The sequence below is a fragment of the Mesoplodon densirostris genome, chromosome 13 (assembly GCF_025265405.1).
Source record: "Mesoplodon densirostris isolate mMesDen1 chromosome 13, mMesDen1 primary haplotype, whole genome shotgun sequence".
Classification (NCBI taxonomy): domain Eukaryota; kingdom Metazoa; phylum Chordata; class Mammalia; order Artiodactyla; family Ziphiidae; genus Mesoplodon; species Mesoplodon densirostris.
Genome location: NC_082673.1, coordinates 12990001 through 13406975, shown reverse-complemented (window position 1 = coordinate 13406975; position 416975 = coordinate 12990001). Strand labels below are relative to the sequence as shown.

Sequence of the window (416975 nt, the reverse complement as noted above, 5' to 3'; positions counted from 1 at the left end):
GCTACAGGATTCTTCTTGGCACGCATGCCCAGAACATCACCACCAGCCCACCACCTCCCCCCACCCAACGTTTTGACGGTGGAGCTCCCGGCTCTCTGACGTCAAAGGTCACAGAGTGGACACTCGCGGATGCCCAGCTGGAGGATCTGTGGTCCTAACCAGTCCTAACCAGTCTTAACCAGCTGGAGCTTGAACTGGACACAGCTGACTCCAAGCTTCTGAAAAAACAACTTGGGCAAACATCTTATTGTTTAGACTACGTGATGCTTGGAGGATATACAAGTTTTTGAAAAACAAAGGGAGCTTGATCAGTGAAGGCAAGTATTAACGACTAATTGATGACAACCCTTCGTTTCTCAAATACTCACAAAATTCCCCCAGAAGGCTAACCTGTTTTAAGGCACCGTTTGTTCTCTTCACTTCCTGTTTTTCGAGTGTCCTCCATAATCTTCAAGTATGTGACTGTCCATGTGAGCTTAAGACCCATACTCTGAGGGTTTCAAATTAAGAAAATGCACACCTGAGTCTTGGTAGCTTTTTTCAAACACAGAGGAATGGAATATGCATTACTTCCCTAGAATAGAAATAATCACTGCCCCAAAGGCAGCAAATAAATTTCCAAACCACTTTTATAGTATCGTTTTTTTCTTCCCAGCATTTTATGTATTAATTAGTTTTCTTGTATTACCATAAGAAAACAACCTCTTGATCTTTTTTCCTTTTATTTTTTCCCTTTCTTTAAAATCCTAGTTAAGATTTGAAAGAACACGTTTTAATATTTAAATTAGAGACTAAACATGACCACTAAAATGGTCTGAGAAGTCAAAAAGATTCCAAAAGGCCAATCAAGGGGAAATCCAACCAGAAGGACCGATTTCAAGAGATCGTGACTGTCTTAGTGCTCCATTTGTGTTCTAAATGCTCTCTACTTACATTTGATTTGGGTGTGGCTCAGATATTGTATTTGTTGTTATTTCAGGTACTACCTGTGTATGTATGGTTTTATGAATATAAAGCATAATGATCAGAATAATTTTTAATTAATGGATAGCTCTGATATATTTCCTGCCCTGAATTATAAACATGGCAATTATGTGGGAGTTATTAAAAATGTCAAAGTATTTGATTTATTCAATATGTCTTTCTAGGTCCCCTTTTCAATGACTGGTGAACTAACTTTCATTCTCTGATTTCAAAAGAGTGTGACTACCTAACCAATGGCGGTAGGAGCCTAATACCAAAAGTTCTAGTGAATGCAAAGCCATCATATTGCCAGAAAATTTTGAAATTTACTACTTCGAAAAATACATGTTAGATATTACTAATGTGGCTATAAATGACAATGGAACAACACAAATCATTTTTTCAAGTGGTGTATCAAACACATAGAAAAACTAATTATGCAGGTATAATTTAAATTATTAACATTATTCACAAAGAAATATTTTAATTCGTTACACATAATACCTCACTATTATTACTTACTAATTCCTTAAGAGTCACATATATCTAAATACAGTATTTATGATGGATAAATACAAATAATCACTTGGTATAAAACCAAGAATAAACGTATGAAACAAAACAACCTCGCTCTCTCAAAAATAAAATGAAATCCATAGCCCTTATCACCTTTTAGATTAGAATACTTATTGAAAAGTTTTCAGCTTGTTTTTATTTTTTAAATTAAGCTTATTTCTTCCCAGGCACTATGTTCATAAATCTTCCTCAGGAGGACAACTAACTCGCTGACACCATTCACTACACTAACTCTAGGACAGAAGTTACACTCTATGATGAATGCTCTGATTTAGTGTTGACCAACTCGCTGGATTCAGGCAGCACAAAGAGACCAGATTCTACAGGCATCCAGGCTCTCCCTTCTAAAGTGAAGAGTTGGGACGGAGAGGCAGGTGTGCAGGTGACTCAGGGCAGGTGTACACAGAGGACGTGTGACTCCGTGATAAGATCTTTTTTTTTTTAATGCGTCACCAGCTTTTATTTTTTATTTATTTATCTTTAACATTTATTTATTTATCTTTGGCTGCGTTGGGTCTTCGTTGCTGCACGCGGGCTTTCTCCAGTTGCGGCGAGCGGGGGCTGCTCTTCCTTGCAGTGCTCAGGCTTCACGTTAAAGTGGCTTCTCTTGTTGCGGAGCACAGGCTCTAGGCGCGCAGGCTCAGTAGTTGTGGTGCGGGCTCTGTAGTTGTGGCTTGTGGGCTCTAGAGCGCAGACTCAGTAGTTGTGGCACATGGGCTTAGTTGCTCCACACCATGTGGGATCTTCCTGGACCAGGGCTCAAACCCGTGTCCCCTGCATTGGCAGGAGGATTCTTAACCACTGTACCACCAGGGAAGCCCCGTGGTAAGATCTTGTCCATGGATGTGCACCAGCATCAACTAGGCTGGGCTCTTCTGGACAGAAGCAGATGAACCTTCTATGTTGCCTTTTCCTCCTTCAGCAAGGAGATAAAGACTTAAGACCACAGGGAATGTTGAGACTCAAAGATTAAAGGAGCCTTTGTCCCCAGATCATCACTCGGAGAAAGCTGCCCCCAGACCGTGAACATACACACTTGACCTTTACAGGAGCAGAAACATCTATTTTGCTAAACTACTAGTTTTTGTTGTTGTTGTTTTTATATGTATAGCAAATACAGTTAACTAAACTTCAGAACTTTTTTTTTGGGGGGGGGGGAGCAACTGGTCTAGTTGACAACAGTAATACTGATGATGTTTATACTACTGGGTTGCACTATAAAGTCATGACTCTCAACAAATGTTAATTTTCATGATGCTAGTCAATTACAACATAAGGTCCTTATTAAAATAGAAATAATTTACCCTGAAGAAAACTCAACATTCTCTAATTATATAGTGTGTAATTTGTATCTGCACAAATGAAGTTTTTAGTACCTCTCATGTAAGATTCTGTTTTCTTCCTATGTCCTCTCATTTGAAATATATTACTCCTATAATTCAAAGAATAAAATATTTCAACGAGTTTTTTCACAAGCATGATTGTGATGGTTAATTTTAAGTGTCAGCTTCACTGGCCATAAGGTACCCAGATCAAGCATTTCTGGGGATGTCTGGGAAGGTGTTTCCAGATGACATTAGGACTTGAATCCATGGACCCCAAAAAGCAGATTTCTCTACCTAATATGGGTATTAAATCATCCAATCTATTGACAACTGGGATAGAAGAAAAGATGGAGGAAGGAAGAACTTGTCCCTTTTTCCTGCCTCACTGTTCGGCTGGGACATTCATCTCTTCTCCTGCCATCGGACTACGATTTACACCATTGGCTCCCCTGGTTCTCAGGGCTCAGACTCAGAACTTCAGGCTGAAGTACAGCACTGGCTTGTCTGGGCCTGTAGCTGGCAGACAGCTGATTGTAAGCCAATTCCTCATAGTAAATAATAAATTACAATGATGATCTTTCTTCTCACATTTGTTCAAATGACTTTAAAACAAAACTTCTTAAAAGACTGTATGTCTTTGACACGATTATTAGCAGCTCCTTTTCTTCTGAATTATGAAAACCTAGTTAAGACTTACATGTAGTTTTGTGGTTTTTTTTTTTTTTTTTTTTTTTTTTTTTTGCGGTACGTGGGCCTCCCACTGTTGTGGCCTCTCCCGTTGCGGAGCACAGGCTCTGGATGCGCAGGCTCAGCGGCCATGGCTCAGGGGCCCAGCCACTACACGGCATGTGGGATCTTCACGGACCGGGGCACGAACCCGCGTCCCCTGCATCGGCAGGCGGACTCTCAACCACTGCGCCACCAGGGAAGCCCTGTAGTTTTTTTTTTAACATCTTTAATGGAGTATAATTGCTTTACAATGGTGTGTTAGTTTCTGCTTTATAACAAAGTGAATCCGTTACACATATACACATGTCCCCATATCTCTTCCCTCTTGCATCTCCCTCCCTCCTTCCCACCTTCCCTATCCCACCCCTCTAGGTGGTCACAAAGCACTGAGCTGATCTCCCTGTGCTATGCGGCTGCTTCCCACTAGCTATCTACCTTACGTTTGGTAGTGTGTGTATGTCCATGCCACTCTCTCACTTTGTCACAGCTTACCCTTCCCCCTCCCCATATCCTCAAGTCCATTCTCTAGTAGGTCTGTGTCTTTATTCCCGTCTTACCCCTAGGTTCTTCATGACCTTTTTTTTCCCCCTAGATTCCATATATATGTGTTAGCATATGGTATTTGTTTTTCTCTTTCTGACTTACTTCACTCTGTATGACAGTCTCTAGGTCCATCCACCTCACTACAAATAACTCAATTTTGTTTGTTTTTATGGCTGAGTGATATTCCATTTTATATATGTGCTGCATCTTCTTTATTCATTCATCCGATGATGGACACTAAGGTTGCTTCCATGTCCTGGCTATTGTAAATAGAGCTGCAATGAACATTTTGGTACATGATCTTTTTGAATTATGGTTTTCTCAGGGTATATGCCCAGTAGTGGGATTGATGGGTAGTATGGTAGTTCTATTTTTAGTTTTTTAAGGAACCTCCATACTGTTCTCCATAGTGGCTGTATCAATTTACATTCCCACCAACAGTGCAGGAAGGTTCCCTTTTCTCCACACCCTCTCCAGCACTTATTGTTTGTAGACTTTTTAATGATGGCCATTCTGACTGCTGTGAGATGATATCTCATTGTAGCTTTGATTTGCATTTCTCTAATGATTAATGATGTTCAACGTTCTGTCATGTGTTTGTTGGCAATCTGTATATCTTCTTTGGAGAAATGTCTGTTTAGGTCTTCTGCCCATTTTTGGATTGGGTTGTTTATTTTTTTGTTATTGAGCTGCATGAGCTGCTTGTAAATTTTGGAGATTAATCCTTTGTCAGTGGCTTCATTTGCGAATATTTTCTCCCATTCTGAGGGTTGTCTTTTGTTCTTGTTTATAGTTTCCTTTGTTGTGCAAAAGCTTTTAAGTTTCATTAGGTCCCATTTGTTTATTTTTGTTTCTATTTCCATTTCTCTAGGAGGTGGGTCAAAAAGGATCTTGCTGTGATTTATGTCAGAGTGTTCTGCCTATGTTTTCCTCTACTCTAAGAGTTTGATAATTTCTGGCCTTACATTTAGGTCTTTAATCCATTTTGAGCTTTTTTTGTGTATGGTGTTAGGGAGTGTTCTAATCTCATACTTTTACATGTACCTGTCCAGTTTTCCCAGCACCACTTATTGAAGAGGCTGTCTTTTCTCCACTGTATATTCTTGCCTCCTTTATCAAAGGTAAGGTGACCATATGTGCGTGGGTTTATCTCTGGGCTTTCTATCCTGTTCCATGGATCTATATTTCTGTTCTTGTGCCAGTACCATACTGTCTTGATTACTGTAGCTTTGTAGTAGAGTCTGAAGTCAGGGAGCCTGATTCCTCCAGCTCCATTTTTCATTCTCAAGATTAATTTGGCTATTCAGGGTCTTTTGTGTTTCCATACAAATTTTGAAATTTTTTGTTCTAGTTCTGTGAAAAACGCCAGTGGTAGTTTGATAGGGATTGCATTGAACCTGTAGATTGCTTTGAGTAGTAGAGTCATTTTCACAATGTTGATTCTTCCAATCCAAGAACATGGTATATTTCTCCATCTATTTGTATCATCTTTAATTTCTTTCATCAGTGTCTTATAATTTTCTGCATAAGGTCTTTTGTCTCCTTAGGTAGGTTTATTCCTAGATATTGTATTCTTTTTGTTGCAATGGTAAATGAGAGTGTTTTCTTAATTTCACTTTCAGATTTTTCATCATTAGTGTATAGGAATGCAAGAGATTTCTGTGCATTAATTTTATGTTCTGCTACTTTACCAAATTCATTGATTAGCTCTAGTAGTTTTCTGGTGGCATCTTTAGGATTCTCTATGTATAGTATCATGTCATCTGCAACAGGTGACAGCTTTACTTCTTCTTTTCCGATTTGGATTCCTTTTATTTCTTTTTCTTCTCTGATTGCTGTGGCTAAAACTTCCAAAACTATGTTGAATAATAGTGGTGAGAGTGGGCAACCTTGTCTTGTTCCTGATCCTAGTGGAAATGGTTTCAGTTTTTCACCACTGAGGACGATGCTGGCTTTGGGTTTGTCATATATGGACTTTATTATGTTGAGAAAAGTTCCCTCTATGCCTACTTTCTGAAGGGTTTTTATCATAAATGGGTGTTGAATTTTTCAAAAGCTTTCTCTGCATCTATTGAGATGATCATATGGTTTTTCTCCTTCAATTTGTTAATATGGTGTATCACACTGACTGATTTGCATATATTGAAGAATCCTTTTTTTTTGCATATATTGAAGAATTCCTGGAATAAAACCCACTTGGTCATGGTGTATGATCCTTTTAATGTGCTGTTGGATTCTGTTTGCTAGTATTTTGTTGAGGATTTTTGCATCTATATTCATCAGTGATATTGGCCTGTAGTTTTCTTTCTTTGTGACATCTTTGTCTGGTTTTGGTATCAGGGTGATGGTGGCCTCATAGAATGAGTTTGGGAGTGTTCCTCCCTCTGCTATATTTTGGAAGAGGTTGAGAAGGATAGGTGTTAGCTCTTCTCTAAATGTTTGATAGAATTCGCCTGTGAAGCCATCTGGTCCTGGGCTTTTGTTTGTTGGAAGATTTTTAATCACAGTTTCAATTTCAGTGCTTGTGATTGGTCTGTTCATATTTTCTATTTCTTCCTGATTCAGTCTTGGCAGGTTGTGCATTTCTAAGAATTTGTCCATTTCTTCCAGGTTGTCCATTTTATTGGCATAGAGTTGCTTGTAGTAATCTCTCATGATTCTTTGTATTTCTGCAGTGTCAGTTGTTACTTCTCCTTTTTCATTTCTAATTCTATTGATTTGAGTCTTCTCCCTCTTTTTCTTGATGAGTCTGGCTAATGGTTTATCAATTTTGTTTATCTTCTCAAAGAACCAGCTTTTAGTTTTATTGATCTTTGCTATCGTTTCCTTCATTTGTTTTTCATTTATTTCTGATCTGATCTTCATGATTTCTTTCCTTCTGCTAACTTTGGGGGTTTTCTGTTCTTCTTTCTCTAATTGCTTTAGGTGCAAGTTTAGGTTGTTTCCTGTTTCTTAAGGTAGGATTGTATTGCTATAAACTTCCCTCTTAGAACTGTTTTTGCTGCATCCCATTGGTTTTGGATCATCGTGTCTCCATTGTCATTTGTTTCTAGGTATTTTTTGATTTCCTCTTTGATTCTTCAGTGATCAGTTTGTTATTAATTAGTGTATTGTTTAGTCTCCATGTGTTTGTATTTTTTACAGATCTTTTCCTGTAATTGATATCTTGTCTCATAGCGTTGTGGTCGGAAAAGATACTTGATACGATTTCAATTTTCTTAAATTTACCAAGGCTTGATTTGTGACCCAAGATATGATCTATCTTGCAGAATGTTTGATGAAGACTTGAGAAATATGTGTATTCTGTGGTTTTTGGATGGAATGTCCTATAAATATCAATTAAGTCTATCTTGTTTAATGTATCATTTAAAGCTTGTGTTTCCTTATTTATCTTCATTTTGGGTGATCTGTCCATTGGTGAAAGTGCGGTGTTATAGTCCCCTACTATGATTGTGTTACTGTCGATTTCCCCTTTTATGGCTGTTAGTATTTGCCTTATGTATTGTGGTGCTCCTATGTTGGGTGCATAAATATTTACAACTGTTATATCTTCTTCTTGGATCGATCCCTTGATCATTATGTAGTGTCCTTCTTTGTCTCTTCTAATAGTCTTTATTTTAAAGTCTATTTTGTCTGATATGAGAATTGCTACTCCAGCTTTTTTTTGATCCCCATTTGCATGGAATATCTTTTTCCATCCCCTCACTTTCAGTCTGTATGTGTCCCTAGGTCTGTAGTGGGTCTCTTGTAGACAGCATAAATATAGGTCTTGTTTTTCTATCCATTCAGCCAGTCTATGTCTTTTGGTTGGAGCATTTAATCCATTTACATTTAAGGTAATTATTGATATGTATGTTCCTCTTCCCATTTTCTTAATTGTTTTGGGTTTGTTATTGTAGGTCTTTTCCTTCTCTTGTGTTTCTTGCTTAGAGAAGTTCCTTTAGCATTTGTTCTAAAGCTGGTTTGGTGGTGCTGAACTCTCTCAGCTTTTGCTTGTCTGTAAAAGTTTTAATTTCTCCATCAAATCTGAATGAGATCCTTGCTGGGTAGAGTAATCTTGGTTGTAGGTTTTTTTCCTTCATCACTTTAAATATGTCCTGCCACTCCCTTCTGGCTTGCTGAAAGATCAGCTGTTAACCTTATGGGGATTCCCTTGTGTGTTATTTATTGTTTTTCCCTTGCTGCTTTTAATATGTTTTCTTTGTATTTAATTTTTGATAGTTTGATTAATATGTGTCTTGGCATGTTTCTTCTTGGATTTATCCTGTATGGGACTCTCTGTGCTTCCTGAACTTGATTAACTATTTCCTTTCCCATATTAGGGAAGTTTTCAACTATAATCTCTTTAAATATTTTCTCAGTCCCTTTCTTTTTCTCTTCTTCTTCTGGGACCCCTATAATTCGAATGTTGGTGCATTTAATGTTGTCCCAGAGGTCTCTGAGACTGTCCTCAGTTCTTTTCATTCTTTTTTCTTTATTCTGCTCTGCAGTAGTTATTTCCACTATTTTATCTTCCAGGTCACTTATCCGTTCTTCTGCCTCAGTTATTCTGCTATTGATCCCTTCTAGAGTATTTTTAATTTCATTTACTGTGTTGTTCATCATTGCTTGTTTCCGCTTTAGTTCTTCTAGGTTCTTGTTAAATGTTTCTTGCATTTTCTCTATTCTATTTCCAAGATTTTGGATCATCTTTACTATCATTATTCTGAATTTTTTTTCAGGTAGACTGCCTATTTCCTCTTCATTTGTTAGGTCTGGTGGGTTTTTACCTTGCTCCTTCATCTGCTGTGTGTTTTTCTGTCTTCTCATTTTGCTTATCTTACTGTGTTTGGGGTCTCCTTTTTGCAGGCTGCTGGTTCGTAGTTCCCGTTGTTTTTGGTGTCTGTCCCCAGTGGCTAAAGTTGGTTCAGTGGGTTGTGTAGGCTTCCTGGTGGAGGGGACTAGTGCCTGTGTTCTGGTGGATGAGGCTGGATCTTGTCTTTCTGGTGGGAAGGTCCATGTCTGGTGGTGTGTTTTGGGGTGTCTGTGGCCTTATTATGATTTTAGGCAGCCTCTCTGCTAATGGGTGGGGTTGTGTTCTTGTCTTGCTAGTTGTTTGGCATAGGGTGTCCAGCACTGTAGCAAGCTGGCCACTGAGTGAAGCTGGGTCTTGGTGTTGAGATGGAGATCTCTGGGAGATTTTTGCCGTTTGATATTACGTGGAGCTGGGAGGTCTCTTGTGGACCAGTGTCCTGAAGTTGGCTCTCCCACCTCAGAGGCACAGCACTGACTCCTGGCTGGAGCACCAAGAGCCTTTCATCCACACGGCTTTTATGCAGAAGAAAGCACCGACTGACCACTGGGAAAGCCGCTTGGCTGCAGAAACCAGGCTACCTAACCTGGCCGAACAAATCTGGAGCTGGGTCGAGTTTCACTTGCTCACAGGGTGCCTCGTGCAGAGGCCTGTCATGGCCCTTCAGCCCAGAGTCCCTAGTGTGAAATGGTTGCACCAACACCTCAGCTCGGCGGGCTGCAGGCCGTGTGAAGAAGCCTACATGTAGTTTTAAAAGTATAATACCCTTGGGAAATAAATTTATAAAATACCTAATGACATTTTGTCTTATATTCATGAGTTAGTTTCTTGGGAGTTATGCCCTCAAAGCTTATTCACTACCAAGCCTGTTACCCCTTCATCCTCAAAGCGAGAAGATTTTTTGACTAGAATCTCTGCAGTTAATTTAGCTGTTGGACACTTGGTTGGGAAAATATATGCCTTACCACGCATAACGATCACTAAAATAAACACCATTTTTTCCCACTGATTAACATAAGTCCTCTGAATTGCTTGTCTCATAAGCTCAGCTTTTCATGTTTTGGGAAGTTGGTGGCATCACACAGTATTATACGCCACAGGCACAACTGTTCAGGGTCTGGGGTGCCCCCTCCATTCTCAAATGTCTCCCAGCTTTGACTCTATAAACCCAATATAACAATGCAACCTCAGATCCCTTGGGACTGTCCCAACCTATATGTATTGTTACCTTGTACTTGGGAGGTTTTTTTTTTTTTTAATTTTTATTTATTTAGTTAGTTTTGGCTGCGCTGGGTCTTCATTGCTGTGCATGGGCTTTCTCTTGATGCGGCAAGCAGGGGCTACTCTTCTTTGCGGTACACTGGTTTCTCATTGTGGTGGCTTCTCTTGTTGTGGAGCACGGGCTCTAGGCACGCAAGCTTCAGTAGTTGTGGTACATGGGCTCAGTAGTTGTGGCTCATGGGCTCTAGAGCGCAGGCTCGGTAGTTGTGGCACATGGGCTTAGTTGCTCCATGGCCTGTGGGATCTTCCTGGACCAGGGCTCACACCTGTGTTCCCTGCATTGGCAGGAGGATTCTTAACCACTGTGCCACCAGGGAAGCCCTACTTGGGAGGTTTTTATGACCCTTCTTATCCACGAATGACGAGTGAGGAGAAGGTGGCCTAGAGAAAGGCATCATCCACATCCCTGGGGCCTGCTTAATCGCAGCACACCAGTCATGATGTTCCTAGGTACCACGTTCACCTGGAGACTATGACTTAGAACCCAAAGCCCCAAAGAAGAATAAAATGCATATCCTCTCTCAAGAACCCAGAAGGCGTATCAGCAACCCCTCTGGTTTCCTGGTCCTGGCCACTGCTCATGGGTGTCCTCTCTCCCTATCTCCCTTTGAATCTGCTAGCACTTTGAACAGCTAGGGGAGAAGCAGGGCATTCCGGCTGCTGGTAATCTCATGCTTCCCCTGCACCCAGCTTCACCTTGGAGTTGAGACTAACACTTATTACTGCACAGGCTTTAAGAGTTGAATTGGAGAAAAGGTGGGAATAAGAAATATTAGCTAAAATGAGATGTGAGATTATCTTGAGTTTTCAGTGACGTGTGCTTTTTCTCTCCTGTTTTGTATTGGTCTTTGGTCGTTTGAGTTACTACTGGTGCAAAATAGTGTGAATTAGAGTGGTAAGAGGAGAAAAATATCATCTATTACAACACTCATTTATTTTGCCGGCAGGGCAACACCAGAACCTTATTCCAGTTTTGAAATGACAAGTGGATCTCTAGTCTCTCTGGTCCTGATCTCTCTGCTGTGAGTGGCAGAAGCTCACCGTATTGTTCCAGGGCAGATGTGAGATATTTATGCTCATCTCCAGTGCTCTTTTGCCTCTTGCCCTCCTCATGGACTTCACCAGCCTCCCAGCAATATGTGACCCAGAAGCTACTGAATGTCTGTTTTTCAACCTCCCCTAGTGGATAATAATCCAAGCCCGCTGCCCAAAGATAAAGATCTAAAACCGAGTACCATGCCCTCTATCAGGAATACAACCAGGGCACTCCATCAATTGGAAAGGTTTCATGCAGTATCAATGCACAAAAATGCATAGCAAGGCTTAAAGGAATAAGGGGGCCTCCTGGTAGAACACAACTTGTCCCCTGATATTAAGAACACTAAAGGACTCCCACGCAGCCAAGTTTAACAAACCATTTTTCAACAGATGCTTCTCATGGAGACATTTCCAGTGTGGTTCTCATGCTCTAATGCTCCACAGCTGCAGTGGTAACCCTCGATGAGTTCCATATGGAGCTGTGGTTATAATCAGCTCCTTCTGGAAAAGCTCTCTTGGACTTCTTTAATTAGGATTAAAATGCACTGAGGGCCCACAGGAGATGTGAGAGAGGCCTTTTATTTCAGGCATTATCATTACTCTCAGGCAAGATCACCTTTCAGAAACTGTGTAGATTCTCTCTGTATTCTTCACAAAAAGAGGTCCAGCCTGTTCAACTAAATTCCCTCATTTTTTAATAATCTGAAAATGACTTCAAGGCAGTAAGCTTCAGCAGAAAAGCAATTGTTCATTGCTCCACTAAAAGGCGCTGCTGGGATCAACAGTGGGTTGGGGCATTTGTAAGAAAAATAAAAGTGTAGCTCATTGAGAAGGGCAGACACAGAAACCTCAGAAAGAAAACTGACAGGTCATTTTAATGAGATAATGTTCTCCCAAGCATTATCTGTGACAAGGCAATTATGTAAATTAACATATACTGAAGGCTTGAAAAATATAAGTAAAAGAGCCACCAGAAATCAGCTGTGCATGCAAAAGCAGAATTCATAAAAGGAATAGATACATTAACTTGACTATTAAAACTGTAAAGCATCTATATGAACAAAACACTATAAAATTAAAATATAAACAACAAACCTGGAGTTAGAGGAGATTGCAGGATAATATATGTCAAACTGAAGGTTAATATCCTCACTATAGGAAAAGCTCTTACAACTCAACAAAGACAAAAATATATGACACCCCAACAGAGAATTTAGCAAAGCCAAAGAATAGGAAATTCACAAAGGAACAAATGCCAAGTATATAAATATAACAAGAAAAATTAAACCTCATAATTAATCAAAGAAATTCAAATTAAAACAAGGAAAGATCAGTTTCCACTATTAAATGGGTGCAGAATTAAAACAACATTTTTAAAAGAGGTACTTAGCAGGAATTTTTTTGAGGAACTAAAAAAAAAGACCTACTTCCAATATGACAGGAGAGTCGGGAAGAAAAATTGAAAGGAAAATAGAAACTTTTTGAAGGAAAATTCGGCAATAAATATTAAAAATATTAAGCTGTACCTCTATCCTGGCTGGAGGAGGTCATCCAAAGGACATGAGGGCTGGTTGACCCTTGAGGTGCACCCGGGCAGGAGGCTCCTCACCTCTCCCCCGTCCTTGGAGGGTATATTCTGCCCACTGCTGCCGCAGTAGGAGCTTGTTCCGAGAACTCGCCTTCAGAGAGTAATGTATTGTTGAGATCACCTGGACCGGCTACGTGACTGAACCCCGATAAGGCCTCTCTATAAGCTTTTTCAACTTGGTGGGCGGGGGCGGAGATCTACTCCCTGTGCATCCGCCCAAGTCGAACTTGTTAAGCTTCCCTGCTTATCCGACCCGCCTCTTCGTCTGCCTCTTTCTTCCCTCTCTCGACCTCTGTGTACAGTGGCCAGTTTCAGATTTCACCCGGGAAATTCCCAGGTGTATGAAGCAACACTCCTTCACCCAGCAATTCCACTATAGGAAAAATGTAATTATTTGCCTTTAATTGGGGGTTTGATATTGAAATTTACATGTTTGATGTTTAAATTTAAAACCTAATGGATTCTTAACATTTTAATAAGTAAAAGTCATATTCATTTAAGTGGACTCAAAACATCCAAACTATTAATTTCTTGATACAATACCTGTATTTTCTTGAAAGTAAGATGAAAAAGAAAAGGATTACTTCATAAATTTTGTCCTCCTGACCCTGTTTTCATTTTCCTGTCTTTCCATTTCTCTCCTGCTAGAGACCCCGCTTCATTATCTTAAAGGCAAGAAGAGGCAGCGTGGGCCTCCCTGGTGGCGCAGTGGTTGAGAGTCCGCCTGCCGATGCAGGGGATACGGGTTCGTGCCCCGATCTGGGAGGATCCCATATGCCGCGGAGCGGCTGGGCCCGTGAGCCATGGCCGCTGGGCCTGCGCATCCGGAGCCTGTGCTCCGCAACGGGAGAGGCCACAACAGTGAGAGGCCCGCATACCGCAAAAAGAAAAAAAAAAAAAAGAAGAGGCAGCGTGACAGTGGTCCTGACGGTAGAGGACTTGATTTGGCACCTGAGTCTGCTTCTTACTACCTGTGTACCTGGGGCGAGTTTTCTGGTCGCTGTCAACTTCAGTTTCCTCATCTGGCTAATTGGGAGTACAGGTATATCTCATTTTATGGCACTTCGCTTTATTGTGTCTTGCACATACTGCGTTCTTTGCAAATTGAGGGTTTGCAGCAACCCTGCACTGAGCAAGTCTGTTGGCACCATTTTTCTAACAGCATTTGTTCACTTGTGTCTCTGTGTCACATTCTGATAATTCTTACAATATTTCAGACTTTTTCATAATTATTATATTTGTTGTGGTGATCTGTGATAAGTGATCTTTGATGTTACTCTTGCAAAAAGATTACGACTCGCTGAAGGCTCAGATGATGGTTAGAGTTTTTTTGCAATTAAGTCTTTTTAATGAAGGTATGGATATTGTTTTTACACAGAATGCTATTGCACACTTAATAGACTACAGTTTAGTGGAAACATAACTTTTGTGTGCACTGGGAAATCAAAAACTTCATGTGACTTGCTTTATTTCGATATTCATTTTCTTGCGGTGGTCTGGAACCGAACTTGCAATATCTCTGGGATATACTGTAATCCTCCAATCTAAGCCCTAGGACAAGTACAAGGGTTACAAGAGATATTATGCACTGATCACTTAGCACAAGATAGTATGCACTGCCTCAGACTGAATACTTAAGGAAGGGTAATTCTTATATAAAATGTCTCTAAAAAATATTATGCATGCTTTATATGTTACTGACTACTGATACCCTAAATGTGAGGTTCCAAAATTCCATTGCTGATATATTATTGAAATTCTGGTCCATCGCATGTAAAAATAGCACTGGCTCAACTCTACAATGAATAGTAGTCTGAGGAATTGCCATAAAAGCAAAATTTTGAAAAAAATTTTAACTTTCTACAAGATGGAATTCATAAGTTATTGTATCTATATAGGATGGACCACTATGCAGCTATTAAAATTATGTTATAGATAAGTATTAAAGGTATTTAATAGGTGTTTGCATGGCCCTTGTTTTCTCATCTGTGAAACCAGAGACCTAGGTTAGAGGTGATTCATAGTCACTTTGAGCTCTTTTCTCCCACTTTTTCTGTAGATTTTCATTGTAGTTTAATTTTTTAAATTAATTAATTAATTTATTTTTGCTGTGTTGGGTCTTCATTTCTGTGCGAGGGCTTTCTCTAGTTGTGGCAAGCAGGGGCTACTCTTCATCGCGTGCGCGGACCTCTCACTATCGCGGCCTCTCGTTGGGGAGCACAGGCTCCAGACGCGCAGGCTCAGTACTTGTGGTTCACGGGCCTAGTTGCTCCGTGGCATGTGGGATCCTCCCAGACCAGGGCTCGAACCCGTGTCCCCTGCATTAGCAGGCAGATTCTCAACCACTGTGCCACCAGGGAAGCCCCTAATTTTTTTTTTAGTTTGTTATTAAAATGCATTTGGAGGTATTATACCCACACTGAAAGAAAATAGAAGTGAATAGGAGAGATCATCGTGATAACTAGATTTCCAGGGAATAGTGAAAAACATTCCATCTCTCATACTGCAGCAAAGTGAATGATGCCTTGGAGTTGTGCAATATGGCGGCCCTACAGGTGACTCAACCTGCTTCTAGTAGGAGAAGCCCTTCCACAGCATATGCAGATAATGCTGAGATGGGTCCAACTAAAAAGACATCAACAATCTGAAGCCTGCTCCAGGAACCGGCAGCAGAAATTCAATAGGCCTTTACCTATCTAGCAAAAGAGAAAAATATTTTGTTTTAGAAATTTGTACTCAATCTTGGTTTCCTTGTCAGCTGTAGAAAGTTTATCCTGGGTAGGTATCCAGCAGCCCCTCCTCCCTGAATCTCTCTCCCTCACTGGCTTCTGCTCGTTTGCCTTGTCCCCAGGGCCCCGGTCATCCTCCCACAGCCCCCAGTGAGGAAAGCAGAAGAACATTCCTAGAGTGGGGGAGATAGCAACGTTCCGCATAGCCGGGCAGCTCAGAAACAGTCAAACTTTTCTCTAGGCCAAAAGGTCAGAATCAGAAAAATCTGAACGAAAAATTCTGGAGCAGAAATTCTGAGGTGGTGCCCAGCAACCTGTGTTTTCACAAGCCCTCCAGGTGGTTCTTATGCCCTAAAAATGGAGAGTTACCAATCTACTCCATTCTGTTGCTTTGCTCCACATTCGGCTGAGTCCAAATAGGTAAGCTCACAAGGATATCATCTTGATCGCATCCTATGAAAATAGCCCTACTTATTTTTTTGCTCTCACCTATGCGTATGGGAAGCTATCCTCACCTGAATAATATGTTAAATTAGATAAAGTAACATTTATTCTGCCACAGTTGTGTATGTGTGTGTGTTTGTGTTTAAACAGACAGAGGGAAGTGAATGAAAAACTGAAGCTTGAGGTCCTTGAGATTTTAAATACGTCTTCTAGTGAATTGAGCACCCGATTAAGAAATTGAGGACTCACAATGCATGAACATGCTCTGTTTCTTTCCTACAGCTTCTTCTTGTAGTCCACCCCCCCATTCCACTATTATAACCCCTAGTAATAATGAATTCAATATCCATTTCATGACAACCTTTTTTGCAGCACAGTGAATGCATTCTGAACCATTTGGTGTTGATCTCTAGCTTCTTTATCTGGATGGTGCCAGTGAAACTTAGGTGTCATCTTCTAATGATGAAGGATTCCAAGCTGTGCTTCATTTTTAAAAGCCTAGTTGCTTAAAGTCAGAGAGGTGAATAATTCTTGGGTCTTTGTCCCACAGTAGTGGCATTTGCTAATGGATCCCATTGTTACATTTGTGTGTGCTCTAGTCTTAGATATATCCCAGCCACCCTTCAAGATACTTTCTTTGTTTGGGGGTAAGAAGAGCACACAATTTATAACTTAATAAGACTTGAAATAGTCTTCCAAAGGAACTAACACCAGATTGATACAACTCTGGACTGCTGAAGTCTGCCTTTATTAAATGAAAGTCATACTATCTTTGCAGTTAGGTTCACAGGAGAATGAATTTATTCATGAGAGATTTGCTTCCCTTTCCGATGGCATTATATCCAGAAAGCAATCTCCAGTTAAGCCTCATAGCAGGTTGTGAGGGACGATGTAATTCACACACTCTGCCCTCAGCGAAGCACACCCTGTTTCTTTGGCTCAGGAATGGTTTTCCTTTTCAATCTAGGAGCAAAACATGTAGCTCTGTGTGCTTTCCTCCCAGATCACTAAAACCTGGAGGCACAGGGCTGCTTTCTAAACTGGCTCTTGCAGCAAGACCTAAAATATTGGGCTTAAAAAATCTCCACAGAGGGGCTTCCCTGGTGGCGCAGTGGTTGAGAGTCCACCTGCCGATGCAGAGACACGGGTTCGTGCCCTGGTCCGGGAAGATCCCACATGCCGCAAAGCGGCTAGGCCCATGAGCCATGGCCGCTGAGCCTGCACATCCGGAGCCTGTGCTCTGCAACGGGAGAGGCCACAACAGTGAGAGGCCCGCGTACCGGAAAAAAAAAAAATCTCCACAGAAATACATGCTTTACAATAATAGACTGGTCATAATTTTGATGGGGTGACTGAATAGCCCGACTCCATCCCATCAGTGTCTAAAGTTGAAGGAACAGCTGCTGGGCCTGCCAGCGAGATGGTGGGTCACTTGGCATCACTCAGGGGTTAAACTGCTGTACCCCGTGGATTGGAATGTAGGGCTTTTGCTTTGTGGCCTCAGAGTCCCCTACTCCCCCTCACCCAGTTCTCCAGCCACATCTCATTGGGATTCCACAGGTTGATATTCAAGGGAATGCTGCTCCCATCTCCGTGAGCCTTGTAGTTAAACCCTACAGATAGAAACTCCATGGGGCGGGAGCCTAGACCCCAAAGGCTGGTTCTGTGTCCCTTTAAAGACAGTCGATGATTTCCATGTGCCCTAGCATGCAGCTTTCATCCCCCACCCCTGCCGACCACCCAGGCACATGCCAAACACACCTTTGACCCCACGACTTCAAATTCACAATAAAGACACGGTAAGAATATTCATGCCAGAGGAAGATCCAAGTCCGGCATCGTCTTGCACTTGAAGTAAGTGGCCTTTGGCATTCACAGTTTCATGTAGTATCATTCCATTTTTGCCTTCAACCTATATTAAAGTATCCTCCCTGACACTGTTTTCCCCCCTTTTTCACACCATGACAAATGCATAAACTTGCCAGGAGAAACAGGAGGTGGAGGAGGGCAGCCCAGCCCACCTCCTTGCCCCCATCCAAGGGTCGGACGTCTGTCCCTCCATCTTGCCTCTACCTCCAGTCTCTATTTGAACACATACAAGCACAGAAAGGAGCTGTCATCTTCTATGGTTTTCCAACCAAATTTATCCTAAAACAAAACTTGGCACAAAAAAAAAAAAAAAAAAAGACTTCAGGCAGAACAGGACTGAGGTTGATAAGGTCTCCCTTGGTTGCCTTCCCACTTTGCATTTCAGAATCCTCCTTCCATGCAGGCTTCCCACACCCTGCCAGGCCCACCCCATCCACATGCAGTTCTCCAGTAGCTGAAGGCAACCACTGGGACAGGCAGCAGGGAGGTGGGGAGGGGGGGTCCTATCTGGATTTTGTTCTTCCTGAATAGCACCTGGTTATCTGAATAAGAAAGATGATCTCCCTCATAAATGCAATCAAATGTTGTCCATTCTGTTACATTCCTATCTCTTAGAATCCTGGTATCATCCTGCTTCTCTGACAAAAACTGTAATGATACTAATAGGCAGCAATGAAGCAATGTTGGCTTTCCTGGGAAAATAGTTCATCTTTTCTCATTTTTCTCAGTTAACTAACATCTATGAGGACTTACAGTCAATGAAACCCCATGATACAAAAATGAAAAAAAATATATGGTTTCTGCATTTTAGAAGCTTACATTCTAGCCAGGAGAAAGGTTGCACACCAAACTGTATTGGAACAAAAACAAATTATAACACCATGTCATTAAATGCTCTAATACAAGTCTGCAAAAATGGATACGGAGACACTGGACAGGAAAAAGAATGAGAACGGATAAGAGCAGCTGGAAGTGAAACAAACAAATAAACCCAAACAGCGAAAAGTCAGTTATGAACAACTGCACATTCCTAACAGGTTAGACTTTTCTCTCCTCCTGCAAGCAGAAAATTGACACAATCACTTTCTGAGGATACCTTGGCCCACTGAAGTGACTGTAAGAGGAAGACTTAGGTGTCCTGGGTGAATTAGGTCCTGAAGGTCTTACAGAGTTACCACCACCCCAACACAGGCCTTAACACCCCCCCTGCCCCGCATCCTGACTTTGGGAAGTATTTTCCTAGGATACCATTTTAAAACCAGGATTCGGTGTGTATAACCCTGTCTTCTCAGAGGGTTTTAGGAAAAAGGTTTTTATACTTCCAACAGAATGAAGTGCAATGTTATCTAAATTAAAAGGTCAGTGAGAACAACATTCTTATTTGAAAAGAGCAAAATTCACTAACAGTCAACACTAAAGGAAGTATAGACTTTGAATTTAATTGACAAACAGATTACCAGCAGGTGTCAGACAAAACAGAATAAAAACATGGGACCTTCAAGATGGCGGAGGTGTAGGATGCGGAGATCACCTTCCTCCCCACAAATACATCAGAAATTCATCTACACGTGGAACAACTCCTACAGAACACCTACTGAACGCTGGCAGAAGACCTCAGACCTCCCAAAAGGCAAGAAACTCCCCACGTACCTGGGTAGAGCAAAAGAAAAAAAAAAAGAAAAAACAGAGACAAAAGCACAGGGACGGGACCTGCACCAGTGGGAGGGAGCTGTGAAGGAGGAAAAGTTTCCACACACTAGGCAGCCCCTTCGTGGATGGAGACTGCAGGTGGTGGAGGGGGGAAGCTTCGGAGCCATGGAGGAGAGCACAGCAACAGGGTTGCAGAGGGCAAAGCGGAGAGATTCCCGCACAGAGGATTGGTGCCAACCAGCACTCACCAGCCCGAGAGGCTTGTCTGCTCAGCCGCTGGGGCGGGAGGGGCTGGGAGCTGAGGCTCGGGCTTCGGGGGTCTGATCCCAGCAAGAGAACTGGGGTTGGCGGCGTGAACACAGCCTGAAGGGGCCAGTGCTCCACAGCTGGCCGGGAGGGAGTCCGGAAAAATGTCTGGAACCACCGAAGAGACAAGAGACCACTGTTTGGGGTGCGTGAGGAGAGGGGATTCGGAGCACCGCCTAAACGAGCTCCAGAGACGGGCATGAGCCGCGGTGATCAGTGCGAGCCCAGAGACAGGCATGAGATGGTAAGGCTGCTGCTGCCGGCACCAAGAAGCCTGTGTGTGAGCACAGGTCACTGTCCACACCTCCCCTCCTGGGAGCCTGCGCAGCCTGCCACTGCCAGGGAACCATGATCCAGGGACAACTTCCCCGGGAGAACGCACGAGACGCCTCAGGCTGTTGCAATGAACGCCGGCCTCTGCCGCCACAGGCTCCCTTCGCATTCCGTACCCTTCCCTCCCTGCAGCCTGAGTGAGCCAGAGCCCCCTATTCAGCCACTCCTTTAACCCCGTCCTGGCTGGGTGAAGAACAGACTCCAGAGGGTGACCGACATGCAGAGGCGGGGTCAAATCCAAAGCTGAACCCCAGGGGCTGTGCAAAAAAAGAAGAGAGAGAAATTTCTCTGTGTAGCCTCAGGAGCAGCGGATTCAATCTTCACAATCAACTTGATGTATTCTGCATCTGTGGAATACCTGAACAGACAACAAATCATCCCAAAATTGAGGTTGTGGACGTTGGGAGCAACTGTAGACTTGGGGTTTGGTGTATGTGACTGACTAGTTTCTGATTTATATCAGAAACTAGTATCTGATTTATATCAGAAATTAGTTTAGTTTTTAATGCTTGTTATCACTGGTGGATTTGTTCATTGGTTTGGTTGTTCTCTTCTTTTAAAAAAATTTTTTTATTTTAATAATATTTTTTATTTTTTATTTTAATATTTTATCTTATTTCATTTCATTTCTCCCTTTTCTTCTCAGCCATGTGGCTGACAGAGTCTTGATGCTCTGGCTGGGTGTCAGGCCTGAGCCTCAGAGGTGAGAGAGCTGAGTTCAGGACACTGGACCACGAAAGACCTCCCAGCCCCATGTAATATCAATTGGCAAGAGCTCTCCCAGAGATCTCTCTCTCAATGCTAAGACCCAGCTCTACTCAACGACCAGGAAGCTCCAATGCTGGACACCCTATGCCAAACAACTTGCAAAACAGGAACACAACACCACCCACTAGCAAAGAGGCTGCCTAAAATCATAATAAGTTCACAGATACCCCAAAACACACCACCAGACTCAGTCCGGCCCCCCAGAAAGACAAGATCCAGCCTCATCCAACAGAGTACAGACACCAGTCCCCTCCATCAGAAAGTCTATACAAGCCATTGAACCAACCTCACCCACTTGGGGCAGACACCAAAACAACGGGAAGTATGAACTTGCAGCCTGCAAAACGGAGACCCCAAACACAGTAAGTTAAGCAAAATGAGAAGACAGAGAAATACACAGCAGATAAAGGAGCAAGGTAAAAACCCACCAGATCCAACAAATGAAGAGGAAATAGGCAATCTACCTGAAAAAGAATTTAGAATAATGATAGTAAAGATGATCCCAAATCTTGGAAACAGAAATGGAGAAAATACAAGAAACGTTTAACAAGGACCTAGAAGAACTAAAGCGGAAACAAGCAATGATGAACAACACAATAAATGAAATTAAAAATCTCTAGAAGGAATCAATAGCAGAATAACTGAGGCAGAAGAACAGATAAGTGACCTGAAAGATAAAATAGTGGAAATAACTACCACAGAGCAGAATAAAGAAAAAAGAATGAAAAGAATTGAGGACAGTCTCAGAGACCTCTGGGACAACATTAAATGCACCAACATTCAAATTATAGGGGTCCCAGAAGAGGAGAAAAAGAAAGGGAGTGAGAAAATATTTGAAGAGATTATAGTTGAAAACTTCCCTAATATGGGAAAGGAAATAGTCAAGTCCAGGAAGCACAGAGAGTCCCATATGGGATAAATCCAAAGAGAAACATGCCAAGACACATACTAATCAAACTATCAAAAATTAAATACAAAGAAAAAGTATTAAAAGTGGCAAGAGAAAAGCAACAAATAACATACAAGAGAATCCCCATAACATTAACAGCTAATCTTTCAGCTGAAACACTGCAAGCCAGAAGAGAGTGGCAGGACATAATTAAAGTGATGATAGGGATACAACGACAAACAAGATTACTCTATGCAGCAAGGATCTCACTTAGCTTTGATGGAGAAATTAAAACCTTTACAGACAAGGAAAAGCTAAGAGAATTCAGCACCACCAAACCAGCTTTACAACAAATGCTAAAGGAACTTCTCCAGGCTGGAAACACAAGGGAGGGAAAAGACTTGCAATAACAAACCCAAAACAATTAAGAAAACAGTAATAGGAACATGCATATCGACAACTATCTTAAATGTAAATGAATTAAAAGCTCCAACCAAAAGACATAGACTGGCTGAATGGATACAAAAACAAGACCCGTATATATGCTGTCTACAAGAGACCCACTCAGAGCTACGGACACATCCAGACTGAAAGTGAGGAGATGGAAAAAGATATTCCATGCAAATGGAAATCAAAAGAAAGCTGTAGTAGCAATTCTCATATCAGACAAAATAGACCTTAAAATAAAGACTATTACAAGAGACAAAGAAGGACACTACATAATGATCAAGGGATCAATCCAAGAAGAAGATATAACAATTGTAAATATTTATGCACCCAATATAGGGGCACTTCAATACATAAGGCAAATCCTAACAGCCATAAAAGGGGAAATCGACAGTAACACAATCATAGTAGGGGACTTTAACACCCCACATTCACCAATGGACACATCAACCAAAATGAAAATAAATAAGGAAACTCGAGCTTTAACTGATACATTAAATAAGGTGGACTTAATTGATATTTATAGGACATTCCATCCAAAAACAACAGAATGCACTTTCTTCTCAAGTGCTCATGGAACATTCTCCAGGATAGATCATATCTTGGGTCACAAATCAAGCCTTGGCAAATTTAAGAAAATTGAAATCGTAGCCAGTATCTTTTGCAACCACAATTCTATGAGACTAGATATCAATTACAAGAAAAAACCTGTAAAAAATACAAACACATAGAGGCCAAATAATATACTGCTAAATAACCAAGAGATCACTGAAGAAAGCAAAGAGGAAATCAAAAAACACCTAGAAACAAGTGACAATGAAAACACAACAGCCCAAAACCTATGGGATGCAGCAAAAGCAGTTCTAAGAGGGAAGTTTATAGCAATACAATCCTACATCAAGAAACAATAAAAATCTCAAGTAAACAACCTAACCTTACACCTAAAGCAATAAGAGAAAGGAGAAAAAGAAAACCCCAAATTTAGCAGAAGGAAGGAAATTGTAAAGATCAGATTAGAAATAAATGAAAAAGAAATGAAGGAAATGATAGCAAAGATCAATAAAACTAAAACCTGGTTCTTTGAGAAGATAAACAAAATTGATAAACCATTAGCCAGACTCATCAAGAAAAAAAAGGAGGGCTTCCCTGTTAGGTGCAGTGGTTAAGAATCCACCTGCCAATGTAGGGGACATGGGTTCAAGCCCTGGTCTGGGAAGATCCCACATGCCACACAACAACTAAGCCTGTGTGCCACAACTACTGAGCCTGCACTCTAGAGCCTGCGAGCCACAACTACTGAGCCTGTGTGCCACAACTACTGAAGCCCGTGCACCAAGGGCCCATGCTCCACAGCAAGAGAAGCGACTTTAATGAGAGGCCTGTGCACCGCAATGAAGAGTAGCCCCCATTCACTGTGACTAAAAAAGAAAGCCCACATGCAACAACAAAGACCCAAAGTAGCCAAAAATTAATTAATTAATTAAAAAGGAAGAAGAGATAAGACTCAAATCAACAGAACTAGAAATGAAAAAGGAAAAGTAACAACTGACACTGCAGAAATACAAAGGATCATGAGCGATTACTGCAAGCAACTGTATGCCAATAAAATGGACAACCTGGAAGAAATGGACAAATCCTTAGAAAAGAACAACCTTCTGAGACTGAACTAGGAAGAAGTAGAAAATATAAACAGCCAGTCACAAGCACTGAAATTGAAACTGTGGTTAAAAGTCTTCCAACAAACAAAAACCCAGGACCAGATGGCTTCACATGTGAATTCTATCAAATATTTAGAGAAGAGCTAACACCTATTCTTCTCAAACTCTTCCAAAATATAGCTGAGGTAGGAACACTCCCAAACTCATTCTACAAGGCCACCATCACCCTGATACCAAAAGCAGACAAAGGTGTCACAAAGAAAGAAAACTATAGGCCAATATCACTGATGAACATAGATGCGAAAATACTCAACAAAATACTAGCAAACAGAATCCAACAGCACATTAAAAGGATCATACACCATGATCAAGTGGGGTTTATCCCAGGAATGCAAAGATTCTTCAATATATGCAAATGAAACAATGTGATACACCATATTAACAAACTGAAGGAGAAAATCCATATGATCATCTCAATAGATGCAGAAAAAGCTTTTGACAAAAGTCAACACACATTTATGATAAAAACCTTCCAGAAAGTAGGCATAGAGGGCACTTACCTCCATATAATAAAGGCCATATATGACAAATCCACAGCCAACATCATTCTCAATGGTGAAAAGCTGAAACCATATCTACTAAGATCAGGAACAAGAAAAGGTTGCCCACTCTCACCACTATTATTCAACATAGTTTTGGAAGTTTTACCCACAGCAATCAGAGAAGAAAAAGAAATAAAGGTAATCCAAATCAGAAAAGAAGAAGTAAAACTCACTGTTTGCCCTTGACATGATACTATACATAGAGAATCCTAAAGATGCTACCAGAAAACTACTAGAGCTAATCAATGAATGTGGTAAAGTAGCAGGATACAAAATTAATGCACAGAAATCTCTGGCATTCCTATGCACTAATGATGAAAAATCTCAAAGAGAAATCAAGGAAACACTCCCATTTACCACTGCAACAAAAAGAATACAATATCTAGGAATAAACCTACCTAAGGAGACAAAAGACCTGTATGCAGAAAACTATAAGACACTGATGAAAGAAATTAAAGATGATACAGATGGAGAGATATACCATGTTCCTGGATTGGAAGAATCAACATTGTGAAAATGACTCTACTACCCAAAGCAATCTACAGATTCAATGCAATCCCTATCAAACTACCACTGGCATTTTTCACAGAACTAGAACAAAAAATTTCACAGTTTATATGGAAACACAAAAGACCTAAAGTAGCCAAAGCAGTCTTGAGAAAGAGAAACGGAGCTGGAGGAATCAGGCTCCCTGACTTCAGACTATACTACAAAGCTACAGTAATCAATACAGTATGGTGCTGGCACAAAAACAGAAATATAGATCAATGGAACAGGATAGAAATGCCAGAGATAAACCCATGCACTATGGTCACCTTATCTTTGATAAAGGAGGCAAGAATATACAATGGAGAAAAGACAGCCTCTTCAACAAGTGGTGCTGGGAAAACTGGACAGCTACCTGTAAAAGAATGAAATTAGAGCACTCCCTAGACACAAAAAAATTAGACACTCCCAGACACAAAAATAAACTCAAAATGGATTAAAGACCTAAATGTAAGGCCAGACACTATCAAACTCTTAGAGGAAAACATAAGCCGAACACTCTCTGACATAAATCACAGCAAGATCCTTTTTGACCCACCTCCTACAGAAATGGAAATAAAAACAAAAATAAACAAATGGGACCTAATGAAACTTAAAAGCTTTTGCACAGCAAAGGAAACCATAAACAAGACAAAAAGACAACCCTCAGCATGGGAGAAAATATTTGCAAATGAAGCAACTGACAAAAGATTAATCTCTAAAATAAAACAAGCAGCTCATGCAGCTCAAGTTTCAAAAAACAAACAGCCCAATCCAAAAATGGGCAGAAGATCTAAATAGGCATTTCTCCAAAGAAGATATACAGATTGCCAACAAACACATGAAAGGATGCTCACCATCAGTAATCATTAGAGAAATGCAAATCAAAACTACAATGAGGTGTCACCTCACACTGGTCAGAATGGCCATCGTCAAAAAATCTACAAACAATAAATGCTGGAGAGGGTGTGGAGAAAAGGGAACCCTCTTGCACTATTGGTGGGAATGTAAATTGATACAGCCACTATGGAGAACAGTATGGAGGTTCCTTAAAACACTAAAAATAGAACTACCATATTACCCAGGAATCCCACTACTGGGCACATACCCTGAGAGAACTATACTTCAAAAAGAGTCATATACCGGGCTTCCCTGGTGGCGCAGTGGTTGAGAGTCTGCCTGCCGATGCAGGGGACATGGGTTCATGCCCCGGTCCGGGAAGATCCCACATGCTGCGGAGTGGCTGGGCCCGTGAGCCATGGCCGCTGAGCCTGCGCATCCGGAACCTGTGCTCTGCAATGGGAGAGGCCACAACAGTGAGAGGCCCGCATACCACACACACACACACACAAAAAGAGTCATATACCACAATGTTCAATCAGCACTATTTATGATAGCCAGGACATGCAAGCAATCTAAGTTTCTATTGACGGATGAATGGATAAAGAAGACGTGGCACATATATACAATGGAATATTACTCAGCCATAAAAAGAAACGAGGGCTTCCCTGGTGGTGCAGTGGTTGAGAGTCCACCTGCCAATGCAGGGGACATGGGTTCGTGCCCCGGTCCGGGAAGATCCTACATGCCACGGAGCGTCTGGGCCCGTGAGCCATGGCCGCTGAACCTGTGCATCCAGAACCTGTGCTCTGCAATGGGAGAGGGCACGACAGTGAGAGGCCCGTGTACTGCAAAAAAAAAGAAACAAAATTGAGTTATTTTTAGTGAGGTGGATGGACCTAGAGTCTGTCACACAGAGTGAAGTAAGTCAGAAAGTGAAAAACAAATATCATATGCTAACATATATATATATGGAATCTAAAAAATGTGGTTCTGAAGAAACTAGGGACAGGACAGGAATAAAGACACAGAGTCAGAGAATGGACTTAGGTACACAGGGAGGATAAAGGGTAAGCTGGGACGAAGTGGGAGAGTGGCATGGACATGTACACACCACCAAATGTAAAACAGATAGCTAGTGGGAAGCAGCCGCATAGCACAGGGAGATCAGCTCAGTGCTTTGTGACCACCTAGAGGGGTGGGATAGGGAGGGTGGGAGGGAGACGCAAGAGGGGAGGGGATATGGGGATATGTGTATACGTATAGCTGATTCACTTTGTTATACAGGAGAAACTAACACACCATTTTAAAGCAATTATACTCCAATAAAGATGTTAAAAAAAAAAGAATAGGGGCTTCCGTGGTGGTGCAGTGGTTGGGAATCTGCCTGCCAATGCAGGGGACACGGGTTTGAGCCCTGGTTCAGGAAGATCCCACACGCTGCAGAGCAGCTAGGACCGTGCGCCACAACTACTGAGCCTGCGCTCTACAGCCCGCAAGGCACAACTACTGAGCCCGCGCTCTAGAGCCCACACACCTAGAGCCGGTGCTCCAAGACGAGAGAGGCCACCATAATGAGAGGCCCGTGCACGGCAATGAAGTGTAGCCCCTGCTCACGGCAACTAAAAAGAAAGCCCACGCACAGCAACAAAGACCCAACGCAGCCATAAATAAATAAAAAAAGAAATGTATTTCCAAAAAATTAAAAAAAAAATAAATAAAAACACATAGAATAAAAGGTATATGATAAAAACTATGATTTAGAAATTAGTAATGAGTGTTCTTGTTTCTGTAATATAATGCTTGGAAACACAGCATCGTAAATGAGGTAAACCATAACGTTTAACATTGTACACCTCCTTGCAAATTTTTTAAACCACTACACATAATTTTCACAACCACGGCTATGTACTATGGGAAAGTCTAAGCCAAAGCATAGAGGAATGGGAGCCAGTGAGTGAATAGAGTAGAGAGAGAGATTGATGTATGCTAAGCTTACGAAGAAAAAAATTGAGGACTTTCCAAAAGTGCAGAACTAAATTCAGTCCTACAGCTACATAAGGAAACTCTTAACTAAAATAGACATGCCATTCAGTATTTTGAAATTATAATTGGTCTTGCAGCATATGTTGCCTTGCGTTAGTCTCCTTTAACTATTAATCCAGAAATAGCAGCCCCAACCAATGCATTTTCCCTGTACCCTTAAAATTTGATAAAGATCATTACTTTCTTTAGTATATGTGAATTTCAAATGTTTGCTGAATTATGTCTTAAAGTGCATTTTAAATAGGATTACATGCATTGGCACACAGGAACGCTAACGAGAGGCTACAGGCCATTCCCAATTTAAAACTTGATTGCATTACAAAAATGTATTGGAAAAGTTGACTAATTGGAACTCAGAATGTATCCTCTTGTGGAAATAAATGATGGATAATTTCCTGGACGGCCCACAGCAATTAAGCCAGACCATGACACAACTAAGCCATTGTTCTAACCGCAGGATTCTAGGTCCGGGCAACAGGGCATTCTTGGGAGAACAGGAAGAAAGGAGGTACAGTGAGGTTTGCTTTGTCTTAGGATTAATATGATTATATATTAAATAGGTTAAGAGTGCCTCGACCATTCTCTCACATCTCATTCAGCATCTCTGCACTCCTTGCTAGTGCTCCTGTCCTCAGAGCTACTGTGTGTCACCAGGTAGCTTCAGTGCTGCACCCCCCAGAAGTCCCCCCACCCCAGCCTGTCCCCCGCAAGTAAAGTGTCTAAGGTCCAAAAGTACCTTCCCTCCATCCACCCCAACCCAGCCCCACGGTCTTCATGCCGAGAGCTCAGCAGAACGGGAGGCAGTGCTAGGGACACACTTGCAGTTCATTAGATCGGCCCCTTATATGCTCTCTTATTGGCCAGAATTCTTTTAGGAGCAGCAGGTCCTCTCATTGCTGCTTCTGGCTTTTGAGACACCAAATTGTCATGAAGAAGAAAATCAAGGAATTTTCAGATGCTCCATTCTTGGCAGTAAAAGCCCTGGCAAGTTCCGGACACCAGAAGCCCCTGCTGCCCTTAGTTCTTGCTTCCGTGCCAGTGTTGAATCGGTTAAAGAACAGCTGTCTGTGGCTTTTCTCTCTCCTTTTCTCTTTCCTTGAATGTTCTCTCGGCCCACTGTTCCCTTTAAGTGAGATCTGTTTCTTTTGAAGCAGGTACACTTGTCACTGTCCTATTCTGGTCGCGAGGTCTGTTACATGAGACCAAGCTGTCCTTGCATCCAGGCTGAACCTGGGTGGAGAGGCAGCAGGTGAGGAACAGGTGTGGCAGGGAGGGCTGTGCTCAACACAAGTTCCAAAGCTTCGTAGGGGCTGCCCAGAAAGTGCCAGAGAAGGATTCCAAGGAGGAGATCCCAGTTCCGGAGCAAGAGGGTCACGGTTGATTGTTGATGCGGGCGTGAAGATTGGCCAGTGGGTGGTGAGGGACACCACACACTCACACATACACTCTTTTTTTTTTTTTTGGCGGTACGCGGGCCTCTCACTGTTGTGGCCTCTCCCGTCGCGGAGCACAGGCTCTGGACGCGCAGGCTCAGCGGCCATGGCTCACGGGCCCAGCCGCTCCGCGGCATGTGGGATCCTCCCGGGCCGGGGCACGAACCCATGTGCCCTGCATCGGCAGGCGGACTCTCAACCGCTGCGCCACCAGGGAAGCCCCACACATACACTCTTTATCCCCGGCAGAAGGGAGTAAGGCCAATCTGGGTTCAATTCCAGGTTTTTTTGTTTACTAGCTGTGTGACCTTGGGCAATTTAACCTTAGTTGCCTCACTTGAAAACTGAGATAAAATCTACATCAAAGAGTAAAAGTTAACATTTGTAAAGATGTAAGAGTGCTGAACTATTAATTCTTATCCTTTTCACTAACACCATCTGCCACTGTCTTTTTTTTTAAGTTACAACCAGCATTGTAACTTATTTATTTATTTATTTATTTATTTATTTATTTATTTATGGCTGCATTGGGTCTTCGTTGCTGTGCGCAGGCTTTCTCTGGTTGTGGTGAGCGGGGGCTACTCTTCATTGCGGTGCGCAGGCTTCTGATTAAAGTGGCTTCTTGTTGCGGAACATGGGCTCTAGGCACGCGGGCTTCAGTAGTTGCGGCACGTGGGCTCAGCAGTTGTGGCTCGTGGGTTCTAGAGCACAGGCTCAGTAGTTGTGGCACACGGGCTTAGTTGCTCTGCAGCATGTGGGATCTTCCCGGACCAGGGCTTGAACCCGTGTCCCCTGCATTGGCAGGCAGATTCTCAACCACTGCACCACCAGGGAAGCCCCTGCCACTGTCTTTTAATCAACTGAATTCGTAAATATTGGTCCAGACATAGGTTCTGAGCCCAACCTCAGGCACGGTCTCTCTCCATCAGTTACCTGTATGTAAGTGGGGATGTTAACACCCACCTGACAAGGCTGTTGTAGGGAGAGAGATGCTGATGTAGAGTCACGTACATAGGAAATGTGCACTGAGTGAGGGCCCAACATGGAGTGCCTGTCCCTAACCTGTCACATCCGGATAGGATGCCACCCCACTCTACCTTACTGTTCACGCAGGGACAGTCACGTGGAAAGCCAGTGGAGAGCTCGCACCCATTCAAGAGGCCTTCTGGCTGTGCTTGGTAAAGGGAGGCCCTGTAGCCCCACTGTGATTGCCAACAAGGAATGGCCACAGAAATAGCTGGCCCTGGAGCTCACATTTCCATCAAGGCCCTCCAGCCCCAACAAAACATATTCCTCTCTGTCCTAACCCGTGTGCCCCACGAGGTAGGGAAATGGGGTTTAGAAGATCACTGCACATGAAAAGCAGTAACCCAGTCTGTACTACATCAGAACATGGTGTCATCATCTGGGATGCAGGAGCCCAGAGCTCCATCAAGGCCTGGGAGTGCGGCAGGTTGAATGAGTGCCTTCACCTTTGAATTCAGTCATTTAGCATCAAAGACAGAGTCTAGCACAGAGTAGACATTCAATACATTTGTTGCTGATAAATTAATAGCGCAAATACCATATATTCCTGTGTCCCAGGAATGCCAAAATGTTCAATGATAGTAACAATGCAGTTAGTAATTAGAATACCAAAAACTGTGAATGTCACACTTAATCAAATCTAGCAATTCTACCTTGTTTAGTCCTATTGTAATCATCAACCAGTTTGATTACTTTTATCTCTGATTTTAACTCCCCAGCTGGTTATCCAACTGATTATTGCCTAGACTTAAAGATTCAAATGAATACAACATTGAGGGGAATTTTTAGAATTAGTAAATTTCCTTCAATTCTGATATTTAAGATTAACAATATTAAAATTGTCAATTTCCTGGCTGCTACCGAAGTTTTCTATAGTATATACCCTCTAATTATAAAGATAGAGGTCATAGATAGCCAAGTGATAGCTAGAAAAAACACAATGACTTTTACTTCACAATTTTAAAGTCATCTATTTGACTCTGAATAACAATTTTTGCCAAACAAAAATGGTTTTTATACATTAATAATGATAGCCAGACTCTATTTTCTGTCCCCAAATTCTCTAATTTTGTACTAACAGAATTTGTAAAGGCATGAGTGCATTATTTTTGTCACTAGAGGGCAGGAAATTAAAGTACATTGTTTCTAAAATCCCTTAAAGCTAAGAGTATATTTAGTGAATCATAATGATTTCCTAAAAGAAGGAAATAATTCAGTAAGTAACTATTATCCTAACAAATAATTCATAAGCACTAATAAATTCAACAAATAATAAACTCATCTGTTTTTGCTTTAATAATTTTTATAAGAAAGAAATATGAAATTCTATTGGATGGCAAGTTTTTAAATGAACATTTCTCCTGAAACAATATGTCTTTTGTTTAATAGTTCTCATTTGCTATAAGAAAATTCCTTCTCGCTTTCTGCTGTGGTTATTCATCATGTGATGAGTTTCTTTTCTCAGAAGTCTCTTTAACCTTGTTAAATCCTAGCAAATGGTTTAAATCTTGAATAATGGAATTTTATCTATTGATTTCCAGTCATCTTCCGAATTGGCTTTCCAGGCGCTTTTCCATAGCTGGCACACCTGTGAGTGCCTTCCTGAACAAGATCTCCAGGTCAGTGCCCTGAGAAGTTATGCACTTAACATTTCTTTAAGTACTTACCAAATGAACCAGCAGAGCTGAGTCCCTTCCTAAACTCCTTGGATTCAAAAAGAAAGCTAAAGTTAGAAATTTGCACAACAAAATAGTGCAAAGGGAAATGATCAAATATGAATTCTGTGAACATAGAATTAGAATCAAGTGATCTATTTGTCTCAACCCGAGTATGATAGGAAGAACGGCTGCCTCACAGACCCTGCAAATATGTTACCTTCCATGGGAAAGGGACTTGCAGAGATAATTGGGGTTAAAGACCTTAAGAGAAAGATTTTCCTAGACTGTCTAGGTGGACCAGTCTAATTACATGAGGTGTTTTTTTTTTGCGGTAAGCGGGCCTCTCGCTGAGTGGCCTCTCCCATTGAGGAACACAGGCTCAGCAGCCATGGCTCACGGGCCCAGCCGCTCTGCGGCATGTGGGATCTTCCCAGACCGGGGCACGAACCCGTGTCCCCTGCATCGGCAGGCAGACTCTCAACCACTGCGCCGCCAGGGAAGTCCTAGGCAGAGTTTTAAACAAGGTTTAAGCATGTGCTTCACAGTTGATCATTCTTGCAGCTGTCAGGAAATGAAACATTAGAATATTCATGCATAATGCTGGGTAAGATGTGATACCTAACCTAAGACAATGGTAGGAAAGACATCTATCTGAGGATGAATCCAACAGGTATTTAGATCAAGAAATCAGCAAAACGTAGTGATTGATTAGGTATGGGATTTGAGTGGGAGGTAGGGTCTTGATTAACTTCCAGGGTCTGAGTCAATGGTGGTACCTCCAACAGAGATGAAAATATACAGAAGGAAGAGCTGCTTAGTGGGAAAGAGGGTAATGTGCTATTTTTGGCATATGCTATGGAATTTGAGATGTCTATGGAAAATCAAGGATGAGCTGTCCAGCACTCAGCCAGATTTTTGAGTCTGAAATGCAGGGGATATGTTATGTTTTAAATATAAACATGGACGTCATCAGTGTATGGCATATGTAGAGTAGTGAAAATCGTTAAGGGTGGTAACAATTCCCAGAAATAATATGTTGAATGAAAAGAAATAAGAAACTCACATTAAACCCTTGAGTACATAATATTAGAGCCATGGAGAGAAAGAAGAACCCACAAAAGGACCAGAAGAGCAAAGGTCAGTGAGATTGGAGAAGCCGTGAAGTATGGTGCAAGCAAAGTAAAAAGAGATTCCAGAAAAAGGAAGTGGCCAGCAGTGAGGTGAGACCTATGACATGTGCTTGAATCCACCTTGTAAGAAGTCTCTGGTGATCTGATGGCAGTCCCAGTAGCACAGGTGACGTTGAAGCAAGTTACAGTGAAACGAGGAGAATATAGCACATGAGAAAGTAAAGAGAGGGCTATTTCTTCCTTAATATTGATTGCATTTTGGCTCTGAAATCTATTCTTGGCCTTACCAGGACATAGGCTCTTGCCTGCTCCATTAAAACTAGAGTTTAGGGCTTCCCTGGTGGTACAGTGGTTGAGAGTCTGCCTGCCGATGCGGGGGACACGGGTTCATGCCCCGGTCCGGGAGGATCCCACATGCCGTGGAGCAGCTGGGCCCGTGAGCCATGGCCGCTGAGCCTGCGCGTCCGGAGCCTGTGCTCCGCAATGGGAGAGGCCACAGCAGTGAGAGGCCCGTGTACTGCAAAACAAACAAACAAACAAAAAACACTAGAGTTTAGTGAGCACCTACTCAATGCCATACACTGAACTATGGAGAAGACAAAGATACGTAAGTGTAGGGTCTTCCCATTAAGGAACTTACAGTTAAAAGGCAAGATAATGCATAATAAAAACAATAACTGGCCTTTATTGAACATTTTCAATGTGCCAGGCACTGATTTCGTGAATTCTTTTCATCTTTATAACAAACCATGTTAGTCACAATTATTATCCCTGTTTTTTTTTCAGATGAGGTAACTGAGGCACGGAAAAATTATGTAACGTGCCCAAGGTCACTTATCTAGTAAATATTCACACAAGAATTTAACTTCAGGAGATGGCTCCAGTGTATGCGTTTAACTACTACGACCTATAAGTATAAGGAAAGGACAAACATAAGAGGGGTCAGGAGAGAGGAACCACGAAACAATTTGGGTGTTCAGAAGAGAGAGAAAATAACTTCTATTGAAGGAATCAGGGAAGAGTTCATGAGGGGGAGGCATTTGGTTAGCTTTGATGGATGCATGAGTCATGGTGTGCTGGGAAGGAGGACAGCTAGGCTGCTGAGGAGCTGAACAAGGGTCCAGAGGTGGAGGTGGGATTGCATGTGGGATGCACAGGACCAGGCGTGTGTCTGGTTTGATGTAGAAGGAAAACAGGGAGCGATATATGGCTGAAAGGAAGGTGTGGCCAGAATTTGGAGGAAGCTAATTAGACCTTTTTAAAGTCATTCAAAAAAAAAACAACCCTACAGATGGTTTTGAGAAGGGTTAAGAATATGAGTGGTGTTGTATTTTTAGAGAGATTAATTCAGCAGCAGTGTTTAGGGAGAGCTAAAATACCATCTTTCTTTAATCCCACCTTCCTCCCCAGATTGCCCTATAAGTTATCCAGGAATTCTGTCCTAGTTTTCTAGGGCTGCTATTGCAAAGTACCACCAACTTGGTGGCTTAAAACAACATTCATTTATTCTCTTAGAGTTCCTGAGTTCAGAATTGCAAAGTTGGTTTCACTGGGCCATGCTCCTTCTGGAGACCATAGGGGAGAATCTGTTTCCTTGCTTTTTCCAGGTTTTAGAGCTGCATTTCTCACACTCTTTGACTTGTGGCCCCTTCCATCTTCAAAACCAGTAATGTAGCATCTTCTTCCAGTGGCCACATTGCCCACCTTGTCTGTCTCAGGTCTCCCTAAGATGCCTCCCCCCTTGAAAGGATACCTGTGATTGCATTTAGGGTCCACCTGGATAATCCAGGGTCATCTTCTTCTCCTAAAATCCTTAATTTAATCACACCTGCAATGTCCTGTTTTGCCATAAAATGTTCACAGGGTCTAGAGATTAAGATCAGTATATCTTTGGAGGCCATTATTGAACCTAGAATAACACCCATTTAGAACAACAATTCCAAATCCTTTGGCTTATGTTTCACCCTTGTCCTTGAGTGACAAAACTATTAGCCTTCATTTGGAACAGTGAGCTGGAACTGGCGAGAGGGCAAGGGGAACATCAGACCCCTCCATCCACCCCTGTGGTGCTTTAGGAAGGGAGAGAAAAAACAACCCCTACTGAAGGAAACAACAGATTCCACTTGACCAAGAGATTAGTGAGAGGCCCACTGCAGTTCATGGGGGGAGGTGGAAGGAATGCTGGTGACGGTGGCAGGGGGTTACTTATACAACCTGCGTGTATGGCAATGGTGGAAGAGACTGGTACACAGGTGGACTGTGGTGGAAACACTGCTATTATTTAGGACTAAGCTGGATGATGACATGGAGTTTGAGAGAAAAAGCAGTGAGGAAGGGCCAGTACCAGGGCGTGAATCAGTTACAAGGACCACGTGCAGAGCCCCTAGGTGCTGCTGAGGCACATGGAGAGGACAGAAATCCTAGGAGGAAGGAAGTCCTGAAAACCTGGACACTGTGAAGAATAGATTTGTGAAAAAGAGGTGAGTTCAGCCCCTGTCACGATGACCAGAAATTCGGAACGTAAAATAACCAGCTCATGAAATTTACAATATAATTGGCTCATCTTTTGCTCTCTTTCCTCCACTATTCCACTTTTCTGCAAAATTTGAATTTTTGAGCTTCCTTTTATATTGATCTATGCAATATGAAATAAGTGCACATGTCTAACAATTGTGAGTTAAATAGGCAATTCATTTATATTAAGGAAATATTTACTAGTGAAAAAATATTGCTGAAAGAGATCAAGCCTTCGGTGATTGAACTACAATGATCTTCCATTAAGGCATTCATTTCATTTGGGCCAGGATCAAAACTGGAAATAAATTTGTGGCTGTCCATGAATACACTATTAAAAATGTAAAGACATCATTTCAGCCTGATATAAGATGCGATCATATTGATAAATCTCAGAAATGGAGATGGGAGTTATCTACTTTGGAAACCCAACTATCTTACAATAAAGATGTTTGCATGAATGGTGTTTCAGTCAAGGTCCTGGAATTAGACAGATGGCGTCGCAGCCTGGGATTTTTGAAGAAGCCTTTTTGGTGAAGGAATTGTTTGCAGTGGTGTAGACAGGGTTAAGGGACCCTGTAGACAGGGGTTGTTGAAGCATGCTCAAAGACTAGCAACAGCTGGAGACCATTACCACCCATAGGCCTGAGGTGTAACAGGAGGGAGACTTTCCAGGAACCAGGGACAACCAAGGCCTTGGGAGACAGAATAATTATCACACTCCCCAAGTAACACATATTTTGGTAAGGTTGGGAGAATTCAAGAACTAGAATCAAAGCAACCTCACCCCACCTCCCACCGGTCATGGCATATAACATTCTGCCCTGAGCTGTAAGAGTTGACCGCAACCCAAAACAACGCTAATCTGTTCTGGAGATCACCTTTGAAAAATATGTGCAATTTCAGCCAAACACAGGAACTAAGGTGGTCTTAGCAGGCTCCTAGTTACCAGAGCTCTGACTTGGTCTGACCCAGACTGGGTAAGATTAGAGCAACCTGAAGCATGGGCAGTTCCATCCTGTGATCAACCCTGTATATACAACCTCACTTAGATCTGAACAACAGTTTTAACTCCAGCTACTGGAGGAAGGGAATGTACTTTCTTTCTCATTTACACAGCCCCAGGCAGTGAGTCCAGTGCATCCGTAACGGCAAACCTTGAATGCAGAAGTTGAGAAGAGCCTGGCCATCCTCAGGGCGGTGAACAATTCCTCCAGGACTTGAGCCCCGAAGAGGTATCCCTGAAAGGTAATAGAAAAGTTTTCAACAGGAAACACTTCTGCTAAAGGGTTCCATACATTCTAAATGGGAAATGTCAAGACTGAAATATTATTTTTATTGTTATGATCATCACTTTTGCTGGAACAAGCAAATCATCACATATGGACTTTACAGCTGAACAATTTTTTCCAGCTTTTCAATTCCTCTGTCAGGCCCAAAATAAGTAATGACGAAGCAGATGAAACCCTTTCTATGATCCAAAGGTTGTGAGGGAGCCATCACCACCTACATGCTGGGCAGCAGGTCCTCTGAGAAACAGTCAGTGTGAGCCACATCTGAATGAAAGTGGAAACCGAGTTCTGGCTTTGGAACATATGGTGTGGTAAATTGTCAGCATGCAATCTATAATTAAGGACACAGCTTCTCAATAATAACACCTACATGTGCATGTACTCAGCTGCACATCACCTCCTGGAACGGAATCAGATATGGTCAAGCTTTGGTCTGAGGCAACATTGATGCTTTGGTGACTGTCATGAACAGCCTCAAAATTATAAATGCCTTCCTCATCCACTCCTACCAGCCTCCACACATTTCACGTCTTATATTATGTGACCCCATCATCTTGGCCACAAGCAAATGGGATCAGGGACTGGGGTCTGAGTCGGTGACTATGATCAGAAGCCCACAAAGTGGTTTAGCCTGAGAACCCCACAGAGGCATTCTGTGCTAAAGAGTGTCAACCCAGTGCAATTACATACTCTCTCTGGAGAAGTTTCGATGGAAGCAGAGGCCAGGCAGCACAAGCCTCCAGGTGCAGACATAAGCCATCCTGACAGAGAGTACAGGGCAACAGGGAAGAAGGCAGTAGGAGGGGGCAGACAGGCTGTAGCTTGGCATCAAGCCCAGCAATGGAAACGGAGGCTCCAGAATTTCTGGAGAAATGCTTCAGTATCACTCCCTAATAATGATGTACAGAAGAGAACTAGTAAGAAGCAGTGCAGTACAGTGAAACAAACTGGATGAAACCCCCTAATTGTAGCTTGCCTCATATTTTCTAAGCACCTACTTGTGTGTCAAATTCTACGCAGAGATCCACTCCCTGCTCTCTGGAATGTCTGGAGTCCAGAGAGCTGTTTTGCAATTCAATCTCATCTCCCAAGCAACTCTGGACAAATCACATAACCCTCTGTGTTTCAGTTTCCTCATGTGTAAAATATGTAAATAACAGCCATAGCTCTAAAGATTGCTGTGAGTGAAGTGAAAGAATTCTTGTGAAGGTGCTGGGTATTAACAAAGTTGGCATTGAGCAACGTAAACACCTAGGTGCTCCATAGAACCTTTATCACACCTAAATTCAACTCCTGTTAATTACTGTTGAGTGGGCCCCTTCCTCTCCCCAACTTTTCTCAAGTTCAAAAGCATCAGGATCTTCTCCACTCTCGGTGTATCCTGCAATTCTTTCTATTATAATTTTTAAAATATAACTCATTCTTAAAATAATAGCACCTTAAAATATCCTTGGTCCACCTAGGATATTTTTGCCACAAAAACAATTGTGGGTGGTTAAGCTCCAAGGTTTTAACTCCCTGCTACTGACTTCTCAGACACTGAGCTCCCCATCCTCAGGGCTGTTCAAGCAGGAGCACATAGAGAGAAAGGGAGGGTGAGTGAGTGAGCTCTCTGGTGTATCTTCTTATAAGGCACTAAATCTATTGGATCAGGTCCCCACCATTAAGACCTAATCTAGCCCTAATTACCACCCAAAGGCCCCATCTCCAAATGCCATCACATCAGGGGGACAAAAATATTCAATCCAGACTACTTGCTATTCTGTGAACACACCATATTTTTCCATACAACCCCATGCCCTGGTAAAAAGCTGTTCCTTCTACCTGGTATGCCTTCCTCTGAACCTCTCCCCAACACCCCCATATCTGCCACCCCATCTACTTGTTGTCTTTGCTTGGCTAATTCCTTTATACACCTTGATACTGAGTTCAAACTGGGCTATGTATCCTCCTATGGGCTTCCATGGGGGTCTTATATGCCTTCCATCAAAGCTGTCCTATAGCTGACAGGACCATATATTTATATTCAGGACTATAATTTCCCTAGGGGAAGAAAGGATGTCTTATTTTTATTCATCATCCTATCCCTAATGCTCAGCACAGCACCTGGCACATATTTGTTGAATGGATGAATAAATGAATGATAAGAAAGGCAAAGCCATGTTGTGGAAAAAATGAGGCAGAAAATTTATGCTTGATTAAATAAGTAGCATGAAGCCCTTATATGTTCTTGGCATAAAAATATGATGCAAATGGTTTTAAAAGGATGATTGGGAAGTTTCATTAAAGAAGGATAGGGGATGGGTAAGGACACCTGCAAGGAGACCATCATAATAGTCTCATATTGATGTAACGATATTGAAAATAATAATAGTAACAATCATATCTAACATTTCTTCAGTACTCAGTGTATGCCAGGCACTGTTTAAGTATATGTCCAGTAGTGGAATTGCTGGGTCGTATGGTAGTTCTATCTTTAGTTTTTTAAGGAACCTCCATACTGTTCTCCATAGTGGCTGTATCAATTCACATTCCCACCAGCAGTGCAAGAGTGTTCCTTTTTCTCCACACCCTCTCCAGCATTTATTGTTTATAGATTTTTTGATGATGGCCATTCTGACTGGTGTAAGATGATATTGCATTGGAGATTTGATTTCCATTTCTCTAATGATTAGTGAGGTTCAGCATTCTTTCATGTGTTTGTTGGCAGTCTGTATATCTTCTTTGGAGAAATGTCTAGGTCTTCTGCCCATTTTTGAATTGGGTTGTTTGTTCTTTTGATATTGAGCTGCATGAGCTGCTTGTATATTTTGGAGATTAATCCTTTGTCAGTTGCTTCATTTGCAAATATTTCCTCCCATGTTGAGGGTTGTCTTTTCGTCTTGTTTGTGGTTTCCTTTGCTGTGCAAAAGCTTTTCAGTTTCATTAGGTCCCATTTGTTTATTTTTGGTTTTATTTCCATTTCTCTGGGAGGTGGGTCAAAAAGGATCTTGCTGTGATTTATGTCAGAGAGTGTTCTGCTTATGTTTTCCTCTAAGAGTTTGATAGTGTCTGGCCTTACATTTAGGTTTTTAATCCATTTGGAGTTTATTTTTGTATATGGTGTTAGGGAGTGTTCTAAATTCATTCTTTTACAGGTAGCTGTCCAGTTTTCCCAGAACCACTTATTGAAGAGGCTGTCTTTTCTCCATTGTATATTCTTGCCTCCTTTATCAAAGATACGGTGACCATAGTGCGTGGGTTTATCTCTGGGATTTCTATCCTGTTCCATTGATCTATATTTCTGTTTTTTTGCCAGTACCATACTGTCTTGATTACTGTAGTTTTGTAGTATAGCCTGAGGCCGAGAGCCTGATTCCTCCAGCTCCGTTTTTCTTTCTCAAGATTGTTTGGCTATCCGGGGTCTTTTGTGTTTCCATACAAACTGTGAAATTTTTTGTTCTAGTTCTGTGAAAAATGCCATTGGTAGTTTGATAGGGATTGCACTGAATCTGTAGCTTGCTTTGGGTAGTATAGTCATTTTCACAGTGTTGATTCTTCCAATCCAAGAACATGGTATATCTCACCATCTATTTGTATCATCTTTAATGTCTTTCATCAGTGTCTTATAGTTTTCTGCATACAGGTCTTTTGTCTCCTTAGGTAGGTTTATTCCTAGGTATTTTATTCTTTTTGTTGCAATGGTAAATGGGAGTGTTTTCTTAATTTCTCTTTGAGATTTTTCATCATTAGTGTATAGGAATGCAAGAGATTTCTGTGCATTAATTTTGTATCCTGCTACTTTACCACATTCATTGATTAGCTCTAGTAGTTTTCTGGTAGCATCTTTAGGATTCTTTATGTATAGTATCATGTCAAGTGCAAACAGTGACAGCTTTACTTCTTCTTTTCTGATTTGAATCCCTTTTGTTTCTTTTCCTTCTCTGATTGCTGTGGCTAAAACTTCCAAAACTATGTTGAATAATAGTGGGGACAGTGGGCAACCTTGTCTTGTTCCTGATCTTAGTGGAAATGGTTTCAGTTTTTCTCCATTGAGGATGATGTTGGCTGTGAGTTTGTCATATATGGCCTATATTATGTTGAGGTAAGTTCCCTCTATGCCTACTTTCTGCAGGGTTTTTATCATAAATGGGTGTTGAATTTTGTCAAAAGCTTTCTCTGCATCTATTGAGATGATCATATGGTTTTTCTCCTTCAATTTGTTAATATGGTATATCACATTGATTGGTTTGCATATATTGAAGAATCCTTGCATTCCTGGAATAAAATACACTTGATCATGGTGTATGATCCTTTTAATGTGCTGTTGGATTCTGTTTGCTAGTATTTTGTTGAGTATTTTCACATCTATGTTCATCAGTGATATTGGTCTGTAGTTTTCTTTTTTTATGACATCTTTGTGTTTTTTTGGTATCAGGGTGATGGTGGCCTTGTAAAATAGTTTGGGAGTGTACCTCCCTCAGCTATATTTTGGAAGAGTTTGAGAAGGATAGATGTTGGCTCTTCTCTAAATTTTTGATGGAATTCGCCTGTGTAGCCATCTGGTCCTGGGCTTTTGTTTGTTGGAAGATTTTAAATCACAGTTTCAATTTCAGTGCTTGTGATTGGTCTGTTCATATTTTCTATTTCTTCCTGGTTCAGTCTTGGAAGGTTGTGCATTTCTAAGAATTTGTCCATTTCTTCCAAGTTGTCCATTTTATTGGCATAGAGTTGCTTGTAGTAATCTCTCATGATCCTTTGTATTTCTGCAGTGTCAGTTGTTACTTCCCCTTTTTAATTTCTAATTCTATTGATTTGAGTCTTCTCCCTTTTTTTCTTGATGGGTCTGGCTAATGGTTTATCAATTTTTTTATCTTCTCAAAGAACCATCTTTTAGTTTTATTGATCTTTGCTATCATTTCCTTCATACCTTTTTCATTTATTTCTGATCTGATCTTTATGATTTCTTTCCTTCTGCTAACTTCGGGGTTTTTTTGTTCTTTCTCTAATTGCTTTAGGTGTAAGGTTAGGTTGTTTATTTGAGATGTTTCCTGTTTCTTAAGGTAGGATTGTATTGCTATAAACTTCCCTCTTAGAACTGCTTTTGCTGCATCCCATGGGTTTTGGGTTGTTGTGTCTCCACTGTTATTTGTTTCTAGGTATTTTTTGATTTCCTCTTTGATTTCTTCAGTGATCACTTCATTATTAAGTAGTGTATTGTTTAGCCTCCATGTGTTTGTATTTTTTACAGATCTTTTCCTGTAATTGATATCTAGTCTCATAACATTGTGGTCGGAAAAGATACTTGATACGATTTCAATTTTCTTAAATTTACCAAGGCTTGATTTGTGACCCAAGATATAATCTATCCTGGAGAATGTTCCATGAACACTTGAGAAAAATGTGTATTCTCTTGTTTTTGGATGGAATGTCCTATAAATATCAATTAAGTCCATCTTGTTTAATGTATCATTTAAAGCTTGTGTTTCCTTATTTATTTTCATTTTGGATGATCTGTCCATTGGTGAAAGCGGTGTGTTAAAGTCCCCTACTATGATTGTGTTAGTGTCGATTTCCCCTTTTATGGCTGTTAGTATTTGCCTTATTTATTGAGGTGCTCCTATATTTGGGTGCATAGATATTAACAATTGTTATATCTTCTTCTTGGATTGATCCCTTGATCATTATGTAGTGTCCTTCTTTGTCTCTTGTCATAGTGTTTATTTTAAAGTCTATTTTGTCTGATATGAGAATTGCTACTACGGCTTTCTTTTGATTTCCATTTGCGTGGAATATCTTTTTCCATCCCCTTACTTTCAGTCTGTATGTGTCCCTAGGTCTGAAGTGGGTCTCTTGTAGACAGCATATATATGGGTCTTGTTTTTGTATCCATTCAGCCAGTCTATGTCTTTTGGTTGGAGCTTTTAATCCATTTACTTTTAAGGTAATTATCTATGTGTGTGTTCCTATTACCATTCTGTTAATTGTTTTGGGTTTGTTATTGTAGGTCTTTTCCTTCTGTTGTGTTTCCTGCCTAGAGAAGGTCCTTTAGCATTTGTTGTAAAGCTGGTTTGGTTGTGCTGAATTCTCTTAGCTTTTTCTTGTCTGTAAAGGTTTTAATTTCTCCATCAAATCTGAATGAGATCCTTGCTGGATTGAGTAATCTTGGTTGTAAGTTGTTCCCTTTCCTCACTTTAAATATGTCCTGCCACTTCCTTCTGGCTTGCAGAGTTTCTGCTGAAAGATCAGCTGTTAACCTTATGGGGATTCCCTTGTATGTTATTTGGTGCTTTTCCCTTGCTGCTTTTAATATTTTTTCTTTGTATTTAATTTTTGATAGTTTGATTAATATGTGTCTTGGCGTGTTTCTCCTTGGATTTATCCTGTATGGGACTGCCTGTGCTTCCTGGACTTGATTAACTATTTCCTTACCAATATTTGGGGAGTTTTCAACTATAATCTCTTTAAATATTTTCTCAGTCCCTTTCTTTTTCTCTTCTTCTTCTGGGACCCCTATAATTAAAATGTTGGTGCATTTAATATTGTCCCAGAGGTCTCTGAGACTGTCCTCAATTCTTTTCATTCTCTTTTCTTTATTCTGCTGTGCAGTAGTTATTTCCACTATTTTATCTTCCGGGTCACTTATCCATTCTTCTGCCTCAGTTATTCTGCTATTGATGCCTTCTAGAGATTTTTAATTTCATTTATTGTGTTGTTCATCATTGCTTGTTTGCTCTTTAGGTCTTCTAGGTCCTTTTTAAATGTTCCTTGTATTTTCTCCGTTCTATTTCCAAGATTTTTGATCATCTTTACTATCATTATTCTCAATTCTTTTTCAGGTAGACTGCCTATTTCCTCTTCATTTGTTGGGTCTGGTGGGTTTTTACCTTGCTCCTTCATCCGCTACATGTTTGTTTGTTTTCTCATTTTGCTTAACTTACTGTATTTCAGGTCTCCTTTTTGCAGGCTGCAGGTTTGTAGTTCCCGTTGTTTTTGGTGTCTGCCCCCAGTGGCTAAGGTTGGTTCAGTGAGTTGCGTAGGCTTCCTGGTGGAGGGGAGTAGTGCTTGTGTTCTGGTGGATGAGGCTGGATCTTGTCTTTTTGGTTCACAGGTCCACGTCTGGTGGTGTGTTTTGGGGTGTCTGTGACCTTATTATGATTTTAGGCAGCCTCTCTGCTAATGGGTTGGGTTCTGTTCCTCTCTTGCTAGTTGTTTGGCATAAGGTGTCCAGCACTGTAGCTTGCTGGTTGCTGATTGGAGCTGGGTCTTGGCATTGATATGGAGATCTCTGGGAGATTTTTGCCATTTGATATTACATTGAGCTGTGAGGTCTCTGGTGGACCAATGTTTGAACTTGGCTCTCCCACCTCAGAGGCACATCCCTGTCGCCTGGCTGGAGCACCAAGAGCCTGTCATCCACACGGCTCAGAATAAAAGGGAGAAAGAAAGAAAGAAAGAAAGAAAGAGAGAGAGAGAGAAAGAAAGAAAGAAAGAAAATAGTTATTAAAATAAAAAACAAAAAATAATTATTAAAAAAAGTTCTAAAGTAATTTTAAAAAAAGAAAGAAAGAAGGGAATAGTCAAACCAAAAAACAAATCCACCAATGATAACAAGCGCTGAAAGCTATACTAAGAAAACCGAAAAAACAAACAAAAAAAAAACCGGACAGACAGAAACCTAGGACAAATGGTAAAAGCAAAGCTATACAGACAAAATCACACAGAGAAACATACACATACACACTCACAAAAAGAGAAAAAGGGAAGCATATATATATCATTGCTCCCAAAGTCCACCTCCTCAATTTGGGATGATTCGTTGTCTGTTCAGGTATTCCACAGATGCAGGGTACATCAAGTTGATTGTGGAGATTTAATCCACTGCTCCTGAGGCTGATGGGAGAGATTTCCCTTTCTCTTCTTTGTTCGCACAGCTCCCAGGGTTCAGCTTTGGATTTGTATCCACTTCTGTGTGTAGATCGCCTGAGGGCATCTGTTCTTCACTCAGACAGGACAGGGTTAAAGGAGCCGCTGATTCGGGGGCTCTGGCTCACTCAGGCCGCGGGGTAGGAGGGGCACGGAGTGCGGGGCGAGCCTGCGGCGGCAGAGGCCAGCATGACATTGCACCAGCCTGAGGCATGCCGTGCGTTCTCCCAGGGAAGTTGTCCCTGGATCCCAGGACCCTGGCAGTGGCGGGCTGCACAGGCTCGCCGGAAGGGAGGTGTGGAGAGTGACCTGTGCTGCACACAGGCTTTTTGGTGGCGGCAGCAGCAGCCTTCGCATCTCACGCCCGTCTCTGGGGTCTGCGCTGATAGCCGCGGCTCGCGCCCGTCTCTGGAGCTCCTTTAAGCGGCGCTCTGAATCCTCTCTCCTCACGCACCAGGAAACACAGAGGGAAGAAAAAGTCTCTTGCCTCTTCGGCAGGTCCAGACCTTTTCCCGGACTCCCTCCCGGCTAGCCGTGGTGCACTAACCCCCTTCAGGCTGTGTTCTCACCGCCAACCCCAGTCCTCTCCCTGCGCTCCGACTAAAGCCGGAGCCTCAGCTCCCAGCCCCGCCCGCCCCGGTGGCCGAGCAGACAAGCCTCTCAGGCTGGTGAGTGCTGGTCGGCACCGATCCTCCATGCGGGAATCTCTCCGCTTTGCCCTCCGCAACCCTGTGGCTGCGCTCTCCTCCAAGGCTCCGATGCTTCACCCCTCCGCCACCCACAGTCTCCACCCGCGAAGGGGCTTCCTAGTGTGTGGAAACCTTTCCTCCTTCACAGCTCCCTCCCATTGGTGCAGGTCCCATCCCTATTCTTTTGTCTCTGTTTTTTCTTCTTTCTTTTGCCCTACCCAGGTACGTGGGGAGTTTCTTGCCTTTTGGGAGGTCTGCGGTCTTCTGCCAGCGTTCAGTGTGTGTTCTATAGGAGTTGTTCCACGTGTAGAGGTATTTCTGATGTATCTGTGGGGAGGAAGGTGATCTCCACGTCGTACTCTTCTGCCATCTTGAAGCTCCTCTCCAAAGTTTTTAAATTTAAAATTATCATAAAATATTGGCTCTATTCCCTGTAATGTACAATATATCCTTGTTGCTTGTTTATTTCATACATAATAGTTTGTACCTCTTAATCCCTTACCCCTATCTTGCCCCTTCCCCTTTCCCTCTCTCCTCTGGTAACCACTAGTTTGTCCTCTATCTGTGGGTCTATTGCTGTTTTGTTACATACATGCATTTTTTTTGTGTGTGTGTGGTACGCGGGCCTCTCACTGTTGTGGCCTCTCCCGTTGCAGAGCACAGGCTCCGGATGCGCAGGCCCAGCGGCCATGGCTCACGGGCCCAGCCGCTCCGTGGCATGTGGGATCTTCCCGGACTGGGGCACAAACCCGTGTCCCCTGCATCGGCAGGCAGACTCTCAACCACTATGCCACCAGGGAAGCCCACATACATGCATTTTTTAAAAAATTTTCAGATTCCATATTTAAGTGATAACAGCATAATACCCTCTAGATACATCCACACTCTTGCAAATAACACAATTTCATTCTTTTATATGGCTAAGTAGTATTCAATTGTGTACATATACCACATCTTCTTTATCCATTCATCTGTTGATGGACACTTGTGTTGCTTCCACATCTTGGCTATTGTAAATAGTGCTGCTATGAACATAGGGGTGCATGTATCTTTTTGAATAAGCGTTTTCATTTTCTTTGGATATATACCCAGGAGTGGAATTTCTGGATCATATGATAGTTCTATTTTTAGTTTTTTGAGGAAACTCTATATAGTTTTCCATAGTGGCTGCACCAATTTACATTCCCATCAACAGTGTGCTATGGTTCCCTTTTCTCCACACTTTTGCCAACATTTGTTTTTTGTAGACTTTGAGGATAGCCATTCTGACAGGTGATATCTCATTATGAGGTAATATCTCATTGTGGTTTTGATTTGCATTTCTCTGATGTTTAGCCATGCTGAATGTGTTTTCATGTGCCTGTTAGCCATCTGTATATCTTCTGTGAAAAAATGCCTATTTAGGTCTTCTGCCCATTTTTTAATCAGGTCGGTTGTTTTTTGATATTGAGTTGTATGAGTGGTCAATATATTTTTGATATTAACCCATTATCGACCACATCATTTGCAAATATTTTCTCCTATTCCGTAGGTTATCTTTTCATTTTGTGATGGGGAAACAAAAGAAATCCAAATCAGAAAAGAAGATGTAAAACTGTCACTGTTGGGCCTCCCTGGTGGCGCAAGTGGTTGAGAGTCCGCCTGCCGATGCAGGGGATACGGGTTCGTGCCCCGGTCTGGGAGGATCCCATATGCCGCGGAGCGGCTGGGCCCGTGAGCCATGGCCGCTGAGCCTGCGCGTCCGGAGCCTGCGCGTCCGGAGCCTGTGCTCCGCAACGGGGGAGGCCACAACAGTGAGAGGCCCGCATACCGCAAAAAAAAAAAAAAAAAAAAAAAAAAAAACTGTCACTGTTTGCAGATGACATGATACTATACATAGAAAATCCTAAAGATGCTACCAGAAAACTGCTAGAACTAATCAATGAATTTGGTAAGGTTGCAAGATACAAAATTAATGCACAGAACCTCTGGTGTTCCTACAGACCAACAACAAAAAATCAGAAAGAGAAATTAAGGAAACACTCCCATTTACCATTGCAACAAAAAGAAAAAAATACTTAGGAATAAACCTGCCTAAGGAGGCGAAAGACTTGTATTCAGAAAACTTAAAACACTGATGAAAGAAATCAAAGATGACATAAACAGATGAAGAAGTATACCATGTTCTTGGATTGGAAGAATCAATATTGTGAAAATGACTATACTACCCAAAGCAAGCTACAGATTCAGTGCACTCCCTATCAAACTACCAATGGCATTCTTCACAGAATTAGAACAAAAAATTTTACAATTTGTATGGAAGCACAAAAGACCCCAAATAGCCAAAGCAATCTAGAAAAACGGAGTTGGAGGAATCAGGCTCCCTGACTTCAACCTGTACCACAAAGCTACAGTAATCAAGACAGTATGTTACTGGCACAGAAACAGAAATATAGATCAATGGTACAGGTTAGAATGCCCAGAGATAAACTCATGCACATATGGTCACCTAATTTACTACAAAGGAGGTAAGAACGTAAAATGGAGAAAAGACAGCCTCTTCAATAAGTGGTTCTGGGAAAACTGGACAGCTGCATGTAAAAGAATGAAATTAGAACACTCCCTAACACCATACACAATAATAAACTCCAAATGGATAAAATACCTAAATTTAAGATGAGACACTATAAAACTCTTAGAGAAAAACATAGGAAAAACACTCTTTGACATAAACCACAGCAAGATCTTTTTTGACCCACCTCCTAGAGTAATGGAAATAAAAACAAAAATAAACAAACGGGACTTAATTAAACTTAAAAGCTTTTACACAGCAAAGGAAACCATAAACAAGACAAAAAGACATCTCTCAGAATGGGAGAAAATATTTGCGAATGAAACAACAGACAAAGGATTAATCTCCAAAATATACAAATAGCTCAAGGAGCTCAATATCAAAAACAAACAATCCAATCCAAAAATGGGCAGAAGACCTAAATAGACATTTCACCAAGGAAGACATACAGATGGCCAAGAGGCACATGAAAAGATGCTCAACATCACTAATTATTAGAGAAATGCAAATCAAATCTACAATGAGGTATCACCTCACACTGGTCAGAATGGCCATTATCAAAAAAATCTAGAAACAATAAATGCTGGAAAGGGTGTGGTGAAAAGGGAACACTCCTGCACTGTTGGTGGGAATGTAAATTGATACAACCACTATGGAAAACAGTATACTAGGCATATAACCTGAGAAAACTATAATTCAAAAAGAGACATGTGCCACAATGTTCACTGAAGCACTATTTACAATAGTGAAGACGTGGAACCAGCCTAGATGTCCATCGACAGATAAGTGGATGAAGAAGATGTGTCACATATATACAATGGAGTGTTACTCAGCCATAAAAAGAAACAAAATTGGGTTATTTGTAGTGAGGTGGATGGACCTAGAGTCTGTCATACAGAGTGAAGTAAGTCAGAAAGCAGAAAACAAATACCATATGCTAACACATATATATGGAATATAAAAAAAAATATATGGTACTGATGAACCTAGTTGCAGGGCAGGAATAAAGATGTAGACATAGAGAATGGACTTGAGAACATGGGGTGGGAGGGGAAAGCTGGGGTGAAGTGAGAGTAGCATTGACATATATATACTACCTAACGTAAAATAGCTAGTGGGAAGCAGCAGCATAGCACAGGGAGATCAGCTCGGTGCTTTTCGATGACCTAGAGGAGTGGGATAGGGAGGGTGGGAGGGAGGCTCAAGAGGGAGGGGATATGGGGACATATGTATGCAAATGGCTGATTCACTTTGGTGTACAACAGAAACTAACATAAAGATCTATTTAAAAAAAAAAGTGACACCATTTTACCTTCCCCAAGCAGAAGGACAAGACAGTCAGAAATGGAGATCCCAATGGTAACATTTTCACAATTATAATGTAAATCAGCATTTTTTAAGAGTTAGTTTTCTAGATGTTTCCTTTCCACAGAGTGAAGGACATCCACGTAATTAATCTTTTTCTAGCTGAATATCTCTTTACGAAGCAAAAAAGAGGGAAGTTACAGGTTATTGAGAAATTGCTTCCAGTCTACTGCCATATATTGACTGTCTGAACATTAATTTTGGAGTGAGCTAATTAACAAGAAATTTTCTTCCTGTCCTTATTTTCATAGTTCCTTGTTTAGTACAAACCAGGCAGTCCAGTTAATGACATTAGTTCACTAGACAGAGCTGATGTCCTGAGAGACCACTGTAGGGGGAGGGCGGGTATTTCACACACAGGGGAAAGGAACACAGGGCAGCTATTTCTGAAGCTGAAAAAAAAGGAACATCAACACATTTCTGTGAGTTTTTTCCCTGAAAATTGTGCCGGGTACACATTTTATATTTTCACATGTCAGGAAGCTGAATATCTTAAAATATGGGAATGAATTCAACTCCAGTGCTATATACTAAAATCTTAAATCACTCTTATCATACAAAGGATCCAAAAGGTAAGTGAAATGAAGTTTTATAATTTTTTTAATAAAAGAAAAATAAAGCCAAGGGAGGAAAATGAAATCTAAAGAGTAAAAATATAATTTATAGGGAAAAACATAAAATTTTTCTCGGTGAAATTAAATCTAGTAGTCATATTGGAAAATAGAACTACCAGTTCTGTATTGAAACTGATGCCTTAGAAAAACTGGGAGTACAAAATTATCTTGCAATGTTCCCAATTTCTACCTTGTCTGTTAAGAAGAATGATCTTCAAACTGTGCAGATAGGACAAACATTAAGTGGGAACTGAATCCCAAGATACAGGGAAGGGTAAAAGAGTATGTGGTCACAGTAAATGTTATCATGCTTTCAGACCAAGATATATTATATTTCAGGATATAAAAGGAATGTGCAGGTACAGTCAAGCACCCAAATAGATTACTAGTGAGAAATCCTAGAGAAATAGAGAGGAATCTTAAGACTTGAGGGGAAAAAAATGTCTCTCTCTTCCAAAAAGTAAGCCCAAGAAACTACCAAAAACGAAACTTCGTATATCAATATATATATGGCAAAATCCTGAAATGGTTTATGGCTTGCCAATACTTAGGAGACTGGTAGAAGGTCAAGATGATCCATAGAATCCAAGTGGGTTCACTAAGGGAAAAAACTGCCCAACTAACCAGCAGTTAAGGAGTGGTCACAGCCACTGTATACCAGGATTTTAGTTATGCAGTTTAAGAGCTCCTCAAAAAAAACCAAACCCTCATGGACCAAGGACATATTTGCATACTCAGTTTAGGTGAATTCATAAATGGTTGAATAATATTAAATATGGATAAGAATCCACTTAGAGGTTTAAGGAGTTTTGTATCTGGTCTAGTTCTTTTCTGTAATGTTGTCCATGACCTGAATGAACACCGGCCCATAAATCTCAATTGCATGATTATCTCATTAAATTACAATAAGTACTTTAAAAGATTTTTGGCTTTTTCCCCACATTGGTGGAAAATTGGGTCCAAAATAAATAAGAAGAAATTAATGAAATGTAAATAGGAAATTTTACATATCACTTCAAATGACAAACATACAAGGCTTTTCTCACTTTATCTTCAGAATGACCCTGTGAGGTGGGTATTACATTTGCCATGTTACAGATGATGATACTGAGGTTTGCCAGATTAGTAACTTTCCCAAGTCCTGTTACAACCTCTTGCTTCCATTATCACATCTTTATTTAGTCAATGTAACTCTCCTGTCTCCCTCATGTAAGGAAACTTGTGATTACATTGGGCGTAACCAGATAATCCAAGATGATCTCATCTCAAAATCTTTAACTTAATTCCATCTGCAAAGTTTCTTTTGCTACACTGAGTAACATTCACAGGCTTCAGGAATTCGAACATGGACCTCTTTGGGGGCCATTATTCAGCCTAACCATACTGCTGCATGCTGAGCAGGGTGGGGAGTTGTTGGTGATGAGGTCAGAGAGGTGACTGGGAACTAAATCACATGGGCCTTGAAGGCTGCCCTAAGGATCTTGGGTTTTACCAGAAGTTAAGTGGAAAGCCACGCAGAGGCGTGACAGGGTTGAACTGTGTCTTTAAGGACCAGTCCAGGGGCTGTACTGAGAAGAGACTGCAGGGAGGCATGATAGGTGCAGGGGGAAGAGGGAGGAGGTGCTTGCAGTGATGTAGGTGAGAGATGATGGCGGCTCACAGCAGGGTGGTATCAGCGGAAGTGGTCAGAGGTGGTTGGATTCTGGAGATACTGAAGAGTAGAGCCAACAGGATTATCTGGCAGATTCCATGTGCTCAGAGAAAGAGGGGTCAAGGGTGCTTTCTTTTTCATCTGAGCAGCTCAAAGAATGGAGTAGTCATCAACTCACATGGAAACGTCTGTAGAAAGAGTAATTGGAGGGGTAATTAGAAAAGAACCATACATTCTGTTTTGGCTAATGTCAGTCATCATGACTATTAGACATCCAAGCAGAGATACTGAATAGAGTTGGACTTAGGAATCTGGAATTTAAGAGAAAATTCGGAGCTAGAAATATAAATCTGGGAATATGAGAATTGTCAGCATATAGATGGTGTTTTCAGTCACAAGACTGGGTGAGATCACCAAGGGGGTAAGTGTAAGGTAGAAAAGAGATGAAGAAGGTCTGAACTCTGGAGCACATCCATATTTTCAGGACAGGAAGGAGAAGGGAAGCTATAAACAGAGGCTAAGAGAAAATCCGGGTGCAAGTGTAGTTCCTGGGAGACAAGTGAGAAGAGTGAATAGATTAAGGACGATAAGTTATCATCTATGACACACGAGATAAGTACAGAGAAGCAATGGTTTCCAAGATTTGCTTCATTTTGGAATCACCTGAGAATCTTTCAAAAGTGGTGACACTTGGCTCCCTCCCCCAGGCACCCTGATAAGGATTTTTTAAAGTTCCCCAGCTGAATCTAATGTGCAGCAAAGTTTGGGACACACTAGTTTAGAAAAATGCCTAGTGTATCAAAAGCTTTCTCAGTATAAATTAAGTTGAGGAAGCTTGTGGGAAGAGAGAGGGTTTAAGGGGAGGGAGGGGGTGGAAATCAGTGTGCAACTAGCAAATTATGTAGACAGCATAATTGTAAACTAGGTGCTTGTTATTAAAGGGTTGCGCTGGCAGGCGTAATTGCATTTGAAAAACATTTACATTACAAATTACATTTGGTGCACCAAAATTTTTGGTCCTTATACCAAAATTAAGTAGGTATTTGTTTCTGCTCAGCATCTGTTGCACAAAAGCAAAAAAAAAGTCTCTAAGAGTGAGACTTATGCCTCCAAATGGTGGGCCAGACCCCAAAAGCCACCGACTGAAAGAAGCCAGTAGAGTCACCCTCAATCCCAGCGACAATTTGTAGGGATGCTTCCCAAGCAGTACGAAAAGCGATTTCTGCCACCACGTCAGACTGCCCACAGAATAAGGTCACAGATAGGTTTTCTTTCTTTTGTAGCTGATGTAACCCTATCCAGACTGGTTTTTTTCTCCCTTCTAGAAAACTTGCAGCTGTGAGTTTAATGCCAAGTTGCCTGTTTCAAATAAAGTTCAATAAAGAAGGCCTAACTCAGATAACAAGAGGCTCTAGGAGATTCTTTATACACCAGCTGTTAACTTTTGTGTTGAAATTCTGGTTGGATATTTGATGCTTTCCTTTAATTCAGAAAAGCACTTAAAGCACTTAGGGAAGCACCAGATTGATTTTCAACTTGGGAACCCCCAGTCCGCAGAGCAACTCAGAAACAGTTTTAATAACATTGTGTGAGTGTTTTCTGCTCTATCAAACAGGTAAAATGGAGTTAGAGATGCATTCTGGACAAAGAGTTTGCTTATGATGCAATAAGGAGTTTATACTGAAGGAAATGTGGACAAAATCAGGAGGGAAATCGGATGGGAGTGACCTGACTTGATAGCAGGATTCACAGATTAGTAGAGGGGGTGCTGATGGTTAGGAATTGGGGTGGCAACTGGAAAGGAAAGACCTGGAAAAAAAGAAAAAGAGAGAACCCTGATGAGAGAGAAGTGGTAGGTAAAATAGTAAACTAATCATCAGGAACAGGAGAGAGAAGAAACAAAAGAAAGAGAAAAAGAAGACAGTCCCTGAACAAGGGAGAAAAGGAATAAGCCAGTTAATACGGAAAACTTTGGGCAGGGAAAGGAACGGGACCAGCATAGAACCAGATGATGAGGTGGTTAAGGCAGAAGCTGGGAGAAGACTGCCAGGTTCTGACGTGAAGGAGGAAATAGGATCAAACTCGCTGTTTTCTGCCATTATTGGCAACTTTTCAAACAGTCATACCTACCGCAAAAAAGCATCAGAATAATACAAAAACTATCTGTAGATAACAGAGATTCAAATAGTTGTGGTTAATTTATTACTGATACGTTTCCAATGTGAAAGGTCTGATGAATGTCCATAACAAGGATGATGCAACTGACAAGCAAATTTGGTTGTACACATGGCGTGAAGAACAAGATAATAAAGCCATTTCAAAACACTTTGATAAAAACGATAAAATGTCTCCTAAGGACCATGATTAAGCCTATTTTCAAAGAAGTTAGTGAAGTGTTACATCTGATTTATAAAATTAGAATGTACTGTTTACAGAGGAAATAATTTCAATCTATAAAATAATAATCCTGAGACATAATACACATAACATACCCATAATAGGCAAAGCATATGCTAAGAATATCCCAAGATTATTAAGTAAAGTGAGTTAGTAAGTCTGGAGTAGAGTCTAGACATCTGTATTTTTATAAAACCTCATGCTTGTATCTGATGTATATACATCCCCAGAGCCACTGGCCCAGATGTCAGATTCAAATGAAGAATAAACTTGTGGCCAATAAACATTTTAAATAATAACTGAAATGTATGACTAACAACACTTTACTGTTGATGCCTAATGTCATCAATCACAACTGCACCAAGACTTTGATAAATAGAAGTATGTCATGGACCACAAGGGCATTGACACATTCCCAGGAACCTCCCAAATAGGATGCAGTTTCTGAAATATTTATATTAATAATATTTTACTCATAAAAATTTTACTTAGGGGAGGATACACATCTCTTTTGATTTGACATCTCTTCTCATGCAACCCATCAATAGGAATATAGATTTTTTTTTAAACCTACTTATTTCTAGTGCTTTACATGGTGAAAGAACACATCTCTGTGATTTTGCAGGGGCCCTCTGGGAATCATAAATACAGTTTTAGATACAAAAGATATCCTGAGAGTTTTACTTTTTGTTGTTGTTCTATACTGTCTGATTTGGGGAAGACAAAATAAAAAATATTATCAGAGGAGATATAGACCCTTGATTAAGTGGGTGCCTGAGAAACAATACTTGTTACCTATTTAATTGAAGTGACAAAAAATTAAAAATAAACATTGAAGGTAACATAATTGTAAAAATGTTAGCTCTTTCAGAAGTGAGGATTCTTCTCTTTTCTGTTGTTGTTTTCTTAAATAAGCCAGGATGTGACAAAGTCAGCATAAAGCGCAGAAAGTTACTCTGATAAGACAATCTTTGCTATGTAGGTAGATGACACTGAAAGATTAACCCTTCATATTGTAAGTGAAAGCCATAAATGGTAAATCAATTTCATCAACATTGAGCAAATTTGCTAAGCCATTAACACATTCCATAGCTTTTCAGACTCCGGTATTGTAAACCAAGGCAAATAAAATTTACATTCCAAGCTTTTCATTTCCTTGTGCTCTTTAATTTTCTGGAACGTACTGCCTGGCACTTGAGGACAAATCCTGAGAGACCACGAGAACTAATTTCAGAAGATGTTCTTAGCATAGGATGCTTTCATCATTACTACCTTCAAGTAATCAATAAAGAAGCATTTTTAAAGGTTCTCGGTTTCAATTTCCAATACAGTCAGTACCAGTAGCTACAACCCCCATAAACTCTTTGGAGTCCTCAGTAAGTTTTAAGAGTGTAAATGGGTTTGAAGAACTAAAAAAGAAAAAAAGAAAGGAAAAATGACAGAGGAGTACTATTTTAGGGGAAAACTATTCTTTTCCTTGAAAAATAGAAGCACATTTGTCGTCGTATTTTCTCTGACACTGTTGCTCCTAGAGTAGTCTCAAACACCAATATTAATTGTAACTTTAAACTGAACCAAAGTGACCAACTTCTATTTCATAGATAAAACTTCAAAGTAGATAATGGCGAATTGTCTGTCACCAATCAGCGTTTTAGCCAACAAGGAGAACTCATAAATACATCTAACACAACTTTCTAAATACACACACTTACTACAACTTTATATCCCTTCTGAAAGTGGCAAAAATTAATGAAAGATATAGCTTATCTGTAGCATGTTAAAAGCAAAAGCATATAAACATAAAATTATGCTCAGTGATCAATGTTTCAGGGGTTTATCTTACTTTGAAATAATTTAGGTGTTCAGTGATTATCCATTAATTAGCTCTATTTAATCAGTCTAAGGATTCAAATTCCCTAGAGTTCTTTTTTTAAATTGAGATATAATTCACGTACCATAAAATTAACCTTTTTCTCTATAAATCATTTTCACAGTTGTTCTCTTTTTTAAAATTTATTTATTTAATTTATTTATTTTTGGCTGCGTTGGGTCTTCATTACTGCGTGCGGGCTTTCTCTAGTTGTGGCGAGCGGGAGCCACCCTTCATTGCGGTGCGCGGGCTTCTCATTGCGGTGGCTTCTCTTGTTGCGGAGCACGGGCTCTAGGCACGTGGGCTTCAGTAGTTGTGACACGTGGGCTCAGTAGCTGTGGCTCATGGGCTCTAGAGTGCAGGCTCAGTAGTTGTGGCACACGGGCTTAGTTGCTCTGTGGCATGTGGGACCTTCCCGGACCAGGGCTCGAACCCGTGTCCCCTGCATTGGCAGGTGGATTCTTAACCACTGCTCCACCAGGGAAGCCCCAAAATTAGCCATTTTAATGTGTACAATTCAGTGGTTTTTAGTATATTCACAAGATTGTACAACCATCACCATTACCCAGAATATTTTCATCACCCCAAAAAGAAAACCCATACCCATTAGCAGTCATTGTCTATAATTCCCTTTCCCCTCTATCTCAGCAACTGCTAATATATGTTATGTCTCTCTGTTTTACCTATTCTGGATGTTTCACATAAATAGAATATACAACATGTGGCTTTTAGTGTCTGGCTCCTTTCTCTTAGCATATTGTTTTCAAGGTTCATCCATCCTAGAGCAAGTATCAGTATTTCATGCCTTTTATGGCCAAATAATATTTCATTGTATGGATATACCACATTTAGTTTATCTGTTCATCAGTTGGTGGACATATGAGTTGTCTCCACTTTTTGGTTATTATGAATAATGCTGCTATGACCATCTGTATACAAGTTTTGGTTTGAAAATATGTTTTGAATTTTCCTGAGTGGAACCTAGGGGTGGAATTTCTAGATCACAAGGTAACAGTATATATTTAATTTTTGAAGAACTACAGAACTGCTTTCCACAGCAGCTGCATTATTTTACATTCAGACCAGCAGTAGCTGAGGGTTCCGAATTCTTTTTTTTTTTTTTTTTTTTTTTGCGGTATGCGGGCCTCTCACTGTTGTGGCCTCCCCCGTTGTGGAGCACAGGCTCCAGACGCACAGGCTCCGGACGCGCAGGCTCAGCGGCCATGGCTCAAGGGCCCAGCCGCTCCGCGGCATATGGGATCCTCCCAGACCGGGGCACGAACCCGTATCCCCTGCATCGGCAGGCGGACTCTCAACCACTTGCGCCACCAGGGAGGCCCCCGAATTCTTTACATCCTCACCAACACTCATTATTGTGTATTTGATTCTAGCCATCTTGGTGCACATGAACTGGTATCTCATGGTGGTTTTGATCTGCAATTCCTTAATGACTAATGATGTTGAACATCTTTTTCATATGCTTATTGGCCATTTGTAAATGATCTTTGGAGAAATGTCAAGTCAGATCCTTTGCCAATTTTTCAATTGGTTGTCATTTTATTATTAAATTCCCTAAAGATCTTGGAAATTATCTTCAAGCTGACATACTACAAAACATGATTCCTATTAAAATAAAGCATCTGTCAAAATAATGATTCAATTTAGTTGTAGGAAAAAGTGACATTTTTCATAATAAATCAGTACACCTGCATAAGTTTAGAGAAAGCATGTCCAAATAGAATAAAAAGGTGCTTTTACATTATACTTGACATTGATAAATCAGAGAAAATATTGGTTTTTTTATTATACCAAAATTATTCAACTAGTCTTATTTGCCAAAGGTTTACCTTAATTACATCAACTTGGATTCTTAAAGTGTTTCTGAGTTAGTTTCTGCAAGAGTACATTTTGTTTTAATTGTAGCATATTGAAAGTATTATTAGTTCAAGCTCCCTGTTTTCTTGGTATTTTAGAGACTTTGAAAGGACACTTATCTCTACAAGCCAGCTGGAATAGAGCTCCTTTATTTTTCTATTTACTCTTTCCCTGTCCTTCAGCACTAAGACGATATTCTCGTCTCTTCACCTCTGAGCATCTAATACGTCTGAAGGTGGAACATTGCTGTCTGTCTGACTTCTCTCATTCCTCAAGACAGCTTTTCTTTCTTAAAACAAGTTCTATCACCTATTCTTCCATCTTCGTTACATCTGAAATTTCCACCCCCCCACCCTTAGTCTTCTTGTTTAAAATTGAATCTTTTTCACTGTTACTGTTTCCATTCTTATTTGTTTTTGTCTTCTTTTTTTTTTTTTAAATCATCTTTCACTGCCCGAGGCAAACGGACTGGCGAGTGGTTCTGCAATCCTTTGTTTATTATTGCTTTTGACTTTATCCTAATCAAACTTTCTTAATCTCTCTCTCATGCTCCATCCAGCTCAAATGCCTCTTAATTTTCATTAGAACACTAATATCACAAATGGTGTAACACAGACACCCTTCTTCTGTTGTTCAGAATGGTAATTTCTAAAGTATTCTTATCTATGTTTTCTCTCCCTCATTTCTTCATAACCGCCTTGGAGACAGGTATCAGGAAGGAGGGGGAAGCAGGAGGGAGAATGGGAGAGAAGGAGGGAGAGAGAGAAGGGAAAGCAGAGGCGGAGAAGATGGAGGGAGAAGTCTGCTTGGCTGCTTGGAAGCAGCGAATAGGACTCCTCATTCCCACCTTCCTACATTAAAAAACTTTGGTTTTACTCTATAAATTCTATAAAACACATTTGTAACTTAATTACAGGGGCCTAAAACATAATAATAGGCTTGTCCACCAATCACACTTGTTATTCAAATTGCCCTTTCACCTGAGTGAGCAAGACTCCTTTTGTGAGGGACATGGCCCTCACAAGAGGAGGGAAAACCCAGAGGAAGGAAAAGATACAGAATATTCAGGGAATATTGAAGAAGATAAAAATTAGAAAGTTTTCAAGGGCCGTAAATGCCAAACTGGGAGACTGAATGTCACTCTGTATCCTCTTTTGACTTAAGGAAGGACAGTAAATTCTGAACAGGACTTCTTTGCACATGCTGTTCCCTGTGCCTGCAATGGTCTTGTCTCCGGCCCTCACTCCCGGCACACTACTCCCCTTTTCTTGGTAGAGGTGGCTCCTTCTCATATTTGGCTTAAATGTTTACTTCCTCATGACACCCTGCACATGTGATCCATTCCCTCCTCACTTTTTTTATCACAGCATCTGTGATTTGTTTCTATATAATTAATTAAACCACCAAGTGTAATGATGTGTTTATTTATCTGCCCAGCCTCTCCACTGGCACAAAGTGTCACAAAATTAGGGACCATGAGTTTGTTTACAATGTTTCCTTAAAAATAATGACCATCTCTATCCAGCATTCATATCCCCATCCAGCCAAATCCTTCCCTCTCTTCCAGACCCAAATCAAGTCCATCTCTTCCACGAAACTGTTCACCCCTTTCTGTCCACAATGCATCAAGAAGAGGAGAGGGCAAAACAAAGACCCTCATAAAGCATCTACCTTTTTAAGCAGGCAAAAAAGAGAGACGGAACCCTAGGAAAGAGAGGAACAGGAGAAGTCAATGTCCCTGACCCCAAGAGAAAAGAGAGTTTCAAATAGGAGTTGGTAAACAGCCTTAGAAACTGCACAGATGCAGAATGGGCTGTGAACAAATGCTTTTCCACTTGGAGATCACCACTGATCTTTAAGAGAAATTTGCAAGACATACTGTATGATCTCACTTATATGTCAAATCTAAAAAAAAAAAAAAGCTCTATGGACACAGAGAACACATTTGTGGTTGCCAGAGACAGGTCAAAAAGTCCAAACTTCAAGTTATAAAATAAATGTCATGGGGATGTAATGTACAGTGCGCTGACTATAGTTAATAATAGGGTATTGCATATTTGACAGTTGCTAAGAGAGTAGATCTTAAACGTTCTCATCACAGGAAAAAAAATTTGTAACTACGTGTGTTAACTAGACTTACTATGGTGATGGTTTAGTAATATATCCATATATTTAATTATCACGTCATACACCTGAAACTAACATAATGTTACGTCAATTATACCTCAATTTTTGAAAGAAAAAGAACATAGAAAAATAAGAGGATGCTTCATCGGGGTGATAGGGATGGAAAGCAAATTGTCAGGGTTCAAGAGTGTGCTTTTGAGAAGCCAGGAAAAAAGAAGAAAAAGAAGGAGAAGGGAGGAGGAGGGGAGGGGGAGGGGGAGAGGGAGGAGAGAGAGGAAAGGAAGAAGAGGAGAAGTAGCTTGTGTCTAAGGAAGAGGGAGATGTGGATAGTTGACAAGAGAAAGATTAAAAACATAGGGGCGGGCTTCCCTGGTGGCGCAGTGGTTAAGAATCCACTTGCCAATGCAGGGTTCGAGCCCTGGTCTGGGAAGATCCCACATGCCGCGGAGCAGCTAACCCCGAGTGCCACAACTCCTGAAGCCCGCGCGCCTAGAGCCCGTGCTCCGCAGCAAGAGAAGCCACGGCAAGGAGAAGCCCGCGCACCGCAACGAAGAGTAGCCCCCGCTCGCCGCAACTAGAGAAAGCCCGCGCGCAGCAACAAAGACCCAATGCAGCCAAAAATAAATAAAAACAAAACAAAAACCCGTAGGGGCAAGACGGTGCTGAACGAGGTTGGGAGGGAACTGTTAGTGATGTGTTGTTAAAGGAAGCTTCAGAACTTCCTTACAGAATTGCCAAGACCGCATAAGGCAGTAACCTAACTTCACATTTGCTTTTTTCTCACATGTTGGAACAATGGCAGAAAGCCATAGAAGAGACGATGTCAATAATGTCTCTGTCAATAAGACACTGAGGCCTGAGCACAAAACCCACTGTGAGGGGAGGGTTGCTTGTACCGCAGAGCCCAAGCCCACCCATCCACTTTCTCATGAGGTCTTTACCAAAATTCATCTACATGGCTCTCACTCATATCCCTAAGAAAGGGATTTGCAAAATCTTCCCCCATAGCATCACAGAATTCCAGATCTGGAAGAGACATTAAAAATTATCTAATCATCCACCACAATGGACCCCCAAGTCAAGGATGATGTTTTCCTTTCCCTATTGTAGTTTCCTTTCTTCTCTGCAGGATAATATTTCTTTTAATAAAGTTCACTCTTCCACCAAAATATGACAGGGGCATAGCCGGTAAATAGAATGTCTCAGCTTTCCATCTCTGAGCCTCTAACTGGTTTAATAATTCACTCCCTCTCGGTGCCTTAAAGATGGAGCTTTTATCTTTGAATCCATCTATAAAACCATTCTCTTCTCCTCCCACTTGCTAAATGGACTCCATTTATCACTCATTTTATGGGTGCTTATCTACTCCAAGGGAAGTCTAATCAGATAACCTGGTCCTTAGAAAAGCAGAGGAAGATTGTTAGGAATGGCTTCTATTGTTTGAGAACCTCTCTTTGATCTGAAATTTTGAGGAAGGTTATAGGATGTCTCCAGGGTGTTTTGCATTTTTGATGGCCCAGGAAATTATTACCTTGGTCTCAGAGTCTGGAGAGCCTTTGCTAAACACGTTCGCTGGATCCAACCCTTCAGGATGATTTGAGAATGAGCTTAATCCCCAGTCCGAGACTGAACATTCCTGGTTTAATGTTGTGATATAATATGACAGATTTATACATTGCTCTGACATAACGAAATGCAACGAGATGAAGTGTTTTATTTACACAGTAACCTCTTGTTTCAACAACTCACTGACTGCTGTATAGGCTTTCTTGGCCTTGTAGAAAAGGCCCCAGGAAACATCCCTGCGAGCCTTGCAGCACAGCCTCACCAGTTCACAAAGACCAAGCTCTAGGCCAGGAAGTCAGGAAGGAAGAAAACAACAATATAAACAAACAAGAAAAAAAAAAAAAAAACAGGAGGCCTGGGCACACCTACTCCTCAAAGGCACCCATACAGCTCTTGGCTGCCCAGGTGGCCTCTCCTCTATCCGCATACAGAGACCACAGAGTAAATGTTTGTTGAATGAATCCCTTCCCAGGTAGGGCACTCACTCAACAAACACGGCTGATCATTCCTTCAGTGAACACTGTTCCCTCCAGGAGAGAAAAGGCAGTAGGTACAAAGATGAGAGGGCTATAGCTCTGCATTCAGGGAGAAGGCAGCCTTGTGAGGAAAGCAGACAAAGACTTAAAATCGAAGTGCTGTGCCCTACAGGAGCAGACATCCTGGGTGTTAGGGAAGGGGATGTGGAGAAGAGATTAAATCCTGGGGTAGCTGTAGAAAACGCTAGAGAAGCATCTCAGATGAAAATCATTTCAGCTGTTATGGACCAAACTCATAGGATGCAAACTCAACTCCGCAGGTGGAGAACATGGGGAAAGATTCGGTACCTTCTACCAGAGGCTCTGGCTATCATGTTAGAAGGTACAGGAGTTCTTGGTCACGACTCTTCAGGAACTTTGAGACGTAAATGAGTGAGTGTGATAGAGGGACGCTGGCTCACCATCTTCCAGAGCACGACCAGGACTGGGCATGGAGGAGAGCAGGGGACACCCTAGATGACAATGTTCTTATTTACTAGAGCAAAGCATATCCTGGATGGGTTTTCCAGTGTGTTGGGGTAGAAGCAAGTGAATGCAAACAAAAAAAAGCCTCTTCATCACCAACTCGGGAAACACAAGAAGGAGCTGGCTTGCTCCAAGGTTGCCCTCCACCCTCTAGCTTTTAGAGAGAGAAGAAAGATCAGACCTCATTCTAAAGTAAAGCCTGGCTCCTCAAAGTGTGACTGAAGGACCAGGAGTACAAGCATCAGCTGGAAGCTTCTTAGAAATGCAGAAGCTCAGGCCCCGGCCCCAACCAGAAGCTGCACTCTAACGAGATCCCCAGGTGATGTTCGTGCTGGGCCAAGTTTGAGAAGTCCCGCCCTAGACCAGCAGGGGGGCTAAATACTGGACTCACCTGAGGGGCTTTTTTTCAACAATTGATCCCACCCCCAGGAATTCTGATTTAAATAGCCCAGCTCCTTAAGTGATTCCAAATGTGCAGGAAGGGTGGTTTAGCACCCAGAGGCCTCCAGTTCTCCCATGAGAACCTTTGAAATAGCCGCAGGTCTGGACGCTGCCGCCATGGAATCAGCACAGGGGCTCCCTGAAGCCCAGGGAAGCAGCTGCCCGTCCCGGTGCAGGTAGGAGCGGGGACCAGGACTGGCTGGCCACACCCAGGGGCCACAGCTCGTCAAGACTGTTCGCTGTGCATTTCAGAATGTGGACTCCGTGTAGAAATTTGCCATGGTAGATCAAAACATGAAGCCTGGAACGTTCTATGCCTGCGGGTTTAGCTCATCCTCAAACAAGTCTTTTGCAATTAGGATAGCAGGAAGGTTGTCCAAAAAAGTTAGGGGCCTAAAGTTGAAGAGCCAAAAAAAAAAAAAAAAAGCTCCAAAAAACAAGAGGACAAAAAGAGGAGTTACCCTAATGAAGCGACACCCAGCAAACCCCTGCGGTGAGTCAGCACGGGGAGGCCCAGCCCCTTCTAGGGGAGCCTGGAGCTCAGCGTGGGGCTGGGCAGGGCTGTGTGTGGGCAGAAGCTGCTGTTTCTCGTCCCAAGACCAAGTCTGAACAGCAACTTCCCTCCCTCAGCTGCTTGAATTTTTTTTTTTTTTTCCTCTGAGGCTGGAAAGAAGTGTCACATTTTGCTCCCTCCTAAGCCCGCTCCCCACCCTCTCCCAGGGACCGTGCGCCGTGTGGAGGGGCGCACTGGGAGCCACCTTCAGCCTCGGGTGGCTGTGACTGCAGGAAGAACTTTCAGCCCCTCTCATCCTCGCACTATGAAGTTCCTCGGGAAGCCCAGGAGCCAGAGAGCTGCTTTTCTTCCTCTTTGCTTGCTCTTTTTGAAGATTCTGCACCCAGGGCACAGCCATCTTTACAGCAGCCGCTATGCTGGGTAAGTGGAGAGGCTCTCATGCCCCGATCAGCTTGGACTCCGGTCAGGGGGCTGGTATGCGCCTGAGTGTGCCTCACTTTCTCTGGTCTGTAGTCTCTGTGTGAATCTGCATGCTTTCCTGGTCACCTAACATTAAATGTATACGCAGTCCCTGGCTCTTTGGAGAGAATGTGGTGGACGCAAGTCTAGTTTCTCATACTGTTTATGAAGTGCCAACCTCAGCTGTGGACCACTGTTGATGGGGATTCTGTCTTTGGAATAGCGGTGGCCAGTATGTGCAGTATTTGCCTTGGTGGTTGCTCGGTAGGAAGGATGCTGTTGTGACACGTGAATTGTGTGTGACCTGAAAACTAAAGCTTTCCCTTTAGGATTGTATGCAGAAGCCGTGGGTGGAAACTCACCAGTGATTAAAAATCGTGTGGGTATTTTTTTTTTTTGAGTGCTTGTTAGCCTACAGAGTGGTTATTAGATTTTCTAATCTGAGCGATGCAAATGAGTCAACTCAAAATAAGAATAAACGTAGCCAACTGTAAAGTTATGGGTGTTTTTCTGAAGGGAGAAACACAGAAGGGGAAAACCGTTTGTATTTCCCCGCTCTGTGGGTTAGCACACTTTGTGTTTGCTTCGCCTAACGAGGCACGGGGCTGCGTGTAAAGCGGCTGGGACTGCGCATGTCCTACTATCCTGAAGGGTTGCTTCGAAATATGCAGCGAGTGCTTTGCTTGAATTTGCAAGGGGTCGTTCTTTGAATCTGGAAATTATGGCATTGCTGCATTTTAGGGCTGGAAGAGCCTTAAATAGCTCCTCTAGTTCAATTCCTTTCTACAGAGGAGGAAAACCAGGGTCTTAAATCTTTGGGTTTTTTTTTTTTTTTTCTTCTTTTAAAAATATTTATTCAGTTGAGGTGTAGTTGATTTACAATGTCAGTTTCTTTTTAAAATTTATTTATTTAATTTTGGCTGTATTGGGTCTTCTTTGCGGCACGCTGGCTTTCTCTGGTTGTGGCGAGCGGGGGCTACTCTTCTCTGCAGTTCACGGGCTTCTCATTGCGGTGGCTTGTTGCGCAGCTTGGGCTCTAGAGCGCAGGCGCAGTAGTTGTGGCGCACGGGCTTAGTTGCTCTGCAGCATGTGGGATCTTCCCGGACCAGGGCTCGAACCCGTGTCTCCTGCATTGGCAGCCAGATTCTTAACCACTGCGCCACCAGAGAAGCCCTACAATGTTATATTAGTTTCACATGTACAACATAGTGATTCAAAATTTTTAGAGATTTTACTCCATTTAAAGTTATTATAAAATATTGACTATATTCCCTGTGCTGTACAATATATCCTTGTAGCTTATTATTTTATTTTTTAACATCTTTATTGGAGTATAATTGCTTTACAATGTGGTGTTAGCTTCTGCTGTATAACAGTGAATCAGCTATACATATATCCCCATATCTCCTCCCTCTTGTTTCTCCCTCCCACCCTCCCTATCCCACCCCTCTAGGTGGACAAAGCACAGAACTGATCTCCCTGTGCTATGTGGCTGCTTCCCACTAGCTATCTGTTTTACGTTTGGTAGTGTGTATATGTCTATGCCACTCTCTGGCTTCGTCCCAGCTTACCCTTCCCCCTCCCCTTAAATCTTTTAAAATAGACTACAGTTGTTCAATGATGGCCAGTTGAGGAAAACTTTCATATCGATCTGAATGACAGCCAGGTCTTGAAGCAAAGTTGTTCTTTCTAGAAATCGTGTAGAGAAGGATGTATAAGAGTGATCCTGGAAAAGAGAATTGTTTCCGTTTCTCTCCTGGAGAATCTGGGCACTGCTTTAGAATTCCCCTGAATACAGTACTGACAGAGGAAATTGTTCCCTCAGTTTAAGGGGACACAGGATGGGGGTGGAGGTGTTGGTGGGGAGAAGGGCTATGGATGGTAATACAACCCCCAGATTTTCCACCCTGGTGTTCCCGAGAGAAACACAGGAGTTAACATCTGAGGGCTGCTTTTACGTCTCCTGGACACGGTCCGCCCTCGGAGCCCTGGGTAAGGAAGACGTGTTTAGTGACTGCCTGTGCGGGCCAAGGTGTGGAGGCGTTTACTCCGACTCTTAATGGATGTCAGGCCTGTGATAAACATATCACGGATTTAGATGCGCCCGTGCAACGTAGGACCTTGCTCCTCTGCCCAGAGGTAGCCCCGTCCATAATGATTTCAGTGTGTGGCCCTCATCAATGGTAAGTGACCAGGCCTGCTTCAGTGGAGCAGGTGTGCACACTTCCCTAAACGCCACTTAGAAGAAACGAGGCCAAAGGCGGCGGCCTTTTCTTCGAGAATTTGGAATCTTTGTGGACGAAGTTGCACTACCTTTTCTGTTGTTCTGCAAAGAAAGTAATAGTTGCCATTTCCTCTTTGGCTGCTACCTAATAAGTTAGTCCCAAGTGTGCAAATGAAAGGTGACTGAAAGTTGGAAGAAAAAGATGAAACATGAGACACTGAAGGGAGGCTTCCCTGTCCATCACAGGAGAGCTCCTCCAAAACCAGAGAGGTTTCAGAGCATACTCCCCACCGAAAGTGGGGGATTTTTACCTTCCCTTCATTAGATACATGTCATTCTCTCATCACCAAAGACAGAAACGCTGCCTAGGTTTGGGATTATTTTGCTCTACTTTCCCAGAAACTACTTTCTGCACGTCTGGCTAAGAACCTGGTGGAGTGACCTGGTAGAATAGTATTGAGCATTATTTTTGTTACCCATACAAAGTTATCATTCTAAGCCCTCATTTTTGTCCCTTAAGTAATTTGTTTTGGTGGTGTTGGTAGAAATTATGAAACAGCCCTTTTTCTTGCATTTTTGTTTAAAAAAATATTTTTGTAAGTCTTGGTTGAATATAATAATACGTGATTATCATTTGCAAGACTCTGAGCATGGACAAAAAATAGAACACTCCGGGCAGACCAGCGTGCTTCCTGAGAGCAGCTAATGAGCCTACTCTTCTTTCTACACAAACTGGTAACAATTGTGTGGTGCCAGCTGTATAATAGATGCTTGGGAAATAGCAGATTTAAGCATCTCATGAAAAAAATGTAGAGACTACAAGGAAAATCTGACAAAAACGAATATCTTTTTGGATAACGACATCAAATTACACAGAAGGGTCCTGATTTGGATGGCAAATTGTGGTGTCAGCCTTTTTATTCTCCACTGTGTTTGTTTCCTTAATGAGCTCTACTTTAGGTCTTCAACTACCCTCTTATTTCATTCCTTTTTTTTTGAAATGTACTTATTTTTTATACAGCAGGTTCTTATTAGTTGTCCATTTTATACATGTTAGTGTATATATGTCAATCTCAGTCTTGCAATTCACCCCACCACCCCCTCCCCCGCCACTTTCCCCCTTGGTGTCCATACGTTTGTTCTCTACATCTGTGTCTCTATTTCTGCCCTGCATCTTATTTCATTCTTAAAGAGTAAGTTTATCTCTAGTTCCTTCCATACCCCTAAAAAGAATCCTACTTGTCCTGTGTTTTGTAATAGCCACCAGCCATATTTAGGACGTCTTTATCTCAGCCTAGGTTAAGGTAACTTTCTCCTAACTGATCTACCTTCCTATAGTCTTTTCTCAGACTGATGCTGTAAGACTTCTGTTGTGTTACTCTCTTGCTCAAAGATCTACTTTGGCTACCTATTGCCAAATACATCCAATCCATTCTCTGCCAGGCTCTCAAGGCCTCTATAATCAGACTCTCTTTTCCTCCATCTCTATTTCACTCTCCTCAGCCCTGAAACTCCCCTGTTAATCAGAGACTAGAGAGCTTCAGCCTTGCTCATCTTTCACAAGCAAGGCAGGCAGGCCTTACTCATAATAAGGGCCTAAGGCAAGGAGGAGGCATCTCAGATCATGAATGATAGATTAAAATGTGAAGGATAGATACAGATTTGGGGCATGAGGCGCTGGGAAGGGCGTATGGTGGGCTCTAAGGTTGCTTTTGAACTTTTGCCCCCACAAGTTGGTCTGTGGTTAATAGAATAGTTCTCTAGTGTCTTTTGGAAGTTTCTTTTAGCACTTGGCCCTAATTAGTGGGAGATTATTTTCGGTTTTCCTTAGGCACTAGCGCAAAGTGCAGCCCCCAAGTGTGGATTGTTTATCAGTTGATTACACAAAAAGCTTTCTTCCCTGCCATATGTTGCATGTCAGGGCCTCCAGCTTTGCTTATTAGGATGCACAGTGCTACAGCTCCTACCCCTGACCTGGACTCACAGACAGACAGTACTCCATAGGGATCAGCATTCCTCCTGCCCCTGAGCTGGTGGAAGGAGGAGCGTTTCCATTGGAGCCCAGTCTGATGATGGAGCTTTTATTTTACGGCACCAGGATACTTTCTGGGTAATGCCATTAAGCCTAATCACTTCCACCCTGTGAAAAGCAGTGAAGGATGTTAATGGTTCATAACTTCACAGCCTAGATTGTGCAAGCTACAAAAGCATTATGTTTTCTGTCTTTATACATGGAATTACTGAATGGAAAATTAAAACTTCTGTTGTTTTAGAGTCTTCATTACGATCAATCGGTAGATAACTAGAATATAGGATTAGAATTTGCTTTGCCAAATAAATGCCTTCCCAACCTGCCTCTGGGCATTAACTTCTTTATGATAAAGCAGAATGCAGAATATGAAGCTTTAGGATCTTATTCTGGGTAGTACAGTAAATTTCCTTAAAGTTTTCTTATTAAAGGTTGAAGCAAATGTCTAAAGGGTTTTCTTCAACAAAATTACCATCTTTGTTCTTTTTCTCAGCATACTTTGAAAATAGTAAAACATTTTCTTAATATCTATGTTGTTAAGGATACTGTTGGGTTGTTTTGTTTTTCTTTCACTTTTTTTGCTAGAACAAAGATCCCAAAATTCAATGGCTTAAATGAGAAATTTACTTCTCTCTCATGTAAAAATCCAAAACTGGTATAGTTGATGGTGCCAGAGAATCAGGCTCCCTCTGTCCTATACCTCTGCTGTGCTCAACACTCAACTCCCAAATTTGTTAGGAAGGAGTCTTCCAGCTCTGCAGTCCAGCCAGCAGGAAAATGGAAAGGGATGGTCACTCCTCTTTCCTTTAAAACCACAGTCCAGAAGTTCAAACATCACTCCTTACTGGCCAGAATCAGTTTGATGCCCTCAGCTGCAAGGGAGGCTATGAAATAATGGCCAGATCTGGAAGAACATACTGTGAAATAACTAGCAATCTCTCTCTCTCTCTGTGGTCACTCTTATATTTAATGAATGCCAACCCATTCTTCCTTCGACTTGGTTCTCCTAAAGAAATAATCCACCCAAATGGGCATTCAGAATTTTGCACTTCAAGCTGATATAAAAGTGTGCATTTTTATTCTGTATATGATCTTTTAAAGTCAGAGTGTCAGAACTGAAGGAGACCAAAAAGAAAAATCATAGTCCAATCCTTTTATTTAATACCTAAGGAAGCGGAACTCCAGAAAGGTAAAAGGATTTGCAGAGCTGATGGTGGAGTTGGGACGAAAATCCAGGTCAGCCAAGTTCACAGCTTTTTTTTTTTTTTTACAACACTCTTTGGTGAATCCAGAAAACTTCTTACTCTTTTCTATTCCCTAGATTTGTTGGGGGTGAAGTAAAGTGAGTTGGCAAGGCTGAGAAGTGTTTAATGAAGGGGGATTTCATTTCATTTCTATAAACATTTGTAGGGGATCTGGCCCTCTGCTAGTCTGGGTCTACAGAGATGAAAGAACTGTCCATGTGTGCAGCATAATGAGTACTCGGGCAAGTAAACAAACAATTCCAACTCTGGGATCACTGTGCCCTTAGAGAAAACTCTTGGAGCTGGGTATGTGCAGGAGAGGGTCACTTAATCCAGACTGAAGGGTGGAGAGAGGTCAAAGAGGCTTCTTGGTTGCAAGATGAATCTTAAAAGACAAGCAGAAATTTGGGTGGATTATTAAATATGCAAGATATTTTACATTTTTCTTTTAGATGGTTGGTACTTAAGGGACATGAGCCTCACCTCAGTCATAAGGAACAAGTAGAAATCAGGTTAAGGTTTTCCAGACACAGAATAAATTACATGCGCAAAGAACGACAGGTGAGAGAGCTTGTCAAGACTAGAAAATCAGAACAATTAAGCATGGCTAAAGTAGGGGCATTCTCTTGGTGGGAGTACGGAGAGATGAGGTAAGGCTTCAAGGTCATGAATCACCTTATGGCCCCATAGTATGGAGTCCTGATTTCTCCCAAAGGTGACTGGGTGCTGATGAAGAATTTTCACCAGGCAATTTAGATAATTAGTTTTTTTGAGGAAAATTCCCTCTACCATCACTGAGAAGGGAAGATTGAGGGCTAAAGATTTGGAGGCAAGAAGACTGGGGTATTATGGTGACCATGGTAATACAGCAGAGCCTGGCTTCTGGTAGGAACAATTGAAGGGAAAGTAGGGAACCAATTAAAGAAATGTTTAGGCTGCAACTAGAGAAAAGCCCGCGGGCAGCAATGAAGACCCAACGCAGCCATAAATAAATAAATAAATAAATATTTTTAAAAAGACCCAAAACATATAATTTTAAAAAGTAAATAAAATGTATGTTTACCAAAAAAAAAATGTTTAGGAGGTGGAATTTTCACAATTAGATAACCAAAGGGGAGAAGAAAGAGAAAATAGTATAAGGTGATTCTCAGGATTAGTTAACAGGACTGAGCTCTTTGCAGAGAAGGTTAGTACTTTCTCGGATGTGTATGGTTTGAGATGCCTATGAAGTGCCTGATTGGATAGATGGGTCTAAAGCTCAAGGGAAATATCTAGCCTGTAATGTAGATTCCAGTAACTGATGTGTAAAGAATTTCTTGAAACTTTGAGTGTAAGATGAAGCACCCAGGAGGCACTTATTACATGAAAAGAATAAAGGGGGAAAACCAGAGAAGAAACCAGTAGAAAGGCCTAGAGAGAAAATAAGAAACCCAAGAAATGTCAGTTAAAGGGATGTAAGAGATCCGAGAAGGAAGAGGTCAGTCACATCAAGTACTGCAAAGTAGTGCCCATTGGTTTGGCCAGTAAGGAAATCATTTGTGTTATCATCAAAAATGCTCTTGGTGGAATGAGGAGTGAAAACCAGAGCACAGTAGGTTGAGGAATGAATGGGATGTGAGGAAGTTAGTAGTGAGTGTAGACCATAATTTTAAGAAGCTTATCCATGAAGGGGGGGGGGGAGGGTCAATAACTAGAGTTGAAGAGTTGAATCATGTTGCTTTTACTTCTTAGGAAAGATAAGGCCCTATTTTATGCCAGATGGTAGGAATAAGAAAAGAAAGCAAGATTACAGGTAAAGAAGAGGGAGGGGGAGAATGGTGGAGTTAGGTCTCTGAAGAGACAGAAAGCTAGCTGCCCTCTCTTTTTAAAGTAGGTGGAGGGTCCTGATCCTAGAAGAGACAGTGGATAGACAACCTGATAAAAAGAGGATTTAAAGTGTTCCTGAGGGAGACGACTTGAACCCTCAGAAGGATCACCAAGCATTACTGAGGGCTCAGCTGATGGTAGAGATGAGCTTGTAAAGGAAGCATGAACCCAGCTCCATGATTTTCTTGAGGATCATCCCATGTTTCTTCATGTTATCTAGATCATGCCACCCTGGACCCTCATCACTCAGTCTATTACAGTTCCATGAAAGGGTGAGGATATATCTTTAAGCCCTTAGGAAGCTATAACGGAAGTCAAGCAAGATCAATGTCAGAAATCTTCCCATCCGTCCTCTGACTTTCTTTTCTTTGTACCTGCAAGATGGGCTTCTGTAGCTGTGTCTGGCACTCTTTCCCAGGAAGCAAATGCAGAGAAGGAGAGAAAGATAGGGGTCTTTCTTCCCTAACCCTCCTTCCCGCTTTCATTGCTACAGTTCTGACAGTAGCCGCCAGCCTCCACAGTAATGGCTCCTGCCGGATAGCCTCTCTTCTAGGGGCCAGGTCATCCTGCCCTCGAGGAGGATAATTTCCTTTCTTCTTTCGTCCCTTCAGACACAGGAATCACGAACCTCTAGTTTAGTGAGAAACCAAGCTGGAATCGAAAGCAGAAAGAATACATGTTTAACTGAAGATTTGTGTTAGAGCAACTTCTGGAACTCAAAATGAAATGAAAGAGGGCAGAAATGATACAGCAATGGAAGAGAGGATAAAGAAAAGACTGCCACTCGTTTGTATTTCTCTAGCATCAAATGAAACGATAAAGGGCTTTGTAAATCGAAATGTATTACAAAGTACTATATTAGGTAAATTATTACGTCTGATATTCGTTGGAAAGGCTCTCATGTAGATACATCCAGTTACAAGATTGATTACCTTTCCATTACCTTCTATCTTCCTGGTGAATTAAGTAAAAGATCCATGAAAATGGATCTTCTTAATCAAATAAATGGGCATCCCTCTCCCTCCCCCTGTCAGTTGTCTGAGAACTGGAGGTACGGTCTTCTCTTCCCTCTTTCCAGTCCTCCCATCCTCCCTCATCTCAAAACACTTAACTGATCAAGTACCAAGAGTACCGATGATGACTTATCATTCCTTATCCCCAAGTAAGTTTAGGAATCATCAAAGGCAAAAGTGGTAGTCTCTGCATCCTGAGGGCTTCTTTTATTTTTTTTAACATCTTTATTGGAGTATAATTGCTTTACAGTGGTGTGTTCATTTCTGCTGTATAACAAAGTGAATCAGCTATACATATGTTTTAATCCAACAGTCTAAACTGGAAAAAAAAATCAAATGGAAATGCGAGTATATTAGGTCAACACACCGTCTTCCTGCTCTTTCTCGGCCTCTTTTTTTAACACACCCATCATATATGTTTATAGCATTTCAGTCTTAGATTACCAACGAATGAAAGATGAAACTTCCACAGGATCACACATCTTATCACCAGATGAGAACCCTGGTCTATTTTTGCACCTACAGACTCTGTAGCCATTGCACATGTGACCTCATTTGCCATACTGTCATTTCCCCATCTACCTTTCAGACTGTCCTCTTCTTATCAGACTAATACATGAATCACCTAAATGTCTACTCAGTTCCTTCTTGTGATTTTTGTGACTGTAATGAGGACACAAGACTTGTCATAAGATGGCTGGGCTCCTACTTATAGCCTGTCAATCATGTTTCCGTGGAACATATGTGTATGTGATAATGTGATAGCAATATATTTGGCATCAGAATTACTAAACATATGGAAGGTTTGAGACGTTTGGGACAAGCCCGTGTAGCAAAATGTTTGGAGTAGTTAGAAATTTGCTGCTGAAAAAAATACTCTAAGCCCTTGACTCTTAGGGCCTAAAATGAAGACACGTGGGGGAGGCCATTTCTCCCTAAGTTTTCAGATCTCTGTGTAGAAGCAATAGGGAACAGACTGCAAATGGCAGGTAGAAAAGCATCTTAATATGATACCTGAGAGGAAAACCACATTGGTGTTCCAGAGAGAAATGTAGTCTGCCTTGTTTCCTCTGTCTCACTTGAGGATTTCTTCTTTCTCTCTTTCCCTAGGAGCCTAGTTTGCCGAGGAGCCTGTACAGCAGCTCCGCAACAGCTGCTCTAAGAACTCTCCAATTACTTCACGCCCCCAATCCACCTGACCCTCCCTTCTTCTCACCCCCAACCCCAAGCCTTTCACTTACAGGAGCAAAGAAATGTATCTTTTTCTTTACTTTCAAGATGGGGGCGATGTGGCTTCTATCCTGAGTCATCTTCGTTTCCCTGGTTTCTGCCTAAAACCACACAAGGTCCCTTATCCTGGCTCTCACCTTTCTAAAAAACATCTCATTCATTCAGTCAACACTATTTATTGAGTACCTACTGTATGCCCAACACTATTTTAAGTCCTAGGAACACAGGAGTTTAGGTGCTCAGAATATAGCACTGCTTGAGGCACTAGTGAATGAAATCGTCTCTCCTGGGATTTCCATCCTAATGGGATGACAGAAAAGTAATAAACCATGGTGTTAAGTTCTGATAAAGGTTATGAAGATAGTTAAGGCGTAGAGAGGGGATAAACGGGGTCATGAGAAGAGTAAAGTGAGACCAGGAGCCATGTGAATATCTGAGGGTAGAAATTTCCCCATGGGAAACAGCAAAGTGGGGTGGGAGCCTGTTTGGCTGGTCCCTGGACAGGGACCATGGTTCTGGACCGGCAGCATCAGCATCACCTGGGAACTTGTTAGAAATGCAAATATGCAGGCCACACCCTCCCCACCCTGAGGGACTCTGGGGTTGGGCCCAGCAACTTGGGCTGCAGGGAGCCCTCCAGGTGATGTAAGCTGAAGTTTGAGAACCACTGTGGAGAGTCAGCACCGAGGTGACATGGCTGGAACTGAGCCTTTGAGGGCACAGTTTGTTCCTGCTGCTGCCCTGCAGGTAGACCTCTTTTTCCTGTTAACAATGTGAACAATCGCCATCACCACTACCTCTCTTCCTCTGCACATTTGTCCAGGCAGCACATATTTCTGGGGAAGCTCTCCCTCCCCCACACCTGCGTGCCTTTCAGGAGCCCTTCGAACACGGCTCCTCCAGCAAGAGGTCCCCATCTATCAGCTGTGATGGCTCCCTCCTCTGAGATCCCATAGCTCTCGCTCTGTCATTTATAGCCATCACCACATACTGCTGGGTATTACAGTTGTTTGTGGATGTCCTGTCTTTCCTTTTCATGTATAAGCAAGTTGAGAGTAAGGTGCTATATCCTATTTTTATCTGTATTCTCATAGTCCCCAAATAGTGTTTGTCATATTCAGTAAAAGTTTAGATGGATGGGAAGGAGGGAGGGAGGAAGAGAGATCGGCAAAGATGGAAACTAATAAGCTAGGAATCGGACTGCTGACATCTGCAGGCACTTTTGCCAGACTAGGTAGTGAGAAACAGAAGCCACTTAGCCCCTAGAGCTGCAGGAGGAATGTGGGGATCCCTAGGACCACCTGGGTGTGCCTCAATGCAGTGTTCTCCAGCCTCCTGTCACCTGCTCACTCTGTCTTGGGTATCACCTATCCAACTACCCAAATCTGGTCTCAGGTGTTTTACTTGTACAGCCTCCTAAAATGCTTTGAACAACATTCTGACTCCTGGGAGGTGATCGGAGGTGAAGCTGTCGTTTCCTGCGAGGGCCAGACCGGGCACCGGTGGGCCAACATGATTATTCACCACTGCCTTTTACCAAATGTAGAGACGTGATCTTTGCCTTTTTGTCATGGTTATTTCACCCTCTAAGGAATACATACCAATGCGTTTGAGATTATAGATGGCTCCTTAATCATCGATTCGCGTTGAGTTTAACATCTCTTCTAGTCTTTGAATAATTTTTATGAACCAAAGGACTTCTGTTTCCCGAAAACTGGGTTCACCTCTTGGGGGCTGTCAAGCCAGAAGACGCAACCAAACCAAGGATCAGAAGGAAGGATTTACTCCTTGCAGTGAGTAAGGAGAACACAGGGCATCTTTCCCAAAGCAGTGTCTCCCTGCACAGCAAGATTGGAGAACTTTTTTTTTTTTTTAAGATGTTGGGGGTAGGAGTTTATTAACTTATTTGTTTATTTTTGCTGTGTTGGGTCTTCATTTCTGTGCGAGCGCTTTCTCTAGTTGTGGCAAGCGGGGGCCACTCTTCATCGCGGTGCGCTGGCCTCTCACTATCGCGGCCTCTCTTGTTGTGGAGCACAGGCTCCAGACGCGCAGGCTCAGTAGTTGTGGCTCACGGGCCTAGTTGCTCCGCGGCATGTGGGATCCTCCCAGACCAGGGCTCGAACCCGTGTCCCCTGCATTAGCAGGCAGATTCTCAACCACTGCGCCACCAGGGAAGCCCCGATTGGAGAACTTTTAAGCTAAGGGTACACACATGTTCATGAAGTTGACCGTCTAAGCTTTAGTTGACTGAAGTCACAAGGGTCAGAAAAGGTCAACATCATCGCTTAGGTTCCACTTGATCTGGTGGTTGAGGGGTCAAGGGGGGTTAGAATTCTGCAAAACAGCTCAAGAACATGCTTGAGCTGGCAGTATTTACTGATTTATTATCTTTGCTATTGTTACTTCTCTTGCCCGATAACAGCCAGTTTGTTCCTGCATTATTTTGTTCCCTTAAGATCACTAATTACTGAGACCTGTTCAGGGGCAAACACTGTGGCCTGGCTTAGATCACAAAATGACTTAGACCAAAAATGGCTTCTCTTATGTCAAGAAAGCCATGCCTGGTACTCTTTCTCCGGGGACCCCCTACCCTATCTGCTTACACTTCCACATTATCTCTCAGAACTTAATTGTCCACATTCTTCCTTTTAGTTCATCTTTTTCTAAGTCTTTATGTATCTTGATGCAGTATGTCTGATTTCAATTCCTATGCTCAGTTCCCCTACTTAATATAAATTCCAAGTACCACAGAAACAGAATGGCCCTGGAGAGCAGAGGCAGTCTTCCTTTAAAATAAGATAACAATAAAAATTTGAACAGATACAATTGATCAAATAGAGTGTTACGTGGTTCACAGTGTCCTGAGACTTACAGCATTTCCTGCTTGGAGCTCAGCACACGTCCCATGACAGCAGTCAAGGTGAGTAAAATCTGTAAATGTCCAGGCAGAAATTGTGTGAAATCAGTTGGTCCCTGTGACAAAGGCTTAACCTCTTAGAAAGCCTTGAGGGAAGGAGTTGTGGAAAAAAGAAGGGAGAGATGAGGACCAGCTGAGGAACAGCAGGAGGAGGGTCCCAAGGTTGGAGAATTACTCTCCAGTTTTAAAGCTAACACATAGCTTCTCAAGAAAACATATGACATGAAATGCCAAAGGACTTGCCACCATCTTGGCCTCCTTTTTGTAGGTGAAAAAGCATTTGGTTTTTCCTTTAATACAATTTATATAGAGAGCCTTTAACTACAGGTTGAATAGCTCACCATGGGCATAGCTGTTGGTAGGTAAGTTCTTTCTAGGAAAGCAATCTTAATAAGAGAAAGAGGAAGTGGTAAAGTGGAATATTGCCTCAAACATTCAGTTAATCCCCCCAAATTAAGCCTTCTAAACCAACCAGTGGAAAGATGCAAAATCAACATGGTGGCCCAGTCTCACTTGTATAATAGCCAATTGCAAGTACTTAAAGGAATGACTTACTGAGCATAGAAAAATTTCATGGTAAATATTTAGCAAAGGTTTTGTATGCTGACACATACTGTACACTTTAGTTAAAAATTATGCACAACTTCTGGTAAACATATTGTATCTTTAAGTATTAATTACTCCAAAGATTCTTTCGTTTATTTCATAGTACAGTGGGAAGCCAGTTCATTTCATCCAACTAGAAATATCCATTAACTTCAAAAAATAGAAATGACCAAACTGGGGCCCATGAGAATAGCGTACGCTAAGCAGTAAGACCTGTAACTTTCTTTACCTGCTGTCATCATTAAGAACAACACAGGCATCTTGCTTTCACAGTTCAAGCAGAATTCACATTGTCCTTACTTTGTAAACTACCTTATATTCTTTATCTTTTTGGTTTATCAGGATCTGACAGCTTATGGGGATACCCACTTAATAATTCGGCTAAAGCTTGCAAGCCCATCTCTCTTGCCACTAATAGAGGGAAATAATTATTTTCTTCCATCGCATTTATCTTTCAGGACATCACTTAACTTCCTCCTGAGCTCTCAGAATGCGCTTTGGTACCACTTATCATTTTGAATTATAATTGTCTGTTTAATTGTTAATTCTTTCTGACTAACTGTATACTCTTTGGGGGAAGGAAACTTGTTCTTCCTCAAGTCCAGTCTCTACACAGAGCGCAGATACCTATACGTTTTATTGTTGTTACCCCTCTACCCACTGAAGTTGAACCACAGTAAGTTGCTAATATCTGACTGTTTATCTAAAATAAGAGCAATTTCATGTGGTTCAACCTAATTATAAGCTTTAACTAACTGAAAAAGGAGGATATATGTATTTTTTAATGATGTGGAAATACTAGCAGCTTATATGCAGATTTTCCATCAATCTATCAAGTTTACAGAGTGTACTGCCAGAGTTTCTAAACTTCAGTGTTGAAAATAAATCACCAGGGGATCTTGTCAACAAAGCAGATTTGCTTGGAGATGGTTGGGGTAGAGCCTGAGGCTCTGCATTTGTAGCAGACTCTGAGGCACTGCTGATGCTATGGTTTGCAGGCCATGCTTTGCATAGCAAGTTTTTGGATCACAGCATGAGGAGTCAGGAGATATAAGTTCTAGATCTGCTCCTAGCTACCTGTGTGACTTTAATAAGTTACTTATTCTTTCAGGGCCTTGCTTTCTGTAACGTCTGAGGGTTCAATTAGGGGGTCAATTCCTTCCAAGTGTTTATGACCTGCTAGGGTCATGTTTACATATGTGATTAGAAAGTTCATACAGCGTAAAGGTTAGAAGCACCAGCTCCATCCTCAGACCGCTGGGTTCACATCCCAGCTTCTCCACTTTCAGGCTAAGGGACCTTGGAGGGAGTTGCTTCATCTTTCTGTGCCTCAGTGTCCTCATCTGTGGCACTGAACTAATATCGAATTAGTTTATCTATGCAAAGTGCTTACGACAGAACCTAGCACATGTAAACTCAATCCATTTACTCTGTTTGCAGCACTGATGTTCTCTGTGGTTTCATTTCTAGGAAGCTTTCTTAAGGGAATTATCTGAAATATGGGCAAAGATTTAGAGTGTGTAGAAAGATGTTTTATCACCAATTTATCCTGTCAAAACCTGGGAAGCTACCTATATGCTCAACAGTGAGAGGCGTGTTTAGTGCATATTATGGAATCTTTTGTGCCCATTGTGAACATCTACAAGAAATTTTTAATGCTTGAGATATAATCTGAAATGGAGAGAAAACAGGATATGGAGCTGAATGAACAGCTCAAGTTTAACTATGACTTATTACATAGGATATAGTTAACTATATCTGGGGAAAAATGCTCAGATATTAAGTGATTATTATGACCAAGTGATAGCATTTTAAGTGATTTTTTTTCCTTCCCCCTCATACTTTTTTCTCTATTTACTAATTGTACATGAAGCACGAGTGACTTTTATATTTAGAGAAAAAGTAATTTTAAACATGTGTAAATTCCCTCCCCCATCCCTTCCCATCCCACAAAAAAATCAACCCTATAGCAAGGAATTCGTCTTCTGTGGTGCCTTATGCCAAAACTGCTCTAGAAGCATTGCAAATAAGAATCAGAAGTCAGTAAATTTAATAATATAACACTCAGTGCTAATTAATGACTGAACATTTTATATTTCGGAACGAAAATGAGATTGTCGGATATTCCAATGAAGCATTAAATGGCGAAAGCGGATGCCTTACTGTGCGTCACGCAGACGCTGGGGAGACTGAACCACAGGAGCAGGGCTTAAGGCTTTTCAGTTTAGAATAATACCAGAAACAGCCAGCGTCATGCTGCTATGTGTGTTTAAGTAGATGGAGTCTCAAAGAGAAATTCTTTGGTGGTCTCAATACCACAGTCCGTTTAAATCTGTATTTAGAGGTTTATTTAGAAGTTAATACAGTGGGTCAGGAAAAGGCATTTGAAGTGACTGGGGGTAGAATCCATTATGCTTTTACATATATCCCCCATGACGTATATTTTTCCCAGCCTCAGCTTGCCCATTATACTTTAAGAAGAAATTGAGGAAAAACGTTTGCTAGCAGTTTCCCACACCATAAAGCTGCCATAACAGTGATAATCAAAACCTAGACCAAGTTGAATGTCTTCTGACTTGCTGACGAAGGTTAAAGGCTGTTTCATCTTGCCTCTATGGGGCATGGATTGTGGGGAAAGTTTGTCTGCATAAATTTTTTTACTACTACGCCACTGCCTGATAAAAGCCCCCATCCTTATTTTTTATCTAACTTTTTAGTACTTTGAACTTCTCACTTTTGGGGTACACATCACCTATGATCTACGGTTGCTTGATTTTCTCCGGAACCAGTAACCTCAACCTCACAACTACAATAAAGTACCTTCTGAATAAAAATCATGTTTCAATCACTTGCAAATCATTGTTCATTGTCTCCCTCTCACTCTCGTGCATTCTAGAACTTTGGCTAAAAGGAATTTTGTCTTCAAACAGGCTTTTGGTTAAAGAATATTGAAAAACAATTTGCAGCTAACTGTGTAACCGAATGCAGTTTAACTGTGGGTGATTCATTGTGTCATCCAGGAAAATAGGTCTCCAAAGTAGGATGCCAAGAAAATCTAGCATTTATTTGATCTCATCCTCATGATAATTTTTATTTTGTATGCTTTATAATATACATAATATGTTGGTAAATTAAATATTACATGTAAATGACTTAAAATACATAGAGACTGGGAGCGCTCACAATATGTAATCCTGGAGGTTTGAAAATGGAGATGAGGCTAATCTCAAAGTTCTGTCAAGTCAGTCAACAGTACCATATACTGGGACCTATGTTCATTTGTTTGTCAAATTTTCACTGAGCCACCTCTATGTCCCAAGTTGTTTCAGATATTAGGAATATAAAGGGCTAGGAATAAGGCAGGCGAAGCCCCTGTTCTTGTGAAGCCCATATTTTCATGAGGGAGATGGGCAGTGCACGTGTAAACGAGCAATAATTACAGATACTTACAAGCGGTATGAGAGAAACAAGACTGTATGATTTCATTTATTCATTCAACAAATAGTTTTTGATCATCTGCTATGTACCTACTACTGTGCTAAGCCTCCCACACAAAATAGATGTGGGCTTTGCTTTTGCTGAGTTTACATTCCAGTTGAGGTGACAAATGTTAATTATAATGATGATTAAAGTTACAAAGAATTAGTACAGTGTCCTATCAATTCAGAAGGAACTGACAGCTAAAAATTGGGGGAATAGAGAGCGCTTTCGGAGGCTGTTATGTTAGGCAGGGTTTTGAATGATGAGTTCACTGGGAGTGGAGATTATAGCAGAGAAGAGCTGATGGGCGATGTGCTCTCGATCCAGGGAGAAAGGAGCAAGAGGCACATGATTTTCCCACTGTGTACTTTGTGTGGTTTTAAAAGAAAATCTGGCCCGAGAGCTTACTGTCATTTGTATGCAGTACCTGAGACTTTGCAAAGCCTTTGCTCATGGACTCTCACCCGCTGCTCCCCTCACATGTAGCACGCAAGTAAGTGCTTTAAATGCTAATCTATATTTTTAAAAAAATGCAGGTGCCTTTCCTAAACTCAGTTCCTAAACCCTAGAGCTGGCTGTGGTCCTTCCACTGTAGGGCACACCTGAAATCGTGAAATGGTGCTCTCTGGGGCCCTTTGCTTTGTGTACAGAGCTTTCTGAGTATTAGCTTTTGGCTTCAAGAGGCAGTTGAGCTGCTGTGAGTTGGCCGCAGAGTTGAGAGGAGGGTCGCGGGGAAACGTCCAAAGGAAAATTCAGATGTGATTAGTAGGTATGTGAGGTTTCCCAAAGGCAACACGGCACGTGAGGAATTGGACCCAAATGCCAAGAGTCTCTACAGGCAGAGAACGAATGTGAATGTGAGAAGGTCGTGCAGGAAGAGTTACACCTTCGATTCAATATTCAGATAGAAACACACACTTTGTCTACATTTTCAACACAGGAATCTCCAGAAGCAGTGTGCGAGAGTGAAAAAATATCACTAGGGCTTCCCTGGTGGCGCAGTGGTTGAGAGTCCGCCTGCCGATGCAGGGGACGCGGGTTCGTGCCCTGGTCCGGGAAGAACCCACATGCCGTGGAGCGTCTGGGCCCGTGAGCCATGGCCGCTGAGCCTGCGCGTCTGGAGCCTGTGCTCCACAACGGGAGAGGCCACAACAGTGAGAGGCCTGCATACCGAAAAAAAAAAAAAAATATATATATATATATATATATATCACTGGATGTGTATCCTTTGCTCATTTTTCTTTTGCTTCTTTTTCCTTTTGCCTTTTTGATATCAATCTTCAAGAGACTCACATATTAGGGATATTAATCCTTTGTAATTTATAAATAACACATGCTTTTTTTTTTTTTACTGATTATCATGTCTTGACTTTTTCTATAAGGCAAAAGACAATATACATAATTTTAATGGTTATAAATTCAAATCTACCTTTAATTTGTCCTCCTTTGTGTCATTTAGATTTATTTTATTTAAAATGTCAAATATCTCTTCTGCTCAAAGTTATACACTTTGAGTTCTAGGGTTTTTCTTCTACTTTGGCAGTCTTTTTCTTTAGAGCTTTATTCTATATGGATTTATTTTTTTACATGGTGTGAGGAGAAATATAACTTTATTTTATCCTGGAGGGCCATTCACAAAAGAGGACATGCAAAGAGCCAATATACATGAAAAGGTGCATTTCACTCACAGGGAAATGCAAATGAAAGCAATGAAATGGCATTTTGCATATATCAGGTTAGCAAAACTGAAAAGATTGAAAATGCTTCACGCTGGTAAAGGTGTGGAAAAAGCAGGAGCTCTTGTACAGTGGAGGTGGAAGTGTGAAGTTGCTACACATTCCTTGGAAAGTAATCCGGCAGAATCTAGTGAGAGTTAAGATCCTTGCACCCTTGTGCAGTGCGATCCCATTCGTTAGAAAATACCTGTCAAAATAAAAACTAGCATGTGTGTTATGGCTTTAATGCAATGCTATATATAGTAACTTTTAAAAAACTTGAAAACAAAGTCCATCAATGAGGGAATTATTGGAAAAATCATGATATCTGTCTATACTGTGCAGTATTATGAAGCTCTTATAGAGAACACATTATGGGCAGAGGAATGTGCATGATGTATTAAATGAAAATGGAAAGTTTTAGAGAATGTGTATGCACTTATTTTTTAAATGTGCTAGCTTTTGCATTATAGGGATGTTTCTTTGGGATGTTGTCTGTTGATTCTTTACTGCTTTTTAGGAGATGGGGAGTGGTATTTTGTGAAGGTAGTGGTATTTTGGTGAAGGTAGCAATAGCTTTTTCCCTTTTAATATTAAAATGATCTGATATAGCAACATAGGAGACTTAATTTTATCATGTAATTATGTATTTCATAAGAACTAGACTAGGGAAGAGGAAACCTGGGTTCTGTTTTGACTTGCATATCTTGGGATGTCATTGTGTTCCTAATATCTCTTCTTCCAACACATGTTTAGGAAATAAAGAAGAAAATATCAAACACTCCAAATGCCCCTAAAGTAAGGGCATCATAGGGCAAGATAATGTTTCCCCTGTGATAATGTTTCCCCTCTAGTTAAAGGCCAAGTTCATAAATTAGTTTCAACCCACTAGAGAAGAACCATCATTTTCTCATTTGACAAAGATTCAGTGCCTTAATGCCCATACTTAGCAGATGGAGAATGTAAACTCACCCTGGGTCATAGCCTAGTGTACTTTACAGAACCTTCTATTCATAGAATGAAACATCTAGAAAGGACTGAGTTGACCTCAAAGCTGACTGCTTATCAGAATCACTTGTAGATTTAACAAATGTAAATACAAACACACACTAGACATTCCCCGAATGTACCAAATCAGAGTATTCAGAAATTGGGCCCAGGAATCCATTTTTTGAATGATTATTGAATGATTCTGATGTATCTCGTCTATAGACTAGTGCTTGTGAACTGCTGATGAGGTTTATCCAATAAGAAGGTCAAGCCACCTGCCAAAGGTAATATAAGAAGTCATGGCAGCAAACATTTGTAAAGCCCCTACTTAAAAAGTACATTTTAGTGCTAAGCTCTCCTGCACAACTAGCAAAAATGTGTAAAATTAGAACTTGTTTGAAATTTTTCATTTTTTTCCCCCCACACTAGAAGCCATTGATCCTTGATATGGGGTTTTTGTTAAAGTAATATACCAGCCTTGCCATAAAAAGTGTCACCCTGAGCCTCTGCCATTAGTCTGCACCTGAGCCTCTCAGTGTCCTGACACCGGTTTTGTCTTAATCTTTAGCCACCGTGCATATACATTGTGTCACCGACTCAGTCATCTAGGCAACACTATCCTTTAAAAACCTTACAAGAGTAACGCTAGTGTCCAAATCTTAGTTGTATATTCCCTTCCATTTTGAGTAATGACTTGTTTAAAAGTCGAAAGAAAATCTATTCACACCAGACCTTCAATGTCTGAGAACCTTGAAGAATATTACCACTATAAGAGAGAGACCAAGTGGAAAGGGAACCTTTTAGAAACACTGAGACAAAGCAAATGGCACGCATGGTATTTCTCCTTAGACTCTAAGGCAGTAAAGGACCAGATGTCACACAACAAAGTCTGAGGGGACCATGTAACCTAATGGGCGTAGCCAGAGTGCTCAGCTTTAGAAGGATCTTGTGCTTATAAAAACGATCAATGTGGCACCATTAACTCCATATGTTAGATTTAAGGCTTTTTTGCCCAGCCTGCATTTGATTTACTTAAACATTTGTAATGCTTACCTTTTTAATTCAAATGGAGAATATAAGTGAATAAGATGTTTGTTCAGCCCCTAATGTAGGGTCTTTTCACTTAGTAGGTGGCTTGGCAAATATTTGTTGACTGTATGACCTGGTACCTTCTCATTGTGCTGTTGGAAAAGGAAAAGTCAACTGACGTTGATCTCTTAAGTTCAGTTAGCTTCACAAAGCACACATTGCGCCACTTGAGAGGGAGGTCAGCCAGGAAATGATTAACGTGATGAAGAAAATCCAGAGTAGAGTCGTAATTGAGCACAAAGTCCCTAATTCAAACACTAAAGTGAACCATGTCTGAAGTTCAAGGTATACAATGGAGAGATATAATTATAAAATTACCAAGACCACTCCTTCCTATAAGTTCTATTTCCTAGAAGTCTGTGACATTATCTAAATGTATTGCTTGCATCTCTCTGACCACTTCTTTGTCTCCATCACTGGATCCCTCCCCAACTCAACCCCCAACCTGAGGCTTAGGGCATCACTCAAGGCTGTCTCTGTGAGCTCTGTATTCTCTGTCTCAAAGATGCTGGTTGATTTCATGGCTTTAGCTATTGCCAGTGTTCTGGTGAGTCTCAAGACTTTAGTTCCAGCCCTGGCTTCTTACCCTCATTCAGTCCCATATGTCCAGATGGCTGCTGGGCATTTCCGAGTGGATGCCAAATTCTCTGAAATAATTCATCTTTTATTCTACAATCTTCCCTGCCTCTATTCCCAATTCTCATTCAATTGAGAGAAATCCAGCCACCCAGAGTCAAAACCTCAGTTTTCCTTTTCCAGTAGTTCAGCTGCTCCGCAAGTCTCATCACTCCTTTTTTTTCTCAATCTCCTCCCTCAGTTTCATTTCTCTTGTGCCACCTTCATTATATCGTGGTCATAATAAGCTCATCACTTGCCTCTCAGCTTCCCGTGTGCCTGCTCTGATCCGTTCTGCACATCAGTACCAAATTAATCTTCCTAAAGTACCATTCTCTGACATCGCTCTGCTGATCCAGAATCCTTCAGTGGACTGTGACATCCCAAGAATCATGTCCAAACTCATTTGTCTGGTGTCCAAGGCCCTCTACAACTTGGCCCTCTATAGCCCTTTCCTTTTCCCATTTTTACTCCTTCTTTTCACTTTGAAACAAATCTCAGGTCTGGTTAGAGGGGTCCTTCCATCACATGGCCGCACTCCTTTACTCCCACCCTGTCACCCGGGATGCCGTCCTTCACTCTATCCTCCTATCTGAAATGTCCCTATCCTTCAGCCTCTGCTTCCAAGTTCCATCTCTATCATGACCAGAAAATAAGCTCGCAGAGATCTCTCTCTCCTCCAACAGCTTTTTTGGTCAACTCTAGGTACCTTACTTGTAAGCCCATATCTTCAATTACTTCCTATGGCTCCGATAGTGCTTCATAAATACTAAATGCTCAGAAAAGATTTATTTTGATTAGATTTTTGAGCCTGGCCCATCGTCTTGATCAAGATTCTCAATTCAACTTGCCCCAAACTGTAACAAACAAAGAAAAAAAGCCAAAAGAAAATATTGGTACCTGGGCTCTTTTTTCATTCCCCTTTATCTAAGCTTCAAACAAGAAAATAGTTCTGTGAATTGAGTTTCACCCTCACCTGTCTCTTTTCAAATAATCCACATCTCCTAAAACTGGGAAATCTGTACTTGGGAAAAGGGATGAGCCCAGATAAAGATTTGGAGGAGAGACTATGGCCAGAGCAAGTGTTCTGACTTTCCAGCTTGATAAAATTCCTCGGTGGTGGCGGGGGGCGGTGTTTTCTGACATGCATGGTTCCCTCATCGCAGCCAGTACATAACCCATGGTCCCCTCTAGGGGAGGGAGACAATGCATACAGACCTGACTGGTGTTCCTAAGGTTCCATAAATTCTGTGCTCCTGACCCTTATCCAAAAGAAGAAGTTATGATTTTACCTGGCTGTGTTTTTCTTTAGCCCAAATTAGCTTTAAAAAATCAAAGAAGAACACAATTCTTAAAACCCTTGTATGAGTTTCCAGATAGATACATTATATTCTTACTTGTGCCAACCAGAATTGATTATGACTTAATATACTTTGCTGTGGGGAATGGGGTAGTTTTAAAAAGAAGTTAAATATTCTAGAAAATTGTGGACCCAGAGATTGAACCAAAGTAGGCTGACTTGGGAGACTGCATATGTCATTCTTTCAGAAAGGAAAAGAATGTAATGTTATCTGCACACACACACACACACACACACCCGTCTCTTTTTTTTTTTTAAGAAGATGTTGGGGGTAAGAGCTTATTAATTAATTAATTAATTTTTGCTGTGTTGGGTCTTCGTTTCTGTGCAAGGGCTTTCTCTAGTTGTGGCAAGCGGGGGCCACTCTTCATTGCGGTGCGTGGGCCTCTCACTATCGCGGCCTCTCTTATTGCGGAGCACAGGCTCCAGACGCGCAGGCTCAGCAGCCATGGCTCACGGGCCCAGCCGCTCCGTGGCATGTGGGATCTTCCCGGACCAGGGCTCGAACCCGTGTCCGCCTGCTAATGATCTTCCCGGACCAGGGCTCGAACCCGTGTCCCCTGCATTAGCAGGCGGACTCTCAACCACTGCGCCACCAGGGAAGCCCCACCTGTCTCTTTTTGTCTTTAAGTGTTATTGATTCAGTCCCAAAGGTGTTTACTCCCCAAAGCCTGCTTCTGCTAAGAGGATGCCAACTAGGCTGCAATCAAGGTGTCAGCAGGGCTGCATTCCCTCCGAAGGCTCTAGGGGAGAATGCATCCCTCCCTTCTTCCAGCTTCTGGCGATGCTGATTTGTGACCTCTCTCCAAACTTCTCCTCTGTGGTGACATTGCCTTCTCTTCTGTATGTGTCAAATCTCCTGCCTCTCCCTTATAAAGACACTTGTGATTGCCTCTAGGGCCCACCCAGATAATCCAGGGTAAGTTCGTATCTCCAGATCCTTAATTTAATCACATCTGCCATGTCCTTTTTTGTCATAAAAGGTAATATTCACAGATTGCAGGGATTGGGACATGGATATCTTTGGGGGGGGCCATTATTCATCCTATCACAGTGATTATTAATATTTTATTTATTTCAAATACTACATAATTAAATTTTAAAATTATAAAACATCAAGAATGTATTACAAGAATATACAGCATATGGCTAAGAATGGTTATTCCACTCTTAGGGGGAGAAGATGGGGAATTTTCACTTTCAATATTCTTTTGAAGCGTTTTTACTCTTTTACAAAGAGGCATGTGATTGATATGTTTGTGTTTAGGGATAAAACCGTAAGAATTAAAGAGGAAAAAAGATACTTCCGGCAATATTAAAGCAGGCAAACAATGCCCCACTTGGATATCTTTACTCTGTATTTTATAGCACCTATTTCCAGCTCTCCCTTCCCCCACCCCCTGTGCAGCTGTTCTCCTTACCCTCATTATACAATTTGGATTGAAAACACACTTCAGGCAATTACATCCAAACTCGGATTTGCCTGGCTTCAAAGTCCCTGCGGTTCCCTCTGCTGCAGGCTGGCTATTTTTCCTAATTTCTTCCCTCAAAGACCAAGAAAAGATGTTCCCAGAAGGAAGGGGACAAGGAGAAGAACTGAAAAAAAATAGAGACTATTTCTTTCTTGACCTGCACTCCGAGATCTTTTGGTTCTGGGTTTTTTCTCCTGCACAAGGGCTGTAGTGTCCCACTTGATAGGGACAGATCCACTCCTCCTTCGTGTCCAGATCCCCACCCTTTGTAGAAGGGTTTTGGGTTTTTTTGTTTTGTTTTTGTTTTGCTATGCTGCTCTGTATTATTCATTCACTTTCTCAATCTGTATTCTTGGAGCTGTTGATAGCTTTCACGTCTCGTAAATGGCTGGCTGAGAATACAGTTATGAATAAGAGAAAGGCCAGGCTCTAAAAATTCGAAGAGTCAGCTTTTCCACTTCTCCCTCAATCTTTGCCAAGGTCCAGTGTCACTGGCTCAGAATGCATACAGTTGACTGGTGGCTAATCATTTCTTCCATTTCTCTTTTCTAACATTCGGTTTCTTGAGAAGTGCCTCAGAGTCTGAAGAGTCCATATGTCTGAACCAAACTGAACATTTTGAATGAGACAATGTTGTTTCTCTCTAAAGGAGATCGGTTATTTTAAAGAGCCAATTTGGAAATCCAGAACTTTTCGACAAATGTATTAATTAGAATCACTCTTATGTCTATTTGGCCATACTAATAAAGGCATTTGCAGCTTCATGTGACACAGGACATTTTTCATTGTTTTGGTGAAATAACCACCTGTCTTAACATGTATATGTAATCAGGCATTTAATTAAATCAACTTGGTTTATCACTAGGTGCATTTGTTATACTGTCTAATAAGAGGTAAACACAGCTGGTATGGGCATGTGGTTGGAATACTCTGGAAAAAGGAGGTGGGAAATCTGTTAAAAGCTGCCACTCATGTCTTCCTTTTCTTCAATTTAAACATTGCAGAGAGGGGCTAGTTTTATTGATAATAAAGGCGGAAGCAGAGTAGATGTTTTTAAAAGAAAGGAAAGGAGGAAGTCATCTAGGTACATGAATCATAGAAAAAACATACAGCCAAGCTTCTCAAACCTCATGTGCGTAGAAATCACCTGGGGATTTTGTGAAAATGCAGATTCTGATTTAGTGGGGCTGGAGCCTGAGATTCTGCATTTCTAACAAGCCCTCAGGTGATGCTGTTGCTGCTGAGGCTGATCTTGTGGACTAGCAACCCCTGCAAGAGTCAGTCAGCTTACCCAAGGCCACTGCTTCTGTGAAATCGAGAAAACAATCCACAGCTTGGCCGTGAGACGGCTGAAGTCTCATACTTTTTCCTATTCGGTGCCAAACATTAGAATCCTTTTTGGAGACTTAAAGAGCCTCTAATCCAGGGGTGCCTTTCTATATTGTAAGCCTACAATAGCTCCTTTCAGTTGCTTGGTTTAGTCTGGACTTTAAACGTATATGTATTTTTAAATTACCAAATTATACTATAAACTCAGTGGGAGCAGAAATAGGATCCCAACAGTGCTGGATGCATATTAAGTATTCAACAAATGTGTCTCTAATTGAATATTATGACTGCTCTGTTTCTGCAAAGAATTTCCCATAAGCCCAGTCTGTGAGCTGCTGATTTTGCCAATAAAACAACTGACAGAGCTTAGGAAGGCACTTAATCCTAAGCTTTACATGTTAACTGGGGGAGCTTCCAAGGTGGCAGAGGAGAAAGACTCTGAGCTCACCTCCTCTCACGGGCACACCAAAATTACAACTATTTACGGAACAACTATTGATGGAAAAGATGGGAAACTACCAGAAAACATCTTCTACAACTAACGATATAAAGAAGGAACTATTATGCTTAGTAAAATAAGTCAGAGAAAGACAAATACTGTGTGTTATCACTTACATGTGGAATCTAAAAAGTAGAAGTAGTGTATATAACATAAAAGAAACAGACTCATAGATATGGAGAAAAAACTAGTGGTTACCAGTGGGAAGAGGAAGGGGGGAGGGGCAACATGGGGATTAAGAGGTACAAACTATTATGCATAAAATTAAATAAGCTTCAAGGATGTATTGTACAGCACAGGGAATATAGTCAATATTTTACAATAACTATAAGTGGAGTATAATCTATAAAAATTTGGAATCACTATGCTGTACACCTGAAACTAATATAATATTGTAAATCAACCATTACTCAGTTAAAAAACAAAAAAATTTCCACATTCTCTCTTCCCATTCCATAAGTAAAGGATAATTTTAATACTGAAAACAAGTGAACTGGGATTGATGACAGATTTTAGGTTAAGACTCTGTATTAGAATAATAAGATACCCTAAGATCATTGGGGAGTTGTCACTATGTGAACACACCTTTTTTTCTCCATCCTCACTATCAGGATTTTGCTCTCACTTTCCCTTCTGTTTTTGTGTGGCTGACTTTTAAAAATCAGAGCACCTGAATTTCATCTTCCTCCTTGTGCTGAGAGGAGCAGAAAGTAAATAGAATGAATGCAGCTATTAACCAGAAATACAAACAGAAGTTAATTTCATATAGAAAACTAAAGTAGCTTTCCACTAGCTAGTATACGGTAAAATCGATCTTCTCTTCAAATTAAAAACTGGATGAAACCATTTGGAGACTGGGAAGCACTTTAGAAATCCTCATTGTGTCAAAAGCCTATGATGAACCTGGGTGACCACATCTCTGTCAAGACACAGAACATTTCCATCACCCCCAAAACATTCTACCTGCTCCCAGTCCACCCTTCCCCCACCCACTTCCTCCTGGCTCTCAGGAAAACATTGCTCTGATGTCTTTCAACACAGATTAATTTTGCCTGTTCTAGAACTCCATATAAATCAAATTGTGCAGGATGTATTCTTTTTTTTTTTTTTTTTTTTTTTTTTGATGAACTGGGTGTGGGATGCAGAGGTAGGGGAAAAGGGAGCGGGGGAAGCGAGAGAGATCCTTCCTCTTATGAGATCTGGGATCCATCGCAATGCAAGTCAGCTTGGACTCTAAACTATTACACGGCTTGGTGAATCTGTCCACCACTGTTTCTCCTTGGGGAAATCGTGCCACTGAGGTGTTGACTGAGGTACTGCCAGACTGTCTTTCATTCAGCTGCCACTTCCATGGGCTGTTCAAGACTCACTGCTAACTAGCTCATCAGACACCCTCTCCCTTTCCCCTGAATCTCTCCCACAGGACCTGACATCCCCCTTTGAGAAATGGCAAATCTGTGGATTCGCCTCTTTCAGATGAGTGTGTGCACACACACGTGCCCATGAGCATTTGCACACACACACTACTGTTGGAGACAGGGTTTGGATCCCCCTGTTGCAAACCTGGAGCCTTCTTAGGCTTGTGTCAATGAGCTGATGCAAATAGATACTGAGGAGGAGAGATGGTACCCAGTTCCACAAATTGGATTAATCTGAGTGTGATCACCATCCCAAGCACAGCACCTGCTCCTGTATCCTGGGGCCCTGGAAATGAGTGCTGGTACTTATAATAAGTTTGTTTCAAATTCTTCAGAGGCCCTGATGAATCTGATATTTTCTGTATTATTTATCATAGATAGTCTGGGTTTTCTAACAAATTAGCATTTGAATTGCGTATTGTTTAAGGGTTTATTCTTTGCAAGTAACAGAAGCCAATTTGAGCTACTTTAGACCAAAATGGGAAATTTGTTGCAAGGATTCAGGCAAGGCTCTGGGGACTTTGAAGCATGTTCATGGACTATTCTTTAAGAGCTTTGTGTTCATTTGATCTTTCTTTGCAGTCTCTGTGTATCACAGTTGAAATCCTAAATTCTAGGCAGAAAGAATTTGGTGTCTGTTTGGCCATGTTCCAGCCAGCCAAGGTCAGGCATATAGATTCAAGTAGTTCAAACCAAATGCCTGGGGCCCAGCCCTATAGAGAAGGTGCAGAGATGAGGCTGTCTGTGGACCAGGCTCCAAAAAGAATCCATGATAGGGAGCACTCCTTCATCATTTTTATATTATTAAGAAAAGAGTAATGATCAGTGACTACATCTTTTTAACTTATGGTCCATATGAGACTGTTTAAAATGTTTTTCAGAAAGGAAAGGAACCTTTAAAATAAACCCAGTGGTTCTGAACTTGGGTTTCCTGGACCCCTAAGCATACAGACAGGGCTTCTGGATGTTCAACTGCTCCAGTATTTCCTAAAGGCCTTTGTTTATTTACCGTGGTAAAGCTGCACAAGGTCATTAGGACCTTGAGCTTCTTGGGTTTTAGGCAAAAAGGGTATTAGCATCATGTGGTAATGCTCCTTGTGTCCTCATGATGAGAAATGTTATATAAAATATTCTTTTACTAAACAATGGAGAAATTATTTAATAACTCAATATAGTAGTAGTTGTACTAATAATAGCCAACACTTATGCAGGGTTTACCATGTGCCTGCATTCTCCAATGCATGGCAGACATGATCTTTCCAAACCCGGGGTTCATGAAAGAGGGAGGAGAAAGAGGTCTTTAAGTGCCGAAGAAGATTGGGAGCCACCGAGTTAGGTCTTCAGTTACAGTTCAGCATCTGCTGTAATTCTGATGCAGAAGTCCAAACATTCTGCTCTTAACAGGGAGTTACAGTTCTTCCCAGGAAAAACTTCATAAGTGAAACTTCTCTTGCTCACTGCCCCTGAATTTGGTTCTAGCCACAGTTTCACACATTCCTAAGTTGAAGTTTTGATCTGTATAAACCTTTCATTGCTTTTGCATTTCTCTTGCTATGTGTAAGGCCTCTGAGGTTAGATGCAGTTTAGCAAAAGAAAATAATCACTAGACTGTAAACACTTTCATGAAACCATCGGGTAGGGCTGTTGCACCCTTTGTTCTTTAAAGAATGTGAAATATGTTCTCTGATCTGCCACTGTTTCACAGTCATGGCACGTCTATCCCTTCAAAATTAAGTAGCTGTCTAATAATAATTCAGATTTAAAATATTACCTGTTAGATATTGAACCAGATACTTTGTCAAGCGTACTCTTCACAACACTGAGAAATATTATTTCCTTTACAGATGGGGTAAGAGGCCCAGCAAAATAAATACTTGGTACATAAGTAGCATCCTCAGAAGGGAAGCTATTAAATTCTAGGAGCAGGGACTGTGTCCCTGAGTTCATGTTTTATTCCCTAGCACCAAATGGGCCCACGAGGAATATATAAATGAGGAATAAATGAATGCTCTAACTCAAAGTCTATACGCTCTCCACTGTACCATGTTTCCTCTGATATTACCCTGGGATATGTTCTGTACCTAAGTGAAAAAATAACTGTTTCCATAGGCACTAATTAATATGTGTACAATATTCTATTGTCATAGAACATATGTATATTCCCAGCCATTGGCTTGTCTTTATGTGTTCCTGACATAAAGGTTAGTTGGAGGATACGGAAATAAGTCATCACAAATCTATGGTTAGCGGGGAGGGGTGGTCAGAATTTTACATTTGAATACTAGCATGTTTTTACTGGATCCACCAAAATTCACCTGCCAATTCTGGAATGTTTTTCTTCCCAGATAATGATATATGAAATGCGATTCCCTTGACGTCAAATGATTTTACATTTTCTTTTGCCAGTACATTTAGTTGTTGATGTTTCATAGCATTAAAGTATATTTACTGTAAACCCCATCATAAATCACTAGAAGGAAAGGTGAAGGCAGAAGACCCAGGCTATAAAAATCATCCTTAGGGCAAAATGGCTCCCCTTTACCCAAACATTTGTTGATGATACCACAATGTTTTAAACTTGGAATTGTAGATCTAATGATTCCTTTGTCTCTGAACAAATACCGAAAGAATTACAACATCTGTTGACTTGCAGATCTTTTGCTCACCTAAGAACTGAGGAAGACTTTCATTGTCCAGGGGGAATTGCCACCCAGTGATTGCTGGAGAAAATGGTTACATTCATTGAGAACAATAGTTTATATTAGCTTAGCAAATACAGCTTGAGGTTAGTTACCAGAAATAGTGTCTTTTCTTTCAGCGTCTATAAACTCTCTGGTATTTATAAAACTAAAAGACTGTGTGCTCTTCAACTTTGTAACCAAGATTATTCAGTGAACCTCTTTCAGTAAATATATAAACATCTGGCTCCAGAGACCAGCAAAGACATCACAGCTTCAGGTCTATAAATAGTGCCTCTCTAGTAGAGCTACTCTAATAGCGTGCGTGTTTAAAATGAACTTAATAAACTGTCTGGAGAAACACATAAGAAAAACCCTGGGGCCTCCCTGGTGGCGCAGTGGTTGAGAGTCCGCCTGCCGATGCAGGGGATACGGGTTCGTGCCCCGGTCTGGGAGGATCCCATGTGCCACGGAGCGGCTGGGCCCTTGAGCCATGGCCGCTGGGCCTGCGCGTCCGGAGCCTGTGCTCCGCAACGGGAGAGGCCACAGCAGTGAGAGGCCCACATACCAAAAAGAAAAAAAAAAAAAAAAAAAAAAAGAAAAACCCTGGTTTGGTAAGCCTCATGGTTGTATTAGCCAAAATAAAATCTTTATACCAGAGAGAGAGAAACGCCTTCTGAGTTGTGAATCCTTTTATGATTCTGATGAATATTACGTACCTGCTCCTCCAAAATGGAAATAGACACAAAATTTTACATACAATTTTCGAGGACTCTCTAATCTCTGAAGCTCATCCATCTCAGTTACTATGAATATGGCTTAAATTTTTAGGCACAAGTCTTCTTGGACTTAAAAATTTTTAGTGAATTAATTACCTTGTCTGTTTTTCTACTTAACCCCTTTTTCATTGCCTTTGTATGGCTACAAGTGCCCAGAAGCCATAATGATATAGCATTTGGGAAAAGTTACTCCAACAATGTCATGGTTGCTACCATGCTATTCTTCCAGGTCTTTCTCTCTTTACTGTCAACTATATAGTAGATTGCATTGCTTACCTTCTGTGGAGTGGTCTGCCATAAGCGTCTGGTCTTTCAAATGTATGGTTTCCTCTGGAAACTTCTTTGAAGCCATATTCAGGAAAGAAAAGGAACCAGACCTGGAATGTAGTAATAGAACTTCTAGGCACCATTCTTACCGTTTCTAACTAATTCCATCATGATATCATTTAGCTACACAGTCTGTGTATCAGTGTCTTTGCTTTCCTAGATTACCAGTTATCATGTTCACCTTGTGTGACACAAAGAACTTACAAAATATATGCCTGTCTCAAGGATCTTACAGGTGTTAGTGAGGAGATCTATACCTGAAACAGGGAGTAAAACAAGAAAACAGTGAATTAGTCAGTATTGACACAGAATAAGGAAACATTGATATGTGCTAGTTGATTCTAACAGCAAGTATAAAAGTAGATCATTATGAACTTAATAATGAGTATTTCCCAGAGTGTATTCTCAAACTTATTTAGTCATACATCCTACTTTATAATACCAGTTAATACCCTAAGAGCACACTTGGCAACCCTGAACTAGAATTATCACGAAAAATTGTCCTGAGGGAGAAAGACCTTGAGAAGTAGGTACATATAAAGTATGGTCCAGAATAATCTGCACCAGAGTCACCAGAGGTTATTTTTTAAAATACTTATTACATCTGTCCTATGAAATTGTAATTTCTGGTATGGAGGGTCTTTTTTTTTATGTACAATCAAGCATGGGAACCCCCCATGGACATGCATAATGAAGAGGGAAGGCATTCATTACTATCTAGTTAAATAACATTAAATGATAAAATACTTTGGGCTCTTTGAGAACTCATAAGATTTTCCATTTAGTTACTTCAACCAGGCTATCATTTGCTGAACCTAATTGAATGAACAGTTGATATTTCTGAAACTGTCATTTAAGACTCCATCTTAGTATACGGTTTCAAACATTCATTTACTTCCTACCAAAAAGCTGTGGTTCAAATAATGTTCTTTCATCTTCATGTGAGTTACACACGCATACATAATTTATTTTGATTTTTATTGAAACTTACGTGAAGTGTTGATAGTTTTATATGTCAGACTTCATAGAAGTGAAGCAGGGGAAGGAAAGAATTATACAGTAAAATGAGTTTCATGTATGTTTTTTCCCATGACTGCAAGAACCTGGGTAGAATTTGAGGGCCAGCTAACTCTAATGTCCAAGAGGGCTCCTAGTGAAAAATTCCTATTTTTCCTCAGTAAATACCATTTTTAAAAAAATCTTTAAAATCTTTCTTCTGGTTATTAAACAGGAGAGTGAGTGATTTTTTTTCCCCTCAAGAGGGGAAAGGGAAGGGAATTTACTTTCATTGAGGCTCTACTAAGGGTCTGGTCCTTTATCTCATTCAAAACACAAAATAATAAGGGAGGTAGTTTGTCTTTAAGTCATTTTCATAGATTAAGGAACTAAAACTGAAAAGTTGTATGGCTTGCTTAAGGTCTTATGACTATTAAGTGGCAAAGCTGGAACTTTAACCCTCCTCTTGTACCTTGTTTTCCTCATGAGAAAACACTGCCTCTGACAGTAGCAAAAACCTCTAGACACCCAGTCTCTCTGAGACTGTTTTCTGTTTTACAATGGGAGTAATATCTATCTCATAGAATTGTGTGGGTTTCATTAACAGGTTTACTGAGGTATAATTTACATTCAGTAAAATCACTCAAGTATACAATTTAGTGAGCTTAGTAAATGTCATTAGTTGGACAACTGCCACCAGAATCTAGTTTTAGAAAAATTTAGAAAATTTTTAGAAAATCCATCACCCCATAAAGTACCATAGGGCCTCTTTTTTTTTTTTTTTGTCAACCCCTAGCCCTACCCTTGGTCCTAGAAACCTCTTGTATGCTTTCTGTAATAATACTTTTGCCTTTTCCAGAATATCATATAAATGGAAATACACAGTATGTAGTCTTTTATGTTTATGATCTTTCACCTGGTATGATGTCTTGTGGTTCATTCATTTTGTTTGTAGCTTGTATCAGTAGTTCATCTCTTTTATTGCTGACTAGTGTTCCATTGTATAAATAACCACATTTTTTATCTCTTTATCAGTTGATGGACATTTGCATTGTTTCTATTTTTTTGCTATTACGAATAATGCTGCTATAAATAATAAGCATAAAAATATTTCTCTGGACATAGGTTTTTATTTCTCTTGGGTAAATACCTAGAAGTAGAACTGTTGGGCCATGTTATAAGTTATGTTTAATGTTATAATTTGCAGTAAACTGCTCAAAGTAGCTGTACCATCTTGCATTCCCATCAGCAGGGCATGAGGGTTTCAGTTGCTTTGCATCATCACCAACACTTACTACTGTCAGTCTTTAACATTAGCTATTCTAGTGGGCTTGTAGTGGTTTCTCAATGTGGGTTTAATTTTCATTTTCCTAATCATCAATTATATTGAGCTTATTTGTGCCTTGCTGACAATTCATTTATATTCTTCTGTAGAGTTTTCACCCAAATTACATAACCTCTTTTATGAAGTGTTCATAAAAGAATTTTTTAAAGATACATATCTATTGTGTAAGGTCTGTTCAAATATTTTGCCCAATTTAAAATTAAGGTTTCTTTTGTCTTCTTACTGTGAGTTTTAAGAGCTCTTTATATATTTTGGAAACAAATATTTGGTTAGATATGTTTTGTGAGTATTTTCTCCCAGTCTGTAGCTTGTGTTTTTATTTCCTTGATAGTGTATCTCAAAAAGCTAGTTCTTAATTTTGATGGCATCTGATTTATCAATTTCTTTCTTCTAGGACACAATAAACACAAGTCAGAAAAGAAAATGTTATTGGTGTCAAATCTAAGAAAACCACAGTCAGAAAAATTTTTTTCCTAGGTTTTCTTCTAGAGGTTTTATAGTTTTAAAATTCTCACATTTGGATTTATGATCCATTTTGACTTAAATTTTGGGTAAAGTATGAGGTTAAGAGTCAAGGTTCATTTCTTGCATGTGGATAGCCAATTATTCTAGCACAATTTATTGAAAATATTTTTTTCACTATCAAATTACTTGGCCCCTCTGTTGAAAACTTCATTGACCATATAAACATGGGTCTCTTTTTAGCTTCTCTATTCTCTTCATTGATCTATATTTCTATTCCTATGCCAATACCATGCTATTTGATTACACGATTTTCTATTAAGTCTTGAAATCAGGTAGTATAAGTCATCTAACTTTTCTCCTCTTTAAAAAAAATTGTTTTGGTGTTGTAGATGTTGTCAATTTCTCAAAAATCTGTAGGTGTTGTAGATTTTGACTAGAATTGCACTGAACCTATACATCAACTTGGGGAAAGTTGCCATCCTAAGTTTTCCAACCCATGAACATGGTACATATCTCCATTTGTTTATGTCCTATTAAATTTCTCTCAGTGATATTTTACAGTTTTCTATGAGGTTTTATACATAATTTGTTTATTCCTGAGTCTGTCTTTGATGCTGTTATGAATGGAATTATCTTTCTTTTTTTGAATTTTCATTGCTAGTATATAGAAATTTAATTTTTAAATTGATCTCTGTGTCAGTTTTCTATTGATGCTGTAACAAATCATAGACTTAGTAGCTTAAAACAACACAAATCTGTTCTCAACAGTTTTGGAGAACAGAAGTCAAAATTCAGTTTCACTGGGCTAAAGTCAAGGTGTTAGCAGGGCTAGTTCCTTCTGAAGGCTGTGAAGGAAAAATTTTCTTTGCCTTTTTCAGCCTTTAGTGGCCACCTGTCTCCTTGGCATATGGCCTTTTCCTTCATCTTCAAAGACTGCTTTCATCACCATGTCACCTTCACCTCTTCTGTAGTCAAACCTCCCTATGCCTTTCTCTTATAAGGACACCTGTGATTATAGTTAGGACCCACCTAGACAGAAAATCCAGAACAATCTTTCCATCTCAAGGTCCTTAACTTAATCATATAGCACAAGAGACGTTGCAGATATAAAGTAAAATTCACAGGTTCCAGATATTAGAACCTGGATATCTTTGGGGGCCATTACTCAATGTACCTTATGGCCCTACTAAATTCACTTATCAGTTCTAGTAGGTTTTATGTAAATTCTTTAGGATATCTACTTGTACAGTCATGTCATCTCTGAATAAATAGTTTTATTTATTCCTTTCCAACTTGTTATGTCTTTTATATATTTTTCTTGCCTCATTTCAACAGCTAGAACCTCCAATAAAACATTGAATACAAGTAGTGGGAGAAAACATCCTTTCCTTGATGTTAGCAGGAAAGCAATCTGTCTTTCAAGTATCATATTAACTCTAAGTTTTTCATAGATGCTCTTTTTAAATTTTGAAATATTTTAATGGGCTTCAAATTCACAAGTCTTCATTTGAGGTATTTGTTAGCATGGTAGAAAATTCTACTACAAAGTTTTCTAAGTATGCAAATGTGAGAGATTTATTCTGTTTTTTTTTAATGAGGTATAATTCACATACATCATACTAGTTTCAGGTATACAATATAATGATTCAATATTTGTATAGATTGTGGAATCACCACAATAAGTCTAGTTAAAATCCATCACCATACATTGCTGCAAAATTTTTTCTTTCGATCAGAACTTTTAAGATATACTTTCTTTCCAACTCTCAAATATGCAATGCAATATCATTAACTATAGTCACCATGCTGTACATTACATCCCAGTGATGTATTTATTTTATTACTGCAATTTTTTGACCCCCTCTGGTGACCACCAATCTGTTCTCTGTATCTATGAGCTCATATTATTGGTTTTGGTATTGTTTTGTTTTGTTTGGATTCCACATATAAGTGATATCACACAATATTTGTCTTCCTCAGTCTGACTTACTTAACTTAGCATAATGCTCTCAAGGTCCATCCATGTTGTTGCAAATGACAAAATTTCCTTTTTCATGGCTGAATAATATTCGTGTGTGTGTGTGTGTGTGAAATCCATTCATTTTCTTTATCCATTCATCCATCAGTGGATACATAGGTTGTTTCCATATCTTCGCTATTGTAATTAATGCTGCAGTGAACATGGGGGTGTACATATCTTTTTGAGTTAGTGTTTTTCTTCGGATAAACACCCAGAAGTGGAATTGCTGGCTCATATGGTAGTTCTATTTTTAGTTTTTTGAGGAACCTCCGTATTGTTTTCCATAGTGGCTGCACCAATTTACATTCCCACCAGCAGTACACAAGGGTTCCCTTATCTCCACATCCTTGCAAACACTTCTTATTGCTTGTCTTTTTGATGATAGCCATTCTAACAGGTGTGAGGTGATACCCCATCAAGGTGTTGAATAGAATTTTCCTGATAATTAGTGATGTTGAGCACCTTTTCATACACCTCTTGGCCATCTGTATGTCTTCTTTGTAAAAAATCTACTCAGATCCTCTGCCCATTTTTAAATTGTATTGTTTGGTTTTTTTGCTATTGAGTTATATGAGTTCTTTATATTTTTTGGATACTAACTGCTTACTAGGTATATGATTTGCAAATTTTTTTCCCTTTAAGTAAATTGCCGTTTCATTTTGTTCATGGTTTCCTTTTCTATGCAGGAGCTTTTCAGTTTGGTGTAGTCTCACTTGTTTATTTTTGCTTTTGTTGCCTTTGCCTGTGGTGTCAAATCCAAAAAATCATTGCCAAGGCCAATGTCAAGGAGCTTACTGCCTGTTTTCTTCTAGGAATTTTATGGTTTCGGGTCTTACATTCGAGTCTTTAATCCATTTTGAGTTGACATTTGTGTATGGTGTAAGAGAGGAGTCCAGTTTCATTTTTTTGCATGTAGCTGTCCAGTTTTCCCAACACCATTTATTAAGAGACCGTCTTTCCCCATTGTATATTTTTAGTGCCTTTGTCATAAATTAATTGACCATGTAAGTTATTTCTGGGCTCTCTCTTCTGTTCCTTGATCTATATGTCTGTTTTTATGCCAATTTTATTCTGTTTTGATTACTTTAACTTTGTAATATAGTTTGAAGTCAGCCTTCAGCTTTGTTCTTAAGATTGTCTTGGTTAGTCAGGGTCCTTTGTGGTCTCATAAAAGTTTAGGATTGTTTGTTCTACTTCTGTGAAAAATGCAATTGGAATTTTAATAGGGATTGCATTAAATCTTAGGATTACTTTGAATAGCATGGACATTTCAGCAGTATTCTTCCAATCCATGAGCACAGAATATCCACTTATTTGTGTCAACTTCAGTTTCTTTCCTCAATGTCTTATAGTTTTCAGTGTACAGAATTTTCACCTCCTTGGTTAAATTTATTCCTAAGCATTTTTTAATGCAATTGTAAATGGAATTTTAAATTTCTCTTTCTGCTAGTTCATTATCATTGTATAGAAATGCAACAGATATTTGTATATTGATTTTGTATCCTACAACTTTGCTGAATTTGTTTATTCTAATAATTTTTTCGAAGGGTCTTTAGGGTTTTCCAGATATAATATATCATCTGTAAATAGTGACAGTTTTAGTTCTTCTTTTCTGATTTGGATGACTTTTTTCTTCTTGCCTGATTGCTCTGGCTAGAACATCCAGTACTATGTTGAATAAAAGGATAAGAGTGGGCATCTTGGCTTGTTCCTGATCTTAGATGAAAAGCTTTCAGTGCTTCACTGTTGAGTGTGATGTTAACTATGGACTTGTCATATATGGCCTTTATTATGTTGAAGTACATTCCCTCTATACCCACTTCGTTGAGAGGTTTTATTTAATCATAAATGGATGTTTATAGATGCTCTTTGTAAGGCTAATTCCCATCTATTACTAGCTTGCTAAGATTTTTTTTCTATCAGGGATGGATGTTAATTTTGTCAACTGAGTTTTCTCACCTATTGTGTGATCATATAATTATTTTCCTTCATTAATATAATCTATTCCTTTATCGATTTGTTTTTTTTACTATTACGACAACCTTTTTGTTCTAGAATAAACCCTGTTTTGTCATGTAATATGATCCTTTCAAATATTGTTTGACTTGCTAACATTTAAAATGTCTTTGGGGGAGAAATTTGGCTATTGTTTCTTACTTCTTTCATGTTTTTGTCTCGCTTTCATATCCAGATAATATTCACCTCATATATGTGTTGGAGAGTGTCCTTTTCTGTTTTGTGAAAGAGTTTATTTAATATTTATATTATTTTTCTTAAATATTTGTTTCAATTCACCAATGATGTTATCTGAGCTTTGGCCTTTCTTTATAAGGGAGTTTAACTTACTAATTTAACTCTTTATTTGATAAAAGTGTATTCAAAATTTCTGTTTCTTCTTGTAGTTTTGGTAATTTTGGTCTTCTGAGGCATTTTCCCTTTCCTATGAATTGTCAGATTTGTTGGCATAAAGTTATTCATAATGTTCTTTTATTAGCCTCTTAATGTCTATAGAATCTGTAGTGATATCCTCTCTTTTATTCCTGATACTGGTAATGTATACATTTTTTTTCTTGATCACTTTATCTATTGATTTTTTTTTCTCAAGAAAGCAACTTTTTTCACTGACTTCATTTATATCTTTCATTTTCATTGCTTTTAACTTTGTGATTTTTTTTTTCTATTTAGTTTGGATCAAATTTGCTCTTGTTTATTAAATTTCTTAAGGTGGAGTCTTTGACCATTTGTTTTAAACCATTCTTCCTTTCCAATATAAACATTTCAAGTTATTAACTTCCTTCTAAGCACTGTTTTAGGTTCATGCCACACACTTTAATATATTGTGTTTTTATTTCCATTCAGTTCAAGATTATTTCCTAATTCTCCCTGTAATTTATTGGTTTCTAATTTAATTCCATTGTGACTGGAGAATAAATTCTGTATGACTTTGGTTCTTTGAAATTTATGAAGTTTTCTCTGGCCTAACATTTGGTTATCCTGGTGAATATCCCATGTGCACTTCAAGAATGCATATTCTGCTCTTGGTTTTATGGAAGGTTCTATACATGTCAGGTTTGTTGCTATTTTTCAGGTTTTCTCTATTCTCATTGATTTTTTTTTTCTCTACTTGTTCTATCAATTACTGAGGGGAGAGTGTTGATCTCCTGTGTTGATTTGTCTTTCTCCTTTAATTCTAGCAGTTTTTGCTCCATGTATTTTGAAGCTCTGTCGTTAGATACATATGCATTTATAATTGTTATGTCTACCTGCTGTATATTGACCCTTTGAAAAACATGGAATGTACCTCTTTGTTTCCTGTAATTTTATTTGCTTTTAAGTCTATTTTGTGTACTACAGCTATCATATATTTATTGTTTGGTATACTTCCTCCATCTTTTAACTTTCAACCCATCTGTTTTTGACTTTAAAGTGTATGTATATTGCTTTTTTAATCTTATCTAACAATCTCTGCCTATTGACTAGAGTGTTTAATTCATAATTTTTGATATAATTGGATTTAATTCTCCATTTTATTATTTTCTGTTTCTCATCACCTTTTTCTATATTCTTTCAGTAAAATAAGTATTTTTGTATGACATTTTAATTTCTCTATTAAATTTGTAGCTCTATTTCTTTGCTGTTACAGTAGGCATTTTTTAACTCTAACAACCTATTTCATGTTAATACTGACTTTTTAAACATAAAATTTAGGAACTTTACATTGATAAAGATCTATACATCCATTCTTTTTTGCTATTATGTCATATATACTTCATGTATATAAGTTTTAAACCCAGTAACACAATTTTATTATTTTTGCTTTAAGAAGTCATATATATGTTTTAAAGAAGTTCAGAAAGGAAAGAAAAACTTGTGAGTAGAAATAAATGTATGTATGCATATGTGTATGTGTATTTGTGTATATACACGCACATATATGTACATATACACATACCACATATACCTGTATTTCCACATTTCCAGTGCTCTTCATTCCTTTCTCTGAATCTGAGTAACCTTTTCGTTCCACTTCACTTCCCTTTAGTCTGAAGGGCTTTTTTAAGAAGCATTTCTTGTAGCACAGGTCCATTAGCAATTTGCTGAGTTTTTGTTTACCTGTAAATGGCTTTATTTCACCCCCATTTTGAAATAATCATTTCCCTGGAAAGAGAATTCTTGACTGACAGGGTTTTATTCTTTCAGCACTTTGAATATGCCATTCCAATATCTGTGGTCTTCATTGTTTCTGATGAGAAGATAGCCATTGTTTGTTTCCCTCTTTGTGCTGAGTCATTTTTATCTTGCTGCTTTCAAGATTTTCTCTTTATCTTTGGCTTTCAAAAACTTGACTCATATGTCCAGCTGTATTTCATTTGGTCTATCCTACTTTAGATTTATGGAATTTATTGGATTTGTAAATTAATGTTTTTCACCAAATTTGAGTAGATTTGAGGCATTTTTTCCTTAATTATTTTCTGATCTTTCCCTGTTCTTCTGGGATTTTAATTACATGTATTTTGCAATGTTTGATATTGACCCACAGGTCTTCAAGGCTCTATTTATTTTTCTTCAGTCTTTCTTGCTCTGTTTTTTTATTGAATGATTTCTATTTATTTTTATATTCATTGACTTTTATTCTCTGCCATCCCAAATCTGTGAATCTATGCAATGTATTTTTCACTTTAGTTAACATATTTTTCATCTCTAAAATTTCCATTTGGCTCTTTTTATACTTTTATTTTTTGTATTCACTATTTATTTACTCATTATTAATTTTCTTTAATTTCTTGAACGTAATTTCCTTTAATTTTTTGAACATATTTTTAACAGCTATTTGAAATCTTTGTATTAAATCCAGCATCATAGCCCACTCAAAGTCAGTTTCTAATGATTATCCTTTTTCTAAATAAGTGTCACACTTTCCAGCTCATTTTCACATCTCATAATCTTTGGTTGAAAATTAGAAAATATTTATGGATAATTCTTGTAGTGACTCTGGAATGCATTTTGCCCTTTGAAGAGGTTTTGGATTTTTAAATTATTAACATGTCTACAGTTAAACTAAAATCCCCAACTGCTATTTTTTTCTTTTTTTTAAACCAGGATCTCTTAGGGGGCTGCTGGAGGCGGGGAGCGGTTCTCCCTTGCACCTTTAATTTAGAGGTCAGACAATAATTTGGGCAAAGATTAGGCTCAGAGACTTCAATCCAGTAACTCTTTCACCCTCTTCTGGTGTGGATGGCAGTACACATTCAGAGGTGTGGCAAATTCACAAGCCCTCCTGCTTTTAATTTTTGTTAGGTTTCCTGGGGTATCAAATGAGCACACAGTTTAGCAGTCAGCCAGGAACGTTTATTATATCAGCTCTTCTATAGTTCTCTCACATCCAAAATCTCTCAAGTTTTTGGCTGCTTTGACACCTGCTCATAACTGAGTCTGTCATCTCCAGCTGATAAACCTGTGGATTTTCACTGCCCACGCTGGGCAGTTGGTGGAAGATAGGAATACTCCCAGACCCTCTCTCCCCAAGAAAGCTGCCAACACATAATTCAATGCAGTATCAGTTTCTCATGAGTAAACATTTCTCAAGTTGTTGCCTATCTTTTGTGGTTTTCCAGTGCCCTGAAATGATTGTGATTAATAATTTTGCCCAGTGTATAGTCATTTTCTATGGAGAATAGTTATCTGACCTTCTCATGCCGTCGTTACCAGAAGTAGAGTCTATAAGATTATTTTGGGGATGAAAAGAAATAGTGTACCTAATGCATTGGGTACAGTGGCTGGCACATGGTTAGTATTCGATGAATGATAGCTATTTCTATTACTGTTAATAGATTCTAGACCTCTCACTAGGCCCTCAGTATTACTCATTCATCTTCTCTGGAACAGAGCTTCCAAACTATGTGCTGGGAAATCCATCTTATCAACCTTAAGTTTGCCTGTCACCTCCTCCTCACCCAGGATTCCAAATTCCTGTTTCCCCAAGTATCCCATACAAATGCTATCATTTTCCATGTGTGCCATGATGTGGAAAGGTTTAGGAAGCACTGCCCTAGAGGACAGCACAGAGTAAGGTCCTTATTGGACCTTGTAGGTATGCTTTCAAGCAGGTCTTTTAGGAACAAATCTTTTAAGGAACTTTTTCAAAGTTCTCTACAACAGGAATTCACCTATATATATAAGACCATCCATTCAGCAAGTAATCTCGATGACTTGAAATGTGGCCCCTTTGCCCATCTTCCACTAATTTCAGGAGTAAACCAGAGATCCTGACTGCACCATGGTCCATGGTTTGTTCTATCTTCTATGAGTGTCCTGTTTCTCCTGATAACTTATGCACTAGGGAGTCTTCAAAGTCCCTAATTAAGTTTGTTGGCTTTACCAAAGATGTACTGGTGGAGGGTGTGTGTGTGTGTGGTGGGGGAACTCTAGTAATAGCTGTGAGTATCCTATCATTTGTTCCCTAAGATACTGCTACAGAAAAAAAAAATGGCGATCCTGGGTCACACAGTTTACGAATGCTGCATGGAAAACAGAAGGAATTTCATTTCACAATTATTTTCCTGTTTGGGACCAACCTTTTCACGGTCGCCACTGCACTGATAACGCTGAAGCCACCAGCCTCACTAACGAGAGATGGACAATAATGGTGGGTCCCCGAGTCAATGTTGGAATTTTTATTCAGGTTTCTATTCCTGCTTGTGTGAACTAGCCCCTCACTAGAGTCCTTTGTGCCCTAGGCTTATGGGTCTATGCTAATTGGTATGACTCTTAGTGAATATATATCTACTTTTACAGCTCTAGCATATTATCAGCCCATAAATACTACATGTGAACTACTTTGGGTATTAATCTGCACTGATTATCTGTGCCCTAATTTGAAGCAAAGAGGTTGACACTTTTAAGGAGACCTCTGATTTAATGGTGAAGTACACTAACCTCCTACGAATAGGACCTGTTGCCACTTAATAAACCCATCAGTTAAGCATTTCTGTGTGATACTAGCTTTAATGAATAATAGCCTAGCATGCCCACCCTTAAAATCATACTAAGGAATACATGATATATACATAATAAATTATAGCAAGAAAGATAAACTTCACTGTTAGAAAACTCAATAGGGTAAAAATGTTTACTTTTCATCATTAAAATTCTTTACAGAACAGTTTCAATAAAAATAGTACAATGATGAAATGCATTGTTAGACTTATGAAAATAAATTATATTTTCAAGCAGCTGCCAGCACATAGTTCACACTTTAACAAGTGAAATATCCCTTCATCACCCTCAACTGTTCACTACTCTCTTGTTTTTTAAATCTGTTTTTTGTCTTTTCATAGGCATACTCTAAGACAAAAAGATGATGTGTCAACTCCAGCGTAGTTCATAAGGGAATTATTCTCTATCAATCAAAAAGGTTTTGGAGCTGATGCCAAAGATTTGTTTGGGGTTTCATCTTAATTTATCAGTTCATGTTTTGGTCCTTGCAGGTAATATTTTCTTTCTAAAATGGGCCTGTAGTAGATTATTTTCACTAAAAGCCAATTTCCCGAAGTTTATTCAACATTCAGGGTGCTATGTAGATAAACATTAGAAAAAATTAAAAATATAAGACAGTGAAGTAACTTGGTAAAGTATTTAACAGAGATATTTATATCTTGAATTTAAATATCACAAACCATCATAGGCACAGAAATATATGAGGAGCACTAAAGATTTGTTTGTTGCTCTTGCCTAATTGAACATATAAGATCTGTGCTTTTTACTGTATAAAATTATACCTTAATAAATATTATAGATATATCTTCAAACAAAGAAAAGATTTGTTTCTTGCTCATGACACAGTGTGAGGGCTAAGGGTGCTCTATTCCGCAGAGTCATTCAGGGATCCAAGCTCTTTGCATCTTTGCTGCCATCTTCTCAAGCCTCAGACTTTTGCAATGGACCCTCTGTACCCCTCAGCAAATGGGGAAAGAGAAGTGAAGAGGGTTTCAAGGGAAGTTTCAGGGGTCAGGACTGAAAGGGGCACACATCATTTCTACCTACATGCCACTGACCAGACTGGTTGCCCAGGGCCACACAGATGTCAGCAGATGAAAAATATAGTCTGTGGTGTGCTAAAGAGGGAGCAGAAAACAAAGATACTGATGAGCCCACTAATCTCAGTCAAATATTTTGTTCATATGTGAATTTCCTCTTGTTTTCTTTGTTTCTGTAAGGTTCACTTTTGTATCATTACGTGAAGGGAAAACAGAAGTGACAAATGCTTGCAGTTATCAGAATGTGATTTTCAAGTTAATGTACAGTTTTATCCTTCAGGGAATATGATTTAGTTAGACTAGTCACTCATCCTTAATTATTTTGTTTATAAAAAAATGATTTGTACAGTAAATATATTGTGGATAAACTTGTACCATACTGACTGTGTGATATAGTTATACTTGTCATCTCAAGTTTGTATTCATCGGCACTTTGTTGTCTCTTGAAATTCATCCCACATTTGAATATGTAATATTTTCCCTGTAACTTATTCATAACTTGAATATATATTGAAGTCAATATTTTTTTAATCTCCGTTGATTCACTATGGTATTTTCTGACTCGCATTTTTAACTTGATAAGAATTTCCTTCTATGGTTACCTCTTCTAATGTGTCCTGTATCAGCTCCTTAGGTAGATATGGCTGTTTATCTTGCTTCTAAGAGTTTAATAGGACTCTTAATTTCAGAACTTCTGACTCCTGAACACTAATATTGCTTTACGTGCAGCGTGGTTTAAAATAACATACCTTTGAATGAGCACTGCGATCATTCGACTAAAAATATCACACGTCTCCAATAGATTGCTAGAACCAAATTTCTTAATATATTAAGTTTATTTGATGTGGTTATAATTATTCATACAGATTTTTAAACTTCTAATTTTGGGTAGTAGTTAATAATCATGTTACTTTAAATTATTTCTGTTGTCTTTGACAACTTTAAATATATTAACCTCTGATATATTAGCAATGACACATGACATCATTCTCTCAAGACCAGTCAAGTCTTAGCTACGGAATGAGACATTATGGAATTTGATCGAGTACTTATGAGAAACAAAGATGAATAACAATTCCTATACTTAAGAAGCTTACACCCAAGTTCTGAGTGGGCATGACAGCTAATATGTGTATATGCAAATGTCTATAACTAGAGACTCAGGTATGAGACTAACTGCCAAAAATGAAAGGTTTAGGGAGTTCCATTGAGTCTTTGGTGATTTAGCATATGGAATTTATGGAATGCTTCACAGTGGTGATGTTAAGAGCAAGATCTTTAAAAATAACAAGTAGGATTACAACAACAGATGGAATACTATATCCAAATCTGAGAAAACTGTACTAGACGATGAGGGCCTTCTTAATTACTAGGTCTTATATATCTTTCTATGTCCAGTGTCCAGCATAGTGCCAGGATCATAAGAACTTGTTTTAGAAATGGATGGAGGGATAGATGAATAGTTGGACAAACAAACAAGTGAATATTAATAACCATTTATTCTTTTATTCATTCATTCAAGCAAAAAACCCAACTAGGACAGGACTGTAAGATATCATGGAAGATGGGATAGGAAAGAGTTTCAAGATTGGGGCATACTCTGAAATTGATGTCATCAAAGTGCTTTCTTTGGCACGAACCTCAGAGTTAAGGATATAGATTAATTGATTAACACGTGCATAAAAAGTCCACAGTAAGGTAGCTGGAACTTTGTGAGGTGGTCCATGTTTTTAGGCTTTAAATCTTGGGTTAATGAACCCTGTGGATTGATAACTGCCTTAAGAAGAAGCACTTCCTTATACACGCCCTAAAACCTGTGGCTTTCAAGAATCAAGGAATGTTCCCTGTCTTTGTGGGGACTTGGCAAACAATTCTAGAGTTAACCTTCTCAAGCCATTTATCATTGCTTAGACTTGAGTCATTGGCCATCCTACATCTCCTCTGACCCCTTGGCTGTTTTGGTTGCCCTTCTTAGACCTTCTTCAGATCTCTTTTGTCTTCCTTGAAGTGAAACAACCAGAACTAGACGCAGCATGCCAAATGATGGCATTTTAATAAATATAACTGCTGTTAACTGTTTTGTTTCAGGAAGTCTGGTCCCTTACTTAGAACCTACACAGGAGTAGATCTTAAATCATTGCATTGGAATCATGCTTTACAGTTTACGTTGCTCCTAACCTACAGGGTCTCACTTGATTTTACAATAACCCTCTGAGACAAGGACAGCTGCTTTAGTTATCTTCACTTTACAGATAAGCAAACTGAGGCTTAAGGAAGTGAAAAGACTTGGTTAAGGTCACAATCATAGATAACAGAAGAGCCAGAACCTGAACCTTTGACTCTAAAGCCCTCAAGGATGCTGCTGCTGCTGAGCTACCATATATTGCAGCTTAGTAAATATGTGGTTACTAAATACTAATCACAGCACTAAGTACATTCCACATTTTATGTTTAATTTTTACAACCAACAACTCTATTAGCAGAGGGTCAAGAGAGTTAAGTCGTTTGCAAAAGGTCACAGGCCTAGTAAACGGGAAAAATAGGATCTGAGCCAAAAAAATGTCTGCCAGACCCCAAAACTCCCCCATCCAGCCAAGGTCCTCTGACCCCAAGTCCATTGTTCTGCTCTTGGTACATCAGGCAGTGGTTTCACAAAACCCAGAAGACAGTCCTCGGTCTTATCTGATAACTTGGGGCTCATCATCCTACAAGTTGATACCGAAAGGATGACAACCATCCCAGTTTGCCCAGGAATAAGGGCAAACTGATCATGGGAATTTTAGAGCTAAAACTGGAAAGTCCTGGACAAACCAGGATAACTTGGTCACTAATTATCTGACACTCTTCAGTCCACGAATGTATCCTGTGGGAAATTCCAAATATTATCCCAATTAATTTGCTATTCTTTTCCCCAGAAGAGCTAATTTATCAGTGGAATTAAAATGTCACCTCTAAGAAGCAGGAGAGGAGGAATTTAAGCCCTGACAGGTACAGGTAACTTTGGGTAGACCATGAGATTTTTGGCCTCTGAAATCTCAGAGTAAACACTACATATGAGTATCCATTACATAGCAGAATTTAGTTGAGTCGAATTTTGTTCTTCAAAAAAATTTTTTGAACTCTCTCACACTGATTGTGTAACAGTCATTTCTAGGTAGTTTCCCATCCCCTATCCTCTTCAATTTTATTTCTTTTATCTTTTTGAGAAGCCACTCCCTAGCTCTCCCCTTGTGTATTTAAGTAGTGTTCATAAATTTATTCCTTAGCTGACATGTCTCCTAAGAATAACCTCAGCGTGTAAACTCTTCTTTCATACAGTTTGAAATTGCAAAATCCCAGCTTGGAACACAACCATTAAACATGTAAACACAAAAATGACTAATTCAAGTTCCATTTTGTTTTATAACTGTTTTGCTTGAGAACCTACATACTAAGTCAAAGGCTCTCACAGTTTTCTTTTGCAATCTAGAGTGGGTTTGTGGTGAGCCAGGGCAGAACCCCTAGGTCCAGAAACTCATAATTCCTGCTGTCATCGCTAGCCTTCCCCCAAGTTATACGTACATAATTCTTACTTCCTTTTTGGCTAAACATATATATTCATATAATTAAGAGGTAATTTTTTTTAATACTAGTGTGTGCTGAATCAGGTTTTTATATGAGAGTTGATTGATTTAAGTGACAGGTGGGTGGTAGCAGCCCAGGCTAAGGGGAGAATGTGACCAAAAACAGATCCTGTTGGCTTGAGCTTCTGTCATGGTGATATCTCTCAGATAATTGAGATGAGCCACTCATGTTGGCTACTCGTGTGCGTACTGTTCGATGAGAGAAGTCAGGCTAGAAGGGGGTCATTTGGTGCTCTGCTGGCACCAAAATGATTGTGTGCTAACCAGAGCATGAGAGAATTTTGCCTTATGAGTCTAAATGAGAGCCTGACCAAAGCAAAAAGATTTCATTCATTCATTCATTCAACAATTACTTTTTGAACATCTGCTATGTGCCAGGCCTCATTCTAGGCACCTAGGCTCTACCTGTATTATGGTGGAGAAGAGACAGACAAATAAATAAATGTATCGAGAAGATGTATGTGATATCAAACAGGATAAGGTGATAGAAAGTGAAGGGTAGAGAAGGAAGGCTATTTTAGCTGCTGAGGTTGGAGAAGGCTTTTTCAATGAAATGATCAGAGCTACGAATGAAGTGAGGGAGCAAGCCATGACTGTGTCTGGGGGAAGAATATTCCAGGCAGAAAGAAAGTTAAGCTATAGATCAGTACCTTTGGTCACCTCATGATAACTCAAGGAGATGGAGGTCTACACTGCAAACTAGGAAACGGCTAGAAAGTGACCACAAGAATGACAACTGTGGATCCTTTTACGGGCACCATGAGCTGTTATTACATCATGGTAGTTAACAATTTTGATCTTTAAATGTGTGCCACAATACAAAAAAGACCCACTGGGCTAGTTACATCAGGAGGATGGCTGAGAATATCAGAATGGTGATAGAAAAAAGAAATTCACTTTAGGGTACAGGGAACCCTTTGACATATCTGGATACCAAGCCAAAAAGGACCCTGCTTTTTGGACATCCACAGCTCCCAAGAGAGAGTGGGCAAGTTCCTGCTTCTCCAGAGTTAAAGCTGACTGAGACCTGTATGAGAGCCTAGATTTCCCAGGCATCAGCTCAGTCTTGAGATGGGGAGAGGCTGAGGTGTTTACGCCGATTCATTGGCATCCCTCAGCCTGTCGTAAAAATCATCCCACATGTGAGTCTACTGATGATTTGTTCTTGAGGGAGAAATGGTCAGGGAGGTAAGAACTTAGAGTTCCAACAACCTGTCACCTTGAAGCTTTGCAGAACTGGCAGGTTATCAGGGATAGAGAACTTATATTTGCATTTTTAGTGAGAGAACGTGAACAGAACAGAGAATGAGCATGAAACATTTATTAAGCTCCTACATGACACATGACCATGATAAGCTTAAGCATGAGGGGAATGATGTGTAAGACAAGCTTCTGATGTCAAGAACTCTCTCATCTAGTGAGGATTGTCTATCAAAAATTAATTCTTAAGAATGAAAGGTACCTGAACTTTTGAGCTTTGTTCTGAGCAGCTCTTAGATTACTTAGGAAAACCGTTAAGTTACTCTAAAAATTACTGTCTTGGTAGGAAAGACAATAATTCAGGCAATAGAAGCAAAAAATATATACCGGAGCTTCATGGACTAGGGTCTTAAAGGATCCATAAAGGAAGTAGGACTTAAACTGCTTCTTGAAAAATGAGCAGAACTTGAATAGTCATAAAGGAGAGTGTTCCTCATGGAGAGAATATTGGAACAAGGCAAAGAGACTCTGAGGCATAAGTAATGTTGGGAACATGTTTAGTTCAGCCTGGCTAGAATAGTAAGTAAGTTTGGAAAGATAATTGGAGGTCAGATAGTGAAGGATCGTGCATGCCAGACTAGGAATTTTAATTGCATCCTAAAGCCAAAGGAGAACCTTCACTGGTTCTGAAGAAAGCCATGATATATAAAATTTACTGTGACTAAGTTAGAGTGTATGCATGGCAAGTAGCAGAGCCTAAGGACAGGGAGAGTAGTTAGAAAAATTACAATAGTCAGCAGTTCAGGTGTCAGATGATATGATGGGACATATTGGGTAAGTTGTACAAAGATTGACCCAAGAAGTTTAAAAGGGCATGGTGATTTCTACTTTCAACCAAGATGGAGTAGTGGAGATTGGATATAACCTGCCTAAAACAACTAAGAAAAACAAAATGAAACAATGGTTTTTAGATATTGAACATCAGACCTGACAGGACAATGATCACTGAGAGAGAGGAAACAAATAAGGTCAGCAGTCTGATTGCTCCAGCTTCCTGACTGGAGAGAGCTTCCAGGAAGCAGCATAGGGAGGGGAAACCCAGGTAGAACCTAGAAGTCTCCCTGAGTTGAGGAGACAAAGTTGGAAGTGGAAGGCAGAGCTCACAAGGGGGTATACAAGGAAAGGAGAGAGCTCTAGCGAGAGAGTTCCAGAGATCTGCATGGAGCACCTCAAGTCTTCAGCTGAGAATTAATCAACAAATGAGTGTGTAGAAACTACCCAAGCCTGGAGAAAGAACTAGCACAAAGATTAAAGAGAACAATCCCTGTATCTCAGGTAGGGCAGGAATAGTTTATTTTCCCAAAGGACAGAGTAGAAAATCCTCTTATTTCACAGAACATCAGGGAGAGAACTCAGAAGGGTCTGCCTTTAGTAGTGGAACAAAACTAGCAATTGAACAGAGGCTGCTCTAATCCTGACTAGCAGTGCTTTAAAGCATGATGGAAGAATCAAATTGTTTCCAAGTAACTTAGCTTCTGACAATAAAGCTCAAAAATATTAGAATACAAAAAATGTCCAAGACCCCCAAATTGGAATTTTTACCCACTGGCTGGCATCCAATCAAATATTACCAGGCATGCAATAGAGTAGGAAAATATGAGCCATAAGAAGAAAAATTAGTCAATAGAAACAGACCTACAAATGCCACCAGTGATGGAATAAGTAGATATAGAACATTCTAACAGTCATTATAACAGTATTCCACATGTTCAAGAAGGCAGACAAAAGATGAAGCATGTAAGTAGAGACATGGAAAATCTGAAAAAGACAAATTGAAGTTCTAGAGATGAAAATTATAATGTCTAAAATGAAAAATACACTGGATAGGGTGAATAGCAAACTAGACAAGGCAGAATAAGAGATTAGTGAACTTGAAGAAGGCAATAGAAACTACTTTAAATGAAACAGATAAAAGTACAAAAAAAAAAAAAAAAAAGACCAACTCATTAGTAAACTACGGGAAAATATCAAGCAGCCTGGTATACATGTAACTGAAGGCCCCAAAGGCCAGGAAAAAGGAGATCGTAGGGAGGAGGGCAGAAAAAGATATTTGAAGAGATCATGGCCAAAAACTTTTACAAATTGGAAAGATTTAAACACGTTGCCAAAAAAGATATACATACAAATGGCCAAATTAGCCCATGAAAAATGTTTTCAACATAATTAGGCATTCCACAGATGCATTACAACTACAATGAGAGTAAAGGTGACTTCAAGCTTTGGACCTTGGGTAACTGAAAGATTAATGGTATATATGATTGCAAAAATAGAGAGGCGTGATAAAAATGTTTTGGAATTAGTGGTGATGGATGTACATCTTTGTGAACACACTAAAAACCAAGAACTTGTACACTTTATGGGGTAACTTATGGTATGTGAAGTATACGACAATTTAAACGGGGGGGAAATAACGATCAGAATTGTTACTTTCTGCATACATTTTATGTGCCAGGCACTGTGGCAGTTATAAACTCTACCTCACTGATCTCACAGTTTTGTCAATAGTGCATATTTCACATTGATAATTTTAGTGACTATGTGAGTACCTACGTGCCCACGTGTGTAGTCACGTGAAAAACTTTTAAGGTTACTTAATTTCCTTGAAAGTAGCAAGCACTCAAATGTTGTTAAATTACACTTGGTTTGCATGGGAAGAGATGGCATTCTCAATTCTCATCTAATCTATTCCTCTGTTCAGAGTGACATAAGGATGGGAATCCTGGGGAAAATACATTTTAATACTAATCTTTAGAAAAGGAAAATGAATAGTTTTAAGTCCAGCCTGCATGCAAGTCAGTTTTATATGTATGCTCATCCTGCATGGCTACGGTCAAAAACAATGCATAATCCCTAGTACACCCCACCTCCAAGTCTGTATTATGATCACCATCAACCAAGTAGCCAAGTAATAACATGCTGCACCACTTATTGAGGAAATGAGACAATTAAGTCCTAACATTCTTGGATCTAAGCCTAACAATAGATTGAACTATGTGAGTAAATGCTCTATAAGTAGTAAACAGCCATTCACACAAGAACAAACTAAAACTCAACAGCATGCTGATTAATTTAGTGAGGGTGTTTTGGCCAAGCGGTTCTTCTTGATTGTGGCTTCCTATCCATTGAAATCATGACAGCTATGGATACCTCTGGCTATTTTGCTGTTTGATTACTTTATGTAGACAAAGGGCTTTCCACTCTGGCATCCCAAATATCAAACCGATTAGCATAGTATTTGAACTTTTAGTAGTAAAAAGCATAGTACACAGCATTCAAATCAATGATATGAAATTGAAAATGTTTAGCTTAGCACATTATCAATAAAAAGACTTTCAGAGGCATTGAAATCCATTCGAAACAGATGCCTAGAAGCATTCTGTCTCGAGTGTTTTCTCTTCCAAATATTAAGTAAGGTTTTTAACACGGAGGCATATGTTTGATCTGAGCAAAAATGTCCTTTCTATAAAGAGCAGGGTAATACCGAGGACTGTTTAATCAATAAGCTCTCACGGATAGAATAAATATAAAATGCTTTTGGTTCTTGGAATGCTTGAGGCTCTTAATCTGAACTTTTTATAAGCATATAATATTCAAGTATAACATATTAGAAGGGAGTACACAAACCATAGGTGCTCAGTTGAATGACTTTTCAGAAAGTGACCAGACCCATGTAATTGATAACCAGACCAAGACACAGAATATTACCAGCACCTACAGGTTCCCTTGCCGTCCTCTCAGTCCCTGCCCAAAGGCTAACCAGCATCCTAACTTTTCACACCATAGCTTATTTTTACCTGTGTCTGAACTTTATATTAAGGGAATCATACTCTTCATAACTGGGTTTCTTTCACTCAACATTATGTTCAGGAGAGGTGTCCATGTCTGTGCACTGTCATTGTGTTTTATTTTCATACCATAATATATCCATCATTGGGTTATTTCTAGCTTGGGGCTTAAAATGTTTACTGCTGTGAACATTCCTGTATGTGTCTTCTGCTGAACACGCGGATGTATTTCTGTTGGCGTATGGTAGGAATTGCTGAGTCATTGGGTAGCTTTAGTAGATACTACTATAAACAGTTTTCCCAAATAGTTGCAACAATTTACACTTCCATCAGCAAGCATCTAAGTTATTGCCAACTTGGCTAATACTTGATGTAATTTACCTTACATCTGAGCCATTCCTGTGGTGGTACTGCAGTGTTTTGACTTGCATTACTCTGATGACTAATAAAATGCCGTTTTATATGTTTATTGGCCATTTTGGATGTCCTCTTTCATAAAGTGCCTATTCAAATCATTTGCTCATATTTCTATTGGATTATTGTTTCCTGTTGAGTTATAGGAGTCCTTTATGTATTTTGGATATGTGGTCTTATTGGATACATGTAGTGTAATTGTAATAACACTTTGTAACGAATTCTAAATTTCCTCTTTCATTCTATGATGTCTTTTGATGAACAGAATTTCTTTGTTTTAACATAATCTAATTTATCAGGTTTTTTTAGGTTTGGCACTTTTTCTGTTTTAATAAATCTTTGCCTACCCTGAGGCTTTGAAGATACTCTCCTATTTTTTTTTTCAAACTCACTGTTTTCTCTTCTAGAGCTACAGTCTACATGGAATTAATCTTTGTGTATTGTGTGAAATAGAGTCGAGTTATTTTTTTCTATATGGCTATCCATTCTTGCCTAGATATTTACCACCCTGGCCATTTGATTATTTCTCTAGTGGAGCAAAGACAATACTTTTCAATAATATATATATACACATATACATATATGTGTGTGTATATATATACACACATGTGTATTATATCGTGTATGTATCACCCATGACACATATATACACACATATGTTAAGGTGCAGATTGTGCTCCAAACATGCATTTGTGAGTTGTTTTTTAATGCTTCTACATACATCCAATGTTGTTATCAATAGTTGATTTCCAGGACAGCTTCCAAAAGCCTCCTTGGCACCCACTGTTCCAAGTACACGGTACAAGTAAAATGTAAAATGCAGGCATATTCTAATTCTGGACCCCATGACACCTTCCCCTTCACTTGCAGCAAAATAAAATGGTGCTTTGAGAGTGAATAAAGGGAAGGGCTTCAACAGGAATATGTGTGAAAGAGTGAAGGAGCTGCTATTGAACAGGAATGACTCATTCATTAATAACTTATGGATAGCAAAGTCTTCATCTCATCCTAAGTGTTATGGATTGAGAAATAGTAAGTACCTCCCATGGCAAGGCAAGAATTGTATTGGCAGATTCCAGGCCCTCCATGGAAAACTATGAAAATTGTATCCTACACACCTCCTGGGAAGGGGTCAGACTTGAATAGTACCCATAGAGTTATGTAGTACAGTTTCGGACGGTGGTCCTGCTGGGATGGAGATAGATATATCTACAGAGATAGATATGTCATACACATTTTCCCAGGTTTGGGGGAGGAGTTGTTGCTCAAACTGGAAAGTCAAAATCTGCAGATATAATATCCTTATTAATAGTTATAAGTAAGGATTTCAGCATTCAAAGGCTTTTATACTGGGTGCATTTTAAACAACAGTATACTTTTATAGAAGAATAGAGTTTATAATATCCTATAACTCTTCAAGTAACACAAACCTCTCTTACTATTTCTGATGCTAAAGTTCAGTGCTCTAAAGGAATGTCCTCTAGGCATGTAAAAGCCTGCTTAAGGAAAAGAATTCAAATGAACCTATTACAACTGATATGGGTTATTTCTGTGCAATTAACCTATAAAAGTTTATAACATAGCTGAGTGTCCAAGTTGAAAGCTAAATGGCAATGAAGTAACCCTCTTTCCAAAACAGAGTGGCCTGACAGAAGCTACACCTTTTGAAGTTCTACCAAAAGGTGAAGTACTATCATCAGCTTAAAAAATAAAATAATATCTGACATGTCCGAACAGTCACAGAAAGTAATTAAGACTAGGGGTTTAAAAGAAGATGTAGACTTGCCTGAGCATGGTACTTTAGTAAATGTGACCTGATTTCTTTTAAACCTTATTTGAATGAGTGTTAAACCTTATAAATGCAGACTCTGTTGGGTTCCACTTGGTGGGAAGTGAAAGCACAGCTGCCCCTCTGTATTTATGAGATGCCCAAAAGAACCATAACTGTGCAGATTAAGTGGTAATAAATGTTCTCACCTCCCCCCTGCTAACACTCCCATAAGCCTATTAAAAAGCAAAAGACCGAAAGAAATACTCCTCTAATTATACAATTGACATAGAAGCAGAGTGCCTCACACCATATCTGAAAGCACTGCAGTTTAGGAATGTGGCTCTTAGCAGAAAAATAAGATTTTGCTGATCTTAAAATGAACAAGACCTTGATCTCTGCCAAAGGAGAAAATGTGTTTCAGAGCAAAGATACCCTGCAGTATTAGGGTTATAAATAGGTAAGGCATCAGTGGTATGATGTGAGGGTTTGCACAGAGCCCCCCTCCCTAGCCCCACAAATGGTTCTCACATCAAATTACACTTGACTTTCACTGCAAAAGATGTCGTTTCAGTGGGTTGAGGGATTGCCTTCATTTAAGACAAATGCCTAAGAGAAGGGACCCACGGAAGTGCTGAGTGAACTGGGTAATCAGATCCTCTCCACTGAAAAATAGTGGGTCAATAAAAACAAAAATAAACAAATGGGACCTAGTGAAACTTAAAAGCTTTTGCACAGCAAAGGAAACCATAAACAAGATGAAAAAACAACCCTCAGAATGGGAGAAAATATTTGCAAGTGAAGCAACTGACAAAGGATTAATCTCCAAAATTTACAAGCAGCTCATGCAGCTCAATATCAAAAAAACAAACAACCCAATCCAAAAATGGGCAGAAGACCTAAACAGACATTTCTCCAAAGAAGACAAACAGATTGCCAACAAACACATGAAAGAATGCTCATCATCATTAATCATTAGAGAAATGCAAATCAAAGCTACAATGAGATATCATCTCACACTAGTCAGAATGGCCATCATCAAAAAATCTACAAACAATAAATGCTGGAGAGGGTGTGGAGAAAAGGGAACCTTCCTGCACTGTTGGTGGGAATGTAAATTGATACAGCCACTATGGAGAACAGTATGGAGGTTCCTTAAAAAACTAAAAATAGAGCTACCATACAACCCAGCCATCCCACTACTGGGCATATACCCTGAGAAAAGTATAATTCAAAAAGATCATGTACCAAAATGTTCATTGCAGCTCTATTTACAATAGCCAGGATATGGAAGCAACCTAAGTGTCCATTGACAGATGAATGGATAAAGAAGATGTGGCACATGTATAATATGGAATATTACTCAGCCATAAAAAATGAAATTGAGTTATTTGTAGTGAGGTGGATGGACCTAGAGTCTGTCATACAGAGTGAAGTAAGTCAGAAAGAGAAAAACATATACTGTATGCTAACGCATATATATGGAATCTAAAAAAAAAAAATGGTCGTGAAGAACCTAGGGGCAAGATGGGAATAAAGACACAGACCTATTAGAGAATGGACTTGAGGATATGGGGAGGGGGAAGGGTAAGCTGTGATAAAATGAGAGAGTGGCATGGACATATATACACTACCAAATGTAAAATAGATAGCTAGTGGGAAGCAGCCACATAGCACAGGGAGATCAGCTCGGTGCTTTGTGACCACCTAGAGGGGTGGGATAGGGAGGGTGGGAGGGAGATGCAAGAGGGAAGAGATATGGGGGTATATGTATATTTATAACTGATTCACTTTGTTATAAAGTGAAAAGTAACACACAATTGTAAAGCAATTATACTCTAATAAAGATGTAAAAAAAAAAGTAGTGGGTCAGTTAGAGTCTGTTTTGATGGAGTAGGGGAGGAGTGAAAGAACCAACATACCAGGGTGGTAAGATTTAAATGGGAAGAATGTAACTAGAATATAAAGTGTGGGAGATAATGGGATGAGTAGAAAGAGGGACAAAACTACCTCTAACACGTGCAGGTCACCAGCATAGCTTCCAGAATTGCAGGCAGCCATCCCCTCTGCTGTGGAGGAAGGAAGGTCCCAGCAGAAATGAGGAGGACAACCAACCCAGCGATGGGGCAGGATGTGTCTGATGGGAAAACATACCCAGGGCCAGTTTCACTACGGTTGCTTCTTTGGTTGCTTCCAATGATCAGTCAATCTGCAAGGAGCAACAGTCATACAGTCTCTATCCCTACTCAGAAGGCTATCACTATGGTCAGGTTCCTGCTATGGGTATGATGCTGGGCCACAGTAGTTTTCAGTGCCTCAGATGGTGCCTGCTGCATAGGAGGTATTTAATACATCTTTGTTAAATGAATTTTGCTGAATTAAGTCTATTCCATTCCATGTGAGTGCTAAAATGCTATTATTTTCTGAGAATTAAAATAAACCATTGGAAGAGATTACAAAATAAAAATAATGCAACCTTGAACATTCAAATTCAAACTTTAAACTGTTTTATATCTTAGATTCAGAAAATTTGAACATCCTTTATTTTGCCCTTTTCAGGATCTGGTTTTCATGCTATCAGATAGAGTAAGAGAAGGGGATATATGTAAGAAAAACAGGACCAAAGAATTTAGACCTGGCATGATATCCCTGCTTCTTTTATTGAGCAGAAGTTTCTGTCTCCTTTTTCCTTGTCCACAGTTCCTCTTTTTATATTTCTCCTTGGGCTATTTGATTAGCTGCCCAGTCTACCTGCACCTGCAAATCACACCTAGCTGCCTTGTTACTTACTGCAGAATTGATATAGCTTCCAAGTTGCTGTCATCCACAACTTTGGAAACTCACTTTGTTACATAAAAACTTGATTTATTTTTTTAAACTTAGTGAAATAACACCTTCCTTTGCAGTGCCAAAAGCATCCTATAAGCTTAAAGCAAACAAAGTAGTTAGGGCATATTTATTCAAAGAAGTCTCTGATTTGGCATTTCATCAGTTTTAAAAGCAAAACATTTTATGGGACTTAGAATGAAGCATTTTGATTGTGTTCTGAGCAGGACTTCAGACTGGTTGGTACCTAGGTTAATAGCATTTCTGCTATGACACTTTCTAAATGAAATATAAATTGCTCAGGCTTTTGCCTCTACATGATCATTTTGAGCCTCAGCTTGCTGACGAATCACCCCTCGGGAATTCTTGTAGACCCCTGGGGTGCTGGAGGGACTCAGATGGATTTGACTTGACACTGGAAATAGAGTAAAAAGGACTTGATAATGGACAGGATGAGTGACGAAGATAAAAGAAAGGGTGACTTCTAGGTTACTGGTATGAGGACTTGGATAGATAGTGATGCCGGGACTTCCCTGGTGCGCTGTGGTTAAGAATCTGCCTGCCAATGCAGGGGACACGGGTTCGAGCCCTGGTCCGGGAGGATCCCACATGCTGCGGAGCAACTAAGCCTGTGTGCCACAACTACTGAAGCCCAAGCGCCTAGAGCCCGTGCTCCACAACAAGAGAAGCCACCACAATGAGAAGCCCATGCACCACAACGAAGAGTAGCCCCGGCTCTCCGCAACTAGAGAAAGCCTGCATTCAGCAACAAAGACCCAACACAGCCAAAAATAAACTAATTAATTAACTTTTAAAAAATCCATTTAGAAAAAGATAGTGATGCCATTCAGTGAGATCAGAAAAAATAGAAAATGCACTGCTTTGGGTTGCACGGAACTATTAAAGGGTAATCTAGACAATTTGCAGGTAACAGAAGAGTATTTTGCACTAGAATTGGAATGAAAATATGAGTTTAAAGAGGAAAAGAATATAAGATTTCCCATTGTTACATGATACTTGGATTCCTTTAGATACATTTTAAAATGTGATGTATTTTTAAAATGTCAATATTTACAATACACTGAAACTATATCCATTGTAACTATTTAAACTTATGAAGAAAATATTAGATGATGTGAGGAGATAGTTCTTCAAAATCCTTTGTGTGTAAGTAAGCAAAAATGTTTGAAGTTCACTGCAGAAGAAAACCAAGGGTATTATTCTAACCTGCACGAAGATGTGATGTCAAATGGTTTTCTTAGCAATTGAAAAGTAAAATCTTCCAAAGCCTCTTGTTTCTGAAGCAGACTACACACTCGCGGGTTTCAAATTCAAGGACATCATGTCCTTTAGTTGACTGGCAAAACTGGTACCACATATATATAAAATATGAGGCCAGAATGAAGACATGTAAAGATGCAGTAGTATTCTATCTTGTTTCATATATTTTTATACTTCAGTCCTCTCAGCCTGATCCTTAATCATTTCTATTAGCATCACCAATGAACCCTATGGAACACTAGCTGACATGAAGAAGCCAAAACATTGTGTGTCCGCTAGCTTTAGACAGATGTGTTCAGTAATGTGACGCCACTGAGAAGGGCCTTCGTGAAGCGCATCTCCTGCTGAGTGAGCTACAGTGTTGGGGTGGGGGAGGGGCGGAAATGAAGGAAGATAAAAGGTTGTCAGGGGACCCAGAGTCCAGGATCTTTACAGACAACTGAAAGATAGATGTACAGGCAGGTTTTAATTCCAAACAGTATTTAATGAGCACCTATTATGAGCTGGACACCATTGTGGGCTCTAAGCAAGAGGGAGCCAATGGCTTTCAAGGCTGACTACATGATAGTTCATTTTTGAAAACAGCTCTGTGCTCCACAACAACTGCCATCAGTAGTCAGAATAAGAACTCACATTAACAGATAGAGAAGTACTGTTTGCCTCCAAAATGAAACTGAAGATACCCCCTGAGCCATCCTCTTGGATTACAAAACAAACAAAGATGGTGAAACATAAGTGAGTTTGTGTTTATGTGTACAGTATAGGTGAATTATTTTTTTTTTTTAGTTCAAGGGAGATGCTTTTTTACTGAAAATTGACGTATAACATTAGTTTCAGGTGTATAACATAGTGATTTGCTATTTGTATCTATTGTGAAATGATCACAAATAAGTCTAGTTAACATCCATTACCACACAGTTACAAATTTTTTTCTTGTGATGAGAAATTGTTAGATCTATTCTCTTAGCAACTTTCAAATATACAATACAGTATTAACTGTAGTCACCATGCTGTATATTACACCATCGTGTCTTATTTTAAAATTGGAATTTTGTCTCTTTTGACGACCTTCACCCATTTTACTCACCCCTACCTCTGGCAACCACTAGTCTGTTCTCTGTATCTATGAGCTTATTATTTTGTTTGTTTGGGGGGGGTTAGATTACACATATAAATGAGACCACACATATGCTATTGGTCTGACTTGTCTGACTTAATTCACTTAGCATAAAGCTCTCAAGGTCCATTCATGTTGTCACAAATGGCAAGATTTCCTTTTTATGGCTGAATAATATTCTATTGTATATTTGTATATTTTCTTTATCCATTCACCCATTGATGGATACTTAGGTTGCTTCTACGTATTGGCTATTGTAAATAATGCTGCAATGAACATCGGGGTGCCTATATTTTGTTGAGTTAGTGTTTTCTTTTCCTTTGGATAAATACTCAGAAGTGGAATTGCTGGATCATATGGTAGTTCTACTTTTAATTTTTTGAGGAAACTCCATACTGTTTTCTATAGTATTGATAGCAGTACCAATTTACATTCCCATCAACAGGATACAAGAGTTCCATTTTCTCTACATCCACACCAAAACTTGTTTTTTTTGTCTTTTTGATAATAAACCTACTAATAGGTGTGAGGTGATAGGTCACTGTGGTCATGACTTGCATTTGCCTGATGATTAGTGGTGCTGAGGACCATTTCATTTACCTGTTGGCCAACTGTATGTCATCTCTGGAAAAATGTCTATTCAGATGCTCTGCTCGTTTTTTAATTGAATTGTTCATTTTTCTGCTATTGAGTTACATGTATTCTTTATCTATTTTAGATATGAATCTCTTATCAGATATCTGATTTGCAAATATTTTCTCTCATTTGATAGGCAGTCTTTTCATTTTGTTAATGGTTTCCTTTGCTGTGCCGAAGATTTTTTTAGTTTATTGTAGTCCCACTTGTTTATTTTTGCTTTTGTTGCCTTTGCTTTTGATGTCAAATCCAAAAAACTCATTGTCAAGACCAGTGTCAAGGAGCTTATAGCTCATGTTTTCTTTTAGGAGTTTTATGGTTTCAGGTCTTACAGTCAAGTCTTTAATCCATTTTGAGTTTGTTTCTGTGTACGGTGTAAGATAGTGGCCTAGTTTCATTCTTCGGCATGTGACTGTCCAGTTTTCCCAACACCATTTACTGAAGAGACTATCCTTTCCTTGTTGTAGATTCTTGGCTCCTTTGTTGTAAATTAATTGACCATATATGCATGACACGATGCCTCCAGCTTTGTTCTTCCCTCTGAAGATTGCTTTGTCCAGTGGGAGTCTCTTGCGGTTTCACACAAATTTTAGGATTGTATGTGGTAGTTCTGTGAAAAATGCCTTTGGAATTTTGATAGGGGTTGAATTGAATCTGTAGATTGCTTTGGGTAGCATGGACATTTTAATATTAATTGTTTCAATCAGTGAGCATGGAATATCTTTCCATTTATTTGTGTCTTCAAGTTCTTTCATCAGTGTCTTACAATTTCTAGTGTACAGGTCTTTCACCCCCTTGATTAAGTTTATTCCTAGGTATTTTATTCTTTTTGATGCAGTTGTAAATGGGGTTGTTTTCCTAATTTCTCTTTCTGATAGTTTGCTGTTAGTGTATAGAAACACAACAGATTTTGGCATATTGATTTTGTATCCTGCAACTTTCCTGAATTTTATTAATTCCAACAGTTTTAATATCATCTGTAAATAGTGACAATTTTGCTTCCTTTCCTATTTGGATTTCTTTTTTTTTTTTAGTTAAAAAAATTTTTTTGCCTAATTGCGCTGGCTAGGACTCCCATTATGGTGTTGAATCAAAGTGGCAAGAGTGGGCATCCCAGTCGTTTTCCTGATCTTAGAGGAAAGTTTTTTACCCTTGAGTATGAGGTTAGCTGTGGGCTTGTCATATATGGCCTTCATTGTGCCGAGGTATATTCCCTCTGTACCCACTTTGTTGAGTTAGGATGTTGAATTTTGTCAAATGCTCTTTCTGCATCTATTGAGATGACCATATAATTTTTATCCTTATTTTAATAAGGATAATTTGGATATCGCATTATCACATTAATGTGGTATATCACATTGATTTGTAGATCTTAAACCATCTTTGTATCTTTGGAATAAATCCCACTTCATCATGGTGTATGATTCTTTTAATGTATTGTTTGAATTTAGTTTGCTAATAATTTGGTTGAGACATTTTGCATCCATGTTCATCAGGGATATTGGCTGATATTTGATATTACAAACTATCAGAGAAGTTAAGAAAACAATCCCATTTACAATTGCATCAAAAAGAATAAAATACATAGGGGTAAATTTAATCAAGGGGTTGAAAGACCTGTAGTCTAATTTTCTTTTCTTGTGGCATCCTTGTCTGGTTTTGGTATCAGAGTTATGCTGGCCTCATGAAATGAGTTTGCAAGTATTTCCTCCTCTTCTATTTTTGGAAGAGTTTTAGAAGAGTTGGTATTAATTTTTCTTTAAATGTTTGATAGAATTCACCAGTGAAGCCATCTGGTCCTGGACTTTTGTTTGTTGGGAGTATTTGATTACTGATTCAATCTCCTAGTAATCAATCTGTTCTGATTTTCTTTTTCTTCATGATTCAGTCTTAGTATGTGGTACATTTCTAGGAGTTTATCCACTTCTTCTAGGTTGTTCAATTTTTTGGCATTTAATTGTTCATAGTAGTCTCTTAGGATCTTTTGTTTTTCTGTGGAATCAGTTGTAATGTCTCCTCTTTTGTTTCTGACTTCGAGTCTTCTCTTTTTTATTGATGAGTCTAGCTAAAGTTGTTTCAGTTTTGTCTGTTTTTTCAGAAAAACAGCTTTTAATTTCATTGATCTTTTTATTGTATTTTTAGTCTCTGTTTTATTTATTTCCATTTTTATCTTTGTTATTTCCTTCCTTTACTAACTTTAGGCTTTATTTGTTCCTCTTTTTGTTAGTTCTTTGTGTTGTAAAGTTAAGTTGAGATTTTTGTTGTTTCTTGGTATAAGTATTACATCTATGAATGTCCCTCTTATAACTGCTTTTGCTGCATCTCATAAGTTTTGGTATGTTGTATTTTCATTTGTCTCAATGTACTTTTGATTCCTCTTTTGAATTTTTTCTTTGAGCCATTGGTTGTTCAATACCATGTTGTTTAATCTCCACATATTTATAAACTTTCCAATTTTCTTTTTGTAATTGATTTTTGATCTCATACCATTGTGGTTGGAAAAGATGATTATATAATTTCAGTCTTAAATTTATTCAGACTTGTTTTGTGGCCTAACATATGATCTGCCCTGGAGAATGTTTCATGTGCACTTGAAAAGAATGTGTATTCTGTTGCTTTTGGATGGAATTTTCTGTACATGTCTGTTTAAGTCAATCTGGTCTAGTATGTTGTTTAAGGGCAATGTTTCCTTATTGATTTTCTGTCTGGATGATTTACTCATCGGTAAAAGTAGGGTATTAAAGTCCCCTACTGTTATTGCTGTCTATTTCTCCCTGTAGGTCTGTTAATATTTGTTTTATGTATATAGGTGCCCCTATGTTGGGTGAATAAATATTTACAAATGTTATAGCCTTATGTTAGAGTGACCCCTTTATCATTATGGAATGACCTTCTATGTCTCTTTTACAGTTTTTTCTGATATAAGTATAGCTATCCCAGGTTTCTTTTTCTTTCCATTTCCATGGAATCTTTTCTATCCCCCACTTTCAGTCTGTGTGTCCTTATATCTGAAGTAAGTCTCTTGTAGCAGCATATAGATGGGTGTTGTTTTACCCATTCAGCTACTTTCTTTTGATTGGAGAATTTAATCTATTTACATTTAAAGTAATTATTAATAGGTATGTACTTATTGCCACTTTGTTCATTGTTTCCTGGCTGCTTTGTACTTTATCTGTTCCTTTCTTCTTCTCTTGCTCTTTTCTTTTCTGATTTGATCATTTTCTTTTTTTTATTACATTATATTTTTATTTTTAAATTTCCATACTTTTTTATTGAAGTATAATTGATTTACAATGCTGTGTTAATTTCTGCTATACAGCAAAGTGATTCAGTTATATGTATATATACATTCTTTTTAATATTCTTTTCCATTATGGTTTATTACAGGATATTGAATATAATTCCCTATGCTATACAGTAGGACCTTGTTGTTTATCCATTCTATATATGTTAGTTTGCATCTGATAACCCCAAACTCCCACTCTATCCCTCCACCATTCCCCTTCCCCCTTGGCAATCACAAGTCTGTTCTCTATATCTGTGAGTCTGTTTCTGTTTCGTGAATAAGTTTGTTCATGTCATATTTTAGATTCCACAAATAAGTGATATCATATGGTATGCATCTTTTTCTTACTTAATATGATAATCTCTAGGCCCATCCATGTTGCTGCATATGGCATTATTTCATTATTTTTTTATGGCTGAGTAGTATTCCATTGTACATATGTACCACATCTTCTTTTTGTGATTTGATCATTTTCTGTAGTGGTATCCTTAGATTCCTTTATCTTTGGTGTATCTACTATAGATTTGTGCTTTGCAGTTACCATGAGGCTTATGTAAAAATAAAACTTATGTTTATAACAAGTCTATTTTACGCTGATAACAACTTAAGTTTCAATGTATTCTAAAGTTCTTCATACAAGCTTTACAAGTGATTAACCCACCATGGTTACAACATTAGATTCTTTTGAATTTTACCATATATTTACCTTTAACCAGTGAGATTTATACTTTTATATGTTATCCTGTTACTAATTAGTTACCCTTTTGTTTCAGCTCAAATAAGTCCCCTTTGAACATTTCTTGTAAGGCACATCTAGTGGTGATGAATTCCCTTACCTTTTGCTTATCTGAAAAACTCTTTATCTCTCCTTCAGTTCTGAATGACAACTTTTCTGGATAGAGTTTTCTTGTTTGGCAGTTTTTATCTTTCAGCACTTTGAATATATCGTGCCATACTCTTCAGGCCTGCAAAGTTTCTGCTGAAAAAAAATCTGCTGATACTCTTATGGGGGTTCCTTTGTATCTAACAAGTTTTTTTGTTTTGTTTTGTTTTTTTGCTGCTTTTAAGATTTTCTCCTTGTCTTTAACTTTTGACACTTTAATTATGTGTATTGGTGTGGATCTCTTTGGGTTCATCTTTTCTGAAACTCTCTTGGCTTACTAAATCTACATATCTGTTTTCTTCTGCAGGTTAGGAAAGTTTTCAGTCATTATTTCTTCAAATAAGTTTTCTACTCTGTTCTCTCACTCTTCTCCTTCTAGAACCTCTATAATGCAACTATTGGACCACTTGATGTTGTTTCTTGAGTCCCTGAAGCTATCTTGACTCTTTTTCATTCTTTTTTCTTTTTGCTGCTCTGATTGGGTGATTTCTACTGCCCTGTCTTCAAATTTACTTATCATTTCTTCTGCTTTATCTGGTATGCTGTTGAACCTCTCTAGTGCCTATTTTTCAGTTCAGTTATAGTATTCTTCAGCTCTGTGACTTCTGTTTGGTACGTTCTTATATTTTCTATCTCTTTGTTAAAATTTTCACTTTGTTCAGCCATTTTCTGTCAAGCTCAGTGAGCATATTTAGGACCATTATTTTGTACTCTTTATCAGGTAAACCACTTCATTTCATTAAGGTCTTTTTCTGGGGTTTTGTCTTGTTCTTTTGCTTGGAACATATTCTTCTGTTTCTTCATTTTTCTTGACTCTCTGTTTGGTTTCTCTGCATTACATAAAACAGCCACCTCTTCCAGTCTTGAAGGAGAGGTCTCGTGTAGGAGATGAAACTTACCATTTGACCCTGCCCTAGCTCTTGGTTGTATCTCATATATTTTTAATTTTCCAAGCAGCCTACTTTACTTTTAGTGGCTTCTGGTAGTTGGGGGTGTTCCAAGACCTATCAGTGTCCCAGGAGGATCTCTGTCAGTACCTAGATTCAGGCTAATTGGAAGCCAGACCCTCAGGCAACAGCTTTTAAAATATGCAAATATATACAGTCCTGTGGGACTATAAGCTTAAGTCTCACTGACCACAGAACTAGGTGATCTAGAGATGTCCTCTGGGCAGCAGCCACACAAATTGGGGTGGCACACAAGTATGCAATATCTTTTCCAGGAGATACCAATGACCTGGAGTGAGGCAGATAGAGAACACAAAGATGGTGCCCACTGGCCATTCCTAGAAAGCACCTCAGTAGCCCCTTGATGCTTGACAAACTAGAAGCCTACCTCTCAGGCCAAAGCTCAATGACAAGCATATGGGCATCTTTCACAGAAAGACCAAGGGTGCAGTTTAGCCTGCTGTCTGCACTGTGCTCTGGGGGTGGTAGCTGGCCAAAAATTGTCTCTCCATTTGTTAGAGTTCCATGGCACCCGCAGGCACAAGCCCCATTGGCTGCTAGATCTAGGTGATCAAGGAGAATTCCATGGGCAGGAGTCACAAATCCAGGCATCACACATAAAAGCTGAGACACCAGACACATATAAAAGCTCCCCTTCAGGAGATTTTGCACTGTGGATTGCAACAAAGGGAGAGTGCAAAGACAGTGTCCACCCTTAAAGGCCTCTGGGGAGGATAACAGTCAGCCCTTAGATGTGTGTTCAATTAGAGGTCTACTCCTTAGGTCTTAGCTATAAAAATATGCTATTAGGCCTCTTTCACAGAAAGAGTGGGCCCCTCAGTCTGTTGTTTCTGCACTGTACCCTGGGGATGTTAGCCAGTTAAGAGCTCTTTTTCCATTGGTTACCGTCCTGTGGGACACATGAGCAAAAGCCCCACTGGGTCCCAGAGCCAGGCAATGTACAGTTGTCCCCTGGGTGGCAGCCACAAAAGTCAGGGTGCCAGATGGGGGTACAGGCTCCTTTTTGGGAGATAACAGTGAGCTGGAGTGAGGCAGAGGGAGAGCACAAAGATGGCACCTGCCAGTCCCCATTTGGAGAGGATTTCCACAGGCCCCTAGATTTGTGTTAAGTTAGATGCCTGCCCCTCAGGCTGACACTTTAAGACAAGCAAATAAGCCTCTCTCACAGAAAATCTGGGCATGTTTCTGTTGGCTGCCTCTGTGCTGGGCCCTGGGGTGGGTGAATCTGAGCACACGAGCCCTTTTAAGAACTGTTTCTCAGTTTGCTGTAGCCTTGTGGTTCTTGTGGATGCAAGCCCTGTTGGTTTTCAAAGCTTCATCTTTTGGGGGCTCAATTCTCAAGTCTTAAAAGCTGGGGTATCCAATGTAAAATTCAAACACTTCACTTCTCAGAGAGAAGCTTGGGGTTGCAAGTTCCTTTCCATTTGTGGGTTGCCACACCCAGGGATAGAGTTTATTTACTGCAAGATTGTGTCCCAGCGTCTCCTCACCTCAGTGTGGGTTTTTTCTTTCACTCAATGTGTGGGAGTCACTCAGCTAGTTTTGAGGGGATTTTTTTCAGAGGAAAATTTTCCATATGTAGCTGAAGATGGTGTGTCCATGGGGAAAGGTGAGCTCACAGTCCTCCTATGTCACCATCTTGAACCAGAAGTTGATGAATCATTAACATACAAGTTTCCCTTCTTAGAACATTCAGAATCATGTCAATGGTATAGATTAAATAAATATATTAGAATTGGTATTCAGTATGTTATTTGCAGTATCCCCTGCTAGATTCCTCTCCCACTTCCCCTGCCTTTATTTCTGTGTCCCTTCAGGACTCCTCTAAATTACTTTCCAGGCTGCAAAGCAGTTCGGGTAACCTGAAGAAAACAATGGATAAAGACATATACTTGGTGTTGATTTGCTTCCCTTTAACCATACCCACCCCCCCCACACACACACATACACACACACAGAGGTATGTGCTCACACATCATGCTAGTAGGCAAGAAAATACTATGGCCCAGCTATTAATAGATACTGTAATTTGCATCATTTTCTCTGGTAACAGTGATAAACTTGTGTATTCTTTTACTCTCTTTGTCCCTTTCGGACTCCCAGATCTGAGGAAGCACTGTATGTGGGAAGGGTGAGGTTTGCCTAGACCAGTAGTAACTGGCTTGCCAGTGATCTAATCTGTAATCAGCTTTTGATTTAAAGAGCATTATGTTTAACTTTGCTAAAAGGTATGTATTTTGTCCTGGATGGGTAACTGGAGAGATTCCCGAGGCCCCTCAAAGAATGCTACTCTATATAGACTAGTTTTAAAGGAGCTGAGAGCAACATAAACATCAATGTTTTTATTTTAACTATCTTAGTAGAAGTCATTCTAAACTGTAACACACCCTAACTGAACACAAGGCTAATACTTAACCTTTTATAACCAAGAGGGATTATAATCAACATCAATTATTTAGAGACACTGAAGTGCTGAGATCTCTTGGCTTCCATGTTATATGGCTCCCAGATACTATCTTTTGTCCTTATAGCAGTTTTTGTACCTTATATCCTTTTTTGTTCTTAGTTTCATCTAATACAAGCAAGAAGCACCAAATGTCTATGGTAAAGTCTTAAGTCTCTTTTGAATATCTGCCCTTCTGTTAATCTAGCATAGTGTTAGGAAATGATAGATACTTAACAGGGAAGGAGAGAAGGAAAGGAGGAAGTGCAGAGAAAAAGGGGGATGAAGGAAGAAAGTTATTAGCTAAGAAGCTAGATTACTAAACTAATTATTAGAATTATTTCTAAATTAAACATAAATAAGTCAGTTCATGAAGAATTCTGTTACCTCAGCACAGATTCTGTAATATTGCTCTTGGGAGCTTGGAGATGATTTTGCTTATTTCTTATTCCTGGGATGAGTTCTGGAAAGACTCTGTATATCTATAGATATACACAGATAACTTGATTAAATTAGCCATCTAACAATTTTTTTTAAAACTCCCCTCTTACTCTTTTGTCCACATATGAAGAAAATTCTGAAGCAATAAATCAGTTATCTCTGTACAATTAAATGATATTGCCACACTAAAGAACAGTCCTCTTGGTCAGGGACTACTTTAAGCCTCTAGCAATAAATGTACTCATTTAAGAATGTGGTGGTGTAAATAGCCAACTTGCAATTAGCAGTGGAATAAATCAGATGATAACTCAGAATATCTTTCCTAGGTGACCTTCTAGATGATTTTGGCAATAGATCTTTATCTAACAAGAGAAGAAAGCTTATTGACAACCAAACTGGTTTTCCAGGATCCGCCTCCAATGCATCCTTTCACTGATGCTGGAGTGATCCTTCCTCCATGACCTCGAGCCTCCCCGCTCCTTTAGCTACCTACAGAGGAGCAGCTACCTACTGTTCTAGCCTTAGCTCAAACATTGCCTCTTTTAAGAAACTTTCCTCCCAGGAAGATTTGGCTGCTCTTTTCTCCTTTGCTCCCATGGTACTCCATTGTAGCAGACATAATGCAATGTCATTGTGAATCTGCATGTCAGTTTCCTCTCTAAATTATGTGCTTCACTGTTGCCTACCTGAAACATGGTATATTGCTGGGTGCCTAGTAGGCATTTAGAATTTTTTTTTTTTTTTTTTTACTTGTTGTACAAATGTAAAGCATTTTTCCCTTTACTTTTTTTTTTTTTTGGGCTTTATTTATTTATTTTTGGCTGAGTTGGGTCTTTGTTGCTGTGCGTGGGCTTTCTCTAGTTGCAGCAAGCGGGGGTTACTCTTCGCTGCGGTACACGGGCTTCTCATTGTGGTGGCTTCTCTTGTTGCATAGCATGGGCTCCAGGCGTGCGAGCTTTCTCAGTTGTGGCTTGCAGGCTCTAGAGCGCAGGCTCAGCAGCTGTGGCACACGGGCCCAGCTGCTCTGCGGCATGTGGGATCTTCCTGGACCAGGACTCGAACCCGTGTCCCCTGCATTGGCAGGCGGATTCTTAACCACTGCGCCACCAGGGAAGCCTTAGAAATTTTTTTTGAATGACTGAATATTGGGAGATTTTGTGATCCTAAATCTCAGATGAACTTCTGAAACAAATCAATACCGTACCTTCCAACAGGTATCCATTTCTCCTACTAGAGCATATCTTCAGTGGGATATGCTCTTTTTCATTGAGATATAGTATTTGGAAATATTAAGCTACTGGAGAGGAGCTACTGTACTGTGAAGAAAGAACTGGCTTCACATTTATAAATACAGTTGATCCCTGAACAATGCAGGGGTGAGGGGTGCCAACCCACTGCAGTGGAAATTCTACATATAACTTTACAGTTGGCCCTCCGGATTCCTGGTTCCACATTTGTGGATTCAACCAACCAACCACAGATGAAGTAGTACATGTTTATTGAAAAAATCTGCATAAAGTGGACCCAGGCAGTTCCAACCCATGTTGTTCAAGGTCAACTGTCATGCCTGTTATAAGTTAGAGACATTGTTTAACTCATTTTAATTGAAGCAGTTCTTTCACACTAGCAAAGCAGTTTAAAATTGCCTGTGTGTGTAACTAATGGACAACAGATGAGGAACTGTGATGCTGAAGGTTTTATTGGGTGTAAATACCTTTTTATAGCTCTATGAATTGTTGTGAATAGAGAATATAGATTAATTCATTGGAGGCTATTTAAACTACTTTGACAAAATATTTTACCAATATGTTGCAACAAAAGCAATTTCCCAGCCATGGAATGAATAAATTCAAACTCTGTAAGGGAAAAGCATGTTAAGCAAAGCCTTTTTAACTGGATTACCGATGTTAGTAATGCATATGCACATACTGTCCTCGGTAATAAGTCTTCTCCTCTTTGGATGACTTTGATAATATGTGTATATGTGAAAAAAATCCATGTGCATAACAGTGCCAGATCAACCGAAATACCACAGAGCTTTCTATGTGTGCAGAAGAGTGCCACGTCAATACTATAAAATGACTACCTTTTGACTGGTCATAGCAAGGACTGGCTGGATATGTTGTTACTCGGGAAGCTCGTGTCTTCCCAGCAGCTTGGAAGGCTAGAACCACCCTTGTTCATCTTGCTATACCCTAGTGCCTAGCACCCATGGAGCACTTCCTCAGAGTGGGCAGCCCATGATGGCAGCCATGGGGGGCAGGGCATGCAGTGATGACCACGATTCCATCATGTAAAGCCAAGACATATCTTGTCTTCAGCTGAGATTAAACTAATTTCAAATTCATTTACCAAAAGAAATTAGACGGAGAGTCAGACGATCAGAAATCTAATCCCACTTTCACTCCTAATTCTGAGGTTCTCCCTCAGATGAGTCACCTGACATCGCTGAACCTGCATTTTTAAGTCTGTAAAATGAGAGGAAATGTGAAGATGGACCCAAAGTCTTAACAGCTTTAAAATTTTTCTATCTGTAATTTTTTGTGCAGAAATTAGAGGGGTTGAGTAATGTTGGCATGGGATTCTTTCCCACAGGCTGGGATTGAGTACACTTGGGTCCTGGTTCTAGCTCTGAGAGTAATTAGTCTGGGGACACTGGCCTGCTTAGCCTGTTTTTCGGGAGGACTTGGGGACTGAGGGGCTAAACTAGGTGAATTCTGAGGTCCTTTCCAGATCTAAGAATAAAAAACCCAGTCCCAAGCCACCTGTGACAGCGTTGAACATGAAGCCTTCACTCCTGATCTGAAATCAAAGCAGAAATGGGAGTCCACCATCAAGTTTCAGTGTTTCAAGATGCGTAGTCAAAAACTATACAAACTAAATTTTCAAATTCTTCTTTTGGCTATTAAGTGTGGTAACTGACTGGCTCATGATGTATCATGATTATCTCATGGTAAATGGTTAGTTGAGGCTCTTAAAAAGATTTGGTTGGCAGTTAAATAGGTCTAATGGAAACAGGAAACAGATTGCTAATAATTATGGTCTGGTAGACCAAATTTTGCAAAATATGATTTCCTTGAAGAAAATAATAAGCAATAAGTAGGGTCTTTAGTAGTGAAAGGGTGATAACCACTAGGCTGGGTCATTATGGAATAGCCCTTGTTATTAAGTTAAATGAATCCAGAACCTCTTTAGGTGCCAGATGATAGTTTTTTGATTCCAGATAGTTAAACGTTTAATTGAACATCTGTAGACCACACTCTGCTCAGCACTGGTGACAGTAATAACCACATGCCTACATTCAAGGAGCCTGCAGTCTAAAAGAAGAGGCAATAGAGACACATAAACCCTATAATTTATAATACTGTGTGCAGCAGGTACTTCCTCAGTCTCTGCCATTCTGGAGTAGCAATAACTAATATTTCTTGGGCCTAAGCTCCAACCAGTGAAATGTTCTGGGGACTCGAGAACAATCAAGAGTTTCAACCACTCTTATCGAGCCATAGATCCCACAACATGTCACCTGAACTTGGCCCTTCCCTTTCTGCCAACGCGCCAGATAGCAGGGCTGCAGTCTTCACCCAGGGCCACTGTGTCACAAGGCTGGGTCATGGTCACACCACCAGGCAGCCCATGTCCCTGGTCAGTGTAGCACAGCGGCCCCCCAGCACCAGCCTCACCATGTGCTGCTCTGGGTTCTGGAGTAAAAAGCTTTTCTTAAGAATCCCTCCAAGACCGGCCTCTCATTGGGCCGCTGACCCCACATGCTTCTTTCTTCCCATCTCCATAACAAGGAGGATCCAAGGCGGGTACTTTCTGTCCAGGTTCTAAGGCCATAGGGGCCCAGGCCATGTCTCCCTCTGCCCAACTGGCCACTACCAGGGCCCTGTCCCTGGCCCTCTGACCCTTTACCCTCTCTCACCAATACCTGAGGTCTCCTTGGACCTGTTTTTCTGGGGCAATGGGTAAACCTTATTTCGGAGAACTTGCTGGAAATCTGCCCACTTCTGTGACTCTCCTCACCCAGCAAGGACTTGCATCCTCTACACTGAGGAAGCATAGCAGAGAAGTGTATATAGAACTAGCACTGAGGGAGCTCTTAACCTGTGTCTGGGCAAAGGGAGAACTCCTGAAGGGGTCACGTCCTAGCTTGATTCTTTAAAGGAAAGTGTGAGTCTGCCATCCTACATAGAAGGAACTGTATACCATGGTCATGAAACTTTGAGTAGTTCATTAGCTCTGAAAAATAAGTTATAACAGGGGTCCCCAACCCCTGGGCCGCAGACTGGTAGCGGTCTGCAGCCCGTTAGGAACTGGGCCACACGGCAGGAGGTGAGCAGCGGGCCCGTGAGGGGAGTTTCATCTGCCACTCCCCATCGCTCACATCACCGCCTGAACCATCCCCCGCCCCAATCCGTGGAAAAATTGTCTTCCACGAAACTGGCCTCTGGTGCCAAAAAGGTTGGGGACCCCGGAGTTATAAGATTGGGAACAGCAAGAGATGAGCCTATAGGGATGCGGGAGGACCACAAACCCTAAGTGGACCCGTATGTTTTGTTAATTACCTGCGGAAGGTTTAATATTTGCCAAGCACTGCCGTAAGAGTTTATCTGTATTAATTCATCTAACATCTACTGTAACCCAATAAGATAGGCACTGTTATTCCCATTTTACAGATGAGGAAACTAGAGACTAGAAAAGTTAAGTAATTTGTCTAGAATCACACAGCTTGTCAATGGCAGAACTGGAACTCAGACCCAGGGGGTTTTTTTTTTTTGGAGTCTAAAACTGGTACTCAAACTTTATTGCCTGTATGCTTAAGACTCATTGCTGTAGCAAATAGGGCCCCACTGGAAGCTCTCAAACAAGAAGAATGGTAAAATAAAAACAGAGCCATAGAAAAATGTATATATTGGAGGCTATAAAGAAGCAAGAAGAACAGAAAGATGAAAATTTTAATCAATTTGGACTCTATTATTTAGACAATGAGAAACCACAGGTATATATGGTTAATTGTAAAAGATTTATTTATAATTTTTAAAATATTTTGAAAACAGTTTTGTACAAACTATTTTCCATCTTTTCAGTCCCTACAGTTGGAGATATTTATCCTGTTTCTTGAGAGAACTGTTCCTATGTCATTTTTTTTCATTCTGTTGGTGTCATACTATCCAATTTCAGCAGTGGAAATTGAGGTCAGAAAATAGGAAATTACAACTGCATGTAGAGAATAAGTCATGTAAGGTCCTGAAGATCTTAGGTGCACACAGATATGCCTATTAAGGAACCCAGAGGAGAAAAGTAATGGAATCAAACCTTAGCACACTTTGAACCTGAATTGTTTTCAGGTGTTGTGGTATTTTGCTTTGTTTTGTTTTCCTGAGAAGGAATAAAAGCCTTGTAGAACAAAGCCACAAAATTGGCATTGACAGTCTACATGACTTTTAAAAGTAAAACCTTTGCTGGTCTTTTTGGGGGAAGAATAAGCTGTTTTTACTTCAGAAGTAAAAAGATAAGTTGCCTAGAATTTATCGTGTTACTGTGACCATTTTCTTTGTTTTCCTCTTTCCTAGACAGCACCTAGGTAATTTTGATCTCTTTTGATTTAGGGTGCAGTAAACCAGGTGTTTGAGTATAAGGTTCCTTTTCTATCCTTTGAGATGTTCAACTAGCCTTGTAATAGGATGAGCCATAATTACCCAACTACAACCAGAATAATACTATTTCCTGATATTACAGCTAGTATTACATCTTAATACCTAGGCGACAGGGACTTCTGCCTTGGGTATCATGCTCTGGCCCTCCTCCAACTGCACCCCCATCCTTCTCAACGTGTACCCTTTCCATTGACTGTTTTGGGAATCCAGGGCCCTGGAATCCATGCCCAAACAGCCTCCATCCTACCGCCAGGACCCACATAAGCCTTGCCAGCCCCAGGCCCAAGTGGTAACAAGGGCAGATACATGTGCAGGCTGCATTTGGAGCTTGGATATGCAGACTGGGGTATCCATAAGTCAGGAGTAGCAGAAGGCGGCAGGCTAGGAGCCAACTCTCTCTGTGCTCCTACATCTGGGCACAGTACCCCATGGAATCTAAGAGTTATAAATTTCAACCTGGATTTCCAGGTTGTTAGAAAGGTATGCCTGTCAAGGTAAGAGGATAGAACATTTTATCATCTTATTATCTTGATTTGTAACTTTTAATATTTACACATTTGTCATGGGAGTCTCCTTTACACTCTTGACTCAGGCCCATCAAGCGTTAGGGGTAGCTCTGGGTTGACACCTGACTTGAAACCATTGAATCAACTTCTCTCACCTTGGGATGTGGAGTGGGGTGTGACGGTCTTAGTTTCTGCTGACCACTTGAACTGAGAACATGCAAACTTAGGAACTGAGTCCCATCAATGGTAGAACCCCCAAGTATAGTCTATGAACTTTTCGAATGAGAACTTTAGAATTGCCTTCGTTCCTGTTCTCTCCAAATCTTGGTTGCTCAACCTCTCCATAAATTCTGTAGGACAACCCAGCATCCTTCCTATAAAGGCCCTTTCCTCCTCCTTATTTTGAAAAGGGTATCCGTTACTTGCATCTCATAACCTATGTTTCTACCTGGACAGTGAGTCAACAAATTCATTGCTTAATAGCCTAAAACATTATGTGGGAGACTTTCAATGTTCATAAAAAATCACACCTGTTACATCAAGCAGTTCAAAGAGGCTGGTTGCATAGCTCTTATAACTGGCTAATAATAGGCTAAAAGAGTTCCACTATCCAGGCTTAACCAAGTCTACTATACTTACATGTTGTAACTGAAAGATGATCTTCATTGGTTTTCAATGATTACTTCATCTCTGTTTTATATTAGCCTTGAGATTTAGAGCTTTTTCACTCTGAGGCAGTGCAGTATATACATTGGGTTTTATTTTTCAGGTTCTGAGTAGAGAACTCTTCATAGGAAGGGCAGGTAGTAGAGACCTGCAGCTCCCTCTTCTGGAGAGTTTAAGGGGGAGACTCTGTCACCACCAGCAGCCACCAGCCTCACAAGCCCCCTTCTCAGAGGAGAGCCTTCCAACTGCACCCGTTCTTTTTTCTCCAACCATTCTTCTCCTCAGTGTAACTCGGCTCTAGCTGAGAATGTCAAGAAACTGATTTTTTCTGAGAATAAGTGGAGGAGAGGAGAGATGTGTCTCTATGTTACTGACATCAAATAACTCTCCAAGGTTCTGACTGCAGAGCATTGTTTCCCCTTGAGACACATTAAAATAACACAACAACATAGTGGCTGTACCAATTCACATTCCCACCAGCAGTGCAAGAGTGTTCCCTTTTCTCCACACCCTCTCCAGCATTTATTGTTTCTAGATTTTTTCATGATGGCCATTCTGACTGGTGTGAGATGATATCTCATTGTAGTTTTGATTTGCATTTCTCTAATGATTAATGATGTTGAGCATTCTTTCATGTGTTTGTTGGCAGTCTGAATATCTTCTCTGGAGAAATGTCTATTTAGGCCTTCTGCCCATTTTTGGATTGTGTTGTTTATTTTTTTGATACTGAGCTGCATGAGCTGCTTGTAAATTTTGGAGATTAATCCTTTGTCAGTTGGTTCATTTGCAAATATTTTCTCCCATTCTGAGGGTTGTCTTTTCGTCTTCTTTATGGTTTCCTTTGCTGTACAAAAGCTTTTAAGTTTCACTAGGTCCCACTTGTTTATTTTTGTTTTTATTTCCATTTCTCTAGGAGGTGGGTCCAAAAGGATCTTGCTGTGATTTATGTCAGAGTGTTCTGCCTATGTTTTCCTCTAAGAGTTTGATAGTTTCTGGCCTTACATTTAGGTCTTTAATCCATTTTGAGCTAATTTTTGTGTATGGTGTTAGGGAGTGAGCTAATCTCATACTTTTACATGTAGCTGTCCAGTTTTCCCAGCACCACTTATTGAAGAGGCTGTCCTTTCTCCACTGTACATTCCTGCCTTCTTTATCAAAGTTAAGGTGACCATATGTGCGTGGGTTTATCTCTGAGCTTTCTATCCTGTTCCATTGATCTATCTTTCTGTTTTTGTGCCAGTACCACACTGTCTTGATTACTGTAGCCTTGTAGTATAGTCTGAAGTCTACCATATGACCCAGCAATCCCACTACTAGGCATATGCCCTGAGAAAACCATAATTCAAAAAGAGACATGTACCAAAATGTTCATTGCAGCTCTATTTACAATAGCCAGGACATGGAAGCAACCTAAGTGTCCACTGACAGATGAATGGGTAAAGAAGATGTGGCACATATATACAATGGAATATTACTCAGCCATAAAAAGAAACAAAATTGAGCTATTTGTAATGAGGTGGATAGACCTAGAGTCTGTCATACAGAGTGAAGTAAGTCAGAAAGAGACAAATACCATATGCTAACACATATATATGGAAGTTAAGGAAAAAAATGTCATGAAGAACCTAGGGGTAAAACAGGAATAAAGACACAGACATACTTGTGGATGGACTTGAGGATATGCGGAGGGGGAAGGGTAAGCTGTGACAAAGCAAGAGAGAGGCATGGACATATATACACTACCAAACGTAAGGTAGATAGCTAGTGGGAAGCAGCCACATAGCACAGGGAGATCATCTTGGTGCTTTGTGACCGCCTGGAGGGGTGGGATAGGGAGGGTGGGAGGGAGGGAGATGCAAGAGGGAAGGGATATGGGAACAGATGTATATGTATAACTGATTCACTTTGTTATAAAGCAGAAACTAATAAAAAAAAAGAAGTTTAAATGTCAGTGAATAACTCTAAAAATTAAGAAGGACTGAAATTTAAAAATGCACTTTAAAAAATAGTCTGAACAATATTTTTTAAAAGTCATTGAGAATCTCAGGACTCCCCTGGTGGCTCAGTGGTTAAGAATCCACCTGCCAATGCAGGGGACACGGGTTTGAGCCCTGGCACAGGAAGATCCCACATGCCGTGGAGCAACTAATCCCATGTGCCACAACTATTGAGCCCATGTGCCACGACTCCTGAAGCCCACGAGTCTAGAGCCCATGCTCCACAAGAGAAGTCACCGCAATGAGAAGTCAGCTCACTGCAACGAAGGGTAGCCCCAACTCGCTGCAACTAGAGAAAGCCTTCACGCACAGCAACGAAGACCCAACAAAGCCATAAATTAATTAATTAATTAATTAAAAACAAACAAACAAAAAACACAACAACAAAGTACTTCATCAAAAGGACCAAATAGGGCTTCCCTGGTGGTGCAGTGGTTGAGAGTCCGCCTGCTGATGGGACGCGAGTTCGTGCCCCAGTCCGGGAACATCCTACATGCCACAGAGCGGCTGGGCCCGTGAGCCATGGCCGCTGAGCCTGCGCGTCCGGAGCCTGTGCTCCACAACGGGAGAGGCCACAACGGTGAGAGGCCCGCGTACCGCAAAAAAAAAAAAAAAAAAAAAAAAAAGGACCAAATAAGCAGTAAATCATTAGGTACAGGACTAATGTTCATTCCTTTAGAATAACTATTAGTCCAGGATCTCATTTTTTACGACTATATCACGAGTTATAACTTTGTTCCACAAAACCCAAAGATGAGTGCTGGTACATGAGATGGAGAAAGAATTGGGATGGACTGCCTCAGGAAGTTGTTGGCTTGTGGGCACCTCATGCATTCTTCGTAGATTAACTTCCCCCTCATCCTACAAGAGGAAATAGAAGCCACCAAGGAATCACATTCTCACGTGCTACTCTCTTTAACTCTAAACTTGCCCCCAGTGCCAACCATTCTGAACCCCTTTCTCCTCTCAGAGGGAAGAGTGGAACTCCTCTGCCTGGGCTCCAACTACCTGCCTCTTCCAAGTCCCTCCCCAAAATCATGGCCCGAGGAAGTTGTAGTGACCCAAGGCAATAAAGGAACATCCAAGATGGCGATGTGGTACTGAAGGAGTAGCATTTAAAAGGGCTTAAGTGTATCCATACAAAGGAATATTATTCGGCCATGAAAAAGGAATGAAGTTCTGACACACGCTACAAAACGGATGAAAGTGGAATACCTTTTGCTGAGTAAAATAAGCCAGACAAAAAAAGACAGATATTGTATGATTCCTCTCAAATGAGATTCCTAGAGTAGTCAGATTCACAGAGACAGAAAGTAGAACGTTGGCTGCCAGGGGCTGGGGAGGAGGGAGGTATGGGGAGTTGGTATTTATTCTCTCTACCCCTGCTCACTCTGTTTCAGAGTTCCCATTTCTCAGAAATTTTTAGAATATATTCCCTGAGCTATGTAACTGACTCTTGTAGCTTTGGCCCCAGATTCCTGCTGCGTGGAAAGGATAACTTTTGAAGAGATCCCTAGACTCCACTCAGATCACACCATTCCTCTGCTTAAAACTCTCTGGTGACTTCCCCTCTGCCTCAGATTAGAAGCCAGAGTCTTTACGGTGTCCCGCAAGGCCCTCCCTCTCTGATGCCTCCTTCTATTCTCCCCCTGCTCACGGCTGCCAGTCCCACTGGACCTCTCATTATTCCTTAATCACCAAGCACCCCTCCATGTCTCAGCCTTTGCATTTGGCCTTGCCTTTGCCTGGAACATTCCTCCCACAGGAGTCCACGTGGCCTTCTCACTTATCTCTGTCACATCTTCACTCAAGTGTCACCTCCTCAATTACACCTTCCTTGACCACCATGTTTAAAATTCAAACGAAGACCCTCCTCTGGCACCTCCCTAGAAAGCTTCCCTGCCTTCTGGTCTCCATAGTGACCCTCACCATCTGCAGACTGTATGGTTTACTTACGTATTAAGTATGTGTATTTCCTCCCTGACAGAGGTTTTTGTATTTCTGACCATTGCTGTTTCCCCTTAGAACAGTGTGTGGCATGTGGTACACACTCAGTGAATACTTGAATAAATTACTAAATAAATGAATGAACTAGCGGGCTTCCCTGGTGGTGCAGTGGTTGAGAATTCGCCTGCCAATGCAGGGGACACGGGTTCGAGCCCTGGTCCATGAAGATCCCACATGCCGCGGAGCAGTTAAGCCCGTGCGCCACAACTCCTGAGCCTGCGCTCTAGAGCCCATGAGCCACAGCTACTGAGCCCACGTATCACAAGTACTGAAGCCCACGTGCCTAGAGCCTGTGCTCCGCAGCAAGAGAAGCCACCGCAATGAGAAGCCCGCGCACCACAACAAAGGGTAGCCCCCGCTCGCCACAACTAGAGAAAGCCCGCGCGCAGCAAGGAAGACCCAACGCAGCCAAAACTAAATAAATTAATTAAAAAAAACCCAAAAAGACTGAACTAGTGTGTGCTCCCTAGAATGGTTAGAAATCATATTACTACACGAAAAGCTCTCTCCCTTTAGACTGGAACTTTAAATGGAATCTGTATAGGTCCACAGTAATTCCAGAATTCGGTGACAACCAGGGGATCTTAATCCAGATTACTGGCAATAGTAGTAATGCGAAAATCACTAGACTCTCGAGTGAACCGTAGCAAAATAAACCCAACTTTTCCAGAAAACCCACATGCTCTGGGAAATTAATGGAATCAAGTATCCACAGGAGCTGCAGCTGCACAACGATACGAACTCCAGAGGCAGCCTGGCATTTTCCTTCGCAAATAAGGAGGATCAGGAGAGGGTGGAAGAACGGTGTGCATCATTACAAGTCACGAAAAGTGCAATTCTTAACCCTTGCTACATGCCCAACACTGCACTGGCAGTTCAGGTCATTTACACCTTCCCACCCTAGTAGCAGATGGAATATTCTTCAGAGAAACCTGAGGCTCAGAGAAGTCATCTCCCCACATTTATTCTGCCATGTGATTCAAACTGAGGTTTTCTGAATCCACCATCCAAAGCCTTCTCATCATGCTACACTCTCTCCACAGATAATAAAATCAGACCACTTGGGGTTTGTTTTTGCTGACCCTGAACTAAATTTGAAATTACCAAGCCTCTGTAACCACTTTCTACCTGGATTATTAAAACACTGACTACAGCAATGAAACTTTTCCACAGTAGAAGGAAATGATATTTTTAACGGCTCCTATCTTTTCCAATTCATTGTTTGAAGATCATCTTGGCTTATCACTGGGGAAAATCTCTAAGTAATAAAAGAAGGCAATGAAAAGGAAAGGCAGTGTATCATAAAATGTGCTTTGCCTCTTGATAACAATGTGATTTATTTATTACTGATGATAAATGTGAAAATAAATTGTTTTTGTGGAATTCATGAATAAGACAGTTTTGGTAATGTGAAGTCTCACTTCTAGCATTCAGCTGGTTGAATATCTTGTTAAAATGTAGAGTTAGGACCTCAGGGTAGTTTTGCAAATGTAATTAGGTTTGCAGTTTATTTGACTGTAGATTTGAAGTTCTCCAATATATAATATATTTTCAGTAATAATCCAGGTGCCAGGAGACTCTCTGAACAAGACTGGGAAGATAGAGATAGTATTTTTTTTAGTGTACGTCAGAGGAGAAAGAATTATCTTAGAACAGCCATTATAACTTAATCTATTCCATTTTTTCCCAAGATTAACTATACCCTAAATGAGCCCAGCTAATTCTAACCGAAATAAATAGGTTGGCATATTCCTTTCCCACCTTAGGTAGTGCTCAGTTATACATATACCACACTGCTTTGTATCTTAATTAGCAATATCCTTGGTTTGAGTGATGACTGGCAACCATAGTTTAATCCAGAGAATCTCAGCATCCCCTGATAACTGGTATAATCTGAATTTGAATTCTACTATGTGTCTGCTTCCATCTGGTAGGGGAATCCTGGCCTATTAAGAGCAAAAAGTAAAGCCTGTATGTCTGAAGCATAAAAAGTGAGGGTATAAGCAGTGCCAGAAATGCCTGGAGAGGAAGGTAGAGGCCAGCTGGGATAGGGTTTTGCAGGTCATGCTAAGACTTTGAGAAGAATTTTATCTTTTTGTGAGTGGAAAGGTCCTGAAGAGTTTGAAGCAAGGAGGGACGAAATGCTATTTGCTTTTTTTTTTTTTTAATTTGTTTGCCTGCCTTGTGGAGAGCAGATTGAAGGGGAATAAGATGGTGGTAGAGACGGCAGTCGGGAGGCTGGAAAAGTGAACCAAAGGAGAGCGAGGAGGAGGGAGGGCCCGCGGAGGTGAAGAAAGCAAGAGAGAATCGAGATCTGTGTCGGAAGTAGAATGTACTGGATTTGGTAATGGATTGAATGTTGAGTTGAAGGAGAAGGAACTTTCAAAGACAAGATTATGGTTCCCGGCTTGGTGGGGGGGCGGTGGGGGTGGATTTTTAGTGCCATTTAACAAAATGGAGAAGTGGATTTGAGGGGAAGATTAACTTTGTTGTTGGATAGTATGTTTGAGGTGTCTAGGAAACGCCCAGGAAGAGATAATAAGTCAGATATACAGTCAGATATGTGAGCAGGAACTCAGAAGAGAGGTTTGATGTAGAGATAACTTTGGGGGAGTTATCGAGTACAGATGCATCAAAGTAATGGGATGAGGTGAGACTGCCTAGGGAAAGAGTCTTGGAGTGAAAAGGGAATGAGGCCTGGAGAAACAACATTTAGAGGCAGGTGTAGGAGGAGGATCCACAGGGAAAGCTGATCTGCTGCTGTTCTTTTAGCAGATGTGTATTGCATACCTCACTAGGTGCTGGCACGCCAGGATGCACTAGAACTAATGCCTGACCTCAGGAAGCTGGCACTGCAGCCAGGAGACGGCCATGGAAAGAAAGCATGACAATCCAATGCTGTATATGTAATTACATATGTGCCGTACACAAATGTAACACACAAGTACATGCTGGCAGTGCTGTAGCACTCAGGGTATGCAAGGTACAATGGTGACCTCACTCTGGGTTGGATAGAAAAAGACGTCAGAGAAGGCTTTACAGAAAAGCCCCTTACGTGGGTGTTACAGGATGAATAGGAATCCTTCAGACCAACGAGGGAGGGAAGGGTTTTCATTGCAGAGGGAACAGTAAAGACGAGAAGGGGTGAGTCAGCACTCCTCTCAGGAAATGAGGACTCCGGTGTGGTTGAAAAGCCAGCTGGTGAGATGCGTAAGGAGGCCAGGAGAGGAGGCTGGTACCGTGCAATCCCACAGGTGATGGTAAGTTGTTAAAGGGGATCTTCAGAACCTAGAATAGTTGCCAGCATGACACAGGAACTCAGTAACTACTGATTTAATGAGTACAAGAGCAGATTTACATCACAAAACCCCACTGGTGGCAGCAGAGAGAGCATGTGAGCCGGAAGACCCCTTGGAGGCCCCTGCAGAAACAGCTGAGCCGTTAGAGCTTGCCCACAGTGAGGACAGCAAGACAGGAGGGTGGATGGAAAGAGAGAGGTGGGGGAGAGGGCAGGGCGTATGGAAGAGCTCTAGCTAGCCTGAGTGTTTACCCTTATTCCACCTAAAGACAAAAGATAAAAACTTTAGAACCTCCAAGATTTAAAAAAACTTTGATTCACCAACTGTTTGCTGAAGACCTACCAGAAACCAGGGACAGGACTAGTTGGGGGATACGAGCGAACACAGAGCATCGGGTGTGGGTGGAGCCTCCCCTTAGGAGGTGGGACAGGGGTGGAACCAATTATCTTTGCTGTTGACTTGTAAAACCAGTGCTTCTGAGATTTCTTACCTTTTAGAGAAAGCACAGAAGGATTTTGTTAAATTGCTAGCTATTTTATGAAGAGCTCGGTTGGTTGGTTGGTGTTTTTACTTATTTGTCCTATTTAAGAATTCTCTGGTTTCATTTATTCTCCAACAACATGGAATTATTTTCCAGAGATTTGCAATGGTTGATGCCAATACAACCAATATCACAAAGGATTCTTTTTTAATGAGACTTCCATCATTAAAGTACCTTTCACAGTTATCTTTTTAATTTTTCTTTTATTTACTTATTCTTTCTGGAGGGAAGTGGAAGAAGAGACCTGCATTTTTGGCTTCTCTGTATCCTCAGATCCTTCCCCTCTTTGTATCTTCCTCACCCGCATCCAGATTTGCACTCACGATCCTTTGAGTCCTCACTCCAGCTCCTCATGGTCTGAATCTGGAGATGCCATATATTTAAGCAAAAATAAATCTAGTGATAAGAGGTGGGGAGATGCGGGGTAGGTGTAGAAGCTGGGGTAGTGTTCTTTATTATCTGGTTTTATATTAATAGTTGACAAGAAAGGAAATGGCACCGCATTGCCTCAGTCCCCCCAACTCAATCTTCAAGGCCAAATTGCTTGGAAATACTTTGCATAGGTCCAGAGATCTAGGTACAGGGACCTGTCCATTTGGCTCTGGCCCTCTGTTCCGGAACATGAAGGAACACTCCCAAACTCATAAAGACCATCCTTAAGATCCCAAGGGCTGCAGGCCCAGACAGAAGCTCACTTTTACATGACATTTGACTGTTTTACGAAGAGCCTTCGTTTTTGTTCTCACTCAACCCTCCCGAGGCTCTGTTACTTAGGTGAGGTTTCACCATTTTATAGATGACCAGGCCTCAGGGAGGTGACGCAGCTGAGCCAAAGATTGAAACCCATTTTGATGACCTGAACTTAAGGGCTTGTACGTGGTGTAAGGTCAGATTTGCAACTGGGCATCCCATGGTGATCACATCACCAGGAGTCCCCTGAATTCTTTGTCATATGTGCTCCATAAGCATTAAATTGTCAATAACTTAGATTTGGGGCTAATCAGTAATTGCTATATTGATCCATGTTTCCTGTTCCCTGGCATTTGTGGGGATATTTGGAGAGAGAAGAATGGGATACTGGAAAGAGAAATGTCTCAGACAGAAACTACTTCAAACCAACAGTGTTTATTTAGAGTTATAGGTTTCATGGGAAAGTTAAATGGTTTCTGAAGTCAGGGTTGGGGGTGGGAATCAACTCTGCCTCTGGTTGATCTGGGTTAAGAAAGGGCATCCCAACCAGCCCTTCTCCTGCAGACTTTTCTCACCCAACCCCATGCATAGTCAGGCAAAGGAGGCAAAAATCAACAAATAGTAGTAATAATAATTCCTCCTACTGCCTGCCTTGTATGCTTCTCTGTTTCCACAGAGACTCAAAGAAGCTGGATCCCAACACACACCAAAACCCATATGCCTGTGGTAATAACTAAGACCAAGTGTTTTATGTCCAGGAAGGGAGATGGACAAGAAATGACCTCAGGGAAAACAGAGCTAAGGATGAACTAAGGGACAAATTCTGTACAAAAAAATTTTATCTAAAAAAATAATTCAGGTGCTTCCTTCTGTCTTTGCTACCATGCCCTCCTCAGTGCTGTGTCTTCCAAATCACACAATGGCAGTCATTTTAAAGTCAGGGATTGAAGAGATTAAACACAGCTTTTTAATGATGCCATTAAAGAGTCACACAGGACCCCTCTGTCATTTCCAGCTGAGCTCATGCTCTTCTTTTTCAGGAACTTGTGAGTGGGCATCAGAACCAGCCTATGTGATCTCCCTCAAGAGGAGCTGGAGAGGAGAGGTCACTTTGTTTTCCTTGTGGATCCTGATTAATGCAACACAAAAGAATTGCAGCAGAATAAAACGTTTAAGCAGTTTAGAGTAAGGACTTGAAATATTTTTCATGGCCAACCATAATGAGGTTTTAGAGTTAATCTCAAGAGGGACATATATCCTCATGTCTTCCCATCAAAATCCATTTCTCCTGATTCCTGTTATGTATTTCACAGTAGGCATTCTCTCTCTCCAGCTCCTTAGAGCCAGTGAAATCGCAGAAACCGTGCTAATGGTAGAGTCGGATCCCTGTTACCAGATTTGACTGATATTCTACTTGGATGGTAACAGCCAAAACACTTGCATATGCCTTTTTTCCTGTATCTAATTTTATAAAGTAGAAGCATCTTAGCGCTTTGCTTTTTAGAATGATCAAATTGTATCACTGCAATAAGAATTACCATTACAACAAAGAAACCTCAGGCACATTGAAAGACTGCATGATTGAAACACTCCAGACCATTTTGGTGTTTGAGAGATTAAATAATAATTCTCTACCATTGTATAACTTTATAATTTTCAGAGAATGCCTCCGTGTTACCTAATTTGATCCTACTAGCAGTGCTATAATGCAGGGCAGCATTATCCATGTCTTATAGAAAGATCACAAAGGTGAAATCATTTGCCTCGACTTTCACAGCTAGTGATAGGAAAGCCAGGACTAGAATTTAAAGTGCAGAAACAGATAAGTAGATGGAGCTGGCCACCTATCACTGTAAGCCCTCTAGGCCTGGCGTAATGTAGAAAAGGAAGCAGCCAGTGTAGATGTGTCAGAATAATATGGTGATGCCCACAGAGCTCTGTTGCCAGCCTCCCTCAGAGAAGGACGTTGTCACAGAGACTGCACAGGTTGGCACCCATTCTGTACAAAACCCTCTTCATCAACTACCCCCAATCCTCCTCCAGCCTGTATCATATCATAAAAGGAAGAGGGGTGAGGTGTGGGACAGGAGGGAAGCCCATATGGGGGTTGAGGTCTCTGCTGTTTGTCATCAGGACCCCTAGCCTTCTTTCATATTCTGTGCTGCACGATGCAAATAAAGCTGTTTGCATTCCAGAAATCCCCCACTATTCCAGGCTTCCAGAATCTCATAACATTTTAGATCTGTGTTTCTTTCCAGGATCTGGCCATCCATATAGCAAAAAGTCTACATCATATAGATTTTAATCCACCAAATGGGGAAAGTTAAGTACCCAGTAAGAAGACACTAAAAAATGCAACCTGAACAGGTGGTACTGCAGTGTAAAGGCCTTTATAGAATCACAAAGCCTTTAAGCTTCATGTAAATTCCTTTGGGGGAGACAAAAGGAATACATTTTAGTTTTTTGCCTTTGAACATAGCTGACAACAATTCTTTGGCTCTTAAGCTTCTGTGTGGTTAATTTTAGACCGCTGATATTAACATCCCCTCACTGATTATTCTTCATTAAACTTACTCCTGAGCTACTGTTAAATGCCAAAAGTCTGCCTTCTCAGAATATTCTTCCAGAAGGCTTTGGCTTATAAGAGCCTGCAAGATTATTCTCCACTCCCACCCCCGCAGGTTGCCCCTCATGTACATGTACATTAAAACCTGCCAAATTAGCCGCCTCCCCGAGGCATCCCACTAATCCTTGGTGCAATCTAGGAATGACAATTGCAAGAGCTTGGAAAGCAAGTGCACGTGGGATTGTGTCTTGGTTTATACACACAAACATTGTGTGTTTCCTCACTGTGAAGCAGTCACGTATTTTTATGGTGCCTCCCCCCCCATCACCAAAATCTCCCCATCACCATCTGCAGGAGTGAGCTTAGATAACATGAAGAATGCATTCTTCTGGCACCATGATTGGTTCAAGGGTGAGCTTGGCATCTTAACTTGATCTAAATCTTTGAGTGTAGGACTCTTTCCTTTCAACATTTGGAAAAGAAAAATAACCCATTCTTTTTTTTTTTATTAGTTTCTGCTTTATAACAAAGTGAATCAGTCATACATATACATCTGTTCCCATATCCCTTCCCCCTTCCCTCTTGCGTCTCCCTCCCTCCCACCCTCCCTATCCCACCCCTCCACATGGTCACAAAGCACCGAGATGATCTCCCTGTGCTATGCGGCTGCTTCCCACTATCTATATACCTTATGTTTGGTAGTGTATATATGTCCATGCCTCTCTCTTGCTTTGTCCAGCTTACCCTTCCCCCTCCCCATATCCTCAAGTCCATTCTCAAGTAGGTCTTTATTCCTGTTTTACCCCTAGGTTCTTCATGACATTTTTTTTCTTAAATTCCATATATATGTGTTAGCATACGGTATTTGCTTTCTCTTTCTGACTTACTTCACCCTGTATGACAGACTCTAGGTCTATCCACCTCATTACAAATAGCTCAATTTCGTTTCTTTTTATGGCTGAGTAATATTCCATTGTATATATGTGCCACATCTTCTTTATCCATTCATCTGCTGATGGACACTTAGGCTGTTTCCATCTCCAGGCTATTGTGAATAGAGCTGCAATGAACATTTTGGTACATGTCTCTTTTTGAATTATGGTTGAATTATGGTTTTCTCAGGGTATATGCCCAGTAGTGGGATTGCTGGGTCGTATGGTAGCTCTATTTTTAGTTTTTTAAGGAACCTCCATACTGTTCTCCATAGTGGCTGTATCAATTTACATTCCCACCAGCAGTGCAAGAGGGTTCCCTTTTCTCCACACCCTCTCCAGCATTTATTGTTTCTAGATTTTTTGACGATGGCCATTCTGACTGGTGTCAGATGATATCTCATTGTAGTTTTGATTTGCATTTCTCTAATGATTAATGATGTTGAGCATTCTTTCATGTGTTTGTTGGCAGTCTGTATATCTTCTTTGGAGAAATGTCTATTTAGGTCTTCTGCCCATTTTTGGATTGGGTTGTTTGTTTTTTTGCTATTGAGCTGCATGAGCTGCTTATAAATTTTGGAGATTAATCCTTTGTCAGTTGGTTCATTTGCAAATATTTTCTCCCATTCTGAGGGTTGTCTTTTGGTCTTGTTTATGGTTTCCTTTGCTGTGCAAAAGCTTTGAAGTTTCATTAGGTCCCATTTGTTTATTCTTGTTTTTATTTCCATTTCTCTAGGAGGTGGGTCCAAAAGGATCTTGCTGTGATTTATGTCATAGAGTGTTCTGCCTATGTTTTCCCATTCTTTTTGACAATGTGGTGTATGGATGTGAGGTCTGGGACTGCTGCAGCCATTCTGTGACATTAAGGAAAGTGGGCTTGAGTGAACAGACGAACACAGAGTTAAGAGAATTGCAGAGAAATGGAGCTGTAGCCCTGACCAAACTCTGCTACCTATTGCTAGACTTTTCATTTATAAGCAAATAATTTCCCATATGGTTTAGTTCATTTTGAGGTGGGTGTTCTGTTATTTGGAACCAAAAGCATCTTAACTGATGTGTTAATTATGCAATCATATTTCTTAACCCCTGACTGACGTGTTCCAGAATCGGTAACACTTACAGAGCCAGAGTCCCACCACCGAAAAAGAAAAGTACAGTTGGTTGACCCTTGAACAAGGTGGGTTTGAACTGCCAGGGTCCACTTATACCTAGATGTTTTTCAATAGTAAACACTGCAGTACTACACGCTCCTTGATTGGTTGAATCATGGATCCAGAGGAACCTCAGATACTGGAGGGCCGACTATAAATTATATGTAGATTAGCCCCCAGGTTGTTCAAGGATGATCTGTAAATTCCATCTTTCCTCCAGGAAAGGACTTCGAAGACATAAATCACCCACCATCATACATAGAGTCACCACAGAACATTTAGTAGTGGAAATAAGGAAGGAAAAGGAGAAAGGCACGTCCAGGGTGTTTGGAGCCTTTGCAGGCTCTTGGGTCCCATGGGGGAGATGACAGAGCCTGGCTGCCTCGCTCTGTACAGGTGTCCTCATTTCCCTCCCGCTGCTGCTGTTCCTTCTCCACAGGCTGGTTGTATGGATAGTTCTGCCACTTTCCCATAAGGCTTCACAGAATCTACCACCAATGCCAAGCAAGGAGCTCTTTGTCAGACTGAGCTTACTTCAGAGTTGTTCGTTTCCTAGAAATTTTCACATTCAAAAGAACGAGTCACAGGTGATGAGAGCTATACAGTTCTCATGTCGTACATTGCTTATAGACATAAGAAACAAGTTTGGACAAGCTATGGACAAAGTAATCCTTCTAAGACACTGAATCACCCTTGACAAAATTCAACCCTAACTCTCAGTGCTCTTGTGTATACAGATAATCATTGCCTTTGTTTATCATTTTTTCAAATCCTTAAAAGATAGAGATAATCAAATATACTAACTTAAAATTAGGCAAATACTAAAAATCATAAGAGGATGAAATGAGAAAACATAAAGCACTTAGAAAAACATTGATAATAAGAACTCAAAAACCATTGGGTATCGTTGTAATTTATTGTTGTTTGGATGAAAGTAAATACATTAAACATTACAATTGAAAAAGTTCTCTACAGTGGGATGAATTGGGAGATTTTGATTGACATATATACACTAATAGGTATAAAATAGATAACTAATAAGAACCTGCTGTATAAAAAATAAATAAAAATTTAAAAAAAAACGCTACAGACCATTCAATTTGGGCAATTATAAGCCTAATTATTCTTCACAAAACAGACAATTCCATGTTCACATTGCATTCAGATAGCTCCAATGTGATTTTAAATAAGTTCTAGACATCTTTGTCAACACCACCCCCAAAAAATTTAAGCAGAGAATATATAGGAATGTATAGCTATTAGTTTTATGCAGCTACCTTAGTCTCTGCATGAAAAAATTCAATGCTTGCACTTCGGATGTTTTTCCAGCTTTATTTATATATAGCTGACATGTAATTTTGTGTGTCAGTTTAAGGTATACAATATGATGATTATGAAATATTTACTACAATAAAGCTACTTAACGCATCCCTTACCTCACAAATTACCATGTTGTTGTTGTTGTTATGGTGAGGACATTAAAGCTCTACTCATAGTAACTTCCAAGTGTACAATACAGTATTATTAACTATAGTCACCATTCTGTACATTAGATCCCCAGAATTCATTCATCTCAAACTGAAAGTTTGTACCCTTTGTCCAACATCTCCCATTTCCCCCAAGTATCAGCCCCTGGCAACCACCATTCTATTTGCTATTTCTATGAATTTGGCTTTTTTAGTTGCCATTTACAAGTGAGATCATACAGTATTTGTCTTTCTCTGCCTGGCTTATTTCACTTAGCACGGTGCTCTCCAGGTCCATCCACGTTTTGGCAAATGACAGGATTTCCTTCTTTCTTATGGCTGAATAATACTCCATTGAATCTTCGTACCACATTTTCTTTTCTTTTTTTTTTAATTTTAACATCTTTATTGTAGTATAATTGCTTTACAATGGTGTGTTACTTTCTGCTGTATAACAAAGTGAATCAGCTATACGTGTACATATATCCCCATATCCCCTCCCTCTTGCGTCTCCCTCCCACCCTCCCTATCCCACCCCTCTAGGTGGTCAAAAAGCACCGAGCTGATCTCCCTGTGCTATGCGGCTGCTTCCCACCAGCTAGCTATTTTACGTTTGGTAGTGTATATATGTCCATGCCACTCTCTCACTTTGTCCCAGCTTACCCTTTCCCCTCCCTGTGTCCTTAAGTCCATTGTCTGCATCTTTATTCCTGTCCTGCCCCTAGCTTCTTCAGGACCATATTTTTCTTTAGATTCCATATATATGCATACCACATTTTCTTTATCCATTCATCCATCGATGGACACTTGGGTCGTTTCCACGTCTTGGCTATTGTGAATAATGCTGTAGTGAACCTGGGAGCTTGCCCTCCCACTTCTGCATTCTGTATTTTTAATTTCATTTATTGTGTTGCTCATCATTGCTTGATTCATCTTTAGTTCTTCTAGGTCCTTGTTAACTGTTTCTTGCATTTTGTCTATTCTATTTCCAAGATTTTAGATCATCTTTACTATCATTATTCTGAATTCTTTTTCAGGTAGACTGCCTGTTTCCTCTTCATTTTTTAGGTCTGGTGGGTTTTTACCTTGCTTTTTCATCTGCTGTGTGTTTTTCTGTCTTCTCATTTTGCTTATCTTACTGTGTTTGGGGTCTCCTTTTTGCAGGCTGCAGGTTCATAGTTCCCGTTGTTTTTGGTGTCTGTCCCCAGTGGCTAAGGTTGGTTCAGTGGGTTGTGTAGGCTTCCTGGTGGAGGGGACTAGTGCCTGTGTTCTGGTGGATGAGGCTGGATCTTGTCTTTCTGGTGGACAGGTCCACGTCTGGTGGTGTGTTTTGGGGTGTCTGTGGCCTTAGTATGATTTTAGGCAGCCTCTCTGCTAATGGGTGGAGTTGTGTTCCTGTCTTGCTAGTTGTTTGGCATAGGGTGTCTTGGCTATTGTGAATAATGCTGCAGTGAACCTGGGAGCTTGCCCTCCCAATTCTGCATTCTGTATTAATTGTACATCCACAAAGCAGTAAACACGGTCACCTCCAGAGATATAAAGACCATTCCCATACCACAATGAGTATGTTTCCCAATTTAATTTAAAAAATCCCCTCCCCAAACCAAATTAAAATCCTAAAAAAACCCTCCAAATCTCCAAACTGAGGAACACATTTGGCAAGAATGTAAACAGATCCTGGTTTGTTGTCCACGTTTCACTGACCATATCCCCCACTTCTGTTCTTAGTCATTTCAGTCAATTCTTATTTTTGATTAACAAATAAAAGTCTAATTTAGAAAACTGGCTCATAGCTTCCAAGGGAAGATTTTCCACAGCTTTCTATAACTGCTTCATCCCTGTAATGTACGAGAAGGCAAAATATTTCTGCATGACAAATTTCCAATAAAAATTCCTCAAATCTCTTGTAGAATTAAAGCCTCATTCAAAGCCAGTGTCCACATTTTTCTGACCAGCGGGGCAGACGCTGGATTGGCTCCCTCAGCATCTACTCCAACCCCTGCTTGGGGGTCTTTCTGGCCAACAGAGCCTACAGAAACCCAAGCTCCCTTGGTTCTAGATGTGATTTAGGTTCCATTTGACCCTGACTCAAATTTGGAGCTAAGTGGAGAGAGACACCGTGATACCAAACCAGCTTTGTACGTATGAGGAATGCCTCATGACCTAGGCAGTGCTGTTCTCTCCCCGACTCTGGTGCCTCATATGATTTCTACTGAACACCCAAGTACTAATTTTACAAACAGAATGAAGGAATAACTAGGAAAAGAGAAAGTCTGGCAAACAACTTCTGGGAAATCCAAATCCTATTTATGATATTTTACTATACTCTAAACATTTTAGGCACTACTTAGGAGAAATGAGTATCATGGTTTTAAATACTAACCATATGTTAATGTCTCCTAAATTTCTGCCTCTGGCCCCCAGCTTCCTGCTAAGCCCCAAATTCGTATCATCAAACTGACTCCTCATCACCGTCTCCGGATCTAATAGGATCACAAATATAACATGTTCAGAAAGAAACAGGAGCTTGATATTTCCTGCCAAACCTGGCTTCAGTCTTCTCAATCTCAGTGAATGGCCAAAATGTGGCAGTCATCTGTGATTCTTCTAACTCTCCTCTGGTTGTATAAATTCAGCAGTGAATTCTGTGGGCTTTACTTCTAGTATATCCTGGATCTAGCCTCTTTCTCCCACTTCGTTAGAGAAGCCACCTCTGTCCTATACTGCAGCAATCATCCTACTGGTCACCTTGCTCTCCCCTCTCCCTTCCCTTCCCCCCAGAGTCCATTCTCCACACAGCAGCCAGGGTGAGCATTTAAAAACATAAATCAGATATTATTGTCCTGATTAAAACCCTCGGAGAGCTTCCATTGCACCGGGTATAAAAACAGAACTCCGTACGCACGTCCAGGGCTCCATCACGTGATCCTCCCTGGTCATCCCCCTCCAACGTGGCCGCCTTCCACGCACCCCTTTGTCCTCGGCTGTAGACTCGCTGTCCTGCTGTCCTCAAGGAGGACCAAGCATGTCTCAACTCAGGGCTCGTAGCACTCTTCCATGGAATCCTCCCCTGCTGGCTCATTTTAATCCAGGTATTAATTTAAAACTTGATTCGGAGGACGCTTCCTTGACACCCTATCTGAAATAGCACCACCGCCCCCGCCACAGTTTCTATCAAATTACCTCTTACTTTATCCATAGCTCTGTCACTATCTGAAACGCTGTTTGTTAATTTATTTACTCATTATCTGCCTCCCTCACTGCAACATAAGCTAGATGATAACAGAAAATTTGCTGCCTTGTTCATTACTGTATCTCCAGCACCTGGAAAAATGGCAGTGATAGGTATCTGTTCAATGACCAAATATTTTGCTTCATCAGATACATCAAGTATTAATATTTAAAATAAGAACTCTGAGTTCCTCTCTCACCTGCAACAAGAATGTCTTTCCTCCCTTCCATGATTTTCTCTTGACAACTTCACAACACCTCCAGGGAAGTGTGTTCAGTCTAAGGGGTTACCATCTTAAAGAGAGAACCGGAAATCAGCCCAGAGAGCTAAGAAAGTCAGCTCCCCACTTCTCTACTCATGCCCCCCCTAAAAGAATTCCAGAAAATAATGCATCCCTCACCCTTTTTCGTTTAACATGATATCATCACAAAGATTTGGGAAAACTGAAATATTGTGAACTTCATTACATCTATGCCGACACAATAATATTTGACAAAATGGTGTTATCACCTGCTTTAAAATAGAATTTTCTCTAAACCTTGATTCTGCAGATATAGCTCATTTAGGAAACTATGTGCTATATCCACTAACTGGCAAAGGAAAACTTCGTTGTCAAGCCAATCAGCCAAATCAGACTTGGTTTCTATCAGGAAAGGCTGCCTTCACCTTTCAATTCATACTTTTGTGGTAATACACAGCCCCTTCACAACCCTCTTCCTTCTTAAATTGAATTCTAAGATATATGATAGATAAGATACAAAGCTTGGCCATAAGTCTGTTGCCTGGATGCAGTACGTGCCTTCATCTTCAATGTGTTTTTACCAGTGTTCTCTTCGTTCACTCTTCAGGAACTCCCCTTCAGGAGCAATGCATTTGGTTGTTAACAGGTGATGGAAGAAGCGAGATTGTTAGATGTAAATTGTCCTCAGTCCTTCTCCTTACTTTGTGATGTATCTGAATATAAACTTTCCTATCCTATTTCTAATACCCTACTTACCCTCATGATATGATATGACAGGGAGAGGCATGAAGCCCCACCATGGGCTTACGGTGCCTTGTTTAATTGTTGATTTATTTGATACCCCTGAGAATTTTTCATCCTCAGAGCAATGCACTATAGTAAGATAAAGGATGGGCTAAGGTTTGCCTGTTTTCTGAGAAGTAGGAGGAGCCTTAATCTTGGGTGAAGCACTTCTTCTAAACTGAAGGTAATGCCTTAAATGGACTCAGCTGTGAGCCATCACTAGGCAAGGCCCTGCAGCTGAGAGAATGAGGCTTGGAGATTTTGGACAACATAGGCAGTTTGAATTTTATTCCTAACGCTACTAGTTGGATAGCTTGTGGTTTTAAATTCAGTGATGACTGTATTTTTCTCCTCTATCCAGAGCCAAGTCCAAGAAAGATAAGTATTCCTACTCTTTCTTTTCACAAGGCATCCTTTCTGGCCATCCTTTCACTGATGTTGTTATCTTTAAGGACTTCTGTTGGTGTCCCTGATTTGAATGTTCCCCTTGTTCAGATTCTAGGACATCAGCGATTACCCAGATGCCCTCAATCAGGGTGGCCACTGCTTCAATGTTATCTCAGCATTTTCAACCTGTTAGGCTTTCCCCTACTTTACTGCCAGCCTACCCATGCATATTAAAAGATACACTACACACACACACAAATTTCAGTATTGCTGAAGTTTTTTACTGAAAGGAGATTTCAAGATATTTAGCCCAACAAGTTATTCTGGCAGATTCCCACGTGAATCTCATGCACACTCAAATTTCAAAACCACTAAGCTATTATATACCAATGACTCTCAGTCAACTGGGACACAGATCTTCATTTCAAGTATTCAAGTCCTTCCATATCGTCTTCTCTGATAGTTCCAGCTAAATACAACTCCCTGACCGGCTTTCAGGGAAGGGTTATTAAGGCAACATTAGGGGTGAGGGGTGTAGGGTGCCTGATCAGCTCATGGACATTCATCTGACTGGTTGGTGGTGAGGTAATGGGGTGGTATTTCGGGAGTCGACATCATTAACCTTCTGGTTCCAACAAGTCTGGGGTCCACATGCTTGTGGTCAGCATGCAGTTAACTTCTTCTACCTGGTAGGGGTTTTGGTGTCAGCAAAACAACTCAATGATGTGGCTCAGGATATTATCTGTAGCTCTTGATGAGGAACTATAGGTCCTTGACTTTGTTTTATAGCTAAACTACTGTTACTTCATCTTGCTTGACTGTTCCCTTTCGTTTCTGTAGTTTTTACTTCGCTGATTAAATTTGCTCTTCAGAACTAGGGGATGGCCTAGGAGGCTAAAGCTTTTCTACAAACAAGAGGTGGAGGACATGGGGTTCTGTCCCTGGGAAGGCCCCACAGGGTCCTGCTTGATCTCATTTTCTGTGTAATTTATAAAACATTGATCACATGCTACCTTATATCACGATAATAATATAAGGCATTACTTATGTCTTATATACCCATCTAGATTATACATCTTTATACTAGATTATATATGCTCTATACTCACTTCCTTTTTCTTCCCCACCAGGGACTTGCATGGAATAATTGCTACATAGATATGTGTTGAATGAACGATTTGTTCTCCATTGCGGTAACAGTTTCCTCAGATTGAGTCCTATTCTTAAATATCACAAGAAGGACTTGTCAAATACTGATTTGACAATGATGTATAGAAAGTCCTTGAGACATAATGAAGATAATATCTTACTGTAAGAAATTAACTTACTGGCAGGGTTACATTTTATATCTTTTTCCTCTCTGACCTGTGCTAATGAGAGAATAGGAAATTTTCAAGCCTTACAATGGAAGCCAATTTCAGAAATTTAAAACATAGCAGTTTACAAAAAGCCAATTTCATTTCAGTTCAGATATTTCTTGATCATTCACTACAGATGAGACACCATGGTAGGCATTCAACTTCTTGAGAAAATTTCTGTTAGAAAGTGAAGTACCACAGTAAGGCTTTTGCAGACTATATTTTTCTTTTTCTCTCCTGTTAAAATAACTGTAGCAACAACAACAACCAAAAAAAAAAAAAAAAAGAAGAAGAAGAAGAAGAAAGTCATCACTTCTGCTTATGCTTAATGTTAATCCGAGAGTGAAGTCTAAATCTTCATGTCCTAGGCAAACTGCCATACGAAGCTTCTTCATGTTCTGAGTATTTTATATTGCAACTATAAACCATGACCAAAGAAGGGAAACTCCATTTAGCTCTCTATTCTCTGCCAAGTTGTCTCTTATTTATTGCTTTTTAATGAAACTTTTTATGTGCATCAAAACACAATCTTTCAACAAAGAAAGTACAGCTCTGAGACCTTTATAATATAGAATCTATGTGCGTACATTAATTTTTCTAGATAGGATTACTTAATGGTTTTCTTTGTGCTCGGGCCTGAGATTTTTTTGTTTAATAAGTGAACATCCTATTATTAATTCTTCCACAAGATACAAGTTTTCAGAAAAATCAGCAAATATTTTAAACCGTCCTATTTTTCTTGCAAATACGAGATGACTCTTAGCTATTGAGTTCCATAAATCTTCTCCTCTGAAAGCACCCACGGTTTTTTAAGCTGCCACCAAAATTAAAGGGATGTTTTAGAGAATGGTATTTAGGGAAGAAAGAAGGAATGTCAATACGTGTTTTCCCACCTGCGAAGACTTTGCTTACTATTAAATAACAGTAAATTTAATTATTCTATGGGTTTTCCTTATCTCATTCCTAAAAATAGCCAAAATAAGTAAAATTACTGTTATTGTGCAACATGCTTTTGGTTACCAGTAGGAGACAACTGACTCAAACTGGCCTACACAATAAAGAAAAGTTTTACACTGTATAACAGGAAGTCCAGAGATAGGACAAGCTTGAAGTTTGGTTGATTCTACAAGATCACTGAAGACCCAGGTTCTTTCTGTCTCTTCTCCCAACAGTCCACAGAATCTGCTTCACCCCAAAGTTCACTCCCTTCTTTTTTTTTTTTTTTTTTTCTTGGTGGTATGCGGGCCTCTCACTGTTGTGGCCTCTCCCGTTGCGGAGCACAGGCTCTGGACGCACAGGCTCAGCGGCCATGGCTCACGGGCCCAGCCGCTCCGCGGCATGTGGGATCTTCCCGGACCGGGGCACGAACCCATGGCAGGCAGACTCTCAACCACTGCGCCACCAGGGAAGCCCCACTCCCTTCTTAATTACAGGCTGCCAGTGCCAAGCAGGGTTACACATTGCTTACGTTCAGTAAGAGAGTGAATCTTCTTTTTCCCTCAACCTTGGAATATCAGTCCTTCCCTTAAACCTGATTGGGTCCATTTATAGCACCTGTCCATCTCCAGACTACCAAAAGTGTCCAGGGGATATCCATCCTCTGATTGGCTGATCAAGACTCATTCCTGAAACGGGGTTGGGGTATGTATCTGAGCAAACCAGTCCTGTTAGGGTTTAAGGAAAGGACAATGGATTTAAGGGGGGCGGTCAAAAGCATCCACTACAGTCATCTACTCTGGTACCTTGTGAAGGGCAACATTAGAAATCCTTTTCTACATCCAGGTAAATTGTGTCTTTATTGAAAAATGGAACATGTGTAGCCTGTACCAATAGAGAGAACATCTCTACAAGACTATCTCTGAAATTATTTTCCCTTTTTGTTTTATATAAATCGCTGTTGTAGAAAATGAGATTACCTAATATGTGCATTTCTGAGATGCCAAAGAGCTGCCTGAGAAGAAAGGAAATAGTCCCAAATTAAGAAACTGATCAACAATTAGAATCAAATACCTGTGAAAATGTCAAGAAATAAAAGCACCAACAACGACCAAAGAAAGTTAAATAGATCCACAACTAAATCATGGTTTGTTTCTGATATTTACAGTGAAACACACTTAGCAAAGCATCTGCTTTCAGCTTGTTAAGCTCTAAAGGATGAGAAAAATATTTTCCTGTAGAGGTAATAACAGTAGCTAATGCACTGTGAGGCTATGTTAAGTTAGGCGTTTCCCAGACAGTATCTCACAGGGACGGTGAGTGTAAGCCCATCATGGCAGGAACTGCTCTATCCCTAGCATCCACCACTGTGTCTGGCACATGATGAAACCTTAGTAAGTTTGGCCAAATGAAATAATTCTCACAAAAACCTTATGCAACAAAATTCTAGTGTTTCCCCAATTAAGGATTAGGCATCATTGGCTCTAAATGTTTACACAATTTGGTCAAGTGGTGGAACCCTGATTGGAATCCAACCTTATTCTTTTTCTTCCCTAAATGAACAAGGAACTGGTTCAGAGAAGATAAATCCAGTGACTTGGAGACAGGACAGTGACTTGGAGACAGGAATGAAAAACTGAAGTATCTGAAGTTTATGTGTTCTTAATACTGGTGCATTTGCTGGGTTCAAAAAAAACACGTTCCAGATACGTCAGACGATAGAAGTTTATCATAAGGAAGCACAAGGAAAAGGGGGGACTGTTTCCAACCCATGTCCCTGGAACCAAACGATCATTCATGGAGGGCTGTGTGTCAAGTGCCTGTACTCCCTGCTTGAGGACTTTGCCAGTGTGGCCACTTGGCTGTTCCCTGGATCTGGTGCCCCTGCCCCAGATCCTGCAAACTAACTGGTCCTTTTCTTTTATGTCTCAAGCGCAAACTCCCCAAGATGGGATCTGACTGCATCGACTGTCAGTCACCGGCCATAGAGTGAGCCCAACTGGGCAGGACTTACTTGTCATTCCACCTTACTGTCCATGGACTGTCTTTAAGTTGGGTCTCAAAGTAGGTGTGGTCCCAAGGGAAGCAGTTACATGACACCAAGCAGAGGACAGACTACAGACAGGTCACACATTCTGAGGCTGCTCAGGAGGTCTGCTACAAGTAGTTTCCTCTTGAGAATCTTATTCATTCTTCCACTCAACAGATTAGAACAGGAGAGAACATGAAGGATTTGAGTGGATGCCATCAGGAACCCTCAAAGTGTAAATATTGGATAAAGCGAAAAAATGCTGAAAATGCCAAAATGTAATAATAATATCAAACATCTATAATATCTCGGACTCTGTGTCAGGTATTACTCTAAGCCTTTGACTTGAATACTCATTAAACCCTCGCTCATTTAATAGTCCATGAATTAGGTACGAGTCTCCCCAATCTGTAGAGAGAGGGACTGAGGCACAGAGAGGTGAAACACCTTGCCTAAGACCACACAGATTGTGCTGGCAACTTGCCTCCAGAGTGTGTGATGTTGCCACCCTGTCATTGGTTTGAGTGGATAACTGAGCTTTGGAGGGAGAAAGAAGAGGAAACTTCCAGGTGCCAAACATTTGGGGAGGGGGGAAGCTACAGTGAAAAGAAAAAGCTGATGCATTGAGGTCTGGGAGCCAGGACTTTGCAAAGTCCCCAAGCTGATGCTGGGGTTCCAGTGCCCACAGTGGGCAGGAGTGGGGAGCTAGAAGCAAGTTTGCGTAAAGGTTGCTTTTCTGAAAGCACTTTTCTTGAACTGTGGAGAAAAACTTCCCACTCAGCTGGAAGAAACTGAGGGAGATTTTACTTTCCTAGGGATGTGGGAGATAGGAGGCACCTCTGAAAAGCAGATACCCCGGGCCTTTACCATGCGTGGGTGTGAGCTCCTTCACCCTCTGCATGATAGAGGAATTTCGAGTAAGACAAAAAAACTGGCCCTGGACCCCTCAAGACCAGCTCCAAACCACTCTGTAGAGATACTCACACAACGCAGGATTCCCACAAATAGATTACAATGTATTGAATTCCTGCTTATATGGAGTTTAGAGTTTAGTGGAGAGATGTAGACATTAAATAATTATGGTGAGTGTAATAGGAAATGTATAAGGTATTGGGAGAATACAGGAAAGAACAAGGTGACTGAAATTTTCTGGATATCAAAGAATAGTTCCATGAGGACATAATGGTTAAGCTGCCATCTTCAGAGTATGTATTAATATTAGTCTGCTGCGGCTTTGGTGACAAAGTTCACAGACTGGGTCACTTCAGCCACAGCAACTCATTTCCTCACAGTCCTAGAACAGGAAGTCTGAGATCAGGGGTTCTGTGGGTGTGGTTTCTTCTGAGGCCTTCTTCTCCTGTGTCTTTACATGCTCCTCCCCCTGTGAGTGTCTGTGCCCAAATTTCCTCTCTGAAAAGGACACCAATCGTATTGGATGAGGCCCCACCCTAATGACCTCATTTTAACTTAATTACCTCTTCAAAGACCCTATCTCAGAATAGACTCACATTCTGACATACTGGGGGTTAGGACTTCAAGATATGAGTTTTGAGGAGAGATCCACACTTAGACACGTGCAACAACAATGCCAGATGATTTTCACAAACATGGAATGAAGGAGGAGGAAAAATGTGGGAGGGAGAGGGATGGAGGAAAAAATATTTTTAAATCTTTTTCAAGGGAGGAAAGTACTAAGACATTAATTCTAGACATGAAAGAAGAGGTATTTGTTAAGGTGTTTTTTTTGAATTTTATTTTATTTTATACAGCAGGTTCTTATTAGTTATCTGTTTTATACATATTAGCGTATATGTGTCGATCCCAATCTTCCAGTTCATCCCACCACCACCACCCCTCCCCCGTGCTGCTTTCTCCCCTTGGTGTCCATACGTTTGTTCTCTACATCTGTGCCTCTATTTCTTTTAAGGTTTTTTTTAATTTATAAAAACACTGAAGAAATATAAATAAGATGCGTAGCTCACAAACCAATAGATATGAAAAAAATTGGCAAAGAAAATTGGTTAACTCTAAGAAAGGCAGAAAAGGAAGGAAAAGGCAACAAGAACTTATAACAAAACAAAAAATTGTAAGATTAAAACCACACATATTAGGTATGATAATTAATGTGAACAAGTACAATTCTCCAGCTAAAAGTCAAAGTTCTTTATGGATTTTAAAAATTTAATCTAGCATTATGACGTTTGCAAGAGACACATCTGGGGAAAAAGCATAAGAAAGAGATGGGCAAAACTGTGCCAGCTAAACAAAAAGAAAGCATGAGTGGCATTCATATTAGGGAAAATGGAATTCAAGGTAAAGGCAACTTAAATGAGCCAAAGAATGATTTTTCTAAGGATATTTTGTTCGAATAAAAGTTTCATTCCATTCAGAAGATGTAGTAGTTATGAGCTTATACATAACTATGTATCATCAAAATACATGTTATACATTAATATATAACATATATAACTATATATACATCAAAATACATATATCTTTATATATAATAAACATAATTGATCAATAAAAACAAAATGATTCCTTAAAAGACCAATAAAATAAAGTTTGCAAAATCTGATTGAGGAATTTAAAAAAATCCCACAAATACCATTAGGACATAAAAAGGGGACAAAGCTACAGATAAAGAAAGATAGATGTCTTAAATTGTAAGACTTTTTAATAGTTTAATATATTTTATAAAAATAAGTGGATGCTTTTCCGGGAAATGTAAATTACCAAAAGCCCAGAAGAGAACCAAACACACCATTATCCACAAAAGAATTTAAAATTAAAACCCCTAACCACCAGAAAGAAACAAAAACAAAAAAAAGGAAGAGGAGGTCCCACCTTCAAAGATTTTATGAGTATATTCTACAAAACAATCAGAAGCATAACTTCTGTGTCATTCAAATTGTCAGAGCATATTACAATGGTAAAAAAAAAATCCCTAATTAATCCCATGAAGTAAGCATAATGTTGATTCCAAAACCAGACAAAAGTGATTCAAAAAGAACATGATGCTTTAAAGTTGGATTTTAGAAAGTCTCCCTTAACGAATATAGGTATAAAACTCTGAAATAAAATATTATCATATGGAATCCAGTTGTTTATTTAAAAGGAGCATTTTAAAACCAAATTAAGTGGAAAATAGAATTTAAAATGAATTAAGTGAAAAATAAAAGCAAGTTAGTATTATAGTGTTATAAAACAAATCACCGTGTATGTGCGCGCACGCGTGCATGTGTAAATGCAAAGAGTCTGGCGCGAATCTCAGGAAACTGTTAATGGCTACTAGGGACAGATGGGAGGTTTGGGTTGGAAGAGAACTGGGAGAGGAACTTTATTATTTTACATCCTGTGTAATATTTTAATTTTTATAAACATGGATTCATAAACTAGCTCTGTAACTTACAAAGAAATGTAGAATTTGATAATAGAATTGTGAAAGGTCATGCCAGGAGCTAGAGGAAAAATCTGGAGCTTCACATTTATGTCTTTCAAAAGGAGGCTGAGGAGGAGGATTCTCAGGTTGTCCATAGATGTTCTTCCGTAGGTGTGGTCAAGGCATAGCAATGACTACAGCAGGCATCAAACTCCAGTGACACAGTCTTAGGTGTTATGCTTAGTGACTAAGTCAGAGGAAGACAAATACTGTATGTTTTCACTTATATGTGGAATCTAAAATATATATATATATATAACAAAACAGAAAAAGACTCATAGATTCAGAGAACAAACTAGTGGTTACCAGAGGGGAGAGAAGTAGGGGGAGGGGAGAAATAGGTGAAGGGGGTTAAGAGGAACGAACTGCTAGTTAGAAAATAAGTCACAGGGATGTATTGTACAGCACAGGGAAAATAGTCAATATTTTATAGTAACTTTGATGTGTAATCTATAAAAATATTGAATCACTATGTTGTACACCTGAAACTAATAAGTCCATTATACTTAGAAAAGTTAAAAATATATGTATAATTAAATTTAAAAATAAAATGAAAAGGCAGCTGGGAGTTCACCCCTCGCTCCTGTAACAAGGACTCTGAGACCCGGACAGATGGTAACAAGTTTGAGATGGTATTCTCTTGCTGAATTCTCTTCTCTAGGAGTATACATTCTCATTAGACATTTAATAATAGTTTTTCAATTGATTAAATTTTTTTAATGTGGTTGCTACTGTACAGAAGGTTTAGTCGTCAAATTTACAACCAGACTTGATGCTAGCATTATAGCAACATAACCTCATTTGTCCTGTAAGACAAGGGGACAAAATATAAGTGTATCATGAGTGAATACATATTAATAATTACTGGGACATTAGTTATCTAGGATATCCTGCCGCCTCTGTACTACATCCTTAAACTGTACTTAAAAACATCTGCAGTCTTTCTCTGACAACTTTATATAGGCTGAGTCAGAAATACCTGATTTACCCCATCTTAATCCCAAAGGGTAACCAAGGGGTCTTAAAATGATGTTGTCACGTAGTGGTTGAAAAAACTGATAAATTATAAAGGAAGCCTCAGTTCGCCTTCTATGATAGTTGGGCACAGCTAGTTTATCTAAGTTCCAGTAGCTACTTCACTACCTGAAAATTTCCTGTTTGTGGTCCTGAATTATTGTTCGGCACTTCGAAAAAGACTAGCTATCGGATCTAGGGAGAGTAAGCTTTCTGTTTGGTAAAACAAATGGGGCATTTGGAAGGCATTTGGTTTTACATGCTGAATAAAGGGCTCTTGGGTTTTGGTTACTGGCTAGTCTACCGATATAATTTATAGGCTTACAAAAAAGTATGGCATTTCATGGACTTTCCTAAATAGCTTTCCTTATTCTCTGCTCTTTGATAAGTAATCAAATGGTAACGTTTCTCAAGTCACACCTGAAAATTTCTACAAACTGAGATGAAGTGAACTTTTTGTGATACAAATGACAAAGCTGGGTTTGAACAATCACTTTCAGGGTTAAATAATCCCAGGGGTGGTCCCCTTTTATCTTACACTGACAGAGGAGGAACCAATTGTCAGGTTGCATTATCTATCATCTTTTTTTTTTTTTTTTTTTTTTTTTCCTTTTTGCGGTATGCGGGCCTCTCACTGTTGTGGCCTCTCCCGTTGCGGAGCACAGGCTCCGGACGCGCAGGCCCAGCGGCCATGGCTCACGGGCCCAGCCGCTCTGCGGCATATGGGATCCTTCCAGACTGGGGCACGAACCCGCATCCCCTGCATCGGCAGGCGGACTCTCAACCACTGCGCCACCAGGGAGGCCCTATCTATCATCTTAAAAAAAAAAAGAATCTGCCCATGGCTGTAAAACAACTACAGATTGCTTTCTTTGCACTCTTGAGGAGCTGACAGGGCCCCAGATGGAGGTGTTTTTCAGCAAGCTGTCAAGTGATCCATCCCTCAAAAACAACCATATCATCCATAGGAGTTGTTTCTCTTTGCCAAGAATTATATTGGTTCAGGTGGGAGAGGCCAGGATATGATGAATCCAGGAAAAACAAAGGCCAGAGAAATGTGTAAACAGAAATGAAAAAAAGAAAAGGTGTAATTACATTTAAATTCTGAAGGTCATTTTTGGAGTTGTTTTCCAGTGACTTGATTTTTTTCCTTTCCTTCTACTTTTTAATTCTTTCCAGAAAAGTGGGCTTTATGACATGGATAGTGAGAGGTTGCTTTGTGTGATTTTTGAGGAAATCAAAGCTACAAAGCCATATTGAGTAGGAGTACCTAAAACATACTAAATTATCATCAGCAAGCCAGGGCTCTTTTAATTCATAGGCCTAAGAAGGTGTAACAGGATCATTTGAAAGAATACAGCTAAAGTGATTGGAAATGGACACACAGCCCTAAAGAATGACTGTCCAACAAATCTGGAAGTCTCCCTTGGGCTCTGATGTCCTCCATATTAATCTTACCTAGCCTTTGAGACTGCTATTCATCTAAGTAGTAAAACCACTGGAAAAGCATGCAAATTCTATTCTTATTCTGATACAACTTTGAGGCTGGAGAGAGAAGTTGTGACTGAACTGCTAGAGGTTTTTTTTTTTGTGCTTTATATATATATGTGGTGTTAATAACATTCTTCTTTATCTGCAGTCATTGTACAATGCCATAGAGGATGATGAAAAATATGCATTCCCCTTGTACTTAGTTTTTCCTTACATTTCCTCTAGAAGCCAATTACTCTCAATGATCTCCTTTATACAATCTGCTAATAAATATTTAATAAGTATATATTCCATGCAAAACACATGGAACAGTTGTGATTATTTTTTTCCTATGATAAATGAATTGCTTTTTTATGGAAGTACAGGTGATTTACAATGTGTTAGCTTCAGGTGTACAGCACAGTGCTTCAGTTATACATATATAGTTGTGATTATTATATACCAGAGCCTCATGACATAATTAGAAAATAGTAATACCTGTCTGGCACACCTGGGGGAGCAGTCACCACCACAGAGAACTCTCTGATGGAAAGCCTGACACCTCCAGTCTTCTTAGGCAATTCAGAATCTATAAAGAGTGTTCAAATATTCAACTGTGGTAAAATTTTAATGGCTGTAAAAATTGATTTTAAATTTTTATCACTTTATAAATATTGCATAAACCATAATAGAACATGAAAAAGAACACATTTATATGTATAAATGAATCACTTTGCTGTACACCAGAAACCAACACATTGTAAATCAACTATACTTCAATAAAAAATAAATTAAAAAAAATAAGAATAAAAAAATAAATTTTACAGCCATCAGTATCTCATGGCACACCCGCAAATAATTGGGGGCCCTCCATATACCAGTTGGGAAACTCTGTACTTGAGAAATAAAAAGCCCCGTAGAGATGGGCTTATCTTTACTATTCTCAATCAATGGGAAGAATCCAAACCAGAAATGTTCTGCTGTGTATGGATTTCACAGGTTCTCTCATCAAAAGTCACATTATTTTTCAGCATTAAGTTAAATTTAAAAAGTAGTTTTGGGGCTTCCGTGGTGGCACAGTGGTTAAGAATCTGCCTGCCAATGCAGGGGACACGGGTTCGAGCCCTAGTCTGGGAAGATCCCACATGCCGCGGAGCAACTAAGCCCGTGCGCCACAACTACTGAGCCTGTGCTCTAGAGCCCGCGAGCCACAGCTACTGAGCCCACGTGCCACAACTACTGAAGCCCATGCTCCTAGAGCCCATGCTTCGCAACAAGAGAAGCCCGCACACCACCATGAAGAGCAGACCCTGCTCACCGCAACTGGAGAAATCCCGTGTGCGGCCATGAAGACCCAACACAGCCAAAAATTAATTAATTAATTAATTTTAAAAATAAAATAAAAAGTAGTTTGTTTGTTTGTTTTCCCCTGTCATCAGGAGTTTTCGTTCTTGGTATCTGCTTTGAGATACCATGAGCATTCTTGTCCTGTTGCCACTGTTCCTGTGTTTTTGGCCTTTCTCTGCTTGAGTGTCAGTTTGTAATCTTCAAAAGCTGATGAAAAAATGAATAGTGTTCAGACAGAGAAAAAAAGACCAATACAATCAGAGAGTAGCAAGGACAGGATAAAATTCCTGCTGGCCAGCCAAAGTTTTGCTGTTTTTCTTAAATGCAGAGGCAGTTTTTTTATTTTTTTATTATTTATTTATTTATTTATTTATTTTTTTGTGGTACGCGGGCCTCTCACTGTTGTGGCCTCCCCCGTTGCAGAGCACAGGTTCTGGAAGCGCAGGCTCAGCGGCCATGGCTCACGGGCCCAGCTGCTCTGCGGCATGTGGGATCTTCCCAGACCGGGGCACGAACCCATGTCCCCTGCATCGGCAGGCGGACTCTCAACCACTGCGCCACCAGGGAAGCCCGAGGCAGTTTTTTTAAAAGGTAAGAAGATAGAGATGGTTATATCTTTATGTTTGAAAGGTAAATATCACCATTGTTTTCCTTTTCTTATAGTGATAAGGTGATAAGACTTATTCCCGGTACAGAAGAGGAAGCATATGCACTGAAGAAAATATACCAGCAACTGAAGGTAAGCGAGTGTCCACTCACTTATCGTTATGCTCATAATGTGTTTACAGTGTTTTGCTGACTAGAGTTGAATAATTGGACTTCATTAGTCAAGGGAAGAAAATGATAAGAGATAGCTTGAAAGTGCCTTTAAAGGATAGTTAAGGTTACTCAAAATATTATATATCTGACCAATTATCTGTTTATTAGTTCATTTATTTTCCATGTCCCTTAGTAGAATGTAAGCTTCATGAGAGAGCTTGTCTATTTTTGTTCATTGCTCTGTTCTCAGTGAGTGTCTTGAATATCCTAGGAGCTCAGTAAATTTTTTTTAACAAATGGATTTAGTTTGTAATTTTCCAAAGCTTCACTTCTCCTTGAAATCTCCCTGCTGATCATCTAGACACTTTCCTTCTAATTAAAGCTTCAAGCAGATGTGAGTTGAGGAAAAGAAAGCTAGAAATTCAAGTTAATTAATTTTGCTATGTTTCAGTGCGTCCGATAAGAGAATTTTGTTGGCAAAGGTTGAAGGGCTTTGATTATTCAGTCTTTGATGAATTCTATGGTTTTTAGAGTTAGAGGGTTACTCGTCTCCCCATTACTACAATATAACTGAGTGTTAACTTCAGCTAAAAGCTAAAAGCTTATGATGAGAAGTGTTGTGATGGGCTCTTTTCCATGCCTACCAAGAACAGAAGCATCCCATAAAGTATGTGGTGGTTTAGCTTCATTTTAATGGACAGCAAAGGAGACTTGCCAGGGAGGCCTCATTAACCTTCAGTGTGGGATAGACAAGCAAGTGTCCTGGGACTGCCATACAGTCCTACCTGGAGACGGTGTTAGGGGGATGACGGAGGAGGGATGACAGAATCGGTGGCTTCTGGAGATATTTATAATTATCAGACTTTGGGTCTTTTATTTTTGCTCTGATGTTTCTCTTTGACATCTTCCCTTCAGGTATTGAATTTATTTGCAAATGAGGTTTTGAACTTTTATTGATTTCCTTTCTTCTTCCTCATCTGCAGCCCCTACACATGCAGTGTCCTGTTTAAGCTCGGGGGTCCCATGGGAAGGGCTCAGAGTGAGGATGCAGGAGCTTATTCCAAACTGTTGTGATTTTACCCAGTACCAGAGAGACTGTGCTCACCAGGCATTTCCTAAACCTCCTCTCCCCCTCAAAAAAATCCCTGCTTCTGGGCACTGACATTGACCTTCCTCTGGTCACATATGATCATCAACCCCATTATAGCCTTTTCAGCAGCGATACCTGAACACTCTCTGAATAACCCACCAGGGACTCAAAAGTTACACAAAAACAAAGCAAGTTTCAAGCAGAAGTTTCTGTCTCCATTGTGTTGTAGAAATATCACTGGAAAAAAACAATAGCCCCTTTACATCTTAGAGTGCAGTATTCCAAGGAACAAATATTCTGAACCAAATATTGGAAAACATGACTTGTCAAAGGACTTTTCTCCCAGTTTGTGAATATATTTACATGGTAAGCCTTACAGAGTTATAAAAATGAAATTGCATCATTCTGTATGCAGTGATCACTTACCATTATCAAAAGCAATAAGATTACATCAGTGAGAACTGTGGGGATTACTTATAAACTCATCAGTCATTGTAGCTGGAACCGAAAGATGTTGAGCACAGACAGGACAGTGGACCTTAATGACAGCACGTTTACATTGTGCCTTTTTTGTTCTTAAAAATGATGCTGCATATTGTTTTCATTTGGTCCTTAAGGGAAGGGAATAAACTAGGGGAGGAAACAGTTTGTATGCAAAGGAGCTTAGAAGATAACCGAGAGAAGAGGGGAGGGACTGGTGAGGAAAGAGGGGAACAGAGTAAGGGGGGGGTGGGGAGTTAACATTCCAGTGTTGACATGTTCTGGTGAGTCCACGTCACAATTACATCCAGCCCCTTGCAGTCACTACATGCCAGTCACAGTGCTAAGTGCTTTCTGTGAATTGCCTCATTTTAAGGACCCTATGAATTGGGTACTATCATTACTGCTATCTTACAGATAGAGAAACTGGGAGAGACAGACAGAGGTTAAGGAACTTGCCCCAGGTCATAGTGCAGAATTGGGACACATATCTAAGCAGCGCCAAACCCTCTGGAACCCAGGTGAGGCTACCTCTTGCCTCTAGTCTGTGTACGCTGATCGTCTTCACAATGGAGAGGATTAAGGCCAAGTTTCCAGGGCATTGGAGCCTGGTCTCAGAATGTGATCATTATCATGCTCTTACTTACTTTATTCCTTGAGTCAGGGGTCACCAAGACCACCCCCGGGTTCAGTGATTGCAGGAGGAGGCTCACAGCTCAGCCTATAGTCCTAATCAGACCTATGATTTATTACATAAAAGGATGCAAAGCAAAATGAGCAAAAAGAAAAGGCACATGGCGTGAAGTCCAGGAGAACCCAGGCACAGGTTTCCAAGAATCGTCTTCCAGGAGAGTCACACAGGATGTTCTTAGTTCCTTCGGTAACAAGTTGGGATGACACGTGTGAAGCTCGCCATAGACGTAGCGCCTGGGGACTTTATTGAGCCTGATCACGTAGCCCCCTTGCCTCACACACACCACAATTCCAGGCTCCTGCAGGAGAGCAGGGGTTCAGCGTGAGCTGTACTGTTTGCACAAACACTTTAGGCACCGTGAACTGCTCTTCTTGGTTAGGCTGGTAGGGGCCCTCCCACACTCTAAGTTCCCACGCCGTCTTGCAGGCAGGCCGTTCTAAGTCTAGCAGATTCGGGCCTGCTCTAATAACTCTTTTCTGCACGTTTCATTTCTTTCGCTAAAGAAATTGTTTTATTAGGCTGAAGTTGGAGGCACTGAGCTTAACTCAATTTCTATCAATAAGCATCATGTTAACTTGAGGTCGTTTTAAATTCATATGATTTCATCACGTGACCCTCTTGCACTACAGAAAGCAGCAGGTCTGGCCAGGCAGAGAAAAAAGCCTGCAGAGAAGAAAGAATATGAGTGTCTGTCATCTGATGCCCTGTGGAGCTGATGGGACAGAATTGGGGCCATTGTTAACATCTCCTTTGCACACCCTGTGCACCGCCTCCAAGGGGAAGAGAGGAGGGTTTGCTGGGAGGCCTTGAGTTGCCTTCTTTCCCTACAGCACAGTGTGGCAGACAGAATTCTAAGGTGGCCCCAGCATTTCTGCCCCATGGTGTACACCCTGCATAATCTCTCCTCTGAGTGTGGGCTGGGGCCTGTTAATGTGATAGAATAGTCATTCTCTTGATATGTAAAGTATTATGCAGCAAGAGGGAGATTACGTGGGGTGGGCCTAACCTAATCAGGTGAGCCCCTTAAAAGCAGAGTGTTTTCTCCAGCTGTTGGCAGAGGAAGAAGTCAGAGAAGTGCTCCCCCCAGCACATAGTCAAGCTGCTATGTTGTGAACTGCCCATGGGAGCCATGTGATAAGGATAGTGGCTGCTAGGATGTGAGAGCCTCTGCAGCTGACAGGCAGCAAGGAAATGGAGATGTCAGTCCTACAACCATAAGGAACTGAATTCTGCCACAACCATATGAGCTTGGAAGACAACCCTGAGGTCCAGATGAAATCCCAGCCCAGCTTTTATCTTGATTTTTGCTCAGTGAGATCTTGAAGAAAAAATCCAGCCAGCTGTGTCTGGACTTCTGACCTACAGAACTGTAAGATGATAAATGGGTATTATTTTAAGCTGAGTTTGTGGTAATTTGTTCTGCAGCAATAGAAACGAATATGCACGGTAAGATAGCATTCCTACATGTTGGCCTTTGATGGCTCTTGGTTTAATAGCATATATGAATGCTTTAAGTTACTTTTTCTGATTTCACTGACTGTAACCAAGCATTTATGGAAAAGTGAAAAGCAGTTGAAATATATGCTTAGGCTAAATTCACAGTGTCTTATCTGAAACCTGAACAAATGCAAAGTGTATGTGCATTGTTGAATGGAATCTGAGACAGTATGGTCAGAGCATAGCTAATTAGACAGAGAAGTGCTGTTACAAAGCTGGTTACTTTCCTAATTAAATTTTATGGTTTTGCTGAAGAATTAAAACAAAGTTAAACAGAAAACCATGCCTCCAGAGAACTGGATTGAGAAAGCACCAACCAATTAAACTGCTAATTAAGAACATAACCATGATTTAAATAAAGTTATGATGGAAAGGGGATAGTTTGCAGGTGAGTAAAATTAAAGTCCAAACACCAGATTGGACTAGATTTCTTCACAGATTCTTTGTGCTCTGAAGGAATAGAAATGGCTTTATGTAAAATCACAAAGTTTCTCTTAAGAGAACTGACACAGCCTTGTTGAAAGAAAAATTAATGATGTTTGTTTCCAGTTTTCTCATCAGAGATCTGTAGGATAAAAAACTGTCCTGTATCCAAAAGTTTATTGTTTTTTCAAACTAAAACATAGCCTCAAAAATATTAGTTTTCTTGATATCTTTGAGTGACATATCTAGACTCATAAATTTCCATGGGAAAAAACTGCACTTCTTATGAGGAAGCCTTCATCCTTTCTCCTTTGCTTGGCTGTGAATTTGGCTGCTGTCTTTCCCAGGTGTGACCTCTCTCCTCAGTATCATGCTATAGTTGAATGCGCTTTTCTCTAATCCTCCTTGGTACCCACCCAAGTCATGCAGCTGGACCTATCAGAGCTCCAGAACACCTGTGGTCCCTAGGCGCTTACAAGCTCGAACATCCAACTGGATGGTGGAATGGACTGGGAAACTTGTGAGAAGGAAGATGGATGATAGAATTCTTGCTATGCGAGTTATTTGTTCCAAGTTTCATTAGAAACCAATTGTGCCATTAGAGGATCTCTTAAGCATGGCTGAGAAAGGCAGAATTCTAAGATGGCCTTCAAAATTCTTAGCCCTGGTATATACACACCTTCTCCCAGCTGTTCCATCAAACACTAATCTAGGTACTGCTTTAACAGGATTTTGCAAATGTAAGTAAGGTACCAAATCAGTTGATCTTAAAATAGGGAGATTATCCAGGTGGGCCTGACCTAATCAGGTGAGCACTTTAAAAATAGAGTGTTTTACCCACATGACTGCAAAAGAAGAAATAGAAAGATGGACACCTGCTGGCCTGAAGGAAATCAAACATCCAAGCTGAGAGCTGCCATGTAACAAGAAACTGCAGGAGGACTCTAGTTATTGACAGTTGCCCCCAGTTGACTAGAAGAAAACAGAGACCTCAGTCCTACAGCTACAGTGAAATTTTACCAGCAACCATTGAGAATGTAAGAGGATCCTGAGCCCCAGATGAGACTGAAGCCTAAGCTGACACCTTAGTTTCAGCCCTGTGATACCCTAAGCAGAAAATCAAGCCACTTTTGACCTACAGAAATGGTAAAGTAAGAATTGAGCCGCTAAATTTGTGGTAACTTAGCAATAAAAATCTAATAAAGTGGCCTCAAGCAGCCAGTGACTCAGTGAGCTAGCTGATGATACACAGAACCATTATGAATGATATTGAAAGATAAAAGTGAAGAAGAGACCAAAACTTTGATCTGTCAAAATGTTTGCGGCAGGAAATAGCATTTACCTTTTTTTTTTGTTAAAGGCTTTGTAAAGTAATGAAGCAACATTACTTTTGCTTTCTCTGGCATGATTTTTGAAAGTAAGAAAGCTCCTTATAATCCAGACAGATGTCCAAATGCAGTAATGGATTAAATTTCAGGAATAAAAATTTCAGACGTGGTATGCAGTTTTCTCCCTCTGTGTGGCTATATTGAGTAAACTCAATAACAAAAACATATTAAGAGAAACAACACAATCTGCGGGAAAGATAGGAATACATTGGAAACATTTTTTCAAAAGTAAAAAAAAAAAACCCTACAGTACTCTTATTATGACTACCCCAGATCCTTTATTTAATTTACTCAAATAGGTTGACAACATGACCTTGGACAAATACCACCATATTTTTTAATAGATATTTATTGGAGTATAATTGCTTCACAATACTGTGTTACCTTCTGTTGCTCAACAAAGCGAATCAGCCATATGCATACACATGTTCCCATATCCCCTCCCTCTTGCGTCTCCCTCCCATCCTCCCTATCCCACCCCTCTAGGTCATCGCAAATCACTGAGCTGACCTCCGTGTGCTATGCTGCTGATTCCCACTAGCTAACTATTTTACATTCAGTAGTGTATATATGTCCATGCTACTCTCACTTCCCCCCAGCTTCTCTCTCCCACCCCAAGTCCTCAAGTCCATTCTCTATGTCTACCTCTTTATTCCTGCCCTGTAACTAGGTTCATCGGTACCTTTTTTTTTTTTTTAAGATTCCACATATATGCGTTAATGTATTTGTTTTTCTCTTTCTGACTTACTTCACTCTGTATGACAGACTCTAGGTCCACTGTATTTTAAGTTGGTCAACTTAAATGTTTCCTTTCTGTTTGCAAGATGTCTCAGTTTTGATGTTTAAACAACCTGCTCTGAGAAGAGTTTTTAAACTTTAAAAGTATTGGGTTGGCCAAAACTTTTGTTCAAGGTTCTCCGTAAGGTGTTACGGAGAAACCCAGACGAAGTTTTGGTCAACCTAATAGTTGCTCTTACTGGATGATAGTAATTGCTATTCCTAAAGTGCTTGAAACTGGACAGTTTGAGAGGTCAGGTCCAACCAGTCTCCCATAGAAGGTGATCTCAACTGAGCTCATTCATGCATCTGCCATCACTCTCACGTCTAGTGGTTGGCTGTGTGCTGGGATGACAGGACAGCTGGACCATGTGTCTCTTATGGTCTAGCTGGCTAGCCTGGGGGTCACAGGGATCCAAGAGGAAACTTACAAAGCTCCTTGAACCCAAGCTTGAAACTCAGATATACTTCTTGTTTGTTTCATATAATTTTTTTAAATTGGGGTATAGTTGTTTTACAATGTTGTGTTAGTTTCTACTGTACAGCGAAGTGAAAGAGTTCCCTGTGCTATACAGCAGGTTCTCATTAGTTATCTATTTTATACATATTAGTGTATGTTTGTTAATCTCAGTCTTCCACTTCATCCCACCCCCCCCTTTCCCCCCTGGGTGTCCATACATTTGTTCTCTGCGTCTGTGTGTCTATTTCTGCCTTGCAAACCGGTTCTTCTGTGACATTTTTTTTGATTCCACAGATATGTGTTAATATACGATATTTGTTTTTCTTTTTCTGACTTCACTCTGTGTGACAGTCTCTAAGTCCATCCACATCTCTACAAATGACCCAATTTGGTTCCTTTTTATGGCTAATATTCCACTGTATATGTGTACCACATCTTTATTCATTCATTTGTCGATGAACACTTAGGTTGCTTCCATGACCTGGCTATTGTAGATAGTGCTGCAATGAACATTGAGGTGTATGTGTCTTTTTGAATTATGGTTTTCTCTGAGTATATGCCCAGTAGTGGGATTGCTGGGTCATATGGTAATTCTATTTTTAGTTTTTTAAGGAACCTCTATACTGTTCTCCATAGTGGCTGTATCAATTTACATTCCCACCAACAGTGAAAGGGGGTTCCCTTTTCTCCACACCCTCTCCAGCATTTACTGTTTGTAGATTGTCTGATGATGCCCATTCTAACTGGTGTAAGGTGATACCTCATTGTAGTTTTGATTAGCATTTCTCTAATAATTAGTGATGATGAGCATCTTTTCATGTGCCTCTTGGCCATCTGCATGTCTTCTTGGGAGAAATGTCTATTTAGGTCTTCCACCCATTTTTTGATTGGGTTGTTTGGTTTTTTGATATTGAGCTGCATGAGCTGTTTGTATATTTTGGAGATTAATCCTTTGTCAGTTGCTTCATTTGCAAATATTTTCTCCCATTCTGAGGGTTGCCTTTTCATCTTGTTTATGGTTTCCTTTGCTGTGCAAAAGTTTTTAAGTTTCATTAGGTCCCATTTGCTTATTTTTGTTTTTATTTCCATTTCTCTAGGAGGTGGGTCAAAAAAGATCTTGCTGTGATTTATGTCCAAGAGTGTTCTTCCTGTGTTTTCCTCTAAGAGTTTGATAGTGTCCGGCCTTACATTTAGGTCTTTAATCCATCCTGAGTTTATTTTTGTGTATGGTGTTAGGGAGTGTTCTAATTTCATTCTTTTACATGTAGCTGTCCAGTTTTCCCAGCACCACTTATTGAAGAAACTCAGATATACTTCTACCACATTCCACCAGACAAAGGAAGTCAGAGGGCCAGCCCAGATTCAAGGACTGGGAAAACAGACTCCAGTTCTTGATGAAATGATTGCAAGGTGTGAATGCAGACATGAGAAAAATTTGTGGTCATTTTTATAACCCACCCCACCCACATATCCTTTCCAGTCTGTCAATAAATCCGAGGTGAAAGATGGCAGCTACCTACCTTGTCTGTATTCTCACTGCCATTGCCTTAGTTCTGACCCCGATTGCCTTTATCCTGATTTGCACTCATCTCCCAAACTGCCTTTCCATCACCTCATGTATGACTCCTACCTATTTTCCATACTGTAGTCAAGGTGATCTTTCTGAAATGAAAAACTGACCACGTCCCATCTCTACTTAAAACCTTTTAAGTATCCCCCCCCACCCATTGTCAACAGCAGTATCTCCAGCCCAGACTACACATTGAATCATCTCAGAAGCTGATATCTGGTCCCCCTGCCAGAGATTCTGACTCAGTTGCTTGGGTAAGGCTTGATTATTAGTAATCTTTTTAAACACTCTCTAGGTGAATCCATAGGTAGAAAGGGAAGTCGACCACTGGCCAGGGGTATAGACTTCAAACTCTTTGGCATGACCCATGGAGCCCTTGAAAACCACACGCTGCCTGTCTCTCAGACCTTTCTCAGCATCCATCACTGCCTCTACCTCAGTGTTCTTCACCCTCGCTGTACTGACCTGATTATAGTGTCTCTCTGAAGGGCCTTTTCTCAAGCTGTGCCTCTTGTCTGGAATGCTCTTCTCTTCTTTGCCCTGCTTGTAAACACCACTCACCTTTGAAGACTCGGCTAAAGCATGGATTGCCCTTGAATTCTTTGACCTTCACTGAAGTCTACAGACAGTATATCCTGGCATCCTTGGCACTTCGTACTTACAGCATCTTTCCTCCCCCAACCCATCCCCAGGGGAACGAGTTTCTTACAGATCTGCAATTTAGTGGATCCCTGAATTTCATACAGTGACTGGGGAGGCATTGATGGGAGAGAAAAGAGCGAGTCTTCAACTGGTGCTAAAAGAGCTTTATGTGCACAGTCAGGCGCTCACTCCTAGGAACACAGCCCAGACAAGACGTAGAGAAGACCATGATTCCCTCCTGACCCACCCATCAGCTTTCACTTCTTTTCCTGTTCTTTGTAAATCACCCTTGTAGTTATTCTTGTGATTTCACCTGGAAAACTAGCAAGAACTGGAGGGCATGATTTTCACTTTGTCCAATGCGAATCTCACTATTTCCACTTTTAAAGGATGTGAACATGTGATCGAGGATATGGGAATAGATGAAGTTCTTTTTCAAGGACAGAGATGAGGCTTCTTGGTGACTGAGAGGTTTCCTATCCAGTGTACAGTCTATACTTTGGTGCCATTTCTTGGACCCATGAACTTAGAGCAGCCTGTTCATCAGCCACAGTCACAGAGTTTGCTTGATTTTTAAAAGTTTCCTGTTTCCTACCATATTTTTTTTTCTCTAGCTACATACATGTGGAGTGATTTTCCCTGCCTTACTTTGTTTTAGAGGTCCTTGGTGAGAAGGATGACAACTGTTTTAGAGAAATGGGCACCAGCATGTAAATAAGTACCAGGGACTTAAAAGGATTGACTATCACCATCCAAACACATATATTAAATATTTAGCCATGTGAGTCTTGGACAGGTCAAATGTGAAAAGCAGTTAGCATGGTGATCATTGAGAGTATAACCCCTGGAGGTATACTTCCTAGGATCATATCCAGACTCTTTCATGTCGTATGAGTGTCAGCAAATTACCTATCTTCTCTGTGCCTCCACTCCCTAATCTGTAATGCAGGGAAATTGAGAAAGAGTTGATTACCCCCCATTTGGGTTAACCTATAGCTGGAACATATGCTTCTCTACACAGCAGCTATTTGTTGACATGCTGTGTCTCCCTCAGCAGATTGAGAACCTTCCAAGGGCAAAGACTCCTTACCATTCTTCTTCAGGTGGGACCAGTGTCTGACTCTCCCTGGTGCCTGGCCGTAGTAGGTACTCAACAAACCTTGAAGGAATGAGCAGGTGTAATTCATTCATTCATCTACTTGCCTATAATTATAATACAAGCCACTCGAACTTGGATTCTAATCAAGAACATATGTATGTCTGAATACATTTTAAACAGGATCCAAAAAATGAAAATAGAGGTAGAAATGAGAATTACTGTAGAATGATGGGTTAAGGGAGTATCAAGGAGTAGGCAAAGGTTTAAGGTATAGGAAATTATCTGTCTCTTCAATTACAAAGGAAGTTTGACGCAGGAAGTGTGATTTCTGGAAAAGCTTGATGTAAGTTTCTTGAGAGAATCATCTCTAAGTTCTGCCATTTTCTGCTTAGAGCCTCACGTAACTTTAGGATTTTGCCTTTGGGCATTGACTAACTCAATGAATACAGTAATGCTAATTGCCAGAAATATTTCAATCTGGCGCTTCCCTGGTGGCGCAGTGGTTGAGAGTCCGCCTGCTGATGCAGGGGACACGGGTTCGTGCCCTGGTCCGGGAAGATCCCACATGCCGCGGAGCGGCTAGGCCCGTGAGCCATGGCCACTGAGCCTGCGTGTCCGGAGCCTGTGCTCCACAACGGGAGAGGCCACAACAGTAAGAGGCCCGCATACCAGACAAAAAAAAAAAAAAAAAAAAGAAAGAAATATTTCAATCTGAAAATCAGAGCTCAGGTGTTTAGGAATCAATTTGTTGTTTTCTAAAATCAAAAATGTCTGTATCTCTTTAAGCGTTTGACATCCTTGATTAACAAATCCATTCCTTTCTTATAACCTAAAAACAGTTATTAGGGATGCCTATGTGGCCGTTCTCTATGCCCTAAAAGCAAAATTCAGAACAGCTTTTGCATATTCACCAGCCACCACCACAAAGACTTGACTTGATTAAAGACACTTCCTGTCTTCTACCGTTTTGTTTTAATAGCTGTATAACTGTGGAGTGATTAAAATTCCCACTGGCCCACAAATACATCTCTTAGATCTTTTCCTGATAATTGCATTTGCTTTGAGGCTATCTGATCATGAGTGTTCTTCTATTCTCTCACATTTTAGTCACATTTTGAAAGTGGACTGTGATCTGGGCTAAGAATCAGCCTCCTACTCTTGAGAAAGAAGACAGGAGAAGGTACAGAGAGCATGATCAGAATCTCGAAGGGAAAAGGTATTGACCCAGTGCAGGGACCGGTGATCTTTAAGAGGTTACACCGCAAGTCTTGTTTGTTCACTCCTTGAGAGAGAGAATGTTGGGATCCCAGGCAAAAGACACCTCCATGTTGATAGACTAGGCTGAACCTGGTGGTGATGAGATGAGGGAACAAGCCCCGGGCTCGCAGGCAAGGCGTGAGTAGACGGAAGTATAAACAGGGAAAGGCAGGGTGTATTCTTCTCTCATTCAGTAGTCCCGCTCCTCCTTGCCCTAAAACCCTGGCCACCATATCGGGAGCCTGGCTTAGTGTAGACAGCCCATTCGTTTAGTCAGCAAGATCAGTTAAGGTCCAGTCAGAAACCACACCAGTAATGTGAACAGGAAAGTTTTTATATAAAGTAGTATGAACTAGTAAATGGTGACTGACTACTAAAAGGCATGTGAGAGAAAACACAAGTGCAGGGAGCAACTGCTACCCCCAGGATGAGAAAGAATACACAGGAAGGGACTAAGAACTTGATAGAGCCTTTTTCACCACTCCCCATCCCTAGGCTGAGATTCAGGTCTCCTTGGAGTCAGTAGCCCACTGAGTGGTGGAGAAATTAACCAGGGCGCCTGCAGGCCAGAGCTAGTCTAGAGGTAGCTGTTTGCTGTGGTGGCAGAAAAATTCCCAGAGAATAAGTGCAGCGGGGACTCAGATATGCCACCAAAAAGCCATGTCATAGGAGGGAAGAAAGCATGGGAACCAGACGAAGCCCCTTCCTCTGCTGTATCTTACTCTCTACAGCCCTCTCTTGACAAAGCCTAACGCTGACCAGCTATCAAAGGAGAAATGTTTACAGGGTACAGCTCGAGCCTCACAAAGCAGGACAAAGAGGGTGGATTTGCAGTTGAAAGGCAGTATATTAATAACACATTGCCTTTGCTAGTGCCAGAGATAGGGTAGTTAACAAGATAAATTAAGGCCCTTATACTCACCCTACCCTCTGAAGAGAAAGAAAGTGACAAAGTCACGGCAAGGGGTAGCTGTTAAGGAATGGCGTCAAATCCCTCTACCCACCAGAAAAGGAGAGAGAAGGGATTTAACAGTTGTTCTACACTTGACTTTGTGCCCAGCACACTGCTAAGTATCAAATATTTATCATGTGATCTCTGCAACTTAAAGAAAGCTTGGGATTATTAACCCAGTTTTTAGATGAAAAAAATGGAGCCATTCTGCTTCCATCCCACAGATTTGTTTTCATTTAAGGGACCTCCTTGTGAACATGATTTAAGGAGAAGTTTCACCTGAAATCTTTATCAGGTTTGAAAAAAAACTTGCTGAGATTCTTCCGTGGCCAGCTGAGAGTAAGGAAGGACCCTGGGATGCGCTAAGGGTAGGAGTCCAGATGGAAGGAGCTGGGGGCTTGCCGCGGGCAGACCTGGCTCCCTTTGCAATGTTGTCCAGAAGCGCTGTGGGCCTGGGCAATCAGCCATCTCTCCTGCCGTCTCCAGCAACACGCCTGCTTCTTTATTTCTTCATTAATCATGTGTTCAAACCATCTCAGCACATTTTCTTTCAGTATATCTAAGTAATTGACATCAAACATTAAAAAACTATTTTTCTACTATGTGTGAATAATGCAGGAGCAGCTAAGAGACTAGAGGGAAAATAGTGACTGGGAGTATGGTATTTTATGGTATTTCTATTTTAGCAAATCTAAATCTACATATCACAGAGCTTCTTGTTTGTCAGGTGTATTTCAAAAAAAATATTGGGCCAAGCAACTTAGAGACGATAAAGGAAACACAGCTTTGATTTTGTCATAACAATCTCTTGGGGTCATCCGATCCCTTGCAGGAGCATCGGAGTGCTTACTGGTCAAGAGATCAGTTGATCAAAGTTCATCAAGATAAATGATATATACTAAAGGTTGACTTTCATAGGACCTAAGATATTGCCTAGAATAATTTATTCCTTATACAAATAAGATCTACATCATACAGCCATAAGTGGATTCACTCTCGGATAAGGAATGTAAGAAACATGAGCCATAAGAGTTCATCCTCTAACGAGTAATATTTAGCCTCTTTTTTTTCATCAGACCTGTGAATCGTGGTCTCTAGAAAATGTCCAGGAAACCAGAAGATGGCATCTATGGATAAGGAGAGAGCAGTTACTTGAGGGTTATAATCAGAATTCCAGATCACTTTAATTAAGTAGTAGAAGGTTCAGAAACACAGAAATTAAAGTTATCTTAAGGACAAATGCAGAGTAATGCTTGCAAAATTTTAAACTATAAGTCACACAGAAGGGAAAAATCAAAGACCATAGTGAAATGTGAGTTCATCATGAATAAGCAGTGTAGAGCTACGCATCTATAAGTTGGTGTGCCTTCAGTATGCAAGGACTCTGAGCTTTCACAGGTTCCTGGAGGGGACTTTGTATGACGGTCCATTAGTTGTGCAACAAAATTGTCTTCTATTCTTCCTGGGCACTGTATGTCCAACCTCCCTTGCAGTTAGGTGTGGCCATGTGACTGGAATGTACACAAAAGTGATGTAGGCCTTTTCTGGGCCAAGAGTTTAGAGAAAGGAAGCCTTCCCTCCATGCCTTCTTTCTTCTGCTGCCTGAATGACAGTAATAACAGGCCCCAAAAGGATGGAAGAGCCGTGACATGGAAAATTTCTGGATCCCTGAATTACTACATAGAGGAAAGCTGCCTACACTCAAGAAATACCCACTTTTGTTATGTGAACAAGGAATAAACTTCTCTTGTATTTGGGTCATTTTTTTGTGTTTGAGCACTGTAGGGAAGGAAAACTAATTTTCCCTCTACGCTTTGTGTTCTCAGTTGAGACCCCTGTAATAAAAAGCAATAACAAAAGAAAAACAAATAGAAATGTATTAACAGGTATACTTCATGTATACCTGGGAGATACCCATGGGAAATTGAGTAACTCCCCAAGGTGACTTAGAATTCTGACTTAAATACCATCCTAATAGAGAAAAAAGAGGGGATATAGACCTCTTAGGGGAGAGTAAGTGATTTTTAGGAAAGATGAATGGGCCCTTAGAAGGATAGACTGGAGGTATAATAGTTTGTGACAAAGTTTGGCTGGCTGTAGTATCAATTTCTAGTCTCCTCTCCTGTGATAAGAGTCAATCTTCCCTGGTTGGTGAGACTCCTAGGGAGGGGAGTTATGTCAATTGACAGGAGTGTTTTTTAGAGGATGTGGTTTTAGGCAGATAAGGAGAGTAAAGAGAAAAGCCTCTCCCTGCATTTGCTGTTTTTCAAGTGCCTACAGCTTAAAATAATCAATAGACCAAAGCAGCATACTTGGAGGTGGCATGTCCTGAACTACTACAGTCATATTTTGGGGTGGCATATTCTGCCCTTCAGCATCACCACAGCTAATACTGAAGATGGTACATCAGAGTGCTGCCTTAAGAAAAACAAAAATATATGGCATTAGCTTAGCAGCTGCGCAGTAGGTGGAAGGAGCGTAGACATCACAATCTGGAAAGAAAAAGACCAATGTTATGTGATAACTTGGAAGGCAAAGAAAGTGCTTAATGATCCTATAGCTCTAAGGAAAGTAATTGCAAATACCCAGAATATTAGCACATGTTGGTTCTTCTCACTGTTTATAGAAAGGTATCGCAAGAAGGAGCTGAGTTCAGGCAGGAATTGACCAGTTTACAAGCAGAAATGAAAAGGAATTGGGGCATAAAAAGGCAGGGAAAATCAAACTGCTTCTAGATCCTAAGCAGAAGAAAAAAAGACTGAAAATGGTTTTCTGCATAAAAGGCCCATTAAGATTTCTCAGGTTTGCAAAGTGACTTAGATTAAGTGAGTTCCTTTTCTACCTTTCCACTCCAGCCTACTGTTTCCAATACCCTCAAAAGTGGCTTCCATTAAGTTAGGGGGAGGGGGCAGTGCCCAGGACCAGGAAGCCAAAAATTATAATAAGACAGATTTGAGAATTACATTTAGGAAAGAACTTAGGATGTGGTTACAAAGTCTATCTAGTTTTTGAGAGATGGCCCAAAATATCATAGACCTGATCAAAAAGTTAAAAAAAATCAATATCAAATGGTCATAGCTGTAGGGGGAAAGTAAAGCAGGAAAGAAGGTTGAAAGGCATACAGTGTAATTTTAAATAGAATGGTTGGAAAGACATCATTGAAAAGATGGCATTTGAGCAAAGGTTTGAAGGAGGTAAGGGTGAGTTTTATTCCTCCACCTTTGGGAATACCCACCCCTTCCATATTTACCTGTCAAAAGGGCCAGTCCTGGATGCTAACTCATGAGACGCTTTTGCCAACTTCCATGACTGGAGGTATGCATTCTCCTGGAGCCCATGAAGAACTTTGTTATTCTCTTGGAAAGTCTGTTCTCACATTCTGGTTTTCTTACTCAGACACATGTTCTCATTCACTCATGAGCTGTGGGAAATGACAAACCAATCTGACAAGGATAACCTGAGGTTAATAGATTGTTGCTCTCTTTGCCTTAACCCTACCTAACCTCCATCACCGCCCGACATGTTTTGATATTGACAATTGACATTTCTCAGCATCCTTTCATCCCTTCCAACCAAACTGCTGCTTATACACCCCTTCCACATAGAAATACTACCTTTCATGCGTAATATACAAAGGATACACTTTTTACAAGATGTGTAGTATGTGTGTTAATACAAAGGATGAAAAATGTTAATGACCACCCATAGGCTCAACTTGAGTGAAGGGGACAGAATGGTTTTGAGACAGAAAGAGACAGACTTATGGGACAGTTTGAAGGCAAAAGAAAAGTAAAACCAAACAATTACAGAATTTAGGTTCAGTTTAATCTGGGCTTAACAGGAAGGCTTTAGAGAGAATGTAATGCTTAATGATTCAAGTCCTTGGTTATTCTCAAAGAAAAAAGAAGGTGGAAGGAAAAATCTGATTTGCCTGGGAACCATTTGCAGACTATCTCACTGAACGGTTTCACCACCATAACTCCAGGTGACCTTAAAAGAAACTTACTAAATACTGACTACAGATCTGAATGTTCCCAATACTCTTCAAAGAATCTATAATTGTTATCTTTAATGCTGTTTAACAAAAATTCATGGACTTGCTCTAGCAACTGTCAGTTTCATTTCGTATCCATTTTATTTTATTTTATTTTTTTCAACCCCTGATTTTGCCTTATGAAGGCCTTTCTCATGTTTTGTTTTGTTGTTGTTTGTTGTTATTTTGGGGGGGGCTTTTTTTGGTTTTTTTTTTTTTTGGCTGCATTGGATTTTTGTTGCTGCGCGCCAGCTTTCTGTAGTTGCGGTGCGCGGGCTTCTCATTGTGGTGGCTTGTTTTGTTGCAGAGCACAGGTTCTAGGCGTGCAGGCTTCAGTAGTTGTTGCACGTGGGCTCAGTAGTTGTGGCTCACGGGCTCTAGAGCACAGGCTCGGTAGCTGTGGCGCACAGGCTTAGGTGCTCCACGGCATGTGGGATCTTCCTGGACCAGGGCTTGAACCCATGTCCCTTGCATTGGCAGGCGGGTTCTTAACCACTGTGCCACCAGGGAAGTCCCTAGTATCCATTTGGAATTGATAGAGCCTTTCTTCCTTTTAATAACAACCTCATTCCTCTTGGAAAACCATAATCCTGAAAGAAGTATGATAAAGTACAGAACGAACTCTTTCAAGAATAAATGTTTGTAATTTAATGAAAAGTTAAATAAATTTCTCAAAGAATTTTATAAGAAGAATTGCTAAAAGTAAAACAATTTGGGACAAATCCTGCACCCATCTCTACTTGGGAGGTAAAGAGTACATGCATGTGATTGTACGCTCAAAGTGACCCTCTGTACTTAAATTGAAACATTTCAAGAATGCAATTCTTTTGTGACATACAAGGATATTTCATAGAAACAGAATGATCCTTGGAACTAAAAGCATTTTGTTTGAGGGTATAATAGACAAAACCCAGATCAAACCTCAATAATAGGAGCAGGGCTTCCCTGGTGGCACAGTGGTTGAGAGTCCGCCTGCTGATGCAGGGGACACAGGTTCGTGCTCCAGTCTGGGAAGATCCCACATGCCGCGGAGCAGCTGGGCCCGTGAGCCATGGCCACTGAGCCTGCGCGTCCGGAGCCTGTGCTCCACAATGGGAGAGGCCACAAGAGTGAGAGGCCCGCGTACTGCAAAAAATAAATAAATAAATAAATAATAATAGGAACAAAAATAGAAATCCAAAGATTAGTTTTGTGTCACAATTTCTTGTAATGAGAACATTAGCTTTTTTAAAGTAAGATATAGAAAGCTTATAAAATTCTTATATCAACTTCATAAGATTATAAAATTCTTATAGAACACCTTGCTATCAAGGGATTCCAAACTCTTTATAAAACGTTAGTTGATTTAATTCTCACACTTCCTAAGCAGGTAAAGAAATGACAAGCGATGTGTGTGATGGGCTTTATCTCATTTTCTGCCAGGGAACGTGAGTCACAGTTACCCTTGAAGCAGAAATGGAGCTATAATTTCCTAACATTCGGTTGAGGCACTGATCTGACTCATTCTATCTTACCTCCCTTTGAGTTGAGCAATAATGTTCCAATTTTGCTCTTATTTCTATTTCTCTAAGGTCTGGCAATGGGGTATTATAGTTCATGCCTTCATGTAGAACTTGATGAGATACAGGAGAGGGGAAGATTTTTAGAAGAAGCAGCTTTGTTTCTGTTTTAAGGGGGTTAACCACTCAGAATACTGGGTCTCAGTACATGAGAGTTATTCTGCTAATGAGTAATTCCTTTTTGTTGTGATGCATGTAGGGTTCAAACGGACTCATTAGAAGTTGGATTTATTTATTTTTGACTATAAAACAATACATATAGTGTTCAAAAATCAAAATGTTTAGAGAATACACAGTAAAAAAAATCCCCTCCCACTTCCCTCCTCTTGTCATGCAATTCTTCCCACAAAGGCAACCAGTGTTACCAGTTTCTTACAGAGACATTTGACACAAATTCAGGAAGGGAGGTAGTGGGGGGAGGGAATAAATAAAGATATTCCATAAATTATAACAAAACTATACACACTGTTCTACTCATGTTCTTCACTTAAGATATCTTAGCAATCACTCCATAACAAAATATAAAAAACTCCCTTATTCTTTATAGCTCCATAGTCTTTCATTGTGTGGACATACCAAAACATCTTTAACCAGTCTTTTACTGATGATGTTAAGACTGCTTCTAATCTTGTGCTATTATGAACATTGTTGCAATGAAGAACCTGATAGGAAATTCATTTCCCATATGTACAAGAAGGATAACTTCTCAGAAATGGAATCCCTGGGTCAAAGAGGATATGTACTTTCATTTATAGATATTTTTCAGGTTGTTCTCCACTGGGATTTTATCAATTCATACTCCCACCAGAAATGTCTAAGAATTTCTATTTCTCTACATCCATGCCAATATAGTCTACAATCAAACTATTTACTCAAAGAGACATTATAGACTACATAATGAGTTTCCCAATTCTTAAAGGAGATACTTGATACATCAGTGGATATCTTATGTTTTCACAGGCCCACAAATTTAAAATAACTTGCACATAGCTTCAAAGAAATTTTTTTGAATTTGAACTTGACATAAAATTGCTTAAAAGTACAGGCCGTACCCCATTCACTATGACCATAGCTTTGCCAAAACAATTCTATGTGTCAGATTTCTAAACCTCAGCCAGCTAACAAGTTGTTTCAATAAATACTTATATAAAACATTTCCAGCACTATCAATAAGTCTGAACAATAGATTGGAGCCTCTTATACTGTGATTTGGTCACTTTCAGGAAAATGTGGAAATATGCATCTAGCAAAAACTAGAAAATACTATTTTCTTTATGGTATTTAAAGTATATATCCGTAGTGGGGGTAGGCATGTCAAAAATATGTATGAGTTGGGATCAGTGATATTACAGGTTGAACAACAGAGAAGTTCTGCCAAGTGAGAAATTAGTTTTTAAGAGATGTTTAAATGTATGTTGCATGTGCCAGCGCAGCTAGCCTACTACACATTATGAATACAGCATTTGCAAAGATATAATCAAGATGTCAGATATTCCCAATGAGGACTTGTACTCAACTATAAATTATGTCACAGATACCTTGTAATAGTTCTCTCCATTTACAGCAGTTACAGGAAATTCTCAAGATTTTATTATATACATGTATGGACAGGTACACCCCAGAGCCTTGCTGCTCTCCATAGAGAGTAGTGTTTGGCGAAGTTCTAAAGTATTAGACCTTATTCAGTTATATAAAAATACTTGAGTAATACTGTAATATCAACAAAAGTTTACTATTTATTCATGGCCTTCTCTTGAAAATCTTTGTTCTTGCAAAATGAGGAAAACTTCTTTGTGGTTATATTAAACAGGAAAGATTAAAACATGTCTAAGTTGGTATTACTAGAAGTTCATATGGCATGAAAACTGCCTCTCACTTAAACTTTTATAATACCAAACACTATTTGACACCATTTGAATTGGTTACTAAGACATATGGTTCTTTGATGCTCTTAAGAAAATTGTTTTTAGAAATATTGCCTTGTGCCCTTACTAATTCATTTCAGCTAGCCAGGGTTTGTAACTATTGTTACCAAAATGTGGTTAAGAAGGGATACACAGTTTCTACCATCTTTCTGAAGTAATTCAATCTGTTAAACCTAGGATTAAGAAATATCTTATTCTTGGGACTTCCCTGGTTGCACAGTGGTTAGGAATCTGCCTGCTAATGCAGGGCACATGGGTTCAATCCCTGATCCGGGAAGATCCCACATGCCACGGAACAACTAAGCCGGTGCGCCACAACTACTGAGCCCACATGCCACAACTGAAGCCCACGCGCCTAGAGCCCCTGCTCTGCAACAAGAGAAGCCACCGCAATGAGAAGCCCACGCATCACAACAAAGAGCCCCTGCTCACCACAACTAAAGAAAGCTCACTGCAACTAGAGAAAGCTCACCACAACTAGAGAAAGCCTGCGTGCAGCAACAAAGACCCAATGCAGCCAAAAATAAATAAATTAATTTAATTAAAATTTTAAAAATGTGCTAGCATTAAAAATAAAATTTATTCTTGACATAATATTTTATATAATAATATGATTGTAAATTGTAATTTCTCCAGCAGGATTTTTCAGAAGCACTTCCCTCTGGTCTAGCATCACTCAACTGTGAGACCCTCCAAAACATCATCATGCTGTTCACAGGATTGCAGTTTGTTCACCACGGTGATGGTACTTATTACTAGGTCTTTAAAATAAACATTTAAACATTCTCCACTTCAATCAGAAACAGCTGACTATTTCAAAACAGTCTAATTTATGAGCAAATCAGCATTGACTCATAATTGTTTTAATAGGTTTTATTATTTAGAAATGGTGAGGACAACAGATTAGCAGAAAACTACCATTGAAAAGACAGTTTATTATGCTCATAGATCCCAAGAGAGGGAGTACACATTACACCATTGTGAATGTGGGGCGGGGGAAGGATACATCAGGAGTCACCAGTGGTCAGTCACCAGGGAGAGAGAGGGACCATGGACAGTCACCTTTTTGTGTTTCTGCAGGAACAGGTGAGGCAGGGTAAACTGATTTAGGATTGGCTAGTTTGAATAATTTCAGTAGATTCTGAGGCATAGGGGCTGTCCCTGGTTGTCTGGTTCCTAGATCGGGGGTAACTAGAGCAGATGTAAAATGATCTAGAGTGTAAAAGTCCAGTAAGAGAGGTGGTTAGGGGTGTAGACTGTGGATTGGTTGGTTTGTATTTGAAAAGCATAACCCCAGGGGTAGGACTCCCCCCAAGGAGGCCAAAGCAAGGTGAGTCAGGTGTATTATTAGGTTGTCAAGAACGAGGTATACCCAGCATATGCATGCAGGGCAGATGTTAAAGCATCAAGTTTAGAGAAACTTCATAAAGGCACCAAGTTTATAAAACATGGTTAATGCAGTAATGCAGACATTTTTTGCCAAACACTACTAGTTTTTCACTATGGCTATTTGACCATTGTGGCACTTACTAATTACTTGTAGTTCCTTACATACAATTATATATGTATATGTAATTATATGTGTATATGTAGTATAAGAAATTATACTTTTACATATAATGAATCCTTAGTCAGAGCCAAATAGCTAGCATAAAGTACACTGATATTAAAATACTACAAGGTAAGAATATTATGAGCAGTTATACACCAACAAATTGGACAACCTAAAAGAAATGGACAAATTTCTAGAAACATACAACCTTCCAAGACTGAATCAGGAAGAACTAGACAATCTGAACAGACCAATCACTAGTAGTGAAACTGAATTTGTAATTTAAAAAAACAAAACCAAAAAACCTCCCAGAAAACAAAAGTCCAGGACCCAGGGAGCTTCCTAGGGGAATTCGACCAAACATATAAAGAAGAGCTAACACCTATCATTCTCAAACTGTTCCCAAAAAATTAAGAGGATGGAATACTCCCAAATTCATTCTATGAGGCCACCATTACCCTGATACCAAAACCAGACAAAGACACTACAAAAAAAGAAAATTAAAGGCCAATATCTCTGATGAATACAGGTGTAAAAATACTCAACAAAATATTAAATCAAATTCAACAATATGTAAAAAGGATTGTACACCATGATCAACTTGGATTTATTCCAGGGTCACAAGGATGGTTCAGCATTTGCAAATCAATCAATGTGATATACCACATTAACAAAAAGGATAAAAATCATATGATCCTCTCAATAGATGCAAAAGCTTTTGACAAAATTCAACATCCATTCATGATAAAAGCTCTCATCAAAGTGGATATAGAGGGAACATATCTCAACATAATAAAGGCCATATGACAAACCCACAGCTAACATCATACTCAACAGTGAAAAGCTGGAAGCCTTTTCTCTAAATTCAGGAAGAAGACAAGGATGCCCACTCTTGTCACTTACATTCAACACAGTATTTGAAGTTCTAGCCACAACAATCAAGGAAGAAAAATAAAATGTACCCAAATTGGAAGAGAAGAAGTAAAACTGACAGTATTTGCAGATAACATGATACTATATAGAGAAAACCCTAAAGTCTCCACCAAAAAACTATTAGAATAAATGAATTCAGTAAAGTTGCAGGATACAAGATTAATATATAGAAATCTGTTGCTTTTCTATACACTAACAGTGAACTATCAGAAAGAGAAAGCAAGAAAACAATCCCATTTAAAATCACATCAAAAAGAATAAAATACCTAGGAATGAGCTTAACCAAGGAGGTGAAAGACCTGTACTCTGAAAACGATAACACACTGATGAAGGAAATTGATGATACAAATTAATAGATATCCCATATTCGTGAACTGGAAAAATTAATACTGTTAAAATGTCCATACTACCCAAAGCAATCTACAAATTTAATGTAATCCCTATCAAAATACCCATGACATTTTTCACAGAACTAGAATAATCCTAAAATTTATATGGAACCATGAAAGACCCCTAATTACCAAAGCAATCTTGAGAAAAAAAAAAAACCTGGAGATATGATGCCCCCTGACTTCAGACTATACTACAAAGCTACCATAATCAAAACAGTATGGTACTGGCACAAAAACAGTAACAGAATAGAGAGCCCGGAAATAAGCCCATGCACTTATGGTCAATTAATCTAAAACAAAGGAGGCAAGAATATCCAGTGGAGAAAAGACAGTCTCTTCAATAACTGGTGCTGGGAAAACTGGACAGCTACATGTAAAACAATGAAATTAAAACATTCCCTCACACCATATACAAATAAAATAAATAAACTGAAAATGGATTAAAGACCTAAATGTAAGACCTGAAACCATAAAACTGCTAGAATAGAACATAGGCAGAACACTCTTTGACATAAATCATAGCAATATTTTTTTGCATCTGCCTCCTAAGGCAAAAGAAACAAAAGCAAAAATAAACAAATAGGACCTAATTAAACTTAAAACCTTTTGCACAGAAAAGGAGACCATCAACAAAACAAAAAGATAATCTACTGAATGGGAAAATATATTTCCAAATATATTTGGAAATATCAACCCCAATAAGGGGTTAACATCCAATATATATAAACAGCTCATACAACTCAACATCAAAAAAAAAAACCCCAAAACCTGATTTAAAAATAGGCAGAAAACCTGAATAGACATTTTCCAAAGAAGATATGCAGATGGCCAACAGGCACATGAAAAGATGCTCAGCATCTCTGATCATCAGAGAAATGCAAATCAAAACCACAATGAGATATCACCTCACACCTGTCACAATGGCTATCCTCAAAAAGAATCCAAATAACAAGTGTTGGTGAGGATGTGGAGAAAAGAGAGCCCTCATGCATTGTTGGTGGGAATGTAAATTGGTGCAGCCACTGTGAAAAACAGTATGGAAGTTTCCCGAAAACTAAAGAATTACCATATGACCCAGCAATTCCACTCCTGGGTATATATCTGAAAAAACCCACTAATTTGAAAAGACACATGCACCCCAATATTCATGGCAACATTATTTACAATTGCCAAGATATGGAAGCAACCTAAGTGTCCATCAAGAGATGAATGGATAAAGATGTGAGATAGATATAGATATATAGATATAGATATATAGATAGATATACAATGGAATACTACTCAGCCATAAAAAAGAATGAAATTCTGTTATTTGCAACAATGTGGATGGACCTAGAGCGTATTATGGGTATCACTTAAATGTGGAATCTGAACTTTTTTTTTAAATGCATGTATATAACAAAACAGCAATAGATGCACAGATACAGAGAACAAACTAGTGGTTACCAGTGGGGAGAGGGAAAGGGAAGGGGCAACATAGGGGGTATAGAATAAAGAGGTACAAACTACTATGTATAAAATAAATAAGCAACAAGGATATATTATTGTACAGTACAGGGAAATATAGCCATTATTTTGTGATAATTTTCAATGCAGTATAATCTATAAAAATATTGAATCACTTGAAACTAATATAATATTATAAATCAACTATATGTCAATTAAAAAAACACAAGGTAAAAATGGAGTATTTTAATGATAGTAATCAGATAAATACTAATTCAGATAAAAGTTCTCTTGAAGATGATTTTCATCAGATCCATAAATCACACAAGTACGATATTCATAATGGTAAACAATATTTTACAATGGCCCTAGGACTTTAAAAAAAGAATTATTGTGATTATAGTTTCTACTTTTGCTTTTGCTTTATTGGTAATACAGATTATCAATACATGTGATATGTTAAACATAGGAAAGGGCTCATAAAGAGTAGCCTGAAACCTCTCTTACCTCATCATCTAGAGAAAAACGTATTTATTCAGAAACAAAAATTATTATTATTATTATTATTATTATTATTTTGCGATACGTGGGCCTCTCACTGTTGTGGCCTCTCCCGTTGCGGAGCACAGGCTCTGGACGCGCAGGCTCAGCGGCCATGGCTCACAGGCCATGCCGCTCCGCGGCATGTGGGATCTTCCCAGACCAGGGCACGAACCCGCGTCCCCTGCATCAGCAGGCGGACTCCCAACCACTGTGCCACCAGGGAAGCCCACAAAAATTATTTTTTAAAAATTAAAGAATATCAAGGTCATGAGACAAGGAAAGACTAAGGAACACTTCCAAATTAAAGGAGACTAAGGAGAGATGTCTAAAGGAAACTGTGATCCTGGATTGGATCCTGGATCAGAAAAAGAATATTAGTGGGATGATTTGCAAAAGCTGAATAAGATCTATTGATTAGAGGATACTATTTTATAGACTTTTATTCTGATTTTTATAATTGTACTATAATTATGTAAGAGAATATCCTTGATTTTGGGAAATACAATCTAAAGTATTATAAGGTTAGTGGGTATCATGTCTGCAACTTAGAATTCCAAAGCAGGGTTTAAAAAAATATATTCAACCCCAAATATAGTGAACATTTGGAAAAACCAAAAGACAAAAAGAAAACTTTTAAAGCAGGAAGGAGGCAACAGGAATGGAGTGGGGAGTGTAATCTATTTTCATTCAGTGGAGCAAGCAGATTAATATAGGCATACCTTGGAGATGTTGCTGGTTCAATTCCAGACTACCACAATAAAACGAATATCACAATAAAGCTAATCACACAAATTTTTTGGTTTCCCAGTGCATATACAAGTTATGCTTACACTATACTATAGTCTATTAACTGTGCAGTAGCATTATGTTTTTTAAAACTACATATATTTTTAAAAAATCTTTATTGGAGTATAGTTGATTTACAATGTTGTGTTAGTTTCAGGCATACAGCAAAGTGAATCAGTTATATATATATACATATAGCCACTCTTTTTTTTTTTTTAGATTCTTTTCCCAAGTAGGCCATTACAGAGTATTGAGTAGAGTTCCCTGTGCTGTACAGCAGGTTATTATTAGTAATCTATTTTATATATAGTAGTGTGTATATGTCAGCCCCAATCTCCCAATTGGGAAATTAAAAGTACATATCTTAATTTTTTTAATACAACAAAAACCACAATTATAATAGTAACATCAAAGATCACTGATCACAGACCACCATAACAAATAATAATGAAAAAGTATGAAATACTGCAAGAATTATCAATATGTCACACAGAGACACAAAGTGAGCAAATGCTGTTGGGAAAATGGCACTGATAGACTTGCTCAATGCAGAATTACTACAACCTTTAATTTGTAAAAAATGCAATCACTGAAGTGCAATAAAACATGGTGTGCCTGTAGCTAATTTCTCAATGGAAGCCAGAAGTCAGTGGGATGACAACTTTAATTGAAAAATAATAACTACAACAATAAATTCTATCATATGACAAAACTAAAACAACTTGATAACAAGTTTGACGTCTTGGATTGGAGGAGTACAGTGCCTCACAATCAGTAGTGTTCTGCCCAGTTATTTTGGATAAAAGCAAATTTTATAGTGTTAGAAAAGGCAATGCAGAAATGGGCATGATTGACTAGGAGGTCAGGGATTTCTTTATAAGGTTAGCAGGTCCTATTTTCCAGGGTAAGGTAAACTAGCTACAGCTGAGTTAGAGGACTATGATTGGCATTATGTTAGCTTTCCTGGACAGGTGTTTCCCGTGAGTATGGGCTGACTTAGGTTTAGATTTGAGAGCCAGGCCAAGCAGAATTGACCTCAGGTTGGCTCATCAATTACTAGGGCAACCAGCCTCTGGGGTTGGGGACAAGCATGTAGGCAGTTACTAATTAAGCCCTATAATAAGAGGGTTGGATAGTCCTGTGAGTGAAGCAGGGGCTGGTTGAGCAGGGGATGTACAGAGAGCAAGGGAACAGCCATCTTGAATGGCCTGACCATACAATAGGTGAGATAATTAGATGATTAAAACTACACATGAGCAACAACAAAAAAGTAACTGCTATAAAAATCAGGGGACTGTTCTCTGTTAGGGGTGGTGGGGTGCTACTGAGGTTTCTTTTTTTTTTTTTTTTTTTTGGCTGCCTTGGGCTTTTGTTGCTGCGCGCGGGCTTTCTCTAGTTGCTGTGAGCGGGGCTACTCTTCATTGTGGTTCACGGGCTTCTCATTGGGTGGCTTCTCTTATTGCAGAGCATGGACTCTAGGCGTGCAGGCTTCAGTAGTTGTGGAACTTGGGCTCAGTAGTTGTGGCTCGCGGACTCTAGAGTGCAGGCTCAGTAGTTGTGGCACATGGGCTTTGTTGCTCTGCAGCATGTGGGATCTTCCCGGACCAGGACTCGAACCCGTGTCCCCTGCACTGGCAGGCAGATTCTTAACCACTGCGCCACAAGGGAAGTCCGAGGTTTTGTTTCTTAACCTAGGTGTGGTTACACGGGTTTTCCCTTTGTAATAATTCTTGAAGCTCTACGCTTGTTTTTGGTGTTTTATTTTGTAGCAAAAATGTTTTGAAAACCTGAGAACTGTCTCAGCCTCTCCTCTTCACATACTACATAGAAAAGATGAAATGGTCCCTCAAACTCCTGAAAGATCTCACAAGGTAGGTTTGGGGGTCAGAAAAGGTTTAGAAAAGCTCTCACCCATCCCCCATGAAAGATCTGATTTTCTATAAACTACAGCCCTTGCTTTGGTGTTAAATGTCCATCTGTATTCCCTTCTCCATGCCACAGCCTAGAAGCCTGTGTAGCTCTCTCCTAACGAGGTATATCGTTCATTAGCAAGCCTATAACTTCTTTCACACAAAGTTCTTCTAAAGGGAGGATGCCATGCTGCCTAGAACTACTTGTGGAGATAGTTTGGATCAGATCCTTTTTAAAACAATAGACTTTTTCGTTTAATTTCTTTTAAAGGTTTGATCAAAATTGTCTCAGTAATTTGCTAACAGGATCTTAAATGTTCTCACTACAAAAAAATAATTAAAATTACAAAAAGCAAAATAAATAAATAATAGGCTTACAGAAATTTTGAAATAAGCTAAAAAGATACCTGAAACATTATAAAACTACCACATTCCCAGCTACCATACCTGAAGCTTCTCTGTACAAGTCCCAATAATTATGGCATCCCAACATCGATCTTTAATCCAACTTTGTCTTCTGGTCTCCGTCACTCATGATCTTGATAAACAAATCATACTTTCAGGCTGAGCCAAAGTGAAAATTCAAAAAGTGAGAAACACTTGACATTCAGACTCAGCAAACTACTCTGATTTTTCTTTGAGAATAATTTTCTATTTCAGGGGGCATTTTGAGTTGCCCATTCATTGAGCATTTCTCTCTCTCTCTTTTTTTTTTTTTTTTTTTTGCGGTACGCGGGCCTCTCAGTGTTGTGGCCTCTCCCGTTGCGGAGCACAGGCTCCAGACGCGCAGGCTCAGCGGCCATGGCTCACGGGCCCAGCTGCTCCGCGGCATGTGGGATCTTCCCGGACCGGGGCACGAAACTGCATCCCCTGCATCAGGGGGCGGACTCTCAACCACTGCGCCACCAGGGGGGCCCCATTTCTCTTTTTTAAATAAAGCTATTTTTAAAGTATTGTTTAAGCAATGAAGGGGGTATAGAATTCCTGCCATGATTTCAGTGTAGTAATTAGGAATTATATTTATTTTAGCCCTCAGGCTTATTTTCCCTCTCTGTACAAATTTCCATTTCCTATCTTATGTTTTCCTCCTTCCTTCTCTAAGTTTCTTTCCTTACTTTAGTTTTAAGACATTAGATTTTCTGGAAAATGAAAACTGGACTCTAAGTAATAGTCTGGAGGCATTTCAACAATTCTTTTTATGAGGTTACTGAAAGGCAGAGTTAACAGCAACTGAAGGGCCAGAACTTTTTCTGTTCTTGTCTAGATGACACAGTGGTTTGTTGTGACTTGACTTCTGGTCCAGAAATGCTGTAGAAATATTGCTTATGAGGAAAGGCTAGCAATCCAAATCATAAACTGTCTGAATCAAATATATACCTATATTGCATATTAAAACATGCAAATATTACATCTCAGACTTCCTGATATGACGACAGGACAGTCATAAGTTAAGCATAAACTGGAGGTTGGGATGCTACCCAGAGAAAGAGTTAGCTGAGATACTGAATGAAAACCATTTGTCAAGGCAAGAGGAGCAAAATACAGAGAAGATGGATGAACGGTCCCATAGGCGGCTAGGCAGGAAAGCAGAATCTCCTACTTGTGAGCTTTGGAGCTGGGACTGAGAAGTGAAGCTGTGGATTCCACAGCTTCTAGAGCCCTTCCTCCTGGGCTCTGTGAGAAGGGCCCCCACCACTGGGCAGGGAGGCTCCAGTTGGATCCTGCATCTCGGTTGCTGGGCAGGTGAGTGGGTCTGTGACGGGGAGGGGGTCTCTGCCCTGCGTTCCCTGCTCTCCCATCCTCAGTCTTTATTGTTTGTTGTTATCTGGGTAAATGAAGGAGGAAAGAGGATAAACAATCTTTGAAAGAAAGCTCTTTGCCCTTAGTCCCCAACACCCTTCAGGCAAAACTTTCTGCTACAGTGATCCTTTATTTGGGTTTCCGAAATTCAAGCACAGCATGACTTGCATCTTCTAAAAATAAAAAACAGGGAGGGGAGGGAGGGAGGAGCATACTTTCTGTAAAGGGCCAGAGAGCAAATATTTTAGGCCATATGGTCTTTGTCTTAACCACTCAACACTGACATCTTAGCCCAAAAGCGGTCTTAGATAATAAACAAATGAGCGCAACTGTGTTCCCATAAAACTTTATTTATGGATGTGAAATCTTCTTCTTCTTTTACTTCTTCTTCCACTTATGTAAGAACCATTCCTAGCTTGGGGTCATACCAAAACAGGCAGTGGGCCAGATTTGGCAGTGGGCTGTACATAGTTTTGTAACCCTTGACTTAAAAGGTAAGATCTTTTTGCTTTAAAATTAAGAATTTTCTTTTTTAGAAAGCATAACCTTATTAATGGTCAAGAAAATGCACGTTTTAAAAGCACAATGAGATAACATTTTCTAGTCGCATAAAATTAAGAATTAATGAAGGTAAATTGACCCATATCACCTGTACTTTGGGGATTAAGTTTAGGTGTAGGTGTTATAATCATTGGGACAGTCTATATGTGTTTGATATTTATTTGCTTGTAACGTTTAAGAGAATTTGATGTGATAGAGAATCTAATGGGTTAGGGAGATTCCAATTAAAATGTATAATTGATTATAGACTTGTGATTTTAAGTTAAAAGTTGGAAGAGAGTTTAACTACACTCATAAACAATAACAGAATGCTTGAAAGAACTCTAGTCTCTATATTTATGTTTTAATAGTTTATATTAAAATTTATAAGTTTAAAAAAATTTTATAAGTTTAGAGTATGTTGTTTTAGTATGTATAAAGGAGTTATCTGTTTAGGTAGTAAACTTGCCTGGTCAGGCATTTGAAGTAAAATTCATTTAACACATTTATAAATGCAATGTAAAATGTTTAAACAAATTGGCTAAACTAAAGACTATTCAAGGATGTTTATCCTGTGCACCTTAATTAAACATTAATGAAAGAACAAAGAGGAATTCCTTGGCAGTCCAGTGGTTAGGACTTCGTGCTCTCACTGCCGAGGGTGCAGGTTCAGTCCCTGGTGGGGGAACTAAGATCCCGCAAGCCTCGAGGTCAAAAAAAAAAAAAAAGAGAGAATAAGGAAGAACTCTTTGAACTGATATGAAGCGATCTCCAGGACACACAGTTAAAATGAAAAAAATAAAGCAAATAAATAAATAAATAAATAAGAATATTAAAAAAAAAGAAAGAACGTGGGCTTCCATGGTGGCGCAGTGGTTGGGAGTCCGCCTGCCGATGCAGGGGACACGGGTTCGTGCCCCGGTCCGGGAAGATCCCGCATGCCGCGGAGCGGCTGGGCCCGTGAGCCATGGCCGCTGAGCCTGTGCATCCGGAGCCTGTGCTCCGCAACGGGAGAGGCCACAACCGTGAGAGGCCCGCGTACCGCAAAAAAAAAAAAAAACAAGGGGAGGTAAAATTTTTATTTTAGGTATAGATTTACAAATGGAACAACAAGATTTCTATGTTAAACTTAAAGAAAAGGACGTTTTTAATGATGTAACATTACTAAGTTGATGTTTCTTAAAATGCAAGTAACTGAGACTAATCCTTTCTGCACAAAAGCCTCTGGGACTTCAAAATTCATGATAATAAGAGGGACCCATGAGGAGCACAGTGACAGGAAGAGGACACCAGGTACAGACAGCAAGGCTGACCAGTCGTGTTGACAATCAAGGCACTGCCCGCCTGGCTGCCAATGATGTACCAACTGGGGTTGTGCCCATGATGCTACATGGGTGCTATGTGTCTGCAAGATATGCTCTTGATCCAAATAGCCAAGACAAGCCAAACCACCAGTAGCCAATCAAAAGTCGTGGGTCAGGAAGGTGTCAGTGTTGCTCATGAACACTTTGAGGAAGGAGACCCACAAATGTGTTTTAGATCTTCAGCATGATGCCACCAAGCAGCTGAGACACAGTATTCCCTGTAACTTGAGAAATACCCTCTGCATAGAAATGTAGAACATAAAAGCAGTGTCCATCTAAACCTGCCATCAGCTGAATCCCAAATCTTTACTGAGCATATTTGAAGAACAGAGATCAGTAGACTATCGTCTGGGGCAAATTCTGGCCTGCCACCTGTTTTTGTATAGCCTTCAAACTAAAAAATGGTTTCTAAATTTTTTTAAGTTAAAATCAAAACAGGGCCTCCCTGGTGGCGCAAGTGGTTGAGAGTCCGCCTGCTGATGCAGGGGATACGGGTTCGTGCCCCGGTCTGGGAGGATCCCATATGCCGCGGAGCGGCTGGGCCCGTGAGCCATGGCCGCTGAGCCTGCGCGTCCGGAGCCTGCGCGTCCGGAGCCTGTGCTCCGCAACGGGGGAGGCCACAACAGTGAGAGGCCCGCATACCGCAAAAAAAAAAAAAAAAAAAAAATCAAAACAAAAATAATATTTTGTGACACATGAAAATCATATGCAATTCAGATTTCAGCATCCATCATGGGGTTTAGCTGGAACACAGCCATGCTCATTTATTGGCGTTTTGGCTGTTTCCTTGCACATTGCTTTCACAATGGCAGAGTTGAGTAGCTGCAACAGAGACCATATGGCCTGCAAAACCTAAAACATTTACTACTGGATCCTTCACAAAATTTGCCAAACCCTGCTCTAAGTGAAACAACGTTATCATCTCCAGTGAGTTGATGTGCTGCGTGGACAATTCATGGCTACCACATATTTCTTATCCCAGGTGGCCTGAGGTGACTTACTGGCCAGTGGTTTGAGGTGGGGATCTAGCCCCTGGGGCTGCAAACATGCAGGTGGTTCTGCCTGACACCAGGTACTCTTCATGCATGTTATTCAAGCAGAATTGGTTTCTCCTGTGATTAAGTTACTCTTTTGTGAGAGTTAGCAGCAGATTACAGCTAATCTCTTTCCTTTTGCCCTCAAGAAATTTTAGTATCTCATTTAACTCAAAAAACACTTTAATCCTTACTCTTTGGATTTTGAATACCTCTTGTTCAAGTCATCTTCAAAGAGGATAAGGAAGATGCTTGTTCTCCAATGAGTACTAGTATTAGAGTGGCCCATCTTCCCTACTAGGAACCTCCAGATTATATGCCAGTCAAGCCTTGAGAGTCCAGATGCAAATATGAATTTATTGTAAAGCTAATCAAGTGTGAATTTTAAGACCCTCACAAGAACAGCCTATTTCTTTAACTTTCTAAATTTTGTATACATTTTTAAGGGTTACTTTCCATGTACATTTACTACAAAATATTGGCTATATTCCCTGTGTTGTACAATACGTACTGGAGCCTGTCTTACACTCAATAGTTTGTACCTCCCACTCCCCCTATATTGCCCCCGTAACTGGTAACCACTAGCTTTTCTCTATATCTGTGAGTCTGCATCTTTTTTGTTATATTCACTAGTTTCTTATATTTTTTAGGTTCCACATATAAATGATATCATACAGTTTTTGTCTTTCTTTGCCTGACTTATTTCACTTAGCATAATGCCCTCCAAGTCCATCCATGTTGCTGCAAATGGCAAAATTTCATGCTTCTTTATGACTGAGTAGTATTCCCTTATATATATATATATATATATATATATATATATGTATATATCCCACATATTCTTTATCCATTTATCTGTTAATGGACACTTAGCTTGCTTCCATATCTTGGCAATTGTAAATAATGCTGCTATGAACATTGGGGTGCATGCATCTTTTTGAAGTAGTGTTTTTGGGTTTTTTTCGGATATATACCCAGCAGTGGAATTTCTGGGTCATATGGTAGTTCTATTTTTAGTTTGTTGAGACACCTCCATGCTGTTTCCACAGTGAAGGACAGCCTGTTTCAGATGTGTTCCGTGCTCATCTGTATTGGAAAAGTAAGATATTTAACCGTAATCTTTTCAGACCAGTGCTTCTTTCCACTTAAACTTTACTTCGGTCACCCATACCCCCTTGTCTTTGGAAAGGCCATGGTACTTGAGGGATCCATGGGAAGGGAGGTGGAATTTGGGATATATTTAGTTGGGTGTAAGTGGGATTATATTTATATAACTTAAAGTCACTTGATCTGCAGTTACTATTAGCTGTCTTCTTCCACCCACTATGCCAACACAATGACTTTGTGTCAGGGGAAGCAAAGGGATACAAACTCATCCTATAGCACTCAGGACCAGAAGTAGTGTTCAAGAGGTTTGAGATGTATGAAGCCAGAATCTGCTCTGTAGAACAGTCTTCATATCATCAGAAATGTATAATTGTAAGCATAAGATTTATTCCTTATCACCATCTAGTCAAGACAGACATATGCTGCTGTCAGAAATGTGCTTGATGGTAAAGCACATACAATTATAAATGCACTATATATATTTTTATGGAAATCATGTGAAGTAAAATTTCTGTTTTCAGAATTTGTGTTTTTAGAGCCTAAATCTGTAGCACTTCTACCAGCAGCCAGTAGATTTGTATGAGGTCACATGTCTTACACCTCCCATCGTATCATATCAAATCCTCATGTGAACCTAGCACATCTTGGCCTGATTAAGGCTCACAGTTCCAGGCAGAACGCTTTGCAAAACTACCACTGACTCAGTTAAGTGGCCTGAAGAAACCAGTGTTTCATGGCAAAACTATATATATTCATCAGTACATCAATAGTCGCCACATAAGAGTAATTTGACTACACAATGATCTAGCTCAATATAAAATAACAGCAATTTTTAAATGCACTTAAATTGCTTTTGTGACGGTTGATTTTGTATTTTTTAAGAGAATACCTCAAAATTGTATGAGCTTCAGGTCCCACAAGACCTGGCGCTGCCCTGGCCAGGCCCACCCATCTGATTCCCAGAGAGTTGCCCTGGTTTGTCTACTCTGTTGTCTAAATAATAAATAATATACATTTATGAAGAATATGGGGAGTAGGGGAAACACTTTAATTATGATTCTTACTGTCTACATGTCTGCTCCTCTTTCGGTCTCTTCAGATGCCATTCTTATATTTGATTACCCGTGAGGAGGTCTAACTCACCTTCTTTTGCTAAGCCGTAGTATAGGTCATTGACGGGCCTATGGAGTGGCCACACTTCTGCTCCAAACAGTGGCCATTCTTATGTAAAGAACAACCTTGATCCTCAGGAGCATCTTTTTTTTTTTTGCGGCACACGGGCCTCTCATTTGATCTCTCCAGTACATGAATATGAAAGAAACTCCACTGGCAGCGTTAAGTGTCCTGCTGAGGTTAGAGATCCTGCAGCAGAACCAGTGTACACATTCCCTGCATTTCTCCAGCAGCCCTGGCTCTCTGGGTGTAGGGATGGAGAAGGTAAATTGGAGCATTGTTCTAGGGTTGGGGTTTGGTGGTAAGGATGCAATGGCATGAAATTTTTTAAATAAATTTACGTATTTATTTATTTTTGGCTGCATTGGGTCTTCGTGGCTGTGCGGGCTTTCTCTAGTTGTGGAGAGCGGAGACTACTCTTCGTTGCGGTGCACAGGCTTCTTATTGCAGTGGCTTCTCTTGTTGCAGAGCATGGGCTCTAGGTGCGCAGGCTTCAGTAGTTGTGGCATGTGGGCTCAGTAGTTGTGGCTTGCGGGCTCTAGAGTACAGGCTCAGTAGTTGTGACACACGGGCTTAGTTGCTCTGTGGCATGTGGGATCTTCCCGGACCAGGGCTCGAACCCATGTCCCCTGCATTGGCAGGCGGATTCTTAACCACTGCGCCACCAGGGGAGCCCAATGGCGTGAATTTATATAGTGAGGTTATTATAAATGCTGTCAACCACAATGTACAGTTTGGTAAAGAAAGAGTGAAGGCTAAGAGGAACTGGAAAACTGGACAAAGAAGAAGAATCTAGGGACTAGATATCTAAATGAGATTAAAACTCAGGAAGGTGTCACTTTGTTATACAGCAGAAACTAACACACCATTGTAAAGCAATTATACTCCAATAAAGATGTTAAAAAACAAAAAAACTCAGGAAGGTGAAAGCATGGCTAGGAATTTGTGGTCCAAGTGTGGTTAAGATTTCGGAGGTGTCGTAACGTGTCCTTAAAGCACGTGTCTGAAGTGGAGTGGAGATTCAGGTCATTGGAGTCAAGATGATGGAGGTTCAGGTGTCAGTTATGGATGTTGATAATTTCTAGGGTGTTGTCTGCAGGTAGGGTGCTGACTGCCCACCATGAACAGGTGCCCCATCCCAGTACATGATGGAAAGTGACTGCAAGGTCAGCACAAGGCAGCAACGAGTCAGGACAGATGGTGGTACATCCAAAAAGCATTATCTTTGGAGGAAGATGCTCCTCTTCTACAGGAAAACTAAAGAGTGATAGCATTGAAGCAATAGTGGACACCAGGGGAAAAGTCTAAGCAGGGGAAAAGGAGAAGATTGGCTATTATCTCGCATGAGATTTGAGCTATTTATCCAGACGTGAGGATTTCCTTCTGCCCTAGAAGGCTTTTCAAAAGCCATTTGGGTGTCTGGCAAAGAAATGAAAATCATGAATCAGCTGTAACCATTTACAAGTGAAATTCTGAAAACTTAATTTGATCTTGGCAACAGCAAAGGAGTGGTCCACTTGTCATGGTGACTCTTGCTATGCCAGTGTTTGCAGGAGGCCTTCTCCAGCGTGGCAGTGAGGGGCCTGGTGTTCTCTGAAAACTCTGGCACAGTGGAGACGGCCATCAGAGACAGATCTCATCTCCCTGAGAATCCAGGTGCCGGAGACAAGCCTGCTGTACAAATCAAGCCATGTTTTCAGAGTAGATTCCCAGGTAACTGATCGATACATTCTAATGATTTGTTCATTCTTTTCTCCCTGGGAAAAAAACTAATAGCAACTTGGCAAATACCCACCACTGAATTTGCTGTCCTAAAGGTCTTTTTCAGAGCAGTTCATCCTTTGAAAAGCAAAGAAACAGTGTTTTGTACAGGACTTTGCTTCCATGTCTGTGAGCTGCTCTGCTGCTCTGTTTCTAGGATGCCGTGCTAGCCGCGCACCTCGCGTGTAGTGCACGGTGCTCCCTTTGACCTATCGTGTCGGCAGTAAGGGAGGCCCTTGGCCCCACAGAGGTCTGACTCAAAGGACAGACTTCAAAGTGAACGTCATTCTTAGAAATAAGCACACCACCAGGCTGGTGTGGGGATTTTTTTTTTTTAAATCTGTGTTTATTATAAACCTTGTCATCTTTTTTTTTTTTTTTAGTTTCTGCTTTATAACAAAGTGAATCAGTCATACATATACATCTGTTCCCACATCCCTTCCCTCATGCATCTCCCTCCCTCCCACCCTCCCCATCCCACCCCTCCAGGCGGTCACAAAGCACCGAGCTGATCTCCCTGTGCTCTGCGGCTGCTTCCCACTATCTATCTACCTTACGTTTGGTAGTGTATATATGTCCATGCCTCTCTTTCGCTTTGTCACAGCTTACCCTTCCCCCTCCCCATATCCTCAAGTCCATTCTCAAGTAGGTCTGTGTCTTTATTCCCGTTTAACCCCTAGGTTCTTCATGACATTTTTTTAAATTCCGTATATATGTGTTAGCATACGGTATTTGTCTTTCTCTTTCTGACTTACTTCACTCTGTATGACAGACTCTAGGTCTATCCACCTCATTACGAATAGCTCAGTTTCGTTTCTTTTTATGGCTGAGTAATATTCCATTGTATATATGTGCCACATCTTCTTTATCCATTCATCCGATGATGGACACTTAGGTTGTTTCCAGCTCCGGGCTATTGTGAATAGAGCTGCAATGAACATTTTGGTACATGTCTCTTTTTGAATTATGGTTTTGTCAGGGTATATGCCCAGTAGTGGGATTGCTGGGTCATATGGTAGTTCTATTTGTAGTTTTTTAAGGAACCTCCATACTGTTCTCCATAGTGGCTGTACCAATTCACGTTCCCACCAGCAGTGCAAGAGTGTTCCCTTTTCTCCACACCCTCTCCAGCATTTATTGTTTCTAGATTTCTTGATGATGGCCATTCTGACTGGTGTGAGATGATATCTCATTGTAGTTTTGATTTGCATTTCTCTAATGATTAATGATGTTGAGCATTCTTTCATGTGTTTGTTGGCAGTCTGTATATCTTCTTTGGAGAAATGCCTATTTAAGTCTTCTGCCCATTTTTGGATTGGGTTGTTTGTTTTTTTGCTATTGAGCTGCATGAGCTGTTTATAAATTTTGGAGATTAATCCTTTGTCAGTTGCTTCATTTGCAAATATTTTCTCCCATTCTGAGGGTTGTCCTTTGGTCTTCTTTATGGTTTCCTTTGCTGTGCAAAAGCTTTGACGTTTCATTAGGTCCCATTTGTTTATCTTTGTTTTTATTTCCATTTCTCTAGGAGGTGGGTCCAAAAGGATCTTGCTGTGATTTATGTCATAGAGTGTTCTACCTATGTTTTCCTCTAAGAGTTTGATAGTTTCTGGCCTTACATTTAAGTCTTTAATCCATTTTGAGCTTATTTTTGTGTATGGTGTTAGGGAATGATCTAATCTCAAACTTTTACATGTCCCTGTCCAGTTTTCCCAGCACCACTTATTGAAGAGGCTGTCCTTTCTCCACTGTACATTCCTGCCTCCTTTATCAAAGATAAGTTGGCCATATGTGCGTGGGTTTATCTCTGGGCTTTCTATCCTGATCCACTGATCTATCTTTCTGTTTTTATGCCAGTACCACACTGTCTTAATTACTGTAGCTTTGTAGTATAGTCTGAAGTCAGGGAGCCTGATTCCTCTAGCTCTGTTTTTCGTTCTCAAGATTGCTTTGGCTATTCGGGGTCTTTTGTTAGGTGTGGGGATTTTTAATCACATGCTGCTGACAGAAACTTCCTCATCATTTGTGTTTTTCTATGCCCCATTATCCTTCTAGGCTTCCTCCTTTGAAGTGCTTACACACCGTCTCCATACCTGGGTTTTGAGGGGGATTCTGCGGTAGTTTACAGCATACTTAACAACAGAATGAGATCCTCCAAAAAAAAAGAAAAAGACACAGCACGATCCCAGACCTTCTCTCTAATTGTCTCCCACCTGCTCTCCATTATCCAGTATATTTGTTTTGGGGTTATGCTGATTTAGATTTCTGTCTCCAGCTTTCATTCAAATACCGTGACTGATCTGACCAAATGTTACATACTAAATGATTTAGAGATCACACTGTGATTTTCAATTAATTTCTCAGTAAATGCTTTTTGACAATGAGTCAAATAATTCTTATAAAATTCCTTTCAAGGACAATGGCATTACCCTTTGTTGTTTGCAATGATTATTCTGATCATTGTTTAATTAGGATGGGCATATTGCCACTTTATGGATCATTTTACATGTGAAAAAATCCCACAGAATTACATTGGCAATTTTAATCACTAAAATACATTGACATCATACTTAATGTATAAAATGAGCTGAATTCAGCCTTTTTAAATTAGAAAATTCACTTCATGCAGGAATAGTAGTTGGAAACAGACACATATCCCTTCTAATGGATATTAATGGGTATACCCATTTTATTGACACGATGGTTATAAGAACATTCTGTGCCTTTGATGCAGCTTCATGATGCTCTTCCTGTGACCTTGAGAACTCACCCATGTGAGAGAAGAATTCAGTTTTGTAAAAGGATGTATCCTTGCACAAGTAGAAAGCCTGAGTTAAATAAACTAACACCTTAGATGCAGCCCTATATCTCCAAAACATTAAAACAAATAAACGAAAAACAGGAATAGCTTTAGTAGCCACTGCTCAGCTTGTATCCCAATCAAAGCACAGGCTGCCAAAAAAAAAAAAAGTTTTAGGAAAGAAGTAGGCAAAGAATAGAGGGGAAAATCTGAGTTTGACCACTGTAAACTTCAAGCTTTACTCCTAGAGCCCAGACCAATTGCATGGTTCTTTCTGTTTTCTTTACATACATTTCTTCTGGGGCAGTTATGCCATTCCTTCAACATTCTAAGTACTGGGAATACAGCTGTGAACAATTTATGCAAAGTCCTAGGACCCCTAACTTACATCCAGTAGAAGTAATTTGAGTCAATAAGCAGCACCATACAGTGATCTCACATACTGAGAGAACTAGAGAGGTAGCTTACCAGTGGGCTCCCAACCTGCAAAATATGGAAGAGCCTTCCAGCCCAAGATGACTGTTTCAGTCCTGGGAGGGTAAGGGAATAAATCATTCAAATTGTGCCTCAGAAAATGCAGTGGGAATCAGTTAAAATTAGCACCGAGTGCAGCCTTGAAGGACACAGGGTAAACATGAAGAACTGCGGTTTTAGAGGGAAAGTGTGGAAACAGAAGTTGCAACGCAGTGGCCTTACTAGGGGAGAGGAGGGAGATTTTAAGGCTGTGAGTCTCAGATCATTTGGTACCAGCTCACTCATCCCTGAGCTCCCCAGCCCGCCTTGTGTAACTCTAGTCAGGGAAAGGAACTGCATACAGGTGATTTCTTCTCCCTTTTCGAAGTTAGATGGGTTATTCCAATTGCAGGTTTCCCAGCTGAAGCCTCTTAGAGAAGAAGCATGACCTCCCTGAAAGAATTTCAGAGCAATGCACTCCATTTTCTATCCAAAATTTTTAGCAAAAAATGAATTGTAATAGCTAACCTTCCTTGAGTTGTTACTATTGGCCAAACACACTATATTCTTTACATATGTGATCTCATTTAATGCAAAAACCTTAGGCAGCAAACACTGCTCCCCTCTCTCCGCCAGGGATTGCAAATCAGAGCAATCTTTAAGCTTCTAGGGATCATCCTGAGCTCTAATTCATTGCTTTAAACCTGAAGAATTTACCCAAACAAACCCTTATCTGCCCACGTCCTTCCATTCCAGCAGTCATTACCCTCATCTGGACAATCGCTAATAGCTTCCCAACTGCTCTGCTTTCTTTCAGGGTCACTCTGCACAAATCCCAAACCTTTCTACACAACACAGACAGGCTACCTTCCCTACAGTATAGTTCAGATCGTCACTATTATATCTTCATCATCATTGCTAACCCTACTATGTGGCAGGACCTATGCTGTGCCCTTGACACACATAATTTCATTAATTCTCACACACAAACATCAGCTTTATTCCCATTTTACAGATGATGAAACTGAGACTCACATAGTCAAAAGTCACACAACTTATTCAAAGACAAAACTCAGCATTTGAATCCTGCTCTCCAGTGCCCATCTTAGCCACTTTTCTGTTCTGCCACCCACTTCTCTGGCAATAGGGAAGCACTAAATGTGTTTGAAAACACCACTTTTTTACATGAAAAGGTTTCCTCCTAGACATCACTACCTATCTAAATTCTCCCTCAGTTCCATCTCTTCCATGAAGAAATGCACACAGGAGAGTATATCTTTCTAATAACGTCTCTTATTTTGAAACTATCTTAAACTTACAGAAAAGTTGGAAGTGATTGGATTGTGTTGTCATCTCTCTTTAGTTTCCCTCAGTCTGAAACAAGTCTTTCCTTAACTTTCATGACCTTGGTACTTTTGAAGATTTCAGGCCAGTTATTTTGTAGAAAGTTTCTCAGTTTGGTTTTGTCTGATGTTTCCTCGTGACTAGAATCTGGTTATGCCTCTTCGGCAGAAACATCAGAGAACACCACTGTGTTCTCACTGAATCCCATCTATGGGTACAAGTTTCATTGTGTCCCATGGCTGATGATGTTCACAGCAATTACTTGATTGAGAAAGGGGTCTGCCAGGCTTCTCCACTGTTTTTTCTTTTAAGTGCTTTGTAGAGAGGTATTTTGAAACTATATAATGTCCCATTTCTCTTGAAACTTTTATCCATGTATATAGTTATTTATATTAATATGGACTCATGTTTTCCTATTTTATTCAAGTGATTTAATCTATTATTATCATGATCTATATCAATGCTAAATTTGTCCTGTATTAGACCAGTGGGAAGCCTTTTAAGTTGGCTTCTGTATCTTTTTCCCATCATTCCCATCATCTTTGACTTCTTTCTGGCACAAGTGGGTGTTCCCAACTCCTGTTGTACTTTGCTTGCCCCAGCCTTGGAAGTAGCCATTTCTCCAAAGAGTCTTGGTTCCTTTTAGTGGAAAATGGCATTTTAGAAACCAAGGTGTGGATACCAGGTATGCTCATTGATGCTGGCTAGACAGAGCTAGGGAACATATGCACATATATAAATATATGTGTGTGTATACACACATGCACATACATACACACATTCCAACATTTACATGATTATTTTTGTATCTGCTTTTGTATTGAAAACCATGGGTTTACATTAATGCCTATTTTTTTTTTTTTTTTTTTTTTTTTTTTGCGGTATGCGGGCCTCTCACTGTTGTGGCCTCCCCCGTCGCGGAGCACAGGCTCCGGACGCGCAGGCTCCGGACGCGCAGGCTCAGCGGCCATGGCTCACGGGCCCAGCCGCTCCGCGGCATATGGGATCCTCCCAGACCGGGGCACGAACCCGTTTCCCCTGCATCGGCAGGCGGACTCTCAACCACTTGCGCCACCAGGGAGGCCCATTAATGCCTATTTTAACTTTTATTTTATTTTATTTTTACTCTGTGCCTGTCCCTGTTTGTAATTCCCTTCTTTGGCACTGAGAAACCAGCCTCCCATTATTCACAGTGTATTTACTTATTTGACCAGTCCCCCTGTATGTAACCCATTCCCACCATTCCCTCACCTTTACACACACACACACACACACACACACACACACACACACAAAATATCCTCACCCTATGTGGGCTCTAAAAACCTGTGCCAGGCCACCACTTCCCCATATGGAAAACCTTTTTTTTTTTTATGGTACGCGGGCCTCTCACTGTCGTGCCCTCTCCCGTTGTGGAGCACAGGCTCCGGATGCACAGGCTCAGAGCGGCCATGGCTCACGGGCCCAGCCGCTCCGCGGCATGTAGGATCTTCCCAGACCGGGGCATGAACCCATGTCCCCTGCATTGGCAGGCGGACTCTCAACCACTGCACCACCAGGGAAGCCCCTGGAAAATCTTCTTAATCTACGCAAGCTCTGATGCTCAGACTGAGCGCATGAGCTCCAACACCCATCACCTGGCCAAGCCCTCCATGTGGACGCCCTCACGACTCTGCCCAGGCTCTGACGCCACACGTCCCCCCTCCAGTGAGACACCCTCCTCACCCTCCTTCCTGCAGAGACCTCCCGCCCAGGTTCTGGGTGTCCACCCCCCATCCCCAAGCAGGGCTGCTCAGCCCCCATCTCAGGGCTTTAGGACTGAACTGTTCAGGAAGAGAAGGGAAGAGGGGGAGAAAGAGGAGAAGGAAGCAAGCATATACTTCAAGGTAAAATAAATTTGTCTTTCAGTCCTTGTTGCTGCTTAAGAGCTTGATGAACTCTGGCAAAGCTGCCGACCTTCTCTGAGCTTTTTCCCTAAGACGGCACGTGGCATAGTATAAGGAAGAAAGACTTTGGAGTCAGAGACCTCGTTTGAAACCTGGTTCTGCCACTGTCTTCATCTGTTCAGGCTGCTATAGCAAAGTACCACAGACTGCGTGACGAGTAAACAACAGAAATGTATTTCTCACAGTTCTAGAGGCCGGAAGTCCAAGATCAGGGTGCCCGCGTGGTCGGATTCTGGTGAATCCCTCTTTCAGGTTGCAGACTTCTCACCATCTCCTCACAGGGTGGAAAGGGACTTGGGAGCTTTCTCGGGCTTCTTTATAAAGTCACTAATCCCATTCAGAAGACCCCGCCCTCATGACCTAATTGTCTCCCAAAGTCCCCATCTGCAAATACCATCACACTGGCATTAAGATTCCAACATGTGTGTATGGGAGGGGGACACACACATTCAGACCATTGCAGCTGCTGACGAGTTCTGTGACCTCAGGCAAATCACCCACACTCAGTTATAAAATAAGAGTTGTTGTGAGCATTAAGTGTGATCGTGTATACAGAGCGCCTGGCACTAGCAGGAACTGGGCAATTGCTGTTGCTATTGTTGTCTGTAAATGGAGATATCAACATCCAGGTTCTAGGGTTGTTGTGAGGATTCATGATAAGAGATGTGAACTACATGGCACGCAATAAATGCTTAGTGTATAATTGCTGCTATTATTTATGCCTCCTTTGTGACATACATACTCTGCCTTGTAGTTATTTTTGTACCTATATTCTCTCAATTAGGTTGTAAATTCACTGAAAGCAGGAATCTTATTATGCTCAGTTTGTATCCTCAGCAATGGCTAGTGGAGTCCTTGGCATGTATTTTTCACTAAATTAATGGAGAGACTTAACCTACCAAGATTAAAATTTGAAAGTTTTGCTCTATAGGCAATTTGTAGTAATTATAAAGTTGAGGGTATGGTAGAGACATTGGAAGTGTCGTTAAAGGGTGATTAATTGGCTAGTTCTGTATAAGATGAATTAGAATAGGAATTGAATGTGGAGATTTAGAAATTGTCTATTTATTTGGTGTACTATATAGAATCTTCCACATTTGTGTGTTTATAATGTGGTCTCAAATAATCAGGGTTTGGTGAGCCAAGCTACATTTACTCTCTAAACAAAAATTATTTGTTTTCAACATGGGTAGGGAAATGTTTTTGTTTGCAGAGTCTGGGTGAATGAGGAATAAGGAACGGGGCTGAGCAGCGTAAGGGCATTGACTCACAAAACTGGTGGGAAAGGGGATATAGAAGGAAAATGGGAGGTGACCTAAGCAGTCCATTTCCATTTGGCCTGAGGCCCTGGTGTCAGCCGGTCACTTCGGGTGTCAATACCCAAGTTAAAAAGTCAGGAATACTTGAAAAGTTGGCAAACCTCTGCTTCCTTCAAGTCAACACTTCTCCCCCCATGTGAGCCTCTTCTGAGAGAAGAGAGAAAGAGAGAATGAATGAATGAGCAGTGATTCTAGGGCCCCTCACCCTGGAGCCTCTTCCCCCCATCTCTTAACAACATAGTTTACCACTCTATACAAAGGCTTTCCCTATCCACAGGGGCCATGACCCTGTAACTCATGGAAGATCAAAGGCCTTGCAGGACACTGTTAACTGTCTTCTGCTTTTCAAAGCTTTGTCTTTCTTCCTAGCACATACCTGTATTAAAGGATAGGGGTCTCCCCTGGTGGCGCAGTGGTTGAGAGTCCGCCTGCCAATGCAGGGGACACGGGTTCGTGCCCCGGTCTGGGAAGATCCCACATGCCGCGGAGCGGCTGGGCCCATGAGCCATGGCCGCTGAGCCTGCGCGTCCAGAGCCTGTGCTCCGCAACGGGAGAGGCCACAACAGCGAAAGGCCTGCGTACTGCAAAAAAAAAAAAAAAAAAAAAGGATAGGAAGTCCTGGGAAATCCAAGTTTGAGGAAGTTAGCATTGTCCTGCTGAGGGAGACTATAAATCGGATTAACGTTACCAGCATCATAAATGATGGCGTCTAGCAAGCACTTTTAGAGAAACATCGTTGCTTTTAGAGTGACAGTGTTCTCTCCATTTCACTGTGCAGTGGTTTAGAACCAGAGCCCTGCCAAAAGTCCATCTGGGAAACAGGATTTTTTGGTCCAAATCATCAGCAGTAGAAAGCCCTAGTGTCGAATCCTCTGTTTATGAGGCTACAGACAAGTTTCCCATTTTGCTGCCTTCTCTGAATGACTCAGAGCATGACATCTATGGTTGTGAGCTGCGATTTAGAAGAGGTTTATACTAAGGTTTGTCAAGGCCTTAAAAAGATAAACAGAGTAGAATAAGGAAGGAAGCTTGCCTATATCTCCACACTTGTAAAATGTGAGGATACTGGGGGTATTGGCAGTGGAGAAAGTCAGTTCTAATGTTCCTGTAAAGTCATAATGACCAAACATGAGCAGAAATCTGAAGACTGTGTCCTTATACACCTAAATCTTCCACCTCAAAAGGGAGTGACTGTAGGACCTCATGGCTGTGGAGCAGTGCGGAAGTTGTGGGCAAGACAGGATCATTGTCCTGAGTCTGAATTCACAGATGAGATTGGTCTGTGGACTCCGTCCACCCAGTTTCCTGTGTATGTGTGTTTGCAGGAAGTGGTAATAAATACTTTCAGTGGGAGAAGTATAAGACTTGGATAATCTATCAGTTGGGAAATCATTCCTTGGATAATCCAGACAAAATTTCATATTGATCTTATTAGGTTGCACGTGTATAAATGTTGTATCACGGATAGTATAGTTATGGTACTACAAGTGTGTGCCAAGATACGGGAGCAAAGACAGATTTATTAAGGAAATACAGTTCTCCAAAAGTGTGATGTATTACATCAGACCCCAAATTTTGGTGCCACGACACTGTCATTGTCAACCATCTGATTCAAGTGGGCCTGAGATACATTTGGAAAGAAAGGTGAGTCAACTTTTAGGCAGTCTGGTAAACTCCTTGGGCCAGTATAACTTGACAGGGCTTTGTGAAAGAAAATGTCATCAATTTCACTGTTTCTTTTACTTTGCCTTAAATAATTGCTTATGTGACAAGATTATACCTTTTTCCTTTTTTTTTTTTTTTTTTTTTTTGCGGTACACGGGCCTCTCACTGCTGTGGCCTCTCCCGTTGCAGAGCACAGGCTCCGGACGCACAGGCTCAGCGGCCATGGCTCAAGGGCCTAGCCGCTCCGCAGCATGTGGGATCTTCCCAGACCGGGGCACGAACCCGTGTCCCCTGCATCCACAGGCGGACTCTCAACCACTGTGCCACCAGGGAAGCCCTCCTTTTTCCTTTTGAGCCAATGTTCAGGGAATGTTTACAGACACCTTCAGGCTCATGATGAAGTGTGACCAGATGTGATAAACAGCCATAAGCCTGCAAGATTTGTGATGTGCATTTGCTGGGAGCAAGCACATTAGTGAATGGTTTGCAACTGCTATTCTTCAATCTGACAGCGTTTTGCGTTGACAGGGTCTTGCATCAAAACTATGCTTAACCCCTTTCCTGCTAATTTTTTTTCCCAGGATGACTTAGTGTAGCACATGAATGGTCCAACCTATGAAAACAGTTGTCCACTTATTCTGAATAGACTTAGAAGAATAAAAACTTTTATATTTAGGTACTTTGAGTTTCGGGTTCCTTTGAAGGATAAAGCTCAGCAATTTGCATATTTTAGACAGTTCCAAAAGCTAAATTTATTTTTTATCCAACAGCTTTTTAAAATTTATTTATTTATTTATTTATTTATTTTATTTATTTTTGGCTGCGTTGGGTCTTAGTTGCAGCACTCGGGATCTTTCGTTGCGGCGTGTGGGCTTCTTGCTAATTGTGGCACCGGGTTTTCTTTCTCTAGTTGTGGCGCACAGGCTCCAGGGTGCCTGGGCCCTGTAGTTGTGGCGTGCAGGTTCCAGAGCATGTGGGCTCTGTAGTTTGCAGCACGCAGGCTCTCTAGTTGAGGCACGTAAGCTCAGTAGTTGTGGCACGCAGGCTTAGTTGCTCCACGCCATGTGGGATCTTAGTTCCCTGACCAGGGATCAAACCCGCCACCCCTGCGTTGTAAGGCAGATTCCTGACCACTGGACCACCAGGGAAGTCCCTCCAATAGCTATTTAAAGAGGTAGGGTAATCAACAAGGTAGACAAAATAGATGCCCTTATAAGCTTATATTCTAATCTTGGAGAGGAAAATGGACAAATGAAGAAGTAAACAAGGTAGTTAAGGATTATGGTAAATGCTATGAAAGAAATAAACAGGATTATGTTGAGAGAATGGAATTCTTTGAAAGCTCAGAAAAGACCTCTTTTAAAAGGTGATAATAAGACTATAACCTGTCATGCAAAGGTCTCAAAAAAAAACATTCCAGGCAAAGACCATTGTAAGCACAAAGGCAGATTTTCTTAGCTGAGCTTAGTTGTTTGATGGAAAAATAAAATAAAGTTAGTGTGGCTGGATTGCAGTAAACAGAAGGGAGAGCGGTAAGACATGAGGTCTGAGATACAGCCCAGGGCAAGGTCATATAAGGCCTTGGAGGCGATGATATAAATTAGTGGTTTGTTCTGAGGACAGCGGAAAACTGATTTTTTAAGCAGAGGTATGATGCGATCTAAAGAAAGAGACTCTTTCTTCCAGGGATGGACAGTCTTAGCCATAATACAAAACCTGAATCTATTTACCACCAACACCGCCGCCCCCCATGGGTCATCACATCACATCAGCATACAAAAAACAGGATAGTTGAAAAGTTGAGGAGTTCTATTCCAGGAACACGGCCAAAGAGTACATATTTATTTTTTATCATACCACAATATGTCACAATAATAGATAGGTACACACCACACACATATCCTTCAAGAATCTAGCACAGTTTGCAGAAAGTCAAGGATTCAGATTTGAAGGTTGCCTTTGTTTATCGCTTTCCATCACAAACGACAATACTGTTTACTCAGCAATATTTTAGGAACCTGAACTGGACACAAGCACTGTATTTGGGATTAAGACCAAGTTATTATTTTGTTTTTTATTTTTAGTAGTTCTCCTTTGAGACTGAAATGCTACATTTTACTTCAGTTGTAAGATGATAAAATATTTATTGGAGGAATGAATGAGTTGAGGGGCTTCCCTGGTGGCACAGTGGTTAAGAATCCGCCAGCCAATGCAGGGCACACGGGTTCGAGCCCTGATCCGGAAAGATCCCACATGCCACGGAGCAACTAAGCCCGTGCACCGCAACTACTGAGCCTGCGCTCTAGAGCCCACGAGCCACAACCACTGAGCCTGTATGCTACAACTACTGAAGCCCACGTGCCTAGAGCCAGTGCTCCACAACAAGAGAGGCCACCACAATGAGAAGCCTGTGCACCACAACAAAGAGTAGCCCCCGCTCGCCACAACTAGAGAAAGCCCACGTGCAGCAACGAAGACCCAACACAGCCAAAAATAAAAATAAATTTATAAAAAAAATGAATGAGTTGAATATTGGATCACTTCTGAATCTTGAGACCCAAGAGGAAAATGATTGTTTTTTTACATGCTAATGCTTCAAAAATAGACAAACTTTAAAGCTGTGAGGGATTGATATTGCAAATACCTGCAAAACAAATTATAGGATTGTTACAGGTTACTTCCTGTATGCTCATAAAACTACTTGTAGTTTTTATTTATGTTATAATCAATATCCCTTATATAATGATGTTACCAGAAGGTTTCTCCTTGTGTTTCAAACCAACAGAAAATTAGCTTAATAACTTGTAAGATCATTAACTCTTTACCTGTGAAATTGTTTATCTACTTTTCTCCTACTAGGCTATAAACTTATTGAGTGCTGTGGACTGTATCTTGTTCATTTTTGTATGCCCAGCAATTATAGCCCCTGGCAGATAGTAAATACTCAACAAATACTTATTATATTACCATATCTTACCTATTTAAAATATTTTTCACATTTTAATATCTCTACAACAGTTGGGATGCATCTTACAATTGATAATGGCTTAAGGTACTGTCAGCCAGGTTTGAAAATCTTCAACTAATACCTCTTGGTAAAATCAAGGGAGCATTAAATTTACAGCATGTTAGATATGATGAAGAATTATTAAAAGGTTATATTCCTAGAGTTGTTTATTATGATACTGATTTAGACATTTTATAAAGGGATGTCATATGACATTAAATATCCTTTTACAATTTTACATCCTCATAAATTATATAGTTTAACTCAAAATCTATATCATCATCTTCTTTTTTTTGCTGCTTATTCATTTAAATAAAAATATATAACTCAGGACCTCCCTGGCGGTCCAGTGGTTAAGACCCCATGCTTCCAATGCAGGGGCTGTGGGTTCGCTCCCTGGTTGGGGAACTAAGATCTCACATGCCGCACAGCATGGCCAAAAGATGTATATATATACACACACACATATATATATACCAAATATATATAAAGCAAAATATATATTATATATATATATATCTACAAATGGAGTATATCATTTTAACCAAGTTGATTACCATTATCCTACCACGTAATTAAGTGAGAAATGGGCCCTTCAGAGATTTTGTTGTCCTTTTATTCATTCTTTTATAATTTACTCATAAGTATTAATGTTTCACATTAATTTGTGTTTTCTATTAACCCAGTTATTATACGTTGAGTATACATAGCAAGTAACACATTCTGCTAAAAGCCGTGGTCATGGGGGCGGGGAGAAGGAAAGCCACAGGCAAAGCCTCCATAAGCAATTCACACTTGTCTAAGTGAAGCAACAGTCACAACATTGTGACAAATCCACAAATCTCTTCTATTCTCTTTGTGAATTTCAATGTACTTATATGCATGTGCTGCCTTGCTTCTCTAATTCTCCACTTGTAAGCTTGCCTGTTTTAATAGCTAGGGGGAAATGATTTCATTATAAACTGCATAACCACATTTGTTTAATTTGAAAGGATTTGGAAGAAAGGAAACTAAGAGGCATTTTTTTAAACAGTGTTTTTGTATGGTGTGAATGAAGTATACAGATGAATGAAAGAAAAAAAGTCTGATTTTTAAAGTAGCAATCTGCTTATTATAGCAGATGATGAGAAATGCCAACTTAAATTCTTCACTGGACCATTTCATCAGCTCCAGTCATGACAGGTGTTCACATAATCCCAGTGATCTGTAGAGGTACATCAAGGCAACTCCTTATATTATGCATAAAAAGATTAAATGTACCCACTCTTTTCCAATTTTTTAAATAAAAGATAAGTTTGTTTCATGTTAAGTTGCATGCCAAATATGGGGATATAGGTTATTTTCAGGTAAGGGCCAAGTGGTCTTTACAAGTAGTTGATACAATCTGAGGCATTTATCCCAGAGAAATGAAAACATATCTTTACACAAAAGCCTGTACACCAGTGTTCACAGCAGCTGTATTCATAATAGCCTGAGACTGTTGGGGGAAAAAAACCCAAGGTTCTTCAACAGTTGAATGATTAAACAAATTCTGATACATCCATGGCATGGAATGCTACACAGCAATAAAAAGGAACTAACTATTGATACGTGTAACTATCTGGATGTATTTTAAGGGAATTATGCTGAGTGAAAATAAAAAATCTCATAAGGTAGTACACTGTATTGTTCCACTTACATAACATTCTTGAAATAACAGAATTATAGAAGTGGAGAACATATTAGTGGTTTCCAAGGGTTAAGGATGGGGGGGTGGGGTGTGGCTATAAAGGGACAGCATGACAGAGCTCTGTGGTGATGGAACAGTTCTGCATCCTAATTGTGGACGTGTTTACACAGATCTACACACATGATAAAGTTGCATAGAACTACATACACAGACACACACACAGATACACACTGATCCTCTGAAAAATTGCTGAAATATGAATTATCCTGGTTGTGATACTGTACTATAGTAATCCAAGATGCTGCCATTGGGGGAAACTAGGTGAAGGGTACATATGACATCCCTGTTCATTTGTTTGCTACTTCTTGTGAATCTATAATTATTTCAAAACTAAAACTTTAAAAAAATTATCCTACACAGACAAGTGGGACTATATCAAACCAAAAAGCTTCTGCACAGCAAAAGAAACAACAGCGTGAAAGGCAACCTACAGAATGGGAGAAAATATCTGCAAAATATCAGATATATCTGATAAAGGCTTAATATTCAAAATACGTAAAGAACTCCTACAACTCGATAGCAAAAAAAAAAAATTAAAAACTGAAATAAAGATAACTCAATTGAAAAATGAATAAGTAACTGAAGAGGCAGTTCTCCAAAGGAGATACACAAATGACCAGCAGGAGTATGAAAAGGTGCTCAACGCCACTAATCATCAGGCAAATGCAATCAAAACCACAATGAGATGCCACCTCACACCTGTCAGAATGGCTATTGTCAAAAAGACAAGAAAGAACAAGTGTTGGTGAGGATGTGGAGAAAAGAGAACCTTTGTGCACTGTTGGTGGGAATGTAAGTTGATGCAGCCACTATGGAGAACAGTATGGAGGTTTCTCCAAAAACTAAAAATAGACCTACCATGTGATCCAGCTTCCCACTTCTGGGTATTTATCTGAAAGAATTGAAATCAGGATATGAAAGAGATATTTGCACTTCCATATTCATTGCAGTGCTATTCACAATAGTCAAGAGGTGGAAACAACCTAAATGGTCACTGATGGAGAAATGGATAAAGAAAATGTGATATATATGTAGAATGGAATATTATTCAGCCGTATAAAAGGAAATCCTGCCATTTGGAACAACATGGATGTACCTGGAGAAGATTATGCTAAGTGAAATAAGCCACTCACAGAAGCATAAATACTGCATGATTCCACTTATGTATGAGGTATTTAAAATAGTCAAATTCATAGGAACAAAGTTTCATGGTGGTTTCCAGAGGCTAGTGGGGGGGGGAGGGGAAATGGGAGCGGTCATTTGCTGTTCAGTGGCTCCAGAGCTTCAGTCATGCCAGGTAGAAAAGTTGTAGAGATCTACTGTATAATATTATGCTTACAGTTAACAGTAAGTTTCTTAAGAGGGTAGATACTTTGTTATGTTTTTTTACCAGAGTAAGAAAACATTATTCTACAGTTACCCTGTGATGAAGGTTTATTGTCTCCCTGAGAACGTCTGAAGTGCATTTTTGGTTTCCTGTCCTTCTCCCACCCGTGAAATGCTTCTCTTGACCTGACCTACATGTCCCCAACCAATAACTGTGCACGAATTGTGGCAAATAAAACACATTATGACCTTGTGTCATCAAGTAACCCAAAGACTGAAGTAAAACAGCATTAATAGAATGCACGAGCTTGTGGGGAGGATAGGGTGAGGCCAGAATAATAGAAGGAGAAGGAAATTTGTGAAGGTGACAGACGAAAAAGAGGAGAGAAACCGTTTCACGTTGTACATTCCTGATTCTCCCTGAAATTTCCATTCTTCTAGGGTTCCCTTTCCTTTGATATCCAAATACAGTGACTCAGGCCCAGGTATAATTCCCTGCAGAGCATTTCTGAGAGTTCCCAGGGAGGTATGCCTGCCTCATGCCCCCCTCCATCTAAACTGACTTACTCCTAATTATCTTTGGCCATTGTCACCACCTTTCCGTGATGCAAAATTGTATAAGCCAGTTCTCTGGTTCTATTTTAAGACTGTCATAAAGGAATTATGGTTCAGAAAAGGACATTTTAATTTGATCAAATCTGTGGAGTTTATCTCGAATCCATTGGATTCACCATGTCACAGGAATTCTTTACCATTTATCACCATCAATCTCTCCTCAGCAAAAATATGTCATTGGACCCCAGTCTACATCTGGTCTGTGTGCAGAGTCTGTTCCAGAACAGAGAAAGGAAGGGAAGCTTTGATTTTTCTTTTTTCATGGATTTCTGTGCTCCCATAAGGTGTTATTTGCCCAAACCAACATAAACTCTAAACAATCTTCCATGGGTTATTCTCTGTTTTACAGAGAAGTGACCAACCTCTCTGTTGCATGCCAACACCATTAAAATTGAAATTAAAATTTTAAAATATTTTCTTAAAACTTTTGTTCTAGATTATGGTTTCCAACAGTAAATTAGGGTCTATGGTCTTTCAAAACCTTACCTATAAATTTCCAATTCTGGTGCCAATGCTAAGTCCCCTCTAAAAGGGAGAGCCAGCAAACTGGGCCATAGTGCCCACTCCCCGTCCTCCAGGCAGCTCCATACATGGACACACACCCCATCAGGAATGTTGGGCAGCCCTTGTCCTTAATCTCTACTAACCTCAAGACTTCAGGCAAATGACGAGCATTTACTCTGGTAGAAAGTTTGGTAACTCCTTTCTGAAATGATTCTATGAGTAAGATTGCCTGGGCTTCATAATCTTTCAAAGTCTCTTTTCACTTCTTTCTCTCCTCTTCCTTCCTCTTGCTTCTTTCCTCTTTTCTTCCTTTTGCTCCTCAGAAAACCATCTGCATTTTAGATAAATAAAGCAATGTGTTTCTGATTATTATCTGTAGGCACAAGTATTATTGCTCTAAAATTTTTAAAGCCTTGTTGAATAAATTTTTTGTTTTTCACAAAATTTTCTTAACATTATGCTCCACGTTGCCTCCACTCTGTCATTTTCCTTTGCCTTTTCAAAATTATATTAGTCTCAGTATTACTGGCTACATCTTAAATACCATGGAATTAAATATTTTTATTTGTCATATAGAACATTTTTAATATTAAAAACTCATTATGGGTATGATTTTAATCAAGTACCATCTCACAGATATTCTCCCTTTCTTTATTCTTTGGTTGTTATCTTTGTAATAAGAAAAAATAATATGCCCTAATCTAGAATAAAGATCTGGTAACTTTGTTGTTAAACATTCCCCCGAATACTGTAGAGAATATATAATAAGGAACAGTCTGAACCTTTAAAATTCTGTTTATTTTCCTTCCTTTTATTATTTTTTTCTTTTTTCTTTTTTTAAATTTATTTATTTATTTATGGCTGTGTTGGGTCTTCGTTTCTGTGTGAGGGCTTTCTCTAGTTGCGGCAAGTGGGGGCCACTCTTCATTGCGGTGCGCGGGCCTCTCACTATCACAGCCTCTCTTGTTGCGGAGCACAGGCTCCAGACGCGCAGGCTCAGTAATTGTGGCTCACGGGCCTAGTTGCTCTGCGGCACATGGGATCCTCCCAGACCAGGGCTCGAACCCGTGTCCCCTGCATTGGCAGGCAGATTCTCAACCACAGCTCCACCAGGGAAGCCCCTATTTTCCTTCCTTTTAAAACATAACCTAAGAGTGGAACAAACATGTATTATTAATTTGCAAAGTAATATATGGTCACTCAGTAAATATTGTTAATCACATTAATTACTAACGGAGGACTCAATTTTTAAAAACTATGTAACACTCCATAATTTTTTACTTGTTAAATGTATAGAAAGGTAAAATTTTATAATATCTTTTTCAGTTTAATATATATTTAAGCAGTTTAATAGCGTGAGCCAGGAATGTGCTTAGAATGAATGGGGTGTAGTTCCTGTAGAACTTGGCCACCAGCATCACCCAGGAACTAGTTAAAAATGTAAATCCTCCAACCCCTCCTACTGAATCAGGAACTCTGGGAGTGAGATTCACAAGTTCTTCAAGGTGATTCTGATTAACAATAAAGTTTGAGAACCCCTGGTCCACGAGAAACAAAAACAGTTTCTACATAGTGTTGAAAGTGCCATATTAAATGTGTCTACAAAGCACTCTGGAAAAAGGAAGAAACAGCATTTAACTGCCTGGGAAAATTCAGGAAGAGAGACCCAACCTTGGGGGTGAGTAGGATATTATTGTTTAATTCAATAAATCTTTATTGAACACATACTATCCTTGTCACTCTGCCAGACTGAGAAAGTTTAACAAACAGTAGTTCAGTAAGAGTCATTGAGCAATAGCTCAGAGGCAGATTTACCAGGAAGCTAACCAAGCTGAAGCTTCAGGCTTCCACAATTGTCTGGGACCCTTCCAATGCCCTGTCTCTGTTTTCTTAATTATACAAAATTATGAGAATGCATAATTGTATACTCTTTTTCTTACATCGGACCCCCAAATTGTATAAGCCTCAGGTCCCCCACAAAACCTGGATCTATCTCACACTTGCTACATTTGGGGGTGGAAGAGAAATAGTGAGGAAGCAAGTAGGACATTCCAGCAAAGGAAACATTAAATGCCAGGGGATGGAGGCAAAGAGTGACAGGTCTGTCAGCGACTGGGGGAAGGTGATGCTGAACAGGTGCATTCCCAGGGGCCTGGGATGCACTGCCAAGGGATTTGGACTTGATTTTCTGTGCCATAGATAACATTAGAGATCTTTCAGTAGGTGTCTGCATTTAACAAAGGTAACTGCAGCAACTGTAGAAGGAAACAGATTGATGAAGGGAGAGACTAGACCAGGGACATCAGTCAGCAGCATAATGAAATCAACCAGGAGGGAAATGTTGAAGGTACAGGTTCAGGCAATGGAAGTGAATTTGAGGGCCATTCCAAAAAGACAATCCAGCGGGGGACTGATTGGAAGGTAGACCAGGAAGAGGCATTAAAGGTGACTTTTAGGTTTATAGTTTGAGTGGTTTGGGTGCCTTATAATGTGGACAATAAACCTCTCAACTCAAAGAAAAGTATGAGACGAGCAGTGGGTTTCACGGAGAAAAGAATGTGCTCCGTTTTCAATAAGCAGAGCTTTTCTACAGTATGCTTCTATCATTATGAAATACATATATATCATTCTAATCAACTGCTTTCTGAAAAGAAAGAAAAATCGTTTAGACATGGCCCAGTGTTTTATGGGTTTACAATATCACTATTCTAAAAATTATATTCTATGGTCATTAGATAACTAGTTCTTTCCAAAAAGCATGGGATTTAAGTACATAAGCAAAAGTCTATCTTGCTGATAAAATATGAATCAAGCAGCCTTTAAAATAATTTAGCACCACCTTTGATGGCTAGAAAAAATCGTTCTAAAATACCTGCAAATAGGCTGAAAAGGACCATTTATATTATTAAGTGGAAGGTAGCAGAATAGGTAAAGGGGAGAAGTAGCCATAAGCTCTGCTTGGATCCGGGGGAGGTTGGGGGCTAATGGAAGACAGTTTAAAGTTCCATTGCAGAGATACACATGACAGAGCAGTGAATTATGTTCGCAATCCACATCAAAGGACACTAAACAGATTCGGTGCCCTGATAAAATCATAGGGATTAGACATTTAGCAAAGCATAAAGCAGCATGATGTCTCAAGAAAAAGGTAATCTAAGTACCCCTAAAGGATTGTTTACTGAAATTATTCAGAAAGAGTCAACTCCTCGAGGATGAGGGACATCTGTTTTTGGTGCATGAGCTTTGCAGTGCCTGTTAGACTTCATGACTTATTCATGGCCATTTAGCGGGAAAGCCACTGCCAGGGCACCCCACTCCTAATTTATACTCTGTTTTCTGGGCTGTAACACTGCTAAACACGACAGAAAGAAGCAGTGGATGCTCCTGAGTTGCCATGAAAGTCCTCAGGCCAGCTTAATATTGATCAAAGAGTTCCCTGCTGTGAATTAAGAATTGATACATCCTGACCACATTTCTACTCTTAGGATTAGAAGTAGTTCTCTCTTTTCCTGGATTTATCTTAAACCTGGTTAAAGTTAATTCCCTTGGTTCTCTGAATTTTTTTATGACTCTGCAGGCTAAAGGCAATTTTAGATATTCCTACAGTAACCACCTGCTCAGTTGGCAAATGGTCAGGAATTTTTAAAAATAATAGTGGAGAGAGGGGGAAAGGAAGTTGTTGTTTAATGGGTAGAGATGTTCCGCATACCTGTTTCCCAGTGTGATTGTACTTAACCCTACAGAACTGTGTGCACTTAAAAATGGTGAAGATAGTTTAAAAAAATAATAGCAGAGTAAAAATTGTCATTCTTATCATACGTTATGCCACAAGAAGCCCCAGGCCCTTGTTGGGTACCTCAGAGCTTCAAGATCCTCCGAAGAAATCCACCTCTTTCTTTCCATACTTGTTTTTGTATAGAGTTCCAAGTTTGATTCTTGGATCTTTAACTATTGGTCAAACAAAAATTGGGCAGCATATTTCATCTGACAGGCGTAGGCTCTGAAGCTGGGTTAAAAGAAAAATTGTGTATCTGCCCCTTGTAACAAGTTGCAATTTGTAAACCAAACCCCTTGATGTGGTGCAACAAAGCAATGCTTGATGATTCCAAACTCGGAGCCAAAACCTGCCCATTCTCCAGTAGTCCTCTTCCTGGAGACCAAGACATAAATGATTTCAAACAGCACACAGATAGATGATGGTTTCTATTTTGTTTAAGAAGATAGGTGTTTTTGCTATAGTGCAATATATGCATTCCATAAAACCTTGCATTCTACAAAATTTTATACTAAAAATAACAGGGCTTTTGAGAAAATTAGTGACAGACCATTCAAATTTATGCAACTTTGTATACAGAATACTAACAAAAACAACAAAATAAAATACTAGCATGATTTAAAAGTTATGTTAAATTCCTAATGAACAAATACTACATAGTTGATATAGGTATGGTAAATAGAGGTATTTATTGCAGGAAATAACAGTGGCTTGACGGAAAGGGGTGACCGGAGGGTTGAGGCCACTGAGCTTCAATAGTGACAAGGATAATATTCAGAAGTATCAGGGAAAACCAAACAAAGGGTACTTTCAAGGCTTCCCTGGTGGTGCAGTGGTTGGGAGTCCGCCTGCCGATGCGGGGGACACAGGTTCATGCCCCGGTCCAGGAGGATCCCACGTGCCGCGGAGCGGCTGGGCCTGTGAGCCATGGCCACTGGGCCTGCGCGTCCGGAGCCTGTGCTCCGCAACGGGAGAGGCCACAACAGTGAGAGACCCGCGTACCGCAAAAAATAAAATAAAATAAAAATTTTAAAAAGGGTACTTTCAAGGCAAAGCAGTGGCCAAGCTGAGCCAAGTGTGAGAATATGGGGTGAATGGGATTTTGAACTGTCCTGAATTCCTCTGTGCCTTGCTGTGTTCCTCTGCAGAGTACACTTTATATTCAGCTCCTATTCCTTGTCAGCATAAGACATTAATGCACTGGGAAAATCATATAGGAACCAATGCAAATTCAGTATTATTCTGACATTACTCTGCATTACTGCTATAGATTGAATGTCTGTGTGCCCCCAAAATTCGTATGTTGAAACCTAATCCCCAAAATGATGGTATTAGAAGGTAGGGCTTTGAGGAAGTGATTGTCATGAGGGTGAAGCCCTCACGCATGGGATTAGTGAACTTGCCCAGAACACTCCCTTGCCCCTTCCACCACATGAGAACACAGCAAGAAGGCTATGAACCAGGAAGCAGGCTCTCACCAGACACCTAATGTGCTGGCACCTTGATCTTGGACTTCCCAGCTTCCAGAATTGTGAGAAATAAATTTCTGTTGTTTATAAGGCACCCAATCTATTATAGCAGCCAAAACTGACTAAGACAGTTACCAATCATGTTGAAGCTACTTTGAATTATGGAAATGCACATTATGCCAGAACAGACTGTGTCTGCATTTGAACATTTTCTGAAAATGCAGATAATGTGTAGATTTGACTCAGGACAAATTGAGAGTGGACTTGGTTCCTATCCTTGCATCAACAGCTGTATGCAAGTCCTTTTCTGCAGCCAAACAAATGAGTTTTCCTCTAAAACTGGTGCAAGATGTAACCTTTCTCCAAGAGTCACTGCAAATGAGTCGCTGATTAAGTGCTACTAAGGGTTTCTTGATGTACAAAGTAAACAGAGAAAATTTCAGAGTCTTCAAAACTATAGTTAAATTTGGTGTTGTCATGAACGCCTACTTGAAAGAACAGTCCTAACAGGACTTTCATAAGGCATGGTCCTCAGAACAATTACTTCAGAATTGCCTAGTGCCCTTGTTGAAAAGTCAGATTCCCTTGGGCCAACCCAGGACCCTTGAAATTAGGATTTCTGGTCGTAGGTCCCAAGAATCTTCATTTTGTCAAGGTATCCATGAGGCTGATAAGTCGAATGCTCTCTAAAGTTTGAAAAGGCATTAGTATAATGGTTTCTTGCCAGATAATGCAAATGGACATAGTAGATAATAGCTGTTAAACAGTGTATTTTTCAAAGCAAGTATTACTTAGAATCTGATACATCCTTATGACAGGCACTGGATAGGAGGCCGCATTGCAAGAAAAGACTTAGGCTAGTGCTACCTGATACTGTTAGGGAATATTATACCTGAGACATGATCTTCAATGTGTACCTATTCCCTGACAGGGCATTCAGGGCTTCAAGTCTTTAATCCATTCTGAGTTGATTTTTGTGTAGGATGTAGAATAGTGGTCAAGTTTCATTCTTTTGCATGTGGCTGTCCAGTTTTCCAGCACCATTTATGGAAGAGACTATCCTTTCCCCATTGTACATTCTTGGCTCCTTTGTTGTAAATTAATTGACCGTATATGCATAGATTTATTTCTAGGCTCTCTATTCTGTTCTATTAATCTATGTGTCTGTTTTTATGCAATTTCATACTGTTTTATTACTATCTCTTTATAATATAGTTTGAAATCAGAAAGTGTGATGCCTCCAACTTTGTTCTTCTTTCTCAAGATTGCTTTTACTATTTTAAGTGTTTTGTGGTTCCATACAAATTTTAGGATTGTTTGCTCTATAAGAAAATTGCTATTGGAATTTCCTTAGGGATTGCATTGAATCTGTAGATTGCTTTGAGTAGTAAGTACATGTAAACAATATTAATTCTTCCAATCTATGAGCACAGAATATCTTTCCATTTATTTGTGTCTTCTTCAAATTCTTTCCTCAGTGTGTCTTTAGTTTTCAGTATACAGGTCTTTCATCTCCTTGTTCTAATTTATTTCTATTTATTTTGTTCTTTCTGATGCAGTTGTAAATGGAATTGTTTTAATTTCTCTTTCTGATAGTTCATTGTTAGTGTATAGAAGCACAATTGATTTTTGTATCCTATAACTTTTCTGAGCTAGGTTATCAGTTCTAACAGGCGTTTGGTAGCATCTTTAGGGTTTTCTATATATAATCTCATGTCATCTGTAAATAAAGACAGTTTCCTCTCTGATTTGGATGGGTGCCTTTTATTTCTTTTTCTTACCTAAATATAACTTTTTAATATTGGCCAGAGTCATGCAAACGAAACTATCACTTCAGGAATGAATGTTCTTAGTGGTATAAAAACTTAATCAATTGAACATTTGGAAATTTTTAATCCTTTAAAAAATTAACAGTTGTCTTCAATCCAAAAGAATTATACTTGGCTGTCAACGTGTCTTAATCTTCCTAATTCTTTCCCTTCATACTCCTACAGCCATTTTCTTTTCCCAGTCAAATGATCTGACACCAAGATAGAGGTGTGGCAGTGAGGCTGTAAGGGCAAGCAGTCGCTCTTACCTCCCATTTCATTCAGGATATACAAAATTGAGACAGAATGTTTTTTGTTGCAGCCAAATAAGATTAACAAAAGCACCATTTCTATTACTATCAAAAGAAAATCTTACCTAAATTACCTATTGGGCCTAGAATAAGTCACTGTTGAGCTAGAAAGAGCACCCAGAAGAGCTAGCACTTACATTTACAGATACATACCTAAATCATCTAATTCTTAAATCCAATATGCTCAGTCTCAAAAACTTCCAAATGCCCCTGTGCCTGGTTCCTATAAATACCCTTCTTACCTCACAAATGAATTTAGAAAAAGATCAATAAAAGATGAATTTTATGATACTGTTTGGTGAGCACCAGTTATAGGAAGGAGAGCAATAAGTTATGAATGTAACAACAACGCTTGTAGTCCAGAACAGCTGATGGGAGCATACATTTACTTAAAGGGATGAAAATGGGACGTGATTATGCACAATCCCAAAGCCAGTGAGCTCATTTGTCAAATATTAGGTGACCATATTTGTGAGGATTTATTTCTGGTCTCTTGATTCTGTTGCATTGGTCTATGTGTCTTTTTTAGGCCAGCACCATTCTGTTTTGATTACTGTAGCTTTGTAATATAGCTTGAAATCAGTACATGTGATGCCTCCAGTTTTGCTCTTCTTTCTCAAAATTGCTTTGGCTATTTGAGGTGTTTTGTGGTTCCATACAAATTTTAGGGTGGGCTGTTCTATTTCTGTGAAAAATGCCATTGGAATTTTGATTGGGATTACACTGTATCTACAGAAGGTTTGTGTGGTATGAACATTTTAACAATATTAATGGATGTTTTTCCAATTGTTTGTGTCATCTTCAATTTCTTTCTTCAGAGACTTGGCAATTTTCAATCTACAAATCTTATACTTCCTTAGTTAAATTTATTCCTAAGTGTTTTTATTATTTGAAACACTGTAAACAGAATTGTTTTCTTAATTTTTCTTTCCTATAGTTCATTGTTAGTGTATAGAATTCAACTGATTTTTATATATTTATTTTCTATCCTGCAACTTTACTGAATTTATTATTTCTAACAGTTTTTTTGGTGGGGTCTTTAGGAGTTGCTCTATATAAGAGTATATCATCTGCAAACACACACAGTTTTACTTCTTCCTTTCCAATTTGAATGCCTCTTATTTTTCTTGACTGGTTGCTCTGGCTTGTACTATTTTGAATAGGAGTGGTGAGAATTTGTCTTGTTTTTGATCTTAGAGGAAAAGTTTTCAGCTTTTTGCTGTTGAGTGTGATGTAGGCTGTGGGTTTGTCATATATGACCTTTATTGTGTTGAGGTACATTCTTTCTATACCCAGTTTGTTGAGCATTTTTATCATGAAAGGATGTTGTCTTTTGTCAAATGCTTTTTCTGCATCTATTGAGATTATCATTTGATTTTTATTTTTTACTCTATTAATGTGGTGTATCTCATTAATTGATTTGTATATGTTGAGCCATCCTTGAATTCCAGGGTTAAATTCCACTTGACCATAGTGTATGATCCTCTTAATGTGCTGTTGAATTCAGTTTGCTAATATTTTGTTTATTTATTTATTTATTTATTTTTTTCCGGTAGGCGGGCCTCTCACTGTCGTGGCTTCTCCCATTGCGGAGCACAGACTCCGGACGCGCAGGCTCAGCGGCCATGGCTCACAGGCCTAGCCGCTCTGTGGCATGTGGGATCTTCCCGGACCGGGGCACGAACCCGTGTCTCCTGCATCGGCAGGCGGACTCTCAACCACTGCGCCATCAGGGAAGCCCCAAGTTTGCTAATATTTTGTTGAGAAGTTTTACATCTGTATTCATCAGGGATATTGGCCTGTAGTTTTCTTTTCTTGTGGTATCAGTGTAATGTTGGCCTCATAAAATGAGTTTTAAATTTTTTCAGAGTTTGAGAAAGGTAAATGTTAAGTCTTCTTTAAATGTTTGATAGAATTAACCAGTGAAACCATCTCATCCTGGGTTCTTCTATGTTGGGAGGTTTTTGATTACTGATTCAATTTCCTTACTAGCTATTGATCTGTTCAGATTTTCTATTTCTTCATGATTCAGTCTTGGTAGGTTGTATGTTTCTAGGAATATATCCGTTTCTTATTTTTAACAAATCCATTTCTTATTTTTAACAACGAATATAACTGTTGTCCAATTTTTTGGTGTATAATTGTTCATAGGAGTCCCTTATGATCCTTTGTATCTGGTGTATTAGTTGTAAAATGTCCTCTTTCGTGTCTGAATTTACTTATATGAGTAAGTAAAATAAAGTCTTTTCCTTAGTCTAAAAAAACCTATTTAGGGTTTCCCTGGTGGCACAGTGGTTGAGAGTCCACCTGCCGATGCAGGGGACACGGGTTCATGCCCCGGTCCGGGAGGATCCCACATGCCACGGAGCGGCTGGGCCCGTGAGCCATGGCCGCTGAGCCTGAGCGTCCAGAGCCTGTGCTCTGCAAAGGGAGAGGCCACAGCAGTGAGAGGCCTCCGTACCATAATAAATAAACAAACAAACAAACAAACAATTTAGACTTCTATCTTTTTTTCTTAGTGTACCTAAAGTTTTGTAAATTTTACTTATCTTTTTTAGAAAAAAACCTCAGTTTCAGTAATCTTAGCTATTGTTTTTCTGGTCTCTCATTTATTTTTCACTCTGGTCATTATTTCCTTTCTTCTGCTTACTTGGGGCTTAATATTTTCTTCTTTTTCTAGTTCCTTGAGTTGCGAAGTTGTTTGAGATCTTTTTTCTTAATGCAGGCATTTATCAATATAAATTTCTATCTTGCAAATGCTTGTATCATCCCATAGGTTTTGATATATTGTGTTTCCATCTTTGTTTGAAGATACTTTAAAATACCCTTTGATCTCCTCTTTGACCCATTGGCTCTTCAGGATTGTGTTGTTTAATTTCCACACTTGTGAGTTTTCCAGTTATCCTCCTGGTATTGATTTCTAGTTTCATATCATTGTGTTCAGACCAGATGTTTGGTATGATTTCAGTCTTCTTAAATTTGCTAAGACTTGTTTTGGGGCATCATCTATCTTGGAGAATGCTCCATGTGCACTGGAGAAGAATGTGTATTCTGCTGCTGTTGAATGAAATGTCTGTTAGGTCCATTTGGTCTAAAGTATGGTTTAAGTCCCATGTTTTATTGTTGATTTTCTGTCTGGATGATATAGCCATCATTGAAAGTGGAATATTAAAGTCCCTTACTATTATTGTATTGTTGACTACATAGTCTCCCTTCAGGTTCATTTGTATTTGCTTAATATATTTAGATCTGATGATATGTATATATATTTATAAATGCTATAACTTCTTGATGAATTGACCCCTTACCATTATATAATGATGTTGTCTCTTGTTACCATTTTTAATTTAAAGTCTATTTTGTCTGCTTATAAGTATAGGTACCCCGAATCTCTTTTGTTTTTAACTTTCATGGAATATCTTTTTCTATCTCTTCCCTTTGAGTTATATGTGTCCTTAAGCTGAAGTGAGTCTCTTGTAGGCAGAATATAGTTGGTTCTTGTTTTGTATCCTTCACTTACTTTATGTCTTTTGATTGGAGAATTCAACACGTTTACATTTAGAGTAATTATTAATATATAAGGATTTACTAATGCCAACTTAAATATTTTTATTGCTATTTTGTGGTTCCTTCATTCCTTTATTTCTCTCTTGGTGCCTTCTTATGTGAATTGATGATTTTTCCATAGTGGTATTTTTTTATTTCCTTCTCTTTATCTCTTGCGAATGTATTGTAGTTTTTGTTTTGTGGTTACTGTGAGACTTATATAAGACACTATATATACCACAGCCTATTTAACTCTGATAACAATTCAACTTCAATAACATACAAAAACTACCCTTTTACTCCCCATTTTTATGTTTTTGATGTCATAATTTACATCTTTTTATATTCTGTATCCATTAAGAAACTGTAGCTATAGCCCTTTTTAACGCTCTTTTCCTTTAACCTTTACCCTAGAGTTAAGTAGTTAACATGCCACTATATTACAGTATTAGAGCATTCTGAATATGACTATAAGCTTACCTTTACCATTGCTGTTGTATGTTTTCATGTTTCTAATTATCATCCTTTCATTTCAGCTTGAAGAACTTTCAGCATTTCTTGTAAGGCAAGTTTATTGATGGTGAATTCCCTCAGCTTTTATTAGGGAAAGTCTTTATTTGGCCTTCATTTCTGAAGGACAACTTTGCTGGGTAGAGTATTCTTGGTTGACAGTTCCTTTCTTTCAGCACTTTGCATATAACATCCCATTCTCCTCTGATCTGCAAGTTCTCTGCCACTGATAGCCTAATGGGGATTCCCTTTGATGAGAAAATTTTTTCTCTCTTGCTGCCAAAATTTTCTCTGTCTTTGATTTTAGTTTTCTTACAATGTGTTTTGGAGAAGAGCTTCTTGGATTGAAATTTTGGCATGGCCTATTTGCTTCATGAACTTCAATGTCCAAATTTCTCCGTAGGTTTGGGACATTCTCAGCTATTATTCTTTAAATAAGCTTTCTTCCCCTTTTTCTGTCTCATCTCCTTCTGGGACTCCAGTGATGTGTTCATTATTTCTGTTTTATGGTGTCCCATAAGTCCTGTAGGCTTTTTTTTTTTTTTTGCTCTTCTAAGTGGATAACTTCAGATGACCTGTTTGTAGCTCACTGATTCTCTCTTCAGTTTGGTCAAATCTAATGTTAAAACTCTGTTCTTTAGTTCAGTCATTGTATTCTTCAGCTCCAAATTTTCTGTTTGGTTCTTTTTTGTTTTCTACTTTACTAAACTTCTCATTTTGTTCTTGTATTGTTTTTTCTGATGTTAAATTGTTTGTGATCTTTTGTAGCTCTCTAAGCATTTTTAGAATAATTGTTTTGAATTCTTTGTCAGGCAATTCCTGAATCTCCATTTCCTTGGGGCCAGTTACTGGAGGTTTACTATATTCCTTTGGTGGAGTCATGATTCCCTAATTCTTTGTGATCCCTGTAGCCTTGCATAAGTATCTGCACATTTGAAGGAGCCGTCACTTCTAGATTTTGTGGACTGACTTCCCTAAGGGAAGACTTTCACCTGCAGGTGGGGGCATGCTGGGGCATGCTGTGATGCTAGGGTCTTATGGTACAGGGTGCAACTGTGGGGACATGTAGTGGTCCCAGGTCCAGGGGTGTATGATGGCTCTTCAGCTCAGACCACTGAGGTCCAAAGCATCAACAACTGTGTGGTCCTTTGCAAACACTTGTGGGGGGTTCATGGCGGCTGCAAGGGCTGTTGGGGTCCTTGGCAGCCCCTCCAGGTCCAATGGCTATAGATCAGGGCAAGAAGCATTGGTGACCAGAGCAGGTGGTATGCACACACTCAGCTGTGGAGACCGACTGCAGGTGCCTGTGTAGTAGCAGGGACTGGATGCAGATATACTTGTAGTAATAGGGGCCAAGACAGGCAGCAAGGATCAGGGTTAACCATGAGCTTACTGGAAACTACAGGAGCCCTGGTTGTTGGTGTGTCCTCCAATCACTACACAATCTCCCCCTGGGTGTGTGCACTACCGTGAGGCTGGTGACAGGGTTGGGCGAGGCAGGTGTGCAGCTGGAGAAGCTAACTACAGGTGAGCATCATGGTGCAGGCCAGTGACAGAAGACAGGGTCTGAACTGGGCCCACAGGCAGTTGCAGGGGCCCTAGCTATACAATCTCCCTCAAGGTGGGCACGCTGCAGTGGAGCCTGGTAATGAGCATCAGTTCAGTTGCATGCAAGTGCCCAGCTGGAGGGGCAGCCCTGAGGACATGCACAGTAGTGGGAGTCAGCCACAGGGGTCAAAGCAGGTCAAATGTTTGTACTTGCACAGCCACAGAGGCCTGAGCTGACTGCTGGTACACCCCCAGGCTCTGCCAGGATTGGAGGTAGGGGGTAGGGAGAGGGGGAACTCAGACAGCTGACATCAGCAAATATGAATACCTTTGGGGCAAAAGCTGTTGAAATGTGCAGGAGGTCTGTGGCAGCTGTGTTGGCCATTGGTTCCTTCTTCAGTGGCAATTCCTACTCAGTTTCTCTTTAAAGAGGTCACTGTGAACCATGATCACTCCCACTACATGGCTGCTAGCAGTAGCCCCTGCTTTTCTTCCTTGTTCCTAGCCCTTGCTATACGTTTCAGTTTTGCCAGTCTGGGTAAGATGAAACTGAAGCAGAGCCTTCGTGTAGTGCCCCAAAGACTGCAGAAGCTGGTTGCTTGCCTTGCTCTTCCTTTCCTACAGAGGGGAATGCTTTCTAACTGGGCTGTTCCCTCTTGGTACTGAGCAATGCTCATTTGGGAGATAGGATGATGCAGGCAAAATGAAGCTGTCTTTCTTTTCTTCTTGTGCAGTTATTCTCCGTTTTTTTTTTTTTTTTTTTTTTGGTTCCACTGTGTTGCTGAAACTTCTTAAGTAGACTCCAAATCTCACCCAAAGCTGTTTTTATTCGTGGATATCTAATTGTTGATCTTTGTTGGAGGATGGGGGCTGGGGTCTCCTATGTCACCATTTTGGTAACATCACCTATACCTACTAATCTATATAACCTGCTTTTTCACTTAATGTTATTTTTGTGAAGATATTTCAAGGCTGAGCAAAACACATTTACATTGATGTGTGTGCATATATTTACTTTGATATTATATCTCTAAATGCTGCTAATCTTTAAGTTTTATGGTTTACCTGTATTGACTCTGTTGCCTTCTCTGTATACAGTGATTTGTGAATAATGACAGTCTTGTTTCTTCGGGTTCTTAGCCTTTTTTTTTTTTCTTTATTCTTTTGCTGGCAGTGACCCTCAGTATGAGAGTCTGTGGAACTGGCGTTAAAGTACATTTACTTTGTTTCTGACTTTTAAATGAATGCTTCTAACACTACTCTTGTATACAGATGCTTGCTGAAGATTTTTGGTAGATACTCTTTAATAACCTAAGGAAGTACACTTTTTCAGTACTAATTTCTACAGATACTTTTTTTTCTGAGTGTATTGATATGATCATATGGCTTCTTTTCTTTAATACATTACTACTAATATGATGAAATACACTAATAATGTTAAACTAATATTGCATTCAGTAGTGATGTTAATACCTTTTTCCTATATTTAGTTTGCTAACATACATTTCTAGGGTTGGCACCTATGTTCATAAGTAAGATTGGCTTATAATCATTTTCCTCAGGCTATTACTTTCTTGCTGCTAATATTGGTCATTTGAACCTTCATTCTTTTGTTCTTAAGCAGATGTGCTAATAATTTTTCTATTTTAAATGTTTCAAAGACCAGTTTTTGGTTTTCTTGATCCTCACTATTACTTTTGTTTTCCATTTTATCAATTTATCCTTTTTATTATGCCTTGTATTCTATTTTTTCGTATTACTATTTTTCTAACTTCTTGATTTAGACATATGACTCATCAATTTCTCATCTTTATTCTTCTGTAACAGGATCATTTAAGGTCATAAATTTCTCTCTTAGAAATGTCCTATTTAGTTTTGATTTGGTCCTAATTTTACTACAGTGTCTTCTTTAACCCACAAGTTATTTAAAGTCTGTTTTTTAATTTCTAAATGTAGATATCTTTTGTCATTGATTTCTAAATTTAATTACACTGTAATCAGAGAACATTTGTTTGACATGAATTCTCTGACATTTGTTAAAACTTATTTTGTAGCCTGGTATTGAGTTAATTTTCAAAAAAATTCTAAGTGTGCTTGGGAAGCAATTATGATCTTTTGGTCACTGCGATATAATGGAAGATTTATAATTTAAAATCCTGATGATATTGTCCATTTTTGCCATATATATTTTGATACTGTTTTACTGGATACACTCAGATTGTAGTATTTCTATCTTCCTGGTATATTGAGCATTTTATCAGTATAGATGGATGTGCATATGTACATACATATGTATATAGATACAGATAGACATATTTTTATATTTGTACACTATATATAGTGATATACATATTACTATATTATCCCCAAAAGTAGTTTTGCCCTAAATGCTTTGCTATTAATATAGTTCTACCAGCTTTTTTTTCTTATTTGTATGGGATATATCTTTTTCCATTCTTTTGTTTTCATTGTTTTTATTTTATGTCACTTGTAACCAGTACTGAGGAGAATACTTTTTATTATTCAATATTCATGCTCTTTTAAACTGGTGAATGTAATCCTTTTTAATTAACTATATTTACTGACGTATTATTTCTTTTTTGAAACTATTTTTTTCTGATGCGTTTTTCTGTGTTTTTGTAGACACTTTCCCTCCCCTGAAGCTCCTTTACCTTTCCCCTGTTAATAACGTAATTGTCTTAAATATTCCATCTGTATGCAGTGATAACCACATCAAAGTATCTCCAAGAGTCCTTCATTTCCTTTCTTTTTCAGGAAATTGCTCTAGCCGTTCTTTTAGATACTAGGAAGATCTTGAGTCGAATAATCCTGCTATGTGTTGAATATATTGGCTTTTACTTACAGCGGATACCTCACTCATGTGTTTTATAATTGTTTTTCACGGGCTCTCCTTCAACAAGGTTTCAGATGAAAGAATTCTGCGGGGCCTGGCTTGAGGGTACATCTTTGTCTGGAGAGGTTTTGCATTTATTACCACAAACTGCCTCCTTATCAAATCTTACTGGTGTGTAGTTGCTTTGTTTTGTTTTAATTCCTACTCTTTCACTGAGGCTATTGCCCTTTGAAGTTCTAGTTTTATGCTAGAATCTCAGTTCCAGCTCCAAACTTTGGGCCCCAGGTCTCAACCTTTTTCCCTGTATGGTTGTGACAGATTCCCACAATTCTGAACCTGAATTACCATTATAACTCACGTGCACACAGCCCTGGCATTTTTTCTTTATTTTAGGCTACTGGGAATTTCCCTTATGTTTGTGGGGGAGCTCCACTCTACTTTTAAAGGAATGTTAATTATATTTTATTCCGTATTCTAGGTGTCTTGCAGCAGAAGAGTGTTGAAGTTTTCTAGTTCTCTCTATTGCTGGAAATGTTAAGTCCCGTGGCTCGTTGGTCATTAGCGTAAACTGTCTAAAAGCTTTTAAGAGCTTTTCTTTATTCCTGGTATTCTGAAATTTTATGATGATGTAATTTGGCGTGGGCCTATTCATTGTGCTTTCAGTAACCCCTTTTAATCTGGAAATTCATGATTTTCAGTTCTGAAAATTCTTGTATAAATGATCTGATAATGTTCTCCCTTCTACTCTGTCTTTATGACTCTCATTCACCAGATGTTGGACTTATGATTTAATTTCTTTTCTTACATTTTCTCTATTTGCCATCTTTTTACCATTTTGTGCTTCATCTTGGGAAATTTTCTCAACTTTGTTTTCTAATTATTCTATTGGATTATAAATTTCTGCTCTTTTTTATTCTCTAATTGTTCCTTTTTTAAAGCATTTTGCTACCAGGGCTACCAGGCCCTGCCTCAGGGGGACGCTGCCGGGTCACCAGGCTGCTAACCTGGTGAGCAGGTTAGCACCTCGCACTAATAGGCTAGAGGGAGGACCCCAAAACGGAGTTTGCCAGCAGCCGTGTCCTTGTGGTACCATGAGCTTCCCAAAAGGGCTGCCATCAGTATCTGTGTCCCCAGGGGGAGTCTCAGTCACACTGGCCTTCAAATCCAGACAGTCTGGGGCTCATCTTCCTTTGCAGGAGCCCAGTGTGAGGCTCGGACCCCTTGTTCCTTGAGAAGAACCCCTGAAATCGTGATTTTCCTCCTGGTTGTGGGCCATCTACCCAGGGGTGCAGTCTTGACTATACTGCACCTCCATCCCTCCTACCGTCTCATTGTGGTTCCTTCTTTATGCCTTTAGTTGTGACAAATCTTTTCTGCTAGTCTTCAGGTCATTCTCATCCATAGCTGCTCAGTAAATAGTTGTAATTATGGTGTGCCCTTGGGAGGGGGTGAGCTCAGGGTCTTCCTACTCCACCATGTTGGCCACCCATATGCTTTTCAGATAACAATAAGAGCAAAGTTAATAGCTTTCAAGCTGTCACTGTGTGCCAGACTCTCTGCTGTTTTACTTCTAATATTCCAGTTAATCTTAAAAACAAAAAAACCTGTGGGTAGGTTTTAAAATGATCTTCACAGTACAGATGAGGAATCTAAGGCTCAGAAGTGTTAAAACCTCACCCAAAGTCACGCAGTCGATACTGCAGAGCTAGCATTCCATCCCAGAGCCGTTGGATTCCCAAGTCTGTGCTGTTGACCTTTACACTAAACTGCCTCCACCTCTTAAATAAATCTGGCTGTGACTGGTAGTCATATAAGGAAAGGAATGCATGGGAACAACCACCAGCTTCCAAGGCCAGAAGGCTCTGCAAAGGAGCATCCTTTCCTTGGAATATCAGATGGCTATTTGCAGTGAAGACCTGAGACGGTTGGCAAACAGCCTTAGGCCATCCTGACCAGGCCGGTGATACTTTGTCATCATAATCCAGGGTCACCCAATCCAGGGTCAGTTCAGAATCACTTCATCCAGATGGGATCAGGCTCTACAGAAATGATTAATGGTAACCTGCCCATGGTGGGCTGATTAGAACTTTGAAATACCTGCATATATAATTCTTAGGGCAAAAAGCCCCTAACAGGACAGACCAGGATGTGAGACCCACCAACCAGACTGTCTCAAACACTAAGTCTGGAAGGTGCTTCGTATTCTGAGATAGTCTCAGGAAATCCTGGAGACACTTACCCAGCCAGCAAATTATGGGCACTGGAGTTAGGCATATCCTGTGTCACCGTTTGGTAGCTGTGCATCCTTGGGGAAGTGACTTCACTCCTATGAACCTGAGTCTAGAAACACCTATAAAGTGGGTGGTACTTTACAAATCTCACGTGAGTATTACTGTCCCCTATATCTTGATACAGGCATCTGCCTGCCACCCAGACTGAAATATGCATGTTACTTATCCAAGCACCCCTTCCCTAAAATATTACTGGAGAACAATACAATTCATTTTAATTTACTTTCCTAATATCAAAACAAAATACAGTTCCTGATTTTTGCAAATTCTTTTTTGTTGGTTTCTTTTAGACCAAATGTTTGCTGATGACGTTTCTTAGGAAGCCTTCTCCAGGTCAGGCCATAGGGTCTGTTTCTTCCATGGAATTTTCCTATGGGGAAGCTACTCTCTCTACTCTCTTCTGTGGGATGAGGGTTCTTATTTTAGCATATGCCCCAGAAAACAGCACTTGCAGACTCATCACCAGAGTGGTTGTTCAGATATTTCAGGTTCCTGTGGCTCTCCACCCTCTAAATAGAGCACTGCTTCCTCAACTCCACAGGTATTAGGTGATACACCTTAATATCAAAATCTGTCTCTGTAATGGGTTTAGAGGTAAAGATGATTAAAGGATTAGAAAATCTAACAGGTAGAGAAAAGTGCTTTATCTCACAAGGGCAAGAAATCAGCCATTCCTCACTGAAGAATGGAACAAGAAAAAATGAAGTGTGCTGCGGTGTAAAGGATTAAGAAAATGTCTGACAATCTTGTCAAATGTGGATATGAGTTAAATTAGGATAGTGTCGACTCTCCTCTTTGGGAAACATAAAAGATGTCGTTTAGATGCATCAAATGGGGACAGTTGGGTCCAGTCCTAGATGTATCCTTGCCCAAGGGCCGACAGATGGATCAAATGACCTCTCAGCATCCCTCCCAGTCCCACATTTGTGCTATGCTTGTTGGATTAGCATGTTAGTTGAGTCAGAGTTGCCCTTGCAGGTTAGCAGAGGAGTAAGCTTCTTGAAAGAAAAACAGGTAAATTCATTGTCCCCACAATAAATGCCTCTCTACCCTGTTCCAGATGAAATTATACCACCAGGGGTGTATTTCCTTCAGTCCCGAAATATTTTCGGTCTTCTAGAGTTCCCTAACAGAATGTGGACACTGACACCTAAGTAAAGATGAAGTAACTAAACTTTATCAGATAAGGTCTTAGCAGAGATCAAGATCCTGCAGCAGACCAAGACGGGAAACGCAGGAAGAGGGAGTCCCAAATAGGAGACGTAGGCGTGACTGCACAGGCAAACTGTGCTGTATTGAAAATGTAGCTCTTGGCTTGTGCAGAAGATGGGGCTGTCCTCCATCCCCACTGAATTCAGTCATTCTTTCAATGCCTGTGCAGCTCATACCAGGCGGGGAGCACTAGACAAGCACTGGGAACACTGCTGTAAGCCAAACATGGTTCCAGCATTCCTACAAAACACTGAACACGTGATGAACGTGTAGTCAGTTACCCTGTGGGGTCTACACTCATGCAGCAAATAACGACTGAGTTGCTGATATGCACAAGGCATCATTTCGGGCGCTTGGAATGGGGTGGTAACCAAGTGGACAAATCCTTTGCCCTCGTGGAGCTTACATTCTGGTAAGAGGCAGTTACATGATGAAAGAAGCATGAGGTGCTCTAAGAACTATGACAAGGAGCCCTACCCTAGCTAAGTCCCACCCGAGAAAGGCATGTTTATACTGACATGTGAAGGCTGAGGAGGAACGGGTGAACAGGCATAAAGTGGTGGGGGGAGGTGGCATCAGGAGAATGCTCCATTTAAAGTTACCAAACGTTGTCAAGCTACCATGATTTGCTTGTATAGTAGGATGAAGGGTCACTTATATCTTTCTCTTTCTTACTGGTATTCAAATATTTGTGCAATAAATAACTTTAAGCAATATCAAAGTCATACTTAAAACTATTTTACCTCATTTTTATCTTGTGACTTTAATGGATTGGTCTTTAAACTATTACTTGTAAACGATCACATTCTATATGGCTGTCATATAATTTGGACACGAAACAAAATCAACTAGGAGTTTTACCCTGATGATGTAAGCATTGAGTCTAATTCTAAAATGTGTTTGGTATTGCTGTATGCAAACAAGACAACATGTTTGACATTGTGACATGGATCTTTCCCCACCTACATTGAATATGAATTATAGGTTGGTTCCTGCACTACAGGTGGACCTGTGGCAGCCCAGCAGTATCTCCCAGGTATCAGAGGGAACAGTTACTGATGTCCATATTCCCCACAATGGTTCCCAAGTCCTGCTAGCCTTCCTACAGGAAACCAACATCCAGTACAAGTAAGCATGCTTTTTCCTTGCTTAATTCATTTGTATTCAGTTGAACTGAATGATAACTGTATTCAGATTATGCATTAAGTGCCAACAACTGTGTTTCAGGTTCTATTTTTCACATTGGGGAAACCAACATGAATATAACACAGTTATATTTGCCTTTCATGAGCTTCTTATTAGTGTAATGGGGGAGGGGGAAGCAACCACACTTCCCTGTCATTTCACCATTACCTGTAAGTAATCAAACATGGAAGCATTTCACTGTGTGAGGAAAGGAGAGTAGCTTATCCATGCCTACAAGGTGGATAGGGAGACAGGGACAGAAAAAAGCCAGACTCTGCAGGAGCTGTGTTAGGCAAAGGATGAGACTCAGGACCTTGAAGGCAGAGGGGACAATGCAAGCAAAGGCAAGCAGCAGCATAGTATGTGTGCAGGGAACTGGTATAAGTTGGGGAGCAGAAAGAAAAGATGCTGGAGAAGTGGGGGGAGGCCAGGTTGTGGGCAGCCTGCTGTTCAGTTAGGAGCTCAGACCTCATCTAGTGGGTGATGCTGCACAACTGGAGGACGTCAGCAAGGGAACCACATGTAAGTGGGCGGAGGAGCAGTACGAGGCTACAGGAGTGATCCAGATGAGAGCGAACGAGACCCCTGAGTCAAGACCAGAGTCCTGGAATCGAGAGAGAACTCCAAAATATGGTTCAGAAGCAAAACCACCTGGACTCTGCACTTGTTTGGATGTAGGTGGAAGAGGAGGAATCAGGGATGACTCCAAGTCTTCTGTCTTTGGTGACTGAATAGACAGATTTGGATATTTTGAGGGTTTTGTTTTTTTAAGGAATAGTTAAGTGGTAAGAATGGAACAAGTGGAAAGTAGTCGCAGGAGTCAAAGAAGAAACAAAAACCTTTTGAGAGAAAGGATGTCAGTGGCACCAAGTGCTGCAGTGATATCCTGCCAGAAAAGGATCGATCAGTTCCCTTTGGATTTGATGATGGAAATTGCACTGGTAACTCTAATGTAGCATTAGATTGTTAGGAGCAGAAGACAGAAAAGTGAACAGGACGTGAGAACATGGAGCAGTAGAGCAGACTATTCTACTGCTCTTAGAGGTTACAATAGGGAGAGAGGCAGAGAGTGAGGAGGGACTACAGGAAGATGCTACATCAGTGGATGCTTGAGACGTGGCATGTTAGGGTAAGGAGGCAATTTGGGCCTGTAGGCTGAGAGGAAGGACCAGCAAGGAAGGAGACGTTGATGATACAGGAAAGCATGCACAGGTGAGGGAGGGGGTTTGAACACTAGTGAAAGATAGCTTATCCTATAAGACCAAAGAGGTAACTGTGGATCTAGTTAAGATTGTGGAGAAGAGAGTCAACAAGTTTAAAGAGATCATAACTGACAGCCAAATTATCTGGATGAAGTGAGAAGCAAAATTTATCTACTCAGAGTAAAGAAATAGGCATTAAAGAGTGTTGCGAGAGAAAAATCGGGGTAAGAACCAATAATAGTGGTGGTTGCAGAGAAGAGAGATTGCAGTACTGATACAGAGTTGAGGTTTTGTTGGCTAGGACCACAAAAAGATCAGGGTGGAGGGAAGTTGAGGTTCCTAGTGAGATACTAGCTCAAGTATTCATCCATGGGGTCTAGTCTGGACAGGAAGGGAGGAGAGTCTAGGAAGAATGATGGGACAAGACGGGAGAATCAAGGGTATTAAGATCTTTATATTTAAAACAGGTGTGAGGGCAACAAACTGGAAGGAAAGAAGTTTTGATAAAGTGTAGGCTATTGGATGTTAATAGTTCTGGGGAAGAACATTTATGGCTGGCGACAAGATTATAGGGGTAGCAATGAAGGAGATGGCTGAGGTGGAGGTCATTGAGGCTGATGCAGTCAAGAATGAGTGGGCTAGCAATTATACTCCAATAAAGATGTTATAAATAAATGGAAAGGAAAGGGAAAGGGAAGGAAAGGAAGAATGAGTGGGCTTAGTCACCAGAAAACCATCCCAGCAGTCTTGAATCTCCTTGGCTTATGGCTAGATTAGAGGTGGAGGGAGAGAATGTACTCCTGGGACAAGAAATACCAGCTTGGAGGTAAGCAACCAGGAATGGCCTGATGCTGAAGGGAGGATGAGCTTTTCCTGGAAGTTAGAAGATTAATGGGGCAGCACCCATGGGAGCCCAGGAGGATGCTGACCTCCCTCCCTTCTGGCTCCGTGGTCAGGGAAGTGGGAGAAGAGACAGCCACAGAAGAATCTGTGTCCTTGAGAAAGTCTGGTTTCTCTTGGGGCAAGAATATGAGAAGAGAGAGTTCTCTGAAGAGACTGGAGGATGTAGGAATTTTATTTACAATCAAAGAGGGATTCCAACAGGCACAAGGCAAAAGGATGTGGTGAAGAGATGGAGAGTCAGTGTAGAATCTGGGGGGGAGAAACACAGGCTAGTGAATTAGTGAGAAGGGAATGAGTGAGTTACCTTTTGTTTGTAACCCTAGGATTTCAGGGCTGAGAGGGCATGAATGTAAATGACTAACCTCAACTACTCCAACTTTTCAGCAAGTGGTTGTACTGCCAAAACTGGCAGAAAGATCCCTGATGATGTCTGGCGAGGTCTGGGAAGGGTTCATGGCTCTGAGTCAATGGTGAGAACCCTAGTCTCGGTGGAAGGTTGGGCCAAGGGGTGCAAAGGGGCTGTGACATCCCTCCCTGGTCCACACAAATACCTACCTTCCAGAGACATATTTACAGGCTTATTAAAATACTTATAGGCTTTTTGCAGAAAGGTATTTTATCTGTGTTTCTAGAACAGGGTAGAGTCAAAGCTGTGCATAAAACTCTTGTTCATATTGAACACATTTTAGTCATTGCTGTAGCTTTAAAAGCATGCTTTGATTCTGTGAATGCCTTTCAGGGAAGTGCTTATATATCTATAGGTCCTCAGTAAAAACTCACATGCCTCATTAATTATTATTTGGAAGAAAAGAATATACCAGTTATTAATTATTATTTAGAAGAATATACCAGTTATTTTAACAAGTGTCTATTTCCTGCCATTCAATATAGGTCATGTGGAACTGATACAGAATCAAATATCACCCTTTATTCCACAGAGAAGAGAGTCTAAAAAACGAGTGTTTTAAACCCGTTGTCTCCTCATGGAGAGTAGAATTATTCATTTTGTTGTTCCCAAGATAACAGAGAACAGTCAGTTAAGTTCCACGGGGCTGGTAGGTAGAGATCATTTTAATTGACTTTTAGTATTGTAGCCAGGGGTATTTTCAAAAGATGATCATTTACTCTGTACAACTGTACATAATGTATAGTTACAGTCACCTTTATGTGACCGCATGTGTCTGGCCCCAGGTGATCCAGCCCTCTTAACGATATGACATAGGAGATGACTCCTTTTGCCATAAAAAAATTTCAACCATTTTGAAAATTAAATACCTTTAAAATTTCAAATTTTGACCACCCCCCCTTCTCCTCCCTGGAAGCTTTGGGGAGGTAGTTTTGTACTCAGTGATGACATCACTTGGAGAGTTCTTAATAGATCTAGGAGTCGCTATTTTAGGAGTGCCTACAATTGGGGTAGAAATAATAACCAGCCATAAGGAACTAAGAGACTACAACAGTTTAAAAAGGCCATTTGGGGGCTTCCCTGGTGGCGCAGTGGTTGGGAATCCGCCTGCCCATGCAGGGGACACGGGTTCGTCCCCCGGTCCGGGAGGATTCCACATGCTGCGGAGCGGCTGGGCCCGTGAGCCATGGCCGCTGAGCCTGCGCGTCCAGAGCCTGTGCTCTGCAACAGGAGAGGCCACCACATTGAGAGGCCCACGTACCGCAAAAAAAAAAAAAAAAAAAAAAAAAAAGCCATTTTGGGCTCCATTTCCTGGGCTTTTCGTCAGCGCACTGGTTTCCAGTTGCCTACTTGACAAGGACCAAGCAGGCAGAGCTGGTGTGACCGCCCAGCGGTCAGGAGGCTGTTGCTGCGCCACTGCGGCCACCACTGTTGTGACCATAATTGCCTCTCATGCCAGGAAGCTGGCGAGTAGACCCTGGAGTTCTGAGTCCAGCCACCTGACTGCCTCTGAACAGTCACACCTCTGCAACCTCGACACGCCACAGCCACAGCAGCAGGAGACGGCCTCTGCCTCGTTCTTAACTTCCTGTCTTGTGAGAGTTCACAGATTTGTACCCAGAACCACAGGTGCAAGAGAGTCGAGGAAAAGTACTTTTCAGCTTCCTAGCCCTTTCAGCACAGGAAGTCCAAAGAGGGCACAGGCATAAATGCTGAGAGGCAGTTGACCACATGCAGTAGACACACTCAAGAGAGGAAGCAAGGACCAGCGGTATTCGAATACTCTCTTCCACTTTTATCTAGGATAGAACCTAAGAGGACTGACAGCCATCAGTTTCCAGATTAATGAGCCTAAATGACTGGTTTCCAGATGTTAGCCTGATGATATATTAAATCACCTGGTGAGCTTTTTAGAAAGGCCCAATACCTATGCACAGGAGATTCTTGTCTAAGTAAGGCTCAGTGTGGCATATTTTTTAAAGCTCATGGGTGATTTTAAAGCAGCTCATCTTGAGAATCACTGGCCTAAATGAATGGATGAATACTGGGGATCTAAAGGCCAGCTCTATTTAGGGCACTTGGAATCTTTAAAATAAAACTGAGAAGCTTAAGAGTTGATTCATCAAAGAAACTAATACCCAACTAGAGTGATTCCACAACCTCAGACTCTAAAACTTCATCATTTACTTTGGTTAAAACACTAGCAAACTTGACTAGAAAATACTAAGGTAAATATTTTGTAGGAGCAATTATCCATTAGAATTATTTTGACAGTTCATTTCGTTATGTGATTAGTAATATGTTTATCATTATCTGTTGATAAATGACTTAAGAATCTAATCAATTAAGGAGCATAGTTTTTCATACTGAAACTCCTGAGAAAGTATTAGCTTTCTAAGGGGTACAGTGGTGGTTCTACCAAGAGTTTCCAAACAAGCAGATGTATCAGCATCAGAACTTTCTGGTGATGAATATGAGGAATTGGTCTTACCTTGAGGGGAAACAAGTTATCTGTGCTTGTTTATACTGGGTTGGCCAAAAAGTTCGTTCACATTTTCCTGATGTTGCAGGAAAACCCGAATGAACTTTTTGGCCAGCCCAGTATTTAGAAAGTCTGTCCATTTTGGAAATAATGCAAAAGTAATACACTAGAGCTCAATTCTGTAAACATGCTGTAAAGGTTTTTATAATTTTGAAAACTATTTTGTAAGTATTCATTTATCTTTTTAAACTGGAAATTCAGAAGGAGATTCTTCTGTAGGTTGCTGGTTATGGCAAATCTATTTATTTTTCTTCCCCTTACTTTCCTGAAATAGAGAAAAGTAGCCAGGAGAAATGGATAGATGGTACTGGCAAGGGAAAGACAGCTGGAAATTGCCTACTGTAACTGGAATTTGTTGACAGTTTATAACCAACCAACTCAGCCGTAATCAAACTCACATTTTTCTTGACCACCCCAGATTCGCACACAACACAAGAAGATTGGACATTGACGAAGAAGTTCATTTGGTTCTTTACACCCACACTGGCAATATTGTAAAGTTCTTTAATCCATACAAACCTACTTTCATCTGTAACTCCTTTCTTTGAGGAAAGAAAGAAAGAACTAATACAGATCATATTCAGACTGACAATCTAAACTCCACTCATATTTTGAGCCATGGCAAGCAGCTACCAAGCAAATTTACCAACGTGGTGCCACCACACCTTACCTTGATTTTTAATGTTTCTAATTTTAAAGGTTGAAAATTGAAACAAAAAGAACAGTAAGCTGATGATAAATTCCAGATTAAGTGCTTTGTCCACTGTGGGTCCTTGGTAAATAACAAATGAGTACATCAAAAGGAATTTCCTACACCCAGCATGACCCTAAGTAAATCTACTTCCTTTGAGGACCAAAAAGTATTTATTCAAGTAATTCAAGATAATTTTTTTTACCAAGTGTCTTACATAGGTCAACTTTGAAACTCATTTAAAAATGCCATTACATGTTCTTTTAATGGCACTGAAACCACCAAGCCACAGGTTCTTTGGAAAGATAAAATATGAAAGCAAAGCTTTTTAGCTACCTTCCAGGCCCAGGAAAAATCACCAAGAGTCTCTTTAACATCTTTACGTAAAGGAGTGAGCACCTTGTTACTTCATGGCTCTAGTTAGAGGAGATTGGTGAGTACTGGGGTCACAAGCCTATGTCTAGCTCAGGGGTCTCATCAAGAACACCAGTCCCTCCCATCAGGAAACTTACACAAGCCTCTTAGATAGCCTCATCTACCAGAGGGCAGACAGCAGAAGCAAGAAGAACTACAATCCTGCAGCCTGTGGAACAAAATCCACATTCACAGAAAGATAGACAAGATGAAAAGGCAGATGGCTATGTACCAGATGAAGGAACAAGATAAAACCCCAGAAAAACAACTAAATGACATGGAGATAGTCAACCTTCTAGAAAAAGAATTCACAGTAATGATAGTGAAGATGATCCAGGACCTCAGAAAAACAATGGAGGCAAAGATCAAGAAGATGCAAGAAATGTTTAACAAAGACCTAGAAGAATTAAAGAACAGAGACGAACAATACAATAACTGAAATGAAAACTACAATAGAAGGAATCAATAGCAGAATAACTGAGGCAGAAGAATGGATAAGTGACCTGGAACACAGAATGGTGGAATTCACTGCTGCAGAACAGAATAAAGAATGAAAAGAAATGAAGACAGCCTAAGAGACCTCTGGGACAACATTAAACGCAACAACATTTGCATTATAGGGGTCCCAGAAGGAAAAGAGAGAGAGAAGGGACCAGAGAAAATATTTGAAGAGATTATAGTCAAAAACTTCCCTAACATGGGAAAGGAAATAGCCACCCAAGTCCAGGAAGCACAGCGACTCCCATACAGGATAAACCCAAGGAGAAACATGCCAAAACACATAGTAATCAAATTGGCAAAAATTAAAGAAAAAGAAAAATTACTGAAAGCAAGGGAAAAACGACAAATAACATACAAGAAAACTCCCATAAGGTTAACAGCTGATTTCTCAGCAGAAACTCTACAAGCCAGAAGGGAGTGGCATGATATACTTAAAGTGATGAAAGGGAAGAAACTACAACCAAGATTACTCTACCCAGCGAGAATCTCATTCAGATTCAAAGGAGAAATCAAAAGCTTTACAGACAAGCAAAAGCTAAGAGAATTCAGCACCACCAAACCAGCTCTACAACAAATGCTAAAGGAACTTCTCTAAGTGGGAAACACAAGAGAAGAAAAGAACCTAAAAAAACAAACCCAAAACAATTAAGAAAATGGTAACAGGAACAGACATACCAATAATTCCTTAAATGTGAATGGATTAAGTGCTCCAACCGAAAGACACAGGCTTGCTGAATGGATATAAAAACAAGACCCATATATATGCTATCTACAAGAGACCCACTTCAGACCTAGGGACACATACAGACTGAAAGTGAGGGGATGGAAAAAGATATTCCATGCAAATGAAAATCAAAAGAAATATGGAGTAGCTATACTCACATCAGATAAAATAGACTTTAAAATAAAGAATGTTACAAGAGACAAGGAAGGACACTACATAATGATCAAGGGATCAATTCAAGAAGAAGATATAACAATTATAAATATATATGCACCCAACATAGGAGCACCTCAATACATAAGGCAACTGCTAACAGCTATAAAATAGGAAATCGACAGTAAGACAATAATAGTGGGGAACTTTAACACCTCACACCAATGGACAGATCATCCAAAATGAAAATAAATAAGAGAAACAGAAGCATTAAATGACACAATAGACCAGATAGATTTAATTGATATTTATAGGACATTCCATCCAAAACAGCAAATTACACTTTCTTCTTAAGTGTGCACAGAACATTCTCCAGGATAGATCACATCTTGGCTCACAAATCAAGCCTCAGTAAATTTAAGAAAATTGAAATCATATGAAGCATCTTTTCTGACCACAACAGTATGAGATTAGAAATGAATTACAGGGAAAAAAACATAAAAAACACAAACACATGGAGGTTAAACAATACAATACTAAATAACCAAGAGATCACTGAAGAAATCAAAGAAGAAATCAACAAATACCTAGAGACAAATGACAATGAAAACACGACAATCCAAAACCTATGGGATGCAGCAAAAGCAGTTCTAAGAGGGAAGTTTATAGCAATACAATCCTACCTCAAGAAACAAGAAAAATCTCAAATAAACAATCTAACCTTACACCTAAAGGAACTAGAGAAAGAAGAACAAACAAAACCCAAAGTTAGCAGAAGGAAAGAAATCATCAATATCAGAGCAGAAATAAATGAAATAGAAACAAAACAATAGCAAAGATCAATAAAACTAAAAGCTAGTTCTTTGAGAAGATAAACAAAATTGATAAACCATTAGCCAGACTCATCAAGAAAAAGAGGGAGAGGACTCAAATCAATAAAACTAGAAATTAAAAAGGAGAAGATACAACAGACACCACAGAAAATACAAAGCATCCTAAGAGACTACTACAAGCAACTCTATGCCAATAAAATGGACAACCTGGAAGAAATGGACAAATTCTTAGAAATGTATAACCTTCCAAGACTGAACCAGGAAGAAATAGAAAATATGAACAGATCAATCACAAGTAATGAAATTGAAACTGTGATTAAAAATCTTCCAACAAACAAAAGTCCAGGACCAGATGGCTTCACAGGTGAATTCTATCAAGCATTTAGAGAAGAGCTAACACCCATCCTTCTCAAACTCTTACAAAAAATTGCAGAGGAAGGAACACTCCCAAACTCATTCTATGAGACCACCATCACCCTGATACCAAAACGAGACAAAGATGTCACAAAAAAAGAAAACTACAGACCAATATCACTGATGAATATAGATGCAAAAATCCTCAAAAAATACTAGCAAACAGAATCCAACAACACATTAAAAGGATCATACACCATGATCAAGTGGAATTTATCCCAGGGATGCAAGGATTCTTCAATATACGCAAATCAATCAGTGTGATACACCATATTAACAAATTGAGGAATAAAAACCATATGATCATCTCAATAGATGCAGAAAAAGCTTTTGACAAAATTCAACACCCATTTATGATAAAAACTCACCAGAAACTGGGCATAGAGGGAACCTGCCTCAACATAATAAAGGCCATATATGACAAACCCACAGCAAACATCATTCTCAGTGGTGAAAAACTGAAAGCATTTCCTCTAAGATCAGGAAAAAGACAAGGATGTCCACTCTCACCACTGTTATTCAACAGAGTTTTGGAAGTCCTAGCCACGGCAATCAAAGAAAAAGAAATAAAAGGAATACAAATTGGAAAAGAAAAGTAAAACTGTCACTGTGTGCAAATGACATGATACTATACATAGAGAATCCTAAAAATGCCACCAGAAAACTATTAGAGCTAATCAAAGAATTTGGTAAAGTTGCAGTATATAAAATTAATGCACAGAAATCTCTTGCATTCCTATACACTAATGATGAAAAATCTGAAAGAGAAATTAAGGAAACACTCAGATTTACCACTGCAACAAAAAGAATAAAATACCTAGGAATAAACCTACCTAGGGAGACAAAAAACCTGTATGCAGAAAACTGTAAGACACTGATGAAAGAAATTAAAGATGATACCAACAGATGGAGAGAGATACCATGTTCTTGGATTGGAAGAATCAACATTGTGAAAATGACTCTACTACCCAAAGCAATCTACAGATTCAATGCAATCCCTATCAAATTACCAATGGCATTTTTTACAGAACTAGAACAAAATATCTTAAAATTTGTATGGAGACACAAAAGACCCCGAATAGCCAAAGCAGTCTTGAGGGAAAAAAACAGAGCTGGAGGAATCAGACTCCCTGACTTCAGACTATACTGCAAAGCTACAATCATCAAGACAATATGGTACTGGCACAAAAACAGAAACATAGATCAATGGAACAAGATATAAAGCTCAGAGATAAACCCACACACCTATGGTCAACTAATCTATGACAAAGGAGGCAAGGATATACAGTGGAGAAAAGACAGTCTCTTCAATAAGTGGTGCTGGGAAAACTAGACAGCTCATGTAAAAGAATGAAATTAGAACATTCCCTAACACCATACACAAAAATAAACTCAAAATGGATTTGAGGGCTTCCCTGGTGGCGCAGTGGTTGAGAGTCCACCTTCTGATGCAGGGGACACGGGTTTGTGCCCCGGTCCGGGAAGATCCCACATGCCGCGGAGTGGCTAGGCCCGTGAGCCATGGCTGCTGAGCCTGTGTGTCTGGAGCCTGTGCTCTGCAACGGGAGAGGCCACAACAGTGAGAGACACATGTACCGCAAAAAAAAAAAAAATGGATTCGAGACCTAAATGTAACACTGGACACTATAAAACTCTTAAAGCAAAACATAGGAAGAACACTCTTTGACATAAATCACAGCAAGATCTTTTTTGACCCACCTCCTAGAGTAATGGAAATAAAAATAAACAAAATGGACCTAATGAAACTTAAAAGCTTTTGCACAGCAAAGGTAACCATAAACAAGATGAAAAGACAACCCTCAGAATAGGAGAAAATATTTGCAAACGAATTAATGGACAAAGGATTAATCTCTAAAATATATAAACAGCTCATGCAGCTCAATATTAAAGAAACAAACAACCCAATCAAAAAATGGGCAAAAGACCTAAATAGACATTTCTCCAAAGGAAACATACAGATGGCCAAGAAGCACATGAAGAGCTGCTCAACATCACTAATTATTAGAGAAATGCAAATCAAAACTACAATGAGGTATCCCCTCACACCAGTTAGAATGGGCATCATCAGAAAATCTACAAACAACAAATGCTGGAGAGGGTGTGGAGAAAAGGGAACCCTCTTTCACTGCTGGTGGGAATGTAAATTGATACAGCCACTATGGAGAACAGTATAGAGGTTCCTTAAAAAACTAAAAATAGAATTACCATATGACCCAGCAATCCCACTACTGGGCATATACCCAGAGAAAACCATAATTCAAAAAGACACATGCACCCCAATGTTCATTGCAGCACTATTTACAATAACCAGGTCATGGAAGCAACCTAAATGCCCATCGACCGACGAATGGATAAAGAAGTTGTGGTACATATATACTATGGAATATTACTCAGCCATAAAAAGGAATGAAATTGAGTCATTTGTTGAGACGTGGATGGATCTAGAGACTGTCATACTGAGTGAAGCAAGTCAGACAGAGAAAAACAAATATCATATATTAACTCATGTATGTGAAACCTAGAAAAATGATACAGATGAACCGGTTTGCAGGGCAGAAGTTGAGACACAGATGTAAAGAACAAACGTATGGACACCAAGGGGGGTAAACTGCAGGGGGCAGGGATGGTGGTATGTGTGCTGAATTGGGCAATTGGGATTGACATGTATACACTGATGTGTATAAAACTGATGACTAATAAGAACCTGCTGTATAAAAAAATAAATTTAAAATTAAAAAAAATAATAATAACACCAGTCCAGTTGGTTCCATACATTTCAGTCACTCGAATCCCTCACCCTGGCCTCGGCCTTCAATTTCCAAATGCATTCACTTTGATTACCTAAGCTTGTCTTCTCTTGGTGTCCTTGATACTGGTAGGCAGTGAAATTAGCTTTTTCCAACTCTAGGTATTTCTTCCATTTCCTCTTGAGTATTGTAGTTTCTTTCTTTCCCTTTTCTGAGTCTTGGGTTAAGTATGCAGGGTGACAACATGACAAAAGTTCAGTGACAAAAGGCATGGGAACAGATAGAAGCAGCCGAACAGGAGGATGTGGCAAAGGAGTGGGGGAGCTTGTCATGCTTCATTTTTCATCATGTCACACGGGACCTGAGTCTAAAGCCTGGAACTTGGGTTCACATTCCAAGTTCCAATTCTGGCTCTGTGCTCACTGGAAGAGTGATATTGACAAGTTCTTAGCCCTTTTGAGGCTCAGTTTCCCCATTTGTAAAATGGAGATAACAATAAAGTCTAACCTCATAGGGTTATTAACTAAGCTCATGTAAAATACACAGCACAGTGCCTGCCACCTGATAGGTGCTCAGTAAATATGTGTTCCCACGCCATCATTCAGTTCTTGTAGCTGCTCAATCAATGGTAGTTATTATTAGGCTCATTATTACTTGGGAACACCTGCCTATAATTTTCTATTTTATATTCATTATATCATTTATTTAAGTTTTTATTTTCTGAAAAAGAACACCTTCCCAACAGTTGGTATTTTTAGAAGTGTCAATCTTCACTGTCCTTTTTTTTCTTCACTTTTTCATAGATGCATGATTTTCTTTTGATATTGACTGATTTTTGTATTATTTCCATTTAATTTTCATCATGTCTATCATTTCAAATCCAGGATCCTCATGGAAGATCTTCAGAAAGTACTGGAAAAGGGAAGCAGTTTGCCAACCCAGAGAAGTCGAAGATCCGTCTCTGGATATAATTATGAAGTTTATCACTCCTTAGAAGAAGTATGTAATCAAAGGACATTTTGTTGCTTTTTAACAAGTGCATCTTTATCATTTAAGTCTCAGGATTGGGAGAGAAGTGTAAGGACAGAGGCAGAGGCTAGCTATATGAAGAATACGTACAGCTCTTACATGGCCCAGGCACCTCAGTTCTCTTTCATTAAGCCTTTTACACTATATAAGTAGCAGCAAAATAATTTTAATTTCACCTGCTTTATCCAACCCACCTCTACAATGGACAGGGGAAGTTCAATGGAGAGTGCAGTAAAGCTGCTATACAGTCGCCCCTCAGTATCCAAAGGGCATTAGGTCCAGGACCCCCTACAGATACCAAAATCATGGATACTCAAGTCCCTTGTGTACAACGGCGTAGTACAGTCAGCCCTTGGTATCCAATGGTTCTGCATCCCCAGATGTGGAGGGCTGACTGTAATTATGGTTATAAACACCCTAATTGAAAAATGCATGGACAGTAGAGCTAGCCAGACTTTGAGAGCAATGGTTTGGTTGAGGGGTAGAGTGAACTTTGATGTTTGCCCCATACCCTCTGCAAATTTGAGACCTCCCCAAAACCAAGCTTCATTTGTGGCACCTCAGGGACTGTTAGCTTGCTGTTATTTACTGTATCTGAGAAATACAAGGACCCATCCCCACTGCCACTACTGTACATCTGAGCAACAACTAGTTATTCTTCAAATCTCAATTTAAGCAAGAAGAGAGATGTTTCTGCTATCCCAGATGGGGTCAGAACTCCCTACTCTCAATCCCCAGAGTACTACTTGCACCCACAGTACATGGATGTGATGATACCTATCATAGTTGTTAATTATGTTACTGTATGATTATTTGATTAATGCCTTTCTCTCCTAATAAGCTGAAAGGGCCATGGGGACAAGCCATTGCTTTCTTGTTCACCACTGTATCTGCCGTGGCAAGCAAAGAGAGGCTTCCAAATAGATAGCTGTTGACAGGATGACTAAATGGATGAGTACATACATTTTTTCATCCTTCCCCTGAATTGAGCACAGGAATGCCAGTCATAGAACAAATGAGATCCTGTTATATTCTTGAGAGAATTTTTGGTTCTCTTGATAACAACTTTCCTTTCAAAATTATTTCTACATATTTCCTGTTTTTAACATACTTTTTAGAAGCTTGAAGTTACCAGCAATGGAAAGGATTTTGATAACTTGACATATTAGATATGTCAAGTTAGATTAGACATTTAGATAACTTGGCATACTTGCTATTAACATGCACTAGAAAAAAAATCAAAATTTAAAAATATATTAATATAGATATATACATACATATATGTAAATGTATGTGTGTGTGTGTATCCTGCTCATTAGACTAAATAGGGATATAAAAAAAGGAAAATGTTTTTTGGTGTTTTTTTTTTAAGAATAGATGCTTTCTTTCACATCATGGAAGAGAGGGACACTTTTTTTGTGACTTCCTTACTCCTTTATTGGGCTTCAAGTCAGAAATGTCACCCATCTTTCTAAGTGCCTTCTTTATCCATCTCAAATATACCTTTCCCTGATGACAGATAAATGTGTGTGAATGGATCAATGCAAATGTATCGCTATTACTCGGGAAATTATTCAGAGTATGCCCTCCAATGTGTGGCTGGGTAGAATAAATCTTAAACGCAAAAGATAATGCCTTTTTCTTAGCACCTTCTGTTCAGTGGCAAATTACAATATAGAGAACTTTAATAAACACTTTCAAATAGTTGGGATGGTTTTCCTGAAGCTGATTTCTTTCTTTTCCTCTAAATTTTGGGGGAAATGGAAATAAATTTTGATTTTTCAAAAAGAACCCAGAACACATTAATTTTCTGTAAAATTCTGCCATTAAGATGTTAATGACAAATTGTAATAGAAGGTATGCTTTAAAAGGGGAACAATATAAAGACATAAAGCAACTATTTATAAAAGCAGAAAATAAAATGTAATTTTAAGTATCCTGAAGAAAATTAAAACTACAAAATTGGTTTTGCATTCAATCTTATACTCCACATATGCTTTTTTGAGTTCCTAACCCACTGTTGTCTTTTTGTTCTCTTTTGCTTACTAAAAGCTCCATAATTGTGAGAGTCTGACGTGGTTTTTATTTACTTGCTTTTAGATTCAAAATTGGATGCATCATTTGAATAAAACTCATTCAGGCCTCATTCACATGTTCTCTATTGGAAAATCATATGAGGGAAGATCTCTTTTTGTTTTAAAGGTAAAAATAAGAAATTAGTAACTAAATATTTACTAAACATTCATCGTTTTCAGCTTTGACTTATGGGGAAAAGAAATGAAATGGCATTTCATCATGTCTCATATTTAACCTCATCTGGTCATTTAAGAAAAAAAATTTCCCTTAGGTTTTTGAGCCATATTTAATTTTTGCCATTGAGTATTCCAAAGAATACTGTTTCTTGGGCTTCCCTGGTGGCGCAGTGGTTGAGGGTCCGCCTGCCGATGCAGGGGACACGGGTTCGTGCCCCGGTCCGGGAAGATCCCACATGCCGCGGAGCGGCTGGGCCCGTGAGCCATGGCCGCTAAGCCAGTGTGTCCGGAGCCTGTGCTCCGCAATGGGAGGGGCCACAACAGTGAGAGGCCCAGGTACTGAAAAAAAAAAAAAAAAAAAGAAAACTACAGAAATGTGTAAGAAGGTATACGTCATTCCCAGCCCTTGAGCCTGCGTTCTCTTTCAGCCACTGACCCATCTCTTCTCTGCCAAAGATCTAAAAAGATTTCCCTGCATCACTGTCTCTACTTCCTCAGCAACCATTCAGACCTTGACTCCCTGGCCTTTGCCCTCACAACACCTCTAAAATGTCTGCAATGACCCCTACTTGGTTCTCCTCTCCTCTCAGACCATCCCCTCAGGTCTCCTCCAGTGGCTTCTCTCTCCTTGTTCTTTCCTTACGTGCTGGTGGCCCCAGGATTCTCTCCTCAGCTGTGCTCTCCCTCTCCCCACCCTGTCTGGATGGGCACATCCACTCCATGGTTTCAACAGTCATTCCAGACTTTTCTGTTCAGTGGAGTCTGCTCCCTGGTACTTACTGGACATTCATAGCTCATTGCCGCCTTGCCATCCTCATCTCGATACTCACCAAAGCACCTCAGACTCAGGATGGCACGGCCATGCTCCGGTCAGGAAACATGAACCATCCTAAATTCCTCTCCTTTACTCTCACCACTTACTGAAATCTAACATGAAGAACTGACAGTTCTTTCTTCTAACTTTTGGATTTGTCAAAACCTCTTCTCTTGTCCTCACTGCTATTGCCCTAAGCTTGTTTCTGGATCTGTTCTCCCTGGCCTGTTGCAGTTACAGCAGCCTCAGGACTGAACTTCCCTGTGAGTCCCCATCCGCTACCCTCTCGTCCATCTACACACACACACACCTCCCATGGGATACAGGATGAAGCCTTATCTGTTACTTAGTATCCAGGAATTTCATGTGTCCTCTGCCTCTGTGTCCTCATACCCCAGAAGCAGCTGCTCAAACATGGTGTGCTCAGATTCCCTTCCAAGCTTGAGATGCCTTCCTTCACTTGGCTACCGGGCAAGCTTCAAGTCTTGCTCAACTCTTCAAGGGCTCCTCTTTTGCTCCACAGGGAAATGAGACACAGCACCCGAGTTGCCAAAGTAACTTATATATAGTCACATTATAATGATGAATTGGTCGTGTGTCTGCCCTCCCCTACTACCATATAAATTCCTTGTCTTCTCATCTCTGAATCTCCAAGGCCAAGCACTGTGTCTGACATTAAAAAGGATTTCCTAAAGCCTTGGTTGAGTGAATTAATGAATGAATGAAAACTAGATCCCCTATCATGTCAAGAGCCATCAACTGATAACTGGGTTAGAAACCGTGTTATAAATGAAATTGATATAATAGGATAATAGAGAAAAGTCTGTCATTTGACCCTACAAATCATTTTGTGTTTCCCTTTGGTATTGTAATAAAATTTGACTTTCTCTACATATAAGGCATAGCTATTTCTTTAATAGATATTGCTTGGGAATACTTCTGATTCCCTGCATGGGGAGGGCAGTGGAGAGAAAGAGGGCAAGGATGAGGGAGAGGGAGGGAAAAAATTAGCTTCTTACTTAAGTCACATATTACAAGAAAATGGAGAAGCAAGCCTATTTAAGCAATGGCATTTTCCCTGTGTATTTTCTACTTCTTTGATTCGTAATTAAGACAATAAATTTATTCTTTCTGCATAAACAAGCCTGGACTTCTGAAATCGATAGGAAATCTCTGTCTTTTTTACGGGTTACTTAATGAACCCAACTCTAGTGAAGTATTATGCTGAAACCATATTAAATTATGCTGGTCAGTAAATCCAAAAATAAAAGCCTGCATTGGTTACTATGAATACTCTTGTTTTCAGCTGGGCAGAAGATCACGAGCTTACAAAAGAGCTGTCTGGATAGACTGCGGTATTCATGCAAGAGAATGGATTGGTCCTGCCTTTTGTCAGTGGTTTGTAAAAGAAGTAAGTTAAACCCTTTACAGAGTGTCCATTCTCGCTAGCCAGTGTTTTTATTCTGCTCAAGGAACAAAACTGGGAATGTGAAGCCAGCAGTATCTGATGGAATGATAGTAACACCGTGATTTTGTGGGTTTCTTCTATGTTTATGAAGCCCTCTCAAAACCCTGGCTCAGTTTATCTTCAGCTCTGCCCTTGGAGGTGGGAATTACCAACCCTCATTAAAGAGAAAGAACCTGAGATTCAGAGCGTTTATGAATTCGTGACAAATTAGGAACCAACCATAGTAGCTGATATATAGCAAAAGGCTAAAAATCCAATTTATGGTGTTCCAGAACAGTTTCTCATGTGATATTCTCTTGTCTTCTCCGTCAAAATGATCTCATGTATGCTATAGCAATAAAGAGATGAGCAAGTGACTGCATTTTGCCCTCCTGCTATGGATCTGTGATTTAGATACCAAAGACCTTTAGCATCTGTGCATTTAACATTCTCTGTTACAGTACTTTTCACTGACTCTAATGGTTGATGACTCATGGTGATTTCTCATTTTCTGAAGGCTTCATTTAAGTCATAAGCCCTCTAAGACTAGTGTATTGAGTGGGTTCTTATCCCAGGAGTGGGCCGACCTCATGGATGAACATCTGAATATGCTCTGATATTTTTCTACTGTCAAGAATGCAACGACTTTCAGGGTTTTTTATAACCTTTACTTCTTAGTATTTTTTTTTAAGACTCCTAAAAAAAGCCAACGGGGGCCTCCCTGGTGGCACAGTGGTCGAGAGTCCATCTGCCGATGCAGGGGACATGGGTTCGTGCCCCGGTCCGGGAAGATCCCACATGCCGCAGAGCAGCTGGGCCCGTGAGCCATGGCCGCTGAGCCTGCGCATCCGGAGCCTGTGCTCTGCAACGGGAGAGGCCACAACAGTGAGAGGCCCGCGTACCACAAAAAAAAAAAAAAAAATGCCGAAGACTAGTACTGGTAATAATAGTGAAGAAGTCTAAGGGAAGGAAGGTTCTTAGCCAGAAAAAAACCCCTACAAATTACTCATAGAAAACCATTAAGGATACAAAAGATATTTAAGTATTTCAGTTATATTTCACTATGTTTTATGGGAAAATTATGCGACCTAGTAAGGTTTATGATTTTGAAGGCTCTCCTAGTCTTAGAAAATATGCCCCACAAATGTCAATACTGGGGGGCTTCCCTGGTGGCGCAGTGGTTGAGAGTCCGCCTGCCGATTCAGGGGACAAGGGTTCAAGCCCTGATCTAGGAAGATCTCACATGCCGCGGAGCAACTAAGCCCGTGCGCCACAGCTACTGAGCCTGCGCTCGAGGCTGTGAACCACAACTACTGAGCCTGCGAGCCACAACTAGTGAAGTCTGTGCACCTAGAGCCCGTGCTCCACAACAAGAGAAGCCACCACAATGAGAAGCCCGCACACCGCAACAAAGAGTAGCCCCCACTCTCCGCAACTAGAGAAAGCCTGCGTGCAGCAACAAAGACCCAATGCAGCCAAAAATAAATAAATAAATTTATTTTTTAAAAGTCAATACTGTATTAATTTGTAAAATCTGCCTCTCTACCACCACCAAACCCACAAAAGTATTCTTAATTTTATAATGTAATAATAAAATTTTCAAACTATTCCCACTCAGTGTATTGAGCAATTCATATTCTCTTAAAATTCCATTTCATCCTGGTAGGATAAATGCAAAAGCTAACAAATTGTTAACTCTACCACCTTGCATTAGATATCCATTGTATACATACAACATATTGTCTGCTGTCTTTTCAAAAGGAAAAGGGGTAAAATGGTTAAGAACAGAACATCTATTGTTTATAGACTATGGTCCAGTGTATTATTGTAGAACATAAGAATTTATCTCCCAAACATTTTACCTCACCCCCACATGTGCAACTTCTTTATAACACCTAAACTTACTTTTTTTTTTTTTTTTTTCTTTTTGCAGTATGCGGGCCTCTCACTGTTGTGGCCTCTCCCGTTGCGGAGCACAGGCTCCGGATGCGCAGGCTCAGCGGCCATGGCTCACGGGCCCAGCCGCTCCGCGGCATATGGGATCCTCCCAGACCGGGGCACGAACCCGTATCCCCTGCATCGGCAGGCGGACTCTTAACCACTGCGCCACCAGGGAGGCCCTAAACTTACTTTATTTGTTCATGTGGTAATTGTCTGTCTCTTCCTATACCAATGCCAAAGGCAGAGACTCTATTTATCTTGTTCATTGCCAAATCCCCAGTACCTAGAACAACACTTGGCACTTAATAGTGCTTCAGTTATTTGTGAATGAATGGGAATGTGAGAAGCCAGTGGTTATGATATGGAAAGATTTCTGGGAGATGACTTACAATTCATCTCCTAAGGATATGGTACCACCTAGACTTTTGCAGTACACAACCTGTACAGCCATACACAGCAGCCCTAAAACCCAAGCTAAATTTCCAAGGAAGAGGAGGACACAGTGTAACCACAGAAAAAGGAACAGGCATGTATGGTGACTGTCAGTTGAGGGTAGTTCATTTTGGAGCAAGAGCAAGAAGCATCAATTAAGATTAGGCTCCAGGGACTTCCCTAGTGGTGCAGTGGTTAAGAATCCACCTGCCAAGGCAGGGGACATGGGTTCGAGCGCTGGTTCAGGAAGATCCCACATGCCACGGAGCAGCTAAGCCCACGTGCCACAACTACTGAGCCCGAATGCCACAACTACTGAAGCCCGCGCGCCTACAGCCTGTGCCCCGCAACAAGACAAACCACCACAATGAGAAGCCCATGCACCACGACGAAGAGTAGCCCCCACTCACTGCAACTAGAGAAAGCCCGCACACAGCAATGAAGACACAACGCAGCCAAAAAATTTTTTAAAATTCTTTAAAAATTAAAAAAAATTTTTAAAGAATAGGCTCCATTTCACCAAAGATGAGTGAGGAAAGGCTTCTCCTCCCTCCTGCACCAAGCCAACTTCAAACACACAGATGAGTCTATTTCTGGGCCTCTGCTACCCTTTCCATACCTCTCTTACTCTCGCTGTTTATGGCTGTCACTTACCCCTCCATTTAATCAGGAACATTTCCCATCTGAGTCAGGGCAGCAACAGAAGTGGAAAAAAAAGGAGGCCTACCGGTCAGTGGTCCCAGTGTCCTTGTGGAAGCAATGGGGCTGCCACATGATAGCAATGACCGAAGATAGCATCACAGGCTTGTAAGAAACGTTCTCATCTTGGCTTGAAGCCCCTGTTCCCATAGAATGGCAGTGTTGGGGCCAGAGGGAATGGGGACTTCAAAGATTTAAGTAACCTTAAGCCTGCCCAGCATTGAAGCATCATATCTTATACACTAAGTCCCTGGTTAAATCCTCAGTCTCCCACAGAGGGCAGGGGGTGTCTGGTCCAAGAGGGGCTCCAGGCAGTGTCCCTTCCAGAGGTCACCTCCCCTCCACCACCAAAATCCCAAGACAGGCTCCCAGGCTCTCAACTCCTCTAATTTCCATGGCACCTCTGGGGGCACCAGGGAATCTCTGGGCTCTTTCTCCCAGGAGACCCTAAGAGGCTATGTCAAGCCCTCTCTTGGCTGACACATACCACACTGTTGATTGTCTCCTCCTGTGCCCCTCGTTGGCACATGAGACCTCTCAGAAAGACACGTGGTGAACAAGGACCCAGGTTCCCTTTTCTTACATGTTTTACTCCAATCTGGCAGTGGTTTCTACCATCTCTTGATTTCCCTGGAATTTCAACCCCCAAAGAAGGGGATGGTGTCAGAAGCCAAAATTTTGGCTTCTTTCCTTTGCTTTCTCTCTTTCTTGGTGTTTTCCCCCAAATTCAATAGCTTAAAACAACAAACATCTATTACTTGATAGTTTCTGTGGGTTAGCAATCTAGGCACAGCTTAGCTGGGTGCCTCTGGCTAAGGGTCTCTCACAAGGCACAGTCAAGGTGTCAGCTGGAGCTTTGGCCATCTCAAGGCTTGTATGGGGGATCTGTTTCTGAGCTCATTCATGTGGCTGCTGGCAGCCTCAGGTCCCCCAGGGCTGTGAGCCAGAGACATCAGTTCCTTGCCACGTGGGCATCGCCATAGGACAGCTCACAACCCAGCACCTGGCTGCCCTCAGAGCAGATGAGAGGGAGAGAGGGAGAGAGCGTGAACAGGCCCAAGACAGAAACCACAGTCTCTTTGTAACCTAATTTCAGAAATGACATCCCCCCATCACTTTTGCCATATTCTGTCCATTAGAAGTGAGTCAATAGGTCCAGACTGTATTCAAGGGGAGGGCATTACCCAAGAGCATGAATGCCAAGAAGTGGAAATCACTGGGGAGGCTGCCAACCATACCTTGGTGGGACTTTCCCCACAGCCACTACTATAATGTTTGTATCCTTACTCAAATGTGAACTGGAAGAAAACCCATCGAGTCCTAAATCCTGATAGAACAGCAGATTGCACAGAGGTTACATGCACACATTTAGTAGTCAGACAGCCCTGGGTTGGAATGCCAGCTCTGCCATTTCCCAGCTGTATGACCTTGGCGGGCAAGTCGTTTAACCTCTCTGAACCTCAGTATTAATAATATGTGACAGGGGCTTCCCTGGTGGCGCAGTGGTTGAGAGTCCGCCTGCCGATGCAGGGGACACGGGTTCGTGCCCCAATCCCGGAAGATCCCACATGCCGCAGAGCAGCTGGGCCCGCGAGCCATGGCCGCGGAGCCTGTGTGTCCGGAGCCTGTGCTCCGCAACGGGAGAGGCCACAGCAGTGAGAGGCCCGCGTACAGCAAATAATAATAATAATAATAATAATAATAATATGTGACACACTGGTTTACTGGGAGGATTAAATTATATAATTCTTGTAAAGGTCTTAACAGAGTGCTTAGCATATAATCAGCAGTTAATAAAATCAACTCAGTAGTGGTATCAGCAAGGTCGTATTCTAAAATAACCAAAGAGAATCATTAGAAAGAAGTCAACCAGGATATGAAAGAACTCAACAACACTATCAACCAGCAGGATCTAAGTCACATTTATGGATCATCCAACCCAACAACAGCAGAATACACATTCTTTTCAAGTGCCTACGGAACATATACCAAGATATACCATAACATGGACCAAAATACAAACCTCAACAAATTTAAAGGAAATGAAATCAGACAGACTGTGTTTTCTGACAACAATGAAATCAAACTAGAAATTGGGGGCAGAAAGATAACAGGAAACCTCCAAACACTTGGAAATTAAGATGCTTCTGAATTATTCATGGGTCAAAGATAAAATCTCAAGGGAAATTTTAAAAATACATTGAACTGAATGAAAACGAAAATACAACATATCAAAATTTGTGGGACACAGCTAAAACAATGCTAAGAGGGAAATTTATAGCACTAAATGCATACATTAGAAAAGAGGGAAATTCTCAAAACAGTAATCAAAGCTCTCACCTCAAGAACCTAGAAAAAGAATAGAAAATAAAGCCAAAGCAAGCAGAAGGAAGTAATATGGATAAGAGCAAAAATCAATGAAATTGAAAACAGAAAATCATTAGGGAAAATCAGTGAAACAAGGAACTGGTTCTTGAAAAGACCGATGAAATTAACAAAGTTCTAGCAAAAGAGACAAAGAAAAAAGAAGATACAAATTACCAATGTTAGGAGTGAAAGAGATGTCACTACAAACCCTGCAGATATCAAAAGGACAATAAGAGAATACTATGTATGACCCTACACATATAAATTTGACAGCGTAGGCAAAATGTACCAGTAAATTGAAAAACACAAACTATTACAACTCATCCATTATGAAATAATTTGAATATGCCTATTACCATTAAGGACACTGAATTCGTAATTTTAAAATTCAAAAAGAGGAAAGAAAGAAATCTCCAGACCCAGAAGGTTTTACTGAAGAATTCTACCAAATGTTTAAAGAATTGAGACCAATTCTACACAATCTGAGACATGAGGAGAGAATATTTTCAATTCGTTTATAGAGCTAGTATTACCCTAATACAAAAATCAGACAAAAACAATAGGAAACAAAACTAGAAAATAGATTCAGAGATCTTTAACGAAATATTAGCAAATAGAATTTAGTAATCTAAAAAATAATTCTACACCATGACCAAGTGGGGTTTATTGCAAGGATCCAAGCCCGTTTTAATATTTGAAATTCAACCAATGTAATCTACCATATTAACAAACTGAAGAACAGATAAGTCTACATAATCTTATCAATTGATACAGAAAAAGACCTTGACAAACTTCAACATTCATGGTAAAAACTCCCAGAAAAACAGGAATAGAGGGGAACTTCCTCAATTTTATAAAGAACATCTATGAAAATCCTACAGCAAACATTACACCTAATGGTAAATGACCAAATGCTTCCTCCTAAGGTCAGGAACAAGGTAAGGATGTCCACTCTCACCACTCTTAATTAACATAGTGCTGAAAGTTCTAGTCCGTAGAAGAAGAGGAAATAAAAGACATACAGATCGGAAAGGAATAAATAAAATTTTCCTATTTGTCAATGACATGATTGTCTACACACAAAATCCCAAGGACTCTACAGGGAAATAGAACTAGTAAGTGAGTTCAGCAAGATCACAGGACAGAAAATAAACATACAAAAATCAACTGTATTTCTATATACTAGCAAGGAACATGTGGATGCTGAAATTAAAAATATAATACCATTTATAATTACTTGTAAAATGAAATACTTAGGGGTAAATCTAACAAAACAAGTATAGGACTTATATGCTGAAAACGACAAAACACTGATCAAAAAAATCAAGCAAAATCTAAATATACAGAGAAACCTACCATATTCATGGATTGGAAGACTCAATACAGAAAAATGTCAATTCTCCCCAAATTGATATATGTTTAACATAATTCCTATAAAAATTCCAGCAAGACTTTTTGTAGATATAGGTAAAATTATTCTAAACTTTATATGGAAAGGCAAAGGAACTAGAAGAGCTAAAACTATTTTGTAAAAGAATCATTCTACCCAACTTCAAGACGTATTATATCGCTGGTCATCAAAAGTATGTGGTACTGGTGAAGGGACGGAGATGAATGGAACAGAAGACCCAGAAAGAGACCTACACAAACATGCCCAAGTGATTTTCGACAAAGGTGCAAAAGCAATTCAATGAAGGAAAGACATACTGTTCAACAGATGGTGCTGGAGCAAGTGGACTTCCATAGGCAAATAAATGAATTTCAACCCAAGTCTCATTGCTTATACAAAAATTAACTCAAAATGGATCACGGACTTAAATGTAAAATGTAAAATTATAAAATGTTTAGAATAGGAAGAAATCTTCAGTATCTAAAGCTAGGCAAAAAAGTCCTTAGACTTGACACAAAAAGCATGCTCCATAAAAGGAAAAGTTGATAAACTGGACATTATCAAACATAATAAAATAAACATTTTAAACTTTGCTGTGTGAAAGGCCCTGTTAAGAAGAAGAAAAATACAGGCTACAAACTTTGCCATATATCTGAGAAAGGATTCATATTTGGATATATAAACTCAAAACTTAACAATAAAAAGGCAAGCAATCCAATTAGAAAATGGGCAAAAGACAAAGAGACATTTCACCAAAAAGAGTATACAGATGGCAAAAAAAAAAAAAAAGCACACAAAAAGATGCCATTTGGGCAATTCAAATTCAAACCACAATGAGCTATCACTAGACACCCGTCAGAATGGCTAAAATCACACACACACACACACACACACACACACACACGGGGGAAAGGGGGAGAGACTGTCTCACCAGCCAATGCTGGGGAGGATGGGGAAAAACTGGATTGCTCACACACTGCTGGTGGGAATGTAAAACAATGGAGCTACTGCTGAAAACAGTTAACGGTTTCTTTTAAAAGAAGACATGCCACTCTCATATAACCCAATAACTGCACTCTCAGCATTTATCCCAGAGAAATTAAAACTTATGTTTGCTCAAAAATCTGTACATGAATTTTTATAGCAGCTTTATCTATAACAACCAAAAACTGGAAACAAGCCAGATATCCTTCAATGGGCAAATGGTTAAACAAACTAGTACATGCATACCATGGAAAACTACTCAGCAAACCAAAAAAAAAGGAACGAACTATGGAAACACAAAACAATGTGAATGAATCTCCAGAGAATTATACAATGAAAAACCAATCCCAAATAGATAGTGTATGATTTCATTTATATAATATTCTTGAGGTGATAAAATTACAGTTGACTCTTAAACAACATGGGTTTGAACTGCAGGGGTCTACTTATACACAGATTTTTCTCAATAAATACGTACTACAGTACTACATGATCCTCAGTTGGTTGAATCCCGGGATGTGAAACAGTAGCTACGGAGGGCCAACTGTAAAGTTATACGTAGATTTCCAACTGCTTTGGGACGGTGAACAACCCAACCTGCACATTGTTCAAGGGTCAACTGTATAGAAATGGAGAAGAGATTAGTGGTTGCTGGGGGTTAAGGGATGTGGCTATAAAAGGGCATCATGAGGGGTCTTTGTAGCGATGGAGAGGTTCTGTATCTTGACTGCATCAATTCCAGTACCCTGATCGTTATATTATACTATACTTTTGTAAAATATTACCATTGGGGGAAAGTGGGTCAAGGGTACAAGGGATTTCTCTGTATTAATTCTTAGAATTACATGCAAATCTACATTTATCTCAACATTTAAAATGTATTGTAAGGGCGTCCCTGGTGGCGCAGTGGTTGAGCGTCCGCCTGCCGATGCAGGGGACACGGGTTCATGCCCCGGTCCGGGAGGATACCACGTGCCACAGAGTGGCTGGGCCCGTGAGCCATGGCCGCTGAGCCTGCGCATCCGGAGCCTGTGCTCCGCAACGGGAGGGGCCGCAGCGGTGAGAGGCCCACGTACCGCAAAAACAAACAAACAAAAAATGTAAGAAGGGGCCTCCCTGGTGGCGCAAGTGGTTGAGAGTCCGCCTGCCGATGCAGGGGATGCGGGTTCGTGCCCCGGTCTGGGAGGATCCCATATGCCGCGGAGCGGCTGGGCCCGTGGGCCATGGCCGCTGAGCCTGCGCGTCCGGAGCCTGCGCGTCCGGAGCCTGTGCTCCGCAACGGGGGAGGCCGCAGCAGTGAGAGGCCCGCATACCGCAAAAAAAAAAAAAAAAAAAAATGTAAGAAGAGTAACCAGGTCTCCATACTCCTGGGTTTCATGCTCTTTGGAACCAGGTGCTATTTTCTGCCTAGAGCATCAAAGGAAATTTCAGCTCTCTCCTCTCTGCTGTGTATAATCCTTATCAACTGACCCTGACTCACTCACTGCACCGTGGAAACCAGAAGCATCAGCCTGTGGCTCTGGCTCTGTATGTCCCTCTCTTCTTCGACCAGCTTGACTCTCCCATGCCAGGCCCTGGGATGCTCCCCACTCCAGTTTAGAGGATGAGTCCATGAGTGTCTTGGACACACAAAGCTCAGAAAACAGTGACACAGAGCAAACTACCTGGCTTAACTGACTGGTTAGATGGACTTGATTATTTTGCTATTTTGAAAATTGCTCAAATGAATTCATTATCTCAACATGTGATAGTTGTATTCATTAACTCAACATATAACTACTGGCTGGTAGACATTTTTAAAATGCAAAATACACAACCCGATTGTGGGCTTCTATCTTTTAAACTGAAAATCATTTAATTATGTTGAAAAATATAGAGCCATCACTTTCGATTTCAATACTTGCCACCTCTTTTTTTCCTAGTATTCATTTTACAAATTTTTCTATCTTGTAAGCAAAATAAAGGAAACCAAGGAAGGTGCGCCTGGACTGCAAAATCATTCTCTTGTTCAATGCTTCTTTATAGCAAGTTAGCAGACCATCATTAATGTTACATTTATAGTATGGTGGGGGGTTTGGGGGAGGGGGACGTAGGGGGGAACAACTTCGTAGACTTACTATCAAAACGTGTACCGGAGATGCCCCTTGACCATGAAACCAAAAGGCGCTTTAAGAAACAGTACCTTTTGGTAATAAAGTTTTCTTAAATTTGTCATGGGCCAAGGGGGATGATATAGACACTAAATTAATTCATCAAAGAAAGAAAACTAGAATAGATAAATAAGGAGAAGGAAACAGAGGTTAATATACAGAACTTGGAGGTTATCTTTCTGCAAAAGTGAAGATATTATTTGCAGAAGAGTAAGAGACTTAAATATAAGGGCAAACAGAGGGCAGGGAACAAAGAAAATAGACAGCAGATAGAGACTTAAGAAACACTCACAAACCTTAAAAGTCATGGACTTAAAAATTAAATTACAAAGCAAAGGAAACTACCAAGTTAAAAATAGGGTTAAAAACAGATTAGCAGTTCCTCAACAAGTTAAACATAGAGTTACCCATGCAACAGCAAAATTCCACTCCTGTGTATATAAGCAAGAGAAATGAAAACATATATCCACACAGAAATGTGTACATGTTTATAGCAGCATATTTCATAACAGCCAAAAAGTAGAAGCAACTCAGATGTCCAAAAATGCAGTATATCCATACAATGGGATATTATTCAGCCATAATGAAGTATAACACAAGCTTCAACAGGGATGAACCTTGAAAAACATGTTAAGTGAAATGCCAGACACGAAAGACCACATAATGTATCTTTCCATTTATATGAAATGTCCAGAATAGGCAAATTTATAGAAACAGGAGGTAGATTAGTGGTTGCCAGAGGGTGAGGGGAGAGGGGAATTGAGAGTGGCTCTAACAGGTACCATGTTTCTTTTTGAGGTGATGGAAAAGTTCTAGAATTAGATAGTGATGACCACTGCTCAACATTATGAATATACTAAAAAACCACTGAACTGTATACTTTTTTAAAAATATAAATCTATTTATTTTATTTATTTATTTTTGGTTGTGTTGGGTCTTCATCGCTGAGCATGGGCTTTCTGTAGTTGCGGAGAGCGGGGGCTTCTCTTCATTGCGGTGCGCAGGCTTCTCGTTGCAGTGGCTTCTCTTGTTGCAGAGCACAGTCTCTAGGCACGTGGGCTTCAGTAGTCGTGGCACTCGGGTAGAGTTGCTCCGCGGCATGTGGGATCTTCCCGGACCAGGGCTTGAACCCTGCATTGGCAAGTGGATTCTTAACCACTGCGCCACCAGGGAAGCCCTGAAATGTATACTTTTAAATGAATTACATCTCAATTTAAAAAATGAAGAAAGTGAGCTTCCCTGGTGGCACAGTGGTTGAGAGTCCGCCTGCCAATGCAGGGGACACGGGTTCGTGCCCCGGTCTGGGAAGATCCCACATGCCGCGAAGCAGCTGGGCCCGTGAGCCATGGCCGCTGAGCCTGCACGTCCGGAGCCTGTGCTCCGCAACGGGAGAGGTCACAACAGTGAGAGGCCCGTGTAACGCCAAAAACAAAAAAACAAACAAAAAAAAAAACCAGTGTACCTTTGGGGATTAAATTATACTGACTATAGTAGCTGAAAGAATTCAAGAATCAGAGAAATCCATGAGACTTTGGAAGAAGACAAGGTTTGGGGAAAATCTGTGGGGAAGTGAGTGTCATTAGGCCTTGACTGAGGAGTGGGAATTTGATCAGGGAGATATAATACTGTTCTAAAAAAGACAAAACACTAATGTTGAGAACATGGTGTAGATTAGTGAGACCAAAGGCTATAGTCTGTGTGACTAGATTCTAATGCAATATGAGACTGACTAAAAAATTATAGTTAGCCTTGGAAGCCAACCGTTTGGTCCAATAAAGAAAAATGAGAAAATACTGATATGTAGTGAAAACACGCATCACTATCAGTTTAAAAATGAAAGGCAGTGATATATGGATGACAGAAAGGAGGAGCCCAGAGTCAGGGCAACAAACTAGAAGTGTTTAGGGCAAGAATCTACACGTGGACAGGAAGAGTAGATGTAGGAATGGAAAGTAAAGAAAGGGTGTATATAGTTCAAATGAAAAAATCATTCCTTCCTTCCTTCATTCATTCAGCCAAAGGCTTACTGAGCAATACTTTGTTATGTGAAGGCAGCTTGCTAAGTTCTGTAATGGTACAAGTACTGTAATTACAAGACATTAACTCTCTTCTCAATTCATTTACTACAATTCTACTGGGGAGATAAGACACAAACACAGAAGGCAGCACCAATAAAGGAAGTCTTTAGGAATTGATGACTGGCTTGATAGGGGGACAAAAGTGCAGGATGGGTCAAAGATGCCTGAGAGAGCGATGGTGTCATTGAAGTTGTGGGAGTATCGGTTGAAATGCTGGCAATATCACTAGTCTGAAGGGAAGAACCCAACACCACTACATTAAGCAGGTTAAATGATTAATTTAATCAACAAGTAATTACTAAGTGCCTACCCATGCAACAGGCCAGGCACTGTGAATATTGCAGAGAGAGACACAGGACCACCAAAAAAAAACAAAAACAAACAAAAAAAAACAACTGCTGTCATGCACCTTGATTCTCAAGGACCAAAAGAATCAAATACTCTCTGATGAGAGGTTAAAGAGACTCAGTAAGCAGCCAAATAACCGAATACCTGATTCACAGGCTTAATTTCGGCAACAGACATCCAAGAATAAATTCCAGTGATTTTGCCAACCAAAACAGAATTGTTTTCAAATACTTTTCTTGACTCTATTACTTAATCCGATAAGAGACAGGAAAGGGGTAGAAGATTGCAACAGTTCACCACTGCAGTTCTGGCACAAGTTCAGGGGGTCACTTTTTTTTTTCTTATAAGCTTGAAATTTTTTAAAATTTATTTATTTTTGGCTGCATTGGGTCTTTGTTGCCACGCACAGACTTTCTCTAGTTGCAGCGAGCGGGGTCTACTCTTCGTTGCGGTGTGCGGGCTTCACATTGCAGTGGCTTCTCTGTTGCAGAGCACGGGCTCTAGGTGCACAGGCTTCAGTAGTTGTGGCACGTGGGCTCAGTAGTTGTGGCACACAGGCTTAACTGCTCTGCAGCACGTGGGATCTTCCTGGACCAGGGCTCAAACCCGTGTCCCCTGCATTGACCGGCAGATTCTTAACCACTGAGCCACCAGGGAAGTCCAGGGGGGAGTCATATTGATAGTTGGGGTAGGCAAGCAATTTTCAACAGCAGCCCATTTTGAACATCTTTTTATTTTTCATTGTTTTATATTTTTAATTGTGGAAAGGCCACTTAATTCTTTGTTGCCAACACTGATGGAATGGCATTTGCTTCGTTTCTCAGAATCATCACCAACTGAATGAGGTAATTTGGGCTTTGTTCACTTTTGAGAGTTTAAAATTGTCAATCTCCAGGGTTGAGTATGTCAAGCCATGGCTGGTGCTAGCTGGCCCAGAGTTATGTATAGCACTTAATTTTTGCCTCTAATAATTCTACATTGCTGGGACAAATTTGACCAGTCATTATTCATAGAATATTTAGAAAGTAACTCTGGGAAATATTCATTTGATTTCCAAGTGAGGAAGACATTTCCAAGCATAAAAGCAAAGAAAGGAGGAAGGCATAGAAGAAATGATTGATAGCCCTGACTTTATAAAATATATTAAAGGAGCATTTAAAGATACGGGAAACTGCCTGTGACATGCTGCTATGTCAATAAAATAAAAATAAAAAGAAACAGCATGGACACACAGCAAAGGAAACCATAAACAAAATGAAAAAAGACAACCCACACAATGGGAGAAAATATTTGCAAACGAAGTGACCAACAAGGGTTGAATCTCCAAAATACATAAACAGCTCATGTAGCTCAGTGTCAAAAAAAAAACAAACAACCCAATCAAAAACTGGGCAGAAGATCTAAATAGACATTTCTCCAAAGAAGACATACAGATGGCCAAGAAGCACGTGAAAAGATGCTCAACGTCACTAATTAACAGAGAAGTGCAAGTCAAAACTACAATGAGGTATCACCTCACACCGGTCAGAATAGCCACCATCAAAAACTCTACAAACAATAAATGCCGGAGAGGGTGTGGAGAAAAGGGAATCCTCCTACAGTTAGTGGGAAAGTAAATTGGTACAGCCACTATGGAGAACAGTATTGAGGTTCCTTAAAAAACTAAAAATAGAACTACCATATGATCCAGCAATCCAACTCCTGGGCGTATACCCAGAAAAAACCATAATTCAAAAAGATACATGTACCCAAGTGTTCACTGCAGCACTATTTACAACAACCAGAACATGGAAGCAACCTAAATGTCTATCAACAGAGGAATAGATAAAGAAGATGTGGTACATACATACAATGAACTATTACTCAGCCATAAAAAGGAATGAAATTGGATCATCTGTAGAGATGTGGATGGACTTAGAGACTGTCATACAGAGTGAAGTAAGTCAGAAAGAGAAAAACAAATATTGTATATTAATGCATATATGTGGAATCTAGAAAAATGATATAGATAAACTTATTTGCAAAGCAGAAATAGACACACAGACGTCAAGAACAAATGTATGGATACCAAAGGGGGCAGAGGGGTGGGATGGATTGGGAGATTGGGATTGACATATATACACTACTATGTATAAAATAGATAACTAATAAGAACCTACTGTATAGCACAGGGAACTCTACTCAATACTCTGTTAATGACCTAAAATCTAAAAAACGAGTGGATATATGTATATGTATAACTGATTCACCTTGCTGTACAGCAGAAACACATTGTAAACTATACTCCAATAACAACTAATACATAAAAATAAAAATGTTTTTAATTTTTTAAATTTATTACAACCTGAAAAAAACAAAAAACCTAGCATGGACATTATAATTTCCATGTTGTAAAATCTATATCTGAGATACATATACGTGAGAAATATACTAAACGCTAAAAGAATTATGGGTGATTTTTTTTCTTCTCTGTTTTTTTGAATTTTCCATATTTTCTGTATTAAACAGAACCCAAAATGATGTTTTAAACAAATTTAACCCAGCCAAAACTGAATAGTTTCATTCTCAAACTCATTTATGCTTGAGTCATATATTCCTACAGGTAACTTAAAATCAATGGATGAATTCTATTTAACTCAGTGGCAGACCAAAGACAAAGCAAGGGTTTGTGAGAAGATGATCCATGAGAAAACTGGGACAAGAATGCTCTGAAATGGAAAGTTCTTCCAGACTTTGAAGAAGCATACTATACAGGTGGATCTAATTTGGTCCTGTTACGGAAAGGTAGCAGCACAAAAAAAGAAAGAAAAGAAAGAAGAAAAAGCAAAGGAAAACTTCCTTAATTCCCAGGTGAACCATGGTATTCCTCTGCTGCTACGTGATGTGAAACCTCACTCTTCCAGGCCCAGCCTGATTACACTGGAAAACCACCTCCGTTTACATGTTCCCAGGCATCTACACTCGGCAGTAAGGATGGCTAATCCTGGTGCCAAAACCTGGCATGTGATTCAGGTGTACTATGTAGATGGTTCAAATAACCAAAAACAGGAAGAGGAGACTTTCAGGAAAGGGAGTTATTTTCTAAGAACCAGCTGATGATTCTGAGCAGGGTAAACAGTAGTATTTGTGGACTATGGGGGGTTGTGTGTATAGGACAGAGCTCTAAGGAAGACTTGGAGTAGCGATTGTGGGAGACGTCCTCCAACTGGGAAAGCTTTCCAGAATGGGAAGGCTCTTTCTCCCAGAATCCAAGCGCTTCCCCAAAACCACTCCTTTTACATCATCACCTTTTTCAGTCTCATTATGTCTTGCTGAAAATTAAAGGTAAAAACATAATATAAACCCTCAAATGTAGGTGTGAAACTCAGAGTTTTGGTTAAGAAATGTATTACTAAAAATAAAATAAGCTTTTTAAAGAAGAGAACTTAAGTTGTATGTATAAAATGTGCCAAAAGCCAGGGAATAAATAATTGAGAGGGTAATTAAGGCCAGATCAAACATCTAGTGAGTTCACCTGAGTAAGCAAATAAGTCTTTGTTCTTAATGGCATAATAAAAAAAATAGCTCATCATATAAAAACGATCTGCATTTTTTTTAATTCTCTTTGTTCACTACCATCCCCGTAATTGCAATATTTTGATTTGTTTTCTGCCAGCCCTTTAGTGCCTTTAACTCCTTATATTCTCCCATCCTTCTCCCCTTCCCCAATCTACTCTTTAATCCTCTGCACTCTCCAACCGAGCTCTTTCTCCCTTTTTATTCAATTTATAATGTCTTATACATAGCAGGGTCTATATTAATGTTTGTTCACTTTAATTGAATTGAAAGCCATTGCATCAACTGCACTCCACTATTCAATATTTGAGAATGTTCTGGGCATTGTTTACACAGGCAGTCTTCACTTTTCCTGCACACAAGTGCAGGACTGTCTCCATAAAAGTGACCAGGCAACCTGAAGCCATAACAATCCATCTTGATAATCAGTGGGGAAAATTATGTTTGTTCCATGACCTTTACGTATTTTTGTCAAAAGATTAGAAACTCTCTTACTCTGTTATAAATGTGTAAGGGAATCACCAAAATATAGTGAAATATTTATTACACGATAATTTAAAACATTAGAAATATTGATAATTAAATGTCTTGTTTCTTTGTGACAAGCTTTATCACGGGTAGTTTGGATAGTGCTTACGTTCTCATTATATAACTTACAACATGAAGTGGGCATCTTTTTTATGCCTTGGCAAACTGTCATACTCCTTTCATAGTTGGGGTCAGCTTCCAGTATTTTTTTCCTTTGTGCTTTCAATGTCGAAAAATACCTACAAGAGTTCCTTTAATGTGAAATGTTGACAGCTTCATTTCTTCTGGAACATCGTCCTCCTTTCTAGTATGACCGTTTTCCTCATTTATGTCAGTCAGTTTGTCTTCACTAAGTTCCTCTGGTTGCATAGCTAGAGTTGAATGATGGCTGTGTCCACATCCCTGGGGTCAGCTATTTCTTCTATAACTCCATTTACGTTTGATTCACATTTCCCCTCTGCGTTATCTGCATTATTGCTGCACTTTAAGCTTTGTTGGCCTATTCTCTCTTACTATATCCATTTTTGTAAAATGCCACACGGGTTTATCACCAGAAGACAAGGGAGCAACACAGCTACACACTTTGCTGTCTGTGAACTGAGTAACACATGTACAGTGACCAATCATACACCTACAGACTTTACAAGAAGTGGCACAATTTGTCACAGAACTTGATGCACAGCTGTAATTTGCATAGTGATTTGTAGAGTTAAGACCTAGCCCTCGTAGCAAATTTGGGCTGTACTTGGAGGGCTGATATCATTTAACTAAACCATGGTTACTGAAATTCGTGTATATCAGAGCCATGCAAAGTGAGGGCACCTGTGTTTTCTTTTTGTAGGTAAAAGATTCTTACGTAGTAGATTTTAATAATGCCAGAGGTGGTCCTGGCCTCTACTCTGCTGGCCCTGAGAAAAAACAACCAACCATTGTTATTAAAGCTATCTCATAAAAATTCTAGAAACGTGAAGTGGTTTTACTTAAGAAAAAATGTAGCATGGACATGCAGCTAATGTTATATTCTTCTTGGTGATACAAAACATTTCAAATATTTATCTATATCTCTTAATAGAAAATAGAGATTAATAGATAACATTTTTCAGTCGTCACCTGCCCTCTGGGAAGTTCTAAGTATAAATTAACTAAGTATAAAAATAACTAGATTCGTGAACTGTTTTTCCTGAATTCTCTCTTTATACTAATATTTATTTCATTAATACAAATACACATTTTCCCAGTTGTTTATGCCAGACAAAGCTTCGGGACGGACTTTTTTTTTTTTTTTCTTTTTTTCTTTTTGCGGTATGCGGGCCTCTCACTGTTGTGGCCTCTCCCGTTGCGGAGCACAGGCTCCGGATGCGCAGGCCCAGCGGCCATGGCTCACGGGCCCAGCCGCTCCGCGGCATATGGGATCCTCCCAGATCGGGGCACGAACCCGTATCCCCTGCATCGGCAGGCGGACTCTCAACCACTGCGCCACCAGGGAGGCCCGGACTTTTTTTAGGATACGAAATTTGAGTTCTGCATTCTAAAAATAAGTACAGTTCACTACTAAATAGTTTGTCACTTAAAAAAAAAAATAACTAGATTCACATTTGGTTTTCCAGTTCTCCACCCTTCATTCACAGAGCCTTTTGCTCATGCTGCTTCCAAACTATTATTTGGTTACCATATTGTATTTAATGAGCTTCTCACAGTGTGACATCAAATATCTTTATAGATTACGTTCCCTTTTTTAAAAATTTCTGTGGAAACCTCTCCTGCTCTAATTAATTCTCCTAGTGTTGAACTGTAAATACCTCCTTTGTGTCAAGATGCACCCACTTTGGTGCTACAAATTTTTCTACCCTAAATAATTTTACTCCACTCCACTCTAGGTGAGAACATTCTTCAAGCTTGTCTGGTGACTGTGCCTTTCCTTTGGCCCCAGCTATAACAACTAGTTCTCCCAGTATGTACTTCACTGAATGTGTGGTTATTATTTTTAGGTCTTCTATAATGATTCTAGAAGAAAAATAATGGAAAATTTAGAAGGTACCTTTTTAAAAGCCAGCAACACTGATCCTCAAAAACAATGCCACATTCCAGGTTGCTATAGGGCTCTAAGAAACAACACCCAACCAAATAAATCCAAAAACAATGAAAAGGAGGGAAACTCTTGTGCCTAACCTTGTCACACCACACAAAGACTTTCGTAATTGCAAAAATTTTCTTCGAATTTAACCAAATAAACTTTAGGTGAATTCTAGTATATTATGTATATCTATTGATGGGGAAGTCAAAGTAGTCTTGCTAGGTGGTAAGTACCAAATAGATTCATGCTTTGTCTTTCTTCATCAACTTCAGAAATTCCATAGCCTAATACCAAACATATTGTTTTCCTAGCAGAAGATTATACTCAAAACTTTATCTTTTAACTTAAAAACAAAATCCATTTCAGCCAAGTATTTTTAAATAGATTGATGAAGGTGAGTGCAGTACCTAAAGACTGCCACACTGAGGCGTGTGGTGCATTGTTTTGTGACTGGCTTTCAGATCACAACTACTTAAATCTTCCTTGTAAGCAACAACAGTAGTCAAGAAATTGAATTTGGAAAGCCCAGATGGAACCTGATTAGTAGGCATCTCCTTTTCCGTGTGTATGGGTGGTGGGAATTGATTGCTAAAAAGAGTCTACCTATTAGAAGGAAAGCATACCCCCATGTTCTTCACGGTTATCATGTTAGAGTAATAGGAAATAGAAAGTCACATGATCATCTTTTTTTCTAGAAACATCACCTAAACCATAAAAGAGAAATCATCTATGGCCTATTACTTAAAGCACTGAAGCAAGGAGGTCTCTGAATCGTCCTCTTCAGCACTGGACAGTCATCACACGGTGCTCATTCTCAGTTTGTCTGACCAGATGGAGAATGGCTGCGATTCTTAGAGAGTTATAAAAATCATAGATACAGGGCTTCCCTGGTGGCACAGTGGTTGAGAGTCCGCCTGCCGATGCAGGGGACACGGGTTCGTGCCCCCGTCCGGGAGGATCCCACATGCCGTGGAGCGGCTGGGCCCGTGAGCCATGGCTGCTGAGCCTGTGCGTCCAGAGCCTGTGCTCCGCAATGGGAGAGGCCACAGCAGTGAGAGGCCCGCGTACCACAAAAAAAAAAAAAAAATACAGCATATGCAATACGATGACACCCTGTTTATTTGTCAGACAAAGAACATATTCTGCAAGTCTTGGAAATTAGATCCGCTCCAGAATAGAACACTAGAGGACAGCTTCCTTAGTTAATGTAGTGTTTGGAAATGAAGAACTTTAAAATGAAGCCGTGTGTGGACTTGCCTGGGGGCGCAGTGGTTAAGAATCCACCTGACAATGCAGGGGACACGGGTTCGAGCCCTGGTCCAGGAAGATCCCACATGCCGCAGAGCAACTAAGCCCGTGTGCCACAAGTATTGAGCCTGTGCTCTAGAGCCCACGAGCCACAACTACTGAGCCCACACGCCTGGAGCCCGTGCTCTGCAACGAGAGGCCACCGCAATAAGAAGCCTTCACACCACAATGAAGAGTAGCCCCCACTCGCCGCAACGAAGACCCAACACAGCCAAAAAATAATTAATTGATTAACTAAATTTTTAAAAAATGAAGCCATGTTAATGGCCTAAAAATATATAAAATGACATTTGACAGTTACAAGAAAAAGTGATAAATCTAAAATAATTGAGTTTTTAAACACAGCTCAGTGATTAAGACAGCAGACAGGAAAATTTTTTAGTAAGACTATAGATAAGGACTTCCCTGGTGGTCCAGTGGTTAAGACTCCATGATCCCAATGCAGGGGTCCCGGGTTCGATCCCTGGTCAGGGAACTAGATCCCACATGCATGCCACAACTAAGAGCCCACATGCTGCTATGAAAAAACCCCCCATGCCACAATGAAGATCCCACACACAGCAGCTAAGACCCGGCACAGCCAAATTAATTAATTGTTTAAAAAAATTTTTTAAAAACAATATAGATGATAAAACAGTGTAATTAATAAGCTTAATCTAATAAACACATACTAGAATCCATACGCAATAATTAGAGGATGAATATTGTTTTCAAGCACAACTGGAACCTTTGCAAAAATTGATGATATACTAGGACATAAAGCAAGGTTCAAGGGATACCAAAGAACCTATATCACATAGACCATATGCTCTGGCTGTAATGCAGTTGTTAGAAACTATTTATAAAAATATGACTCAAGGGCTTCCCTGGTGGCGCAGTGGTTGAGAGTCCGCCTGCCGATGCAGGGGACACGGGTTCGTGCCCCGGTCCGGGAAGATCCCACATGCCGCGGAGCGGCTGGGCCCGTGAGCCATGGCTGCTGAGCCTGCGCGTCCGGAGCCTGTGCTCCGCAACAGGAGAGGCCGCAGCAGTGAGAGGCCCGCGTACTGCAAAAAATATATATATATATGACTCAAAGAAACCTCACATTTTAAAATATAAAAATATTTATGAAGAGCTCGTGGTTTAAAGAAGTCAAAGAAATGTTTCGATATTTACAACTGAATGGAAGTAAAATTATATGTCAAAACATATAAAATGTAGCTAATGCACTATTGAAGGGGAATTTATAGTTTTAAATAAATATATTAGAAAAGAATAAGGTGTCCAAATGAATGAGCTAAGCTTTCAACTCAAGAAATTAGAAAAAGAGTCAATGAAAGAAAGAAACAATAAAGAGCAGAAAGCAATGAAACAGAAATCAAAGGTACATCTTCCCTACCATATCTTTGTTTTATATTTAATTCATTTCTGTTCTAGGCCTAGATGGTTTACTCCCCAAATAATAATAGAGTAATATAACCCTGATACCAAAGACAAAGACAAAATAAGAAAGAAAATTATAGGCCTATCTCACTCAAAAATATAGATGTAAATATTAGCAACCTTAATCCAGCCAACATAAGAGTACATATCATAACCAAATTGGCTTATCCCAGAAATACAAGGATGATTTAATGATAGAAAATTACTTATTGAAATTGATCATAACAAGAACTATATGATGATGTTAATGCATGAAGAAAGATTATTTGCTAAAATTCAATATCCATTAGTGACAAAAAATAAACAACCTAACATAGAACATCTGTAATGTACTCAACCTCGGTTTCAAAATTAATGTAAATGGAGAAGAGTCAAAAATAGCCAAGACAGGGCTTCCCTGGTGGCGCAGTGGTTAAGAGTCCACCTGCCGATGCAGGGGACACAGCTTCGTGCCCCGGTCCAGGAAGATCCCACATGCCGCGGAGTGGCTGGGCCCGTAAGCCATGGCCGCTGAGCCTGCATGTCTGGAGCCTGTGCTCCGCAACGGGAGAGGCCACGGCAGTGAGAGGCCCGCGTACCGCGAAAAAAAAAAAAATAGCCAAGACAGTTTTGAAGTGGGACAGTATGGGGAGACATCCTACCAAACTCAACAGATTCTATGTAAACCATGGTGTGGTGTTGGTGAATGGATATAAACCAAAGTGCATTAGAGCAATTCCACCCTTGAAAGAAAACTTGATACTTGACAGAGGTCGTATACTACCTCACGGGGGAAAAGACGACCCATCCAAATGAGTACAGTAGTGCAACTGGGCTTCCACAATGGAAAAATAAATTAATAAATCCCAACTGAGGGGCTTCCCTGGTGGTGCAGTGGTTAAGAATCCGCCTGCCAATGCAGGGGACATGGGTTCGAGCCCTGGTCTGGGAAGATCCCACATGCCGCGGAGCAACTAAGCCCGTGCGCCACAACCACTGAGCTTGCACTTTAGAGCCCACGAGACACAACTGCTGAAGCCTGTGGGCCACAACTACTAAAGCCTGCACGCCTAGAGCCTGTGCTCTGCAACAAGAGAAGCCACCGCAATGAGAAGCCCTCGCACTGCAACGAAGAGTAGTCCCCGCTCGCAGCAACTAGAGAAAGCCCACATACAGCAACGAAGACCCAATGCAGCCAATAAATAAATAAATAAATAAAACAAAAAAATCGCAACTGAATATCATGTAAAAAACATCATTTCTGGGAGGTTTAAGGCCTAAATTTAAAATGAAACTTTAAAACGGCTTTTTAAGAAAATACAAGATAATAGATTTATGATATTAAGGCAGAGATGGGTTCTTAAATAAACTTATACATTTAATGTTGATAAAGTTAAGAACATGTATCAGTACAAGGATGTGATGAAAATAGGAAGCAATAAGCTGCAAGAAAGGAAGATGTTCATAATGCGTATAATCAAAGGATTAATATTCAGAATATAAGAATGAGTTTAATAGAAAAAAATGGGCAAAAATATGAGCAATTTATACAATGGCCTGTCATTATATTAAAGCTTTTCAATATAAATTATAATCAGGGAAATATGAAGTAAAACAGCAAAACATAATTTCATACCCATTAATTTTTTTTAATTGAAATCTTAACAAAACCAAGGTTTGTTAAGTTGTAGAACAATGGGAACTCTTATTCACTCCAAATGAAAATATTTACTGATTTAGACAGAAAATGGCAACATTTAGCAAAGTGGAAAGTATGTAAATCCATGACCCAGCAAATTATTCCTAGATATATATCATAAAGAAACTGTCACACATGTCTAGGAGAAATGTGCAAGAATATTCACTGCAATCTTGTAACAGTGAAATATCAGAAGCAACCTAACTGTCCACCAACAAAATAAGAGATAGATATATTGTGCATTTATCTATAATGGAATGCCATATAACAGTTAAAGTGAATAAATCATCAAATTAATAAGTGTCAAAAACATAATATTGAAGAGAAAAGCCAACTGAGGACTGATACATCATGATCTCACTGGCATGAAATTTCAAAGCATACACATTATATATTGTTCATGAATCCGTATGTATGAAGCAAAACAGAAAATCATGCATGGAAATGATAATGTCAAATTTAGGATCCTGATTGGTGGAGGGGAGGAAAATGGGATCTGAGAGTGATAAAAAGGGAGCTTTAGTTTTATCTATAATGTCTTGATTTTCTTTTAAAAAGATCTGATAAATGTGGCAAGATGTAGTTGGTGGGCACATGGATGAAATATTCTCTGTATTTTTTCTATTTGCTTAAAGTATACTGTGATTTTTAAAAAGGAAGATCATAATATTCTCTCCAATACAAAAGTATGGCAGTCATTTGCACTGGAGGGAGAGAAGGCAGGATAAGATGAGAAAGTCCTCATGCAAGTCTCCAGCAAGTCTGGCACTTACGTGCTAACATGTAACACCCTTTCTGTGCTTGGAAAAGGGAAGGCTTCCCCGTTTGGACTGAAACAAATAGACCATGGATCCCAATGCTAGGAGAGGAGAGAGAGAAATTACCATGACTTTCTCCTTCCCCTTTGTTCCTGCCTTGTTGCTCCCAATCTCTTTCCTTGCATCTCTTCTTCTTCTCTAGAGTGGCATGGAAAGCCACAACCCCCTAACTTTAAGGGAGGAATATTAGCTAATCATACAACTTTGTCTCTGCCATCCCCACCAGGAGACTTCCTCCAAGCTTTGGAGGACCTCTGTTTATTAGAGGAAAACAAAATTCCAGGGTATATACAATCACATACCAGAATTTTCCCCTAGTTTGAGGCACTGGACTGTTAATAGAAATTCAAGCATGTATGAAAGTTCTACTGAAGCTATTTGGCCAACAAATTATTGAATCTTAAATAAAGGAGAATTGTATTGAGTGAAGTAAGTCAGAAAGAGAAAAACAAATACCGTATGCTAACGCATATATATGGAATCTAAAAAAAAAAAAAGGTGGTCATGAAGAACCTAGGGGCAGGACAGGAATAAAGACGCAGACCTACTAGAGCATGGACTTGAGGACATGGGGTGGTGGGGGGAAGGGTAAGCTGGGACAAAGTGAGAGAGTGTCATGGACATATATACACTACCAAATGTAAAATAGATAGCTAGTGGGAAGCAGCCGCATAGCACAGGGAGATCAGCTTGGTGCTTTGTGACCACCTAGAGGGGTGGGATAGGGAGGGTGGGAGGGAGATGCAAGAGAGAGGAGATATGGGGATATATGTATACGTATAGCTGATTCACTTTGTTATAAAGCAGAAACTAACACAACATTGTAAAGCAATTATACTCTAATAAAGATGTTAAAAAAAAGAATGTTTATCAACTTGTGTTAATACCGTAGGTATTTAAATTATATTTAATAAAATTGTATTTAACTCATGACTTATATTCTTGAATATATCTCTATATTTTCATTACTATTTCTAATATAGTGATAGTTTCTAATAATAAATTGTATTATTGGATTGCACTATGAACAAAATTCTCACTGTGTAAATACAGAATGCTGCTTATGATGGGTTCAGAAATTCTACTTAACTGGATGTAAAAGAAAATTAAAATTTTAAGTACTGAATTTTCCAAAGCAAGATATATGTATAATTTAACAATTATTTTACTTTTAATTGTGTTTTAATATGGTTAAAATTCAAACAATCCAAATGGGTATAAAATGAAAGGTAATACTCTTTCCCATATATTGTCCCCCAGTCCCCTCCCCACAGCAGCCATTATTACAAATATTCTATGTGTTTCTCTAAGGTACTTTACAAACAGACAAACATGCATCAAAAATAACCTTTTTAAAAGTCCATTCCATAGCAATGGTATTGCAAAATGTTTGTACTCTTAACTTGACTTAGCACATTCAATGCTCTTCTTTTGAGGCCAAATAGTGCAGAATCTTCAGACTGGGGTCAGACCCAATCACAAGAGTGAGGTTTCAAAGGAGGCACAATAAAGGTGACACAATAAATAACTGTCCATTAAATTTTTTATAGGAAAGTCAGGAGAGAATAGAGTGTCCATGCAGTAAGTTCCAAGACTTGAGTCTGCTACCAATTAGACAGAAACAATTAAGTGACATAACTAGCTTGTGTTATGATGTATCACGTAAGGATATCAAAATATTTAGGTAATTGTTTTGTCCACAATTGAATGGAATCTTAAAAAGGACCGATTATACAAAAGCATATCTAAATTGTTGCTTTCTTAATCATCCTAAAGTTTAGCGAGATCCGAAATACTGCCAGAGGCTGCCCAATTAATGTTTTGCCACCTTTACTAAAATGTTATCAGTAATAAGTAGTCTGAGACAAAATTCTCAAGAAAGAACATGTGATGCCAAAGAATATAGTTCATATTAGCTTGTTACTTTTTTTTTTTTTCGATACGTGGGCCTCTCACTGTTGTGGCCTCTCATGTTGTGGAGCACAGGCTCCAGACGTGCAGGCTCAGCGGCCATGGCTCACGGGCCCAGCCGCTCCGCGGCATGTGGGATCTTCCCGGACCGGGGCACGAAGCCGTGTCCCCTGCATCGGCAGGCGGACTCTCAACCACTGCGCCACCAGGGAAGCCCTAGTTTATTACTTTTTAACCCAACATATTTGGTATTTCCCATGGATAGAAAGGATGTCTCATATTTATTTTCCAAATCTGTATTTGGGATCCGTTTGTAAGAAAAATGTCACCTTTGTCTTTTAGGCTCTTCTAACATATAGGAGTGACCCAACCATGAGAAAAATGTTGAATCATCTGTATTTCTATATCATGCCTGTGTTTAACGTTGATGGATACCATTTTAGCTGGACCAATGTAAGTCACTTTGCCTATCCAACTGAAAAACTCATGGAAAACAGTCCTGAAACAGGAAAGAAGCTTGGTGGGCAGCTAGCCTAGTGCTTCCAGAGCTACAAAGGGGACTTTCACTCCCTTCCCCAGCATAGCAGCAACCTTTTGATTTCCTTTCTATGTTTGGCTTTGCCTAAGATTTCATGTAAATAAAGATTTCTCCTTCCAAATAAATTGTGAAAAAAATCACTAGTCCAGTGCAGCTCACTCAATTTTGCCTGTGAAGAAATGAGGGCAAGAGAAGGTAACAGAAAAGTCTGTGGCAGAAACTGGATCATGAACCTGAGTCTCCGATGGTAATCCTGTCCTATTCCTACTCCCTGGACTTTATTCCCAAGGGAACTCTCCCTTCCCCTCCGTGCTGTGATTCATTCACTGACTGAGCTACTAAAATGCATGGGAATAACCTCTTAAGTGTTTTTTCTGCACCTCTTTTTAAAATTACATCTAGGATCGATTTTGGAGAAAAACAAGGTCAAGGAACTCAAGGTTTCGCTGCCGTGGAGTGGATGCCAATCGAAACTGGAGGGTGAAATGGTGCGGTAAGTTGGGGATTAATAGGGGTTCAGATCCAAAGGTATCCATATCTTTCACTCTCAAAAATGATGAGCCCACTGGGACTCCAATGTAAGACTGATGTCTTTGTGTGTGTGAAAACCTCCTACGTTGTACATTGTAGCTATAATTTGCAAACGAAAATGAAAGCATTTTTTATAAAAATATGAAAGAATCAAGGATTTAAATCTGTCAACCCAATCCTGCAAATTGACAATTTAAACACAGATGTAAAAGCAGAAAACTAAGGAATATTTGTCATTCAGAAACTAAAACAGGAACTGTGGTATGTGGTATAAATCCAGGGGAGTGTATTCATCCTTTCACTGAGGGTAACACTGATCCTGCCTTCATCTGTCTACTATGATCAGAGCTGCCAAATTCTTGTCTAGAATCTACCAACCTGCCAATCATACACTGACTGGCCACTCACATGGCGAATGTATTTCCACTACATGCCATGTTTCATAATAGTTACCTTTCAAGGAAGGAGAGGATGTCATTTTAAGGAAGGAAACTCTTGTGGCAAAATAAAGAAGCAGGTAGTAGCAAAAGAGAAAGAGAGAAACAGAAAATTAGCCATAGCTCGCATAGAAGATGGGTAGTATACCTCTCCCCATCTTGGGTTTTCGGCTGGGGCTCTTAAAGACAGATTAACAAGAGAAAAATGGTTTATGAATGTGCGCTGCACATGTCACATGGAAGAAACCTCATGAAAAGTAACCCGAAGTGGCAACTTAGAACACCAGCTTATATAGTATCTTCAACAAAGAGCAATAAACTTGTAGAGAAACAATAGTACAAAGGAATACAGTTTTAGGCTTCCAAAGGCAGCCAACTGTGGGAAGGTAAATATATGAGAGGTAACTAATGCAGGGAGGTTTGTTTGCTGATTCCTGTGGTGCTGTCCCTGGGTTAAGAGTCTGTCTCCAGTAGGAGAATTTATGTCCTGTCTTTAGGCAGAAAAGGGGAGGGTGGAGAGAGCTTTTCCTGCATTTCCTGCTGCTTAATAGCCTTGGGCTCGAAATGATTTTTATGTCAAAGAGGCATATTTGGGGGCGATATATTCTGGTTTCCTTCCCTAGTTATCGTACTTGGCAACAGCGGGGAGGGAAAGGAGAAGTGTTACCCACGTGCAGTTCTAAGGAGCTGCCCTTTCTCAGTGCCCTTCCTTAGCGCCCTCAAAGTATGGACCCTTGTGTAATAGAAAGTCTTCCGTGAGTCTCTTAGAAATGAAGCCCATGACAAAAGCCCTCCTTCTATGAGGCTTTGGTTCTGTACTCGATGCCACTCCTCCCATCCCCACCAGCACCAGGTGGAATAACTGCATGTGGCTGAGACCGCTTCCACAGAACCCTCCAGGCAACCTCTTTAATCAGTTAGAATTGGTAAATCAAAATATGGTAGAGCAGAAACAATATGGTTCTAGAATATGACAGATACATGGTTTCATTCTACCATTATTAGCTCAATGATTTGGATGATTTTCTTCAATCTGCCAAATTAATAATAATACCCACCTCATAGGGTTCTTATGGAAATTAAAGGACTTTACATCTGTTTAAGGGCTGATTCAGTCCTAGCTCCAAAAAGGGGTCTACCTCTCAGTGACCCAACCCTTCTCCCCCACCCTCCAGAACAGTCAACTCACCTCTGAGCCTCAGGTCAGTTGTTTGTGAAGCTACCTCTTTCCTTCAGGAGAGGGTTGTGATGATGAGCCACGAGGTAAGCTTTAAAGTGTTTGCACTTATGAAAGAAGGAAAAGCATTGCATAAATACTACAAAGTGGGGTTTTTGTGTGTGTGTGTGTGTGTGTGTGTGTGTGGTACGCAGGCCTCTCACTGCTGTGGCCTCTCCCGTGGCGGAGCACAGGCTCCGGACGCGCAGGCTCAGTGGCCATGGCTCACGGGCCCAGTTGCTCCGCAGCATGTGGGATCTTCCCGGACCTGGGCACGAACCTGTGTCCCCTGCATCGGCAGGCGGACTCTCAACCACCGCGCCACCAGGGAAGCCCTAAAGTGGTATTATTGATGGCTGTTTAGATTGAGCAATTTTTTTTTTTCAGCCTGGACTAAGACAGCAAACTTGTTCAAATTAACTCCCTGACACCACTAACTTTTAAAAAATTCTCTTTTGTCCATCTCTGAGATGGGGCCATTTTGCATGCTCATAACTATGTGTCCCGTTTCACTAGCTGGCAGGTACCCACATCCATAGGTGTGTCATGGGCATGATACCCACAATCACCTGAGTACCAGGAATGGTAACTGAGCTGAGTCATACTAGCAGGCCAGCCAGCACTGCCGGTGTAAAGCTAGATCTTGTTTATATACAGTTACAAAGTAGTGGCTTGCTTCCCTCTGTTCTTCCTTTCCCCAGCCTGTTTTCTTCATACATATACCTGCTTTGATTTCTTAGTTCCAAACTGTGGTCCCAACTGGAATTCCTTTGATTCCTCCCATTTATGAATCGTTCTGATTCTTCCTGTGAGTCAGCACTCAAGATGAACAGGGGATTTTTGTCAAACGTCAGTTGCAAAAATGACCTTGATAGACCGTTGTAAATGATGTAGGAATGCAGACTGCCTGGCTAGGCCCATCTCCTTCCCCACAAGTTCTCCTAAATAGATTCAGCTGACCTGACAGGCAGGCAGCTGTGACTCCCTCCCTCACAGCATCAAATCCATCTCCCCACAGCTACTTGCCTGGTTACGGGGACAGCGATCCTCAGTGAGGGAACCACTCTTAGATCAAGGGTATTGAAGTAAATGAAATCCCTAAGTGAACCTCCAAAGAAACATCCATAATATAATTGATATAGAAATACCCAGGACCACTGAAAACACTATAGAGTCAACATTGAACTGACGAAAACAAATGTTTCTTTCTCTGAAATTGGTGAGTCTCAGACTTAAAGAGGAGATCATGAAACTGCTTCTAATCATGAAAAAGTCTGAGGACTCTCATATGACAGCGTGAAGCTTTAGCGCATTCAATGTGGAGTAGGCAGACAGCTTAGAGCACACACATGGAAACAGGAACATTTTCCCAATACTTCAGCACTCCCCTTGGGGGCTTTCAGGCCATGAAATACATATAATTGCTCTGAAAGCGCAGCAGAGGAACCCAACAAGTCAGAGTAGTGGTGGGAACCAAGAATAAATAGATAACTGTCATTCATTCATTTACCAAAGTTAACTGAGCACATACTCTCTGCTAGACGCTGTATGGTTGTTTTTTCCTTCCTCTGTGCACTCTTTTTAGAGGGCACTGTGAGCACAGATTTTTCCAAATTGGAATAAATCAAGGAGAAAAGCAAAGGGTTTGGATGATATTCGTACTAAGCTTCAATCTGTGAATAATTCAAGTGTTGCCTGAACGCAAATTACTATTAGGACAACCTACACATGGGAGAACATGTTTTCAAATCATATATTCTGATAAGGGACTCAGAATTTCAAAAGAACTCTTACAACACCACAATAAAAAGGCAACCCAATTTTAAATGCACAAATGATTTGAAAAGACATTTCTTCAAAGAAGATATACAAATGGGAATAAGCACATAAAAAGTTGCACAACATCATTAGCCATCAGGAAAATGCACATCAAGATACCACTTCACACCCACTAAGATGGCTGTAATAAAAAAGACAGACAATAGCAAGTGTTAGTGAGGGTGTGGGAAAAATTGGAACACTCGTACTTGCTGGTGGGAACGTAAAATGATGTGACCACTTCGAAAAAATGTTTAATAGTTCCTCAAAAGTTAAACAGAGAGTTACCACATCACCTAGCAATTCTATTCCTAGGCATATACCCACAAGAAATGAAAACATGTGTCCATACAATACTTGTACATAGACGTTTATAGCAGCATTATTCATAATAGCCAAGAAGTATAAAAAACCCAAATGGCTATCGACTGATGAACAGATAAATGAAATATGGTATATCCATACAATAGAATATTATTTGGCCATAAAAAAGAATTAAGTACTGATATATGCTGCAACATGGATGAACCTTGAAAATATGCTAAGTGAAATAAGTCAGTCACAAAATAACAAATATTGTATGATTCTATTTATATAAAATGTCCAGAATAGGCAAATCCATAGAGACAGAGTAGATTAGTGGTTGCCAAGGGTGAGGGAGATGGAGTAGTGACTGCTAATGGGTAAGGGGGTTTCTTTGGGGAATGATGAAAATGTTTTTTAATTAGATAATGGTGATGATCGTGAATATACTAAAATTCACTTAATTGTACACTTCAAAAGAGTGAATTTTATGGGGTATAATTATAGCTCAATAAAACTGTTATAAAGAATTTTAATTACCATTTAGGACCAAATTAGGCATTTACTAAAATACAACTACTCTTTTTAGAACACTCAATTACCTAATATTGTAAATTACGTGTAATATGGAGAAAACCCTATTTTTTTAGGAGCCCAATCACATATGCCCCTCTCCACATATGCCCTTCTCCTCTCAGTACCCCCTCACTCTATCAAAATAAGAGGGGTCTGTTTCGGTTGGGCAAATATTTTGCTAGATCACCTGAGATGAAAAGGGAAACTACTACCTAGTGGTTGTTTCCAGCCAATGCCTGTGAAAGTACGAGAGAAGTTCACTGGCCTGCTTTCCAGTGAAAAAGGAAAGTTCCTCCAGAGGAAAGGAGAGTTCCTCCAGCTGAAGGGCTTTAGTTTTTAGAGAGCTATTCTAGCTAAGAACCTGGGCTAAATTGCTATAAAGATATAGGGAATTTCAGAGAACTGGGGGCAAGGAGAGGGGAAAAAAACAGAGGTAATGTTGCTAGGATATCTAGAAGGGGATTTGGAATTCCAGGATGTCTAGTGAGGATTTTAATTAACTTTTGCTGTGAAGAATGTAAATTCTCTTCACTATGTATTCCATAACCACCACCGCTGTTCATATTCGGTACAAGCTACTTTACTTACTAAGGCTTTGTGGAATTGGGTCTGCTATTTGGGGCTATGAGGAAGTGCTGAGTCTGGCCTCCAGGTAAGTTCAGGGAGAGACCTATTCCACATCGAATTTCCAGAGGCATGGAACTCACAACAGGAGTGCAAGTGAATTTACATCATCAGAGATTTACGGACAAGAGTTGAATAACTTTGGGCTCAGAGTGATGAATTAAACATCAACTACGTGGTCAAACTAGACCCTTAAGATCCCCGTCACCTCAGCTAAGGGTGATTCTAACATGTTACACGTAAACCCAGTTTTAAATTAAAACAAATGCATTGAGCACCTTCATTCTTTCCAGGATAGAAGATCACAAGGCTAAACTGCAAATCCCTCTAAGACTTCAAGAAAATACAAAAACTTTCATTTTCTTCTCTCGTGATTCAAACACATGTTTTCAAGTTAATCCACCACTAAAAAGAGCTATTTTATTTTATCTTTTGTAAAATCACTTTTAAATCCAATTTTTCCTAACCCAGATACTGATTATATGCAAAACTCACTTCATCTCCCTGTTTTATATTTCATGTTTCTTGTGCAAAACACACCCAATGCTTTTAAAACTAAGCTTTTTGTAATCACAGATTAAATAATGTTTGGTATTGATTGTGTGGGTGTATGTGTACACAAAATGATATATTGTTTTATTTCTCTGATCATTCTTCTGGGTAAATATGTAAGAATTTGCATGTGAGTAACAATATCTTTATTTATAACATCTATTCCAACATCATGAACAAATATCTTTGTTGAAGCTTTTGAACATGATGTTACAAAGTTTAAAAACCTTTTACAAATAGCTCATCTTCAAAAATCACTGAAGTAAGTAATACAGGAAAATGATATTTTTGAAGCGAGGCATGATGGATGTGACAGAATTACTCCCTTGGCTCCTGGGACACTGAGCTACTGAATTTTCATTTGGCAATGATTTTTAAGTCCAGTAATTTTATTCTACCTGTTTCAGCAGATAACCCTCCCATGCTGCTAAATCTGTAGGAGACCTCTAGTCTTACGCTGGACATACGAGTAAGGATTCTAAAGCTTTTATCAACTAATCTTTGTTCCCTTATGCTTGTTGCTCTTCAGCATTATTGGATTTCTGAGTTCTCCAAAACCAAACTACATCTCTCTGATCATTTTCCTCCAGCTGTATCATTTGCATTTGACAAGTCATATAATTTTTTTACTTTCATAAATTTCACGCGTATCTAATCGCTTTGAATGTTTTGGTCCTTGTTACTGTTTTTAATTTCACATAAGCACTACTGCATTACTATCTTCCTTCTGGATCACTAATGTTAAATATTTTCCTTGTTTCAGATTCCCATTTCCTTTCAATCTATATGCTTTTTTTTTTCGGTATGTGGGCCTCTCACTGTTGTGGCCTCTCCCGCTGCGGAGCACAGGCTCCGGACGCGCAGGCTCAGCGGCCATGGCTCACGGGCCCAGCCGCTCTGCGGCACGTGGGATCCTCCCAGACCGGGGCACGAACCCGTGTCCCCTGCATCGGCAGGCGGACTCTCAACCACTGTGCCACCAGGGAAGCCCTATATGCTTATTTTTAATCAAAACTCGTTTTGAAGTAACTTTTCTATTCCTAAAGCAATCTCTTTTGAACGCTATTTTTACATGCAGAAATAAGAAAACAGTGATATTCTTTTTATCTACCACTTTTTATAATTGTTTGCAAAGCTGTGATGTGCTGAATAATGACATGAGACACATGGGCAGTCCCCTTGCCTTCACACTGTCTTCTAGTATAGCATTTCCCAAATTCCCCAAGCCACACAAAACCACAGCATTCCCCAAGCCACACAAAATCCTAGTGAACTTCAGAACCCTAGTGGTCAGGAGAAATTATTAGGTGCCCCCCAAAGTAACTATCTTCATCTTTTCAGGCTGCTATAACAAAATAGAGTTGACCCTTGCACAACATGGGGGTTAGGGGTGCCGACCTTCTGCACAGCTGAAAGTCTGAGTATAATATATAGTCTGCCCTCTGCATCTGTGGTTCCTCCACATCAGAGGTTCTGCATCAGAGGACCAACCAGGGATCATGTAGTGCTATAGTATCTACTATTGAAAAAAATCCACATATAAGTGAACCCATGCAGTTCAAAACCTGTGTTGCTCAAGGGTCAACTGTACAAGTGTCTGACTAGCTTATAAAAGACAAACATTTATTTCTCACAGTTCTGAAGGCTGGGAAGTGCAGGATCATGGTGCCAGCAGATTCAGTGTTTAGTGAGGGCTTCCTGGTTCATAGGTAATGCCTTCTCACTTGATGGAAGGTGCTAGGGAGCTCTCTGGGGTCTCTTTGATAAGGTCACTAATCTCATTCATGAGCGCTCCACCCTCATGACCTAATTACCTCCCAAAGGCCCCACCTCCTAACACCATCACATTGGGCATTAGGATTTCAACATATGAATTTGGTGGTGGTGGGGGCAGGACACAAACATTTAAACCACAGCAATAACTGATATAATGATGGTAGTATTTTTAAGTATTAAGTAGTAGTATTAAGTATTAAGTAGTATTAAAAAAAAGATTTTTTTTCACAAATACCAAATACATTTTATATAGTTGTCATCTCAGAGATTATCAGATGAGTAACTAAATTCATTCATTGATATATGCAACTACTATTTTCTGAGCTGGTTACTGGGAAAACAGCAGTAAACAAAAACAAAGTCAGTTGTCATACATGCTATGAAGAAAAATATAATGCCAGGAAAGTAGTAAAGAGTGCCATGGTGGGGGTGGGTTAACTGTTTTAGGTGGCATAGGGAAGACGATCTCATCTGATAAGATGAGACTTGAGCGTGAAGGAGGTCTGGGGAAAGAGCAGGTAGAAGGAACAATAGTGTAAAGGATGTGAGTTGTGAGCATCTTTGGTGAGTTTAAGGAAGAGCAAGGAGGGCCGCATGGCTGGAACTGAGTGAGGGGGGAAGGAGGAGGGAGGAGAGAAGGGTAGGAGATGGCGTCAGAGAAGTAGCCAGAAGGAAGCTGATATAGGTCCAGCACCTTAGGAAGGACTTCGGGTTTTGCTCTGCATGGGATGGGAAATCACCAGAGAGTTTTGAATTGAGAAGTGATATGACCTAAGGAACTTTTTAAGGTAATCATTCTGGCTCTGTGCTAAAAGGACTGTTGAGGACAGGTATTTAGATTCAAATTATACTTTTCCATTTGAAAGCATTGATTTCAAAATATAATAAAAAGTCTAACCTAAGGATATTATTCTCATCTTTAGACAACCATGGCATATACCACAATGAATTCTAAATGTTAATGTCTTTATTATATAAAGAACTGTTTGTTTTTTAAAAGGAACCAAAGTAAAGATAAGCAACCATGTGAGAAAAAAATACATCTACAGTAAATAAAGCATAGAAAGTTTTACTATCATTTTCATATATACACTTCAGTATCGAACATTGCATAATAAAAATAATTTTAAGAGCCCGTGGAAAATGTAAAGAAAAACTCCAAGACTCTAGAAGTTGACATTTTAAAAACAGTCATAATTCATGAAAATAAAGCAATATGATAAAGTGGGCCACCTCCTAGTAATCAAAGAATATTAAAATAAAACAAGGTAACATTTCATCTATTAAATTATTCCCAAAAATGTTTGATGTGATAACCTAATCCAGAACCAATGGTAAAACTGGGAGAGCATGTACCTCTGGGGGCATTAAAAAGCAGTTTGACCGCACATCAAAAATGCTCCTCATTCCTCCATTCAAAAAAAATTAAAAGGTACCCCATGCATTCTATTTGTCACACTAGGCTAGGCACTTGGCAAGCAGAGACAAATTCAACTGTTTCCCTGTCCTCATGGTGTTTAAAAATCATTGAGTAGGTGAAGAGAAGGATGAGAAAGGAGAAAGAGGGAAAGGAAGGGAAAGAAAAAAAGAACAGAATGTTATAGATACTACGTAGAAATACATATGGTATAGAGAGAGATGTATACATATACAGATGGCCCCCAAGTTATGATGGTTCCACTTACAATTTTTTGCAACCTTATGATGGTGCAAAAGCAATACACATTCAGTAGAAGATGTACTTCGAATTTTCATCTTTTCATGGGCCAGTGATATGGAGTACAATACCCTCCTGTGATGCTGGGCAGTGGCAGTGAGTCCCAGTCAGCCACGCAACAACTGATACACTTGCAACCATTCTGTACCCAGAAAACCACTCAATTTTTCACTTTCAGTAGAGTATTCAATAAATTACATGAGATCTTCAATACTTATTATCAAATAGGCTTTGTGTTAGATGATTTTACCCAACTGCAGGCTAACGTAAATGTTCTGAGCACATTCAAGGTAGGTTAAGCTAAGCAAGCCATGATGCCCTGTAGTTTAAGTGTATTAAATGCATTTTCAACTTAACGATATTTTCAACTTATGATGGGTTTATCTGGATGTAACCTCACTGAAGTCCGGGAAGATCTGTATTGACATGGTGCAGTGGGGCTATAAAGGAAGAAAGAACCAGTTCTACTTGATAAAGTCTGAAAAGTCTTCACAGGAGAGATAATAGCAGATTTGAATATTAAAACGATAGTTGTCATCAGGTCGACTGAACTACGGGGCATGAAGGTAAACAGAGCAAGGACTGAGAGTCATGAGGGCACTCCTGGTAGGGGAAACAGGTATGTTCTTGAGGAGAACATGCAGCATGAAACAGACTGGGTGTTGTGAGGATGGCAGGTGGCCCTGTGCGGCTGGAACACAGGATGGCTGGAAGGACCGGTGACAGATGAGACAGGAGGAGGTCCCAGCGTATAGTTCACGAAGGACAGGCCGAGATACAGTGCTCTGCTGGGCTCTCCGGATTTTATTCCAGAAGCCGTGCCTTTCAAACTGAACTGAGGTTCTATGCATATGGTATCACGTCCCAGAAAAAGTCACAAAAAGCCATAGCACACCTTCGGGGCATATCAATTTCATTTGAAGGTTTCAGAAGGAGAATTCTTGTTTTATGTTAGAACAAGCACAAATACATACTTAAGTAGACCAGACAATTCACATGAATTTTTAAAGTAAAATAAAGATTTCAAAGACGTTACGGACTTATAGTCTATGTTGACTTTGCCTCTCAGGAGTCTTGATGGAAAAGTTCGACCAACACTGGATAATTGGGGGCCTTTCAAGGGAAGGATCACTGAGAGCTTCTAAAGCTGGGAAGAAAATGGCTGACCTCCGAGCGTCATTTGAGCGGGAGTGTCAGGCAAAGGACCGGTTAGTAAACTATAGCAGGACGCTCATCCAGGAGGGAGAGGCAAGAATGGAGAGGAAAGGCACATGCGAGAAATGTGGAAACAGCAGCATTCACTGGACCCCAGTGAGAGGTAGACCATGAAGTGAGACAGGAGTCTAGGATGATTTCATGTCTGGCTGGAGTGTCTGACTGGTGGATAGAGGTGTCATCTACTAAGAGGTAAGGATTTGGTGGAAAATATCAGTCCAGTTTGGAGCAACGGATCTGAAGTGCTTGTGGAAATCTAGGGAAAGATGTACAGCAGGTAGCTGGATACAGGCTTGGAGTATTGAAAAGGGTCTAGTCTGAACATATAGGCTTGTGGGTCCTTAGCACATCGAGAGTAATTGAAGCTTCGGGGAGAGATCAGATCAGTACACGTGAACAGTGAAAAGAGAAGAAAGTCAAAGCAGAACCTTAAGCCTGTGCATACCCTTTGGTCTCAGGATTCCATTTTGAAAACACATTATAAGGAAACAGAAAAAGTTGCTGACCACAATGTGATTTATAACAATAAAAGATTGAAAACAACCCAAAATTGAACAACAGGGCAATGGTTAAATACATTAATATATACCCATTTGGTGAAATTTTAGGAAGCCATAAAAATTGATTAAAAAGTTCATTTAAAAACAACAAGAAGGGAATTCCCCGGCAGTCCAGTGATTAAGACTCAGTGCTTTCACTGCTGAGGGTGCAGGTTCGATTCCTGGTTGGGGATCTAAGATCCCACAAGCTGCACGGTACGGCCAAAAATTTTTTTTAAAAATTTAATAAAACTAAAATAACAAAAAGCTTATAATATTGAGTCTGATTCTGGCTATATAATTATTTTTTCACTGTGATTACAATTCTATAAAACATAATGACAATTCCATATGTACATGTGACAGATATGTGTGTATGATATATATACATTTACATACTAACACAAGGGAAAAAAAGACTGGAAGAAAATATACCAAAATGCTGGAATTAGAGGACTAATGTTGTTTTTTCCTTCTTTTAAATGTTTTCTAAATTTAATTTTAGAATTCCACTTTAAGGAATAAATTTGCCTTTAATAATGTATATTCTGTATTTACTTCTCCATACAACCTGCAAGTGATTAGCCAAACGACCAATTAAGCGACATGATTTTTTTAAAAGATGCATATATTGAAATGAATCACAGAGATAAATGCCATTTAAATATATACCTTATCACCACTATGAGACTTTAAATAAGACCATCCTATTATATCGCTGAGAATTTAACAAAACTCATTAGAGGCACAGAAGTTATTCAACAAATTTATTGCGTACCTACTATATGTCAGTACTCTTTTTGGATGCTATTTTGGAATAATTTTTTCTTCAGATCAAGGAAACAGTTTCCAGTTTTCTTCTTCAAATGTATTTTTCTATACTTATCTGTGTTCAAATGACACTTTAAAGAAAAACAGCTTTTCTGGGACTTCCCTGCTGGTGCAGTGGTTAAGAATCCACCTGCCAATGCAGGGGACCCGGGTTCGATCCCGGGTGCAGGAAGATCCCAAATGCCATGGAGTAACTAAGCCCATGGGCCACAACTACTGAGCCTGCACTCTAGAGCCCGCGAGCCACAACTACTGAGCCCACGTGCCTAGAGCCTGTGCTCTGCAACAAGAGAAGTCACTGCAATGAGAAGCCTGCTCACCACAACGAAGAGTAGCCCCCACTCACCACAACTAGAGAAAATCCACACACAGCAAGGAAGACCCAATGCAGCCAAAAATTTAAAAATTCTTTTAAAAACACCTTTTCTGACCATCCAACTTAGACCCATTGACCCATTCTTATAATTTTATTAAACATCACAGTTCTGTGTGTTAAAAGACATAGAAAGAGAATAAAATGTGAAGGCTATAGGAAGACAGGCAATATTATACATTCCTGTTAAGAATGTGAATGGGTACAACTTCTGTGGAAGGGTATTTGGCAATGTCTACCAAAAAAAAATGTATGTGTGTATATATATATATTCACATCCTTTTGACTGAGTAATTAGTTCCCCTTTTAGGAATTTATCTTATGGCTATACTCACATGTGTGGAAAATAACATATATACAAGGATATTCATTGCAGCACTCTTTGTCATAAGAGATTAGAAGCATCAAATGTCCATCAACAAAGGACTAGTTAAGTAAATTAGACTACAGTTATATAGTGAGATAGACAGAAGTAATCAGAATTAGACAGCTATTTTATGGATTAACATGGAAAAACCTCTAGGACTTTACACGCACACACAGTTGAACAGAGTAAAGTTTTAGATTAATATGTATAAAGAATACTGCTATTTGTGTAAAAAAGGTTTTTTTCACAAATGGGTATGATAACTCTGGCTTTTTGCTTATAAATGCATAGACTAACCCTGGAACAGTACAAGAAAGTAGTAAAAGTGATTGCTTCTGGGGAAAAGAAATGAATGGCTAGACAGATGAAGGAGGGAGCACTTGACAGGGCATAACCATGTACATCCACTGGCCATTCAAAAAAAACTAAAAACAGTACAAATAAGTCAACATTCTTTTCTAAAAAAACTAAAAATAAAATTTTAACTAAAATCAAGTTCTAAATGCACTACCAGAATTCAAGTCACTGCATGTTAATATTTGTTATTTAGCTTCACTAGTTATTATTAGTAAAACATGGGGGAGTGGGACCAAAAGGCAGTGGTTCACAGGCCTGTAAGAAATCATATCTTACTCCTTGCAGCACCATTCCTCATGGCCTCCACTCACCTTGCCACCAAACAGGGTGGAGAATAACAAGTCACATATTATCTACTCTAACAAAAACCAAATGCATCGCCCTTTACCCCTCTGGCCTTCCCTATCATCTCTTTCGATATTGCCCTACAGGTGTTGACTATGAAATAGATTGAAAGAAAAAAAGTTTTACTTTGATTCAAAACGTTTTACAAACATGTATTGTTTTACTATGTAGAGAAATAGAAAGTGTACATCAGCAAAAATATTTTAATTAATGTGACATTTTAATTAACGTGACATATTTCATTAGAATACAATATCTGTTTTCTTATACTGGCATCTATTTAAAATGAGGTTCCGGCATGCCATTCTAGGCTATATAATTCTGAGAGAGAGATTCCAGAATGGGCTTCCAGCAAGTTCCATAGCAAAAAAATAGCACTAATTCATCTCATTCACCACCCCTAGATTGGAAAGGACCATGGGCAACAATCAAAGACAAAGTAGTAATATTATTTAAAACCATCGATTCCCTCTTTGTTTATTCTCATTCTCAGGTATATTCTTATCCTCAGGTATAATTTTATTTGCACATATTTTAAGGGTACGCCGGAAAGCTAGAAAACAACATTGTTGTTCAGGCTCTTGTGCAATCTCTTACCTTCTATTATAACCTTAAATTATAATAAAACTGACCTTGAAATATAGAACACAAATGGTATTTTAATGTGATAGACTAGGAGGGACCTTCCTGTAGAGCAGGTTGATTCACTCAGTAAACATTTATTGAGCCCATGCTATGGCTGATAGGCAAACAGGAATACTATCCAGTTCTTGTTCTTCAGAACTAGTGGTCGGTGAGGGAGACTGGCAGGTAAACAACCAGCTGTGATTCGAGGCCGAGTGAAAGCTGAAAAAAAGAGGAGAGAGGGAAGAGAAATTCTGACTGGCATGAGATGGGAAAGCTGCAGACAAGTGACTTTTGAGTCGAGCCTTCCAGGTGTGGAAGGACTTTGATAGGTTTCAAGAGAGGAGTTGGACAGTCCAAGCTGAAGGAAGGAGAGGAACAAGGGCAAAGAGCTGTGGGAGGGATGAGGAAGCAGCAACTGGTGAGTGAGGGCTGGGGCTGCTCATGGGGTCTGCAGAAGAGAAGATGAGTCTAAAAACGTTCAGTCAGCCAGGGCTTGGACACCATGCTGAGGGGTGGGCACTGTTGGTGTTGCCCATGAGGAGCCAATGAGAGCTGGGAGGGGGGAGCTGGGCAGAATAACATGATCTATTTGTGCTTTAGAAAAGTGCTCTGATAGCAGGAAGAAGGATGGATTAAAGTGTGTGGTGGCAGGGAGACCAGTTGAGAGGCCATGGTGTTGTCCAGGTGAGAGGTGAGGAATGTCAAAATTAGGATAGAGATAGAGAGGAGAGAAAGACAACACTGGAAAGGTAGAGGGATGAAACATGGTGACTGACTGGAGGAGGGATGGGGACACTGTGGAGTTAAAGACTCAGATCTTTAGCCAGAAAGATAATTCCCCCATATATCCAGTTAAAGGGCTTTGACCCCAAAAGCAAAGAATATCCATAGAGAGAAAAGAGAAGAAAAATTTTCTGGAGGCATCCTCTAGTCTGAATCATATTAATAAATTGATTAATTTACTTAATAAATATTTCTAAGGGCAGTATGATAGGCATAGGAGATACAAACAAGAAAAACACATGATTCCTGCCCTCAAGAAGACTGAGTTTAAATCTTAAGAAAGAAGAACAGAGCTGGAGGAATCATGCTCCCTGACTTCAGACTATACTACCAAGCTACAGTAATCAAAATGATATGTACTGCCACAAAAACAGATACATAGATCAATGGAACAGAATAGAGTCCAGAAGTAAACCTACACACCTATGGTCAATTAATCTATGACAAAGGAGACAAGAATATACAATGAAAATAACTCTCTTCAGTAAGTGGTGCTGAGAAAATTGGATAGCTACATGTAAAAGGATAAAATTAGAACATTCTCTAACACATATACAAAATGGACTAAAGACCTATATAAGACCAGAAACTATAAAACTCCTAGAGGAAAACATAGGCAGAACACTCTTTGACGTAAATCGTAGCAATATTTTTTTTGTATCTGTCTCCTAAAGCAAAGGAAATAAAAGCAAAAATAAACAAATGGGACCTAATTAAACTTAAACGCTTTTGTATAGCAAAGGAAACCATCAATAAAATAAAAAGACAACCTACTGAATGGGAGAAGATATTTGCAAATGATATGACCGATAAGGGATTAATATCCAAAATATATAAACAGCTCATGCAACTCAACATCAAAAAAACAAACAACCAGATTAAAAAAATGGGCAGAAAACCTGAATAGATATTTTCCAAAGAAGACATACAGACGGCCAACAGGCACACGAAAAGATGCTCAGCATCACTAATCATCAGAGAAATGCAAAGCAAAATCACACCTGTCAGAATGGCCATCATCAAAAAGAACCAAAATAATAAATGTTGGCGAGGATGTGGGGAAAAGGGAACAGTTGTACACTGTTGATGGGAATGTAAATCAGTGCAGCCATTGTGGAAACCAGTATGAAGATTTCTCCAAAATCTAAAAATAGAACTACCATATGACCAAGCAATTCCACTCCTGGGTATATTTCTGAAAAAAACAAAAACACTAATTTGAAAAGATGCATGCACCCCAATATTCATAGCAATGTTATTTACACTTGCTGAGATATGGAGGCAACCCAAGTGTCCATCAGGAGATGAATGGATAAAGAAGATGTGGTATATATATATATGTGTGTGTGTGTTTTTATATACATGGTGTGATGTATATATATGTGGTATATATGTGTGTGTGTATACATGGTGTGGTGTATATATATGTGGTATAAATGTGTGTGTGTGTATACATGGTGTGGTGTATATATATGGTGTGGTGTATATATATGTGGTATATATGTGTGTGTGTGTATACATGGTGTGGTGTATATATATGTGGTATAAATGTGTGTGTGTGCATACATGGTGTGGTGTATATATATATGGTATATGCATGTGTGTGCATACATGGTGTGGTGTATATATATGTGGTATGTGTGCGTGTGTGTGTATACATGGTGTGGTGTATATATATGTGGTATATATGTGTGTGTGTATACATGGTGTGGTGTATATATATGAGGTATATATATGTATGTGTGTTTGTGTATACATGGTGTGGTGTATATATAGGTGGTATGTGTGTGTGTGAGTGTATACATGGTGTCATATATATGTGGTATATATATGCTTGTGTGTGCGTATACATGGTGTGGTATATATATATGTGGTGTGTGTATACATGGTGTGGTGTATATATATGTGGTATATATGTGTGTGTGTTTGTGTATACATGGTGTGGTGTATATATAGGTGGTGTGTGTGTGTTAGTGTATACATGGTGTCGTATATATATATGTGGTATATATGTTTGTGTGTGTATACATGGTGTGTTGTATATATATGTGGTATATATATGTGTGTGTATACATGTGTGGTATATATATATGTGGTATATATATGTTTGTGTGTGTATACATGGTGCGGTGTATATATATGTGGTGTGTGTGTATACATGGTGTGGTGTATATATATGTGGTATATGTGTGTGTGTATACATGGTGTGGTGTATATATATGTGGTATATATATGTGTGTGTATACACACACACACACACACACACAATGGAATACTACTTGGCCTTAAGAAAGAATGATATTTTGCCATTTGCAACAACATGGATGGACTTGGAGGGCATTATGCTAAGTGAAATTACTCAGACAAAGACAGACAAATACTGTGTGATATCACTTATATGTGGAATCTAAAAAAATACAACACACTAGTGAATATAATAAAAAAGAAAGACTCACAGGTAGAACAAGCAAGTGATTGCCTGTGGGGAGAGGGAAGTGGGGAGGCGCAATATAGGGGTAGAGGATTAAGAGATACAAACTATTATGTATCAAATAAGCTACAAGGATATACTGTACAACAGGGAATATAGCCAATACTTTATAATAAATATAAATGGAGTATAAAAAAAAGATTGACAGTTTAGTGAAAATACAATTACATTAAACTGTGGTAAATGCTGTATAGAGATAAACAAAAGATAATTATATGAGTGTATTAGTGTCCTGCTCTAACAAATTACCACAAACTTAGTGGCCTAAAACAACACAGATTTATTTTCTTACAGTTCTGGAGGCCAGATTTCACCAAGCTGAAGCTGTGGCAAGCCCACACTCCCTCAGAAGACTCTAGGGAATAAGTCATGTCACTGCCTTTTCCAGCTTCTAGTGGCCACCTGTATTCCTTACCTTGTGACCTCTTTCTCCACCTTCAAAGCCAGTGGCATAGTAGCTTCTCTGACTCAGCTTCCCTCTACTTCTGTCACATAGCCTTCTGTCTATAATCAAAGTTCTCTCTTATAGGATACTTGTGATTACATTTAGAAGATTTGTCATGCAAGAGAAGAAGCAGATTTGGGAGGGGGTTGGAGGACCTTAGGCAAGGAGGGACGTTTTTATCTAAGAAAAAGTATATTCTGAGAATTAAACAATTTGCTTGCAAACAGAAATCAATCAAGTAACAACTTGCATTACTAAATTTTATCCTCATATCCTTAGAACAGAATCTAAGGCTGTTAAGAAAAAGTAAGTACATAATTACACTGAAATTTTTTTTTTTCATCTGGCCTGGAACCCTAAACTGTCAATGCTGCAAAGAGTTGTAGCAATCATTTTCTAACCCAACAGTTCTCAGCTTACTTTTTTCCACCACCACACGCCCAGCTGATGATGGGGGCACACTCCTTTTGGTTCATCCCAAGCTCACCCGTTCTAATTGACCTTTTCTCTCCCCCATTACAAAAGTATGTTAGAATAAATTATGAGTTATTTATCAGGATAACTAATTAATTTAATTAGTTAATTAATTAATTTAATTTAATAATTTTATAATGTGAAACTAGCTACTATCAGACAACCCCCAGGACTGATAGCAACACATTGTCACAATACCAAGTGAGAACCACTGATTCGGTCCCTAATCCACCCAAGACCATTGCAGCCAGAGCAGTGACACGAACGTCACCGAGCTCATTAGGGCAGTTCTGACTGAGCCTGGTCTTGTGATTTTCAGTCGATTGCTGCTTCTAGTACCACATCCGTCTCCATTTCTTCTCTAAAGACTACCTTCCACCTCATTTTACCATCCAGGAGGACTAAGGTTCATAGAAACAACAAAATTTTTTTTGTCTTTTATTTTTTTAAGTAATATTTTTTCACGTTTCACCCATCTTGAATCCCATCGAGTTTCTTTGCTGTTACAGCCTCACCAGATCTTCCCTGTTCTCTCTCCTTCCTTGGTGCTCCCATGCATTGAGCCTGCACTGCACACTTTACAACTGTTTTATATCCTACACTGTCTTGTCCTCTCATTTCCTCACATGTGCACGTCCCGTCTCCTGTCTAGATTTATGAGGTTCTTGTAGAATTTTGCATCTCAGCACTCAAAAACGAGAGAGGTGATGTATGGTACAGAAGTGAAACTGCTGAAGTGTTCAGAACAGAGATGTCTGCTGTTTTATCTGACAAGACTACAATCTCCCCACTCAGCACTGCAGAGATCTTGTTATGTATTCCACAGTTGTTCTGCATGTAAAGATGGGAAAGAGAATGTTGTTTTAGCTCCAGAAATAATATATTGGCTCCCATAAACTACGGGGAAACTAATAACCTTTACATTCTCATGCTCCTAAAACCTACAGTGATGGCATTGATGATGCTTGTTCCTTTCCCCTAGAAGTCTGTTTTATCATTGTTTCCTGGATATGGAGTTTTTTTCACTTGTTTCCTTGGAATGTTGTGTCCTGGTGCTTTAGCTTTCTGCTATCTTGATCTTCTGTAGTATAGCAGATATTTCTGATCAGAATCTGTGTAACTGAGGCTAGATATGAACAGGACTCTTCAAATTGTATATCCAACACAGCTATGTAAAATTCCCAAGGGACTTACTGTTCAACAATATTTGTGAGCTGTTTCTTCACATTTTAGTAAAGCCTGGATAGTGCCCCAAAAGGCTATAAATAAAAGTTGATTGTTTTAGTGGTTTTCTTTGCACCTGAATTAATTTATTTCCATCTTAGAGGTCCCGCTATTCAGGATTCTGATTTTATTTTTTAAAGACAGAGTTAGAATACGAGATGTGTAAGGCAAAAAATCAGCAACAGTGGGAGAAAGAATTCTCAATGTGAGAACCCCTTCTGCTGCTGAATCAATACATAATCTGTGGTAAATAACTTTGGCAGGATGCCAATCCACAAAATAAACCATAAAATGAGATAGAATATTCCAGTGTCTAATGTGTTTCTCAGGCAAACAGCATTAAATGAGGCATGGCCCTTAATATTATACTGTTTAGCTCATATATGATAATTATGAAATAAAATATTTTTTAGTCTATTTTGCACCCAGTATTGGTCAAACACTGTCAGGCCGTCCAGACTGAAGGCAGGGAAATATTCTGATAATGCAGGGGAATAACACTTTGCCTAAATGAGTAGGGAAATGGGTTTGCATACAATTTTAACACAGACACTAGGTTTTATGCCGAATGCAGGTAAAGTGTGTTACGGGCACATAGAAGACAGGTACCTAACCCAGCCTGGGGGCATTGGAGGAGATGCAGAGAAGGACTGGTAACTGATGGACAAGTAAAATCAGACTGTGAAGAAGAGATGCTTCAGACAAAGGGAACTGCATGTGCAGTCCTGAAGACAAAGGTGTATGGAACCTCGGGAAAATGACCAATAGTGTAGCAGGAGTAGAGGTAGAAAGTTTAAGGTAGACAGGTAGAAGCTAAAATTCCTAGCAGGTCAACCAAAAGCAGATCATGAAGGGCCTTATCCCATAAACGTCTGGTCAGGGGGAGAAAGCATAACCCTTTGAATTCCGAGGAAGGGAGAAACAATGCAACCTTGAAACTACTGTGTTGGCCAGAAAGTTCGTTCGGGTTTTTGTAAGATGTGACAAAACCTGAACGAACTTTTTGGCCAACCCAATATTATAGAGCCATAGAAAGTATGTGAAAATATCTGGTAAATGGTAAAATACCAATCACAGTGCTATCTGTACAACAACAGGACAAAAATCACAAATTGCTTTTTTAAGACAGAGAAATACACACACAAGATGAGCTATAATACCTACCACTACCATATTGGAACACTTCGATCACACTACTTCTATGGCCTTTAAGCTGTAGTAAAGACTTCAGAACTTTATCCAGAAGGCAACCACTGAAGGATTTTAAGCGACAGAGCAATGAGATCGGATTTATGTTTCTAGAAGATTACAATGACACTGCTGAGAAGGCTGAATTCAAGGCAAGCCAGACTGAGGGCAGCAAACTATTCTGATAATGCAGAGGGATAACGCTGAGGGCCTGAACTTTGTTGGTGGAAGTAGCATAGAGAGGTTTAACAGAAAGGATCCACAGAATTTGCTCTCCATTTGGATAGAGGGATGAGGGAGAAGACAACTTCCAGGACCACTCCGTCTAAGCTTCTGACTTGGGCCACTAGATGAATGAGGGAGGCATAGGTTAAGAAACATAGCAAAAGGTCAGTTTTGTGGGTAGGAAAGAGAAAGATGATTACATCTGAGGACATCTTGAGCTTCCAGAGCCTCTGAGACAAGCAGGTGGAGATGTGCAGAAAGCCAGAGATAGAGATTCAAGTCACTGACTCCCACTAGATCCCATGTCCGCTTGCCTACTCAAGAATACTGCTCCAGGACTTTTCCCATCTCTTTTGTTCTGTTGTCTTTTGGGCCGGTTGGGTGTGGTGTTTGTTTCCCTATTGGACTTTTTCCCAGCAGCATAATAGCATGCCATTATTCCTCTCATCTGAAAAAAATCCTTCTCGTCTCCACTTCTTCCACCAGCTACTGCCCCATGTCTTTGTTCCTATTTGCAGGGTTCTCATCCTCCCCTCCTCGTCCCTTTTAAACTCAATACAGACAGTGTTATACTCACATCAAATCCCACATGGCTAAATCCAGTGGTCAAATCTTGATCTCACCTTACTTGATTTCTAAGCTGCTTTGACAAAGTGGATCACGATTTTTCTTTTTTTAAATAAATTTATTTATTTTATTTATTTATTTTTGGCCACGTTGGGTTTTCATTGCTGCATGCAGGCTCTCTCTAGTTGCACGAGTGGGGGCTACTCTTCACTGCAGTGCATGAGCTTCTCATTGTGGTGGCTTCTCTTGTTGCAGAACACAGGCTCTATCTAGGTGCATGGTCTTCGGTAGTTGTGGCATGTGGGCTCAGTAGTTGTGGCTTGCGGGCTCTAGAGTGCAGGCTCAGTAGTTGTGGTGCACTGGCTTAGTTGCTCTGCAGCATGTGGGATCTTCCTGGACCAGGGCTCAAACCCGTGTCCCCTGCATTGGTAGGTGGATTCATAACCACTGTGCCACCAAGGAAGCCCAAGATTTATTTTTCAATACATGTAGTTTCACTTGGCCTCCAGAATAGAAAACTCTCTTCCAAACTCATTGGTTTCTTGGTCATTTTTTTCAGTCTATTTTTGTTCGGGGAGTGTGGAGTGGGGTCCTCTTCTTCCCCCTGAACTTTGACCACTGGAATGCCCAGGGGTCAGTCTTGGACCTTTTCTCTTCTCTACCTACATTCATTCCTTAAGAGAGCTCATCTTCTACCATATGCTCCTGACTCCTGAATGTCTATTTTTAGCCCAAAACATTCTTCCAAACTCCTGTATATAATATCTACTTGCCATCTCCACTGGTGTATCTAATAGACACCTCAGACTCAAAATATCCAAAACTGAACACCTGATCTTTACTCTGCCGGACCTGTCCTTCCTACAACCATTTCTCAATTCCGCCAATGGCAGCTCCAACCTTCCCATCACTCCGGCCTAAAACCATGGGAACATCTTTAACTCCTCTCTTTCTCATATACCTTTTCTAATCCATTAGGAAATCTTTTTGTTTTTACCTTTAGAATAGCTCCAGATTCCAGCCATCCTGACCACCTCTATTACTACCTCCCTGGTCCCAGCTACTGTCATCTCTCACCCCAATAACTAGTCTCACAGTTTCTACCCTCGCACACATCCTCCCCGTAACACACTGTCTGTCCATCTCCTCAGCCAGAATGAACCTCTGAAATACGTCAGATGATGTCAACCCTCAGCTCCAAATGTTGCAGTGGCTCCCCACTTTACTCACCCATACAGGACATAAAATAGCCTATAAAACTTCACATGATCTGGGCTCCCATTGACTGTCTGACCTCATCAATTTCTACCCTCCCCCTCAACACTTGACTCCATCCACACTGGCCAGACACACCCCAGGCCAGCCATGCAGCCTCCGCATTGGCTGCTCCCTCTGCCCAAAACACTCTTCCCCAGATGCTTCGGCTGACTCCCTGTGTTCTGCTCAAAAGTCAGCCTCTGAGAATAACCCTCACCACTATCTCTATAAATGCAACTCACCTCCCCAGAATTCCTGATCTTTACTATATCCTCTGCCTTTTTCTCTTTTCCACAGCACTTTTCTACTGCACAATTACCTATTCACTGTGTTGTTTATTATCTTCCCACAAACATCATCAGCACCATTAGAATGTAAGCTCTATAAGGCAGAAAACTTTATTTATTGACCTATCCCAGTTTATGGGCATGGTAAATACTTGTTGAATGAATGAAAGTATCAATACATAAGTAGTAGTTGAAGAAGCCATATTCATTGAAGAGAGAGATCACTGAAGAAAATGGACTAAGGGCAGAGCAACTGGGTACTTCTTTTAAGGGACTGACAGAGGGAGAGAAACCCATAAAGAGGACTAATAAGGAAAGAAAAAAGTTGTTGGAACTAAAACATAAGGGGTCAGTGTGTCAGAAGCCAAGGGAGGAGACTATTTCAAGCTCTGTGAGAAAACAGGTAAGATCGGACACCTGGTCCTCCTGAAACCTCGGAAACCACGGCCCTTTTTCCTGCTTTGCTGGCTAGTCTACACCTTTTCTGGCTCCGTGCATTCTCCACACACCTCTGCTCTCCCTGTACGTTCCTCAAAACCTTCCTGTTGTAAACAGTCCTCTCTAGTTACAAATATCTCTCCCTTCTTTCTCTGAAAGAAACCTCACCGGCACACAGTTACAGTTTTTATACAGTCTAAGAGGAAATGTAATGGCCCTTTTCTGCTATGAGTCGTTAAAAGCTTACTCAAAGCTATCACTCTGTATTTTGTTAGGGGCAAGGGATGATTTGTACCCATGTGCATAAAAAATTTGGGGCTCATCACCATATATAAAAATGTTTTAAGTACACCATTTCCTTTCTGAAACTGTTAAACATTTATTTAAGTATAACTTAGGGAAAGCTCAGAGTTTCAGATTTGAAATTATTCAAGAAATGCTTAGGTAATAGAATGTTCTCATGGATCAACAGGCTTTTTGAAGATATTTTGTTGTTGTTATTGTTGCCCTTGTAAGTCCTCAGCCTTCCATGGACATGAACTGGAGTTTAGTTGTCTATTCAAAGACCTAAATTCAATGAAATAGTCCAATGTGCAAGCATGTCCCCTGAGCAGGGTTAGCTCCACTTACTCATTCAACAACATTTAAAGCATAGCAAGGGTGTACATTTTTCTAAGTACTGGGAATAATAAGGCATGACCTCTGTCCTAGAGGAGTTCACCCTCTAAAGGAGAGGCGAGTCTATATAAATAAATAACTATAGTACAACATAAGTGCTACCAGATTTACAGCCAGACATAGTCATCTGTAGTATGATTCTGTATTCTAAACCCTGCTGCTCTTCCCATCCTATATTAGATCTGTACCACCTATGTGAGTAAGGGATGTTATAAAAACCTCAGCTCTACCCAGAGAAGATCTAGTAAGGATGATGTGGGCAAGGCAAGTGCCTCAAGTCAAGAGTAGTGTCTCACTGTGGCTATGTAGCCAGGGATACAAGGCACTCACCACCCACATCTCCATCTATAGTCCGAATTGCTCCCCACTCCAGAAAGGAACAATAGCACTGGCTCTGTTTTCAGTACCAAATAATTATCCCTCCTGCTACTCAGTCTTGAAAAAGAAAACCATTAAGTTTTGTTTTTCTTCCCTTATAAAGGATAAAAGACAGCAATCCTTACCCACTGTTAGCTGAAAAACAAGTAGGTCTCTAGCCTCTACAAAATCAGGAGTGGCTTAGAAATAGTTAAAATCTACAGAAAGAATGGCAAATGAGAATACTAAAGAATTATATGCCTTCTTTCTTGACAGTTTGAACAAAACAAGTAATTTATCTTTAGCAACTTAGAATGTTAGTTAGAAGAGGGTCTGATTTTCTAAGGAAATGTCAACTGAGCTGTCACTCATTATCCCAAATATGATATTATCTTTAAGAATAAAGTTATCAGAAAACTATTTATATATGTAAATAACATACATATCATATTTTATATAAAATTTTCTCAATGGGTCACATTTTTATTCTGATAGCACATAAGCTTCCAAAATGAAGTTTATAAAGAGATAGTTTGGGCAATTAATTCCCAGTTAGATCTGATGGAGTTGGAGGTGGAAGACAGGAAGGGGGGAAGATGGGAGGAGCTCTCATGGTATCATGAAATGACTTCTACCATCACACCCTGAGAGGACCATTTGAAAAATAGTTACCAATTCCAACCACTGTGGAAAACCTATGGAGGTTTCTCAAAAACTAAAAACAGAACTACCATATGACCCCAAAATTCCACTCCTGGGTATATATATGAAAAAGAAACAAAAGCACTTATTTGAAGAGACCTGCACCCAATGTTCATAGCAGGATTATTTACAACTGCCAAGATATGGAAGCAACCTAAGTGTCCATCAGCAGATGAATCGATGAAGAAGATGTGGTATAAATATACATCGGAATATTACTCAGCCATAAAAATAATGAAATTTTGCCATTTTCAGCAACATGGATGGACTTAGAGGGCATTGTGATAAGTGAAATAAGTCAGAGAAGTACAAATTCTGTATAATTATCACTTATATGTGGAATCTGAAAAGTACAGAAAACTAGTGAATATAACAAAACAGAAGCAGACTCACAGAAACAGAGAACAAACTACTGGTTACCAGTGGAGAAGGGGTGAGGGGCAATAAAGAGGTGGGGGAGTGGGAGGTACAAACTATTGGGTGTAAGATAGGTTCAGGGATGTACTGTACAACATGGGGAATATAGCAATATTTAGTAATAAGTGTAAATGGAAAGTAACCTTTAAAAAATGTATAAAATTTTAAAAAAATTTTTAAATAAAAATTGTTCAAAAAAAGAAATAGTTACCAATTCATAATAATAATAGCAACAACAGGGGGGACCTTCAAGATGACAGAGGAGTAAGACGTGGAGATCACCTTCCTCCTCACAAATATGTCAGAAATACATCTACACGTGGAACAACTCCTACAGAACACCTACTGAATGCTGGCAGAAGACCTCAGACTTCCCAAAAGATTTTTTTTTCCTTTTTCTCTTTTTGTGAGTGTGTATGTGTATGCTTCTTTGTGTGATTTTGTCTGTATAGCTTTGCTTTTACCATTTGTCCTAGGGTTCTGTCTGTACATTTTTTTTATTACAATTGTTTTTAATTTTTAATAATTTATTTTTTATTTTAATAACTATTTTATTATTTTCTTTCTTTTTCTCTCCCTTTTCTTCTGAGACATGTGGCTGACAGGGTCTTAGTGCTCTGGCCAGTGTCATACCTGTACCTCTGAGGTGGGAGAGCTGAGGTCAGGACATTGGTCCACCAGATACCTCCCAGCTCCATGTAAAATCAAACAGTGAAAGCTCTCCCAGAGATCTCCATCTCAATGCTAAGACCCAGTTCCACTCAACGACCAGCAAGCTACAGTGCTGGACACCCTATGTCAAACAACTAGCAAGACAGGAACACAGCCCCACCCATCAGCAGAGAGGCTGCCTAAAATCATAATAAGGACACAGACACCCCAAAACACACCACCAGATGCAGTCCTGCCCACCATAAAGACAAGATCCAGCCTCATCCACCAGAACACAGGCACCAGTCCCCTCCACCAGAAAGCCTAAACAACCCACTGAACCAATCTTACACATTGGGGACAGACACCAAAAACAACGGGAACTATGAACCTGCAGCCTGTGAACAGGAGACCCCAAACACAGTAAGTTAAGCAAAATGAGAAGACAGAGAGACACACAGCAGATGAAGGAGCAAGGTAAAAACCCATCAGACCAAACAAATGAAGAGGAAATGGTCTACCTGAAAAAGAATTCACAGTAATGATAGTAAAGATGATCCAAAATCTTGGAAATAGAATGGAGAAAATACAAGAAACGTTTAACAAGGACCTAGAAGAACTAAAGAGCAAACAAACAATCATGAACAACACAATAAATGAAAATAAAAATTCTCTAGAGGGAATCAATAGCAGAATAACTGAGGCAGAAGAACGGATAAGTAACCTGGAAGACAGAAGGGTGGAATTCACTGCTGCAGAACAGAATAAAGAAAAAAGAATGAAAAGAAATGAAGACAGACTAAGAGACCTCTGGGACAACATTACATGCACCAACATTCTAATTATAGGGGTCCCAGAAGAAGAAGAGAAAAAGAAAGGGACTGACAAAATATTTGAGGAGATTATAGTTGAAAACTTCCCTAATATGGGAAAAGAAATACTCAATAAAGTCCAAGAAGCACAGAGAGTCCCATACAGGATAAATCCAAGGAGAAACACACCAAGACAAATACTAATCAAACTACCAAAAATTAAATACAAAGAAAAAATAATAAAAAGCAGCAAGGGAAAAACAACAAATAACATACAAGGGACTCCCCATAAGGTTAACAGCTGATCTTTCAGCAGAAACTCTGCAAGCCAGAAGCAAGAGGCAGGACATATTTAAAGTGATGAAAGGGAAAAACCTACAACCAAGATTACTCTACCCAGCAAGGATCTCATTCAGATTCGACAGAGAAATTAAAACCTTTACAGACGAGCAAAAGCTAAGAGAATTCAGTACCACCAAACCAGCTTTACAACAAATGCTAAAGGAACTTCTCTAGGCAGGAAAAACAAGAGAAGGAAAAGACCTACAATAACAAACCCAAAACAATTAAGAAAATGGTAATAGGAACATACATATCAATAATTACCTTAAATGTAAGTGGATTAAGTGCTCCAACCAAAAGACAGACTGGCTGAATGGATACAAAAACAAGACCTGTATACATGCTGCCTAGAAGAGACCCACTACAGACCTAGAGACACATACAGACTGAAAGTGAGGGGATGGAAAAAGATATTCCATGCAAATGGAAAACAAAAGGAAGCTGGAATAGCAATTCTCATATCAGACAAAATAGATTTTAAAATAAAGACTATTACAAGAGACAAGGAAGGACACTACAAAATGATCAAAGGATCAATCCAAGATGAAGATATAACAATTGTAAATATTTATGCACCCAACATAGGAGCACCTCAGTACATAAGGCAAATGCTAACAGCCATAAAAGGAGAAATCGACAGTAACAAAATCATAGTAGGGGACTTTAACACCCCACTTTCACCAATGGACAGATCATCCAAAATGAAAATAAATAAGGAAACTCAAGCTATAAATGATACATTAAACAAGATGGACTTAGTTGATATTTATAGGACATTCCATCCAAAAACAACAGAATACACTTTCTTCTCAAGTGCTCATGGAACATTCTCCAGTATAGATCATATCTTGGGTCACAAATCAAGCCTTGGTAAACTTAAGAAAATTGAAATCATATCAAGTATCTTTTCCAACCACAATGCTATCAGACGAGATATCAATTACAGGAAAAAAATCTGTAAAAAAATACAAACACATGGAAGCTAAACAATACACTACTAAATAACCAAGAGACCACTGAAGAAATCAAAGAGGAAATCAAAAAATGCCCAGAAACAAATGACAATGAAAACACAACAACCCAAAACCTATGGGATGCAGCAAAAGCAGTTCTAAGAGGGAAGTTTATAGCAATACAATCCTACCTCAAGAAACAATAAACATTTCAAATAAACAACCTAACCTTGCACCTAAAGCAATTAGAGAAACAACAAAAAAACCCCAAAGTTAGCAGAAGGAAAGAAATCATAAAGATCAAATCAGAAATAAATGAAAAAGAAATGAAGGAAACAACAGCAAAGACCAATAAAACTAAAAGTTGGTTCTTTGAGAAGATAAACAAAATTGATAAACCATTAGCCAGACTCATCAAGAAAAAAAAGGGAGAAGACTCAAATCAATAGAATTAGAAATGAAAAAGGGGAAGTAACAACTGACCCTGCAGAAATACAGAGGATCATGAGAGATTACCACAAGCAACTATATGCCAATAAAATGGACAACCTGGAAGAAATGGACAAATTCTTAGAAAAGCAAACCTTCCGAGACTGAACCAGGAAGAAATAGAAAATATAAACAGACCAATCACAAGCAGTGAAATTGAGACTGTGATTAAAAATCTTCCAACAAACAAAAGCCCAGGACCAGATGGCTTCACAGGCAAATTCTATCAAACATTTGGAGAAGAGCTAACACCTATCCTTCTCAAACTCTTCCAAAATATAGCAAAGGAAGGAACACTCCCAAACTCATTCTACGAGGCCACCATCACCCTGATACCAAAACCAGACAAAGATGTCACAAAAAGGAAAACTACAGGCCAATATCACTGATGAACATAGGTGCAAAAATCCTCAACAAAAGAGTAGCAAACAGACTCCAACAGCACAATAAAAGGATCATACACCATGATCAAGTGGGGTTTATCCCAGGAATGCAAGAATTCCTCAATATATGCAAATCAATCAACGTGATAAACCATATTAATAAAATGAAGGAAAAAAACCATATGATCATTTCAATAGATGCCAAAAAAGCTTTGGCAACTTTCAACACCCATTTACGATAAAAACCCTCCAGCAAGTAGGCATAGAGGAAACTTACCTCAACATAATAAAGGCCATATATGAGAAACCCACAGCCAACATCGTTCTCAATGGTGAAAAACTGAAACCATTTCCACTAAGATCAGGAACAAGACAAGGCTGCCCACTCTCACCACTCTTATTCAACATAGTTTTGGAAGTTTTAGCCACAGCAATCAGAGAAGAAAAAGAAATAAAAGGAATATAAATCAGAAAAGAAGAAGTAAAGCTGTCACTGTTTGCAGAGGACATGATACTATACATAGAGAATCCTAAAGAAGCTACCAGAAAACTGCTAGAGTTATTCAATGAATTTGGTGAAGTAGCAGGATACAAAATTAATGCACAGAAATCTCTTACATTCCTATACACTAATGATGAAAAATCTGAAAGAGAAATTAAGGAAACACTCCGATCTACCACTGCAACAAAAAGAATAAAATACCTAGGAATAAACCTACCTAAGGAGGCAAAAAACCTGTATGCAGAAAACTGTAAGACACTGATGAAAGAAATTAAAGATGATACAAACAGACAGAGAGATATACCATGTTCTTGGATTGGAAGAATCAACATTGTGAAAATGACTCTACTACCCAAAGCAATCTACAGATTCAATGCAATCCCTATCAAACTACCAATGGCATCTTTCACAGAACTAGAACAAAAAATTTCAAAATTTGTATGGAAACACAAAAGACCCTGAAGAGCCAAAGCAATCTTGAGAAACAAAAATGGAACTGGAGGAATCAGGCTTCCAGATTTTAGACTATACTACAAAGCTACAGTAATCAAGACAGTTTGGTACTGGCACAAAAAGAGAAATATAGATCAATGGAACAGGATAGAAAACCCAGAGATAAACCCACGCACATGTGGTCACCTTATTTTTTATAAAGGAGGCAAGAATATACAATGGAGAAAAGACAGCCTCTTCAATAAGTGGTGCTGGGAAAACTGGACAGCTGCATGTAAAAGAATGAAATTAGAACCTCCCTAACACCATACACAAAAATAAACTCAAACTGGATTAAAGGCCTAAATGTAAGGCCAGATACTATAAAACTCTTAGAGGAAAACATAGACTGAACACTCTATGACATAAATCACAGCAAGATCCTTTTCGACCCACCTCCTAGAGAAATGGAAATAAAAACAAAAGTAAACAAATGGGACCTAGTGAAATTTAAAAGCTTTTGCTCAGCGAAGGAAACCATAAACAAGATGAAAAGGAAACCCTCAGAATGGGAGAAAATATTTGCAAATGAAGCAACTGACAAAGGATTAATCTCCAAAATATACAAGCAGCTCATGCAGCTCAATATCAAAAAAACAAAGAACCCAATAAAAAAATGGGCAGAAGACCTAAATAGACATTTCTCCAAAGAAAATATACAGATTGCCAACAAACACATGAAAATATGCTCAACATCCCTAATCATTAGAGAAATGCCAGTCAAAACTACAATGAGGCATCACCTCACACAGCTCAGAATGGCCATCATGAAAAAATCTAGGAACAATAAATGCTGGAGAGGGTGTGGAGAAAAGGGAACCCTCTGGCACTGTTGTTGGGAATGTAAATTGATACAGCCACTATGGAGAACAGTATGGAGGGTCCTTAAAAAACTAAAAATAGAACTACTATACGACCCAGCAATCCCACTACTGGGCATAGACCCTGAGAAAACCATAATTCAAAAAGAGTCATGTACCATGATGTTCACTGCAGCTCTATTTACAATAGCCAGTACATGGAAGCAACCTAAGTGTCCACTGATAGATGAATGGATAAAGAAGATGTGGCACATATATACAATGGAATATTACTCAGCCATAAAAAAGAAATGAAATTGAGTTATTTGTAGTGAGGTGGATGGACCTAGAGTCTGTCATACAGAGTGAAGTAAGTCAGAAAGAAAAAAACAAATACTGTATGCTAACACACATACGAAATCTAAACAAAAAAATGGTTCTTAAAAACCTAGGGGCAGGACAGGAATAAAGACACAGATGTAGAGAATGGACTTGAGGGCATGGGGAGTGGGAAAGGTAAGCTGGGATGAATTGAGGGAGTGGCATGGACATATATACACTACCAAATGTAAAATAGATAGCTAGTGGGAAGCAGCCACATAGCACAGGGAGATCAGTTCGGTGCTTTGTGACCACCTAGAGGCGTTGGATAGGGAGGATGGGAGGGAGATGCAAGAGGGAGGAGATATGGGAACATATGTATATGTATAACTGATTCACTTGGTTATACAGCAGAAATTAACACACCATTGTAAAGCAATTATACTCCAATAAAGATGTTTAAAAAAATAATAGTAACAACAATAAAGAAGGTATACTAAAGAAAAATGATAAAATATTAATGAAGAACATAAAACGCCATCTGAGCAAATGGAATGGTGTAACATGTCCTTGGATTGGGTGACTCAGTATAATAATATCCTCCCCAAATCAGTATTAAGTTTAATGCAATTCCAATTAGAATCTCAACAGGGTTTTTCATTTGTTTTCTGTTTTGGGGAATTGATAAAATGATCATAAAATTTATATGGAAAATAGACCCTAAAAACCAATAAAGCTGGAAAAAGAATACTAGTAAGGGGAACTTGTCTGATATCGAGCATAACTTAATGCTGCTATAGATAGGGTGACAGTATGGAAGTAGACAAATAGACCAGCAGAACAGAGAATCCAGGAATAGATCTACAAATGCAGTTGGCTCTAATATATGACCAAGGTGGTGTTTCAATTCAGTGGGAAAATGATAGAATATTTAATAAATGATGCTGATAGAATTGGCTATCACTATAGAAAAACTGAAGGTATAATTAGGTTACATATGTACAAAAATAAATCCAGAAGGATTAAAGACCCAGATGGAAAAAAAATAAAATAAAATGATAACATTCTTAGAAGAAAACCTATAAATAACCTATAATCCTTTAGAATAGGGGAAACTTTCTTCACCGAGAGGAAACCCAAAGGCATTGAAAAAGACATAGTAATTATATAAAATTTAAAATGTCTAAAATGATAAAAGTTAAAATAAACAATTGAATAGAAAAATTATAAATATGAGGATAAAATGCAGTGCAGATGACAGACATCTATACAAAGCTCTTTTATACATGTGTAAGAAAAAAGATAAACAGCCCAAGAGAGAATAACATGAGCTAAGGACATGATTAAGCAATTCAGAGAGGAGTCCAATCCAAAGTTAACCCACTAATCAATGCTCAAACATACTTGTAGTAGGACAGCAAATTAAATTTTGCCATCAAACTGGCAAAAATCAAAAGGTGATACACTTTCAGGGTATTGTTGGCAGGTATTGAGGAGAAATGGTACTCTTCTACATTACTTGGGGGAGTGTAAACAGTAATAAACTCAGTAAACAATTTGGCAAAACTTATGAGAATTAAAAATAAAATCTTTTTTAAACTTTTAAATTTTGCATGATGTGAAATTTAAAACCTCTAAGTGAAAAAAAATTGAAAATGAAAAAATAACCAATGAAAATATGCCACAGTAACTATGACATCTTTATTTCACTCTCACATTTCAATAAGAGTTCAGCTAGGTATAAAAGTCTAGACTCATTTCCTTTTTTCAAAAGTACTTTGAAAATATTACTCTCGTGTTGCTATTTAAGATGTCAGATGTGAATCTAATTCTCATTCCTTTATAGATGGCCTGCTTCTTTCTCTCTGGAATTGGTTCCTGTTCCTAAATTTCACTTTACTGTGTCAAAGTGTTGCTATTTTCCCTTTTCTCTCTCGTGTTGGTACCCATTCAATCTTTCTTTAATCGTGGCACAATTTCAGTTAGCAGTTCTTCAAATATTTATTTTTTTTCTCTTTTAGAACCTCTATTAATCAGATGTTGACCACTATTCTATTTTTCATACCCTTTAATTTTTTTCCTCATTTTTCCAATTCTTTGTCCCTTCTAATGCCTTCTGAGAACATTTCAAAACCCACTGCATCTCATCAATTCACTCATCAACTGTATTCACTCAACCCATGAATTAAGTTTTTTATTTCCACTATATCTCATTGGTTCTTTTTTATAACTTCTTGTCCCTGTTTAATGTTTCCAGTGCCCTCCTACATGCCCTTGAGAATATTTACTAGGATTATTGTGAGTTCTTGTTTCTCTAACTCATTACTTCTGCTCCCTCTGGAATTAGTTGCTCTATTTGTGATCTCTCCTTTCCAGTGCTTTACATCAGTGTTCCTCAAATGTCTCTTTCTTTTTCCTATTCCTTCAGGAGTATCAGCTACAGTTTTTATATTAAGTTCTGAGTTCTATCCATATCCCACTTGCTTTTGAGGCATCTCCAAAATTAGACTCAAAGAAGGAAAACCACAATTGCTGTAAGTTCCCCATCTAGACTCTCCTATGGCATAAATGAGATTTAACATCCTCAAGAATTAGCCTGATCTCAGTTGTCTTTTCATTTTCAGAAGTATTAGACTATGTCACAGACTCACCAAACATGTTCCATTTGTTTATGGAACGAGTTACAGTGTTCCAGGGGTATGGGAGAGATTGTAAGGACTCAGAATGGCAAGAAACTATGAAAAATGTCATTATTTCCAAAATTTCTTGGAACTTAATACTGTGTGATTGTTATAGTGAATCTTATTTTCCTTCCTCCCGTTCATACACCTGTATACATTTTTAATTTGAAAATTATTAAAATTTAGTTTTGAGGACCTCTTAACTGAACTGACCCCTAAGATAACTGGAGAGGCCTCAGGTTTCACAAAGCCAGTTTGTATAGAGCTGATCTAAAAATATAACAGAAATTGGTATGGCATGTTTGGTGGAATTATGTCTGTCTTGCCTCCCTGTCCTTGCTATATCAATATTTGTATCTTACCAGACACCTGTACAGAGGTCTAGCCTTTTCTTTGGATCTGACATTCATTTATTCCACAAATATTTGTTGAACGCTTGCCATACTTGTTCTAGTTGTCAGGTGCCCAGCAGGAAAGACACAGTCCCTGACTTCACAGAGCATTAGAAGCTAACAAAGAATACAGATTGAATGTAGGCTCTGTTAGAGCAAGGATTTCTCCCTATGCTGTCTTCCAGTGTATCCCAGGCACCCAGATCAGTGTAAATATTGGTTGCATGTTAAATGAGTAAATTTTGACACTAATTACAAGTGTGTTGAGTGTTATGGTGGGAAAGTGCAAGTGTCATGGCGTGTATAAACAGGAGGCCTTTCCTGCTCTGGGGGGATCATGTAGAATTAGTTCTCCAACTGATACAGCCCTCCCTTTGGAGTGGTTTATGCAGGCTTAAGCAAACAGCACCTAGTTCCTATTCAGGCTGCCCTCCCATTATGCATGGAGGCCTGAACTGTCTTGGATTTTTCAGTATTGATTTCTTTAAATGAGAAGTTAGATGAACTGCTTAACAATACCGTATGTTTACAGAAATAAAAGAAAAATCCGTTTAACAATGCCGATGTGTGTTTCTTGCTTCTTGCCTGCGCACCCCTTCACCCCATTTTCTTTCCTAATTTGCAGATGAAGGAGCTTCCATGCACCCTTGTGATGATACGTACTGTGGACCTTTCCCAGAATCTGAGCCCGAAGTGAAAGCTGTAGCTAACTTCCTCCGAAAACACAAGAAGCACATAAGGGCTTACCTCTCTTTTCATGCATATGCTCAGATGTTGCTGTATCCCTATTCTTACAAATATGCAACAATCCCCAATTTTAGCTGTGTGGTAAGTACTTGAAGCTGGATGTGTGTGTCAGGCTTCATCCTTTTCTAAGGCTAAGATGGGTCTAGGTAGTAATGATAAGAGCAAACACATTGTGTTTGTTCTAATTAGCATTTCATATATATATAATCTCATTTATGTTTCATACTCATATGCAGTAACCATTATTATCCACATTTTACAGACGAGGAAACTGAAACTTAAAGACGTTAAGTCATTATACTAAGAACACAGAGCTACTAAGTATTACAGCCAGGATTCACCCCAAATCTAGCTCCGGCATCGTTGCTTTTAACCACTGTGCATGCTGCTTCTCAAATGCAATCATTTCAAACGTATTTACATTCTTACCACAGGTTATTTGGAAAATATCAGGATGGAGTTGATTAGTATTACAGCTTCGGTCACATATGCAGGGCTGTAATTAACTTTATTGAGTAAACAACTGTTCGTAAATTATGGTCTGACTCATTAATTAAAAGTTTTAATTTAGGGCCTCCCTGGTGGCACAGTGGTTGAGAGTCCGCCTGCCGATGCAGGGGATACGGGTTCGTGCCCCGGTCTGGGAGGATCCCATATGCCGCGGAGCGGCTGGGCCCGTGAGCCATGGCCGCTGAGCCTGTGCGTCCGGAGCCTGTGCTCCGCAACGGGAGAGGCCACAACAGTGAGAGGCCCGCATACCGAAAAAAAAAAAAAAAAGTTTTAATTTATAAACGCTATTTGCTTAATGCTACTAAGTCTCTGGGCATGCATCTGACAAGTCAGTGCTAAGAATGAACAACAGCCTTTCAGGTATGAGATTCCCTGAAAGTGAAAGAGCAGAGTTCCTTCCTCACCTCGTCTCAGAAACCCAACGAGCTATCCACTCCAGGGACTAATTCCTCAGTAAAGTGAGTCTGCTTCAGAGCCTGTATCATCTGAAGGCCTACAAAGTTCAAGACCAGGCCCAACTAACACCTAGTGTTAGAAGCAAGGAAGAGGGAAGGAGGAGTGATTGGGAAGGGGCACAGGCGGGCTTTGGGGTTGCTGTTGATTTTCTATTCCTTGGCTGGACGCTGGTTCTGGATGACTGCATACAACTTGTGATCATTCACTGAACTATAAACTTAAAATCTGTATACTCTTCTGTATGTATTTTATGCTTGAATTTAAAAGCTTTTATAAAAAAGAAGCATCCTCTCTCTCCCTATACCTCAGACTCCAAATCCTGCACCAGTTGCTTGGGGTTGCAGGAATTCCTGATCTAGATGGCCAGGACCTGGGAAGGATGAGGAACATGAGGTCAGAAGGTGGCCTGGGGAAGGCTTGCATTCTGTCCAAAAGAGGAACTTTGATCTTAGCATTTCATGCAAGAATTCTGAGCAAATTCTCTCTCTTGAGAAATACTGTAAAGGGGGGAGTGATATTTGATAGTGCTATTCTTCAGCTCCTCGGTGGGTCAAAGAGGCTTCTCATCCTTGGTGTTATTGACCTGGCAACCTAACCACCTTGTACCAAAATGTTTCTACACGCAAATGTTCAGCCTTTTCTAAATTAGACACAGCGTCTGTTTGTGTTCTCACAACAGATTATATAGAATATGTAATATATTAAAACTACCACATGAGAATATTCTCCATATTTTGAATGTATCTTCCCATCAGGAGTTATTTTCCTTGTGTCTTGGATTGGAGGATGTGGTATAGTGGATCAGTGGTTCACAACCAGTGGTGAATTTCCCTCCCAAGGGACACTGACAATGTTGGAGACATTTTTTGATGGCCACAACAGGGGTGGGGGATGTTATTGGCATCTAGTGGGTAGAGGCCAAGGGTGCTGTGAAACATCCTACATTGCACAGGACAGCCTTCCACAGCAAAGAACGATTTAGTCCAAACTGTCAGTGGTGACCCCATTGAGAAATCCTGTTAGCGGGTTGCAGATAAGCTAAATCGCCAAAACTAAGATTACAATTCCCAGATAATAGATGTCTCTGAATGTCAACCAGAAACCATTAAGTTCTGTTCAACTTGTTCAAAAACATTCCATCAATATGTAGGCGTCTGTGTTTCTGCTAAGATATTTCGGTCACTAAGTGGCTTTAAAAATGAAAATATTTAATAAAAAATATACTCCTTACTTAGCTGAGGTCCAATAAGGGAGAGCTGGGTCCTTCTGGACAAATGGAAAAAAGAAGGAATGGACAAAAGGAAGAAGCACCTAAACTCTTTTAAATAGGTGCCATCCTGGAAAATATTCTTAGAAAATTTTATGAAGCTTCTACTCTTTGAGGAAGGATGTCTAAACCTCTTATCAACATGCACCTGCACCTCAGTGGCAGAAGTCCAGTGAGCCCAAAAGACTAAAACTATGCATACATTTTGCAAAAACAGGCAGAGTGGTTATCTTTCTTTTTCCTCAGTAGATTATTTTTCTTGGGTTTAGTCATCTGAAATAATGGGGAACAGAGGTCTCCTCACCAGCAGAATGCAGTAATCTTCTAAATGTAGAAATTTCTGCCCTTGCCATGGAATACTGCTGAGGCCATTGGAGAAGATGTTAAAAATCTTAGCACATTCTACATTAAGATACCTCATTATGGTGTTTACATTCCTTTTTTATCGGCTCCTGCAAGGAGAATGTCGTCATCAGTGAGATCAATGAATAAATGTCTGCCAGGTTCTGGAGCCTGGTTCCTGAATAGCCACCCAGTGTGGCATTTGCTGCAAATGTGGCTTTCTGCATCCCTGAGGTGAGTAAGGACAGCAGGCTGAAGCCAGGTCCAGCACACAGCACCACGTTGCCCGGAGTGCTTCAACTGATGGATTAAATTATTCACAGGCAACTGGAAATGGGAGAGTTGTATACTGGTTTCAACATACTTCTTTTCCTCTCACTGGTCATACAATACTTCTCTAACTCCTTGCTGAAACTAGTGCTTTTATACCATTTGAAAATGTTTTCAAGGGTAGTCCGTATCACTCTCGTTCACCTTAGAATATTCACCTTTTAGTATTTTGAAGGTGTTTATTTTTCCTGCTTTTTGGCATTGGTGGGAAGTTCCACCTCAGAATTTCTACATCTTAGCCGCACCTGGCTGAGCTCTGCCAGAAGCCTGTGTAACCTTACAAGTCACGAAGCATTCTGAAACTGTTTCCATTCCCACAAGGGATAAACACACAGAGCAAGGAGTCATTCTTTCTGAATTAAAGCGTTTCTGAACTGATCCAAATGGGTTTTAAATACCTTGAACCTAGCTGCCACTTAAAGATGTATGCACTTAAAGATCAATAAGATTAACTTGATACTGTTGCAGATCTATGCTTATTCAACATTGATGCAAGAAATAGTGATTAAGTGTCTGTTATATACAGGCACGTTGCTAAATACTATATTTGTAGCTCTGAGCAAGACTGACTCGGGCCCTACCCTGTCAAGCATTTTGTAATTTATAGAAATGGGTGTCTCTGAACTAAAGTGAAGAGAACAGAACACTGAATCAGCCTCATAAGATGTATTTATCCCAACATAGTCACTCCTTGCTGTATAACCCCAGCCTGACCACTGAACCTCGCTGGGCCTTCCTTTTCTCATCTATATATGGAAATATTACTGATCACTGGCTCATTGTGAGAATTAATCAAGGGAAATAATGTGTTCTAAAACATATTGCAAAATGCAGCATGTGACAAAGAGTAGCAATATTATGATTAAATATAGCTATTCACCAATGTGCCTAGTGTTCTCCAAATTGATGACGGATAATGTTCAGACAACGTGTCAGTGTTTCTAAAGGTTTCAATGCAATGATATAAGTGATAAAATTTCTCCATTTAACCTCACAGGAATCTGCAGCTCATAAAGCTGTGAACGCGCTTCAGTCGGTATACGGCGTACAGTATCGATACGGGCCTGCTTCCAGCACATTGTGTAAGTTTCCTATGGATGCTGTGTTGGAATTATCTCTTGAACCAATATCCTGTGTAATGACCCCCCTCAAAAAAACCCAGAAAATGTGTTCCCCCCTAAAGTGAAAATTTTGACTACCAAATTAGCCAAGGAAGATGGAGGGAGTTCATGTCTGATTAGTTTTACCCTGCTTGACAGAAATCACTGTACCAATTGAAAAAATCCTAAGCAGAGAATATACTAAGCATGTAGTAAAGACTACAAGGTTGAATTGAGATCTTATGACAGTGCAAAGTATGAAAATGGGCTCCTTAAGCAGTTGTAACTACTGCAAAGGTAGAAATGGGCCTTGAGAAGATAATGATGTAATGTTTGAGCCCTTGAAGGAGCTTCCCTTTTATCCTTTCCTTCTACCATTCTTGTTATGAAATTCTGTTTCTTACATAACACCTTCAACTGAATTTCCCCTTGAAAGGTAATTAAAATATTTCTTATTTCATATGAAATAAAGAGCCACCAGGTATATGGAAAGGACTTGGACAAAGAACCAGGAGAAGTGGATTCTAGTCTTAATTCTGCCACTAGTTAGATGTAATCCTGACAAAGATATGAGTCCTGGGCTTCAGTTTCCATAACTGTTAAATAAGGAATTGGACTAGATCATTTCTCATGGCCTTTCAAACTCTAAAATTCATTGACTATATGACTTGAAAAATCTAGTGAGAAATCATATATTTCTGAATGTCTAGCGGCGTTCCAGGAGCTTGCCGTGATCGTATGGTAGTTAGTACTCTGTGAATGTCTACGCATGCATATGAAGGTATATACACACATTACATATATATGTATACATAGTGACATCTGATTATACTTTTGAGTGAGGTAGCAAATTTCTCCTTGATTTCTTTAACTTACCCATCATTATATTCCTAATCACTCACTTTCTTCAGCCTTCAGCAGAAATGCTTGGTTTGTTAATTAACACTGTTTATCATATAAGTTTATCCTAGTAATGGTAACGTCTTAAGTATCAGAGGATTTTTCTTAAGTTCATGATCATTGGTCTAATGCTGACCTTTTTACAACTGTTTTTTAATAGAGCCACCTTGAAAGGGGAAAATGTAGTGTTTTAAAAAATCACATTACCAGTTAATGCCAACAGAATATATATTAAAAACCTAAAGACATTAATTTTTTTTTAAATCTTACTCTCAGTTCACCTTTTCAGCTTGGTATCAAGGCACAGTCATAGTATTATATTTACCAAGAACAACCTGTTACCATAGAAATGAGGCTGTCATATCACTATGATGTAAGTGTTGGCAAATATTGTCTTTGACTTTGGCTACTATGACTACTATTTGCAGTTCCAGTGAATCTAACTCAGAGGGACAATGAAGCCACAGCCTACCTTCTGTCTCCAACTGAAGCAAGGGGGGCCTGGGAAACAGCAGAGTCATTTAATTGTCATCATCACATAATTCTATCTCTAACTGGCAAAAACAGCATTAAAAAGTGGTATCATTTGAGTGGGAAATTTTTTAAATAATAAAATGGTGTTATGTCAGGCTGGATCATATATATTGCAGGGAGAAACGTATGGAAAGAGTCTTCTATGAAAATTCATTCATTTATTAATTAATTATTAAAAGCATGTTAGGCTAAAAACTGCATACTAGGCACTTTGGGGTGTAAAGATGCACAACAATAACATCTAATATATCCTGAGCACATTATTCAATTTTTGCAACAACCCTATGCAGTAAGTATTATGATCCCTTTTTCAAAGGGGAGACTGAGGCACAGAGAGTCACGGCAGGTGCCGGGATCAGACATAGCCCAAGCCCGAAAGCACCTGCACTTTCAACTCTGTGCTGAAAAGCTGGAGCATGTAAGGTCAAAGGAGCCAGAAGGCGAGAGTTACCAGAATGGATTGTCAGCTAGGTTAAATGCTGCTGAGAGGTTGAACGTGAGATCTGAGGGGAAAGAAAAACAAAAAAGGAGATTAGGCCTGCTGTCATGGGTGACCTTCAAGAACAAAGGTTTCACAGCCTGGTAGAGGCAAGAACCAGACAGAAAGCGGTTGAGGATACAGAGGCAACATACATAGATCCTCTTTTGAGTTCTAAACCAAACGGAAGAAGAGAAAGAAGATGGTATGTAATAGGGTCATGAGAAGGAAGTGCTACAGGACAGCAGTGCTTGGACGTTTTGGTGTCCAAAATGCAAGATGCAAGGTGGGCTTGGGGGGAGGTTTACTAAGAAACAGAGTCCTAGAGAAGACAACAAATGGGATCAAACCACACCAAGTGTAAAAGACGAGCAGCATTTCTTCCTGAGCTAGAAGGAGACAAGTCAGGATTGCGATGTAAGCAGAGGAGGTGATGGGCTAACTACCCACGATGAGTATGGCGACAGCGGTAAAGTGAGGGGCAGGACCCGAAGAGAATGAGAAAGGTTCTGTAAGTGAAGGTCTAGAAAAAGGAGCCCAGAGCACCACTGGTAATGGAGAAGCACCACAGAGATGAGCACGAATTTCCAACAAACACTTTCTCCACCTACCTTGTGAGGGAGAAAACAGAGAAACTGGACTAGGGATTGAGAATTAGCAAAACAAAAGCTGAAAAGGACTAGACAAAGGGTGTGGTGAGAAATTCAGTGGAGTAATTAACCATGCCCACCTAGAGAGTTCAATGAAATTATAAGCAGCCCGGGGGAAGTCTGGAAACTGTAATAAGTAAAGGCAAAGAACAAGTTCATCAGGCGTGAAAAAATGGGGCGAGAAGAAGAAAAGAGGTTTCCTGGGATCAGAATTTCAATATTCTAGACCTTAGAAAAGGAGAACTGAGTGAGAAGAAAAAAAGTCCACAGTGTGATTATGTTTATTGGTGAATAAAGTGAAGGTGGAGAGAAATGATATTGGAGTTGCAGCTAAGAAAGTGAGGTCATCATTCTAGAAGAGCATTACTACTTAGACTAGCTCCTCACAGAACAAAGTTTCCATAACTGGCAGAGGCAAGACCCAGACTGAAGGTGGCTGGGATGATTTATGATGATAACAGGTATGATTTGTAAGTTCCATGAGCCTGATGCTAAGGAACTCAGCTTAAACTGCTCTTGTTGAAAGGGTATTTAATTGGAAAGGTTTAGTACAGCTTAGTAAGCAAGTACTATATATACATTTTGAAAATTATGCAGACTCTTTAGTGAAGCTGACTTTTTTTTTTTTTTTTTTTTTTTTTTTAACTTTTAGATGTGAGCTCTGGTAACTCAATGGATTGGGCCTACAAGAATGGAATACCCTACACATTTGCTTTTGAACTACGTGACACTGGGCATTTTGGCTTTTTACTCCCAGAGATGCTCATCAAACCCACCTGTACAGAAACCATGCTGGCTGTGAAGAATATCACAATGCACCTACTAAAGAAGTGTCCCTGAGATGCCCCAAGGGGCAAGTCAACCTCCAGAGAGAGCTGGTTCTTCACAAGAGCTGCTCGGCAGTGGGTGCAAATTGTTTTTAAAGAGAAGGGCGATTACTGAGAGCGAACTTATCTGGGGACTTTAAAAGGATCTTCTCATGCAGTTCAACTCTCTGTGGCAATAAAAAATGGTGGAAAAAAAATTAGAGTATAACCTAGTTTGTTGTAAGAGAAGGCATCCATTTTCTGCCCCTTTAGAGTCTTATTTGATTAAGTGGGGAGGGGAGATTTTCTAGTTCTTTGGTCTCAAGAAATGTACATATTGAGGATTCCACTTCAATAAATCTCATATTCTCAATTAAGATCTAGGCTACTGGGGCTTCCTTGGTGGTGCAGTGGTTAAGAATCCGCCTGCCAATGCAGGGGACACAGGTTCGAGCCCTGGTCCAGGAAGATCCCACATGCCGCAGAGCAACTAAGCCCATGCACCACAACTACTGAGCCTGCGCTCTAGAGCCCGCGAAGCCACCACAATGAGAAGCCCATGCACCGCAACAAAGAATAGCCCCCACTGCAACAAAGCCCACGTGCAGCAACAAAGACCCAACACAGCCAAAAATAAATAAAATAAAAATTTTTTTAATTTTATAAAAAGATCTAGGCTACTAATGATGTTTACTCGCTTGGTTTCCATGTAAAATGAAGATTTTTGGAATGGAAAGAGCTATATTTCTTAATATAATAAATATACAACTTAATAAGACCTCAGATTATTTACATCATCCCCTGGCATTAGTGCACCAAACACCTATAAAAATGTAGCATGGAAGAGCACTTCTATTTATACTTTGAGAATGCCACTTAAAAAAAAAAGAGGAAAAGCCACACAGTGTTAAGAGCTTCATACTTATTAACAATCTCACCAATTCCTGAAATACTATGAGGTGGATACTATTATCATCCCCATTTTTCAGATGAAGAAACTGAGGCTTAAAAAGATGATATAGACTCCCATTTCCAGGAATATGACAGGATGAGTATCTGGACTGCTGGAAATAACTAAAATTTCTGGACAAAACGTAACTTTTTAAAATCATCTTTAAAACATCGGACAAAGAAGTAAGGAAATCCCAGGTCAGGCATTGAGTGACGGCAGGGTCCTAGAAAGGTAAGAGATACTCTGTTATCTCAAGAGCGTTTGTCAAATCAACTAAGTGCAGACTGATTTTCACAGCGTTTTGGAGAATGGGCATGAGAACAAAGCCCAACACTAACTAGTCCAAGGTGGGAAGTCTAACAGCAGATTCTCCTCCTACCAGAATTCTGGGATTCCAAAGTGCTAATCCTTCGGTGTCAGGGCAAACTGCAAATAAACCCCCATACTACTTCCAATGGACCACAAGGAAAACTGACCATTTCAGATTTTGGCAAGCGTAGAGAGGGGAGAAATTGCCACTGAGAATTTGGAACCACAAGTCAGCCCTCACCCAGGTTTGTGGCACAAATTCAGATCACCTAGATGGTCTGATAAACCTCTAGCCAAGAATTTAATTCTGATTAATCCCAGATTGGTTATATCCTCTAAGTATTTGGTAGAAGCAAATCCTCTCAGAGGATTTATCTGACCAAAACACTTTATGAACACCAGGATAAAGATATGAGCCTAAAAAGTTCCAGAAAGAAAAAGAAATGATCACAAGGAAATGAGGACCAGAGTAGCGTGAAACTTCTCAACAGCACCACTGAAGCTTGAAGATGATGGAGAAATGCCTTTAGAGGTTTGAGGGAAAATTCTGTCCTAAAAATCAATACCCAATCAATGAAATGTTAGGATAGAATATAGACATTTTCATAAAACTGAGGTCCTAGGGCTTCCCTGGTGGCACAATGGTTGAGAGTCCGCCTGCTGATTCAGGGGACACGGGTTCGTGCCCCGGTCTGGGAGGATCCCACATGCCGTGGAGCGGCTGGGCTCGTGAGCCATGGCCGCTGAGCCTGCGCTCCACAACGGGAGAGGCCGCGGCAGTGAGAGGCCCGCGTACCGCAAAAAACAGAACAAAACAACTGAGGTCCTAGATATTTACCTTTCTCTGGAAACTCCTGAAGGATATGCTCTACCAAAATGAGGGTATAAACTAAGAGAAAGCTGTAGAACCCCAGAAAACAGGAAATTCAACATAGGAGAAAGGAATGAAAAAAATCTCAAGATAAACAATCTGGAAAAGAATAGATATATAACTAAATCACTTTGCTGTACACTTGAAACACAACACTAAATTAACTATACCTCAGTTTAAAAATATATAAAATTATAATTTACCTCTCCATTAAAAAAAAACTCAAGATAATGGTGAAGGAAAAAGTCCCACTAACAGCATATGCCAGCTTTAGAGAACTAACTTGAAATAGGAGGAAGAAAACTAAAGACTTTAGATGAAGTTCTCCGAAATAAATATGAACCAGAACACTGAAACACATTCAAGGCAATTTACTTATATCAAACATTTAAGGATGAGTTAGTAATAAAAGCACAGAAACCAAACAAACCAAAAAGAATAAAAATTTAAAAAGGCAATTGTTAAGTCTGGTGAAAACAATGAGTTATACAAGAGAAGAAATATAGCCTACTATGTGATTACCTATAAATAACATGTATATAGTTAACATGTCAGCCCTAAATACTGATTTAACCAAAAACTGTGATGTAAATATGAGAAGGATAGAAAGAAGTAAATGTATGTGAGAGGAGGGGGGATAGTTACATCCTCATCTGCCATAATAAGTCAATAAACAACATCTAAAACAAACAAAAAAGCAGTATCTGTATGTTATTTCAAAATAAGAAAGTAAGTACTAGAAGACCTAATTTTAATGATTAAGAATTACTGGCTAATAAGAGGGACCTGGGAGTTAGGAAGGATGGAGCAGGGGACTGCTGCTTTTAATATAAGCCTAGTCATATTATTTGACTGTTTTTAAATTATGAAAAATATCATGAAGTATATTCCTTTTAAAAAAACTCCCAACTACTCACCACCCAATCTTTCTGATGTTTATAAAATGTACATTGTTTCAATTAAAAGATCAAAATTAAATTTAAAAGATTAAATAAGGTTATCTGTGGAATGCATAGCACAGAACCTAAACTATAGTAGACAACCAGGAAATATTAGTTTTGTCTATGTTTTACAAATCTAATTTATCTTGTAGTCCCTCTTATACATTTGCAGGAATGGATCTCACGGAGGTTTGAGGCTTAGTCCTGCTAAGGGATACTACACCTGGGAATTTAAACTTCAATTCATCCCATCTGGCAGTAAATGCTCAGAAATGATCTGGCTTTGGGAGTTGTTTTATACTACTTATTTCTACCCACAGAACAGGTGAAGGCTAAAGTGTCCAGAAACAACCAGGAGGGCCAGAGGCTTATGAAGACCCCCAAGAATGGGAAGAGGCTGCTTCTCAAAGGACCTGGCAAAGATGCACACAATCAACTAGAGTCATCTGGCGGCCTTCATGGACCCCTGAGGAAAATTTTCCCTTGACTGGGAGTGTGCCGTGTGGCCCCTGCTCTGTTAGCTGTGTCCAGATCCTTTGCTCCTGTCTTTTGATGCCTTTCCAAACACTGTCACTCCTGTAACAACCAAACAGGAGTCAATTCTTGAATATTCAGGGAGAAAAAAAGAATTTACAGATAATCCCCAAAATTCATTTCTTTTTTTTTTTTTTTTTTTTTGCAGTACACGGGCCTCTCACTGTTGTGGCCTCTCCCGTTGCGGAGCACAGGCTCCGGACGCGCAGGCTCAGTGGCCATGGCTCACGGGCCCAGCCGCTCCACAGCATGTGGGATCTTCCCGGACCAGGGCACGAACCCACGCCCCCCGCATCGGCAGGCAGACTCCCAACCACTGCACCACCAGGGAAGCCCTTTCATTGTATTTTAAACTCCTACCTATTCTATACCCTCTGCAATAAGATCTGTTAGCAAGTTAATATCAAGAACTTAAACTTGCTTATTTATCCCTGCCCTTCACATAGCATAGGTGCTAAAAGTAATTTTTTCAAAGTGAAAACAAGGGCGACAGAAAATATAGAATCTGAATGATCCACAAACTAGCTGGCTATATATTTTATTATCCACAAATAGAGTCAAGATGAAATTTTGCCTTGAGGAACCTCATGTAAATTCTTTTCAGTGCTTATTCTCACATTTCAGTAACACTATATTTTACAGCTCAAGTTCTATACGTGGGTATTTTAATATTTATAGGCTATTTTCATTCTTAATCTCTTTAAACTAAGCTACAAAACATACTGTTGGGTGATTTGTGTTCAAGGCACTCTGCTAGGTGCTGTGCATGAGGAGGTGCTGGAGACAAAATGTGTTAGGTTTATGTCTATACTTGCTAAGGAATGTAAAAGTTAACTTCAAGCTAAAAACTATTAAAAATAGTTTGACAAGATACATCCCTCATGCCTCACTTTTATTAACAGTAATTTTGTAAGTTCTGGTTATGCCGAGTTGTAGCTCTCAGCTTGGCTTTAGTGAGTGTTTTCATTTCCAAGGTCTGCCGAAACAAAGCATCACAAACTGGGGGGCTTAAAATGACAGAAATCTGTGGTCTCACGGTTCTAAGAGGACAGCAGTCCAAAATCAAGGTGTCAGCAGGACCATGCTCCTTCTGAAACCTGAAGGAGAATCCTTCCTTGCCTCTTAGTTTCTGGTTGGTTGCCAGAAATCACCAGTGTTCCTTGGCTTACAGCTACGTAACTTCAAACTCGGCCTTCCTCTCACATGGTCTTCTCCCTGTACGTGTCTGTATCGTCACATGGTGGTCTTCTTATAAGGCCACCAGCCATATTGGATTGGGGACCCACCCTACTTCAGTATGACCTCAACTGGTTCCATCTGCAGTGACCCTATGTCCATGAATAAGGTTGCATTCCGAAGTACTGGGGGAGTTAGAACTTCAACATATCTTTTGTGGGGGGAGGCAAAACTCACCCCAGAACAGTGAATAAATATCCTGAGATACTGATGTTAATGAGTCTGTTTACAGAGCCAAAAAGTGGTGACTCTTGGGAGTTCCCTGGTGGCCTAGGGGTTAGGATTCCGGGCTTTCACGGCTGCGCCCCAGGTTCAATCCCTGGTCAGGGAACTGGGTGATGCAGCCAAAAAAATTAAAAAAAAAAAAAAAAGTGGTGAATCTTGCTTGAGTTTAATCTTTTGTTCTCAAGGCTGTCAGGGAATAGATGCAAATAAAACATTTAAGTTCTAACACTCCCAATGAGATTGTTTTTAATAGACTATTAATGGAAATAGAATGATCCACTATCTATAGTTTACTTTTTTAAATACTAAAATTGTAATTCAAATGATGACTTACTTAACATGGGAAATTTGTTCATTTTAGGTGGGGTTGTATATTACCTTAGTTCCCGATAATGGTTTAGGGCTGCTGCATCATAAAATGTATTTACAACTAAGTTATACTAGATCAAATCTAATTGATTAAATCAGAATTCTGTGCCACGTTAATTAAAGTATGCTGTAGATAAAGCAAAGTAATTACCTGAGCGATTGCATTTAATGGAATATTTTTATGAATCAGAATCCTGCATAATAAACCTGAAAACAGCTACACTGAATACCTAATATATTTCACAAAACAAACTGCAATGAGAACTGCTAAGACATTTGAACAACGCACATGAAAATACAGGCAACTTGAAGTTCTTCTAAATCAGACTCTTAGCTCTTCATTTCCAATGTGCCACCAATCCCCCCACCATGTTTTTGCAGTTATGACTTTTAGGACTACCTCCTCTTTCCCCAGTGGATGCCCTATGGGAGTTTCTGCCCTGGGCATCCATGCTTGTTCTAACAGCCCAGGCCTGGGGAGAGAAGCATATCAAATAACTCAAGATTTTATAGCGTATAAACTCTGGAGTACTATTCACCTTATAATTTATGAGTTCACCTAAGAGGACAGCTTCCCACAGAACAGTGAAACAGTGTTCTAAGTTTTAAACTGACCCAAGAGTAAATGCTTCTCCAGTTGGCAAGAATTAAAAGGTAACAGGAACACCCAGCCCCTCCATGAAAATGAGCCAGCAATTCAGTGTACATGCTCTGGAGGAAATACTTTGAAACAACCAAATGCCTGGTGTTAGGTTCAGTTACTGAATTTCTATTACAGCTATGCTTCTGGCAGAAGTACAGATCCCTGCTATCCTAGGTAGAATTCTTCAGTAATTTAAAGATGTATTCAATGTTGTAAGGGAGGCTATCTGATATCTGCTCAGCAGAAATTGTGTTGCTGGCTGTATTCAGATCCAACTGTCTATCTAAAGCAATATTGGTCTGAAATCTAGTGTAAGGTTTTCATTTGGTAGAGCAGCAGACAGGAATAGACACTTTAATGGCTTTGTGCCAGGGTCAACAGAATTTCGTAAAAGAATATTTGAAGTAAGCGTCACTGCACCTGGCACCAACTATCATGGGAGATACATGAGGAGCCCGAAGAGGTGGCGCCGAGCTAACCAGGAATGTCCAAGAATCAATCAATTTTTTGTGACAATAATAGTAACTGAATTACTGTTAATTAAAGAAATAATTCTGTACCGGGAACTTGAAATCAAATTAATTTTTTTTAGACTCATGAATACTAGCCTTTAGTTTTCCTTTAAAATGCTTGGGGGTCTGTTCCTTTTATCATCTTTAGCTAAGCTGCTTTTATATAGACGACTTTGAGTCACAGTCAGCAATTTCAACCACAGATCGTATAGCAATCTGCATATTTTGTTAACCAGTTAAGTATTCCAAGTATTTTTTAAGTATCACTACTAAAAGTGTTTCTCTTATGCCTGGATCCATTCTTCTTCTTTTAAGGGCAAAAGAGAATTCTAGATTCGCCTGTCTTAATCTCATTTCTCTGCCTCCCTCCAAGGTGAGATCCTCCTTGGTAGGCCCGTTCTTTTTTTTTTTTTTTTTTTTTTGCGGTATGCGGGCCTCTCACTGCTGTGGCCTCTCCCGTCCTGGAGCACAGGCTCCGGACGCGCAGGCTCAGCGGCCATGGCTCACGGGCCCAGCCGCTCCGCGGCAGCATATGGGATCCTCCCGGACCGGGGCACGAACCCGTGTCCCCTGCATCGGCAGGTGGACTCCCAACCACTGCGCCACCAGGGAAGCCCGGTAGACCCGTTCTTGTGTTCTTAAGCTTTTGCGATGGGGAATTGGGAAGAAAGGAGAGGAAAGCAGAAGCGGAGCAGAAGCCTCCTTAGACAAATGGGGACTTTCCCAGGGACTTTGAAGGCAGGAGGTTCAGGGCAGCTGCACTTTGTAGGATGATGGACAGAAGAGTAAAGAAGGAATTTTAAGAATCATTGCTGAAGATTATATATGGCTTTTGGGGTATTCAAAAAGGCTTTGAAATTACTGGGCCATATTCATTTGAATATATGAATATACATTATTTGAGAATGAACCATTTGGATCCTAGTTTTATAAACATTAAACCGTACCGGCTGTTTATTATAATTTTTGTATGGCTGGCACCTTAGAATGCCTTTGCCACGTCCAGGGAATATGAAGTCTTAAGAATCCTGTCTTCCCAAGATGGAACCCAGAAATAAGCCCAATGTCATTTACAGAATACAAGCATGTGACTTAGGCTGTCCTAAATAATAATTCAGTTACATAAGATAAGCTCTCGAGATCTGTTTACCACATCATGCCTACAGTTAACAATACTGGATTATACACTTAAAAATGTGTTCAGGGTAGATCTCATATGTTCATAACAATTTGTTTTTAAAAATCCATATAGGAAAAATTTTTTTAAATAAAAAGAAGAAGTGAGCAACTTGAGGAAGGAGGCACTACACAGAATCCATATGGTGGCAAAAATAGCAGCCAACCAGACAAAACTAAGATACACGCACCCCTATGTTCATAGCAGCACTATTCGCAATAGCCAAGACACAGAAACAACCTAAGTGTCCATCAACAGAGGAATGGATAAAGAAGATGTGGTACATATATATGCAATGGAATATTACTCAGCTATATTAAAAAAAATGAGATAATGCCATTTGCAGCAACATGGATGGACCTAGAGATTGTCATACCAAGTGAAGTAAGTCAGACAGAGAAAGACAAATACCATATGATATCACTTATGTGTGGAATCTAAAATATAACACAAATGAACTTATCTATGAATCAGAAACAGACTCACAGGCATAGAAAACAGATTTGTGGTTGCCATGGGGGAGGGATGAATTGGGAGTTTGGGCTTAGCAGGTGCAAACTATTATATATACAATGGATAAACAACAAGGTCCTACTTACAGCCCAGGGAACTATATTCAATATCCTGTAATAAACCATAATGGAAAAGAATATAAAAAAGAGCATATATAGATATAGGGACTTCACTGGTGGCACAGTGGTTAAGAATCCGCCTGCCAATGCAGGGGACATGAGTTTGAGCCCCAGTCTGGGAAGATCCACATGCCACGGAGCCACTAAGCCCATGCGCCACAACTACTGAGCCTGCTCTCCAGAGCCCACGAGCCACAACTACTGAGCCCACGTGCCACAACTACTGAAGCCTGCTCACCTAGAGCCCGTGCTCCACAACAAAGAGAAGCCACTGCAACGAAGAGTAGCCCCTGCTCACCACAACTAGAGAAAGCGCAAGCACAGCCACAAAGGCTCAACGTCACCAAAATAAATTATTTTTTTTAAGTTTAGGTGGAAAATATGTGGGATTATTAAATTAAAATTTAAAAAAAGAACATGTATATATAACTGAATCACTTTGCTGTACAGCAGAAATTAACGCATGTAAGTCAATTATACTTCAATAAAATAAATTTTTAAAAAATAGGAGCCAAACTCATGCTGCAGAAACAGCAGTGGGGGGCAGGGGTAAGAGCAGTGAAGGCTGTGGTTAAGCTCTGCAAGCCTGTTCTGCAGCCTGTAGTTGGACGTCATCCCCAGCCTCTTAGCTTCGAGCTGGTTCTCCCATAAATATTTACATAATAAACTCCTTTCCTGTTTAATCAGCCAGCACCAATTTCTGGTGCCACACAAAACGTTTTATGAAGACTCTTTTTGGTTTACCTATGAGAAGAATGGCTCAGTTTTCTGAAGGTACTCTGCTTTTATATTTAGCCCAGGCATTATTTGCCACATAATGTTACTTGTAGATTTTGATCAGTGGCTTTTAGTTCAAAGTTAGATTATGTTTCCAAAATATTAAGGAAAATGCCATGAGTAAACCATGGAATAAGGTGTGTTCAAAATTCCAAATGTAATGGCTCTCGTAAAGAGAGGACTCAATGAGACAAGATGTTTGGCTGTATATTTAGAAAAGAGTAAAGATTCTGATCAGCAGTCCAGGGTCTCTAAGTCATACTCCACAGGAGTTCTCCTTTAATTTTTAGCTGTACAATAGGGATAACAAGACCGGTATTACAAGTATATTGTGAAGGACCTGAGCCCCACATCATTCATACCAAGCACCATTCTCTAAATTTTACAAATATGTAAGAATATAAGGTAGGAGATGCAGGCAAATTTTACTAGGCCAAGGGGCGAAGGAGAGACGAGAGGTGGTGGATATTAATCTAATCAAAGCTTGCAGAGATCTTCACTGATTATGGGTATTTACCCATAATCAATTTATCATTAGGATTCCACCGTGATCTACTTTTATCACAATCAAGATACTGGACACTTCAACGAAAAGAAATTATTTTTTTCTGTAGCCCACTGTTGACAAAGTAAGTCAACTTAGAAGAAAAATATTCCAGTAACTATCTCATCTAAAAGGAGGAGGAAATTATTTAAATATAGGCTTTGATGGGAAGAAATCTCCCTATTTGGTACTCCTGGGTAATAAAGATTTTATTCTTGAAAGCCTAAACTAACAAGACTAAAATAGTTACTGGATACACTTACCATTCTGCATATACGACAAATAAGCAACGTGCCAGAGCAAATCCATGTCCAAAGGAATTGGTGTGTTTACCCAAAGGTTTATTGAGCAACTACTCTGTGCCTCCTGACGAGGTGATTCACAAGCAAACTCATAAAGAAGGTGTAAAGTTGTCCTCAGTGCCTTCTCTCTTGGCAACTTCTCTGTCTCCTCTGGATACCCAGCTCCCTCTGCTGCCTCCCACTGCTCAGGAAATCCCACTATCACCATCACTATCCCCAGCTGAAGCACCCATCTCTGGCCTGCCTTTCCAGTCAGGTCTCAACCTCTAGATTTCTCTCCACTCCTTTTCCTACCAAGACTGACCTCTCTGGTGTGTCCTGGAAGGAAGTGCTCTTATCTGTCTTTTGGAGGGTTATTAGCTCCAGCTACCATGACAAAATACCACAGACTGGGGCTTCCCTGGTGGCGCAGTGGTTGAGAGTCCGCCTACCGATGCAGGGGACACGGGTTCCTGCCACCGTCCGGGAGGATCCCACATGCCGCGGCGCGGCTGGGCCCGTGAGCCATGGCCGCTGAGACTGCACGTCCAGAGCCTGTGCTCCGCAACGGGAGAGGCCGCAACAGTGAGAGGCCCGTGTACCGCAAAAAAAAAACAAAAAACCACAGACTGGGTGACTTAAAATTCATTTTCTCACAGATCTGGAGGCTGGAAGTCCAAGATCAAGGTTCCTGGCTTGCAAACAGCTACCTTACCTTTCTTTGGTGCATGGTATGGGGCGGGGGAGAGAGACAGAGAGAGCAAGCTCTCTGGTGTCACTTTTCATAAGGACACAAAACCTATTGGATCAGGGCCACACCCTTGTGAACTTATTTAACCTTAATTGCTTCCTCAGGGGCTCCATCTCCAAATACCTCCACACTGGGGGTTAGGGCTTCAACATGAATTTGTAGGGAGTGGAGACACACAAATATTCAGTCCATAACAGAGGGGAAATGGTTAACTCAAACACAACACATGATGAAAGGATTTCAACCCTCTGCACAGAATGCACCTTCTGGCAGGGAATAATTGCTTAATAACCATGGGAAAGAATTTCTAACACTTCAGGAGGGTAAGGACAGCCTGCACTTACCACGTTTCCTGTGTCTACCCGGCTCCACTGGGTGCAAAGCACACTCTCATCCTGGTTTGCAGTTTTTTTTTTTTTTTTTTTTACTGTTCCTGCTTCTTCAGCGTGGGTCATGAATACGCAGTAAACCCCTCCACTGGTGGCAGGGCATGTGGTCACACACTGCATACCCAGACCTTCAGGCCACAGGCCATTTCTGGTCCCGAACCATGCCAGGGATTCAAGTCCGCAAATAAAAAGGAGGACATCCTCTCCCCTGGTCTGGAAGTACACCATACAGCCATGTCTGGATTGTATTCCAAATTTTCTAAATCATTTATGCTTGTGCATACACAGCAAGACACACAAACTTCCATATTCTTGACCTCTTAAGTTTTTCCTTCTATATTTACCTGCCTTTGGGGGAATTACATTACATTATATTACCGTGTAGTAGATACAGATGGTATTTAGAAATCTTAAAGGTGGGAGAGGGTACCCGGCTGGCGGCCTCAGCCCGGATCTTGGCGCCGCAACCCTGCGCCTCTCCCGCCCTTGTCTCAGTCTCTGCGGCCCCAAGCACGGCAGAGGCGGCAGCGCTGTGGGCCACTGTATCTGGAGCAGAACAGAACAATTATTATGCCTGTTCCCTGGGGGCTCATTAGAAATTGGACGGTGACATCTTCTGGGACTTAGGCTGGTGTGTGCAGACTGGTGCCTAAAATGGAAGTAGATACTAATGGAGCGTCCAGAAGTCCCCTGACCACCCTGCCCTTGCCCGTGGCCGAGGTGAGCTCCCCGGAAAGGCAGAGGCGGAGAAGCCCCGCTGTTCCAGCGCTCAGTGCTCGCCGATGCGCCGGACTGTGTCAGGCTACCAGATCCGCCACGTGGACTCTATCTGGCTGGCTTCGCGACGGGTGAGGAACTCCCGAAGTTAGCCCAGAAGTGCACCGGAGGTGAAGAGAGTAAGGGAGAAGCCGTGCCTTCCTTGCGCTCGGAACAGCTGGATGCAGGACTTGCTCATTCCTCTCCTTTGTATAAAGCCAGAAGTAGGTACTACGGGCAGTAGGAGATTCCAGCTGTCAATGGTAGGAGGCAAAAGCGGATGTCCAGCCCAGGAGACAAGTGCACTAAATCTTTACCTTACGAACCTTAAAAAGGCCCTCCGTGGGCCTCTGCCTCTTTGTCTTCTTAAAGGTAAGAGGTCTCACTCCAAATCTCTGGACTATCTCAATCGAGATAAAATGAACACCAAGGAACCACTGACACGGAAGTGCTACAGTACCAGCTTCAACACTTAACCCTCAGAGGGGACCAGGTGTTTGCTAGGAATAATACATGAGTGACTTGCAGAGAGTGTAAACCAGTTTAGGTCAGTCTATGCTTGGCTTGAAAATTCCACTGTTGTACTCTGTACAGGACTGCTTACATTATAGATGGTTAAATCAACTAAGTGTTCCTGGAACATAAAAACTGGATCAAATTTTGAATACAGGAATGAAATCACAGGTACTTGAGGCAAAATCACTCTAGAGCACACAACTGCAAGGAAAACAGAATGTTGACCATTCGTTTGCATAGCATTTTAGCTAGGAAAAAAAAGGCTTTAGTACAGTAATATCATCTTTAAAATTCTAATACTCAAATTGGGAATGTTATCTTCTTGGTTGTTGCTGACTTGGTATGATTCATTAGAAATTTATATCTTAAGTACTCAAGTACTTCTTTAATCTCTGTATTTTACTATAAGATATAAGATTTGTTTTATGAAATTTAGAACTTGAACACTGCTAAATCGGACTTTTTATTTTTAAATATTGAGTTTAAATATTTTATAACTGGTTTTGCACTGAAAAAATTAACATTTCAAACTGACGAGAACAATCTTTTTTCACTTGCCTCAGTAATATTATTGAGCAATGAATTTTTAGTTTCTGCATGAAAAGTTATTGATCTCTGTAAATTATTTCTTTATAGCATTATTAAAGTGTGTCTTCATAAAATTAAATTGGGGATACAAAATATTTATTTTACAACGGGTGGGGGGAAACTTTACCGGAAATTTTCCAACATGAAGTTTTCATAAGTTGATAAAAGTTTCCTTAGTGCTTATTTTCTAATTTAAAATTCATCTGGAACTTTAAAATGGAAAGGATTCTTTAAATTGTGGATTATAGATATAACACTGTATCTGAATGTCCTGTAAGTGAATGGAACTCTAATAGAGGAATTCATGATTTCTACTCTCAAATGCTTAAACTAAGTATGAAGTGATACCATTCAGCATGGCCTCGGGTCGTTTCAGTTTTACTTCTGTGCAGCACGGGCACGCACTGAAATTCCAGTTTCTAGGATTAGTGCAGGAGCCTAAAGTGCCTCTACAGTTTTAATGAGTTAATCCTGGATTACTTAACAATTTATGTCAATTGCACCGGTTTAATTTGTTGCTAAAGGAATAATGCCCTGGCTTTAGTAACAATTGCAGCTCAACTATCCCTGAATATATTTTGGGGAAAAAATGTATGTAATTTACCTTTTGTAAAAGTTTCTATTTCTTTTTTGACTCTTGAAGGTGCAATTTATTACTGAATCGGCATTTCTGGCAGCATAGACCTCCTTTTCTTCTTTTATAAATTTATTTATTTATTTTTGGCTGCGTTGGGTCTTCGTTGCTGCGCGTGGGCTTTCTCCAGATGCGGCGAGCGAGGGCTCCTCTTCGTTGCGGTGCGCGGGCTTCTCATTGCAGTGGCTTCTCTTGTTGCGGAGTACTGGCTCTAGGCACACGGGGTTTAGTAGTTGTGGCACACTGGCTCAGTAGTTGTGGCTCATGGGCTCTAGAGGGCAGGCTCAGCAGTTGTGGTGCACCGGCTTAGTTGCTCCGCGGCCTGTGGGATCTTCCCGGACCAGGGCTCGAACCCGTGTCCCCTGCATTGGCAGATGTGTTCTTAACCACTGTGCCACCAGGGAAGCCCAGCATAGACATCCTTCTTTTAAATTTTATTTGGGGGGCTGTGAATTTCTAAGGTTGCTAAGATTTCTTAGCAATCTTGCTTATAAAATAAGAACACCTTTTAATTAAATGAGTGGGTCATTCCTGGTGCAGTTGTGACTTTTCTTTGGCAAGAATGAATGTCAAATTCTAGAGCAGAATAACTATTAGAAAACCCTAGGAACTCTTAATCAACGTTTATTATACTTTCACTGAGGTAAATCATGTGAAAGAGCCTTGGGGAAGTTGGCCTATATCTTACTGAGTTGATCAGATTTCTTGGTGGGCTGGAAATTTTCAGCTGTTGTACATTTTAAAGTAAATTGCACCATTGTAACATATTGTATTGATGAATGATCACTAAGTTAACTATATCTATACAGTCATTAGTTTGACAAGAAATAGAATCCTATCAGATGCCAAAGAGCTGGCATTTTTACATGTAATGATTAAGCACCATTATTTATTGACGATTTACCCTGTGGAACTGTATTATTTCTAACTATGAAATAAAAGGGTGATGTAAACACACACACACAAAGAAGTCTTAAAGGCTGCTTTGCTTGTACCTCAGAAACACAAAAGGAACCAAGATGATTAACATTACTTTTTTTTTCCTGTCTTCTCACATAGGAATCTGAGCAAGTGTCATCTCAGCAGCTACCTAACCATAACAGCTATTCTTAAACATGAAAAAAAGGTCTTCCGGAAATTTTATTTACCAAATATCTATGCATTTACAAAGAATCTCAACAATGGATTTTGTGATAATACTTGAAAAGTGGTTTTAGTTCTATAAAGTACATTATACTTTCTAGTAATTTGGCAATATCCCTGGAAAGATAGTAATATCAGAATGCTACCTACACAAGAAGCCTAGTTCAATAATTACTTGCTGATTAATTGCATTACAATTATTTCTAAAAAGTGAGACAGACTATTCAGGTGATTTGAGTATGGTTTCTTGTCCAATTAGGGGGCAAAGCTGAGAAATAAGGTAAGTCCTCAGGTGTTTTTTTAAAAAAACTTACAGAAATTTCTAAACAGGCAAATGTACTATAACATAATAAACTTCATGCTCCCATCACCCAGTTTCAACAATTATCACCATTTTATTTTGCCAAACATTTCATCTTTCCTTCTCTGACTTTTTTCTTGTTGCAGTATTTTAAAGCAAATCCTAGTTGTATTTCACCCATAAATATTTCGGTATATATCTCTAATACATATTTTTATATGTATATGTTTATATTTTACATGTATTGGTAGCAGATCAACAGTTTTCAAGAAAGTAACCAAAGGACTTAGACACCTAACAAAATATGCTAGTACCCTTCTTTCATTTTTTTCCTCTATGTATTTCTCTTCCTCAAAAGAGGAAATCCAAATCAATTTTAATAGGTCAATAAACAGAAAAGTAAAAAAAAACAAAACCCAGTAACGTTGATGGCAGAACTTTTAAATGTCAGCTTTAAGGTTACTTTAAAACATTTCAATACGTTCCATTTCCATGAAAAGTACAAGCAAATCCCACTATTTTCCTCCAAGAAAACAGGTCCCTGGAAAAAGTCATAGTGTGGAAATTCCATTCTGGGTACTCCAAAACTCCTGAGGTTGTATAAAGGCTGTGTGTATATAATTTGCTATGGAAATTGTGGTGGTATTTAATAAAATATAAATTATTCCTGGGTGTCTCACCTTGTTAAATATTTATTTGGTATATAATTTAACAAAGGTTCTCTGATATTACTATTTTATGGGTTTATCAAATTTTTAATTTATTCTAATATGGAATTTTAATTTCACACATTAAAAGGCAATCCATTCACTACATAGGCAAATAACTGACCTGTAGAGTAGCCATAAAGCCTGGCAATAGAGGCAACCATATATAATAAATGGTTTATTGATATTACATGACAATACATTATGTTTGATTGTTGTCCCTTATTAATGATGCATAGTTTAGTGTGCTGGGCAGAATGGCAATGGACGGGATACATTAACACCGCATTTCTAGCAATCCTTGTACATACATCTGTAATGCATTACCTCCAATCATTAGTCTCAAATGATACCTGGAATCAACAGAATCAGCAACTGCCTGGGAATAATAAAAACGCAAATTTTCGGGACCTCACCCCAGACCTACTGAATCAGAAACTTGGGCTCAATTGTCTGTTTTAACGAGCTCTGCAGGTGATTTTGATGCAAGCTAAGGTTTGAGAAACACAGGCTCAAATTATTTGTGCCTGATTTTTACTGAACAAAAAAACAAACCAAAACCCCTGCCCTTTCAGCATACCCCAAGCATAGAGTTGCCAGATTTAGCAAATAAAAATATAGGACACCAGTTAAATTTAAATTTCAGATAAAAAAGTAAATTTTTAGTATAATCATGTCCTTACAGTTATGTTCCATGTATATATCCCACTTATGCAAGGGATATGTAAGTATCTCCAGGCATACTTATACTAAAAAATTATTTGTTGCTTATCTGATATTCAAATTGAACTTTTCATCCTGTGTCCTGAGCTTTTCTGGCATCCACACCCAAGGGTGTTCTGATCTAGCCAGCATTCAGCATACTCCACAGGGCTATGTCATCCAATCCAGTTTTAGAAATTATCACCCCTACCAGCCTCTCACCACTCTGGGGTCATGTTCTGGTTGCTCTCCGAGTGACCTTCCCTCACCCGTCAAGAGCACGCACACTAATTGGTGTATGTTTAACATGGGTCGAACAGGACAGAGTCACCTATATTTATACTTGTGGCCACTCTGTAGGTAGAGATATTGGGTGTCAGCTGAAGACAAAAGCTAAAGAAATGTGTACCAATTTTCACCTAGCTAATTTAACTTATGAGAACAATTTTTTGTAGTTGTTCAAAGAGCTTTACATTTCACGCAAGATTCTGGATTTCATTAAGAAATAATTAACTGTGGATAAAAATGTTTTTATATTTCTTAGCAGAGCTGCATGCTGATGGTGGGTCCTTGCCTACAACTGTCCCTATCGAAGTCAGACAACTAAAACCAAACAACTCTGAAATATAAATCCTTCCTGAATTAGTTTTACATAGTCCTTTTTTTTTCATTTTTCAACTGTTACCCTGTTTTCTTTTTAAATTTACATGAAATGCGTAGATTTTAAATACACCGTTCAATACGTTTAGACAAACATGTACCACTGCCCCGTCGAGACAGAGAACATTTCCTTCACTCTAGAAAAAATCCTCAAGCCCCAACCCCCAGCTCCAGAGGAAAGCACTGTTCTGATTTTTATCACCATACATTAGTTTTGTGTGTTCCAGAGCTTTCAGGTGAATGGAATTGCTTTCACTTTCACATATTCAAAACATTTGGCTGTATGGCAGGGAATTTATAATGTATTTTTATTTCTTTCTTGCCTCTGAAATGAGCTGTAAAGCTCTAAAGTTAGGACCTCGTGCCCCCATCCTCAAGAGGCAGGAAGTGGGCTGGACGTTTTTCTGGTCTGAGGGGAATGACTAGAGGAAGGAACAGAAAAAGGTCAGCGTTCCCCGAGGGCGTCCTGAGTTGGATCCCCAATGCAAGAAACATTTGGGGGCTTCCCTGGTGGCGCAGTGGTTGAGAGTCCGCCTGCCGATGCAGGGAAAGCAGGTTTGTGCCCCGGTCCGGGAAGATCCCACATGCCGCGGAGCGGCTGGGCCTGGGAACCATGGCCGCTGAGCCTGCGCGTCCGGAGCCCGTGCTCCGCAACGGGAGAGGCCACAGCAATGAGAGGCCCGCGTACCGCAAAAAAAAAAAAAAAAAAAGAAAAAAGAGAAAAAAATTGTCGGGCTTCCCTGGTGGCGCAGTGGTTGAGAATCTGCCTGCTAATGCAGGGAACATGGGTTCGTGCCCCGGTCCGGGAGGATCCCACATGCCGTGGAGCGGCTGGGCCCGTGAGCCATGGCTGCTGAGCCTGCGCGTCCAGAGCCTGTGCTCCGCAACGGGAGAGGCCACAGCCGTGAGAGGCCCGCGTACCACAAAAAAAAAAAGCACTTGGGTCAGGGGACCGTGAGGGGCATCAAGAGAACATCTAGGAGCTGTGTCAGATGGAGAACACCTCCAGCACCCCAGTGGGCTCCGCAAGGCAGCCACGCCATTGCGTTTACGGCAACGCCTATCACTAAGCCTCTAGTCCTATAGTGGCTGCCTGTGTGCTCCCAGGTATCTGTAATGAAGACGAGTCTCTGTAGCATGCTAGGACTCTTCTGGTGGGCAAGAGCTCCTGTATCTGTACTTTGGGGGCAGACTAGACAATAATGGTACACCCTAAAGTAAGGACAGAGGAATGCAGATACCCCTGCTCCAGCTAATATAAGTTAAACATACAATTTAATATTTTAGTGCTTTTCAAAGTACCCACTGGAGTAGTACCTATTATTTTAAAAGTCTACTACCCAGACCGAACGTAAAAATTTTAAATGCCAGCAGTATGTAATCTAATATTATCCTCTAGGGAAAACATTTGTACAGTATTCACTTTTGCTCACATTCCTGAAGGATCCAGGGACAAAAAAATATGTATAAATCCAAACAGACTTGTTACTGGTATGGTTAATTTATACAGTACCTACAAATGTTATATTTGAGACAAATCTAGGAAAATACAAAGAATACAATGCACTTTAAATGTACCCCCGCCAGTACATTGATGCTCATCACAAACCCTCCCTCCCCCAACTTTTTCTCAGACTTACAGAATCTCCCAAAGGCAACCTTACCTGCAGATCCTTCCATGAAGCCGCCGAAGTTGTTCTTGCTCACGAGACGTGTGGCCCATCCCTATCAGGTCCCAAGGACCCTCACTTACCCCGTGTCTGCGGAAGCCTCGTCGTTTCATCACACATGACACAAAGCCTTGCTGTCTCTGTGCTGTCGGGGACTGCGTCCTCCTGGAGCTGCTTCTGGCAGCGTTTGAGGAGCAAGACGCTTATTAAGGAACATCACGTGTGAAAGGAAGGGGGCGGGAGCAGAATTAGAGGACGCAGGTGAACAGTGAGGCAGACCCAGAAACATGGCCGGGAGCTCTGCGGTAAGAAAGCCTCGCGCCCTGCCCCCTGCCCCCGCCCCATTTCTAGATCCCTCTCTCTCCCATCATGCATGCAGCTCCAGGAAGGGTGGGACCTGGGGCCAATCAGCTCAGGAGAGGAAGCACACCTGAGGAGCTGACATCTAGAATTTGCTGACCACTGCATGAGCCCCAGCTGGACACCAAATCCTTCCTTGAAGGGAGATACAAGTACCTGGCCCTACTATTCTCCTCCAACTCTCTGCAAGAGCCTATGGATTTCTCTCCAGCCCCCAAATCACCACGCTCTCCCTTATCTTGGGGTGTGTCCATTGCCTGGAACATTTCCCCACGGTCTCCCTGGCTGATTCCTGCTCATTCCTCAGACCTCATTCTTAGGAAGGACCTCCCTCCCCCACTCCTTTGTAACACTCATCTCATTTATAATTTGCTTAATGCCTTTGTTCCCCGCATACATACCCTCCATTAGAGCAGGGCGGATGCGGGGCTGGTTTGTGCTGTGGCCTCAGTATTGAGCGATGGTGCCAAGCACAGAGGAAATGTTCAGTGTATATCTGATGAATGGATTACTTAACTAGATATACCTAGTGTTCGGCTTGGGTTCCCCCAGAAGCTGATCCTAAAGCAAGGATTCGAGGGCAAACCCTTTCTTTGAGACATGATTCCCGGAAACACTGGTGGGAAAGTAGGGGAGTGAGATCAGAAAGGAAAAGCAGCTAATTAATTACCCATCACCACCGTGGGCAACGGAGCTTCATCCTGATGGGGAAACCTGAGAACCAGAGCTGGGCATGTTCCTTGAAGTTACCCATCCAGAAATGAGTGACCGGTTACTGTATGATTCCATTTGTCTGAAATGTCCACAATAGGCCAATTCAAAGAGACAGAAAGTAGATTAGTGGTTGCCGGGGCGGGGGGGGGGGGCGCGGAGGGGAGGGTTGGGATTAACTGCGAACAGGTTGGGGTTTCTTTGGGAGAAGGATAGAAATGTTCTGGAATTAGATAGTGGTGATGGTTGTATGACACTGTGAATATATGAAAAATCACTGAATTTTATGCTTTAATGTGAATTTTATGTTATGTGAATTATATCTCAATAAAACAAATTGATAAACAAATGAGGGAGCTGGGATATTTGTCCATTAGCTCCAGTCCTTAGAGCTGCTGGGGGATGGAGTGTTTATTTCCAGAGCATTTCCAGCCTGTTCAAGTACAGGCTCCTCCTCCCTGGAGGTCCAGTCGTTAAGACTCAGCGCCTCCACTGCAGGGGGCGTGGGTTCAATCCCTGTTGGGGAACCAAGATCCCTCACGGACAAAACAAAACAAAACAAAAACAAACAAGCCCAGGCAGAACAGACTCTGAGACCAGGGCTATCTTCTGGCAAAGAGATGCACATACCAGCACTTTGCGGTCTGGAGGCAGGATGCACCGAAATGAGAGGGATGAGGGGTTGCACGCAGGGCACAAATAGGGTTTGCTGCGCTTAGTGAGAGACGGACTTCGCACACCTGCCTGGCATATTCACAGATGAGCCATTCTGTGGAGGACGATTCACTCAGAAGCTTCCAGCTCCAAGAACTTATCTTTATAAATTTATTCTAAAATAGATGGATACTTGGATGGCGAGTTAGGGAGCCCCATTATCTCAGCTGTAACCCCAAATCAAGTAAAGCTGAGGAAGGAGACAAGAACAGTGCTTTCAGTGGAAAGTGGGATTGTGGTAGGTGGGATAATGACTGCCTCCAATTATGTCTACATTCTAATCCTCAGAACCTGAGAATGTTCCATTTTAAGGTAAAAGAGACTTTACAGGTGTGGTTAGGTTAAGGATTTTGAAGTGGGGGAATTAGCCTGAAGGACCCAGGTGGGCTCTATATAGTCACACGGTTTTTATAAGAAACACAAGGGAAGATGAGAGTCAGAGAAGGAGATGTAACCACAGAAGCAGAGGTCAGGGTGTTACTGAAAGTGGGGTCCAGCTTCTCACCGCTCAAAAGCCAGTAAAGAGGCAAGTTGGTGGAAAGGAAAGTCTGCGTTATTTTGGATGCCAGCAACGGGGGGGGGTGTGTCCAAAAGGCCGACTATTCATGCCCGCGACTGACAACCAGCGGGCAAGAGCTTTTATAGGCAGAGGGAGGGGGCTACATGTACGAACAGCACGGTCAGCTCTGACAGTCATCTTGAAATTAGTCATGCAGAGGTCTGATCAGCATCATCTTGACTGTTTTAAGTACAGTTACTCTTCAGTTCCAGGGTCAGTTTGTTTCCATTTCTTTGAGGCTAATTCTGGCAATTGTGGCAGGTATGTCATGGCTACAGCCTGGTCATCATGTAGTTAACTTCTGCCACCTGGTAGGGGTTTCAGTCTCTATAGACAGCTCACAGGATAGGGCTCAGAATATTATCTATAGCCCATGAAGAAGAACTAAAGATCCTTGACTATGCTTAATGACTAAACTATTATTAAGTCTTGTTGGACTGTTTTCCTTTGTTTCTGCATTTTCTCACTTCTCTGATTAAACTTACTCTTTGGCTAAAGTTTTTCCACAGACAAAAGGCAGGCTGAGGACACGGTGGGGGAAGGACCATGGGGTCCTGCTCCATTTCAAGGGTGATAGATATACTTTGAAGATGGAGAGAGGGGCCACCAGCCAAGGAGTACAACCACCACTAGGAGGAAAAAAAGGCAACAACACAGATCCTTCCTCAGAGCTTCCAGAAGGAACCAGTCCTGCCAACGTCTTGACTTTAGCCCAGTAAAAATGATTGCAGACTTGTGACCTCCACAACTGTAAGAGTATAAATGTGTGTTGTTTGAAGCCACTAAGTTTGTGGCGATTTGTGGCAGTGGTAACAGGAAACTAATATAGGGACTATCTGAGAGCACTTTCCCAGAATGGGCTTAAAAAACAATCACCATCTGGACTTCCCTGATGGCGCAGTGGTTAAGAATCCACCTGCCAATGCAGGGGACACGGGTTCGAGCCCTGGTCCGGGAAGATCCCACATGCCGTGGAGCAACTAAGCCCGTGTGCCCCAACTACTGAACCTGTGCTCTAGAGCCCGTGAGACACAACTACTGAAACCCGCGTGCCTAGAGCCTGTGCTCCACAACAAAGAGAAGCCACTGCAATGAGAAGCCTGCACTCACCACAATTAGAGAAAGCCGGCGTGTAGCAACAAAGACCCAACGCAGCCATTAATTAATTAATTTTTTTTAAAAGTAATCATCATCATCATCATTTCTGCCCCAGAATACACTGCAAAATTTGGAAGGGGCTTAAAATCACTTACAAATAAAATAAGACATTTTGTATCTTGGTATACTTAATCCATTTTTTAACCTCCTAAAATATCATACTTCTTCTTGTCTTTGTATGATTCCTTTTTAGAATAATTAAATACAATTTGGGAATTCCCTGGGGGTCCAGTGGTTAGGACTCCAAGCTTTCACTGCTGAGGGCCCGGGTTTTATCCCTGGTCGGGAACTAAGATCCCACAGTCCACACAGCACAGCAAAAAAAAAAAAAAAAAAAAAAAAAGAGAGAGAAAAGAAAGAAAAGAAAAGAAAAAAATAATAAACACAATTTGAAGTAGAAAGTATTTTTGTGTGTGTGGGTTTTTAAAATTTTTATAAATTGAATGTTGCAATTTACCTTTTAGGCTTTGGATTTATGAATTATGTAATGCCAAGTAAAAATTCTTAACATAACATTGACATATGAAAAAAAACTGGATGAATTCCCAACAAATAACATGTTTACAACTCTAAAAATAGTATTAAAATAGTGTTTAATTCAGTAAATTAAACAGAAATATTCCTACTACATATCAGCAAATATCTGAGCATATTTGATGTGAGTTAAAGGGAGAGGGCTGCCAGGCATGAAGGTGAGAGTATGAGTTTCCTGAAGGTGAGAATGGGACACAGGGTGGGGTAAGGGGTTAGAAAAATAGAAGGGAAAAAACAAGGCAGGGGGTTTATAGGACATAAAGGAAGTAAAATATTCCAGGGACAGCTGGTAAAAGGCCAACATAACTTATCTCTGTTCCAGTCTATTTCCCACATTATCACCAGGTAACATATAATAAAGTTCAATCATGTCATTCCCATGCTTAAAATGCTCTGAAATGTGTTAGGTTAAAAGAAAACAAAAGAGCTACACTTCATAATCTCAGTGGCATGCAAAGCCCTGGAGGATTGGATGCCAGCCATACCACCAGCATCCCAATTAAGCAAGACTCTCCATTGTTCCTGAGACCGTCTCATTGTCTCTCATGCCTCAGGGCCTTTGCAAATACTGTTGCCTCTTACTGGAATGAGTCCTTTTGGTCCTAAATATGGTCTCAGTGAAGTTTCTGCTAGAAGAGTTAATCCATCTCGGGCCCTGAGCATCCATCCCTGCACATTCTTGCCAAGGATGCCAAGAACACAAAGCCCTGACAACTCATTACCCTGGCCAGTTCTCAGCATTGTGTTTGCAGAGAGCAATCTTGAAGGCTGATGTAGCATCTTGCTTGCTGCTCACTGTAAAAATGGTAAATTCCTCAAGCTCCGTGTTCTTCTCCTATAACACAACACTTGGCATGTGCAAGCATCCATCTAGGCCCACCTGTGTGCCCCATGGGATTTGGGGGGCATGGGAACCTGGTGTCAACATCATTCTAGTGCTGGTCACTGTGCTATGATTAATAAAGTCATTTGTCTCTTTCCTGTCTCATGCCTTCTCCCAGCATCCATGAAATGGTACCAGGCTAGCCTGTTAGCTTCCAAGTAGGGTAAAATCCCATATTCTTCACAGACCTTGATAGTTTCCCATCTCTCCAGACAGGGTTTTCGGCCTCTTCTATCTGTGATTCCCACAGTATTTGCTCAAATAAAATGTTATTATATGAGGGCATGGGTTATGGCACAATGGAGATGTTCAAATAAAACATGTGTCCAATAAATAAAAGTATTTCCAGTTCAGTAAAGGTCTGTGCTCTGAGAACTGTTTATTTTCCCCTAAAACTGGGCCCATTTAAATAGAACAGACAAAATGAGACTGTTCTTTCATTGTCAAAGGTGAGTGTTCCTGAAATGACTAGTGCTCTGAAGTCCTTGGAGAATCGAAGAGTGACAGTATTAGGCTCCTTCAGTCTTGCCTCATGTCAATAACATTTGGCCAGCATGATCCTGTTAACAATTCCTAGACTTAAAAAAAAAATGCATTTTGAAAGCATTCTTTTTCTCATCCAGAGTTTATGTTTTCTGTCTTTAAGAATTAAAGGTTGAGTCCATATTGTAAGATTTTGAGTGATTTTTTCTGAATGTTGTAAGCTGGGGGGAATAAAACTCTCATTAATTATTGAATTTTTTTCCCAGTGATTCTCTCATGTTTTTGCAGCCAGGAGGCATGGCAGTACATTCATAAGCTGAAAAAAATAAATGAATTAATAAGACTCTTACTTGATTATGAGATTGTGAAGAGAAACTGAGAAAATGCAAAGTAGCAAACAGAAGCAGCTGTTAGAAAGCCCCAGAAGTGAGGATGTCATAAAATAATAGACATCTCTAGCCAAAGGCAATGGGTGGTGTGCAAGATGGAAGCCAGAGTTACCCCACGAATGGGCTACACAAGAAACACTTCCTCCTGCCCAAGAGGTAGGGAAAGAAGGAATAACTTATTCTATCCCATTCAAAACTAGTCAAACACTTGTGTTTAAATTAACTGAAGTCAAAGGCTCTAATCTTTGAAGTCAAATTTATATTGATGAAATATGCATCTTATTTTTGAGATAACCTATATGCAGGGCTGAGCTCCTGCTGGAAATGGACCCTTGTTAAACGAAGAAAGCAGATCCCATCCTTCAGTCCCTGATGGCACGGTGACCTATGAGGTCACCCCAAGGTTACAGCTATAGATGTTTGTGCTCCAAGCAGCACCATTCACCCCACACCCTGGCTCCAGGGCTTGGTCTAGGTGGAAAGATTTTTAAAAAAAGATGTTTAGCCAAAACATTCCAAAATTTGGAATGGCTTGAGAGACATTGCACATTTTATTCAATCTTAATCTGTTTTCCTTAATTTTATCCTACATTTGAAAGTGGGAAACAGGCCCCATGGAAATACCATTAATCAAAGCAACATGAATAGAGAGGGGAGATGAGTCTCCTAATATTTGGAGAAAAGGATAATATATCTTCATAATTTTGTCACCTGTGCTGTACTCCCCTTATTGTGTCTGAAACCAGAATGCTTGATCCATATCTCAGGGCTCTGGGAGGAGGGTAGATAATCCCCATGAGCTTTTTTCAGGAGTTCTGTGCTGCCTCTAACTGACACAGAGGAGTGGGAAAGGCAGAAATGACCAAGGCAAGGTCTTTACTTTGGCCATTGTCCATGGCACCCACCTGCCCTTTTTACTACAAAGCTGGACCAGCCAGGTGCCTTCTACTGTAAAGTTTCATGTGCCAGTTATAACTCTCACTCTACCAACACCTTCATGATTGCTCAGGGGCCAGGAGAAAAAAAAAAAAGAAATTGTGTTAGACCATGAGCCTTTAATAACTAGATCGTTCATTGAGAGAACTCTAGATTCAGCCGTGGATGAGAGGGGGGAAATGCTGCTGAAAACAAGAACAATTCAGGAAAAAGGAAGAAAACTCGCCCGTCTTAACACTTCCCCTCCCCCATTCACCTTCCCTATTCTGCAAGGCAAGGTTCCTCCACTCCAAATTCCTGTCACCCTGCAGGGTGCCACTGACAGCTCTTACAGCGAATATGGCTATGGTTCCAGACTGTCAAGGATGCGTGTTTTGATATGTTTGGTACTGCAAACTGACCTAGTGGCATGAAGGCCAATGAAATCAACCCCTGTGACATCTTGTGTACCTCGGGAGTAAGATGAGGACCACTGACAAAGACATCACAGGCGCCCCAAGGAAACCTCAAGCTTCTGACTCTGGTTTACATATACATCATAAGAAAAGTCTTCTTTTCCCAGTCACTCTAGGTTGTGCTTGGGTCCCTTAAATTGTGGATTTGGGTCATTCTGGGATAACCCAGATAAAGCATTCTGGGGGGTTGGCTTCTGTCTTTTCAAATTGGAGAAATAACTAACAAGTGAAAGTTGTTTTTAACTTCTTCATTTGTAGTAAGAAAAGACGTATAATAGGGCTCAAAAATTAGGGTCACCTAGTTCCCACTCTGCTTAAAGGTTGCCTACTAGGGCTGGTACTTTCCCGTGTTCTGTACTGTGGGTATCTCCACAAGCTCCACCCCAGGGTGGAAGGGTAGAGGCCACAGAAGAAACCTTACAGGCATGTTTCTCGGGAGAAATAGTCTTACTAGAATCCCTAGGTTGGCAAATGGTTTAGAGCCACTCCCACTTCCCAGGAGGTATAGCCCCCAGAATACTCATTCTTAAGGCTTATAAGCATTGGGAACATTTTTATACTAATGGGTTGCAGGTAAAAAATTGTAGGTAAATCACCTTCTAAAAATCAAAATTGCATTTAAAGGGAGTTATATATAAAACACTAAGAGTAAAAAGCCAATTGCTGAATTGCTATATTGAGCAATATATATTTTCCCTGGGTATTTACTAGAACAATAAGAATATTCTAAAAGGCACAACTGATCTTGGTTAATTTATAACTACCATTTAAAACTCAATTACCCTGAGCCCCATTTCTCATGTAATTCTAAATAGCTGTTATTCCTGATTATCCTATTTATGTTGATGGCACCAATATTCTTCTGTTCATCCGGGCATAAAATGTCAAATCATCTTTGGCTCCTCTTCATGACACTCCTTCCCCAACCAATCAATTGCCAAGTCCCCTACTTCCTTAATAAAGTGGCCCCTAGTCTCCCTTTCTACTGACACCCTAGTTCTGATCTTAGTTCTGGCCTTAAATGGTCTCCCAGCTCCTGGCCTCTCCTTCCTGCATTTTGCACATGGCAGTTTGGTAAATCTGCCCATATCATCATTTTGGTTATAGGACCCATCTGTTTAAAAGTCTTTCAAGACTATCTATTGCCTGCAGCAAGTGTTTTTACCTGGTAAGACATAGCACTTTGTCCCCATACCTTGCATGCTTTGCAAACGTCCTGCCACCTTTTGACCAATAAGGTAAAATTTGGTTTTGCCAGCATTCAAACTTTTAACAGCAATTTCCATCAAACAGAATGCTGATCTGAGCAACTTGTGGAGTGGTACCTAGAGTACCACCGGACTAGGCGGGAAGAGGCTTAGAGTAACAACAAGTCTATGCCAAGGGAAGTGTCTTGTGCTTACTGGAACTTGTGACAACATCACCAAGTATTCAAGATGCACTGTCTGGGAGTAAATAGCTCAATTCCCAAAGAAATGCACTGAAGACCAACCAAGTGAATATTGCAGTAACTATGGATGCTTTTATAAACACTGCGAGACCATAATTGTACCACACGATTGCTTGTGCTGTAATTGCTGCTGGTTTGTTTAGTGTTTCCAGACCTTTCATCTTTTCCACTGTCCTGCAACAAATTCTAGTTTTTGAAGGTACACCACCAACCCAAAAGACTGAAAATCATTGGCCAAGGAGACTTAAGTCCAAATTCCTTACCACAACACACAAGGCACTTCTCACTTTGACCCCGACCTTCCTTTCTAGCCTCAGCCCTAACACTTTCCCCTTGAGTCACATTGGACCACACTTGGCTTTTTGACTAAGCCAGCCTTTGCATGTCTCTGGGACTTTGTATGCAAGGGAAACATTTTGTTCTTATTTTTTCTGTACTCATTCATCAAGACTCAGTTACAATAGCATCTCCTCTCGGGTGTTTTCTCTGACTCTCCCCGTGAGAGATGATTGTTCCCATATCCTTTGCATGTATCTTCGTGACAGCACGTACCCTCACATTTTGTAATCAGCGTGCTATGCTATCTCCAAGGCATCAAGGGTTGTGTGTCTGAGATCCCAAGGGCATAGGCTTTGTTTCATTCATCTTTGAATTCCCAACTCTTGCAATATTACAAGCCCTCAATAAATGTTTGTAGAATTGTTTTTCCTGAGATTCTATAGGCCACCTATGACCTACTACTAATTAACCGTTTGAAAATTATCTTCCACAACTCTGCTATGTGTGCTTTATACTCAGACCCAGCCAGAGTGCTTGCTGTTCCTGAAAGATGACTTCTCCTTTCCCACCTCTACAAAGGTACTCATGAGATTCAAAGGATTCTTATGATTGGGATACACACCCTCTCTCTGTGATAGCCACCAACAAAATTTTGTACACCTATCCCATACGACCTCGCTCAAACCCATGTTCTCCCAAGAAGCCATCCCTCATATCCAAACTAAGCATTTTCTCTGACCTTTATCATACTTTGGTTACTTTGTTCTTAGAACACTTAGCGCAAACTGCTCTGGATCATAGTCATTTGAATATCTTTTACCTCCCTTACTAGGTTATAATCTCCTTGAAGTAGGAAAATGCCTTATTAATTTTTGTTTTCTCAATGATACAAATAAAGTTACAGTAAGTCCCCTGCATACAAACCTTCAAGTTGCAAACTTTCAAAGACGCGAACATGCACTCACATGTCCAATCACGTAAGTTGGTTCATGTGTCTGGCATACATTGTCACGTGCGTGCATCCTCTACAAGTGGTTGTGCTTTTGTGTACTTTACTGTACAGTACTGTACAGAGTACAGTAACTTTATTTCAAGTCCAGGATGTCCGGAAGCAAACGTAAAAGCAGCAGTGATGTAGTTAGTACCGCTAAGAAGCACCAAGTGATAATGATGGAAACATCGCTGGAGCTAGATCTGCAAGAGGACGACTTCATTACACTCCTTGCTGTGCAACATGAGGAGCTTACTAACGAGGACCTGATGGAACTGGAGGCCCAGAGAAAGGACAAAGAGAGACAAGGGGAAGAAGTAACTGAAGAACCAAAGAGATTCACGATGCAGGAAATGGAAAGGGAATTTTCTTTATCTGAGGAGGCACCATTAGTTATTGAGGCACAGGACCCAAACCTAGCACGGTACACAAAGATTACAGCAGCTGTTCAGAATGCAATCCAGTGCTACTGTGTCATCTATGACAAGCAAAAAAAGAGCTATACTACCCAGATATCCCTGGATCATTTTTTCAAGAGGGTAGATAGAATTGAACCAAGCAAGCAACTAGAATCTGTGCCATCTACATCAGGTGTAACATTGCAGCTTGCCCTCCGTCTCCTGTTGCTGACGATCCTTCAGCTCTACCATCTCCCACCTCCTCTCCCTCTTCCAGTCAGTACAGTAATTCTTCTTGCCTGTTTACTCATGCCAGCCCCTGTATGCCAGTTGTTGTACTGTACTACTGTACTTTTCAAGGTACTGTACTATAAGATTAAAAATGTTTTTGTGTGTGTGTGTTTGTTTTTTATTATTATTTGTGTGAAAAGTATTATAAACCTATTACAGTACAGTACTATATAGCTGATTGTGTTAGTTGGGTACCTAGGCTAACTTTGTTGGACTTACGAACAAATGACTTATGAATGTGCTCTCTGAATGGAACTCGTTTGTATGTAGGGGACTTACTGTATTTACAAAACAGACACAGACTTAGAGAATGAACTTATGGTTACCAAGGGGGAAGGCTGGGGGGAGGGATAGATTGGGAGTTTGGGATTGACATGTACACACTGCTATAATTAAAATAGATAACCAACAAAGACCTACTGTGTAGCCCAGGGAACTCTGCTCAATATTCTGTAATAACCTAAATGGGAAAAGAATTTGAAAAAGAATAGATACATGTATATGTATAACTGAATCACTTTTCTGTACACCTGAAACTAATACATTGTTAATCAACTATGCTCCAATATAAAATAAAAATTAAAAAAAATTTTTTTCTCATTAGCACCTATGCAATATCTTGCCCACCAAAGGTACAGTTTTTCAAATGCATGGATGAATGAAGTGATGCTTATGTCTAGTGCATCATACTATCCACTGTATTCTATTTACATCTGCCATCATACAATTAAGTTATGGTTTATGTAATAGGAGCCACTGCAACATTTCCTGGGTACATTATGCCTTTGTTGTCATGTGCAGCAAATTCTTGTATCACATTCTCCACAGTATTGCACGCCTGTTTGTTTAATGAGATAAATTTTTTAAACTCTACACAGGATGAAGATGTTAACAACCCTTATCATGGTAATCATTTCACAATTTATCTCAATATATATGTGCATCCACTCATCACATTGTACACCTTAAACTAACATATGTTATATGTCAATAATACTTCAGTAAAGCTGAAAAAATATCCTACACAGATATTCTCCTCTTACTCTGGAATGTGAAAATTGTAATTTATAACACAGGTAAGAGTAATGATAAGTTGTAATACAAGTGAATTCCTTCTTTTCCACCTGCAGGCAAAGCTAGTTTCTCTCTTTTCTTTGCTCCAGTTCACATATCTATTATAGCAATAATTTCTATTGTTTTATAATTATATGTTTTCACATTTATCTCCTCTGCTAAATTTTGAGCTTCTCAAGCCCAAGAACCATGTTTTATCTATCTATATCTCTCTATTGATCAGTCAAATTGTATATATAAATATATGTATATATTTTATTTACTTTATATACTTATATATAAACATTATATAAATATATATTTAATATGTATGTAAATATATATAATATTAATATGTGTATACATATAAATTTATAAATAATATAAATTTACATAACTAATTTGCCTGGTAATTCTTTCCATTTGATAAGTATTATTGAAAGAATAAATGGACATTTGAAATGGTCAATACTTTTTATCACTAACAATTTGTTTTCAGAACTACTAGAAGGAGAAAAAAATTAAAGAAAGGATATTAAAACCCATTGCCCCAAAATAGTAATTGTAAATGAATACAAAACACTTATGAAGTGATTTTAAAAAGCCAATAGTCAAACATGATTCAGTTTTGGCAAGACTTTCTAGTTTAATAGTATTGGTCCATAATTTGATATTACTTAGCCCCCGAGGTAACAGTGATCTTCCACTTCAGTTTAGAACAGTTTTTCTCAAACTTGGGTAATGAACAGACTCCTTTTTAAATATTAGAATCCTCCAGACTCATAGACTTGCCCTAATTTGTGTTTATTATATTATTATTATTATTTAAACATCTCATGATTATGACCTTCATAGATTTTAAATCCACAAATAACTTTACAAATTAAATTTAAACAAAATTAGAAAAATTAATAAAACTCAAATTAACAACATTAATGTCATAGATTATGCCCTTTTGCTGAAACCAAATTGCCATTTGCAATGAGATGGTGGTACCAAGTCTAAGGTGGGCTCTCTTGGGTTCCTTGTGCCCCTCCTATCTAAATGTGTCTTCCTTCAGAGATCACTCCATTTTCCCACTACTCTTCTCTATTCAAATATCATTCTCCTTACAAGCACCAAATGACTAATTTGGACTCTAATTGGCACAAATACATCATTTATTAAGTTAACCAGTACTCTTTTATCATTAGCCTGTGAGAATTAGAGTAATCCAGTGCTATTTTACACCTACCCAATAGCAAGTATAAAAGTAAGCACTGCCATGAAATTGTGAGACAGTATTCTATTATAAAGTGGGCATCCTGGTGATCCATAATATGCTGACATTAACATTTTAGAAGATTATCATCACATGGAAACCATCAAATTTGAACCAAGGACCCACCTTCCTCAAGAATATGGGTTATGGGCTTCCCTGGTGGCACAATGGTTGAGAGTCCACCTGCCGATGCAGGGGACACGGGCTTGTGCCCTGGTCAAGGAAGATCCCACATGCCGCGGAGTGGCTGGGCCCGTGAGCCATGGCCACTGAGCCTGTGTGTCCGGAGCCTGTGCTCCACAATAGGAGAGGCCACAGCAGTGAGAGGCCTGAAAAAGAATATGGGTTACAAAACCCAATTTAGCAAACACTATCCCAGGAAATGGATTTCCCCCACTGTAAGTTTCTATTGGAATCCCATTCAGAATAGTGTAAGGAAACTTGAAGGTCCTGTGTAAGTTAGCACTTTAAAAAGCAGTGATAGGAGTGTAGCATCCTCAAGCCTGTGTTTCTTCCTTTTCCTATAGTTTCTCTCCTCTCTTGCTCCGCTGCCCAATTCATCTTCCTACCTACGAGTTTCTACCACTCATTTATCTTTTCTTCTCTCTTGCACCTTTCCAATTTCTTCTATTTTATCTACCCCCTCTTTTCTCTTAACTGGACATTACATGAAATTGAAGTATACTTTCAAATTATTTCAGATGTGCCCTTTACCTTTGACTGGTCTTGTACGGATTGGAAGTCACAGACAGAAAAAAAAAAAAGCTTTCCCATCCCTGGTGGCAGCATGGTGAGAAGTGCAGCATCTCACAACAGGTTGGGAAGCTTATACTCTATCCACAGTTTTCCTATTTCAACAAGTACTTCTCTGGGAAGACTAGCCTGTTTTAACTGCACACAAAATAACAGCAGATCCTCTTTCTTCTGTCTTTCACATGCAGCAAAGGGTAGTGGAAATGGCTGAAATCTCCATTTACATGTTACCATCGATCCTTAGCTTATTTTGTCCAGGACTAAATATGTCCACTTAAGGCAGCCTTGCTCCTTCACACCATCAACTGTTTCTGAAATTCTACAGGTCATCCAAGTTCAATGACAGAAAAAAAAAAAAAAGAAAAGAAAAAGCTTAGATAAAGGTCTGCAAATTCTCAGAAACATCCCTCCTCTCTCCGTCTGTCTGCAAATCACAAAGGAACGGGAGGAGAGGCCAAAGTGTCCCTGGCTCCAGACAAGCCCCAAGTCCTCTGAAGGGAGAAACCCTATCTGCTGGAGCTGACCAGAGGGCAGCATATTGAAAAAAAACAAGAGCGTGACTACAACGAAATGGGGTTGGTTATCCTGTGACTCAGAAACAGGAACAAGAGAAGCCACCGCAGCGAGAAGCTCCCGCTCGCTGCAACTAGAGAAAACCCGCGCACAGCAACGAAGGCCCAACGCAGATAAATTAATTAATTAATTCAATAAAATTTTAAAATAGCTTTTTATTCACGCTTTTCCCTTAGCAAGATTAGTAATGTATATGTCTTCTACATGGTTTATTTAAAATTGTCATGGACACGGATCATCGGAGGACCTAGGAAGTCCAAGTTATCTTACCCAACAGTGACAGAAAATAATTTCAAAAAGGCAGTAATGGACAAGAAAAAAAAAACCTTCAGTTTTCTCAAGCATACAAGTCAAAAACCTGATGACATTTGCAGCAATCTACTGTTGTAAAACTTGACATGAAATTTAAAATTCAAAGGATTCCTCTGAAATTAACAAAGGGAGATCAGAAAGACCAAGATTGTAGGAAACTTAACCCACACTGCTACCATTAGAAAATCATAAATTCTGGCCCATTGGCATTTGGTCAGATGTGCTACTGTTATTGAACAGCTAATATATGAGGGACTTAAAACTTCACCCAACAGTAAACACCTTGAACAAAAAGAATTAAGTGGAAGTCTAAAATTATGCAATGTTTTCAGAAAAAACCAGGGGAACAACTCATAAAACTCCTCAGTAGCTCAGATATATTCCATTGAGTTTTCGTTTCCCATTCTTCAAATTATTTTTCTTGGAATTTTAAGTGGAAAATAGAAATATTTTCGAATCCAAGTTCAAAAAAATGCAGCAAGGCAACATAGTCAGAAGCACTCCCAAAAGTCAGCACTCAAGTGGGAAAGAATTTCATACTGGGCCTGAGGAAATGTATGATCAAAGTCAATGATACTTGTCAGGAAAAGATAAATACTCTGAACTATAATTTTAAGGAATAATAACTCATGTAATCACACTTTCAGTTTTCCATTATAACTTTTATGACATAACATTTGAAATATGCTGCAAGGTATTCATGCTTTGAAGTAAGCTGTAAATATAATTCTTGGTAAGTGAAAATATCACATTACGGTATTTCAATGTTTTCTGTCAGGCCACCTCTTAATCTTATGTCTCATGAACTTATTTCTATATACCCCTTTTATTACTCACATGGAAAAACTAGAAAATACAGGTAAACAAAAAAGGAGAAAAAAATTGTATATTGTCACCACCCAGAGACAAAAAATATAAACATTTTTGTTTATATCCTTTCAGACTAATTAAAGCTCAATAGATTCATTATATTGTAAGTTGATTTTTTTCCCCAATTACTACAAGGTGAACGAACATCTTTCCATGTCAACATATAGACATGCCACCATTTTTTTCCTTTTTTTTTAATTGAAATATAGTTGATTTACAATATTAGTTTCAGGTGTACAACATAGTGATTCAATATTTTTATAGATTTACTCCATTTAAAGTTATCATAAAATAATGGCTATATTTCCCTGTGCTGTACCGTATATCCTTGTTGTTTATTTTACTATTACATAGTAATTGTAATAATTCTAATTGTTGCTTGTGTATTGTTACTAGATACATGGCAGCTTCTCTTAAGCACTGGTAACCACTAGTTTGTCCTCTATATCTGTGAGTCTGTTTCTGTTTTGTTATATTTATGTGATATATAGCACATCCTCTTTACCCATTCATCTGTTAAATGGACACTTAGGTTGTTTCCATATCTTGGCTATTGTAAATAATGCTGCTATGAAAGTTGGGGGTCCATGTATCTTTTCAGATTAGTGTTTTCATTTTCTTTGGATATATATCCAGGAGTAGAATTGCTGGATCATATGATATTTCCAGTTTTAGTTTTTTGAGAAACTGCCATACCATTATTTATTTAACCAATTCTGCATTAATAGATGTTTAGGTTGTTTATTATAAAACACTGTGATAAACACTCTATTCTCTATCCTGCACCCAGAATGATTTTTTAAAACATAAATCAGATAAGTCACTCCCCTACGGATCCCTTCGTTTTTCTCTTGGGGAAAAAACTCTAACTCCTCCCACGGCCTACAAAATCCTACCTAAACAGGACCCTGGCTCCATGCCAAGAACATCCTCCCTTTCCTCTCACTTACTTACTCTCGCCTCCACATTTCTCTGTGGTCAGAGGAGCCAACAGCGTGGTTTCTGCCTCAGGACCTTTGAACACACCTTTCCTTTAACTAGACCCTCTTCGGCAAGCTGCTGACCATCCAGGCCTCTTGCACCCGGTGAGGCCCTTCCTGACCACCCACCCATCACCTCTTTTCAGTTATTTCACTTCATACTGCCTGATAATACCATACTTCTTTATTTTTCTGAATATTTTCTGTCACCCTCTCTAGGCTACATATAAACTGTTATATATACTCTTAGCAGAGTATCAGGCACATAGGAGCCCCTCAATAAGCGTTTGTTGAATTAATTATATGTTAATTCATGACAGAAACTCAACAAATGTTGTCGCTCTGATTTTAGTTGTCTCCTCAGAGGCGGCACAATTGCAGACAAAAGCACATAGGCCTGTGAGTAAAGCAGCCTTTTCGAATGCTGGGCAGATTAAACGTGTCAGGAGAACTTTCCTTCACTCCTCACCCCTCACCCCTTTCTGCCACGGCCACGCCCTTCCAGATAATACTCAGAAATTTCCCTCTGTGATAATTACCACAGTGGTTACTAAATTATTCACATCGTTATTTGTTTAAAACATTTCTCCTCCAGGAGACAGAACCTCTGCAATAAGACTGTGTCGTATTCCCTGCTGGGTTCCCAGCTCCAGGAATAACGCCTGGCATAAAATAAGCACACAAAGATTTCTTTTGCTTGTTGAATGAAAGAAATATTAGTTTTCTTTTGACTGAAAACACTGGAGTTTAAAACTAAATTATAAAGGGTTGAAATGTTTATTTTCTTAACAGCTGGCACCAGAATTCTTCTTAGGAAGGGACACAACTTGATAAGCCGTTTGGAGGAGGTGAGTACCTGAGGCCTGTAGGAAGGTGCTGAGGCAACACAGAAAAGTCTTACCGGTTCCGCAAGACGCGGCACGAGGAATTTGTTTTGCCTCAGAGAGAAAGCAGGAGCCCAGCTGATGATGACGTGTAACTGGGGCACCAGGTAAGGTAGAGGGAATGAGAGGGAGTAAAAATTCCCTTGGGGCTTCCCTGGTGGCGCAGTGGTTGAGAGTCCGCCTGCCGATGCAGGGGACACGGGTTCGTGCCCCGGTCTGGGAGGATCCCATATGCCGCGGAGCGGCTGGGCCCGTGAGCCATGGCCGCTGAGCCTGCGCGTCCGGAGCCTGTGCTCCGCAACGGGAGAGGCCACAACAGTGAGAGGCCCGCGCACCACAAAAAAAAAAAAAAAAAAAAATTCCCTTGGAGGGCTTCCCTGGTGGCGCAGTGGTTGAGAGTCTACCTGCCGATGCAGGGGACGCGGGTTCGTGCCCCGGTCCGGGAAGATCCCACATGCCGCGGAGCGTCCGGAGCCTGTGCTCCGCAACGGGAGAGGCCACAACAGAGAGAGGCCCGCGCACCACAAAAAAAAAAAAAAAAAAAAAAATTCCCTGGGAGGGCTTCCCTGGTGGCGCGGTGGTTGAGGTCCGCCTGCCGATACAGGGGACATGGGTTCGTGCCCCGGTCCGGGAAGATTCCACGTGCCGCGGAGCGGCTGGGCCCGTGAGCCATGGCCGCTGAGCCTGCACGTCCGGAGCCTGTGCTCCGCAACATGAGAGGCCACAACAGTGAGAGGCCCGCGTCCCGCAAAAAAAAAAAAAAAAAAAAAAAAATCCCTTGGAATTCTCTACTTCCAGCTCTCTCTTAAATCAATAAGGTCCACTTACCATGCAAATCAACTTGTGGGAGTAGTTGTGTGTGTGTGTGTGAAAACTGGAAAAGAGCCTGAATGTGACACCTGAGTCAACGCATTGCTGAACAGAGCCAAACATGTGAGACACCTAGACAACCCATAAACTGAGGAAATAAAAGTTTGGAGCCGGTTGAGACTTTGAGACTGTAAACTGCCTAGGTATTTATGGAAATCAGCCACAAGCCTTGGAATTGGGGTATTGATTTCATTTTACCTAGACCTCAAGAGACAGGGAGACCCCTGGATGAAAACAAGGGATTCCTCTTACTTGTCACCCCAGCTCTGGTCTGGGTTACTGCTCACCCTTTCACCAATTTGGAATTTGGGGTCTAAAAGGATGAGAAAAATGGGGAAAGAAAAAAAGGAATAAGAGACACTTTTCTCTTATCATCAGATAAGTTAAACCTCACCAAAATGTCTCTTCCTCCCTGTCTTCTAAGGGAGAACATAGTAATTTAGTGATTGAACGTCTTTTGGGGAAAGGTGCCCTATAAATAAACAACGTATCCTTTGCAGTTATAATTAAGTTACTCAAAGTAAACGCCAAGTGGTTTTCTTGATTTTACTTGATTACTCAAACAGATTTTTGCCATTTGGAAATTTCTTCAAAGCATGATTGCTATACTGCTTTCAACTCCCCACCTAGAGAATCGTCTGTGAGGACAGTCCTATGAAAATCTTTGATGATGACTCATGAGTGACCTGCCAGGAGAAAAATATCTGATATCAGAAGTACTCTTCTGTACATTTGTGTAATCTTAGAACACTGCAGGAGGAAGAAAATAGTTGCCCAGTCAGACACAAAATATTAGAATATGTGTATAAACTGGGTCTCTTCGTTTTCACAGAACTCAGTAGGCTGAAGCATGGTTAATACGAGGTTGTGTTAAAAGTGTGAACACATACGGGTTTCACAGCTGCCAAGGGCTCCTGTTTTTATTGGAACAACCCTGATTCTTCCCAGAAAGAGAGTTTTCAAATTTTCTTGCCAAATTCAGTCAACTCATGACTCAACACACACTAATACATTCAACTCTATTTCCATTGGCCTTGGAATTCAGGAAAACAGACAGGGGCAACTTTCCTGATTCTTCAGTATCCACTTACATTCCAAGTAGCTTTAATGATTATAACTAAGGTGTTTTAAGGCACGGAATTTGTGGTAATTTGTTACGGCGATAGGAAACTAATGCAATGGGTGATTCTGGTTATCGTTTTTGGGGGGGATTTTGAAAGAGAGGGAGTTTGATATTTTCCAAATTTTACATACAGACATACCTCGTTGTATTGTGCTTCACTTTATTATGCTTTGCAGATACGGCATCTTTTACATATTGCAGGTTTATGTCAACCCTGTGTTGTCCGATGATGGTTTGCAATTTTTAGCAATAAAGTATTTTAAAATTAAGGTATGTCCTTTGTTTATTTGACATAATGCTAATGTAAACATAACTTTTTTATAACACTAGGACTTAGTAACTTTATTCTACTAATTTATCCTAATGAAATATTCAGAGAAACATAACAATTTATGCCAAATGATATAAATATCATAGCCTCCTTATGAACTCAGCAAAAGGCGCATCAAATGACAGTAAGGAAATGGAATATCAAGCTGCCATTAAAAGACCAGTAAACGTAACATTTATATGCACTGGGAAACCAAAAAATTTGTGACTTACATTATTGCGATATTTGATTTATTGGCTGGCTTGGAACTGAACCTGCAATATCTCAGAGGTATGCCTGTAATATGCATTACCTTTGTAATCAGAAAAATATCATGTTTATTATTTTCTCAAATAATACCAAAATGGTAATGAGACCTGTGGCAGAAAGGTTTAAGCATTTAGGCTCAAAACTGACAACACCCCAATGCTTAGTGTTCTTAATGTTTTTTATTGAGGAGATTGACTTATGAAGATTCACAAAACAAAAAGTGGCAGAGTTTTTTTTAACCAAGAACTCATAAACAAATAAAACTCAATGTACTAGACGTTTATCGAGGACCTACTGAGTACCAGGCACCATCTGGATCTATCAGCTGACGTGTATCTTTTCTACAGAATTCCTTAAAGGACAAAGCATAACATTCTCTCTGCACAGGACAGCGTGCAGCCACTTTCTGATACATTTCCCGTGCCTAAGCTTCCTCTGCTGTGCCTGGGGGCTTCTGGCACTCAGGACGGCTGGGGAAGGGGGGATGTCAAACGTGGCATGAGATGGAGTCAATGGTCTTGGGATAGAGGAAGATAACATGTTGATTTCCTTACTTTCCTTTGGTAATTTTTGAGCAGACCAAGTGGACCAGAGAGAAGCTAACGTTATGGCTGAAGGGGGAGGTAAAATAACCACCTTTTTCTTCATTTCCTCCAAACTCCACAGGACATTACACAAAGCTCCCAGGGCTTTGTCTAAGATAACTCCCCATGTCCCCTTTCCTCTCCCCAGGCACCGTTTGCTGGAAGCACACCACCGGCCGTTCATTCCCCACACTTCACACCTGAGCCTCACACAGTCAATTCTCTGTCTGTAGGCTGTTCCCTCAGCTTGGAATACCCTTCTCCCTATTTTAAAATTATCTTATCCTTCAGAGCTGCTCAACTCAAACGCCAACTGCTTCTTGCAACAATAAGTGAAACCATGTGCCAAGGACTTTCATATACAGTATATTGTTTTGAATCTGTTCCATTTGAGTCCTGCCTTCTCATTTGACAGTGTGTTTATTTGAAACTGGGATCGGTCCACTGCTGGGGCTGCTGCATAAAATCTCTCTTCAGTGGGTCTCTCTGGCCCCTTTGTTCCCTTACCTATAGGCATAAATCTCTATATTATCATTTATTTTACCCTGCTTCACAATTAGTTACTGTTCGACATGTTTGCCTCCTCCCTTCTGACCCCACTGGCCATACGTGTGTACGAATAAAACACATTATATATTTACAGATCGGGGATTTCTTCTCCAGTTTTCTCTCCTACCCACGACTTTTGACAGTCACAGGTTTCAGAAAGGTTAGAACTTTCCCTCTGAGCTACCACTACCTCTTAATGTGGAAAGTTCAAGTGCGTGTCACACCCCAGAATCAGGAAATGCTACTAAAATTATTCTTGCTGCTACTATTTTTTGTAAAGCCTTTAGCTAGCAAGACCTGTTGCTTAATGAAGTGGAGAAATGAACCTGTAGAAACGGCTCTAGGGTTTCAAGGTGGAGTCCTGTATAATATCACTGGAGGAAGTATAGGGAAATAATTAACTTCAAAGACCCAGCAGAGACCACTTATGCTGCTCCCAGATGAACTCACGTTTCTCTTATAAAATATGTTTGGGGTGTGGGGTGGCAGATTCTGGGAGACTGGTTTAACCTGTTGCCTCTAATGCTCAGATAAATAAAAGCAATGGTAGTTCAAGCCAGATTTGAGACTCTTTGCATGTAGTTATTAAGGACTTGGAAAGCCACTTAAAAGCAGCACCGATATAAGTGAAAACTAAGTCAATTTGACACAAACACTTTCAGTCATTTGAAGAGCAAGGGAATCTCATAATTCTTAGAGGAAATAAATCACTGATGCCTTTCAGGAATGGCATCTCCCCAGATTATATTGTTCATTTGCCCCTAAGTGAGGCGAGACTCTAGAAACTAGCACACGTTTACAAAATAAAAATTCGAGTGTAAGAAATACAAAGAGATGTCTCTTTTGCCAAACTCTGTTTGTTTCCAAAGTTAAGGATTAATTTCTATATTCCTATGCTTTAAAAGAACTTCTCATCCTCTTTCTCTCTTTGTATGTGTAAAAGTAAATATTTTTCATTTATTTTACCATATCATGTATTTTGCAAAACTACATAAATATTTAAATTAGAAATAAAAGAGAATATATTTCCCCAAAATAAAGCTTCCTCATACCAGATTTTTTTTTTTTTCTGAAAAAAGTGTTTCCAGAAACAGAGACTTCTTTTTTTGTGGAATGTGTTTTTCCTTTTGCAAATGAGATGAAGGAATGAATTAAAAGAGCCATAACTGTCTGTTGCTGGCTAGAGCAGAAAGCAGGAAAAAACAGTCATTTTTTTCTCTACGCTCTCTCTATGACCTTCTCTTCTCCACCAGGAAGGCATGATTGTCAGCATCCCCAGCATTCCTCCTGCTCTCTGGTGGTGAGAAGGAAGAGGCTTACAAAGGCCTGGTGCTGAGTATTCTGGAAACAAACAATCTTCAGCTGTACAAGTAGAAAGGAAAGGCAATCACCTATGAATACCACCCTTTTTCTTTCTCTCTGAAACATATAACCAGTTACACAAATGTTAGCCAAGGGCACATTTTAGGGTACTGAGGAATTTTTAAAGGAGAGGAGGGTGAGAATCCTTTTTATGAACTCTAGATTCTGCTCACCCTTTCCAATGGCCAATTATGTCATTGTGATTTAGCAACTGTGTTACAATTTCAAAAATTAATGGTTTCCAAGAGTATTGGTGGACTAGGATCCTTCTAGCTTTCATTTTAGAGAAAGCACAATGGAAAAGAGGAGGGAGAAGGAGTGGAGAAGGAGTAGGAAATTTTGCAGACGCATTCTTCAGGTCAATATTTATTGACACAACTAGGTTCCAGGTCACAGTTAACTAATCAAGTCCTAATTACATTTCATGGAGCAAATTTAACACCCTACAGCTGTGCTCAAACCATCAGAATCACCACAAGGTCTTCTTAAAACACAGATTGCTGGGCCCTACCCCCACCCCCACCCCCGCCCAGAGTCTCAGATTCAGTAGGTTTGGAGCAGGGCCCAAGCATTTGCCTTTCTAACAAGTTCCCAGGTGATGATGATGCTGTTGATCCAGGGGCCCCGCTTTGAAAGCCGCTGTCCTATAGCAGTCATTTGCAAACCTGACTGCATCAGAATACTCTTCCTGGCAGTTTTATAAAATCCTGATTCCTAGGCCCCTCCCTAGATCCACAGAAACAATCTCAGGGGTTGCTCTTGTCAAAGATTAATAAATTCGTATACTAGGTAAAGCAGTAAGGATAGATTTTATTCAGAAAAAGCTATTGCAACAGGGAAGAGGGTCAAGCATGAACTGAAAGCAACTTTGTCGAAATTAAGGCAAGAGTTTTTAAAGATGGGGTATTCTAAGGGAAAGGCACTGAGAGGCATTAAGGGTCCGTGAGACTAAGCCATCTGGGTTTGTTAATTGGCACTTACCCAGAGGAGAAACAAACTTCTCCTGGCTTTTAAACAGGAGGCAGTGGTGCAAGTTAGTGCCCTGTACCCACCAAAATTAGGCCCTTACTCTCCCAAAGGGACTGGTAGCCAGAGTGAAAGGTAGCTCCTTAAAAGTTTTCATTTCAAAGAGAGATTCTTGAGAAAACAATTCTGGGTGGTAGAGATTAATGTCTCAAAGGGGCAGAGAAAGGATTTATAATTGCAAGCTTTCTAATGTAACTGCTCTAAGAAGGGGTTTGGGGGCCTATCTGCCTATCACCAGGTTTGGGTGGGAAGAAAAGTAAATTGTCCTGGCAGCGCTGAGCTGTCTCAAGCAGGAATTTAAGGGGATGCAGCCTTGAGCTGTTAGAAGCTACGCTAGTGTTTCTCCAATTCTCTTACAGTGTGGGGTGGATGGAGTGGGGGAGGGTGAATCATTTATGCTGAGGGTCTGCGGTTTTTACAAGCCAAGCTTGTGGCCTAGTTAAGAAAAGGGCTCAGAGGAGCCTCACTAGACCTTGGTCAAGGAAAGATGCTTTGTCTGTCTAGGCATCTGTATATTGAAACTTGTCCGTAGATGATTCTATAGACCACGACTGAAAGGCAATTCATACAGGAAGGAGATTTACAATACTAGAAGAGAGGTAAGGTTTGCTTAAATGTATTTCTTTTATAAGTTGTTCCTAATACTTACACAGCTTCAGAGGCAATTGGCAAACAGGAAAGATTTCCGTGCTTCTCTGTGGTGTGGACACATAGCATGTCAGAATGTCAGAGCAGCTGCAATTACCTTCTATTTATGAAGTAACATTTCATCAAGTTCCAAGTCAAGGAAGATAAGGGACTGAGAGGTAACTGCAACAAACACCCTGAATTTTTTTTTTAATTTTTAAAAATATGTATTCAGGGACATCTGACTGTTAACTGTGAGAGAACTTGCACAAGGCCCTATCTCTCCCAAGTCCAGAGACACTCCTACACATACCCTGGGAAAATCAGACCAAATGACATCCCCTAGCTGCAGCATGTTTGTTCGGGGAAAATCATGTTTTTTTGTTTTTTTTAAATAAATAATTTTATTTATTTACTTACTTTTGGCTGCACAGGGTCTTTGTTGCTGCTGGCGGGCTTTCTCTAGTTGCAGTGAGCAGGGGCTACTCTTTGTTGCAGTACGTGCGCTTCTCATTGTATTGGCTTCTCTTGTTGTGGAGTACCGGCTCCAGGTGCTTGGGCTTCAGTAGTCGTGGTACGTGGCTCATTAGTTGTAGCCCGTGGGCTCTAGAGTGCAGGCTCAGAGTTGTGGTGCATGGGCTTAGTTGCTCTGCGGCACCTGGGATCTTCCCAGACCAGGGCTCGAACCCATGTCCCTTGCATTGGCAGGCATATTCTTAACCACTGTGCCACCAGGGAATTCTGAAAATTATGTTTAAATGAATACCAAGTGCAGCCTTGAATGAGATAAGAGTTCAAAAGGAAATGCAGCCTAAGGGGGCAATTTCTTTCATGTTGGTAGGAGTGGAATTCATTATGGGATCTGCTGGGGACTGAATTGTGTCCTCCTGAAATGCATATGCTGAAGCCCTAACCTCCAGTGTGACTATCTGGAGATATAGCTTTAAGAGGTAATTAAGGTTGAATGAGGTCATTAGGGTGGGATCCTAATCCAATAGGGTTAGTGGCTTTATAAGGGGGTGGGGAAGGAGGGAGAGGGAGAGAGACAGAGAGAGAGAGGTCTCCCTGGTCACACGCTGAGGAAAGGCCATGCGAAGACATAGCAAGAAGGCAGCCAGCTGTGAGACAAGAAGACGGTCCTCACCAGAAACTGAATCAGCGAGCACCTGGATCTTGGACTTCTAGCTTCCAGAACTGTAAGAAATGGGTTTCTGTTGTTTTAAGCCACTCAGTCTATGGTATTTTGTTACAGCAGTCTGAGCTAAGACAGGATCATTTGTTTGTTCATTCATTCTTTCATTTATTCAACAACTATCCCTCTTTTAGGCACTGAAGATATGGTAATAGTCAAAATAAAGTCCCAGCCGTTGAGGAGCTTATATTCTAGAGGGGGAAAAAACAAACAAACAAAAATCAAAGCAATAAATAGTGTGAGAAATGGCAACTGCCATGGGGAAAATAAAGCAGAGTGAGACGGACAGAGGAGTGGAGAATGGCTATTTCATGTAGAGTGGTCAGATAATGCTTGAGCAGAGACCTGAAGTGAGTCTTGGATTCTCTGAAAGAAGAGGATCCTAGGCAGAGGGAACAAGTGCAAAGATCTGGAAGCAGAGCATGCTTAAGTTCAGAGAATAGCAAGGAGGCCAGGTGGCTGGAGCTGAGCCAGCCAAGGAGAGAGTGGTTGAGTGATGGTGGAGAGAGGCATTATGCATAGCGCCTTGTAGGTCTGCCTTAGGGCTCTGGCTCTTACTCTGAGTAAAATGGGGAACCATAGAAGGTTGTGATTACAGGAGTGGCGTGATTTGACTTCCATTTCGGAAGAATCATTCCTACTGTTGGGGAAGTGGTGGTGGGATGGGGGAAAAGGCCAGAAGCAGGGAGACTTGATTGAAGGTGGGTAGATGCTTACTAAGAGTTTGAGTTTATTTTGGTTTCGCTTTTGAAACAGCTAATGGTTGCATGTCTTTGGGGCCTTCAAAGACACTTTTGTTTGAATCTTGGGTTATTCCAATTAAAAAGACAATACATTCTATGTTTATTTTCACCCAGGAGCTGGGATTTCCCTTTGGACCTAAGGCTCTAGGGTCTTCCTAAGATTCCTTCTGGTTCTTCAATAAACTTCACAAAGTCTGCTTGCTGACCTTTCTCTATCCTGCTAGACCATCAGTTTGCCTAATGTTATAGCACTCTTGGCACTGTTTTCCTCCAACTCCAGCCTTCCAGTTGGAGCAGTACTTTCTCACACTTCAAGGCACCTGTAAATCCCCTAGGGAGGGTCTTGTTAAAGTGCTGATTCTGATTTGGTTGGTCTGGGGTAGATCACGAGGATTCTCTATTTCCAGCCAGTCCCCAATGCTTCCCATCCTCAGCCAATATTTTGAACAGCAAGAAATTATTCAAAGGATTCTACACAATTTAGATATTCTTTTTGTGAAGAAAAAATCAGACAGATGGATACAATTGAGGTAGTCAATAGATAGGCCCCAGGCTGAGCAGCTGCAGCTGGTCTCCTGATGATGCTTTGAGATGGGATACCAGCAGGAGCACTGGGCCCTGATTGGGTGCATTTTGTGGATTTCGCAGCACAACACAGAGAAGGCCCTTAGTCTAGGGGAAGGACAAAAGGAGGGAAAAGACAGCAGCTGGAATCCATCTTGGCTGAGAGATGGTGCGCTCACACCAGGACTAAATGTGGAGATGATTGGCCAGAGACAACCCAGAAAACTGCCCCATATAAGCAATCTAAGCTGCTACTATTGGGTGCAACTCACTCTGAGCTCTCCTGTGTGCTCTTTCACACATGTATTTTGTTTTTACTACACGTACTTTGCTTCTAATAAACACTTTTATCTTTTTCACAATCTTGATCTCTTTGCTGAATTCTTTCTTCAAAGAAGGCAAGAACCAAGGTCCTTATTCCAGCTTTTCACTGCCAGAATCACCATGAGAAATTTATTCTTCTATTGAGTGAGAATTTTTGGCCCCAAGAAGGAAATTGAATTATTATTTCTTCTTAGACAATTTTTAAATAAAATACACAGATACTCTTTGTTTGAAAAGGGAAATTTTTAAAATTTATTTTTGTAATAAGCAGTGCATTTACAGGGTTCAAAATATAAAAGATATAAAGTGGTCATCAGTGATATATCCCAGTTCTCACTCCTGAACACCTAATTCCCCACTTCTTCTGTATTCTTCCAGAAATGGTCTAAGCAAATACTATAAGTAAATACACTTGTGTGTATATGTATGTGTATAAACTTTTCCCCCATTTTTGCACAAATCATAGCGTATTATGCCTATTCTGAAGTTTGCTTTTTTTACATCCAATATATACTAGGTGTAATGTCATATCAGTACATTAAAAGCATCCTTATTCTTTATTATGGCTAAGGAGTATGCCATTAGATGGATGTGCCATAGTTTATGTAACCAGTCTCAAAAGGTAACTTTAAGTTAATATAATTGGAACTGAACAACTCTAAAAACTGTATGTGAAAACAAATTATAATTCTCTTTTCCAGCCACAGAGGAAACATTTATACACAAGGTAAAGAATAAATTGTTATTATTCCTATAATAAATGCAAATTTTTCTTAAGTATTTCAAAAAATTAAGAGATTTTACTTAGCTGCACATCAACAGTGATATTTTGAAATGAAAACAATGTTGACATCTTCCAGTATGTAAGGAATTCCCTTGGGATTATGAATGGTGTGTTAGGAAATTGCAGAAACTCAGGTTGAAACAGTGGCAAATCACTAAAATGAGCTTTGAAAGTATGTAAGTGTTCATGGAAAGTTTCCAAAAATGTAATTTATTGCAGTGGAATTATTTATGCACTTCAAGAGACTTTCTTGCTTGCAGGTGAGTGGGATCCTGTGTAATTATTCAGAAAATGCCATTCATGGCCTATCTGGATGATTTAGCCTCTTTACTAACCAGACCCTACCCCCCAAATCCTACTGATATTTTCCTACTGCTTGATATAGCAAACCTATGTTTCTTTCAACTACCTAAAAAATCTCCAGAATAAGTCATCTCTCTCTATCTTATATCCAGTGGGTTCTGATTTAGTAGTCTCGTAGAGGTAGAATTGATATTTGGTGTTAAAAGTAGAGGGTTTTTAAATTATCATACAGTTCTATGAATTTGAACACATGTATGTATAGATTCATGTAACCACTTCCATAATCAGAATACAGAACATTTCTAGCACTGGCACCGCCCCCCCCCCAAAACAAAAGGAAACAAACAAAAACACCTCTTTTGTGCTATCCCTTTAGAGACACCTCCTACCTTTACATTTCACAGCTGATAAACACATATTTTTCATCCCAGCAGTTTTGCCTTTTTGAGAAGATCATAAAAATGAATCATACAGTATGAAAGCTTTTGAGACTGGCTTCTTGCCCTCAGCATAATGTCTTTGAGATCCATCCAAGTTGTCGTATATATCAATAATTTGTTCTTTTGTATTGCTGAGTACTACTCTGTTACATAGATGTTCTGTTTATTCATTTACTCAGTGAAAGAGATATGAGTTGTTTCCAGCTTTTAGTGAGTATGAATAGAATTTCCATAAACATATGTGTATAAGTTTTTTTGTGAATGTAACTTTTAGTCTCCCTAGGGTAAATAGAGTGGGCTTGCTGGGTCACATGGTAAGTGTGTAACTTTATAAGAAACTGCCAAAGTGTTTCCCCAGAGGCGCTGGGTATATTTGCATTTCTGACAGCAATGTGGGTTCAAATTGTTCCACATGCTCTCCGTCACTTGACATTGTCAACGTTTTTTATTTTAGCCATTCTAATAGCTGTGTGGTGGAATCTCATTGTGGTTATAATTTGCATTTCTTTAATGGTTAATGGTATTAAAAATCTTTTTTTAATGCTTATTTACCATTGTATATCCTCTCTAGTGAAATGTCCAAGTTTTTTAACCATTTTTAAAATTGGGCGGTTTTGTTTTTTAATAAGATTTTTAAAAATTTATTTATTTTTGGCTATGTTGGGTCTTCGTTGATGCACACAGGCTTTCTCTAGTTGTGGCGAGCGGGCTTCTCATTGCGGTGGCTTCTCTTGTAGCACAGCATGGACTCTAGGAGCATGGACTTCAATAGTTGTGGCACAGGGGCTTCAGTAGTTGTGGCTCGCGGGCTCTAGAGCGCAGGCTCAGTAGTTGTGGCACATGGGATTAGTTGCTCCACAGCATGTGGGATCCTCCCGGACCAGGGCTCAAACCCATGTCCCCATTGACAGGCAGATTCTTAACCACTGCACCACCAGGGAAGTCCCTTAATAAGTTTTGAGATTTTAAAAACATATACTCTGAATACAAGTTACTTGTCATATATGTGGTTTTCAAACATTTTCTCCCATTTTGTAGCTTGTCTTTTTGCTCTCTTAACAGTGTCTTTCACAGAGAAAATGTTTTAAATTTTGTAAAGTCCAATTTATCAATTTTCTCTTTTATGGATCATGCTTTTGGTGTCATGTCTAAGAAACTTTTGCCTAACCCTAGCTCATGCAGCTTTTATCCTATGTTTATTTCTGAAAGTTTTATAGCTTTATATTTTACATTTAGATCTATGACCTATTTTGAGTTCATTTATGTACAAAGTATGACCTTTAGGTTGAGGCTCTCTCTTTTTTTTTTTACATATGGATGTTTAATTTTTTCAACACTATTTCTTGATAAAACTATCCTTTCTTCACTGAATTGTCTTTGAAACTTAGTCAAAAATCAGTTGGCTATATTTCTGTGAGTCTATATCTGGACCTGCTGTTCTGTGATCTGTAGGTCTAGCCCCTAGCCAATTCTGCATGTCTTGACTATCACAACTTTATATTGAGATTTAATATTGGGTATTGTGATTCATCCAATTTTGCTCTTTTAAAATATTAAGACTTTTCTAGTTACATTGCCTTTCCACATAAATCTTAGAATCAGCTCCTCTATACCTACAGAATTAGAATTATACTAAACCTATGGAATAGTTGACATCTTTACAATGTCTTCCAGTCCATGAATATGCTATGTCTCTCCATTTATTTAGGTCTTCTTTGAGTTCTTTCACCCGCATTTTGTTTTCATCATAAGATCGTATATGTTTTGTTAGATTTATAATTAAGCCTTTCGTTTTTTTGGCTCTATTGTAAATTTTTTTAAATTTTGGTTTCCAAATGCATAGGAATAATATGTAAAAATAAAACAGATTTTCATGTGTTGACTTTGTATCCTGACCTTGTTAAACTCAGTTATAAGTTCTAGATATATTTTGGTAGATTCCTTGGCATTTTCTGCATAGACAATTATGCTGACCGTCAATGAGGAAAATTTGTTTCTTCCATTCCAACTGTGTGCCTTTTCTTTCTTTTGCTTTATTGTACTGGCTAGGACCTCCAGTATGATACTGAATAGGAGTAGTGAAAATGTATATCCTTGCCTTGTTTCCAGTCTTAGCATTCAGGTTTTCACTGTTGAATTTTTTTCATAAATGGGCATGATTTTGGCTATAGTTGGTTTTTTTGAAGATGTCCTTAATCGAATTGAGGATGTTTGCTAAGAGTTTTTATCATGAATAAGGGTTGAATGCTGCCAAGTGCTTTCCCCTCATCAATTGATAAGATCATGTAGTTTTTATCTGTTAGTCTGTCAGTGTGGTCAATTACATTGCTTGATTTTCTAATATTGAACCAGTCTGCATTCCCAGGATGAACCCCTCCTATTGGTTGTCGTGTACTTTTATATACTGCTGAATTTGATTTGCTAATATTTTGTTGAGGATTTTTACATCTATATTCATAGGGGACACTTGTCTATAGTTCTCGTTTTTGTATTGTTTTTATCTAGTTTGGTTTCAGGGTTATGCTGGCCTTATAAAATAAGTTGACAAGTGTTCCCCCTTCTATTTTTTGAAAGAGAGAGTGTTGGTGTTATTTCTTCTTTAAATGTTCGATAGGATTTACTAGTAAAACTATCTGGGCCTAGAGACTTCTTTTTCCAGGAAGTTTCAGACTACAATTTCTTTAAAAGACAGGCTTTTAATAAAAATCCCCATTTAAAAAATTTTTTTAAATGTGGCCTCCAGAAAATTAATTCCCACTTAGTATAATAATTAATATGTACCAGTTGTTGAGAGTAGTTTCAAAGGAAAGAAAAGATGTGGTCTTGCCTTAATATAATTATGGCACAACATCGGTCAAAAAGCACTTTCAAATGGATTATACAAATATGTGACTAAGAAGAAAGACAGGATAGAACAATGGCTAAGCATGCACGAATTTTGGCAAGTGATAAATGTATTTGGTGCTGTAACCTTGGGCAATTAACTTCTCTAACCATTTTTCCTCATTTGTAAAAGCAGAATAATAACATATAAATGGCTGAGTTGTAAGAATTAAGTGAGTTAACGCTTGTCAAGGGCTTCATACAAAGTAAACACCTAGTAAGTAGTTGCTATCATTAGTGTGACTTTACTGGAAAAATTATAACAACATATACAGAAAAGAACAGGGCCATGGATTGAAAGTAAGTACTTTCCACCCCTCTAAAGAATTATATAACTTTAAAGTTTTAAGGAAACTTAAGCACTTATGCGTTCAGTTTTATTATTCTGTAAATATGTAGCGCTTGGTGATTTAAAATTTATAGAAAATTCTGGGACTTCCTTGGCAGTCCAGTGGTTAAGACTCCGCACTCCAAGTGCAGGGGGCGTGGGTTTGATTCCTGATTGGGGAACTAAGATCCTGCATGCTGCTCAGCGGTGCAGCCAAAAAAATAAATTAAATAAATAAAAATAAAATAAAACTTATGGAAAATTCTATTACTTCCAACTTCAAGCTCTAGATCTGCCATCTTTTTTACCACAACATTCTAATTTTTTTTGAAACTTCACTTTGATGATCGAATACCACATTATAGTCTCCTATTGAATAAAAATGTGCTTGCTCTTCTTATCTTTTCTTTCTAAATCAAATTTTTCAATCTACCATCCTCTTCCTCTATCTGTCCTGTTCAGTGTTTTGACACTTTTTCTGCAGAACAGTGAGCAGGGCCTCTGAGTTCGAAGACACACTTTATTCACTTATTTCCTTAATAAACAAGATGAAAGCAGACTGACAAATGAGGAATATCAAATTATACAAGCCTCTTCAAATGAAAAGCAAGAAAACAGACTTGACTGACTTTGGCGATGGCCTTTCTTTTAGTCATGTCATTACCATGGTTTCAGCAAAGCTGATCGTTTCTGTGTTAAATCCATGTCTCCCATCTTTTGCTAAGTTGCCTGCTTTATCTTTTCTTATATCCCTGGTCTTCAAAAATTTGCAGTTGGAATAAGCACTACCATGGCTATATAATTAGGTATAAAGTATGAGGTAGACACAGCTATAAAAGGCTAGAAAAGGGAGGGATTTCTGCTGTTGGAGATAAAAGGAGAAAACTTAGAAGGGTATGAATCTCAACAAGGCTTTGAAGGTTGGGAAGCCTTTGGGGAGAGCAAACAAAAGAGAGGTGGTGGTGGGAGCTCTGGATCGCTGAAGGATGGACAAAGGCATACAGGTGCAGAAAAGCTTGGTGTTTGTATGGACATGTGGTATGCGGATGAGAGGAAGGAAGCGGGTGGATTTGAAGGAGGAATGGGCTGGAACTTGAGTGCCTACATCTCTATTTCAGTGGAGGAGGGAGTGGGCAGGGAAAGTTACATGAAAAGACTGTTCACAGAGGCAGTATAGCTTAGTTGTTCAGAGTATGGGCTCTGGAGCCAGACTTTGCAAATTGGAATCCTGGCTCCACCATGTATAATTTGCATGATGTGGACAAGTTGTCTAAATTCTCCATGTCTCAGTTTCTTCATCTATAAATCAGGAATAATAATGAAAACTTCTTCATTTGGGTTATTGTGCTTGGCTCATAATCTCCATATAAATGTTAATAATTATTGCCATTGCCATTGAGACATAAGTTGGAAAGTCAGGGAAGGGTCAGATTATAGAAATTTTTTTTCCCCTTTTTTGTGGTACGTGGGCCTCTCACTGCTGTGGCCTCTCCTGTTGCGGAGCACAGGCTCCGGACACGCAGGCCCAGCGGCCATGGCCCACGGGCCCAGCCGCTCCATGGCAGTGGGATCCTCCCGGACCGGGGCACGAACCCATTTCCCCTGCATCGGCAGGCAGACTCTCAACCACTGAGCCACCAGGGAAGCCCAGATTATAGAATGTTTTGAAAGCTAATAGAATTTAGAGATCGTGTAGAAGACTACTGGAGGCATCAAAGTTTTTTTTTAGTCAACTGAATACACAGTGATGCTATTTTTAGTTGTTAACTAATCTTGACTTTTAACATCAATCAGCTATACTCAGCATTAATTAAAATTTTATTCACATTTTATTTGATTCTCATGTTACACTGAACTTGTATTTGAAAGGATGATGATAAAGCACACCAACCAAGTCCCTAAGACCCAGGTCAAAGTCTTTCATTGCTTGATATTATTTAACGATTTGGAAACAAAGTGGGAATATTATCCAAAGAGAAAAGTCAAGGCAGCTAATATACAGCAAAGTTATATATGAAAGGGAAAATGATGAGGGGTAATTAATGATAGGAAGGTGAGATTGCAAACAGAGGCAAAAATGAACTCAGCAAAGCAATCATGTATAAGAAAAATATATTTTAAAATTTAGAGGACAGGCATTTGTAGAATTTAAATGTTTTGAAAACGAGTCAAATGCAAGTAAATACTGAAATTGAATTTTTTATTTAAATAGACTGGATAAGCACCAAGCAATGACAATAATAAAAAATAAAAGGAAACATATGTACAGGAGAATATACTGAAATTTTAGCATAAAAATTGCCTGAGCCTGGCATCCCTTCCCCTATAATTGTGAATAAAAGACTGAAAATATTATCTTTCCCTTTATCTTCCAAGGACATCAGATTTATTTAGAGTATTACCCTATTTTTTTGCTTCAGGCAGGTTAAGAGTTAATATCTTGAGTTTCAGGCTGGGTGAGGGTGTCCATCTCCCGAGGCTGTTCTCTCCCTGCCACCCCCCTCCCCCCTCCCCCCTCCCCCTCCTCCTCCTCCCCACAATCCCCACCACCTTTTGGGTGAAGTCCTAGACTCAGTAGAGGAGGATGGATTGTCCTCTGGAAGAAAGGAGGGTGGAGGCCATTCCTTCTGGGAGGGTCAGGTCATATCTCAGGAGTCGATTCTTTTAGAACTGAAAGCTGCACCCTCAAACACGCTCCTATCCCAGTCTAGGCCTTCTCCACAAACAGCATTTCTACTCATTCAAGGGCTCTGGTCAGGAACATGGCATTCACTGTGATCTCTTCCTTTTTCTTATCTTCACTCCAATTCATTACTAAATCCTATCCATTCTGCCACCAAAGTACATCTCAAATCTGTCCACTTAGCTCCATCTCCACTGCCCTCACTCAGACACCACTGGTCTAGCTAACATTTATGCAAATTAGGAAAAGGAGCCCTTCACCTGGGCAGATGCTGGAGCTGAAGTCCAGCCCCATTTTGCTAACTTTGTGCAGGATGTGGTCTCCCAAACCTTGCATGATGGTCCTGGACCGCAGCTTAAACCATGCTGCACTGTTGTAATCATCTCCTCACTGTTTTGCCCACGTCCAATCTTGTCCCCTAACAATTCATTCTCCCCACAACACAGGGACTACTTTTAAATCACCAATTTGATAACTTCACTCCCTACTTAACCCTTCAATAAATTTCTGTCACTACTGGGATGAAATCCCAAACCCTTAACATGGCCTACAGGTTTCTGTATGATCTAGTTCCTAGTTTCCTCTTTATCCTTACTGGCACCATTTCCCCTAGATAACTTTCAGCCACACTGCCTTGTTTTGTTTCCTGAAACTTGCCAAGCTTCTCCCCTACCAGAAGAGACTGCTGGGAAAGTGCTTTTCTGACTTAGTTTGGCTAATTTCTATTCTTCTTTCAGGCCTCAGTTTAAAATGTTACTTCTTCAGGGAAGCATCTCTGAATCCAAAATCTAAAGTAATATCCTCATAGCACTTTAATCATACATTTATAATCATATATTCACTAGTGACTTATTTAATATCTTTTCCCCTACTATATACTGCAAGCACCTAAGTTGGGTGTGATCCCAACAGCCCAGTGTCTCATTCATCCAGGTTTCTATTCAACAAGGCCTTCTCTATGCCAGTGACAATGCTAGATGCTAGACATATAGAAATGAATAGACAGATGAGGTCCTTGGTCTTATGAGGGAAACAGACAACCAATAAACAAGTAAGCAGACAAGATGAGTACAGATTTTGATATGTGCTATGTAGTATACTCTGTTTAAGGGCTGAGATTCCTGTCTGTATTATTAATGAATGCCAAGTGTATTGCTTAGGATAAGGCTAGCTGCTAAACATAACTCAAGTATACTTTGCCCATGTAAAGTCCAAAACAAATATTGGATGGCTCTCCATCAAGTGGTAATTCAGGGACCTAGGCTGCTTCTAACCTGTGGCTCTGCCATCTTCAGCATGTGGCCACAGAAGGAAAGAGTATGGAAGACAGCTTGTGGAAGATTTTTTTTTTCTTTAATGATCTAAATCTGGATGGCTACACTTAACTGCAAGGGAGACAAGGGAACACAGTGTATCTCTGTACTGAGGAAGAAGAGTAAATAGATTCAGTGATCAGCTAGCACCTTCCACAGTCCCGGCACAAAACTGGCATTACAAAGAAACAAAAACAGAAATGGAGCTTGTGCTCATTTTATAATCTATGAGAATGTACACAGAAATCAATATTATGTCTGATCTAGTATACTGAACCTCTAACTTTCAGGAATCTAGAAATAGTCTTTAGAGTAAAATTAATTTATTTATAGATTGGCTTATCAGCACAAGAAAGTTTAAAAAATTAATCTACTAGTCCACTTTAATTCAGGATCACCTTCAAGGTTTCCATTTTTATTTCCCATGGTTTTTAGCCTGTCCCAAATCACAGCCTCTCCATTCTTGAGTTTAGATGGTTGCATTAGGACAAATCCATAGTCAAGGCAACAGAATGGATCAGAACAGTGAGCGACATATTCCAACAATTTGGGATCTAGTGTTGATAGAGCCACACAGTAGCTTTGAACTTGTAAAGATGTGCAACCTAGCTAGATCACCATGTAAATAAATTCTATGTATATATTTTAATGGTATTCTTTGTAATTTTCTGCTCTGAACGAAACACTGTAGAAATCTAAATTATTCTTTGGTATCAAAGCAGCCACACGGTCACATGTGTGTCTGCGGTAATCTGTACTTAAAGCTTTTCCATTCTGAAACTGGTTTTCTTGTCCCGGACCGAATCTTAGTATTAAAGGCACAGAAACACAGAGCTTTAAGGGGCCTCATCAATCAGAAGCATTCATCTGTTCCCTTAACTTTATCAGTTCAGAAGAGATCTGAAATCTAGCGTTTACCGATGTATCCTACAGAGATGAAAAAGTGAAACATTCCTGAATCCGTGTCAAATCGGTTTTACTCTTCCCAAGAGAGAATCCTGAGGCAGTCGACGGTCACGGTCCTGGAGAGCAGTTTCGCGCAGCTGGTAATTAGAGTCGAGCGCAGCAGGTGCAAACAGTGAGGCTGAGCGCGGGCCATGTGGGTGTTTCCGCGCCCCGTGGAGCGGAAGGGGCTGCGCACCCACCTACGGGATCTCCAGAAAGTCGGAGAAGCTGCTGCACCATAGTCAGGAGTCCCGTTCACTCGGTGGGAGTAGCGGCCCCGGGCAAGTTCCAAAGCGCAGCCGCCCGGAAGAGCCCAAAGGACCCGGCGCGGCGCCGCAGGACGCCCGCCACGCCCCACGCCGCCCTGCAGGCGAACGCGGGAGGCGACGAGGCCCCGCCGGGCCGCCGTAGCGCTGCGGCTCGAGCCGCTCCTCCCGCGCCGCCCTCCGCCCCCTGCCTCCCGGCGCCGCGGCAGCTCTGGGCATCCAACGCCGCCGCCGCCGCCGCCGCTGCCGCTTCCTCCTCTGCAGCCGTTCGGCCGCTGCGTGACGCGTCGTTTCCTCCCAACATGGCGGCCGGGGCAGGTCGGCGGTGATGGAGGCCAGTCCGCGGCCACGGCGGGTGTTAATCCCCACAGTAGTCAGGGCAGCCCTGCTCTCGCCGGGCCTCTAAGCCGCCGCCTCGTCCCTTGGCCCAGGGCTGACGGCCACCGGGCTGGGCTCCCTCTCCGCCCCCGGGCCGGAGGGTCGAGTGAGGGGGGTGGCCGGGAAGCGACCCCCGGGCCGGGAGAAGCGGAGGTCCCGCGGGCGCGGCCCTCCAGGGGCGGCCCCTCGGGGGGCAGCGAAGATCTCTGCGCCCCTCACCCGCACCGCAGCCGGCCCGGCTCGCCCGCCCCTTCCTGATCCAGCGGCTGCCCTCCACGCCTCCTCTCCCCCACCTCCACCCCCTCTCCTTTCTCTCGGTTCTTCCTCCTCCTTCCCCCGCCCCCCCCTTCCAGCCGCTGGGAGCCGCGGGTCGGACGAGCCGCCGCCTCCTTCTCTGCGTCCATGTATGAGGGGAAGAAGACGAAGAACATGTTTCTGACCCGGGCCCTGGAGAAGATTTTGGCCGACAAGGAAGTGAAGAAGGCGCATCACTCCCAGCTGCGCAAAGCGTGCGAGGTGGCGTTAGGTGAGCGGGGAGGGGGCCCGAGGGATGGGGGAGGGTACCGCGGGTGGGGAGTCGCCGGGGGCTCGCCCTGGGCCGGCGCCGCTGACCTCGGGGAGCCCTGGCGAAGCTCTGGGCTGCCTGGCTGGAGTTGACAGTAACTCGGCTAGATGTGGGGCAGAGGCAGGGTGGAGGAGGAAGGGCAGTTCGCTGGGCTCGGGTTGAACGCGGCAGGGCTGGGGGTCGGCTTGAGAACATGGGAAGATTTTGTTGGTGGACCGTGCGGTGCGGACGGGATATCACCCTTTGTGATGAAGCAGAAGAGGAGTTGTCGTTTATTCGCTTGGAAAATTGAGGTGGAGCTGATTTGTCGAGATTGGGCGTGGGAAGGGTTCCGTATCGTAATTTCAATAACTTTTCGTTTGGCGTGGTACGTTGGGAAGAAAAGGCTGAAGTTGTTCCCTTGTTGACAGTCTTGAGAAGGGGTTTGCGGGAGGTGCCGCCTGTTCTGACATCTCTCCGCTTCCGCCACGGGAAAAACAGAGTAATGTTGTATCCGACTGGGCTGACCTGGAAGAACAAGACCTAAGGTTAAGGGGAGGGGGTGATGAGATACAAGCGGGGAAGGAAAGGACCTCTAGATACGCTGGCTTTAGTGACAAGGAAGGGAGGGTTTGAAACAGGGAGAATGAAGAAGACAATGACACCCACCAGCCACATGTCTGGACCGTGGCAGCTGCTCTCAAGCTTGAGTTGTGATTTATAGTTCAGACGAAAGAGATCTAGTGTCATGAAGCCCCTAGCGGGGTAAATCCAGACAATACCTACGGCGAGGACAGGCAGATGAAGAATTGTTGAAGGGGGACCACTGATGGATCTGTTGCATCCATCAAGGACGAAGTCGTTTAAGGAGAGACCAGGACGTTAAACACAAAGATGAATTCCTAATGCTTGCGCTTCATTTTGTAGCACTGGAAATAGATTACATCAGGTTGACTTGAGAAAACGAAGCTTGTTAAGTGGGCTTTGGAAAAAAGCATTCTTGAAGGGGAAGAAAATCCAGAATAACTTGGATGTATGCTAAAGTAAAGGGTCAAGAAAGCTTAAAAGCAACTTTGCCTTTTAATTTTTAAAATAAATAGAAGACTTTATAACTTGCTATAATAAGTTATACTGTTTTTTCCTTCTTTTTTGGATCTATCGAAGAAATTACATTAAAAATTTTTTGAATTTTATGTATGATGAGTTTAAGTTTAGTTTTTTTTTACCCTTCATTGATCACAAGTTCACCTTTTGTTATTCTTGAAGCTAGCGAAAGACTGTTTCAGGTATATGAGAGGATGTTGTACAGAAGTAAAAATTGAATTATATCTGGGTCCTGAAAGGAATAATTATTAACTTGGGGCAGGATGAGGGAAGGCGTGATTTTTGGAATTTTTAAAACAATTGTCATGTGTAGGTTTGTGAATAACTTGCAGGTTAAAGAACTTAAGAGTTCAAACAAAAGTTTTAGTTTTTGAGACCAGATTTTCTGTATTAAAATATACTTTTAATATACTAATGATAAGTATTAGACTGAAGAAATGGAGTGTGGTGTGTGTGTGTGTCTATCTATCTATCTTTCTCTCTCTCTCTCTCTCTCTATATATATATATATTTTTCCCCTCTCCAAAATGCTAATGTAAGTATTTTTAAATGGAGAGCTCACTGGAATGAGAATCTGGGATCCTGGCTTTAAATCACAGTTCTGTTACATTACAGTATAGTCAAGTCCCTGGGCCTTAGTTTCCTTCTCTGTAAAATTAGCATGTTGAACTTTGATTGTAAGGTTATGTCCCTTCTAACATGCCATGAATGTGAGCACACCGTTTTCTTAAGCTGTGCGTTGAGAGTATTCCTGCCACTCTTGATTGGCATCTTGAGAGGGCTTAGCTTGATCCTTGCTGTTTCTAGACATAGGGGCTACTTGGTAGTGTGTGTGCCAACTGTACCAAGATTGTCTGTTTTAGATTTTGCCACTCTTTACTTTTTTGCCCCTTCCATATAGTTAGCAGAAGTTTATTATGAGGAATGTGTCTATCCAGGCAGGGACTAGGCACCAGAGTACTTTCTTTACTTGAGATGTTTAGGGTTTTTTCCCCACATTTCATAGTTATATTTAGTCTCCTACAAAATCTCATTGAGCAATCTCATGGTAGTTAATCCCTGATGACCTTTGTTTCTTCCCTTCTAGTCATACATCTACATTATCACCCAAACATAATTTCATAGGGATAACCCTTTTCATCTTTGCAGAAAGTATAATGTCTTGTAGTAGATGGTATTCCCAAATGTATCCCTGGAAACTATTATAGACCTCCCTTTTCCTCTTCACTGTTGAGACCTGGGCCAAGCCCACTTTGTTTTCTTGATAATCTATATGGCTGTCAAGCTGGATGGGAAAGTAAACTGGGATGGCCTGGTTGGGTCATCCCTGATCTCTAGCTTATGAGTGGGTAGGAGTTGGCTGGAAGTGGTAGAGAGGTGGGTGTTGTTATAACCCTTCTAAATACACTTTGTAAATGACCCTTCTAAATATACCTGTCTGCATTTATTCCCTGCACCTCCTCCCCACATTTTTTATTGAGCACCTACCATGTGGTTGAAGGGAGATAGACAGTAAACAAGAAAATATATAGTATTTTTATATCCAGACTTTTAATCCTTTTGTGTTTTAAAAATCATTTTATGGGTGTGTGAGTAGATTTCAGACCACTGGTATTCAAAATTAATTCAGTTACCTTTTAACAAAATGGCCTATTATAAATCAGTTTTCTGAAATTATACTCATGAAATTACAGTTCATCTCATATTCTTAAGAAAACTATTTTTTTTTATTAAAGTATAGCTCTTAGGAAACCTTATCTAGATTAGGGGGGATTTTACTTTATTAAAAGCCCAATTTCAAAAGCACCACATAAAGGAACTCTGTTTTTCACAAAAAGAAAAATAATGAAACCTTAAAAGCAGATTATTGAAAACTTTTGTTAAATTATCTTACATTTCAGACTTTATTTTGAAGTAAAGAATGGTTTAAAAAAAAAAAAAAGAAAAGAAAACCCCTCCCACCTATATTGTTCAATCGTTGTGAAGTCCACAGGCCCAGGAACAGCTCCAGGTTGCCCTCTCTTGGTATCTGCCCCGCTACAGCTCTCTGCAGCAACCACGGAACTCTGCAGAGTGAGGGCCTCTAGGCTGCCCTAGCTTAGCTTGATCCATTCCTGCTCTCTAGCATCCTGAATTAAAAATAGTCGGGCCATCTGCTGGCAGATGGGACAACAGCTGAGCTATTTTTAGTTTTAAAGAATTTAGGATTGTTGAGGGATTGGGCTTGAAGGTAGCATTGTTTGTCTCACGGGGAGGGGAGGGGAGGGTGCAGTTGGGCCATATTCCAATCAGGCCTCTTCAGTTTCAAGAGTTTCTTTGATGTTAGGGCTATGACTAGTTCAGCTTTTGCCTCTAACATCAGATATCTGTGAAGATATCCTGCAGATGTTAGGATGAATGAGTTCAAGGTTGGAAACTGGCACTGATAGAGTGAAAGGGGTGACCAGAAGAAGGTTTTAGAGGCAAGGGAGGCATGTAGAGGCAGAGATAAGGGTGGGTTCCCTGCAGAGATATGGGAGAATGATTGAGAAAAAGAGGAATTGTTAGGGAAGTAATTTTTGCATCAGACAGGGTGTGAATTTGTGTTCATCATGTTCTAAAGTGATTCTCCTGTTTTACTTTTTTTATATAAGTCTGTTACCTGTACTTAGCCTCCTCCAGAAATGTAAATAAAATATTGAGGCTAAAAACTTACAGAACTTGCTTCCTTCTGCTCCTCCAGTCTCACCCTTGTTTTGGTTACTGGTGTTATAAAAAGATTGTATGGGTGGAGGGGAAATTATTTGAGTGCTTTTTTTGACCCCAGTTTTATGCTCCTTCTGGTAATATTATTAATTTTTGTCACTCTTGACCATTTACCAGGAAAAAAAAAGACTCTCAAATAATGCCCTGCCAATAATTAATTATTTTAATTATAATTTAAAACCATTAACCAGTTTCTTTTTAAACCTTCCTTGATATCTAAAGTAAGAGGTGTGTTCAGTAAGTCAGGCTGCTGGAATTTTCGAGATAGCTGGGAAAGAAGGGCGTAATGAATGAAACGACTGAAAGATTGCGTTAGGTTTGAGTTAAAAAAAAATAAGTTTGGGGGCTTCTCTGGTGGCGCAGTGGTTGAGAGTCCGCCTGCCGATGCAGGGGACACGGGTTCGTGCCCCGGTCCGGGAGGATCCTGCATGCCGCGGAGCGGCTGGGCCCGTGAGCCATGGCCGCTGGGCCTGCGCGTCTGGAGCCTGTGCTCCGCAACGGGAGAGGCCACAACGGTGAGAGGCCCGCGTACCGCAAAAAAAAAAAAAAAAAATAAGTTTGGGTATACTCTTTTCCATTGTGGAGATTTATACTGCACATTACCATAATTGAGACTCTGAAGAGTGTTCTATGGAAATGAAAGTGCTCAGTTTTGCTTAACGAAGTCTTTCCTAAATTTATTTGACCCTTTTCAGCATCTTTTAACACCTAGGAAACATTGTTCCTTGGAATTTACTTTGGGACACTGTTCAAAGAAAAGACAGACAAAGCAGATACAAGAGCCCTAACTACTGCTGAAACCATTCTTGAGAAGAGTCGTTGTGTTTCTGGAAAGCAAGAGCCCTGTTGACAGTGTGGGAAGGAGAAAGTCAGAAATGAGGTGTAGCTGGACAGAGTGGAATCAAGCTCAGAGGGCTGCTCTCTCGCTCTTTCTCTCCCATCCCATCTAATGGCAGGCAACTGCTTGTCTCTCCCGATGGTGTTAAAGTTTTAGAGAAACTTCTGTGGGTAATTGTTTTGTGAATGGGAAGTCATTTGGGGGGATTATTTGTCATAATATTCCTCACAAAATGGAGGAGGGTATATCTGAAAAAGGAAAATACATGAACAAATTATTGTTGCCTTTCAAAATTAGGTATATTCTTCATTCAGATACTTGTTGAACTAGTATGTGCCAGATACTGTTTCAGCACTGGGCATGCAACAGTGAGACAAATATGCTTTCATGGAACTTATTTTCTAGTTTGTTGAGGCTGACAGTAAAAAGCAAACTAATACATTGTCAGATTGTTATTATCTGAAGAAATAGTTCGGAAGGGTAAAGGGAGAGTGACCAGGAGTGCAACTTTAGGTAGGATTGTCAGGAAAGGCCTTTCCATGATGTGACATATCAGCAGAGAAGTGACAAAAGAGAGAGATTAAGCCTTTCAACAACCTGGATGAAACAAATGGAACAGCAGGACAAGTGTGTGCTTGGTACCTTCCAGGACGAAAAGGAAGCTTGTGTGACTGGGGGAGAGTGACAAGCAGGGGGTAGGAGAAGAGGACAAGTTTGGATTTTATTGCGTCTGGAAGTCCCTGGAGAGTTTTACAGGGGGTGACAAAGCAGATTTACATTTGAAAAGGCTCACTTGGGCCAGAGATGTTGGTGATTTAGAGTTTGCTGGTGGTGGTGGAGGGAATGATGATTGGTTGCATTTGGAATATACTTTAAAGGAGTTGACAGGATTTGCTGATGGGTTGGTTGCATGACAACAATCATAGCCAGAGCTACAAGGTTGTTGGAGAAGGCATCCACCATCATGGGGAACACCAGGAGAGAAACAGCTTTGGGAAAAAACTTTATATAGTAAAACATTTTCATTCAACCCTTTATATGTATTTTAGATTTTTTTTTTTTTTTTTTTTTTTTTTTTTTTTTTTTTTGCGGTACACGGGCCTCTCACTGTTACGGCCTCTCCCGTTGCCGAGCACAGGCGCTCCGGACGTGCAGGCTCAGCGGCCATGGCTCACGGGCCCAGCCGCTCCACTGCATGTCGGATCCTCCCGGACCGGGGCACGAACCCGTGTCCCCTGCATCGGCAGGCGGACTCCCAACCACTGCGCCACCAGGGAAGCCCTAGAATTTTTTTAATGATAGAATTTCCTGCTGATGTAATAGGATATTTTCAGAGAAAAGGACACAATTTAAATGATAGGACACATTCTACTGAGAAGGCACAAAACAATTTCAAATTTGAGTTGTCAGTTTTTTTTTCCAGTGAGGTTTTTTCCTGAGAATGAGCCTTTCACATAGTTTCAATTACAGTAAACAGTTGATCTGGTCCGTTTCTGGGATAGGATCTTTGCAAATATTATTAATTAAGGATCTCGAGATGAAATCATCTTGGATTTAAGGGTAGGTCCTAAATCCAGTGACTGGTGTGTTATATGTAGAGAAAGGGACACAGACACACACAAAGGAAGAAAGCCAGGTGAAAATGGAGGCAGGCAGAAACTGGAGTTATGTTGCCATAAGCCAAGAAACACCAGGTGTCACCAGAATCTAGGACAGGGCAAGGAAGGATTCTTCTCTGGAGCCTTCAGTGCAGTATGGCTCTAACACCTTGAATCCAGACTTCCGGCCTCCAGATCTGTGAGAGACTGAATTTCTAATGTTTTAAACCACCATGTTTGTGGTAGTTTTTTGAAGCAGCCCTAGGAAACTAGTAAAAGTTCCCTTTATCTTAACTTTTCAGACCCAGTTTGATATATCTGAGCTTCCATTGTTAGAGCACAGCATCATATACTTGAACAGTGGGGGTTGTGGGGCACCCACCCTCCCAGCAGCTGAAAATCCAAGCATAACTTTACAGCCGGCCCCCATCATCAGTGGTTCTGCATCCTTGGATTCAGCCAGTCTTGGATCATGTAGTACTGTAGCATTTATTAAAGAAAATCCGCATGTAAGTGGACCCCTGCAGTTCAAACCCATGTTGTTCCAAGTGTCAACTATACATGTTTAAACAGTCAAATACTGTCTTTGGCTGGTCTCTGTTTCATAAATCTAGAAAGGAGTTATTCTGAGGCTTTTAGTGTTCATGAATCTTGAGAAACCTCTTTAAAAAAAGAGTCATGGGCCCAAGCATTTAAAAGGTTTGTGTTCCACTTTTGATACTTTTGTCTTGCTTAGATTAAGACTTGATACAACATGAGTCTAAGAGCCTATGTTATCTTCTCATTCAGGCAGGGTTGTGAAAAACAATTTTTAAAAGTTTTTCATATCACAGTATTACCTCTGGAATTATATTTAGAAAACTCCATGTGGGACAGTTCATTTTTCTCTCTCAACTTGAATCCAACAAGGTATACAATGAGAATTCACTAATCAGCTGTTTAATAACCCTCATCTTTGTATACCTTGCTGAGAAATTAAATAATAAATATATAAGCAAACAAAGTAGGTATCATGAAAACCAAGCACTATATACTTAGAGGAGAGCCCTTGTGCCTTTACTCAGTTTACTTTTAATTACACATAAGTCCAATAAAATTGGCAGTTTATTTTTTATTTTTTTAAATAAACAAATCCTTTTCTTCAGACCATTTTCAAAAGTAAAACTACGGAGAAAAATCACCCACGACAATGGAGATAACCATTGTTACCTTTGTTAAAAAAAAAATTTTATTGAAGTTATAGTTTACAGTCTATAAAATATGCCCATTTTAAATGTAATAATTTTTACTGAGTTTCACTGAGTTGTGCAACCATCACCATGATCCAGTTTTAGAACATTTCCATCACCCCAGTAAGAGCCCTAGTGCCCATTTACAATTAACCCCTGTTGCCGTACCCAGCTCCAGGCATCCACTAATCTACTTTCTGTGTCTTTATTTGCCTTTTCTGGACATTTCGTATAACTATATGTCATACAAGTGTGGTCTTTTCTGTCTGACTTCACTCAGCATAATGTTTTTGAGGTGCATTCATGTTGTAGCATGTACCAATATTGCATTTCTTTTTATTGCTGAATAGTATTCCATAATGTGGATTTGCCATATTTTGCTTATTTGTTCACAGTTGATGGGCATTTGGGTTGAATGAACAGTGCTGCTATGAATATTTGTGTATAAGTCTTTATGTGGGCCTAATTTTTTATTTCTTATGGAAACCTAGGAGTGGAATTCCTGGGTCATAAGATAACTTTTTTGTTTAACTTTTTAAGAAACTAAGTTGTTTTCCGAAGTGGCTGCACCATTTGGGTTTCTCATACATCCTTGCCAGTCAGCATTTGTTACTGTTTGTGTTTTTGGTTTTAGCCATCGTAGTTAATAGGAAGTGTTATTTCATTGAAACACTGTTAGCTTTTTGAAGCATTTTTTCCAGACTTTATTCTATACACATACACATGAACAGATGTATTCTTCCAAAAATTGAGCTGTTTAATTTCTGAGGCAATAATAGGAGGAAAAGGAATAACTAACATTTATTGAATGTTTACTGTATTCCAAGTTCCTTGCCAATTAAATACTTCATTGGCTATATCTCAATTAGTTGTCAAAACAACCCTATGTGCTTAGCTGCTATTATTCTCTGCATTTTGCAAATGAAGAAACTGAGGTTTAGAGCTGTGTTTGGCAGTGTTGGAATATGCCTTTTGGCTTAATTTGGCTGTCCTGAACTGCACCCTTAATCCCAAAACTGTTTACAAGTAACAAATTACAAAACGGGAAACGAGGGCGTCCATAGAAAGAAAGGTACTGCTAAGAAAAGACAAAGGGCAAGATACATAATAGACAAAGAAACAGTCAGCCAACAGCAATACATGAAAATATTGCTCTGTACACTTCCGTGACTCTTGAGGGTGTTTATGTGTGCTCATAATGGCATCCCTGAGTCCATCATGCAAAAGATCATTTTATTCTGTGTTTTGCCTAAAAAGTCAGGCAGATTCATGTGTATTTTTCTGTGTCTTTCTAAGATTTTTAACAAAATTTTAAACTAAGATTTTCATTTGAGCCATTTGGAAAATTCAACTGTCGTGTGACTCCCAAGGATTCTGGATAGGCTAGCTTTTATTGTACTTGTACTCGTAACCCTTTAAAAATACTCTCACTTGCTTTCTATCTTAGTGTTTATAGCATTTCAAATCATTTTAAGAATTGAAATAAAAACCAAATCTTATTAAAATGTCATGGGAAATTACAAATAAGGCTTTACCTAAAAATAACTGGTGGTATATCTCAGTGGCTTCTTTTATAAGTATAAAAATGTAATTATTGTGTAATTGTCATAATTTTCAGTTGTATGGTCTCATTGTGTCATATGCATTTTTTTGTATGTTGTATCTATGTATCTTCTTATCTAGCATTTTAATAAGGTGTCATTTGTTCTTTTTTGAGTTTGGGAGCATTTACATTTAAATTTTGCTGCACAGAGTTTTCTTTTATTAATCCCTGCAAAATTTATTGAGTGTTATGTATGCAGAATTATTTAAACCTTAAGATGGAGCTTACTTGGGTTAGAGTATGGTCATTTACGGTTCTCATTCCTTAGGCAAAATTGCCATAAATACACCTGTGCTGGGTGCAGGTGTACAGCACAGTATGAGGAAAATAAGCATATTCACTCTCTTTAGATTATTGGTTTTGATCCCTTTTTTTTTTTTTTTTTTGTGGTACGTGGGCCTCTCACTGTCGCAGCCTCTCCCGTTGCGGAGCACAGGCTCCGGACGCGCAGGCTCAGCGGCCATGGCTCACGGGCCCAGCCGCTCCGCGGCATGTGGGATCCCCCCGGACCGGGGCACGAACCCGCGTTCTCTGCATCGGCAGGCGGACTCTCAACCACTGCGCCACCAGGGAAGCCCTTGATCCCTTTTTAATGTAACCATTCTTTTTCATCGTTCCTTTGCACTTTTTTTTCTTTTCTGTTCTAAAAGTAGGAATCAAATACATAAAAACTACCTTTTATAGTTAAGATAGATATACTTTTGTTTTCTGTAAGTCTTATTAATTGATTTTTTCATACTTTTTTTCCTTCAGATTTATTAGGGTATAATGCGTTATGTATTTAATAAGTTTACTTTCTCTTTTAGAATTTATAGTCAGGTGTTGAAAAGCAATTATTAAGTAAGTTAAAAATGCGTTTTATCACATCTTATTTCATCAGTCATTCTGTTTATTGCTTTAACATTGTATCAGATAGGATTGACTAGTGCTCATTGCCCCTTACATATTTTTTGTAATGTTGCTTGATTCTTTTTCCAAATAATTTTAGGATTTTCTTTTATATTCTCTAATGCTTTCTTGTATATTCTCTTAGCAACTTATTCACATAATACTTAATCAGCATTTCTTACCTTATATTCTTATATATCAGATACAGAGTGGTGTAGTTGGGAATAAGTTGATTATTTTGTTTCATCAATTTTGTTGGGTTAATTCTTACATGATAATTGAGAATGTGTTTAATGCAGTGATAATCAAAAGCTTATGATGTGTAATTTCTAATGTGCTTGTATCTTTAGAAATGAAAATGGAACACATGCATCGTAATAGTGAAGAATAGGAATAAGGTTTAGTATGTTTGAGACCAGTTAATAATTAAGTTAACAATTAATTGTTAATAATTTTAGCTTTTCAAGTATATACCAGGTCCGAAATGGGTATTTTATAATGATTAGAGAACAGAAGTTTTACAGTGAATACTAACTGTGTCTACAGATATTTTGCCAGAAGAGACATGGACAGAAATTAAACTTATCAATACATTACCAAAATGTACTTTTTTCCTAAATGCAGTGATGTATCCATGTGTTTGAATATATGAAGTGAAAGTATTTTTATTCTCTCTGTTCCCACACCCAACCCCCATTTTTATGGCTATTGGAAAAGACTTGAATGGCTAATTAGAAGGAAAGGTACTTTTGTTAGAAATACGTAGCATATGCTTCCTTAAAAAGTCAACGAATGTGCCAAATTGTACTGTATCAAGCTTTTTTATGTGGTTATACCTTCTTGAGTTGTTTTCCTTTTGAAACAGTTAAAACAAAGATTGTTTCGGTTCTTTAATTTTCTTTTACATTTCAAAAAGCACACTTGATTAGGTGATCAATATGCCCCAATCTGGTTCCCTATAAAAAAGTTGGGCATTCAAATCATAACCATTATAATTCTTTTTGTTTGGTTGGTTTTTCTTGTTTTGAATGAAAAATGTCTTTTTTTCTGTTTTATTGCTAAATTAAAATTATATTTATGATATTGAACAGTTTTAGATTTTATGTCAAATTGAATATCTCTTGATTTTTTTTTAATACTCCCCCAAATGGTTTCTGCTGATGTGGTCTTATTGACGTTTTCTATTTTTGACATTTCTTAAGGTTATATAATCTTTCATTAATAACAAACAAGGAGCTTTGTTTGATTTTGCCATTTATGCATGCGTACTGCTATTCTGTGTAATAAAAATACCTATCTCTCACTAGTTTGCTTGACTAAAACTTCTTAATGTAAAGATTTTGGTGATTCAGTAAATTAATGTCCCCAAATACCTTGTCTAGGATAGTCACTGTTAATAATTTGGCTTTCCAGAAGATGGATAAGCAAATGAAAATCCTTGAGTTTGGACATTAAATGTCAAGAAATGTTTGCTTTTCCTCAGTTTTTCCATTTTTAAAAAATTTTAATTTTTATCCTGAATTTTTCCTTTAAAAAAATTATCAGAATATTTCAGTTCCCTTTTTTTGGGAACCATTCCTTTTTTGTTCATTTCCTAACCCTACCTAATTCTCCTTATCTCCCTTCCTTTCTCCTTTTCAAACCCTCAGAATCTTTGTCAGCATTGATGTATGAAAACATTCTTGATTCATAAAGACAAATTTTAAAGCAATGGAGATGATTTTAAAATAATCAGTGGGTAACCTGACATCTGGTTAACAACCCTTGATGTGATCTCCAAAATGACCACTAACTTGCAGAAATGGAGGAAAATATACTATGTTGTGGCAAATCATATTGATGACAGTCTGTCACTATACCCAGGAGGAAAGAGCAAAGCTAAAAGAATGAGGGAAAAGAGGCAGATATGGAGGTCAAAAAACAAAACTATTCCACATGGATAATTCTTTTTCCTAAACATAAAACAAGAAAATTAAAAATTAAAAATTGTGAACAAAGCAATAATCAAAGACATACTGAAGAAAACTTCTGCACTGAAAAACACCTGTGTATGAAAACTGCTATATTCCAGGAAGAAAAAAAAAACTCAATGTGTAAAGAGACTCATACAAGTCTCAGTTTAGCAGTATTATTTTAAATTAAAGATTTTTTAAAATGCCGTGATTTTCTAGGCAGAGAAAATAAGCTTCCAAAGAAGGAATTGTAAGGAATTGTAAGATTGCAAGTTCAGCCTAGGTAAACCTAAGTGATGGGAATTTGCTGAAAATTATAGAACAGCAACTCTGCAAGTAAACTCAGACATACTGTTTTACATGTTTGTTTTTATAAAATCTGTCTTACTCCACCTTTCTTTCTATTTTATAAATTTATTTATTTATTTTTATTTTTGGCTGTGTTGGGTCTTCGTTGCTGCGCATGGGCTTCCGCTAGTTGCGGTGAGCGGGGGCTACTCTTCGTTGCAGTGCGCGGGCTTCTTATTGCGGTGGCTTCTCTTTCTTGCAGAGTACAGGCTCTAGGCGCGTGGACTTCAGTAGTTGTGGCACGCGGGCTTCAGTAGTTGTGGCTCGCGGGCTCTAGAGTACAGGCTCAGTAGTTGTGGCACACGGAATTAGTTGCTCCACAGCATGTGAGATCTTCCCGGACCAGGGATCGAACCTGTGTCCCCTGCATTGTCAGGCAGATTTTTAACCACTGCACCACCAGGGAAGTCCCTCTCTTTCTTTTTTTTTTTTCCCTCTCCTTCCTGTCTCCTTCATCTATCCACTCCTTTCTCTCATTCCCTTTATCTCAAATTCTACTTATAAAAAAATGTTAGAAAATAATGATATATGTTGTGAGGATAGATGTACAAATTTATTCATCATTGTGCTTTTTTTAAAAAACCATTTTATTGGCATATAGTGTATAGTACAGTGTTGTGTTGGCTTCTGCTGTACAGCAAAGTGAATCAGTTATACGTATACATATATCACACTTTTTTTAAGATTCTTTTGCCATATAGGTCATTACAGAGTATTGAGTAGAGTCCCCTGTCCTAATACAGTAGGTCCTTATTTAATTGTGTTATATGTAGTAGTGTGTATATAGCAATCCCAATCTCCCAATTTATCCCTCCCCCGTAATCATAAGCTTGTTTTTTACATCTGTGACTCTTATTTCTGTTTTGTAAATTAGTTCATATGTACCATTTTTTAAGATTCCACATATAAGTGATATCATATGATATTTGTCTTTCTCTGACTTACTTCACTCAGCGTGACAATCTCTAGATCCATCCATGTCGCTGCAAATGGCATTATTTCATTCTTTTTTATGGATAATATTCCATTGCATATATGTACCACATCTTCTTTATCAATTCAGCCATTGATGGGCATTTAGGTTGCTTCCATGTCCTGACTTTTGTAAATAGTGCTGCAATGATCGTTGGGGTGCATGTATCTTTTCAAATTATGGTTTTCTCTGGATGTATGCCCAGGAGTAGGATTGCTGGATCATATGGTAGCTATATTTTTAGTTTCTTAAGGGAGCTCCATACTGTTCTCTATAGTGGCTGTACAAATGTACATTCCCACCAACTATGTAGGAGGGTTTCTTTTTCTCCACACCCTCTCCAGCATTTATTGTTTGTAGAATTTTTGATGATGGTCATTCTGACTGGTGTGAGGTGATACCTCATAGTAGTTTTTTTTTCCTTGCATTTTTATTGGAGTATAATTGCTTTACAATGTTGTGTTTGTTTCTGCTGTATAACAAAGTGAATCAGCTATACATACACATATATCCCCATATCCCCTCCCTCTTACGTCTCCCTGCCACCCTCCCTATCCCACCCCTCTAGGTGGTCACAGAGCACGGAGCTGATCTCCCTGTGCTATGCAACTGCTTCCCACCAGCCGTCCATTCTACATTTGGTAGTGTATATATGTCCATGCCACTCTCTCACTTCGTCCCAGCTTACCCTTCCCCCTCCCCCTGTCCTCAAGTCCATTCTCTATGTCTGCGTCTTTATTCCTGTCCTGCCCCTAGGTTCTTCAGAACCTTTTTTTTTTTTTTTTTTTAGATTCCATATATATGTGTTAGCATACAGTATTTGTTTTTCTCTTTTGACTTACTTCACTCTGTATGACAGACTCTAGGTCCATTCACCTCACTACAAATAACTCAATTTAGTTCTTTTTATGGCTGAGTAATATTCCATTGTATATATGTGCCACATCTTCTTTATCCATTCATCTGTCGATGGATACTTAGGTTGCTTCCGTGTCCTGGCTATTGTAAATAGAGCTGTAATGAACATTGTGGTACATGACTCTTTTTGAATTATCGTTTTCTCAGGGTATATGCCCAGTAATGGGATTGCTGGGTCATATGGTAGTTCTATTTTTAGATTTTTAAGGACCCTCCATACTGTTCTCCATAGTGGCTGTATCAATTTACATTCACACCAACAGTGCAAGAGGGTTCCCTTTTCTCCACACCCTCTCCAGCATTTATTGTTTGTAGATTTTTTCATGATGGCCGTTCTGACCAGTATGAGGTGATACCTCATTGTAGTTTTGATTTGCATTTCTCTAATGATTAGTGATGCTGAGCATCCTTTCATGTGCTTTTTGGCCATCTGTATGTTTTCTTTGGAGAAATGTCTGTTTGGTCTTCTGCCCATTTTTGGATTGGGTTGTTTGTTTTTTTGATATGGAACTGCGTGAGCTTTTTGCATATTTTGGAGATTAATGCCTTGTTGGTCACATCATTTGCAAATATGTTCTCCCGTTCTGTGGGTTGTCTTTTCATTTTGTTTATGGTTGCTTTTGCTGTGCAAAAGCTTTTAAGTTTAATTAGGTCCCATTTGTTTATTTTTTTATTTTCGTTACTCTAGGAGATAGATCAAAGAAGATCTTGCTGTGATTTATGTCAGAGGGTGTTCTGCCTATGTTTTCCTCTGAAGAGTTTTATAGTATCCAGCTTTACATTTAGGTCTTTAATCCATTTTGAGTTTATTTTTGTGTATAGTGTTAGGGAGTGTTCTAATTTCATTGTTTTACATGTAGCTGTCCAGTTTTTCCAGCACCACTTATTGAAGAGACTGTCTTTTCTCCATCACATGCTCTTGCCTTGTTTGTCATAGATTAATTGACCATAGGTGTGTGGGTTCATTTCTGGACTCTATATTCTGTTCCATTGATCTGTGTGTCTGTTTTTATGCCAGTACCATGCTGTTTTGATTACTGTAGCTTGGTAGTAGTATAATCTGAAGTCAGGGAGCCTGATTCCTCCAGCTCTGTTTTTCTTTCTCAAGGTTGCTTTGGCTATTCGGGGTCTTTTGTGTTTCCATACAAATTGTAAAATTTTTTGTTCTAATTCTCTGAAAAATGTCATTGGTAATTTGATAGGGATTGCATTGAATCTGTAGATTGCTTTAGGTGGTGTAGTTATTTTCACAGTATTGATTCTTCCAATCCAGGAACATGGTATGTCTCTCCATCTGTTTGTGTCGTCTTTGATATCTTTAATCAGTATCTTATAGTTTCTCACATACAGCTTTTTTGCCTCTTTAGGTACGTTTATTCCTAGGTATTTTATTCTTTTTGATTCGATGGTAAATGGGATTGTTTCCTTAATTTCTCTTTCTGATTTTTCGTTGTTTGTGTATAGGAATACAAGAGATTTCTGTGTATTAATTTTGTATCCTGCAACTTTACCAAATTGATTGATGAGCTCTAGTAGTTTTCTGGTAGCATCTTTAGGATTTTCCATGTATAGTATCATGTCGTCTGCAAACAGTGACAGTTTTACTTCTTTTCCAATTTGTATTCACTTTATTTCTTCTGTGATTGCCATGGCTAGGACTTCCAAAACTATGTTGAATAAAAGTGGCTAGAGTGGACATCCTTGTCTGTTCCTGATCTTAGAGGAAATGCTTTCAGTTTTTCACTGTTTTGAATGATTTTTGCTGTGGGTTTGTCATACATGGCCTTTATTATGTTGAGGTAGGTAGGGCTTTGGGTCTTCATTGCTGCACGCGGGCTTTCTCTAGTTGTGGCGAGCAGGGGCTACTCTTCGTTGCAGTGTGTAGGCTTCTCATTGAGGTGGCTTTTCTTATTGTGGTGCATGGGCTCTAGGTGCGTGGGCTTCAGTAGTTGTGGTTCACGGGCTTAGTTGCTCCACGGCATGTGGGATCTTCCCGGACCAGGGATCAAACACGTGTCCCCTGCATTGGCAGGCGGATTCTTAACCACTGCGCCACCAGGGAAGTCCCCTATAATTGATTTCTAATCTCATAGCATTGTGGTAGGAAAAGATGCTTTATATGATTTCGGTTTTCTTAAATTTACCGAGACTTCATTTGTCACCCAAGATGTGATCTATCCTGGAGAATGTTCCATGTGCACTTGAGAAGAAAGTGTATTCTGCTACTTTGAGATGGAATGTCCTATAAATATCAATTAAGTCTATCTGGTCTAATGTGTCATTTAAGGTTTGTGTTTCCGTATTGATTTTCTGTCTGGATGATCTGTTCCTTGCTGTAAGTGTGGTGTTAAAGTCCCCCACTATTATTGTGTTACTGTCAATTTCCCCTTTTATGGCTGTTAGCATTTGCCTTACATAAAGAGGTGCTCTTATGTTGAGTGCATGTATTATATTTACAATTGTTAATGTCTTTTTCTTGGATTGAACCTTTGATCATTATGTAATGTCCTTCCTTGTCTCTTGTAATTGTCTTTATTTTAAAGTCTCTTTTGTCTGATATGAGTAATGCTACTCCAGCTTTCTGTTGATTTCCATTTGCGTGGAATATCTTTTTCCATCCCTTCACTTTCAGTCTGTATGTGTCCCTAGGTCTGAAGTGGGTCTCTTTGTAAACAGCATATATATGGGTCTTGTTTTTGTATCCATTCAGCCAGTCTGTGTCTCGTGGTTGGAGCATTTAATCCATTTACATTTAAGGTAATTATCGATACGTGTGTTCCTATTGCCATTTTCTCAATTGTTTTAGGTTTGTTAACGTGTAGGGTTTTTTTCCTCCATTCTCTTGTTCTCGTCTCTAGTGGTTTGATGACCATCTTTAGTGTTGTGTTTGGGCTGCATTTTCTTTTTTGTGTGTGTATCTCTTGTAGTTTTTTGGTTTGCAGTTCTCATGAGGTTTTGATGTAGCAGTCTATATATGTACGAGGTTATTCTAAGTTGCTGGTCTCTTAATTTCAAGTGCAATTCCCATTTCCTGCATTTGTACTCTTCTCTGCTCACAGTTGCTGTTTTTGATATCATATTTGTGTGTGGATGATTTCCTACTTTTACTGTACGTTTGCCTTTACCAGTGAGCTTTCCCATTTGTGATTTTGTTGTTTCTGGTTGTAGCCTCTTCTCCCCCCTTCCACCCTGAGAAGTTCCTTTAGCATTTGTTTCAAAGCTGGTTTCGTGGTGCTGAATTCCCTTAGCTTTTACTTGTCTGTAAAGCTTTGGATTTCTCAGTCGACTCTGAATGAGAGCGTTGCTGCGTAGAGTATTCTTGGTTGTAGGTTTTCCCCTTTCATCTCTTTAAATGTATCATGCCACTCCTTTTCTGGTCTGTGGAGTTTCTGCTGAAATATCAGCTGATAACCTTATGGGGATTCCCTTGTATGTTATTTGTTGTCATTGTGCTCTTTATAATTGCTAAACACTGAGGAATATGTGCTGGAAATATATTTATTGATACGGGAAGCTGAGGGAGTAGAAAAAGCAGATTATGTAATAGTATCTTTTTAGAACAAATATATAATAGTATTTTTTTAGAACAAATATGTATAGGTATACATAGAAAAAGTGTTGCAAATACAAGGAAATTTTGACAGATGTATTGAGAGCCGTATTTCATTTTCTTGTGGTAGAATTACAGTAAAATATAAGGTTGTTAGAAGTGTATGTCGTTGAAGCGTCTAAAGAACTTTTCTGTAATGGAAAAATATTATCTGTTTATTTTCTTCTCCACGCCTGAGGTACTTAAATGTAGAGTAAGAGAGTGGGGGGCGGGAACCCCACGGAGATAAATAGTGGGCTTCATATTGAAGTAGAAAATAAAAACCAAGAAAGAAGATTCCTGACATCTAAGATAAATCACTGAATGACAGTCATATTTATTTACCAGTAAGTCATCTAACTGAACACAGGACAATTTAAGTGTCTTTGGTATTGCTTAGAGTATACCTAATTATCAGTTACAAATTGATTGTACTCTGGGCTTCATCACTCATTAGGTTGTGATAACAGGAAAGACATTGTTTTGTTTTCCAGGTAAAATGTCATGTCCTGTTTCATTTTGAGTCCTCAAAATGGAGAGAGAATAACTGGTCTCAGCTGGACTTTTGACTAGGAAATACTTGTAATTTATGCCTCTGGTAGTCTACATAAGTATTAATTAAAATGTCTTTTTGAGAGAACCTCGTTGGTTGCTGTATCTTCCAAAACACAAAGAAAGCCTTGGTTTTCAACTCAAATGAACTCAAGTTAAGGAAAGTATATAGCTTTCAGAAGATCTCATTTCCATGTATGTATCCATTGTGGCCTTATCAGCACATTTAGAAAAGGTATGAAAAATTGATTCAAGGGTACAGGATTTCTTGCCATCTTTAGAAAGTCCAGTAGTGTTAGCTGGCATAGACTTAATCCTGCAAATTATTGGGTCTACACCCTTTTTAGAGTTGGATACCAAGTTCTTTTCAGTTACAGAGAACCTGCCATTTATCAGGTATTTTCCTTTATATTTTGTGTGAGTCACAGAATAATACTGTGAGTTCTAAATGTTACTATCATCGTACTTCATATTGATAAGTGCTTGCCTGCAATTGTTAAGCCAGAATTTTTGCCCATTCCATTATTACTTGATCCCAACTTGGTTAGTCTTGAATAGATGAACTTCTGTTTTCCTTCCCTTCCTTGCCCATTGGGAAATTTTTTCTTAAAAGTCTTCTCTCATTATACCAATTCCATATTTATTTGCATTTATAATTGCTTCTTTTAAAATGCAAATAATCTTTGGGAATATTAAACATATCAGTTATTCATACATTGGTACTGTCCTTAGATTTCTGGAGAATGCTTTCTTGCCTTCAATATCTACCTGAGTTCTGTCACACGGAAGGAATGAGAGATTTGACTGAATAATGGGAGAGAATGGATTAATTTTGGAACATAGGACATTACAAGTCAAACAGGACTGGGACAGGCCTGAAAGAATCTCTACCTAACCTAAGGGTGGCATGAGGTTGTGGGTAAGAAAGAATAGATAGAAAGGTACAGAATGGTGAGGTGAAAAAGTATTAAAAACGAACTTCTTTACTTTGCATGTAAAGCACTCTTTATAATTTGATGATAACTTGTTTTCTGTATTTGCCCATTAATTAGCTATTTTCTGTTAAAAAAGCAAATTAGTGGATTTTGTCTCTATGTGTCTGATGTTCTGTATATTAAATTTTGTTGTTGACTCTGATTTTATCCCAAGGTTAAAAACCAATATAGACTTTTTAGCTTTCATTAATAAATATTTATTGAACACCTTTAGTGTATATTAACAGTGTTAGATACTGTGGATGCTAGAAATTATTCATATATTGTGCCTGCCTTCAACGAGCTTGTAGCCTCCTTGGGGGAAATAGATCGCAATAAATAGATTTTGTAAGTGATAAATAGGTGCTGTGGTAGACATATATGAAATTGATAGAAACCCAAAGAAAGAATTGATCAGTTCTTTTCAGGAGTGGTGGCTGGGTGGGGAAATTCATCCAGGTACAGCTTTATAGAGGAATCACCTTAGACCTCAGGCTTGGAAAACCACCAGATGACTGTGCTATAAGAGAGAACGTTATAGGTACAATGAGTTGCTTGGGCACAGATGTAGGAGGTAGTGTGGCTACACTTAGAGAACTGCAGGAAGTTCATTGACTGTAGGTTATAGTTGGATAGAGTGGATGAGGAGGAGAGGTAAGTCTGGGGAAGACAGCAGGAGCTAGATTATTGAAGACCTTTTATGCTGTCCTAAGGAATTTAGACTTTCTCTTATAGAAAGTTTGATGCCAGGCAAAGGAGTGAAATGATGATGTTGTATTTCAGAAAGATCCTTGTTGGCATTATGAAAAATAAATTGCTGGGATTCAGAGCTTTAGGCAGTGAGACCATTGTATCAATATTAATAAACTGTTGCCATAGCTGGGGTTTGAAGAGGCAAGGGCTTACACTTGAGGCCCAATATCGAGAGCTTAGATCTCATAAATCAACAGGACTTCCTAACTGTTTGGGTGTGAGAAATGAGGGAAAGGAAGGCATTTAGGATGATTCTGAGGTTTCCAATGGGGTTATTTCAGTCTGTTTGATTCATTCACCAAAAATGGCAATATAAGAAAATGAGCACATTTGAGAGGAGTTGAGGAAGAAAATGGATTCAGTTAAGGTTAAAATGATTTTGAGGTGCATATGGGGCATCTAAGTAAAGATGCTTGCTTGACAGTTGTTTATAACTTTGTTTTTGCTTCTTGTTTATGACAGAAGCTTGGAGCTAAGCTGTAAATAGAAGTTTAGCTGTTATCAGCATGTAGTGAACAACTTAGGTCCTTTTGGAGAAAAGGCGATACATATTAATTTGCCCAGTAAATGTACTCTCATTTATTGCTTTTCTCAAGAAACGTTTGTTTGTGGAGTATCTAATTGTTCTAGATTTTATGCTAAGCTTGGGAAATAGAAAGATAATAGAGGATGGCCCTTGCTGTTAAGGAGCAAATTGAGGGAGATGGACACACGAAATAATTTTAAAATAATAAGGTAAGTGTTGTGATAATGATAACAGAGGAAGGTGTGGGATAGAGAAGTGTAATTACCTTAGTCTGGGAGTGCAGGGGAAGATTTCTTGTAGATGATAACTGTTTTTTTCTAGAAGAATGAATGGGTATGAACCAGGAAAAGATGGGTAGGAAGAGAATTCTGGGGAGGGAGGAGCTAAGTCATTAGCTAAGTCATTAGCTAAGGCATGACTAGTGAAAAAACATGAAATGTGGGAGGCAGTTAACCAGAAGATTGGCATTTTAAGAGTCTTAAATGTGAGGCAGGAATGGGAGGAGGTGAGGTGCATGGACAGTATTATAGGTGATGGTGAGCATGGACAAAGAACTGCTGAAAGATTTTTAGTTGGGAGTGACATAGAACACATGACAGAAGCAGTCTTGAAAGGTATCTGCCAGACAATTGGTGGGTGGCGTAGAATTCCAGGCAGAGGATATATTTTGAGCAAAAGCCTTGAGGTGTGAAATAGCAGATCACTTCAGGGGATTTAGAGTGTTCTTTTATTACTGAAGTGTGGAATGCAAGGGGGGGCATGCAGAGAGATGAGAGTTGTGGACAAGGACCGAATCTTAGAGAGTCTTGTGTGCCATGCTAAAGAGCTTGAACTTCATTCTGATAAAGGTCACTCTGGCACTAATAGGGCTCCGGAATGGAGATAAGGAGTCAGTAGGCCTGATGAGAGATGAGGGCCTGACCTCAAGAAACAGAAGAGTGGAGAAATCAAATTCAAGAAGTTATAACAGTTCTCATCCTTGGCTATATACCAAGATCACCTGTGGAGCATCTTAAAAATGCAACCAGCTGCCTCACATTACTGGAGATGCTGATTCGCTAAGTCTGGACATGGGCCTGAGCATCTTATTTCACTTTTTAATTTTATATTTTTCATTAACATAAAGTAAAATTGTGTTTCCTTCCTCCCTCCCTCCCTCCCTTTCTTTCCCCTCCCTCCCTCCCTCCCTTCCTTCTCCCTCCCTCCCTCTCTCTCTCTCTTTCTTTCTTTCTTGGTGTACGGTTCCATGAATTTTAACACGTGTAAAGATTTGTGTAATCTCTGTCGTAATTGGGATACAGAACAGTTCTAGTATCCCAAAATTTTCTCTCTTGATACCTCTTTATAATTACACCTTTCTCCCCATCTCTGACCCCTGGCAATCACTGCTGTGTTCTCTGTCAACTATAGTTTTGTCTTTTTGAGAATGTCATATACATTGAATGCAGGCTTTTGAGACTGGCTTCTTTGACTCAGCATGTCTTTGAGATTCATCCAAATTGTTGCATGTATTAACAGTCTGTTCCTTTTTGTTGCTCAATAATATTCCACTGTATGGATGTACTACAGTTTGTTTATCCATCACCCATTGAAGGACATCTTAGTTGTTTCCGGTTTCTGGCAGTATGACTAGAGCTGCTGTAAGCATTCATGTATAGATTTTATTTGAACATAAGTTTTCACTTCTCTAGAGTACATACCCAGGAATGGGATTGCTGGGTCATTTGGTATGTATATGTTTAACTTTATAAGAAACTTTCAAACAGTTTTCCAAAGTGGCTGTACCATTTTACGTTCCCACCACCAGTGTTTGAGAGTTCCAGTTGTTTTGCATTCTCACCAACTCTTGCTGGTGTCCCTATTTTAACTGTTTTTAAACTATTTTAATAGGTGTGCAGTGGTATCTCATTGTGTTTTTCATTTGCATTTCCTTAATGGGTAATGATGTTGAACATCTTTTTGTGTATTTATTTGCCATGCAAATACACAATACACAACAGTGTATTTATTATGGTGAAGTGTCTTAAGTCTTTTGCTCATTTTTTAATTTGGTTATTTGTTTTCTTACTATTGAGTTTTAAGAGTTTTAAAATAAATATATTGTATGTCTTTTTTTTTTTTTTTTTTTTTATGGCTGTGTTGGGTCTTCGTTTCTGTGTGTGGGCTTTCTCTAGTTGTGGCAAGCGGGGGGCACTCTTCATCGCGGTGCGCGGGCCTCTCACTATCTCAGCCTCTCTTGTTGAGGAGCACAGGCTCCAGATGCGCAGGCTCAGTAATTGGGGCTCACGGGCCCAGTTGCTCCGTGGCATGTGGGATCTTCCCAGACCAGGGCTCGAACCCGTGTCCCCTGCATTGGCAGGCAGATTCTCAACCACTGCGCCACCAGGGAAGCCCTGTATGTCTTAATATATATACACACACACACACACAGATGCAGATATGTGATTTGCAAATATCTTCTGTAGCTTACGTTTTCATTTTCTGAACAGTGGCTTTCACAGAACAAAAGATTTTTAATCTTGATAAAGTCCAATTTGTTAACTTTTTTTGAATGTCTGTCCCAACACCGTTTGTTGGAAAGATTCTCCTTTCTCCATTGAATTGCCTTTGCACCTATGTCAAAAAATCAATTGGTTATATTTCTGTGGGTCTGTATGTGGACTCTATTCTGTTTATTGGGCTCTGTGTCTATCCTTTCTTCAATACCACATTGTTTTATTGTAACTTTAAAGTGTTAAAATCAGATATTGTGTTTCCTCTCACTTTTTTCTGTATCAGAATTATTTTATCTTTTCTAGTTACATTGCTTTTCCTTGTAAATTTTAGAATTCCCTTATCTGTCTACAGAAAATTCTGCTGGATTATGATTGGCAGTGGGTTAAATCTGTAGATCAGTTTGGAGAGAGTTGACATCTTTACTGGTTTTTTTTTTCTTTATTGGAGTATAATTGCTTTACAATGGTGTGTTAGTTTTTGCTTTATAACAAAGTGACTCAGTTATACATATGTTCCCATATCTCTTCCCTCTTGCATCTCCCTCCCACCCTCCCTATCCCACCCCTCTAGGTGGTCACAAAGCACTGAGCTGATCTCCCTGTGCTATGCGGCTGCATCTTTACTGTTTTGAGTCCTACAATCCATGAATATGTCTCTCCTATTCTTTAGTTCTTTAGTTTTTCTTTGATTTCTTTCATTATACATCCTGTACTTGTTTTGTTAGGTTTATATTTAAGAACTTCATTTTGGGGAGAGCTATTATAAGTAGTATTTGTTTTTAAGTTTTGGTTTCCAGTTGTTCATTGCTAGTATATAGAAATTTGATTTATTTTGTGTGTTAAAACCTTGCAAAATAAATGCATTTATAAGTTCTAAGAGTTTTTCTTCTTCCAGATTTCTTGGGATTTTTTTTAGGCTATTATGTCATTTGTGAGTAAGAACAGTGTTTGTTTGTTTGTTTTTTATTTTATTTATTTTTAAACAGCAGCTTCTTATTAGTTATCTATTTTATACATATTAGTGTATACAGCCTCCCAATTCAAACCCCCACCCCCCACCGCTTTCCCCTCTTGGTGTCCATACGTTTGTTCTCTACATCTTTGTCTCCATTTCTGCCTTGCAAACCAGTTCATCTGTACCATTTTCCTAGATTCCACATATATGTGTTAATATACGATATTTGGTTTTCTCTTTCTGACTTACTTCACTCTATATGACAGAACAGTGGGTTTTTTGTTTTTGTTTTTGCCACGCTGTGAGGCATGTGGGATCTTAGTTCCCCAACCAGGGATTGAACCCATGCCCTTGGCAGTGAAAGTGCACAGCCCTAACCATTGGACTGCCAGGGAGTGCCCATGAATAAGGATAGTTTTATCTCTTTCTTTTCAATCTGCATGACTTTTATTTCTTTTTCTTGCCTATTGACCTGACTGGGATGTTCAGTACAAAGTTGAATAGAAATGGTGACAGTAGCCATTCTTGGCCTTGTTCCAGATCTTGGGGGAAAGCATCAATTTTTTTGCCATTAAATTTGGGGTTAGCTGTAGGTTTTTTTGTAGCTACTCTTAAAAGTTGAGGAAGTTTCTTTATATTGCTAGGTTGCTAAGAGTTGTTTTTTTTTATCATGAATGGATGTTGAATTTTGTCAGATGCTTTTTCTGTATCAGTTGATATGATCATGTGATTTTTCTTCTTTTGCCTGTTTACATGGTAGATGACATTGGTTGATTTTTTAAAATATTGAAATAGCCTTGGATCTTTGGGATAAATCTCAGTTGACCATGATGTATAATTCTTTCTATAGGTTGCTAGATTCTATTTGCTAATATTTTGTTGAGGATTTTTATCTTTACTCATGAGTGATACTGGCCTGTATTTTCTTTTTCTCTACTGTCTTTTGCAGTGTAATTCTGACACTGACTACCTGGGATCAGGTCAGATTTGACAGGTTAGGGGCACAGTCCTCCACAAAACTCACTTCAGACACCAGGCCCAAGGTCCCAGTTTCCAGGCCACTTGTACTTCTAACCAACTGGCTACAAATTGGACGTTCCCACTATCCCCTCAAAGTTGCTAGAACAAGTCACAGAACTCAGAAAAGTGCTGTGCTTATGATTACGATTTATTATAAAGGATGCAAATCAGAAACATGTAAGAGTCCCTTAGGGCATGGTCTGGGAGAGCCCCAAATGCAGTTTTCATGTCCTCAGGATGCATCACCCTTCCACCACATCAGTGTGTATCACCAACCAGGGAAACTAACCCCAGCTTCGGGTGTCCAGAGGTTTTGTTGGTGTTTCATTACATAGGCTTGATTGATTGAATCATTAGCCACATTATTGAACCCAATCTGCAATCCCCCTCTCCCCTCTCTGGAGGTCAGGCGGAGATCATGTAACTGAAAGCCACATAGCTGGTCTTTCTGGCATGGTTAGCCGCTATCCTGAAACTGCCCTAGAGGCTCAGCATGAATAAAAAGATACTCCTTTGACTGGGAGATTCCAAGGGTTTAGCGGCTCCCTTTCAGTACCAGGGACAAAACCAACCAAATTCTTAATTATACAACAGTCCAATTTTATCATCACGATAATACTGACCTCATAAAATGAGTTGAAGAGTGTTCTCTCCTCTTCCATTTTCTGAAGGAGATTATATAGAATTGGTGTTAATTTTTCTATAAACATTTGGTAGAATTCTTCAGTGAAACCATCTGGTCCTAGAGATTTCATTTTGGTTGTTTTTAAACTAGGAATTCAATGTCTTTAACAGCTGTAGAACTATTCAGGTTATTTCATATTGGGTCAATTGTGGTAGTTTGTACTTTCTTGAGCAGTTGGTCCATTTCATCTCAGTTGTCAAATTTTTTTTTTTTTTTTTTTTTTCTTTTTGCGGTATGTGGGCCTCTCACTGTTGTGGCCTCTCCCGTTGCGGAGCACAGGCTCCGGATGCGCAGGCCCAGCGGCCATGGCTCACGGGCCCAGCCGCTCCGCGGCATATGGGATCCTCCCAGACCGGGGCACGAACCCATATCCCCTGCATCGGCAGGCGGACTCTTAACCACTGCGCCACCAGGGAGGCCCATCAGTTGTCAAATTTATGTGTATAGAGTTGTTTGTGCTAGTCCCTTTAATGTCTGGTCTTTGTTTTACTTAAGGTATTGGCAATTTGAATCTTTTTTTCTTTATCAGTCTTGCTGGATGTTTGTTAATTTTTAAATTTTTTCAAAAAACCAGCTTTTTTCATTCATTTTTTCTACTTTTGTTTTCAATTTCATTGATTTCTTCTCATATCTTTATTATTTCTTTCTGCTGGCTTTAGGTTTATTCTGCCTCTCCTCCTTTCTTAAGGTGAGAGATTAGGTTTGAGAGCTTTTCTCTATTTAAAAAAATGCTGAAATTGATTGGTGAGGACCCTTAAGTTCTACTCTCTTAGCAAATTTAAATTGTACAATACAGTGTTATCAGCTGTAGTCACCACATTATATATTAGATCCTCATACTTACCTTATAACTGAACGTTTGTACTCTATACCAACCCTATTTTCCTCAACCCCAGCCCTTGGCAACCACCATTCTACTCTTTGTTTCTGTGAGTTCAGTTTTTTTTAGATTCCACATTTAAGTGAAACCACGCAATATGCGTCTTTCTCTGTCTGGCTTATTTCACTTAGCACAGTACTCTCCAGCTTCATCCATGTTGTCTCAAGGCTGAATACATACACAGTATTCCATTGTATTTATATACCACATCTTCTTTATCCATTCATCTGTTGATGGACACTTCGGTTGCTTCCGTATCTTAGCTGTTGTAAATAATATGAACTTGGAGTACAGATATCTCTTTGAGATAATGATTTTGTCTCCTTTCGATATATACTCAGAAGTGGAATTGCTGGATCATATGACAGTTCTATTTTTAATTTCTTGAAGAGCCTTCATACTGTTCCCCATAGTGGCTGTACCAGTTTACATTCTCACCTGCAGTATACCAGGATTCCCTCTTCTCCACATCCTTGCCAGCATTTGTTATCAGTTGGATTTTTGTTAATAGACACCCTAACAGGTATGAAGTGATATCTCATTGTGATTTCGATTTGCATTTCCCTGATGATCAGTGGTGTTGAGCACCTTTTCATGTAATTGTAGGCCATTTGTATGTGTTCTTTGGAAAAATGTCTGTTCAGGTCTTTTGCTCATTTTTTAGTCAGATTATTTTTTTGCTGTTAAGTTGTATGAGTTCCTTGTATATTTTGGATATTAACCCTTGTCAGATAAGTGATTTGCAAATATTTTCTCCATTCCATAGGTTGCTTTCATTTTATTGGTCGTTTCCTTTGCTGTGCAGAAGCTTCTTATTTGATATAGTCCCATTTGTTTATTTTTGCTTTCGTTTTGATGTCAAATCCAAAAAACTCATTGACGAGACCAATGTTGAGAAACTTATCCCTGTGTTTTCTTCTAGGAGTTTGACAGTTTCATGTCTTATGTTCATATTTAATCCATTTTGAGTTGATTTTTGTGTATGATGTAAGATAAGGGTCCAGTTTCATTTTTTTGCATATGGCTCTCAAATTTGCTCAGCACCAGTTTCTTGAAGAGACTATCCTTTCCCCATTGCATATTCTTGGATCCTTTGTAAAAGATTCATTGACCATAGTTTATGTATGGGCTTATTTCTGGTCTCTGAATTCTGTTTCTTTGATCTATGTGTCTGTTTTTATGCCAGCACCAGACTGCTTTGGATTACTATGGCTTTATAATATAGTTTGAGATTAGGAAGTATGATGATTCCAGCTTTGTTCTTCTTTCTCAAGATTGCTTTGGCTATTCAGGGTCTTCTGTGGTTCCATACAAATTTCAGGATTGTCTTTTCTGTTTCTGTGAAAAATGCCATTGGAATTTTGATAGACATTGCATTGACTCTGGATTGCTTTGGTTGGTGTGGACAGTTTAACAGTATTTAATTCTTCTGATCCATGAACATGGAATATCTTTGTTGGTTTGTGTCTTCAGTTTCTTTCATCAGTGTCTTACAGTTTTCAGTGTACAGGTCTTTCACCTCCTTGGTTAAATTTATTCCTAAATGTTGTATTTTTTGATGTTGTTGTAAATGGAGTTGATTTCTTAGAAAATTCTCTTTCTGATAGTTCATTGTTGGTGTATAGAAACACAACTAATTTCTGTATATTGATTTTGTATCCTGCAACTTTACTGAATTCTTTTATTAGTTCTAGCAGTTCTTGGGTGGAATCTTTGGGATTATCTATGTATAAGAGCATATCATCTGCAAATAGAGACAGTTTTATTTCTTCCTTTCTATTTTGGATGCCTTTTATTTCTTTTTCTTGCCTAATACCTCTGGCTAGGATTTCCAGCACTATATTGGACGGAGTTGGCAAGAAAGGGCATCCTTATCTTGTTCTTGAGCTTAGAGGAAAAACTTTCAGCTTTTCACCATTGAGTATGATGTTAGTTGTGGGTTTGTAATATATGGTCTTTATTATGTAGAGGTACATCCCTTCTATAGCCAATTTTTTGAGAGTTTTTATCATGAAAGGATATTGAATTTTGTCAAATGTTTTTTCTGCATATATTGAAATCATAGGGTTTTTATTCTTCATTTTGTTACTGTGCTATATCTTATTGATTGATCTGTGTATGTTGAACTATCCTTGCATCCCAGGAATAAATCCCCCTTGATCTTCTTTTCTAATATAAGCATTTATAGCTATAAATCTCCCTTTGAAGCACCTTTTAGCTGTGTCCTATGAAATTTTTTTGTTGTAGTTTTGTTGTTTTTTTAGTTTCTGTATTTTTAAAATTTCATGCTGGACTTCCTCTTGAGCCCTAGATTGTTTAGAAGTATATTACTTAATTTCCAAGTGTTTGGAAACTTTACTGGTACCACTCTTGATTTCTAGTTTTTTTCCATTGTGGCTAGAATACATGCTGTATAATGTCAGTTCTTTTAAATTTTTTGAAGTTTATTTTATGGCCCGTCTTGGTGGATATTCATGGGCATTTGAAAAGAATGTGTATTCTTCTATTGTTGGGGGGAGCATTCTATAAATTTAGATCCTGTTGATTAATGGTGTTGTTCTATATCTGAAGTTTTTGTTTAGTAGTTCTGTTAATTTTAAGAGGGGTGTTGAAGTCTTCAACTAGAATCGTGGATTTGTCTGTTTCTTCTTTGTTATATTTGTTTCTGCTTCATGTGTTTTGAAGCTCTTCGTTGCACACACGTGTAGGATTGCTGTGTAATCCTACATAGCAATCCTACATGTGTGTGCAACCTTTTATCAACCTTTTATCAACCTTTTATCATTATGTAATGTCCTTTGTTCCTGGTCATTTTTTGTTGTTGTTTTACTTTGTCTAATATTGATATGACCGTTTCTGCTTTCTTTTGATTAATGTTTATGTGGTATATCCTTTTCTATTCATTTACTTCTAACCTACTTGTATCATTATAGTTGAAGTTAGTTTGATATAGATAGCCTATAGTTGGTTCATATTTTTTTGAATCTAGTCTGCCAAACTGTCTTTGTTATGTTTAGGCCTTTTACATTTAATGTAATATTGTTATATTAGAGCTTAATTCTGCCTTTTACTTTTGTGTTTTGTTGTTCCTTCTTTTTTTTTTCCCCCTGTATGTCACTTTTCCTGCCTTCCTGTGGGTTACTTGAACATTTTTTTAGAATTCCATTTTGATTTTCCCTTAGAGTTTTGAGTGTATCTCTGTATTTGATTTTTTTTTTTTTTTTTTTTTTTTTTTTTTTTTTTTTTTTTTTTGCTGTACGCGGGCCTCTCACCGCTGTGGCCTCTCCCGCTGCGGAGCACAGGCTCCGGACACACAGGCTCCGCGGCCATGGCTCGCGGGCCCAGCCGCTCCGCGGCACGTGGGATCCTCCGGGATCGGGGCACGAACCCGTGTCCCCTGCATCGGCAGGCGGACTCTCAACCACTGCGCCACCAGGGAGGCCCTGTATTTGATTTTTTAATGGTTGTGCTAGGTATTACA

General features: G+C 40.0%; 2 protein-coding genes and 1 pseudogene across 3 annotated transcripts in view; all 3 read left to right on the top strand.

The window, feature by feature from the left end:
* The first annotated feature begins 63864 nt into the window (after positions 1–63864).
* Positions 63865–330395, top strand: CPA6 (carboxypeptidase A6). Its single transcript, XM_060116340.1, has 11 exons — positions 63865–63980; positions 170873–170948; positions 244188–244312; positions 256805–256919; positions 259050–259151; positions 261322–261426; positions 287491–287601; positions 288089–288179; positions 322867–323069; positions 326891–326975; positions 330208–330395. The coding sequence occupies exons 1-11, from the start codon at positions 63865–63867 to the stop codon at positions 330393–330395; spliced, it is 1317 nt and encodes a 438-aa protein (XP_059972323.1).
* An 11763-nt stretch (positions 330396–342158) lies between these two features.
* Positions 342159–342777, top strand: LOC132500502 (macrophage immunometabolism regulator-like; annotated as a pseudogene).
* Positions 342778–386135: 43358 nt separating this feature from the next.
* ARFGEF1 (ADP ribosylation factor guanine nucleotide exchange factor 1) overlaps positions 386136–416975 on the top strand; it is a 138047-nt gene continuing 107207 nt past the window's right edge. For both annotated transcript variants that reach the window (XM_060115445.1, XM_060115446.1), the window contains exon 1: positions 386136–386851. In XM_060115445.1, the coding sequence (XP_059971428.1) occupies positions 386728–386851 (124 nt within the window). In that variant the 5' untranslated portion in view covers positions 386136–386727. The remainder of the gene's footprint in view (positions 386852–416975) is intronic.

Excerpts from the sequence above, each read along its gene's own strand:
- CPA6 (XM_060116340.1), top strand. The coding sequence starts at position 63,865 with ATGAAGTTCCTCGGGAAGCCCAGGAGCCAGAGAGCTGCTTTTCTTCCT. Across the intron at positions 261,427-287,490 it reads GTCAGTGGTTTGTAAAAGAA|GCTCTTCTAACATATAGGAG; the intron begins GTAAGTTAAACC and ends TTTGTCTTTTAG. Across the intron at positions 323,070-326,890 it reads TCCCCAATTTTAGCTGTGTG|GAATCTGCAGCTCATAAAGC; the intron begins GTAAGTACTTGA and ends TTAACCTCACAG.